This window comes from Ascidiella aspersa, chromosome 4 (genome assembly GCF_963924565.1).
Source record: "Ascidiella aspersa chromosome 4, kaAscAspe10.2, whole genome shotgun sequence".
NCBI lineage: Eukaryota > Metazoa > Chordata > Ascidiacea > Phlebobranchia > Ascidiidae > Ascidiella > Ascidiella aspersa.
In genome coordinates, this window is record NC_139450.1 from 33,994,854 (window position 1) to 34,563,156 (window position 568,303).

At 34.5% G+C, this 568,303-nt stretch overlaps 40 protein-coding genes, 2 long non-coding RNA genes, 2 other non-coding genes and 2 pseudogenes across 54 annotated transcripts; 26 read left to right on the forward strand and 20 right to left on the reverse strand.

Annotated features, from left to right (window-relative positions):
• Window positions 1-28,745: 28,745 nt before the first annotated feature.
• Window positions 28,746-30,224, forward strand: LOC146157621 (calumenin pseudogene; annotated as a pseudogene).
• Window positions 30,225-30,250: 26 nt separating this feature from the next.
• Window positions 30,251-31,634, forward strand: LOC146157622 (calumenin-like). Its single transcript, XM_083388519.1, has one exon. The coding sequence runs from the start codon at window positions 30,261-30,263 to the stop codon at window positions 31,191-31,193; it is 933 nt and encodes a 310-aa protein (XP_083244645.1). The 5' UTR covers window positions 30,251-30,260; the 3' UTR covers window positions 31,194-31,634.
• Window positions 31,635-31,708: 74 nt separating this feature from the next.
• LOC146157623 (DNA polymerase epsilon subunit 3-like) lies at window positions 31,709-32,690 on the forward strand. The gene has a single exon (XM_083388520.1). The coding sequence runs from the start codon at window positions 31,717-31,719 to the stop codon at window positions 32,149-32,151; it is 435 nt and encodes a 144-aa protein (XP_083244646.1). The 5' UTR covers window positions 31,709-31,716; the 3' UTR covers window positions 32,152-32,690.
• Window positions 32,691-32,699: 9 nt separating this feature from the next.
• Window positions 32,700-41,447, forward strand: LOC146157624 (pseudouridylate synthase RPUSD4, mitochondrial-like). Its single transcript, XM_083388518.1, has 7 exons — window positions 32,700-33,137; window positions 34,160-34,331; window positions 35,003-35,207; window positions 35,815-35,940; window positions 36,940-37,064; window positions 38,130-38,324; window positions 41,173-41,447. The coding sequence occupies exons 1-7, from the start codon at window positions 32,700-32,702 to the stop codon at window positions 41,445-41,447; spliced, it is 1,536 nt and encodes a 511-aa protein (XP_083244644.1).
• A 12,047-nt stretch (window positions 41,448-53,494) lies between these two features.
• Window positions 53,495-60,197, reverse strand: LOC146157625 (cell division control protein 42 homolog; annotated as a pseudogene). The gene is made up of 6 exons (XR_014494809.1): window positions 60,186-60,197; window positions 59,292-59,337; window positions 58,690-58,796; window positions 58,206-58,402; window positions 56,465-56,593; window positions 53,495-53,846 (listed from the first exon to the last, which is right to left on the reverse strand). The product of XR_014494809.1 is annotated as a cell division control protein 42 homolog (transcript).
• A 1,105-nt stretch (window positions 60,198-61,302) lies between these two features.
• Window positions 61,303-67,102, reverse strand: LOC146157626 (cell division control protein 42 homolog). The gene is made up of 5 exons (XM_083387451.1): window positions 66,431-67,102; window positions 65,218-65,287; window positions 64,605-64,711; window positions 63,528-63,725; window positions 61,303-62,544 (listed from the first exon to the last, which is right to left on the reverse strand). Exons 1-5 carry the CDS (start codon window positions 66,530-66,532, stop codon window positions 62,455-62,457), a joined length of 567 nt encoding a protein of 188 aa, XP_083243577.1. The 5' UTR covers window positions 66,533-67,102; the 3' UTR covers window positions 61,303-62,454.
• Window positions 67,103-68,099: 997 nt separating this feature from the next.
• LOC146157627 (cdc42 homolog) lies at window positions 68,100-75,607 on the reverse strand. 2 transcript variants are annotated; one of them, XM_083387539.1, is made up of 6 exons: window positions 75,458-75,607; window positions 74,687-74,759; window positions 74,235-74,344; window positions 72,495-72,692; window positions 70,664-70,776; window positions 68,100-69,423 (listed from the first exon to the last, which is right to left on the reverse strand). In XM_083387539.1, exons 1-5 carry the CDS (start codon window positions 75,560-75,562, stop codon window positions 70,687-70,689), a joined length of 576 nt encoding a protein of 191 aa, XP_083243665.1. In that variant the 5' UTR covers window positions 75,563-75,607; the 3' UTR covers window positions 68,100-69,423; window positions 70,664-70,686. The 2 variants fall into 2 exon arrangements, with proteins under 2 accessions (XP_083243665.1, XP_083243664.1); XM_083387538.1 differs by lacking the exon at window positions 70,664-70,776.
• A 4,961-nt stretch (window positions 75,608-80,568) lies between these two features.
• Trnag-ccc (transfer RNA glycine (anticodon CCC)) lies at window positions 80,569-80,639 on the forward strand. Its single transcript has one exon. It is a non-coding gene; the product is annotated as a tRNA-Gly (tRNA).
• A 2,078-nt stretch (window positions 80,640-82,717) lies between these two features.
• On the forward strand, window positions 82,718-88,636 carry LOC146157629 (nucleoside diphosphate kinase 7-like). The gene is made up of 9 exons (XM_083387512.1): window positions 82,718-82,799; window positions 82,916-82,951; window positions 83,414-83,524; window positions 83,799-83,965; window positions 84,304-84,465; window positions 84,920-85,127; window positions 85,656-85,826; window positions 87,351-87,527; window positions 88,398-88,636. Exons 1-9 carry the CDS (start codon window positions 82,797-82,799, stop codon window positions 88,536-88,538), a joined length of 1,176 nt encoding a protein of 391 aa, XP_083243638.1. The 5' UTR covers window positions 82,718-82,796; the 3' UTR covers window positions 88,539-88,636.
• A 5,548-nt stretch (window positions 88,637-94,184) lies between these two features.
• On the forward strand, window positions 94,185-96,256 carry LOC146157630 (uncharacterized). 4 transcript variants are annotated; one of them, XR_014494827.1, is made up of 3 exons: window positions 94,185-94,255; window positions 94,836-94,997; window positions 96,036-96,256. It is a non-coding gene; the product is annotated as an uncharacterized LOC146157630 (long non-coding RNA). The 4 variants fall into 4 exon arrangements; XR_014494829.1 differs by having other exon boundaries at window positions 94,836-94,949; XR_014494828.1 differs by having other exon boundaries at window positions 94,190-94,259.
• Window positions 96,257-105,295: 9,039 nt separating this feature from the next.
• Window positions 105,296-114,682, forward strand: LOC146157631 (cytochrome P450 1B1-like). The gene is made up of 5 exons (XM_083388279.1): window positions 105,296-105,883; window positions 106,649-106,735; window positions 106,893-106,975; window positions 108,458-108,624; window positions 113,792-114,682. The coding sequence occupies exons 1-5, from the start codon at window positions 105,296-105,298 to the stop codon at window positions 114,400-114,402; spliced, it is 1,536 nt and encodes a 511-aa protein (XP_083244405.1). The 3' UTR covers window positions 114,403-114,682.
• Window positions 114,683-114,774: 92 nt separating this feature from the next.
• LOC146157632 (L-seryl-tRNA(Sec) kinase-like) lies at window positions 114,775-115,731 on the reverse strand. The gene has a single exon (XM_083387833.1). The coding sequence runs from the start codon at window positions 115,729-115,731 to the stop codon at window positions 114,793-114,795; it is 939 nt and encodes a 312-aa protein (XP_083243959.1). The 3' UTR covers window positions 114,775-114,792.
• A 17,169-nt stretch (window positions 115,732-132,900) lies between these two features.
• On the reverse strand, window positions 132,901-152,049 carry LOC146157633 (dual serine/threonine and tyrosine protein kinase-like). Its single transcript, XM_083388280.1, has 18 exons — window positions 151,743-152,049; window positions 146,721-146,833; window positions 145,717-145,935; window positions 144,637-144,729; window positions 142,655-143,229; window positions 141,462-141,621; window positions 140,984-141,056; window positions 140,224-140,350; window positions 138,920-139,028; window positions 138,598-138,681; window positions 138,184-138,311; window positions 137,633-137,811; window positions 136,721-136,892; window positions 135,674-135,803; window positions 135,046-135,159; window positions 134,049-134,163; window positions 133,428-133,562; window positions 132,901-133,230 (listed from the first exon to the last, which is right to left on the reverse strand). The coding sequence occupies exons 1-18, from the start codon at window positions 151,915-151,917 to the stop codon at window positions 133,082-133,084; spliced, it is 2,850 nt and encodes a 949-aa protein (XP_083244406.1). The 5' UTR covers window positions 151,918-152,049; the 3' UTR covers window positions 132,901-133,081.
• LOC146157634 (uncharacterized) lies at window positions 147,019-149,310 on the reverse strand. The gene has a single exon (XM_083387176.1). It carries the CDS (start codon window positions 148,757-148,759, stop codon window positions 147,569-147,571), a length of 1,191 nt encoding a protein of 396 aa, XP_083243302.1. The 5' UTR covers window positions 148,760-149,310; the 3' UTR covers window positions 147,019-147,568.
• Window positions 152,050-156,389: 4,340 nt separating the features above from the next.
• LOC146157635 (serine palmitoyltransferase 2-like) lies at window positions 156,390-159,604 on the reverse strand. Its single transcript, XM_083386739.1, has one exon. It carries the CDS (start codon window positions 159,546-159,548, stop codon window positions 158,004-158,006), a length of 1,545 nt encoding a protein of 514 aa, XP_083242865.1. The 5' UTR covers window positions 159,549-159,604; the 3' UTR covers window positions 156,390-158,003.
• A 5,347-nt stretch (window positions 159,605-164,951) lies between these two features.
• On the reverse strand, window positions 164,952-168,802 carry LOC146157636 (serine palmitoyltransferase 2-like). Its single transcript, XM_083386713.1, has one exon. It carries the CDS (start codon window positions 167,926-167,928, stop codon window positions 166,390-166,392), a length of 1,539 nt encoding a protein of 512 aa, XP_083242839.1. The 5' UTR covers window positions 167,929-168,802; the 3' UTR covers window positions 164,952-166,389.
• A 9,681-nt stretch (window positions 168,803-178,483) lies between these two features.
• On the reverse strand, window positions 178,484-247,288 carry LOC146157637 (zinc finger protein castor homolog 1-like). Of its 2 annotated transcripts, XM_083388547.1 has the most exons (43): window positions 247,231-247,288; window positions 242,600-242,639; window positions 209,070-209,269; window positions 208,199-208,252; window positions 207,106-207,168; window positions 206,757-206,819; window positions 205,640-205,786; window positions 202,582-202,681; window positions 201,844-201,979; window positions 201,193-201,254; window positions 200,186-200,267; window positions 199,144-199,276; window positions 196,449-196,513; window positions 196,088-196,185; window positions 195,714-195,782; window positions 195,409-195,499; window positions 195,065-195,229; window positions 194,450-194,622; window positions 193,812-193,937; window positions 193,144-193,295; window positions 192,468-192,803; window positions 191,957-192,073; window positions 191,293-191,446; window positions 190,806-190,881; window positions 190,152-190,302; window positions 189,808-189,902; window positions 189,500-189,549; window positions 189,122-189,244; window positions 188,049-188,585; window positions 187,587-187,697; window positions 187,060-187,147; window positions 186,428-186,599; window positions 185,898-186,038; window positions 185,270-185,403; window positions 184,920-185,004; window positions 184,592-184,714; window positions 183,920-184,000; window positions 183,605-183,713; window positions 182,947-183,079; window positions 181,916-182,124; window positions 181,296-181,421; window positions 180,594-180,728; window positions 178,484-180,217 (listed from the first exon to the last, which is right to left on the reverse strand). In XM_083388547.1, the coding sequence occupies exons 3-43, from the start codon at window positions 209,215-209,217 to the stop codon at window positions 179,866-179,868; spliced, it is 5,565 nt and encodes a 1,854-aa protein (XP_083244673.1). In that variant the 5' UTR covers window positions 209,218-209,269; window positions 242,600-242,639; window positions 247,231-247,288; the 3' UTR covers window positions 178,484-179,865. The 2 variants fall into 2 exon arrangements, with proteins under 2 accessions (XP_083244673.1, XP_083244674.1); XM_083388548.1 differs by lacking the exon at window positions 192,468-192,803.
• Window positions 247,289-247,864: 576 nt separating this feature from the next.
• Window positions 247,865-257,415, forward strand: LOC146157638 (integrin-linked kinase-associated serine/threonine phosphatase 2C-like). 2 transcript variants are annotated; one of them, XM_083386958.1, is made up of 12 exons: window positions 247,865-248,014; window positions 248,397-248,422; window positions 248,495-248,561; window positions 248,821-248,898; window positions 249,399-249,519; window positions 250,100-250,206; window positions 252,091-252,184; window positions 252,768-252,855; window positions 254,283-254,404; window positions 255,311-255,512; window positions 255,880-256,064; window positions 256,097-257,415. In XM_083386958.1, the coding sequence occupies exons 1-11, from the start codon at window positions 247,927-247,929 to the stop codon at window positions 256,027-256,029; spliced, it is 1,143 nt and encodes a 380-aa protein (XP_083243084.1). In that variant the 5' UTR covers window positions 247,865-247,926; the 3' UTR covers window positions 256,030-256,064; window positions 256,097-257,415. The 2 variants fall into 2 exon arrangements, with proteins under 2 accessions (XP_083243084.1, XP_083243083.1); XM_083386957.1 differs by having other exon boundaries at window positions 255,880-257,415.
• A 396-nt stretch (window positions 257,416-257,811) lies between these two features.
• Window positions 257,812-259,799, reverse strand: LOC146157639 (uncharacterized). The gene is made up of 4 exons (XM_083388355.1): window positions 259,187-259,799; window positions 258,642-258,821; window positions 258,461-258,492; window positions 257,812-258,156 (listed from the first exon to the last, which is right to left on the reverse strand). Exons 1-4 carry the CDS (start codon window positions 259,797-259,799, stop codon window positions 257,836-257,838), a joined length of 1,146 nt encoding a protein of 381 aa, XP_083244481.1. The 3' UTR covers window positions 257,812-257,835.
• Window positions 259,800-261,072: 1,273 nt separating this feature from the next.
• Window positions 261,073-289,848, forward strand: LOC146157640 (peripheral plasma membrane protein CASK-like). Its single transcript, XM_083387039.1, has 23 exons — window positions 261,073-261,201; window positions 261,786-261,898; window positions 262,282-262,387; window positions 262,956-263,033; window positions 264,486-264,558; window positions 266,099-266,201; window positions 270,692-270,867; window positions 271,478-271,684; window positions 271,978-272,089; window positions 273,322-273,443; window positions 280,711-280,860; window positions 281,473-281,670; window positions 282,010-282,088; window positions 282,302-282,387; window positions 282,544-282,612; window positions 282,977-283,173; window positions 283,910-284,025; window positions 284,455-284,535; window positions 284,871-284,951; window positions 286,004-286,206; window positions 286,863-286,949; window positions 288,070-288,186; window positions 288,780-289,848. The coding sequence occupies exons 1-23, from the start codon at window positions 261,143-261,145 to the stop codon at window positions 288,837-288,839; spliced, it is 2,673 nt and encodes an 890-aa protein (XP_083243165.1). The 5' UTR covers window positions 261,073-261,142; the 3' UTR covers window positions 288,840-289,848.
• LOC146157641 (uncharacterized) lies at window positions 276,063-277,225 on the forward strand. Its single transcript, XR_014494817.1, has 2 exons — window positions 276,063-276,187; window positions 277,001-277,225. It is a non-coding gene; the product is annotated as an uncharacterized LOC146157641 (long non-coding RNA).
• A 1,161-nt stretch (window positions 289,849-291,009) lies between the features above and the next one.
• On the forward strand, window positions 291,010-295,177 carry LOC146157642 (tartrate-resistant acid phosphatase type 5-like). The gene is made up of 7 exons (XM_083388281.1): window positions 291,010-291,085; window positions 291,359-291,567; window positions 292,506-292,630; window positions 293,087-293,269; window positions 293,712-293,862; window positions 294,227-294,339; window positions 295,039-295,177. The coding sequence occupies exons 1-7, from the start codon at window positions 291,010-291,012 to the stop codon at window positions 295,175-295,177; spliced, it is 996 nt and encodes a 331-aa protein (XP_083244407.1).
• A 443-nt stretch (window positions 295,178-295,620) lies between these two features.
• Window positions 295,621-302,826, reverse strand: LOC146157643 (uncharacterized). The gene is made up of 11 exons (XM_083388282.1): window positions 302,750-302,826; window positions 302,475-302,528; window positions 301,918-302,040; window positions 301,327-301,461; window positions 300,337-300,426; window positions 299,901-299,951; window positions 299,066-299,190; window positions 298,412-298,508; window positions 297,889-298,048; window positions 297,177-297,415; window positions 295,621-296,879 (listed from the first exon to the last, which is right to left on the reverse strand). The coding sequence occupies exons 1-11, from the start codon at window positions 302,811-302,813 to the stop codon at window positions 296,140-296,142; spliced, it is 1,878 nt and encodes a 625-aa protein (XP_083244408.1). The 5' UTR covers window positions 302,814-302,826; the 3' UTR covers window positions 295,621-296,139.
• An 8,690-nt stretch (window positions 302,827-311,516) lies between these two features.
• Window positions 311,517-315,242, reverse strand: LOC146157644 (serine/threonine-protein kinase SBK1-like). Its single transcript, XM_083388283.1, has 4 exons — window positions 315,059-315,242; window positions 313,988-314,280; window positions 312,568-312,789; window positions 311,517-312,008 (listed from the first exon to the last, which is right to left on the reverse strand). The coding sequence occupies exons 1-4, from the start codon at window positions 315,240-315,242 to the stop codon at window positions 311,517-311,519; spliced, it is 1,191 nt and encodes a 396-aa protein (XP_083244409.1).
• Window positions 315,243-322,137: 6,895 nt separating this feature from the next.
• LOC146157645 (atlastin-1-like) lies at window positions 322,138-323,511 on the forward strand. The gene is made up of 3 exons (XM_083388285.1): window positions 322,138-322,350; window positions 322,954-323,061; window positions 323,314-323,511. Exons 1-3 carry the CDS (start codon window positions 322,138-322,140, stop codon window positions 323,509-323,511), a joined length of 519 nt encoding a protein of 172 aa, XP_083244411.1.
• Window positions 323,512-323,752: 241 nt separating this feature from the next.
• Window positions 323,753-326,589, forward strand: LOC146157646 (uncharacterized). The gene is made up of 8 exons (XM_083388286.1): window positions 323,753-324,169; window positions 324,278-324,358; window positions 324,558-324,681; window positions 325,127-325,302; window positions 325,745-325,819; window positions 326,137-326,286; window positions 326,366-326,428; window positions 326,503-326,589. The coding sequence occupies exons 1-8, from the start codon at window positions 324,026-324,028 to the stop codon at window positions 326,587-326,589; spliced, it is 900 nt and encodes a 299-aa protein (XP_083244412.1). The 5' UTR covers window positions 323,753-324,025.
• Window positions 326,590-326,849: 260 nt separating this feature from the next.
• LOC146157647 (uncharacterized) lies at window positions 326,850-352,624 on the forward strand. The gene is made up of 28 exons (XM_083388287.1): window positions 326,850-327,283; window positions 331,642-331,679; window positions 332,543-332,697; window positions 333,234-333,394; window positions 333,923-334,082; window positions 334,728-334,911; window positions 335,114-335,322; window positions 335,687-335,860; window positions 336,191-336,274; window positions 336,551-336,725; window positions 337,176-337,279; window positions 338,696-338,857; window positions 339,388-339,541; window positions 340,570-340,689; window positions 341,105-341,280; window positions 341,652-341,818; window positions 342,524-342,711; window positions 343,402-343,521; window positions 343,923-344,003; window positions 344,691-344,855; window positions 345,742-345,850; window positions 346,534-346,645; window positions 347,434-347,562; window positions 348,434-348,567; window positions 349,009-349,134; window positions 349,752-349,896; window positions 350,317-350,497; window positions 352,096-352,624. The coding sequence occupies exons 1-28, from the start codon at window positions 327,045-327,047 to the stop codon at window positions 352,167-352,169; spliced, it is 4,026 nt and encodes a 1,341-aa protein (XP_083244413.1). The 5' UTR covers window positions 326,850-327,044; the 3' UTR covers window positions 352,170-352,624.
• Window positions 342,137-342,210, reverse strand: Trnap-agg (transfer RNA proline (anticodon AGG)). The gene has a single exon. It is a non-coding gene; the product is annotated as a tRNA-Pro (tRNA).
• Window positions 352,625-354,075: 1,451 nt separating the features above from the next.
• Window positions 354,076-364,501, forward strand: LOC146157649 (uncharacterized). Its single transcript, XM_083386336.1, has 10 exons — window positions 354,076-354,156; window positions 354,959-354,992; window positions 355,427-355,499; window positions 355,675-355,751; window positions 356,974-357,094; window positions 357,855-358,059; window positions 358,822-358,989; window positions 360,232-360,345; window positions 361,006-361,091; window positions 363,225-364,501. The coding sequence occupies exons 2-10, from the start codon at window positions 354,961-354,963 to the stop codon at window positions 363,324-363,326; spliced, it is 978 nt and encodes a 325-aa protein (XP_083242462.1). The 5' UTR covers window positions 354,076-354,156; window positions 354,959-354,960; the 3' UTR covers window positions 363,327-364,501.
• A 536-nt stretch (window positions 364,502-365,037) lies between these two features.
• LOC146157650 (uncharacterized) lies at window positions 365,038-369,137 on the reverse strand. The gene is made up of 7 exons (XM_083386651.1): window positions 368,995-369,137; window positions 368,019-368,114; window positions 367,187-367,386; window positions 366,469-366,631; window positions 366,078-366,299; window positions 365,689-365,775; window positions 365,038-365,535 (listed from the first exon to the last, which is right to left on the reverse strand). Exons 1-7 carry the CDS (start codon window positions 369,043-369,045, stop codon window positions 365,344-365,346), a joined length of 1,011 nt encoding a protein of 336 aa, XP_083242777.1. The 5' UTR covers window positions 369,046-369,137; the 3' UTR covers window positions 365,038-365,343.
• Window positions 369,138-369,639: 502 nt separating this feature from the next.
• LOC146157651 (gap junction Cx32.7 protein-like) lies at window positions 369,640-385,529 on the reverse strand. Of its 2 annotated transcripts, none has more exons than XM_083387599.1 (10): window positions 385,411-385,529; window positions 384,226-384,316; window positions 383,416-383,528; window positions 380,904-381,032; window positions 379,292-379,390; window positions 377,844-377,951; window positions 372,893-373,102; window positions 371,759-371,883; window positions 370,859-370,971; window positions 369,640-370,026 (listed from the first exon to the last, which is right to left on the reverse strand). In XM_083387599.1, the coding sequence occupies exons 1-10, from the start codon at window positions 385,441-385,443 to the stop codon at window positions 369,989-369,991; spliced, it is 1,059 nt and encodes a 352-aa protein (XP_083243725.1). In that variant the 5' UTR covers window positions 385,444-385,529; the 3' UTR covers window positions 369,640-369,988. The 2 variants fall into 2 exon arrangements, with proteins under 2 accessions (XP_083243725.1, XP_083243726.1); XM_083387600.1 differs by having other exon boundaries at window positions 369,640-370,031.
• Window positions 385,530-392,431: 6,902 nt separating this feature from the next.
• LOC146157652 (large ribosomal subunit protein uL22m-like) lies at window positions 392,432-393,348 on the forward strand. The gene has a single exon (XM_083386988.1). It carries the CDS (start codon window positions 392,531-392,533, stop codon window positions 393,251-393,253), a length of 723 nt encoding a protein of 240 aa, XP_083243114.1. The 5' UTR covers window positions 392,432-392,530; the 3' UTR covers window positions 393,254-393,348.
• Window positions 393,349-393,481: 133 nt separating this feature from the next.
• On the reverse strand, window positions 393,482-398,288 carry LOC146157653 (O(6)-methylguanine-induced apoptosis 2-like). Its single transcript, XM_083386987.1, has 7 exons — window positions 398,075-398,288; window positions 396,837-396,958; window positions 396,677-396,778; window positions 395,855-396,046; window positions 394,751-394,862; window positions 394,148-394,316; window positions 393,482-393,935 (listed from the first exon to the last, which is right to left on the reverse strand). Exons 1-7 carry the CDS (start codon window positions 398,148-398,150, stop codon window positions 393,671-393,673), a joined length of 1,038 nt encoding a protein of 345 aa, XP_083243113.1. The 5' UTR covers window positions 398,151-398,288; the 3' UTR covers window positions 393,482-393,670.
• Window positions 398,289-400,388: 2,100 nt separating this feature from the next.
• LOC146157654 (F-actin-capping protein subunit beta-like) lies at window positions 400,389-407,649 on the forward strand. Of its 2 annotated transcripts, XM_083386369.1 has the most exons (8): window positions 400,389-400,444; window positions 401,683-401,891; window positions 402,293-402,406; window positions 402,808-402,949; window positions 403,984-404,100; window positions 404,947-405,089; window positions 406,171-406,279; window positions 406,491-407,649. In XM_083386369.1, exons 1-7 carry the CDS (start codon window positions 400,433-400,435, stop codon window positions 406,274-406,276), a joined length of 843 nt encoding a protein of 280 aa, XP_083242495.1. In that variant the 5' UTR covers window positions 400,389-400,432; the 3' UTR covers window positions 406,277-406,279; window positions 406,491-407,649. The 2 variants fall into 2 exon arrangements, with proteins under 2 accessions (XP_083242495.1, XP_083242496.1); XM_083386370.1 differs by lacking the exon at window positions 406,171-406,279.
• An 18,305-nt stretch (window positions 407,650-425,954) lies between these two features.
• Window positions 425,955-427,799, forward strand: LOC146157655 (uncharacterized). The gene is made up of 3 exons (XM_083388288.1): window positions 425,955-426,044; window positions 426,396-426,542; window positions 427,586-427,799. The coding sequence occupies exons 1-3, from the start codon at window positions 426,037-426,039 to the stop codon at window positions 427,797-427,799; spliced, it is 369 nt and encodes a 122-aa protein (XP_083244414.1). The 5' UTR covers window positions 425,955-426,036.
• Window positions 427,765-430,753, forward strand: LOC146157656 (uncharacterized). The gene is made up of 4 exons (XM_083388517.1): window positions 427,765-427,858; window positions 428,132-428,278; window positions 429,151-429,260; window positions 430,268-430,753. Exons 1-4 carry the CDS (start codon window positions 427,851-427,853, stop codon window positions 430,408-430,410), a joined length of 408 nt encoding a protein of 135 aa, XP_083244643.1. The 5' UTR covers window positions 427,765-427,850; the 3' UTR covers window positions 430,411-430,753.
• Window positions 430,754-433,920: 3,167 nt separating this feature from the next.
• Window positions 433,921-445,466, forward strand: LOC146157657 (sorting nexin-33-like). Its single transcript, XM_083387131.1, has 9 exons — window positions 433,921-434,179; window positions 436,405-436,632; window positions 437,770-437,964; window positions 438,430-438,529; window positions 438,818-439,023; window positions 439,941-440,160; window positions 440,623-440,802; window positions 442,675-442,796; window positions 445,068-445,466. The coding sequence occupies exons 1-9, from the start codon at window positions 433,991-433,993 to the stop codon at window positions 445,341-445,343; spliced, it is 1,716 nt and encodes a 571-aa protein (XP_083243257.1). The 5' UTR covers window positions 433,921-433,990; the 3' UTR covers window positions 445,344-445,466.
• Window positions 445,467-448,742: 3,276 nt separating this feature from the next.
• LOC146157658 (uncharacterized) lies at window positions 448,743-457,190 on the reverse strand. Its single transcript, XM_083387570.1, has 8 exons — window positions 456,807-457,190; window positions 454,016-454,128; window positions 452,940-453,088; window positions 452,345-452,454; window positions 451,220-451,328; window positions 450,371-450,515; window positions 449,448-449,601; window positions 448,743-449,050 (listed from the first exon to the last, which is right to left on the reverse strand). Exons 1-8 carry the CDS (start codon window positions 457,104-457,106, stop codon window positions 448,946-448,948), a joined length of 1,185 nt encoding a protein of 394 aa, XP_083243696.1. The 5' UTR covers window positions 457,107-457,190; the 3' UTR covers window positions 448,743-448,945.
• A 27,976-nt stretch (window positions 457,191-485,166) lies between these two features.
• On the forward strand, window positions 485,167-486,541 carry LOC146157659 (uncharacterized). The gene is made up of 2 exons (XM_083386662.1): window positions 485,167-485,344; window positions 486,213-486,541. Exons 1-2 carry the CDS (start codon window positions 485,243-485,245, stop codon window positions 486,438-486,440), a joined length of 330 nt encoding a protein of 109 aa, XP_083242788.1. The 5' UTR covers window positions 485,167-485,242; the 3' UTR covers window positions 486,441-486,541.
• Window positions 486,542-489,349: 2,808 nt separating this feature from the next.
• On the forward strand, window positions 489,350-495,913 carry LOC146157660 (uncharacterized). Its single transcript, XM_083386661.1, has 7 exons — window positions 489,350-489,443; window positions 490,311-490,546; window positions 490,819-491,799; window positions 492,499-492,676; window positions 493,500-493,631; window positions 494,375-494,605; window positions 495,522-495,913. Exons 1-7 carry the CDS (start codon window positions 489,358-489,360, stop codon window positions 495,763-495,765), a joined length of 2,088 nt encoding a protein of 695 aa, XP_083242787.1. The 5' UTR covers window positions 489,350-489,357; the 3' UTR covers window positions 495,766-495,913.
• A 2,479-nt stretch (window positions 495,914-498,392) lies between these two features.
• On the forward strand, window positions 498,393-511,469 carry LOC146157661 (uncharacterized). The gene is made up of 13 exons (XM_083388289.1): window positions 498,393-498,778; window positions 499,429-499,499; window positions 499,830-499,883; window positions 500,442-500,515; window positions 500,757-500,847; window positions 501,816-501,961; window positions 503,283-503,425; window positions 505,054-505,141; window positions 505,477-505,600; window positions 506,124-506,275; window positions 507,461-507,615; window positions 508,215-508,632; window positions 509,254-511,469. Exons 1-13 carry the CDS (start codon window positions 498,450-498,452, stop codon window positions 510,295-510,297), a joined length of 2,889 nt encoding a protein of 962 aa, XP_083244415.1. The 5' UTR covers window positions 498,393-498,449; the 3' UTR covers window positions 510,298-511,469.
• Window positions 511,470-513,328: 1,859 nt separating this feature from the next.
• LOC146157662 (cytochrome c oxidase subunit 6B1-like) lies at window positions 513,329-513,835 on the reverse strand. The gene has a single exon (XM_083387591.1). It carries the CDS (start codon window positions 513,717-513,719, stop codon window positions 513,462-513,464), a length of 258 nt encoding a protein of 85 aa, XP_083243717.1. The 5' UTR covers window positions 513,720-513,835; the 3' UTR covers window positions 513,329-513,461.
• A 2,015-nt stretch (window positions 513,836-515,850) lies between these two features.
• LOC146157663 (uncharacterized) lies at window positions 515,851-523,644 on the reverse strand. The gene is made up of 10 exons (XM_083388290.1): window positions 523,554-523,644; window positions 522,903-523,001; window positions 521,780-521,938; window positions 521,033-521,148; window positions 520,103-520,301; window positions 519,443-519,622; window positions 518,721-518,837; window positions 518,302-518,363; window positions 517,000-517,213; window positions 515,851-515,930 (listed from the first exon to the last, which is right to left on the reverse strand). The coding sequence occupies exons 1-10, from the start codon at window positions 523,642-523,644 to the stop codon at window positions 515,851-515,853; spliced, it is 1,317 nt and encodes a 438-aa protein (XP_083244416.1).
• A 5,540-nt stretch (window positions 523,645-529,184) lies between these two features.
• Window positions 529,185-540,396, forward strand: LOC146157664 (uncharacterized). Its single transcript, XM_083388291.1, has 14 exons — window positions 529,185-529,269; window positions 529,806-529,880; window positions 530,286-530,387; window positions 531,547-531,633; window positions 532,292-532,405; window positions 532,697-532,921; window positions 533,058-533,216; window positions 533,723-533,838; window positions 536,655-536,772; window positions 537,690-537,848; window positions 538,342-538,455; window positions 538,783-538,844; window positions 539,823-540,030; window positions 540,317-540,396. Exons 1-14 carry the CDS (start codon window positions 529,185-529,187, stop codon window positions 540,394-540,396), a joined length of 1,704 nt encoding a protein of 567 aa, XP_083244417.1.
• Window positions 540,397-545,451: 5,055 nt separating this feature from the next.
• On the forward strand, window positions 545,452-553,682 carry LOC146157665 (dihydrolipoyl dehydrogenase, mitochondrial-like). 2 transcript variants are annotated; one of them, XM_083388625.1, is made up of 11 exons: window positions 545,452-545,562; window positions 546,500-546,652; window positions 547,025-547,163; window positions 547,493-547,635; window positions 549,127-549,225; window positions 549,444-549,634; window positions 550,084-550,182; window positions 550,572-550,742; window positions 551,488-551,738; window positions 552,387-552,553; window positions 553,181-553,682. In XM_083388625.1, exons 1-11 carry the CDS (start codon window positions 545,533-545,535, stop codon window positions 553,247-553,249), a joined length of 1,512 nt encoding a protein of 503 aa, XP_083244751.1. In that variant the 5' UTR covers window positions 545,452-545,532; the 3' UTR covers window positions 553,250-553,682. The 2 variants fall into 2 exon arrangements, with proteins under 2 accessions (XP_083244751.1, XP_083244752.1); XM_083388626.1 differs by having other exon boundaries at window positions 545,533-545,562; window positions 546,515-546,652.
• Window positions 553,683-554,297: 615 nt separating this feature from the next.
• On the reverse strand, window positions 554,298-564,158 carry LOC146157666 (interleukin-1 receptor-associated kinase 4-like). The gene is made up of 13 exons (XM_083386863.1): window positions 563,912-564,158; window positions 563,463-563,648; window positions 563,161-563,209; window positions 562,700-562,770; window positions 562,138-562,295; window positions 560,830-561,030; window positions 559,801-559,919; window positions 559,179-559,356; window positions 558,636-558,722; window positions 558,076-558,165; window positions 557,376-557,594; window positions 556,457-556,726; window positions 554,298-555,926 (listed from the first exon to the last, which is right to left on the reverse strand). The coding sequence occupies exons 1-13, from the start codon at window positions 564,078-564,080 to the stop codon at window positions 555,504-555,506; spliced, it is 2,220 nt and encodes a 739-aa protein (XP_083242989.1). The 5' UTR covers window positions 564,081-564,158; the 3' UTR covers window positions 554,298-555,503.
• Window positions 564,159-568,303: the final 4,145 nt, after the last annotated feature.

Genomic DNA, 568,303 nt, shown 5'->3' on the forward strand with positions numbered 1-568,303 from the left:
TATACATTTTGCGGGCTTGCTAATTGCCGGGAAGTTTATTAAACATCGCCTCGCCTTAAAAGAGCAGTCTTGGTTTAAAATCGCTGCACGCCTGACGTGAATGCAGTTTCGCAACCCCCGCAAAATCGACGTTCTTGGCTGGTGTGAGTTCCACGTGGTTTTACATCTGCGCTTCACAAACCTACACTTTGAACGTTTTAAAGCCGCAGACAAAACCTAGCTTACTGCGAATCGGCGAAAAGTTCGTAATGAAAAGCTACGAGACTTCAATTAGTGGCGTGTGGCCCTATGCCTGCAGGAAATTATAACTCACGTAGCACCGGCCTAGCTGGAGCTGGGTTATGATTTTATCTGTAAATAAGCAATAACGCCTCAAAGCGGTGGTTTTTAATTAGTGTTTCCAACCTATGAAAGGCGCCGTCATGGGCTTTTTCAATACACCGCCATTGTACTTTGTAGGTGGTCATACCTTTAGCTGTTGTGGGGCCATGGTTGTAATTAGAAATGTCCGATAGCATTGAATCGAATTCGATGCCAAATGCAAATGGTGATATCGGTCCTCGACCGACACTAGGTGTCCGTTTTCATGGAATTAAAACGTCATCGTAATATACATTTAGCCCAAGCGCTACATTAGATTTGCCATACGGACGATTTTTGGTTCAGTTTTTGGTTTAGGGCTGCAATCTAAATCACGGCCAAGTGTCAGTGCCGTGATAGGTCATAATGCTAACCTATCTCAACGATTTTAAACGCTCTTTTCTTATCATAGGAGATACACCAGTTCATTTTGTGTGTGTGGTATGTCTTTATTTTGCGATAAAACAATATTTTGGACAAAAATGTCTGACAAATAACATATGAATGTCGGAAATACCTCCCTAATTCTGCCTTCTAAAAACGATTCTTCTATAAAAACGAAGAAACATTTTCTACTGAAATGTTACTTTCAAAGGATTCTCAAACCAACGTGAATGGTTTGGACCAATAGAAAAAATACCAACTAAAAATATACAGCAGTTCAAGCACGCATTACCTACAATAAATGCAGATAACCTTTTGGCACGAATGCTAAGTAAAACGTCAAGTTAACCCAACAGTCCTCTTCGTAGCACAAAGCTACTCATTTCCTTAAGTTTATGTGAGCCGTCAAACTGTCAAAGTTGCCAGTTCCGTGTTTTGTGCCGCAACAAAGATAAGGGCAATGTAAATTATGATGTCACACAGCAGCGGTGTATCGAGCGCTGCCACGGGGTTCTGTCTTTCTGTTTGACATCTCGCTGCAAATAATCAACAAACGATAGGCGAACCGCACAAACTTGAACAACCTGGGTGGCGTGAATGTTCCAGTGGATATCAAGTTGACTTTGTGCAGAAGAATGTGCATAGACTGTTCGCGAAGCTGTATACCTCAAGTCAGTGGATTTATTTAAGTGCACTTTCGTCACTGTTTTTAAATGGCCTGGCTTGACTTTAGTCTTTTGAACAATGACTTGCCTTTCATTTTTGTAGGATAACTTGGGTTATATGTTTACCTTAAGTCAATGGATTGCCCTAAGTGTACTTAAGTGTTTTTAAATGACTTGACTTGACTCAAGTCTTTTTACCAAAATGACCTGACTTGACTGTTATTATGTGGCAATGACATGACCTTCATTTTTGTTGGATAACTCGGGTTAAAAATATTAAATGTGTTCATAAAACTTTTTTATAAAATTGGATTCTTTATATCAATTTTTTGCACGTAAAACAATATGCTTCATGTATATTGCGTTGTTATATTTTTAGTTGAGTTATTGCACATTTGGACGAGCTTACAAATTTTATTATTTTAAACTTTAATTATTATGTCAATGACTTGACTTGAAGTTGGTTTGCTTTCATCAATATTGCATCTTTGTTTTCTGAAAGTATAAGCGCACAGCAAGCTAAAAAAGTTTTAAAACCACTGCCTTTGATTGACGTAGGAAATAATACTATAGTTTCAAGAATTACCCTCAAAGCGCGTTTTTGACTGGCACATTTTGCAGCGAAAATTAGCCGAAGAATCTTGTAACGCACAGTAATCCGCTGTAAGGCTCTATATATGGACACCTGTGCCTCGTGACCTCGACTGCTTTGCAAGGATGTTAGTTTAAGCCCTAATTGCATTAGCTTAATCACAGCACTGTTGCTGCTGCGTTAGCTGGCAAACTCTTGTCGGCTTTAACTTCAAGCAATAAGGTCGAGCAAGTTCGCAAAGGCGTCACTGGCAAGATAATAAGCTTAGGCGGTCGCGCTGTCAGCCAAATCGGAACAGCTCTTGCAAAATTACGGTTACGGTGACGTTGTTTGGAAGTTTTCCAGATCAAGCTGCACAAGATGGATTAACGCGGCTCAACGGCGCAAGGATTAGCGCTGACACCGCGAAGCACTACTCCAGAAAAATAATAACGGTTTATGCGAGTTTGTGGGGTGAAGCATTACGGGTCTTTGAAATGTTTACTAGGTCTTTTTTGTGCAACCTTGGAAATTCAGTAGCAGTTGACAGCGTTGAACAATGTTTGTTTTTACAAGGTTTCAACAAATCATGTCTTTGTTTGTATTCGAATTAGTTTGCGTATTGAAAAGTCTTTAACGGTCCGTTTTCTTTGAAGTACTGCGGTCTGATACCAATTGACGTCATTACTATGGTCAAATAACCCGTAATGCGCGAAAAAACAAGTAATGCGCGAAAACTTGATTTTTAGGTTAAGAAACGAGCTAGTTAACATTCTTGTTAATAAGCTATTTTCTAGGAAAATCTCTCTATAAATTTGGATACTACGTTCATCTGAACGGGCCAGAAAAACATGCCAAAAAGTCGCAGTTTACCCACCATTAGCATAATGCACTGTTCGACATACTTTAACCCGCTGGTGATCTCCATAAACACGTAAGAATAATGTAAGTAGCAGTAATTGCTCCCAGTAACCACAAGTTCACGCTGAAATGGTTACATCCGCCCAAAACCATCTTGCCTTACACTTTATTCCATTTTCCTTGTGTTGCACTGATTCCCATGCTTTGGTTATGTAACATATAGCTTAAGTGCTTGTAGGGAGGCCTTAACCGAAAAGACGATACGAAAATACTTGTAAACACTTGTCTCTGTCGAAGCCTTCGTATTTGCTTACGTAAATTATCGTTTAGGTTTCCCAATACTCAAGGCTTCTGGTTTTCTAAAAATACAATATTAAATGTCGGCGGTTTCTTAAATATTAATCATATTTCTACCCTGGAGAAATGCTTGTTCACTGAGCAGCGCATTTCGAACAACTTTTTTACAAGGAATATGTTTTTGTTGTTGTGCTTGCATTTCCATTTCTTCGTTTCAACGTAAAACTTTTTTTTGTTTGCTTTATTCAAATTGATCACTGCCACCCTCACAATCGGACTCGGCACTTACAGGCTAAACGTGCCAATATTATGAACATTGTTATGAAAGATACACACACATGTGTCCAACAACTGTGGTCTAGCCCTTCTGTACTTGATAGTATGTATTATCACTTGCAAGTTGCAATTGTGTGATGCACCAGTGCCAACCATGCCTGGGTTTAGGGATCCATCTAGATTTAGGAAACGGTACATGCATTTGCGATGGAACTATTTTTTTTTTATTAATCTCGAATTTAAATTTGATTACAGAGAATCAACACCCAAACTAAGAAAATTAACCATTCTTACCCTTATAAATATTTGATTTGGCACTTTTTACTTCACATCGACAATAATAGCAACTTATCTTAAGAGTAATTTTACCATGAACCTACGGAAGCCAAAATAAAACAGTGGGATATTATAAATTTAATTACAAACCAGTACTTGACTGATGGTAGCATAAGCTATTGCGATAAGGTTTGTGAACAAAGAAATATCGATTTTATCGCATATAATGTCTTTAATTTTTTTTAAAATCACTCACCAAGCTCACGTATTGTGTTCCAAAGTTTATTGGTAAATAAACTGAAGCTAAAATTAAGGACAATTTAAAATGTACTTTTCAGAAACAAATTATCTGATGTGAGATTCGAACACGCGACCTTAGCAATGCCAGAATCGTGCCTCTATTAATCTAGAAAAGGTTACATCAAATGTCGCTATGACTAACGCATGTTAAATGGATTGGAACTGTTCGTATAGATCAGAAGCTGCGCCGTGAAAACAGTTACATTTTAGCTGTGGTTTCGTTTTCCCCGTAATTGGTCAACCTTGTATACACGCGTATGTCGGAATTGTTTAGTCATCCTAAATAACCTACAATGTCTTTGTGTTCGTCCATTAGCTGCTGTGTCCGTCCACAAATCACTAACATTTGTTCGAAAGGTTAATTACTTTCAAGACGCGCGACTAACACTGACTGAGTAAAAAACAACGACCTGAGTGATTAGTCACGTGACTTTGTTTGGAACTGTGTAAGGCTGTAAGTGTGGGTGGCGCGAAACGGAAGAAAGGGCGAGTTTACCTTTCCTGTAGCTGATGTTGTGAACACAAACAGTGGAGTTTCACGGAGTAGCTGACGCCGCCTGCAAGCCAGACTTGGCTTGTTTTTTCGTTCCAGTCGGCGTCTAACTGGCAACCTAATATGCCAATTAACAACCCATTGCTTTATGTTGCTTTTAAGCAAAGGTTGTCTCGAAAGTTTCAACCGTAACGTTTGCGCCACAAGTAGGAAACAGCGAAGAAGTTTTGACAAATTGGAGAGTTTTGTTTAGAAGGAGAACAGCTTTTTTGGACAACTACTTAAACTTCCAGTTGTCATTGTATTTCTCCCTTATATCACTTCATACCTTTGTGAGTTTCTCTTAATTTGTTCACATTGGCCGTAAAGTTTAATTTGTAACGCTTCAAAATATAATTATTGTTAACAATCATATACGAGAAGCTATCTTTGAATGCTTATTAGCAAAATTCAGAAGCAGCATTTTAAATGTTTTATACTGTTAGTGTTCATTCAATGACAAATGCTTCGGTTATTCTTCTATTGCCGAATTTTTAATTAATAACAAGCCAAATATTTACAACTGGGTAAAAGTTCTAATTCAAATCTAATCAAGTTTTTCTCTTGAGAAACAGCACTCAAAATAATAACAACCACTGTTCCAGTCAATACTGACATTTTGTTTTTATCCTTTCAACCATAAAGCTGCGGTTTTTGAAAAAAAAGTTTGAAAAAAAAATCGGTTCTGCTCGTTAAACGTTTAAATTGCTTCCCGTGTATTATACCTACCATGCAATTTACGTGCGAAATCCTTCCAGTAAATATTGACCAATGATGCATTGCTTAACTTAACGGCACATGTAATAATGTGCCTTGTTGTTAACAGAAACCTGAAACGTGATGGCAGTCAGGGATAAATGGAAATAAAGCAATGAATACTTGCTGTAAGTCAAATTTCTAATCCAAAATTTCGATTTTAAATAGTGTAAACACATTTCTGGTTATGCCACATGTATAGGTAGTAGGTTTATTTAAATAAAAAGGAATATATTTTTATCCCTAAGTGTCATTTCAGTATAACAGCTTTCTTTCCAGAACGTTATTTCTTCTAAAATTAAAATTATTCCACTATCAAGGAATATATAAAGTAAAGGCGGTAAAATGATTCAGGAGAAGTTTTATATAAATTAGAACAAAACAAATTTGTCGGAAGGTACAGTATACTTAAAATTATTCCTAAAACATTATCTTTTATTGATTCTATAATATATGTATTACCATAACAAGTTTTGTAACCCAAAAGAATAGCCACAAAAACATAAAATTGAACAACATAACGCTAGTCATAAGCATTTACAAATATTTTTGTAAATATAGAAGTTTTAAATACAATATAGTAGCTACCATAGTATATTTGTTTCCTGCAGGCAGTAAGTGACCTCACGTATAGGCTTTGTAATTAGGCGGAGTCGCATACGCAGATTATAATCTCAATAATTATTGAACGCTCTCCACCAATTAAGGTTCCTGGCGCGAGCCAAATCTTGCAAGAGCCTCAGTGATGTGAAAATAACCGGTTTTAAACCTGATGTTTTCTTCAAGCACCTTATCCTTTGCTGAGCACATTAAAGCCAACAAGTGTGCGGGAATTGTAATTGCCTGAAGACTATCTTTGGAATTTTTTTTTGAAGTATGCCAGTACATATATCTGGTTAATATGGGTGTACAAAATTAATTCAGGCCTCCAGCTTTGTCTTTCGGGGGTTTGTGGTCCCTTTACAGAGGCACTTAACATCCGTGGAACTTGACCATCAATAAAACTCTAAGGATGCTTTTAATGTTGCACTGAATATGTGTGATATTGGAAATCACCTTGACCTTTGCAAGATTAATGTCGACCTCTATTCCTGATCAGTAACAGTAGAATACTCTTGTAAAGCTGGTTCAGGTCAGACTCTAAAAGATATGTATTCGACGGATAAGGCATTGTCAGTATATGTTAATAAACAACGCAACAGTAAATATTAGTATTGGTTTTACTGTATACGTTTGTTGTTTTATTCCCACGTTGTTTACCAAATCTAACAAGTCAAAAAATTCTTGTTTTTTGTCTGTTGTAAAAATTTTGTTTTAATGCAAATCCAGTGAAAGTGACTTAAACTCCTTTAATACGAAAGTCCGATAAACAACTGCATTTATTTGCCGAGGCGCTTATAGTACAAATCATTTTTCCACGGCCATAAAGTGATGGTCAACAAAAAAGCACAAAATTGCAATAACGGAAGAAAACTAGTTTCTTCAAATACACGAACTTGAATAATATGACGGTTCTTTGTGCAGTCAACCGAAACAACTTTCACATATTTTTCATGGTCACACAGCGCCACCTTGCGACAGCTGAGCAACAGCAATTTTACACAACGTCAATTGTATGCAGTTTTTATAAGTGGCCGGCAAACTGTTAGGATTAAAGATCGCTGGCCTGATTTGAATTTTCATATTCAATTTTATTTTTCATATTCAAACTTGATAATCCATAAACAAAGGAAATGTGTATAACAATTCATCCGAAACTAAAAGGAGCTTTATGTAGATGTTGTTCAGTTTCGAATTTAAAGAAACTTGAGTTTGAATTGATCCGGCAACATTTTGATCAGGCAACATTTTGATCAGGCAACATTTCAACCATATTTTTTTTTTGGGGGGGGGGCTGTTTGGTGGCCCTTGTGTTACAAGATTAACGAAACAAAAATAAAGTTTTATATCATCACAATCGTTTACAGCGTTTGTATTGCAATCTGAGATGTTGTCCGTTGTTAATAATGACGTCATCTTTTTCGACTGTAGGTGACGTCACGCAAATTTATAAGTTTATTTAAAAAACCTTGCTCACTGACAGTGTGACAGAAGAGCAACGAACACGAAAGTGATTAATATGACACTTTCTCTAAACGTCACACATATCGTTGATGATGTCGCCATTGACTTACGTAAGATCATATTTTGTTAATTCTACTTAAAAAAATTGTAAAAAGATGCAAGAAGTGCTGTTGCGGTTTTTCATTTCTTATAACCGCCCTATAGCGTGCTACGGTTCGCTAATGTCAAATATTTCAGGTGTGACATCATGTATTACGAATGTATGACGTCACGTATGACGTATGTAGAGCAGCAGGCGCTTGGTGAGGGGGTCGAGTGGGCAGCTTGCCAACTTGCCCTCGATATTGTAGAAGTCAGCATCTTCAAGTTCGGTGCCGGTTTGTTTGATAGAAGCCACCGGGAAATTGTCTCTGAAAATTAAAAGGAAAAGAAGATTTTCTAAAACATTGGCTATGTTATGCACGGATTTGTGATGTACCTTGGTAATGAACTCCACGGCCAAAAAGGTCGAGCAAATGGGCAACATCTTGATAAAGACGTTTTGATACGTTCTTATATCATCAACAGTTAATGTATTGTGGGTCGAAAATGTCCACATTAATTGATCATGATACAAGTGCGTAGAGAAACGTCGTCATCAAGTTGATGTCGATCTACTCAACCTTTTTGACTTTACAATGCCTTATCAAGCTACATTGGTTATTGGCATTAAAAAGTGTTAGCCAAAAAAATAGCTTTTTTAATTATTTGAAGGTCCAAATTGTAGACAAGTGTGACAGACAGTTTAGCTGTATAACTCATTACAACGACCACAACGTTGTGTAAAGGGGCAACATGAAGTTGTTTTTAAATTGGTTAATCTTTATTAATGTTTACAACTTAAACGCATTTTGCTATGATTGTTAAAATCCTTACATTTACCGCTTCCTTATATGGCAGTGTTGACAAATGAATCGTAAAATATAACATTGATAACTCAGTTTGCATTCAAAGCCTATGTATTTGCAAATCTTACATTTCCTGTTCCCTGCATATGATTCTATTGGCGAGTGCGCACATAGAAATAAAGCTATCCACATTTGTTGTCAGATTGCTTTTCCAGCTTGTTGCATTTACGTTCTTCGACGATGTATTTTCCACCTCTCCAACCTTTACAACAAATGAAGAAATGTTAGTGAGTTGATTTAAGCAAAATAAGCTGAGCGGTAGCCAAGACAAGGGATAAGGATTGTGTTTATTTCGCTGGAATCTGGACTTAAATAAACTACCCGAGTCCTAATTGTGGATGTGCAGTTCCAAATATTAAAACTGTAAATTTTAAGATGGAATAGCATATGGTGGAATATTTTCTAAACATGTATTGTAAGTAGATGAGTTGTGTGACACCTCTTGAGTGGATTGCTGAATATCCACTCTCCCTCCTTATTTTAGCTTCGTAAATGGATGAAAAACAAGCTGTAGAGTCGGAGTTGGATTCGAAATTAGACGAAATCGCACATTTAGCTGGAGCCGGACTCGGAGACCGGCTCGGCTCAATTTATCCAGCTGAGCCGTACTCCTTGGCGGTAACAACGCAGCTAATTCAGTGAATTTCTTTGTTCTGTTATTACTAGCGGGTTTGTTTAAATCTTGTGTTGCGACTTTTCTTATTTTTTTTTACATAAAACCAAACATTATCGCAGGCTTTCAAAAAACAAAGTAGGCTACACTCGTTTCTAACCTACATTGTAATGTTTTTTTGGAGCATAATGGTTGGAGGTTGTAGTAAGACGCAATAAGAATACCAAAGTCCATACTGAAGTAGGTAGCATTTTGGACGTTTCGAATAAGTCTTTATTCATTTTCAACAGTAATGGTTTTTAAAAGTTGTATAACGTAGAACACTGTTTAACTACTAAATGACGTTTCGAACATTACGTTATATAATACAGCAAAATGACCTCATCATTTAGTACGAAGACGTCCCTCTTTGTTTCGGATGATGCTGGATCCATCCCGAGAAGGAAGAGGACTCTCCTGAGCAGAGAGGGAGCAAGCTCGACGAAGAGCCGCTCCATCGCTTGCTCAAGCTCCTTGTAACTAATCGACCTAAAGAAAAGGTGAAGTTTAATGCGTTGTAATGGAAGTCAGTGACTTGAGTTACTGATGTTAAATGACTGGACTTGACTTTATTACAAATAAGTTAGTTTTACAATTGATCTGACTGAGATTGAAGACATTTAAAATGCCTTGTTTACTGCATTGAGGTTTAATATATCGAAAGTGATTTTAAACAGTAAAAATTGTCGGGTTACAGAGAAAATAAGCGGTAAATATTTAATACGTGTTTAAATTTTAATTTCTCTTTACGATTTCCAACACAGCAATTGCGGTGTATTTTTGTTAAAACTTAAAGATATGTTGCCCCCTTCTTTTCAATATAAATTAGTGAAAAAATGTGTTTTCTTGGGTACACTATGCAATGTGTTTTCTATTTAATAAAGGTTTAATCCTTATAAAAGTTCGCTAAACCTTGAACTTAAAAAATACAATTTATTACACGTGAGTTTTTATCTAAAAACGAACAAAATAAGATTTTAAATCTCTTCAGTCAATCTTAACATACAACAATTACACCCAGTCACCTTTACTTACCCATCCCTGTCCTTGTCGCTGTCCTTAAAAGTGTTGCGGTAGAAAGCCTTCCAGGTTGGACTTATCTTGCAGAACTTAGTTACGTACTGAACCGGGCTGAGGTTGACCAGCTTGCGAACGTCAATTGGAATCGAAAACCTTGTGTCGAATCGACTGTTAGCTTCACCGAAACCCGGGCCTTTCTGTTCCTGTTGAAAACCGTGAAAAATATATTTTGTTAAAACTAGTCTAGCGGTACATTGACGCTAGTTAGAATTTTATCTTATAGGTTTAAGCAGTGGTTGGCTAACTGAAGGCCGCAGCCCAAATGTGGGCCTTTTGGCAATATTTAGTCGCGAGGTATTTTGTTATTATTTCAGTCAACGTGTAGTTGTTGACTTCATGGCCGTGTGATAGCCGCTCATTCATTGTGCTGTATTTTTAAAATCGGTGTAACTAAGAGCTTTTATTTTAGAAATTTAGATCATTTGATGCATTACAGGGCCACCACGCCATATTTTTAGGCAAGTTTTACCATGTATTCATTATATGTCAAACTTCGACCTCCAGACATTATTTCAAGATTTATTCGAAACGTTCGCAATTTTCTTCATACTTCTCTATTTAGTATACCGAAAGCCACTGCAGACTCTTCAGCGAATCTGTCGATCAATTATACAAGTAGGGCAGACTATAAAAAAACAACTAGCCTGCAGTGAGGTTCGAACTCACGACCTCCGGTCAAGCCGGGACCGTCGCTTTACCAACTGAGCTATGCAGGCTCAGAGAGGAGCGAGTCGAGAAACAACCATGCGCCAATGCTTGCTCAATTCTTTCATACTTCTCTATTTGCTTTGATATTTATTCTATGTTTAACTACAACCTTCAGGAATTATGCCTTGGTGGGCTTAGACTGCAGAGCTTGTTTTAGTGAGTTTTATGTAATAATCTTAACACCTTTATGAAAACGCTGTTGTTTCAAACCTTATTCATCTCCTCGCATTGGAAGTTGGTGACTGGCAAGTTTGCGATGGTTGTGTTCGCTGTGTTTGCTCGAAGTGGAAACTGGAGGTTGTCGTGGGAAAAAATCAAATCCGCTCCTGGAGTGAGAAGATCCATCTGGAGGAGCTGTTGTCGCATCCAAGTGTACAAGTCCTGAAAACGACAGTTTTAGGAAAACACACAACCTTACAACCCCTGACACAGGTAGACTCGGGTGGGCTTTTAAAAAAATCACATTTAAACCCAATTTTGAAGCTTTTCCATTATTTGACAACCTTTTCGCAGAGGCCTGATTAAATTATAAACAAGGAATTCAAATGTTAGAATAATTTACAAATAACTGGATAACTGAGGGTACAAGTCCTGAAAAACGACAGTTTTACAAAAAACACAACCTTAAACCCCTGAAGGCACGTTAGTAGTAAGTAGGTTTGGCGGGCTTTAAAAATCAGATTTAAGCCCAATTTTTCAGCCTTCCAATATAGACAACCCATTTTTGCAGAGGGCCTAAATAAATTATAAACGAGGATTTTGAGTCTTCTTGATTTTACCAAGAACTGGATAACTGGTCCAGGTGTACAAGTCCTGGTAAAAAGTCGGCTCTTTTGCACAGAGTCTCCTACTTTTAACAACCTCCCATAGACTTTTTAAGCCACATACGGCACGACTAATACAGAATATGTGCACATTTGCAAAAGTGTTATACTTCAGGACATAGAAATTAAGGTGCCATTTGTATAAGGTCTTAAATTTCACCCTCATTGCAAGCATGATTTGTACGATTATTTCAAGGCAAGGTTGTTTTGTTTTTTTCTCACACCTCAAACTACAAGGTCTTTTTCTTTGTATCAGAGGCGTATCCAGGGGGGCCTGAGGGGCCATGCCCCCCGCCAAAAAAAAAAATTTGTAAATATTTTACTCTTAATAATTTGTTTTGTAGCATTTATGCGCAGTACCACAACAGTCGATCACAGGCATGACACTCCTTCAATTGTCATGGACTGTTACGTCACAAACCATGTAGTTAATATAACGTTTGCTATACAATAATGTAGTTTATCCACTTTTAGACAGTTTTTGCTCTTTGACTGTTTTTTGAGTTGTGCGTCAGTTGCTGCTCGAAACGGTTTGCTAACATTGTTATTTGTGTTCGTTACGGCAGTTAATACAATGACAAAAGCTAAACAAAAAATTCCAACTTTTTGGACCCTCCCAAAATTTTCGGCTGGCTACGACACTGGTACGACGGTAACTCATGTGACATTGTAGCGTTGTTGTCATTGCTTTACCTGCAAGGTAACATAACTCTCACACAATAGTTACTTATTTCACCTGCAAAGTGTTGTACTCCAGGAAGTCGCAGCTCAGCTTCTCGTTTTTAAAATTCACCGAAATGGTGACGTGGTTCCACTGGGGGCGCTCGTAAGCTGCTACCGCGGCAGTTGGTTTTGGGGGAGGTTCGGGCTTCTAAAGTAGAGTTGGATAGTAACAAGTCTTGGAAGTGAAATTATAATGTTGTTGAACATGTCAATCCAATTAGACTTTTACTAGATGTGCGACGCTTCGCTGACCTACAGTATTTGGGTAATCTTAATCAGGGATATACACTGGCAACTTAACCAGCAATTGATATGACAAAATAAGTTTTCACCGAATAATGTTTTACCTTTCGGGGTTTCAGGTCTGGGGCTTCACTGAAAGAAATCTGGTGGCTCTCTCTTCAAAATAAAACAATTATAAAAAATCTCCTTCAAGCGAACTGTTATATTCTTGTAAAAAACATTAACATTTTTTCAAAAAATGATGGTTATATTACGTTTAAAATACTTGCTTACAATATTTAGCATACAAATAAAATAAATCCGAAACGATTTACAGTTATAACATAGTTCTAGACTGCGTTGTTTATATTAAAACACATGGTTAAATCTCTATAATCTAAATGGCCGCGAATGTTCAAGGTTATGAGTTCGAATCTCACCGAAGACCAATACTTTCAAACGCAATTATTTAATCGATGGCGTCCAAAACAACCCATTTTAAACGATAAAAAACACTAAATGTTCTTTTTAAGATCTTGAAGTAACTGGATTGCGCTGTCGCTCTTCGCTTTTCATTTTTGAACAACCCAATTTTAACCGATAATATTTATTGTTCTTCCACGATCTTGAGTACCTTCTTTTCCTCCTTCCAGCATTTTCGTTCCTTGCTCTCAGTTGAGGAGGAGGCGGGGGTAAAGACGCTCTTCTCTTCAGAAGCTCTTCCGGGATCTCAGGCTGTGAGATAACGAATAGATGAAGGTTACAGAGGAAGATTAATATCAGGAACTATACAAAATCTATCTTGTTTATAGTGTTAAAGGTTTTGCATAGAATGAAAGTTACAATACGATGGAGTATAGTTCAATGTGCTAAAAACACAAGGTTAGATTTCTTACTCAAATTCAAAGGCTGTTTTATGTTTTGTAGTTTTGATACAATATTTCTCAAGTTTCAACCTATATACATTTATTGACCGGAGGTCGTAAGTTCAAACCTCACTGCAGGCTATTTGATTTTTAATCCTGCTTTGACGACAGATTTTCCTTTGTAGTACATTTATTCTGTGTTTTTCTGCCGTTGTAAACTAAGTTTGAATCTTGATATTTCACTTTACAGTTAAATACAGAGCCTTATCATAAGCACTGGCCAAAATGGTTAATCATATGACAATCGACTTTGCGGCACCGCAAACTGGCGTCCGGTATCAATTCCGATCTGACATTTTCAAATCTGCATCTTACTGAAACCACTCACCCGGTCTTTGACTGTTTCTTCCTCAAACTCACGCACCGCAAAACTGACCGACTTCTTCATATCGTCATCGTTATCTTTAAAGGTTTCTTTGATCCGGGTTGGCTTTGATTTGCGCGACACTTTGCCCAGTTTACTTTTAGACTGGTTCTTATCCTGGGCAATAAAATCATAAAGTTTTCTTCTGCATTCAAGGACTTAAATGATACGTTAAAGGCTTTGAAAACACATTCTTTTACGTTTATTTGAATGTCAGATAAAGCGAATTTAGGTAATTTTCCTAGGCTTGGTTGTTGTTTTCGTAAATTATATTACTTTCTAATGACAAATACCAATTACTTATCCGTCAACCTAACTTGTTATGTTTAAGACATTAACATATTTTTAGTTCTTTAGGTGATAAATTGGATAAAAATATTGCGAAGTTTTACAACATATGTCACAGAAACCAAAACGAAACTAGGTTTCGTATAATTTAGGCACTGGGTACTAATAACATGCTCTATGTTGAAACGTGTGTGCTTACATCTGTGAACTAACGACATTTTCTATGTTTAAGTTCTACAGAATCCTATTAAGTTAAAATTTGAAACATTTACAATAACGCTACATTTGCAAATATTGAAACATGCGTTATCTCCTTTAAAAACTATAGCTATCGGTTCGTTTAAAGTTTAAACGTAAGCCTTCTACTAAATAGTATTAAAAGTACTCGGGAGGGCCAATTTTAGGTCGCAACCAATGGGTTGAGCAACACTGCTCACTAAAATAACGTGTTGTCTGAAGTCGTGAATTCTAACGACATATTCTATATGATCAAGTTAAAACCGTTGAATCATACAGTTAAAATTTGGAACATATACACTAACTCTATAGATAGTAAACTATTTTAAACCTAACTATTGGATCTCTCTATTGCTAGTTTGGAACACGCAATAACGCTACATTGCAAATATTAAAGCATGCGTTATCCTTGAAAAACTATAGCTATCAGTTCCTTGAAACGCACGCCTTCTACCGAGCTGTATTAATGGGACTCGGGAGAGGTTTAAAGTTGAACCAGCAGTGTTGAGATTTGTCATGTAACCGGTTCTCATTGTTCACTTGCTATTGTACTAAAACGTGCGGTTAGCCTTAGTGTTACGTCCTGCCTAACTGGGGACTGTCAAAGCGTTTGCGGTTAAAGTTATGAAAGATCTTTTGTGCGAATCGTCATTTTCATTCCCAAAAGCGGCCCATTGTGAATCGCGTTAGAACAACAATGTCCGGTAGATTTTGTAAGTTCGTGTTTAAGCTGTAACCACTTGGCGACTGAGGCTTGTCAAAACAACTTAAAATAGAGTGTATCCTGTTTGGATTCTAGTTCTTAAACCAGAGATCTTCGATTTCTTGCGGTGCGTGTTTAAATTAAATTTGCGGAAACCCTTTTTCACAATTGCATTAATTATACACAGTGTTCTAATTGCTTGTCTTGTATTAGGTCGTTTTGGTCAAATGACTTTCACCTGACTTCAGTCTTTTGGACGAATTGCTTGTCAAATAACGTTTGTTAAGGCTTTGTGTTTTCATTTTTTATAGAAAAGGGTTATTTATTTTAAATTTTACCCGGAAAACTGCTTTTTTTTATTTGCTATTTCTTTAGTTGATGTAGTACTTATAGTCTAACGAGTTGGCAACCTAACTACAAAATAACACAAAAGCAACATTAGCAATCTAATTATTTTGCGTGACAAACAAAACCTTAACTTTATAATAAAATGACAAGTCATTTGTCCGAAGTTAAGTCATTAAAGACAGTGACTTAAGTCAAGTCATAGACTAAACTCTTCACAACACTGGGTGACAACAATACAGTAAAGATTTTAACTTTTTTACACAAAACGTGTGCTTGAAATAAATATATAGGCCTACTTATAGTTTCGTCTGTTATTGTTAGTTGACTTTCTTACAAAAATCAAACCATTAGCGCTATTTCTGAGAGTTTTTCATTTGCTTAGAATAATAAACGGTTTTCATTGTTGTGGTATTCTCCACCTAATTGTGTGTGTGAAAAGTAACTCGCTTAAAGCAGTATACTTTACCGTTGAAATGGCAACCATCATAATTTACAATCTCCGTACAAAACGGACTTTTGTTTGATCTTGAATGACATTAGACAAAATGCTATCCTTGTTGACAATCTAATAAAACCACCGATCTAAAAGCGTTTGATTTTGGTTAGTTTGTGGAAAATAGCGACTGTTGGTATGGTATGGTGCCGAAAATCATAACCTAATAAAGTCAACTGTTTGAAGTGGTGGGAAAGTGACAATATCTTTATTTGCAATCCTATTTAACGCTAGACTTTGGTGTATTGTGCTTTTTCATCTTTTAAATCGATGGAAATCAAATATAGATTCAGAGGATAAATTTCTTTGTCAGTTTTGGGGGGAGTGGGGCACCAAGAGTTTATGATTGTAGTCATTGCGACAGTAGCCATAGCAAATACATACCCAGGATTTTTAAATCAGTGGTTGGAAAAATGTGTACAATTACCACCCAAAGGGGCAAATGGGCAATTTTTGACAGGTAATTTCGATGGTAATATGTTCGACCCATAAACTAAAGAACATATTTTAACTCTTTTTAAATGTTTATTTGTTTGTTTAAATGCTATTTTTTGAAGGTAATACAAGTGTTGTTTATTAATTTCAATTACATGTTATATTGTCATGTTCTAATTATTGTAACAACAGGGGTGCCGTTCTTTCAATGGGTTACGAAAGTATAATTAGTTAAAAAACACTGTTTTTTTATATTATTTAACTTTAAATTTCAATCATTTGTTCTTGCTAGGAAACGAAAAGTTTTTTCTAGTAATAACGTAGTTTGATGTTTTACCACAAGGATCTCGGCTGGACATTTCCACCCACACAAAAGCGATGACGTCATTACCCTGTGAAGTGCGTCAGCAATGGGCGTCGTTTATGACAAAGCAAAAGCGTAATAAAGCCTACATTGCCGCTGATGCTGCAAATTCATGGAAATTGCTCAAGACTTGAAATTTTGAAGCCCACACAACAACAGGTAGCTTATAAATAAATACATTAAAAAATAAAATATGTAAAACTTTCACCTCTGCTGTACGGGCGCCACTGGTATTTCTCTACAACCTGCAAATAATTGCGCGGTTCTTTTTACGCAATTCAATGGAAATGCGATATTAGAGTTGTTAAAGCTGTTTTGAGAAACCGACCAAAACCCAATGGTGCTTACTAAATTGTTGCTACAACTCAAGCAAAGCTCACAGGTAGCAAAATAATTAATAGGCATGTTTTGTTCCTATACTTGCCTAATGTGGTGAGGTTTGTGGGTTTATAGGCAAATGGTTTTAGAATAAACTCAATAAAGTTTCGCAACGAAAGCAAACAGCTAAAAGCTTTATAATAATAAAAATGTTTATCAAGGCGTTGATACGTTTTTATACAAGCTTGGTTTTAAAATGCTAATAATGTTTTGCTCTTTAGAAGTGATTTATTTAAGCATGCAAGCTATAGCTTCGTTAGTTTGACATAAAACGCAAGCTGGTAAAGCAAGCTTCATGCATCAAATCTTACATTTATCAAAATATAGCGTTATTAAACACTCAACAACGATTTAACTAACTTGGTTAACAGCGAATTAGTCTAAAACTAAATCTGGAAATCTGGTGGCACTGTTTAAACACAAATTGTATTCTAATGTTGAAGCTACATCGACCTAAAGAAGCATAGTTATGCGAAAGTTTGTCAACATGGCAATAAAGTTTGGCGTTCAAAAGTACCGCTTAATTTCCAGATTTTGTTTTAGACGAATTCGTCTGTTAACCAAGTTTAATATAGTTTTATCATTGTTGTGTTATATTAGTTGACTACACTATATTAGTTAACTACAAGGCAATTAGTTTATTTATATGATGTTACCCACCCTTTTTACCACGCGTTGTGAGTGCTACTTTCTACTCGGCCATGCGAAACAATACCGTGCAGTCCGCCGCCCTTCTAAGCAGCACGGCTCTAGTGCGAAGCCTAGCGGCAGCTGGTTTGCAAGCAAAAGCGACACTTGAGGCGCTGTGGGGACGCGAACCGACCAATGAAGCAAGCGGCGATGACTTTCCAAGCAAGCTGCTGGATGAAGGCTGGCTGCTGCTGCTGCTGCTGATGGCTGCTGAGCTTTTGCGGCGGCGAGATCGGCGATGCGCTGATGGTTTGGCCGGGATTTCTACCGCGAAAGTCGTCGGAATTTCGTCCACGTTCCTCATGTTCTTCATGGCCTCGCATTTCTCGCACAGACGACTGCGGTCTAATGGGCCGTCGTGGCAGAAGTAGAAAATGCTTCGTCCTGAAAACGTAAGAAAGTTAAGTTCGTGAACATTATTTGGTTCGGCTAAATTCACACCAGGACTCATGCCCATTTAGTATAGGCACGGAAAAGCAATTAATTCGCCAAAAACTTATCTATGTTTTTATGTAATAGCTTAGTGTTTAAGCAGACAAACAAGTTTTATTTATAGTTTTGAAACAAAAAAATACATAAGTTCCTAAAGCATGTTAGACTGAATTCACACCTGGCCTGGTGGAATATAAATAGCGTGCAGGTTGAGAAATATGAAGCAATTGATTTACATTCTTAACTTAATATATGAAAACACATTGGTTTATACTTTGAAAGACATAATCGCTTGATATGATATTACGTTCGTCACTCATTTAAAATCTAACAAACTCTATGAATAAAGCCATTAAAATCTTTAACCTGAACTGAAAATGCTTTTTCCCGAAAACGTTAGGAAGTTTATGTTTGGCAACCTTATTTGGTATTGCTAACCAAACAAACTGTGGAAACCAATATTTTAACATCTATACTTGATATTGTTTGAAATACCTAATTTTATTTGTCATTTGAACGACCATGGTACGGAATAAATTAAAAATAAATGAAAAAAAATTACTTTCGTGGAAAATAAGTATTTAGGACGAATAAACTTGGCCTTCAAAATGACATGGGACAAAATGACCTCCGAAATGACAAATGTTTAAAATGTTACCTACCTACGAAATGACTTGGCTCCAAAATGACATGGGGCAAAATGACTTGAGTAGAAAATGACCACAAATAACTCAGATTCATCACTTACCAGTCAAGTGCTTGTCGTCCCTCACAATCGGACCTTGGGGTGAGAATAGAAGTTCAACTTTCAACCCTGACGTCAACGCTTGCTCGCGGGAAAGTTTCGTGTAGTGCTGTGGGCAGGTAAGGTGGGGTTTTAAAGATGGTTGTTTTGTCAATTTTAGTTTGCCATTAAAATGTTGGAACTCATTGTTTCAAGTCAAATTTTGTGATTAATATTAAAGCGGCAGCTTTGCATAAAATCGTATGTGTTTGTGCTCTGCAAATAACATACCATCACTAAGGTATTTTTTGTCTACTTCGAATGCGTAAATACAAAACCTGTTTCTTGTGTGTTATAGCCCACTTTGATAAAATCGTTTTGGCCCAAAGTTTTCGTGCGTCTTATCGGACCCTCGTAAATTAAAGTTTAGGCAAATATAAAGGTGTTTTTTCGCGTTTGTATTAAAAGTAAAACCTCTCCAACCCGAAAATGTTAACGCCACGATCTAACATTGTGACGTCATCTTTGCAAAAAATCATAATTGTTTAGGGGACTGACCTGGTGTCCCCTTCTCCCTTTGGCCCCGGCCAAAAATCCTGGATCCATGCACGCCTAACCATGACAATATTATAACCTCACCTGACAGCATACTTCCTCAATAAGCTCCACAGTGCGGTTTTCAGCCGGGCACAAAATCATCTCCTGCTCTCCAACCTCTCTGTAGGGAAGCTTGGGTTCGGGTTCAGCAGAGCATAACGGCTTGGTTGGGTGCTTAGTCACGCATCGAACCAGCACCCACTGGAAGATTGTAAAATACAATTTTGTGCATAAACGAACCCCTGACCCACTTCGTGACCCACCACAGATTTTTCATGACCCACCTGTCTCTCTAGAATTACCGAAATGTTATAAACCATTTTCAGGAAAGATGCTGAAATTATTTCTGTTGAACTGCTGTAATCCCATGAAAAATGCTGCAGCATTTGTTAACTACTTAGGATTCGTGAGAATGTACATTTGTAAATCATCCAAAAACCTTGAATTACCAACCCAGTCAATAACACTTAAAACAACGCAGCAGCAAAGTTTCGCATAAATTTAGCAAATTAGCATATAATTAAACACATGGCCCACTTGTTCATTTTGCAAGGTCGTGTTTGTGACCCGCGCGACGAAAAGGTTCGCCATCCCTGTTTTAGTGGAAGACACTGAAACATTACACACGTGTGTACAATGTGATCTGGCCCTTCTAGTTCTAGAGTTGTACTTACCAACGATAACGGCACACTTATCATAGCACACCGGGAGCCTTTAGAAGTGTTGGTTGAGCTATGGTGCCGCTAAGGCCAGATTTTGTGAGTTCGAGCTTCACTGCAGCATAGTTGTTTTTGTCTGGCTTGGCCTTGCTTACACAAAATTCTTAATTGGTCAGATGATTTCGGCGAGCCCCTTTAAAGGCTCGCGATATACCATTAGGAAAGTGTCAATATTTGGTTTTGCTAAAACCCTTTTCCTTACGACGCCTTTTCAAAAGCTTGTTGTACCAGAGCGTCGTAATGAGAAGTTCAAAAATAGAAGATGATTTTTTGTATCTTCACGTGGATATCGAGTGAGCTCTTCTTAAAGTCACATCATTAAGGAATTTTAAGTGTTCACTTGCGGGGATTTGTTTGTACAAGCAGTAGTGTAGAATCCGCTAGAGAGTTTAAGGACACGGGTTCTTAACCTTTTATAAGAGTTGCCCTTTTTACGGGCTCACAACACTATATACCCCTCGTTTTATGCATGTTCCTCCTATTACTGCTCTGTGACCTGAAAAACGCTCCTTTAGAATCTTTAATTTTATACGTTTAGGATGTTTAATATTGTATATTTCTTACTTTAATGTCATTTTATTTAAGCCACTCATCTATCGAGAAATTTGCAGGTGAAATTATAAGTTATTAGGCAATTTCATGAAACACCACTTTATTATCATAGGTTTAAACTCCAAATTGCTATAAATATTTTTGCACACAACAAACGAACTTACATTTCTTTTTCCGCTGCTGGATCCATTTGCAGCTTTTGGAAAGGACTTTGATATTTTATCTAAAGTTACAAAAAATAATGGATAAATAAAAGCCTAAACTACCATGATAAAATCAATATATTTCGGCTTCTCTTGGTGTTTTTATATTGAACCTGGAAGGTGTTTATCATTATATGATCCTACCCTTATTTTTTATTTACACCAGACGTAACGTTTTAAATGGATAGTTCTGTCTTAAATACCACCCTAACAACATTTAGGTAAAGTCAATTGTAATGTTACAAAAAGTCAATGTTTAGACAAGGGAGTTCTTACACCTAAACTTAAAGGCGTTTATGTGTAACCCTGCCCTTATTTTACAGATACACAGTGTGTCGGTTAAAAAGTACGAGCTGATAACAATTGACGTCATCACTATTGTCAAATAAGCGAAATGAATGAAACTTTAACTTTTTTTGAAAACTCGTTCAAGTTAAATAGACATATTCGAATAGTGAATTATGCTGAAATTCTCATTTCCATTTGGTATCGGATCGGCACCGATACCACCCTAGTATCGGACAAGTACCGATACCACCACTTGGTATCGGCCATGGTTACCGATCCGATATTATCGGACATTCTACCTTTCACAAAGGTCAGCGATCGAACCCAGATGGAGTGTTTGCCGCAAGCATTTGAAGTTCTTGGAGATGCAACAGGGCTCCCATCCATTTGCTTCTCATCGGTGCAAAAAAGGCAAGGTTGTGCGTGTTTCTGAATCATAACAATAATTAAAATCAAAGAAAATTACAGTTAGAAAAAAAATATCGATCTTTCTCTTTTGAGTAATTTATGCAAAAATAAAATCTAAGGTGCGTTCTTCTGTTTTTTGTTTGTTTAATTCCTAAATCATATACAGAAAGCAACGATAAATTTGTGTGTAAATCATAGCTGAAACTTTTTTTAACATCTACGTTAGTGCGCCGCTGTTTTGGCACCGGATTGTTTGTAATTGTTTGGGATGAAAGCTGGGTAATGTTTGGGGTTGGAATTTTGGTTAGGGTTGAAATTAATTTTGGAGGTATTGATGAAGCTAGGTGTGGGGTTTATAATAGGTTGTTTAGTTTTATTTTGGCCGTTTAGGTGTCCGATTTCAACCTCATTCCGAGTATGAGCTATCGGTTCGTTTTGGTCTAATAAAACAAACTGCGTTTTATTCCGAATTTAATTTCGGCCTAACTGCTGGTGTCCGTTAAATCCACCATTTGTTTGACTCTGCTTTGTGGTATGAATATTTGTAATACCAATATATATTTCATTTGGGGCACACAGTTTGACTATCACTCATCTAGCTTAATAAGGTTAAACCCGCCTCCTGTTTAAGTCTGCCGTGAGCCGAATATCTCGGTGGTTGTCTTGCTGACTTGGGTCTAGGTTTTGGTGTGAACTTTGTGTCCACTCCTAGGAAGAAGGTTCGTTCCTCCATCCATAGTTCCGAGCATCTTGCCAGTTCGTTGGGAAGCAAGTTTGTGGCGCAAGTCTTGATCCTAGCCACCGTTGCATCTACAGGAACCTGAAACACGTGGTGGTTTGTGTAATAGTCCAATGTCATTCTAAAGCTGAATAAACTTTGGAGCATAATGGTTGGAGGTTGTAGTAAGTCGTAATAAGAATATCAAAGCCCATACAGAAGTAGGCAAAAAATGTGGGGTAAAAACGTTTGCTACCTTAACAGTAGGTTTTTTTATCATTGAGGTTTTCAACCAAATCATGGTTTTTAATGCCTAAAAAGGACAAAGCTTCTTTAGAGAATAGCATCGAAATCCCTTTATAGCATGAATTTTAGCGGCATACCTGTAATTCTAAAATTCAGTTCCATTGAGAACTTTCACCCCTTCGTACCCTCATTTTAGCGTACAATGCTTACCTCTCAGTTCTACATTTTAACCCTGCGTTATACTGTAATCCTCATTTCATACCCCTAAAACACGGCGCGTTCTAATGACCTGACCTAACTTACGACTTAAAAAAGGGCACTATTTTTAAATGAATTTAAATTAAGGAGAAAATTAAGAGTCTTTTTTATAAAAATATTGATGTACAAGTCTAAAAGGAGGTAGCTATATGTGAGTTATAGGCTAAGGCTACAAAAAAATGTCCAAACCTTTCGCGTTGATTCTCTTCTGCTTTTAAGCTGTAGTCTGTTTTCCAGCTGGGTTTTGCAGATCTGACAGGATTTGTGGCGCACACCCATTCGCGGATGACCTACGTAAAATGCAATATATATTTGTTTTGATTTCTTTTGATTGGGCTTTATTGGAAGTGTTGAGTAGACCATTTTTGTTCTAATAATTTATTCATTTATAGATAGCAACTGGAACAAAAATTTACTACATGGTCTTGCTTGCACTATAATACTTTTTAAGCTAACTGTTAAAAACTGCCAGAAAACATTTGCTTTGACCTGACGAAGGACAGTGGTTTTATTACAATTTGCTGTCATACAGTGCCACCTAATTTCAAGATTAAGATTAAACATATACATATACGGGACAAACAAAGAATGAATAACTTTGTAAAATATTTAGGTACAGTTTGGTTTTCTGTTTAATAAGTGTCAAGGACCAGACACGGCAAAAATGCTTTTTTGTTTGCCATTTACTCAACAGTACGTGCTTAGGCCGGATATTGGTTGGATGAAGGTTTAAGCTACAAGTTGAATGGGAGTTGTGTAAGCCGTGATTTAGGGGATTTGCATTGTGACGTGGATGTATTCACATCGCATGGCTGGCCAATGGAAAAGATAAATCGTACGTTTGTTGTATTGCAGGGACTGAAGATGCCATTTGGGGAAAATGTATACTCTTGCGAAAAAAGCTTTGACAATACATTATTCCTTAAGTCGATATTTCACCATCTTAAATGTAAGACGTGCTGTATTAATAATAACTTAATTTTGCAACATAAAAAATGACATCTAGAAATTTTTTCTTAGTTTTGCTTTCAAAAACAAACATTTTTTCAAAAAATGTTGTGCCGGCTCCGAACAAAGTTCATCAAGCAAGGCTTCAAAAAAACTTGCTGGCTTATTTTTAGTTCGAGATGGTTGCGCTTCTCATACTAGTACAATTTTGAACTTTTATCTTCGGCATAATGTTCGAGAGCAAGATTCTCTTGTTAAAAAATGCTAAGAAAACATTAGACCCCTATTTTATGTATCAACAGCTATTTAAAGTTCTTTCCTGTCGTTAATTGAAAAGAAGAAAAACAAGATGATACGTTCACAAAATGCAACCAATCTCCCACCTTATGAATATTGATATATTTCAAAGAAGATGATATACTTTAAAAGATACACATTACAGTTTGATTTTACTTGTATTTTCTTCAACTTCATCTTTTGCTTCCGAGCAGGGACTCGAAGGTCTCGCGGGCGGCGATTCTACGTCACAATACCTATTATGACGCCAACAGTAGTCGCGGTAAAGCACTGCGCTCCTACTGGTCGAAACCGTCGCCTCAGCAACTTCATCAACAGTGCCACCTGGTGGATCGTCGTCCGGCGGGAAATCGGTCTGGGTAGTGACGTCATTTCCGGTTCCTCTCAGCGGGGAAAGTGTTTCGCTGTAGGTGTTAAAGTCGCTGACGTATCCCGATGAACGGTCGGTGCAAGTGCGGTTTTGTGTCGATTTGACGCGGATCTGTTAATGAACCGGTGCAGGTGTTATATAACCGCGGTCAGATCGGATAGTCAATGACGTCATCACTATGGTATATCCAGATAAATAGGCGTGGAAAGGTTACAAGGTAATTTTACCAGGTTATGTGGCCAAATTTAGTTTCATCGTTGAGTGGTAATAAATGTTATGGTGGGATGGATATGAAAATTTGTTTTGACCCAATTTAGCATTATTGTAACGATGATAACTTTTAATGGTTAGGCTGCACGTGAGCGTCATGACTTTTAAACGAATATTGATTGCGTAGAAATGACGTCACAAACGAATTTTGTCGTAAAACTAACGTCACAATTACCCGTTTTGCTGGAGCTTGAATGACGTCATTACCGTATCATAAACGAGTTATGATTTCGTATGAATTACGTCACCAATACCTTAAACGTGTTTTCAAAGTCCTCTGAAAATACGTCATCATCAAGCAGACTTGCTTCTTGTTGTTCTTGTTCGAAGAATCCACATTCTGGTTCACAGCAAGTTCCGTGCAGAGAACTGTATTCTTCCTTCGCCTCCATTGCTTAGATTAGTGGTCGGTCACCCTAATAAGCGTAATTACAGCGAAGTTTCAGCGACCCAATCCTCTTCATTGAATTGTTGTCAGTAAACAAAACGTAAGACAAGTACTAATATTATATTGGAATTTAATTATTAATCATATCTACTAAAAATTTTTAGAAATATCACATAACTCAAATCATTTATAACTACAGCTTTCGGCGAACCAACCAAATAAAATGGGGACTAATTTATGGGTCACGTCCCATGGGTTAAGTAACTGGGCTGGAGAACAAACGTTTGGGGTTTGATAAGAAAATATTTTAACAAAAGTCTAATTAAAACACTTCATGGAGATCATAAAGGCAATAATTGGATTGCAGCCATTGCTATTGTTTTTTAATATAATTTTATTTAGCAGATCAACAAATTGAGTTCAGTAGGACAACAATGAAAGTTGCTTAAAGCACCAGTCGGACGATTAAGCGTCAATGCCCAAGAGCGAATTGCAAAATTTTAGCCATGTAGGCCTACTAAATTCGAAATTATAAATAAAGTATTTCAACATCAAAACAAAAAACATCATGAAACTTATTTAACCATGTCCAACATTAACATAAATCAAAATGACAATCAATTAAAACTAAAACTCATGTAAATCTGGCGTCAAGTTATGAGTTTGCTTTTGACGTTGATCGCCCATCTGTGTCAACATAAATTATATTTCTGACTGATAAATTGTAATTCTGTCTTTTGTCTGCCACGTTGAGCTTCAAGCGCTAAACACACGGAATTCTACGTAAAATTGATTGCTACGCATCTTTCTTACCCTGGTGTCTGCAATCTATAACCAGTTTAACATACTGCCATTCTGAAACGCGCAGCCCTTGCTAGAGCGTGATCGATAAATTGAAAGTATTTGCTTTTGCCGGAGATCTGTCAGATTGCGCGAATAGCTTTTATCGGCCAGCCATTGAAACCGAACACGCGCACACTAGAAAGTTATTGCCCACCTATACCCGCAACATTCATCACATCTAGAAGCCCACGCAGTCGAGTTTAAGCTGCCAACAAAAGGCCCTTAATCACAGCAAGCGCGTTTTGGCAAGCTACTGAAGCAGCTTTTGACTTCTGGCACTTGAGCTTAGCCAAGTGCGACTCAAATCGTCGAGTGGCCGCCTCGTTGAGACCGCTTCAATATATGACCTCTACGCACTTCAATTCGTCCTTGAAACTTGCCACGTGACTTTTGCTCGCCCTTACACCATTTAGGCAAGAGGGTTTGCTTTGCTTGGCTTAAAAAGTATTGTTTCACACCATAGCTTGGCAAAGCGAATGCCTAAAGGGACTATCTGCTTAGAGTTGCCTTATAATTTATAGTGTTTTTTTAGATATGCACTAAACTTAAATATTCTGATTATATCGCTAATTACTAGAACTACCGGTACTTAAAACAATTTTATTCAGGCTTTGCTAAAACCTTCATTTGTTGCTTTAAAATGACTCTATAATTAGGCCCTAAGTTTATGAACGCTTTAAATTTATTTAATAACTGGATAAAAAGTTGGCTTGGATTTTTGAATAGGCCTGGAATGTCGACAGGGGAGTGCTTTGCAAAAACGTGATTGCTTCGATAATATGACCTGTTGTGCTAGACGCTTGGACTGAAACCCTCAAAACCACACAGAGGCCGACTTTTACGTTGAAAAGCATTAAAGTTGTTCCAATTACTACAGTGTTTAAAATTACTAAGATCAAGGAAAAGTTATTTTCTTGTAAATACAATATACTTTTTTCTTGTAATTTTTACTAGGCTACGTTTTTGAGAAAATCTATCAAGCCAAAAGCCGCTATGCCAACTAAGGCATGATGCTCTGTGTGAATGATAATATAACTACTGATAAACCTAACTTTTCAAAGTGCAATTTCTGTTAAATGGCTATGAATTCCTTTTATCAACCAATATGCGAATTCTATGTGACTTGTGCGCCACGTTTTCTTAAAAATTGTAAGTTTGACAAAGTTAAGCAAGTACATGCAAATGTTTCGCCCTTCGTGCAAATAGACTGCGATTTATCTGCATATTTGCGCACAAGTTCGCCCGAGAACAACACGCTATTTTAAGATTAATTGTTTTATGTCGTCAAGTTATGACGTAAATTTGTGTGTGTCATCCCTGAAGATTTCCATGTTCCTAAACAAAAAACAATATTCGCCCCTGTGTCTGACGGTAATATCTGTTTACATATCCCTATCCACACTTGATATTTAATAAACCCTTTTTTAAATCTTGAAACTACTACTGCATGTTAACCAGAAAGCCCTCTTTCATTCTTAAAATATATTAGATTAACGGGTAGGTTTATGTTGCCCTACATCATGGTTGAAGATCGTAGTAAGACCTAGTAAGAATTTTAAAAACCATACAGATATAGGTAACATTTTAATCTTTCAAATAATTTTCTTTATTGTCAACTTGGTTAGAAGGCACTGGTTCTATTTATAAAAAGAAATAAAACCATGCAATTACTTCTATTGGAAGTCTGCCAGTAAAAGTACAATCACTGGACATTAGGAATATTTCTTTCTTTTTCTTGGCGGCAAAACAATTTACCACTAGCGGCGATATAGGAGCGTGGGAATTTTCTTGCCTCGCCATGCGTGATGTGTACATACGATTGTCGCACTTCCTGTCTGAGCAGTGATTCTTCGCTTCGCGCGATGGTTTCCTTGCAAAGTTGCTTCGCTTTTTCGCCTCAATTCCCCGAACGCGATTACGTGGCCTTAAAGCCGGGGAAAAAATGATGATGTTACGGCGAACTGGCCACAGATAGCTTATATACAAACCTTGAACTGTTTTGTGGTGAAAGGGTCTTCGTCATGTTTAAGCGTACTTTCGTGTCTTGTACAAATAGTGTTGAGATTGGCAAAACTGTTAAGTGTGTACCGCTCTTGTCAGAGGTATATTCATAAGCTAAATTTAATTTAAGTAGATCAAATAGATATATACTAAACAATCTGCTGATAATTGTAAAAAACTATTTATAAAAAGTATTTGTTTGTAACTCATTGCAACATTTAGTTTGAATTATAAATTGACATATCTGATAAAAGCTTGAGAAGCGCACCGCTACGAACAAAAATCAGTCAGCAAAGATGATGCCATTTATATGGCGAAATGCATATTTGTATTAAAAGTTTTAGACCTTGCTGACTGATTTTTGTTTGGAGCGGTGCACTTCTCAAGCTTTAATTAAAAATTTTAGAACTTTTATTAAGTGTTTTGTTTAGGGCAAGATTCTGTTGTGGATACACATACTAAGTTGACATATCTGATTTATATAAGGGTTCTTTGTAAAGTTTCAAGCATGCTTTATATACTAAAAAAATTAAAGAGTAAACAGATAAACGTGTTGGCCACATGCGTAGTAGATAACATGCAAACTGTGCTAAATAAAGTCTAAACCTTTGTTTTACATTTAATCAAACAACCGATGCTCTTCTAGAATCCTACCACATTTTCGTCCTGGGGTTTATAATTGCTAACATTATTTGGGTAAGAGTGCAAATTCTATAGATTTATGCATAATCTCAAATGACACCTTTTCTTGATATTTTAATTGTATAACTTTTTATTTTAGGGTTATTTTGTTTAATCAGTGCACTTTAGTCTGCACTGTATTATTAATCAATTTGGAATGGATTTGCGATACTTTGTATTGTTCCTAGTTGCCAGCGTGACAATCGGGGCGATTGCTCATCCTCAAAAAGACAGAGTCGTTGATCACCACCTCAGCAACAAAGAACCAGGGTCCCCCGATTACGACCACGAAGCGTTTTTGGGAAAAGAAGATGCCGAAGACTTTAAAAATTTAGACGAAGATGAAAGCAAAAGGCGACTCGGAATTATCGCCGATCAAATCGACAAAGACGGCGACAGTTTAATATCTGAGGACGAGCTTTCGGCCTGGATCACGTTTACGCAGCAGCGTTATATTCGCGAAGATGCCGACAAGCAGTTTGGAACGTACGACAAAGACGGAGACGGAACGATAACCTGGGAAGAGTACAAGAAAACAAGCTACGGCTTCTTGGACGATGAACCAGAGCCACAAGACGAGGAATCGGAACGTCACAGCTATAAGCGAATGATCGAGCGCGACGAAAAGCGATGGAAGGTTGCCGACTCGACCGGGGACGGAGCTTGTTCCATGGAAGAGTTCCGAGCTTTTATGCATCCGGAAGAGTACGCTCACATGAAGGAGATTGTGGTCCAGGAGACTTTGGACGACATCGATAAGAACAAAGACGGAGTTATCGGATTGGAAGAATACATCGGCGATATGCACGACTCTGAAGAAGGTGACCCGCCAGATTGGCTGGAAGAAGAAAAAAAACAGTTCACTGAATTCAGAGATAAAAACAAAGATGGACATCTTGATTTTCAAGAGGTTAGAAAATGGATTTTGCCGGAAGACCACAATTATGCCAAATCAGAAGCCCAACATCTGATACAAGAAGCTGACTCCGATAAAGATGGCATGCTTTCCAAGGACGAAGTGATAGACAATCATAAAATATTTGTCGACAGCCAGGCCACTGATTTCGGTGAAGCATTAAATCGACATGACGAGTTTTAAACTATATTTGCACATTCTTCAATGGTTTAAAAGTTTAGTTAGAACATTTTTTGTCTTCCTTAACCCAGCGGTTTTTAATTACAGTCAAAATGAAGCCTGATTTATGAACAATTATGTAAAAGTGCGGTTTATGTTATGTATTGTAGCAATTCTAAACTTAATTACTATAATGTAGCAATTTGAATTTGTAAGCCCAGCCTGTGTTTGTTTTTCATATTATACACAACATTGAAGTTTCACAAGTGTATTTGTTGTTTCATATTTGTGTATTGTTCTGTAGTTGAAGTTTCAAAGTGCCTTTAGCCTAAAACTACCAACTGTTATTATAGTGAACATGAATTTTATATTGTGCAATAATTCCTAAAGTGTGTATAACATTCAAAAAAACAAAATTACCAATTTACAGTATAATTATTTTTAATGTGGTCTATAATGTTGCAAATGCCATTGTTATTCAGGTATTAGGAAAATAGAGTTAGCTAGGTTAGGTTACAATGTTTAAACTTGGAATTTTATGTCTGGTGTTCGGGTTGGCGCTTGCTGCCGTGACAAAAAAAGATCGCGTTATCGACCAAAAATTAAGCGACCAGACCCCCGGCTCACCAGACTACGACAGTGAAGCTTTTTTGGGTAAAGAGCAAGCTCAAAGCTTTAAGGACCTTTCACCAGAAGAAAGCAAAAGACGTCTTGGCGTTATCTGCGATAAAGTAGACGATGACGGTGACGGTAACATCACAAAAGAGGAGCTCAGCAAGTGGATCGTTTTCACACAAACACGATACATTCGCGAGGACGCCGAGAAGCAGTTCGACTCACACGATGGCGACAAAGATGGAAAAATCTCCTGGGATGAATACAAGAAATCTACTTACGGCTTTTTAGACGATGAGGATGTAAAACATGAGGATCCGGGAGAATTTACTTATGCACAAATGATGGCTCGTGACGAACGACGCTGGAAAAAAGCCGATCAAAATGAAGACGGACACTGCGATGTCTCAGAGTTTAAGACCTTTCTGCATCCCGAGGAATTTGATCACATGAAGGACATTGTTGTCTTGGAAACGCTTGACGACATCGATAAAGATAAAGATGGATTCGTGTCGTTGGATGAATACATCAACGACATGCACAAGGCTGAAGAAGGTGTTGATGAACCAGAGTGGGTCGATATTGAACGCAAGCAGTTTAGTGAGTACAGGGACACAAACAAAGACGGAAAAATGGATGTGAGCGAACTGCGACAGTGGATCATGCCGCAAGATTACAATCACGCAGACGCTGAGGCAAATCATCTTATCTACGAAGCGGACGACAATAAAGACGGAGTACTTACTAAAGATGAAATAATTAACCACCACGATAAGTTTGTCGGATCACAGGCGACCGATTGGGGTGAAGCTCTTACACGCCACGACGAATTTTAATCAATTCTTGTTATGACCTGACCTTGTATAGACTTCTAACATGGTGTCATTTTTTGCACTGAAAAAATTTCAGTCCTGTTTTGTTGATTATAATGTTGCAAAAGTTTATTTTACTTTATTTATAGAAGTAGGAAATCATAGTACAAAATACTGATGTTGCCTTTTTTATAGATTTACTGCCTAAGAAATTGATCAAATTTTTTCCACCCAGTGAACTATCATGATTGTTTTTTTCACTGGTTATGAAGCAGTGTAAATATTATCACTACCAGCATACGTTTAGCCTTTTCCGTAAAACTTGTGTATTCTAGTACAGTTTGCCTTCGTTTGATATTTTCTACTGAAGTGTTTTTTTCTATGTTTCAAAATAAAATTGTGCCTTTTTCAATCAAATATTTGAACAGTATTAATTTGAGCCGATGTGTTGATATCGTATGTTCACCAAACACCTAAATACAATGCTATATACATTTTTGCTTTAGAAATATAAAAACAATCTTAAAATAAAAGTATAAGGAATAAAATGGCTGAAAAACCAGAGGACCTTAACCTACCAACTTCAGTTATAACAAGGATAATTAAAGAAGCCCTGCCCGATGGTGTAATAATGTCTAAAGAATCAAAGGCAGCTATTTCCAAAGCTGCAAGCGTGTTTGTTCTATACTGTACCTCTTGCGCTAATAACAATGCAATGCAGTACAAAAGAAAAACTCTAAAAGACATAGACGTTTTCAGCGCCTTAGATGACATGGAGTTCGGAAATTTTGTTCCTGAATTGGAGCAACTTTTAGAAAACTTTAAAAAGGAGCAAAAAGGCAAGAAAGTTGCGTTGGAAAAGCGCAAAAAAGCCAAAGAAGCGAACGCTAATTCTCCTAACAAAACTGAAGAAGATGTTGAAATGAAAACACCGGTCCCAGAATCTGAAGCAAATGAAACTGATTGTATTGTTATTGAATAATAAAAACATAACCTTGCTATTACACTGCCACTCCAAATAATAAATTTGTAACAGTTTGTTCACCTAAGGCTTGAATAACTTAAATACATAATTTTTAGAGCTTGCGACTTGAATTTCAAAGCCCATGCTGAAGGAGTGAGCATTTTTTGATTTAAAAAGTGAATAAAGGTTATTCATGATGTGCAAAAATACTACCAACTTTAGTATGGGTTTGGTATCTATTCTATATCGAAAATATAGACTAACTTTAAAATTCTGTTTTTTTACTCTGTTGTTAACTTGCATGTTAGTCCAATGTGAACAGAGCTCTATTTTACTGTAATCCAACATACATAAGCAATATGTAATAACTTAATATTAAAATTCAATTCACATTGACCAAGTTTAAACTAGAGTTAAGTAATTTTTTAAACTTCAATTGGTTTCACTATATAGAACATTATTATAAACAATATTGTGGGTATTTTTTTACAAATGTGCATTTTGGTTGATGCAGTTTTAGGGGGCATCATTGTAAATTCTTATTTTGTACTTTTGCAGCGATCAATATGCTGGAAAAATGCATCTTAGTAAGATGCCTAAACTGGCAAAGCACTGCTGCTCGTACTAGGATGCTAAGCCAAAGGATATCACTTTTTAGAAATTTAAAGAATCCTGCTTGTTACGAAGCCAGTTCAGTTCCAAACGTTTATAAAAACTCAAATGCAGCGACTCATGTTGCTGTAAGGAACTTACGATTGCGATCTAGAACAATAGAAAAGCAAGTTTCAAATGAAAGCTGGGACCCAATGGTTTTTGAAAATGATAACGAGCCTGAAAAAGATCGCCACCCGAAAAGGGTTCTACCTCCAAAAAAGGAAAAAACTGAACGATTCTCCGTAGAAAATGCTGATTTCTTACAATCTGGTGATAAAACACAAAAGCGGAAAAGGACGGGAATGGATCTAGCTCAAAAAATGAGAGAACAAAAAAGAAATGCAGACCAAGTAAGTGTAAAGTTGCTAGCACCAGGGCTGCAGAGTTTGTTTGCTGAATTTGGACTCGATTAAGAATGCGTAAAACTACGTGTGCATGCAGAGTACCAAATTTTTAAATTGATAAGGCCACAAACAAAGTTGTGCACTGAGATTGAATATTTTTTAACTATGTATTGTGGGTGGATAATTTATATGAGTTGCTTAAATGGCTAAAATATAGGCTGTAGAGTTGGAACTGGACTCATTTTAAGTGACTCTGTAGCCACTCGTTCGATACGGGTTGATATAGGTGTCTATCTGATACCGAATTATTACAGAAGGTTAAGCATTTATTAGCGATTCAATGCAGTAGTTCTACCAAAGGTGATTTTATCAAAACACAATAGGTTTATAACTTGAGGTAGCTAAACTTCTTAGCGCTAAATTGAACTTTGGCCTAAAAATATTTGGCATTTCAATTTCATCTGTTTTGCTTGTTTGACCAATGTAATTTATTCTTATTTGGTATCAGATCGCGAAACTTATGTCTAAAATATTGGTATCTCTATAAAATGTCAACTATCGGACATCCCTTGATATATAACAGAGTGTTGCTCTTCCAGCAGTATATATAATAGATCGACGTTTCGACGTGCTATACAGAACGTCTTCATCAGGATACTGACGTTACATGTAAAACAGATTCCTTATATTCCTTATAAATAAGGAATCTGTTTTACATGTAACGTCAGTATCCTGATGAAGACGTTCTGTATAGCACGTCGAAACGTCAATCTATTATATATTCTGCTGGAAGAGCAACACTCTGTTTAATATTATGCCTGGCAACAATAGCTTATTTCATCCCTTGATATGAATTACAATACACTTTTTTTAATGTGTGATGCAAATTTCAAGTCATAACTTAGTATAACCTTTCCTAATCCCGCAGTACTTAATTATTCTTATAAAGAAATATACTGTGTTTGTTTACAAACTCGAATTTATCTGGGTGTTCTTTTTGCTAAAATGACTTTTTCTTGTTTATATAGGTTGAAGCAAAAGAGATGGACAGTGGATTAAAAAAAGCCATTCATGCTCTGCGTCGACCAAATTTAAATTATCTAAAAGATGAAGAATTGGCAAAATTGATCAGGAAACATGTAATTTATGTCGACAAAAAGCTAGTGATTTTTAACAAACCTTATGGACTAGTTGCTCATGGTAAGATGTATACTTATTGGCGACTTTATTAGATTATAATCTAAATTTATTGGGTAAAAACATTATCAAATTGCCAACAATTTAACTATGTTGTGAAAAGTTCCTCTGAAATATTATTTGAAATTGTAAAAATATATAAAAAAGTATTAAATTAATTTGTTGAAAATCTAAATAGGTTGTTGAAATCTTTTATTGGGTTTGTGAGAATGTTTAAGCATGTCCTGTTAAGCTCAAGGTTACAGTACTCTGCGAATGTTTTTGGCCAAGTTTCTATTGAGTTTTGTACATGTTTGTTACTGGTATGTAATAATAATAACACTTTGCTAACTTCAGTGGTTCCCAAACTCTGGTGTCCTTAGACAGCGGACCAATTGGAATCCTTTAAGTAGTTTCAAGGAGCCTGCAAATCGATATTTGTTAGTCCTAACCCAACCCTTAAAGGTTGAAAATATTGACAAGCGCTGATTATACTTTGATTTTGATAGATTATGGATAAAGCAAAATACTTTGGTTTGGTAGATTAAAGATGTAAAACAATTTAAAACAATTTTTATCTCTTTTTTTGTTGTAACATAATCTTCATGTCTTTGTATATTTTGTAAAACAATCTTGATGTCTTGTATTTTATTAAACAAATATTTAATGTATTTTTATTTTTTTGTGACCTATAGATGGTGATGGAACACAACAGAGCATTAAGAATGTACTTCCGATGGTTTCTAAGATGGTTTATGGGGTTAAGACCAAGATTCCACTTACTATGTGCCACAGACTTGACCAATATGCAACTGGAGTCCTCGTTTGTGCTGCAGATAGCGACATGGCATCCCATGTCATGAAGATGATGCGATTGCACCTTTGTGTTCGCAAATATTGGTAGGTTATTTATAGGTAGGCTGCATACAGAAGATTCCATTTTCCTTATAAGCACACAATATATATTTCAAGAAAAAAAAGCCTTGAAATGATGGTTGGTTTAAAAGTGGTGTGTAATTGCAACAATATGACTGATTGCATGATTGATCAGCAAAATAATACATAAAAACACGCACAAACATTTTTTGGAAGATACCAATTGGCATTTTTGTGTCTAATGAGTATAAAATTTAATCGTACTTGTTTTTAACTTTTTTGTATTGACTTGGTTTCTGTCTTCGTATTTCAATTACTCTACAATACTAGAGCAATGTAAAACGGATAAATATATAGATTAAAGTCATCCTTAATTGTCAGTTGTGCTGATCTTACTGTCCCTAGACACTACACATGCACTTTTTAGCTATATATATAGTATAAATAGATTTGTCTTGGTCCGAATAATAAAGTAAAAAAATTCAGTTTTGTTGTGTACGCTATATTGGCAATTTTACCAACAATGCATTCATTGATGGTTCATTTCAATCATATGAAAATGTGTTCCATTTTGAAATTTATTTTTAATTGTTTATAATTTTATGACTGTATTGTTACAACATGTTTTCAGGGCAGTAGTGGTCGGTACACCAGACCCTATGGAAGGTGTAATTGACATTCCTATCGGCCACACAGTATCCACTGATCGAACTACTGGCAAAGAATACTCAAGAATGATAACTAGACCAGATTTCAGGTGAGACTGATTGTTTGTAGAATCGTATACACAGTGTTTATATTTTCCAGGAATTCCCACTTTTCCAGTTATTTTTCTCTAATGCAACCAGGTTTGCAATAAATGTTCAAATAGAAACAGAAATACAGAACAAAAAAATTACCATGATCACATACTTGTTTATTATTAAATTAGGAATGCTTACAGTAAGCCAATATTTTTTTTTAATGTTGCTAAACTTTATATATTTAAAGATTTTTTGGCTCTAAAAGTGAAATCAAATACTAATCGGTCACGGATAAGTTTGGACCTAACAAAATAAAACAATATTCCACATGTGACAGAGAAAATTGTAATTACTATGACGAATATGTGCCCCAGGTCTGAGTTTGTACCTCCCTACCCTACTGAAACCCATGTTGTGATCTATTAAATCTTAAATCCTATCTTTATGTTTTATCAACTTTTCAATTTCAAATTGTTTACAAATATTTACAACAAGATAAATATATATGTGCTTTTGAAAATCCTAACTGCGTAACAGATTACTTTGTCAAAAACTATGCAATGTGCTTGGAAATGTCCATGTTCCCAACACATTGGTGGCACTAACACGTGATTTTAAACATATATCTATCTATGGTATACAATTATATGTAAATATTATGGGGATAATAAATTTACTTGTAAGCTATAATATACTGTTGGTGCATATCCTTAGCATTTAATATATTCACCACACTATGCTGCAACACTTTCAAGGAGTGTAGTGTTAACAGATATTGATTTGCATCCAATTTTGTATATTGAATATATATATATATAATAGACCATACAAAAGCATCGTGATCCCAAATTTGACATTGGATGGCATATTATAGCTGAACTTCCTAGTTTGGTTTCAGATTGGCACCGATAGCACTCTAGTATCAGACAAGTAGTGATACTACAACTTGTCATTGTGGGCTCCATATTACATCAGCTAACACCCTTAAATATAAATATATAAATTTTTTGTAGATACGACCTGATGACAGGTGACGAAACACAACGTCGTCGCACCCAGGGTTCGCCAGCCGTCACAAACTACAGGGTTATCGACTTTAATCGGGGGCTTTCATTGATCGAGATGCAACCACTGACGTGTAAGTGAGGACTCTGCGCCATAAGGCTAAATTAAGAACAACAAGACCAGCCAGGACTAATACTGTCTAAAGTGAAATATGTCCTTATCCCGGAGGAATAAGACCTAAAGTGTGAGGGTAAAGCCTATAACCTTTTACCTAACCAGAAACCCCACCCTTACATTTATCACTAACTTCTCCCAATAATTTCAACCCTAACATAATTTGTAACCCCAAACAGGGGAAAATAGCGGTGCGGTAACATTCAAAATGGGGGCCCACAAAAGTTAAAATCAAAACAACTGATGGTGACCCCCAATATACCCACACTAGTCTCTCCCTACTGTTTTAAGCATTATTTTGATTGACTTATTCCTACAAGTCATGATATTATACTGTCATAAGTTGGCTCAGGTAATGTTATTTGCAAAATCAGTTTCAATTCATTAAACTTTTGTACATTTTTGCTGGAAATAAAGTTACCCAGTTTTCTTGTGTGCCACTTTAAAACATTAAATTGCTTAAAAGCTGCGTTTTAATACAGGGTAGCCACAAAGTATTTTAATTGATTCGTGCATTAAAATGTTTTTTATCGAAAGTTGTTGAATAGTCTTTATAACTTATGTGTTATGTAAGTGCGGTTTAAAAAACATTTAATATTGTGTTATGGCCAAGGCATTTATACTGAACATTTTGTTTTCGAAATATATTAAAAAAACGTCAAGCAATCCAGTTTTAGGTCTTTTAAGGCTAATTTTGCATTTTTTCTAAAGTCTTTGACATTTTTTTATAAAACTGTTTGGCAACCCTGTAATGTGTTAATATTCTTGTAACGAAAATAAAGATGTTTAGGCAGTTTTTCGCAAAACTTGTTTTACTTTCTTCCAGTGGCAAAACACCTACTTTTTACAATTAAGTAGTAAAATAATGTTGGTTTTCCTTAGTAATAAAAAACAGCATATTTTGCAACTATAACTATAATACTGCAAACTGATTAATAAGCATAATATGTGTCTCCTGATATACCTTGGTCTGTTTCTCATGCTTATATCATGCACATTTTGTCATTTTTTGTAATATTTTCAGCGGCAAAACACCAACTGAGGGTCCACACGGCCGACGGGCTTGATTGCGGGATCCTGGGTGACCACAAGTACGCCAAGATGGGGTCCCTGGCCCCCCAAACCCTCCCCCCGGGGGTTCTGAAGCGGTTCAACATAACACAAGAAAAGACAAGAAATATGCCGATGCACTTTCACCACCATTCCATATTAATACCAGGTTTGTGTAGCTTTAAAATGTTTTGTAAATAATTATACAAACTTTAAGCCAGTGAATCGCAACCTGGTTCATGTCATACCACTAAGTTTTTTAAGATTTTTTCCCAAATTTTGATGTATGATACTTATTGATACGAAAACCAAAGTCTTTAATGTTTCCTTTTTGACAGATTGTTTTGAAATTTGGCTAACATTTTCAGATTTACACCATTATTATGCACAACTTACTAAAGTTACAGTTTAAGCCTTAAATAGACAACCCTATTTAACTAAAGCTACACTTGGTCCCCTTATTGAAAATAGCCGTAACGGTGACGTCATAAAGCATAGCTGGATCACTGCAACAAATGGCACATAAAAACAATCTTTTAAATGACAGGTGCTTTGGGTACCTCTACTGCTAAACTTAGTTCGTTTACAACCCCATGCGAATTGTGGATTGGCAGCTACTAGCTGATATGTCCACTTCTGTTCTAATTTGTTTTGCAATAAAGTCTTCTGCCTTTAGGTCGCCCCACATCTATTTATTGATTAAACTTTTTGTTGAACTAATTAGCATTAATTTTATAATTGTATAATTATGGGCTCATTTATTCTAGTAATCTGCAACTCATTAAAGATTCTGTTTTGTTTAGACATTTACATATCAATATTCAAAGAAGTACAATTATACACACGAAAAGTGACCGTTAAATTAATATATAGACATGCCATACGTAACCGTAAAACATTTTGCACACCAAGTTTAAGAAGCCTGGCATAAATAAACACCATACTGTATTAACATTATGTTGGTGTTTCTAATTTTGGGCCAAGTGTTATAATGTGCATATGCACTTTTCTAATTATCCGGTTTTTAGGTTAAAATCCCACAAGCATAGAAATAGGTTTAGACCTGTTTTAAACCATGACGTGTTTTATAAAAAATAAACCCAACCCCAGCTGTCTATTAACTATTGTTACCGTAATGTTCCTACTATTCCATATGCCTATTGTTTTTAACAGCACACTTCCCAACGTTGCAAATGCATTGTTAAAATTGAGTGACAACGCTGTTTCTATTTGCTTTCCAAATCCCTGTTTAAACGTATAGTCCAGTGTTTCTCAACCTTTTTTACTTGGGGGCGCAACTAGAGACGTATGAAAACGTGGCGGTGCACCTTACGATTTTTTGATATAAATTTTTGAGGTGTACCGGTATTTCTCCTAAATTGCCTGCATTTTGTAATTACATGGCTTTTTTAGTTGCATATTTTTAAGAAGACTTCCAGCCTTTGAGACTAAAAACTTTATTTTGTCCATTAAACTCTTAATCCAATTAATTTTGGACTTATTTCGAGATGGTTTTTCCTTTCGCTCGCGGCACACCCATCAGCCTCCCATGGCGCACCGGTTGAGAAACGCTGGTATAGTCCCTAGACAGGCAACGTGGCCCGTAGGAGGTGTTTGTATTGTTATCCTATACACGTGTGCTTATCACTGGAATCCAAGTTTATTTAAACGCCACGTATGTGACAGCAACAAGACAATTATAGACCCACGTTGCTCAGTCGACTGCCATTGGCCAACCACATTGCACGTATGCAAGGCTAGAACTGTATGATTTGAAACCAACATTTTCCGTAGGTAGATCGACCGATATTCCCAAAAGCGATAGCCGAGTTTTAACCTGAGATACAGTTTTGGCGCTAATTTCTTAAACATATTGTTCATAACATTAAGTTTGTTCTGATCAGGCGGCAGCCTTACGACTGAAGAAAACCCTTAACAACAATTAATTCAATAATGTGTTTTTTCTGCCTACAGTTATCCGGTCCAAAAATTTGAGAGCACTGATGTAAACATTAAGTTTGATCAAACGTCTTTTGATTCAGCCAGTTTGACACTTGTCCCTATAACTTTACATGTAAATGTATATATAGTTAAACACCACCAAATTAACATTTTAACAGTCTATCGTCAACTAAGATGTTTCAAACTTTGTTTGTTCGAATCCCTTCCCTAAACAAATCAGAAATTAACAATTGTCTCATATTAATTTTCCAAGTAAACAGCTTTTAAACAATCATTTTCTATTGTTTCCGATGCAAAGTTTTCAAACAAACATGTTACTATTCATAAGAAATCTCCTGGTAAATTTACATTTTATTAAGTTATTGCCAACTATAAAGGTTTGTTGGTTCAAATTTCTCCCAAAAAAAACATTTAGTTTACAAGCTAGTTCCATAGTTATTATTGACGAAGTTCACTTTCCATTTAACGGATGTATTTCGAACCCTCTATGTGCAAACCTTTCTGATCGATCTTTTTAATACACGTTTGAATTCCAAACTACTTCCGTCCCATTGGTGTAGATTTTACATTCCAACAAGCTATAGTAAACTATAAGGGTTGTTTGTACGAAAACCTCCCCAAAATGATAGTTTTTAAACGAGCTGTTTCCATAGTTGTAAGACCCTTAACATTTTCGTTTAAGTTAACTTTCCATTTCAACAGACGTTTTCCCAACCAACAAGCGTCATCTTATCGCCCTCGCTAAACTGCCCACGCACATTCACCGTAAAATCTTATATTTATTTTGCATCGTATCCTCGTCGATTCTACCCTAGTATCGAAAAAGTTCCGATAGTAAACACTTGACATCGTGTATCGGCTCCGACGATCAGATATTTATGACATTCCTTATGGATATATACAGGAAACATTTTTATAAACTTATATTCCAACAAGCTATAGCAAACTATAAGGGTTTATTAATACGAATACCATTCAAAAATGACAGTTTTTAAACGAGCTAATTCCATAGAAAACCTTAACATTTGCGTTTAATTGTACTTTCCATTCAACAGACGTTTTCCAAACCAACAAGCGCCATCTCATCGCCCTCGCCAAACTACCCACCCACATTCACCGTACTATCAACATGTTCAACCTGCAGCCCGGCATACCATCCGGATGGAACGTCAGGAGCCTGAGGAGCGAAAAGTCGGCCGTTCCGCTCGACCCGTCAAGTGAACTCTACCGTGACCCGACCGCTCAACCGGAACCGATTGACATGGACACCGAGGAAAAATGCATTAAGGTCTACAAGCCACAGGTTAAAGTCAAGTACCAAAAGTGGTGACGTCATCCCTTGAAGCTGCGTGACGTCACTGCCTGAAACTGAGTGACGTCAGATGACGTCATTCATGTGGCTGGTTGTATAAGCCAAGCGCTGGATAGAAGGCCAACGGGTTTGGAATCGACGTTTTACTGCGTGTATCGTGTTTAAGGGATATCGGTTATTACCTGTTTTATCCTGTTACCCGATATTTTTGCCAAAATGTATCGTCATCCGATCCGATATAAAGTGACGTCATTGCCAAAGCCAAGTGGGCGATATTAATTAGGCTAAAACGAAAAAGGCTATTATTTTTAGCGATTTGTTTAACAGTTGCTTTTGCCTTTGAATCCTGGTTTACTAGGAAATTTACTTCTCAAGGTTGAAAAAGCTGTAACAGACCGCAAACCATCCTAAAATTTTTGAATCAGTTTTGCATCGGAGGTGCTAATACTATATTTTGTATCGGGTATCGGATTTCTTGTAAAGTCGTCTAGTTTTTTTCCCAATTTGAATTTTGCCGATTTTGAAATGTGTTTTTGATTGACTCTGGTTTATTTATCATACAATATAATTGAGGGATCGCGCAAGTTATCGAAAACTTAAAAGGTTGAGAACTTTTATTTGCTCAATGCTCGCCAGTTAAGCTGGAAACATGTATTAAAGCTGCCATTAAAGCTGTTTTACTGTTACTGTTACACTTCAGAATCGACCGACTACTTAGCGCTGTTTTTGTCCGTCTCTTTCCGATTTGTACGATTTAATCTGTCTGGATACCTCACCAATACTGCTGTTGACATCATTTCCCTATCATGCCGTATTTTGAATTTCTGCATTAAACTGCCAAACTGCCCTATTGCTAAAAAATTATGAGGATTTGTCTTTCTCAAGCTGTCAATCTATTTTGAGTAGCAACGATTACCCTTTTTATTCTCTGCATAATAACAGTGATTCGCCTGCTCGTATCGTACCTTTACTTCAACGTGGTACTGTCATTCAGTTCGTTTATTCGTGAACTTTGCAGTAAAATAAATGAGCATTTTGAATAAAGCCATAGCGGTTTATATAACATTAGCAGTGTGTTTAAAGGCGGAAAAGAGTTGAAATGTTTTAGTGTAAGTGAGTCTTCTCAAGGTGTAAAAAAACACACTTACAGTCGAGTCTGCACTTTTTACAAGATCTTTGGTGTGCAGCGTCAATTTTTTTGAAATTAAAGTTTTATGCACGCCTGAGGTTCGAAAATCTAGTGCATCAACATTTTTTCTGAAATGTAGCTGTGCAAGTTACTAAACTAGGCGTCCCAGAGGGTTCATGAACCTCGGTTTAAGAACGTGGACGGAATTTTCCCAAAATTAACAAGTAAAACTCATAGTTACAAACATGATAAAAACAGGATCAGACGTTTTGTTTAAAAGGGAAATATACTTCGCCAAGTGGCATCATCAGTTCCTGCAAGGGTACAAATAATTGTTAATATACGCGTCAGCGGAGCAGTGATCGACTGGCTAAAACCTGCCGCCGATGGTTTTGGATTCTATAAAGATACACCCTATTGTTGTTACCCAAAATTATTTTCGCTTAATTAAATCGTACATATATCTTCTTAGTTATTTGTGATACGAAGTGATTCTTAACCTTGTCAATTTTTCGTTGTACCCCAAATCGCTCACCGGTAAAAACAACCATCTACCACATTTAATTTTGATACATATTAGCCAACTTTGTAAGAAAAAATTAAAAAAAAAAGTTTTTTATCTGATTGTTAAATCGAGGCTTTAATCACATTAGTCGATGTTAAATTTATACCAAGGTCAAACAAATGTATTTAATTGTTCTTGACAGTAACTAACATCAGGTTGAAAAAATGCTGGCCGTGTCTTGATCTGGAGCGGTGTCGGATTTGGGACTCGACGGATTCGATTTGTTTTGCTGAAACCGGACTCTTAAAACTATAATAAACCACGAAAAATAACTGTCTTCTGATAAAGAAAGAAGCAAAGACCCACCTGATAATATCGTTTTAAGTTGGTGGTTATGAATAATAGTGAGTGATCCACAACTAACGATTTTTATAAGTCAGGTTCTGATCTGACACATTTTAATTCAAAACAGAAATTGTTTTTTTTTCAGGGATTATGACCCTGTGTAATCAACTTTGTAAATTTATATAAACTTTTTTGGGAAAACATTGGTACTTTTCATCGCAAAAAGACAATCTCAGAACGAAACTTACAAAACCAATAGGAGCTTTGTTTTTCACCATTAGGATTCGGGTAGAATATTTTATTCGAAAAAAACTTCTATCACCAAATATTTAAAAATATTTTTTGGAATAATCTCAACCAGCAGAAGCTCAGCGCCGCAAAACTATATAACAATAAATTTAACAAATATATCAACGCGGCACGCCGTGGCAACTATTTTGGTAATCCATTTAGTTTTACCTCGAAAAAAATCGTAAATTTTTAATGTCCATCGCAAAGATTAGAGAAAAACGAGAAAAATGAATGTTGTTTTTTCATTTTTCAAGAAGATAAGCTGTAGACAATTTCAAACTTAGAAAAAAATATTTTTTAGAAAACACTTCTTCGAATATCTTAAACTGAAAAATATACGTTGATAAAAACGATCGTTCTATTCCTGTCAGTAAGCGAAAAATCAGATCGGAGCCGATACCCGATGACGAGTGTTAACTAAATAACTAAAATTTAAAACAACAACCAAATCCATACTTAGTTACCCACCACCACCACAAACTGAAGGTTTAAACATTTGCCTCTTACACTTACTTACTTGCTGCTTGTTGTACCACCAGAAACCAAAGGTTTAGCTTCCGCAAGGGCTAGGCTTGCATTATTACTAACCTTCTTGGCCAATGGAAAGAACTGAGGGAACTTACATTCTATCAGTTACCTTCACCATTGCAGGATAAAAATTATAAAAAAAAAAGTTATTTTTTATTCAGGAGCCGAGAGTTTGTAACAGTCCTGGCCTGAAGTTTTCTTTAAATCAATCACAATTTAATAAAACGCATTGAAAAATGTAAAATAGAGAATAATTTTATTAATTATTGCTACACTTTCGACCAACAAACGAAAGTTTTATCACACAGTTTATAACTTTAATTTAACACACATCTGCCTATTACACCCGACTTGTGGCTTTTGGGCGCAGCAAATTGCTCCCGTTAAGAGCTTCACTGGATGGGAATGTGTTTGCTGTCACTTGTTGCTTAACTGCTTCAGGTTTTGATGGTGAGCTACACATAGGATATCTGATACTGTCAGATTAAATAATAATGAATGCTGAATGAATTTATCCGCTGACAAATATTGAAAATTTTTTTTCAAAAATTCGAAAAATTAAAAAAAATCGAAAATACTTTTGGCTTTATTTTAAGTGTTAGGGGGTTGAAACTTTACCATGTTGTTTCTACGCCCAAGGCGCATCTACATACCAAGTTTCATCCAAATCGGAGAAGATCGATTTTTTAAATATGCTAAAAATCGCGCTTTTTCTGGTAATTTTTATAAAAAATGTTAATTTTATTGGGAATTATAAAGATTTATACAATAAAAATGTCACCATTCGATTCATATTGTCCTAACGCATCTTTGGTGAAAATTTCAGCCAAATCGGAGCAGGTCGAAAAAATTTCGAAAAAAATCGCTGGTATATGAGCGTCGAAATTCGCCAATTTTGTCGATTTAGCCTTATGTTATAAGATTGGGAATACTGATGATGTGAAATGCGCTGTAACAAATAGCCAAGCGTAATATCAAACAGACAAATCCCGTAAATATAAAACAGCCAAACCCCGTAAAAATGTGTAATAGTACTGACCTGACATTTACAAGTTAGCTTGTTTTTGAGAGATTATTGTGCTTTGTTTTTTTTGTAAATCCAACTGCATATGAACTGTGTATATTCACCAGAAGTCTTTTAACCACCGATCTTCAGAATCCACAAACGCTACTGTTTTTCATAAAATGACTTCAGAATGTATAAATGATAATTTGCGGTTTCTCCGAGTGCGTTTGGACAAACTGCCAATATTTCGGCTCGCTAAAAAAAAAATGTTTAAAAAAAAAATTTTTCGATACTACAAAAAACATTTTTTTGTAAGATAGTTTTTTTTTAATGTAAGTTCATTTTTTCGAATATACTCGTTTTTTAACTTTGTTTAGTGGATTTTTTTGTTAAGTTGTTATTTAGTAGGCGCGATATTTCTAGAGTATAGACTTCTTCTGCCAAGAGTGGTTGTTTAGAAAAACACGTTTGATTAAAAAAAACAGTTTTCTTTAATTTTACACGTTCCGATGTAACATAACAACCTTCCATAACAATGATTCAATCGACACAACGCCGCAGTCTTATTCCGACAACCATTCCAAGTATAAACCAAACTCGAAGTTACTTAACTTCGTGCAACGTACGAGGACCTCTTACGCAAGGTTTAATTAAAAACTCGTGTGAACCTTCAAGACCACTTGACAGACCTGTCAGGCGCCTTTATTAAAGCATGAACTTCATTTAAGTAATCTTCGATTAACCTTTCGTTTGTTGGTTTGCGACGAAAAGCTTAATTTCTCGGAAAAAATCACTCTTAGAATATTTTAATTAATCATAGCTACACTTTCGACCAACAAACGAAAGTTTTATCACACAGTTTATTACCTTAATTTAACATACTGTCATCAGTGTTTTAACCAGCTAATGACACCCGACTGTTGCTGTTGGGCGCAGCAAACTGCTCCAGTTAAGAGCTTCACTGGATGGAAGTGTATTTGGCAACTCGGTTAAGTGCTCACTGTGACTTGTTGCTTAATTTCAAGTTTCAGCGGTGAATTGAACTATGTGAACTTCACATAGAAAATCTGATATTGACAGATTAAATTATGAATACTGAATGAAATTATTGGTTGTTAAATAATGAGAAAAAATGCGCAGGGATTTCCCTGGCCGGGGAATTCCCGGAGGGGGATTTTTTTTTCAAAAATTAAAAAAATTAAAAAAAATCGGAAAAACTTCAAAGTCGATTTTTAGCTTTATTTTAAGTGTTAGGGGGCTGAAACTTTACCATGTTGTTCCTACACTCAAGGCGCATCTACACACCAAGTTTCATCCAAATCGGTGAAGGTCGATTTAAAAAAAATCGCGTTTTTCGGAGAATTTTTATAAAAAATGTCCATTTTATCGCTAATTATAAATAATTTGACTATATAAGTGTCACCATTGGTTTCACATTGTCCGAAAGCATCTTCTGCGAAAATTTCAGCCAAATCGGAGCAGGTCGAAAAAATTTCGAAAAAAATCGCTGGTATATGAGCGTCGAAATTGGCCAATTTTGCCGATTTAGCCCTATTTTATAAGATAGGGAATACTGATAATGTGAAATGCGCTATAACAAATAGTCAAGCGTTATATCAAACAGACAAATCTCGTACCTAAACCTATTTGTAATAGTACTGACCTGACATTTACAAGTTAGCTTGTTTTAAGAGATTATTGTTTTTTTGTTTTTTTTTAAATCCAACTACAGATGAACTGTGTATATTCACCAGAAGTATTTTAATAACCAATTTCCAGAATCCACAAACGCTACTGTTTTCGAAAAAAAGACTTCTGAATGAATAAATAATAATTAGCGGTTTCTCCAAGTGCGTTTGGACAAACTGCCAGTATTTCGGCTCGCTAAAAATATTTAAAAAAAACGCTTTACGATACTATAAAAAATATTTTTTATAAGAGAGTTTTTTTCAATCTAAGTTTCATTTTTTCGAAGATAGTCGTTTTCAAACTTTGTTTAGTGGATTTTTTTGTTAAGTTGTTATTAGTAGTTGCGATGCTTGTGGAGTATTGCTTTCTGCCAAGAGTGGTTGGTCGTCTACAAAAACGCGTTTGTTTAAAAATGTTTTCTTGGATTTCTACTAGTTCCGATATAACGGAACAATCTTCGAATGAATCATTCAATTTTTAACCAACCAACCTTTACTTTTGCTCAAACTTGAATCGTACGAGCTTGTTCAACGCACGGTCGTGAAACTCAAAAGACCACTTGGTAGATCTAGCGCATTAACTCAAGAGCATAAATTTAATTTAAGTAATCTTCGATTAACATTTCGTTTGTTGGTTTGAGACGAAAAGTTTTATTTCTCGGAAAAATTAATCCTAAAATATTTTAATTAACTATAGCTACACTTTTGACCAACAAACGAAAGTTTTATCACACAGTTTATTACCTTAATTTAACATCTACCTTTTGCATTAGAACCAGCTAATTACACCCGACTTGTGGCTATTGGGCGCAGCAAATTGCTCCCGTTAAGAGGTTCACCGGATGGAAGTGGATTTGGCAACTCGGTAAGTGCTTACTGTCACGTGTTGCTTTATTGCTTATGCTGTGGCGGTGAATTGAACTATGTGAACTACACATAGGAAATCTGATATTCAGATTGAATGATGAATACTGAATGAAATTATTTGTTTTTAAATATTGAGAAAAATCCGTGGGTTTTTCCTGGACGGGGAATTCCCAGGGGAATTTTTTTTTCAAAAATTCGAAAAATTGAAAAAAAATCGAAAAAACTTTGAAGTCGATTTTTGGCTTTATTTTTATTGTAAGGAGGTTGAAACTTTACCGTGTTGTTTCTACGCCCAAGGCGCATCTACACACCAAGTTTTACTCAAATAGGAGAAGGTCGAATTTTAAAAATTACCCAAAATCTCGTTTTTTCGGATAATTTTTATAAAAAATGTCCATTTTCTCGCTAATTACAAAGAATTGAACTGTATAAGTATCACCATTAGATTCATATTGTCCTAACGCATCTTCTGTGAAAATTTCAGCCAAATCGGAGCAGGTCGAAAAAATTTCGAAAAAAATCGCTGGTATATGAGCGTCTAAATTCGCCGATTTAGCCGATTTAGCCCTATGTTATAAGATTGGGAATACTGATCATGTGATATTCGCTATAACAAATAGCCGAGCTTCATATCAAAGCGACAAATTTCGTTCTTATACTTATTTGTAGGCTGCGATAAGCTTTATGTCGTCAACCTCTTTAGAAATCAGCTCGTTTTGTGAAATTGTTTTTTTTTTAAATCCACCTTAAGATAAACTGTATATATAAACCAAAAGTACTTTAACCCCCAAACTTCAAAATCCACAAACGTTACTGTTTTTCAAAAAATGACTTCAGAATGAATAAATAATAATGAGCGGTTTCTCGAATTGCGTTTGGACAAACTGCCAATATTAATATTTTTGTTTTTTTAACTCTTTTCTCTAAGATGTTTTTTGTAGGCCGGTAAGTTTTTTTTTGGTAATTCAAGTTATTCTTTTTTTAACTTAGTCGTTTTTTAACTTAGAGTTTTTTGTTATATTGTTATTAGTTGGCGCGGTGTTTGTAGTGTAGTGGTTTGCTAAGTATGGATATGTACGTCGTGTGTGATTTCTTCTACACATTCTCGATGTGAATGAAGTACAACATCCTCCCTTCTTCTTCCACAATAATCAACCTGCAACCAAACCTTGATCACATTTTACTCATAAACAGTCTTCTTCATACAACCCTTCCAAGTACAAACCAACCTCGAAGTTTCTGAACTTCCTAGATCGGACGAGTAAAGCCACAACCTTCTATTGCGCAAGGTATAGGTCTACGGCTTGGCGATTTTGCGTCAATGTCAAGCAGCACCCAGAAGATCTTGATAGACGTCTCTAAACCTTAAATTTCGTTTTAAGTAATCCTCGATTAAACTTTCGTTTGTTGGTTGGCGACGAAGAGATTAGTTTCTCAGTAAGAGGAACCAAATAGTGGGAATTCAAGCTTTCATAGTTGGAAGCAAACGATTCTGTTGACTAAAAACTTAAAACAGATACTTTTTAACGTTAGTTTTGATGTCTACAAGGTAATGGGTCGTAAAAAATTATTTTGTTCTTTAATTAATGGGTCAGCTAGTAATAATTACGCCTCCGATAAAGCTCATCCGCTACGATATCGCCACTGCACAAACTCAACAACTCAGTTCGTTTACTGTTTACGGAAACCTGTTTTTCGGTGTGACGTAATCTGCGTTTAAACTTTAGTTTGTGGTTGATTCTCGTTAAAATATTTATTTAAATATAATTATTATTGTTACAACGTTTCACGTAAGCGACAACGCACTGTTTTTTTTTTTGTTTTTTTTTATGTTTTTTAAACGCAAAGTTAGGTTCAATGTCGAGGACAAGTGTATATAAATATTCTTTTTTCGATGTAGGCCTATAGGCAAAAAAAAGAATAAAAGCTTTTGGTTATAAAAGAAAAAAAACATACTGCCCATAATTTTTTATATTTTTGAAAATCATAAAAGCGAACGCTGCACATTGCACGATAATAATAATACCAGTGGTCCTTCATTGACTTGGCTATGGCTTCTTTCTAGGTTTGTGGTGCTTTGGCTTACTTCGATGTTCGGCTTGTATTTCAGTTGGACTATTGGCTTCTCTTTTTTTGATGTCGCTACCACCAGAACGCATATTTCTGGTGGCTATTCTCTTGTATTATGTTGTTGTCCTGGTGAAGCCTTTGGGTTCTGTAGGAGCCTGATGGTCTTTCTGTCGTTACATTATCTTCTAATACTAAAAACTTACTATTTTTCCAAAGTTTCCCCCAAAAAATAACCATAATGTGTTTTGAAGACACATTACCTCCACATAAATATTGAAATGTTGTCATGTTCAATCGTATCTTGTAAGACTTATAGCAGCCCGGTGTTTCGTCATCTGTTTGCCCTTTATATTATAAATTATTTAGGCAAAGTTGTCATATAATTGTTTATGATTTTTTTGTATCACCATATCAACTATGTATCTTTAGCTAATGTCCGGAGAGTTTAAGCGTTTGATTATATCAACATATTTCTACACGATAGTAGAAATGTCGGAGAATGTGTTCTAATACCAACTTTTAATATTGGAGTTTACAAGTAAAGGAATAAATGTGCGAAGATATCTTATCCCTAGCTTATTACAAATCTGCCATTTTATTTAAAATTCCCGAATCAAGAGACTTTGGAAGGCATAGGTTGTTATTATTTTTTGCACAAAAGAAACAACCCACGGTAAATGGCCTCTTTATGTAGGCCTATTATAAAATATCTTGCGTAGGTCGGTTGTGGTATCTCACCGCACAGACAACGCTTATATAGTTGCTGTGTAGCCTAAGTATTAGCCTGGTTTGGAGAAATACTGAAAGATGTTTGTTCATCTGTTACTTGCGATTATTAGTGCGAGCTTTATTATGCAGGTTCAAACTATAAAAAGTAAGTTTATATATAAAGCAGTTAAATAACTATTTTATATATAGGCTAAAGCAGTTAAATACATTGATATGGATCATTACACTAAAGTTTATGTGCCACGATGTTCATTTAAATCATTCTAGGTCGTTTTATTTAATTTACGAAAAATATACCGCAATAAAAATAAATTAAATGTGATAAAACCTAAAAACACAGCCTTCATATTGATAGGCTACAGCAGACTTTTTAATACATTCTTACAAATTACAATACGTGTATTAAAATTGTCATTTTTTAAGCGAAGCAAATATGAATAGCTAAGCAAACCCATTTCTCTTCTACAGCTTCGTGTTTTTCGATTTATTCTGAAGACAACAAAGAATTGGAATCTCTTACTTGGGCTGTTGGTGTTCCAAATGTCACAGTTGTAATCGCACCAGACCCGTCTTTCAGCCGTTATGCTATGCGACTATACGTTTAAAGAAATCTGGCAATACTACGTTATCTGTATATTTGCGCTTCTTTGTTTATGATAGAATCTACAAGACAAATCTCGCTCATATTGTGCTGAACAAAACGATGCACAACTTGACTGTGATCTTCCCGAAGCCTAATTTAATAGACGGTCATAATATCAGCTTTGTTAATGCCATAGGGCTTAGATGTGAAACTACATCACCGATACAGCTTAAACGTAAGTTTTAATATATTCATTGTAATATAATTAATAATCGGTGTGGTTAAGACTGATATGGCGTAAAAATGGTAACTTAACGAAATGACGTAAAACAAAAGATTTCTGAAAATACTATATCCAAAACATAGCCTACCGCACTATAGGTTTGGCTGCACATTCCCTAAAATATGCATATATATTTTTACATTTGATTTAACAGACTGCCCAAAGCCTTATGATATAGTTGATACCTTAACTACGCAACAGTTCCGATACAACGACCAGGCATCTGTTCAGTGCAACAACACTTTGTATGTTGATAATGTTTATAAAGATGTTATTGCAAGAAAATTTAACCTCACATGTGGAGCTAGAGCAAAGTGGATTGGACAAAGACCACAATGCTGGAATGGTGAGTTATGTTGAAACCATCTTCCCAAGGCACAGATTTAGGGTGGGCCATCAGGCCATTGCACTATGAATGACATTATTTTGAGCAACTTGTGAATATCATTTACGTGCCTAACGTGACACCTATACTTTTAATTTAAAAGTTTTAGACCAAATTGCTGTAATGGTGAGATTTGTTAAAGCAGTAATAATTAACTGCGGCTAGTTATCCCTTATTTAGGAGCTTTAAGCGAGTAATTTTGACAATAAAAAAAAACGTACCAAAAAGTAGTATCAGCAAAAAAGAATATTAAAAATATACAGTTTTCATATTTACTTGAAAGCAAAATTTTAGGTCTTCTTGTTGTTATTTGATTAATTGATTATAAGTCACAATTTTAAAAACGGATTATTTGAAATTCATAGGGATCTTTCAAGGAAACGGTACTAAAATCTTTGCATTTCTTTCGAAACTTGTTTATGGATTGCTTAAATTTATTCCTAAAAATCTACATTTTTTATCATTACCAACCAACTATTATTGCAGGCTCGTTCCTCGATTTAACAAAAGGCAACATCGTCCAAACATTTAAACAGGGAGTAAAAGTACTTATGTATTGTGACGTCATCAATCCAACAATGGCTAAAATCGCAATTTTAGGGAGTGAAAAAGTATATTATAACGGCACAAAGGTAATATTCGAAGTTTGCCTTGAAATAATAAATGTCATTGTTTAATGAACTGTTACGTCACACAGATGGCGTGGGCTTATGTTTATTTCTCGAACGCGGACAACAATCGGAATGTGACGTGTTATCAAAGCTCTGTTACGTCACAACAGAATTATCAAAGATCGGTGAAACTGAACATACTTTGTGAGTTGCAAAATATAACGCGACTATAGATATGATTTCAAATAAACCAAATTACTTCAACTTGAAATTAGTCAGCTTACTAAAAAACAATTTTTTTTCTGGAAACTTGTTTTTTTTTGAGTTTATATAACCAATTTCAGACAGCTATTGTGTATTTGTATTAAAAATTTTACTGAAGCAAACCCATAAAACAAATAGTAACTTGTATTTAACGTCAGTGTTTTTTTGTCTAACTCGTATTTTCTAAACAGATCCTCCAATTATTGACAAGGTGTACGAGCGATATATTCGACTTTACCACGATGAATATGTGGAGATTGGATTTGAATCAAATCCACCAATTTCAGGCCTTAATGCTGTAACCGTCTCCAAACATGGTAAGAGTAAGAGTTAGGCTATAAACATGTGTATAAAATAAAACAAAAGTTGTTGCATCAAGGAAATAAAGTTGGAAACATCTACAAAACGTATGAGGATCATTTGAACAAAGTTGTAATCCACTTCAGAAACGTAAGTAAATTATTTTGTTAAAATTACGTTTTTTTGTAACAATTGTAATAAATCTTGTTACATTTTTGTGTGTTAAATAGGTGGGCAACTAACAGAGGCTTACCCAGGGGCATCAGGCCGTGATTTTTGTCTTTTCTACGATAGAAATGCAAATTTTTCTGCGCTTCGAACCTACATTAGTCTTAGCCCGTTTTGTCCAAACGCATTTTTAATAGACATATATAGTTTTTATTCATTACCCTCTAAAAAAATCATAGATCAGCCCCTGGTTTCTACGTTATCAATAAAAGTAAGCACACAGTTTTGTGGAAGCTAACAAATAAGTATATGTTAACAACGAAAAATGTAGTTTTTAAATTAGAAAAATAGCGTAAAATATAAAGATTGGTTAAATCAAATAATTCGGTTTACTTTGCTTTGCATATTTTTAGGCTTCACATTCAGACCTGGGCGAGTACAACGTCACAATAAATTCGGGGCCTCCTTTCCACACAAGCCAGCACTTCCTTGTTCGAGTCAGCGCAAGAATTCCACAAGCGCCAAGTACTAATGGCTCAACATCGGCAGTCCCTCTCCCACAAGCCAACACTTCTGTGCCTCTATCATCGCTGCTTCTCGTCATTATCCTGCTCATAATATCGCTTGTTGTTCTGATAATTGGAGCTTTGAAGCATTTCCGGGTTCTGTGGTTCAAAGAAAAAAGTAAGTTTGGGAAAATTTGTTTGAAGTTGAAATAACAGTTGTCGAAGTTATCTCTTGGATCAAATCCACTTATATTTTTATAACCCCTCTTCAAACCAGTGGTAGGAGTTATTTTTAAAAGCGGTCGTATTAGAAATAAAATTGTTGTGGAGTGCGAAGTCAATTAAGATCTGAAATACATATCAAGCAAAGAAAAAAACATTCTGTAAAAAAAACGTGGTGGGCCGCATTTTGACCTAGGTTAAAACATTCATTTGCCAAGTCATTGTTAAATGCAATGAGTGAAAGTAATTGCAACAATGTTGTTACAGAATCCGATGAACCTTCAGTTCGTTTCAACAAAAAAACAAAGATGAAAGATGCTGATATTCCAGGTCAAGTTGAAAATGTTGGGTGAGTTCTGATTGAACGCTTAAATATTCGAATAGCATATAACAAAAAGTCACTACTCGCTTAGTTCTCAAGCTCTTTTTCCATCACACCCACATATTGTAATCGAGACGTCATATTGTGGTGATATGAAAATTTCAGACATGACGTCATAACGTTACGTCATATCAGTACGTCTAAAACAAGTCAACCTATAAAAAACCTTCGGTTATCGTTCGATGTCGTGCACAAATATAAAACTGAAATCTTAGTTTAAATACATTAAAGAGATTATGGGATGACTTGGTAAAACAGGAAATGGCCTGGATAAAAAGAAACATTTATTTACCGGCTCGCCGTACCTGCAATATTTATTTAAACGTCAAACATTAGACGCGTTTCGGCAATCTTTTTTTAAACGTTTTAAACGTTAGGACATTTTATTAAAGCTCGCTACAGATTTTATTGCATAGTAGTTATTTATATTTCCTTCCTTTAACGACAATCCAGTCAATGAAGTTCGACAGAAATTTAAACCCGGCCCGCGATTGGAAATCTTAACAGTTATGCGGCCCTTTAAGAAGAAAGTTTGGCGACACCTGCGTTAAACCAATTACTACGTCCTTATTTGCTTTATATTTTTCACTTTTAGCTGTTTCGATGAATTGTAAAACAGTTGTGGAAGTTAATTCAATTTTCTTCGGTTGAATTTCAGAAATTATGAAGTTCCAATTGTTGGCAACCCTTACAAACCAAACCAACACCAAGCATTCAGACCACAGGGAAGTAACTACCAATACTCGAGCAAAAACCCACAGGAAAGCGCCTACGATTTTATCTGACTCAGCACAACTGACGTATACAGTCGTTATTTAAAATTTGCCTTATGCGTTAATAAGTATATGTTATGAAATGAAATATTTCTGCCAGGCATAATGTATAACCGAGTGTTGTTCATTCGACGTCTCGACGTTCTATACGAGACGTCTTCATCAGGATAACGGCATATCGTGTAAGACAGGTTTCTTACAAAGCGACAAGTATATGTTATGGCAGTGAAAAGGTTTAGTTTGTGGTGTGTCACGAATTTGCGACAAGCTGCAGCAAAGGGTTAAAAATATTTTCCATTCAAGCATTTTACAAGCAAACGCAGTTTCTTTCTATGCTTATTTGTTTTTATATAATCATATCTTCACAAAATATTTGTTTATTTAAAGCTTGTTTGTTTAATATTCCCCTTCTCAATATTAATTTCTTGTTGAAATTATTACATTATTTTTATTCTTGCTTCTAAAAGATATTTTAATTTTATTGTTTCTTTACCGGTACTACTTTGGTTGCCTTAAAAATATTGGTTTGACTAGTATCTCTCTTTTAATTAATTATTATTGAAAACTTGTGCGTGTCTGTAATTCCGTTTTGGTTATCTCAAAACGTACTTTCTCTTTTATTATCGTAAATATCGCATTTTATGAAAACCTTATGAAGGTAATAAAAATATCGTTAGTGTTTTGATGTTGTTTTTGAGTCGGCGATAGAGCTCATTTTTTACCTTCATTTTTCTGTTATTTCACTTTAACTTAAATTATAAAAGTTTAATTCGAAAACAGAGAGTGGGATAGAAGATCTATCCAAGTTATTACAAAAAAATCTAATATAACAAAGTCTTAAATTGTTTTAACCATGACATAATTATAAAAAAAACAATCGGTATACTATGAAATAAGATAAAAATTAAAAATAAGTATTATTGATGGGAAATCACGACAATAAATATTACTGAAGAGTTTTACGCTTTCGAATTATAGACAAATATCTAAAAACGTCTACTCTAAGCTATAGCCATTAGAAATTTCAAATTTTAACAAATAAATTTTTTGCTTCCAAATTAAATCGTGGATTAAACCAGTTTAAGGTGATTTTAACTGTTTTTCGGTTAAAATTTTGGGTAAATTCCCCATAAAATTGGATGTTTTTAAAAAACGAAAAAACACAACCCTGTAGCCTTGCCAAATTTTCAAATTCAAAAAAAAATCTTTAGCTTCCAAATTAAATCGTGGATTAAACCAGTTTAAATTCAGGTAAATTCCCCCATTAAGAAAAAGAAGAAAAAATTGTGTTTTTGGCTTGGGTCATAAGAATGTAACTCTGACTGACCTTGTTTGAGAGAAAACATTGTTTTTGACAAAATAAAAAGAATTTAATTCATCAAAGTTGCAAATTCGCTCACTTTGCAAATATTGCTTCGAATATATCACTTGAAATTGCGTCACAACAAGATATATCTTCTTTGGAGTTTAGCCTCTGGTGGTTGGATTGCTGTTGAAATGGCCTCAGCGAATACTTTATCAACTCCCTCCTATAATTCAAAGACGACTTTAATTAAACAAAACATTATTTTTAATAAACTTATTTTGAAGTTTGTAAATTTACTCGAGTTACAACACATTTTCCAGGTGCCAACAGAATGTTTTAGCATATCACTAGCATCATAAAAAGTATTTATGAAGTTTGCACACATTTATATCACAATAAAACAGCCCAATAAAAAAAAACATTTTTAATTTAAATAAGCCAAATTGTAAGTGTAGATAAAAGTTAATAAAAAACACATAATCCACTCCAAACTGCAAATTAAATGTGAACCGTAATTTACTCAAAACTGGTTTTCAATACTCACAAATACGTTTGAAGTTAGTGAATTGTAAAAAGTTTTTGAACTTATTGGTGCTTAAAAGAATTTTTAGAAGACCACTGGCATCATTTCACCAACTTTTGCACACAATTATAAAATAATAAAACAGTCTGTTTAAAAAACAAAACATTTTTACAATAAATCAGCCAAATAGTGAGATAGTGAGTGTTAATAAAAGTTGCTAAAAAAAATATTCATTTACTATTATAATTAATCTCCATTTTCTCATTAAGATAAGTCAATAAAATAAGCCATCTTTGGTTGTTATTGATTATATACTTGTTAATTTTTTACTGCTTTATTTCAAGACACTGTCACATTTTAAATAGTGTTTTTTTAATCTCCCATGTTTATTTCCCCTTTGTAGTTTATTTACCTATTGGGTTTTCGGGAATACCCCAAAAAGGCCACAGGTTCATTTGTCCAATAATGAATTGAAGAATAATATTTGGTAAATTCAAATAGAGCTGCAAACTTATCAGCTGGAGCTCTTCATTAGATCATGGGGACAAAATAACATTTTAACTTCTCTAAGTATTTTTTCTATTTTGGTTATTGTTCTAAAGAGCCAGTCTACAACAGTTAAGTGTAAACAGTAAGAAGCAGTTAAATGTAGACAGTTAAAGATTGCAAACAGTAAAATTTACCATCATTCTATAACAACAAAACAATTCAGGAACACACAATAAGATCTAAAAAGCAGTAATACCTAAAGCAGAAAAATCTATAAAACCATAGCATTAAAACACCCTGAAACTGTAGGTAAAGGGTATGGGATGATCGGGGGCAATGGGTCTATCATCGGCCGTTACGGTGTCGACGTTTGGGCGCCCTAGTTTGAATGGCGCCGTTAGGGCGCACCTGTTTTGCCCCCGGATTTTCTGGCTGTTTGGGGTTATTGGTGGGTAATGGGTGGGTGTAAAAAATGGGTTAGGGTGGAAATTATTAAAGGAGTTAGTGATGTACTTGGAGGTGGGGTTTGGGGTTAGTTAAAATGTTGTATAGACCTGATGATTCTGGCCGTTTAGCTGTTATTCCGACGGGTTTAGGTCTTAATCCGATTTTTTTGGTATTACGACTATATATTAGGTATTAGTGCTATTTTGTTCTTATTCTGAAGTGTGTTTCATTCTGACATTGGTGTTGTTCTTATTTTGGTATTATGGCTGGAGTCCCAATTCAATATGTTAATAATGACACTATTTTAAAAATATTACTTTTTCAAAGCATTGATAAAATGAAAACACAGTAAAAATGAGTCAAAACACTTATTTACTTGAGTTAGGGCAGAACATTCAATGTATTTCACTGCTTTTAACTTTTTTGCAAGTTTGTCTCCGGCTTCTTGGCTGATTAGTGTTTCCTCATTTTTTAACAATCTTTTTATCGTTTCGGGGTCGTCGCGTAGGTCGCAGTGTGTCCAACAAAGATAAATGGAGTCTTGGGACAATAAATATGAATCTCCCAAACCCACTAAATAAAAAAAAATAGGTGAAACCAAAATAAACTATACATTCAACTGCCTCTTAAACATATTTAAAAAACTAAAGTAGGTTTTTTACTGTTTTATTTGTAAAACATCATTAAACCTTATTTAATATTCCAAAAAGCAAGTAGGATTTTTAGTGTGTTTTTTTTGTAAAACCTTAAACATTATGTAATGTTTAAGAAAAGCATAGCAATTTGTTTCAAACTTGCAAATATCTACCATAATCATAAATTACTTAGTATTTTGTAAATAAAATCATGTTACGAATTACCTCTTTTAAATGTTCAAATGGTAAAGTTGAGACAACAGAAAAGCAGACAAGGAACACATCAGTCTGTGGATATTTTAGAGCTCTTAGTCGATAGTAATATTCTCCACCTATGGAAAATTAACTTGTTTAATAGGTGATAATATTTACTGTGCAACCTTTTCAACGTGACTGTCCTGGTATGACCAAGGTTAAAGAGTTTAAATCCCACCTAGGGACAGTTTTATTTTTTAGGTTTATCGATTTACCAGTTCGAGATAGAACAACTTTGTATTTTTGATCGCCAATCACATCTTTAATTGCATAGTTTTCCGCAATCTACAACATAAAACATTAGCGTTTTTAAAACCTTTGTTTAAAACATAATGAAATAAATTATAATCTCATGTATAAAATATTTATTATAAATAAAAAAATTCTATACAGAAATATATATATATAGACCTAAATATAAATTACTAAGTTTATATTTAGTTGATGCATTATAAAACTAGCAATAAACACTTTTGTACATAGAAATCCTTAAAGTTTTTTTGGATAGTTTTAGCAGCACTGTAATTATTGGTGTTATTTTTATAGCTTCAGCAATAGCCCAGAATACTTACAGGAACCTCTTCTTGTAGCACCTTTTTCTTGTTTTTCATAAAAGCTCTGAGCAGAGTTTGTTTACCAACTCCATCATCGCCAACTGCCACCAGTTTAATGGTTTGCATATCAAGCAAACATTGCATTTACAACAAAATAAAGTTTTGGCGCTCTTTCACTATTGTAGGTAAAAATTAATAAAAAATTTTTTTTCTTCAAATGCCGCATTCCACAACACATATTGCTTGGGTTAGGGTTAGCGTTTTAGAGTGCGGGTTAGCGTTTGGTTGAGGGTGGGTCAAGTGATTCTTAATAATAAACATAATATTGCTTGACCCACCCTCACGGCTCACCCAAACGCTAACCCGCACCCTAACTCAAACAATATGCGTTGTGGTATGCGGTATTATTTTGTTTTTTGCATAACTTTTTACGTACATAAGTAAAAGAGCGCCTCAAAATTTGCAAGTTAACTTCAATTTTTTTTTTTTAATTCAAATCCAATTGTAATCGATTCCAATTCTACCGTTTATATCGGGTAAGTGGAACCGATAAAATTTGTTTGTTTTATTGCGGAAAGTTATGCCCAGTTGTACATACGCGAGTGCACCCGGTCCGTTAGAAATTAGTGCATTTCTAAGCAAAAAGGTCTACGACAATTAGGGCATCCAATCGCAGAAAAGTCCAGACTTTTAGACCTTGAGGTCTTGGCAATGCACTAATTTGGACCTTTGGTAAACTCCCGGCGTAGATAAATTGAAAATATTCGTTGAACATTCACAAAAGATTACAAAAAGTGTGAAATGGCATTAATAACACTTGGCCCACCCTAACCCAAACGCTAACCCGAACCCTAACCTAAATAATGTGCGTTAATGTAATAATTATTTAAATGCTGGTGAAAAAGCCCAAACTTGGGTGGGCATAATGAGATAGTTTCTCGTCTATGGTACCATAGGATTGTTACGTCACAAATTGAGGTATTGGAGCCTAAAGCGTTTATGTAATTATTAATTCAATGCACATTATTTGGGTTAGGGTGCTGGTTAGCGTTTGGGTTTAGTTAGGTCAAGTATTATTAAACTTGATGTTTTGGAGCACAATGTTAAGTCAAATTAGTGCATTGTCCGAGACCTCAAAGTCTAAAAGTCGGACTTTTTGGTCCTTTGGATGCACTTATTTTAGGTTCTTGTTTAGTTTTTCGTTTAGTTATATGCATTCAAATTTAAACACTTTCTTTGATTAGCAGTTGTTTAGAATCTTATTCATTTGTAATTTCCAAAAAGAAAATTCAAAAATTATTAAATTCGTTACTCTAGATTCGAAACCTTTTGTTATAGAATACCTTTGGATTCTACTTTGCAGATCCCTACTCGCTAGATAAAAACTTTTTAGTTGTGAATAGTTTAATTTTTTGCAAGCAGGTAGCTTTTCGCGGCAAAGTATACAAATCTTCGTTATTATCGACTCCATGCCCTGAATAGAATCAAGGGTCGGCATAAAAACGTCAGACGTTATAAATCACAGATGCTCGTTGAGTTTAAAGCAATGGCTGCCAACTCCTTTACCACTGCAACGAAGCTGGCATTTAATAACAAAAGTAATGGCTCCATTTTTGTGTCTATCCGAGATTCGTACCCACTACTCAGAAGAATGCCGTCGTAATGCGCGTTTGATTTGCAATTATCTATCTTTGCGAAGTTATACTTTCTGATCTGGCGTGCATCAAACGAAATCTAGAAATCGTCTTGACGTATGTAATGACATTCGCTTGTCTCACTACAAAACAGAGCCGAATAAAAAAAAATCGGCGCAGTGCAAGAAAAAGCTTTGCAATGACTAACTAAGTTATTTTAAAGTAAAGTTAATTTAATAAAAAGTTAAGTGTTTTTTTTATTCGTTAGACTTCGTTTAATGGCTGTATTGGTTATTAACGTGGAGCAGTAACACAATTGAAAACACATTAAATACAAATCTAGTTTTTGTTAAAAGCAGGGGGGGACACGAGGGTTGAGAACTACTGGACTAGCACTAAACATACAATTTATAGGATGAATTATTTTAAAAATAAATAAAACTAGCTTAAAAGTGAATTGCAAAGCTAAAAAGGTTGAGTAGATCAAATTCTCATATCATATATATTCCTGGTATAGTCGAGGTCACGGGTTTGAACTTTACCAGGTGTGGGATGTTTTTTTGCCAGGTTTTGCTTGCATGAAAATCCTTTATTGATCGACAGATTCGGTGAGTCTGCGATGGTTTTCGGTGTATTAATGATACATAAACCGTTATCGTTGGTCAAAAAGTAACTTCAAAAAGTTCAGATCTCAGTTGTAAAGCATATATGTGTGTGTATATTTCATTGGTCATATATTAAGTGTTAAAACTCAAAATACTATGGCAAGAAAGTGATAAAACATTAACAAATTTACACAAGCAACTTCAGATGCACAGAAAACACAAAACAACATTTTTTAGAGTAAAAGCAAGGATGGCAAAGAATAAGTACAGTTTATTCCACATAAAACAAAGCAGTAATGAACTATAACAGGGTGGTCCAATGTTGACAACATCGCAGGCCATGATATTTCTTGCACATTCTTTGCAGGTCATGTATAGTATTTGCATAAGCAATCATCACATATATAACAAAATTTAAGGATTTTTACTTCACCATAACTAAACACTGGCTAGAATGAAAAAAAAACAGCAAAACAATTCATTTGAAACAAAGTCATATTTTAAGTAAACATCATGACCATAAAAGTTAAATACTTGAAAATCTCACTTCTGGAATAAGTGTATTTTTACAGTATAAGTAAGAATGGAAAGGCAAAAACATGCAGTTAAAAAAAGGTAACACATCAAACTAGGCAGTGATACACTATAATATTAATACCGAGGAAGTCTACTTAAGGTAAAACAAAGTTGTATAAAAAAGGTAAATTTTTAACAACAGAAAATGCAGAATTACACACAACACTAAGAGACATATCATGGCATTTTAGCTAAGTTTGTCAACAATAAAGCACTTGGGATATTCAAAGGTGTTATTTTTATAAGCATTCAGTAAAGACCACAAATCAAACCAACATAGCCACTATGTCAACTTTAATTGGATTATTTCTTTTTTAACATCTGATGCAAAGGGTTTATTTTATTGATCCACTTGTGGTCATTTCTTTAAACTAACGAGCACTTTTCACAGCACTTTGTTTCTGTTGGCTGAATTGCTGCCAACATGGCTTCATCAAACACAATATTAACTCCATCCTGCGATATAACACTATGTATTAGTCAACACAATACCATGTATGACTAACTATTGGGGATTGGTAGACTGCATTCCATAAATTGTGGGCACCAAAGATTTAGGCCAAGTGTTTTTGGTTGAATCGTTTGCCTATTTTCTCCAAAATATACGCATAACGTGAGGCTGACAATATAATAAACCAAATTATGTCAATCGTGTTATAGGCATGTACTACACACCAAGATCTTTGGCGGAGAGAAAATGGAATGCAATTAAGTTTATGGGCACCTAGTTTTAAATTACTTTACCAAAGTTTAAAAAACTTTTCACTATCTTTGGTTATTCATTTTTTACTTTTCGCCGCCAACTCAAACCTGGTCTGCGCATGTGCACTGAGGCGTGACTACCCCCGGCTTGAACCCATGTGTGGATAGCATCCCCTTCAGTTGGTGGTCGTTGCATAGATTTAGGTTGTTGCAAATTTATCTTGTGTGTTTAGAAATTATCGTGAAGCCTCCAAGAATTTAAACTTAAACGTGTAGTAGCAACCATTGTTTACTTATTTGGGCCTAAGAACAAATTTATCGATGTAATTTCTTTGAAAAAGTTTTGTTGAACTTCTGATGCCCTTGGGATGAAAATTGTATTGTCTTACTTATTTGTTTGACGGTAACAGAATTTCAAAATCAATTGCTGAAGTTTTTTTAAACAATTTAATTTCAGAAAATGCAAACGTCAGAAGATAATTATTATACATTTGTAAGCATGTTTTTCTTGCAATAGAGTTTAGATATGAAATGGATTCATTGTATGATGCACAGTTTTAGAACGTCTGGTTTACAGTGTGAAACTTATAATTTCCATTCACTTACAAATCATGTTAAAATTCAACACCTACAAACAAATGTTACAGTTAATTGGTGAACATATTTGTAAAATTTCTATAGTTAAGCAAACAATATCTTGGCAATGTACAGTTACTTTATAGTTTCAAATAATTTACCTGAGTAAGAGAAGAACACTCCACATATTTGACTGCTTTCAATTTTCTTGCTAACTCAGTAGCATCTTCGTGGCTGATTGCTCCTTCCACATTTTTATTTAGATTTTCATTTGTTTTAACACTTTCACGGAGATCAGATTTGGTTCCAACAATTAAGAACGCTGTGTTTGGACAGTGGTGGGTAATTTGCTTAACCCACTAATTTAAAGAAAGATATTACAATCCTTAAATAAAGATTAAAAGTAGTTTTTTTATAACAGTTTTTGTATACAAATAAATTCTGGCTTTTAACATTTTTTGTTATAAAAATGTTTTTTTGTTTTTTTTATAAAAATGTTTAATCATTTGTGTGTTAATTAAAGTAAAACTTCTATGTAAAAAAATAAAAACATACGATATTCCCTTTAATATAGGCCAGGGGTTCCCAACCTGTGGTATGCGTACCACTAGTGGTACGCGAAGGTTTTTCAGGTGGTACGCGAGTAGCTTCCGTTTTTTTCACCACAGGCAAGTTTTACGAACAGGATGCAACAGGCACCGGTGCTGTGATTGGTTTTTCAACTGGCTCCCCTATAAGCTTGTGTAACTCAGTTCGTAGAGCAATGGTCCCAGTATGACCGGGGTCGTGAGTTCAAACCTAACCACCGGCTAGTTTTACAAACAGGATGCAGCAGGCAACGGTGCTATGGTTATTTCTCGACTTGTTTTCCTCTGAACCTGTGTAGCTCAGTTGGTAGAGCAACAGTCTCAAGACCAAGGTCATGAGTTTGAACCTCACCAAGATTAGTTATTCTATAGCTTGGAACTGCTTGCATGAAATCCTAAATGGATTGACGGATCTGGTTAGTCTGTGAAACACTTACTATAATATGTAAGCTATATAAAAATCAAAAAACGATTTAAAAAGGGCATACATGCCAAACAAACCTGGCAAAAAAACTAACTACAGTTGTTATATATGTGTTTGTATATATCATGGTAACATATAGTCATAACTTTTTAAAAACTGTACATCTAACTGATATCTCATAGTTTACTTTATATGCCAACACTTTTTCATATTAAAAAACAAATTACTTCTGTTAAATTTTGAAAAGAAGGTGGAGAAACAACAGAAAAGCAGACAAGAAACACATTGGTCATTGGGTAGTTCAAAGGTTGTAGTCGTCGGTATTGCACCAATGCTGTGAAGGAAGAGTTTACATGAAATGCTGACAAACATAACATGGTACTACACTATGTATTTACTATGTTTGGTAAACAAGATGATTAAATTTAAAACAAGGTAAACCAATGGTTAATAATAAAGAAGTCAATAATAATATTTTTAATATGCCTTAGTTATGCATATAATCTGTAATATTTTTTTGGACTTAGTTGTTTGAAACCAAAGGTGTTCTGAACTGACATTTAGCTGTTTCAAAAAAATAAAAAAATAAAGACAATAGCAAACTGTAAGCAAATAAGTAAGGAATTGACTACTTAGTCATTTATACTTAGCGTTAAATGCCTGTTTGCTTGATGGCTTTACTGGCCAAATATATATCTTTCAGGATGTTTTAATGTGTCTGACTTGAATTGCTAGCTTTGCTGGATTGTTTTGCTATTAATTATCAGGGATTATGGTCGACATTTATCTTGCAAGGGTCAAGGTGATTTCAAATATCACATATTCAGTGCAACAAGGTACCTGTATGGCAAAGAGTCACTTGATACGGTTTGTCTTCAACCACAGCATTCAATTTGTAGCTTTCAAATTCCTGCAAAACACTGTTATGGTGATTTTATTACAACAATATTCGGCCCTGGTCTAGATCCTACCACAACGCAAGGTATTTGGGTAAGGGTCCGGGTTAGAGTTTTAGGTGGGTTTATTATAAAATAAAAAATGTATTAATACTTGACCCACCCAAACGGTAGCCCGCAACCTTATTCAAATTTTTTTGCTAAATTTGTAAGCTTTTACCTTGAAGATCAATCAGAAAATATAAGTATGTTAAAACTTGAATTGACTTTAAAATATATTCCTCTATTCTGGTAAGTCTGCATTTAATGGAAGTGTTAATTTTTAAGATGTGCAATCAAGGTTTAATGCACACTTGAAATTTATGAAGTGGCTATTTGAGCCGATCGCTCTTTTACACTTGCACCAATACATGATTATTTATTGATTTTGGTTAAGGGTAGGGTTTGTGTTCAGGTAGGTCTAGTATTAGATTTCCATTTTAGAGTTTTCCAGTATTTCAATGATTTTTTTATAAAATCGACTTAAATTACTTTGTTAGCCGGATAAATAGCTTCAGAAGGTGTCTATATATGCTATATTGATACAACCTAAGTAATTTTTTTCAACATTTTCAACTGTTTAATTTATGAAGAAACGTTTACATATAAAGTGCTTTGAAAAAAAATTACGTTAATCTGTCACAAATGCAGATTGGTTCTTAGTTCATGATATTTAATGATTCTAAAACCATATATTTTTAAATAATCAGTTAAGAATAATATAGTTTTGATGAAAGTTCACATAGAGATGTATCTAAAGACATTACGAGGGCTCATTAACCTACCTAGAACGTACTGTATCTTTGGTTTGTTTAAACAAATTATTATTAACGTATACTGAAACATGCACACACATATGTGTGTTAACAACTGTGATCTGGCCCTTCTAAAGCTGCTATATGAAGCTGCTTGTACTAACAGATTGAGCAAGCATTGGCGTATGGTTGTTTCTCGACTCGTTTCTCTCTGAGCCTGCATAGCTCAGTTGGTAGAGTGACGGTCCCGGCTTGACCGGAGGTCGTGAGTTCGAACCTCACTGAAGGCTAGTTGTTTTTTTCTGCTTGCATCATTAAGTGACAGATTCGGTGAGTCTGCGATGACTTTGGGTGTATACTCACACACACTTCATCTTTATTTTCCTTGATTTTCACAAACGCCCTGAGCAAAGTTCTTCTACCAACTCCATCGTCGCCTACTGCTAATAGCTTTAAACTCTCCATTGCGTTTCCTAATGTTTCTACTTTGTTCAATTTGTAGTTGTTTACAATTTTTTTAAATTTAAAAAAAAAAAAATAGAGCGGAAAACAATTTATGACTCAGTGTCAAACAGACTTGGACAACTAGATAATTCTAGTTTTCTAATTCATTGAATTAGAGCAAAATGCGGCTAATTCTAATCTAATTTATGAATTGCCTGTGTGCTCTAATTCTAGTTCTAATCTAATTCGGATTTTTCCAAAACTGCTACTTTGTCCAACAGCATTTTTAGTCACTCAGTTGAAACACAGAATTTCAATTAAAACTCTTTAGTTGGAACGAGTTGTATGTAATTTTTACAGTATAAAAAGCATAAAAAGGCTTTACCATTCACATTCTTATAAGAATATTTTGCGATTAAATTAAATTGCTTGTATGTGATTCTAGTTCAAATTCGTTTTTTCAAGAATTCGGTAATTCTTATTCTAATCTAATTTGAGAAAACTCAAAATGATCTAATTCTAATCTAATTTAGAAAAACTGAAATGCTCTAATTTTAATTCTAATCTAATTTTAAAAAGCTAAAATAAATCTAGTTGTCCAAGTCTGGCGTCAAATGACTACTTTTCTAAATATATCATTGTCAATAAATAATTTAATTTTTTTCTTTTGGGGGATAACTTACTTTAAAATACTAATCTACAACATTAATAATTATCTTAATCGTTTTAATAAAACATTAATATGTTTTATTTTCAGGAATATAGATTTAACTGACCAACATTTTGTTTTAGTAAAACAAAGAGATTATAATTTTTTGGGTAAAATAGTCTAATTGGGTATTTTTGATTTACCTTTTAACGTTGTTAATGTGTTTTAATCCCCTGAATAATTCTAATTACAATATAAAGAATAACAGAAAACAAATTGAAATAAAATTTTTTTTCGAAGGGTGGCGCTGTTGTTTCAAACAGCAGATTTGAAAGGTTGGACGGGTCAATTTACGGCTTACGCCTGTCGGCAAATTTCCGTTTGCACTTTGTAAAATTTCCAAGTAATACAATATAACCAGTGGAAACCACAATAATTAACTAGATAGGCATTTTAATTTTCGGTTAAAGAGTCGATACCGAATTAACAGTATTTCAAAGATTTTCGACCAACCCAACGATTTTCTTTAAAAAGAAATTTGCCAGTTTAGTTTCAAATTCAGACTGTCCACCGCTACACAAATTTTAAGCAGTTCCTCATAATTTTCCGCAAGGACAAAACACTATGTTTGACATGCTTACTCAATTCAATATATATTTCTATAGCTTTCTGGAAAACTGGGTTAATTTATACCAAAAGGTACAATCACGCACTGGAGATATTTCTTTTACTTAAAACTTATTTATCATGCAAATTTTGTCCTTCGTTATTTAGTACAAAAATACACTTGGGTTCTAACTAATGTTTCAGTGACTAATTATTTAAATTTATAGACCTAAAACTGATAATAAAATTTCAGGCACGACTGATCTATATTTTCCTGCAAATGTCGTTCGTTTTACCGACAAACCTTTCAAACTTTCACCAAAGAGATAGAACCAGTTTGCACAGCGGCATGTAGATCATTGCCGAGTTTATTAGTAGACAACGATTGTTGTTAGGTTCTGAATAGCAGGTTCGCGTTCGACCATCATACTGTGGGCACGTCCAACGCGCACAAGGGGTAGTGCAGGGCGCGGGCAAAGGAAGTGTGGGGGCGAGCAATTAGGATCAGGGAAAATCAAAGAAGCGAGAAAAGTTCAATTGAACCCGCTTACACAATTCGACTTTAAAGATAAATCGCCCTAGACAGAAAAATCTGCCGCTTAAGCTGTTAATGGGTTTAGAGAAACTAATGAAAACACGATGCGAAATCGTTACGTTGATCTCAAACAAAAGATAAAACATAAAAGTAATAGTTTTAGTACTTTTTTTCTTTTCACATTTTTATTAGGTTCGCAATTGCAGTAGATCCGGTTAATAGCGACGGCGCGACATTTTGGCGAAAAAAAAACAGCAAGACAAATATCTCGCAAAAAAGTTGCGCATCAAGTAAAACGATTATTATTCCCCGTGTTTCGCCCCTAATATACACAAGCCGACGCATATAATATGCAAAACAACAGGCTTGTGCGACCCACATACAGTGTACACTCTCTGGGCTTACATAAACATTTACAGAGAGGATTATTATTGACTGCAACATAGTAACATATTGCCCGTTATGACGTCACAAAGTAGGTCGTTTCAAACAATAACAAGTGTTTTTTTCCACGGGTCGCATTGTTGTGTAGGAATGGTGGAATTGGAATCAATGAAAACTAGAAGTTGTGATACGTACTGCTCAATAAAATAATTACTTTTTGAAGCGGAAAAATTACAATGAAGGTATTAAACCAGATGAACCAAGCAAAACGCAATAGAATGCTAAACCAGTTAAATTAGAACCACATGAAATAATGTCTGCTATTATTTGTTCACCAGCAACCAGTAGTACTTGTGAAGTTTCATAAATAGGTTAGTGCCCGCGAAAGCCGCCAATGCGTAAATGAAAACAAAATTATAATAATATATAAAACAAGGTTATCAACAATAGAAAATAACAACTGTACACAATGCCTAGGCCGATATAAGAACATCATTATCAGCGAATCAGGAAATAACTTGCTTGTTTCATAGTTAAAGGGCTTTGGGAGTAGCAACCTAGTTTTGGAAGATGTAAGCTAAGTGTATAAGCGTGGCACTGACTAGCACTGCACTAGGAGTTTAATAGCCATGTCTTGATGTTGGTGCTTCACAATAAGTTGCACTTTCGGCGCCTTCGGGGCTCCGGTGGTTCAAGGGCTGCTAAGATGGCTTCGTCAAATACATTTTTCAATCCTTTCTGTAAAAGCATAAATGCATGAAGAGTTAGGTGTTTAATATATTTTCACACAATCAATTTATCATGATAAAACTTCTTTTGAAGATAAGGTTGGGCTTTAGTCTTATTGAAATTTTATACAATTTTTACTATAATATAAATAAATAATCAGAATGTTTTCTTAACAACAACAACAACATATAATAGTTGTCTGCTTGTTCATCACTTTTAACAAAGGTTTATTTGAATTCAGGATATATTTTTTTTTATCTTGGCAAAATGTAAAAGACTGTCTTCAATCAGCTTTTCTCTGATCATATTGTTGCTCATTAAATAGGTATTTTATATTTGTATTTACATAATAAAACAAAACACAAGTGAATGCAAACCATCATTAAGATAAATAAAACCAAAGAAAAACACAATTATTGTGAACATAAAGTAGTTATATTAGTGTTGCCTCTTTAAAAAATAATACCAAAATAAGAAGTCTAACAAAAAGAAGCTAAATTGAAATTTTTTATTCTTGCTTATGATGAATACTTAGAGCTGTAAGCATTATTTATTAAGATGTAAAATGCAAAAGAACAAGACAATTCCTCCATGATCTTACAAGTGTGTGTAATAAAAGACCATGGCTTAGATGGCTGATATGTTGTTTGAGTAGGTACTCATAATGAGCACACCCACAAGCTAATATTTATTCAGCCATGCCATCATGAGCAACATACCAGCTATAAAGATTCAAGGTGGGTATTTTAAAGCTGACATACTGGCTTTTTTGGCTGTTGGAAAATAAAATAGTTTAAAAATGTGGGTATATAAAAGATGATTTATATAGCCCAGCACAGAATGACAAATCGGCAAACAAAAAAGTAAAAACAGAAAAATTATTGAGTCAATTGCAAACAAAAGAACGAAAGTACAACAAAATCAGAAGCATTGGAAATGACTGCATCTAGTTTCACAATTAAGTGGAATAATTTTAACCATTAGGAGATAAAACAACACAAGAATAATAACTCATACTGAGACTATATTTGCATGTTTTTCAGAAAACTAGCTTGAATATAGCCTCTTAAAGATAAATAAAAATAAAATCCGAATCAATAGTGTGCACTTAAAATACACATGCAGCATTTTTCTTGATTTTTTCCTAAAATAATCTGCAAACTCTTTCAATTTTTCATGACTTTCTTTCAACAAAAATCTTAAAATTTTTGCACATGCGCAAACAGGTTTCCAGCAAAACGAGCTTTACCATTTAACAAGAGAACGAAGAAATTAAAGCATTGAACAACCGACTTTTTTCTTCTCCTGGGGCGGCTCCAATGCGGCAAGTATAGCCTCGTCAAAAACGTTTTTTAAACCTCGCTGCATGAAACAAAATAAACTAACTGCCATTATCACAGCTCAGTTTTTTTTTAAAGGGGGTTTAAGCCTAAAATTGTAAGACCTTTATTTAAATAATGCACTAAACTTTATCCATTCATCAAACACAATATAAAACTCATTTGAATAGGTGGTATTAATGTATAGTGACAGCAGAGAGTACATGCAGTTGGATTTACCTTTATTTAAAATATGCACAAAATATTGTTCATTCATGAGGATTTACATCATTTTAGCTTCAATAAGTAGTATTGATCATTTCATAGTGGCTGTAAAGAGTTTTAGGTGTATAAAAAATGATCTTTCTTTACAGCTTGCTTATATATTAAGACGACACCTTATTTTTATTATTAATAAATTATTTCCTCTATTTAAGTTTGGAACATTTGATCTTGGTATGGCCTTAATAGAAATAGTTCTTCAGACCAAAAAATATTACATTTGTGGACAGTTGGAAAATAAGCTTGAACCAAACATAAGTACTAAGCTACAAAAAATGCAGTAAAACACCTACACAATGTAGCACAGGTAATAATCGTAAAGAGGGCAGTAACCCCAGTAACGCCAATAAACTGGCAAGGTAAGGAACCTCTTTCTGTTAACACTAAGAGCATTTATACTGCAAAACAGACAAAATGTGACAATTTTTATAATATTTTGGTTAGAATGCTTTTATAATGACAAACATTCTTGACAGTTATAGTGTTGCATAAATAAAATCATAAATATTTGTAAATGTTGTCTTCTCTTTAACATACTGGTTACTTTGCTGTAATCTACTATTTGGCGCTGGTCTAGAATTCTACCACAATGCACATTATTTGATGTAGGGTGCGAGTTAGCATTTGGGTTATGGTGGGTTATGCAATAGTTTTAAATAATTAATAAACATAATAATACTCAACCAACCCTAACCCAAACACTAACGGACACCCTAATGTGCATTGCTTTAATAACTGTGGTAGGATTGTAGACCAGTGCCTACTATTTTAACAACCAACCCCAAACTCTATTTTTAAAGGGTACTTCATGTGTTACATAATTGCCACTTTAATAAAACATCATTTACAAAAATCTATACTTATGCCCAGTAGCACAATATAATTAACAATAAAACTCAAGTTTAAAAATCTGAGTAAAACAAGGATCAGACATTTTTTAAATGAACTTATTTTGTTCATGACATTTATTATGTATTTAATAATTTTATTATTACCTTCATGTATATGTTTTTTACTTTACTTAGAGCAGGGGTTCTTAAACTGTTTTTACCGCGGACCCCTAAAATTTTTTTTGCTTCGCATGGGCCACCGTAGGCAAAAATTCAAACATGACGTCATAAATTGATGTCACAATACTAACAGACTTCATAAATTTTCCGATTTCGGTCCTTGAAAAAGACAATATTTCAATTAGGCCTTTATGGACCCCACAAAATTAGTTCACAGACCCCTAAGGGGTTCATGAACCCCAGTTTAAGAACCCTTGACTTAGAGGAACTGACGATCCCAATATAGGCGAAATATATATTTTTGACAAATGTCTGATCCTTTGTTATTACTCGTTTTTTTAAACTTTGAGTGTTATTGTTTATATACGCGTCAGCGGAATAGTTCTCAACAAGCAGAAACCTGCTGCCAATGGTTTTGGTTTCCATAAAGAACCACTCTTTTATAGAATATCATAAAAGCAAGGTTTACCTGAGTGAGGGCAGAACACTCAACGTATTTCACTGCTTTCAGTTCCTTGGCCAGTTTGTCCCCAGCTTCTTGGCTGATGGGCTTTTGCTTGTTCTTTGAGAGTTTTTCAATCGTGCCGGCGTCATCTCGGAGATCAACTTGCGTTCCAACGAGGAGAAATGGGGTCTTCGGACAATGGTGGGTAATTTCTGGGACCCACTACATAAAAAAATAGAACAATCAGTTTTAAACAGTAGCATTGTCCCACTTAAACAACTAGATAATTCTAGATGTCTTTTCAAGGAAAGCGCCTAATTTTATTTTCTAACCCCACAGGCCACAACATAAAAAAAATTCAATTTCAAACAGTAGCATTGTCCGATCTAAACAACTACATAATTCTAGCGGTCATATTTAAAGAAAGCGCCTAATTTTAATTTCCTGGACTCACTACACAAAAAATTTTCAACAGTAGTATAGTCTGACTTGAACAACTAGATAATTAATGCTAGCAGTCATATTTAAAGAAAGCACCCAATTTTAATCTTTGGGACCCACTAAATAAAACATCAAAAAAATCAGTTTTAAGCAGCAGCATTAAACGACTTAAACAACTAGATAATTCTAGATGTCTTATTTAACGAAAGCACTAAATTTTAATCTTTAATCTAATTACGAATTTAACAAAAATTATTTCAGCTTTTCTCAGTCAGAACAAAGAATTAGAACTATTGCTCTTTTGGTATGAGAATAAATTGTGATTTATTGATCATTTCAATCTTTTTCTTGGTCATATATATTACTTTCTAGGTTAATTTTGTTTATTTTAATTGTAAACTTGGTAAAATCAAAATGCTATCTCTAACTACATTTAAAAAGTTAAAATAAAGCTAGCTTGTTCCAGTCTAAGCATACAATAGTCACTAACTATACAAAGTCAGCTTCGCATGTCATTTACAGTATAACCAAATATATATACCAATCATTTTCCTAATAAAAGGATTAGTTTAGTTTAAAAAGCTAAATGTATTGCATTTTGTAAAAAGCTGCACCTTTTTTTCTTAGTATCACAACAAACAGAAATTTTAAGGTTGAACATTGATTTTTCAGTTTGAGAGATAATTATACATGTGCATAAAAGCAATATATGGAACTAGTGGATAGGTCGACATGAGATTTACTTTGGGAGGTTTCACAGTTGGACTGGTTTAATAGTTTCCTCACTTTGACGTCTATATTTAGGCAGTGGCTGGAATCAAACGATCTAACATGCAAACAGCACGACTAAAGCAACAATCTAATTATAAAGAAGCTGTCTATCCAAGTATGTGGGTGGCAGTTTTGCATGATAATCTGACAAAAATGCATACAATAGTTTTTCGCAATACAATATAATTATCTATCTTTTTTAAATGTATTACAAAAGAGTTGGCATAAGACAAATTTATTTGGTCTAAGCATATTTTCTATCCGTATAATGTAAAAAAATGTCTTAAAACTAACTTAAGCCAAGGTTAAACTAGGCTGTTTTTGTGTCTGGCAGTAAGAGCGAGTGTCACACAGTTCACATACAATGTAGTGCCAGCGTTAACGGCAAATTTACTCGCTCCTAACTGAAAGCGTCAAAGTTAAAATATTTCAACTATCCTCCAACTAAACTCTAAAGCAATTTTCATGCATTAACTGATACGTTTTCTGTTAACACGTCTCTGTGAATCAACCTTTAAAAAAAGATAATGTTTTCAGAATCAAATCACTCACCTTTTCTTTAATGTTTTCAAACGAAGATGGTGAAACAACAGAAAAACAAACAAGAAATACGTCGGTTTGTGGGTAACTCAGGGGTCTTAATCGATCATAATCTTCCTGGCCTGAAATAAAAATTAAAAATCTATGAGACCTTTAAAGCAAAGGTTTTAACATTAAAAAGAAGCGTACAAATTTTGGTTAGCAGTTGTGTGCCATTATTAAAGGTCAATTTGAAATTAGAAGGGCTAAATACAGTTGTAAACATGAATGTGTGTAGGAATGTTTCAGCAATTTAATAAAACATAAATAGATATATGGTGAATGTTTAGGAATGTATGTTAAAGAAAGTTAAAAGAAATGACAATATGATATCCATGTGGGCTACAGACATACCCAACCTTTGTTTCACAATATTTTCTCAGTAAACATTGCCCTATGTAACAAGAGACAAATATTAATGTTACCTGCTGTATCGAAAAGTCCCAATGTATAAGGTTCACCTCCAATCATTACAGTAACTGCATAGTTGTCAAATACCTGAAAGAAAGGGGATTTAAAAAATCTAGCTTGCAAAATGTGACCAATTATAATAATAAACAATAACTTTGGATGACAAATAACAAGCACATGTCCAAAAACATTACACATATAAGCCTTTAAAAAAACATTTTAGAAAGCAGAACTAAAAAGATGTTAATATTTTATCTAAACAGTCCAAACAGTAATACAAAGAAGTTGTTTTTTCATGAATGAGTGCCTACAAATAGAAATGTCTGGCTTATTACAAACAATGCTTCAGTTTCTTATCGATACACACTTTTATTGTGGTTTGTTTATTTGACCTGATTTTGAACTGTTGTGTCGTAAGTGTGCCAAATAATTTTAAATCACAACAAACCACTTTGATGGTGGGCGAATACTTCTTACTCATGATTGTCATGAAGGTCTTATTTTGTTTTTTAATGAATGTGTCACAATCAGTTTTTTTGCCTTATATTGTGCCACGAGAACACTTATTATTTCCCTATGAGCTATGCAGTGAAACAAAAGTACTTTGTATTTAATCAAGTTAAAAGCCCAACTGAAAACATGTTTTTGAATTTAAGTTTACTGTAATAAGGGAAAATAAGTATAAGAGAAACACTGGGTAGGACAATTTCAATATTAAACACAAAAAAATTTACACAAAAGGTTTCAACCATAAAAAATATTGAGAATAAAACACAGTTACTTACGGTGGGTACGTATTCCTGTGGGAATTTGTTGGTTGTGTATGAAATGAGTAAACAAGTTTTACCAACGGCTCCATCTCCCACTACGACACATTTTATGGTTTGCATTTTGCTAAAATATTGAATATAATAAAATTTACAAATAACACCTAAGTGCCTGTAAAAAGAAATGGAGGGTTTAATAACTTAATAAAGTAGTTCACATTTTTGTAGCGAACCAACATATTAAAAGGATTGCAAAAGCAAGACATGTCTGTTATGGCCAAACATCCTTCAAAACATAGCTTATATATTTATTATTTATTAACAAAATATTTTCTTCATAATGTGTACATCCAACATATATTGAGCCCGTACTTTTTAAACACAAAAATATCTTTGTTTGAAAACATGGACATTTTATAGTGATTATAGCAGTCTAACACCTTTATTTGCCATTTACAAGATTTCATGCAGATGCAGATATTTAAAGAATTTAAACAATAGTAGTGGTGTGCATCAAAGTTTTGATCTGTATTGTTCTTGAAGGAAACGAAAACAGAATTAACTTAGGGTAGCGGTATATGTGATATGACTAAGTGAGCTGCATCCAAGACATGGAAACAGTCATACAGGGAACTTATGTAGAGAATAAATGACTTGTTAAATTCACAATGTGGGTTGAAACCAGTCATAACTTATAGTGGAATGATTGGTGTGTGATATACAAATTTAAACAAGGGGCTGCAACTTGAGGTAACCTGACATGCTTAGTCACTTGCATTATTGATAGTTGAGTGATATACATTTTTATGGAATACTACAACCCACAAGTATACTGTCCCTAGAGCTCACATTTTAATTAAATGCATAGGTTTTTGTTATTTACAAGTTTGATTTATAAAAACGTTTAAATGCTTTATTTATACAGCTGCATTAAATCTTATTAAGAATTGCCAAAAAAACACAATGCAATGACAAAACTTTTTTTTAACATTTTTGTCATTTTAGAACCTCTACCGTTTACTAAGCCTTCTATAAGTGGGTGGTATGGTTACTCATTTATCTGCTTGTAATAATTTCAAGGTGAGTCATCACATTGTAAAGAGAAAGAAACTATAATACTGGGGTGAATTTTTTTTTCCTTTTCTAGTAAGTCACGGGTTGTTTACCTTTTTGTAACCTGGTCTGTAAAAAATTTGTTTTGTTGGCCTTGACCAGGTTCGGCATGACTTTTCTATAAATGACTTCATATAAGTAAATTCAGAAGAAGTCACAAAAAGCGTTTCCCCAAAATATTCCACTTAAAATTATGCAATATAATCAGGTCTTCGTGGACCTTCTTAAGCTAGTCTATGTACACCCAAATAGTCGACTATAAGGATTAATTGGGGCCGGTATGGCAGTTTGAGGGGGTTAGCGAATGATAAGTATTTAACCCAAAGGTATATGATATTAAGTAAAGCAAAAAAACATTTCAATAAGCCCGCTTTATATAAGTTACAAGTTACTTTTCATGTTTTCTTTTTTAACGTATTTAAAAAGCAAGGGACAGCATATAATTAAAAGAAATGTAAGTTTGGGTTCTATGAAATTCTTGTAAAAAGTTTGGAAATCATTCATCCTGAAGTTCAGAAAAACAAAGTTCAATAAAAACAGAAATGCAAGTTTAAATTGCCAATAGGCTGGCTTTATTTACATATATATATTGCAGAAAAATAGTCATTCTGATATAAAAAATTGTATTATAACACAAGCCAATTGACGCAGACTTCCTTACCCGCTATTTGTCAATGAGATCAGCATTTTTTAATGTTATGGTTGGTTGCCACATATTCAAACATAAACAAAACTTTTTATTGATTGTTCCCCTTTTGAACAACTATTCCAGTAGTGGCCAACCAAAAAATGAGACGTGCTGCTTTGGATAAAAACATGCACATTTATCCATATAATTATTTGGGCAATTAACTTGTGGGACCCACAGCTTTATGGCTGCACAGAAACCCATAAATGTTTTCGCAAAGTGAAAAAAGGAAAACTTTTGTGTTTATTTTGTTAAAAATGTGTTACTTATAAAACTCGCCTTGACAGTCCGAGAGAATAATCGCTAACTTAACGGTTAACCAAACAAAATCGACACATTCTAAAAAATCATAAAAAAAGTGCAATATGAACGTAAGAGCCACATAAAACTGGGTGAAGAGCCGTGTGTTAGCCACACCTGAACTATTGTTTTTCACCAATCTTAGTCTTTAGTTATGCTTTATTATTCGATAATAAAGCGTGTTTTATTGTCTCTCGTGACATCATAAAGCATCTATTATGCTGTACTATCTGCTATCCGCGAATCGTTCGCATTGTTAGAAAGTTGTGACTGGACTAGTGTACTACAAGAAACATGGCTCAACTTGATTTTAATAGGGCCGCCAAAACAATAATATAATCGCAAAGGGTTCATCAGGCAATTTTTTTGGAAAAGTTTGGGAACCGCTGGTGTAAACTGTTTAACGGAAAACAATATAAGAATAGTCAGTCTTCCAATTCAAAAATTAGTAATTGAAAGTGTCAAAAATCCCAAATTTTAAGTATGTATTTTAACCCAAATTCAAATTCAATCAGATGTGATGATGTCAATCAGATGTGATGACCCAGTCCAGTCCAAAAATGTCTGATAGCTGAAATTTAAATCCAATACTAATAGCCAATATTTAAATCTGAAACTTTGTGCAGGTATATATTTATAAACAGGGTTGCCATCGACATGGACCCGAAAATAAGGGCAAAAAACAAGGACAACCGAAATATTAGATTAGCATTTAAAAAACGTTTTGGAAATGTTTTGTATTTAAGAGCCGTGGCATATCACATTCCATACTTTTTCCCAGAAACAATCTGCTCAGCAATTATCAAGGTTTATGGTTTGTTTTTGGTCTACTCCTGTTAATGTTGCTTGAAGATCGGCCAGGTGAAATGTGTCGACCGAACGGTCGATCACGATCAAAGTGTTGGCCACCCCTGCTTATAGCTTTACTGATTCAATCAAAGTGTTGAGTACACTGCGCACCCATTTCCCCATTACCAACCACTTGGCAAAAAAATGCTGTAACCTTGTACTGCTGTTCACTGCTAAAATGTCGTCAGCTGCTATATTCTGGTACAGCATCCGAAACTGCTTTACCACTGCCCTACCTATCTCATCACTTCGAAGTAAAATCCTTAGACTTGTCTGCCACGGGAGTACCTTGATGTCATAAAATCTCGGCGCAAAAGCATAATTTTAGATTATTATTCAACACCGGTTACCAGAGGAAAACGACCGAAGTTCTGTAGTTGTTGAAAATAAGACAAAATAAGGACACAAGTCGAAAATAAGGACATTTCTTACAAATAAGGACAAATCTTAGAAATAAGGACGGTATGGCAACCCTGTTTATAAAGCTTAAAATTGTGCGACTGTAATAACATTATTTCTAAAATTTGCACAGCTTGTATTATAGTATTATATATACTAAAACTGTACTAAAAACTGTAAGCATGATACAATTTTTTTAGCTGACACATTTTATGGTGCTTTATTTAAAAAATGTGTGCTACGCCGGCAACTGATTTAAATAAACAAATCATATTGTTGATAAATGTTTTGGGATTATGGAAAAAAAAATTTTTTTTGCCCTTGCTTTTATTTTTTAATATTCTCAATTGTGAAGGTAAATTTACCTCAGAAATTTTTTTTAAGGGGGGAAACTCTAAGCTGGATCATAAAACATGGCAAAAAGTGCAATCTGGGTATAGGATCGGCACCGATACCAGTACCACCCAAAAATTAGGCAAGTAGCGCTACTGTCATGTGGCATGGGGTACCAGCTATGACCGGACATCTAATAAACCAGTAGTTTAACTTTTTAATATTCTATCATACAATTTAAGCATACCAATATCTTATCCACCAGTGTTTAATACCTAAAAAACATTCAATAAAAACATGCTATGCTCAAACCCACACCATTACTTGAACAGAATATGTTTTGAATTTATCAAATTTCTGTCAATTAGGAATAGATAAATAATAAATTTAAGTTAAGGTTATGGGGGATTTAGTGGATAAAAATGAGTGGATAAATTTACTAGCAGATTAGGAATTCACACTTCCATAATTTTTACAGACCTGCTTAATATATTTAAACAAATTTTGCTGTTAAAAGCATACAAAATAAAAATCAGAACCTCCTATAACATCTAGGACTAAGAACATAAAAACTAAAAAAAACTAACCAGCCTGACAAAATACACAAGAAAATAAACAGTCTTATGTTCAGTTTTAACTAGAAAAAAATGAACTATTTATTAATATAGGTTAGTATCCACAGTTAACAGCTGATTATAGCTTGGTTGACAGTTGATATCCGTCAGACAAATTATCTGCTTGAATGTGTTTCCGGCTCTTGGCAAACTTGCCTGCCCTATAAGTCGTTGCCAGTCAAGTCAGCTGCGCTTCGCCCAAAACTCAACCAGGAAACCGGTTATGTCAACTCAACACCACTAATTTGCTCACCAAGCTTCAAAATAAGCGAATAACACGAATAAAATTGAGACTAATATTATCGTCGCCTTTTAAACGGTGAAATATATTAAATCCAACGCCTTTATTTTAACTTGATCGATCATTAGCACGTTTACTTTCAGCTAACTAGAATCTGTGCTTCGGGAGACTCACGCAACTAGAAATCGCGGCGAGATAATAAAAGAAACAAGACAATTACGCCGACTATGACGTAACATATGATTTCACATGCACCCGCGCGCTGTTATTGTTCTTTTTCCTCTGTTACGTCACGCATTCGCGAACTGTTCCTCTTTGGGCGAGGCGCTATCGGGGATCGACGATGCTGACTTCAGGGGCGCGCTATATAAATAACCGCGAGCGAAAAGAACTTTATTTCTCATCGAATTTCACTCAATAAATCTAAATTGGACCTTTTTTTAATTTTGACACACTTAACACAATATTTACATTAGGATTAAACATGAATTTATATGAATGAAATGTTATTTATATAGAATTGCGGTTTTATGGATCAACGACTTTACATTATTTTGCTATATAAATAGCTTTTGATACAAGGCTTGCTTAAGCACTGCTAGTGTAGTGGTAACATGCAAGATTCCCATTCTTGCGCCCCGGGTTCGATTCCCGGGCAGTGCAACTTACTTTTGCATGTTTTTTTAAAGTGAATAATACTTGGAAAACATCTTTGTTTTTTAAAATAAGTCAAGTAGGAAGATTTCTATTTTATAAAACGTTTTTATGTCGAAAAAAATGATGACATTTCCGCAAAATAAAACGGAATCAAATAAACCCTAAAAACTTTTTGCCTTTTGTACTGTAAGTGTAGTTCATTGCGAAGGTAAAACAAATAAAACTCTAAAACACTATTTTTACCGTACAATTTTTTACATAAAGGGTCCTAAAAAGTTGTTCTAACTGAATCCAATTGTACCTACTAAACAAAAAATGCAGTTAACTATTGCTGTGTTAACTGGCTACAAGAATAGTCGTGTGTAAAACTACTAGCATTTTTTTTTTCACTTTTACCTGGAATGGCTGCATTAATTTGGCTTTAGATCGGCACATATATCGAACGAGTTCCGATATAACGCTGTGGTATCAAGAAGAGGTGTCCGATACTTGACATTTTCTTCCGATACCCGATATTGTTTACCACTGTTATAAACTATCACACCCGGAACCAAATCACGCCGGCTAACTATGCTGAAACAAGTAAAAGAGATGACATTAAAAACATTAAAAGGCATTTTTTCCAGTTATTACGCCAAAGTGTGCTCTTGTGTTATTAAGTTGAGTTACCCTTGCAATAAGTTGTTAACCTATATGCAACAAAACTTCACGATTTAAGTTGATGGTTTGTATTGCAAATCATGACTGAAATGCCTATACAGTAAAAATTTAGTATAGGATTGACAACGTAACCACTCTAGACGGGTATCGAACAACCACTTAGTTTAGGGTATCAGCTTTAAAGCGATATCATCGGATCTCCCTGTGGTCCGCGAGAGGCTTTAGTTTTACGCCCGAATACTCTAAACCAGTGGTACCTAACTGTGTGCCTCGACAGATTATCAAGTGTGCCGCGAAACTTTTTGTAATTTTCGAAAAAAGGTTATTAGCATTACCGATAGGCATATACACGCAAGCTTTTTAGACTTAAATGCGCACAATTCATTACAAATTAGTAATATTGCGACATTTACATATAGTTTGTCGTGTGTTAAAGGCGATTGTAAAATTACTCTATTTGTTGTTCTTACAAATGTGCCGCGAAATGTTTAAGATTTTTTTTGTTCCACAAGCTAAAAAGTTTACGAATCACTTCTCTAAACTGAACTATTCTTTCCATTTAAATAAGACATGTTAACCGCGCAGTGAATTTGTCCAGCTTTTTGCAAAGTACACTGTATGCAGGAGTGAAGTCAAATAACTTTCCTACCGGAACGATGAAACTTTTCTTACTGAAGCGCATACATTTTCAGAGAAGACGTTACAAACTTACGTCATAACAGGAAGTGTGAAACAAGCGACAATAGAAAATTAGGATAATCGTTCGATGTAGGGCACAAGTATCCAACTAAAATCTTAGTTTAAACATATTCGAAGACATAGCGGGACGGCCTGCTAAAGAAAACATTTTTAATGATACGACGTACTAAAAACAATGTTTTACCAAACCGCCTTTAGCACCGTCCCGGCTTATTTTTACCACTGTTTTCAAAAAAACATTAAAAGTCGATACAATTAAAATTTATCTTGGTGAATAAACGAACCATAGTACAATTTTATTGAGCAAATCTTTCACGTGTTAAAACCAAAGAGATTATAACCGTTTAGAACGGCAAAGCCAATGACTTTTATATCATCCCCCCAAATACAGTTTTATCACTTTAGGTCATAATTTGTGACTAATTTTCTGAAATTGGATTCTCCACAAACCAAAAACATCAACCCATAACTAAAAATAATCTAAATAAACTTTTACCCCCAGCACTTAGAATAATTATTGCAATACCATAGCAACAAACCACTCGTGTGTGACCTCCGTAACGCTTGGTAATTTTCAAACAATTTTCTATTTTTCTAAAGAACAGAAAATATTTTGGATTGCGTGAATTTTGTTTTTACGTTAAATAGCGATGACATTATTATATCTTTGTAAAATTTACCGTCAAATATATGCATCATCATAAACGAGTATCTGTTATATTTTTAGTGTCGTAGGTTTCTGATAAATTACTGTTTTTGTGGTTCTTCCGAAGTCTTTTTAAGTGCACCAGGAAAAAGACCAGCATGGTAAATTGTGACACTTATTACATTGTATTATGTGTATATTATATTCACATGGCTTAACATTGTAATTTATGGTAAATTATGTTAATCAATAAACCTTAAAACTCTTACTTTTTTAGTTTCCTGGATACACTGATGCCTACATTGAACCATCTGTAAGTATTTGTTTTTTATGTTGTTTAAATGCGTGACTAAATAGCAATATATTTCTAGTGATGCTATGCTTTTGTGTCTATAAAATGAACAATATAATTATTCTGTGCAAATCAAAAAATGATTTTGTTTTTGCTTATTTTTCATTTGGAAGAGGCTACCATAGTAGTTTGAAGAGGCTACCATAGTAGTTTGAATCAACATGTAATTACTAATGGGTGCAAGCCTAAAGAGCGATCCGGTCAAATAGTCTATAGGCACTTCCTGAGGCTATTTACTGGGTTAAAAAAGTAATTTTAAGCCAATTTCCAAAACATAATTAAAACTATACAAAACTTGGAAATTTAAATTAATACTACCACCACCCAAACACTAACCCCAACCCAACTGAAATCAATATCACGAATTGGCGCAAACATAAACGAGCCATCCTTGTCTGTTCTGAATCCTGAAGTTATTTTTAGTCGGCTCAAGATGAAAGATATTCATTCATTGCGGAGTGGTACGACCCACAAGCTGCCTTGATAAGAAGATATCAGTTCTTATTCTACCCTAAAGACAGCAGCATTGAAATGGTAAAGGTTACACTCCTAAGTCATTTTTGTTTAACAGCAGAATACTAAATCCAGCTAATTAGATAGAAATAGGGAAAAAAAATATATTTATACAAAATCACAAGTGTACAGTATGTCTTTGAAATTATTAGTATATTGTTTATAAGGCAATTTTTCAACTAGCAATAGGAGTCATGGACCTTTTGTATATTTTGTTACTTAATCAGATTAAAAAATTAGAGCTATACAAATCCCAAATTAGAATTGTTTCACTTTTTTGTTCTCTGTTCAACAGTACGACATCAAAAACAGACGAAAATTTCTCAGCCGGACAAAATTCGAAACAGTTGGAGCAGAAAATCTTTACATTGGAAGCCAGATCAGCATTTATTCAAGACAACTGACAATTGTCGATTTTGGAGATAAATTCACAGAAAGCAAACTTGGAAGCAAAAAAGAAAAGTGGGTGCCATTTTGAATTAATTTCTTGGCTTTTTACATTTTCTGTTTTTATTACACAAAGAAATAAAAACATATATTTAGGTTATTATAGTGCTAGCATTAATACAAACAACAGTTATGACGGTCAAAAATTGGCATGGAAATATAAAATGAACCTTATTACAAATGCTGATGTAAAGTTGATTAAAAAGGCTTTAAAAAACTAAATCAATTACGACATCCCCAAATTGCTATAAAAATATGATGACCTTTATTAAAACACATTGATATGACGTTTTTAAACACATTATATATTTTACTATTGGGTACATTATATATTTTACTATTTTTTTATGCAGAACCTTAGCTCTTATTAAACCCGACGCACTTCCCAAGATTGGAACCATTATTAACGCTCTGAGGGAAAACGATATTCAACTTTGCAAGGCAAAAATGGTCCAATTCACTCGAAAAGATGCGGCTCGTTTTTATGAAGAACATCAGTCAAAACCATTCTTCAAGTAAATATAATTATTTTTTACTAAATTAACACAAACAATTGTTTTTTAGCTTATATAGTGTCATGGAATGTATTAATTTTGTGCACAATGACTACTGATACTACCACTTTTAATAATTAATGCGATATTATCAGACATCCCTAATATCGCCTTAAATTTCATAATATCATTTATCAACATTACCTACAACAAGAATTGGACATTGTCAATACATCAATATTGACACATTAGTTACATTGTTGTTAAAAAGTTTGAACAAAATTTCATGAAATATATTTGGTAAAAGCTGTGAAATAGGAACACTTGGGTTGTAAATCATTATCGCTAACTACACAAATCACCGGAATGTGATTTTACTCAATAATGATCCCAGAGCCAACAGTGATAATGCTAATCATAAAAATACAAGTGTTTTTCCGCACAATGTTTTTTAAAATTTTCTTTCTCTTTGCAGCCCTCTGGTGGATTACATGACGAGTGGTCCTGTGGTTGCCATGGAGATAATGGGGACCAACGTAACCCAGAAGTGGCGGGAAATGTTGGGGCCGACCGACTCGAACGAGGCAAGGTCGAGTGCACCTAACTCAATCAGGGCCATGTTCGGAACCGACCAGACCAAGAACGCTGCTCATGGGTCCGACAGTGCCGATTCTGCTGCTAGGGTAAGCAACAAGGGGGTAGTGGGTGCTTCATAATGGAAATTGCCCCCGAAAATATTGGTGATCTCCATAAGGGTGGTTTAAAATGTGATATTTTTTATATTTTTTGCTGCTAGGGTAAGCAACAAACATATGGTAATTGCCCCCAAAAGGGTGATTTCCATTTTCTAGGGGCAATTTTGACGATAATACATTAAAAGCAAAACATAGTGTCCAGCCCAATAGTTTCAATTTTACTGTTTTTTTTTTTATTTTTGAGTTATCTGTCATTCTAGTGTTATTTATCATTATTTATTGCATGTTGTACATTTTTATCAGTTAGTTGCAATCCTAAGTTCTTTTCAGAGGTAACCACTTGCAAAGACTAAGAACCATTGTGTAATAACAACCTTTTATGTGTAAAAGCCCTCAACTTTATTTAAACAATATATTTTAAGGTCCTTGAATTAGTGAATAACGAAAGTTTGATGGAAATCAACTGTTTTCTTGATTTTAAAAGTAGCAATTCAAAGAAATTCTCTTTTTTTGAAGGAACTGGAGTTCTTCTTTCCCACCAGAGGGCGCTGTGACCTCGTGAACACGGCAAAGTTCGAGAATTGCACTTGTTGCGTCATAAAGCCACACGCTGTCAAGGCGGGTTTGGTCGGCGATATCCTCACAGTGATTCAGGACGCCGGGTTCAATGTCACCGACATAAATATGGTGAGTTGAGGTCCCAGTCGTGGTGAATGTAAGCCGGAACGGTCCGGAATGACGCCCCGATAAAATAAGTTTTGCAAGTACTCGTAAAAAAATGTCTCTTTTTTACCAGACTATCTTTCTTCTTGTTTGTATTTAGGCCAGGGGTGTCCAACTCAAACATGCCGGCGTGCCAATTTTATCTTATAACTTCTTCCCGTGCCAAAGTTTCGTAACCGAACCAATTCTTTTTAATCATAAAAGCGCTTATTTTACCAAAAATAAGAACGTTTATTTAAACTTGAAAAAAACTGTCTAGTAGAAATGCGCATCACTACATCAAAGTGTCTCTCGGTGAGCTGACTTTTGTTTCTTCACACCAAGCTATATTATGTTATGTGAATGCTAGCCTCCACACAGTATAATGTTACTATATCAAAAGTAATTGTTGGTTGTCGTGATTGCCGCGATTGTTTTGTATTGTGAACAAACAATGGCAATTGGCTGTATAACAAACTTAGTATTTTCTGACAATTGGCTGAACTGAATGACAAATTGAGCTTTTTTGGCAATTGGCTAAATAACCATTTTAGTATTTTTTTGGGGAGGCCCTGCGTGCCATTTTTTATTAGGTCGCGTGCCGCTTGTTGGACACCTGATTTAGACTAATATTCCAGTTGCATATTTGTGCACGACATCAAAGGATAACCTCAAGTTTCCTAAAGTTACTTTTAAGACGCCCTGCTATGACGTAACTTTGTGGCGTCATCTCTGAACATTTTTATGCGTTCCAGTATGAAAAAGTTTCTACTTTAACCTCTAGGCCACAGTTCGTATAAAACCTAGTTGTGGCTTGTGAGGAAATAAGCTTAGTATTTTTCAAACTAACCGGAGCACACATGAGGTTGGATGCAGAGTAAATGTTGTGAGATCTGTGTACTCAAGAAACTCGTGGGTTGGGTGGGGTGCCCCCCAAAATTATTAGCAAATAGCACACACATCAAATATACTAAAATTGACTGAATGATTAGCGATAAATTTTATTTGTAGAAGTTAAAACATAGCTAAAAAGACGCAAAACCTAGGAAACTTCGAACTGATAAAGTACTGTTGTGCGAAAGCTTGTCGAAATTACAATCAGGGCTGCAAAGTCGGACTCGGTACTCTAGACTCGAGTAAGACCACATAAAACTACCAGAGTCCGGAGTCCGACGTGCGCATGCGCAGTATCAAATCTGAAACTGAATATACTGAAAACTTTAAATTGTAAAGGCTGAATAGCATATTGTGGAACATTTGCCGACCATTGTGGGTGAATGAAATATATGAAACCCCTTTGAGTGGATTGCTTTGTATCCACATTATATTTGTTTAAGCAAATGGGTAAAATAAAGACTGTAGAGTCGGAGTCGGACTGGGGTTCATTTTTTGGCTGGAGTTGCATGCGGGTTAGTTTTAACCGACTCCTCAGCCCTAATTACAATACAGATTTTTACTATCTTATCCTTTAAGTCCATCGACAGTAAAACATTATCCCACTTTCCACAGCAAAGTGTTGAGAAAGCGAACGCCGAGGAGTTCTACGAGATCTACAAGGGCGTCGTGGCCGAGTACCAGAGCATGGTAAACCAGCTGTGCAACGGTCCCTCGGTGGCGCTAGAGATCACCAGCAAGGATGACGACACACCGGCCAAGTTCAGGGATCTCTGCGGCCCTGCTGACCCTGTAAGTTGACGGCAAAGGGGATTAGTAATGTTTGGATAACTTTGTCGTCCTTGTAGGTTGGGTGCTTTGAATCTTATTTTGAATCTAAACTTATATCCGAGGCAGATAACTTACTGGTGAATACAATAAACCGAGGGTCACAGGTTAAGAAGCGCTACTGTGAACTATTCCACTCAATAAATAAATGTCTTCTCTTAACAGAGATGTTTGATAATATCATATTGGAGCTGACACCCGGATGCCAAGTTGTAACATCGCTACTCGTCCGATACTAGGGTGGTATCGCTGCCGATACGAGGCTAAATTCTAGTTCAGCAATAATTTGCTACCTAACCAAGCAATTCCTACCTTGAAAAACAAATTTATCCCAAAATAGTTAATAACTGAGGATAATGAATCTTCTTAACACTAAAGGCGCGTTTACACTACAGCTGCACTGAGCTGAGCAAAGCGTAATTTGCATTTAAATTCTATTGTGGCGAGCGTTTCACGCTTTGCTAAACTCAAGGCCCGTGAAGCTATAGTAAAACATTACGTTTTGTCGCGATTTTTACGCCCAGCGCAGCTCACTGCAGCTGTAGTGAAAACAATTCAACGCCCAGTGCAGCTCAGCTCCGCTCAGTGCAGCTGTAGTGTAAACGGGCCTTAAAGCACACTTGAGCCAAATAACCTAAAATAGATTTCTTTGAACGTTTTAATTTAGCTGATTTGATGCTTGTATAGTGAATTATAGTACAGACGTAATTGGCTCATTTACTTTTGTACAAAATATCGTTTATTGGTGTTGTAATAAAATATCGAGTATCGACCAACCCTGAAACAAAACCCACAATACTTCCGAATTTTATTCTCCCCACCTTCGTTTTGCAGGAAATAGCGCGACATCTGCGACCCAAGAGCTTGAGAGCGATGTTCGGTAAAGACAAGATCGAGAATGCTGTCCACTGCACAGATCTGCCGGAAGATGGCGTGCTGGAGGTCGAGTACTTCTTCCGCATTCTCAAGAATTAGTTCCCACGCTTCGCTTCCTCGCTGTGATTATTAACGGAGTTTATTTTGAGTCACTTTCTCGTGTTTTGTTTGTGCGTCCAAATACAAGCGATTAGATTTGTAAAGTAGCTGTGTTTTTTAAAATAGGCGTATATTGTGACGTCACAAAACCTATGTTATTACGTCACTAACGATTGAAAAATAACATGACAAAAATATAAATGAATGCGGTGAAAACAGGCGTGAACACCGTTCCCATGCGTACCAACCAACAAACTAAAGTTTAAACGCAGACTACTTGATACCAAAAGAAAAAGAAAGAAAATAATGTCCCCGATTCAGAGTAGACTTCAAACTAACGTAAAATATAAAGTAAAAAAAAATAAAAATAAATAAAGTTAATATGAAGTTCTTAAACTTTTTAGGCATATGACATCATTTGCTTTAAAGTATTTATGCGCATTTTGATGAAAGCATTTGGTGAAATAGAAAACGCAAAAATCATCGAACAAATTTCGAAAGCTTTAGGATTCCCACAATCTGTTTCTTTTTACTAAGAAATTAAGCTCTTTGTCACAACCAACAAACGAAAGTTTTTTCGAGGATTACTTGAATGCAATTTAATTTTGGAAATAAAAGGTGGCGTACAATTCTAACAAAAAGAAAAAAACGCCCTAAAGGTTCACCCTTGTGGCGAGTTGGTTCGCTACTAAGGCTGTAAGTTTGGGAGGCTAACCCGTAAGGAAAGTGATATCAATTTGTAGGAATTGAATGGGAAAAGTTTGATCAATTACATTGCATCGAGTATTCAAGTCGTCCGTAAACGAACAAGACATAGGTTTCTTGGTGGTGCGTCTTACCACCACAACAATTACAAAACTTCCGCCTTACTTTTAACTAAACAAACTATACTTAAAAAATCAAAAAAAAATTAAAAGACAAATTTAGAATCTAATAAAAATTTGAACTTTCATAGTTACGAAAAATGTTTAAACGTTTTCTTTGCGAGCCGAAATATTGGCAGTTTGTCCAAACGCACTTGGAGCAACTGCAAATTATCATTTATTCATTCTGAAGTCATTTTCTCAAAAACAGTAGCGTTTGTGGATTCTGAAGATTGCTGGTTAAAAGACTTCTTTCACATACAGTTCATCTGCAGTTGGATTCAAAAGAAAATAAATTACCAAAGCAGCTTAATGGTAGATAACAGGTCAGTACTTCTGCAAATAGGTACAAGATTTGTCTGTTTGATATTACGCTTGACTATTTGTTACAGCGCATTTCACATCATCAGTATTCCCTATCATATAACATAGGGCTAAATCGGCAAAATTGGCCAATTTCGACGCTCATATACCAGCGATTTTTTTCGAACTTTTTTCGACCTGCTCCGATTTGGCTGAAATTTTCACCAAAGATGCGTTAGGACAATATTAATCTCATGGTAAAACTTATATAGTCAAATTCTTTATTATTAGCGAGAAAATGGACATTTTTTATAAAAATTATCCCAAAAAACGCGATTTTGGGTAATTTTTAAAAATCGACCTTCTCCGATTTGGGTGAAACTTGGTGTGTAGATGCGCCTTGGGCGTAGAAACAACACGGTAAAGTTTCAGCCCCCTACCACTTAAAATAAAGCCAAAAATCGACTTTCAAGTTTTTTTACATTTTTTGGTAATTTTTCGAATTTTTGAAAAAAAATTCCCCGGGGATTTTCCCCGTGGACTTTTTTGCTCAATAGTTATCGGCAGATAATTTCAGTTTGTATTCATTATTTATTCTGACAGTATCAGATTTTCCATGTGCGGTTCACATAGTTAGATTCACCGCTCAAACTTCCAGCAATTAAGCAAAAAGTGCCGGTGAGCACTTAAGCGAGATGCCAAACACACTCCCATCCAGTGAAGCTCTACACGGGAGCAATTTGCTGCGCCCAAAAGCCACAAGTCGGGTGTTATTAGCTGGTTCTAATGCAAAAGGTAAGTGTTAAATTAAAGTTATAAACTGTGTGATAAAACTTTCGTTTGTTGGTCGAAAGTGCAATAATTTTAAAATAAAAAAAAATATATGTGTTTTATTTTTGTTAATAGTGCACGGTATTATCATTGTTAATATGATAAGTTCTGATTAATTTTAAGGTAGCAATCTGACAAATTTAAGTCAAGATATGACAAACCCTCAACTTACAGTTACCTCAAGTTTGTTGCAAACATGAATTAACGAAGTGCATTTTTTCAAAAACATTTTAATAGGGGAACCCTGTCCATTACTTCAAAAACGATTTGAAACCGATTAAATATTGCCGCGAAAACTTTTTACGCAAATATTGGGTGCAGTTTTTTTGTTTTTTTCATTCCGAGTTTTCAGGACCTATGATATTTCTTACTATAATGAAGTAAGTACATGTATATAAGAGGTGAAGGTGAAGTGGATTCTTCTTCCAATTGGCCAAAAAGGAAGCCTAGAATGCCTGAAGTGTCAGTAATGGGCAGTCCTAATATTCCCGAAGGGAGATGGTGCCGCCACTTGCAGGTAAGGCCATTGTTGCGCATGGGCAAAAGTTCAACATTTTTTCCTTTTTGTTTCATTTTAAGTATAAGCATAAATTTATAGCATTGCTCTACTTTACAGGTGTAAATAGAATTAAAGGTAGTTTTAACTATTTAAATTAAATTTTCCGTTTGTTGGTACTACACCATTTCACCCAAAGCATAGCTTTGTCCTTTTTGAAATTTTACAGATTTTCTTGATAAATCTTTTAGGACCATTCTGGTATAGCCTACGTCACAAATGTGTGCAAAACAAAATTATATGATATTAAATTAAAAAATTTAGCGAGGCAGGAACAATATATTTTTAAATCAAATCAAGAGTTTTACTTCAAACTGATTTGTAATGTTGTCCAGACTATTTTTTCCAATATATTTTATGTTTAAACTAAACTTTTTATTTCTGCTTGTGAATAACCTTACCTTATTTGTATGACGATGCTTGATGTTCTTATGACTTTGAGAACTTAAATTTCAATACTTTGTCAAAAAGACTTTTTTTTATTTAAGTTCCTACAAGCTTTTATTGCGATTAAACTTCTCAACAAAGTTGTGCTTTATTTTAACTGGAAGCTGGGGAATGCAACTCGGAACATGGAAGTAAAGAAGTTTAAGAAAATAATATTTTTGCCACAAAGTCTTACTCAATATAAAACTTTAACAAAAACTAAAGTTGTAAAGATTAAACTACAAAATATCGCTAAACGTACAATTCTGTAAAACATTATAAATCAAGGTTACAAAATATATGAGGGTTATAGGGGTGCGGGGGGCATCTTTGCGTCACAGACGTCGATTGTTTCACGACATTTGCCATTCTTATCGTCATTGTTGAACAACATAAGCTCGAAGACAGAACTAATTGTGGAAAAAAGAAATAAATGTTTTCCATTAAATGTTATGCGAGTTTTATAATTACTCAAAATAGTACTTAATCCCGAACACAATGATGTTATAAGACTGTTTGCAAAACAGGTCTAAAACATAAAATCATTTTGTAAAATATAACAGAAATATATACTTTGCCTTATGAATAGGTATCGTCAGTTTCTGTATAAAAAACACAAAGTTTAAATGTTTTTAACAAATCTTAGGTTGTTTTTAAAACGCCTAACTATTTTTAAACCAATCGCTATGCACCTTAACATAAAATACCGGTACTTATCTTAAACTCTTAAAATTAAATGACCAGCATCTGGTTTTACATTACATTATATATTTACTAAATCAGTAGGATTTTCACAAATTCTATAACTAATCCACATGAGCTAATTGATGAAAGCGAAGCGATTTTAGTTTTTTCCCCCAATTAAAGACGCCCATAGGGGTAAACTTATTTTAAACCCCTAGAACTCCATCGATACCACTCTGCACCATGTGTGAAAGTTTGTTCTAATACGTAATAAGAATATCAAAGCCCATACAGAAGTAGGTATCATTTTGAACGTTTCGAATAACTCTTTATTCATTTTCAACAGTTGAAAATGAATAAAGAGTTATTCGAAACGTTCAAAATGATACCTACTTCTGTATGGGCTTTGATATTCTTATTACGTCTTACTACAACCTCCAACCATTATGCTCCAAAGTTTGTTCTAATAGTTATTAGGCAATATTCACCACGACTTGGGTTCCTAAGTAAAATAAGTGTAAAGTGATAAACAGCCCACAACAAAGAATCTTTCTTTTACATTTTATTGTCTGTGGGAGATTCTTTCAAAGTGTTTCAGAAAAAGAGTTGGAATACAATTTTTAATTGACCGCCAGTTAAACGACAATTGGAGTTTTTAATTCTGACGTCACAGACCTCCCTTGTGACGTTCCGCTATGAATCGTCCTAAAACGCGAGCAAAAAAGTAAGCAAGGAGGTGAAAGTGGTGAAAGAGGTCCAGCAGCCCATTTAATGTTGTGAACCACTGGTCTAGGGAATTGTGTCGATATTTGTTCCTTTCTATGTTTTTTTGGTAATATTTTTCCATGACAGTATCATTGTTTTTTTTTCACATGTACATAAACGGCCGACTATAAAGCATTGAAACTAAGTCTTTTGTGTTGAAAAAATACGTTTATGCCCGTTTTTAAAAAAATGGTCACCTTTTTAAAAAGCACACTGCGGTTGAGATATTAAGCCGCGACAAATTATACATTTCTTGAAAACAAAGTGCGATTTAAGAAAAAATAAAAAAAAGAATTAGTAATAGCTATAATCCACTTTTGTAGAATTGTTCCGATGTTTATTTACTTCGTGTTAATTTTTTTATTTTTTTGTTCCAGGTCAGCTTTTACCTAAGGCAGGGGTTCTTAAACTTTTTTTACCGCGGACCCCTAAAATTGTTTTTGCTTCGCGTGGACCACGGTAGGGGCGAGTTTTCAAAAATTGACGTCACAATGCAAATAGACTATAGAAATCTGCCGATTTCGGTTCAAATAATTGTGAAAGTGTAATGCAGTCAACATTCAGTGCAAAACAGTTTTAATTTTAATTAAAGTTATTTTAAAAAATGATTACTTCGTAAACATACACTAATATTTCCATTGGGCCTTTATGGACCCCCTAAAACTAGTTCACGGACCCCCAAGGGGTCCATAGACCCCAGTTTAAGAACCCCTGACCTAAGGTGTTTGTGTGACCTGCAACGACATTCATAAACATGTTTTATTTTCTTGTTAAACTATTGTTGTGTCGTTTGGTGTTTAATTACAATATGCAAAGTATCCGCCGTCTGCTGTTTGTTACGTAACAAGTCGCATTGTGAGTGACAATGATCAGCAGCGATATTTATCGCGAGTGACAATAAGGAGAGGCAAAGTACTGGCTGATCAAATATAAACTTTGTTGTCGAACATAATTTTAGTCCCGCAGCTTAAATATGTTTTTAAGGTCATTTTGTAAACACTTAGTACAAAATAATAGAAGCTCGTTTAAAGTGATGTTTTTCGAACTTATTACTTGAAATGTTACCACTTGTAAGATAATAGTTAAAGTGGATGCGGTGGTTTAGACAAATTGAAATAAAACTTGAATTAGATTGTCTAATCGTAATTGACATGGAAGTTGCATTTTGTTAAATAATGTTTTGCAAACTTTTCTTTATTTTTTTAAATTGTTTACAGTAAGTTTTCCATTTACTTCGAAAATCGCTGTTGAGGAGTTTATAGGTCGTTTAAAGACAAGTTTCCAGCAAAGTAAGTAAGTGCTTAAATCAAACACAAATATCTTGTTGTCGACTTTTCTTACTCTTTACGTCAGACCTGAACGAGCCAGAATAGTACAAGTGCCGCTTTATTAAGCAACCAATGCCACACGACTGGTGTTTGGCATTCTAGCACGCGTTTCAAAAAATAAACCCGAGTCCGACTCCCGACTCCGGTCACATGTGCGATTTTGTCGAGTCCCGAGTCTGACTCTACAGCCTGTATTCCGCCAATTTACGAAACTAAAATAACGTGGATATTCAGCAATCCACTTATAGGGGTGTAGTACACTTCATTCACTTAAAATACATGGTTGAAAAATATTCCACCATAAGCTATTCCACCTTTACAATTTCCATTTGGCGGCCGTTTCAGTTTTAAAATTCGGTACTGCGCATGCGCATGTCGGACTCGGGACTCGGGTAGTTTTACGCGGTCTTACTCGAGTCCCGAGTCCGACTCCTCAGCCCTGTCATAGAGTATGAACAATGACATACTATTAACTTCTTTTTTGTCAAACTTATGCTTGTTTAAAAGACTTGATAATCATAAATAACTTGTGTTTGAACAGAACGTAAACATGGAAGAACAATATGCGGAGAGTAGGTTTGTTGGAGACAGCCAGGAAGAAATTTCACCTCTTCACAACGTGGAAAGCAAACAAGGGAATGAGATCTCGACAAAAGTAAGCAATGAGGGGAATATTAAACCATCTGCAATCAAACTGATAAAAGTGAGTGCAAAATAAGTAAGCCGTATCGGTAAAAAATGGTGTTTACATCAGGCAATCCCGCCATCTCCTTAAATCTATTGGAATTAGGATGCCAGTTGTATATTTGTGCAGGACATGGAAAGATAACCCCAGGTTATTTATCAAGAGTTGAAAGTAACTTTATGACGCCGTCTCTGATAATAAATTTCATGTGTTCCGGAAAGAAAAAAACTGGTTGTTTGTGAATGTATTTTTTGCCCAACCTAAGCACACATGAAGTTGATGCAAGGTTTTAGGCAATTATAATTCGGTAAGATCCGTGCACTCGAGCTGTTCGCTGGTTGGGTTATGTAAACCCTGAAAAATGTGTTCTTTTTTGTTATTGGAGCAATAAAGAGAAAGCTTTAAATCTTTTCTAACTTATTATCAAACCAACCGTCTGAAATAATAATTCAATTTTGGCATATCCGCTATACATGACATTATAACGTGGAAAAGATGGATTTATTTTGCGGTACTGAAACTGTTTTCGAGAATTACCGAATAAAAATCTGTGACAATAAAGGTTTTAACTTTCTCGTAGGCGTATTTGTCTAATTCTGAATCTGGAAATCAGGTGGCACTGTTAAAAGATAAATTGTATTGTAAAGTAGAAACTTAAAAAAAAGTTAAAAAAAAAAGTAGCACTTTGACCTGATGAAGCACAAAAGTCGGTTTGTTTTGCTGGAATCGAACTCGGGACTCGAGCAAGACTACCAGAGTTCCGAGTCCGACGTGCGCATGCCTAATGTGAAATTTCGAAAATAATAAGGTCGCAAACTGTAAAGGTGGAATATCATATGGTGGATATTTTCCACCCATGTATTGTGGTTATTTGACACCCTATGAGTGGATTGCTGTAGTGTACACATTTTGCCGAAGTCGAACTCTGGTTCATTTTGGGCCGGAGTTGGACTCTTAACCGACTCCACAGCCCTAACTACAACACTGACTCTTACTATATAATTCTAATCCTTTATAAAGTCCATGTGAAGTAAAATATTATCCCACCTTTCACAGCAAAGTGTTGAGAAAGCCAACGCCGAGGAGCTCTACAAGATGTACAAAGATGTAGTGGCAGAATACCAGAGCATGATAAACCAGCTGTGATCTGCCGGAAGATGGCGTGCTGGAGGTCGAGTACTTCTTCCGCATTCTCAAGAATTAGTTCCCACGCTTCGCTTCCTCGCTGTGATTATTAACGGAGTTTATTTTAAGTCACTTTCTCGTGTTTTGTTTGTGCGTCCAAATACAAGCGATTAGATTTCCAAAGTAGCTGTTTTTTTTTAAATAGGCGTATATTGTGACGTCACCAAACCTATGTTATTACGTCACAAACGATTAAAAAATAATTTAAATTTCGAAAAAAAATATAAGTCGAAAACAGACGTGAACACCGTGCGTCTCAACGTTTAGCAAAGCAATGAAAGACACACACACACATATGTGTTTAATAACATCTGTGATCTAGCCCCTCGGAAGCTGCTTTATGACCAACGATTACGGCTTCCGTATCAATAGTACACCGAATAGCCATCGCAGACTCGCCGAATGTGTCGATCTATGATGCAAGCAGAGAAAGCCAGAAAAACAACTAGCCTGCAGTGAGGTTCGAACTCAAGACCTCCGGTCAAGCCGGGACCGTCGCTCTACCAACTGAGCTATGCAGGCTCAGAGAGGAGCGAGTCAAAAAACAACCATTTAGCAAAGCAAGTAATTCTATGTCACATGTCTAATACGCCATCAGGTCATCAGCCATCAAAATGACGTCACGTTGCCAGGATTGCACTTTCAGGTTTTGGCCAAATAGTTAAATTAGATAAATACAAATTAGAATTCAACTAACCAACACTACAGCAAAAACGTATATAAAATTTCCGACTTTTTTGCTGAGCGATTAGAAAACAAAGCTAATGTTTGTCAAAGCTTTTTGGATACCATCTCCAAGTTATATGGCAACACTAAATGCGCAAATAAATGTCTACACATCGATACCTACTTAGGCATATCTATTTTGCCTTGTAAATGAGAATAAGTACATTAGGTTGTTGCACGAAGCATAAAGTTATGTAACTTGGTAAAGCAATTAGGGGCCCGACTAGTCGCTAGCTTTGTGAACAGCAAACATCGTTTGTATCAGCCAAAATAAAAGGTCATTGACCTCTGTAAACGTTCCACAAAATGGATATTTGCTGCTTAAATTTCTAACGAAGGCTTAAGTGTAAGAAAAATGCAACTCTAAAAAACTGTAACCTTCAAACGTCCAATCCCGACAAAACTATGCGAACATAAATTTAATTTGATGCAGGAACGCCATGAAAAAATAATTAGTTGTTGTAACAAGATTATAGTGGAATAGTTTGGCATGAGTACAACGAATCATTTCAATGCATTACGAACCAAACGCTGCAAAGTGGATCATTTTTGCATTTTCTTTCGATAAATCAACGCAGACATTTCTCGTCTGTGCAGCCGTCCCACAACAGGGAAAGCACCCGCAATAAGCGAGGCAGCCAACTTCGATTAATCAATTTTCGCTCAAAAATATTTCCAGTTAAAATAATTCGCTAGGGCGACGCGACAATTAATCAATCAATCAAAAACGCCCGAGCTTTCTCAGTTCAAATCCTTGGTTTTGGCATTGCTTCGTGAAAATAAGCGCTTCTAAGAAATATAAAAAAATCAATATTTCGATGAATTGTTGATGGCTCTTAGCGTGCTGGGTAAAAATGATTATTTTTTTAAACTGCGAAAATTGTAAAAAATGACAAAGAATCGTATTTTTTTCTAATATCACTACGAAGTAAATAAAAATTTAATTGTTTTTTTTTTCTTGCATGCAAAACACTATATTTTGTTAATATCACGGTATTTGATACTGGCTACTAGCGATCCCCTTCATTATGAAGTTACTTGTGCTAACAGAGTGAGCAAGTATTGGCGTATGCTTGTTTCTCGACTCGCTCCACTCTGAGCCTGTGTAGCTCAGTTGGTAGAGCGACGGTCCCGGCTTGACCGGAGGTCGTGAGTTCGAACCTCACTGAAGGCTAGTTCTTTTTCTAGTCTGCCCTGCTCCATTGATCATTGATCGACAGATTCGGGGAGTCTGCGATGGCTTTCGGTGTATCATGGTATTTGTATGCTTTTTTATTTCACTTAAATCGCAAAAGTGGGTAAAATTTTACAAAAGCTCTCTCTACTGAATGGAACTATTAATTTACATAAAAGATAAATACTACAAAAGTGCACCATAAAGGCATTCTTATTGATTTTTATTTTTAGCAAAATATACAGATTTGTATTCCATCTGTTTTTCAACTACTTTACATACATACATATTCGAGTGCGCGTTACATATACATCACAATACAATGCACGCGTCACCATACATTGCACTGGCATGTGTACAAGTCTGTAAAGTAGTGAGAGATGTTCTTCTCCTTCCACGGCCGCCAGCTCAGCTCGCAGACGCGCTGTTGCAGAGATTATTAACTTGATCGCGACTTGCGCTCTCTGCTTGATCAACTACTTTGAATGCGGTCTTTTTTATCAACAAACTTTATCAGCGTAGTAACTTTTAATTATACCGACGTGACGCACTTTATTCCCCCTATTCAGCCGACTAGACGCTTCTATGTTTGAATCAGAAATAAATTGGTTCAAATCGTGCACATTTCGTGTAACTTGTTAAATAAGGTAACTATGCAGCATTTCAGCAACCAATTTTTGTAACTCTCGATAATTAGTAGAGCAAAAATTTAGCAGTGAGAAAAAAAGAACAAAAATTGGGTTTAAACTTGCTTCCAAAGGTAAAAATGCGTTTTTTTCAAACATTTGACAGCTTACCTTATGTTACCTATTGTTTTGAGAGGCTGCGATATTGTTTTTATATCTGACTAAAATCAATTAGCACTGTAATATTTTGTGAGTTGGTAAAAATGCACTTAATGTTATAATCAGCAAAAAATATCTAGGCCCTAATTTTTTTGTGAACGTTTTAAATCAATAAAACTCAAGCATCGAACATTTTTCTGCGCATTGCGAGAATTTTGTGAGTAAATAAAAATGCACTAAAAATTCAAGTAACCAGCCATAAAAGAAGAATAACCAAAAATACCGGAATGTTTGAAAAAATGCCAAAAGATTTGCAGCTTTTGCAGCCCATTTACAAAACTCATATCTTGGCTCTAACCTTCTAATGATAAAGGTCTTTCGTTTGCAACAAATTTATTGTAACCCCCATATATTTTAATATATATCAAATACAGCAGTAAGAAAATATTACCAAAATTAGAGTTTAAACTTGTCTACAAAGTAAAAATTTGTCGCAAACATTTAATTTAAAATATTGTTTTATATCTAACTAAAATTAATTTGCATTATGATATTTGTAAGTTAGTAAAAAATGCACAAAAAAAATATTTGGGCCTTGATTTGAAAAAATATCTCAGCACCTTATTTTTATAAAACAGAAGTAGGTAACTTTTGTGAACGTTTTAAACAAATTTAAAAAAAACTCCAGCTTTCAATCAGTGTTTTGTGATTGAATAAAAACGCACAAAATTAAAAATTGTAATAACCAGCCATGAAACAGAACAACCGAAAATACCTAAAGGTTTGAAAAAATGCCAAAACCATTGCAGCAAAGTATTTTTCATTTTGCAGCCAATTTACAACAATCATTTCTTGGCCCTAACCTTTTAATGATAAAGGTCTGTCGTGAGATTATTTGACCTTACTACAGACATGGCTTGGGTTCACAGAGAAACGATACTTGGCTTGAAATGCCATTTTTGTTTTGGCATGATTTTACTACGGCTGGGGTTTGATTGATGTGCTCGTGTGTTAGTTGGTAAAATAACGTCTCGAAACGATTGGGCTCTCTGGGTTCAAAACTTGTGCATCAACTTTAAATATAATCAGCACTATTTTAAGACACACTATACTTGTTGCAGGTTTGCATTGCCTGAAGATTGATACAAAATGCACTTTTGGTAAAAGTGAAAGCTACCACGGCTGTTTTTTTTTTGTATTCACTTTAATAGTTTTAAAGTTTCAGACTAAATGCCTTTTAAGGTAAAGTATGTTTGAACTCGCACATTTCAAGCAGTATTAAAAAACACAGCATTCTTATTTCAAGCTATCGGGGCTGGGTTTAACTTATTGCTATTTAGCAAAAAAGCTTGATTTATTCATTTTAAGATACTAATAAAGTTTAAACCTAAATGCCATTTAAGGTAAAGAATGTTTTATTTTTGAGCGCGCTTGATTTGAAGAAACCAATTCAAGCTGTAAGTGTCTCATGTGTGAAACGGTATGAAACGACGTGGCGCGGTGGTGGTAGTATTCCTTCTTTCATAGCAGGCAAAACCGCCAAAGTATTTAAACTAGATCATGTAGCAATCAAGGGAAAAGTAAGCCGAAACGACGTCATGTTAAGTAAAACAATTTTTGCAAGCACGAAAAAAATGGTTCTTTTTACCAGGCCATCTCACCATTTCTTTGTATGTGTTTAAGTAAGATTTAAGTTGAATATATGTGCACTACATCGATTTTCTTATGACGTCACGTTATTAAGTCGCTTAGTGACGTCATTTTAAAAATTTCGTATGCTCCGGTAAAAAATTATTCTACATTTTCCCAGATTTTATCCGAGACCATTGTTGTTGTTTTTAAAGTAAACATTCAGTATATTTTTGGCTTGCGTAGTAAAAATGTGAAAAAAAGCCAAACGAGTCCGTTTAAATGTCACTTATTGGCCTTTATCCGTTCTTTCGTTTTTTGATTGTCACTTTGCTCCTAAATTGACACGAACCGCCAGAATTCCACGAAAACCCTTCGTTTCACTGGCGGGTGGGCTTCTGAGAAATGTTTCCTATTTCGAGAAGTCGCTGGAAGTTTTTACGATGGAAAGACCAAAATAGCAGAGCGGAAAAATAAATTATACCAAAGCGGAAAGTGGAATCGTAACAAAGGTCGTTTTGTGAACATTTCGCTTAATTGGTCAGTGTTTAACCAATTTTAAGCATTTTTTTTATCATTTTTGCTGAACGACAAATAATTTTACAACCATTCGGTAAATTTGAAAAATGGGAAAATATTTTTTTGGCAACGTTGCGCTGGTTAAGGGTGGGGCTAAAACTCTTTTTGCACGAGGCCTTGTGAAAAACAGTCTTTGAATTACTGTATACAAAATAATTGATCACATTTAAACTAAGGTGAATTTCAAAGCCAATAGAAAAGTGGGAAGCATTTTAAAATTATTCGAAATAAATCTTAAGATAATGGCTGGAGGTTGTTGTTAGACGCACAATGAATATCAGAGCCCATACAGAAGTAAATAGCATTTCGTAAACGTTTTAAATAAATATTAAGATAATGGTTAGAGGCTATAGTTAGAGGTAAAATGACTATCAAAGCCCATACAGAAGTAAACAGCATTTTATAAACGTTTCCAATTAATCTTTATTTATTTTTAGTTTTAAAAATCAATGTTACAAGGTTAAAAATGATCAATTTTTAAAAAAATGATCAAAAGTGTTCTTTTAACAACTAGAGAACGCGAGCAAGTAGGAAAATATTTGGGTCTAACAGAATCTGGTTACAAAAACAAGTGCACGGTACCCCTCACGCATCACACACACACTTACACGCGCACGAACACACACACATACACACGCGCGCGCAGACGCACATAATACGACAGAATACTTGCTTTACACACGTATTACGTGTAAACAAAAGGAGTAATAAATAGGTTAACACATGTCTGACCATAAGCGATGATGATTACAGGTCATTTTAACTTTTCTGAGTCACGAACTGGGGTAATTACAGGGGTCGAAATATCACCATTGTGTAGCGTTTATATAAGACCTGTCAAATCAATTGCTCAAAAGTAAGCGTGTCCGGTATTTGACAAATTATTCCGATAAACGATACCCGATATTTTGGACAAAAAGTATCGGGATCGGATCCGATAGTAATGACGTCATTATTCTGCTTAAACAAGCAATATGTTTAAAATGGAAAAGTTCATATGTGATTGTTTCAAGGTTATTAGGCCAAACTTTCCTCAAGCGATAAAAAAGTTTAGTTCCGGTTGTTAACCTATTATTGATAATATTGTTTTTATGTAAAAACAACTGCTTTAGATCGAAAATCATGCTTGAACGTTTTATAATTTGGCACCAGATCGACACCGATATCACCCTAGTATCGGACGAGTGGCAATACTACAACTTTGGTAAACAGTGCAATGGTTCGCAGTAGCGTTTCTCAACCTGTGGCCCGAGATTCATTGAATTAACCAATAAATTATTTGCCAGCGAATTTCTTTAAAACAGAAACTTCAAAGCGCTACCAACGTTCTATGATAAAAACAGCATTTGGTCATCGTGAATATTTTTACAGCTAAGCCATAATTTTGGCTCCAAAAAAGTCGCCAAAAGTGTCGGACAAATTACTTTATGACTTGATTAATTACCAATCCTGTCGAAAAAGCACCTACAGGCAATAAACGCATTAAGCGGTTATTCTGAGATGGAAGCGACTTGACACAAGTCCATGTAAAAAGCATGTTTATCGACTTCGCCAATATTTGCTTCTCGGGTTGTTAAATTAATGAGGCGTTGCGACAATATTTGCAGACGGTCTAAAAACGCTTGGACGACTGAAAAGGTTGAAACATATAGATAGAAGCTACAGTTACAGTCGCACATGTTTTAACAGAGTTGGTATTAAGAAGAATTTTACGAAAAAACAAAAGTGGCATTACTACATCTTTGGTAAAAGGAAAATGATAAAATACATTTGCACCTTAACTCAGATTTTTGGCATTGTTTTAGCGACAAGACAACCCTGGCATAACTCAATTTTATGCCCACATATGTTTTCACCCCGGTTTTAACGTGTGTCGTTTGGCGTATAGCAAACATAAACATTAGTATATGTTGAAAGTTAAAGGAATACTGGAATCTATGCTTAATCAGTGTCAAGCTTGCATTGCAGCCATAGTTTACGACAAACATGCAGGGTTTACAAATGTAAACAACTTTTTAACAGATAATGTAACCTTTACCGCTAAAGATAACTTAATTGTAAATTTGTTCTTCCGGCGAATGTTTTTTAATAACTGCACCGACGTTTCAATAACCTATACAGAAAATCATCATCATGGCAATGAGCAACTTTAAAATTGATACATGCCTGGCAGAAACCGCATATTCAAAGATAACTTAGTTACGGAATACTAAAGAAAATATGAATCGTAACAAGGTTAAAATGCATTTTACGTGTCATAAAGTATTTCGTTTTACAACAGTCGGATTTTTAAACCTTCCACATCAAGCAAATATAGCCCGCATTTCGAGCACTGGGTATAGCCCGCAATTCGAGCACTGCGCAATTTCAAACGGAAATGCTGCCTTCTTTTGTTTTTCAACAAAGGTAAAGACAAAGCGACGCGAAAAAGGCAAATCGCGTCGCCCCCTAAATCGACAGCGATCGTGGGTGCTTGCGCAGTGTGCTTGTGCGCATGACGCGCGCTACAAGACGAAGAAAGCACCAGTTGTTATCTGAGCGAGGAAGTGATAGGCAGATAGCTGCGGGCGAGGTTTAAATCGACAAGTTGAGGTTAACCGCATGTTAAAAGTCTCGCCGCAATAACAACAGGTCACTAATGGAGGTCGGTGGTTTGCGCACTAACTTGTAGGCCAGTGGTTCCAAACCGGGGTTCCGCTGAACACTGGGACACCATTCATAATGGCAAAAAGGTCTCGCGAGGTATTTGGGATTTTAAACTGTTATGCTCTATCTGTAAAATTTGTTAGTAGAATTGTGGGTGTACGTTTGCAGTGCAATAAATCAGGATTTTTTTTTCTACATTGCGTTTATTCGATGTGCGTTATTTCGTTTAAGTTTGCAACAATCGCTTTTGAAACGCCAGATACAATGAATATTTTGTTTTGTAAAAAAATGTTTTTTAGAAAACCCATTTTGTAGACTTCTTATTTTTTTTTAATAGCTCCGTGCAAGTTCAGAAAGCAGAAAGTTAGCTCAGCAGATTTCATTATGTTTGCCGCATGTTTTATGCTTGTTAAGTGTCTCGCTTACATTACTTGATACTTAGCCTTAAAACATGTATACATTAAACACAGTTACCTATCGATCTATGTGATGATTGTGATGCGTTTGACAGTAATGAAATAACCGGCTTGGCTTTTTAACGACAGAATTAAGATCAGTGGACCGGCGTTGGTAATTACAACAGCCATTTATAAGCGAGAATACTAATTGATGGCGCAAACTAGTTGAAGCCAAATAGATTGTAAACCACTTCAACTGAAATGGCTTTTGTTTTGAGTGTAGTGGCGTTTCATTTGTTGATTGGTAAGATGTCAATTGTTTGATCACAGCGAACGCATTTCACGCAACACGACGATTTATCATCATTGTGTCGTCATTATTAATAGTAACAATAGCTCGAACTGAGCTGTTTACGTTTAAAAATACCGGCTTATAAAATGCGCTACAATGGATTAGAATAGTACATCATTGACCTATTGTCCGTTTATTGTTAGATTTCAAAAGTCTGTTGTTGACTTCTAGAATTTCTTTAGAGATTTATTTCGAGCGGTTGAACAAAGGAAATCACCGCAATTAACTTTTGACAACCGTGGCCCGTAAATATAATTAACCTCAAGCTTAGAAACTTGTACTTTCCGTTAACTATTCATACGATGTATTATTACACGTTGTCGGTATTTCGAAGGAGTTTCTAAGCAACATTTTTTTTAATAGCGGATCATTTTTAAACCAATAGGTTAAACACTTTTGTAACCGCGGTGCACATTATTTAAAAACATTTAAATTGTGGCTCAAAAAAAATACTAAAATAGCAAGAGACTGACCTACCTAAGGTTGTGAAGCACTATTTTAAGTTTATCGATGTTTCTGCTTCATATCCACGGAACAAACCTTAAATCGATTCTAGTTTTTCCTTAAACGAAAGGACATTTGATTTATTGATTGTAGAGTGCAGAACTTGTAAAAACAACATTCCAAACGTTCACAAAATGATACCTACTTCTGTATGGGCTTCTATAACTACAACCTCCAGCCATTGTCTTAAGATTTTTTTATAACGTTTAAAATGCTACCTATTTTTGAATGGGCATACTCATTTTACGTCAAAATCTATCATGTTTATATTAAACATAATTTACTGTTCCTTAAACGTCGCAGGATTCAGGTGGAACAGTTGTTTAAAACCTCCCACAATGATCTTTTACTTTCTGCTCGGCTGCGTTTTAATCCTTCTGGCCAGTCTGTTGGCCTTACGGAACCGGGAAAGTCCCCAAAGTCCCCCTGGGCCGGTCCCGTGGCCAATATTCGGGAACGCGCCGTCCCTGGGCAGCCAGGCGCACCTGGCCTTGCACGCCATGGCCAAGAAATACGGCCCAGTGTTCCAGTTAAAGCTGGGCCAAGTTGACGCAGTGGTGCTGAGCAACCACAAGGTGGCGCGAGAGGCACTTTGCAAGCAGAAGGATTGCTTTAGGGGCCGCCCCCAGTTCGATTCGTACAAGGCTGTTTCTCTTGGGAAGAGCGTCGTCTTCAATGATGAGAGGTTGGAAGGTTGGGAGAGGAACAAATCTCGGATTGTTCGCAACCTCCACTTATTCACCACCTCCGTGAGGAGTAGGGAGCGACTTAATGAGCTTGTGACGCAACAGACGCTCTCTATGACGCGCGAGCTTGAGCGATTGTCTGAGAGGAGCGGAGTGGATATGGAGGATGTGATTAGGATGAGCAGCGCCAATACGATTTGCGCTTTTATGTTCGGAAAGAAGTACGATTACGACAACAAGGTTTGTGTGATTATTTAAGGCAGTGCTTCTTAAACTTTTTAGTTTTGTTCACCCCTAGCATCTATCTCCAGATTTCATTCACCCTTGTTTCATGATATGATAAAACTATCTTGTCTATATATAACAGCACAAGATGACTTAGATTGTTTCGCAAGCTAGCATCCATTCCTGAAGGTTCACCCTTATTCACCCCTTTCGGTTAGTTCACCCCTGCAAAAATTTTATTCACCCTGGGGTGAACCATTCACCTGATTAAGAAAAAACTGATTTAAGGCTTGTCCGTAAAAAAATCAATTTGACTATATGTTTTTTGACCTTAAACGAAGAGATTCAATTCGTTACAATTAATACGAATGCGACAACAAGGTTTGTGTGTGATAACGCAGTCTCAACTTTATCAAGAAAACGGTGTTATTTTAATCTAGGTAAATGCTTTTTGTCTTTCAACCAAGAGATTTCGTTAAAGCAAATACGAATACGACGGGGCAATGCTTTCCTATGAGATGTTTCAATGAGGAATGTTCCTTTTAGAGTACTTTCATTAGAAACATTATAGTATACAGTAGTGTTTCCTTCTAACGGACAACTATTATGTCTAACACCGATTTCAACTCCAGGCAAATAAACCGACTCCGACTCAGTGGCCAAGTCTTTAGTTTTAATTGTTAATTTAAAGGAAAATAGAAATAAAAAAATTATTACCGTTAGGCTTTCTAATACCCTTTTAATGATTTTTAACTAGACAATACTGTTTATTTTTTGCAGGAGTTTAAAGAACTTTTGAGCATGAATCGTGAGTTTGGAGTGGTTTTGGAATACGCCCCAATCATCGATTCAATGCCTTGGATTGCTGTAAGTATAACTGCATTATTCGATACAATGTCTATTAGCACTTAAAAATGTAGTAAGTTAGTCATAACAGTAAAAATGTTTGGAAGGTTTTGTAAAGCTATTATCTGTTAGGTGAGATTTTAATTTAAGTTTATATAAATAGCAATGATTTTTTCAGCGGATTCCGTTCCTAAAGTTCAAGAAAGCGATGGAGGATTATTACAAGATAAATCTAATGCTGGACGAATGGAATAGGAAAAGGTGAGTAATATAAGAAAAAGTAATATTACCGTGTAAAAGAATGTAATAAGAGCGTTGTATTGATAATATGGGGCTAATTTAACGTTGCACAAGTGTGAAAGCGTAACCCCAATGCCATATCTTCCTGTCTTTATAGTGTTCTTAAAGCGTCTCCATTTATAGCGGTTATTTTTAACGGAATCAGTGGTAAATATATTTTAAAAAATCATGGGAGAATATATTTTAATTTGTCACACTTACAGTTTACCTAACTGTTAAGAGTTTGAGACTTATATAAACTTAGTTCTTAATCGAAAATGAACATAATAACACGTAAACGGTCTTAATCACATGAGAAACTAAAAATGCTTAGTTGACTCAAAAATTTACTCAAAAATGGCCTGATATCATATAACAATTGGCCGATAACCACATAAAAATTACCTTTTTGAAAATGGTTAGTAACCACAAAAAAAAAGGGAATGTTAATTAAATAAAAACATCCAAAGAACTTTTAAAAAACGTTGCATAGAATGGTAAGTTAAAACATCAAAAAAGACCATAGTGGCGCGTGGACACACCGAGCAACCAAAAGGTAATTATTTCAATTGCTTCCCACAGAGCTAATAGTTAGCGAACATCCAACAGACAACTTATACTAAAAGCATGTCATTACACACAAGACCGCCTGGATGTAACGGCAATCATCAAGCGTGGCTTGAACATAGTAACCTCGATTAATCAAAAGAATCATTCAAGGCGGGGCTACAAATACGGGCCAAAGACAAAGTAAACTTGAAAATGTTGCCGAATGAAATTCAGAACTGAATTTAAATGAAACGTGAACGACATTTATTAAATCAAATCTCACTACATTTTTTTGAATAGTCATTTCCTTTGTATAACGACAATAAGTTGGACACAAAAATTTATGTCCGGTCGGCGATTGTGAACCCTCACAGTTATCTGGCCCTTTATGAACAAAGTTTGGTGGCCTCTGATTTAGCGGGGCAATATTTCCCTAACACGTAGAAACGTAAAATGTAAACCATCCAAGTCATGAACTGTAGACATAATCAGGCAATAAAATACAACAATTTCCCATTTCACGCTCGTATTTGCGACCTTTTGACGAACTCATGTGAACGCATTTCGTGACGTCATGCATTGAAAATGACGTGATGCTACGTCATCACTTTTGTGTTTTACCATAAACAACCTGACATCAAGTTATTCAAAATAAAATTGTGAATTATCTTCAAAAACGCCTTTTTGCATAAATCGAAATTTACAGCTTACTGCATGCAGATTAGCAAGCAAGAGTTACCAATACTAGCATTTAAAATCGGGTATCGGCTCCGATCCGATATTATCGGACCAATTGACAAGAACACCACCCCAGTATCGTAGAAGTACCGATACTACCAGTTGGCATCGGGTATCGGCAACGATCCGATATTATCGGACATGCTTATTGCTTACTAAACACTTGTTTTACGTCAGGGTTGTGGAGTGCTTATCTGATCTGGATTCGTGCGGACAAATCACCAACATAATCCACTCCATAGCATCCGAGTATTTCAACAACAACGTTAAGTTGGATGGATGTGCGCTGGATGAAGATCAAATTGACGAAGTGGCGGCTCTATCAGCTGATATGTTTGGCGCAGGTAAAATGAGGGGCTTTTAAATAGTCGTATTTCTCTAAGTCTAAATAGAGTAATCAGATAAATTGATTTGAATTCTCTACAAGCTTTCGCACAACCGTGCTTCATCAGGTCAAAGTAGAAATGAAAGCATTTGAGAAAAGGAGGGATAATTTAGTACTTGGGGTAGAATTTATTAATTTTGTAATTATTAGGGAAAGTGCATTTTAAAATCTGTAAGTTTGGCCAAAACACTGCCGCCCTAAGTCTGTTTTGTTCGTCCTTTATTCTCTTTACAAAATTATAAATTTTTGTTTTTCAGGGTAAGGCTTTTTTTATTTTTTTTGATACCAAAACTCTTCATTTGCAATATTATCGTTTGAATTCGTTTTTGAATTATTCTAATTATGCGAATTTAATCGTAGTTTGCTAGGAATTATAGGCTATATGACCAAAACACTTTCGACCAAAAATATGATAAATGAGCCGCTAATAACGCTTGAGGAGAATTAATTTGTCCACAAGCAGCTGTAAGAGTCATTAAAAACACGCAAGGTCAAGTAAATACAAACACAGCTGATGCAAAACAAATAAGAGTTGAACCACGCGTGAAAACACCGATTTAGTTTGAATACGTTAATAGGCGAGGCGAGCTGTAATAATGCGGCTTCATTATTTGTTGCCATAGCTGTAGAACAAGCTATAGTGAATACTGAAAACAAGTTGATCCGGTAATTATTTGTAAATGAATAATTAAGTACCGGAAGAAGCTTTTCTCAGTATATACTATGCCTGGTAGCAAACGCTAGCGAATATTTTAAGTGGGGCACGCTTTTTCATTAGGTCCCTCAACACATTACATTGGATTGATTTGTATTTTTTTCCGGCCCTTTCGACAGTTTAAACATTTAGAAAAATCTAACCCCTATCATTATACGTTGTGAGCTATTTGGACATTTTTTTACTTCTGCCTAAGTAGGAACTCATTTTTACACTGTTTTGCTGAGCTAGTGTAAATAATGATGAAGCCTGATATTTTAAAAGCGGCTATTTGAATTGATGGGACGTTTATAAAGTAGAAAATAAAAACAGCAAGGCTGTAAAAAGACGCAAAATCGTGTTTGGAAATAGAACTTGGTGTATTATGCGTGGTCGCCGGTCGACCTATCGCGGTTGCGGTTTACTTAATCCATTCTCGAGTTTGGTAACAAAAAACTCAGTTCGCAGTTGAATGTTGACAAGCTGAAGCTTGCTTACGATTAATGTGAAAGTAAAAATACACAGAAGACTGGGCTCTCGGCAAAAACACCGACATACCAAGAACCAACACACAGTATCGGACGTTTGCACAGATTATTAGACGAGTTTTGCCTTAATAAATGAGAATTTTCGAGTGTATAAAAGTATATAAGTATTTGCACTTATTGTACGTTTTTGCTTTTGACATTTTTGACTTAAATTTGCATTTCCAATCCTAAAATACTATTTAAACGTCCTTACGTGCCTCAACACATGGTTTTATAATTTCAGATTGTCAGTTCGCATTTTCCTCATATTAGCTAATGCATATTAATCTGCTTCCTATTTTTGTTTCTGTACGATTTTGTGCTTTAAAGTTTTTTGCCATGTATATAATATAGTTTTATAGATATATAAAGAAAAAAATCAGCCGTTTTTCAATCAACCCAAAAATTTGAAAAACAAAACGAACACAAAAACGTCATTTTTGCGATGAAAACTAACCAAACGCTGAAAAAGACGCAAACACTCATTCAAATTGGACTTGACTGGTTTGCAAAGTGGCCATTCGACTTGCAGCCACCTAGATCAACATTCCACACCAAGCAGTAACTTGTTGGCACGAGAATTGCTGCTTGTAACACAAAACCCTTCTGGGTCAATGACTTTAGCCCGACAAGCTTGTTAGAAGTTGCACTGTTAAAGACCTCGTTACCTTATAAAGTGCATGGGGTTTTTTGTGGTAGCCTACGAGGATCACATATCTTGTTAAAAACACAGGTTTGTCTTGAAATGTGGTAAAAATTGAGTGGGTATGACCAAAAAATTTTGCGGTTTAAAAACGTAATCATCTGGAAGTCAATATAAAAAATGCATTTGTGGCTAAAAGTGTTTTTAGCAGAGACAAATAAATATTAAAGTAAAATGCTTAAGAAACCGGAGAAGCTTGTTAGAAGCTGCATTTCTAAAGACCTCGTTACTTACCGTTCGAGCATAAAGTGTTTTTTTGGTGGTGGCCTAAAGATGACATACCATGTTAAAAATTTAGGTTTGTGTGTGAATGTGGCAAGAATTGACCAAAAGGCGGTAACTCCCCAAAATAAATTAATCAGGATTAAAAAGGTTTTCTAATTAATCATTTGGGACTCAATATCAAGAAATTCCCGTAAACATTTGGGGCTAAAAGTGTTTTAAGAAAAGAAAAGGAAAAAGCCGCAGGAAACTCGACAAGCTTGTTAGAAGTTGTATTTCTAAACACCTCATTACTCTTCGGCGTTCAAGCATGAAGTTATTTTTCGTGGTAGCTCAAAAGAATGACATAACTTGTTAAAAATAATGTTTTAAAACGAGGTAAATATAGACCAAGTGTTAAGGGCGCATTTAAATTGATAAGAAAAATCTCATTTTCGGTGTTATACAGTTAATAGTTGCGGAGAAAAATGTTTTCTAATATTCATTTGGAAGTTGATTTCATGGAGTTTATCGACGAACATTTGGCGCCAGAAGTTTTTTAAGAAAGATAAATAAATACAAACGGCCAAAGGGTAAAACATACAGCAAAACGGGATTTCCGAAAAAATTAAATTTTTATTTCGTTTTTAATTTTTTTAACTTATTTTTTTTTTTTAATTTTTAACTTACGTTGCATTGCGGAATGCAAAACACAAAACCACAGCTTTTCCGATATGTTTCTACATTCCTAAACAGCTTTCGCTTCCCCAATTTTTGTTTGGTGTCCAACTTTTTGACATACTTGAGCTCATTCCGTGATTAGCGCGAAAATACCGCGTTTTGCTCGCTGCAAGCTTTTTTGCAGACTTCAAGACGCCAGCAATTTTTACGGCGCGAAACCCGAGAAAAAATGCGGCAGATTATTGAGATTTGGTGATGAATAATTGCGTGAAATTGACAACAAATATTCTTGGGGCCTTAAAATCAAGGCGAGGTTAGCTTAAGATGTTAAGATATCTTGGCGTGGTTTTATTTGGTGATGATATATTTTAAACTATTTTATCAGTTAAGATTTCTGTGTGTGGTTTTATTGTGGCGATATCTTTTAAATTATTGGCATGCTGTTTTGGATGTTATAGATATATGGTATTACGGAAGAGATTTTCTTTAGATTAAAGTCACTGGGCGTATTAGATTTCGTAGATTACTTGCGTAAAAGTCAATTTTGCCTATGTTCTCTCTTATTCGCAAATATTTGTAATTTTTTAGTTTTCACACTAATGTTGAATGAGGTAATACCGAAACGTTTGTGAACAGCGAAATATCGTTCATATATAGTTAGGGTTATGTTTTTGGGCTTCAAATAGGGACGCTTTCAAACAGCCACCAGATACTACAATATGTTACTTTTGCAACCCAATGCATTTAGGAAATTCCGAACTCTGCACCTGGCATTACACGCTAGCCACTGCCCAACCACACTTGATTGACACTTATAGATATTTTTTTTATTTTTTAACATTAAAAACAAAAATCTTATGGATGACGCAGTGGTAAAAGTGAGACGGCGCGGTACCGGTAAAAAAATTAAACTTTTTAACCAAGCCATTCCGTCACCTCCTTGAATGTGTTCAAATTAAGAAGTCAGTTCCATATTTTACACTGTATCGAACGTTGCCATTTTGAAATCTCATAAATGACGCAGTGGTGAAAGTGAGACGGCTTTCCGGCGAAAAAAATTACCGTTAAAAAAATAGTAAAACTTTTTAACCACGCAATCCCGCTATTTCCTATATATAATAAATGTGTTCAAAATAAGAAGTAAGTTCCATATTTTGCGATTTGGTACAACGTACAATTTTATGTTTGTCAGAAAACAGTGCTTTACGTTTTTACCACGTCCGCATTGCCGGTATACCCCAGGTTTCCTAAGGTTACTTGTTTCAGAGGTCCCGTTATAACTATGTGGCGTTATATTTTCTGCGTTCCGGTGATAAAGTTATTCTACTTTCACCTTCGTATCACCTTTGTTGCTGTTAGATTTTGAGCCAGATAAAAATAGAAAAAGCAAGTTTACTAAAGTCATAAATCAAATCATGTCATGCCTTTCAACCGGCTTAAATCATTATTTTCTACCGAAGTACAAAAACCTTTTTGCTAGGCCGTGAGTAAAAAAAAAAAACAGGAAAACAATGTTTGAAAAATATTTTTGTAAAAAAAAAATTTTTTCTGTCTAAAAATATTTTCGCGCCAAAAGGAGAAGAAAATTTCAACACAACACCCCATGCGTCTTTAAATTGCTTGTTTAAAGGAAACTGGTGATTTTACGTCCAATATTACGATCCTGTCAAATCACGCGTTAAGCGCCAATTCTCGGGTCACAGCGCACATAGTTGAGTAATATTACAGTGTTTCAAACACTGTGACGAAATAATGAGGTGTTTGGTGTTACGCCCAACAGACAAAATGTCATCCTGTCGTTTATTTTTCGTTTGGTGAAAACATACCTTGTTTTTTGTCAAAAATGCAACGACGTAATGTTATCAGCTACACAGAAATTTTAATTGCATAAGACACATATCAATTTTACTTAAACTTTTAGGTGTATTATTTGTAATTTTAATACATCGAAAAATTCTTGTTGTTGGTTAGAATATGACAATAATGTTTGTACACTGATACATATTTGCATATTGAGCCAACAATATCATATTCTGCTAATTTACTTCAAATAAAGCAGACAAAAATAAGTTGCCCTACAACTGTTTTAGGGCGAAAAAGCTCAATAGTGACCACTAGCGGTCAAATTTAATGTTAACATTTTGTTTTTATGTGTTTTGGGGGGGAAAAGCTAAGAAACGCAAATAAAATGTATAACTCAAAAATTTGAAAAAAAACACAATTTTTGGGTTATAAACTTAAAACCAATGCTATTTCACAGTGGAAATTTCTGCATGGACTTAAATTTAAATATTATCAACATTACTCTATTTTATCACAGGTCAGCACACAGTGTCTGTAAGCATGTTCTGGATTCTTACGTACCTCCAAGTTTTTCCCGAGATTAAAGAAAAGATGGTTCGTGAAGTTGAAAGGGTGGTTCCACAAGATCGCTTGCCGTGCTTGGACGACCGCAACAACCTGGCGTACCTCGAAGCGTTTATTTTTGAAGTATTTCGACATGCGACACCACTATCTGGAGCAATTCCACATTGTACGCTGGAAGCGACCATGCTTAATGGATATTTCATACCCAAAGGACGAATGGTGATCCTAAACCAGTACTCAGCGAACCATGACCCGGAAGTTTGGACAGATCCGGAGCGTTTTGACCCTGAGCGATTTCTCTCCGAATTCGACAAATCAAAGATTGACTCAAAAAAGGTCGACCAGTGTCTCGTGTTTTCGATCGGACCACGCAAATGTCCTGGTGCCGAGCTTTCACGGATGTGGTTTCTCCTTATGTTGGCCGTCCTGTTGAAAACTTGTGATATAATTCCCGATAAAGACCAGCCGACCAATTTAGAGGCTATTTATGGACTTATACTTAACCCACGCAAACTTAATTTTAAGATAAAAATTAAAGAAAATTGTAAAACCTTTGTTAATTAGTGTTTTGTTTGTGTTTATATCAGTGTTATAATTTTGTATGTTAAATAGTTTTGATTTATTGCATATTTTGTAATTCTTGTGTTTTTATTATTTAAACAGTATGCCTTCTTGCCTTCATTAATGGTTAAATTTTACGCAAATATACTTTATAACTAGGATCAATTGTATAAACCAAAGAATATGAAGCATTTCAACGGCAAAATAAACAATAAGACTCCTTAATAAAATAAAAAAGTGAAACTTACTTGGCATTTCTTTCATAATATTGTATTGAATTATTATCTGCCTTAGCTTCCAAATGTCATTGTTTTGCTTTGTTGTATATTTTTCAAATAAAATCAAAAAAATATACATAATAATTTGATTATTCTGATAAAAATTATTGTTAAGTCATAGATAGGCCTTTATGAGGTTATCTAATTTGACTTTTAATTGTTCAAGGTCAATTGTCCCATCTTCAAGGACATAAATGCCAACATCAACAATTCCACTTTTTAGTTCCTGTAGAATTGTTTTTCTTGCTTCGGTTACAAATTTAGCTTTGCTTTTAATATCAACATTTGATGGGTTATTAGAAGTAATCAATTTTTTGCAGATTTTTCGCAGCACTATGTCCGCTTGATGAGAAACATTTTTGATATTTGTAAGGCGAGATTCTTCACTTAATCCAGAATCATTACTTAAATCTTGGACTGGATTTTCTATTGCTTTTTGCATTAAGGCAATACATTTGTCAATGTCCACATTTTCAGATGAAGTGTTTACAGAAATGAAATGGTTCTCCCAAGATGATTTTGTACAGGAAGGTAGTTCAAATTGTGAGCGAATTCTGTCAATAGATTTTCGGACGACAACTTCATCTTTATTACGTCCAAGGTTTCGTTCAAGGCAAAGGTCAAACGGACTTTCAATGTGGATTACACAAAACCCGATATTAGTATTTCTGGCAACTTTGTAATATTCATACCGCATGCTTTTGTATTGCATGTTGTCATCAATAAGAAACACAACAGGTTTGGAAGACGCCATTTCTTGTCTAGCTTTCAATTCAAGTGAACTCACTGCAACTTGATTTAACATAGTGACAGGATTTTGATTTTGTTTTTCAACATTTTGAGAGACAATGTTGCTGACCAACAAAACAACCTCCAATCTGGCATCTTTAAGTCTTATGTTTTCACTTATTTGAGCATTTGATATCCAAGGGAGCAGTTCGTCGTAACAAACATGAATAAATGAAAATGTTTCCAGTTTTAGAAGTTGCTTGCATAAGTGGCTTTTTCCAGAACCAGGCAAACCACATAAAACACAAATGCAGGCTTTTGCCATTTCTTACCATAACAGCTAAAACTGTTGCAAAAGTAAAACAACTATTGAGATTATATAATTGTTTAACTTGTAGTTAATCTAGCTTAGATGTAAATATATCCGTTCAGCAAACACAGAATAATACCCAACAATGGTCTGAAACAAGCATACAGCTGAACAACTTTACCTTATTGAGTCTAAGCGCAGAGTATTTGCTTTGTTTTCAAAAGATGTCTGTTTGTGCCAGTGTACTAAATAAAACCAAACAGAAACAAGCATTTAAAAAAAAATTCCCCACGTAATATCTCGGGAAGTAAAGATCTGAAAATTAACACATTACTAAAGTTAACCTAACTTAGCCAGTAATCAGGCTTAATTAAAAATATTAATTTATATATTGCTGAATAATAATATTTATTCATAGGTTTGTGATCAGATTTATGCATTAAATTTATTTTCTACACGTTTTTGATATGGATATAATGCTAAGTATACAAAAAAATCACAGTAAGAAAAGGCAGCTTTCTTAATGCCAAATATATGAAAAATTCGGTTGTAAATATACACTTTTTGTTTGTCAAAGTTAGTCACAATAACTCAAGTCAATACCGACCGAGATCATTATTTGTCAAAAATATAGTCTGTTTACTACTGTTTTTTCATACATCCTTTTTACAACCTTAAAAAAAATTAAGATATTTATAGAAAACAAGTACATAAAAATAATTCAATTTTGATTTATTTAAATAAACATTGCAAAAACTAGTTTAGTCTTCATTTATTTCATAAAGTTTACCAAGTAGGGATTTCCCCTATTTACGACTGAATTACTAAACTTTTTTTATAAAGTATTTTTTTGTTGAAGCATCAAACAATTTCAGTAGTTAGATTTAAAACAAATTAATTATTCAGGTCTATTGTTTTTTAATTCATTGGATTATTATGTTTATTTGAGCGTGGCCAAATTTTGGCGCCAATTAGTTTTCGTCCGCACGTGGTCAGCATTGCGTGACTAAAAATCAAAAGCTAAACAAATTGTGTTAAAAACTTATAAAAAGTAAAATTTGTAATATGTTATTTTAGTTAAATTAGTTTTAGTAGTAGGTAATTGTTACAACACACAAAGTTGATACAGTTCTACTTTGTAAATTCAACCACAAAAAAAGTTTTGTAAGGCAAATTTAAACTACTGTCAAAGCAGACAGCAGTTGGCATTTTACACAACTCACCAGTCTGCATTCTGTGGCAGGTGCACATCCGAAAATCTTTTGAAAGGAATTTTTGTGCACACTATAATTAGTAACTTGCACACCGTAATTCCAGAAAAAGGTTGAGTTATACTCAGTTCCTGAAATCAGTATGAAATGAAACCTTTATTTCACACCTGCACCCCATGCGCCACACCCGATCATGAAATGCAGACTGGAATACTCAAACTAAAAATATAGGGAATCTTAAAACTTAAGATAGCTTTGCAGATTCACTATTGGTAACCCAATAACCCACCTACCTTTAAATATTTAATTATATTAAACGCAATTAATAAAACAATTTACACCAGACCCAAAAGATGTTTCAATGTCCAATTAATTCACTGTTTAAAGTAACTAAGTGATGTCATGCAAAAAAAATTATTTATTTTACATTCCAGATTCTCTTATATTTGTAAAAGACGATACATGTTTTAGTTAAGTAATGCCTTTTGTTAAGAAAGACAGTATGTCTTCAAATGGTTTAAAAGGCAAACAAATACGATTGAAGTCAAGTCTAAATGCTCTCAAGTCATTGTATGATAGCACACTGAATTCATTTAAAAGCAAACTGGATTTAATCACAAAAGAGGTGTAGTATGTGTTGTTTGCTCACTCCTAACTAACCTGGCTTCCTAAATGCTTTATTTATTGAATTTTACTAAGATTATATTTAGGTTTTTAAGTGTAGGTTAAACTTTAATTTCTGCATTAAACATAATAGTCGTTAAAGGGATTACTATGTCTTGTTTTATAAGAGGCTAATTTTATTATCTTTTGCAGACATTTGAATTTGGCGAAGAGTTGTTTTTTGCGAATAGTAGTGAATTTACATCAAAGTTTGAAGAAATTCAAAACTGCATTAACCGTTGTACTGATGAACTGATTGAAATTAACTTGGCCTTTTGCAGCAATGAATCTTTTGGTGAGAAAACTGTTAAAAGTTTTGAAAAAGTGTATAAAAAGTTTGTAGAAGTAATATGCCTTTAGATGTTTTCCCTAAATGAAATATATTTCGAATGAGGATTTTAGTGTTACTGAAACAATATTTGGTCGCTCAAACAATTTTTCGCGTGAGGGTTTATTGTCACATTATTGGGGTGTCAAATAGAGATAGTATATCAGTTTACAGATAACATCGGCCGATATTTGGCTTCTACCAATATATCGGTATCGGTAAATGTAGGCCGATACTTTAGCTGATATTTTAGTATGAATATATGATATGATTTTCCTGTACAACAAATAGCTTCACCACTTTTGGATTAAAAAATTAGGGGTTTACCATAACGCTAAGTTAATATGCAATACACAGTTTAATAATAGATAAAGGTAAATAAATTTAATCGTTTCTTGGATTTTATTTTCAATTAATTCAAGTTTTGAACATTTGTAATCGATATCAGGTATCTATTGACAAAATTGTAAAATAAATCGGGCATTGGAATTAGTCCAAAAAAGTGATGTCAATCAGTCTCTAGTGTAAATTAATATTATTATATTTATTCACCCATATATATTACTTTATTACCTGCAATTCCAACTTTGACAACTCGTTGTTTTGTACTGTAAAAATGGGATTCGAAACCAGCTCTTAATTTTCAATTAAGCAAATTCGCCTAACATTGTAACAGCAATTTTTCATTTTTATAGAAAAGAACCCTTATGAAGACAAAAGTAATGTTATTAGAAAAGAATCTTACATTGATTCAACTGCCATGCAAAATGATGATAAGGTTAGCATTCTCCATGTGTGATTTACTAGTTTTTTATTAGTTACTGTTTAGATTTCAGAAATTAATTTTGAAGAAGTTAAGTCACTTTTGAGCGATAGAACCGGCTTTGAGTTCACCTTGGATTCAAACTGTTGCGATTCAGGTTCTTAACAATTTATTATTAAATTTACTACAGTTTTAAAAAAACTGCTTGTTATGAATTTTTCGCAGATGAGAAGAAAAACACAGAGAAAGATTTGATACAAACGTTAACAGTTAGTTCAATTGGATCATTGGAGCAACTTAGCTCTATAGAAGTAAACTTTATTTTTTTTTTTAAAGCCATTTTCCGTTGGAAATGTATTTCGCTCAAATTTGTTGTAAAAATAAGTACCTTATTAACAGATACTTTTGACTTGTTTTGAGACAAGGTAAGTAAGGGCCTTGTTATCCTTAAAGTCTGAACAAAAAAATATGTAGATCATTTAAAATAAAGAGACCCAACCCCTAGTTTTAAAGGTCTTCGCAAATCTTTTCTATTTATTTTCTTAACTTTGATGGTTACTCGATATTCTTTAAACCACCAACATTAACAGCAATAAAGGATGAACTATAACTATCCACAACCTTAAATAATTTATTTCAGAATCTCAATGAAGCCCCACCTAGCCAAACTGATACTAAGAACTTCAAAGGTGTGGATAAATCAATACTGAGTCTATGCACAGGACTTAAGTTTGACGTTGTTGTTAGTGACGTTGCTTCTCCCAGTGAGTTTGCAATTCAACTTGAAGATTGCCAAGATGTGTTGGTTGCCCTTCAGCAAGATATCAAGTCAGTTGCAATTATTGTTTCTTTTTATCTTAAAGACTTAAATACCCTATTGGGTTTTCAGGTTTTGAAGTGTTGTCACAGACCTCTCAAATAGCCATGAGAATAATTTCACAATTTACAATGCTTTTGTACACTAGCACGGATCTGTAATGTAGCTTGATAATAAATTGGCTTTGCAATTTAATTTAAGCTACAATGGTTTTATTCTTTAGTAAGCAATTTGTAGAGTTTTCTGGTTAATTATCTTATACTTTTAAATGATGCTAAACAAATAATTGCACACGAAAGCCAATTTCAAATCCATTATTAGGTCAAACCACTAACTCACAAGTTAATTGTGTCATATTAAAACACAACATATGATTTTAAACACTGTTTTTTTTTAATTGTGGCCTACAAAAAAATTTAGCAAAACATTTGAATGTAATGAGTAAAAGGTTTGGCAGATCTAAAAAACTGTAGTTAGTTAACTTTTTTTTTTTAGTTTGCCATATAGGCCTAAAAACAATTTTTTTTCTGTTCTAGTGCTTACTATTCTCAACAGCGGACAACAAACTTGGATGTTTTAGATTTTTATGTTGGTCTGACTTGCATCGCAATATTTCCATGCGATCAGTGTTGGTACAGAGCAAGAGTTACAGAGGTTGAGTCGGACAAAACATGCAAGGTGAAAAAAATAAGAGTGTTTTTCTAAAAACTCTTCTATTTTGAGAAATTTTATTCTGTTCATCAAATTATATATCATCAATATTTTAATTAGGCCTCCATAGCCGACCCCAAGGGGTCAATGGACCCAAGTTTAATAACCCCTGCTCTAACTCCTAAAATGCTACATATCTTCTTTTTTTTGTGGAAGGTTTTGTATATTGATTTTGGCAACTCTTGCTGCATTGAGCGTTCAAACATCAAAAAAATCATCAAAGAGTTTGAAGAAATTCCACAAATGTCCATTCCGTGTCATTTGTCAGGGGTAAGCTTTATTTTTCTTTAGTTTTTCTATAAATTGATTTTTTTTATCATTAAATTACAGTATATAACTCTAAATTACCAATTTTACTTAATTTAATTCATAAAATATGCCAGTATTGGCATTTCCAGTTTATAAAGTGAAAACAATCCCCTTTTTAATAAAAACAGGTTTGCCTCAAATCTTAGCTATAAAGCTTTGAATTTATTTAATGTCCAGCTTATATGTGTTTAGAAAGTGCTGTTGTACTCTGTTAACTGTGATATACATACTGTTTTGTTTTGAATTTTATCAATCAATCAATCTAATTTTACGTCTTTGAAAACCTACAAATTTAATTTGTAAAGTTTTTGAAAGTCTTTGTGTAGCAACTATCAATCCTGTCAAAATTTGACTTTTAGGTGCAACCTTTTCATGGTGGTAAAGAATGGCCAGCTAAAACAGTTTTATGGTTTAACGATTTTGTTCTCAACAAAAAGTTTTTGGCAAAGTTTCATGAAACACAAGATGTTGAAAGTAAAGTTTCGAACCATGTTAGTCTGTACAAACAAGTTAAAATAGTAAGTTTCAAGTGGTGCTTTACAGTATTTTAATCAAAAGTTTGTTTGATGTAATAAAATTTCACAGTATTATTAGCAGGTCTGTTGAGTCGGACTTGGGACTTGACAGAGTCGGTTTATAGAGCTTGGGGATCCTACTCGGGACCCAAGTAAAACCTTTGTTAGACTGACATGCGCAATGTGCAATAACACACTGCAAACTGTTAATTGTAAAAGTGAAATAACATGGTGTGGTATAGGAGTATATTGCTGCATTATCCACCCTTTTTTAGTTATTTAAATGGGTGGGATACAGGCTGGAGATTCTGAGTTGAACTATTGACTCACAGAGTCTGACTCCGGTAGTTTTACCCAACTCTGCAGCCCGGATGTTCAGGGCTGATCAGACATTATGAATTACAGCACTAAGTTTTTGTAACAGTTTATAACTATTTTTTTTTCAGGAATACTGTTGTATTCTGTGGAATGTTGCAACAAGCTTAATCTACAATGAACTGGCAAAAGAAAAGGAAAAATGTAGATGCTGCTTTATCACACAGGTCCATATTGTAAACTGCATTAAAAACTACACTTGTGTTACATAGGAACTTAATAATGTATGAATATTTTGTTTTATTGATTTTGGGGTCTGTGATTTTTCCAACAGTTGTTTTTTCGTATTATAATATCCAACAATTGTTCATGATAATGTAAAACTGTCAAATAGAAAACTTCATTAAAATACAGATTATGTTATTACGAAAAATCAATGAAAATATTTCAAGTAAAAATAGAAAATGGAAAATCAAATCTGCGCAGTCCCAATGAAAACCTTTTATTCCTTTTTCGACAGGTCTTAATTTTAAGTCCTTTTTTCAAGCCACAAATATATTTTTCAACAGGAGTCTAATGAATCATTTCCAACATTTTCCAACAAAAATCTCACCTCAAAAAATCCTTTGCCTGAAATAACTTCAACTCCACGGAAAAACTCCCTCAGAAAAGAGTCGTTTTCATCAATAAGGTAAATTACAAGTTTTAACACCTTTATAAAAAATTTTGTAAGGATTCCTAAGTTCTAACTGTGTAGTAAGCACTGATTGTGTATTTCTGTAACTGAAGCTTTCATGCACAGTTGCACATGTATGTGTATCGTACCTGTAATCCAAGTGTTAAGAAGCGCCTTGCGTTTCAAGTCAACCAGTAATAATGGCTTACATATCATAATACACAAAGCTAACCTTCAGAGGGGCTAACAGGGGTTCTTAAACTTTTTTTACCGCGGACCCCTAAATTTTTTTGGGGGCCTTGCGTGGACCACGGTAGGGGAAAAAAATAAAAAATGACGTCATAAATTAGCGTCACAATACAAATAAAATTTATAAATCTGCTGATTTCGGTCCCAAAATGTAAAAGTGAAATGGAGTCTAAATAGATACAGTGCAAAACCGTTTTATTATTAATTAAACTGTTTTCTTCGAAAAAATGGTAACTTTTAAAATATACATTAATATTTCAATTAGGCCTTCATGTACCCCCTAAAACTAGTTCACGGACCCCCAAGGGGTCCATGGACCCCAGTTTAAGAACCCCTGGGTCATGCCGGGGCATGCCATTGGACATAGGGGGGCATGTGGCCCATAGGGGGGGGGGCATTGTTGGGGACCGATGGCAATAGAAAACCCACATTAAATTTTGAATTTTAAATGTATTGTAATACAATTAAAAAAATCTTATTTATTAACAATTAAGGAAAAATAAATACCAATGTATACAGAGTAGGCTGTGATGCCATTATCCTTAATTGCTTTTTTTCCTTACAGTCAGGGGTCGGTACATTCGAGCCCCAGAAGACCCCGGTCCATTCCAGCTGGGGCTGAAAGGTCCCTCAAACTGGGGGCACGGGAATACCCCAAAAGTCCACAACAACCCAGGGTAGGAATTAAAATGTAGCAAGCAAAGAGAGGTATTGAGCTTAACATGATTTCCTATAAAAATCGACCTTTCTAACAATGTTTAAAATAAAACATGATAAAAACAATTTAAGATGTTTTAAAAACATCTTACGTTCTAAAAAACGCTAATACTAATTGGGTTTGCAATTATTATTTACACAAGTGGCAACCTATTGAGAAAACTTAAAAAGTTGTGTCGATCAGTTTTTTAGTAGATTATTTTTGTACAATTTTTACGTTTTTGTTCAGAAATGTCCTAAAATTACGCAAATCGTTTTATGAAGTCTTATGTTTTCTCACAGTCGGATCCTCTGCACAGGAACTTGTCCTACGTAGAACACCTCGAAGAACTTAGCGGATCAAGATGCCAGGTATTTGAAGCTTTGGTTCGAAGTTGTAAGAATGAAAGTGACCAAAATTCACTCACAACATCACAACAATAAATAACTAAACACTTTGTATAATTCCAATTCAACGGTGACGAAAGACTTCTGTGTTTTTAAGACGTAGTAAAATATCAAAGCCCATACAAAAGTAGGGAGCATTTTGAACGTTTCGAATAACTTTTTATTCATTTTTATATGTGAAACGATCAAACCTTAATCTGTAAACCGTATATAAAAACTTTCAAAACCTTCAACCATTATGCTCCTACGTGTATCTAACTTCGTTCTTTATTACACATCGAGTTCTTTAGTTTAATTTCTTTTTCTTTGTAATAATTGTGGAAGCTTTCTGTTTCTGTTTATTCGAATAGTGACAAGTATTTTATGTTTGTACCAACGAAATTTGTAAACTAACGTTTTCTTCGAAATCTATTAATTTTAGTTAATATTTACAAAAACCTTTATTTTATTTGTTTCGTATCGTCAAACCTTTTCTTTTGACTAAATAACTATTTGAATAATTTCTTGTTCAATTTTTAAGTTCCTTTTTTCCCGCTAAGTTTCAATATTTCGTGATTTACCTGATTTCGACCTTATTTCGTGCCAAATAAAAACTTCACTTCAGCTGGTGTTTTGTCTTTTTAGGCTTTGGAAAAGAATTTGGATCCAATGTGGACAGATTTTTATTCCAAAAGAAACAAGTAAGGCCAAGTTATTTCGTTAAAAAAGCTTTGAAATTTAATATTTGGTAAACTTAGATTAATAAGACCAGTTCTTTTGTTCAAGACTTTTAGTCCTCGACCATTTTAATGGCTTGCATTAGGTGCACTTAACTCACTGTTAGGGTAGTAAGTCTCCATGTTTTTTTTGTTTTAAAAATTAATGGGCTTCTTCATAATTTCAAGAAGGCACAATAAACCGCGAAGTAAAGAAAAATATATGCTCTAATTCTGTCAAAGTTCCGCAACCATTGTTTTCCTTTTAGTTATGTAACAGACGTGGACAATGCTTGCGTGGCAGTCGAGAACATCAACTGGGACCGCGTGAAGATTTGCAAATATTACACCAAGGGAAAATGTTGGAAAGGAAATAATTGTGATTTCTCACATTCGAGAGACAAAGATGTGCTTTATGAAGATAAGGTAAATTATTTAAAATGATAACCTCCGTTTTTTTAAGGTTATTTGTTGTAGGTAGGGATGTTCAAAGTAGAATACCAAGGTATTCTAGAATAATAGGTTTCGAATCTAGAATAACGAATCCATAATAGCGAATCCTAGTATAATTTTATTAAATTATTTAACCTCGATTTTGTTTGGGGAAGGGATTTTTTGCTAACATGTGAACATTATAATAAAAAAAATCTCCCATATGTTTAACATTCTTAACAACTGTCATTTGAAGCAGTTGTGCAAACTGTAATATGTCCACTGTCCAGGTTGTTGCCAAAACTTATATTTTTGCCAATAGTGAGTACAATGCAACACCGAACACAGAACTCTTTAGCAATTCGGACCTGTTTTTAAAGCATTGTTGAGTTTTTGTGCTTCTTTTTTTGACTAAAATGATCTGTTATGCAGTCAAATAATAATGTATTGCAAAGAATAAGTTACTAGTGACATAACGAATACTTGACAAATACGCTGTGCATTACTGTATAACCTCGCTGAATATTGGCCTAAAGTTGACCTTAAGTAACCCTATAGCGCATTTGGTTACATCCAGCACCTTTTACAACAGGGGTCGGCAACCTACGGCCCGCGGGCCGGATCCGGCCCGCCAGTGTAATTCATCCGGCCCGCCGCCTCTTTGAAAAACTAGATACGAGTCCATTTCACATACTTTTTGACAATTTTAACCAACTTGTGAGAAAATTTTTTGAGCTTTGCGCAAATGATCTTTATACTTCCGGTTTGTTTAGTTTTGATGCTGTCTTTTAAACTATAGGTTCACGTTTTACCGTTGCGACAAGGCGTTTTACCGTTGCGACAATTTTACCGTTAAGACAAGGGCGGCGCGGACAAACGAAAAACGTATTCAAAAATATTGCACATATATTTTTAACATTTTACTCTTATCAGCAATGTAATAAAAACATGTAGGAAATTTAAAAGAAATGCCAGTATACCAAAAAAAAACGCGCTCGCTTCGCTCGCCAGGTGCGACCGAACTTAACAAACACTAAACAAGTTTACCCATTGAAGTTATCGCGTTTCCTCAAAGTAGTTTTATTACATTTTTCATTAGTAGTATGGATGACGACGTGTGAACTCGAATTTTAAACCAAACAAACGCTTTTTTCGCGCTTTGCGTCAACACTTTACTGCCTCCTTAAATATAATTAAACACGTTTTTAAGCGCAAAACAATCCGAGGCTCGCTAGATTCACAGTTGTTCTAACACAGAGGTTTTCAACCTATGGGCCATGGCCCAGTAGTGAGCCATGACGCTGTTTTCAGTGGGCCACAGAGCTTTGCATACAGTGATGTCAAAAAGCATGTCATTATGAACACATAAGAGTCCGACAGATAAATAACAAAAACCTCGACCTAATGTTATATTTGTAACATCATTTCTATTTACAATGGCAATCGCCTTGCTTTCGTGTTATTCTTTGTTAAGTTTATTGTGCTGCGCAACCGGTGTGCCGCGACGTTCCCGTAGTTGTGTTAGGCCTACTTGTGTTTCAGGGTACTTTTCAATCAGTCGTATTGTTAAGTATTTTGACCTTATGCAATATTTCAGGTATAAATTTATGAACTACAATAATAATTAAAACTTTTTTAAAACCTATGTTGCCTTCTATCGTCGTAAATCGAATGCTGACTGAACAACCAGAAGCTATCAGGAGTATAAAAATACAACAATTGTTTCAAATTTTACACCAACGTGGAAAGGGAGATTAACCATGCGCTGGAAAACACTATAATATCATTGTAAATATATTATTGGCATTTAATAATTAGTCTAGGGAGTTGTTTCGAAAAATATCTGAAGTTGCAAAATGTCTGGTTTCATTTTCCAAATGCTATCAAAAGCCCTCTGTTTTCCGTCAGCTGTTGCAAGGAAGTACAATTTTTAGGACTCTAACGTGTTTCAGATTTTCAGAAAGTCTGTAAAACCGCAAAATGGAAAGATAAAGAAATGTAATGCGTAAAATTTCCGGCGCTTTTGGCGCATTTTATTATAAACTACTTATTTTTATATTGGCTGCTCACCATACTTACTGCCCCGCTTTATATATTGAACTACTCGCCTGGGCGGTCCCAATCCACGCCATTAAGTATGGGGCGACGTAACACATTAGAAATAATGTACAAGCTTTATTAATTTATTATGTTGTTGAAACTTTATGTTTTTCATTAAACGTTAAATGGGCCACCGCCATTTTTTTACTAATTTAGTGGGCCATGAGCAAAAAAAGGTTGAAAACCCCTGTTCTAACACTTTAATAACACAATTCTAGTTAAGATTTTGTGCGACCCGCAGAGATCTTTCTGAGGTTGTTTTTGGCCCGCGACTAGAAAAAGGTTGCCGACCCCTGTTTTACAACGTAATGTAACGTTTGCAACTTAACGCATTTAGGGAAATTGGGAGCTCCCCACCTGAACTTACACGTTAGTCGCTCGCCCAATAATGCTTGATTGACACTTAATTATTAGACGAACGTTATCGCGAGAAGCGGTAATTGGTCGCCCGAAAAAACGCTGACGCTACACTAACTGGTTACATTTAAAGCAATCACTATAAATTGGTCGCCACAGCGACAGGCCAACTTACCACACGCGTTTGTACAATTAGGCGCGACGGTCGGCGGTAAAACATTAAATTATATCGGTTCCAATTACCCGAAATAAATGGCAGAATTGGATTCGAATCTCATCTGGATTCGAATCCAAGGATTCGATATTCTACTTTGAACATCCATAGTTGTAGGGTTTTATACGTTCCATTATGACGTCTCCACTAAAAATCAGTTAATACAAATCAACGTCAGCCGATTTTTGTCAAGGAAAATAATAAACAGTTCAAACAATTTAAAAAATGAGACAGAAACCTACTCCAATCATTAATTTTAAGTTTTGTAATGACTTGCCTCGACCTAAATAACTTGGTTTAAAATGAAGTGTTTTTTTTAATTAAATATGTTATTAATCAAAATCTTTGCACATATAACAATATGCTTGCAATATGTTGCGTTTTAGTTATTTTTAGGTGTGATATTGCTCATAATCGGACGAGTTTAACGATTTATTTTTACGCAATAACTTAACTTGAAGTTAAATTGCTCTCAAATGGCTTAAGGACTATTTCATCTTTAAAAAATAATTAATTATTTGACAGATTCTTGCCTACCAAGCGGTTCCTGAGTTGGAATTAACCCCAGGGGCCTGGGTTATCGTCAAAGTTACCCACAAACAATCACTAACGAGCTTATTCTACTGCCAAGTGTTGCGAACATTATCACCCGAAAGATGTTTGCAAAACCGGGAAGAATTATCGGCTAAAGGTAAGTTTAAAGCAGGGCTGCGGAGTCGGTTAAAAAGAACCCAAGTCCGACTCCGGCCAAAAAAATACACCCGAGTCCGACTCCGGCCAAATGTAAGATTTTGTCGAGTCCCGAGTCCAGCTCTGACTCTACAGCCTGTGTTTTACCCATTTACGCAACTAAATTAAGGTGAATTTTCTGCAATCCACTCATATATATTGGTGTCATAATTGATCCACCCGCATTACATGGTTTAAAAATATTTCACCAGTTGTAATTACACTTTTACAACTTACATTTTGCATCCTTAACTGTTTTAGATTTTGGCACTGCGCATGCAAACGTCGTACTCGGGTAGTTTTACGCGATCTTACTCGAGTCCCGAGTCCGACTCCGCAGCCCTGGTTTAAAGAAGTTAAACATTAGTATTTTAGGCAAGGGCTGTATTTTTAAGTGTGTATTTTACCTGGCGCAGATCTAAGATTTTTTGTTTGGGGGCATAAAAAACCTTTCAAAAAATATGTCATAAAGTTACGTCAAAATGTGACGTCACAAATTTACATATGAACATGACGTCAAGATGACAACGTGGCCTCCTGAATGGTAGTGTGAAATAAAACTCCATTTGATTATTTGCGAATAATTTATGCGTTTTTACAGATTGCATAAAACAGTCTGAACCACTTGAACAGCTCACTGAAGAATTGAGACAATACTATTCGTTACACAGAAGACGGTAAGATTAAATAAAACTATTTAGGCCGATCTATGATTTACTGTTTTATCGTTAATTTTCACAATGGTAACAAATATCAAATAATATTTAAGTGAAAAAGTTATATAATGCCACAATTCAATTTTAAGCAAACGGTTATGTGAACATCTTAAAAATGGACAATTTTCGCCTTCCCAAATAAAACTAGATTTTCTTTCTTGTGTAACATTATATGCTCTTCTTACCAAATCAGTGTTATAACACACTCAAGTTGTATATATTTACGGTATTTTAAATACGCCCATTGATCAAGTAAAAAAATGTAAACAACAAATATTCATAATAAAAGATAACTTTAAATGAACGCATTTTCAAAATAATATTTCGGCTTGCTACGCTCGCCTGCGGGCTGTGTTGCCACAAAAAAGTCGCCCCCTTGCCCTGAAATCGCTCCGGCGTCCCTGGATGCACTTTACTTACGTGAAGATCCACACTTTTCACACCCAACGAAAGACACACACAAACACATGTGTTCAATAACATCTGCGATCCAGCCCCTCGGAAGTTGCTTTATGACCAACGATTACGGCTTCCGTATCAATAGTACACCGAAAAGCCATCGCAGACTCGCCGAATCTGTCAATATATGATGCAAGCAGAGAAAGCCAGAAAAACAACTGGCCTGCAGTGAGGTTCGATCTCACGACCTCCGGTCAAGCCGGGACCGTCGCTCTACCAACTGAGCTATGCAGGCTCAGAAGGAGCGAGTCGAGAAACAACCATGCGCCAACACCTGCACATTTCACACCCAGTTCTAACTTGAAATTACCATTTATTCCAATGTGTATAGGCTTGCAGTGGACAGCGACCCATTCTGTGGTGAGATGCACGTCATTCTTGTGGAAAAAACTTATCGGAGAGCAACTGTAGTTGAAATCGCACAACGTGGAAGGCTTAAGGTGCTTTAACTTTTTTCTTCGTGTACCCTTTTTTTTCTGCTTTATTGAAGTTACACACTCTTGGTTAAGTGTTAGGGGCATTACTGTTATATATGCTCAATGCATATACACTAGTAATGCCCACTAGAGTAATTAAAATTAGTGACACATGGACAAAAGTTTGGCCTCATTTAATCGTATGAAAACAAAAAAGTTTAGAAATAACGACTAAGCTAAATGTATAGGATTCTATGACATTTTGCGAAATAACTTTTTATTCCGCTTTATCAATGGTTAGGCAGATTCTAACATTAGAACTGCGCCAGTATACAATAATCTCTGTTACCAGATGCATTTAATCTGGTGCAGTTTTGTGTTCACACATACTTTTTCAGATATTTCTTATGGATTACGGGCAAACTATTTGGATTAACAAGGATCGTTTATTCCCACTACATCAGGCTTTCATGCACTTGCCAAGTCAAGCGATATTATGCGAGAATAACTCACCGCTATGCCCAGGTAAATAATTTCGTCATACTTTAAAAACTTAGTTGCGATTCCAGTGTTATTTATAAATTACCCAATCAAATCATTTGTAAAATAACCTATATTCAGTTCAAGTCATCAGTAACGTAACTCAATTTACAGTCACAGTATTAGCATCAAAAATATTAATCTTTTAAAAAAAGAAAATACGTCCCAAGACAGAAAACGAAAAAAATTGCAAGTTCGCATTTGATGTACTTCAAACTATATAAGCAAAAATAGAAGAAAACATTGAAAACAGGATTAAATCCTTAACAAACATGCAGTTTTAATGTTTAGAAAAGGCAGTAAAAATTAGTTTTTTTTTACCAGAAGTTAGTATTGGTTTCAAATTAGGTTGTAAACAATTTGTGCTAAAAATTAAAAGCGAGTACACTCTCGCTTATTCCAAAGCTTGACTTTATGTCATTGACTTTGTCAAGTTCCCGAGTCCGACTCCACAGCCCCAAATTCCCCCTAACTAACACAGTGTGGATATTTCACAAACCAATCAAAGGTGCGAGATACAACTCATCCACTCACCTTAAATGCTACTGCGCCGCACATAGGACTCTGGTAGTCTCAGTCCACGGCCCTGCTTGACACAGTAGAAAAACAAACATTGCACAAAATGTTAAATATATTACTCAAATATAGCTCACCTGGTTATTATAATTCTTGTCCAACCTTCCGGTGACCTATTCGAGTTATGGTAAATTGGTAATATGACCGAATGCTGAGGCATGGCAACATAACAGTGGTTTTGAACTAAATATTTGTTCATATATAGAATAAAATCCTAAAACCATGGTAGTGTACTGGCAGTGGCATATATAGCTTAACGTTTCTTAGGTAAACAATATAAATTGAATTGCAGTTTAGGCTTGCTGTTGGTTGTACTTATCTTACATTTGAAAATCACACGACCTATGTCATTCTAGTGACGTCACATCTTTACTTGGCTAAAGTGATGACGTACTTGAGTGGAAGCGACGAACCAGTTTCACTCCACTTGAGTCAAGAACTTAAGTGAGAAAAATCCTCAACCATCAGGAGTTAATGTGATTACTACATATCATGTATTTATTTACTTATATCAATCATTAACATTCGTTCATTTTTTTCTCTTCACGTTACAATACGAGTAACATGTGTCCGATATTTTAAACTTTAAATAGATACACTAAACCTAATGACGTAAATACACCAAAGCAAATAAAATTAATAATACAATAGTAATTTTGTTCACTTTTTTATGCCGAAATTTCATAACCACCAGCTATAAACCTACTATTTTCTGATAAATACTTGTCAAGGTAGTTTCGCAAATCATGGATGGAATTGCTCTATTGACCTGGAACCGGATAAACCACAAGTATCGTTCAAGTGACGATACTACCACTCGGTATCGGCTTGTTACCGGCAATAGCTACTTTCAGCTAGTCGCTTATATTGTATGAATTTGCGGCACCGATACCACACCCTGGTATCGGACGATTACCGATACTATCACTTGGTATCGGCTCCGATCCGATATTATTGGACATATTTTTATCAGGAAGTTTCTTATTACTTTTTCTTTCTTTTCTACTCATTTTCTTTCTGTAACGAGAATTTGATCGTAAAATTGATTTTATTTATAAAAGGAAAAACTGTTAATAAACGAGTGCATTTAAATGTAATATTTACGAGATAGTAAGGCAGTGTACAAAAATACAACGAATAACTTGGCAATTTAAGATTGTCACGGGCGGTTTAGGAACACCAATTGATTGAAACTTGGTAAAACGTTTAGAGCTTATTTAAGGATTTTGTTAAACAAAAGTTTTTACTACATATAAAGTATGGCAACATTGCACATTAGCGTAACTTTTAGATATAATGTGTTTAACAATGGCACTGCATATAGTTTTGCACTAAATACAATAATAGATTGTGCAGAAGTTATATGTTATTAAAGTTGCAAGGGTTGTAAAAAAAAACAAGATGCAGCATTTTTTTACCCCTTTACGTAAGTTCATAGCAACAACAAATTGTAAATATTAATATTACTGTTAAGAAATGAAGTTTAATCACATTCCCTACAATAAAGATATATTTTTGTTAAGTCTATGTTATATCATACAGTGTAATATTACAGCACCCAGTTTTTACAGAAAAGTACAAATGCAATACCTGGAATAATTAAGGTTGAAACCTGCATTGGAAGAACATTAAGGACAAATTATTTTCCATTTTCGTCAACTTTTGTTGAAATACAAACTTTATGTGCAATTAAGGACTGAATGTACAAAATGTCAATTGACTGTTCTAGAGCAGTGCTCCACAACCCTTTATCAATTTCGTCAACCCAAATAGCAAGCGTAACGTAGCAGCAAAGCTTTGGCGAGTACATTATGTTCACTGAACTTTGTGGAAAGCAAACAAACCATAAGAGATGAGCATTATTCTGTGCAAATTTAATGGAATCCATGCCTTAGTTTAGCTTCAGCTAACTTCCCGAGTTTCAGAGTAGACTTGCGTAGAACTAATCTCAATATATCCAAGCCATAGTTAAAGAACCCATGATCTAAGCAAATGAAACTACTGCAGTTGTCCACCATCAAACGGCGTCACAATTCACGGTTTGGAACACTGCTCTAGAGTTGTGCGTAAATATTTATGAGGTGGTGAAATGTAGTTTGTTTTAAATTGCAAGCAACAGCTTAACACATTAACTACAAATAACAAACGAGTAGATGAGAATCAAATTTGACTTTGAAACAACTTTGCTACCAAGAGTCCATTTTGAGTCGCGCCAGGTGAGTGGTTAATCAAAAAGTAAGTAAAATTTCAAAAAAAAATAAAAAAAATTGATTACTAATAACTTTAAGCGGTAAAAATCGTAAAGAAACGTAAGATAAAGTCGATCTAAAGTTCAGTAACATAAACATAATCTTACAGCAGACATTACGTCATCACCAGTGTGGGTTATTACGTCATCACTAGTGTGTGGTATTACGTAATAATTTAATCCAAATTTCACTTGCTTTTTTCTTCTGATCAGTGGGTGTTGTTACGTCACAACCAGCTTGTGGTGAATTCGAATCAACTTCTCGTGAAGAATGCCGGGAAGTGGCCGCTTGGTGGCGTCCTGGTGCCAACACTCGGTCATTATGACCCAACAATCGTCGCGGAAGCAAGTCAAGTACTCGGGACGCGTTCCTACAACGTCACAATGCAATAAACAACAACGTAACAATGTACAACAATAACTAAAGCGCACTAGAATCTCCTAATGGTATTATATTCAAAAGAAAGACATTACAACATTGTAGGCAGGTCTACAGCTCAGCTTACAAAACTTCGGCTATAAACCCCCAGGATTATGTAAGGTCAGAACCCAGTATAAATTGAGTTACCTTTCCTTACAGCGGTCCAGAGATGGTCTTTGGAGACACAGTTGCGGTAGTGGATGGGAATATGCACTGAAGCGGCACATAGATGCCAGAACAACACCCCAAAAGCGTAAACGTCCACACTATTGTCATACTGACCTAAAACGTTGCATAAAAAGACAAATATTAAGTCCACGTGCACACTGTTGAACTGGCCGGAAATTTTTTTTAGAATTTTAAGAAATACACATGTTGAAATTTAAACAAAATAAATCTGTTTATTTCAAAACGGCAGACAGGAGCAGTTAGATAAATTGATTGCAAGCATTTCAACAAAACTACAGAAATATTAACCGCAACAAATTGTGTTTCAATTAAAAGTTTTTTTCCATTATAAGAATCGAACATCACTCAATATAAACTTATATATTACAATATTTAAAATTGTTTTTTTTTTGACGACTATTATGACGTCAATAATGGTTATTGTTTTATGTGAATGCCAAAACAATTTAACGTAATTCTAGGTGGGTTTAAATAATAATAATTAATGCAGCAAAAAACGCTTCCATAGTAAACACTTGTATTCCGAGGTATTTTTTTTATATAAGTCTGTCCATATGTGGCTGTGTGGTCTGTGTGTACCTGAGAATAGCTCGGGGGGCATATGTATGGGTGTGCCGACGATGGAACCGCTCATCATGGCACTTGGCTTGCAGAACCCGAGGTCTGATATCTTGGCTCGGTTGTTACCGTCAAGCTGCAAAATAGAATGGACGATGATATTGTATCGCGACTACAGCGACTACAGCGACTACAGCGACTACAGCGACTACAGCGACTACAGCGACTACAGCGACTACAGCGACTACAGCGACTACAGCTCTAGTATCATCGGTGATACTAGGGTCAATACTTGTTCGATACCAATTCGTTGTAGAGGTCAGATTTAGGGAATCGAGTAGACACTTCTGACTGGAAAGAGTTTTTTGTAAACAATACTGTTAACAGATGGTTAATTTTATTTTATTTGAATGAAAATTGTTCTTTAATATCGCGCTTACCATAACTTCGTGTTTATATCTACCTTTTTTACTGAACTTGATATGCATAACAAAACAAACCCAACCCTAAAAAAGTTTTTATCAAAGGCAAAGTCAATAAAGGCTCAGTATTCTGTCGACTTTAAGTTTTTAAGCCACTATTATTTTTAAGAATTCTTAAAGATTGCAATTGCCTCGACCGTACGAAACCTGAATAATGCCAAAAGCTAAAAGCTTCACATAATTAAAAATATGGCGTAGGCTGTGCTGTTGCTATAACCTGGCCAACTAATCAACCCTTAAAACATAAAGCTTCAATCTTTACGACTGCATTAACAAAGATTACGTTGCAAGCAAGGCCAATAAAAAACACATCCAGTAAAACTCATAACACACACAACCACGACGTAATAATAATCAAAAACACCTCCTCTGGTAATTGTAATCGTTAAACAACGTTTCGGCAACATTTACACCCTAAAAAGGGCGATTTGTCCAAACATCGGTTAACAATTACAAATACCAAAAGAGCTGTTTTTGATTATTATTACTATGCCTGGTAGTAACAATTATATAGAGCCACTAAGTACTTAACCTACCAGTATATTCTTGAGCTTAATGTCTCTGTGTACAAGTCCTTGGCTGTGTAGATACCTTATCCCTTCGATAACATCGATGCCTATGCTCATCCGAACCAGCTCGCTCAAACCGCGCTGAAACAACAGTGATGTCATCAATAATGACGTATACCACAGTGACGTTTTAAAGATGGCGTAATTTACATTGACGTAAAATAAAAAAGCAAAACAAATTAGTTTATAAGGCTCGGAATAATAAGCAAGAATGGTCGGAATGAAAATAAATTATTAAAACTTTCAACATTTTTTATAGAAAAGGTTCTTGAGAAAAAAAAGAGGCATTAAGAGCCAGTTGGACAAATAAACGACAAGTGGGAATTCAAATGCAATTTTTTTATAATTTTATGTAAGGTCGTTTTTTACAGTGGAAGCAATGTAAAAAGTAAGTATAAATATTTTTATTAAAACTGACTAATAAATTGAAAATTGAGGTGCGTTCAATATCTACTCTTCCATACGTGTTTAGTGTTCACATTGCCTTAACCACTTATACGTGCGTTTAGTGTTATTTGGTGTGATGATTTCTGAACGTAAGTGCAAAAATACAAGTTTTTGCAGAGTAAGTTGTGTACAACGTATTGCTTATTACCTTGATGGCGCAATGGAGGTCTCTGTTCATTCTTTCCATGACAAGAAGCACAGCTTGATCAGAACCACCTCCATAACTGTGGTCGATCACAGAACCGTACAACTCCACTATACGAGGGTGGGGTGGAAGGCTGTGGGTACATAATGGTTTAGTTTGGTACGTGGGGGTACAACATTATTATTACACATATGGGTGATATTATACGTAAGGTTTAGTTCATTGATTTTACTGCTATTAGTGAGCACGGTTTTAGTACGGTACGTTAGGCTTATTATATTCAAATTTAGGCATTTTTATGAGGCGACAACTCCATAATACAAAGATGAGGGGGAAGGCTGTCGGAGTGTCGGTAAATGAATATGGGCATCATTGTTCTACGTTGGGTATTATTGCTAATAGCGGGTAGATGGGACTTAGTAGGGGACAACAGAATAAGTGGGTAAATTTAAGGATTAGTGGTATATAAGTGGGATATATATATATGGGTCTTAAAATTCAAGCTCCAGGCACGACGAGCGGATTACCAAATTTTGAAACTAATAAGGCCGCAAACTGTAAATCGTAATCGTAAAGGTAGAATAGCATATTAGGATATTTTCAGCAACGTATTGTGGGTGGTTGAATTATATGACACCCCTATGAGTGGATTTCTGAATATCTGCCTTATGTTCGTTACGTAAATACGCCAATTACAAGCTGCAAAATCGGACCCGACCTGGGTTTAATTTTTTTGGCCGGACTCGGGGTATTTTTAACAAAATTCGCAGCAATTGGAAATCTCACAAAGCACAACGTTTGAAAAACCATTAGCAGAGCAAAACGTCATTAAAGAAGTAAAAAAAAACTTACAATTAAATCACAATATAAACTGCAATCCGCTATTCCTATACCTAAATACCGTAACCGATACTAGTGGTAGCTCAAAACCCATTACTCGGAAATTTAAGAAATCTTAAGAAACTTTTCTTTAGAAACAAAACACGCGTCAAGCACGTGATCAGCACGCAGCGAACACGTGTGTAACACGCGGCGTTCACGTGATCGAACCTGATGCTGTAGTAAAACTCCAAAGCGAGGTCGTTCCAGTGTTTCTCATCGTGGGGAACCACCGATTTCACCGCGCAGCGCTTGGGGCCTTTTGGGGATTTCCCCCAGGGTGAACAGGCGAACACGACCCCGTACATCCCCCGACCCAACTCCTTACCCATCTTCGGCATACCTGGGTGAAAAAAGACAAGTGTGAACACAGGGATGCCGTTTCTAAAGATTAAGGGTGTCGAGTAGAAATGTCCGATAATATTGGATCGTAGTAGATACACAATGCCAAGTGGTAGTATCGCTACTCGTCCGATACGATACTGGGATGACATTGGTGCCGATACGATTAATAATAATTTATATGAGATTTAAGTTATGATATGCGTGTGTGAAATAAAAAAAAACAATATGTAAATTTATGAGTGTTTTCCTACAGGGATGTCACATCTCACGGGGCGGTAAGTAGTGGTGGAATGTATGTCAGAACAGTCCGGAACGGGGTTGCGTAAAAAAAACTTTTACGTAAAAAATGTTGTTTTTTACTGGGCCATACTTCCATCTCCTTAAATGTGTTTAAACTAATATTTCAGTAGCATATTTGACGTGCATGCCATTAAACAATAGCAAAGGTTTAGTAACTCATATACTTGTTTTCGACTTTCTGTTGTGGCGTAACTTTGTGACGTTTTCTCTAAATGTTTCATGCGTTTCAAGAAGATCCACTCGATTATAAAGACAATATTACACAAAATGCCTGCTAATGACTTGCTATTGAAAGAAAAATCCGGTAAAAAAAAGTTTTGAAACAACAACAAAAAAATAAATAAAATAAAACTGTAAAAATATATCCAAAAAATACTCTCCTGATACAAACATATCTATAAACCAATAACACCAACTTCCTTGATAAGTATCACCCACCATATTGCAGTTCATCGATCAGCGATCTGCTTCTCAGTGCAAGTTGTGCGATTTGTGGCGCGAGGATCTTCGAAGCGTGGTGTTTCTTTGCCTCCTCTTTGTCCAAACGACCCTGGACTCGTTGCTGGAGATGCTGGAGTGAGGAAACAAAATGCTCGTGGGCCTCAGATAACTGGGTCCTGGGGAAACAATCAAGTAATATTAACATGTGACAGTTGTGACACACATGCGATGCATCTGAGCAGACCTGCACTGCACAGTGCACACCTTAAAATTGTACAAGGGACACAACAAGCAAAAAAATTATGCCCTGTTTTACAAATTATAGAATTAAACATATTAAGTAGCTTGCTATAAAAATTTTTGAATGTAAAAATATGTCCATTATATCTTTACTATGATTCCTAATTTCTCAGGGGTGAATTTCGTTTACTAAGATGTTTGCCCTTCAAAATTAATCAATAAAAACCTAACATTTTTCTCCAAATTTTAGATGATGCCAGAATTGGTGGAATGAATACATAGAATCTGAAAAAAGCAGTATTTTTTACCTGAACTGGGAGCACATATGCTTTGCAAGTCTTGACTCGCACAAGTTGTCCAACACATCCTCAGCCACTTTACATTTCCAAGCAGAGTCCAAAGTTTTTGTGTCTCTCCACGACAACGAGTAAAACATCTGGGAGAAAATGTGAAACGGTTAAAACAACAAGTGAAAAGAAGGAAATATTTTCCAACAGTTCTGTTGAAGGAATAAGTGAACTAAAGTTTGTTAATAACTAATCATAAACCTACTTATGTTCTTTTACATGTTAAACCATTTTTATGTTGACAACACTTGCAGAGTAAAGTATAGTTTATTAGGCACTAGTCATAAACCTACTTCTGCATTTGTCATATGTGAAACATATTAACCAAAGGTTCATTTTTGTTTATTATGATACTTTAAAGTGGTTTAGTCATACTTGTCTTATTTTGTCGAGCACAATACTAAGAAGTGATGAACTAGAATGAACGTTTATCTCAACATTGTAGGCAGCATTTAAAATCTGTAACAAAAAATAGTAATTATGTTTTTTTTTAATTAAAGAAATAGTTTGTTCAAACAAGTTTACAGCGGAAAAATAGAACCAATTTCAAGTATTTAGATGAACTTGGGTGATAATTAAAATTTTGGATTGCAGCCAGATTCTAATTGAGTAAATATTTTTTAAACAAAAATTTAAACTTTGTTTTTTCAAAAAAAATTTTACAACAAACTGAAAACAAGAAGGTTTTTTAGTTTACCATCTTTAAGTGTTGGCTTGCCTCTTCTGACACAAAGCTGTCAATTCCATCCTCGTCAAAAGTTTCCAGGTGCATCAGACATCTGGACAACGTTCCTGTCACACTGTTGCTAAGAATTTAAATACAGCTGGTTAAAGACAGTCTAAATGATAAATCCTTGAAACTATTTTATTGGTGTTAATAAATAATAAGAAATCTTTAGCTGAAACGTTTATGTAGTTTCATGTTTCAAATAATTTAATTAATATTGTCCCAGTTAAACAAATATATATTTTGCATTATTTAACATAATCAATAAGTACTTTTGTCAGGAAAAAATAAAATACTGGTTTAACTTCCAGTTTCCTAAACTACCTTTGTGTTAAATATTAAACAAAATGGTTAAGTATTAAAATATTAACTGCAATTTGGTTGTGGAAACATAAAATTGTATTTGTCTGAACAAATCTAAATGATTTGCCATGTAAAGCAACAATAGCCTCATTAAGTCGTACAATCAGAAATAAAAAGCACCATCACCATTAAAAGTCAATTTAACAACAATGTATCTGTAGTCTGTACAATCTCATTGTTTAATAGGGTATTGCTTTTTCAGCAGTTTAGCAATACATAATACATTAAAAGTAAAATATAAAAGTTTTAAAGCTTATAAAGCAAGAATAAGGAAATTTGGTAAAAGTTTTCATTAAATATTTAGTCGAATAAATATTAGAAGACCTTTTTTCAACGTTTTAAAACAAAAATTATAAAATGTTCAAAATATGCAACCTACTGGTTGTGTATGGGGTTTAATATTCTTACTAGAGATCGAACGATATCACTTCTTTGGACCGACACCCGATTTTTTAAATTTTGTCAACCGATACCCGATACCGATTTTTTTATATACCTGGGAAATGTTGAAAACTCGATTTAATTAAAAATAAAATCCAAATAACGTTTTAGTTTTTATACCTTTATTAATTATTAAACAATTATTTTGCATTTTAAATTGGCGTGTCGCTAAAACTCAAAATTTTTTGATCAAAAAATGGGTAAATTCCTTGTTGTACAGGAAAATTATATCATATTTTCATACTAAAATATCAGCCTACATTTACCGATACCGATATATCGGTAGAAGCCAAATATCGGCCGATATTATCGGTACACCAATATATATCGGTAATTCTTACTACGTCTCTAATTCTTACTATGTTTTACTGCAACCTCAAGCCATTATGTTCACAAAAATAGTTAGTCATTTTTAACATTCACCAAAGATTACCAACTTTTTATAGGCTTTTTGAGTCTATTAAGCTTACCGAAGTACGTTGATGTTGTTGTTCAGTTTTTCAGCCGCAGCCAACTTAACATGCTGAAGAACGAAGTTTTGGATGTTTTTTGCCGCAGACAAAATAGTTGTGGGTCTTTTCACACCATTGATGTCAACTAGAAATTAACATAAACTTAAATATATTTAATAATTGTTATCTTAAGGTGATTTAGTTTCGTAAATCAAAGAAATACATGTGTTGTTTCGTTGTACGATGTTGGCTTTTAGAGAGATTTTAAGAAAATGCGCAGCTGAACTAATCTAGCTTTGGCGAGACTTCAACTCATCACCCTAGCAAAACAGTGATGGTCGCCTTACTGACTCACACAGTCTACAGTTTGTTGTAAATAGGAACAGGATGCATTGGTTGATTGGCTTCCTAATGAAAATACAACTAAGCATGTCTACCTACTGCAGAGTACAATATAAAGAAACAAAATCACCTTAAGATAACAATTAATAAATATTAACTAGCTAAATCATTTTGGGCTTTTCATGTGAAGTTGCAAATACAATAGGTAAATAGCTAAAATATAAACGTGTACATGATGTTCCTCAAAATATTTTAGATTTTACATATGGTGTCATAAAAAATAATTTCAACCCTACCTTATATATTGGAATAAAAGCACAAAAAATAAACATTTCTATTATTAAATAACAAATTTATCTCTAAATTTTCTAATATAAATTGTAGCAATTCTTTTCTTAGCATTTCAAATTGATAAAGTTTTAAAAGCACTTGATACCTTCAGCGTCGTAAGATTCTGTGAGTTGCATAATTCGCTCTGCGCATTCTACTTTTACAGATGATATGATATCCTAAACATAATGTGTGAAAATTATTGGTTGTAATAATTCATGAGATATACACCCATCAATAACCTTCAATTGCTTATAAAATAAAACTTATTCAAGGTCATTAAGTTTAACCAATTAAGTTGAACAAAACATGATGGTATTACTGAAACATATTTTTTTACTTGAATAATACAAGTTCCAAAAAACACAATGTGTAGCATTTTATTTCAAGGTTCAAGTTTAAAAAAAAAATAGGTACAACAAATGTTTTTTGTTGTGGACAATAAGTAAAGATTCATTTTGAAACGTCTACGCAGGCTTTACTAGTACTAAACTTTTTTAAAAGACACTTTTATGTAAAAATATGAAAATTTAATAATTTTCGTTTTGTAATTTGGAAGAGAAATAATAAAAAATGAAACAAACCATTATATCAAGTTGGTTGTGGGTTGCAATATCAAGTAACCTTTTGTAAAGCAATCGTTCTTGGCATTGCGCGTATTCGATACGCTTTGGTGTGATTAGTACGTCGCGTGACAGTGAATACACCTTTGAGATTGTGCTTTCTAACATATCGTGATGAAGACTGAAAAATGTAAAGATTCAGGTTTGACCGTGGAAATTTTAGGAAACTAATTGTAGAAATTGCGATTTGTAGCTAGTGAAAGCAGCTTAAGCCAAAAAAATTTAAGCAAAATCTTTCTAAACCAGTAACTGAACTAGAAGTTCTTAATATGTTTTTGTTGTATATACAGGATTGTCACACACAGTGTTTTTTTAAGGTGTTTTGGGGAACCAAAACGATCCCCCAAATTTCTCTAGCGGTTTCCCAAATTTTAGACTTTGGTATTTAAATGACACACTTGCGGTCTCTTAAAACTACTTAACGGTCACCCAAACCAAACCTTAAAAAAAACCCTGGTCACACAATTCAAGAAAAAAATTAGACATTCAAAAACGTTACCAAAACAAATTTGTAAGTTTATAAAGACCTAAAGTTGGATTTCTCAGTGATTTTTAATATAGGTAAAAAATAAAACAGTAAAAATAGGATGCTATTTTCCTCATCGCTGTCTAAACACATGACTTAAACATGTACGACTTTTGGAAAACATTGTTTTTATTCGCTATAAATCAGGGGTGACTAACACTTGGCCCGCAAAAGAATTTTGTGTGGCCTACGAAGCATTTGGGTGAGAATCGTTACAGGCAGGCGAAATAAAAGACGGAAATCGTAGTATGAAGTTGAGAGTTGCCACATCGACAGTTCGTCCTAATATCAAGCGCTAGTGCAAAAAAAAAAATCATTAAATGTTTATTTGTTATTTTTTATTATTTCGTATTTCAATATTGCATTAAATAATGTCAGCTGTATGGTTCGCATTGGTTTTGATTAGTATCGTTTGATGAACGTTTGATGAATTGCTTATGATTTTAACAGGTTTTATAGTATGAGCAAAAAGTTGTGCGGCCCGCTAACTTAGCGGTAACTGACAAAAGTGGCCCGCGACAGCAAATAGGTACGTCACCCCTGCTATAAATGTTATGAAGCTTAAAAAAACAAAAAATTTTCACTGCTAAAAATTTCAGCAAAATCTGTTGATATTTTTTTTACTGACCTGTTTTGAACAGTGGAAGCATTGGCAAGAAAGTACTTGAGCGCGGACCTGATAAGTGCAGTGAACATAGGGGCCACCTGGCACACGTTGCATGTATGGCTCAAATCAAGGTGGTCACAATATAAAGCTAAGTGCTCACAACCAGTATTATCACTAGCAGTGTCTGTCCACTTTTTTGCACATATTACGTCGTATTGCATTTCTTGTAGTAGCTTCTCAATATTCCACAGTGAATTTGTTGTGTGTGTTGTGTCACCATTGTCTAAACAACTACTTAAGTTGTTTGTCGAATTTGCAGCGTTTCTTTTGGTTTTAACGCACAGCAATGTTTTGCCATTATAGGAATTGTTAAGATGGCCTTGCTTGCGTTTTAAACATTTGTTAGAAACGTCGCTATCAAACCACAGTAGAACTGGCACAGTGGGCGATATTCGCTTTAGTGTTTGCAGCAATTGTGCATTGTTGTTTGAATTATCTCCGTCCATAGCGCAGATAAACAAAGGGATTGTGCCGTCGTTTATTGTATTTGACGATTCAGATAAACCAGTGCTCCCAGAAGAATTGTGTAATGTTACCTGTGATTGTAAACAATATTTTTTAGCTACAATTTAAAAAAATGTGATTTTCGTCACGAGAAGTATATTAAAATTTAATGGTGAAAATAACGGCCCAAATAGACGTAAAAGCGACATGCTTTATAGTTCAAACGTTTCGGCAAAATTCTCATGCCATCATCAGTGACATGATAGCCACAGCAGTTACACCCGTTTATATACACTTTAGTTGCTTAAAAGAATGATAAAAAGGTGCGCAGGAGATAAAAAGGTTTAACCATTAAACTTATGAACAGATCTGTATTGTGTTCCAAAATATATTAACATTAATCTTGTAAACGGCTGTATTTGTCTAATTCTAAATAGGTCAAATAGTGACACTATAAAATTACCGTATATTAAAATTAGAGATCATCCAATATCACTTTGTCGGGACAGATATCGTTAATAACTATATATATATATGTAGACTGAAATATCAACAAATTTTATCAGTAAACCAATATATTAGTCCAGGGGTCCGCAAATACGTTTTGGCGCGACCCAAAATTGCTACTACCGAGATCTCGCGACCCAAATACTTCTTGTTGTTTTTAATGCAATAGCTTTGCTAAAAAAACACAGTAATTTATTGCGTTTCTATTTAAGACAGATCTATATGTTAAGCGTTTTTAAAGAGAAAGGGTTCTGTAACACAACTGAAAAGAAGCCTTGAGTTTTACTACTTTTGATGTCTCATTCAGATGACAAATATGATTTAGCAACCCATATGGGTAGCAGGCTTGCAGCCCTGCCATAACCCCTTCAACACACGTCCGCTATTGCGCTTTCTTAGTGCAATAATTACTGACAAGGTGTGTAAAGATTTTTTTGCGCGAATCACTAAAAACGCCCGACATCTCATCGCAATCGATTTAGGAAACTCAACATTATAAGGCTTGCATCAAAGGATTTTGGGACACGATGTAACGAAAAGAACTTACAACGTTTTGGTTACAGAAACGGGATAAAAAACTAAAGAGAGTTTTTTTTAAAAACATATACCATGAAGTAAACCCAGATTGCGGTAAGCAGGTCAGTTTGGTGTGGTAATGGCCAAAATAGTGTTGGATTGCAAGCGCTCTTTGCCATCACCTGGATCGAACGAACACTCACAACTTTTTACGGGGCTTAGTGTATATATTTTGCGTGACAATTTTAGTCGCGCTCAAAGTAAGACAGCTATCTTGTATACAATTCAGTGTATTAATGGAAACAGAAAACTTAAAATATAGGCCTCTATTAACAAGCACAAAATATAGGCCTCCATTAATAAGGCTTTCGCGACCCAAACTGAATGGTCCCGCGACCCAAATTGGGGTCACGACCCCGTATTTGCCGACCCCTGTATTGTTCTATCTTTTCAAAATTAAAAAATGCACATCATACCTGCAAGCCATAGCTAAGAATAGACTTGCCCATTAGGACTTCAATTCCATAAACATTGGAGTTAACATCAGCCAGTAGGTCACCAACTGTACCCTGTAACAGACGCATAACTTTAAAGGAGAACAGATGTACAAGAGAAGTTAATTAATAAGTATTAAGGTAATACGCTTAAAACAATTTTTCAAAGGACCCATTTTATGTATTTTTTAATTTTAAATAACTCATAATGCTTTAATGAAATCAATAACAAAGTTTTACTCTTTTTTGTTTATCATGCATTTAGTAGGGATGTTCAAAGTAGAATACCAAGGTATTCTAGAATAATAGGTTTCGAATCTAGAATAACGAATCCAGAATATCGAATCCTAGTATAATTTTATTAAATTATTTAACCTCGAATTTGTTTGGGGAAGGGATTTTTTGCTAACATGTGTACATTATAATAAAAAAAATCTTCCATATGTTTAACATTCTTAACAACTGTCATTTGAAGCAGTTGTGTAAACTGTAATATGTCCACTGTCCAGGTTGTTGCCAAAACTTATATTTTTGCCAATAGTGAGTACAATGCAACACCGAACACAGAACAATTCGGCCCTGTTTTTAAAGCATTGTTGGGTTTTTGTGCTTCTTTTTTTGACTAAAATGATCTGTTATGCAGTCAAATAATGTACTGCAAAGAATAAGTTACTATTGACATAACGAATACTGGACAATTACTGTATAACCTCAGTTTTGTGCATGTATAAACCAGTGTTTCCAAAAATAATTTAACTCTAAATATCCTAAGTAGACAGAAAAGCCATTGCAGACGCACCGATCAATGATCGACAGATTTGGTGAGTTTGCGATGGCTTTTCGATTCACTTAAGATACGTAAGCCGTAATCGTTGGTCAAAAAGCAGCTTTGAGGGGCTAGATCACAGTTGTTAAGCATATATTTGTGTGCATCTTTCATTAAATATTAATCCTGAGTAATACTTATATGGTCAACTAATTTAGGTTAGCCCCTTTGAATGTTCCGTGTTTTAATAAAAAAGACATAGTTGTATTTTTAGTGGAAATATAATAAAATCTTACATCGCCAATAGCTTCAGATATTGTTGAGGTGCCGGTCAAATATTCTCGAATATCGTCAGAACAAGAAAAAACTTTATCGACAGGAATCAAGTAATTGTCAGGCAGAGTGACGGCAAGTTGGTGGTTTGCGCCGTGCTTTACCACCACTTGATGTCTCTTTTGCAGCCATTTTTCACAGTGGGTTGGGAGAATATTCTCACATAACATCCAGTTTAGGCACTGTAAAAAATTGTGTTCTATTATATACTAAACCAACATATTTCCTAAAACTGCAGCAAAACACTTTGAAAAAAAAAAAAAATATTTTTTTTTAAACCTCAAAACTTAAAACACAACTAGGCACTGTTAAAAGTTAAAGAAATTAAAAAGAGGAAAAAATGTGACTTATTAAATACTAAGCATCGAAACAAAAAAAATTAAAAAAATTATAAAAACAAAAAATAAAATGGATATTTTCTTAAGCGTCAAAACTTAAAAATGTACAGAATCTGGTTTTGCTATGTTTTTAGCATTACTTTAAATATAAAGGCTATAATTCAGTTTATTAATAAGTAAAATATCTTTTTAGGTAAAGCTAGGCTTAGTTCCTAACCTGGGTAGGATTATTTACCATTTCCATGCATCAAAACATTTCGACTTAACCCACACAACAAAGCAAATATTGACACACCAAAGGTTACAAATGTTAGCGTAAACCTTCGTTCAGTTTAATGATATGCCGTTGTGCAAACTTATTGTATGGAAATAATGTGGTACCATTATGTAGTTAATGTAGGAGGGTTGGGTGAATACATATGGTAAAGCCAATATCACAAAGTCTACATTTTGTACAGCTAATAAAAAATAGAACTCTGTTCTGAAAAAACATGATATATATATTAATCTATGTACCTAAAAAGTTAATATATGTAGCTAAAGGTCCTTGAGCACATTCTGACTTAACATGTATTTCATACTGACCATTGACCACTGACCATCTCTTTTTATAACAAAATGTTACTTACTCTGCATTTTGTTGCATAACTTTCCCCCAAAATATGAACTGAATTCTTATTTTTGTCAAGAATGTTTTGCAGTTGATCAGCATCTAGGCTTCCTGCAAAGTTTTCAGGCAACTCTGCAAATAAACAAAGTTTGTTTGTTGAAATTTGACAACGAGCCATGATATAGAGTTAGCAAAAGTCGCAAGTTACTGTAAAGTTTGTACAAGCAAAAGTAAACAATTACAACAAAAAATGGAACAGAAATTACATTATGTACAATTATTTACACTTGTTTGATTACAAAGCAATTATTGTGTACCACATATAGCCATAACCACACAACACTAGAAGTTGGCTAGCCAAAATAATGGAACAAAAATACTTCGTGGCACTCAAAAGTGAAAACAACACTTTAAAATATTTCTTCCAGAATTTCAAAGCTTGTACAACATTAAACATTTTAATTTACAAAACAATTACTGGCGCAGTGTTTTTTTATGTAAAAAATTCTTCCAACAGTTTTTCAAAATATCGCTGCAATGGCCAATATGTTTTTCATATATCTAGATAAAAAGGTGTTGCCTTAAAAAAGTTATAATTAGAATTTTCAAAGCAGTAACAATATCTAAATCTTTAAAAAAAATGGTCAAGGCAATAATATGTGTTAATTCAATTATTTGACTATTTAAATATACTAAATAACACCAACAAAAATTATTAGATACATGACTTTTTGAAGTGTTCTTTACAATGTTTTTATTTTTAACAAATATCTAAATGGCAACTTGAGTTTTGGCAGTCAAAATTTGAAAGCAAGTTTTTTCACAGCACAGATTTTGGCCGCGAATAGTTCCCAAAAGTTACAGTTTTCACTGGTGGGGTGGATAGGCGTTGTACTGTGCTTGTGTATAAGGTTGTTGGTACTGCTGGGGTGGTACTTGTCCATAACTAGCCTGTCCTGCCGTGGTTTGTTGTGGAGCAGGTTGTGGGTAGTTTGGGTAACTTGCAGGTGCAGCTTGGCTGCTGTAGCTGTTCGCTTGTGGCATCGAAGCAGGCTGGTGCATCGCGTACTGTGCGTGTTGTTGTCCTTCTAACGACTGTGTGGCCACTTGGGGGGGCTGAGAGAGCATTTGTTGACCGTGAAGTTGTCCTGGCTGGTGGGGATGCGAAGAAACTGGATGGGATTGTGGCGGAATTGGATGAGATTGTTGAGTAATTGGATGCGATTGTGGCGGAATTGGATGCGATTGTTGAGAAATTGGATGCGATTGCTGAGAAATTGGATGAGTTTGGGGAGAAATTGGATGAGTTTGGGGAGGAATTGGATGAGATTGGGGAGGAATTGGATGAGATGGTTGAGAAATTGGATGAGACTGTTGAGAAATTGGATGCGATTGTTGAGAAATTGGATGCGATTGTTGAGAAATTGGATGAGATTGTGGTTGTCCTTGATGTGTCTGTTGAACTTGTGGGTGCATTTGAGCTTGTGAGTGTTGTGGGTGAATTGGCTGCACATGAGGCTGCATTGGCTGAGATACATGCGAAGGCTGCATGTTTGGTGCCGTCTGCGTAACATGGGGCTGTTGAGCTTGCATCCCATGCATCTGCTGCGCCTCTGTTCCTGCTACGCTCACATTCTGCCCTGCAACTGCCAAAGTTTGTGGGTACGATTGCGAACTTGCAGTGTACGAGGTCGCGGTCTGTGAACTTTGACCCGGGTACATTGTAGCCGGGGGTCGTGAGGTCGGCGCCGATAAAGCTATTGTTGTTGCTTCCGAGGTTTGCTGAGCGGGGGCAGTTTGTCCACCAGGTGGGGCTGTAGCGGAGAGCATAGACTGTCCACCCCCGGCTTGATTTGAGTCTGCGACTGTAGCGAGCCAGACAAGGTTGCGATGGAGAACTTGCTGATATTGGGAGCATTCCTGAACTTTTCCCTTGGATTGGTATTCAGATATGCACTGGATAAGGTGGCTGTTCTCGTCAAGCAACTTTTGGATGGTTTCTTGATTTACTGTCATCTTGGGATTGCGGACATTTTGTGGAACAAAAGCAACCGACATTTTCAAATTTGTTATATATTTTTTTACTTTTTAAGTTTTGCTGTGCACAATAAGTAACTTTGCTAAAAATGCAAATCTGTAGTTATTTATATATATATACATCCTTAGTTAGTACATGTATATCACTAACTAAAAAGCCCAAAAATAAAAAAAATAATTTACTGATATAATTTGTAAGCATAAAATTGTTTGTTTTTTTTAATTTAACATATTGTCTTCTGACCTTTAAACTCTAGGCTGCACTTATTAACAACACAAAATAATCATGTTTTAAATCAAAATGACCAATGGTTAAGCAAACAGTTCTAGGTAAACAACATAACACTAGGCTATGGAATAAATTGCAAAGCCCAAACAGAATTAAGTGGCATATTTTTTTATATTTTTACCGTTCACAAAATGAACCTACTTCTGTATGGGCTCTGATATTCATTCTACATGAAGTAAAATCATTTTTCCCTTACCATTAATTTTATTTACGTGTAATATATACCACGGGCGGGCAAACTGCGCTTATCCACAATGCTTTTGTGCAGTATGGCAGAATGCTGGCGACTATGTCGGCCGAAGAATCAGCCAGAAAACCGAAGAAATTGGTGCAAAAAAAAATTAAAGTAAAAAAAAAAAAAATTGAAAAAAAAATTATTTTTTTAAAAAATTTTGTTTTGAAAGTTTTTTTCCAACATCCAATTTACAAAATACCTTGTGGTTGTTTCAACACATATTTAATCACATCTATTTTTGAACAGCGGAAATATGTAATAACAACATTACATACTAGAATTGGCAGAAATTAATTTTGTTTGTGTCATTTTGAAAAAAGTTTATGGTAGTGTGAAGCACGTTGTTTAGTGAGAAAAAGCCAGCGTAAGGCATATAGACTGTTTATTATTTAAAAAGTACACGCTTTTGATCATACAATTGTTACGTGTTGGCAGTTTTACTTTGATTTGGCAAGTACTTCTATATTGGGTTGATTTCCTGCATATTGAGTTGAATTCCCCATTCCTGTTAAATGTACTGGTATAACATTCGCATCGGCATATTAAGGATGTACCAGGCTATGCTTCTCCCCCTAAGGCCTAAAGTATATTTTTGGTTGTTTAATTACGCATAAAATTTTTGCGCTTCGCGCCAACTTTAGCCTGGTTTTGCTAGGTTTCTGTGTCTTTTTTTTTGTAGCAAATCTATCCCAAAGGTAATATGCATACTATGGGGCATGTTGCACTGTGACTGTGACCATTTCTATTAAATTTTTATTATAAATGTCATTATTTCGAGCAATATAAATTGGAAATTTAGCCAAAGAATATTTTTTCGTCTTTTCAATCTCGTTTTGAGCAGCACATTTTTACACAAGTTTGTCTGAAAACAGCAATCTATGTAACACTTTTAAAGCAAGAAAAGCAAACATGTACGTACATCCCCAGGCCCCAGGTTGTACCTTCACATGTCCCTTATGGATTTGTTAATGACTTGATGTCACAAAAATTTTTGCGCCTACGGGACGTGACCACAAGTCGAAGAATTTTCGCCAAAAATGCTTGTCACCAGAAGGCTGGCAAGATTCTGCCAGCCTGCTTTTGTGCCTCATTTTCCTGAGTATTATACAAATTTGAAGAGAACTTTGGAGCATAATGACCGGAATGTTGTAGTTAAACGTAGACTGAATATCATAGCCCATACAGAAGTAGGTGGCATTTCGATTGTTTCGAATAAATTTTAAGACAATGGCTGGAGATTGTAGTTGGTCGTAAACAATATTAAGGCCCATACAGAAGTAGGTAGCATTACCTTAATAAATATATCTTTATTCATTTCAAACTGAACTTCAGTATTACTTTGGGGGTCATGTCAGCTAACTATAATTGTTTTTTATGTATGTTAATCCACTTCATTGGGGTATCTTTGTTCAACTTCTTAAATTAGAATGCAACTCGCAAAACGAAAAGTTTACCCACCCCTGACATAGGTTACACTTATAGATAACACAGTTAGTATAAAAAACTATGAATTACATTAATATATATTATTTCTATTCATGTAAGGCACTAACAATTTCTAAAAAAAAGCAGAGAAAGATCCTTTTTAAAAGTTAAAATAGGTAAAAAATTTAACAAATGAGAATTGACTCTGAGCATCCTAAATAAATTATATACCACATAAACGTACAGGTCGCATAAAACTGTTTGAAGAGCAGTGGTTTGGCCTCCACTAAACTAAGGGTAAAGCTCGGATAGGGCAGGGTCGCTACGCCCTGTGGAGCACAGCTTGGAGTTTAATAACAATTGCCAGTTAGGTCGTAGTTTAAATGTTACATAAAATCAGATCTTAAAATGTCAAATAACATGACATTTTAAGTTACAAAACCAGACACTGGCAATGGTGTTGTTTTAACTAAGGCCGTTCTATGGCTGGTTTATAAGACTGAGGACTTGGGTCTCAATTTTCCATTTTGAAAGGGTAAACTTACAACTGATTCACAAAATCAGAACAAAGCCCATTTATGTAGATGAAAGTGACTAAATATTTCAGATATTTAATGAACAAATCTAGACTGTGCTCCATCCTACCCACAAGTTTGTATGCTAAGCGCTTGAAACTAAATTACTTTAATTTAAACATTACCAATATATTTTAATGTTATTGTCAACTAAAAACTGATTTTACACCAACAACAATTTTATTTCCTGAAATATTGGCTTCATAAAAACAAAATTTTACATACAATACACTATAAAAAACAACAAGTTTATAGACTCTTGACAGTTTTAGCATGATATAGAACAAAAGTGTTTTTAACAAAGTGTTTTTACCAGACCTTACTTACGCTGGACATGAAATAAATTAAAATAATTTTGAAAAAACATATGGTTAAAGACTTTTAAAGAATCATAAACTTTGTGACAACCCTGTAAAAATATAGCCTAAATTTACAAGTGCACATTGCCCATGGTTTATTATTGAAGCAAAATGTTCTTACCTAATGATTGGTTGCTTTCCACCAGTGACAATGTATCCTTGTAAATACTTTGTAGCTTGGCTTGGTTTGCTTGAAATTGTTCGAGCGATGCAATCAACGGACACATCTTTTCACAAGCGTCAGAAGCACACTCCGACATGGCGCATTGCGCTTTGATTCTAAACAAATAATACATAAATGTTGATAGGAGTAAAAACTTTATCCATGCTTCTGATTGGAAACCTTGGACATTGCACAGAATAACACTTAACAAAGTAATTGGTCGCCCGTAAAAAACATTAACACTGCACTACAAGGCTACATTTAAAGCAAACACTATAAATGTGTCACCGCAGCGACAGGCCTTTATTTTTATAAGTTTAATTAGACACAACCACCAGCGATAAAACATTAAATTATATTGGTTCAAATTATCCAAAATAAACAGCAGAATTAGATATGAATCCGATTTGGGATTTGTCATTTTACTTTGAACATCTTAGTAAAAACTTCACCCGCGTTTTAGTTTGGAAACCTTGGTATTGTAGGGAAGAGATGTTTATGCAGCTTAAACCTTGTGTGGCTCCAATAAAGGTATTTCTAAAATTGTGTGGCTGTAGTGTAATGAATTGGACAAAACCATGCGGCAGTTTACGAATTACTATTGAAAAAAAAAACAAGCATGTTAAAGTTTTGTGTGTTTGACAGGTTGGAAAGTTAGGATCAAGTTGCACAAATCAAATTTATCAAGATGCACAATCAACCTGTGGCCGTGCAGTTCTTGAGAAATCAATGTAAAATAAGATTAGCCGCTAAAAATCATTAAAATGCGTAAAACTTTTGCTGCGGTTACAGTTTTGGGTATGGTACTTCATTTTCAGCCGTGCAAATTTAAAAAATGATTTTGTGACAGTCGTAAATTTTAGCAGAAAGTTTATACGCGCAACACAGGCCAAAGTCCTCCAATTGGTCTGTTTGGAAAATTTGTTGCATATTTTAAAATATTTTGACACAGATTTAAAAAAATTAGACATTGAGTGTTGAATTATAACAAAAACACAAGTCAGGAGGATTCAATTGAATACTGTCTGAAGTAAAGTTTGCATTTCATGGCACTTTTCATTTTTTCATTGTGAAGTGCCAAACTTTCAGGTGTTAAATAAATGTTTTATCCAGAGGTTCAAAGCCAAGAAAAAAAAATGTCTGGAGTATACCTGCCATACAATGCATACTGAAATAATAAATCCATGCCATGTAAAAGCAAATTAATAATAAGGTTTAAGCAAGAGACTTTTTTAGCACTTGCATATCATTTTCTGTACAATATCGGGCTTTAGAAAAGCTGCAGCCTTGTTTTTCGCATTGTCCGGCTATAGGTTTATCTCGTTTTTTACGCCTTGTGGTTTTAACCGTTGTCCATTGTTGTTTTTTCTTTCACTGTTTGCCTGACATGTATATTTTTTTGACTATAGTTACAATAACATTGCCCAAAAGAAGCCTGCCGAATAGGTAGACGAACATTGGTACTTTAATCAAATTTTGCAGGAAGAACAATTTTACAAGTTAATAAGAAGTTGTTTGAATAAAAAACATTTCGGAAAAAAGGTTCAATATTTTTGGCAAACATGAAAAAGCTCAGGAGACAAAGGTCGAGTTGAATATTGTAAAATCTTTGCGGGTTATCATAAGCATTTTAGGGAAATTAGTCCAGAAAGCCGGCATGTTTGCAATTTACATTTTCTGAAACTGAATTTGATGACGATAACAAGTTTAGGAAACTCCATAAAAATCAGAAGTACACCTTTTTGTAATACAGAATGATATACTAATATGGATTGCTCCAGAACCTTACTCAAGCAGTGTTTTGAGAATTGTATTAAAAAAAGGACTGAGAAATACTTTTATGTCTAAATGTTAGGTTCTCCTTCAATAAACATTTAATCTATTAAAGGGTTAATTACATCTGGAACACAGGTTTTGAAACTAACAGAAATATTACAAACTAAAAACTTATATTTTTTGGGTAACACTAATTTACGGAATGATGAATGGTCGGAACGCTCACAGTATTATTATTAAATATAATAACACTTGACCCAGCTTCACCCAAACGCTAACACCCACCCTAAACCAAATATTGTGCGTTGGTTTAATAATTCTTTTAACAGGGTAACACTTAAATTAGTGAGCGTTCCGACCATTCATCATTCCATAAATTAGTAATACCCATATTTTTTGGCGCTGGTCTAGAATCCTACCACAACGAAACACCATTTTGGTTAGGGTGCTGGTTAGCGTTTGGGTTAAGGTGGGTCAAGTATTATTATTAAACAAAGAATATAATAATACTTGACCCAACCACACCCAAACGCTAACCCGCACCCCAACTCAAATTTTGTGCGTTGATTTTAGAACTGTGGTAGGATTCTAGACCAGCGCCTTATTTTTAAATAATGAATATAATGATACTTGACCCCCCCTCACCCAAACACTAACTCGGACCCTAGTCCAAATAATGTATGTTTATTTAATAAATGTTTCAACTCAGTGGTATTGTTCTAGATCAGCGCCAATTTTTGCATGTTAAACACACGTGTACTCTGACAAATTGAACTTTTAAATATTACAACAGCTTAATAATAGTGAAAACGTAATTTGTTAAAAAATTAACTAACCTTTGAGTCTCCAAAGCTTCTGGCGATGAATAGAACAATTTAAACTTAAATGATTCGCTAATGCACTTTTACTTTTATTTCTCGAAATGTTTACTTCTAGTTTGGCATGTGTGCAGTCAAGCATGCAAAATTTTGAACACGTGACCAACTCGTTCGCGGAATAATCAAGTAGCACTTTATGACAATTTTAAGACCGAAACATTTAAAACTTTTCAAAGAAATACTTTGATGTTTCAACACAACAACTAAGACAACAACTAAGTACGTTGTTAAATGCAATTTTTCCTAAAGTTCTTGTGAATTATTTATATACTTGGTCGTTTTATTAGACCAACTATTATACAACACCCGGCTGTGCTGCTACAGTGCAAATTTAACCCTTCAATATAAAATACACGTTTATAGTTTTTGCCTATACCCGAATTATTAGGTAGATGCCAGCAGGGGTGGAAAAGAGACTCGCATATTTCTCGCAATAACAGCATGTATCGTTTAATTTAACGTAAACTAAACTTTATAGAGTTTGTGAGGTCACATATAGTAAGCATGGCGTCTTTGAGCATATTGCATTTTATAAAACGGACAAAAACGTAAAATCGAAAGAAGTTCGCGCGCGGAATTTTTTTTGTACTACCGGTACACATAGTAAAACTGGGCAAACACATAGTTTAGGGCAGAGATGTCCAACCTTTTAGCAAAATGGGCCGCATTGCCACTTTAAAAATTTCGATAGTCGACAAACCTATTAAATTAAATGGGTGACGTCATAAGTTACGTAATATCTGGACGTCATAAAACATCTTAACTTATAAATACCCGCTCTTTGAGAGTGAACTTGTGCGTAAAATGCAAGTAAACATCAGTCTTATCGCGCGAAGCGCTAAAAATATAGTTTACATACCGTATCATTTCATGGTAACACACCTTTGGGCTGATATGTTTCATTAAAAAGGTCCGCAAATACACAAATTCAGAAAAACAGCAATCTTGCTTAGCAATAATGGTGCACAAAAGTGTTCGACGGATGTTGAAATGCGACGTTTTTAACAATTGTTTTGTTTGAAGCGGAAACCATGTCGCCGACGTGCTATAATTAGTCGGTTTATTTATGTCTACTTGTTAACTAGGTCAAATTACCTGTTCCTTCTATGCTTAAGGCCCTAGCTAGCATAAGCTTGGCTCAAACTACACGGCCTTTACAAATCAAGAAAAGTAGAAGTAAACAATATAGTTTGGCGTTACCAATTTTGAATTTAAGATTTTGCTTTACAAACAATTGCAAAACAGCACTTTAATACGTCCTTGTAATGCTAAACCTTTCACTTGTGGAAAACTCCGTGTTTGGTGCTTGCAATGGCACATTAAACCTAACATAGCGGTTTACGACGTAACAACACTACTTGGTTTTTACTTATTTTTTTTTGGTTTTTACGATTTTATTTACTAAATTGCATAATAAAATATTGGCACAAATACATTTGGTCGCTCTCTTTATCGAAGCGGTTCCGATGAGCGACCAAATGTATTTGAATCAAGTAAAACTGCTTGGTAATCTCTCTCAAAATATTGGCAATGTTGCAAACATGTCATGTGCTAATTAATTTGAGTCTCAGTCAAGTCATTCGCGAAACACTGAAGTCCAAGTAAAGTGAAAAATTAATAATATGTTAGGTTAAGTCCGAGTCATTAGGTGCCAAACTCAAGTCATTAACATAACAAGTCAAATTGAGGTACGTCTTTAACACTCAAAAGAAATAAAAAACATAATAAATTTGCTAACGCGTTTGACTTTTAAGCAGTATTTCGTATAGCAAACATGGAAAACGTAAAAATTGGCAAATTATATTTACGAATTTGACGTCAACAACACAATGTTTACTGAAATGTATTTAACACTTACATTTAAGTCAAGTAAATTGCGTAAATGACTTGTTAAGTTTCTTAAGTAATTCTGCCTAAAGACTTATCAATTTTAATAATGTGAAAACAGTGATTTAAGCGCACTTTAGTTAAGTCAGCAAACTGACAACCTACTATTTTGTGAAATAAGCTCTGAACCTTGAGAAATAACATGCCAATTTCAGCTGTTATAAGTAAAAAAACACAACAAAGTTTTTGTTTTAAGCATGTTGTTATCATGATGAATTAAATCACACACAACCTTATTAGAAATTGCTGGTAGCTAACACGTATAAAAGTTATGTGACTGGTGCAGCAAAGTGCAAAAAGCAAATGTTATAATTATGAAGAAATTATTCAATGAAGATATTTACAGTAAAAACAGCCACACAAAAATTATATTTATTCTCCAGGTTGCAAAAGAAATAAGGGTAGAACGATACTGTGGAAATTTATATAGTCAACATAAACAATACAGCATTTCCGTAATAAGAATGAGTGCACATTAAATAGGAAACAAGTAATAGTTCAGTGGGTAGTAGAGAAAACTTTTTGTATTTTGTCACATTGCTTCTGATTGGTATAAATAAATGTCATTTAAAATACCGTTTATGCAAATCAAAGAAAAACCACAAAATTCATGTAACTCTACCAAACAAAGGAAAATCACATATGCTCAAAAAAGATAATTAGCAATTTCATGGATTTAAAAAGCAAAGTAGGATGATCCGCAAAAAGTAAGAATTTAAAGAAATGAAATAAAATTGCTCTGATTAATTAGTATTTTTTTAACTTGGAAAACACAAACAAAAATAAGTAAAAAAATAAATTCCATTTTTGTACTGGCTTGTCATTTTTTACTGTGTATTTTAACTTAATGTGTTCTTGTACGCACGTCGCACGGTAATAGCTTTTAAAAAACACTTCAATAACCTGGTTTGAGTCAATAATAACCTAAGAACATAAATTAAAGCTTCACAATGCAACAACAAGTAGTTGTTTGGAGGATCGAAAAGAATATAAAATAAAATATACCAAACTTTCAAGTAAAAATGGCTCTAGAGTGCAATGTTAAAAAATAAACAGTTTTTGAAAAATGTCAACCAGAAAGTTTGACTAACGAGGGTATGTAAATTGTGTTTAATAGATTTTGCATACAATGATCTCAAGTTGATAAAGGCAGATATATCAACCACACAAAAAAACATATAAACTCTTTGTATATATTGTTAAATAGATTTCTATGGTTTGCATATCTGTATATAAATACCGTCTAGTATGTAACAATTCGTCACACTTCTATACTGCATTCATAAATAAAACACTTTAGTGCATTATGTTTTGAATACAAAAAAATCCAAATAATTCTCACAATGAATCAGCATCAACAAAAATAAGCTTATGTTTTGCAAAAAAAAGCATTGATTTCCTAGCTACTTTTAGGCAAGAATAATGTTTGCCAATATATAATGTAAAATATTTAGTCTAAAATATGTGGTCAAGCAATAGGCAAATAATGTAAACTTTTATAAACTGAAACTGAATGTTTATAAGTGATAGTAGAAGGTGAATGTTAGTTTATGACTAATATTTGCTATTGAAAAGGTTTAGTACCATTGTTATCGATTAGTAAATGTGTATGCCCCCTAAAAAATTGTAGACTAGTAAGCAATACATACAATACATTAGTACCTAACACATATAGAAGTTACTTAATATCAACATGTTCCTTTGAATACATGATTTGCAAAATCTCGCCGATATCTTTGATGGCATTCAAGGCATTCTGTAGCTGCTGCGTAGAAAGGGCGGCAGAAATACAAAAACGAACTCTTGCCTCTACGATAGGAGTTGCCGGGAATCCAACGACTACAACGGCAAAACCCCGCTCTAACATTTCACGGCTAAATGCTCCGACTTTTGACGGTAAGTAAATCATCACCGGGACAACAGGAGAGTCGTCATTTCCATAAACGATAAATCCCATCTTCTTCAAACCTTGACGGAACATTCTGGAATTTGCAGCGAGCTGTTGAATTCTTTTCTTTCCTTCATCTGTATTCGCAATAATATTGAGGCTTGTGATAATTTGTCTACAAACAGGTGGGGACATTGAAGTTGCATAACAAGCAGAGTGAGAACGTAATCGAATGTGTTCGACCAGGGCTTTTGTGCCAGCAATGTAACCTCCAGCTGCTCCAAAACTTTTTGTGAATGTGCCCATCATGATATCAATTTCCTTTGCATGGATTCCAAAGTACTCTGTAACTCCCCTGCCAGTTTCACCAATGGCTCCAATGCTGTGGGCTTCATCAAGATAAATGTAAGCATTGTACTTCTTTTTTAATGCTAGCACCCCGGGAAGATTAATTATTGAGCCTTCCATGCTGTAAACTCCTTCCACAATGATGAGGATTTTTTTCCAGGGTCTATGGGTCCGTGCTTGCCCTGACACAATCGCTGTCCTAAGTTTCTGTTCCAAATCCTTCATGTCGTTGTGTTTGAAAACTCGTATCGAAGCACCTGATAATCTGCATCCTAAGACTAACGAAGCGTGGTTTAATTCGTCGCTTAGTATAAGACATCCCTTGCTTACAAGACATGGGATGTTCATTGAATTTGTGGCAAACCCCATTCCAAAAGTCATGCAGCCTTCAACATTAAGATATCTTGCCATGGTTTCTTCTAATGTCACGTGAATATCCAAGTTCCCAATTTCCTGTCTTGAACTGCAAATTCCGACCCCGTATTTTTCAACTGCTTGGACAGAGGCATCTGCACAGGCGCCTGACTTTTCGGCAAAACCAAGATAATTGTAAGATCCCAGATTGACGACATCTTTGTGTAGTTTTCCAGTATGCTCAGATTGCCAGCCAGACTTTGTAAATTTCCGCTCAGCTATATCAATTGTGGCTCCAGGTACACTACAAATTGGTCGGTTAAAAACGTCGTGCAATCGATTGTAGATGTTACGTGTGTAAAAGTTTTCAAAACTTGTGTAAAGAGGAACAAATTCGTTCATATCTTGGGGGTCAGTGGACGCAAAGTTCTTTTCAAATCCATGTTTGCGCAGAAAATCTCGCAGAAATCCAAATATTGTCACAACTGCATAGCTAAGGTATGTAACGACTGCATAATACAGTGGAGTCGGTTCAAAAGTCTCTTGAAACTTTTCACGTTTAGGTTTTTTGTTGAAACCATTTTCTTCACTTAGGTGTTTGGAAAATCCATTTTTAGATGCAGTTTTTGCCATTTAAGGGATGTTGTTATCCTTTCACTTTGTTAAAATTTGCATACTATCAAGTTAAAAAATCTAAATGAAAAATACAAAGGAAAAAATGGTGTAAAATAAGAACTTTAGAACTTAATTAATGTACTTTTAAATGTCAGCTGACACATACGGATGTTAATCTTAAACAATCAGATTAATGTTTTTTGTTACACATTTTTTATATCTAGCTATTCTTATTGTTTGAACTGATATTATTTAGTATGGCCTAATAAACCACAGTTCAATTAAAAAATCTGAATAAAAAACACAAATGAACAGCATGAGAAAAAGATTTACTGTATAGTGTAGTTTTTTTATGTAAGCTAATACTTCTGAATGCTTAAGCTTGAATCCACAGTTTATTTTATTTCAGTTCAATTGGACAAAAAAGAAAAAAGACATTAAAAAAAATGTATCAGATTCGGTAACAATGAATTAGTTATAAACTCGTTTTTGTTATCTAGAATTACTATTGTTTGAACTGATTTTATTCAATCTATGGCCTAAGAAACTACAGTTTGGCGATAAGCGAATAATTATTAAAATACATTTGTCTTTTAACAGCTACCACCTTATTTTTAAATTCTATTATTAATTAACTCAGTTTTACCAACTAGAAACAATAACACTTCACGTTGTAACAATGCTGTTTTGCAAGCAAATATATTACTCTGCACAACACACGAAGCATTCCAACTGTCTTTCTAAACACACCTTTTCAATAAACCTCTCACATACACAATACGAGAAATGTGTCTCCGCAGACCTGTTTTGAATAATATATAAGCTGTGGTATATTTTTCTCGCGTAGACTGATAACGCAAACATAGAGCCGGAAACTAATTGAATCGAGCGCACCACTGGCGTGAGGTGCTTTCAACACGGTTTCAATGAACTTTTTACAACTGCCTTAAGCAAACAATTACGCGCAGACCAGTCAAAAACAACTCACCTAAGCTGAAATCACTAGAGCAGTGAGAAAGAACGTCTGTGCAAAAAATATTCAAACTTTTACAAATTCTCTGCAAACTTTTGCGGCAAGGACGCGAAAGGGTCACAATAAGGTGTTTTAAAAAGCAACGAATGGAAAAACAGCTATATTTACACTGAAGCTTTGTAACAACGGAATTGCGGCGTGGATATCCCATGACAAAGTGGTCATACGATATGTGGCGTGATCCCAGCTAGACCATTCACTGCCGACTCTTATATAAGTCGAAGATAAATATAATCAGTTCCTACAAAAGGGTGGTTGCTACAAAGGTCTTTACAAGAAGCTTTTTATGATTTTCACTCCATAAAACTAATTAAAAGCTATAAAAGTTGGTCTGTTGATAACATGTTTTAATGCGTATTAAAAGTGACACTTCTTCAACCTTAAACCTAAAACAAAATAAACAAACTGTGTTGTGCTGTTAATATTACTTTTATATAGGGTTAAGTTTAGAGTTCACGTTATGACGTAACTTTGTGACGTCACGTTATGACGTAACTTTGTTATGTAACTACTGGAAAAAATCCCAAACCCGCCCAATAGATATTACGTTCATTATAATGGCTCCTAAGTTAGTAAGTTGTGGGCAGGTGTATTTTTGTGCTATTTTGCTGCTTCACGTTAATGATTTAACATTAAGTTTGTTGTTGCGTAAATCGCGAACCTTAAAAAAGTAAGATTCGTGATAGACATTTAACTTTTTTTGCAACCGTCCGTACAACACGCTTATATAACTAGCCGTTTGTACAATATAATTATATTGTTACATAGGTCAGGCACACTGTCAAACCAATATGATCCTCTTGGCTATTTTATTTCTCCACCCACTTTTGCGGTCGCCTTCGTCAAGGCAAACGACACTGAATTCAAATATCGTTTCAGCTATTGTGTTTCAATTTGCTTTCGTTAACGCTTTTCAAAAATCTGACATTCGCCACAATGGCACTAAATGCTTTAAAAAAGACGTTAAGTCAATGTCGATTTCATTGTGAATCCACAGCCTTCTTTACCGTACGTTTGTGTAAATAGGTACCAGGCGCCGGATATTTAGCCAATATCCAAAGCATAGTTGCACTATTGAACTCCAAAACCTCTGTTTACACTCCATTTGTCAACAGACTTCCAGATACGGAAAGCATTTGGATAACAGGGTTATAGACAGGGCTGCCGTCGTGCCGTGATGTCCTTATTCACAAGATTTATCTTTTTATTAGGGTCTACACTCGAGAAAATGTTAGCTTGAGAATTTTTTTGTTCAAATTTCAAGAGATGTGACTTATGCATATTTTAATAAAGATACCATGAAAATTCAAACTTATTTATATTATACTCAGTTTTATAGGGTTGTTCGCAATAAAAATCATATTTTTCCAGTCGTCCTTTTTAAGACCAGTAGTTTTCAACATTTTAGAGCTTACGACAAATACATTCAACTAGCACGTATTTTTAAATATGGAATTTCAATGTCTATCGTAAATTTGACAATACCTTCGGTTTAATGCTCTAACGCCACCATGTGGATTAATTTAGATATAATAACCACCACACAAACTTAATATTGTATATCAAATCTTTTTCAAGTGTTGAATGACTACAAACGCTCGTAAATCAGCTATTTTTGATTATTGTTGTTCTATTACTTTGACTTAACAGCAAGCATATCGTCAGAGGTCGCGACCAGTTGTTAAATAAAACTGTCCGGAACAGCGTTCGATTTAATACATTTTGCTGTTACGCCGTACCGGTAACAAATATTATTTCTACCAGGCCATGTCGCCATGTTCTTGAATGTATTTACACTATGATTTTAGTTGCTTTTTTGTACACAACATCGAACCATAGCCTTAGGATTTCGAAAGTTACATGTTTTAAACGTTCCGTTGTGACGTATTCTGTGACAACTTTTGCGAAAACGTTATGTGTTCCGGTAATAAACACTTTCTACCTCACCTCAAATCATAGACGTAGCCAGGGGGGGCCTGAGGGGCCATGGCCCCCCAAAAATATATGAATATTGTAACCTTAATAATTTGCTTTTTGTCATGTATGAGCAGAACCACAACAATCTATCACAGGAATGCCTCACCTTCAATTGTCATGCATTGTTACGTCACAAATGATGACAGTTTTTGCTCTTTGAATGTTTTTTGAGTATTGCGTTTAACACTCAGTCAGTTGCTGCTCGAAACGGTTTGCTAACCTTGTTATTTTGCGTTACAGCGGTTAATACAAGGACAAAAGCTAAACAAAAAAGTTCAAACTTTTTGGCCCCTCCCAAAAATTTTCGGCTAGCTACGCCACTGCCTCAAATGCATTTTTCTTTAGTTTTAAATGCGGTATGCCGAGCTTTTATAGTGTCTGGTTAAACATAGATGAAAAATTAACTTAAGGTCATTTTTCATAGTTTAAAAATTGGTAAAATGCTGCCTTCGACAACACAACGCTTGGCACAAATGTGTATAGTTTGTTATTCGGTCACGAGTTAACGTTTTCTCGACATAAGGTTTTTTCGGTAAATTTCTTCCATGAAATCTAATGCGCTTTAGCCTTTAGGTAACAGTTTGGTTAACCTACAGAAGTAATATGAGGGTGTTTTTTTGAAGACCAGCTTTACTACTTTACTAACTTTTCCTCTTTGCCATAATATTTACCCCAAATTGTTCAACATAAAAAATCGATGGTTTGCATACACCAATTGACGTTTTTTTATAAGGCGGGTTAAACATAGTATTTGATTTGTTGCACAGCAAAAACCACACGCCAAAATATAGCGCTTTGTAGAAGTGGACTTGCTATTTTTAGCCTTTATTGCTTCCCAGAACAATAATAAACACGTAGCAAAACACATCGTGACACTGGATGAAAATGACTACAAAAATGTTAAACGTTCCTGAGGAAATGTCGCGCAGCTAAATTCCAGGAAACTGTGGCCTGGTTAGCGCCAGAACTAAAATCGTGATTTAATATTCCGCTAAAAAGTGCTCTAGTGGGACTATCAACTTTTGCAGGTCTGTTTCGGAAAACTTTATCGCCAAGTATGTACGACTGTATACGTTCTACCCAGTCTTCATAAGGTCTACGAACTAAACTAAATATAACTGTCTTAAATCCTACTTTGATTAACAACAGGTTTACGAGTGAATTGTAGATTTGTCTTTATGTTTGAAATATAATAGGGTGAACCTTGTGGAGTTTACAATTATACCAGGGTTACCTGGGGTCACAAACAGGCATGGGTTATTGGAGGTCACAGCAAGGATAAATCAGTGTTTCTTAAAGAACGTCGCCATGAATTAACGGAAAAGCAATAAAACTTATATTACAGTGGTGTGCCGCAAAAATTCCCTCGAGACTGACAAAGCGCTTTGCTAAACTATCACGATAAGAAAACTAAAGCGCTTACTAAGTAAATACTCTTCCCGTTTAGTTATTTCGCCTGTAGTCGATTTTACAATTGACCTAGTCAAGTTACAAACATCATATTCACACTTCTAGTTTTCAATATCAAAGCCAAAAAGGCAGACGAAATTGTTATCAAATTAGAAAACGAATGCGAACATTACCTGATAATAAAATATTGTTGATTTGCTCGACCTTGTTGGCTTTAACATTCATTGTCAAGCTTATGACCCGTGCATTGTAGCTAGCCTAGATGTGATTTTTAGGTTTTTACAACATTTTAACTGGGGGTGTAATATGCGCTTGGTAGGTGCTAAACAACAGTTGGATAGTCGAGGTATAAATTTGCAGTATGGTGGACGGTATATATGTTTAGTAAAGTGTCGGCTTTACACTTACGCAAATGGCATAATCAGCTATAACTGACCTCCTTAAAATGTTCAACAAATCTGCAACAATGCTTATATTTTACCAAGAAAAAATAAACAAATTGTCAGCATTGAGTCGGATGTGAGCTATGACACAAATTGTATCATCACTTGTTTTAAATGTTTGGTTTTGTGACAGCTAAAATATTTAGCCAAGCCCAAATATTTCATTTGAGTTACCATGGTTGCTAGGTGACAGAAGTAGGCTATATTTTAAGGATTCTGGGGATTTTAAGACTGTTTCAGTTCCTTAAAACACCTTAGAAAAGTTTTTCACCATTTAAATCATATTAAAAATGTTGAAGATAATTAAAGATTTGTTTAAAGTGTTTAAAAATTGCTACCTACTTCTATATGGGCTTTAAAATTCATACATGTCTCATTGCAGTCTTAAATCAACCATTATGCTCAAAAATAGTAAATACAAATTTGTACTTAAAGAAGCTATATCCCTTTAGTTAGAAAAAATATTGCTTAAATATTTCTACACTTATTAGTTTGAGTAATTCATAACTCGTTATTCTAATTCCGCTAGTAGCGACTTGTCGTTGTTTTAAAAAATGCCACTATTCCAAGTCAAAGTTTATTACAATGCAACTACTCAAACCAAACTACAAGAAAATGCACAGAGGTTTTCATAAGTATCACACGATTCAGTAAAAAAACATCCGCGAAAATGCTCCACTTGTCTGAAGAACAGAAACTCAAATGTGGTAAAAATAAAAAGTACCACAAAATCATGATCTGGTGTTCACCAAGCAGTCATAGCAACTTCACACAATATACAGCAAAAGAATGGTGTAAGTACACTTTGGTTAACACAGGTTTTCCGCATGCGAATAATTTTCAGGTTTACATATTGTTGAAAAAGACACAGTACAGAAAACAGGCACATTCAGATAAAATAAAACTGCAAACTTGTGTTTAAGGGATGGATAACAAAAAATGCCAGCTGGATATGGCCTTAACACAGAAAAATGATCTTTAAATGGACGGAAATGAATTTAGTTTGAAAAAGTTTTGTTTAACATGCTATTAAACAACACACTAACCATTACGCAAAAAGCCACTATTGGACTGTACAACTATATATATTTTTAATTTTTTGTTTTGTAGGATTAAATTTTTAACAGTTATATGACGGCTCAATCTTGCAACAAAATAGCTTCTTTTATATGATGAGTAAAAAACATGGGACAATATTGCAAATCTTGAGAATAATAAAAATGCATGATATTTCATTTAAAAAAACAAAGCAATAACGAAAAGAAAAACATACAAAAAGTTTATTACTTTTTACTTAACTAGGTTTTTTAGCATTTGTGCCAGACTCCAGTAATGTTAATTCGGTACAATATTATCAATGACCTGCAATTGAGCAAAAACAAAGTGCTTGACGGTAAATATTTACAGATGGAACATAATCTATGTAAAACCACACGAATAAACACAAAATGATACACTAGCAACAATTTAAATCTACGTAAAAAACACTAAAGACAGACATAATCAATTATTAACACTCAGAAATTCTATAGTAGTAAATAGGTACTGGATAGATAGGAATTTTAGGTCTGGTATTGTAACAATTTATAGCTAGCACTCAAAGCCATTATATTTTGTGTAGTATTTTGTTATAATTCAAAATAACAAAAAAAATATACAGAAAGAATTTACTATTGAAATATCAGAACTGGTACAGATTTTAAAACATATTTATAGAAATAGTTTTGCAAAATAATTTTAATGTAACTGCTGACAGTAACAAATTAAACACACATTTCTATGAAGTATATTACTGACAAAACTAGGTAAATAAAAACTACCACACTGTTATTTCGATTAAAGCACACATACAAATAGATCCAACAAAATTAGCTCACCTCATGGAGTACATAAAAATTAACTAAATAATTTCAATAATCATAGCGTGTAGGTAGAAAAGGTTATTCTGGTACCAGTGTTTTGCAAACAATCGTTAGACTGAAATTGGCCCCGATGATCATTTCATAGCTTTTTGTGGTTTGTGTCGAGAATACTTGAGTTTGAGGACATCAGCGATGTCGTTGATGGCTTCCAGCGCGTCTTCTAACTGTTTCTTTGTGAGAGCGGCAGAAATGCAGAAGCGAACTCGAGACTCGATCAAAGGCGTCGCTGGAAAACCGACTACGACGACGGCAAAACCTCGCTTAAGCATTTCGTCGCTAAAAGCACGGAGCTTTGAGGGTAAGTAGATCATCACCGGGACAACAGGAGAGTCGTCATTTCCATAAACAATGGTTCCCATCTTCTTCAAACCTTGACGGAACATTCTGGAATTTGCAGCGAGCTGTTGAATTCTTTTCTTTCCTTCATCTGTATTCGCAATAATGTTGAGGCTTGTGATAATTTGTCTACAAACAGGTGGGGACATTGAAGTTGCATAACAAGCAGAGTGAGAACTTAATCGAATGTGTTCGACCAGGGCTTTTGTTCCAGCAATGTAACCTCCAGCTGCTCCAAAACTTTTCGTGAATGTTCCCATCATGATATCAATTTCCTTTGCATGGATTCCAAAGTACTCAGTGACACCACGGCCTGATTTTCCAATTGCTCCGATGCTGTGGGCCTCGTCAAGATATATGTAGGCTTTGTACTTTTTCTTCAAAGCCAAAACTCCAGGGAGGTTTACAATTGAGCCTTCCATACTGTAAACTCCTTCAACAATGATGAGGATTTTTTTCCAGGGACGATGGGTCCTTGGTTGTCCATAAACGATCGCCGATTTCAACTTGCTCTCCAAATCCTTCATGTCGTTGTGTTTGAAAACTCGTATCGAAGCACCTGATAATCTGCATCCTAAGACTAACGAAGCGTGGTTTAATTCGTCGCTTAGTATAAGACATCCCTTGCTTACAAGACATGGGATGTTCATTGAATTTGTGGCAAACCCCATTCCAAAAGTCATGCAGCCTTCAACATCAAGATATCTTGCCATGGTTTCTTCTAATGTCACATGAATATCCCAGTTCCCAATTTCCTGTCTTGAACTGCAAATTCCGACCCCGTATTTTTCAACGGCACCAATAGAAGCTTCAGCACACGGACCTGACTTTTCGGCAAATCCGAGATAGTTGTAAGATCCAAGATTGACGACATTTTTGTGTAGTTTTCCAGTGTGCTCGTAGTGCCAACCAGACATTGTAAACTTACGCTCTGCAATATCGATAGTAGCTCCAGGGACACTGCAAATTGGCCGGTTGAAAACATCCTGAATTCTGTTGTAAATGTTCCTTGTATAGAAGCTTTCGAAACTTGCATAGAGTGGAACAAAATCTCTCATGTCGTCTGGATCTGTTGACGCCAAGTTCTTTTCGATGTGATGTTGACGGAGTAAGTCACGCAAGAATCCAAACGCGGTTACAATTGCGTAACTTATATATGTGATGATTGCATAGAACAAAGGAGTCGGTTCAAATGTTTCTTGAAATTTTGGAGGCTCATTACTGACTCCGTTAGCACAAGGTGGGGAAACTCCATTCCCATTCTGATGTTTAACCATATTTTTTTTGTTAATCACAGCTGGAAATATAAAAATTGTTGGTCAATAAACTAAGTTTGTCGTTATACATAACTAAATATTTACATTGATCACACTGGTTATGTAAATACGCTATTCAATAATTTGATTTATTGTTGCATCTTTATCTAGTTCAGACCTACATCTCTATGGGAAAATCCGAAGCTTTGTCTCAATCCCAACAATTCAAACAACTTATATTAAAAAGTAAGTACTCTTGGAAACCTACTCTTGAAGTTAATGATTAACTGTTAGTAAAATTTAGAGATGGGGTGAAAAGAAATAACGGTAAGTCCTAGAATAATCGATAGCCCAATAACAGTTTATTAAACGATAAAGGTTAATATAATTACACCATTGGGATCATCAATGTTTAATATTTAAAATCACACTAAAGCTTAAAAACAAGGGTTCCCAACCTCTTTGTTGTGGTAATTCCTTTCAATTTTTTCAAAAACTCACGCAACTCCCCAATCAGTTTACAGTTGTTTAACATTTCTAAACAGATTGTTTTTCTCTAAATTGCTTAGACGCGAAAAATGTTTTGCTTTGAGTTTTATTAAGCATCGCAAAACAAGATTTCAGTGGCCGAAATGCCACAGTTCCTATTAATATCAAACAAGGCCTTTAGACTGGTGCTATGATTAGTCCATTGATTGAAAATAAAAGTAATGGTAACTCATGAACTAAGCATAGTTCAATTATGCAAATGGCAACAACTGTTAGACTGGTGGTTGTTCTTGCTTCTTCTGATGCTTAATGTTTAGTTTATAGGTTTTTCTTGTCAATTTTTAGCAAATAGTAAACCACGATTTCCCAGAAATTACCTCTTGTGACCCTCAGGCCGGGAACCACTACCTTTAAATTACTGCTTTACTCAAGAAAAGCTACATTTAAATCAAGAAAAAAATGTATAAAATACCAGGAAAAGTGTAAAATAATCATTGGGTGAAAAACAGGAAAATATAAAACATTAAAAATAAAACCATAAAAACAATATAAGGCTTAAAAGATCTCCCCTGATTTTTATTTTAATTCATCTCCAGATACCACCTCATTGTGTGACCTTATTATAAAAATTAGTTTTGTCTCTAGTAGGTTGCTTTATTTATTTAAATAATATAGTTGTTTATCTTGTTAAAGCTGTTTGATTCCTTATATCCATTTAACATTATGCTTAATCTTTAATATGAAAAGTGAGTATGTTAATGGCAAGATGTTTTAAACCTGTTTATAGTTGTATACATACGACAACTTTAATATTATAATAACTCATAAATCTCAAAGTACATTAATTTTTAATATTTAATTGTTGTCAAACTAACTACAGGCTACAGCCCAAAGACATAAGGGTTTCAATGTCTAACTTTATATTAGATTCCTTAAAAAACATTTAAAATAAAACGTAATTTGTAAAAGTTTGGAAAGCAAATTTAATACTTAAACGTAAGAAAGCCAACACAAAAAATTCTAAATGACAAAATCAGATAAATAGAATAGTCTAATATTTGTTCAATCACTTGGCACATGACTATTAATTAAAATTCATAAAAAAATTACATTTTGTTAAACAAAGTCTTATTTAAAACTTTTATGTGCAAATCTAATTTCTGGCAATATAATCTAATTTTCAAGTTCAATGGATTTGATTGATAAGTTGGTGTGTGACTAATGTTCATTCAAAAAACACACAGTAAGACCCATAAAGAAACAATATTTAAAACAGAATCATCTGTAATACCGAAGCATTGAAAGAAGCAGAAATATCTAAGAAGGAATAAGGCCTAACCTTTTCAGATTAAGAGCTAAATGACAAATAAACCATATAGTTACAGGGTATGGGACTGAAAAGGTGTAGGCAATACAATGACTGTGTAATCGTCACAACTTTCGGAGATATTGCCCAAAACAAATCTCGGCGCGCCAAGTTCGCCCATACGATTGGGCGCCGTTTATGATTAAGTTACTCCGTAATAATAAGTAATTATAAGTTTAATTACCAAAATTATTTCCAACTATGTAAAATTTATTCGCTCGCACGTCTAAATACTCCACTGACAAACTCGATTTCTAAATTCTAATTATCTAACGGAACACAAATATGAGTTTAAGATGTCTTGCGTAAGTCGCTAAGTGTGGTGACCTAGGGATTGCTAGGTTTTTATGAACTGAATTTAAACTAAACATTACCTGCAACACAACATGTCACAAATAAACACAGCGTAATACATAACATAGAATAAGGTACATGGCACAAATTTACCACATTTTTCCCCTCTAAATAATGAAAGTACACTGTACACCCAACAAAAAAACATTGTTTCATTTAAACAATTTTAAGGGTTCATTTTTAATGAGTCCAATCCCCAAACCGTGAAGGGGGTTTATGAATTCTGGATGAACGCCTCACTTGCAAACCAGTAGGCGAAGCAGGTGGAAACGCAAAAGGAGAAGGTGAAGTAGGAGGTAACTCATCTGTACCATGCGCCAAATCTTCTACCGATGATCTGTCCAATGCAGATTCTGGTGTAGTAACTGTAGATGGCCTAGTAGTATGGGGAGGCGAATTGGTAGAAATTGGGACTCCATTTTCAAGAGACTCGCCAAAGGATTCTGCATCTGGCAGTGGAGGGACTTCATGGTCTTCAGGGCAAGGAGCTAAATCCTGCACAGACACTGTCGATTCACGCCCCCCTGGAAGCCGAATATGTGCAAAACTTTGATTGGCTTCCAGCAAGTCTACCTCATCAACTAAGGGATCTCCTTTATTTCGCACAAATCGTCTCATCAAAACTTTTCCAGGCTGGAGCAGCCATGATGGTAATGATCTTCCCAGCATAGTTCTTCGTCCGAAGTTTAAGAAACGCTCATGAGGGGTTTGGTTTGTTGAGGTGCAAAGCAGAGATCTTACGGAATGAAGGGCCTCCACTAAGATTTCTTCCCATCTATCTTCTCCCAGACCCCTGTCCTTTAAAAGGAGTTTAACTGTTCGCCATATGGTTTGGTTCACTCTTTCACATTGGCTGTTACCAGTAGGATGATAGGGAGTAGTCCGACTTGGTACCACTCCTCTATCGGTCAAAAACTTTTTAAATTCACCAGAAGCAAAGGCTGTGCCCCGGTCACTGTGGACGAAAGAGGGTAGACCAAAAAGAGCAAAAAGTGAAGTTAGCGAAGCTATGACGGTTTTCGTAGTCATGTCAGAACAGGGAATTGCAAAAGGAAAACGGGAAAACTCATCCACCACAAAGAGAATGTAATGTCTTCTACCCCTGACAGGTCCTTTAAAATCAATGCTAATTCTTTCCCATGGAGCAGAAGCTTTGATTAAAGACTCATTAGACTTGCGGTGAAAACGAGGTTTTACTTCGGCACAAACTTTACATTCTGCACATGTTTGCCGAACCTCATTAATAGAGTAAGGTAAGTTGCGCGCTTTTATAAAATGAAGTAGGCGTGTTACCCCAGGGTGCCCCAATTGCCTATGGATTTGGACTAGTCCAGCATTTCCCATGAAACATAGAGAAGAAATTCTTGAAAGGGCATCCGGAGCAGTGTTTAGTTTACCAGGACGGTGGTGAACGCGATATGAAAAGGCCCCCAGTTCAGCTCGCCACAGCTGGAACTTAGCATTTTTAATTTTACCTGGGCGGACAGGATCAAACATATAAGAAAGAGCACGCTGGTCAGTCAATAATGTAAAGGTGTTACCATGCAAGAAATGACTCCATTTTCTCGTAGCCTCCATAATAGCTGTAGCCTCCTTCTCCACGATAGGGTAGTTGAGTTCGCTTTTTGTAAAGGTCCGGGAGTAAAAAGCGACAGGGCGACCACATTGGTTCAGGGTAGCGGCCAGTGCAAATTGGGAGGCATCACACTCCACAGTAAAGGGTTGATAAGGATCAATATTTTTCAGACAGGCGGAAGCCAAACTTTTTCTAAGCTCTGCAAAAGCCATAGCTTGTGGTTTAGCCAATGGGAGAGCCTTTTCCTGAATGGCTTTGACAAGGGGTCGAACCTTATCTGAAAACTGATGAACCCAACGGGCATAGTATGCAAATAGACCCACAGCGCGTCGGAGTTCAGCAAGTGTTTGAGGCATGGGCATGTCCAAAAGTGGCTTCAACCGCTCAGGATCAGGCTGGATTTTACCAGGCTTTACCAGGTATCCCAACAGTTGAATTTCCTTCTTTGCAATATGTGACTTTTCTTCGTTGAAGGTGAGGCCTTCCTTCCCGGCAGCATGTAATAGGGCTTTAAGATTTCTGTCATGTTCCTCCTGTGAGTTTCCCACCACAGTTACATTGTCCAGGTAGGCAAACGTTTTTCTTAACCTATATTTTGAAATGATAACATCTATCAGTCTTTGAAAAACAGATACTCCATTGGTCAGTCCAAAAGGCAGTCTTTTATACTGATATAGTCGACCATCGGCCTCAAAAGCGGTAAAAGGTCTATCTTCTTCATGCAGGGGAATCTGATGATAGGCAGAGCGCAAATCAAGCGTGCTAAAGAGTTTACCTTTAGCAACAGCATTTACTTGATCATCTATCCTGGGCAGCGGATATGCATCTAGAAATGTAAAGCGATTCACAGTTTGAGAGTAATCAATGACCAATCGACGGCGGTGATTACCACTCTTTGCAACCAAAACTTGTGCACGCCAAGGACTTCTTGAAGGTTCAATAATATCCTCTTCTAGAAGTTTTGAAACTTCCTTACGGATAAAATATTGGTCATCAGCTGAATACCGACGTGATTTTACAGCAATAGGTCTGAATCCCCTTTCTAGATCTGTAAAGAGTCTAAATGGTTTCACATTGGCTGCAGCCACACTACAAGTGCTATTATTTGGGTAAGTAGGGCAAATGTTAAGAAGAGGACGAGGACCCTTAAAGTGAAAGAATGTCCCTTTATGAAGGCCGAGAAATGATTGTCCCAGAATAACTTCAGCACATAACTCATCAACCACCTCAAATGTCAGAGAATAGCGGGATTTATTTAGCCACAATGTTGTACAAGTAGTGCCAATTACCTCAGCTGAAGCCTTTCGTGAAGCCATACCTACTTTGGATCTTTGCCCAGAAACAGGTAAGTGATGTTCTTGACATACTCGACTATCCAAGTAACATCCAGTTGCTCCAGAATCCACCAAAGCGTTTAGCATCCTGGCACCAAGGGAGACTTTAATAAGTGCAGGATATAAACCTGAAGGTGGATCAGGGTGCCCATTCATCATATATATGAAAGAATTTGTGATAGATGCAAAAGTAGACTCTCCACTTTCTGTTTGTGGCAGAACTGAAGCCGATGTCTTGAAGGAACTACTAAATCCCTTCTTTCTTATTCTCGACAAACACTTTTTAGCATAGTGACCTTTGCGACCACAGGAGTTACAAGTGGCTTCTCTAGCTGGACAAGAGGAGCGGCCTCCAGGATGCATAGAACCTCCACAGTAGAAACAATCTTTCTTAGCTATTGCAAAAACAGTGGACTCAGGAGTCTCTGAGGCTGCAATGGTCACATTTGTAGTTTCCTTAATAAAGGTCACGGCCTCATTCCTTGCTCGTTCTAACACCAAGGCTTGATCGAAGGCTTCTTTACAGGTAACCTTATTTTTCTCAAGAAGTCTTTGTCGGATGTCGGGGGCTACCATGCCACTAATAAAGGAGTCGCGAACCATTTCTTGTCGATAAGTATCTGCATCGACATCCTGAAAATCACAGGATTTAGAAAGCTCATGCAAAGCATACATGAAATCAGTTAGGTTCTCATCCGGTTTCTGTTTTCTCACCATCAATAAATGACGAGCTACTGTGATGTTATTTTCTTTCAGAAAAACTTTGTTAAGAGTCTCTTTAGCAGATTGAAAGGTTTCACAGGATTCTACATAGGAGTAGAGTTTATGTGATATGCCATTGACAAGGAGGTCTAATTTTTCTTCTGATGATAAAGTAATAACACCACCTGTTTCTTGGCTGGTTCCACTCCGATGGCTATTTTGTGTTTTCTCAATGGCTCGAATAAAACCATCAAATGAACGCCACCAATGTTTATACATTTTAATGGCCTCTGGGTCATTGGGATCAAGTTCCAGACGGTCTGGCCTCATCAGTCTCTCCATGGCGATTGGTAAAGCACAAGGTCAATGTTAACAAAGCAGTTCATAAAATTGTGGTGACCTAGGGATTGCTAGGTTTTTATGAACTGAATTTAAACTAAACATTACCTGCAACACAACATGTCACAAATAAACACAGCGTAATACATAACATAGAATAAGGTACATGGCACAAATTTACCACACTAAGTAAATATTGAATTTAATTTAAACTCCACAATTGAAATACGTTACGAGATTCCTTTAATGAGTTAACGTAAAAACCCAAACATTTCAAACACACAACTTGCTTGGCAACGAAGCAAACAAAAGACAACTTCGACGAAACGAAATCAATTTCTTTGAGTTTTAGATAAACAAAACAAACTTACGTAACTACAACCTACGTCAGTTCTGAGAGGAGTCTATTTCAAAACAAACTCTGCCGCAATTTAGCAAGGAAACAAATTATAACCAATAATTATTGCGTTCTAGGATTTTTTTTACGTCTTTCATAAAACATTTAGCTAAATACGACGAAGAATGGGAGTTAAGAGAATGTCTACTTTTATTTGTGACGTAATTTGCTAACCGCAAAAGTGGGAGTGACCATTATTAATCGGTCATGCGTTACCCTAGCGGAAAGTTAATAACTTGAGGGGAGATTGTTATAGGAAATAACGGGATTTTAAGGAGTTAAGGCCTTAAAACACAACCTAATGATTTATCGGGGCAGCGAAACAAGACAAATATTAAACTGTTGGTCGTAATCTGTTTTACAAAAGGTAACTCAGCTAATACTGTTCTAAACTTAAAATATAGCCAACGTTTTGGCCTAGGAAGGTTCAATACTGTAAAATTAGCCATTGTTCAAACAGGCAGTAGGATACAATTCCTGAAAGAGTCACATGATCCCGCTATATTAAGTAAATTTGCTTAACTAACTGCAACGTCTACCAAGTCTATTCGATCGCGGAAGCCTTACTGAAATATAGGCTACATTCTGATTTTACTAAATAAGTAGGGTTTAGACGTAGTATGTATATTAAAGTTAACATAGGTAACATTTTTGAACGTTGCTAATAACTTTGATTTCATTAGTACATTTTGAAAATGATCAAAACGTTCAAAATGCGATATTCCTTGTACGCCTAACTAAAACCTCCAACCATTATGCTTTGAAGTACCGTAAGGTTTGAATAAGCAACAGAGATGCGGTTGAACAACATACAAAAAACACTCTTATATGAAACAAAAAGTCTTGAGCTGAATGTACGCTTAGTGTAAGACATAATCTTTCGTAATATTCTGACATTTTAAATCCGCTTATAGAATACGATTAGCCATGATTGCTGAAGGATATTCCACTTAGGTCAAAGCACAAAACAAAACGGAGTTGTCTGTTGAAATATTTGATTGTTGATATTTGTTACTTAGTAGCTCATGTAAACAGGCAAGTTAATTCGCAACGCGTAACGTGAAATGCACATAATTATCGCTAGAACTTTGTATGTTTTTCCGATATCCGATATTTTGAGCAAACTATTCTTCGCTGGTATTCAGCTGTTTTCTGAAATATTCACATTTCACGGTAGAAAACTTACTCGTTTAGAAAGATACGCTGTATTATATATTTTTCAAAGCAGAGTCGCTGTTTCTGAAAGTCATTACAGCACTAAACAGTCTTTTTTGGGGGCGGATTCTGCTCAATCACTAATTAGGCTCTGGTAAACTCCTAAACTAAACTTTCAATCTGTTTTTAACCTTACCTAAATATTTAAACATATAACCTGTTGTTATTCACCATAGTATCCGTGTGTTCAAAGTTTTTTTTCTTTCTTTTTCTACTTTGACCTGATAAAGCACGGTTGTGTGGAAGCTTGTCGAGAATGCAATACAATTTGTGTGCAGCCTGTTCTTATGTGTTATGTAAACTTACTGACTGTACAGCACCACACTATAGCACCGAAAGCAGGTTTTATTGACAGCACAAACTCACAAAGTTCAGTCATTGCCCGGGGGTCACATCGGAATAAAGCAACAAAAAGTAAACACTTGGTACAATGGATAACACGCCACTAATAATATAGGCCTCGTGAATGACAAGAAGCAGACATGTTTACAGAATAAAGTTTCCATCTTTTAAAAATGGGAGATGGAACTTTAGTTTTTTCCAAATTAGATTAGAAATTATACTAAACTTAAAATTTTCACTTCAAATACAATTAAAATTGGATCACTTTAAAACGATTTTAAACAACAAGAATTTATATTTTTTTCTAAATTATGATTAGAAGTTATACCAAAACCAGAACTATTTTTTTTTTACCTTAAATAGTAAAGTGAGTTAGTTAGTAATATCTTATATATATTTTAGAACGTTTGTGAGTGGTCAGTCGTCAGCATGTTCGCCAGGTAGGTCGCTGGTATTTTCATACAATTCAAGATCATTTTGTAGCCTACTATATATGGAAGTGCGTTTTAGGATTTTAAAAACTTAAAAACTTCGTTAGACAAATTTAAATTTTGAAAAAAGCCCAAATTAAATAAAACAAAGAGTTAGGGTAGGCCTACACTTATTAATATAGATTGAAAACGTTGAAAGTAAATAAAAAGTTATTCGAAACGTTCAAGATGATACCTACTTCTGTCTGGGCTTTGATATTTTTATTACGTATAAATTGAAAACATTATTTAGAATTATAACAATATTATTTGTCGTTTTGCTTTAAATCGTCAAATTAGTTAACGAGAACAATCTTAGTCGAAAGTTGCTGTCCAGGCAAGTGTAGACATGTCATTTTAGGCCTTTAATGTTTTGAGAAGCGATAAAACTAGTTTAATATTTAACAGAAGGCAACACTTGAAGTAAACCACAATCCACAACGTCATGGAAGTACTGGTTGAATAATTATTCTAAGAATGACACTTGAGTTTGGTTTTCGTTAATCTGTAGCTCGCGCTATTTATAACATGGACCGATAAAGATTTGCGCAACTTTATTTATTTTTGGTCACCCACCTAGATATAGGACATAGGTATTTGTCAAGTCGAGAACATAGCTTAGCTTTATCTCAGAATGTAGACTATTAAAAAAAATAAAAGTTTCACTGACACGAGGTGTCCGATAATATCGGATCGGAGTCGATACCCGGTTAAAAGTTGTAGTATCGGTACTCGTCCGATAATATAGGGTGGTATCGGTACTCGTCCGATACTATAGGGTGGTATCGGTACTCGTCCGATACTATAGGTTGGTCCAATACCAAATTAACAGAGGATGTTCTGGAACTAGACTTGTTATTTAAAACTAAGACTTGACTTGGACTTCGGTTGTTGTCACAACTGATTTGACTTAGATAATTGAAAATAACTTGTTTACAACACTGATTGCCTACATCATAACAAACTAAACACAAACAATTTGTAAGTTGCAATAAAAAGCACAACAATATAGACTCTCGCAACTTACTTGACCCAACACCCGTGATATTTTAAGTAAATAAGATGCACCGGTTTGAAACGACTCTAAAGAGTGCTTAGTCTCCAGTATTTCACGACAGATCAGCTTAACGAGTGTTTCATGAAAATACCATAACATTTCATGAAATACCGTAAAAGCAGAATCAGTTCGGCGTTTCTAGGTTAAAATGTCAGAGGTTTTATAATTACCCTTAGGATTTTGGTTAGCCATGTCGTTAATTGGGATTCTTATTGAACACCTGCTGTATGCTTCTGCCAAGCATAAGCATAGATCTACGAATCTTCTTTTATTTTGGGGTTAAGAACACTGTTCTAATCGTTGCCTGGCGTGCAACTGTTTACTCTTTGCTAAACGAGAAACAAACAAATATGCAAATACAAATGTTAGGATAGAAGTTAAAGATCTGCTGGGTTAAGAACATTTACTTCAGTAATGTTGTAATTATAAAAGCACGACGCATTTTTATTTTATGACGCAAATAACCATTCACCTCAATTTTAATTATTGTTACATGCTTATGGAGTAAAATCCGGACATACTTGAGAATTTGGAAACATTTTATCTAGAAATGTAAACATTTCGCTAAATTAAATATGATTGTAATATGGTTTGTGTAATACATCAAAAGGTTGGAAACCACAGTTTTAATGTGTACAAAGGCAAAATTCGTTTAACGTAAGCTATAAAATTATATATGTAAGAAAATCATTGTCGGACAGCTTCAGAATACTTTACGACAAATAGGCGTCGTTGTATACAGGGCTGCGGAGTCGGGTAAAATAACCAGAGTCCAACTCCCGAGTCCGACTCCGGCTAATAAAATAAACTCATGCGCACGTCGGACTCGGGTAGTTTCGCGTGGTCTTATTTGAGTCCCGAATCCGACTCTCCCGAATCCACCGAGTCCGCAGCCCTGGTTGTATTACCGCCCTCTCATCCGATCCACAGCGATACCCAATCACACATGCTTTTATTGCCGGAGATAATATTTACACGAAATGCATAGAAGCAACTTTGTGAGCTGCCTAGCACTAAACACACAACGATAGAGCCAATTCCATTAACAACGGGCACCAACCGACGTGAAAATAACAACATTCCTAATATGGAGAATATAGAATATATTACTTTATATTACGAAACAATCGCACACAGTTTGGTTTGTTACGTCACAGCACAAGAAACAATAAGAGAGACTTGAGTACGTCACAATAGCACGGCGATTTGAAGCACGCGATTTGTAAAAACATGAAAAAAAACAAATTTATTTGAAGATGGAACCGCGCGTCGTTTGTTACGTCATACGACGCACGTACCTGAATGACGTAATAATGAATATCGACAATGATAAGAAAAGCGCGAAAATATTTGGTTAAAAATGATAAAAGCGTGAAAATAGAAATAATTAAATATATTAGTGATGATCCGATTAAGGTTCGCTTGAAACGGAAGAATTCCGGATCGCGTTATTTCATTATGACGTTATAATCGGCATTGTTCACAGTCGGACGCATGAGGGCGCACCTGAGCGTTGTATCGTGTTCTGATTGGCTGTTGAGCTCGACCAATCACGGCCCTGTATTGTGGCGGGAAGCACAATTCAAACACAGTTAGCATGCACGAGTACGTAGAAATAAATAAAAACAATAAAAACTAGGCAGACCGCCTCTATTACGTCACACAGCCTATAGTGTTTGACACAAACAACTTGTTTGATGACGTAATTATGGCTTTGTTACAACACTGTGACGTCATAAGAAGTGATTATTGCGAAGCGAGAATGTGGATGCTGTTACAGAACAATTGATTATATAGTAATGTTGATCACGTGATACTGTGGCTGATTACAGAAAGGGTACTCGAGGTCAACCCGAAAGGGGTTACGTCGGGTCAAAGTGTTGCGATGTACAAAACAGTTACTCAGGGTCATATTAATAGAGGTTACTCCAGGGCAAGAATGCTGTGATGTACAGAAAGGTTAACAGGAGTTACCCAAGGTCAAGGATGCTGTGGCTTACAGATAGGTTACAAAAGGTCACCCGGATATGGGGTTACTTCGGGTCAAGGATGCTGCGGCAAAAATAGATAAAAACGATTAGAAACAACAAGCGTTGCATAAAAAAAGGCCTATGCCGCTTTGGGAAAATAAAAGGATATTAGAAAACAAAAAAACGTCACTTTAAGTTTAAACAAACGCAAAATTATCACTTTTCGAGGGAAGTCGGCGTTTTAGGGGGGCAAGACACCCCTGAAAGATATAATATCTACTACAATCCGATTTCAGTGGAAAATCCGATGCTTAGGGGGGCAAAAACACCCCCAAACAATGTTTCGTTCAAGACAATCCGATTCCGGCGGGAAATCCAGTCGTTAGGGGGGCAGGAACCCCCCCGGCGCGGTTCTGGGGGACAGAGAGGTTGAGCGTCTCAGAAAGATCGATCGCGTTCGAGCTCGCGCTGACTTGCATAAGTGAGGTGGGATTGAATTGTGACGTCATAACAGACGCCGCGGCGCTGAAAGTGGGGGTGGCGGGCTGCTCGGGGCTCGACGAGCTGTGATTGGTCGAATGCTGGCGAAAGGCTGCCGCACTGAACTGTGGGTAGCTGGCGGCGGCAAAAAGTGCCGACTCATCGTGACTACTGAGGTTTTGGGCTTGAGGTTGGTGAGTGATGTAATCGATTTCTTGGCTGAAACAAATAAAATTTGGTAAATATTGAGAAAATATTTCAAATAAACAGGAAAAATATATAGTGGAAAATCAACAGCATTTTGTTACAAAAATTTTAAGAAACACACCTATTTATTATTTGAAATTTTAAACAATGTTGTGTTATTACATTTTGCAATTTAAATTGTAATGGCAAACCAGTAGATAAACATGTATTTCAATTTAATGCGATGAAGTAATCAACGTTTAAATCAAAGATTCTTGGGACACAAAGTTATTTGCAGAGGCGATATTCTACGACAGCTAATGAGAAAATAAGAGACGATGGAGTTAGAAAAAACGCCTTTATCGACTAATGCAAAGTACGTTGTTGTTGCTTCAAAACATGAACTGACCCGTTAACGTGGCAGACTTTTGCGAGCAGTTCACTTCGCTTGTGCTTGTTCGAGTGTTGTTCGATTCCAGTAAGTCCAACAACTGAATAGCTGCAACCTGGTTGTAAGCAGTGGAAGTGCGACGTGTTACGCTGCCTGTCAATCAAATATAGGGGGTTACGATGCCTGTCAATCAAAAAATAAGGGGTTACGGTTCAGGGTTGGCACACAATTTTTATAAAAAATGAAAGACATTTAAACACCTAAAACTGAACCGTTAGGCGTTTTTGTTAAATAATTAAACAAACATTAAAATGGAATAGCCAACACAACAACAAATAAATGACCAAAATAAGGGGTTACGGTTCAGGGTTGGCACACAATTTTTATAAAAAATGAAAGACATTTAAACACCTAAAACTGAACCGTTAGGCGTTTTTGTTAAATAATTAAACAAACATTAAAATGGAATAGCCAACACAACAACAAATAAATGACAACTGGTTTTATAAGCACATTTATTTTTAACATATAATTCAAGCTGCACATAAAATAAATTCAATCACTAAAGATTTTGCGAAAGATACAGGGTTTTACCAAGACTTTTCAATGCGTAGATTAACTCAAAGATACTCGTAGACGAAAGATCCAAGCATGTGGCAACCCTTCCTGTATGCTGCGATTTGCTACAGTACTTTTATTTACAGAGATTTGCTACCGTACCTGTATTTGCAGTTGTCTCTCTTGCAGTCTTCCTTCCCTCTAAACCTCTCGAATCCAGATTGTTCCAATGTGTCAGCTTTAAGATGTTGTCTTCTGTGAGTTCCAACCTTAGCGCTGTCAGTGCATCTGGAAAGAAATATTCCGATTAAACCAGTGTTTCTCAAAGTAGGGTAACATTTTGGTATATTTAGTAGTTGCCAGACCAAACACATATTCTTATGAAAAGTGCAAAATTTTTCACAAGAGTTTCAATAAAAAAAATAGCACTGGATGTTTTTAAACTTCATTCAAGTTTCACATAGATTTCTCAAGTCTACTTGTTTTATGACGTCACCTCTATAAAAAATAATGTAGACACTGTACACACAAACCAAATTTATTGTTTAGAGGTTCGTTTTTAAAAAGTTCAAAAATCGTGCAGTTAAGCTATGCAAGGTGATTTTTAGAGTAAGTAGAAGTACATTGGCCAATATATGAATAGAATTATAGAAGCGCCATCAAACTTTTAACTTTTAGTTTAAACAACTTATGACAAAGTTAATTTCCCAACTTATTGACTTAGTTATGCCAATAGAAAAAAAGTAGAGCTATTCCAGTTAATTTTTCATTTTTTTACTCACTTGAAGGTGCATCTTAGGCAGTGGAAGTGTGTGCTTGCCTTGGTGTGCTGACAACCTTCCACTCCACAATCCTGTGCTGCTTTGAACCTCTTGAAGTCATCCCTCACCAAACCCGCAACCCTCTCGTGGTGTTGCTGGTGCTTGTACATGTGCGTGCGGCCAGTGAAGCGGTAATTACAACCGTCACGTGTGCAGTGGTAGTGAGACACCTGGTGGTGGAACGACATAGAAATCTTACACGTCGAAGGGAATAGTTTTAAATATAAAAAAATTTGGCTATTTTTGGCCAAAATTTTGCCAATTTTGATCAAATCAACAAAGTTAAATTGGTAAAATATAATTTTAATCGCGAAGAAATAAACTTGTAATGTAAGTAAGTAGCTCATTAGCTCAGTGGTCAGCTCAAACGAGATAAAAATTAAAATATTTCTAACACAATTTAAGGTAGTTAAAACAGTAATACTTTCTTTGTTAATAAAAATGTAAAACAAAAATCTAGTTTTTTTCATAACAAAACAAAACATTTAAATTATAAAAAAAAAAATAATAAATTGGAATTAAAACGTGTTAATTCAATTCCAAGATGATGGTGAAAAGGTAAAAATTGTAAGAAGGTGAAAAAAACCTAAACAGCGATGAATCCAGAGAAATATTTAAGGCTGAAAAATCTGACAATCGATTTTATATTTTAACACTACAAGATTATGCATAATTATTTGTATTGAGTTGGGAAAATGACATTGACCAATTACACACTGGTGTGATCTCGGAATTTTTGCTTTTAAGATTGTGTTTAGGTTAGAACACGGTTTAAGAAGGCAAATTAACAAACCATTTAGTGGAGAATTTACGGGAAAACACTTTAGTTGAAAAACCTTTAATAGTCAGTGGTGTAGGGAGTTTATCGCGGGCGAGCACTGGTGCAATTCTTTTCTAAAGTGCGCAATCCAAAAATATAATAAAAATATTTGATATTTTACCACTAAACAGTTGTAATCAGTTATGTTAATTTGGGGGCTTAGGGAGTTTACCTTGAACAGCATTGTACACTGGGGGTCGCCACAGTTCTCCGATGATTCGAATCTCTTAAATCCATCCATGACGTCATTATTGATGCGAAACTTTGCGAACATTGAGTCGTCGATTGGTTTGGTCAGGGTCGGTCTGAAATAATGGGAGGAATGGTTCAATAGGGAATTTTATGTGGTTTCAATCTATCTGTATTGCACTTAGGCAGCAAACGGCCAAAGCAATTACAATACTATAATTATGCGATGAGTATTATATGTACACAACAATAAAAATAATGAGGAGGCTGGTTTAATAGGGGACTTTACAAAGTGGTTTCAATCTATCTGTATTGCATTTAAGCATTGTACAATTTCAAATGCTGCGCCACTTTAACAACTGGTGATGCACGAAGCCTAATCAGGACACTTAGGAACAATTTAGCAGTTTATGAAAAACTAATATTGAAAAGCTACTTCAAGTGGGAAGCAGAACATACAGTTTTATGCAAATATTTAATGCTAAAACATTCTAAATAAAAACAATTTCAACTTTGTTTAACAAACAATATAAATATGGAAAATACTTTTAACCTAAGCTAGTTGTTTTAAATAGAAAAAAAAAGAAAAATTAATACGTGCCATTGTTGCAACACAATAGCATGTGTGACGTAACACCCACCTATTGTTGGGGGTGTCCTGGTTGGGGAAAGGGGGGTACCAAACCATTTCATCATCACCTATTTTATCGGGGGAATTCCCACTTGTAGAATAAACATCGTTGGAATATTCTAAAAAAATGAGAATAAAATTAATTTGCGCACAACTGTTGTATTTAAATAAAAAAAGGATAACAAAAACATTACCAGAGTAATTGATAAATTATGCTAAACAATTATATTTTCAGCAAAAAAATAAAAATTACATTTTGAGCAATAATAAGTCGATTATTTGTTAATTTAATTTTTTAGATTATCGTCAAAATGTTGAAACTTACTCGAATTCGATTCGTTGCTGTTCGACTCAAGGTCATGGAAGGTCGAACGAAGGTCGAGGACACCTTCTTCGGATGAGACATCTGCAAAAAAATATATAGAATGAAAATATATCACCTATGGCTAGCACAACCTTAATTCGTTGTATCTCAGTCTCAAAAAGGGAGTTGTTATCAAGATGTAGATAGAAGCATTTGGCCATAGGCCATTGATGTGTACAACGTAATCTGTTCTTTTAAGTCATAATTTTAAATAGATTTATCATTGTACACCGGGTGCATTTGGAACAAATTAACTTTAATCAGCGGGCACAGTTGACCAATTGTATAAGTGGCACAGTTGACCAATTGTATTTTCTTAAGCGCCTACAAACTTTCACAAGTGGCAATTGCTTGCAGTTTTTGAATAAGACAAATACGGCTATAAAGTAATTCAGTTAGTCTACAAGGAAATTACGGTTTAAGTCAGTTAAGGAAATAGTTTGTAGTTAGATGTGAACCAACAAAATCAACTTATATCAAAAATGCGTAAATTAAGTAAAAAAAAATACCAAATAACGAAATAGCAACAAATCAAAGGCTTGAAAGTTCCAAAGGTCTATAGTTTAAGTTCCATTAAAGCAAGTCAAGCGACATGCTGATTACGTTACCACTAATGACGTCATTCATGCTTACCATTGACGTCACTGTATCCAGTCTGGGGAGGCGGTGGCTGCTGGTTGCTTGGCAACGCCGGTGATGTGCGTGGTGACGTAACAATGGCGTCGTGACGTTGTGAATCGAAGGCAGACTTTCCGGCTGCGAAGAACGAAAAGGTTTTAGCATTTTGCATTAAGGTTTAAGCGGGAATAAAACGTTGAGTATTTTATTTTATTTTATTAAGTTGTGTTAAGGTTTTAGACAAAAACGGATAAAAAACACTTTTTTTTTTAATTCAGTCAATTTACTTATTTTCGATACTTGTATCTCATATGTGAGTTTTCTTTATACAAAAGTCTCTTACCTTTAGCGATTCGCTCAAGCATAGCGAGTTGCTGCTGGCTCAACTCATGCATGAACGGGGACTTCACCTCGAAAGACGGAGGATTCTGAAAATAAAACAAAAGTTTTTCGATTGAGCAATGCTTTATTTAAATTATTGATTGTTGGTCTTGGTTAAACTTGTTAAAAGCATAAATTAAAGCAAGGCTTGTGTATCTTTTTGAGTATCGTTTGTTATAAGCAGGAATTGACATTTTAATTTTGTAATAAAGCCTTTTCCTGTCTTCAAACAAAAATTATTTCAGGCTTAAAACAGACAATGTTCATTTAGGAAACATTTTTTGCAGTTAAAACGCTTGCGCAGGATCTCACATGAGGTTGACTCGGCTCCATAGCGACACCTGGCCGTTGCTCCATCTCGTCTGCCTCGTCCACTATGAGCGGCAGAGAGTCGTCCCCTGAATCGACGTTTGTGTGATCGATGTCACCATTCTCAGAAGGCATTTCTGCGCAAATACGACTAGAGTTAGTAAAACTATTAAAAAGCAAACAAATTTTTTGAATATGTTAAAATATGAAAATCTAGATTCTAGAACCTGGTCGCAGTTACTTTCTAAACATTGCACTGTGAAATTACAAAACTTTCTAAATGAGGCAACAAAAACCTTGTTTTATATAAAGACCTATTACATAAAAAAAAATTTAATTTAAAACATTTTTTAAACCGTCATGGCGTTTTGTAAGTTTTACAAAGGGCCAACTGGATTTGCTAAATTTAAGCTTTTAATTTCAAATGTGTTATCGTTTGTTATTTGTCAGAGTTAATTAAAAAAGGTTTTACGAATTTACGGCATAAAGTTAAACCAATAAAAAACAACCGTTCAGTAAAATTAAAAAAACATTCAATAAACCAATGGGAATATATAAATAAACCAATATATAGAGTAGCGTTGAAAAAAAAGCAACTTTAAATTGATATTTAAACCACAACAAATCTCACCCATTCCATTATAGCTGCGCCCTAGCATTCTGCGCAGGTGTTTTCTGACGTGGGTTGACATCTGGTGTTTGTATTGGAATGCAAACGCACAACCTTGCCTTATACAGTGGTAGTGGCTGAAAAGGCCGTTGTACTTGCAATCTAAAGTAACACAAAACGGTAAACGATGGAAACAAACTTTTTTACACAAAAACTACAAAAAATTAAATGTCGCTGCAGAGGTTTTACAAATGACCTATACAACCTTAAGGATTCGAAAAAAACTAAAGAAATCGTTAAAACTTTGCCTTTTTTTCGCAATTCTATTATCAACTTAAACAATAAGGAAAAAAAACTTCAAAATGAACTTTTAAATTTTTAACATTTAGTTTGGTATTTATAGATAACTTCCTAAGAAATATAAAATGATTTTTTTATGCAAAAAATCATTTTAAAAAGGACATATTTTTCAAAAAAAATTTCTTTGGGAGACATTAAAAAAATCTATCTCCTTAAATGGTTTAGGATCGAAGAATTAAATAATTTCTCACCGTGTTTCCCGCACTGTTCCTTCTTGGTATAATACTTGAATCCACTTGCCTCCCGCTTAGCGATCTTCTCATGTTTCTTCATGTGCCAAGGAAGCTTGGAAGTTCCGATGGTTACGAACTGACATCCAGGCTTCAAGCAGTGGTAGTGGCCCCGCAATCGAAACTCACAACTCTGCAACAAAATGCAAGGTAAAATAAGGAAGCTACAGCGGGACACGGAACAAGGGCAGTATGAAAGAATCAGTAAAAAAAATTTATACTGAAGAAACTAGAGTTTGATTTAAGATGGGTAAAACAGAAATATTACTTCTTTGGAAAACGGAGATTATTAAAGCAGGACCATTTACTATTTTGCCACACTGACCTAATTGATCTTGCTTAATGAAGGGGTCTACTTTATTTCTGAGATTTCGACGCAGAAATAACAATTACAGATATGACGTAGTTGATGTGGAATAATGCACAGAAACAGTTAAAAATGTTACACGATTTGGGTAAAATTAAGCCAGAATAAGCATTTCAGGACTATAAAGAGTTTTTAATAGGTTAGTGTTGGACTGCATTACTTAAACTTAAATGCATTATCAAACGAGGGAATATATAATTTAAATGTATAAACTACTGTGTCGTACCGGATTGGGACACAGCTTCTTTACTGTGTAGCTCCGGAAACATTCTTTGGCTGCTCTCGCGTATGCTTCGAGGCTGTCGTGGGCTTGTCTGTAAAAACAGTAAAATATGAATTAATTTATAGTAAAACTACTCTATTATAATAAAAGTAGTGAGCTTGTCTAAAAAGTGAAAATGTTAAACAAAAACATTTTATAGTACAACTACACAACTTATGTAAGAAACTTCAAAACAACACTGTCTAGATCCGCATCACTATTAAGGCAGTTTTACACTATTTTTATATTTTACTTCTCCAAACTTTAAACTTCGATCAATGTTTTCAAAGTAAGGCCACCTAGTTACAATTGACACTTTGAAAATCTATTTTATTAAGTTGTTTTCAACGTGTGATGAATTCGACCATTTAAATAAAAAGTCAACATTTTATTTGTATCTATCCATAACGCAACACTACCTATACTATTTTTAAAGTTTAGAAAAGTTAAGATATTATAAGATGTGAAAACACACATTATAGTCGACTTACCTGTGCGATTGCGCCTTTGCTAGCGACTTGCAGACGTATCTACATCTGTTGAGTGTGCAGTGCCAGTGGTTCTGCATTATGTACTTGCAGTCACGACGTATGCACGCCATTCTACACACAATACAAATGTTGTTGATTTGAAATCTTGTTTAGTAAGTCTATTTCAATCTAGCGAAAAAAAGTGCAATTTTTTTGACTGATTTCAAAAAAGTATTTATGATGACACAATGTAATTTGCAGATAAAGAAACCTAAAATAAGGATTTTATTGCTTTAATTATTTATTAGGATTCTACTCAAAACGAAATTAAGATTTTTTTTTAAGATTTGCTTAAAAAAATTTAACACTAGATTTTTTATTAAGCTACCAATAAACATAAAAATATTTTCTGTATTTATTTTTAAGGGAATTTTTTATCGAGGTTACGATTAAAGTTGAATAAGCGGGAAAATTGAAACTCACCCAGGTCTGATGTGAATGAACGGTTCCGTATTGTTGATTCCTTGCCCACTCATCTTAGACTTCGCGAGGTTGAACTGGTTCGCTAGTGCGGACATCCCCGCACTCGATACCAGGCCCCCCGGCGCCGAGGGGAGCATCATGAAGCCCCCCTGGTTTTGGGGCGGCGCCAGGGGGTTCCCAGGGGGGTACATGAGCTTTTTTTCGGCCACCATCCGCGACAAATAGCTGTACATCGGATTATAGCTCGCCATGCTCACGTTGGGGAATTCCCCCGCCCTCGGTTCGTCGCTGACGTCATCACTCTGCTCCATAGCGCCCCTGGTGAGCACTATGTGGTCGTTGGTGCCCCTGGAACCCTCCTGTGGGGGTCCCTGGGGGTCCTGACGCGGGGTTAGAGCGATGTAGCCCGGTGGCGGTGAGTTGGGGCTTCCCCTGGGACTCGGTGGGTCCTGGGGGGGCAGCGGCTCGTTTTTTGGGGGTGAAAATTGTTTGGCGATCTGCTGCTCGATTCCGGATTGCTCCAATTTCTCGTGAAACCTGGAAAAATAATTGTTTTTTTTTTTAATTCTGTAAAAAAAGTTTTTTTTTCTTAATTTGAGTTTGTTTATTAAAAAATTAATTCTGGCCGAGAATATAAAATTCATCTGAGTCGTTTAATTTAAGAAGAAATGCAGCTGCTACAAAGATGTGTTGACGTCATAATGGTATTCTCGCAGTGACGTCATAATGGCAACGCTGGTCATGTTCGGATTGTAATTTAAATAAAAAAAATCCAACATTATTGCAAGTAAATTGACAAAAAACGCATGCTGTAAAATATGGCGACGTCCCAATTAAAAGTACATTTACAGTGACCTCATAATAGTAACGCTATAACATGTTGAAATTCGTAATAAGAATATTAAAGCCCAAACAGAAGTAGAAAGCATTTTGAACGTTTTGAATAAATCTTTATTAACTTTCAACATGAAGTTATTCCAAACGTTTAAAATGATACCTACTTCTGTATGAGAGAATTATAGTGACGTCATAACAGAAAAGTTCGACTAGTGTGACGTGACAATGCTACTCACGCGGTGTGTGTGAGGACGAGGTTCTTCTCGGTGAATATCGCGCAACAATCCTCGACTGCACAGTGGAAGTGGTGACATGAAGAGAATATGCAACGAGCCTGGCTGCACTCGCCCGGTCCGAGACTAAAAATTGCATTGTTATAACCTTTGTGACGTTATAACTGAGGTTGTTGTATATAGGTTTGAACAAAAACAAATCGATTTTATGAATGTTAAACCTTAAATTGGACAGAAACTCGTATTTTATATGAAATTTAGGGGATATGTTAAAACACAATAGCGGATCCATTTAGAGACAATAAGAAACCAGTAAAATGATCAACTACTAAATAAGTTGGTTTATAAGTAACTCCAAATAATCAAAAAATCAAAACTTACCCTCTGAAAAACTTGAGTACAGCTTTTGAAGGTAGATCACTGTCTGTAACCTAAAGAAAAATATTTAAAGTTGAAAAAACGTAAGGTAATAGTTCAAAGCCTAGTGTTAAACAATTAAATGACACTGAAAATGGAAAAAAATCTAAATTAATCCTTCCCAAGTTAAATAAAGCCCGCATAAATCTACACAAGATGCCTTCGTAAAGGCTTATCAAATCCATCAGCCTTGTCTATGGTGCAATACGTTATATATGCACGTTTCAGTTGGCGTGTAAATCTATTAAATATTAAGTATTCCATATTCTCACCTGAACAGTGTTGTTCTCGCTTCGTTCACAAAAACTCTCACAAGTCGAATCACTTTTCGAAGAAAGATTCAAAGCTTGTTCCTCGGTAGAATTATCTGAAAGACAAAAATAATACTAAGTTATTGACATATGTAAACTTTTCTACACAGTTAACTTTTAAACCATTTAACATTACTTAACTTCATAAAAAAATAGAAAGTTTACTTAAACTTAATTAGAAAAACCTTAGTTTTGAAATAAACGCAGAAAACATAAAATTATCCGCAAGTTCTACCGAAGTTTTTAAAAACAAACAAAACTTTGCCGCCATTATTACGTAACTAGGTGATTGTTACGTCATTTACCTTGTTCATTGTGACGATGAAGCGCGGGAGCTTGATCGTATTCCATTGGCTGGTGCGGTGAAGTGGAACGCTTTCCGTTCCATTGATCTTGTTCCGGCTGAGTGGCGACCTTGAAATGTCCTTGATCTTCGACCTTCAAAGATGGCGAGGCCTGTCGTAATAAAATGGTGGTGTGACGTCATAATGGAAAACAATCGTGGCAGTAAAATATAGAATATAAACTTTTGTTCGTTTATTCAAGAACGTGAAAGACAATTTTAAAAGTGTTACTTTAGGAAATCTTTTCAGAAAGGTAGTAAAATATTCTAAATAAATAGCAGGGGTTCTTAAACTGGGCTCCCGGAACCCCTTGGGGTAAGGGGGTCAGTTTTAGGGTCCATGAAGGCCAAATTGAAATCCTGAAAAATAGTTTAATTTAGAAAAAAACGCCATGGCACTTTTTCCTTAAATGACATTTGTTGGGCTGAAAGTGGCACGTCTACGTTTTATGACGTCATCTCTAAAAATGTTATGCTAACCCTGGTCGACGTACACCCAAAAATTTTAGGGGGTCCGCCTTAATTATGTTCAAGAAACCCTGCGACAAAGCAATGTTATTTAAAGTGATCCTACTTAAAAAATATACTTCTTATCGAAAAGGATGTTCATTCTCACCTCAATGCTGGTGTTATATGCTGGTGGGGGAAGTCCCAAAGATGCGATGCTTCGGGCTGGGTTGTAATGTTCGTCACTAGAGGAGGTAGAGAGTGGTTAAGTCACGTTTAATGAACAGGGCTCATTTTTTAAACCTAGAATGTTTGCGAAGTTAAACTATGCATCATTGTTTTGTTAAAAAAATTATTGTTTCGACTTTTTGGTAACATAGGTTACACATTTCACTTTTATTTGGCAAACGTAGTAATTGGTCTTCTTTATAAATTTTAGTAAATTATTAATATTGAAAAAAATTATTACACTTAGTGCTGCAACACAATTTTATGAAAACATCCAGAGACATTTAAGACATTTTTAAGAAAATTTGTAAAAACCTAAAGTTTAATGGTAAAAAAAATGCAATTGGTAAACTAATTCTTCCAAACAAACAGCATTGTACGTCACAAACGAACTCTCGTCAACTTTAAGGTCACAGAAGGTCATTTACCGAGGTGTCGAGCAACTTTCCGGGTTCAACATTCCTCCGCTGGATGGCAGTGCCGGGGAGGCAGATAGTGATGACGTCATGTATGGTGAGGGGTAAAAGTTGGGGGGTTCGCTCTTCGCCGCGAAGGTGGGGCCCATATTATGGGGGAGGGCGGCTGAAAAAAAGTTTAAAATATTTAAAAAAAATATGTGTAAAAAATTAAGATAAAAATTAGGTAAATTATAGAATTAGTGTTTGTCTAGGAATGTCCGACACTTGAAATATTATTCCGATATATTGATTTCCGACATGATATTTAAAAAAAGTGCTTGGATGTGATACCAAATGACGTCATTATTAGAATTAAAAGGTCAAGTTTGTTAGAGCTGTTAATAAAACTGTTTTTAAACTGGAAACGCTGCATTGGACTGCAAACCATGACCGAAATACATATGACCAAGTAGTATCAGATCGGCACCGATACCCATAGTATCGGAAGTAACGATACTATCACTTATCGAACACTTTTACAACTTATCATTTCAAACCCTGCGGTCGATTTAAGACGTAAGTGTAACGTCATAATTGATTGTTGAATATGTTTAGTTGAAGATGTTTAAGTTTATACTTAACATACAGATAGAAATGTACCATTAGGCAAAAGTTAACATCCAACACTACCAACCTGTTGCTACAGTGCTTGGGATTGACGCCAGAACTTTCCTGGCTGCTTCTTGTAATACAGAGGTTCCAAACTTAACAGGGACTGGTAAACGTTGCTCCAACATCGATGGCACTGGACCTGGGGTTGTAAAAGAGGGTTGGGGGTTAGAAAGAGGGTTCGGGTTACATTGGGGTGTGTTCCTGCTTTACTTTGTCAACATTCTGGCAAAATTGTAATTAATAGCATTTCAACTTCTTAGAAAAAAACTAAAATCCCTTATTTTTTGCGCCAAGTTAATTTTTAAGTCGAATCGCTTATGCCACACATATATGATAAAGGATATGAACCGATCGCTCATATCGGGTGTTATAAAACGATACAATTGGCATCGACATGACAAATAAACTAATGTTAGGTCTACTTATTTACCTTAGGAAACTTAACAAAAAGTTAAGCAAATAAACCTAAAAATAAGAGATAGAAAGAAAATAAGCAAGAAATAGAAAATAAGCAAGAAATAGAAAATCCTCACGATTAAGAATCCTTGATGCGACGTAAGGATAAATAAATGACGGCATCAACATCTGGGGTAAGTGGGGCACCATGGGTCGGGGGGTATTCCCCTGGTTAGGTACAAGGGATTGGGGGGTATTTCCACGGTGGGGGGTCAGGTTCGGGGGGTTACGGTTGGGGTCAAGGAAGGGTAGGTGGGGATATGACGTCATTCTTGGGGGTGCCGGTGGTGGAGGGGGCATGACGTCACGAGAGGAGTGACCGATGACGTCACGAGAAGAAGGAGAAACGTTGACGTCACTAGGAGGTATGACGTCACGAGAAGAGGAAGGCATGTCGGAGGAGGTTTGAGAAGCTGAGATCAGAAGAAAGAAGGAAATTGAAGAAGTTATAGAAAAGTGGAGAAAATGAATAAGAAAACATTCGGGGAATTATAAAGTTTGGAAATATTTCAGGAAATTGCCAAGGAAAAAAAAAAGCGAAAAAAACAAGAGACAATTTCAGAAAATAAAAGTATGAAAAATCACAAAAGAGATTCACAGTAAATTGAAGAAACTTTAGAAAGGTGATGGATAAACATTTGAGAAATCATAAAGTTTGAAGAATAATAACGTAAGTTGTCAAAAGGAGAAAAAGTAAAAAATCAGAAAATAAAAAAAGGCAATAAAGCATTAATAAATGCAAATATCCCTCACTTGTGCTGAGCGATCCAGATCCCATCAAATCGTGTCGGTCGTGCTTGCGCTTGTGCGACACCATCTGGCTGGTAGACGTGAACGCGAAACCGCAATTATGACGTAGACAATGGAAGTGGTTGGCGGTGCGATCCAACGAGCATTTGTCGAAACTGAGAAAAAACGAATGAATATGTTGTTGTATTTTAAACAGTATTTTAAACAGTATTTTAAACAGTATTTTAAACAGTATTTTAAACAGTATTTTAAACAGTATTTTAAACAGTATTTTAAACAGTATTTTAAACAGTATTTTAAACAGTATTTTAAACAGTATTTTAAACAGTATTTTAAACAGTATTTTAAACCACAAATTTTACTTAATTTTTCTTGTAAAATTTCTGGTATCCAAATATATAGAGATTTTTTCAGTAAAAAAAGCGAAGTAAATTATCAAAAAACACTATATATTTCAACCCAGGTTCAAACGGACGTACATGTTTCTGTCTAAGTATTTTATCTATAAAATTTACTTTAGATTTACTGTAACATTTCTGGTATTCAAATATATACAAATGCCTACTTATATATTTTGGAAAAAATCAGGAAGATTTTTAATTGAACAAAAACTATAAGGTAAAGTACAAAATAGCAAACAGCTCTATATTTAAACGGAGGTTGAAACCAACCTGCATGTTTCAGTCTTGTAGAACTTCTTGAATCCCTGCCTAGTGTAGGCATCATCCCTCATGTGGTAAGCCTTGTGCTTCTCGATGTCGCACTTGTTCTTGAACGTGAACTGGCAACCAGGACGACTAAACACAAGAAAAGTGAAATCAGGGTTATTTTACTTCAAAGTAACAAAAGTTTTACTTAACTACAAGACTTTTTTCTGTTTTTTATGTATTTTTCTTGCTAAACCCTCTCAAAACCAGACAACACTGAAGTTAAAAAATAATTTTTTTTCCAGTCTTTAGGTCTAAAAAAACGCTGGTAAAAATGAAAAGGTTGAAATCAAGGTGATTAGTGAAGCAAAACAACTCCCTATATACCAACAATTGTTCGTAGTAAGAAAAGAAAACCACATATAGAAGTATGCAGATACGTTCAAAATGCTACCTACACATATATGGGCTTTATTATTCTTATCATGTATATATAAAACTTCCAGCCATTATTCTTCAAAATGGCTCTAACTTACCGGCTAATTAAAAGAATATAATTTATTGGGCAGTTCAACCTTATTCCCTAACAGTGGTTAAACTTACGTGCTAATTTAAAAGGTTATAATTCAGTGACGATATGCGTGTACATTGTTCCAACTTACGTGCAGTGGAAGTGCGTTGTACGTTGGTTGACGAAAGTACAGTATCCCATCCCACAGCTCTCAGTAGCTCGGTACCTCTCGAAGCCGTTGCTCACAAACTGTTGGTTCTTCTTGTGGAAGTTTTCGTGCGTCATTACGTCCGACGTGCTGGTGTACACTTTGTTGCAGTTTGTCTGGATGGAAAGGGGGAAACGTTCTTTATTATAATTTTTGCTGCTATCTGCCTCAGTCGTAAATATATACTTGGAATCAATGCCTTCTCACCACGTTGAAAACAAATAAAGATTTACTTAAAGCGTTCATAAGATGCTACCTACTTCTGCATTGGCTTTGAGTCTTAATAAAACAATTTAAGACAAAACTACGGAGATTATTTTTGCTCGAAATACTTAACTTATTTCACCAAGAAAACATAAAAATAACTTATCTGCTAATTAAAGCATTAACACTAAAACTTTAAGACTGAAGATTAAAAAGAATCGTTTTTCCTTAAAATTCTATTGTTTTTTTTTTAATATATTTTATACCCGAAATAATGGCATTTTCGGACTAAAGATTACTAAATTCCATCACTCTGTCCCGGTTAATCAAGACATTAAATAAATCCCAACTCACATATAAACAGTGGTAGTGAGTGCTTTTCCCGTTGAGGTGGCACGGACCGAACTGTCGTGAGCAATCATCTGTGGGAGCGAACCTCATGAACCCGTGAGCAAGTGAGTTATCACGCTTTTTGTGCATGTTGTAGTGGCGTATCACGTCAGATTTGTTCGTGAAACGCTGCAATGTGAAACAGTTATATTGTGTTGAGGTAGTTCAACAAATTAAAAAAAAAATTAATGTATAAAGGCCATCCATGACAGCATCAATATATCTAGAAAAAACTGTCAATTAACAAGTTTGAAAGAAAGCAAGCCATCCTACTTTGCATGATTTACCAACAGTGTTTATAAACCCACCTGGAAGCTACAGTCGCTATCTGTGCAATGGAAGTGATCTCTGTTGATGTGAGGACAACTTGATTGCATACAAGGGTGCTTCGAACTATACCTGAAAATAAGAAATAACAATAGGGGTTAGTAATAATCAAGTCGTTTAGGGCGCTATGTTCGAGTGGCGTGGAATTATAAAAGTTAAAACATAAAAGATTGCGAAGTAAATATTTCATTTTTATGTATTTTCGGTTATGAACCCGTAAAAAGCTTTTACCTTTAGTCACTCACAGCGTTTTATTTCATTGGTGCGACTAGCCGAGGAAACTTACTTCGAAATGTATTTGTCGAAAACTTCTTCGTCAAAGTTGGTTGGGTCCAATGTCCCTTTCTTGATTGAACTAAAAATTAACACACAAACATAAACACTCAAGGAAATGTATTTTTTTAATATACTTAAAAGAAACATAAGTTTTATCTTCAAAATACACAGGCTGAAATTCCTTAAAAAATGCTTTTTGGCCATGTTTTTTTTGTATTATATTTGAAATGACTTCTATTTATCAAATGAATCTATTCTATAGTAAAATTCAACTTAAAATCGATTTAAATAAAGGTAAAATCCTAACCTTTATTTGGCATTTTTAGAAAATTAAAAACTATTCAGCTAAATAAGTACTGATTTTCTCCTATAACTTTAACTTACCCGACACCACTAGATACAGTTCCAGCAGTTATTGTGTCGATCGAATCTGCGTTGTCAGAATACTGGACACTAGAGTTCAGCAGAGAGGGGGAGCCGACCTGTGAAAATATGCGGCGTTAAAATGTGCGACGAACTGTTATGCGTTGCTGCACGAAATCAACGCAAAATTTTACGCCGCAAATAATTCGTAGGCCAGTTCTAAAAATGTTTAAAGTTTTCAAACAGTTTTTTGAAAAAAGTTAAAATTTCCCGTTCATTTAAGCTAATGTATTGTTTTTTAATTCGTGTTGCAATAAACTGCGTTATGAAAGCTACACATGGCTTAATTATAGAATTGAGTAAAATGAACTTTATAAATCACCTGCGAAAATGCCGACGAACGGTTTAGAATCTTCTGAAGCAAATCAGCTTTGTTGGCAGATTGATCTGAAAAATAAACAGAAAAAATTAGCGAAAACATTACAAAACAGCCTGAATTACGCCTCCAAAAGCAACACATTTAACATGTATCAATTAAGTAAAGCGTACATAAGTGGTCTGAAGCATAATTGAGAAATTGGGGCAAAATATTTGTAAAATAATTGAATAGTCTTTTAACATCATGTGACCATGTCTATTCACAAAGCCAATCATAAAGTAACTTGTACGTAAAGTCAGCAGCGGTCAAAGTAAGCCAGTAAAATATATTGCGAAGGTTTGCCGTGCAAGTGTACAGCTGCACACGTAACAAGCGGTATTTTGTTTACAAGGCCGTGTCCTTTCTTCACCACGCCATACCATTATCTCCTTAAATTTGTTTAAAGTAAGATTTCACTTGCGCATTTCTGCACGATATCGAACGATGACCTCAGCTGTCCCAACGTTATGACGTAACTTTGTGACGTCATCTTTCAAAATTGTCACGTGTTCCGGTAAAAATATTCTACTTGCTCCCCAGCTTCAAAGTTATATTGGACTCCCATATATGGCATGATAAAAAGTTCCGGCAAATATCAGTTCATGAATCATTTATAAGGCCAAGTTTCGCATCTAATATTTATTCCTTGTTTCTAGTGAAAACAAACACTTTCTATGTTGATTTCTTATCTAAAGCAGTGCCGTCAATTTCAAAGAGAATTTTCCAAGTTTCCAACAATAACCGTTTGTTTTAACATTCCAGAATAGAAATGTGAACAATAGGTACTTTATCTTGTCATCAATAAGCGATTAAACATTGAATGTTGGGTGTTGCACCGAAACAAGCTAATCACCACTTGTGATATTTACCAATTTATCACCAACTTATTCAACGATAGAAGCGAAAAAGGAAGACGTTTAAGCTGGTAATTTCCAGGCTTTCCAGCAATTAATTGATTAATATATGAACAAAGCGGCGTGAAATATTCCACTTCCTACTTCCAAGCATCAAGAAACTTCATTAAACTTAGGAAGAATAAAAAGCCCATACAGAAGTACTTCTTTTTCGTTAAAGTTTTCTTTTTATATTTTCGACATAATGAAAACTGAGAAGGCAGTACAGAATCGTCGCATTTTCACCATGTTAAAAATTAATAAAGAGATATTCGAAACGTTCGCAAAATACTTACTTCTGTATGGGCTTTGATATTTAATACAAGTTTTACTACAACCTCCAACCATTATGCTCAAGTTCATTAAACTCAGTTTCAATTAACTATTATTTGCAATGTGTTTAAAGTTATTTGAATCTCTAACATATAATTGCAGCCATTTTATATCTGACGATCACATGATGATTTGAGTTGAAACTATTAAAAACGACCCAGCAATGGACGCTAGATATAACAAATTGAAACCTAATACAAATATTAAGCTAAATTATATCGTGTGATTTTTAATTTGTTGTATTTTCTGGCAATTTTTTACTGACTTTATATATTGTTGTTTTACTGAATACAGAAAAATAGGAGTAAAATAATAGTTAACCACTGTAAGATATTTATTAAAAATTATGTTTGTTCGACAATCTCATTAAGCCAGATGAAGTTAAAAATAGTTAAAGTTTGATCACGTATTTATCTAGGCAACTTTAGTTTGTCTACCAATCAAGTGTTTCTACTACTTGCATACCTTATGGTGGTTTATACATTTTCAGGAAAGCCAATGAGATAATCTAAACCGCAAAAATATGATATTTTTGTAGGAAATTAGAACAACCACCAAATTATAATATTACCTAGTGTATATGCAGATTAATTTCAGAAGGGTGCTTGTTTTAAATACTCCTAAATTTGCGTTTACATAGCGGCTACATACAAACGCCTTCTTAGTTCCAAAAACCTCAGTTTTATTATAAGCCTCAATATCCTTATAATATAAAGCAGGCGAGCCAGTATATGCACATCGAACATACTTCCTCGTTTTTTAGGCTCGTTAATTTGCTTTCAATGCAGCTTTTAACCAAGGAGTCGCGTATATCGCTTCCTGTAAGAGAAACTGAACGAACCGAATTGACGCCGGCGCAAAATTTCCTTACACCCCCCGCCTGCTTATTAACCAAGCGCTGATTTATCGTTTTTGAAGCTTTTCTGGGCATTAGAAGCAGGAAACGTCAAAGTGAAACGCTCAATCGAGTGAAAGCGACTCGAGTTTGGGAAATCGCTGATACGAGATTTTCCATGAAGACAACTTCCTATCGTTTATAGAAAGACTCGACAAACTGCTTGGTATTATTATAGAGGAAAGCGAAGTTAGTTTGACCAGTTTTGATTTTACAGCGTGTTCATTAACGTGCAGCCAATAATATTGTCCCGTTTTTGAAAGGCAAAAATATGTTTTGAAAACAAATGCACGTCAAAATAATTTTTAAAAAAGGCCAAATTCTATTGTATTTTTCAATTATCAGAAAAAAAAGTTAAACCTAGGTAAAATACGTTTCAAACCAGCGCTGGTAAAAATTTATTATTTTTTTAATTACTTTCATAAAAACATCAACAAATTTATTTAATTTCAAATTTGCTAATGTGTAATATCGCTTCAAGATCCAATAAGCTTGTCTTCCATGGGCGCAATTCGAACCCACAAACCTCGGAACTCACCGTTGTTAGAGACGAGTGAAGCCACGAATGCTGCTGCTACGGCTGGTGGGAGACTGGCTGATGAGAATGGCTTGATCGGGGTCGATGGCAGCGCTAACTGACCCCTCGAAATAGCAGGGGTTGGGGGGCTTTCCTGGGGGTAACAAAGTGTGACGTCATAAAATGGTATTTTGAGGGGCTAAATAGTGTAATGAAAAAAAAAAAAAAAAGTTATAATGGATCATTTTGGAATAACAATGTTAGGTTTAAGAAACATGTACTATACCTGAACTTTATAATTTTATAAAAAAGCAAAAAAACAACAACAACAGATTTAGGTTAAAATGAACAATAGTGGAAATAAAAGGTTGACTATAAAAGGTTTCCGAGCTAAAAGTTAATGGTTTACTGGCATCAGTAAAAGTTTCTAACGAAAATTTGTGTTTACCTGTGCTTTATAAAACGTTGCTAAAGTTCAATAAAGCTCAATTACTAAAAGTAATAACGTTACTGATGTTACTGATGTTACTGATGTTCCAGTTCCAGTGATAACTAAGTGTACAAAGCCGTAAATAACATCGGTTTTAAGATAAACTGTTGAAATTTTCACGCGTCCCACGAGATGTTTGTACTTCACCCACACACCAGGACGCGAGACGTTACTATTACGTCATACAAGGCTTTCCCGCTATTTCGAAACAAGGTAAATATTTGTGCCCAGAGGGTAAAAAAAATACATGCAGGAATTATAAAGGAACTTTAAGTGACTGTAAAATCGATAATTTATATATTTAAAAAAGATTGCTTATTCTACATCTTCAGAAACAAGTGTTAAATATCTAAATATATTTCTTTTTTTATCAAAACGGGAATACTATTGTGACTAGCGCACCGTTGGAAAAAATATATATTGGGGAAAAGATTATCTCTGAACCTTTGTAAGGTTCACCAAGTAAAGAAAGGTTTAAAAATCTACCTAAAAACAACCGTGGCATCAAGAAGGAGTACATAGGGCCCACAATCAAACCAACTAAAGCAAACTGTTAGTTGTAAAGAAGCATACCGTTGTGTGGAGTCGCTCCTGGAATTCCTCAGGTCCGTTGTTCCGCCATTGAGCGGCTGGATTCCATGTTGTAGCAGTTACACTGACAAGATAAAAGCGAAAGGTAAGGTGGGTGTAAATATAAGAGTGTTTTTATCGGTTTTAACACCACATAAACAGTTTCAAAAACTGCAGGTTAAAACTAGAAATTTTTATCAAGTTTTCGATTTTCTTAAAGCAATAAAGCCATAATTTTAATAGATTTTATTCAATTTTCGTATTTATTCGTTGCATTACTAACAACGAATAGTAAGCGTGTAAGCTAAAAGATTATATCACTTTGTGTAGCCTCGCACAGTTTCATGCGCTTGTTTTTAAACGTTATCTTGTTTGCAACACTTTTGACTTTTGACCCGAACGGACTGACCCTTGACCCGAGAGCTGAAAGTTCAAACGGACAAAGCAGCTTTAAGCTTGCAACTTGAATCAAAGTCCAGCTTTGCAATGTTTGCGGTAGGATTTGAATACAAGTATTTGTCGCATGTTAATCCACACATAACGAACATAATGACAACTTTTACTCGAGGAAGTAAAATTATGGCGGAGGAAAAAACTCCCACTGACAACAAACTATTCGCAACAAACCACAAAATAAGCCAGGACAGTGTTTGTTGTGAAACGTTAGCTCAAAAATCGATGAACAATCACTTCAGGCGTAAATTAAAAAAATACTTTTGAGGCAAACTGGTTAAGGTTGTATTAAAAAAAAGATTAAAAAAGCTTAGTCTAATAAAAAAGGTTAGTCCCAACTAAAGGCAATAAAATGCAGCGTTGTTATTGTAGTTTAACACTTTGTGCCAAACCGATCGCTATGATTTTAGATTCATATTAGTAAATTACCGACAAAAAATAGCGGATAAAAATAAAAAGGCTCGGCAGCTGTTAGCAATAACACGCCACTGACATTTCATCCAATTTATTCCAATGAAGTCGGGTTAACTGCGTTTATTTACTTGTGCGTATTTTACCTGGTGCTGCGAGATGCTTGTTCGTTGCTTTCACGAAATATATCTTCATTGTCCGAAGATTCCTGAGAATTTTGAAACAAATTCGTTAAAATAAGAACGAGATAAGGTCTTGCGTTTTCATAAGATGATGTATATTCTAAAAAAACATGCGCGCACTAAATGGAAATGACATCAGTTGTAGATCAAATATTTGCTTTGCTGTCAAATTGCGAAATGTATACAGCGCAGAATAATACATCCCACACAGAAATGGTTATTCATGCATAGGTTTGGCTTTTATTTCACATCTAACTACAGACTTAACTGTCCTCCAAAATAAACTTTATGACTACAGCTGCCGTTATAGTTTAAAAAAAGGCTCGCAAGTCTACTTGAAGTGTACTTTAGGTTTGCGTTTGATACTGCACCTTTCTAAGTTTGCTATTTATCTATGATGTTCGATAAAATATTTTCTCAAATCTTGGCTTTTAAACTAGAAAACCCTACGTTGGATTGTAAAGCTTGGCTGTTCAGCACAAATTAATTCGGCATTGGATCGGCTACGATCCGATATTATTGGACATTCCTTCTTACTACTGTACCTTACGTAGATGTCCTACTGTATCTTTTGTAGAGCTGCTACAGTGCCTTAAGTAGAGCTTGCTAGCGTACCTTTATTTTTTGTTGATTAGCTGCAGCCATCTTCATTTGGCGGAGTTGAACGAGATCTTGTTGTGTAATCCCAACTTGGTCCATCGCTTCCATGAGAGGAACTTGCTGTCCAAGAAGCTGAAGCAAGCGCTCGTACCTTCGATATAACCAGCAATTAAATACAACAATCAACATAAGCAACTCTATACTGTAAACCAGACTTGGCAAGTCGATAACTCTATAAGGTACACTATGCACAGATCTGTGAGGTAACTTGATAATAAATTCAAAATTAGATTTTTCTACTTTGACCTGATAAATCACGTTGTGCGAAAGCTTGTCAACATTTTATTACATTTTGTTGTTTAAAAGTGCCACCCCTGATTTCCAGATTTAGAGATTAGACAAATACAGCTACCGACAAACTTTACGAGCCAGTTTGTCGCGTGAGAGTTGAGGCGCAAAAGTGACAGAGTCGGGTCAATTTTGGCAAGTAATTGTCAACATTCAAACGACCCTGTTTAACTTTGAAAGCGAACTTCGCTAGCTAGAGCTACTGCTGTGTCGCCGATAAAAATGGCGACCTATTTAAGCCTTGGTGTGATGAAACTATGTATGGTTGCTTAAAACTGTTTTTTTTTTAAATCATTGTGACAAACACTGATAGATGAATTGGTCTTTCATCTGTAAAACTTTGTGCGGTTGTATTAAAATGACTTTTTACGACATTTCATTTAATTGCGTTAGTTTTTTACTCACTTTTTCATCTTTTCTTGAAAACTCTCGATATTAGCTTCATCGTTGGGGAATTCCCCTTCTTCCGGCTGCTGCATTTCATCCTGAAGCCCAGAACCATCAACTGCAAAATCAAGGTCGCAATTTGAAGGATAAATTTAGCATTATTTCATCGATAACCAAAATTCAAAATCTTAAGGTGGATAAAAGACTGAAATTCCACGAAACACTACTTAATCTAAATATAGGATCAAACAAAATAAAATATTCGCAGTTTTACTAAACTTACAAAAGTCGAAATCGAAATATTTGGTTTTGACGTCACGATACGCATGGGTGAGTTTGAATCACGCGGAAATGTAATTTGGAAACACGCTTTATTATCGCGAATCAATTTTCAAGGTTTGTGGAAATAAAAAAGCGTTTTTTTCATGAAATAAAGGAGCTTTGAAACACGGCAGTGGAGTGAATAGTTGTGGGGGAAATAAATAATAATGAACCATGGAAACAATTCAAGTTACAATTAAGTGTAAAGTCAGAAGCTTTTCATTTCCTAATTATGGAGGTTGGCCTGGGAACAAGTTATTCTGTACAACTCAAAAGTCGCCATTATATAAGATTTTAGTTTTAGCAGTTCAAAATACACAAGTCCAGTGGCGAAAAATACAAATCCGTATCTAATGCCTCAATAACAATTAAAAAAACAAATGCTACAATTTCTAACAGACGAAAATTTCATAACTTGGAAAAGTGCAATGAAATCTTTACCAATACATTAAGCCAATAGAGCACAGTAACTAACATTGAGAATCCCAGGCCAAATAGTTACATTGCGAGCAGAAAACTAAAACCGGGCAGAAGTGCTGACCGAAAAAGTTTTGTTTGGCTCGTTTAAAGTATGTCATATTTAAAAAAACTTTGTCCATAATGAAACCGCGTCTAATTTATTTGCCAAAATGTAGAAATACCGAAACCACTGATTCCAGCAAACTCATAATGTCATACCTTCTTTACCATAGCACAGCAACTAACATGAATGGGCTCGAATCGAAAAAAAAAAACGTTACAAACTAAAGTCAAAAGTGTCGGTGGAAAATGTTTCCTGCTCAAAATAAAGCGCGCATTGGAAAGTTGCGTTCCATCAATGATTTGATTTCCTTTTCGGTGGGCGCCATTGAGGAGCGCGCCACAGGAAACGAGACGAATATTGCTACAAAAACAGCGGATATGACGTCATAGGCAGCGGATTCGTCCTAAAAGTTGCGCGAGGAAATCCAAACTGCTTTCAATGGAATAAATGTGGAGGAAATTGCGTTTCTAAACCGCTCTGTGCTCTGCTGTGGTGTGTTTTGGTGTGTTCGGGTTAAACTTTAGCGAATGAATGAGCTTATTTGGAGTTGTTGACTTTTTCAGCAACTTTTGAATTTACTTTCATTTTATTCCAGTGTTTCTCAACCTTTTTTCGTGGCGACCCAAATACAAAGTTTTAAGTTTAAAACCACAGATTTCACGTGCCAATTATTGTAAACTTTTTGCAGACCTAAAGCCAAAATAAGTACGAATTTGATTATTGTGAATTACGTCTTTGTTCTGCTTCTGCAATTTACCAGAATTTTAGAGAAACTTGCTCTAACCCAATCTTAAGGTATTAAACATGACAACTGCGTTCGGCGACTCAATCAAATACAAACCGTACAATGTTGCATCAAGACCTTGAGGAAAGCAAAGGTTCTTAGAAAAATAAACAAATAAATAGCAAGTTAAGATTGATTACTTTTTATAATTGGCTTCGTTAAGCAAACTTTAGTAAGGTTTTGCGCCTAAATATGTGAATTCAATTGTGTAAATGACTTGGGTCTGTTTTTTTGAAAAGAGTGACTCAAGTGCACTTAAGTAATGTCATTGTGAGTCATTACAACACTGCCTTTCACCTTTCAGAGGAAGGTAAACTTCCACATTATGTTTGTATTTCCACCTTAATGCTGAGCAACCAGAAAGCGGAGCAGCCCACATTACGGAAGCAAGCCGAGGAAACTTATCGCGGAACAATAATATGGATCGAAGGTGAACGAAGGGACAACACCACTATGTCTAATGACCAAGTGTAGGACAACACAACCATGTATAATGACCAAGTGTAGGTCTTATCGGTGAAGTTGGAATTATTCTTAAATTAGGGGGGAAAACTGCGATTAATTAGGGCCATATTTGGGCTAAAACTAACAATTTAATGAGCAACCAGGTTCAAATTAAGTTCAAATTATTTTTTTTGTATCATTATGAACGTTGCTAAAAACCTTAAAATACTGGCTGGAAGATTTAGTTGGATGTAGAGTAGATACTAAAGTTAATATTAAAGTATTTCGGTTCGCGGTGCACATTTAACTTAAACTTGTTTGTAACAAAATGGTTTCAATTTAGCAAAATCTAGCCGAGTGCTTAGATGTCAAAACGCACTTCTAAAGTTTAGAGAAATGCCAGACCCGAAATGTCAATGATTTACATTCGCACTAGAATTTAAATCTTAAACCTCGTGGTTAATAAACACGCAATTCTGTGGAATCATAAAAACGTGACCAAATATAACCATTTATACACCTTTCAATATACAAGTGAATGTATATCTGTAGACGCCTAATTATAAGAAACAATGCGTTAAATATAGAAGTTCTTTCTGCGCGGCAAAATGCGACCAAAGTTCATTGCGAGTTTGAGAATGTGATATTTGTCACGTAGCCACATTGAACTAAGAGAAGCACAAAGATTCGCTCAAGTTCGCAAGTTTTACTTAATATATTAACATGGGGGTGCAAGACCAGATATACCAGGCTTCCATGCGTAAATGTAATCTTATTGGGGGGGACAAAATTTTTAGGCGCTCTACCTGATTAAACCAGGTTGAAAAGATATTTTGGTCGAAAGGTTGGAAAAAATATTTTGGCCGAAAGGTTAATTACTTTTAGGAACCAGAATTTGATTTATTGTTTTGTTGTTTATACAATATTTTTGCATAAATCGTTATTTTGTATTCGCAAAACGACCCGACAGAATTTTTTTTATTTTTCTATCTTTTCAAGTTCACCTTCGTCAGTTCGTCTTCTTTTGACGCTCAAGTCCAATCCGGGTTTTCCCCCGATTTGCATATTGGACGGACTCGGTGAAGCGTGACCAGCGTTCGATGACGTCATTTCTTCATCGCGCACTCTCTTGCGCTCGTAGTGGTCAGGGTCTGGAGTGAAGAAATGTTAAATTTGTTTTCCCTGATTGGTTATGAGAGAGTAGTTACTGTACATTTCTGTATACGATCTTGAAATTACTTTAATTAAAGCATTGCTGAGGTGAGTTGGGAAAATGCAAGTTTTAATTTTTAGTGGAGATTTAATTTTTACTGGCCGCAAGTAGTTAGTTGAAGCTTGCAAACAAATCAAAAATGTATAAAACGAATTTATATTGAACTTATCGCTGAAATAATTACAGATTTTTTGTTAAATTGTTTTATTGTTTTTATTTAATATAATGGCAATCTTTAATTTTAACTCAATAGTTATTTTGGCTGTGGTGTATTTTCAGAACTGAGGCTGCTTTGAATAAAATGAATGGAAAAAAATCTATGCAGAGTCTAGAAACAATCTAAATTTTGATGGATGGTTTCCTCAAATTCATCTCATATTTCCAGCGCAGTGTGCATAAAACTGCCAAGAACTTTGAATACCAACAGTTCAGCGATCTATAATTATAATTAAACCACAAAATGCAGGAGTTTGAAACGCCATTTTTTAGGTTTACGAATTGTACATGTTTCATAAAAATATTTGAAATAAATTCTTTTTATTAAAAAAGTTTGGCTCACCTTTTTCGAAGGCAGTGAATTTGTGTGTATATATAAACAAATGTGTTCAATAACTTCTTAATGTAACATTTTTTTAAATGTGTAAAAAATGACATTTATCCGTCGATTGTAAGTGTAATTTAACAAATAAGCATGAAAACTAACACAAATTTATCTGTTTTAACAGCGGAAAGATTGCTGCACAAACACAGCGGAAAGATTGCTACACAATCACAGCGGAAAGATTGCTACACAAACACAACCCTCTATAAGATAAAATGTTTAGTCCTGTTGCAAGAACACTCTATAAAATGTAAGTTAATTCACAGAATCTACATTTAGTAGCAATAAGTTGTTAATTTTAACAAACCTTGCTCATTTCCTGTGTTATCCTCATCATCACTGAAGCCTTGGGGTTGCAAGATGTAAACACCTGGGGTAAAAAAACATTTTTATCTAGAATCAAACTAAGTATTTTATTGTATTTATTTAACAAACAATCAGGTGGCAGTCTTAGGGCTGAAAAAAACCTTTGGCCGTGACACTATTTACAACGAGTAACAAACGGTTTTCAGGAACAACATATAATAATAGTAATATATGTGTGTAACAATTTTAACTAGCTTCGCTTAAATTCTGTACATTTTAGAAAAGATTTTAAGTGTTTAAGAGTAAAGCATATATTAGTAAAGTCAACACTAAAAAAAACATTTTTTTACCTTCTGGTGGTGGGTTGTCTTTCCTGCGTTCAATTCCGTTGAAAAAATGCTGAGCTGAATAGTCTGTAACAATAATATACCACATTTATAGTTAAGAAAACAACACTTTGTATTTACACTTCATCATAGTATGTAACACATCTGTTTACCAAAATAGTTATCAAATTATAAACAGCGACGTCAAATATATACCGGTAATTGCGAAGTGTCATATTGTTGAAGTTTTGAGTAGGCAGTGTGCTTAGATAATAATAAATTACTATTTTAATAAACACAGCACAGATTAAAGATTTAAAAAGAATATCAAAGCCCATACAGAATGTGTATAGCATTCCTGGAAGACTTAAAAAAACAAAAAACAAAAACAAAAAAAATTGCAGTCAAAATAGGTTTAATGTAAATTTAGAGTGTCTAATTAAATCTGCTTGATATAAACATACAATTTGTCCTGTTTTTAAAGGATGTTATACAAATGCTTATGGCAAAGTTTCAAGCAATACCATTGATGTTTTTACAGCGGTTTCTTTATCAAGTTTACAAAGTACCACAGAAAATGTTTGCTGATTAGAATTTTATTTACATGCTTGTATGCGATACACAAGATCTATCCATTTATGCTGGCACAGCCATAACATGTTAGAGCTATCATGAGACTAAATATGTGCATAGGCTTAAGCTTTTGGAACTGTACAACTGAATAAACATTATTTTCAGCTGATGATTAAGACAGAAGCCATTTGTTTATTAAATCGGGGATAAACAGGCATTGGATAATCCGGTTTGCAGTAGTGCAGTGATTCATTGAACTGTTATTGTTGCCAAACTGACTGTTTTTGTGTAATTATAAACAAAGAGTGCAATAAAGATTATCTTTGTGTTTATCAATGTAATCACATTTTAAATGTATGTAGGTGTTATTAGTACAACTGTATGTTTTAAGTTTACTTTTTAAATTCATAACATAGTTGCTTAACAAACATGTTCCACATTCACCCAATGACAATATTTTAATCTGGTATTTTTCTGGTTTTATCTGTGTTTTAAATCGGATAAATGTATGAAAGCCAAAAAACATTTTTATATTTATTCTTACCAGAATTTGAATTCTGTTGCATAATCAACCCATCTTCATTTGAACAGTGCTCATCTAAAGATTAAACAATCAATTAATCATACAGTACTAAACATCCATTTTACATTTTTTTTAAATAAAAATTTTTAATCAATTTTTGTTTCCAGTAAAAGGGTTTAAAAATAATTAAATTGGGTAATGTTAAATGTTTTTTTTTATTTTACCCAATAAACGCATATGTGTCAATACCTTGAGCATAGACACAACTTAGGAATGAGCAACAAATTGTAAAACATGTGAACATAAGATGTCTGGTCTGTTTCCTTTGTAATGGTTCTGAGTCAATGTATAAGATAATAATGATCAGCTAGCAACTAAATTATCATAATAAAGTGGTATTATGATAATGCACACAAATCTGACGCAAATTATTTCTAGCAGTTATTATTAGCAGCTGAGTAGCTAATTATAATAAGAAAAGCATTTTAATATATTGACAAATTTTTTCTTGTGAAAGTCATTCCATCTTTCAATTTATACACAAAGATTTCAATTAGGCATTCATGGACCCCTAAAACTAGTGCATAAACCCTCAAGGGGACCATGAACCTTAACTTAAGAACCCCTTCTCTTCTGTTTTGTATTAGCATACAAGTGGGTTAACGTTGTTGAATATGTATTTCCATTGCCTCATATGTAACTTTAATTGTGTATTTTAGTTTTTTTAAGCAAACATTCAAACTCTTAGGTTAGTAGTCTTCTCAAATGTTTAGTTTTGCATCGGTGAGTTTTCTGTTTCTATGAGCCAAGGGGTCAACGAACCCCAGTTTAAACCCACCAGTTTTAAAGGGGTCAACAACCCCCCCCCCAGTTTTTCAGTTATAGTGGTTACCTAGTTGTGGTGGTGTCAGCGCATCTTGATCTTGCGGCTGGTAGCTTTGTTCGATTTCTTGCGCTTGGAAGTTCGGGATTTGGTTTTGGAGGTTTGAGCAGATGAGGTCGAGGCGTCGGACCGGTCGACTTTTTCTTCGCGACGACATTTTCCCAAGTTTACAACATGGCAGAAAAGTGCCTTATTCCCTTGAAAAATATCTGTGAAAAAACATGAATATTTATAAACAACAGCCTGAAATTATCCAAGAATCCGGGCGAAGAAGTGACAACGTTTAATAATAATTGTAAAAATTTGTAAAAAAGTTAACCTTGATAGAAGAAACTTAGTCAAGTTTGGAACAATAATGTCCTGATAATCAATGTAAATTATATTAAATAAATGGTTTTCTTAACAAATTGCTTCTAAAACAGTTTAACAATTTGTTGCAACACAAATAAAGAAAATCACAAATAGACTAAACCACAGTTTTTAGAACTGATAAATTATAACACCCATCAAAATAAAACTAGAGAAATAAATATACATTTCCAATAAAAAGTTTCTCAATAGGCTAACATAAAGCTTTTTCAGGAACTATGATCTAAATAAATATGCTTCTAAAACAGATCCTTCAAGTGTGTCAAATCATTAGCAGAATGGCATGAATAGAATCACTGTATTCAAAAAAATGCGACTATATTAACAAGTAGGAGACCCCATACAAAAAAATCCAAACTGTCAAGTGTGAAGTATACATGCCGCTCATTCGCCATAACCAACTGTATAAGCACGCAGGTAAAACCTTGGTTTTATAGCGGACCGTTGACCTTAATATTTGCAGCGCAGTAATCAAGTTTTACGATAGACGCATGAAAATAGCAGATAGGCTCGATTTAAACTTTCCACGCGGCACGAAAATGTGGCACGGAAAGCTGATTACACACTTTCGCCCGACTCCTTTAAACGCAAGTTTTGTGTTTTATTCCAGCGCGCCATGATAGTTTACTTATCTGTAACTTAAAAGCATTTGAATACATTTTAAGCGCGGCTCGAAAAAGTCGCCAAACTTTGTTTCACCTTTCGATCAAATTTATGTAGGAGTGGTTATATCACGGTTTATGGCATAATTTCAAATAGCGAGAATCGGGTTTACGGCGAATGCACTTAAATGTACAGCAATCCGCCATTTTAATTCCGCAAATAAAATTAAAATGCGGTTTTGCAATTTAAAGCTGGCAAGGTTGCAGCATGTAAATGGCAGTTCCTTAAGCCGTTGCTTTTGATGCAAAATGCTGGAGATTTATACAGGAAGTTGCATCAGGTGGAATTAAACAGGAGTTTGTTCATTGCAATGCAAAGGTGCTTCAAACCTGACTGGGCGATTTTTGCAGCTGCTGCTATTCAAGTACACTTTTAACTGGCAAAACATACACGACAAGTGGCCACGATGTAACTATTAACTTGTTGTTTTTCGCGTTAAAATATGTGCCACGGTAAAGCGTAGCATGTAAATGCGTTTTTTAGAAACGAACACGTTTTTCTTGTAACTGGTGAAAAGGGCAGCAACATTTATAAAAGTTTGATAAAAAGAAGCTTTTTAGTTTTTAAAATCACACGAAAGTATGAATAATTTAAGAAAACATCAGGAGCATCGATATCAAAGGATTCGAAAACTGACGTTTACCAGGCTGTTTTTTTATTGTGTTGTTTCGATTCACCCAATAATGAAATTCAGCAATATTGCGCAATCTTTCGCGTGTGTTTACGTGTTAAGTTTTATTGCTATGTTTTAACGCTAATGTTAGGCGATCAATCAAAAAGGCCGGTTGAATGCTCATACGGAAACATACAGCAGCATATGAACGTTCTCAATAGATTTATATTCATAATATTTCTAATACCAAAATAATGCCGACTTTTGAATAGCTCTCATCATTAACATTACAATAACCTAAAATCTTAAACAACTATACTTAACAAGAACGTCAAAGCCAAATAAAATCGACATAAATTTAAAAAGACGTTTCTATTTATCGGTTAATATGATTGAATTATATCCAAACCTCACTTATAAAAGGTGGACTTTAACGTTTATTTTCAGGCTGCATTACAGATCTAAATAGTTTACCTAACATGTCCAAACTTTTGAAGCATTATTTAAGAAACAGTGCCTACGACTTTTGTAGCGCTAAAACACACACAACAGCTGAACTAAAATAATCCAATTCTACAACCGACACTCGTAAATGGCAAATGCTGAAACGAGGAATTCCTGTTTCAAAACCTATTTCTCCCTCAACCACATCTCAAAATAATTCGCGAGTGGCGCAAAATTTCGCCGAAACTTTTTCATTCGTCAGTTGTTGAAGTTTTGCGGCGGCTCGCGAAAAATAACACTTTGTTCGTTGGAAAAGTTTCGCTCCTCAAAGCGACTTGCTCCAAATCACACAAGAATTGAGGCCAAGCAAACTTAATGCTGCTGCGAAACTACATCGGGAAAACTTCAGACAAGCGAAAAAACGCAAAATTCGTGATAAAATCAGTACATTTTTGAGATTTTATTCTTAATAAATAACCTCAAGTTTTGAATGCACATTATACCTTTATTCCTAAATCTATATACTGAAAGTCACCTTAGTTAATTATTTCTTTAAAAAAAAAACTTTAAAACAGTGGTTTTAAAATCTTTACACCTCGGCTAATGTTTAACAAAAAAACATTAAAGCGGTTGATTATTTTTGAGTTATATCGTTAATTAGCTCTTTTAGCGATATAACGAACTTTTGACCAAAGAAGCTAATGCATGAAGAATGTAAATCGCTTCAAACTTGCCAACACGGAAATGTGGCACATGATCTTTATACGACAAAACAATATTCTAACAAGTTCCGGCATTAGATTACAAGAAAGCGCCCTTATAATATAAACACGGGGCAAAATTATTGAAATGATCAGATACTTAACAAATTTGAATCAATAAGTTGCCAAAAAGAAGTGTCCCTAAAGTGTTAAAACTCAATTAAATGTTTCGGCATATTTTGTAGCCACCGCAACAGGTTTTTGAGGTAAAAAGTTACTTGGTTAACAGAAATAAATAGAATAAAAGAAATAGTGCGCAGAAAACTGCCTTTAAATCTCTCGTATTTGCTGATTTGTTTGTTCTATAATATATCGGGTTGGTCAAATAAGGGTCGTTACTCGTTGGGCAACTTTTAAACCACAATTTCTCAGCAAAGCATTAACATAGAAATAAAAACAGCAAATACGACCGCAACAGGTTTTTAGGGGATCGTTAAACTTTTACGAGCTGGTTTATTGCTCATATAAATAACACGCGGTGAAATAGAAGGGGCAGGTGGTAGCCTTGTAAAAACAATAATGTTGTCTTATTATCTACAAACTATTTTCAACAAAGTAAATAAACCCTATAATAAAGGTTTGGAGTAGGAAATAAAAAAACGTTCAATTCAGTTTCTTTCGAATAACATAATCTGCCTGAATCCTAATTGTAAAAACGATTTCTGGTTGCACATCAATGATAAGGAATTAACTAAGTAGAGAACTTATTAAACTGAGAATCAGTTTGATTTGGTGTTTTACTAAAAAACAACTCGCTCCTACAAGCATATTAATCAGTGTGTTAATTCGAATTAGTCTTTCTAAAAAGTTGTCGCTTGCCTGACTTCATATTGATGCCATCTTTATCTGACTAAACGCTATTTTAAACTATCATTCGATTTCACTATTACCAACCTTTCAACAACTCTAGGTAGTTAATAAAAAGCATGACAGCAGCGCTTAGAGCTTCCAGCTCGCAGTAAAACTCTAATCCCGGCAAGTGACCATCTAATCACTGCTAAAAGCGTCTGTAGACTCTATGACTGTACGATTAAAAGCAGACAAGACAACGGTGTGCATTAATGGGCAATTATAAGGATGTCTTGTAATCGCGCAACTGTAGAGCACTCCAGACAGCTAAATCAACAACATTATCTGTCCTGTACATATTACCAGTCGCTGGTAATTGTAAAAAATCTCCGCTAATGTTGCTTTTCCGTTTCGGATTTTTGCTAGTACACTTTGCTGATTGTGAGGTAATAGAGTAGGCTCGGGTTTCCTATTTTGAAAATAAACAACTTTTTTGCTGTTATAGCTGTTTTGAGTAGTTTATTAAAAACTGGATTTATTACTTACTTATTTGATGCAACTAATACACGTTTTGCGGATGCTTATAACAATCTTTTACTTTCAGTCGACTAATCTGTAAGTCAAACACTTTATCTTGACTGTCATTAGCTTGACTGGTATATTGGAAGAAATACTGAACTACTTTCTGTACTATAATTTGTCTAAAAAAAAAGCGTTTCGTTTATGTAAATTCACGAATACCTGCTGCTTGAGACATAGCGGTAGAAGTAATAGCTTCGTATTGACACTAAGTAACTTTCTCGCGCACAAAAAAGTCGAAACAATTAACTCCTAAAACTTGGCTCCAACAAAACAACAAAAAAGGTGCCAAGAATCCCACAGCGAGGTTTTCAACAATATCACAGCAGCAGGCGCCAACAACATAATCACCAAAGTATCCAGCAGAATCAAGCAGCAGCCGAGGCAAGGTGTGATTTGGTGTTAGGAAGTGACGAAAAAATTATTTATCATCGCGCGTTTTTTCCTTCTAAGTCGCGCCGCATCTGCTTCCTTTTGCATCAGACCAACTTATTGGAGCTCTTTTGTTTGAGCTTATTGCACCGACCAACGCATTCGCAATATCTTGTGTTGTTTCACGCTACACAAGCAAACCTATGTTGTTGCTTTTTGGCCCAAGTAATAACAATTGGCGTGATGATGTAAATTTGTTGTGTTGTTGGAAAAATATGAAAATTTGAACGCTGATCTAAAGATTTTAGAAAAACCAATAATATTTGAAAATTTTAATAAATATTCACAAAGCACAGCAATAGTGTTGTTTTTTGGCCCAAAGTAATAACAATAGGCGTGATTGGATAATGTATTTTTTGTAGTGTTGTTGGAACCATATGAACGCTGGTAAAAATATTTCAGGATTCCCTAATGACCTTTAAAGGTTATAATTATAATTAATATTCATAAATATTTGAACTTACTAACTCTAATTTTTTGGAGAAAACTTCTAGACATTTGTTTTAACCGTTACTAACCCGTTTAAGACAATTTTAATCAAAAACTGTTTTCTGTTGTGAAATCACGAGATAAAAAAACGCGTTAAGCTGATTTTGTCCTTGTAATTTAGCAATATTAAATCACGTCTCTAGGATTGTTCAAAATCACGTAACGTTAATTTAAACATCTCAAAAAACCTAAAAATAACACACTGAATATGTCTTAAAATGTCAACTCAATGACCCAAATCATCCAAAAAGTGATAACTTCGACGCCAATGGTTTGCGACGATGTTGAAATATTAAGTCTTATTCGCATGTTGCGCCACTTTAATTTAAATTAAAGAAGTAGGTTATATTTGAGAATAGGATAATTTTGAGAAAGAGCTTATGTTCCTAAAAAACACCTATTAGGCCATAGAACGGCAACCCTATGAACTGATTCTTTCAAAGTGAATATCACCATAACCTCGACGCCCATAGTTTGCTGATGTGGAAATATTAAGTTTATTTGCATGTTGCGCCACTTTGCCTACTAACACCTGAGGTTTGCCAACCAGCAACCCACATTTAAAACTTTTCGCGTTAATTGTGTCGCAATTTGTGTCACGTGCTAATATCGCGCGCGTGCTTTATCGACGAAACAATGACCGCCTGCGGGGTCAAGAGTTCAACCGACAAAGTAAGATGCTGAGCTTTTTAAGAATCGGCAAGTTTTTCGCGTAGTTCTGGGAAAATTAAGGACAATAAAGCAAAACGTGTGAAAATATATGAGTAAGGTTGAAATAAAATTACCAGAAAAATAATATTTTACCACGATTTATCTTTAGTTTTATTCCGGAGTTTCGTTAAATAGCACTACAAAGAAGTCTTTAAAGACAAAAATAGAAATTTCAACATAAAACTCAAAAAAAAATGCGCTTAAGGTGTATAAAAAAGGTAATGGAAACAACTCCCTGAATGTTAACTCAAAAGCGTGTTCGAATAGGTTTAACAACTCCTGGCCTAGATAAATCTTTCAACAACTTTTACCGTTTCCAGGTTTAAGAACTAAAATTCCTGAATGCTACTAAGAAGTAGAACTATAGTTATTTAGTTCTTAAACTTCCAACTACTTAACTAAACTGGCACAAGTTTGATAAATACAAGTATTTAATCGCGCAGCAGTATGGAGATATAACCAGCATAAGCCTTAAATCCCCTTATTTCTCGTCAAATCTCTTTACATCGGCCTAATATTAAATAATCCCGTTTATGAGGAAGTTCCTTTAAGCAGGGAGTCCTATCAATCACGCTCCACATTTCAGCGAGAAAAAAACAGCGCAGAAAGCGTAAATCACTCAGTAACTGGCCCCATCCGCCTTCTAGCAGCACCAGCTCCAGTCATAGTAGACCTGAATCAACTTTTTGGCACTCTGGGAAGCATTTTCACCCAAAACGCAGCGTGAAAAAGCGCGCCGTGGAAATCGGCGACGTCGCTCGTGGGAATGCGTGCGAACGCCGCACGATATCACGACGCGTTTTCCGACTTCCGCAGATTGATTTTGAGCCGCGCTTGCGCCTGTAATAATCATCTAATGTGTGGAAGAAGTCGGCTGCTGTAAATATGAAGGTCAAGCTTACTAAACGCACAGGATTCTAACCTGTCAGAAAATTGAAAGGCAAATTACGGCCTTTACTTGTCATAATTATGGCCAATTACCTTTCGGTTAATAACTAAATGAGTTTTTTTAAAGGTCAAACACAAACCGGATAAATACGCGATAGTTAATCGATTTAAAGGAAATTAATTAAAAATACTTTGACCGACGGGACTAAATCCAAGCGTTTTCAAAAAAAACAAACTAAATGTTAAGAAATATCCTTAAACGAAAATTACGACAATGGCTTTAAATAAAAGCAGAATTATTGGAATTAAGAGACTGGAGGTGCTTTTTTGGCGAAATATAATATTGTTAAGATCGTATAAAACGACTGAATTTGACAACGACAGAAAAGTCCAAAGAATAACTAAAAAAAATGCTAACTACTACAGTTTATTTCTACAGGTCAAGTAATTGATTCCAACAAAAAGAGCATTATCTATTCATTTGTTAAACGAGGTCAAATAACTTAAGGATTTGACTCTAAACAGCATCTGCCGTATAACACTCAAACGATTGCTGACATATTTCCAACATTGCTTACTGGGGCGTGAAACAATCGTTTGTGCGTCACAAAGACACTTGTGTCATTTCGAACGATGTTACTTGTTTCATGTAAAAGTTGCCTCTTTCAGGCAAATTTAAAAAAATATATGCGCCTCTACTGTATTGAAACCATGTTAACCTTTTTAAAACTCCGCTAATATTAATTGATTGAAATTAAATGAACAAACAAGATTACGAATCTGATTTTTCAGAAAGAACAAAGTTTTTAAAAAATCTTTAAAGCTCTTTATTATTATGTTATTATCAAGGTCTGGTGTTCATTAGTATTAGGTATAAAGCGCCAATAATTGCCAGAGCATATTATTTCTGTTGACTTTAAAGTTTATTAACCGAACCTTTTCACGCACAATAATACCAGGCAGGAAATCATTTAAAATAACAGGCGCTGTAAAAATACCAGTAAATGGCTGATTGGCGATTAAAGCTTGACTCATTGGCGCGTTTGGCCAGATTTGTAAAGTGGGTCGCCCATATTTTAAACAGGATAAAGGGGATTTGGGAAACACGAGGTTTTCTGTGTAAAACACGTTTCCAATATGCCACAGACTAAGCAGCGACATAAATATTAAGCTGCTACATAAAAGCTTTAAGCTGACGGACATAAATACTGCTCTAAAAGCGAGAAATCACAGTTTAAAAGTATTACAAACTGTCATTTCGTCCGTATATTAACTATTTTGTTGCTTCAACAATAAATATTTTTATGTCGCTTTTCCCAATAATAAAATGTTATGGGTCAATATAGGTTATTATGTGCAGAGTTTTATCACTTAAAAGTACAAAAAATCATCTATAAAAGGTTAATTTTAAATACTTGAAATATAAAATAGTCTAAGCAATCCCACTGTATATTCTAGTTAACTTGAGGGGTGACGCAACATCAGCTTTCGTAAGGCAAAATATTATTCATTTTTCGTACTAATAAAATCATAGGACGCCTATATATTATAGGGTCAAAGACCAAATAAAGTGGTGCAATAAGCAAACAGTTTGTGGCTTGATCGTCAGTAATTTGCCGCTGTGGGAAAAAATAAGAATCAGCAAATAAATCGAGACTTTGCACTTTTAAAGCAAATTACCCGAAGTGATTTATAACTGACGTAAAGTTGCAAAGTAAGCGATCTCCATAAAACTGGAATAAATTCAAACAACATACAGCGGTGTCATTCTATGGTTCAAAATGCTACATACTTTATGGGCTTTGATATTTATTCTACGTCTATCTGGAGTTTCAACCAAGTCAAGCAAAAAGTCAACGAAGCTATGAGCTAACTCATTCTTAATAACAACTGCTTATGTAGGTAACATTCGAATAGTTCAAAATACTACCTACTTCTATATGGGCTATGATGTCCCTACTATGGCGAACTAAAAACCTCTAACTGCTTAAAACTATTTGTGTTTTTTATATTGAAAGTCTTAACCCTGACTTTATATACTTTTCACCTAATAATTGTCTGCACTCGCTCGCAAACGTGTCTCAAACCTCGAGTTACATTCAAAGCTCCAGCGAGTCACTAAACCTTAACGGAGCTGACCGTTGGTTAAAGTCAGCAGTAGCAACATGATTAGTAGTAGGAGTGGCTGCGCGTATATTTCAACGACTGTGCAAAAAAGAGAAACCGGGGCGAAACAAAAACGCCGCTTTTTTTCAGCTTTCCACCCGAAGGGCGTCGCAATCTTTCCAAAAAGTAGCGCTAGGCACTCGCTCGTCGGCTTTGAGGGCCAATTGAGGGAAGAAACGAAGTGCTTGGATCGAACTCGTGTGCCTGGCGCAAAAATATGCCGCTTTTCAGCGAGAAAAAGGCGCAAAATCCCATTTCCTGGCGGGCAGCTGCCCCAAGTAGCACAATGCCGGCCTATGGGAGTAGAAGCTCGCTCAAGAAATCTCGAGAAATGCTTGGAGCGTTTCAGGAAGCCGGGAGTTTCAGGGCCCGGGGTTTTGATTAAGATTGACACTTTGGTCACAATTTTAAGCGCTTTGCAAGTTAATAAAAAGCAGTTATTAATGTTGATAAGTGTTACAAAGTTCTACAATGTTTAATATATATCCGAACTAGGAAAATTTAAATCTTACAATACAAATGTACGAAATCTTTGGTTTTGTTTTTCGCCATCGATTTCGTTTTAAGGGCAAGAAAGTGTCAGGTTAAAAAAAAATTCAAGTTTGTTATTTTTTCTTGGTACTGCCTCACACTTATTTTACGAAAAACCAACAATAAATTATAAACCTTTTAAATATTTTTTAAAGGTAGGACTTTCGGAAACCGAAACACTGCAAAATTTTGTCCCGAATTCAAACTAGGTTTCCCAATTAGGTTTATTTGATTTGCAGCTCTTAAAATGTAATTAGGAGTAATTGGCGAATAAATGAGGTCATTAGCACAAAGACCTTATTGTATGAAAAAAAACTAACATAATTATCACCGCTACAACTGCGTAAAATTGGAAACCTTAATAAAACTCTATTTTAAAAACATTTTAGGCCTTTTTAATAGACTTAAATACAACCTAAAATAATATAACCTTATATAACCTAATGTAACTAAAAGAAGTTGGCGATTAAATGAGGTCATTTGCCACAAATACCTTATTGTATAAAAACCTAATTTACTATATTACTGACAGAGCTGCTTTAAGAATATAAATAACTAATGATTATCGAAGCTTAATGAAACAAATATATTCTAAAAACATTTTAGGTCTTTCCTATTAACCCAAACATATACTTAAATTAATAAATAAATAAAAATGCATCTTAAACTCCATTATATATTAATTTCTTGTCACTGCCTTAAATATCTATCTATAATTAAGTGTTTTAAACTTCCTAAATAAAGCGATATCTTTGCCACAATCATGCGATGCGGAATGACAACTGGTCGATCTCTTCGGTTCAAACTCGACAGAAGTTGAAATCAACAACGAGAGAAAAAGGTTTGTAGCGAACATTTCAACGATGGAAAACAACCGCAATTGCGCTGAACGCTGAGGGACCACCAGAGCCTATTTAAAAGGCCCACTTGAAGAAGGCCGCTCCTTTTCTGGTACCTTTTTTGGGGGTTGAAATGGTAAGCGACTGTTCTTTGAGACAATAAAATGGTAATCAAGGTTGAAACTTTAAAGAAAGAGCGAGGTTTATTTCGAGGGGCGGAAAATACGGCTCAAAAAGGCCTGGACAAAAAATAATTTAATAATCTACGCTGGGTTAACTTTACAGCCCCTTGCCTAGCTCATTTTTTTATTCTAGTTTTTACATTTTTTAAATGTTATAGGTAAAAATTCGGCGACGACAGTTTTTATGGTAATTGGACAGGAAAATTCGCCAAGTTGTGATACATGCCCCACCCTAAAAAAATAAAAGTATATGGCCCTCAAAAAAAGGGAATACGACCTAAAAATGAAAAGTGCGTTATTTAAAAATAATCTGGCTGAGTTTTTTTTATTGAGATTATATGTTTTGAGGGTGTCGATTGTTTTTTTAAGGAAGTGATATTCAAATATACTAAGGGGTTATAAAAACACCCCAAAAGGGTTGGAAACAGTTCCTGGCGCATTTCCACCAAAGGGCCGCGAAAACGGAGCCAACGGGGTCTTAAGTGTTGAGCGTTTTTCGACGGGAATGACAGAAGCTAGCAGCTGCTACTATCTCTTGCCTGGCAAGCTAAAATTAGCGCTCAGCCTCTCGCGATAAAACTCAGGGCGCTTGGCAAATAGTGCCTTGAAACGTTGGTCGCTAAGGACAGCTGAATATGCTGCGCCGAGATATGCACACTGCACAGCCACCCAATTAGCGCCGACTGCCGCGATTTTCAAACACTCGACTTGCAATTTTAACTCGCTAGCTTTGCTGTTTTCACACCGTTTGGCGCGCTCTTGTATTCTAGTGTTGGTTTTAATGCGCCAAGCGGTGTGAGAATGGTCGTGTAATCTTAGCGAGGACTTTTAACTGATAAGTGTCGCGCGATTTTGACAAGCAACAATTTCAACTTTTGCTAAAAGTCTGTTGGAGCGGATAAGGCACTACAAGATGACGACTAGCAGGCCGGGAGTCGCTTTTTATCGACGTTGATGTCGGTTTCTCACACTCGACAAATCGCTGCATAATTTGCTTTAGATAAAAACTTGGCTCGGAGCTAATTGCGTGAGAATTTCTGCCAAGCGTGTCTAAAACAACTCGATTTTTAACGTTATTCTATAGCAATTGAATTGACCAACAAATAGTATGGAAAGCTTGTTGAAGAAAATCTAAACTTTTATAGCGTAAGATTAATCTTAATCAAGTATTTTGGAAAACTTAAAAATGCAAAAAATTACAAAGTAATATGCACCTTTTTCTATGGGCCAGTCAGTAATTAGGACAAATAATGTCCAAATAGTATTTAACACTATTTTAGGCTATTCACGTTATTATACAATGTACTATTAAAATAAAAATACATAATTTTTTGTCTAACGTGGCTTTATGCCTGTTGAAAACACGTTTTTAAACTACGCCTCTGTACATTTTATCCCCTTTGCTATTCGGTCCTAATTCATTCAACTTGTAAATAAGCTCTTTCTAACAAAAAAATGATTAGTTTGCAATAAAAATAGGACTTTTTGAAAAGGTATATTATTCGCTTAAAAGCTAACATAAAATTTTACTAAAATTAAAAGTTTAATTGTTTTTAAGTTATTTGAACTAAATAACCACTCTTATGTCATTTATTTAAAGGCTGACGTGGTTTATTAAAATAAAACCTTGTATTTTTATGATAATTTTCTAATTTTTTTGCTACTTGACCCAATAACCAATCCTAATTATTTCGCGAGCCGAGGGTTTAAAAAACACAGGGTATTAAATATCAGCGGTGCTCGTAATTTTCCATTGTTGGGTAGCGCGATAACCGTTTCGCGAAGAGACGCGAAAAATCGTGTTTCGTTTTATCTGCGGTTTGGAAAAACCATCGGAATATCGAGCGCTGATGTATCAGATTCCAAGATTCTAATAACTCAGTGCATTGATGGGAATTGGTGGCCGCAAGATGCAGAATAAATCGAGATTGGATAAAAAACCTCCCGAAGTGAACCAGATAAGATCATTTCACCGCGATTTATTATCTCTCTTGCTTTGGGTGGACAGAGAGAATTTACGGCGGGGTCAATGATATGCCGTGAGAAAATAAAAGGGAGAAGAATTCGAACAAATGCCTTCTGCAAAGCAAGCTGGTTTAAATCGAATGAAATATCGCTATTGAGTTATTTATGGATGGTCGGTCGAACTGCGTAGATCCGAAACGTTTATTTTGGATATTTTATCGATATAGCGGTCAGCATGGTTATGACATATTATTTTCGTTTATGATTTTGTAATATGCATTTTTTGTATCCATAATTTTACTACACAAACCAAAAAAACACTATAAAAATTAAGACAACATGTAAAAATTTTAGCACAATTGAACAACTTAAAAAATCCTTAAAAAAGCTCTAAAAATTGCTGGTTATGTTACCCCCCCCCCAAAAAAAAAAACGTTAAGAAGACTTTCTATTTAGTAAATCATCAATTAGAGAGTGAAGTTATTCGAAAAAACGCTTTTGCAAAGCAACCTCGTTTAAATCGAATGAGATATCGCTGTTATTGAGTTGGTTATGGATGGTCGAAAAGGAAACCAAAGCGTTTGTATGGATATATTTTATCGACGTAGCGTTCAGCATATGGTTAAAGCAGATTAGAATATTGTAGTCAAAAAAAATTAAAAAATAATGTTTAGTACGATAGTCAAAAAGGCGCAATAATTAGCACAACACGGTAATTTTGACAACTTGACCTCCAAAATTGACTACTTTTGCTAACCACAAGCAAAATGGCAACAAGACGTCTAATTAGATAAATTTAGACAATTTATGACAAAGTTATTGAACCAAGCTACTTTTTTACGACAGCAGAAAAAAAATGTTAATTAAGCAACCGCAAACGAAAAAGGACAATTTAAGATTCACAATTGTAGCAAAAACATGAAAAATCGCGACACTACTTCTAATCCTTTCCGTGGGATGAATAATTCACTTGTATACGCGCGCGCAATTCGTATCCGCCCCCTCAGCACAGATTGTAACTCTATAAAGCAGCGGTGACCAACTGTGTGCCTCGAGAGATATTTTGAGAAATTTTTCTATATTTGCGAAATTTTTCTTATTTAGTATAACAACTTTATTACAATCTCCATAAAAAATACTTAACGTACACTACAATTTAGAAAACTTGTGTATAGTTTTTGGAGCGTAATGGTTATAAGTAGTAGGATTATAACAGCAGGTCACATTGGGAATATTTTGAATATGTCTTTATTAATTTTCAAAATGGTGATATTTTGTTATTTGACCCTTGTCGTGTATTAAGATTTGTCAAGTTATGATTTTACTGTTTTGTATGATGCATTCCGCCAATGTATATATATATCTTATTTTTAGTATCCCGCAAGCGAAACAAATGGGATCCACTTCCTAAAACCCATCTACAAAGAACAATAACAGCAAAAAAGACGACAAAATCGTATTAGGAGAAAAAAACACGTTTTTGCTCGGTGAAATATCGATGTAGAGCTAGCGGGCGGGTGGTGCTCGCCAGGAGCGGATAATATCACAAGCGGGGATTAGCCTTTAATCTACAATAGTCGTTTCCTTCTCGCAACAATTCAAATCTAAATCACCGAGACCAGCCGAGCTTTGGTGGCTCTTGCTGTTCGGCGCAAACCTTGCATTTTAAATCTTAAAAATTTTGTCTGTTTTAATGGTGAAAATAGCGGCCCAAATAGACGTAACAAGTCTGTTTTTTTCTTAAAATTTGAAATCGGACTTTTTATTTTAAAAATTTAATTAAAAAACTCCAAAAATGTATGCTAACATACTTATAATGAATGTCGTTTTTATTGACCGGTACGACTCCAGAAAAGCTTGATCAAATAATACACAATGTGGATATTAATGTTTTAGTTAATATAACTATATGATAATATTTAAAAATATATACCTTAAATACGAGACGGCAGTTTAAGAAACCATCATTTTCTGCTCTCGCCAGAATAACTTAAAGTACGATGAAACCTAGCATGTAAATTCACGCACAAAACAAGCGCCTTGAAAATCCAACGAATCAATTTGTGCTTAACTAAGATTGACGCAAAGTTTACATTTTTTATGTGTAAGAATGTATTTCTAATTGCTTCCTTGACCGAACTCAAACTCAAAACTGTACGTTAACGTAACTATTTAATAAAGCAAAAAACAGTTGAATTGAAAGGCTTCACAGCAAATGAAAGAAATCGTTTAACATAACAAATAGGGAAATCAATTTAATGAGCTACTTAGGTTACATAAAACCCATTGCGCTATATTTTGAAACGAACAGCAACTTATATTTGACTGTTGATTCGATGTTTTTATCAAACAGGACTGACTCCTATTGCAAATCAACGCGGTAAATCAAAATCTTTAAAAATGAAACCTTGTTAATCAAACTCAAAGTTAAAAAGGCCAAGTAAATTATCTTGATGAAAATATTTGGAAATACATTCAAACCTCATCAATAAAAGGTGGATATATTTCAGTCATATTAACTGAAGATCATACAAGTTCGTATCGATATTTCTTTACTACGATGATGCCGATTTATTCAAACTTTTTGGCTTTGCCATTCTTTTTTAAGCTGCATTATAGATCCTTGCATAGTGTAGCTAAACTAAAAACCACACACTAAAAATCTAACCACAAAACGAACGCCTCAAAAGCAAGCGAGTCTTTTCTCAACTAACGTCGTCGCACAAGCGAACAGTTGATTGGGCAACTGTTGGTTAGTAACAGCTGGCAGCAGCTAGCAAGCAGGGCGACCACTTCGAGCGCACAAAACCGAGCAGTTGGCCTTTTTTTCGCTTTTATTGTAAGACGATCGGACGCGGACGCCCAAACCTACAGCACAGCGAAAAATGTAAACGGCCAATTCAGCGACGGGATCATATTTCGACGATTTTCTACATTCTGTGATTGGGCCAACGCAACGAAACGCCGTTTGCTGGGAAGAACGGGCCTTTGGGAAAAATCGCTCCAATTTCGGCGTAAAATTGCGATCAATAAGAGTAGTTGCCGCACAGTTTTGTGAAATAAATCTAAAGACTTTTCCAATAGTAGGAACATCAAAGCCCATACAGAAGTAGGTGGAATTTTGAACGTTTCGAATAACTCAAAAAGAATGATACCTACTTTTGTATGGGCTTTGATATTCATTCTGCGTCCAACTATAACCTCCAACCAATACCTTAAAATTTTTTCGAAACTTTTAAAATGTTGCCTACTTCTATATGGGTTTTTATATTTTTAGTACGTCCTACTACAACCTCCAACAATTACGCTTCAAACTTTTATAGGTTTTAAGGTGAAAATGAAATAAAAATAAATTACACGAAAATTGAACAATATAAATGCCATGGTCAATATAATAACAACTATTTTTTTTTACCGTGGTAGTTTTTGAACTCAAAACCTAAGTTAAACTTCTAATACATTAAAAGACTTTTGAAAAAAACAAATGTTTTCATCACTTTTTAACGTACATATCAATTAAAGACTTTTAAAGATTCAAAGACTTTGTATTTTGGCAACCCTTCGAACTGCCGTTTACTGGGATTCGCATTTGCTGGGCCTTTGGGAAAATTCGTTCCAATTTCGGCACAAAACTGCGATCAATATAAGCAGAGTGGAAAGTGGTGAGCTTCTAGTGCCTCGAAATGCTCTTAACATTTTTCCTTCTCAGGTCCCTTATGTATATCACAAAAACGCCGATGAAAATATGCCGTAATCTTGGGGATACTGGAATTTGAGGCTTGCACAATTTGGATGTCAATTGCTATACCGCGCATTACAGTAAATTGAACACAAAATATGCTAAAAGCATTCACAAAAATTCAATCTACTTCTGTATGGGCTTCCATATTCTTTCTAGGTCGAACTACAACTCCATCCTTTATCTTATAATTTATTCGAAACGTTCAAAATACCTACCTCTGTATGGGCTTTGATTTTTTATTCTTCGTCCGACTACAATAACCAGTTTGTAAGCTAGTGGCTGTCAAGCTTTACTGCTGTACAGAATTTAGTGGGCTTAATTACTCTTTGATGTTTTTACCACTTAAAATATAGCGGCGTTTTGCTGCCTTTAGCAGTATTTGCACCAAGGCCTTCCCCTTATTTTCCACGTATTATTCAGGGATTTAGGGGCAAGAATATCTTATTGCACGCGACGTCTAGCTTGAATGGCAGTTTGAGCGAAAATCCGACGTTTTCATAAACTCAAAGCTGTTAGTTATGCGCCAAATCTAAACCGCTGTTAACAAATCGTTACGTTGCAATGCTAATTTTGTTTGAGTTAATGAATAAACTTTTTTGAAAGTGTTGGTTTTCAAATGAGTGTTTAGCAACGCAATATTTACACAACGTGTGTTTAAATACTTGACTTGGCAAGTATAAATGTCAAAATCCGAATAGATTTTAAAATAACTAAAGAGTTTTGCGAAACCTTCAAAATGCTACTTACTCCTGAATGGGCTCTGATGTTTATTTTATGTCCAACTACAATCTCCAACCATTATCTTAAGATTTATTCGAAACATTCAAAATGCTCCCTATTTCTGTATGAACTTTTACATTCCTACTACGTCGAACTGCAACCTCCGACCTTTAGGTTTTACCAAGCTTGACAGTTACAATATAGTTAGTTACTACGGTTATGCTCCTCACTAAAAATAACGGTTTTAGGATTGAACAAAACCTAACATTGGTCTCCAAGACTCCATCGCATCACACTGAAGCCCTGGAACAATTTGCACCGCTTTGAGGAAGTCAAACACAGCGATATTGCTGAAAATAGTTCAGTTGGCTTGGCAGCTGTGTAAATTCTCGCTAATTCGCCTCACAAAACCACTGAAAGAAAATCACGCTGAGGTTGGCAATTATTAGCCGGCGAAAAAAGTAGCGAAATTACTTCCCGCTTGGGCTGGGTTGAAAGGGGATCTGGTTCGTTTTGTGGGTGAATTTAGAGGGGGGGGGGTCGGTGCCAGGCAACCCACTTCACAAAGCACAGGAAATCGTGCGAAAATATCAACGTCATATACGGAAGTTGTGGCTTCGCGTAATTTATTAAGGAATCACAATTTTTCTTTCAAATAAAATAATCCGAATGATGAAAAAAAAAAACGATTCAGGATGCACATAATTCCTAAATTTCACACTAACTACGAAGCTTGGAAGTCAAAGTTTGTACAGATATATAAAATCTTGCCATATATTTTTACTGACAGTACATACAGTTAACTATGAAAACATTGTCAAAAATTCAAACCTATATCGACAAAAGGACAATAATCGGTTTAGAAGTATTCTATAGTGACTAAAAATATAGTTAGATTTTTTTCCAGCCTTTTTTAAACTTCGAGATTGCTTATTTTTTATAGGTAAATTGTATAGTTTATCTTTTTGTTAGATTATTTTTATCAAACTGTCCCGCCTAATGATACAATTAGTTTACAGCTCACTGAACAGTTTCTACCATTAATCTACTTTTACCAAACCAATGCTAAAATAATTTAATCATAAACGTTAACACATTGTAGTAAGACTTGATCATATGCGTTAACACGTTGTAACCTACTACAAGTGTCTGACACTCAACACCAGCTATACCTCTCAGAAAAAATTATCTCTGATTTTGCGCGTCGAAAAAAAATTGCCAAATTACAATAAATTTATTTGTTGCCGTACGTATACAAAGCCAGCTTATATTAAGGGCAGAGAAAATTACCGCTCATACCGGAATTTAATTTTCCTGCCTTTATCAAACCTGTGGCTGCTATCGTGCAATATTATCGCTTTATGGCGCCGAAAAATAAATTACCTAAATAATAGATGAATTTCGTTGAAGGGCCGCGAAGGTTTTTCAACATTTTCGGTAAAATTCTGACATTTACTGCCTTTCGTAAGACACGCACTTGTTAAATTTGGACGCCGTATCGACCCACAATACGGGGCTATATTTGGGTTGGTTTACTGCGCTGGGAACTTAATATTCGACCTAATGGTAAAAGTTATGTTTTGTATTTCTTTGTTTTTTATTAGCTTGGCAAAATAAAACCATCGTAATGTTTAGGGGTTGTAGTTAGACATAGGATAAATACATAAGCCCATACAGAAGTAGGTAGCATTTTTAACGTCTTAAATAAATCTGTATTGCTAAAGGGATATTCAAACACCCACAATGCTATGTACTTCTGTATGGACTTTAATATTTATTCAATGTCTAACTACAACCTCTAGCCAATATGTTTCAAAGAAGTTTCTATATCATTGATTAAAACCAATTCATTTCGCAGTTACGCTTCAATAAGAGCAATTTCAGCAGTTCAAACTTCAAAGTCAACAATACAGTAATTGTTTAAAATTGTTTCCACTTTTAAATACGAACTACAGACAAATTGGTCAATATTCATGGTCAGTTATCACCAAAAGTTACTAATAATCATGTTTCTTTATCGCGTTCCAGATGCTACAACTTAAATCTTTATTTTATTCAGTCCTAAACATAATAAACATGCCAAATTACATATATAAACTGTTGCTACCAGGCATGGTAATATAAACCAAAAACAGCTTTTCTTTTTTTGCTTTCCATTTATTGTACGAGCGTTCAGTGTCAATCACCCTGACGAAGGCGGCTTGTATAGGTTGCCGAAACGTTGGTAAAGAATTCAAATTGCCAGAGAAGCTGTTTTTGATTTATGTCAAATTAAGTTAAATTAAAACACTAACAATGGTAATTAGCTTAATTTAAAATTAAAAAGGCAATTATCTATTCTTAGTATGGTATTAATAGTTTTAACTAAAACAGACAACTTATAATAAAAAGAGAATCAACAAACATAGCAGAGCAATATAATGTCTTTTATTTTTGCAAATAGCCGTATTTGTCCAACTCTAAATAGGGTAATCAGGTGGCACTACATAAAGACAAATTGTGTTGGAATATTAACAAACTTTCGCACAACCGGTCATTGTAGAAGAAGCATAATCTTTAAGTTTCAGATTCGTAATTAACAGCAAAACCTTTGACCTTGACTATTAACAAACTCTCTCTGGCATTAAACATGCTTCTAAAAGGTTCTTTACCTCGTATAACTAACAACTAACTAACGATTCGGCTTCACAATCAAGTTCAAGCCGCGACCAAGGTCTTTGTGTATCGCGAAGCGGCTTCCGTTCTTTCCTTGTGTTTCTCATTAAAATTTCAACGATTTTTTTTCGTTCTATTCTTCGAGCAACCGACTTTAGCAGAACACAGCTCCGACGTGAAAGCGCATAGCGGAAAAAAAGCTATAAGAATCGACGCGACGCGAAAAAAACAAGGGCCTCATTAAAATTTCAATCCACAAAACGTTTACGGCGCACTCATGCGACCCCGCCGTCCTCTCATCCGCTCTTTTTGCTCCTTTTTAAGATAAACTATTTCTGAGATTGATTAAGGCGCTCTCTCCAAAGCAAAATTGCCTTCTTTGGAACGGAAAGCTTAACATACTACTACTTAAAACGGACTTGCAGTTGGAAGTATGGCGAAATGCGGATTTAACTAAGCCCGGATTTATTAAATTGTTTCTTGTGCGATTTTTACAAAGGATTTTGTGTACGTAAGTTCATGTGTATTAGGAGCCATATTTAAACTGTACAGAAACAGTTGCGGTAAGATTTCATTGCTTTATTCTAGAACAGACACTACGATAATATTCAATTAAGATTGCTCTTGAGCAAATTCCAAGACTGGTTCGCACTGCATTCCTTCATTTAAAACCGTTTTGCTAAACCCGTTTAATAACAGATGGAGCTTTATCTTAATCTGGATTTTTCCCTCTTGCTCAAACCATGTCCAGCTTTGGTATCACAAATATACAAGACATGATTTACATTTACATAAATTGAATTTCGAAAATAGAAAACAAGGTTTACATGAGAAAACTCCGCACAAATACGGCGGTGTGCGGCGTGTGCAGTTTTTGGTTCAAAATGGCCAACATTTCAATCAATTAACGAACCACATAAAAATTCTACCAATAGCGCTAATTCGATATTAAACCTCAAAGCCAAGAGTAAATCGTCATCATCTTGATAAGAAGTGCATTTTATTATCAAGCTACATTAAATATTTGTGCATACTGTTACTAAGTATATCGCTAACTTAATATGAAAAACTCATCATATTTGGTCATAGGTAATAAACAATGTACACCACAAGCATCGTTACCCATAAACTCGAACACAAAACAACTTCCCACAACATTCCAAAGAAAATTATCATTTTATGCTTTCTTCACTTATTACAAAACTAAACCGACCGAAAAATTACAAACTAACCTCATATCTGGATGAGCGACCACATCTCGACGCATTAAGCGCGCGACACACTTACAATAAAATGACTCGACTGGCATTATGACGTAACACTCGACAACTGGCGAATTTCGGCAAAATTAGGTCGCTCTGGTTTCGAGGGGGAGGGGGGGGGGGGAATTCGGGCAAGGAGAGAATTATACGTCACTAGGGAGGCGGCCTCTGTAAAAACGAAAGATCGTTAAACACTAAGGACATAAAATGAGCGTTCGAGTGGAAATTTTACCAATTTGGAAAAATAAAAGCGAGAAGGCAAAACAATGCTTAGGTGAAAAAATTTCCAAAATGCGCTCGTAAAGTATTTGTGACTTATCTTTAGCAGTCCGACTTGGTAAGGAACATTTGGACTACTTTTAAACTAATAACATTCTACGCCTTTCTATAAACAAATTACACGGAAATTTATTATACATGCACCCGGAAACAATTTCTATTGAGTTTAGAAACAAAAAAAATACGTTTTTTGAGTGGAAAACCTAAAGCTTTTTTAAATATTAAAGATGATTTATCAAAATTGTTTTTTTGTAATTAATTTTTAAAGAAGTCGAACCCGAAAAATAGTTTTTCCTTAATATTGGTTCAATGAATAAACCAATGGGATCAGTTAAAAATGTTTCGACCGCGAATTTTTATTGTGTCGTCACTTAATGTGCTGAAATCTCGCGAGAAATCACAAACAAATGACGTAAGAAATAGTTTAGTTCAAAATATAAGGCAAACAACAAATTGCCACATCTTTTGAAAAGTCCACCTCAAGGGAATAAAACTATTCCAGATCCGCGCGATTTCAGAACAAAACGTCATTTGTTTGTGATTTCTCGCGAGATTTCAGCACATTAAGTGACGACACAATAAAAATATCGCGGTCGATTCATACCCAGTATGACGTCATAGACAAAACGGGTTCGCCCGGAGCTCGAGCGCTTTTCGAGCGAGAAGAAAAATCGTCGGCGAGCGCGCGGATTTAATTTTGATTAAAGGGGAAAAATGTTGGTTATCGATTCGAGGAAAATCGAACTGTTGGCCATTGCTTGTTCGCTTGCAATCTGCGCAACGCAAGGGTTCAAGGCTGCGAGTTTTTAGGGCAAAAAATCAATGCAGTTTTATTACTTTCGGCCAAGTCGGGGCGGGCGGTAAAGATTGGAGGGTCGCGCTTTTTTTTGTTCGATTATTGACCGCCTGCATGCGTCACGCTTCGATGCACACGCGCGGCAAGTTTAGGAACAATTTGACGCAAATAGGGTTTTGTGTCGGTGATTTAAAGTGGCTTTGTTTAATGTAAAACTACCCTGCTTATAGGATATCTAAACGGGCGCATGTATGGTTCACATTATATAAAATAAGAAAAGTTTTTTTAAGATGGGAATCAATAAATTTATGTAAAACTTACTTACAGTTAATTTATACATTATAAATATAACTTTATTTGTCTTAGGTTATGTTTTGAATACCACCGGTAAAAAAAATATTAATTTCCTTGGAAAATACGTCTACCTATTGATATTTTTTGCAAACTTAAGCAAACTTTATTCTTGTAAGTCTAGTCACATACTTCATATATTTTTGGCTCAAGTTTACTCAGTTTTAATAAAATGTTACAACCAAAAATAAGGTCATTAAAATCGTTGCAGCGGATATCGTAATTTGTCGTCCTAAACGAGCCGAAAAAGTTGCAAATCATTCCACTCGAATCGTCCTAAATGCTTGGTTACAATGGTTGTTAGTGATCTTACAGTTGGTTGATCTTTTAACGGCCATGTCACCGTCATTAGCTAATTAAACCAAGCAGCTGCTATCAGGCAAACTGCCGCACAGACAAACAAAGCAAGCGCAAATAAACGTCTGCTAAGTATTCTTACCGCGGCAGCTTTGTACCAAAACCTAAACAAGCAAAATGGGCGTCCTTCTGGTTGCTAGGATCAATTGTAAAATTGTTCATTTGGTAAAATTTAAGTACCAACGTTTTAACCACGTAATCGGGCAATCTTTTTCGGGCATTATTATTGCAACTATAGATGAAAAAACATATATATGAGATCAATATATTTTCGTATGATAAAAACAATCTCAGGTCCTTTGAATTCAGTGAAAATGCCGTTGCTGCCAAACATTGTTTTAATTGTAAAATTGTTCTTCCGGCAAAATTCAGTTAAAGTACCAAGAAATATTGTTAAAGGTTGACCGAATAGGTGATCGAAAGGTTTGTACTTTAATAAAAGCGTTTATCTTAAATGTTAGTAGGATTGCAGTAGGATAGGACACATCTAGCAAACCACGTACTTTAACAGCAATAGCAAAATTGTCTCCTGTTTAGATTTATTTTGTACTCCCTAAAGTTTAATATGAAGTCTAGCTTCATATGCTTCGCACGGGTTAAGCACATAACTCTTTTAAGAAAATGTTAAAAGTTGGCAAAAAAAAACGTTTTTCGGCATTACCACAATAATTGGGTTTATAAATTCTGGCTCATAAAGATTTTTAACTGGGCATTCATAAAACCTCGTTTTTATTCAATTTCAGTTCGTCGATAAAACGCTATTCTAAGCAAACACAGCGACTAATGGAAGACTACGCCCTTAATATTTATTAGATTTCACCTCAATCTTAAAACTGCTAAGTAAAAACAAACTAAAGGACCTTTGCTGAAGTTCCAAAAATGGCAAAAAAATAGTAACTTTTTTTTAAACAAATTATTTTTGTTGTTTCTTGTTTTATAAAGCAGCATTCAAATTTATCTGATTCAAAGCTAGAATCTTTATTTTACATATTTTATTATAAGATAGCATACAAAATCCTTTTCCTAGCTGTGCCACCTGTTATCAAAAAACGCCTGTTGTGCAAAAACTTAAGCAATAGCACATTTGAAATATTACAACAAAAATGTTTCTTCTAAGACAGCAACATTCCAAGAAATACTTCAAACTCACAAGCACAGCAACAAAACGCGGGTTTAAACGAGGACGTGAACTAAAAGTTGTCAACTTTGTTACAATATAACCAAGTGTTTGCGGGCAGCTGTTGTGCACAGCGCCACAATAAAACCACCAATCGTCCTCCTAAACCCGAATGCTCCCTTCTTGCTTATGCGTCCAAAAAGCGCTGTCAGGCGAGTTACTTGTAATTGGCAGCTATAAAAAGGCACACAGTTATGCGCCGCAAAGTGCAAAACATCTTTAAAAGCAAGCTTCCCTGTTACAGACCGACCTCTAACGCGCTTTTAACTTTTTAGGCGACCATTGCTTGAAAATAAACTTGCCCTTGGGTCAAAGAAGCGGTTGTTATTATTCGGTTAATGACCAATTGTTGGCAAAACGGTGCAAAAATAGGCTCGTAATGCGAAATTCGTTGAATTGTTTGGCTTCAGTAAAAAAAAAAAAAAAAAACACTAAATCCATTATATTCTATTAAAATCGACATTTATTGTTCACAAACGATACGTATCGTTTAGTCCAAATTTTATAGAAAAAAATCACAAAACGAAGTTTTCGCTACAATTTATGTGTGGTAAATTTACGAGTCACAGAAAATGAAAGAACGGCCTAAATAGTGAATTACAAATTAAACCGGGAATTATAAAGTGGTCTTTATCTGGGTTTTAACCGCCCAGCTGTGAGAAGTAGGACATTGGTTGGAATCTGGCTTAAACTTTTGGCTACGTGATGACCGTGACGTGAAAACGCAAGTTTTGATCGCTTTAAGTTTAACGAAGACCACAAAGCACACATTACCCGCAAACGCCCAAACCACACCACATTGTAGCACACCAGTGACACCACTAAGCCAAACTACTTGTATTTTAACTGTATTTACCTCACACCAACACTAAACATATAAAAAGTTTCAAAATTCTTGTAGAATAGCTTACATTTTTGACCACTAAGGCCTAGGAGCCCAAAACCACTAAGGCCTAGGAGCCCATGCCACTTGTGTTTTAACTTTATCAACCTCACACCAACACCACACATGAAAAGTTTCAAAATCTTTTTAGAATAACTTATTTCAACCGTTCTTCCGCTAAATTATTATCTCGCATAATAATTGATGTAGTAGGTTATTAAACAACTAAGAAACAGCAGTAAAAAAGTTTTTTTTTTCACAGCAGTAAAAAGGTTTTTTTTCAGCGTTTCGATAATCTATCGTTTATTTATTTATACTTAACTTGTAACCTGCTTTAATATGGACATCAAACCGAAATATATTTCCAAGGGTATATATTTTACATTGATTACTTAGTACTTACAACACACCACCCCACAGGACAGGTACAAAACAGACTTATAAATATTTAAATAAGCTTGTTTAATACTAAAACAGCACTAAATCAGAAACTTCCAAAAGTTTTACTTTAATAATAACAAAAAAAAAACATTATACTAATCAAAACATCCAAAAATTTGCCGAAACCTTGCCATTGTGAGGCAACTACTCTCAAACCAGCAAGTAACAGTTACACAGCAAACGTTACTTTTGCCCGTTTTCGTCGATAAAGCCCGACCAGCGAGCTCAACACACCTTTGGGCACAAACACACGGACACGGCAAGTTAAACAAATCCATAAAAAGCAACCTGACTCCAAAATTGGAGCAAATTAGATTAAACTAGCTTTCAGGCGAAAAAACGGCAAAATGACGTCATCAAAGTAGATTAATTTGGGCGGAGGCCTTTAAAGTATCTGTGACGACATAATAGCGCTTTATCAGAGCGTGTGAAACTTTTAATTCTAAGTTAAGACGATTTGGAAACTTTGAACGAATTTGTCGGTTGGTATCCGCATTGGAAATTACTAAGCTAGTAAATTAATGGCTAACGCCTTCTTAAAACAGGAAAATGGCCAAACGTTATTCTTTGTTGGTCTATTTATATGTTGTTTGTTCATTTACAAAGTAAAGTTGGATTTAAGAAATCAATCATGTGACGTGATCGTAACATTGCATGTTTTTATGACGAAAAAGGGTTCAAATAACAAAAGTTTGCAGATTTTGGAAAACAAATTGACAGAAACGAATAAGAATGAAGTTAGATGGAAGAAATGCATTTATTGTTCGTAACTTGTTTCCTAAAGCTTTATTTTTTTGCGCGTTTTAACCGGCTATTAAAACTAAAAAAGTTCCTAAAATTGCATAAAATTTCTGGAAAAAATAGCTTGTAATATTGCCTTCCCTTACATAATGTAAACCTGAGTGTTTTTCACCTTACTAAATAAATAAAAAAGGGTAATAAAAATTGGCAAAATACTTACAAATGGCAACAAAATTGCAAGTAAGCATCGTCAAGAAATTAGCTAAAAATAGGTGTCCACAGAAAGGTTTTTTAGCAATTTCGACTCGACCTAAGTTTTAAGCTTCTAGTTTGCGTGCCAAGCCCGGGGTTTTTTGTGGAAGTGTGTCAACAGCTTATTGGAGTTTCTATTTGTGTATTTGTCGATTGGGAGTCAACGACCCTTCAACGAAAGGTGCGTTCTATTATTTGCTCCACGATCAACTTATCACCGATTTGCCTTCAAGTGCTTACCACGTAGCTAGGGATGTCCCATAATATCGGATCGGAGCCAATACCCTAGGAGTATCGGCGTCCATCCGGTACAAAATTAATATAGGAATTTTAGCCATACGTCTATACGTCTTAATCAAGATGATGTCGGTTTGCTTTTTGGCTTTGCAATTCATTAGCAAGCTTCATTAAAGATCCGTACTTACTGCATAGTGTACCAAAGTTTAGCCATAGTTTGCCGTCCAACGCATAGCGATGACTTTGTTGAGAAAAAAATTAAATATCCACTGAAACTAACTGAACTTTCTTTTTATCCACTGAAACTAACTGAACTTCTTAAAGTTAAACCAATTGTTAGTCAATTTATCTAAAAAAATACATTTCAATGCTTCGATTTGTTCAGTTTGCTTGTCCTTAGTAATGACGTAAAAAGTAATGTATCGTATCGCGATACTTTTGTTCGGAGTATCGGATATAGGAGGGTTCTGGGGAACTTATTTAGGCGCACACTCTTTAGCTTTTGGAAACATAATTTACGAAAAAAGCAGCACAGGGCCAAACAAAGGTTAAAGTTTAATATATTTAAAGAAACAGAGATTTTAACCACAACTAAGTTTAACTTCTGAATCATCACCTAAAAAATCGGGTTTTGGTAATAAATATATTTTCTTGCTGCCATAAAATTTCAATTAAGATCAAACGATTTTGCAATCTTCCTATTTAAGCTAAGCACAAAAAAGCGAACAACAAATTACTACGCGAAAAAACAAGATCAACTCAATCTAAAACTGACTGCAATAAATGTCCTTGAAACGAACAACTGACCTTTACCAGTTTTGGCGACGAAGCGACTGTTTAAACTAGAAAGGTGAAAAAGTAGGTTTGAATAAATGCAAACATGGGAGTGTGTGAGTGGGTTGGGCAAAAGGACAAGGTTCAAACTCGTCGTAAAAAACTCAAAAACCCAATAAGTTGCTTCTTTCGTTTCGGAGCCTGGCTAATAATTTACGCGGCACTTCACACGTAAAAGTTTACCGCTGTCTGGGGGTTGGGCGGATAAGTTACAAAACGTCATCATTACTACAAAAGCATAGGATTTATTGATAATTTTCTTTACGTAGTCACAACTGGCCCAAAATTTAAGCTTTTTGCTCAATTTTGCTCATTTTTTTGAATTTTTGTGTGCTTCGTTTAATGACGATAAAATATTAATCAAACACAAACATAATTCGAACGTGTAAATGTATTTTAAAACGTATCAAGAAAACACTTTATTCTAAATAACTGCCGTTTACCTTTTTAGGTATACACATTTTAAAAAATCACAAAATTAAACTATCGTTTTTTGTTTTGTTTAATTATGCAAACAATAATTGTGTGCATTATCTTAACCATATACACTGCCCCCAAAAAACGGTTACTTATTCAAGCTTTCGTAAGTTGAAGTATGTTTCAACTTATTTGTCCTTCTCAACATTTTTTCGTCGGTCGGTTAAAAAGATCGCGTGCCGTGGAGCCTTTGTAATGATTGACTAAAATATGCCGAAATTAGCCGGAAATATTTGGTGGGGCGGGTTAAGGCTCGCCACTGCGGTAAAATATGCGCGTAAATTTAACTGATCCGCCAAGTTTACTGCTCTTTCCATTCGACGAAGTTTTGCGACGAAAGAAAAGTTTTACCACGCTGCGTCTTTTGTGGGAAGCGAAGTGAAAGCTTTTGTGAAGAGGCAGTAAGAATACCAAAGCCCATACAGAAGTAGTAGCATTTTGAACCTTTCGAATATCTCATTCATTTTTGGATGTTGAAAATGAATAAAGATTTATGTTGAAACGTTCAAAATGCTACCTACTTCTGTATGGGCTTTTTTTCATTCTTATCACAACCTCCAACCATTATGCTCCAAACTTTTGTGAAAAGGTTTGGGAAAATCTCGGGTTCGCCCGGCCACTACAAATTGGATTTGATTTTTGTGGAACGGCTTAACTTTCAGCTTACGAATGTTTTACAACTTTCAGTGCCAACTTTCTTTCAGCTGAAATAAAATATAAATTCAGATATTTCATCTGCATTTTTTACAGAATAGCTTTTAAATCATTTTGAATGCCAATGTGACTGAATGTACGCATTTGTTGAAAAAATACAGTATTTTGCAAGACAGCAATACTTGAATGAATCCCGATTATGACATTTTAAGGTTTGGTTAAAATTCTGCATCGACAAACCAATGTGTCTGTTCTTGTTTCAAACTGCGAAAATGACTAAAAAAACTAATATGGGGATAGGTGGAGGCTTAAAAATATTTATTACATAAACAAATGGCGGTTACAGATATAATTTGTTGAACGTATAAATGAGTTTTTAAAGTTATTTCAGTTCAAAGTATTTAAAGTGAACTCAGATGTAGGATAATTAGGTTTTGCAGAACGCCCAAACATGCAAAAAAACTCAGTTGTATTTTCTCAACTTTTTCATTTATGTTTCGTTGTTACTTCAAGTTGATTTATATTAAAATAAAAAAGGGAGATTATCGTAAATCGTCCAACTTACAATCTTCAAGCGTGTTCATAATTTCCTTTGGTGGAGCGTAATTTTTAATAAACCTAAACTTAATCTCCCGATACGAGTATTTCCCACGAAAATAGGATGCCGGTGATTTGTGGATTATCTGCAACATCCTCATGTAAGTAAATACCAGCACAAAACCAGGGTTTCCACACAACAACTAACCCCAAAACCCGCTGCGAGAAACAATGTAAATACCGCACTTCCCGGTTTGAGACAAAAGTTTAATTACAAGGCGCTGGTTTAGGAAATACGAGGTTATTCGCTTCTTTCCGTCCGAAAATCTCACGGGAAATTGTCATTCTAGCGAAACGAAAGTAAAGGAGCTTGAAAATGACCGTTAACGCCAAAAAGGTCGAATAGATCGACATCATCTTGATAAAGACGTTTTGATGCGAACTTGTACCATTACTTAATGTGGCTGAATATATCTATACCTCACTTATAAAAGGTTGAACGTAATATATTTTAATCACATTAGCTGATAATGATACAAGTTCGTATCGAAACGTCTTAATCAAGATGGTGGCGATCTACTCGACCTTTGTAGCTTTTACATTCATTATCAAGCTGCATTACAGATCTGTACACAGTAAACAGAAGCAAAGCAATCGTTTAAATAGGACTTATACACTTTAAACTTTAGCTTGTGTACTTTTATACTTCTGCTTCATATTAATGAAAAAAAAGAAAAAATTTCTGAAAATATACATATATATATTAATATATTTATAAATATTTCTGTTCATTTGATCAAAGGAATATTTTTTATCGTTTGAATTAAACTATTAATTCTTTTAATTTAAAGTTACTTGTTTTAAATAAAAAAATATTTTACAATTTTCCCAGTAAGCTTTGTAATTAAATTAAAGTTCAACAATAAGTAAATACAAAGTTGAATTACAGCGCTAGGCCCCAGCCTTAATGAGTCAAACATTTTCCGTCCAAAGGTTATTGTAAAAACATCGCACTTCAAACCTATTTGAGAGGCCGCGGAAAATGGTGGCGAGATAACATTAAAACATCTGTCGAAAATTAAACAAAAAACGTCAAAAACACACAAACTTATAACACGCTGCCAACATAGACTTTATATTTTCGTCATAAAAGATAAATATGGTGATAAAGTGTCGTAATTTAAATTTTTTTTTACATAGTTCAGTTACACTGGTTTCCTGTTGGTTTCAACTTTTAATGTTTTAAGTTAAAAAGGCCTTTTCACAAAAAAGACATCTATTTAAATTGTAAAACAAAGGTCTTCGAAAAAACTAAAAGCATAATAGCGAAACCATTAAAGAGGGGTGATTTTGTAAAATCAGCGCTAAACTATTACCGTAAAAACAAAGCCAACAACACCTGGTATTAGGGCGTTAATCACCTGGTAAATATCCGCCCTATTCCGACACATTTGCGGTTTAATTTTGTTGTCATAAGCTCTACAAGCTGTCCGTTCTAACAAGCAGCTAACCAAACATCAGCAATATCGTCAGCTTTCGGGTTTGTGGGGTTTTCAGTCGCACGCGTTTCTGTGAAAACAACTGAAAAAGCTCGCGTATCAAGTGGTGCTCAAACCACGCTAAAAACACTGAAAACATGGTTTTAGAGAACACTGTAATCACCCCAGCTACATAACACGCAAACTGAGAGAGAATTGTGTCCACGCGGTAATTTTACAGTTGTTTTAACGCATATTAAGTATTGCCAAAGTTTTAACGCATGTTAAGTGTGTTTTGCCTGGCCTGCATTTTGCTAGCTAAAATACTGGCGTTTTAAAGTTACGTTTCTGTAACTGCTTTACATGTTGTCATATAAGGTAGGGTCTAAAAATGGGTCTAAAAAGATAAACAGGTTCTACATTTAAGACATTAAACCGGTAATTCGTAATACACTAGGTAAGTGTTGTACAATAATACCATAAACTGGGTTTACAATATTACTTTCTGTTTTGGGCGGGCCACGCAATAAAAAAAAGTCAAATTATGTCTGAAGTTACATTTTCTATCCACGTCCTTATTTGAAACACACGTAAAACAAAGCCAGGAGATTACACTGTAAGGACTTCGACAAAATGGGGCACTTTCAGTTTTTCAAACAGGAACTTTTTGAACTTCTCAAATTAGACTATTTTTGGCTCGACGTAAAGTAGCTCTTATCCTAATGGCTTAAAATGAGTCACTTTTCACGTTTTGCGAAAATGACCTTTTTCAAACTTCAAAACCGATCTTTTTGCAATTTTTAAAATTCCAGTCGTTTTGTCTGTAATTTTGTTCTCTATGGGAAAATAAACTGCATAAAACCAAATATTCCTTTTTGTGACAATACCTGTGTGACTTTTGAAATGGGGTAAATTACAAAATAAAACAGGACTTAGAGGAAAAGGAAATATTCCTGTGAACTATAATAAGTGATTTACGATTGAAGTAATAATAAATGCATTTTCCGTAGTTAGCCTTAACAATCATCAATACACTGTGTCGCAACGTTTGTATGTGTTATGGGCAAAAATTTGTTGTTCAAAACAAATCAATGACAAAAACGTCCAATCTAACCACCTTTTCAGACCGCTTCCGTTCCAATAAATGCGCGCGACGCCATTCAACGACAATAGCTTATTGTGATGTCACAACAAACGCGATCTAAAACGACCAAAAGTAGCTAATTAGTGGATGGAGTTGAACAAAATGTAGCAATTAACAAATAGACGCAACAACTTTAAACTGATCGGTCACTTAATGTCCATTAAGGTATAAATTGCCTCGCTAATGTAAGACGCGAACTCTAAAAAGCAAATGATTTGTCTAATAGTGTTTCTCAACTTTTTAGCAGGAACCCAAATACTAAGAAAAAATTTAACAACGAAGCTTTGGCGACCTGATTCCATCCACTGAACATTTATACGTGGACACAAGACAATAGCATGAAGTGCGAATCTAATATATATTGGATATGTCTTCGTAATATTTCCGCAATTTTCTGATATAGTGGAGTAATTTTGTTCAGAACATATCATAAACCGCAAACTGCAGTCGGCAACCCAAATAATTTAAACATCAACACTATTTTGGGTCGCGACCATGGGTTGAAAAGCGCTGGTCTAAGCAACAAAACACAATTACGGCATTAACTCTGTAGATGTATGGAAAACATAACTGGCCTTTTAAAATAATGTAAAAAGACGTAAAAAAGTAGCATTTCGTACCAATACAACCTTTAAGGGCAGGGTTTCTTAACCAGGGGTGCTAAACTGTTCCTAGGGGTGCGGGAATGCTTAATCAGGCATGGGAAATGTATTGCTGTAATTTATTTCTTTGCTCAGCTACATGTAAAACTAACTCACATTTTGGTATTGTGCTATCAGTTACTTGTACAAAAATAAAATTACAATGGTTTGTTATTCAAGTAATTCAGGATTGGTTGGTGATTTGAAAGGGTTGCAGCAAAAAAAGGTTAGGAACCACTTCTTTAGACAGTAAAAAACTTTTACAATGCTGACTGCGAACTCGCCGCAAAATAGCAGAGGAAAGTCGTAAAAATCAACCCTAAACTGTTTGACGTAAAACGACACTGTTAACGCAGTAAAGTGGCTCAGAATTGCGGGTTTTTGGACGTTACGTTAACGATTTACGAGCAGAACCTGCCTTGGGCAAGGACAAGGCACCGGTCAATTTACTCCCGAACAATTTTGCGCGAAATTCCGCCATAAAAATCAACAGTTGTTAATTACAGTCGTAATGTGGCAGACCTTATGTGCCCATCGTAATTTTAAACCACCGCCAAAATGTTTTGCGAGTTAAGGGCTTTGAATGTAAAGTGGCACAAGTAAAATGGAAATGAACGGTAGTTATAAGATAATAAGGTCAACTATAAACTGGCATATTTAAATTGCTTCAAACACTAAGGTTATAAAACAGGATTACTAATATTTTTGGCTTGCGGCAACCTACATAAAATATAAATAGCTTGCGACAAGCTGCATAAAACTAGAATTTTGACTAAGTATTTTACTGTAACTTTACGATTAACGAAATTTGAAAGATTTGAAACATTAACTGTGCATAATGTAAAAGAATACCGTCCTTAAATTTTTGCACTCTGATCGTACACTAAAAAAGTGTATCAAGAATCTTACCTAATAGAGCATAACTTGAAATCCAAAAACAAACATATAATACCTATCGGTGACACTGAGGGTCAGAAAAAGCACTCAAGGGTGCAGCTGTAATTTGGTTCGAAACCTCTATTTTACAACATCACACTCAACAGAGCGTTTCATAAAAATCTTTCACAAAAAAGTTCGTTTCATTTATAGAGTGATAAGTAAATAACTAATAAAATCAATAATAATTAAAACTTTAAAAAACGTCCTGTCATATGCTAGAATACAGTAATAAACGCACCGATTGGTTTAAATTTCATATACCGCTTTAATACTTAATACTTATCCACGACTTACTGACAATATAAATTTGTCAAGGGTGCTGTAAATAACTGCTCCCGTCACTCTTAATATATTTCATTAAATGCACGGCCAATACTTTATAATTATTAGAAAGAAATACACAGACCAGAAAAATATGTGTCAAAAAACACTAATAGTGCCAATTCAAGAGCAACAGCAACAAAAAAATTATATTCTTTGCGCACTTCTTAGCTAGGAAATAGATTACAGAAGAGACTCACCAAAAATTTGAAGTGGTGCGTCGCCAGCTGTCCGTTGCTTCTGCGAAAAAACAATATTTACGTTGAATATTGGCCCGAAAATTCCGCCACTTTGCCGAGGTTGAAAAAACATTAAATAACTCGCCAAACTGATTTCAAACACGCGTAAATATTGACCTAACAATTGGCTGTATGGCGTAAAAAAACACGCCAGGGCTGCGGTTTGGGTCGAAAAGTTAAGTAATATTGGCGGTGAGGCTTTTTTGGCGAGGTTTTCAAAAGGGGCGGGTTGGAAACGTAAGAAAAATATGCACAAAGGTTTCCAACGGGCGAAGTTGGGCAAAGATTCCAGCAACAATGAAGCGTCTGGGAAACGAGGAAGTGTTTCGAAACTTTGAAACTCAAGCGAATCAAGGCAAAGAAAACACGAAATTTGAGAGAGGTGGCAAAAAATAGAAGCGCTCAAAAAGCGGCTAGAGTGTCAATTCGTGCCCATTGTTATCCCGGGTTATTGGAGCCAGATAAAAACAGGTCTGAAAAGAAAAAAAACGGGCGTGTTTTGTGGCTCGAGCGGATGCCGAGTCACTCAATAATCACTTCGCGTCTTTCATTAACCGACCTTTTTAGCCTAAAATGCCTTTGTTCGTTGATTTCGTCGGGAAAGTTGGTTGCTATGGTCAAAAATGTAAAGTGAAAAACTTCTCGTTTAATTAAAAAGCAATTGCATTTATGATGGGAACCGGTTTAATTAAATCCCTAGCAAAACCAAAAAAAAAAAATTTTTTACATATTCTACCATACTTCTTGAAGTGTTTGAATTTTGACTTTAAACTTTTTGATGAGCGTCCACTTTTATGAGTAAGACTTTTATAAGTAAAAACGAATGAAAATGTGATTGCATTTGAAAAAATTAGTTTCTAAACAGGTAATTTCAGTAGGTTCAGATGTTATCGAAGCTAACACAAGGGCCGAAAAATTACGGCAAAGTTTTAACAAGTTTAAAAAAGGTGCCGGCCAATGTTTAAAACGGCCTAAAAATGTGTCCACTCTTGTTTTATTGTTCGTTGTAGGGGATATCGGGTGGCCAAGAAAAACAAGAAATTTCTCGACGCTTTTTGTGCGAAAAAATCCGCCAAAGGAAGCGACGACAATAGGGCGCGTCGAGTCTATCTGTGACGAAACAAAGAAAGTGGAATGTGACGTCAATTTTCGGGCTGGGCCAAATTGTGGACGACCTAAGTTTCTACTTTCCAGTTCGCTAGGGTTCGGCAAATATGAGGCTTCGGCGAAAAATTAATTCTATTGATTTACCAGCAAAAGTATGACGAAGTTATGTTTTATTCAGGGGTTGATCAAGGATTTTTTGCGGGGGGGGGTTGAAAGCATTTTTAGGTATGACGTCATAAACATGTCGTATTATTTTACATTGAAAAGACGGAGAACACTCGCTTAAAGCGTAAAAAGTGCTTTTGCATAGTTTAGGTTGCCCACAATTTTATATTTTGACCCTCTAAAAGAAAAAAAAATAATTTTGAGTAACTTAAACGATTCGCATACATAAGCATTTTTTTACGCTGCGCTGGTGTCTTCTGTCTTTTAAACACTCAAAACACATAACGTTTTGTCGTAACTTTATGACGTAACTTGTGACGTCACGTTTTGACGTAACTTGTGACGTCACGTTTTAACGTAACTTTATGACGTAACGTTGTGACGCCAACAGGCCGTGTATGGACTAAAACAATTTAACAAAATCGGCCAATCCTTAATGGAAACATAATTCAGATTCGCAAAAAAACGCTAACATTTTTCTTTTTAAAAATTACCAAAAAAAAAAACAGTTTAGAGGGGCGTGGACTCACCCCGCCCCTCCCTAGATCCGCCCCTGGTTTTAACGGGACTGAGAAATCGCTCACGGCGCAAAAACATGTCGCATTCCCCGCACAGTTGGCCCTTATCGTGTAAAAACGCAAAAAAATGTTGCGCGACATGCTTTTTGGGCCGATGCGAGTTCTTACAAGAATTCAGAGCCGATAATTTTCTCCCTTAGTAGCTAGGAAACCGATCGGCATGTAAAAAGCTGGAGCGCAAACACGAGCTATCACAAAAATTTAATCTCCTATTTGGCGGCGCAAGTTTATTTGATGGGAGCCGCATAAATTGTACTTTGCTGGGGTCAACGTCTTCACGTTTAATACGAACTGGGAACTTTTTGGTGAACTTTGAGTACAAAAAGGCCGCCTGATTTATGGGTTTTCGACCAACTTTGACTTTGTAGCAGGCCGTATTTAAACAGCAGGCTTTTTGTGCGATGTAATAAATTCGTTTTCATTTGGTTTTGGTAAACTTTGCTGACAGAGTTATTGAGAATCAAACCTTATGTTCTTTGTGGGTAAATAATAGCTTAACCATAGTGGAACTTCTATCTCCATACAAAAACAAACAAAAACACAATTATCAAGACATCAAACTGTTATTTGTGGATAGAAACAACTCAAACAAACTTATTTAAAAACAAGTGACACTTGATATCTAGCAGTTCATTTAGAAAAGGGAGTTTAAAGTATTCAATTTGATAAGACTGTGTGCTGATGCATCATTTAGCGGTTTGGACTATTACCTACAGGTCATTCATGTTGTTTTCATTGAAACAGTTATGAAATCATCACATATGGATGGGAGTGATATACATAATGAGATAATTGAGATGCTTGAATCACGTAAAACACACCTAGGTCTTATTTCAACAATGATATTCTTTTACATCATGTCATCATACACAAGTCATTTACATCTAACAACAGAAGGACACAAAATTACCAAAAATTAAAAAACACAAGCTATTTACAAGTAACTTGTACAATCAGATTCAACCTTTTTATTAAAAGAATGAATACACATCCTATTTATAAAAAATATGTGTTGAATGTTAATATACTTATCAAAAATATACTGTTTTGGGTTCATTGGGAGTTTAATTAAATGGTTAATTTATATCATTAAGACAAATTTTGTGGTTTATGTTTCACATCAATAAAAATGAATGCATGACATAGTACAACTTTTAAGTGTAATGGAAAAAGTAATTGATTTTCTGACTGTAAATCTAATATGTGAACATTAAACCACACAGTCAATTTATTGCAACACCATTAGCTATTACTAAGTGGATATATTTAATACCATTTCCTGCAGTTATTGTGTAAATAACAGACTATTTACAGAGAGACCACAAAAAAAACCTCGCAGCAGTTTGTATAAACACCATTTATCAAGAACTTAATAAAGAATAATAAAACTTAATTATAACTGCATTTGCTTGTTGTTTAAAAATCTATGAGGTTTAAGCATAATGCATTAAAACACAGGCTAATTAAAAAGAGTATGATATTAATAAGATTGTTAGTTGGGCACCAACTAATAAATTAGTAAAACTGCTGATTATGTTGTTCATGTGGACTCGGTTTATCAGGTATTGCTTTAAAGTGGTATTATGTTTATTAAAAACATAAGTTTTTTTATATTGCATAATGTTTTACAAATAAATAACAATAATAAGTCGGTGCATTTTTGTAATTCGGTATTATTGCATACAACATTTTATTTACAACACATGATGAATATAATTTGTAAATGTTAATATAACATACAGCACCTTTATCGTGATACAAGTTTACAGACTAAACAAATATGCTCATAACAACCAAACATCAAATATATAATAATATGTACAGGTTGCCCTGTACATAGTAGTGTTTTAATTTTTTAAACCATTGTTGTTTTAAGTAGCTTTGTTTTTAACAGAAACTGTACCATACAAAATATAAGATGAACATAAAATAAGTTGTACTAAATCTTTATTGTTAAGTTTGGCGGTTAACATACTGAGATTTATAAACTATTTTAAAAACTATTATATTACTAACAACTGGAAGACACAGTGGTATATTGGGATTATTTTAGGATGCCTATAAGAAAAGATTAAAACAAATACTCAAATCCAAAAAATTAAGTAAATGCTTGTTATCATATTGATGATTTATAAGACAACTGTATTTTACTATATCAATTAAGTATTTCCATTTCATGGCAGCTTTTCGGATACCTAGGGCTCACATATTTGTTATATTTTCATATACAATCTGGAAATTGGTCCAAAGTTAATATGAAAACGTATACTTTTCCTAATTAACACATAAATCCCAATATTGAGCAGTTTGACGAATCCAAAAATGATGATTATGTGCTAATTTACTCAGTATTCTAACTAAGAGAGATTTATTTATTCTTAATAAGAGGTTTTCTACATTAGGGACTTTAAAGTTAACTTATCTTAAAAAGTGTTCACAAAACCTATTCCACATCAAACAGCTGGTTTGATCAATATTAATTACAATTTAAATACAAGTACAATAAAAGTTTAAACAACAACAAAAAGTACAACGTTTGGCTATATATATAATAAAGGTTAAATCTCATAGTTGGATATTTTCTTTAATTTGCGAACCTATTAGTAGCATTAACTTAACCAATAAAATAAAAAAGTAAGTATTGCATCAAATGCATTGATGTTGAAACAGCCAAAACACAGGTAAATGTAAAATATAAATTTGCAAAGAATGAAAGGACATTTAATTAGCAAACATTCTCACCCGGTCAACCCGTGTTTGTTTCTTTTATTGTTGACTTTGCATCATATTTCGAACAGCTGACGTTTCTTGTAAAAATTTCTTGTTCAAAGTCGATTTCTGCCGCCACCTACCAACGTGCTCTTTACCGACATCAAGCGACAACTCAAATTAACACAACTTACCGCTACGAGTCGTCATGATTGAGGTGTTTTTTTAGCTAAAAACACAAATTGGTTGCAATATAGCAAAGTTTAGAAGCATAAATTGTTGTTAAACGGTAAATTTTTGTGTTTATGGAATACTCTTTCCAGGGAACTTTATCTAAATGTTCATAGCCCTAATAGAGATAGTCCATTTTTTAAGTTAACATGCACAAATACATTACCCAATCCAATTGTAGCATTATTACTTGAACCAAACAAAAACACGGTTCTTTTTAATTTACAAAACAAATTTAATTGAACGTATAAAACTAAACTGACCCTAAAAGATTTTTCGACGAAATTTACTCCAAAAAATAGTTTTTTATAGAAATCGTACTCGTTGTCTCGTAATGTTCCGGTTGAGTGCTTCGGCCAGCTGTAGTTATTATTTGTTGTGAATTTTTTTTCGTCGCGTGTTTAAAAATTCTACGCAACATTCCGTGAAAAAATGTGGTAGGATTCTTAACCAGCGCCAAAAAGTTTTTTCTCGTTACAGTTTCGTTTTGCGTAGGTCATGTCTCTGTTTAACGACCTTCCACCGCCAAATACTTCACATCAATCAACGCCGGAAATAAAAGTACATTCTTCCAACACTGCCAAAGGTAATTAAATTGTGTTAATTACGTTGAATGTAATTATTTAAGCAATTAGTTCAGGATTATACTGTTTTAATTTTTAGACAACGCTTTTAAAAGTGTAAATGTATTTTTAGACAAACAAATGTAGCTAATTTCCACATGTAACTTAAGGCTATAATTTTCTAGTCCATTATTATATTTTATGTTGGTCTAAAGTTATGTCACGTAAATTCTTATATTAACTTTTATGTTTGCTATAAATCATTGTTTAAATTTATTTTAACCAAAGGTAAAACATAATTAAATTATCCAAATTAAATAAAACAAAGTGTTAATTTAATAAAACACTGAATGAATAGAAATAAAATACTAAAGATATTTTCTGTAAAAGTATTTTTTATTAAAGGTCAGCATCCAGTTGGTCACCATTCCGTAAGTAAATTATCTTCTACATTTTTACCTACCAAGCTTGTGCTTTAATTTTATTTTTTTATTAATGTTTAGGCTTCAATGCCACATTCATCCCAGAAGAAATATTCAACGCTAACCCAACCACACAATGAAAAACCAGGTTCTGCGTTTTTTTGTAAACTTTATAATGATTTCCAACAGTTTAAGGGTGCTTTAGTAGGCTATGGATAAATTTTGGTTACATGTATTTTAATCTTAGTTGTTATAAAATTTGTCAAACTTTTTGTTTTTTAAAGGTATTTTTTATGTAGTTCTTCATATATAATCTGTTTAAGTATTAAATTTTACCACAATGCTGCTATGGTCAATTAAAAATTTCCAAAGCAACATTGGTAAAAATGTTTTCTTAATATTTTCAGCAACTTCAAGAAAACGATCTTCCACTGAAAACACCAAGAATGAAATCCAGGATGCAAAACAGCCAAAGCTTTGTAATGGTATAAACTAATTACTTATTTCATATTAGACAAACTTTTTGGTTTTTGATTTCAAAATAAACTTGATTAATTAAAGTCTCAGCGATTTATCATTTTTATAAATGCAAGAAAATCAAATATATAATTGAAATCTTTATGTTTGTTGCACTGGCCTGCCTGTTTAATTTTTGCCACCTGCCCCTAATTATGTTATTAGTACTTCATTAATGTTTGTCAGCTGTAAAACTAAGCCAAATTTTGATAAAATTAAAAAATAAAAGACTATTTAAAACAGCCTATTATATATTTTACAATTTTTTTAGGTAATGTGTGATATGTTGTATAATAAATCAATCAATTATGGTAAATACCTGAGTTTAAATCCGGCCTGCGATTGCCAGGCTTTAAGAGTTATTTGTCCCTTTATGAAAAAGTGTAGTGACTCCTGGTTTGTATTATAAGACTTATATACACATATTATATACACTACCGAATGAACATATGTGAATTTTGTTGTTTAGTGTTCCTTGCAACGTTACGAAGTTACGCAGCAGAACGTAAAGGGGAGCGTGACGACATGCAAGATGCACACGTTCTCATCAACAACTGTACTGACATGTTTAAGCAACTAACACCGAAAAAGTACCGACTTTTTAGTTCAACAAAAACTATTTTAAAATTTTGCAAACAGTAGCATTTTTTAATTGTTTTTATAGTCCGAAGCATTTTTTAATTTTATAAATTAAGTTGCATTGTAAGCTCATACAGACGAAGGCAGCATTTTGAATATTTCAAATATCTCTTCACTATCTCCATGTTGAAATTGAATAAAGAGATATTTAAAACATTCAAAATGCTACTTGTTTCTTTGTAGGCTTTTTATAGCTAAATACAACCTCCCAAGTTATTTATTGTTATACCTGTTTTAGCTAGTTGCTTTCATCAAAAAAAGCCTTTGTAATTTATTGTTATTGCTTCTCAAATTTATTTATAACATTCTGAATATTTTTTATTGACCTGAACTATGTTTGTATATCAGCTAAATTTATATTTGTTGTTTAGTGTTTTCAAATACCCATGCAAAAGTCACAGCCCAATATATATTTTTACATAAGTGTTTGATTATTACGAACTATGATGATATATCAGCTAAAATACTGGTTTATTTTTAGTGTTTTTACATCATCATGCAATAGTCACCACCCAGTTTATGTTTTCACAGGAGTCGAGTAGCTTACTTTGCGGTGTTTGACGGACACGGAGGCAGTCGCGCTTCAATGCATTGTGCTCGGAAGTTGCATCACCACCTCGCCAAGCTGCTTCCTAAAGGTTGGTGGAGCAAAAGTAACTACTATAGGAGCTATTTTGATTCAAATCTTTATTCATTTCCATACACTGTTTTGAATAAATTAAAGATCTATTTAGAACTTTAACTAGCGCTTCCAAAAGGTTGGGGAACAAAAATATTAATCAGATTTTGTTCAAATGTTAAGTTTTGGGTGTTTAGGGTGCCCTGAGCACCCCTGGCAGAAACTTTTTTCTGGAGTTGGGTAAAGTTAACTTATTGTTTGAAACATTAAGTTTTATCGTAGAAATAATGCACTAAAATTTCAGCTAAAAACCATAAGGTTTTGACAGAACCAAAAAGTTAGAACCACTGGTTTAAACCATTTAGCTACTTTTATAAATTCCTTAACACCTTATTGCAATCTTAAACCATAAGCCCACAAGTCTATTTGGAATTGGATTCAAGAAAATAGCACTTGTATGTGAATTTAAGACGCACATATTGCAATTTGGATTTATAAGAAATGCGTTGGTGTTCTTCGCTGAAATAAAAAAACAGTGGTACTGTACCAATCAGCACTACATTTTTTACAAAACCATCCCTAAAATCCTAATATATTTCAATAATGTATATAGTTTCAGCTAATAGGTATATTTATGTAAAAAAATCAGTATCATTTTGTGGTACAATAATGTATATAATTTGAGTTATATAAAAAAATCGAGATTTAGTGACACACAGTACTTTTTCTATAAACAAAAAACCTTAAACGACTGCCTGGCGGCAAAAAATTTTAAAGCATGCCTTTCAGAATTTTGCATCCTCAAAGCAATTTCCTGCCTAAGTATTTTTTGCCTGCACGTTTCCTAGTAAAGCAGTGGCAAGACATCACAACTATTGTGTCATATAATCACATCATAACCTGACACCCCACCCACCATGGAATTGAGAGGTGCCCAAGTTTAAAAACTTGCCATATGCCCAGCAAAAATGTGCTTGTAAAGAATAATAGAGAACTCTATGACTAAAACTCCTATTTATAATAAACAATTACATTAAAAAAGCCATATGTGCCGCAAAATGTAACCGCTTTAGCATGAGCTGTGAAAAATGGTTTGTTTATTATTATTATAATGTTTGTCAAAAGGTAACTTGTAAAGAATGTGGCTAATAACTCCTGTTTAAAGTAAACAACAACATTAACTAAGGTAAAATACTCCGAAATATGTGCGGCTAATGTACTGTTTTGTATATATACTAACTAAGATATCTATCCAAACAATTGCAGCCCACCTAATTAATCTTGTTTGTCTAATTTGTAGAAGCTATTAGATTAAGAAAGGAGAGCTATGTCGCTATTAGTTCTTATTTAATGATAACAACAACATTAAGGTTAAAAAACTCAGCAAAAATGTATACTTTTCTAGCATAAGCTGTTGAAAAGAGGTTTTAATAATATTTGATTTATCTAAACAATTATATCACCCATCTAAATAAGAATGGAGAGATATATTAGATGTGGCTAATAACTCCGATATAATGTAAACAACAACATTAAGGTTAAAAAACTCAGCATATATATACAATAAAAAAGTAGTCCATTTACACATAGGATGTTATAAGTGTGGTTTATCTTATAAATGTATTTAAATAAATAGAGCTTCTGTTCTTACTAATAACTTCCATTTAGTGTAAACAACAACATTAAGTTTGAAATACCCAGCATCTGTGCAGCCAAAAATCCATCAATTTAGGATAAACTGTTGGAATGTGTGTTTTATCTTTCAATAGTTGATTTATCTTTGAAACATTTATAGCACTCATTTAAATGGAGAGCCATGTTGCTGTGAAATCATATTTAATGTAAACATTAACACAGCTATGTACTGCATTGTTTTAAACTTACTGATTTTAAATATTTGCAGGTGATTCGAACAATTTTGACAAAGAAATGAAACGGCAAATTTTGGAATCGTTTAAGCGAGTCGACGAGGAATTCCTAAAGGAAGCTTCACAAAAGTAAGAACAAGGTTTTTGAAAGCTAAAAACAGACTTTAAACATTTCTTCTTATCTCAACTTGTCAGTCCTAATTAAAAAAGTTTTGACAAAATTACCAAAACACAGTTTTTAAACTAAACACCTGGGTTTTTCGAAGTTCAAATATAATATAAAAGTCAAAAAGTTTTATAAAATAACAATTTTTATTTACTTTTACATAAAGCGTAAAATGTAGAAGTTATTTCTATATTCAAAGTAAATTTAGAACAAAAGTCAATTTTTATCAAGCTTTCATATTTAAACACAATAGTTCTTTCTTGGGAGAATAGCGGTTTTAGTTAAACTCATAGTGAGAATAGCGAAGACAACATAAAAGTAGGTAACATTTTAAACGTTTCGCATAACTCTATAAACGAAAACAAATAGAAAGATATTTGAAACGAACATAAAATGTTACCTACTTCTATATGAGCTTCGATATTCCTAATAGTTTTTCTGCACTTAACATATCTTCATTTTTGTGCCTCTTCAAAAGCGTGGAATATTTACTGACCTGTGAGCGTTTTAAACAACTCTGAATTCATCAATTTACTTTGTTTTCAGCAAACCGGTTTGGAAGGATGGAACCACAGCTTGTTGTGTTCTTGTGCTTGACGATACGCTCTACATCGCAAACCTGGGTGATAGTAAGGTTGAAATGTTTTACTTGAAATATAAACTAGAAAGTTCAGCCACTCTCTTAACTCTTTGACTTTCGTCATTACAACACTGGAATTAATCGTGTGTTTCGTTCGAATTTTCTCTGTGAGAAATATAAGAGCCTGAGACATGTTGTTTGAGAAAACAAAAAAAAAGAATAAGTACATAAGAACTGACACTGGACATCCTAATCTAGAACCTTTGGTTTTTCCTTAAACTAATATAATATATATTGTACTGTTATTGGTTATTTTATAGATGTATTGTTCTTCGGTTAACATCACCTTAAAGATTATATAATTTTTTACTTAGAATCAGTGCCTTCTCACCCTGACGAAAATGAATAGAGATTTATTTGTCTATTTTTTTCTTATTAAATGAACCACAGTCAGGTGGCAGTCATACGACTAAGAAATGCTTTTTGTAATGTCACGATATACAACGAGTAACAGTAACAAAACGGTTTCCAGGAACAACACGTTGACACAGGCATACCAAATCCCATCACACAGAAGTAGGTAGCATTTTGAACATTTCGAATATATCCTGAAATAATGGCTGGAGGTTGTAGTTATATGTATTAGGAACATCAATGCCCATGCAGGAATAGATAGCATTTTGTGAACGTTTTAAATATCTCTTAGAGATACTCTTACTACGTCTTACTATAACCCAGTGTTTCTTAATTATTTTTACTTGGGGGCGCACCTAGAGACGTATGAAAACGTGGGATGCACCTTACGAGCGAAGCGAGCGCGAAATTTTTGAGCTGTACCGGTATTTCTCTTAAATTGCCTGCAATTTTTATAGGTGCATATCTTTAAATGGACTCCAGCCTTTAAGACTAAAAACGTTATTTTGTCCATTTAAGACTTATTCCGATTAATTTTGGACTTGTTATGACATGTTTAGGTCTTATCTAGACTATTTTAAATATTATTCTGTCGTGGTCATTGATGCGAATTTGGCGTTATTATGTCGCTGGTCTTAATAGGTCTACTATGGTAGCCTATTATAGATTAATTATCTGATTTAGATATTGTTGCTTTGTGGGTCTTATTGCATTTTTTTACTTGAAAGGTTTGTGGAATCAATGAGCTAAGCTTAATAGGAAAGTAAAAAATATATGTTTTATATAATAGGACCTACATTATTTTTTCCTTTTGCTCGCGGCGCACCTGACAGCCTTCCATGGCCGCGGCGCACCGGTTGAAAAACGCTGCTTTAACCCATTATTGCTCAAACACGTTGAGAATTGGGTACACTATGCACGGATCTGTAATGTAGCTTGATAATAAATGTCAAAGTATCGAAACTTCTTAATCAAGATGCTGTCGATCTACTCGACCTTTTTGGCTTTGAAATTTATTATTACGTTAATAATTAATTAATAAGTGAATTATTTTGTTTTTGTTTCAGGCGATCCTGTGCAGATACCAGGCCGAGTCGAAAAAGCACATTTCGATTCCGTTAAGCAAAGACCACAGCCCGAGCAACTACGAGGAAAGACAGAGGATACAAAAAGCTGGCGGAAGCGTAAGGTGGGTTACTACGGCGAAAAACCACGTCGATAGCTTGCTGGAAGCCAACAGGAAGCTGGTAGATTCAGCATTGTGTCTACCGCTTTAAAATGCGCTGCTTACCTTAACACTGCTTGCTACTGCTGGGTGGGATTGGGCTACCGTTTACTCAGACCTGCGTGGACAAACTGCGGCCCGTCGGCAAAAATTCTTCATATAAAGAGTAAAAATAAGCCAATGAAGGTTGCACACACATATATGCTCAACAACTGAGATCTAACCTTTCTGAAGCTGCTTTTGGCCAACAATTACGGCTTACAATAAACACCGAAAAAAATTTCGCTAAAAATCAACCTTTACGTTTTATTTACTAATTTGACGTCGCTACCTTGCTAGGAACCCACAGGAAGCTAATAGATTGAGCAATTGAGCATTGTGCAGCAAACCAGTTAGGAATGCCTAATATCCCGCTTTTTGTGGGCCACACGAACCCTACATTTCAGGCGTTCTCCTAAAAGAACACCTAAGGTTTTCATGTGATAATCCTATTAGCTCTACCATAAACCATCACCATTGTTTTTTGAGCCAAAACTATTACTTTAAAAGGGCAAGTGGGCAAACAAAAACGAAACTTTCTCTCCGTTAAGTCGGCGCGATATGTAAGAGCTAGCTTTAACTCGGCCAATTTAACAATTATTTGTAGAAATGCATATATCGTCCTAGAATCAAGTTTTGTAATAATTTTTTTTTTAAGATATTCCGTTCGAGCAAAGTAAACCAAAATACGTTTTTTTAGTTTTTTCAACTTTTCCTTGACCACCCTTTGTTTGACTTTAATCACCAACTAATTCTACAACGTGGTATCGGCCGCGATCCGATATTATCGGACACTGCAACCACATGTTTACTTTACCTTATTTCCATCAGGGAGGGCAGAATCCTTGGTATCCTCGAAGTATCGCGGTCGATTGGTGACGGACAATACAAGCGTTGTGGCGTCATAAACGTTCCTGACGTGAAGCGTTGTCAGCTTGGAACGAACGACCGCTTTATTCTGCTTGCTTGTGATGGATTGTGGAAAGTCTACAACCCTGACCAAGCAATACAGTTCGTGCTTAATGTACTGCAGGTAAGCTACTAATCACTTGAATTGGATTTATTATGTTTTTTTTTGCCCACGATTACAAAAAAGGCACCTTTAAAAGTAATTGTGTTAATGTACGTATTTGTCTAATTTTAAATAGGGTAACCAGGTGGCACCATATGAAGATAAAGTGCAATGAAATCTTGAATTTTAGGTTCCACGAAGTATATAACAAAGATGTATATATTTTTGAATCATCCATACAGAAGTAAATAGCATTTTGTAAACGTTTCAAATGATCTCAAGATAATGGCCATAGGTTGTAGTTAGATGTAGAATGAATATCAAAGCCCATATAGGGCTCGCTTTTATACATTTCCCGGACCACGATATTGATCAATATTCCTTCCAGGACAACACAGTCCAGCCAGCAGAGGGCAGTAGCAAGAGTTTGGAGCAGCATCGCTTCGAAGTTGCTTGCAACCGACTTGCAAGTGAGGCTGTGAGGAAAGGAAGTGCTGATAATGTGACTGTAGTGCTCGTATCAATACAGAAGCTATGACACAAACTGGCCACTGAAAAGCTATGACATAACACCTACTGGCCTTTTAGATGCTATGACATAACACCTGTTTCTGCTTTCACAAAAAGGCTGATTCTGAGCGAGGTTTTCTTCATATAACACAAAGTTTTGTAAAACAGGGTCTGTGTATTCGTGGCCCTAAAGCAGCGTTTCTCAATCCATTGTTCGTGACCCAAATTTGGATGGCCGCATGGTTTGGCTGAACGCCGACTCCAGTAGTTTTATATAGTTAAATATGTTGAAATTGAATTAAAAAAAATTCTGTAAAACTTAAAAAAAAATGCAGAAGCAATACAAAAACGTGACTCATATTAAATAAATCGAACTAATGAATGATAATTTCTTCATTTCCAAAAGCTAAAAAGTTTAGTGAAGAGAACTGGGTTCGGCAAAGCTTTGCAGTTATACTCAAGCTTGATTTTTGGGTCGCCGTGAAAAAAAAGTTGAGAAACACTGACATAAAACATACTTACCACCTATAAACACTATTTTATTAAAATGTCCCCTTGAAATGAAGTTGTTTCTCCGGGTTGTCGAAATACAAAGAGTTTCAGGTCTAAAGACACCACAAGGTAATGCATATCACGATTTTATTTTCATTGTGTAAAGTTCACGTTTTTGTTCCAACTGCGGCAAATATAATTGTATGTTACTTACCTTAATATTTATGCAAAATCATTTTTTTGGTCGTTTTTATGTTTAAAACTCATTACATTATTGCAAGGTATTTTACAAAAATTTACTTAAGTTCTCCAAATGTTTAATGACTAGCCTTAACAAACGACTCTTTAATTTTAGCAAAATTTTTGGTCGAATTATATTTACAACCCACTAGCATAAACTGTAAATGTTGACTTGAACAAAACGCAAACCCGATCAATTTATTTTGTTCTAGGTGACCACCCTATTTTAGTAAATGCATGAAATACAGGCTGTAGAGTCGACTCGGATTCATTTTTCGGGCAGAGTTGCACTCAACGTGTTTTTAACCGACCCCGCAGCACTGCTCACAGACTCCCTGCACATTTTACTAGTTGGGAACCACTGGTTTAGATCAAATTTTTTTGCACTAACACGCACCCGAAACCATCCTGATAACAGAGTTTTACCTGAAACTTATACAGGATTTTCTTAATATTTTTAACTATTTGAATGCACACTGGTAATCTGTTTGTTCATTGTAGCAACTTTTTGAAAGTAGACTCCCAAAAACTTTCACTGCTGTACTTTCAGTCCATTTATTTTGCGCAATTCCTGAACACTGGGTTCTTAATTTTAGCTGTCTATTTTACTGCTGTCAGCAATTATTTGTCATTGATTGTAATGTACTTCTCAGCGGTTGTCGTATTTAATACATGATGCTATTGTAAACTTCTTAGCAGTGATTTGGTTTTGTGAACCGTAGAGGAATAACTGTCCCTTTGGCCAGTATTGGACCACTAAAGACATTTTTAGTGAGTCTCTTACCTATAATTGCTTTCAGTGTTGTATTGAAGCAAGTCAATAGGTTGAAATTAAATATAAAAATGAATTGACTTGGGTAAATGTTTTTAAATAAAATAAATATTTTGTCCAAATGACTTTAGTCAATTTGTAATTTAATCATATGTCTTAACCACCTAAAAGTTTGGTAAGATTGTCATACTTTACTTACAAAAAAAAAATTACTAGTGCATTATTGTTAAACGGAATAACTAGAAATTACAATTTGGTTTTATCAGAAAATGTTCAACACACTTCATTAAATGGGTTGTATTAATAATTTCATATCAACAAAACAACCAATCAATCATCAAATTTCACCGACTGTGATTTATTTACGTCAATGTGAAATTTCTTTCCCTTGGCTGGATCTTCTACAAATCCAAGTCCTTTTGATTTATTATTCTCTGTCCGTTTCTTTAAATTAAACGCGAGGGTGTTATTGTATTGTTCTTCCAAGGCATCATCCATTTTCTTGCTTTGCGAAAAGCTCATCGCCAACTTTGAAAACTTGTTCGAACCCAGGTTTGCGTTTTGTTTCTTCATTCCACCAAGAAGACGGAAAAACTTATTTTCTCGCTCAGAGCTTTCCAAACTTCCACTCGTCCATTGGCCCAAAGACTTCTGCTCAAATACCACTAAGCTTTATATTTGCTGTACAATTTTTTTACAAATATAGAAGTATTTTTAATCCAACTTAAATGCTTTTTTATTTAAACAAATTAGGTTAATATTCACCGAAAACATGCACTTACAAAAAATATAAGTTTCTTATCAGCCAAAGTTATTGTTGCAAAGTAAAAATATGGAAATAAAAAAAACAACCCCAACTACATATTTTTAATTAGCTACAATAACTTTGGCAAAAATAAAACTCTTGTTAATTATAAATTTAATTTTAAGCGTTGCTGAACAATTTGATGGTCACCTGTTTTGTGTCTTGTTCAGTTGATTGTACCTCTGTTTAAAAAACATAATTTGTAAATAAAAGTAGTTTAAACTTTAGTTATAAGATTTTCAATTTCTGAAAAACACTCTCTGTATTATAAATATTATTATATTACCAACCAACAAAAACACTACATTGTCAGAAGATTAAAAAAAATTACCAGTAATCTTTGTTTCTTCTTTTGTCTTGCTTGATAATACTGGTTCTTTAGCTTCCAAATGATTTGCCTCATCTGTTTGTGCAATTGAAACATCTTGTTTCCATTTTTTCTTTTTTGACTTTTTTTTCACTGGAGATTGTTCAACTTTGGGTTCTACATTTAGGTTTGTCACTTTTGCATCTGTTTGTTAAAACATCTAGATCAGGAGTTGTTAAGACTATTTCACTGCAGACTCTTTAACAATTATTTTTTTAGAGATGACACTATAAATTTACATCACAAAACAATCTAATAAATTAGAAATTGAAATTAAATCTAACTACATTTTAACTGCTTTCTGTTAAAAACTACATTTATTTCAATTATACACCAACATTTGTATTAGGCCTTCAAGTCCACAGACCCACCAAGGGGTCAATAGACCCAAGTTTAAGTACCCCTTAGCCTTAACTACATGTCAGAGAGCTTTTAATGAATAGCTCCTACAATAACAAACATACAAATCTATGTTTTCAGTAATAATTTCTGTTACACAACATTTATACCATTTAAAGCGCTGTTGTTTTTTGACTTTTTCTTCTTCTTTGGTTTTGTGTCCAACTCTAAAGTTTTCTGCTCATGAACTCTTTCCTTAATTTTCTTTGCTTTCTTTGTTGGTGGATCTTCTAAAATTTCCTCAGATACAACATGGTCACCAAGTTCTAATTTCCGTTTTTTTTTCTTCTTTTTAGATTTATTTTCTGTTAATGGTAATTCTTCATTGGCTTGATTTAATTTTTTCTGCTTCTTACTTTTCTTTTTAATAAAAGTTTTATTTTCTTCTTCTATGTCGTTATTATTGGATTCTTCTGTTATTTTGGTTTGTTCTACATCATCAACATTTAGATTATCATTATTTTTCTTTCGTTTCTTTTTTGTTTTAACTGGTTCAGAACCAATCTCTTGTTTATTTTCTTTCAGCTCCTCTTTTTGTTTTTTACCTTTTTTCTTTTTTAGTTTAGTGACACCTTTTAATTCAATATTATCTTTCACATTGTTATCTTCAATAGGATTGGTTTCAGATGCGTGAAGTTTGATTTCTTCAACAACTTTATCAGACTTTGGCTTCTTTTTCTTTTTTTTAATTTTTTTATCGGGCACAGTTTCGAAGTTGGTCATGCTGTTTAAAAATAAGTATTTGCTTATGCATATATAAATAAAATGTGCTATAGAGATGGATAAGATGTTGGTAAACATAAATACAAACAAAACAAGATTTGTTCGGAAAATCTAATTTTCGGACCATAAAAACCAAAATTTGTTATACTGACCTCACAATTGTGATAGTGTTTATCGTAGTTAAAAAAGGAATGTAAGCAGTATCAGAAAACGTTCCATTTAAAATTGTAATCTTAGAAGTATGTTTTGCAAAATTGAACGCAAAAGGTCCTGTCCACCAAAGCTTAAAATTGACATCAACATAAAATGCGTGTAGCAATGTAATGTTTCTTGTATGCTTTAAAAAAACTCAATAATAAAATAAATGGTACGTATTCAAGTCCAAGACGCAACACAAAAACAAATTATGTTGCTACAAGTGCATTTCTTCAACATTCATGTTTAAATAACATCACATGTGTTTTTCTTAGCCGACCATATGTCATACAACTTTATCGGTCGTGAGTATTTTTTGGACAACACTTCTTGTCAATGGGCGAATAAGATTCTTGGACCAATAAAAGTCTTGTATTGTTCAAAATTCAATTATTTTGCATTCAATATATGTTCTCTATATTTCTCGTATTAATAAATATTTGTTTACTTAACTTTTCGTAAACCTTGAAATTTTGACGACGACACAAAGTGCACTCAAGCGTGAAAATAGGTCTTATTACGTCAGTAAATTAACGAAAAGATAAAATTTGCTCAAAATACAAAACTTTTTTATATTTTAACTGAAAATAATGGTGTTTTTTATTTACGATTAAGGTTATTCATTAGGTTCAAAATAGAAGGTTTAAAATGAGCTAAAATTCCAATTTACTTCTTGCTAAAGAGTAGTCATTTGTGACAAGATGCTTAGGCACCCGATGTAACTTAATGTGTTTTTTATGTTAATAAAAAGGTTTCCTGTCGAAAGATATCACAAGATTAAAAGGTTTATTGATGTCGCAATTTACCGTGTTTAGGGGTTTAGATACGACACTCTGATCAAACTAGAAATGATATTGACAACTAAAATGCGTATCTTGTTAGTTTGCAAAATGATAGTAACTTGTATTTTAAAACAATATTTTTTCATTTAAGTTTTAAGATGTTGCACGGGAAAATATCAGACTTACTGAAATGTCAGATTGTCAGGCAAGATTTTGACAATATAATCTAGATAAAAATGTAGTTGACATAATGTTTGGTTAATATTGTCTATTATTTACTTATAAAACATGCTTGCAGATTTGTTTTTTCACATGATGCAATTCTGAAATTTAATTTTAATTAATCGTGGTTGAAACTTGTCCAAAATGAATGAAGAGGAACCATCATTTGAAGATGTCTACCAACAATTTGAAACAATTGGAAAGTAAGTTTTGCTGTAAAATTAAAATTTATACCCAACTTTCAGGAAGTGTTATAACAATGAACTGCTTATATAGGCATTTAGAAAAAATATCGGCGCTGGTCTAGAATGCTACCACTTTTTTACAAAACAGAATGAGTTGTCAATATCAAAATGGCAAGGAAGAAATAAATACAATGATAATACCTGACTCACCCGAACTCAAACGCTAACTCGCACCCAAAACCAAGTAATGTTAGCAATATAAACGTTCATAAATATTATGTTCAATTCTCTTGCAGGGTTGCCACAAAGTCGTTAAATTGATTATTTTGTTCAGCATTAGCTATAAATTTAGAAAGTGCAAATTGCAAAACAAATTTACTTTATTTCTCTTTCTAAACCATGTCATTTGTGACCGTTTTCAGAATAATAATAATAAAAATGAGCTAATCTAACAAATGCTCTAAATTGTATTTAAAAAGTCCTATTTTTGTCATAAAATTGTGTTGCAAGTTCATGCTTCAATTTTATCTAGTTATTTGCATTTTTAGCATTTGTTTATATATTTAACACGATTGTAACAGTTATGTTTTTTGTATTTTCAGAGGTCCATTCAGCATTGTGCAAAGATGCGTACACCGAGAAACCAAACAACAATTCGCCGTTAAAATAGTCGATGTTGCAAAGTTTACATCAAGCCCTGGATTAAGTGCTCATGGTAGTTACATCATTTTGTCATTTTGATTATAACAGAAAATTTACAGAAATTGTGATTTAGCTTTATTGTGTAAACTCTTCGTTGCTTAGTTTTGGTTTTTGCATACCGGATTATAAGTACAACAGGCAACTTTTGTGTATTTATTATATATTATGATCATTAAAATATCTTTTTTATGGTGTTTGACATTTGTTTTTGCTAAAGTTAAATAACAAACAACCTAATCTGCAATATGCAAGTGCAAAAAAATTAGGTGATTAAAAGTATATTCTAAATAAAAAGTTTTAAATATGCTTGTCAAAAATTCTAAGGCAGTTGTTATTTTTTTGTTTGATCCACCAAAGCGAATGACATGTTATAACACTTAATATGCTTTTGTGTAGATCTGAAACGCGAAGCAAGTATTTGTCACAAGCTTAAGCATCCTCATGTTGTAGAGCTGTTGGAAGTTTACAGTTCTAATGGTCTACTTTACATGGTGTTTGAGTAGTAAGTGCACTTCATAACACATATGTGATACATATCATCCGTCTAGTTCTCAATATCCAACTTGAAAATCAATTTAAAGGAATTAGTAATTAAAAAAAATTAATATATATTCTATATAATATTTTTTGAGAAAAAATAGTTTTTTTTTTTATTTATTTTATCACATCTTAATTTTTTGTGAAATATTAGTTTGTTTACTTATAGTCATAGTCACATAGATAATGTGGTCTGTAAACTATACAAAACATAAATATAAATATACCTTTTATTGCCATACAAAGTTAGTTCAATGTTATTCACTTAATAACATGATAACATACTTTTAAATCTGCATCTACTAAAGTAAAACAATATTAAAAATATATAAGTGTGATTTATAAAGTGAAAATAGCTGTTTAAATAACCTTAGACTTAGTTGCCTAAAATTGACAGTGATTTTTCCCTTTAAGTTGAAAAATGGTTTAAATGCCAATCAAAACCTAATGCTTACTTTATTTCAACTGCATGGCTTTATAATTACAAATTAGAGTGGCTCTAAGCAGCTCACATATACACATTACTCTTACAGCATGGACGGGGCTGATTTGTGCTTTGAGATCGTCAAGAGAGCCAACATGGGATTTGTGTACAGTGAAGCCGTCACCAGGTTTGTCAAGTAGATTAGGATTATGTTAAATTATAAATAACTCGCAAAGCCTGTGTACTTGGGGTGGGACAATTTCTTCAACGAAGTCTAACAATATTTTAGACCTGTCAAAAGCCGTTGTTTTAATCTCATATCATGTTCCTCTTTGTATTTGAATCTGATTCTTGATATACTTTGTGTATTGTAATTTCAGCACGAACAAAAAATAAACATTATGCACTTACTAAACTGCTCAACATGTAGCAAAGTATAAATACTTATCTACCATTCACTTGACTTGTACATTAAAAATTGAATTATTAAGTTGCTGTCTGATAAATGGGACCAATTTCTCTACTTTTGAATGAGTTCCAACTTGTAAGTTCCACTTTGGATGCCCCTAAATTAATTCATGATAAGCTTTTCATTTTTACTCCAAACATTTTACATTTTCAGTTTTTATATTTTGATATTATTATGATTAGCCTTTTCATATATAATATATATGTTATAAAAAGATGCCTTGAAAAAAAATATGACTTTTGAACAAAAAAACCTAAAAACTCTCATGTTATTTTCCTTTTATTCATTCAAATGTTTTATGATTTACTGCAGAGAAATTTTTTTGTGTTATATGTAATGTTAGTATTAAAATGTGGGGACGCATATAAAATGAAGATATACATTTGGTGTATTTAGTCTCTCCAACAATATATCCCCTGATAATTAAAATAATTGCTTTAAAAGCTATAGGCTGTAAACACTTACAAGCATTCTGAGGGCGTTTACTGTGGTTATAAATTTCCTGTTGTCACTGACACTATAGGCCTTGTAATGTAATTAAATCACATTCACTATTCACCGTTCTAAACATGAACCCTAATTGACTGCCTTGTGGGAAAATTGAATGTAAATGCCGCATAGATCATGCTATTTATGTCTCTTGAGGTTGCTGTAATGTGGCTTAATGCCCCTTTGACATGCAAGCTAAAAATTGGTCTTCTATGTGGGAAAAAACTCTTGGCGATTTTATGTTGGCTTTGTGACTTTTTCTAGTTTTGAAACCAGTTTTTGGGTGATTTTTTTAACTCTTTAAATTTTTGTAAAAATGGTATTTTTAATTGGGCGCTTTTTGTTATGGATGACTGCATTTGTTTATCTATGTAGATTACATGTGTGTCACTCGGCCTATCCAAATCTATCTAAGTTTAATTAATGACTAACACTCACAAAGATAAACTATAACACTTTAAAGCAGTAAACAGAACATTTCTTTCAAGGATTTCCAAACATACAATGGCATAACTAGAGAAGCATGTGATGAGATTTGAACTTACTACCTCAGTCATTCCGTGGCTGTCACTCAAATTATTTACTACTCCATCTGTTAATGGAATGGTTTTGAGATGAAAATTAATCTTCTGTAAGTGTTTTCTAATACTCAACACTTTCTTTATTGTTGTCTTTTTTCAGCCATTACATGCGCCAGATTCTTGATGCGTTGAGATACTGCCATGAGCAAAATGTTGTTCACAGAGATATTAAGGTTTGTACATTTAACAAACAATATTTCAAGCAAACATTATTGAAAAGCTGATGAGTCATTGAAAATTGCTTCAGTTTTTAGCAAATTAATATTTCACTCACGTTGCTGGATCAAGTAACTTTTTAGGAAATGGTGTTGATTTATTTTTGCTTATTGAACTCAAATTTGCTATTCATTGTATAATTACACTTATGGGTCAGTTTAATTAAATTTATGAATCACAAATTACAATACTGAATTTGTTTGTCTGGCTTGAAAAAAGACTGGTTTAGTTTTTAAACAAGCTTTTCAACTAATTTTCATCACCATTTAAACTTAAACTATAACTTCAAGTCTTTATTTCCAGGTGATTTTCACTCTACCGGTAATTTTACATTCCATGAGCAATTTTCAAATGTGCTCCAGACGTTTTAATAATTAATATTAAGAAAGCAGTGGCGAAAAGTTGGGTTTTATCAGTATTTCTAATGCCATGTATTATACTTTGAAGCTTGGTTGACCACACAATTTGTAATAAATAAGATCGGATTCTTTTTTTATGTAGGATTTTACAGCAGTTTATTTATTTTTTGGTCTTATATTACCATGTCTATTTTTTATAGATTAGTTTGAAATTTTAAACCATTACATTTAACACATTTGTTTTGAAGGTATGTTTTTGGATTTTATTTTAAGAAAATTGCCACATTTTGCTTAAATTAGTAACCAACAGTAGTGTAAACTGAATAAAATAAATGTTTTTTTCTTGGTAATTGTGGATCCATTACATTTAATACATTTTTTTGATGTTTTTTGTGGGGAATTTTAATAAACGGTCACATTTTGCAAAATTATCAACCAGCAGCAGGTTATAACCAGTAAAATAAAAGTTTTTCTTGATAAGCACATTTGATGTGACTCATGAGGAAATTGATGTTTTTGCTTAGCAAGTGCTTATTTTGTCATTCTTTTGTATCTAGTTGTTTGCTAAAGCATCTCCCTTGCCTTACTGACTGAACAAATGTACAAGGTCCATCTTTTATCATGGTCCACTACTCTTGCTATTGTTGCATCATTATAGGACCTCTGTTACTTACAAAACCTTCATGTTTTTTTACTATCCTAAGTTTTTGTTTTTTTGATCTAAATAACTAATAAAAACTTCCAAAAAACGATTTGTTGAATAAATGGGGATGCAAAACATGTATAAAAGAATATAATGTTTTATGTTCAGCAAACAATGGATTCAGGGTATGTTTTATTTTGTAACAAATCTTAATAAAAGAAGGGCATTGGGTATCCTTTTTTGCTTGAGTTGCCAAAAACATTTTCCTTGTATTCAAATTTTAAAATACCTTTCATAATTGATTTTTAAACACAAAACTAAAAAAAAACTATGTGGAATGACACAATATCATGTCTTGTAAAACCAGGTATTAAAGCAATACTGTTGTTATGCCATGAATTGAAATTGTTATTTTACAGCTCAATTCACTTGCTCAAAGATAAAGATGGTTGTTATGTAAGAAAACATTCGTATAATTGTGTTTTATTTTTCTAGCCTCACTGTGTACTACTCGCTTCCAAGGAAAACTCGGCAGCCGTGAAACTTGGAGGTTTTGGTTTGGCAATTCAGATCGAAGACAACGGATTCATAACTGGAAGTAAGAAAATTACAAACTCTTACCTTACTGCATTTACTACTTGTTTAGCAAAAAATCTACTGTTTGACCAGTGCACAAAATTGCAAATCTGATTGTTTTCTTTTTTAATTTCAAAAATGTCTAAAAATGATTTCCTAATTTTATTGTGGCAGTTTTAGGCAGGCCGTTTGTTACGAAAACATTTTAAATTCCTCTTTATTTAGTATTCATGAATACTTTCTGTATGGGCTTTCATATTCTTACTACAACCCCAAACCATTATGCTCCAAACAGCAAAGTCATGCATAAATTGTACCATTTGACCAGCGCATACACTTGTAAATGTGATTGTTTTCTTGAAATATTCAGAAATGTATAAATGATTCTAATTTTATTGTTAAGCCTATTTTAGGAAGATGATTTGTTAAATTTTATAACCACCAACAATCAACATATTGCAAAGCATTGCATATGTAAACAAAATCTCAAACACAAAAATCACATTTTTTTAGACCTGATTTAAGAAATAGCATTGCGATGTAAATTACCACCATAATGCAGCTGAAAGACAATATTGTAATATTTCTTGTCTTGTAAAGGTTCAGTGAAGTTGACTTAGGAATATGTTTTACATTCCAGCCATAGTTTCCCACCAGATATAAACCCCTGTGGTTGTAATACATGCTCTGAACATAACTCTTAAATACCTTTAATCTGCTCACTGGGGTTCACATTTTAAGCTAAATGCTTGCCTGCTATTGCTAACAAACAAATTGTTGTGGTTGTTAATAAAGCCTTTTGAACACAATACACAGGTTTCTTTAGTAATTTCAATAAAAATATAAAAGCCATAATATTTGATAAAAGGGTAATTCCATGTCAAAGCAACCAGAAAAAAGGAAAATTTTAACCATTACACCTTGGATTTCTTTTATATTTGCCACACTTGTGGAGTTTTTCAGCCAGATCATTAAAAACTTTATTTTGTCAAAATTGGTTGAGGGGTAAAAAAGTTATGTTATTTTAAAATTTGGGGTAATTTGTGCTCGGTCAACCATGAAATTCATGATTTTCAGCTATGTCAACTTCAACATCTTGTATCTTTGTGATGGATTGAAGTTTGTGTTTGAAATAAAGTTTATTTAAAAGATAATAATTTAAGGTCCTATTGCTTAGATTTTTATGACATTTGAGGCTGAAGGTCAGAGGTCATGCAGAGGTTGAATATTTGTCTTTTTTGAAATCAGTGAAGCGGAACCCAATTTAAACGCGGAATATCTCAAAAGCGTTGACTTAAATTTTTGTGTTAAGGTGTCTATGGAGAGCTTATTCCAAGTACTTTCATTTAAACCAGGTTTCATTGCTCCTTTCAAGGGATACCACTGTCATATGAGCTGTGTAACATGACCGTCTAAAAAATAGCATTTTGGTTCGAATTACAAATTTATTTCAATACAAAGTCTGAATTACATTATTTTTTCAACTACTTAACTGTGACATTTGTTTTCAAATAAATTTATTTTCACAATATATATTTTATTCTTAAAATGGTTATGGAAGTATACTCCAAATACTTTTTTAAAACATGGGTGGATAAAGTGCATTATATCATGTTTTTTTTATTACAAATTTTTTTTTTATTACAAATGGAAATTTCTGTAGTTTTGTGAATTGTTTATCTAAAATTGTCGAAAAAGTACTCATCCAGTTATTAAAAATCCAGCTAATGAAGAGTTTAGTGCTCGCAGTTACACACTAATGAGGATTCTGACTGCCATAGATTAACTATGGTAAAAGAATGTGGGTATATTCTATTTGCTGAACTACCTATAAAAGATAAATCGTTGCTATTAATAAGAGCCTTATTATAAGAAAAATTTGAAGGATAAAATTTGCTTGTATCACCATGCTTTATTCTTAAACACAAGATACAACTCCTTTAATGTAGACAGTATTAACCTCTTCTGTTCATATACTTTAGTTGCAACACTAACTTTGTCGCTAATTCCTGGCATTATACGTGTGTTGTCATTGCCACAGATTCAGCACAGCTTCTTTCTATGTTTCCTGCTGGCAATGGTTTTCTCTTTTGGTGTACATTTTTTTTGGACTTTCGTAAATTTTAAAAAATTCTTTGCTGTACGCATCATATTTTCTGGCACTCCAAAAAATTCTGAAACTTTTTTTTCTAGACCAAGAGTCTGGAGAAAAGGTTAGAAGTTGAACTTTTGCTGAGTAGGATTCTTCTGTAACCAGTTTGGTTTGAATTTTATTCATTAGTTTGTCAAAATCTTTGGCTTTTTGCATATTTACAATAATTTTGCCTTCTCTTCTCTATTAGTAGTTTCCAAGTGTGGAAGAGCAGTTGAAAACCTCTTCTTCAAATCTTGATAAATAGAGCCCAATTTCCTTTTTCTATATACAATCTTGCTGGATGATGGTAGGCTATGAAGTTTTAATGGGATTGACTAATCACATGTAGGCTTGTGTTAAGCTGACTTGTGGAAAGATATAAATCGCTGTTGTCACTAGTGTTAGAGGCAGCTACACTAACATTCGTATCAATTGACGATTCCGATGAAATGCTTTCATTTTCACTACAAATTAATTTTAGTTTTGTTTTGCAATTACTAGAATTTTTTGTCCAGGGATAAGCTTAAAATTATTTTGCTTAGTTTTTTGTGAAAAATCAAGTTGTATTTTTTGTAATTTAGCCATAATATTTGTTTTATGTGATTTAAATGGATTGCAGCAGACTTTTTGAGGCAGATCATATTTATTTAGGAAAAAGCATGGTGATACAAGCAAATTTTCTTTTTGCAATAAGTTTGCTCTTATTAATAACAACAATTTAGATAGTTTAGCAAATAGAATAGGCCAATATTCTTTTACCATAGTTAGTTTATGGCAGTCAGAATCCACATTAGTGTGTAAACCAACACTACAAGCACTAAACTCTTCATTAACTGGGTTTTCAATAACTTGATGAGTACTTTTTCGATAATTTTAGATAAACAATTCACAAAACTACAGAATTTATCAACTTGTAATGAATCTGAAATAAAAAAATATGATACAATGGACTTTATCTACCCATGTTTTAAAAAAGTATTTGGAGGAGTATATTCTTCATAAACATTTTAAAAACAAAAAATATGTTGAGAAATTAATTTATTTAAAAAACAAATGTCACAGTTTAGTAGTTGAAAAAATAATGTAATTCAGACTTTGTATTGAAATAAATTTGTAATTCGAACCAAAATGCTATTTTTTAGACGGTCATGTTACACAGCTCATATGACAGTGGTATCCCTTGAAAGGAGCAATGAAACCTGGTTTAAATGAAAGTACTTGGAATAAGCTCTCCATAGACACCTTACACAAAAAAATTTAAGTCAACGCTTTTGAGATATTTCGCTTCTAAATTGGGTTCCGCTTTACTGATTTTTAAAATACACATTAGTTTGACCTGCACTTGACCTCTGACCTTAGAGCTGAAACAACAAAACAATGTAACAAATCTAACATTAGGTTATTATCTTTTAAATAAACTTAATTTTAAAGTAAAACTCCAATCCAATAAAAAGTTAGGCTAGATTGAACTTTGCATGAGTAAAAATCAATGAGTTTCACGGTTCAGCGAGCACAAAATGCCCAATATTTCAAAACAGCATAACTTTTTAACCCCTCAAAAAATTTTGGTAAAATAAAGTTTATTGTAATCAGGATGGAAAACTCTACACATGTACAAAATTTGAGCAATTTTGAAAACATATGGGTTAAATAGGTTGGTTGCTTTGACATGGAATTACCCAAAAGCGACATTTCGCAATTTACAGACGTATTAGCAATAACTCATGCCATCATCAGTGTAAAAATCAAGTGAAGATAAAAGCAATAAAACGTTAAAAGAAAGGAAAAAAGGACATTGTCCATGGCATGAGTAATAAAGCCTTTCTTAATAGTTTTTGATAAACCTGGAATACAACTTGAAAGTTTTTTATAATTATATTGCCGGTAATTAAATTTACAACCCTTGTATTCTTAGTTTTATTTTTATTAACTGTTGTTAATTGTTTATGGCTAATTATTGTGACAGCCATAACAACTATACCCTGTCTTGCTTTTTATCTTTTAGAATGCCTTTATACATATTTTTTTTTAAATCGTGAAGTATTGTGCAGAAGTTAGGGGACAAAAACATATTTAAACAAACCATTTTTTATGACATTCCATTATTTTAAGATTTACCATAAAGTAGCTCTACTATTTTTAGTGCTTAAACATCAGACCAAATAGGTTGTTTGCTCAAATTCTAAACTTCTTTATAGCCACTTATTATGAAATAATGGTAACTTGATCTTTAATGCTGTTTAAACTAAATGAACAAAAATATATAAAAAAACACACAATTTGCAAAAAAGTGCAAAATTTATCGAAATATGTTACAAAACACACTGAAACCTTGCTAACAGAGTGTGCGTTATTATTAATCACACCGTATTTTCCAGGTAATGTAGGTACTGCACACTTCATGGCCCCTGAAGTAATGAAGGGAGAAGCATACGGGAAGCCGGTCGATATTTGGGGGTGCGGAGTCATGATGTTTATCCTCGTCAGCGGCAGTTTACCTTTCTATGGAACCCGACAACGACTGTTTGAGTCTATCACACAGGGAAAGTACAAGGTGAGGAATAAATTTATTGTTTTTAAGTTCCATGCGGAAAAATGGATTTAATAGCTTGCCCAAACACAGAACACTAACATTGTTTAATTATGTTTCTTACAATCTGACATAATATCTTTTAAAAAAGTTTATTTGATAACACCAAATAAACTTTTCCTTTTTCTGATGAATATTTCCCTTCTAAAAAAAACTATTTAAACCTTAAAAACTTAGCTTTTGTATTATGTGCCTTGTACAGTTGGAATAGTTTCATTAAAGACAATATTAATATGTCTAATATATGAGAATAAGTTTGTATGTTATACTTTTCATAACTTATCTTGACAAATTTTTGCACAACCATGCTTTTTAAGGTCAAAGTAGAAATAAATAACTTAAAAACAAAAAAGTTATAAAAAGAATCAAGTCTAACATGCCCACAGACTCTACTGGTTCTGCTTCAGGAGTTTTAATTTTTTTCAGTTTTACTTTGACATGATAAAGCACGGCCGTGCAAGAGCTTCAAAGATTTAGCACAAATTGTCATTAAACAGTGCAACCTAATTTCCAATTTTACAATCAGACAAATATGGTAATAACAAAGCTTTTTAATATGTTGTTCTACCTAAAGATGAATCCCAAACAGTGGGACTACATCAGTGCTTCGTGCAAAGATCTTATCCAACGAATGCTTACTCTTGATCCAAACGAGCGAATCACAGTCTTCGAGTGCCTGAACCATCCGTGGATTAAAGAACGTGACCGTTACGCACCAAAAGTACACCTCTCAGAATCCGTTGAACAACTGCGAAAGTTTAACGCAAGGAGAAAGCTGAAGGTTTAAACATTTATTTTTAATTCACATCTTTGTCTTTTAAGTTTAATCTTTCAAAACACTTTTGTGTGTTGTAAAAGTAATGTTAATAACTTCATACCAGCTTACAATCAATTATTTAGTTTGATAAGTTTGGCTTTTGAGTAGCAGCAATAAAATGTTGTTATAGTTTTTTCACATACTTTATACAATCTAACTGAGGTTGTTGCTTTTTTGCAATTTCACTGTTAATTAACCGCATGCAAACCTATAGCATTTTTAACATTTTTGTGAACATTTTAATCTTTTCTTGTCAGGGTGCAGTTCTTGCTGCGGTGTCGAGCGTAAAGTTTACGTCGTTCTACAGCGATCCACCACTAGATGGGGACGATGCGCTGCTATTTGAGGAGCAAGACCCAACGTCATCAGGTAAATAAATAAATAAAAACATAAGTCCATAAAATGAATAAAGAAATGTTGGGTAAAACACTGTTATTTCATCAATTTTTTTCACTACATTGTAAAAAATGTTTGTCAGAAAAACTAAAAGATAGCTTGAAAAATACATTGCTTCAAACTAAAATCAGTCAGCAAGGTGTAACTTATGATATAAAATATGTATTTCGCAAAAATAAGTGAATCATCAGGTTTTTCCCAATTTGAATAAACTGATTCTGTTGTGGAAAAAATACTAAGATTAAAAAACTAGAAAATGTGTAAACTCATAAAACACTTCAACAAATGAATTCCACTCATGGACCGATTTAAAAACTATACAATTCCACATTTTACACATGATTTCACTGTACGTGGTAGTTTACATATTTTAATAACTGAAATGTTTTATTTGTAAAAAGGCCAATAGCAAACTAAATGTTTGTCAAAAATACCAAACCCTCCCTTGCAAATAAGTGATAACAATGATTATGAATAAATGCATATCATTGTGTTTTTTTAACATATTTATAACTCCATAAGATCTTCCTAATTTATTTTCCTAAACATATGAATGACTTTGAGTATGCTATAAAAAAGGCTAAAGTTCCTATTGTTTGAGATGGCTTCATGGCCAATGGGGTATGTGCAAATCTAAATATTGGGCAACTTACCTTTAAAGAACATATTGAATGCAGTATGTTTAAACAGCTCAATGCTCAACCATAACAAAAGATTATTTATTTCAATAAGAGTGTTGGAGCTATTGTGTTCAATTGATAAATTGTTCTTCCGGCAAAATTTCTTTAAAGTACCAACGTTTCGACCACCTATTCAAGCAATCTTCTTCAGGGCAATATTATTGCAACTATATGTGAAATATATACCAGACAAACAAGGGAAAAAAACACGATATTCCACATTATCGCAAGGCGATAAAAACAAGATAAACATCCGACAATCGGACAATGTGAAATAAAAACGACGCTGTTAGTTTCTAAAGCCGGTTACTGCACAGAAAAGCACTAGCAGTAACAATTAAGTAGATGATTCAAATTATTGCCGCAGCCCAAATCTAGACAAGGTCTCTATCAACTCGAATTCATGATTTTCAGATGTATGGGGAATTTCGAAGGCAGTTGGTTTTATGTCGAAAAAAAGACGCTATTGCATAGAACTATTCGGTTTGGCAAAATACAGTACATTCACAATTGTTTGTCTTTTAGGAGCGGTGGGTCATGTGCTCGACAGTCTGGAAGAAATCCACGCTTTGTCTGATGGTGCTGAAAATGACCTTGAATTTCTGCAGAGTCTCCTTGATGATAAGACATTACACAGCATGCTCGATGTAAGTGTTTTCACATATGTTTGGAATTATAACATTTTAAATATCACACTTTCTATGTAATGGTTGGCTTGAAGGCTATTTGAATAAAATCATCTTGATTTGAAAGCTGATTTTTGATTAAATCATAAAAATGAAAAAAAAAAAAAAAAAAAAAATATTTTAGTTAGGTGCAAAACACTATAGGGCTGTTAAGGGTTTCACATATTTCAGGAATTGTTTATCTATGTTAGCTAGTTTTATGGAATTTTGTATTTATATTCTCTTATACTGAAACAATTGAGTAAGATACAAAATGTTGAAGTTATCAAGTACATTTTGTTAATGTATTTTAAATAGTACAATATGTATATATTTACAATGTGTATAATATATATTATATGGTAAAATAGTATGACCCGAATGAAAGATTATTTTTGCTCCATGTTCTATTTCAATCATTAAACCTATTTACAAGTTTTATACAGACTTAAAATCAGCTTTACTCTATCATGTGGTATACCAATACCAGCTACTGTAGGCCTGGCATATGTATGTGGCGTGTATTCTATGCAATCTAAGAGAGAGACTTAGCGGTCTGGAATCAAACAAGTATTACAAAAGCAAGCTTGTTCTTCTTATGAATGATTAACCTGTCCCTTATACCACTTCACTTACAGCTAATTTTATCGCTTACATTTCAATACAGCTGTCTTTAAATAAAGCAGAGTATTATTGCCAATGTGGTCGCGTTTGGTTTTCTGCGATATGGTTTATTTTAAGTTGTTATGCTATTGTTATATTGTCAATAAGCTACATTACAGATCTGTGCACAGTGCACCTAACTTTATAATAATTTACAAGAAGTCTCAAAAAGTAAATTATTTATAAACTAGCCATTTCACTTGTAAATAACTTGTTATAGATTGTTAAGATTAGTAAATAAAAGGCTCTAGATAGTTTTATTGGTAGAATGTTTACTTTTAATCAAGCAGGGACAGAATGTACATTTAATTACAGAAATTAAATGCTCTACTTTAAATTCACATACATAGCTATCATAATAAAACAAATTAATTATGCTCTTAGTAAATAAGGAGTGGCTTTTAAAGTATTGATAACTTTGTTTAATAAATTATATTTGTTTTGTTTCATAATACTTACGAAGTGTGTTTTGTAAAGTAGACAGTTGCTTGTTAATAGACCATTCAGACATAAAGCAATGCAGTTCGCTACATTTAATATTGCAATTCTGCTGACTAGAAACAAATGTGCAACTGTTGAAAGTCCAACCGTGAAGTAGATTGTTTATTTCTTTACAAATGTGCAGGGCAGTGTTTGCAAATATTGTGGTCAGTTGTATGATGACAAACCGTTATGTGCTTTAAATCTGCTGACCCCATGTGTTCTATGCATCATTTGCAGTGCTAGTGTGACGATTAATTCACTCGTATTATACAGCCCTAGGTTTTAGAAAATGTAAACTCAGATTTATTGTCCGGTGCATATTCTTTCGCACAATTGTGGTGCAATTAGTGAAGAAACTATCATATAAAAAGAAGGTTGTAGTCATTTTATTCAGGTAGTGCAGGCAAAATACAGTAACTCAGTGATATGGAACTTTTAGATTATTGAATGTGAGTTTAGAGTAATTTGCCAGATTTTACAACTAAAAGTAAAGATTCTTTATTTTCAATTTATGATTTTTATCTCTGTTTGTTTTACAGTTTTTAAAAATATAAGCTTTAAAGAACCAAGATTTGCTGAAACACCTTGCAACAAACAGGTAAGCTTCCAATATATTGGTGAAATTAACTCTTAAATTAGACGTCGTTTAAATAATGTGTTTTATTTAGATGGAAGTTTCTTCTTTACCAAGATCTTTAAAAAACATTCGCGTTGGCTCATTCGGATTCGAAGACTCGTTTATAAAAAGATGGGAAAGTGCTAAACAACTTAAGGAAATGTATGCGGAGCCACCCAAAAGGTAACCATATGCATTTAACTTGGTGTGTTTGTCTTTAGCTAACTATTAACTTTGCAAATGAAACTCAAGTTCGATTTAATTTTTAAACCGGTCAATCAGAAAAAATAAACATTTGTTTTTCCTGGTAATCAAAAACCCAACTAGAAAAAATTTTTAGGCATTCAAGAAAACATATTGTTCTTTAAAAGACACAACCCTAAACCATTAGAAAAAACTTTGTAAAAAAAGAATGTTTGTATATTAGCTATGTAAATAAAACTAAAGTTTAATTCTTTAAAAACTGGTAATAGTATTCAAAAACTGAAAACAAGCTTTGCACCATGTTTTATAAAAAGAGTATAAAGCCTTCCAATCACAACTATTTGTAGTTCCTGACATTATGTCAAACTATCAAGAAAATGATATCGTAAATGTTAAATGCATTTCTTTCTGAAACAATAGAGTAATTTCTAATGGAAGACATTGTTTGAAAGAGTATTTTTGTTCAACGTTCTATTTCAATCTACATCAAATCTCAAACCAATTAAAAAAACCTTGTAGTTATCACTGTCAAACATAAAGAAATTATAATTAAACTAACCACTAAAAATTTAAAGGCCTTATTTAACAAACTACCAACCACCCACTTATTGCGACTAGGTACCAGCCTTCCCCCGTACTACGAAGACACAACCTTCTTCGTCACAGCGGTAGTTGGGGCAGTTCCAAGTCACTAGATGGGGATGAGGAGTCACGGGCAGCCGAGGCTCGAGTTCCGTTGCTCAAAACATCACCATGGAAGGTAATTTTCTTTTTTGCATTTTTGAAGTTTTTTTGGCCATTAATTACAATCTTAACGTTTTCACCAAGTTTGATCAATGAATTAAAGTTGCCGGATGCCTTTATCAAGTCAAACTAAAATGATGTCATTAACGCTCAGAAAAATGCTGAAAATTATAAAATAGATAGTTGCAGTAGTAACGGTTTTCAGGGTATTACGCAAAAGTTTGCTTTTGTGTTAGCTATTAATTTTTTTTATATTGTATCGGCACCAATACCACCCAAATATATCAGATAAAAACTGATAGTATTAGTTGGCAATAGGTATCAGCTTTAAACCAATATACATCCTGACCCACTGATCATTTAGAAAGGAATTCATTTATCACTAACAAACCTGATTTTAATGTTTATCTTTGTTTAAAACATCTGTAAATTAATTTTATGCTGATTCCATCTGCATGTTTAAAAAAACGGTAATAGCTAGTTTTAATGTTGGCACATAATGTTAACTTTTTACTTTTAACAAATTAAGGCCTGTTTATTTGTGAAGCAAATTTTATAGTTTATTTTTTTATAAACTTTTGAACCAATGTAAAGCTGTTTGAGTAAAATTGTTCAAAAAATCTTTTTATTTTTTTTTTGTGGGATCCAGCTTTAATGTTGGCACATTAGGCTTTTTTTAATAATTTTTACTTCATTTTTGTTTTACTTCAACGATTTAAGCTTTGCATTTGTGAGACAACCATTCTTTTCTTTTAATATTTTTTTAAACTTTTGGACCAATTTTGAACTGTTTTTGTGAAATTGATCAAACAACTTTTTTATTTTTTAGTCTTGTTCATCATCCTCATCCGACACATCCAATAATTTGCAAAATGAGAAACCAAAACCATCAGCACCAAAAGTTGCCAAAAAGCCTTCAAGCAAGAAGATCAAGAAAGAACACTTGCTGAAAACACCACTTGGTGTCAGCACAGAGAGCTTTCCTCCGCCTCCGAGCCCGAAGTCGCTACAGCGAGTTATGGGCAACTCATGATGAATAAAAAAATATAAAAAAATTTTGTGATTTTGTGTGTTTTTTGCAATTATCTTGGGTTTATTTATTGCATTGACGCAATGGTGGCTACTCTGTATATTTTTTACAATGCAATTATTTTAGGCTTAACATAAACAACATAGAAAATGTAATAAGAATAGGGCTTTGATATTCTTACTACGTCTTACTACAACCTCCAACCATTATGCGCCAAAACATGGAAAATAATTTAAAGAAAAAACATAATTTTTATGAAGGGCAGTTCATTTTTAAAGCAAGATGTTATATGTGTTGTGTCACATATGGGGAATGACGCATTTTATAAAGAAATCAATGCTAATCATGTTTGTAAAGCAATCTAAACAAATAGTTGAAATATGCCTAGAGACGCTATAATACCTGAGCTTAAGTACATATGCTAATAACATTCGTTATTTGTTTATTGATTTTGTTAATGCATCCATTTCTTTTATTGGGAGCTGTATATAAATTCCTAACATATATTTTGAAGATAATTTCTAACTTAATGTGCATCAACTGTTGTCTATTTTTACATGTTTTATAAAAATATGAATTTTGCAACAGTCCTTTTCAAATATCAGTTTCAAGCTTTTTTTTCTTATATTAACCTGCTGTTTCTGTTTTCATGATAATATTAAATAAACTTTCTTCGGTCAAATCTGAGTTCTAGCTTTAAAATTGTTTGACCAGGTATTTTACGAAACTTACTTAAACTAATAAGTATAACTTGGTTAATCAATACATGCTTCACTTTTATAATTACAGCAATAAACTCGTTGAACGTTTATATTTCAAAAATTTCTTTTGAATAAAGAAATCTGCTTCAATGAAAATAGTAAAAAATAAACTTTATTTTGCTGATCAAGTGATTATAGTCAAACTAAGGACAAAACTTAGTAAGCATAAACTAGTTCGTTAATATACTTATATTTTACTCTTGTTAGATCATCGTCATTATCTTAATTGAAATGAATTGTACAAAATCACAAAAGATCAATTCCAATTAAGTTAAGGATCATGCTGATTTTCGGTTTCTAAGTTTTGCAGTTAGTTTAATCTTAATGTTAAGTTGTTCATTTTTAAGTGAACTGTTAAATCATAACTATCTACTTACTGACTCTGTCTATACTATAGCTGTCTTGAGTGCATATTAATAAGTAGGAAATCACAAAAGATCCATTCGGAATAATATGCTGATAATGGTAGTTTCGTTTATAAGTTTTGCAGTTAGTTTGATCCTAATCTCAAATTGCTGATTTTTAAGCAAACTGTTAAAGCATAACTAGATATTACTGAAAATATATTATAGCTGTCTTGTGTGTGTATATACCAGAACTGAGCTAAATCCATTTAAACCTGATGCAGTTAGTACAATCTTTGTATCTTACACATTGCTTTCTCGAAACTTTCCTGTGACGCAAACTCCTGTGGAATCAACAACCATGATCCATAATTAATCTCCAGGGTGGAGAGAAGCCATGTCAGTTTCACGGGCGAATCAATATTTTTCATGAGAGTAATCAGCAAAGTAATTGAGTCGGCCCCAAGAGAGTGATTGTCTTAGGTTTGTGGCAAACAAAATTATTCCTCGGACATAGTTTCTGTTCAGTTGCTGAGAATTAAAGCAGTGGAGTTGTTACCAGTTGTGTTTGTTTGGTTAGAAAACATTGTCTTTTGTTTTGTATTTGTTGATATGTGAGTTATATTATTATTTTTAAGTAGAAGCTGTTTGCCAAATGATTAAGGATGTGGTTTAAATTTGTGTGCGAAAAATTAGGTTAAGTTTGGGACAACTTAAGCAGCATGTTTCAAATATTGTTGACTATTAGAGAAATATATACACACTAAAAACTTGAGTACATTTAACTCTTGTTTATAAAAGTATATAGTGTAGACATTTTTGTATGTACTTTATATTGGTGAAAATAACCACAGATTAGAAACATTAGCGAAATAAATTAGCAAAATGTTTTTTTTTTACCGAGGCATTATTATTTTAATTCCAAAAAGTTTCTAGAAAGTTTAGCAGAGAATATGAGGCAGGTTTATTTATTTTTATTTAGAGGACTGTGAGTAATATATTTACCAGAGACAGTATGTTTATTCATTTGAAGTTACAAGAATCTAGGATTTAGCATTAAATATGCCATTTCTTTTGGTATTACTGGTTGCACTTACTAGTAAAATTAGGAATGTTTAGGGTGAAATACAGTGAAATTAAATGTATCAATCATTGTATATCAAATCAGATTTATATTAATAGATTCTTTTAATGAAATATAGCAAGTGGTGAAATGACTGGCAAGATTAGTTTGAGATCTTTACGTTTTGCCGCCAAATCAACTTTTAAAAGTTTGAGAAAGATTAGAAAGAAACGGAAAACCAAGGTTACAAAGAAACTTGCGTCTGTTATACAAAAGCAGTTTGTGTTTGGTGGGAAAAATCAACTGGCTGAAAGTTACATAAAACTTAAGGTGCTTTTTTAAGTTTAGGAACTCTAAATATTGTGTATTTATTGTTTTTGAATATTTTTTTTTTGAAATTCTAAACACATGCACCACGTGATATTTCATAACAAATTATTGTAACTTCATTATGCCAAAATTACCCTGTTTTGTTGTTCAAAGACATATACCTTAAAATTAAATAAAACATTTTATAGATAATTTAAAAAACAGTAAACCTAACCTTTTTAAGTTGATTGCCTATATTCTCAAACTTACGTCTGTGAGGAAGTTCCAGGGGTTTTGCTAAACATCTTTTAAATCAGGCTTCTAATAAATTTTATTAGGAGCATATTCTCCATTTATTTTACTTAGAATGGGGTGAAATAACTACATTGTTAATCATCTGGCGAACCGTATGTTTTATAAGGCGGAAACAAGGCCATTTCCTATTATTATTTGGCTGTTGTGGCCAGGGCTGCGGAGTCGGTTAAAAACAACCCGAGTCCGACTCCGGCCAAAAAAATACACCTGAGTCCGACTCCGGCCAAATGTAAGATTTTGTCGAGTCCCGAGTCCAGCTCTGACTCTACAGCCTGTATTTTACCCATTTACGCAACTAAAATAAGGTGGATTTTCTGCAATCGACTCATATTGGTGTCATAATTGATCCACTCGCATTACATGGTTTAAAAATATTTCGCATTTGCTATTACACTTTTACAACTTACATTTTGCCGCCTTAACAGTTTTAAAATTTAATACTGCGCGTCGGACTCGGGACCCATTAGTTTTACGCGGTCTTACTCGAGTCCCGAGGCCGACTCCGCAACCCTGGTTCCGACTAATTAAATAAGAAAATATTCGACTTGTACATGATTTACTTAAATTATTAAACAGTGATTTAATATTTGTTTTATTTAAAAAAAATAGTTCCTTAATTATTTAAAAGAGGCAAAGTGGTCATCTAGGTAACTGGCTGTATAGGCATTTACCTGGAACATATTTTTAGCACAAAAACAATAATATATTTGTGTGCAGTTGTACGATCGAATCAGCACCCAACCCACCTCAACATCGCCACCTTGTGACGGAGTGGACAGGGCCCGAGAGGTGCTTTCCCTAATCAACAACTTCGGAAGTTCCTCGACATTGGAACTTACGGCACTTCTCACACAACCACACTTTAAAGTGAGTCGATCGTCGCTTGGATTTGTAAATTGTGTCTTATAATAATTCCTATGGCTGTAGAAGTCAAACTTTTCACTTCTTAAATAAAAAGTGTAAAAGAAGCAAATGTCCAATATTGGTTCTGTAATATTAATAAAGTGGATAAACAGATATACATCCAAAATTCCAGCAGAGCTTTGGGCGCTGATCTAGAATCCTACAACGCACATTATTTCGGTTAGGGTTTGGCTTTGGGTGGGTCAAGTGTTATTAAACTTATTATTCCAGTTTGCAATTTTAACTTCGACAACATGATTCCGTTACTGTAGTACCCCCTTCTCTATTTTTTCTCCAGGTGTTTTTGGGTTTTTTGTAAAACGGACAATGGTACACTAACATTGCAAAATGGTATGACAGTGGATAAATATCACATTGAAGTTGAACAAAAAATTAGTGAAATTTAAGCAAAAAAGAACTGATTTCCATAAAACTCGCATTGAGAAGTAGCTTAAGGCATATTTTTATCAACAAATGTTTTTCAAATCCACAATAAATAATAAAGTTTCTAATATGTCCCACTTCATTTATTTACCTTATTTTTCTTTTAATTTATTTTCACACCTATTCGTGCAGGGTCTCCTCCAAGCTCATGACGTAGTTGCGCACGAAGTGTACAGCGATGACGTCACAACCCCCCTGACCCCGTCCACTAGTGGGCAGCAGCATAACGGTTGCGAGGAGGCAGTGAAGCAGAACGGTGAACCGGGAGAGGTGACGGAGGTCACGAGAGTTCGACTTGTTCAGTTCATGAAGAATAATTCCGAACCTCTGGTGAGTGGAAGCAAAGTTAAAAAAATCATGGTATTTTATGGCTTATGGTATTTCTAAAATTAATTGATCAGGAAACCAAAAATTTAATAATTTTGAACCACATAGTTTGTAAACTTAATATGTTGTAAATTACAAAATCTCTGATTTATATTATTTTACGATATGATTAATCTCTTTGAACAAAACCTAAAAGGTCAAAAAATGCCTCATGTGAAGCCTAAACTTACTTGTAAGAATGCATACAGATTGTTAATTAGTATCTAAAAATAACTATACAAAGAACACCAAAATGTTGTATCAAAATCTTCACGTGTTTTTTGACTTACAATTGTGTTGCAGGGAATAACATTGAAGATGATTGGAGAGGGACATTGTGCTGTTGCGAGGATAATGCATGGAGGCATGATCCACCGGCAGGGTGCGTGCAAATATTTGTAACAGTAGATAAAGATAAAGTGGATCGGTGTTGTATAAAAAGATCCAAATCAACTGCTGTGGAACCATTTGTATTGCGCAGTATACTTCATCTATGTTTTGAACATACATGAATGCTATTTTGACCTCCAACGGCTCACACTTGTGTTTTCCCTCCCGTATATTTTGACCTCCAACCCCCATATTTGACCTCTAGGCACTTTGCACGTGGGAGATGAGATTCGTGAGATAAACGGAGTTAATGTTGCGAATCAGACAATTGACAGTTTGCAGAAGATGCTGGTAAGTTTACACAAAATAACCACGAATATCACCTGCGTTTAATTGATGTATTATTTTTCTTAAGAATTCTGTTTTTCTGTTTTCCTTCGTTTTTTAATTTTTGTGTGTATTTTAATTCCTATATTTTGTTTACATCTGTTTATTTTATTGTTTTAGCGCGAAGTCCGTGGAAACCTGACGTTCAAGATAGTACCAAGCTACAGAAGCCCTCCCCCCACTTGTGAGGTATTATCTTGAATCTTTCAACAAACATCAACTTTGTTTAGATGAAACACATTTTCTTGTAATGCATACAAAATACTTGGGCTTGTAAAACTACACCAAAAGCCTTCGGGATAGCTCACCTCGGCCTGATTAGAATTAAAGTGCAAGCAAGACCAGGTTAGACAACAAATGGCCTGTGGTGAGATTCGAACTCACGACCTCAGTCATACCGGGAATGTCGCTCTGCTAACTGAGCTACAAGTTGTTAGAGCGACGGTTCCACTATGGCCGGGTTTATGAAATTACACCATTTTGTTAAGTGCGAAATAATAACCGCCTTTTTTAAATTATCAGGTTTTAAATTGACGTCATTTTTGATCGACAGATCTACGTGAAAGCTCAGTTTGATTACGACCCAAGATCAGACGATCTTATTCCTTGCAAGGAAGCTGGAATAAGATTTACAACAGGAGAGATCCTTCAAGTTATCAGCAAAGACGATCATAACTGGTGGCAAGCCAGGGTTGTGGATGGGGACAACAACCCTGTGGGACTTGTACCTTCACCTGAACTACAAGAATGGTGCGATATTGTGTGTTAGGGCCGAGATTCGAACTGGTACCCCTTGGAACTTGTAATCCTGTGGGACTTGTACCTTCGCCTGAACTACAAGAATGGTGCGATATTGTGTGTTAGGGCCGGGATTCGAACTTAAAACCCTTGGAACTTGTAATCCTGTGGGACTTGTACCTTTGCCTGAACTACAAGAATGGTGCGATATTGTGTGTTAGGGCCGGGATTCGAACTTAAAACCCTTGGAACTTGTAATCCTGTGGGACTTGTACCTTCGCCTGAACTACAAGAATGGTGCGATATTGTGTGTTAGGGCCGGGATTCGAACTTAAAACCCTTGGAACTTGTAATCCTGTGGGACTTGTACCTTTGCCTGAACTACAAGAATGGTGCGATATTGTGTGTTAGGGCCGGGATTCGAACTTAAAACCCTTGGAACTTGTAATCCTGTGGGACTTGTACCTTCGCCTGAACTACAAGAATGGTGCGATATTGTGTGTTAAGGGCCGGGGTTCGAACTTACAACCCTTGGAACTTGTATTTTAACGACACTTCTGAAGTATCGAACTTACTTACGAATTTAAAAATATAAATATCGTAGGCCCACTTGAATTACTTTACCAAATATCTCTTCTTTCATTTGTGCCAACCTGTACCATTTCACTGTTTAATTATAAGAAAAGCATAAAGGTTCAATGTAGACCTAAAATGGCGTCCAATTGACCTTACAACATGTTGCACACAGGAGAGTAGCCTGTCTTGCGATGGAACGCACAAAAGAACAACAAAATACCGGCAACTCGTGGTTTGGGAAGAAAAAGAAGCCACAGAAAGACAAGTACCTCGCTAAGCATAACGCAGGTTAATATTGACAAGCTATAATACTTACCTAGTGTATACTTCAAATACTATAAATGTTTATTTGGTTAGTCTTATTGCTACTTATTTTTTTGTGCGTTTTTCGCTCAACTTTTTATTATTACTCTTTCAAAAATTGGAGCTCATGATTGTTGAAGGTTTTAGTTAGACGTATAGTATCAAAACCCATACAGATGTATAGGTAAAATTTTGAACGTTTCAAATAAATATTTATTTTTCTTATCGCCATGTAGAAAATTAATGAAGAGTTATTCGAAATGTTCAAAATATTGCCTACTTCTGTATGGGCTTTATCTCACTTTAAAAATGTTTCACTAAATTATGTGGTTATTTTCGTAGACATTTCTATCATTTGCACTTTTAACATATCAGCCTATTCCTATTAAATAATTTACCTGCTCTTCCATTCAGTGTTCGACCAACTCGATCTTGTAACATACGAAGAAGTTGTGAAAGTTCCAGCTTTCAGGAGAAAAACACTGGTTTTACTCGGTGAGTGGAAATAATATTACTTACACTGCTGCTTTTTGTGAAGTAATATCTATGAATATTGGTTTGACAGACTCTAAACTAACTTAAAATACGTAACGCTTTTATCACGATGTCCCTTACGGACTAACGGAAGAAACATATTACCTTATATCTATTGTTTTTTTAAACAGTGCAAAAAGTGGGAGGATGTTCATACCTCCGTGTACTGTCACAACAATACTTTAAAACGTTACAGCAAAAGTACAATATCCACACGAGCTGTTTTAACTGATATTATGCTTTTTTTTATAAATGGTTAATGATTGTTTGGTTGTAACCATGTGTTGTTACGTCAGGCGCGCACGGAGTTGGTCGTCGACACATCAAGAATACTTTGATCGCTCAACAACCTGGCAAGTTCGCCTACCCCGTTCCACGTGAGTAAATTCAAATACTTGTTAAAAATATTCAAACAGTTGTTCTTCCAAAATTTCGCACAACCTAGCGTACTGCTTAGGATTTGAGTTTCTAAGTAAAATAATATTCGATTTTATTTTAAACTATCGTTCAATGGCCCCTTTGGGGAGATTTTTAGCTTAATTAGAGCAAAACCAACAACAGAAAAAATATATATAACTCGCCAAATTACTGTTCTGACAGCAAAAAGTTTCACCGATGAAATAGGTTGACAGAAAGGGTGCATTTTTAAAGAATCGACACCATTGGCAGTTTTTCCTGGTATTTACTGTAAGTTTAAAAAAAGTTAATAAAAAACACGTTTAAACATAAAAAAGTTTAAACATAAATAAGTTAAACGTTAAGTTCACATGTGAAGCGTTAACATTGATTCGCTTGGACCAAGCTCATTTCACAATGTCTTTTAGATCATGGTGTTAGACACTTGAGTTGCCCGATACTTAACATTTTCTTCCGGTACCCGATATTTCGCACTAGAGTGTCGCGATTCGATCCGACACCAAACGGAGTCATTACATGCGCAAACAAGCTAATAGATGAAATAGAAACATTCAGAGCTATGATGTTTCATTTTTTAAGCAAAAATTTGCTTAAGCATTACGAAGTTAGTAACTTCCAGTTGTTAACTTTTTATAAATTCACCTTTCAAGGTAAAAATCGCTGCTTCGCAACTATTGGATGAAATTTCTAAATTAATTTGGTATCGGATCGGCACCGATAGTCTCCAATTATATCGGACGAGCACCGACAGTGTTTTTTTAAGGTGTTTTGGGTTTTTCTCCAGCGGTTTCCTAAATTTTTGACTTGCAACTTTTTGGTATTTAAATGAAACACTTGCGGTCTCTTAAAACTACTTAGCGGTCACCCAAACCAAACCTTTAAAAAAAACCCTGAGCACCGATACCAACACTTGGTATCGACCACGGTCCGATAATATCGAACATCCCTATTAACACTACACCTCCCTCAATAGTTTTCGCTTCTTTTAACTAACGCCTTTATGACGTAACAGACACGACGCGACCGCAGCGTCCAGAGGAGCAAGCTGGTGTGAATTATTTCTTCACATCTTACGAGACGATGATGCACGAGATTAAAAACAACTTGTACCTGGAGTATGGGACGCATGAGAACGCTTGCTATGGAACCAAGCTGGAAACTATAAAGAAGATCCATCAAGAAGGACTCATGGCAATATTGGACGTTGAACCTCAGGTACGGGTTGCTTTTTTGAATACGCTTTATAAGTAGCGATATTTGGGGTGGGTTTGGCTGCCAAGTACTAATCGCTTTATTGGACGTTGAACCTAAGGTATGTCAATGTTTAGTTAGTGTTAATAAAGTGACAAGACTGTGGATGAGTTTTGTGGCTAATGGCAATTGACAATACATAAATCGAAACTCTGGTATGGACTTGTTAGTGTTACTAAATTTGTCAAAAATCCTAAAATAGATAATGTTATTCTGTTACCCTAGAACACATATAATACTAGACGTAGAACCACAGGTTTTTTGCTAAATTGCCACTTGTTTGGTTGAAAAAAAAAATGGTAAAACAATGGATCACCAAAATTGTCATTTTTCTGGCAATATAGTTGAAATTTTTCTAAAATGGTTTCAGTTTGCCTCCATGTTTGTTCAGGTTAGTAAAGGTGTTGCCGTGGAAAGGATTTCCATCATTTAAATATGATATTGTTGTTGATTTGCACGATGGTAATTTAGTTAGTCAAAAGCTGTTACACTAAACTTTTGTTTCCCCCTTTATTTTATACCGGTTATCTTAGATATGTAGCAAACTGAATGCTTTTCATCCCACTGTACAATGTAGTACTAACATAATTGTGGTTCTAATAACATTTATTTCCACCCAGGCACTTAAGACCCTCCGAACAACCGAGTTCTCGCCGTTCGTTGTATTCATAGGAGCACCAGATGTTCCAGCAACTTCACTGGAGGAGGTTTGTACAACTTATATATCACTGCTATCCTTAATAATATTTGCTTAATAGGAGTGTGTCTGCTATTTTATGGCTGAAGTGTTGTTTGATGGTGTAACCATGAATAATGTTATTAGTTGCCCCTCTCGAGGTTATAACGATATTGCATGTTCTACCCCTTCCTGTTTAAAAATGTGGTTATACCCTTGTTTTTGGAAACTAATTTCTCCTTAAATATTTATTAACTTCATTTCTCGGTGTATTTAAAAATCATTATACCCATTCCTAGCTATTTTTAGTTTGAGATCCCGACTTCGTAAATGTTGGTCCAAAAACTCTTCCCCGCAAATTAATTGAAACCTCTTTATGCGGCGTGTAAAAAATTGTTGCACCGTCACTTAAACTTTTCTATTTTACGAGCGAATTTGTGTTGAGAAACATATCGGTTTATAACAGATTTTCAAGATCACTTGTCATCTTATTATTTGAAAGAAGTACTGTTCTTTGTCGTAAGTTTAGCACAGTGATCCAAAACCTTCTATGGCTTGCGGCACCCCAAAAATTAATGGATTGCAGCACCCTTACTAGAATTTTCGTGTTGTGCTTTGCTGTAATGAAACAATAAACTACACTGAAACAGTACAAATCAACTCTCAAATGTTGTAAAATGAATTTTGATTTATTGTACTCTATTCATTTACAAAGAGTTGTTTTAAATGGCTAACTAATAAAACCAAAAATTAAATTCCAAATCTCGCCGCACCCTTTGAGCTTTAGAGTCGGGACTCGACTAAGACCACATAAGACTACTCCAGTCCAGAGTCCGACGTGTGCATGCGCAGTACCAACTTTTAAAACTGATATGGCTGCCAACTGCAAATGATGAAGGTTGAATATTTTCCGACTACGTATTAAGTGAATGAATAATATGACACCCCTTGGGGCGGATTGCTTGATTGCCGCCCCTATTTTAGTAACGTAAATAGGTATAAACAGGCTCTAGAGTCGGAGTCGGACTTGGAAATCGGGAGTCGAGCTCTAGCTGACCCCAGTGTTCCGCAAGACCCTGGTTGGGAACCACTGTTTTGACAATTGAAATGCATGAAAAGCAACCAACAAATAATCCTGACTTGTTGTTTAGGACGAGAGCCTTGAAAGACTCCAGCGTGAGTCCGACCTTCTTCGAGATGCATACCAACAATACTTCGACCTGCTTATTATAAACAACAACATCGACCAGACGATCGCTACGCTCGAGGTAACTTCTACTGATGCGGTAGCAATTGTACGAATGAAGCCTTTGGGTGTATTATTAATATTGTAGCCTGATTTTTAGGTGAGACTGGCTAACACCATAGCACAGTTTGCTGATGAATCCTGTTTGTAAAATAAATCTTGTATTTGAACCACGGCCTTACTACTGTATACCTCGTTGTATGTAGGCTATGTATGTATATTGTATATGTAATTTATGTATATTGTAGGATTGTTTATGGACTCGTTCCCTTCTGAGCCCCTATAGCTCAGTTGGTAGAACGACGGTCCCGGCTTGACCGGAGGTCGTGAGTTCGAACCTCACTGCAGGCTAGTTTTACGAGCATGATGCAGCATGCAACTGTACTAATGATTGTTTCTCGACTTGCTCCCCTCTTGAGCCTGTGTAGCTCAGTTGGTAAAGCTACGATCCCAATATGGCCGAGGTCTTAAGTTCGAACCTCACCGCAGAGTTGCTTTTCTAGCGACAAATGCCTTGCTTACAAACTACGACACAATTCTTGTCGGTCAATTGATTTCTGTATAAATGCTAACCTGCAGTCCCGTTAAATATTTAATCTTATATTATTTCTGCAGAGGTCCATTGAGGAAATCGCATCAATGCAACAATGGGTTCCAGTATCGTGGGTATATTGACACCGGTTCAAACAGTGACGTCAGTCTTCCACTTTATGATTTCTATGTCCCAGTAACGACGTAGCCGACAAACTTACCTACAGAGATGCAGACATTTACCTTAAGAGGATTGAAGTAAAACTCTAACGAACATAGCACAGCAATGTATATTTACACTAAAAAGCGACAATATATACTTAGCAGCAACAACTTTAAATATTTTATTTCGCTCAACTTTTGTTAAAAACGATATTTTCTGCCTATTATCGCCATTTTCCTTTTAATATCGCCAATAACTTTTTCGCGTCATTATTATGACGTAGTGGCTTCTCGCTTTGACGTCATCGGTGCTCGGTGTGACGTTTCATCCTCAATCTTGTGTATGACGTCACAATCCCTTCATTATGCTTGTAATTGTTATGCAATAATCGTCTTATGCTTTCTAAGTTATGGCTTATCGCGGTAAATTCAGTTTTCGCTTTGTTCAATGATGTATGACCGAATTGTGACGTAATAATGCGCAGCGCAAGAATAATGATTATTTTTTTACATAAGCGACAAAATAATTTTGTAATTGTCTAGTAAATGGACATAAATGCTTTATCTCTGCTAAATGCTTTATCTAATGTTTAGTATTAAACGTTCTATGACGTCATATTAAAAGTGTGACGTCACCGCATATTTTTCGTATGTTATTACGTCACAAAGTGCATTGTCAAGTGAATTGGAAGGTCACTTAAAATGTCTGATACATTCGTAGTTATTCGGTACAACAGCATCTTATTATAATCAGCAATTATGACGTAACACGGATTCTCTATTGATTAATTGTTACGTAATATAGACGGTGACTATTTTCGTGTTTTTGTAATTCTCGCGATTTACCGACCTCTCATCCGCCCTTGCCAAATCACGTGATCGGCTTGTTCTCGCATCGTTTCATGTACAGATCTTTTATTAAGTTGTTGGGAGCTCCCCAATACGCGTGAAAATACGATGATACCTTGTGAAAAAATATAATTTTATTACATTTGTCAATTATTCATTTGGTGATCGATTGAATTTTGGGGCAAATTTCCTAATAATCTTTGATCGACTGTTGCGTTGAACAGCTGCTGTTTTTTAAAACGTTATTTCCCACCACGAAAATTCGAATTTTATAAAACTTATACACAATAATTGAAATAAACCTTATAGGCGCAATTTAGGACAAAAATGGTTTCACAAACCAAAATCCAATATTTTTTGCAACTTTCAATTAGTCTTAGCGAAAAAACTCCCAAATTGTTTGCCTTTTTGGCAGAAATAGAACAACGCAGCAGGTTTACCATCTGGAAAGGCGTTTGTCAATAAGTCCAGATGTCTTTGTCGCACGCTTGTTACGTCACAAGTAACATCGCGCGATGCCATATTGCAGGTTTATTTTACGCATAAGCTACAGAGGAAGTATTTCGATTTAATTTCAAGCCGCTGTTTTTCAGTCATTAGCAAAAAGTAAACGAAACAAATATTTGACACAACTGTACAGTGGGTTGTCACTGTGTTTTTGATTTAATTGCAAGAGCTCTATTCTGCGTTTACAATTGTAATATGCAACGTTAGTAGGGCTGGTTCATGTTTTTTAGAGGCCTTAAAGCACTTAAGACTTTGGTGCCTTTTTCGTGTTCACAGTATAATTGAGGGTCAAGTTAGGATTTTTGTTTTGGAAATAGTTCTCATTCCTACTAACATTTATAGAGAGGTTGATGATACTTGACGAAGAAAAATATGCAAAATTAATTTCCACCAGGCCACTATTGAAGTCTGATTCATCTGACCAACTCCAATTATTTCATTAAACACTAAGGCACCATTGAAAATTCGGCTGTGAAAATTTCTGTGGTGTCCCTTTCCCTTGGTGCCCTAAGCGCATGCTTATTTCCTTTGGTTAATCCAGCTCTGAACGTTGGTGATATTTTTCCTTGTAAAAGTTGTAATAATTGTAATAAACATACAACATTATACGTGTTTAGTTGGGTTGTTTATACAATAACAAGGCGAATTTGAATTCTTAACGATGAACCTAATTATCGGACGAGTATCGATACTAAGACCTGGTCCGATATTATCGTATACCTGCTTTAAATCGTGTTTTACCATTTGTAACTTCACAGGTGTTGTTTCTACAACTACTAGCACCTAATTCACCAAAATGCGGCAACTGCTGGTTTTGGCTGCTTGCCTAATTGTGACGTCATACTCACTTCAGCCGGTCACCAACATTAAAAGTAAGCTCATTTTGTACTCCAATAATTAAGAACTGTGAACAAACAGCGAGTTAACGAACATAATACAGTTTACTTATATGTTTCTGAGATGTTGTATGTGTTTTAAACAACTTTTAAACGACTCAAGTAAGTAATTTAAAATCAGTCATTGATTCATTGCAACACTGCCTATAATTATTCAGATCTTTGCACAAACATTAAGTTGATGAACATCATTTAGTTTACAAGTGTATTCCTGAGCTGTTTTATTTTATTCTAAACAACTTTTTGCAGAGACTCTTCTCAATGATGACGTAATTCACTTCCTGCTCGCGGGCGACTTTGGTGGCTGGCCTCCACCGTTTTTCACCACTCCAACCCAACACAAGGTGGCGGCAAAGATGGGCGAGGTGGCAGATCGTGAGAAAACCGACTTTGTTCTTGCTCTGGGAGACAACTTCTACTTTCTGGGAGTTAGGGACGAACACGACCAAAGATTCAAGGTCGGAGTTCTTAATTTTTTCAAGGTTCAAGTTTTTATTTGGGTACACTATGCACGGATCTGTGATGTAGCTTGATAATGAATTGCAAAGTCCAACATTAATTGATGATGATACAAGCTCTTATCAAAACGTCCCAATCAAGATGATGTCGATCTACTCGACCTTTTTGGCCTTGACATTCATTTTTAAGCTACATTACAGATTCATGCAATTCATTTTCAAGTTTTTAGTTTTGGTGAAAGATTTGTTTTATTTGCCATTTTTAACCTTTTTCGCGGCGACACAATTGCAACGTAAGTATGTAAACACCATGTGACATTGCCTTCTGAATCTTTTTCGTGGCGTCTAAAACCGTGAGCAAGAATAACAGCAAATCTTTGGCAAACCAATTCTCTTGACTAAGCTCTTTGTAATGGAACAAAATAAAAGACGAATAGCTTGAATAAGTTCGAATTTAATTAATATGAACCCTTTCTTAGTATTCAACTTCTGCAATCGTCTTAAATTTTAGAAAAATCGTGCTTTAAATCAGCCTCAGTAAATCTAAACTTCTACGTAATGAATTTTTTTTTTTGAGTTGACCCAGAAAGTTACGAAATAAGAAACATTTTCAGCCTCAGGTTATCGTTCGATCTCGTGTACTCAAATATAGAACTGAAATATTAGTCTAAATAAATCGAAGGAGGTTGCGACAAACCAATTAGCAACAGAATAAATAAGAGGAGACAATCACTTGCTGACTTGTTTTTCCCACACTTGCTGTGCTTTCAACAACATGACCAAATTCGTGCTATTCGTTCCGTATATATTATTGTTTTATAGAAAGTGTACCTCGAATATATATATTTTTGTACTGTGCAGCAAGCTAAAATCTTTTCAGAACTACTGTAGTCTATACAAGCGAATTTCCATTTATTTATTACCCCTTGTGTTTGCAGCTTACTTTCGAGGATGTGTACAACGCAAGTTCGCTGCAGATTCCCTGGCATCCAACCATGGGAAACCACGACTGGCACGGAAGCGCTAAAGCACAACTAGACTACTCAAGATACTCATCAAGATGGTGGGTGCTTTATACAAACATCTATGTATATTAACCCAACTAGTGCACTGATTGAAAAAAATGGTAATTTTTTTTTCAATATTCAACTTTATTGAATTTTTTTTTCAGCATTAAACTTTTTTCCAATATTGATTTTTAGCAACCAGGGCTTATTTTATTCAATCATTTTGTTAAAATTTTTCCATATTTGTAACAAATTAACGCAAAAAAGCCGTAAGACCGACTGCGGTAGCTCACAAAGTTAAACTTTCTGAGAAAGATTTCTCCAAATTTCGGGAAAATTGCGAAAGCAATATGAAGAAATGGCTCATATTCGTTTTTTAAAATGCTACTGTCTCATAAGTGTTTTGTTTGCTAAAGGCTTAAAAAAAGTTCAGTGAAATGTCACTAAACCTTCGAAATACTGATTTACATTAAAAAAACGACAAGCCATAAATTTTACGTTTTTGTTTTTAGGACGTACCCGTGGTACTGGTATTCCATCGACTACAATCTCCAATCTACCGACACCAGTCTTCGTGTTGTGATGATGGACACAACTATTCAGTGCGGCATCAACGCTGAGGGAACCCCCATCAACGATACACAAGCTGAGGAGCAATGGAAGTGGGTCGAAGGTCAACTGGATGAGAGCAAGGAGTAAGCACGCAAACATTGAGTTGAATATAATTTTTAAAACGGACATAAAATAAAAAATGTGTTTATCGACTCAAAATAGGGATGCCGATAATATCGGATCGCAGCCACTACCTGATACCAAGTGGTTGTATCGGAACCCGTCCGATGCTCGGGCGTTATTAACTTTTTTAATTTAAAAATTGTTTTGTATAAATCTGAAAAAATGCATTTAAAAGTTTTAATTCCTTTATTTTGCTGGTTAGAAACTGCGATGAAGTTTATGTCATAAGAATCGGATCGCGATAATTTTGCCTCAAGATATCGGACGTAGAAATGAGTTTCGGAAGTCCCTAACCAGCAGACAAACAATTACATATTAATATGCTTGTGTAATTCCTAAGAAAATTTAAATTTCTCCTCAGAAGTAGAGTATGTAGCTCTACTAAACCTATGTTGTCCCCAGCATGGATTACGTGGTTGTGGTTGGTCACTTTCCCCTGTTTGCTGCTGGTAACACTGGCCCTGTGATCGAATGCCTCAACAAACGACTCAAACCAATGCTGGACAAATACAAAGTATCTGCTTATATTGCTGGCCACGAACACAGCTTGCAAGTGAGGACATAACTGTTGTTGTATTCTTAATATTAGTAAAAAGAATTATTAATAAAAGCATAATTTGACTTCCAGGTTAACATTGTTGTTTGAAGTTACATTTATGATTTTCATCATAAAAAACGATTTTAGTGTTTTTATTGATTACAATATTTTTTTATATTAAAAGAACAAGAAAAATATGAGGAAACATAAAAAGGTAACATATTTCTGATCGACATGACTACTAAACCTATTTTCCAACCATAGGGCTTAAATTCAATTTTCTGAAAATATGCAAGGCTCGGCCCTTTGCGATCTAAAGTTAAATGAAAAGGACTTTTTACGAGATGTAAAGTAATAATATTTAACATTTTACTTCTAGCATCTGAGGGATATAAACCATCAAAACACCGAGTACTTTATCGTGGGTTGCAGCAACTTTGTGACCCCAACCTTCAGGAACAAGAACTCCGACAAGTTCACATTGATGTACAGGTCAGTAGATATGAACTTGATATTAACACCTTGGTTTGTACGTTTCTTGCCGTTCGAGAGGTATTTCGGTAAATTGAACCAGTTCCTGAAACAAAAACATTCATAAAATAATTTTAATAGTTTAAGGTTTAATTTTTATGACATGGACTTAACTTGAAATTGTTGAAATTGACTTGCTCTAATTATGACTTTCCTGGGACTTTTACTGGGAGATATTTTTACAAATTACTCGATTGGGACTTGATGTACAATTTGAATCGTGCAACTTACTGAAAATCCTAGAAAAATACAATATCGTCCTTGGGTAATTTCAGAACTTTGTTCTCTCTTTTTTCCAAAATATGTTAAATAACATTTCATAACTGGTCACTGTTCAATCGATTATTTTAACGATAAGCAAAGAAAAAATAATAATGTAGCAGTTTTACCCAATGTAAGTTTTATGTTGGCTATCATGTTAAAAATATTAAATTTGTTGGAATTGTTAAAACGTAAACCTATTTTGTCCCTATAGAACTATGTTTTTTTTAATTGTTAGTCTGATAATGTTTAAACAATTTCATGCCACTACCTTATTCTAGCGTGCATGAACACTCGGTCATAGCTTGCTATCATTTTCCCAGCCTCAGCAAATCGACCAGCGAATCAGCGAAACCGAGCTTCAATTTACAAAAAAATATTTTTTTATTTTTGTTTTAGTTGGGGTGAGATGGATGACCTCGGCGGTTGCTTCGGTCGCGTAGAGGTCACCAAGGAAGGTCTTAAGGTCATCATGGTTCAAGGTCGCGACGGCGCCGAGGTCTATAGTTACGTCATAAAGCCAAGAAGCGAAATGTAGAACGCTTGGAAGAAAGTGTTCGTTCGGGGTGATAAGGTTTTGGTGTTTGAGAATGTTTCCGCTAAAAGTAATCTGAACTCGGAAATATAAAATACTTATATTTTTTAATTATGAGAACCGCAATAATTCTATCTTGCTCACTAAAGAATAAAAAATTAATAAAGAGACAACTTGAATTAAGATATTGTCACTTTTGTTAAAAAGTCAATTCGAAATGACTTAAGTCGCCGTTAAGTCATCATTAGAGCAACTTGACTTCAGGTTAAGTCATTAATGTGGAAATAAAATTTGGCAAACTCATCCAATTATGAGTTACAATTTAAAATGATAAAAAAGTAACAATAATTTAAGCCATGTTTTTGGCCTAATGATTCAAGTCAAGTCATTTTATTGAAACTACATGTAACTGGCTAAACCAAAACTCAACCATAACTGTTTGTTGTCATAATTTTATTTGTAAGGCAAAATAAAGAGCAATTGCACCGCTTGTACCGAAGTGACGTAACAATAAAATGACGTAATATCGCGATTGAGCAAAAAGACGGTTTGTACAAAACTAAAGGCTTTAATGTTCCAAGCAAGGCGATAAGCTATGATGTAATAAAATAAACACAACATTGGTTTGCTGATCATTGGTTAGTCAGTTCAAATGTACATTTATAAACAAAATAAAAAAACATAATATATTATATAAAATTTGCAAATAGATAAGGTCAAGGTCAGTTATGGTAATACCGTTTATATCTTAAATATATTTAATTTAAAACTGCCAAGTTATTTATTTATTGTAAAACATTTTAAAAACACCTCGGGTAATCAATAAAATGCTAAAAGCAAGGTGGCAGTGCAGTAAAGCTAGTTAAACATTTTTGTCGCAACCTTTTTCATACTTAATAGTTACAGAACAAGTGCTCTGTTGCGGATGGCGTTTATATTGCTGTGTGACGTCACAATCGAACCATTCAATCTTTATTAATCACTTTCTTGAGAAGTTGTTGCAACTCGCGCTCCTCTAGCGACATCTTGCGGACGCGGGGAGGATCGGTGTTGTGCGCCACCTGGTGGACGCCGTTGAGTAGCTGGAAAAGTTGCTTCTCCTCATCCGACATTTTCTCCCCCTTCTCTTGTTGCGTCACGTTCAATGACGTCAGTTCTTGAGCTAGAAGCTCGTGATCTGATGACGAACTTCCGTTGTTCTTGCTCAAATCTTTGATGACGTCATTCACCATAGACAACAAATCGCCGGATGTTGACGTAACTACTGACGACGTCACATTTAGAGAAGTTACGTTGCCTGATGACGCAATGGCGTCGGTTGCAGTCATAACGAGTGGTGACGTGATGTTATTTGATGACGTAGCGACGATTGTTGTCGTCATTATATTTGATGTTGCAGTGGATTGTGTGGTTGCTTCACTTACTACTGACGTCATATTGGTTGTTGACGTCATAGCCTGCTCTTTAGCCATTAACTGCTTGATTGTGTTGAACAGCTCGATTATTTGCGGAGTTACTTTGGTGCCTGGTTTTTCTAATTCTTCCTTTACTTTCTGGATAATGTTGGAATACTTCACAGCGACTGGTGCGAGGTTGGGAGGGCGAAGTGTGTCGGGGAACACGTTGAGCGCACCAATCGTTGTGCGGCAGAACGTGTTCCAAGCTCTTTGTTGTGAACAAGACAAGATTGAAAGCTCGAAGTTGTCTAAAAAGCATTACAAAAAATGGGTTAACACTAATTAATGGGATGCAATATTGAACTAAACAGGAGAAAAGAAACTACAAATTTGTTTCTTATTAGAACTTCGAAATTGTTTAGAAAGTGTCGGTAAAATAAAAAATATAATGAAGAAAATATTTTTAGATATAAACTCTATATCAAATTTTCTATAACCTCAGGAGATAATAGCGTCGTTTAAGTGTAATATTATAAATTATATCAGAAATTGAAAACTAATGAGTTCTTTACAAACAAAATTGAAATCGAAAAAAAGTCTTCAACCTTTTGTTTTCTTTTTAACTTCGACCACGTGACTTGGGAGTAATGACGTCATATCATCAAGTGAAAGTGACGTCATGGGAATTTCCCCGATTGCCAGCAAGTCCAAGTCGAACTTCTCTTTGGGATTTGCTTGCGTCACTAGTCCCTGCATCTCTTGTGACGTAACAATGCCGTCTTTGTTGACGTCAGCAATGGCGAATATAAATCCAGGAGCGACATTTGAGTCCTTGTCCAAAATTCTAGGAATTAAACAATAAGTTTATTTTTGTATTAAAAGGAAATCTTCGGTTGTGTAATATCTTAACCATCGATTGTGTTAAAAATGTAAATAATTAAAATCCTGGAAATCAAACATTTAGAAAACAACTTTAGTTAGTTGACATTATTTTTTAAAGGCTTAACTTGGCCTTGAGTTAGTTCACAAATGAATAGACTGTAACTTTAAAACATTGTGAGCAATTGCATTGCTAATATTTCGAACACAAAAAATGCAAAGGTTTTCTTTTGTTAAGATATAATAAGAATAAAGCCCATACAAAAGTAGGTATCATATTTTGTTGTTTGACAATGTAAACACATGTCAATAAACACAAATCCCTTATACGTATTTGTTTTGAACAAAAACTCGAATAATGCTTTTCACTCGTTTACTTTTCAGTTTTTACGTTCTTAAACATAAAAACTAATAAACACATCTTCCAATGTCCCTTACTCTGCCAACGTGCCCTTGTACAAGGTCGAACAGTTCGCGTTCTTCTCCAACCAATTAGTGACGTCATTACGAGTGCTCCGAAGCACGTAGCACATGACGTCATCACCGAACAGCTGGTTCATTGTCGTGACGTCATTCCACAGTCCGCCGTTCGAAGACCCTGAAAGGGTTAATGGAAATGAAAAGAAAAATAATAATAAAAAATAAAAAGCAACATTTTTTTCGGTTTGTTTTCGTCAACGTTGCGCATGAAATAATATAAAACATTTAAAACCTCAACATTTCGTGAGCCTACATTAAACTTCTCCGGCATTGTTTTACATGCGGTAAACACTTGATGAAATTACAAATCGTGGATTGTTACCCAAAGATTTTTTTGTTTTGTTAAAATTGCCATTACCGCTTTTTTTGCACGTGAAAAAACGCCAATCTGCGTGCTTTTAAAGTATTACAAACGTTAAATTACATTAAACAGCAATAAACATAGAATATTTAAAAAAAAATGATAAAACAGGGTATTTACCGAACATGAGATCGTGAACTTTTGAGAAGAATTCCGATTTCGAGAGTCTGCTGTTGTTTCGCAAGGTGGCGCTAATGGGTACTGTGACGTTGTCGTTCTAAAGAATCAAATATAATAACATTTAGCTGAGTCCAAGTAACCCTGTAAGAGATCAAAATAATCCAAATATAAAGACGATAGTTTAGATGGCATACTTCATACCTGTTATCAAACTGGGGGATCATAAAGTGGTTTCAAGGGGCCGCGTGACACATTTTAAATTTATTTGATATTGAGTTAGACATTAACGAAATATAAAAACTTATAAAAAGAGGAAAAACTGTCCAAAGGTTTAGCACTAACACAAAGTAGTTTGTAACTTTGTGTTAAAGATTTTTGTAAGAACAGAACTGGACAAACTATGCCAAGCAATTTTATCCGACCGCTGCTTATTTTCCCAAAAAACCGTTCTAATCAAAATAAGTTTTTACATTTTTCTCTTTTTTTAGGACATTTTATTGAATAAATTACATTTATAAGTCGGCCTTATTTTTCCTACAGTCACCAGTTAGTCAAAAAAAAATTACAGCTTGTATTTTAAAGTAATCACCTTAATGTTTAGTGTTATTCAGATCACGTTTTGACCCGATATTTTTGTTATAATGCTGTGCTTACCGATTTCTTGTAATACGAATAGGAAGCTTGTATCTCGGATTGATCAATAAGCTGGTCTCCATTAGCGTCGATGGTTTTAAAAGTTGCTTGCCAAGTGGTCACGACCATTCGCTTCGAACCCGTCACTAAAAGTTGGTGGAATGTTGGTTAATTATGACTAAGGCGAATATTTTTGACTTTTGTCAAAATTTACACGTTAGGTCAAAATTTGTCAAATTTTTTTATCAAAAATCGAATAAAAATGCACATAAACCGTTTCATTCGACCAATGTACGTTATAAAAAACGTGTGAATAACGACGCCTAGGTTATTTAAATCAATTTATTTCTAACAGGTCAAAATTTTGTCAAAATAATATATTTTTAGGTCAAAATTTGTCAAAATTTTAATTTTTCAGGTCAAAATTTCCTAATTTATAGGTCAAAAAATAATCGCCCTAGTTATAATAAAACAACCGAATCTAAAGCTAGAAGTAAAACGCAATCTGAACTAAACGATACACCTCTCATAGCAACTATTTATAATGTTATTTTAAGCAGGAATATCAAAATCCATACACATGTTGATAACATTTTAAACGTTTCGAATAAATTGATTTTTAACATGCCAGCTAAAACCTAGTGGCAAAACATTCGGAGCAAAGCACAGTTAATTACTGAATCATGCACATGGTGTAGATAGTACCGTTTTATGTTATCTTAACATTTTGTCATAATTACAAACTTTAGTTTTAGGGAAGAGTAAGTTTTTGTCGTAAAATTCTTTTAACTTGGCATAAGGTTATGTTTTATTCAGTTTTGTTCCAGTTAAAAGAATTTAAACGTAAAGTTCTTACCCAGAAGTGAAAGTTGATCTGATTTCAAAGCTGATACACACTTTGAAATGTCTGCAAATACAAAGTATTTATGAGTCAAGATTAAAATTCGGGTAGCCTACATTATGCCGTATACATGAATGTCGGATATGTATGTGCTAACAAATCCAAATGGGTCAAATTTGATAGGAATTAAGTTTCTCATTTTAAAGTGATAATTGAATGCAATATAGTTAATTCTAAGTGATTTTGATACAATTACGTATCTAAACATCTTTAAAGAGATAATGTCGATTGACTCGAACTTTTAGACTTGCAATTTATATATCAATTTAAAATAGTCTAAAATATTAAAGTGTGTTAAAATAGAAATATAACCGCTATAACAAAATGTTTTGTAATATGTTTAAGTTACGACAATATGCTGGGTTTTGTTCAAAGTATTAAAGTCTCTTACCTTCGTAAGTTTGAATGAGCGTCTTTATCTTGCTGTTGATGTATTTGCAAATATCCGATTCTGCTTGGCGCTTATCCGTAGAAGGCTCGGCTGAATACACACAACAGTAGATGTTAGAAAGGTGAAGAAAAAAAATCCTAATAATGTCCGATAATATCAGATCGGAACCGATACCCGATATCAACTAATAGTATCGGTACTCGTCCGATAACAGGGTGATATCGATGCCTTGACGTTTTATTTGAATCTATTTCGTTCGTTTAAGCATAGTTATGACGTCATTGGTATCGGATCGCGATAATTTTTGTCCAGGAAATATCGGTTCTCGGAATCGGAACGAAACTTCAATTATCGGATATTCTTTCTCAGTGTTATCCTTGGCGGAAAAAATCTAGTAAATTGTGGTTAATTTGGGAAAAAACAAATTATGCGACACAGCCAAAATAAAAACGTGCAATTCCCGTAAATTATGAATTAAACATATTTTTGTCACAGAATTGTTTACGCAATTCTTCTAAATGGGGATTGTGGTATACATATGTGTGTATGTGTGTATCTGTGTACAATGTTTAATTCATAAGTATAGCTAGCTTCCTTTGTTTACTAAATTGCGTTCTAAAAGGTTTTCTCACAAAACGTATAAACATAAGCCAGTAGGCAAAAAAAATGTTTTTATGAACGCTGGTTCCATTGGTAAACTTTTTCCAACAAGCGGCAAACTGTTGTGAAAAAACTGAAAGACTGACAAAAAATAATACAATACTTTTTTTCTGACAGGACTAATTTAGAACTTTATGTACTAATTTAGTTGTTGTTGGTGGACGTAATTTTAAGAACTCGGCAAATCGATTTATAAAGTAGCTGTTTTTTCACAATAAAATTGCAACAGGTTGTTTTTAGTAACAGTTGTATGTGACAAGTGTTTATACAATGTCTAAAACATGCAAAGTGGAATTTACAACACGTGTTTACAAATATTCATCCGCCTACCTCGTGTTTGTCCGATCGTGGAGTCGACCAATGTCACGAACTCGCCCAAGGTCAACTCAGAGTCGCCATCTTGTGAGCCGAAGTCTACCCAGGCTTGCATTTGGGACAAAACCTCACTCATCTGGGATCCAGTAACTGCGGGGAAATTAGTTATGCAAGGATACATAAAACAAATACAAAATTATAATAATTTTTTTTCGCCCTGTAAAATGATAGTTATAGCTAAGAAAAGATGAACGTATAAAATAAACTATAAGTTTGGTTGTATTTGTGCAAACTAGGCGAAATGGTAAACCTGGTAAAATTTAAGATCTAATAGATATAAAACTTTATGCAGGAGGCATACTGAAGTTACTGGGGCCAAGATTATTTGAATAGTGGAACGGAGGTTTGTTACTAATAGGTTATAACAGTGAAACCATTTTAGGATCTTAAAGTTAATTGACTTGACTGGAACTTAAGTCATTTTAAAATGACTTTACAGATATTTGGATAAAGGTTTTTTAAATAAGTTAAGCAAACGCATTCACGTCATGTTACTAACATATTTTAATAATGGAGAATTTTAAATCTGCGTTAAGTGTGAATTACCGATATTCTCTGTTTCCAGCTTTATTAGGATTTCAGAAGCGCTTACAAGTTGGTTGTTGTTCAAATCAAGGTCATTGTAGAAAAGTCGCAGAATTGAAGTTACAGTGGATACACCTTCAGACGCTAAATTATTAAAAAATACATTATTAAATTATTCGAAATAACATTGCATAATTATTTTCAAGATTAATTTTAAATACATTTTACAATAAACTTTGAAGTCATACTGGTAGGAGATTTTAGTTTTTTAAAAACCCATAAAGAAGTAGAAAGCATTTTATACGTTTTAAATAACCCACTATTTATTTTTAACATAAACAAATATTTCTTCGAAACTTTTAAAATGTTAGCTACTAAAAAACATTTATTTGATACTATTACCCCATGTAATTAAATCACAATATTGTATTATACGCTCATTGGATAAATGTTTGTTTACTTTTTTGAAAGTCAAATAAAAGTTAGTTGAAGTAAAAGTTCTTAAAGATTGCTATAGTAAGGCATTTGATTGATGTTAAGCGTAAATTATGTATTTACTTGACTTCAGTGAAACTTACCAACAAGTTTTCCAACATTGGCGTCGTATTCTTGCCGGCAAGTTGTAAAGTCATCTGCAAAAGTAAAAATATCTAAGGTAATATTTTAAACCTAAATTTATCTTGCTTATATCTTATCAACAATTTAAATTTAAAATTATTATTCGTTTGTTAAAAGTCACATTGTAAGCCCAACGTTTGTTATATTGTACAATTAGAGTTTTTAATACGCTTTTGCATTTATTAGGCTTCTTCAAATTAAAATTTATGTTATATATTTAAATGTAAATATTTACCTTTAGGTATAACAGATCCCAAAGATGACGTCACAAACAAGCATAACAATAACCTTATTTTCATTTTAATTAATAAATCGCCTGTGTATAAAAAAAACATTGTTTTAACAATACCGACTATAAGCGGGGTTACAATAACACTATTATAAATAATTAATAATGCGACAAACATTACGCTTTCTGACTGCACTGTAAAACAATTAAAAGTGTAGGATTTCAGTTAAACCTTAGATTCTTTGTGAATTAAGTAGTGTTAAAAGTAATAGGAACAGCGTTTTTTTTTTTTTTTTTTTTTTTATTTAAAAATTTCGCAAAACTAAGATTTTAGTAGCATATTTGTGCACCATGTCAAACGATGACATCAGGTTTCACAAGGTTTCTTGTTTAGACGCCCCGTTATGACGTAACTTTGTGACGTCACTTTTGACAATTATTAGCGTTCCGGTAATTTTGAATTAAAGTGTTTTCTTTTAAAAATTAATTACTTTAAGTATACACTGGTTCTTTATAATTAGGCCTTCATGGACCCCCTAATATCAGTTCACGGACCCCCAAGGGGTCCGTGAACCCCAGTTTAAGAACCCCTGCACTAGGGTAAATATACGTGGTTGTACCAGATTATTGCATGGTGCTACCCTCGTATTATTAAATACCAGGTCGAAAATATGCGTCATTTCATGCCGCGAAATGTTGTAGTTAACGTCCAAAATTAAGTACTGACGTATTTAGGTTTTTTAAACATAACTGGTTGGTAAAATAAGCTAGTAGTTGTTATCTTCGAGAACAGTGTAACTTTTAAAATTGTCTGATTTCTCTTGATATATTTACAAAAAAGCATGTAGAAAGCCTTTCTTTATCAGTGTTTCCAAGATATGTGTCGCCGGTCAAGTTGCTTGCGTCGCCGACTGCAGTGGTTAACGACAAACGTGTTTAGATTTATTTAAATCAGTTCTTGGCAAGATTTCTCTAAAACTTGAGAAAAATAGGGAAGCAATACAAATATATGGCTCATATAAACTAAATTCGCTCAGATAAGAATGGTGTCTTGGGTTTTGTTTACTTACAAAAAGTTTAGTAAATATAATTGGGTCGCCAAAACTTTGACGTTATACTTGCGCTCAGGTTCGCCGCGAAAAAAAGTATATCATAAAAAAAAATATCATTTATTTAGGTTATTAATTATACGCGCAGTTACCGTGCTTTTTTCTGCATTTTGGTCGTAGCATGAAAGTTTGTTCATTTTAAGGGTAGTTAGTCGGAAACATTATACCGTGTTACTGTAGAACTAATGTTTTACGGTAAAAAAATGTATCGTTGTTGTCATTAAGGTATCCCACTGCTAATCTTTATAACCCTAGTTTTAAAATCACTAATCTAAATATTACTAGGTGTGGCTTTTGCCCCAAAAGTTGCTGTATTTAATTTAAACGGCCTTGTATGGTGAAAATGTGAAATGAACGCAGACACGAAACGTTTCCGGTGATTTTTCACGAACGCAATAAACTGACACTGACAGTACATTATTAAAAGCTTTCTACCAGCAATAAGCTTACAATATCGACGGTAAAGTAATATCTATGAGCTATTTATTACAACAAATAGCGCAATTTGTCAACCTAAAAATAATTTAATTAAACTAAAAAAGCTAAAGTTCATAAAACTACTCAACTTTAAACAACGCTTGAATAATAGCAGACTATTTCTGAATTTTACAACTGCTAAAATAATGATAAATTGAAAGGCTTAAATGTAATATTTATTGAAACAAACAGCGAAAAATTTGAGTGGTCACCCATATACTAATCTAAACTATTAAGCTATTTATTCATACAATACGTAAACTTCTGAACAACTTTTGATTAAAAGCGAAGTAAATCTAAATTCTACAACGGATAAATTAATGGTAAGTTAAACTGTTCATAAAACTATTCAACTAATAAACAACTCCTGATTAAAAGCAGATTAAGTCTAAATTTTACAACTAAATTAAAAGGCCTGAAGTTATGAAATATGACGCTGCGTTTAATATTACCTACAATAAAATCCAACCCAGCTGTATCATTCAGTGAAAGTATCTTCTTACACTCAGCACCAACTCAATCATATTTGCGCACGCGCTGCCATTGTTACGTCATAGTGCACCGCCCCGGGGCTGGATTTGTGTCGGGTGCAGTTGCTCGTGAGTTTATGGCGCTGCTTTAAAATCAATGGGCGAGAAGGGATTTCATGCAATCTGCAAACTCAGCAACGTAACTCTAACGTAGTAAGTATTGGAGCCCGTACAGAATAGGTAGCATTTTGAACGTTTCGAGTATCTTTAAAGATTTATTCGAAATATTTACAAAATGTTACCTACGTCTGTATGGGCTTTGATATTCATTTTACGTCCAACTACAAGCTCCCACCATTATAACTCAGCGTTTTTTAATGGAAGCTTATTTGTTTTATACGCTGTATCACATTTAATCTACCAAAAGTTTTTTTTATGGCTATTCTCTTTTTTAAGAAAAAAAAATGATTAAAGATTTATTTAAAACGTTTAAAAATACGTTAACAATAGTTATATATAGCTTTAATATTTATTATATGCTTAAGAATCTAATTTTATAAACGTCATTTAAGAACATATTAATGTTTACCTTTTTTAAAACATAGTTTAGTATAAAGTATTGTTACACAAACCGTGATAACAGCGAAAACAAATTTTTTTTTAGATTTTTTATACATAAACGTCCTGTGAATCTGAATGACACGGGATGAAGTTAAAAAATAAGTAAAACGCCTATTTTAACCATTTTAACCAGGTCGAGGTTAAATAGCCCTTTAATGAACAAACAACAATCTTTATGTGTGGGCTTGGATTTTTTACTCTTGAGTTCCAAGTCTAAATCATCTAATAAAAAAGTAGGGCTTTATAAGTTTGATTGCCGTAATATATTAAGGGTATTAGCTATGGGTATATAAGATTTTCAATGCAATTTACATAATACTTAATCATCATTAGCATTGTATTTTGAACTTCCCCGAAATATCAACGCATACGTTTGCAGTCGGCACGTGCTTAGTGGTCACGTGGTCGTGGGCTGCGTTAAAACTACAAAGTTTAAGCAAGTGCAAGCAGGCCGTTGGCAAGAATGCATTCTCTTCAAAATACGGTGAATTTATCAGGAAATTTCGAGAAAGTTTAGGTCAAATCTGCGCAGAAAGTAAAAACCTATAAATGGAGCAAATTTACCGAGTAAATGACTTGCTAGAATAAACAGAAAATCTTTCAGGAATCATGTTGTTACAAAAAAACTTAAAGGTTGCGATTTGAGAAAAACTAAAAGGAGGAACTGTAGATTATTTGACCGGATTTTTCGAAGTAGCAGACAAACCAAGAAAATTACCGCAGGTTAAACATTATTGCGCCTGCTCTAAGTTATACTCTTCCCCACATCAACCGAAAATAATTTTTTATCGAGAATCGCTCTGTCTTACTTCTAAAGGAATATCTTTTATTAAATCTACCGTCGTTTCGATAACGTAACTAGGAAATCTTCATCAGGGCAATGGTATTGCAACCGGACGAAAAATATATAGCAGTCAAACAATAATGAACATTTAATAAAAAATATTGCCGGAAGAACAATTTTACAATTGATACAATACCTGGCAGCAACAGTATATTCAAACAATTATGAGTTAAAAGCGCTTTTCGTTTTCTAAACATAGCACTGCATATCCCACATTACTTATACTACTATTACACCGGTGGACCGATATGCATTTAGCACTTAAACCCTAATCTTGCTGACATCCTAGGTTGTAATTACAAGCTTTTAAGTAGTTTATACGACTATTCTTCTCTTGTGAATCGCACACTTAAGTAAGGAAGTGGTCCAATATTGACTTTTCGGTCTTTCTCTGCATTTATTGACTTCAAAGTTTATCCGGTTCATCAATTAATAATAGCCTGGCTATTGCGACTAGAAACTTTACGCTGGTTTTAAACCACAAGTCTCCTGCAGAAACCTATCATTAAGTTGCTGAAATTCAGAAAGCACTTAAAAACTGTAATGTTGCTAGCGTACCTAATACAATTGTCGCTTAGTTATAAGTGAGGCTTTGAGCTTTGAACTTAACGCGATAAACCTAAAAAATTCCTGACGCGATAAACCAGGCCTGCGTGATTAATTCTGCCGGCTGGCGTGTAACGTATATTCCTTTAATGAGGACTAATAACTGTAAAATTTAGTATTTCTGGAACAATAATACTTTTATTAAAACGTTTGTTGTAAAAATTAACTGAACGACACTTTGGAAAAGCTCATAACAGGTTTTGTTACCTTTTCAAACTATTTGTGCGCAATTTGTAAACGATTTTGAGTAATTTTAACTGAGGCTATAATTTGATCTAACGTGTGGTTTTGAAACAAATTTGACTTGCTTTTTACAAGTTAAAAAATAATCGCCCTAGTTATGAGTTAAAAATTCAAAGGTGTGATTTTTACAATATTAAAAAACACTAATTTCGAATCAGATTTGTTATTACTATTTTGTTGTGATGATGCTTAAATTGCGATTTTAAACTGGCACTATTGCTACGTTATCGCGGTTTCTAAATAATTTAACTCCCAGAAACATACATTAGAAAAGTTAAATTAAACTGCAACTTAATGTGTTTTATTGTTTCGGTTGGATCTTGCGATGTAGGCTTCGTTTTTCAAACTGCACACTTTAAACGGTCGTTGTGAGAAAATTAATCAAACATTCGTTCAGCCCACAAAATCACATGAAGCTCATGGTCACCTCTGTTGTATATTACTCGTTGCCGCAAGCGCTTAAATATTTACAACATTGAGAAATTTGCGTCAAACATAGTAAATTACTTGTCAACTTCACAACGTTTTGTGCCCTTTATTTTAAGTAAACTTTTTTGACCAAATTTAATTTAAAAAGTGGTAATTTATTTGAAATTTACAATATACACTTTTTAGCCTTGTAAGTTTAGAAGAAAACGTATTATTGTAGCTTGTCATTTTAGGAATTTAAAAAACTTACATTATTAATTTCCTAAAGAACCCGGTGTACCCCCTTTTGTTTTTGTAAAAATTACTATAAATGCGCTATGCACATCTTCGTAACTTTAATGTTTTCTTATGTTTACCATTTTTGCATTTTATGCGAATTGCTGAAATGTCAACTGTTGAAACTACAAAGAAAGGGTTTACTTGCAAACGCTTTTTGTAAACTTATAGCAGGTTACTTAACTGGCACTGCGTATCCGTTTACAGAGACCCCAACAAATGTTATTTGTTGTCAATTCTCAAGAAAGGCAAACTTGCATTTTAAAATCCGCAAAGAACCTGGTATTCTGTGACACTCTAAGCTTTTTTCATATAAGTTACTACTAAAATGCGCATTTAATACAGCTATCCAATGTTTTTTTGTAATCGTATAGAAAGGATATTTAACTGACGAAAGCTTCCTGTTTTTCACGTAGATAAATATAGACCTTAACAAATGTATTTAATGTTAAATTGATTGCAATGTTTTGAAGAAATTTTCTAGGAAATGATAAAGAAGTAAGGCTACATAACTGGCGGGCAAATTTATGTGTAAACCTTAGCGGAGTTTAATTTAAATTTAAAAAAGCGTTTATATGAAAACATTTCAGGGGGTCTTGATTATTTTTCTGGAAAAGGTGTTCACTAACAAATAAAAAATGTAGAAAGTTTTATACCCACAAGATAACAAGTCAATTACCTCATGTACACAAGACGCGGTTCTGTTTTATTGTTAAATATTTAACTGCTTTGACAATTTTTTTACTTTTCTAGTTTGATATTTGCTTAAACTACTCGACTAATATCCCTGCATACTAAGCTCCCCTGCTATTTAAAATATGTCGTACAAATTGTGAATGTGAAAATACGAAAGGTAACCCACCAGTCCATAAAGTATTACCAGCACACAACCACCAACTATACTCCCCCATATGTGTTCTAATACTGCTTGACAAGACAGCATTTGGTTTATTTTAAAATTTAACCGCCGTGAAAGTTAAACTTTTTTGCTGGATCTTTGCTTAACAACCTTTACTATCCCTGCCAGCAAACTCCTATATACTGTCTAATCAGTATAAAACTGTAGAAAGCATCTCATTTCCCTTCAAATATTGCAGCCCTTCACAGAGTGCACAAACGCAGAGTGCATACAGAGTGCATATATAAATTTAACACTTTTAGTAAACCCCTATACGCACTCTAATGCTTGATGCTTTTTGCATGTAAACACTCTAGCGTGGCTTTCAGCTAATTCGATTAATCTCAAACGTCAGCAATAGATGAGCGCGGAAGTTGGTCGTGCCACTGAATCGTGCAACTCAGCTCAATGTATTCCACATAACACTCTAAAGTTGAGGCACAATCCTACATTGATAGAAGGAAGTGTTAGATCAGTGCTTTTTAACGTTTTTATCCCTTTCTTATCTCTCACCATTGGTTTTTAACTTTTTTTTATTATTTAACGATTTTTTGAACAACATACTGGAAAATAAATCTCAAATCAAGTAGGTTAAGTAAATCGACATGATCTTGTTAAACGCGAGCAAGTTCTTCACTAACCTAAAAATATGAAGCACTACTAGAACGTCAGATAACCGTCTTACGTTAGAATCCTTAAAATGACAACTTCAAATAAAGTTTAAAACGATTGCTAATAACGTTAGAATAGAAAACACTGTGTTTAACTTTAACATAGTTAGTAGTTAATAACAACTATCATGTATATTTAGACTTTTTGCGTCTTAACTAAACAACCATCAAGATGAAAAACTAGGCAATAAAAACATGAAACGCCAACGCCTGTCTTGCGCGTTTTATATTTTGTAACAACAACTTAAATTTAAGCAACAGGATGATATACCGCAGTAAACAACAAGGTACAAGGCCAATACTTGCCATAAATACCCAGTTATATGCGTAGTTTTGTATAAAAATTCTTTGAAAACTGTAATGGTCATGCGGACTTAGACTTTAAACTGAACTTTTCTCGATCTGAAATTGAGTTAAATAATTTACGTCCTACCTTTATAAGCTCCTATTTTTCACTTTCTATTTAATTAATTTTCTATTTAATCCCGTTTACCACAAGTATCTTATCGTATTCCTTACAATTTATAAAACCGTTTTTTTATGTCCGGATTACGTTCGCTGTGTTGCTGTATCAAGCTTAGTGCAAAGTAATTTGTTACAGTCGTTAGTTCAACTTCATACATTTTTAAAATTCCTTGCCAGACAAATTGACAGCGAGGTTCTTAATATGTTTTATTAATGGTACACTAAAGGCCATCTCTCAATGAAATCTGTATTTTCCAAGTCACTCATGTTTTTACGCCATAATTTGTAGACTCGCCTTAAATCGACATTGGGTTTATTGTATAAGTAAAAAAAAATGTTAAATTGGCAAAAGGAATATCAAAGCCTCTTTATTCATAGTTATTCGAAACGTTTAAAATGCTTCCTACTTTTGTATGGGCTTTGATATTCTTATTACGTCTTACTACAACCTCCAACCATTATGCTCCAATGTTAAATTGGTAATACGTAAAAACTGTTAAAATGATCCACACTGGGATCCGCAGGGACATTACAATGGGTTTGTTCTTTTAAAATCATTTTCTTATGAATTACATTATCTAGGGCAGAGCTTCCCAAACTGGGGGTCACGACTCTGCTCTGGGTCACGCAATGAGTTTAAGAGCTGGCGAGTAAGTCGTATAAATTTTTATACAAAGTCTTGCATTTACAATTTTTTTTTTCGTGATATGCTAATGGCAAACTTAATGCAAAACAATTTTAACGCTGAAAATGCACATTACTTAAATTTAGGCCAAATCAACGAATGCGTTCCAATGCAAACAGCAAGAAATGTTATGTTTTAAACTATTTAAACCTAGTCCTAACAATCTTTTAATAAATTAAAAGGGGTCGCAGACTGACACGTTTGGCAAGCCCCGATCTAGAGGACATTCTTTCCGTTGCTTTCTACAGTAATTGTTATACAGTACTTTTTAATGCTAGTTGGTAATGCTTGACTTCCTTAGTTCTTTTGAGGAGGCAGAAGGTTCGCAAGGTAAAAAGTTTATGAATCTTACCGTAAATAGCGTTCATAAACACTCGTGGTCCTAAGAAATAACATAATCTAGATGTTTTTATTTGGTTCTGTTATTTTTTCCGCCGCAATCCGTGGTAAACAGAAACAAAGTCTGAATATAAGTAAGCTTTTATCTGAATTCTAACAGTATAAAACTTTGAACAGCATATTTCCCACTACGTCTGGTAGAAAAGCATTTATTCACGGCCTCGAAAGAATAGGTTGGGAAATAAAACTTGTTTTTACAAATTAAAACTTTGCGTATTTACAAATTTAACGTTGATTTTTACGGTTATTTTGGAGCATTATCGCATAAAATTATGGTTGGACGTAAAATTAATATCAAAGCTCATAAAAATAGCAATTTGTGAACGTTTCAAATAAACCTTGAAGTTAAACGTAAAATGAATATAAAGCCCATACAGAAGTAAAGGTAGCATTTTGTGAACGTTTTAAGTAAATGAATAAAGATGTAAGTGTAACGTTCAAAATTTGCTATGCTTATTTTCGATTTTTACGTTTAAAAATGTTGAGAAAATGCGATAAAATGACACGTAACTTTATAATAGGTCATAATACTCCTTTCCTTAGAAATGTCCAGTTTAGCCTTCACTTTTGACATTAATGTTCACGCGATCTCGCACATACATTGGTCCAACGCGCAAAAGCACTTGCCACACCTCGACTTGCTCCCCTTCGCCACGCACTCTAGCGGATCGCAGAAGAGCCGCGGCCGTCCGCTAGCTGTCTCGTGGGCGCGCTTTCGGCACCAGGGCTTTACCACGAGGCTCCGGAAAGCAGAGAGGGGCCAGCGACCCTCCTGGTCCGGATTAAGCGCGCCCACCATCAGCTCACGTGACCAGTCGGTGAGAAAGTTCTCGAACAATCGAGGAGCGATCGAAAAGTCGCCTTTTCTCCAGAGAAGAAATTCTTTGAAGCTCCACTGGTCAAGGGTGGCCTGCTTCCACGGGGTTTCCCCCGAAACGAGAAAAATGAGCAGCATTCCCACCGACCAAACGTCACAACGATTGGTGACGCGGAACCGGGGTGTTTGGGGCGCGTTGAGGGGAGACTTGGGACGACCGGCGTCCAGCTTGCGACAGATTAGCTGCGCGGGCCTCTGAAAGAAATGAAATATATGCTGGTATACGTTATAAACGAATTACTGAGGAATAGGCAACAAACATGTTGTTAAAGTAGATAACTGAAACTCGAACTTTAAAAACCCGTGTGAAATACAGGACCAGAGTTTTTTTTCTTATGTTTACTCAGTTTAAACATTTGAGTATCACTTGTGTACTGTAAAATAGTAAATGTCTTTAAAAAAAGTATTTTGATGTCTTATGATAGCATTAGTGTCCAAACCAAACAAAAGTAAATCTGGTCTGGTGCTTTGAGAATGGTTTTAATACAAAATGGTTAGCTTTGGTGGTTTATGATTAGTTTATTTGTAGTTATTTCTCAGAATCGGATAAGTTAATCAACTTTAAAATTACAACGTTTTATTTGTGACTTGACTTGGACATGGACTGCGACTTTTTATTTATTGAAAAGACTTTGACTTGAGTTCTTTTACAAATGACTTTACCCGGACGTAAGTCATTTTACTTTTAAAATCACTTGTCTCTAGACTTTTCCAATAACTCGAACAATACATTTTACCCAGAATTAACCCTCACCCCGCTGTGGTCGTTTGCGAATGGGTCCAGTAGTTCTGGGGCTGAGAAGGGTGAATGGAATAGGGGGTCGGATTTGGGGGCTTTTGACCCCAGTTCCCTGGCGTCCCCGAAGTCGCATAACTTGAGGTGGAAGCTCCTGCTGTCGTGGATCAAGATGTTCTCGGGCTTTATATCAAGGTGAGAGAAGCCTTTTTCGTGCACGTACTGCGCCGCATGGGATATCTTCCAACAAGGGAAAACACGTGAAACATATGAACAAAAAAATTAGCTAATAGTTATGCAATAAATATTCTTTAAACTAATAAGAAAAGTTTATAATTTTTTTAAATTTTTTACTGTAATTCGACATATTTTTGTTGGGAAGTACAATTTAGCTGGAAAATAAGCAACATACGAACAAAAGAGTTAACTATAATAGGGCAATAATTATTCTTTAAAAAAATATAAAATATATAGTCGAACAATAGCTGTACTGGTAATTTCAGCTTAGAATTTCCTCTAAACCCAAATCCAAATTATCCAATGTTTGAGACACGAAATGTACAGAAACTTCTAACATTAAATTGCACGTTTTGTTTGTTAATCACAAAGGTTCGTAATTGATGCATTGCTTCAATGCTTTCCCCTCATTAGCACTTTAAATTGTCTCTCACCTCATTATCACCACTTTACATTCACCCTTCCTATTCGCGCTTTCCTTAATTACAAGGCTTCATTGCCTTTAGTAGAGTGCGCAAATTCAGTCAAGTGTTGTGCAATCGAAATTAGCAATCATTTTAACATCTGTAGTGTTTCATTCTGTGTTAATTGAAACCCCATTGCAATTGCTTTCACTTATTGTTTTTGCCGATTGGCTTTTAAGAAAAAACTTTACTCCTAGGTGAAGGTAAGAATAGATCTGTTACATTAATTGTGCTAGTTCCCAGAACTTTTAAAGATTACATTTAACCTTATATTAGTGTCATTCAGGGACTCAGTCATAAGACCGAATTTAGAACAACATCAACGTCCGAATGATTCTCAGTTCGAAATAAGGCCAAAGTAGGACTAAAACTAGGACGTATCTACGGACACAACAAAATATTGCTCAATAGCGGAACATTTTATTATTCTCAGAACAGGTTGCGTAATACCAACTTTGGTTCTCGCGTTACTAAAGGTTTCAATTAAATATAATATTTATGTTGTCATAGTAACTATTTTTTTCGTTTGTTGGAGAACGAAATTACTTAATTTTACCAAAATGACCAGTATTTAGCAAATTGACCAGTATTTACCAAATTTAACTAGAGTAAAATGACCAAAAGTTTAACTAAAATTACCAGCAAATTAGGTAACATCAAACTTTTACTCGAAAAACAAACACTTTAGTAAAAAAACAAAACAAAAAAACAATGCAAACACTTGTTTATCAACTCACCTGCATAATACACGACTTGACGAGATCTTCACCGACCCCAACCCCACCCCTCAACATCACCCCAAGGTCACCCCCTCCACTGAACTCCAACCCCAGCCTGAACTCTGATCTCGTCTCGTGAACCAGTGACGTCACTAGCTTGGTCACGCACGGGTGGAGCGACGTGGCGGCTTGTGATTGGATCTCGCGTGCGAAGCTTCGTTCAGATTGGTAGCGTTTGCTGATCCGCTTCAGGGCCACGTACTTCCTCTCGGGGGCGCTAGAGGAACGCGAAGGATTTGTGGTCGGGAGGTCTGGAACAATGGGGCATTGTATGGTAAACAAAGGGAACTGTTAGAACTATTAGGACAGGGTTCCAAACTGTTTTTAACGCGCATCTAGAATTCGTTTTTTAAGCTTTTTTTAATAATGTATTTTAAAAAATCATTTTATTTAAAAAAATATGCACCAAGCTTTCCATGAGGCTTTCATAGACCTTCAAAACTAATTCACATACAGTTTTAAGAACCTTTGAATAAGTGGCCTTGGAAAAAGGTTAGCGTCCAATCCCAGAGCCACTTTCAAGCTTGGTCATTGTTGGAATAAAATGAAATCAATACAAATGTGTTTTATTAACTTCTTAAACACAGATTCTTGCCAAACAAGGCCTTGGATGTAAACAATTCTACGTTTTTGGTCAATTTTTTTAGTTTTTAACAAATTTTTTAATTTCATCAACGCAAAAATGATTTACTTTAACGTAATTTACAAACTTGCGATGATTTTTTGGGATTATTAATTATTTTTTTATTCGTTTAGATTTAACCAACTTCAAATAAGATAAAAGCAATCGCTTTTTAGTTTTTAACATTTTTATATTTAATCAATTCCAAACAACACCAAAAAACATTCACCAAAGCAATCTTCTAACTAATATCTCCTTACCACATGTCGATGCTTTTAATTGTTTTTACTTTAGTTTCACAAATTATTGTGCTTTATTTAAAGATTTTAACTTTTTTATTTTTTATTTTTGGTTTATTTATAGATTACAACTTTAGTTTATTAAATTAACCCAAAACGTCATCTCACCAACAGACGCGGCCTTCAGTCGATTTTTCCCACAACTTTCGTCTTTTCTCGCCAGCAGTGAAACTTTCCCGAACCTTCCGCTCCCAAGTTGCCTCAACTTCTCGTAACTAACCGCCCGCTCATCCGACGAACCGACCGATAAACTTCCCGATCGCGTCGCGCGCGATTGCGCAAGCTTGTGCATTGTTACGTCACAGGCCAGAGTTGGCGTAATTTTATTTAAGCAAGCATTTTAACCTGGAAAGGAAACGGATATAAATACTTATACATTTTTTAGTAATTTCAAACAAACGCCAGATATTCGCTGTTAGTAGCGTTTAGGCAATATATCGAATCATCATAACACCTTACACAAGCTCATAGGTCGTTATTGACGTAAGCTTATACGCTGCACTTTGACGCAAACTTATACGTCGGATTTCATAAAAAAACTTCATTAAACAATTAAAAAAGCCTATTGTTTACGTCAATCGCGTGTGAAACTGAAATTACATGGCGCACTTTACGTAAGCGTCTGCGTCACAGTTCACGCAATTAAACATACGTTCTACTTTATCTTCTAACAAGGAAAACAATACTCATTGTTTTATTAGAATATTTAAACAATCGCCCCATACCTTGGTATAAAATACTTATACCTTTGTATTTAGGGTTAACTGTACTTTTTACATTAAAAGTAAGGTCCAACTCATCAACACAGCACCAATGACTTATGGACTCTTACTTATGTACTCACTCTAGTAACCAAGTACCTTTAACATACCTTTTGTATATAAGATCAACTTTTAACATTAAAAGTAAGTTCCAACACTTGTATTCAGCACCAATGCTTACTTATGTCCTCACTCTAGTAACTTCAACATTTAGCTGGACCCTTCTCCTGCGTAAAAGGTGCTAATTGGCAATCTCATGAAAGTTTAATGCAATTTATCGCCAAGTGACTAAACTCACGTAATCAAGGCCATCGTAATTCAATAGCACTTTAATCAGTCAGATGTTGCCTTTCAGTGAAAACTATTTAATTGGGCCATGAGTCGACTTAAATGGCGCCCTACCCCAAAAAATATCTAATTTCTTAAAACATTAATGGCACATAAACAACTAGTAGGCCTACTTAGCATCAACCTATCCAAACAAGGGTTCTTTAACGTTTTCAATAAAACCTACTCAATGTTCTACAAATCCTTAAATTCAGTACGAAAAAAAAAATCTTTTAAACAGCGTTTCTCAACTTTTTACAGCGGTTATAAACTAAGCGTAAGTTTAACACTGAAGCTTTAGCAAACCATTTATATTCATTGAACTTTTAGCATAAAGTGAACAAACCACAAAGAAAGCAATATAATCCCGACCTTGCTGGATATGATCCATGTTTTCGTATTTCTTCCACAATTTTCCCAAATTTAAAAAAAATGTTGCTCAAAACCGAACTCAATAAATCTAGCGATGTGAATTACTGCAGTCTGCGACCCAATCAAATCAACACAAAGTGATTCCCTTAATATTTAATCTCAAATATGGTCACTGTGTGCCAATTTAAAAGAGGTTATCCTAAACTTAAATACAAGACTCACCGACACCTAGTTGTTTAATGTTAAATACAAATATATTTGTCTACTTTTAAATCATAACAGATTTATAATTCGGTCATTACCTGGTTATTAAAAGTATAAAGTTCCAATACCTAATTTTTTTTCCATGTTTAATTCTTCTTTCCAACTGAACTGCCAAGCTAGTAAAGTGCTATTCAGATGTTTCTAGCTTACAAAATCTTTAAAACTTTTTTGTCGCAAAATCCCAGCAATTATCCACTTAATCGAACGAAACTATTTACTTCAGAGGGACTTTCCCTGCAATGACGTCAGCAGAGTTTCCAAAATAAAAATCGATTTGAAGGTTTTATTAACCGCAGCACTACGTGTGTCGTGACAACAAGCCAAAACCTCAAGGAGTTTTGTTTAATGATCATTTAAAAAGGGGTATAGTGTAACGGTAAGGTACCACGTGGATTTGTAGCGTTTAAAGTTCCAAAATATTATTAAACTTTGTAGCATAATTGCTGGAGGTTTTAGTTAAATGTATTATGAATACCAAAGTCTATACAGAAGTAGGTGGCATTTTGTGAACGTTTCGAAAATCTTTTTATTCATTTAGCTATGTTGAAAATGAATAAAGAGTTATTCAAAACGTTCAAAATGCCACCTATTCTGTATGGGCTTTGATATTCTTAGTACATCATTAAACTTATATCAACCAACGGCCTTCTCCAGGCTGAATGACACCGAACGCTCGTAACTAAGCTACAGTGCGTGACAATTTAATTACTATAGAAGCTATTTTGATTAACAATATACCTCGACAAGTCAAATCTACCAACTAAAGTTGTTGTTACCCACAAATTAAAAAACGACTACTATACTAAAGGCGTTTAAAAAAATTGACTATTGTACTCATTTTTTTTCAAGCTGTCAGGCGTGTCGTTTAAATTACTTCAATCCCACTTAAATAAAAGGAACCTTTTTGTTGTGTTTGGTCGTAACTTCTCTACTCACTGCGCTAAATATTCCCATTCCACTAATAACTAAAATATTCGATCTATCCAACTATAAAACTATCATGTAAAACTGACTGAAGTCGATAGCTTTTACAGTTACTTGCATTAATAGGAATTTTTAAATAAAGCAAGTAAATGATTAAAGAACTTTAAATTGTTGTTTCCAACCATCTCTCTTGGGTAACAAATTCCCTTTCAAATGAGTCATTTAAGTTAAAAACCTTTTCAATCTCGAGTCAATTTATTCGCTTACTGATCAATATTAGTTTTCTAAGCGTGAAAAGTTACGAATGATAGTATCCTTTTTTAAATTAAAATGATTTAACTTTAGTTTTAAATGTTAGACTGCTAAACGCGCCGTTAAACATTGGAAAATAGTAATTTCTTTAAAATAATAATATTGATTAAGATAAGATCATCTGGTAATAATCTCCAGCGTGTTGACAACCTTAACAAGCCGTTTTGTCCAGAGACACCGAACGCTCGTACGTAAAAAAATTTCTCCTGCTATTTTAAGTTTTCAAAGTATCTTAAAAACGATAAGCCAATTTTTTTTAAACATTCTCAACCAAACGTTGTCAGTAAATTCACCGAAATTTTGCCAATAACCATATTTTAAAGTTGATAGGTGCGCAAGTAATGTTTCTAATAAATATTTTAATCTCGTATTTTAGGCTAATAACACTTTGATGTACCATTTTTCGCTACAGAATGTAAAATAACCTATATTGTTTCAATACAGTGTTTCTCAACCTTTTTTCGCGGCGACCCAAACACAGATAACAGTGGAGCTTTCGCGGCCCTATTCTATTACTGAACTTTTTGCAAGCTTAATGTGAATAAAGAAGAAGTAAGACAGTAGCATTTATAAAGTCAATTATAATAAGTAAGCTATGAGTCCTGTTGTCGTGTTGCTTCCGCAATTTTCGTAAATTTAGTACCGGTACAAATCTTGCTGAAACCAGTCTCAATAAATCTAACCATAAAACAATTCTTCAGTCGGCGAGCTAAGCAAACCAAATGGCACACCATTTTGGTCGCCACCCATGGGTTGAGAAACACTGTTCTAATATTCAACCTTCTCATGATACAGGTAACTATTTTATGTAAATTCGCCCAGTTATAACCACAAATCACCTTCATACATCATTTATAAACACAAAGTACAGAAAACTGACGAGCAATATGAGCCTAGAATCCAATTTGCTTACCGCAGATTAAATACCAGCCTCATTTGCTGTTCATTGGCCGACCCAGGATTAATTGCGTTGAAATGCATTAAGCGCAATAAGCTCGACTGCGCTAAGTACGCTCAAGCATCGACCAACCCAGTTAAACCCCCTTTTTAAACCTTTGCCATCGATTCGCTCACCTTTGTACAGCGCTTGTATATGTTGTGTATACAAGCTACTACACAAAACACCATGTAATGTTTAAAGCTGGGTTTCTTAAATGGGGTACCTAGTGGTATCGAAGGGGTTAACTTTTTTTACAAAATATTACTTAAGTTGCTAAGCCAGTGGTTCTTATCCTTTTTCCTTTCTGCAACCCTTTCAAATCAATTCTTCTAAAATTGCCTAAATAACAAAACCATTTTATTTTATTTTTATACAAGTAACTGATAACACAGTAACACAGTAACACAATACCAAAGTGTGAGTTAGGTTTACTTTTAATTGAGCGAAGGAATAAATTTGTAATATATTTTACTTGTCTGATTCAGAATCCCAACACACCCTTGGAACAATTCTCCACACCCCTGGCCAAGAAACCCTGTTTTAGAAGAAGACTTTTCGCGTTAAGCACGCGATTAATATTCACACATTCTAGATGTTGTATAAGAGCTTTTGTCAGGATAATTTGAAACAATGTCACGCGGGCCAAGCTGTACGGGGTCATGCCAAAAGCGCCAAGGGCAAAAACATACTTCTCGTTTATCGTGTTAAACTTCCAAGTTGGAGACTTTAAGTGTTGGAAATACAAGTAAATTAATTTGTCTAAAATACTTAATTCAATTCAAGACATTTAAAAAAAAGCAACATAAGTCAAGTCATTGACTTTAGTCATTACAAAACTGGTAAGTACGGTATAAAGGCGATAAAACATAAACTTTGTAGGTTCGCCCAAAGCGGGAAAAACATTATATAACTAAATTAACTTTAATTTTAATTTCACGGGGCACTAGCTTATGGTTATATAAAACATGTGCACAAAATACCTTATACTAAAAATATATATAATTGAAATAGGGCTACTATACTTGCAAAGCTGCTTCAAATGTATAAAAACAGTTTACATTTTAACGCAGCAAAACCAAACAGTTTCACGTAAAACATTGCCCTCCTCCAGTATCGGACGAGTACCGATACATTTCGTAGAATTTTAAAAAAATGAAAAAAAGTACACTTTCAGTCGGCTGTTTTCTGTGTTTTTCATGTACAGTGTTATAACCTAGTTATTTTGAAACAACTTAAATTTCAGTCAAGTGTTAGGTATTTTTGAATAAACAACAAGTCAAGTTCCAGTTAAGATTAGTGCAAGTCAACTCCAAATCAAGGCTTGTCATAAAAATTAAACTTTAAAGTATTAAAATTGGTAAACTTGCCCAGTTATGTGCAATATATCAACTAAAAATAACATTAACGCAACATGTAGCGAACAAATTAGTTTATCTGAAGACAATTAGGAAAAAATTACACAATTTTATAAAAACAATAGAATTAAAACACTTTATTTCAACCCAAGTCAATTGTCCAAAATAGTTAAGTTACGCTAACTTTTTAAAAAAGTGACTGAAGTGCATCATTGGATTTATGACCACATCTGTTAAGTTTATCAGTTTGTTCTTTTGCAGTTTTTGCTGCATTGGTAAAGAACAAAATTGCAAAGATTTAAATAGATTTTACTGAGCAAGTAGTTTGTGACCATGCGTTTCGGTGGTAACAGTTATTCAATTAGGGAAACCTAATCATGACGGAACCTAATTGGCTGTTGTTCGTCGATGTTTTTACTTACGTCAAAGGCTTTTGTCATTATCAGACCAGAATAGCATACAATGTTATTCGTAGTAGAAGGTTTCTCAGTTGGTGAATACTGGAGCGCGGTTGCTAGGTGCATACTTGAGAAACAAACATTAACGCACCCTTGGTACTGGAACCGTCCCTGGATTCCAAAGTATTCTTTTCCTCCGCTCCCTTTAAAAAGCAACAATAGCAAGTTGCGTAATTCTGACAATAAGAATTAGCTTTCCCAGTGAAAGGCTCAGGTATCGGCTCCGATTCGATATTATCGGACATCCCTAGTGACTACCCGGACTTATTAAGGGAACTGATTTTATAAATACACAGGGAATAACAAACACGTATTAAAAGTATACAGGAATAATTACTGTTTCACGAACAATTTATATACTGATCAAGTATTTGATTTAGTAGGTATATGGGAGTTTAAAGTAGTTTTAAGTGACATATTATTTAGTAAATTTTGTAGAATTAGTACAATTTTTATCAAAAGTACCATTTGATTTAACATGGCTACTGTTTTTTTGTGTGTTTTTTTGTGCTTTTCATAAACAGTGTTGTAAACAAAAGTTCCAAGTTATTTGCAAAAAACAACTTCCGTCTAATTCCAGTCTTATTGAATAAATTCCAAGCCAGGTCCAAGTCAACTCATAATTCGAGCAAGTCAATTAAACTTTAAACTTATTAAATCGTTAAACTCGCCGATTATGAGCAACATATCAACTTAAACTAACAAAAACGTAACATCTAGAAAGCGATTTTATAGAAACAGTGCAGCAATGTGAGAACACGGCAAAGGCTTGTGTCATTATTAACCGGAATAACATGCAATGTTATCCGTAGCATAAAGTTTTTCTTTGGCGAATACTAAACCGCGGTTGCTAGGTGCGATTTCCTCAAACAGTTGGCAAACAAACATAATTATAAACGTAATATAATTCAGATAAATACATACATACATCCAAACACAAAACAATACAAACTATACAAAAAAATAAAAGAAGACAAAGAATACTTAAAAGGATTTTACATGCCTAAAGAAAACTAACCGCAAATAATTTTAGAAACAACCACTTCCGTGCTGTTATAATTTTTTTAAGGTTTTTATCGCCGACTGGATAAACTAATAATCTGGCAATCTGGCTGTTCGGTGTGCCGCATGAACCACTTTTTCTGCTACATTCTCTCTAAAAAAACATAACACACTTACCACCAGCGGCACCAGAGAGCGACATGGCCAATATTTGAAGTTTGTTTTTCAAGTTGCTAGGTGAAATCTCCCATTTGAGAAACAAACATAAAACATGAACGCCCCCTTGATACTGGAACCGCCCCTGGATTTCCAAGGTATGCCTCGTTCTTTCTCCGCAACAATAGCAAGTTGCGCAATTCTGGCAATAAGAAAAAGCTTTCCCAGGGAAACTAGCTTGAAAAAGGCAATAAGAATATATAAATGAGGTCACCAAACCGTTCGTTTTGCATTCGTTGAAGAATTGTTGGTCGCAATGGCTCCGACATTAGAAGTGGCTGAAATAGTAAAAACACGCAATGGAAGAAACGTATTACTGACAAATACTTTGAACCGTATTTTCAACCAACCTGGTGTTAAAGACAAAAAAGTTGCCATTATTTCAACTACTGGTGCATCCGGAAGCGGAAAGTCATTTCTGCTAAATGTATTGCTACACAAGTTAAAAAGTGGAACTCAAAACAGTCAGGTATTTTTGACATGTATGAAACTTAAACTATTGGCATTTTAGTTCACTTTTTAAATTTACAGAGGCATAAATATTCATATCAGGGGTCGGCAACCTTTTTCTGGTCGCGGGCCAAAACCAAACTCAGAAAGGTCTGTGCGGGCACCCAAAATGGTAACTCATATTTTTTTTGGTATACGGACATTTCTAAATTTCTGACAAGTTTTTATTACATTGCCTAAAATAAAAAAATGTTAAAAATTATATTTCAATTTTTTTGAATACGTTTTCCGTTTGTCTGCGACGCACTTGGAAGCCTTCCACAGCGCAACGGTAAAGAAGTGCTGATCTAGTTCAAAAGACAGCATCAAAACGTAAACAAACCGGACGTAAAATGATCATTCGCGCAAAGCGCGAACATTTTTCCCACTTCCGGTAGTTAAAATAGTTGAAAAGTATGTGAAATGGACTCGTGTCTAATTTGTCAAAGAGACGGCGGGCCGGATGAATTACATCGGCGGGCCGGATCCAGCCCGCGGTCCGTAGGTTGCCGACCCCTGCTTTAAAGTCTTCTATCGTCAGTTATTTTCTCTGCCAATTTTATTTTTCTACCGCTGTTTTTAGGATGAATCTACCAACTTCGATGAATATTTTAAAACGGCAAGCAATATCAACTCTACGACGTTTGGAATTAGGATGACCACCAAACCCATGTTCTTGCCACAAGATAAGGTGATAAAGCATCGAAATGTGATTTCAATGAAAATAAAGAAGTTTACATACTAACTTTTTGAACTTTTTAGAGGTTATTACGACTATTAGGTATTAGACCTATTTGAGTTTTATTCCGGAATGTGTTTTATTTTGATGTTGACATTAGGGGATAGCGTTCTAAGCAAAATACTATGGATATGTTTTGACAAATTTTAGCTTCCGCGTTGCATTTCTACTTTTATAATTGTTTCTTTGCAACGTTTCCACCAGACAATCGCTATTTTCCTGATGGACACTCAAGGATTCGACACATTTGAGTTCGACATAGACCAAGATTCAGTCATCTATGCGATCAGCAACATGTTGTCATCAGTTCAGATCATCAACTGCTGCACTAAGATCGACGCCCGGCTTATTTGCCAGCTTGATGTAAGGAAAGGGTTGTACAACAACCCTTCGACTGCTTAGGATTCAAATCCTAATCTTTTTCTATTTTTAATCTATTTTTCTTGAAACCTCTTATTTTTAATGTTTTTTTTTCATTTAAATGCTATACACACAATCTTTAATACAAATATGATAACAATTATTTATTTTTTATTTAATCTTTAATAGTTGTTTTGACCTTAAATTATGAACCCTGACCTATTTTTATCAATTAGATTCTCGATAACCTAATGCCTAGGCATTCCAAGTTAAACAATCTTGGGCTTAATAAGGCGATGTTTTTTGGCCTTTACAGTTTTATTAGCAATGGCTTGAAACTCAAACCAACACCACGATATGTGTAAGCGTACATTACGCAATCTTTAATGTCAAAACTTTGAAGTCTATCCACAGAAGCCAAAGGTTTGCCCCTAACTGTAATGAGAGCCGTCTTACATCGATGGTTTAATTACATTGGATTTTGTTACCTTGCTGTACACGTCATACAATAGAACCCTTGATGTTGCCATAACCTCCTAGGCTCTTTCCTTTAGAAATGTTGTTCTCCAGCCAGCTTACATTGCTCTTAGTGGCAATAGGTTCTTGTATTCACCAGATGTTTTTAAGAATTAACAGTAGTACACTTTTTTTGCAGGACTTCATTCGTGTTGCGAAACAATTCCACGTTCCACAACCTCAAGTAGGAATATATACTTTTAAAGCTCATAAACTACCTTATAAATAAATAAGTGTTTAACCCCGAACGGTTGATATTGTAAACAATAAATCTTCGTTTTATTTCCTTTAGTGCCAAATAATATTGGTTCGAGATTGGGGAAGGCCGACTCGCATTCCATATGGTTTGGATGCTGAACACAAGTATCTCAAGGTAAATCAACTTGGTAAACGATGTCGTTATTGTGCTTAATAGAGAGTGTGTGGTAATTTAACCTCGAGAGCTAGACTCATGGAGCCTGTGCAAAGATAAGACTTTCGAATAGCATTTTTTTCAACTCTTAAATAAAAAATTAAAATATTAAGATTCTTTATGCAATATCGAAACTAACAAATTAATGTATGTTTTACAGGAACTTGGGATTGCTGATAATGATGTAATATCGGAATTAACGGGCTCCAACGATCAACTTGAATGCTTCCTAATGCCGCATCCAGGAGAGAAAGTAGCGACAACAAAAACTTGCAACTTAAAAGGTATACCAAAGCATTATGCGCCTGTAGTAGTGTTTTTACTTATTTTAATCAGGCCTGCGAAGTCGGTTAAAAATAAACCCGAGTCCGACTTCCGACTCCCGAGTCAAACTCCGGTCAAATGTGCGATTTGTCGAGTCCTGAGTCCGGCCCTGACTCTACAGCCTGTATTCCGCCAATTTACGCAACTAAAATAACGTGGATATTCAGCAATCCACTTATAGGGGTGGCGTATGATTCATTCACTCACAATACATGGTTGGAAAATGTTCCAACAATTCTATTCCAGCTTTACAATTTCCAGTTTGCGGCCTTATCGTTTCGAAATTTGGTACTGCTCATGTGCACGTTGGGCCCGGGGCTCGGGTAGTTTTACTTAGACTTACTCGAGTCCCGATCCTGACTCCGACTCTACTGCCCTGCTCTTAGCTTAAATTATTTGTTCCAGATATCAGCAAAACGCCCCAAACTTACTTTGACCAACTTTCCCATCACCTTTTTTCTCCCGAAAATGTCAAAGTGAAGAAGATAAACGGGGTGGAAGTGACTTGTGGGGAACTTATGGAAGTGATTGAGAAGGTTTTCCCAGATCCAAGCAACATAAGTGTGGAAGAAATGAATGAGGTAACACATCTGATGTGTGTGTGTGGGGGGCAAAGTCCTGACCCAGAAAACTGTATTTTTTGGTTTTGAAGCATATTGATTGGAGATTATAGTAAGAATATCGTAGCCCATACAGAAGTAGATAGCATTCAAAATGATACCTACTTCTGTATGGGTTTTGTAAATACAAAACCTTTTGCGCGATATTTTTTAGTTTTTACTACTTTTTGGCAATTTGGCAAAACATTTTTTTTTCTGCAATGCATTTCTGCAAAATTTATCTAGTTCCACACAAACCTATAGTTTTTGCAGCAGTAGTGGAACAATATTTATTTTAACTTCGTTTTTTTACCTGAACCCTCGCCTGATCTGCATGTTTAGTTGACTGACCACTACCTTATGCTAAGTGAAATGTATGCCTCATATTATAAACCTGCACAACTCGTATTTATTTTAAATACAGGGACATCAGCGAAGTTTTGTCGCCACCAACATCGGAAAAAGTTTTCAAATATACAAGAAAGAAATGCAAAATTCGGTAATTTGTTCGCGATTTGCGATAATTAAAATAACGAATAATAAAGCAAAAAGAATCTATCTTTACTGTGATAAGCTTGCTTCTACTAAAGTAGCTTAGTGTTTACTTCATGTAAAATGTTTAGTACATCTGTTTTGTTAGTTATTGTTTTATTATTATTTGTAGATTTTTAATGCATACTTATCTTTAAAACATGTGCAATTTTTTTTTCATTTTGTTTTTTTACAAGTTTTGGTGATGCGATAAACTTTGATAAACATTCAGTTTGATATAGACTTTATGCTTTTGGTAATATTTGTTTTCTTAAATTTTAACAGCAAGAAGACCATACATCGGATGAGAGATTCCAGTCAGCCCACGAAAACGCGAAAGGACTTGCTTTAAAGACATTTGAGGCTGGGTTATTTGATCGGGAAAAAACAGAGTTTCGTTCCCAGTTTAATGAAAGGATAAACAAAGAATACGAGGTAAACAAAGTGAAAAAATAGAGAGCATTTAAAGGCTTAACTAATTTGCAACCTTTATTTGTTGTTTTTTATTATGCAGACTTTCAAAGGCCGGCGAATCAAAACTTCTTTGATCGACGAGTGGAAAAAATCTGTTGACAAGGTAAAAATGCTTTTAACATATTATTTCCTCTGTGATGTTTAGGCCGAAAACTAAACGAAATCCTGTGTTTGCAGTTTGCTGCGATGTCTCAAGACGACTTAGATGCCGCGACTAACAAGATTCGGGAGGCTTTCGCCAAAAATATGGAGCAGGTGAAATGACAGTGTAGTAATGATTTAGGTAAAACAGTTACTCTAGTTACTGCTTTTTTTTTCTCGGAGCATAAATTACTTGACTTGGGTTTTATTTAAATATATTTTTGTTTGATTCAGGATCGGACTAGTTCACCTTTTTCAATATATTTGACTTTTTTAGGTTTAAATTGGTATAACTTGCACTTTAGTCATTGTAAAACAACTTGGTTACAGTAAAATGGATGTGTTCTTGATGTGAATCCAATTTGTTGTTTTATTACCAGATAAGCAACGAATCGGTGAAACAAACAATCGAACGTGAGTTTGAGAACGTCTTGGAAAAAGAAGTGGACAAAGAAAAGAATAGGAGGCTTCAAAACAAAAAAGGGGCATTCGAAGTGGCTAAATTTGTTGGCTGGAAAGTTTTGAACTATTTCTTTGAACCAAACCCTGTGGGGTCTGCAGCGGGAGCCGTTGTCGAGATGGTGTGTAGCGAGGAGCAGTCAACCGAGTCTTCGGACTCTGAGCCAGATTCTGCCCTACCCAGTAACAGCCCTACTTACACGCACACGCCCTATATAGACCACTTACTTACACGTCCTTCAGCACCCAATCAAATTCCTTACCCCAGACTTTCAGCCATAGATATTGCAATGGCCGAACTTAGGAACCCAATGTACCAATTTGTTGATCAGTTAAACAGTCTTAATAACATTAGGAGGTAAAAAGACGCAAAGTGTTTGTTTTATTCTTTTCTGCGAAAACCTAAACACTGTTGCAATATTTCCACTGTTGTGTAAAGTTGTGTCGTTATTCAACGTAAAAAACGCCTTATTTCTGTTGTTTTTCCACTTTTATTTTACTACTACGAGCAGTATACTTGTAATATTTTTTCACTTGCGTAAAACTGCTTTATCTGCTTTACAAAAATATTTATTCGTTGTGATTTACGTACGGCTTTTAAAGCCTTTAACTTAATTTAATAAGGTAAAAATGGCTAAGCAGAAAAAAAGCGACGATATCTATTTCAAATAGCACTAGTCAAAATGAATCTTCTGAAAGCAGACCAATGGAAAGGTCAAATTTTACTCTTTCTTTCGGCTTTTAGTCAGTTGGGCATACAACAAACTTATAAAAACTTTTTAAATGAAAATTAAAAGGAATACCGGTAAACTAAAAAATCTTTCACTAGCTTCACATGCCAGGTGCCTCGCCTCGTTGCTTAGGGAGGCATCCGGTATAGTTAGTTACTCTTGGTAAGTTCTAGCTCAAAATCTTGGTGAAATATCTTTTATTGCTTTGTCCTGAGCTTGTATGATTTAATGTATTTTCCATTGTGCTTAATGTTTGCATTTGATGTTTTTGCATCGCAGTCTTTAATAACAGCATTTGGTGTCGGTTTGAATGCGATGTATTATATTTTAATTTTGTAAGCACCAGTAATTGTTTTTATTATTGTCAAAAATTGACCAGTTATAAAACATAGTTGATTATAACCTATTTAGTTGTCAATGTAGTCTAAGTTAAAAAGTCGTCATTATGTCTATAACTGTAGTGCAAAGAATCATGTACTATAAAAGTGTTTTACTCTCACCACCTTAATAAAAAGACACGCAAACAAACTGTTTTGTGCGGATATCAATCAGTTAACATTATTTTGCTTAAGCGATGGTTTAAATTAAACAAAGCTTCCCCCAGCCCCAACTAACCAGTTTTACATTTTTAAAAGAGCAAGTACTTTTTATGCACTAAATATCAGCTCTAAAAAGGCAAAACATAGATCATTCTGAATAATCTATAAATGGCCGTTTTTGTGTAATTTTAAATAGATGAATCAGGTGGCTCTATATAAAGATACATTGTATGGGATTCTCGACAAGCTTTCGCACAGCTGTGCTTCATCGGGTCAAAGTATCATGAAGTAGCCTGATAAGGGACGGTTGTATGAAAGCTACAGTTCCACCTGATTCATCCATTCTTGATCAGGGTGCGCCTGGCAAAAAGCGTCTAGCCTTCAACACTCACACTTTACAGCACGTTTTGCCTTCGAGCTGCGTTTTTTATTTCAGTACCTGGTTTTGTTTTGAAGAAAGAACCGTTTGATCTTAATTCCTTTCCGAATTGAAGTGTGAATTGCGAAGTAACCTAGGCCTTCGCTTAAGGAAGCGTTTTACATTCTGATCGGATTTTGCTAAAAAAGTTGCATGTCTTTGTATAACAGTTTCATTGTTGTCCCATAGTTGCCATAGAACAGGTAGAAGGTCAATTGCATTGCTAACTTGGTCTATACAAGTGTTTTATAATATAAACTTGAAGAACAAGTGAAAAGCTATGGAGGATACTTGGGGAGTGCTAAGTCAGGTATCAAGTATGTCACATTTTACAGCAGTATTAAGCTGTATGAGCTCTGTTTTAAAGGTACAGAAATTGTTTCTGAAGTTTTGGAACATAATGGCTGGAGGTTGTATTAAGGTACGCGCCGGTAGTGAGAATATTAAAGCCCATACAGAAGTAGCTAGCTTTTAGTGAACGTTTCAAATAAATCTTAAATAATGGATGGAGGTTGTGATTAGATGTAGAATGAATATCAAAGCCCATACAAGAGTAGCCTTTGCCCTATAGTATTGAAAATGATTAAAGAGATATTCGAAACGTTCAAAATAATTTCTACTTTTGTATGGGCTTTAGTATTCTTACTGCGTCTAACAATAACCCCCAGCCATTATCATAAGAATTATCCTAAACGTTCAATATGCTACATACTTCTGCAGGGCTTTGATATTCTTATTTCTTATTACGTGTAACTTCAACCTTCAAACATAATGCTTAACTTAGCAGATTCGTGGTAATATTACTTCGCGATAATATATATTGTTCGTGATAAGACGCCAAAGTACAAACGTGACAAATGTGGTGCTGACGCAATTAAACCAATCAATGGCTATTTCCTATTTCCTATGTTATATCTGTATAAGCAGAACTCTGCTTATTACTGATTTGTCTAGTTTTGCAAACTAAGCCTGCAGGGTTGGTATAACTATGAACAAATATTTATACCATTAGCAGGCTAGAACCAATTAAATTAAAAACACAGTGCCGATGGGTCGCCACTCAAAGTTGTGCCGCAGTTTACGGTTAACTTACTGATTGCAGTGGATCATATGGTTTGATTTTTTGATATAAATTCCATTGAAAGGTTATATACCGTTCGTTGGTTATCGCATTTTTATCTTATTTTTCATGTGTGTTTTTACCTATGTGGTGTTGTTGCATTTCCTGTAGAGGCATCCTGCATACGTACGTAAAATGTCTGATAAAATAAATGGTTTAGAATCCTACCACGGTTAACTTACTGATTGCAGTTGATCATATGGTTTGATTTTTTGATATATCTCTTTATGTTCCGTTCCGTTTTTGCAAAAAGCATGCGTTATAGGAGTAAAATTTTGCTAGCAGAGTTAGCCTATAGCTAGCATAGCCTAATACATTCTTGGTCGCTTATTGGCGTTTGGAACATAGCAAAAAACATCTGCGAGCTGGTTTCACCGTTTTTTTTACAACTAAATTAACTACCAAAATTTTGATGTTTATTGTACTGCAGTTATCACAGTACAACTTTTTTGTTTTCACGCGTTTAGAAAAGTTTGTTGAACTTGCGACGCACCCATCGATAGGAATTCCACTTATTTCCACTAAAATCTTAAAATTTATACACAAAAGCACATTTGTATGTTTGTTATACTATTATAATTATTTCAATTGCTTATGTTTATCATTAACAGTAAGTTCCAATGCATTTGTCATGGTATGATAAATAATATTTGTACTTTATTACCGCATTTAAGTTTAGACATTGTCATTGTGCGACACCAGTGCTGGGGTTAACCATTCAGCAAAATAAACAAGTCTTTAGGGCACTAATCGAAGGGGGCACCATAGAAATGTTAAAACCGAATTTTCACTGGTAGGTTATCAGTGTTTGAAGAAATAATTCGATTGGTCAGACGACCCACACCTCAATAGTCGGCTAAAGCACTATGGTAAATAAAAACATTCATTGTTAGTTTAACCTTTTACATTAACCCTTTTTACATTATATTGCCTTTATAGTTATAAACCTTAAGGTTAAACCATAATCTTATTGGGTTAAACGCACTAGCCTAAACCAGGATGTTGAAATGTTAAACTTTTCCGGTTTGGCTCACTAATTTAACGAAAGTTGTTCAAACCGGTTAGTACAGTTTAAATTCGGTTTTAGTAGTACGTTAAATTTAAAACAGATAGTCGATCAACAACTGTATAATTTTAAAGTATTGTAGTCCGCTTCCTAAAATATAACATAGGTTAAACCAGCGTTTCTTAACCCATTGGTCACGGATCAAAATTGGATAGTTGGGTCGCCGACTGCCGTAGTTCACATAGTTGGATATATTTGGAATTTGGTTCAAGATTGGATAGAATAGCAGAAGCTATTAGAAAAAATGTCTCATATTAGTTAAATTCGAAATTATTTATGCTAATGTATTTTGTTTTGTTTGATTACGAAAAGTTCAGTGAAAAGAATTTGGTCTCCCTCGCAAAATATTCGCTGTTATAGGCCACTTGCGCTTGGTAAGCTATTCAGGTCGCCTCAAAAAAAGTTGAGAAACACTGGAAACAAAACGCCTTGTTCGTAATTTCGGTAATTCCCCATTTTGATACCATCTTAAATGAAACTTGGATTTCAGATTTGCAACAAATTCCATTGAAACCGTTATATACCGTTCGTTGGTTATCGCATTTTTATCTTATTTTTTGTGTGTGGTTTTACTTATGTGGTGTTGTTGCATTTCCTGTAGAGGCATCCTGCATACGTACGTAAAATGTCTGATAAAATAAATGGTTTAGAATCCTACCACAGCGTTCAAAGAATTAATAAATCAACGCACATTATTTTGGTTAAGTAGCGTTTGGGTTGGGTCAAGTATTATTATATTTATTGTTTATTTAATGCTTAACTCACTTGGCAAGTTGTTTGTATTTAATATGTTTGTGTTTAGGTTAATTTAATTCCTCTAATATGGAAATTACCACGGAAAGCTCCATTAACTTGACGGTGAACGGGAAATTGTATACAAGTATGAGACTTTATAATTTCCTGTTTGAGTTTCAAGTGTGCCTATTTAAGCGGAAATGATTCACAGAATACAGTTGGCTGTGTATGATTTGTCAGCATTTAATCTTTTATTTATATTTTTATTTTACCTTTATAAGTTGCTTACAAAAAACTTGGTTGTTTTCCATTCCACAATCATAGAACATCTAAATCGTGCAAAATATTTGCTTCAGAATATAGTCAGTCTGCACTCTGTGTTAGGTGTGGCCGATTTTTTGTGTGCACACTTAAATTATTAAAATTGCAAACTAAAATTTCAATGAAGGTTAAATTGTGAAAAATATGCAAAAACCTTGATAGAGCACGCATAAAAATTTGGTGTTGCACACCCGAGATATTTTAGTAAACTGTTATGAAATGCAGACTATTGATACATAATAGTTGTTGATGTTTAGATTGTAATTAAATCAGGATATGTATTATAAATTTAAGTCGCTAAAATATATATTTTTATGATATAATTCGTTATATATAAGGCATTTATATGTAATGTAATATTCCTGGGGTATAAGTGTAAAATTTACTTTTGTGAAAAGTCTAAAATCTGTATAACCCTAAAACTAAACTTCCCTGATGTACCTTGGCTGTAATTCATGGCAGCCTCGTAACATCTCTTGAACTGTAAGCATTCAACGTAACTTAAGTCGGACTCCGATAAAAAAAACTCTACAGCTTTACATGCAAGATGTAATTTACACAGCACTACACCCGAGTAACCCTGATTTTTTTGGCCAAAGCTGCAAGATTTTGTCTAAATTTACCATACTTTTAAGAGTGCTTTAACTGTATGCATTTCATAATAAACCAAGTCTTGTATTTTCCTAGTTGAAGATGCCAGTCCCACGACAAGCCTGAACTCATGGCTGAGGCTGCAACCGGGTCTTACTGGTACGAAGGTGATGTGCCATGAAGGAGGTTGTGGCTGTTGCGTCGTTGCTTTGCAGAAAACACCAACATCCAAGATGGATGCTGTTAATTCGGTGCGAAATGCTTTAAGTATTGTAAAACATAGACTGCGTTATTTTCTACCAAGATGTTTTTCGCATTTAATTTATAAATAGTTAAGTTCAAAATTACTTACTTTAATGGCATTATGTTATGAGATAGTCATAAGCCAATTTTTTTAGTTTGACTAATTTAGTTAACTGTATGAAATTTGTATTTATTAAATGAAATTATCCACAAATTAACAAAGGCTGTGTTATACACCAACATATCAACAATTAAAGCCTAATGTTAACAGATAAAGAAAACAAATTTGATCAATTTTTTGGGGGCTTGATCTTACTAACTTTATTTTATAAAATATTGTATATGTTTACTTATTTAACTTAAAAATGTGTTGTGTTTTAGTAATATTTGTTGATATAACCAGCATTGTATAAACAATTAAATGTTTATGTAATACTTTGTGAAAACCAGTAATGAAAAGACATACTGGTTTTAATATAGTGAAATTTAACACACCACTTTTTCATTGTAAATGCCATTTCTTGAAATATAAGCATTTCTGCAGTGTTTAGTTCTTCTGGGCTCGTTGGATGGCTGCAGCATCACAACAACAGAAGGAATTGGTTCAAGTAGAAAAGGTTTTCACCAGATTCAATCAAGGATTGCAGAGTTTGGAGGTTCACAATGTGGTTATTGCACACCAGGGATGGTCATGAATATGTACAGGTGAAACTTGGTGTTAACTATTAGCATGAGTTTTTCATGAACTCAATTATCCATCATTTGGCTATACTAAAAAAAAAACTGTAGCAAAATAAACAAAAAATTACCAATTAACTAGAGTGGTAGTTAGTTATAAAATAAATATCAAAACCAACTATTAAAAACTGAACCTTATTGCAAAGCCTTAACTGCTTATGTATTTGGCCCAATATTTAATCATGAAAATATTAATTTCCTTAAATACGAACTAATTACTTCATTTTTTAAACATTCGAATTGTCAATTGCCTTTATAGCTGACGGATTAAACATATAATTTTGTTTATTGTGTTTAGCATTATTAAGAGTTAAAATACAAAACTATAGTGGATAGTTCAAAAGGTAGATAACCAAAATGTAATTTGCATTTTTTACCTAATTAATTTAATTTACTATGGGAATATATATATAAAATTCAAATATTGGTGCAGATCCGAAAAGGGATACATGCCGCTATATAATTCTTTATTTGGATGTTTTTCTTGCTGTTTAGTCTACTGTCTGAAGACCCGTCTCCCACCCAACAAAAGATTGAGGACAGTTTCGACGGCAACTTGTGTCGTTGCACCGGATACCGACCGATTCTTGACGCCATGAAGTCGTTTGCGTCTGATGCCGATCCTAAACTTGTCAAACAGTGCTCAGATATTGAGGTTGAATGACTTAAACAAACTTAAAAAACGAAATTAATATTTTTTCATGGTTGAGAATTATTTGTAATTTGCAATAATTATTTCCATGCAATACTTGACCTAAATCCTTTTTACTTTCTTAAAACAACTTTATTAAATTAAAACTCAACTTTATTAAATTGCAGTGCAAAATAAAAATATACATCACACCTTAACCATTTCAGCCAAATCGTTTACATAACTTTAGAAAACTACCTCACATAAGTGCATGCTTATTTGTCATACAATGCAGTTTACTCATTATAAATCATTATCAATAAAGTCAATTTAAAAATTATTTAAAGTACACTGTTCAAAACCCCATAAATAATAATTAATCACTCACCGATGATCTGTGAGTCCTAATTTGAGTTGATAATGGCTGGTTTCAGAGCAAATATAAGGGCAGTGTGGAACTTAAAAGTTAAAATTTTTATCTAAAATAATATTAAACCGAAGGAATAGTGATTTTATTTGTGTATTTTTTATGAATCACTAATTTTTCTTAGGCTCGCGGTGAATAAAGGGCATTCGATTATGATTGAATAACTTTCTACACTGATCAATTTACTTCTCATGAAAGTATAAACTAACGGATTCTAACCTATAAATGTTTATAATTCAAAGGACCTTGACAGTGACTTCTGCTACTTGCAATGCTCGTTGAACAAGGAGAAGAATCGTAAAGTACGACCTCTTCGTTTGTCGGACGGGGTCACATCGTGGGTGCGACCAGTGACCTTCAACGACCTTAAAGCCATCATTAAAGCACAACCAGCAGCATTAATGGTGTGCGGACATACCGCCAATGGTAGGTTGAATGGTTCATTTCAGCTTATACTAAAATGAATACATTTGAAAAAAGTTTTTTTAACGGCGATAATCACATTTTTACCTTTACCAAAATAAAACTTTAAAAAAAGTGTAAAAATTTAAAACAAATAAAACTGAACCATATATGTATTATTTTGGGTTTGTTGTCATTTCAATTTTATTTTTACCAATATTTTTAGGAGTATATCATGGAAAAAGCAGCTCATCGATGGTGGATATTACAGCAGTGCCAGAATTGACTGGAGTTAAGCAAGCGGGGAGTGCATATGTGTTCGGCGCTTGCATAAACCTCAGCACTATTATCACAACCTTAAGTGCAACTTCGTCCAAAGTCTTCAAGTCTGTGGCAGAACATCTGGAAAAAGTGGCAAATTTGCCAGTGAGAAATGTAAGAAAGAGGTGAATTGACATAATTACTAAGTAGCGATGCCACATAATATCGGATCCAAGACGATACCTGATGCCAAGTTTGTAAAATCGGGTCTTGTCCAATATTATGGTGATATCCGTGCCAAAAGAACAAGCTAATATAACAGTTTCATATACAATTTGGAATCAAATGCAGCGCTGAATTATTATTAAAACAAATATATTTGAAACTGTTTTGTAAGTATTTGTTTTGGCTCACCTAAACTTTTAAAGAAATTGTATGTTTTTCTCACTTTTAACAAAAAACAATCAAATATTATTTAAGTTTGTTTTTTGGAGGGCCGCAAAATATAATTTTTCCTTAAATATCATTTTCCTTGCAGCTAGCTTCATGGGCTGGAAACTTGATGCTTAAACATCAACATAATGAGTTTCCTTCTGATGTGTTCGTTTTGTTGGAGGGGGCAAGGGCAACAATAGAGCTCTATGATGTCACTAATGACCAAGTAACAAACTGCTCCCCTGAAGAATTTCTTGCAATCAATATGGATCAGAAAGTTTGTTTTTTTATACATAACAACTATAATAAAAAAATTAAGACCAAACAAGTGTTACAAAATAGTAACCTGTATTTTATTTTATATTAAACTCACTTTATATATTTTTGTTACTTTTATAAGATTCTAAGTATAATATTCAAAAAAATTTTTTTTTTATAAAAATTAAAGTTTTATAAGATGTAGAGCTACACAGAAACAAAACAAAATTACCTTGTGCGTTAAGTTCGCTTAAAACATTGCTTAATAGCTATGATTCATCTTCGTAAAATAATGTTTAAAAAAATCCAGATACCATACATCCAAAAACTCACATGCATTTAATTGCAGATTATCATGAATGTGACGATATCTCCTGAAGCATCTTCAGATGCACAGAAGTTTGCATCCTACAAAATTGCATCAAGGCCTCAGGTAAGAATCGTATTTAAACTCAAAAAGCCATCTGTGTAAGAAAAAAATATATATATTTATTTAGATTTATATTTATTTCAGATTTTTTTAAAAAACGAAATTTTAGATTTTGTTGGGTATTTTGTTGAAGCAATGACATAATTTGGAATTAGACTGGGTTGCCATACTTTTTACCTAATACGGTATTTATCAGAATAAAATAAAAAGTGTCGGAAATCCCTAGAATATTATCCACTATTGCATAATTCTCATTAAATGAGCTTATGTACTTCACAGAACGCGCATGCTTACATCAACGCTGCCTTCACTGCTGATGTTACAAAGGACCAAAAATCTTTCAGTAAATCCCCAACCTTGGTATTTGGTGGTGTTAGTTCTACTTTTGTGCACGCAACCAACACTGAGAAGTTTCTCGATGGCAAAGTCATCAACTCAGCTTCAACATTAGCAGGTTAAGAAAAAATAACTCTTTGTCTTATGGTTTAATTACAAATTGTAATAACTGGATTCCTAAATAATTTCGAAGCTTTGGAACTTTAAAGAAATAATTTTTGCTATTAAACTAGTTTTCTTGAACTTTTTTTAGTGTTTGTAAGTAAATAATTATTTAAGTTATACTTTTTTCAGATTTATTTTAGTTCTGAAATGCAATGTAGCAATTTTCACAAAGTGGGTTTTCGAAAAAAATGTTAAAGAGAAAATATGCTAATAATTTTAAGTTTGTAGTTAAGTTTACAAAATATGTTTACAAATGACAAGCTGGTATTAGTTTGAGAGCAGCAGCTAGATTTAATTAGCTTAATATATAAAATTTCACTTTGTGTTGTTATCTTTGGTAAAAGTTTTTTTTTATAAAATAGAATATAAAAACACATTTTAAAACTGTAATAAACTGCCGCAGAGGCCTTGTCAATTCTTTCCGATGAAGTAAAACCAGTTCAATTGGACGGAGCTGACGCTACTGTAAAGTACAAACATGATCTTGTGATGGCGCTATTCTACAAGGTAAAAACAACAGGCTTTGTGAGCTGTGTACTCGTTTAAATTAAGTGATTTATTTCCACATTGTTACGCTGTTTTGAGGGACACAGAAATGGACACTTATATTTTTCATCTACAATCTCTTAAAATGTATAATTCGTTTTAGCAACTATGTTGTTTGCTAACTTTAGTAAAATATTTGCGTTCTCTTTATTTTATTAGCTCTAACTAAAATCAAAGGTTAGGATTTCGATTTATTAGGATTTGTTTTGAAAAGAATTTCTCCAAAATTTGAGAAATAAAGTGCTGAAGCAAACGAAGACACGGCATATAAATTAAATTTGCGATGATTTTTTCTATATTCTTGTGTTTTGTTCTCAATAAGAGTTTAACCGATCGCAGTTACATACTTTAATGTTGTATCAGCGTTTTAATTAAATTCATCAGCAAGAACTAAAATCTAACCTTGAAACAAATTGGCCAAACTTTACATTAGGTCTTTTTTATCCTTGTTGTGGACTTGTTGTTTTTGGGTAGATAAAAAAGCTGTTTTACTTTAGGGCTTAAAAAAATAAAAATAAGAAAAAAACAACAGTTCCAACTCTGTTAAAGCTATGTCGCACAGTATATAATTAATTGCTAAAAGACCCAAACTATGATAATAAAAAACTTTTGAGTTAAACATCTGAGCTGAGGTGTTTGTGTTCCATTGACGTATTTTTAAGTAGTTGTTGAGTATTTGGTAAACATTGCATACCACCATTTACGTCTGCCACTAAATGCTGTTTACACAATGGTTGTGCAAAGTCTAACGGGTCACGAGCGTTTGGTCACATTGTCAACATTGCAATTTGTTTTTGCAATTTTCTGCTTTCATTACTGGAGCCACCGCGGCAATAAAAGTCGGTTTAAGCTGCGTTTTATGGTGGTTTAAATTTACTGGTGGCTGTCACAACATGCCGCAGTTATATATTCCAACATTGTACTTTTTGCACATATAGTTTATAAATGCAGCTATCAAACAAAAAATACATTAATGTTCCATTTGTTTTTGAAGAATTTCCGTAAAATTGTAACAAGATTCTGTGTTTCTCAACCAACGGGCCGCGGCCCGAAATTATGTGGCCGTTTAAATTTGTTGTGTCGCCGACTGCAGTAGTTCACATGATTATAATAATATATATTGGGTATGATCAATATTGCTTCAATGGGAGAAAATACATGGCTCATAATAATTAAATTGCACTTGCGCTTACAATTATGTTATAAGTTTTGTCCACTTACACAAAATTCATTGAGAAAAATTTAGTCGCCAAAGCTTCGTTGTTATAATTAACGCTTAGTATTAGCATCGCGAAAAAACAGGTTAAGAACGAAAACAAGGTTTGCACACACTGGTCTACTTCTTGAATTTACTGAATTATTTCTCCTTGTTTCCAGTTTTACTTGTCTCTTTGTGACTCCGGCATGTTGGCTCCTGATATCGTGAGCGGAATTTCACCACTGGTTCGTGATGTTTCCACGGCAACCCAGTCTTTCACCAACGACCCAAGCACTTTTCCCGTGGGCGAAAAGATCATGAAACTGTCGGCGAAATTACAGGTGAGAAAAAGAAGTTTTAAAACAAGCCCATACATGTATTATTATTGAAAAAAGTTAAAATTTAACCGGGGGCTTTTTTATTTATTCTTTTCGGATCAAATGTATTTTAAAATGAATGTTTTGTAAGTTATTTTTTTTACAGAAAAAAACTTACCACAACACCAGTTTTTTATGTTTTATTTATTTTTATTGAACAAATTACGTATCATTGTTATACAAGCAAAATTCTGTAAGTTCAATTTTTTCAGGAAGGCGAAATCAAACTTACAGCTGTATTTAATTAAACTTTTATCAACCAGAACGATGCTATAATATAAATTTTAACCAAATTCAATTTTGTTGTAAATGCAAATGAATCCCAAGTAGGTGTCATTTTGTACGTTTTGAATATATCTTTATTCATTTAATAAAAGGCTTTGGAAAGGTTCAAAATGCCGCCTACTTCTGTATGGGCTTTGGTATTCATTCTACGTATAACTAAAATATTTGATCATTATGTTCCAAATATTTCCTTATTTTATATTCCACAGGCGTCTGGTGAAGCAGTATTTGTGACCGACCACCCGGTCACCAACAACGAGCTCCACTGCGCTTTCGTGGTTTCTGACACCGCTAATGCTGATATCGACGAGATCTACGATTCAATGGCCTCACTGATGCCTGGATTTGTGCAGATTATAAAAGGTGATTGCATAAAGAAAACCGTTAAACAAAATGATAAAAATTAACATGGAAATTGTTGGTTATACGAGTTGGTTCCAAACATGGGGTTCCCAATAGGAATGTCCGGTACTTGACACTTTCTGATATATACCCGATGTTTTGGACAGAATGTATCGCGATTCGATCCGGTGCCACATTATTAATATGCTAAAACAAAAAAGTTTAAAACCGTTCAAGGATATTTTTTATCAGGTTATTAGGGCAACATTTTCTGTAGTTTTTTAATCACCAACCGTTAACCTACTATTTTTTGATCAATATACCTTTAAGGTAGAAAAGCTGCATTGAATCACAAATCATGTCAAAACTCCTTTATTGGTATCGGACGAGTACCGATATTACAACTTTGTATCGGGTATCGTCTACGATCCGATATTATCGGACATCCCTAGTTTCGATCCTTCTGGGGATATATGTTTTGCGGCTGGTTCCCTCCGTTGAAATAAGTCAATTTTACGACTGTTTTTTATGATTGGGTTTGTGCAGATTATAAAAGTTTTACAACTTGATGGAAATTAAACGGGCAATTGTTGGTTAAAGGAGGTGATCCCAACATGGGTTTCGACCCTTCTAGGGCTCCCGCAACGTGTTTTAGGGGTGGATAGCTAATTGCCTACACCAACTCGTTATACAAAGAGTCAGGGTTGTGGAGCCAGGTAAAAACAATCCGTGTACAACTCTGCACGATAAAGTCGAGTTCAAGCCAAATATGCGATTTCGTCTAGTCCCGAGTCTGGCTGCGGCTGTACAGCTTGTTTACGTAACAAGAGTAAGGTGGATTTTCAGCAATCCACTCATAGGGGTATCATACAATCAACCATACACAATACATGGTTGGAAAACATACCACAATATGCTACTCCACCTTTACAATTTACAGTTTGCGGCCATATCAGTTTATAACTTGCTACTGCACATGCGCACGTCGGACTAGGGACTCTTGTTACGCTTTTTTCTTTACTCAAGTCCCTCTTTAAATTTCAATGTAGGGTCGAACCTCCCGCCTGAGTTAAAGAACACTCACTTATTTCCATTCGACACAACTCGTCCTATTATTGCTGTGGACCATGTGGACTTTGTTGGACAACCAGTGGCTATCGTGGTGGCAGGTGAGTTAATCAACACTTTTATTTGGAACTGTTTAATAAATTATATACAGTAAGTTCAACTGCAGTTCTACTAATTAAACGGTGGTTTTAGTTTAAATCCTAATTATTTTATTTTGTGGTATATCCAATAAACCTAAATAAATGCTTAAGTCAGATTTTAATAGCCATGCACCCTTTCAGTATACACAGTATGTATAAGCTCATGATATTTTTATCATGTTTATTTGAAATCAGAATTGATTTTTGACGACTTTAAATGCTTGACTTCAATTTTAAACAAAGAAAAGAAAATTTAGTTTTATAAAAAATAGTTTTTTTTTATACTTCTATACTCATCGATTTCGATATTATCGCATGTAGTTGCATAATTTAGGTATTTCAGGTAAATTTATAGTGATTTTTCCTACTTCTGCAGAAACCTCTTCCCAGGCTTACGCCATTTCCAGATCAGTCACAGTAACCTACAAGAACGAAGGTGACGTAATAGTCACAATTGATGACGCAATAAAGGCCCAGTCTTTCTATGACAACCCAAGTTCAGATACCATCTTTGGAAACCCTGACCATGCGATGACATTGGCTAAAAATAAGGTGATTTGTGATTTCTCTTAATGTACAGAAAAAAAAATTTTGAAAAGCTTTTTTAAACTTTTAATTTCTTCACTAATTTATTTATTTTAAGAATGTTTCTAAATTAAAACAATTTACAAACGCAACATTACTAGTTTTCTATTTTAGCTATGTTTCTAAATTACAATAATTTAGAAAATGGAAATTTACGAATTTTCTAGTTTAGGTGCAAAATCCTTCAATCGAAACCTCTTTGGTTAATTTTAAAATCACAAAAACCAAGCTTATTCATTGTACTTCTTTTCCTACATATATTTTTCTCCTATAACTAAAATAAACCTAGTTTTGAGTAATACTCGATTAATAACTAACTGTAAAGTGTTTCAATGCAGGTATCTGGCGAGATAGCCCTCGGAAACCAGTACCACTTCTACATGGAGACCCAGGTGTGTAGAGCCGAACCTACAGAAGAAGGAGGCTTTAAACTGGAGGTTGGAACACAAACACAGAAGTGGCTTCAAGATGCGGTGGCATATGCCTTCAATCTAACTGCAAACAAGTAACAAGACTTAAATAACTAGATTAATTGGAGCTTTTTAATGTTATGTTAGAAATAAAATTAGGCTGTTTTAAGTTTTTGTATAATTAAAATTAGAATTACTGGATTCTTTAATAATAGAACACATATCATAGTTTGAACTAAAATAATGAAAGACACAAACATATGTGCTTATCAACTGTGATCTAGCCCTTCTAAAGCTGCTTTTTGACCAACGATTACGGCTTACGTATAATTAGTACACTGAAAAGCCATCGCAGACTCTTCACCGAATCTGTCCATCAATGATGCAAGCAGGGCAGGCTAGAAAAAACAACTAGCCTGTAGTGAGGTTCGAACTCACGACCTCGGCCATCCTGGGACCGTCGCTCTACCAACTGAGCTACACAGGCTCAGAGAGGAACGATTTGAGAAACAACCCTAGCACTGTTGCTTCATTCTGTTGGTACAAGCAACTTCACATTGAAGTGGATCTACAACATACCATATCATTCAATCAAAGATAAGAAAGTTGTTTTTAGCCTGCCATGCTTGCATCATTAATCGACAGATTCGGTTACTTTGCGATGGTTTTCGGTATACTAATGCTATGTAAGCCGTAATCGTGGGTCAAAAAGCAGCTTCAGAAGGGCTAGATCACAGTAGTTGTACACATTTGTGTTTGTATATTTTATTCAATAAATGTGATATTTTAACTCCTTGTAGAATCGAGGTTAGCACGAAGCGTGTGGGTGGGGCTTACGGTGGCAAGTCGACCAACTCACTTATAACCACTTGTGCTGCTGCGTTGGCCGCTTATTGTACACAAAGACCAGTCACTCTTCACCCTGGGATGCAAACCTGCAGCACAACGTATGGAACCAGGAACGCGTACACAATAAAGTACACAGTAGGTGGGTAACTGTTGGCTTTGGAATTTAAAACAAGACATTCACAATTAAAACTTTTTGAAAGTTTTTTTTAAAGAATTACGATTTTATTTAAAACAAGAAACAAAAATTACATTTTTTTTTCTTTTTTTTAAAGAATGACGACTTTTAGTAAAAACTTACTCGTACAGTGTGACGTATCGGTGGTGACGTCATTATGTTGTGACGCGGAGTCGGTTTTACACGAGTCTGACTCCTGCCTCGAAAATTAAGTTGGGTCCAGAGTCCGATTACAGAAAATTTGACGGACTCGGTCGAGTCATGGGTCCAAAACCCTGTATTCCATCAATTAGCGTAAATAAAATAAGGTGAAAATTCAGCAACCACCACATGGTTGTCATACAAATCAGTCACCGAACTACAACCCGCCAGTTTAATTCAACAGCCCTGTAGTTTACCCATTTGCTAAATAAAACAAGGTGGATAATGGATAAACAGCAATCCACTCAAAGGGTGCATTACAACTGGGCATCTACTCTACTGCCCGTCAGTATAATTCTTCCTGCCCGCCACATATTTCCATTATGATAAAAAATACAGTTATTAATACTTTATTAACAGGAATATTGTCAGTTGCAAACTCAGATAATTTTTAACGACTTTTTTTAGCAATAATATTATTTTAAATATTTCCTTAATATTTGGTATGTACAGGTTTTGATGACACTGGTGTGGTTGGCGCTATGGACGTTACACTTTACACAAACAGTGGTTGTTCAGCATTTGACGCGGAACTTGATGACCCGACAGTCATCCCTACATTCGCTGATAATGGTAAGTTGGATTACATTGTGTAACATCTAACCCAGGGGTTCTGAAACTGGTGCCCACTAAAGCTATAGAATGTGGTTAATTTTTCATTCCAGGATATAAAAGCCTTTTATCAAATAACGACTAAATAAAGTTTGTATATTAATAGAATACATTTTTGTTTATTTTCATTTATTGCGTTTTTTTAATTAAACTTCATTTTACAATGTGCGACAATTAATTTTATTTTTGTTTATTTTTTGGTCTTTATGTAGTTAAGTGAAAGAAAAGTAAAAACGGAGACAAATAAATTAAACAATTAAAAAAGTGCTTCACATTAGCCAAATTGATTGTTGAATTTACTAAAAATTTTTTCTTTTACTTGTTTTTAAAATTTTCTTAAATTTTTTTATATTTTTTTTCAGCTTACTTTTGTCCGAACCGTAAATACAAGAGTTACGTTTGCAAAACCAACACACCATCGTCCACTTGGTGTCGCTCTCCATGTAAGTTGTTAATACAAAAAAAATTATTTCTAATTTGTTCTTAAAAAAAAAAAATTAATTTGTTTTAATAATTTAAAGCAGTGGTTCTCAAACTGCGCGCGTCGAAAGAGTAATTTAAGAAATAAGTTTTGTACTCCAAACATGTAAACAGGCGAGATTTGAATACACAATATTCATTTGAAAACTGATATAATGAGGACAGTTTCTATTTGTTTAATAGTTTTTCCCTGGCTTAAGGGTGTTGTTCAAGTTACAATACTGTTGTTTTGTAGAAAGTTTGTCGCGAATGTTTTTTAATTGATTTTACTGTTCAGCAAGCTAAGAAAGTTGTCAAAAAAATGTGTACCGTCGTTTTTATGCATGGTAAATTCTTTTGTTAAGTCTGATTTTTTATTTGGTGGGGTGAATAATAGTTTTATTAATTACCCTAATCTGTTATATTAACACTTCAAAGATCGTACTTTTCACGGAACGTGCCTTGCTTGCACGAAAATCCTTGATTAATTACTAGACGACCTTTTTTAATTTACACAACGAAATGAATTCGAATGAGAAGAAATAAAAAGAGCTTAAAAAGCACTTTTGATTTATATTGTATAAAGTTATTTATTTTTTACAATGTTACAAAGTGACTAGGACTTCGACGCATTTTTATTTCAACCATTTAACTTTGTTTCCGCCCACCAGCGAGTTTACAGTTGACGGGGTTCGCCGACCAAATCATCGAGCACGTGGCGAGCTTCCTTAACAAGGACTCAATCGTTGTGAAGGCGGCAAACTTCTACAAGATCGGTCAGATGGATCTGAGTGGAGAGAAACTGGAATATTGTAATATCGGCAAACTTACTGAAGGTGGGTCTATGATATTCTCTTAAATCACGGGTTCTTTTTACCGCGGAACCCTAATTTTTTTATTTGCTTCGCCTGGACCAAGGTAGGCAAGAAATTTAAAAAACGACGGAGTAAATTGATGTTCCAAATACACTTCATAAATCAGCTGCTTACGTTCTAAAAATGTGTAAGTGAAATGGAATCTAAATAGGATTCAGTGCAAACCGTTTTATTTTTAATAAAACTATTTCTTAAAAAAACTGATTACTTCTTTAAAAAATACACTTATAGTTCAATTAGACCTTCATGGAACCTCTAAAACTAGTTCACGGACCCCAGTTTATGATCCCAACATGTATTCGGTAGATATTGCGGTCAGGGAGCGGCGGACTTTGATGACCTAGCGGTCTGTCGCAGCTCCTTTCCCAAAAAATAAACATATCTATCTATCTATGATAACTTCATCAATCTTGCACATATGTCCGCATATTGTGGGCTAATTTTGCAAAACGTTTGTGTTTAGCTTTTGTAAGTCCTAGTGCAAGTAACTTGAACTCAAACAATGTTTTCCAGCGAAAACACACAAAAAAAACGAAACAAATAGCAAGTTGACATTAATTTAATTTACCACTGGACTTACATTACCCATTTTTACTAAAATATGTTAAACTAAATTTAAGCTATTTCCCAAATGACTAAATCTAAGTCAAGCTATCATCAAGCAATTTTGCCCCAAAGACATGTCAAGTCAAACTTTCGAAAGCAGTGACTTAAGTGCATTTAAGTCTAGTCGGAATGTCTCGTAATTGATTTAAGCCATTACAACACTGAAAAAATGTGTTTTAAATTTTGTTAAAAACAACTTGTATTTCAAACTTTCGTGTAAAATTATTTCCACTTTGTTTAGATCTTCTCGCGAGCACGAAGTATGACGACAGACAACAAGAAATCGCAACTTTCAACCAAAACAACCGATGGAAGAAGAAAGGCTTGGCAGTTTCACCGATGAAGTTCAAGTAGGTTTCCAGCTATGATCACTATAATTAATCAGATCCTAAACTTGTGAATAAAATCAAACGCATTAAATGTTCACATTATATTCATTATTTTGGTTTAATTTTTGTTTTTTACCATATTTCCCGGAGCCCTAAACTTTAGATTTAAAGTCTTCATAAAATGTATTTTAAACAAAAGTATGTTTCCCATTTACAACTGATTTTTTTTAATTCGCCATCAAAGGTTTTAAACTTGGTCTAAGACTATAAAACAACCTGATGACGTGTGTATTCATGGGCTGGTTATTTTAAAATAGCTACGTCCGATAATACCGGACTGGTACTTGTCTGATACCAAGACAATATGGGAATGTCGCAAATATTTGTGACCGAACGTATACAAGCCTAGGACATATTTGCAAGTTCAGATATGGGAAATTTGATTGTTTTTAACAAAACGCTATATAGTATTTTTCACAATAAACAATCGCTATCGACAAACAATATCGGCCTAAATTTAACGATACCGATATATTTTAGTAGAAGCGAAATATTGGCCGATATTGTAATTAAACCGATATATCGGTCTATCTCAATTCCCAATTAAATCTCAAAAATTAAGCGAAAAAACAAATTTTTCTTTAATTATATTGGCGTCAAATGTTCTTGATTTTCAAACATTTATAAAAGTTTTATTATTTAAGGATCGATTACCGTGCTGGCAAGTACACCACCCTGGTGTCGATTTGCTCAGGAGATGGAACTGTGGTTGTTTCGCATGGTGGCATTGAAAGTGGGCAGGGCATTAACACTAAGGTAAGCTTATAATAAGTTGCTTTCTAAACGGCACTAAAAAAGTTGTGTAACTTTGACAACATGATCTTTAATTTACCTATCAAAGTTTTTTTATGAATGTTTTGGGCATATAGCTAAAACCTATATTTTTTGTTTTATCTTGTTGTTTAAAAAGCAATACATTTATTTTTTCTAAAATACGTATAATATTAAGTGTGAACCTTTTAAAAAAAAAATAACATTGTTTTGACAAACTAAGACTATAGGATTAGGTTATGATGCTTTACAAGTGTAATTTAATAATAAAATATTATAAAACCAAAAAAAGCGTAAGAAATTGTTTTTTGCTTAAAATAGTTTTATTGCAAATTCCCTGAAAGATGGATTAAATTGTTGATTTCATAGCTTAGTTGCTTAAACTAGAAACAAAGGTGTACACCGAAAGTCATCGCAGAATCTGTTGATCGATGCAAGCTAGGACAAGCTAGAAAAACAACTAGCGTGTGGTGAGGTTCGAACTCACGACCTCCGGTCAAGCCGGGACCGTCGCTCTACCAACTGAGCTACACAGGCTCAAAGCGAGTCAAGAAACAACCATACGCCAATACTTGCTTATTCTGTTAGTATAGGCAACTTCACATGAAAGGGGATCTACAGTTTTCAGAAACAGGGTGGTGACAGTTATTCTTGTCATGTGTGAGGTGCACGACTGTACGTCACTTTTAGGTTAACAAAATAAGAAATGTGTTTGTGTCTGACTATTTGGCCACAACCCCTGGTTTTGTTGCTTAACCTGATATTTCACTCAGGTCGCTCAAGTTGCTGCTTTTGAGCTTGGAATCCCGCTGAGCTCGGTCATGGTCCAGCGCACAAACAACGTGACGTCATCCAACAGCCAAGTGACGGGGGGAAGCATCACCAGTGAAGTCTGCTGCGGGGTGAGACTTGCTTGTATAGGGGACTTGTACGATACTAATACTTGCTTGTAGGGTTGTACCTTACTATTGGTTGCATTATGGATGTCTTATACCACGGGTCACTTAACTACGGCCCACGGGCATAAATTAATATGATCTTACACAAATTGTCTAAAATCTACGTCAAGACAGTATCATCAATATTGTCGAAAAACCCACCATTAGATATTCCGGAGCAAAGTGAAACTGCAGAGCAACTTGATCCTATCTAGTAAATAAATGACGTTCACATTTTCCGAACCAAGTTATATACATTCACGCATTTTCTTTTAGGATTTGAGTAACAAAAAATTCATTTAAAAAAAATCGACCCAGTCCACAGCATAAATTAATACGGCCCATGGCATGTTACCTTAATGACGATAAAATACAGTAGAAATGTTGCCGAATTCAATCGAAAACTAAATTTTAATGAAAATTTAAAACTGAATGACAATTTATTAAGGCTTACGACAGTTTTAATTTATATAGTTAATTTCAATTTGCATCGTTTAACAATAATAAAGTTAATAAAATTCGACAAAAATCCGGCCTGCGATAAAAAAGCCAGCCCATCATCGTAAGTCCTTCAGTTATTCGGCCTTTGCTCGTTGCATAATTCATAAACTTTATAAACTTTCAGACTGTACTGGAATGGCTGCTACTAACTAAACATTATGATCTCATTTTGGTGCTCATTTGGACTTGTAAATTCTGCATACTTTACAAAGTCGTATGTTATATTTCCATACGGTAATAGAATAGTATAAGTTGCTACTGACTGAACAATATGCGCCTATTTTGTGCACAGACTTGTAACTTCTGTATACTTTACAAAGTTTATTATTTCCAGACGGTAATGGAATGTTGCAAGACGCTTCGATCCCGAATTGATCCGATCCGCAACAAAATGCCATCCGGGACATCTTGGAAAGACGTGATTGCGCAATGCTACAACGATAATGTCGACCTTGCCTACTCCACAATGTGAGTAGCTTATGTGTTGTTATGTGTTGTGTTGTAAGGGGTTGTTACTCCTAATGTCGCATCACCATAAGAAGTATGTTTAATGTTGTTTATAGTATCGGATATGAGAATGCTAATCATCGTGTTAGCAGTAAAATTTTATTGGATTTTGTTAACAGTCGCCAATATTATAATAAAATCAAATATGCTTTAAATCGAATGCAATTTCTGTTGATAGATGTGCACAAAATCGTTTAAATTACAAATATAAAAGATTCGGATAAATAAAACTTGTATTTTTATATAAAAACTAAAAAAATTTTATACTTGATTTATCTTAACCGTTGCTAAGAAATAATGCATTTTCCTAAATCGAATCCAAACTTGCTGATGTTTCGTTAACTCATTTTTAGACAAATACAATTTGTTTAAAAAATGTCAAAGCCGATTTTCTTTGTTTAGGTGGATCCCCCCAAGCACAGGAAAGTACAACTCTTACGGCGTGACGTCATCTGAAGTTGAACTTGATGTTCTGACCGGGCAATACAACATCACTAGAGTGGATACTCTGTTCGACTGCGGCATTAGGTTGGTGGCCTAAGTATAATAAAATAAAAAATGTGCCTAACCATATTCTAGCAGTGATTCCCAATTGTTTTAAATTCTGAAATCCAGCGAATTTTTTAATACCTTAAAGTTTATTTCTTAGCATGGGAATACATAAAAAAATAGGCAAATACCACTGAAAGTGAAGTGGTGTATAAAAAAAAACAATGAAAAAAAACAACTTAAAACCAATAGAGGTTTAGAGTTAGAATTTATTTACTTAAAAAAAAGTGGTATTAATCGAAGGCTTTATTTGAAAGTTTTTAAATAACCAAAAAAAAAAACGATTAGGAAACATAGCTTGAGTACAAATCTTAATCCCTGTATCTTAATTTTGTTTCAAACATTACTAAACTTTTAGCGCCTGTTTGTAATATGTTATACTTTATTTCCTAGCAAGGCTAAACAAGATTTAAAATCAAATCTTATCTTTGAAGCTAAATGATTGGAGTTAGTAATAAAAATATTAAAGCCCATACAGAAGAAGGTGGAATTTTAAACGTTTTGAAGAAATCTTTATTCATTTTTAACATCAAACACTTCAACTACCTACTTCTGTATGGGCTTTAATATTCTTACCAAATCTTATCTTGTTTCAGCTTGAACCCAGAGATCGACATTGGCCAGGTTGAGGGAGCTTTCGTGATGGGACTTGGATTCTGGCTCACTGAGAACTTTGTGGTTGATGAAACTGGAAAAGTTTTGACTCCGGGCACCTGGGAATATAAACCGCCTTCCACTAAGGTACAAGTCAATAAAAATTGCATGTTAAAATGTAACTTTTAGATGCATAATGGCTGGAGGTTGGGCGAAGACGTATTTTATTCCCATACTAATTCTGATATTTTTGGCAAAAAAGTATGCAAGGTTCTATACCAATGGCGTCATTACTATGCTCAAAAAACAAAAATTAAAGAAATTAAAACGTTCATAAAATAGTTTGACCAAGTTATATAAATGCTAAAAAGTTGTTACCGTGTTGTTTTTTATTAAATTTATATTTAAAAAAAATCGCTGTCTTTAAAAGAAAAAAAGGTCTTAAATTAATTTCATATTGGATCAGCACCGAATACCTCCCAAGTATCGCCACTATATGGTATCGAGTATTGGTTTCGATCCGGTATTATCGAACAACTTCCAAGCACAACGTGTGTATGTGTTCAGGACATCCCGATGGTGTGGAACATAGAGTTGCTTCCAGACGCACCAAATCCGCTAGGTGTCCTCAGGAGCAAGGCGTCAGGGGAACCCCCTATGTGCATGGCAATATCTGTGCTGAACGCACTCAAGCGTGCACTGCAATCAACCAAGCATGACAGAGAAAATACCGATTTCTTTCAAATGCGTAAGTTTTTTGGAATTTTTTTTATATATATATTTTTTTTTTTTGGTTTCATTTTATATTTTTTTTTAATTTGATGACGATCTGGTGATAGTCTTGCCACTTAACAAATTTTCTTAATTAAAATGCAACTTTAATTGTTTTGATTTAAAGCAGTGTCTCTCAACCTTTTTGCGGCCACCAAAATAATCACCGTAATTATAACAAACTACTTTGTGGACCCAAGTCTCTCGGATAAATTTGTTTTAAGCAAAAAAAAACATAAAACATCATTGCCGTAAGTGCGATTCTAAATATCATGAGTCGTGTCTTCGTATTTCTCACAGTTTTCCCAATTTTTTGCATAATGTACCAATCTAAACAAATCTAACCTTACAAAAGTACTTCAGACGGTAACCCAGCCATACTACACGGCCACACCTTTTTGGTTCGCCACCCATGAGATGAGAAACACATTTTGTTAAACATTAACCTGTTATTTGTGCATAGAATGTGAGGTAATTATGTGATAAGATTTATTTTTGAGTAAGATTTTCCCAAAACTTGAGAAAAATAAGTTAAATAAGTTGCGATGGCCATCTACAACAACGTGGATCAAAATAAACCAACCAAGAAATAAATAAATACCTAGAAAACATATCTGTATAGCAATTATGAAAAATATCGATCTTAAAAAAATAATATCCCGAAAAAGGAAAGCATCCTAAAAACTAAATAGGAGAAATTTGTGCAAATGCTTTTGCATAAAATATAATTGGGGACATGACCTAAGAAACTTAAAAGTATTGCCTTTAAAGAGTAGTTCTTAAATTTTTTCAGCCTGCTACAAACTTAAACAATATAAGCAAAACCTCGAGATGCTTTTTACAAAATCAAACAACCAAGGCAATGGGTAAACGCCATAATATTGTCAGTTCTACAATGGCTGGTGTGCATTTAAAACTCGCAAGCTGGTCCGCATGCTTGTTGTTTATTGGGATTTCGGTACACTTCTTACGTGGTTTGCCGCCGTACACTTTTTTCATTGTTACAATCACTGGTTAAAGCAGGGGTTCTTAAACTTGTTTTACCACAGACCCCTAAAATTTGTGTGGAGCTCGCGTGGACCACGCTATGCCAAAAAAATTTAAAAATGATGTCATAAATTTGCGTCACAATACAAATAGACTTAAATCTGCTGATTTCGGTCCAAAAATGTGAAGTGAAATGAAGTCTTATTACAGTCAGTGTAAAACCGTTCTATTTTTAATTAAATTGTTCTCTTTGATAAATTGATTTACTTCTAAAATCTATACTAATATTTCAATTAGGCGTTGATGGACCCCCTAAAACTAGTTCACGGACCCCCCAAGGGGTCCATGGACCCCAGTTTAAGAACCCCTGGGTTAAAGACTAAAAAGTATTTTAAAGATTATTTTTTTTTTAATTTAGTTATAACTATCGGAAACTAAGTTTTATCGTTAATCGCACAAAACTTAAAAAAATGTTCGGCAAATTTTGAACTTAATCTGTTTGATTTTAAACTTATTTAAAACTTTTCCGCGTAAAGAGAAAAATACAATGTTACAAGCACTTAGATGAAACGATTTGTTTATTTCCAGCAACACCTGCCACCGTTGAAAAGATATTTCTCACAGCAAACTTGGATCCCTTGAAAGATTTTGTTCTCAAGTAGTTTTTTATGCTCCATTTATAACAAATTGCGTTTATTTGTTAATATGCAACATTTAAGCAATTGTCCTAAATACTTTTAACGTTAAAGTTTTAATCTTTTCAAATCCAATTTGTGTTCCACTGTGTTTCGTTGTTGATATTTCGCTACGAGAAGTTATCATTTTACTTTAATTTTAGGTTATTTAGGTCGAACTAAACTTACTGTAAATAGTAATTTAATAACAAAAATAAAGTCAAAGTTTTGTAATTGTAAATAATACCTTCTGCAAAAAAGTTCTAACCTCGTTTTGTGTTTATTACTAATGTAATGATTTTGTGTTTTTAAATTTTTCTTATGTTAAATCAACTTTTAAGTTTTAAATTATATGTATTTTCTGTTAATTCTGTAAAGTTCTATTGGTTGCTACTTGTGATTTAAACATCGTAAACTTCATTTGCCTAATTTGCCGAACTACAGTATTCTATTGCCTTATGATCGTTTCAAATTTGTTTTAAATTATTATCTATTTATGCAAATCGCTAATAAAATGAACCCTAAGATTTCATATTTCTGTGCTTTAATTTACACAAAAGGTTAATATGAAATGTAGGTGTTTATAGTTGATTTAAAACAGATAAAATTTGTGAAGCGGCGCATAAAATGTCGCCATATGTGTGCTAGTAATTCAATCTAGTCATCCATTGTGTTGAAGTGATTCCATGGTCGTAAAACGAACATAAAAGAGCTTAAGGGCATAACACGAAACGTGATACTCGATGAAATAAGGTCGTTTCAGATCAGTTTGACTAGGTATTTATTAGTCATTGAGTAAGGGTATTTATTATTTAATATGGAAGTTGAGCTAGCTTGGTGAAAGTGTAGGCTATTTGTTGCAGACTATTTGTACGTAGTTTAGTAGAATAATCAATTCTAAAATGTTTATTTCAAGGGTATACAAAAACTTAAACTTATTTCTTACGAAAACTGAAGTTTCGTATAAAGCTCTGAAATAAATATACGTATAAAAGAAGTTATGACATTTCAAAATTATATTTTCATTTTTTTTCAGCTTTGACGAAAATATTTAAAATATTTACGTCACAAAGGCGTTCCGCTTGAGCGACGACTGGTTTTAGGTAACCAAGTGGAAGTTAAAAAACGAAACGCCTTTTCATTTCTTTCTTTCAACTTCGCTTTTAAATATGTCGCAACTTTCAAGTTAAAAAAAATTTACGGACATAATTAATTGTAGCTTTTGGACTTTGCTTGCAGTGCCAGAAAGCTTTATCTAGGATACTTTAGCTAATGCTACACAGTTGAAGGTTCAGAAAGTTTTTGCTTGTTTTTTTTTTTTTTTTTTATTTTCAAATTTAAAGTCATATTGAGTAACATAAGATGACGTTATTGGGTTAAATGTTCTGTGGAAAACTAATGCTGCACAAAAATCCTGTTACATGTTTATTAAAGTAGCACATCTTAAATATTTGTACAAGTAATAAAATTTATAAATAAATCAACATAAAAAGGATTATCCATTATGACTTTATTGATAAAATTTTAAATATATGAAAACAAGAGTCATTTAATATTGTCAAAGTCCTAATTTTAGTCCTGCATATTTTTATTTTGTATCTAAATTTTAGAGTTAATGACTTCACAAAGAATAACTTATAGATTGGTAATTAATTGTTGTATTATTAGGGTTATTTTATCAGTCATATTTACTTTTCATAGATTAAAAGTTGATTTAGCTAAAAATACCTTGTTTTTAATATGTTTGTAGCACAATTTTTTACATGAGTTTTTCTTAAAAACGTTTACTGAGAGAATGACATGACTCAACATTTTTGTGTTGTTTATAATTTGTTTTTTAAATGACGTTTAGTGTCAAGTGTTTTTATTGTTCCATAACTGAGTTCTTGTTTTTAGTTGATTAGGATTTAGAAATTAGTTGTGTAGGACCAAAAAAACAAATGATATTTGAATAAAAACAAATTGGGGACCACAGGTAATTTATTTATATCTATATATATATTTAAGGTACTCACAGCTCGGCGCCGCTCTTTCACTTATGTATGTGAAAAGTTATGCAAAAAAAAAATAAGAATAATACCGCATACCACAACGCATATTGTTTGGGTTAGGTTGCCGGTTAGCGTTTGGGTGAGGGTGGGTTAAGTAATATTATGTTTATTATTAATAATAACTTGACCCACCCTCAACCAAACGCTAACTCGCACCCTAACCCAAACAATGTGTGTTGTGGTATGCGGCATTTGAAGAAAAAATTTTTTTTATTAATTTTTAAGTACAATAGTGAAAGAGCGCCCACAGCTCTAGGGAAATTAATATTTCATATATATTTTTTATTTATTAGAATCTGATCAATGGTAACATAAAAAAGAAAGGAAATTTAAACAATAAAATAATAAGATTGTTAACAAATCTTGTCAAATATATAAATAAGCCAGTTTTTTTTATTGTGATTGTCTACTTTAGCAATAAAGTACAGTGAACATCTAGCTAACATTTTGCACACAAAAACAGTTAACGTGATATTTACCTTGTTAACTCCATAGCTATGAAACCCACTAAACAGGATGTTCTTAAATTATAATTTGTTCTTGCAAATTAACACTTGTCTGAAATTACACTCCAAAATGTAATAGTTTAACCTACCTTCTGTTTAGATACATATATATACTTAGTTCTAGTGTGGCCCGTTTTGTAACCCTTGGAATCATAACATTTATGGCCAACATTGAGTTGTACTTAATTTCTGTTAAAACGATTCCTGCTTTATTTTGCAGGTATGGGTGGAGCAGTCGTATCAAGATTAGCAATGTAAGTACAACAATTAATTTATAAGTTAGATATGTCACAGTTATACTTAAACTTACTCCTATCTTTTCCTTATTTTAACCCATGCTATTAGATTTTACTTAGTACTAATTGGCAAAAGCGCAATGTGATTCTCTCAAGTATGTGACCATTCCTTACCTAAATTCAACGTAAAAATATTATAGTTTGTTTATATTCCAAAAAAATTAATAAAAAATGACAGAACATATTGCAAAATATTAACGGCTGTATAGACCATATATTTAGTGCTACCATACTATGTTTAATCTTGTCTTTTTTTTAAATATAGTCAATTTTTTAACTGTAGGCATTCATATATATTTAAATTACAAAACAATTAATTTGCTTTCTTTTGTTAAGATAAATATAGCTCGTTAAACTTTAAAAATATTTTTGATCGATTTGTTTTGTTGCAGTGTCAGTGGAGGCCTATTATATCCTGCATATTGCTCGTACAAGGCTGTCAAGGGAGCCAATGTTAGACAATATGTAAGTAAAACTACCAAAATATACTCTTATAAATGATTGTATGTATCTTCTTTTAACATGTAACTATATTCTCTTTATGATTTAAATGTTTTATTATAAGTTGTACTGCAAGTTAATAACAGTGTTTCTGTTAATCTTTTTAACCTAGGTTTAAGATATACTATTTGCTTTCCAGGTGCGTTGGATTATGTATTGGGTTGTGTTTGCCATTTTCAGCACCATAGAAACATTTACCGACATATTTCTAACATGGTGAGTGCTTGATAGATACTCGGTTAAATTTTAATTATGGGTGCCAGAGACTAATCATGCCTTTAAAAAGTAAGGCATTTTGTGTTAAGTATAATTTGCAAATCTTAATGTAGGACATTGAGATACGCTTTTCTTCTGATTAAACTTTAGTATATTGTTTGCAAATATTTGTAAATGTTTTTTAAACAGACCTAATAAGTTACAAAACAATAGAGTTTTTTAAATTGTACTTATTAATCTTAAATATGTTAATATAGCACTTTCAACAGTCAGTTTTAGGCAATATAGTAGTTTAATTAAACAGATTTAATAAATTACAAAAAATTAAACTTTTAAAGTCTACATATTGATCTTTAAATAGTTAAAGTAGCATTCCCGACAAGCCATTTTAGGCTACATGGTAGTTTTTGTGGCTGAGGACACCAGTGTTTAACATTACAAGCATCTCAAGTCAGAATTAATTACATGTCCCATGAGAGATGGACTTCCTATAAAGGCTTAAGGTTTAAAACCACCAAAGGATTATTAAAATCTGCCATTAAGTGGTGTCAGAATGCTATGCTGCACAACAGCTCTGTATTGACTCATTATTTAAATTACATGACCATCATTCATCAGCGGTAGACCTCTGTGTTTCAACATTTAGTTGACCATAAACTAAACATAAACATGTCTTCCAAATATTTAGCTATTTCCAATATTGCAATTAATGGTAGAACTACTATAATTGTTGTTATGATTTATATATATTCAACTATTTATTTAGAACATAAGAGGTATTCATTTAATTTTAATACAATGGGTTATTCAAATCAATAAAAATGTTGTTTTATAAGAAGTGTGCATTTCTAGAGACAATTTAACGATGCAGTATTTAAATATAATGTTTATTTTATAGACAAAAAATTGCCTGAAATATAAAAAAAAGGTTAAAATAAAACAGAATGTCAGAGTAATTGGAAAACAAATGGCAAGCAAAATTATTCAATATTAGTCGCATAAATTGTAAAGTGTAGACAATTACCCATACAGAACAGTGTTTAAAAATATGCAGTTATTTTATAGACAGAAATTGGTGAAACAGCCTTAAACACATACTGCAGTAGAGTAAGTTGCAGACAAAAGCCAAGACAAAGTATTTAATACTATCAGCATTAATTGTATAAAGTAGTTGTTTCTTAAACCGATATAGAAATTTATAATATATATTCCACATGTCTAGGTTGCCCTTCTACTACGAAGCGAAGTTGTTATTTGTCCTGTGGCTTTCAATGCCTTACACCAAAGGATCTACCTACCTTTATCGCAAGTTCATCCACCCAAGTCTAACAAAGAATGAACAGGTGTGTTTAGCATTGTTTGGTTGCCTTGTATGCAACAAATATATTTCTTAGTAATTCTACATTTTGCAATTGTAAAGTTTTTCTGTATATGCAAACTCCTTAGAGATTTAATTCAAAAATATGCTCGGTGTTCAAATTGATAGATTCATCCTGTTGGTGACATTTTGTTTAAAGTTTGAGCAACTTTTAGAATCTTAGTAAAACGCCTATAATGGTACATGTTAAACATATAAGTTTTATTCAACATCCAAAAGTATATATATTTTGCATGTCAAATATAGATTCACTTTGTTTGTCATGTCAATATAGATATGGTACTGTATTGAAAGTATTATTTTAAAAGTTATAAATAAATTATTGACATTGCAATTTGCTATCTTTCAAATGTAGCTAAAATTAAGTAATATGCTGTAAATGTTCTAAATAAATATTAAGATATAGTTGGAGGTTGCTGTTACACATAGAATGAATATCAAAGCCCATACAAAAAGAGTATTTTTTGTGTTGCGAATAAATCTATATCCATTTGTCAACATTTTTAACATCGCCTTAAAAAAGAGATATTTTAGTCTTTTAAAATGTTACCTACTTCTATGTGGTTTGATATTCATTCTACATCTCAGTAAAACTTCCAACTTTTAAGCTCCCCTTGTTATCTTGAAAATTCGGTTAATTTGTGGTTTTGTTTTTTAAGTTTATTTACAAACTAAAGTTAACACTCAAATTTTAGCAAACATTCAACTCCACGTTTTTTTCATAGGAGATCGACCTGTTTCTTGAAAGTGCAAAGGACAAGGGTTACCAGACGATGGTCACTGTTGGAACTCGTGGATTTAATTTGGCGGCCAACGCTGTAGTGACAGCTGCTGTGAAGAGCCAGGCTGTTGTCACCGATAAGCTGCGAAGTTACAGCACCATGGACCTCACTCAGCTGGACAACAACAACCAAATACACACCCAGACAAGTAGGTTTTATTTGGATGTGTACAATATGTAGAGATATGGTCCATTACGCTAGCTAAAACATTTACATAAAATAAACTTTGTCATATTTTTTTAAACAATAAGGGTGTTTTGGAATCTGTAAAAAATGTAAAATTACATACCATTGCTTCAGCAATAGCATTTACATAAAACAAACTTTGTCATACTTATTTTCCAACAAGGAAGGTATTTTTTTCTTCATTATTTTGAAAACATGTAAAGATATGGACCATTACATTCCTAGTAAGAACATTAACATACTAATAAAACCTATATTGTGACATGCAGTCGTATTTTATTGTGCCTAGAGCAGTGGTTCTCAAGGTCAACCATGTGGAAATATATGGTCTTTTGAAACAACGACGGACCCCTCTTAAAGTTTAAAACACTGTACAATGATTACTCTTAACATTCAGTTTAGCCACTCAAACCAACATTAGTTTGTGTACAGAACCTGCCAAAAGAATAATTATTATTAAGAGAGTTTGATACGAAAATTATTCACTTGACTGAAATAAATTTCTACAAAATGTATAAATAACTTCCTATAAAAATATAAGCCTATGTTGTGCAGACCACTTCAAACCTTTTCACCCCAGTTTTAGAACAAATGGCCCAGACAGTTCTACTATGCCAAGCATTGCCTGCCAACAGTTTCCTAATATGACATTTTGTCTATCAAACAAGATTTATGTTTAAAATACCACAAGTTGATTGATAGCAAACTTTCCTTATGCATTCAGTGGGTAACCCAGCGGTGGTGAGGGAAATGAACCAACGCAACGCTGCAACGACCCCCATATTGTCAATGGACCCAGGGACTTTACCCGATGGGGCTGAACCAAGATTGACAGCACAATTTAAATCCTACTCTATGATGAACCTCAGCGACTCAACATTGGAATCACCTGGTGAGTGGTTTTAGTGATTTTTTTACAGATATTGTTGATTTATTTTACAAAAACATTTTCGATGAAGTTCTACAATTTAAACAGTTTTATCACATTTGAAATTACTTTTGACTAATAGCACTTGCTACTTATAGAACTTCGATAATGAAATTTCTATGTGTTTAACAATTCTTATATAAGCTTATCTGAGATAAAAAGAAAGTTGTTGTACATTTTTCACATAAAATCTCGGCGAATTTGCACGCTTTTTCAACAAAAGTGCAATTTGAGTAAATTTTGATTCCAATCATCTATGGTAACCAAAACATTGTTATTTTGTAGGATTTTTAAATATATTACCTTTAGTATAGTACCCAATGTTTACATCACTATTGTCTAAAATTATTGTCCTAAAGACCCCTGTCCATCGACTTAAGCATTTTTAGGTTTAAAACAAATTTGGGCGATTTGCACAATGTTATTTGCTTGAAAGCAGAATGTTGCCTGTGCATGTTGTAAACAATTTAATGAAACACTGGTCACTGCTTTTGTTATTGCAATTCTTTATTTAAACACCTTATGTATGTTTTATTAAAATTGCAAACTTGGATGAAGGTTTGATAAAAAAGAGTGGTACGTAAATCGTGTTCGTTGTTTGTTAGAAAGAGTAACTGTTTTTTTTTTTTTTTGTGTTGTTTCTAAATTTTATGCAAAGTTGTACCGCCGTGATATTATTTTTGTTAAATAGTTGTATAACGCTTAGTATGACTCACTTGTAATATTTTGTCATACTTTAAAGTGGGCGGTTTATACCGTTTCTGTTTTTATTTCTGATCTCCTATATTAACGATAAGCACAACATGAAGTTGGTGCTTATAAATATCTTCATAATCTTTTTGTAAGCCATGAGAGGCTTTGATAAACAGAATAGTTGTAAAAAAAAACATACAAATGTATTAGTTAGGTTCATTTTTTGATTTTATTAATACAAGATGAATAAATAACTTAGCTGGGTATATATTATGTTAAAAACTTGCGCAAAAATAGTTTCTAATTGATTTTTTTATATTTGCAAGTTGCTCTTGTTTATAGACTTATCAGTCCAATAACACAACATATAGTAGTTTAATACAGTGATACCTACTTCTTTGTTGCCTTTATGGTTTCGTATGGCTTGTATTTTGTATGCGAGCTGTCCACTACTATTCAAGATTAATCTCTAAAATTTTTATGAACTCGTAACATAAAGTTGTTCATTTTTAGCTTCAGTGTTGGAAGATATTGCGGATTACGACGAGGATATTGAGTTTACTTCGGCGCCTCCAACGCACACCACTGACGACATGCAAATAACAAGGAGGACTAACTATGCAGAAGGTTTGACATCTCATACTTTACCCAACATTTAACTAAATGAATAAATATTTTGGGTAAAATGCTCAAATATAGGCCAAGTCTAGGCTAGTTCAGCATGATATAAATATAAAATTTATTTGATATCTTGGTATCTTTTATTTTGATTCACATCAAAAAAAGATGAGTGCATTGAAAAAAGGATTGAAACAAGATTGAGTAAATTGGCATCATCTTAATTGATATGTTTCGATACGAACTTGTATCATCATCAGTTAAATATAATGTTGATTTACTCAACTGCTTTAGCTTTGCCATTTATTTTAAGCTACATACAGACTGTGCAACCTTAAATCTTTGATAAAATACTTAAATTTTGCCTAGTTCAGAATTATATAACTATGAAAAACCATTGTATCATAAAATACAGAAAGATTAATTCAACTTAAAATATATACCCCGTCAATATTTCTTACAATTTTGCTGTGTATATTCTAAAAAGCATCTATTGCACCTTAAGCTTGAATGCTTTGTTATTTTTGTAATCACTACAAATTATTTTTACATTTGCTTTCATCAATTATTCCTCTTGATTACAAAAAACTTCTTTTTATCGGAATGAACTGCATTTAATTGATTTAATCTCGAACGGATTTCACATTTCTTGCTTGCTTCTGTGTTTAGAGGCTGTACCCCAGCCTGGCTTTAGTCGCGATCGCTATTTAACGATGCCAAGAAAGAAAAAGAGCTCAAAAAGTAAAACTAAACAGGTAAAACCATTTCACTTTTATGCACCTTTATATGTAAGTGCTTAATTAAAGCTTTAGTCAAAGACCAGACCATACTTGTGTTAAAAAGCTTTCAGTAAAAACACAAAAGTGAAATAAGTGAAAAGTCAAATGCCAAGACACCCAAGTTTTTAGGTATGTAAGTTCTACATTATTTACAGCAGTGGTTCTCAACCTTTTTGTACCCGTGGCCCCTTTTTGATGCCGTCAAATAGTTGCAGACCCCTAACATTTTCTGGTGTAATACAGTATGTGCATTTAGTTCTTTTTAATAAATCAGTATATCTGCGTAGGGCACTGTATGCTAAGTAAAGTATCAGAAAACACCAAATTGCTTTATTATGACACGTTTATCTCAATGTGATTTCTGCTGCTGCATCTACGAAGCAAGTCTTGAAATGCGTGGTCGCGTTTTTGACAATGCTAGACGCATGTCATCTTTGCGAATGATAGCATAAATTTAAACCAAAATCCTGTACCTGTCAACTGTTGTAATGCTTCCTTTCATTTTACAATCTATTTGTGTTATATCACAATGGAAGTGTTACGTCATACTCAATACGATTTACAACAAGGTACAATGTGATTTTATCACTTATCAAGAATGTGATTAAGCATATATCCCAGCTTTAATTAATTTAATAAAGATATATTTTGAAGTTTTTGCGGACCCCCGGTTGAGAACCACTGATCTACAGAGCACTATAAACTATTTAAAAAAAGAAAAAAAATCAATCTTTTAAACTTTAAATAAGTAATGTAAAATTTATCTATATTTTACATAAAATCCTATTTTTTGGTCAACTTTTTGTTTACTATGTGTTGAATCATTCTACTAGTCAGAAAATATTTTTTTAATTTACAATATTTGGTTTTGTTTAGTTTCCTTAGAGTATTTTATTTTGATAACAGCATGGACATTCTGATGAAGAATGAATAACACTGTAGAAAGGGTATTTAAATGTGTAGAAAGTTGTGTTTGGTGTCAAATGTGGCTAGAAATCGTAGTTTGGTTCAGGGTTAGCAATTTGTTTTAGTGTTAATGTTCGATCTTTTAAAAAAATTCAATTTATTAAAATGTAATTGTGGTGTAACAGTAACCCGGGTAAAAAATACATGGGCTAGTGAGTGTGACACAAAAAAAGTATTTTTTTTATGTTTTTAACTTTCCTAATAATTAACCTTGTTTCAAAATTCATGTAGCTACTTACTTTAAATTCTTCAAAATTATTTTATATTTATTTAATTCCCCTTGGGAGTGAGTCAAATCATTTCATTTTTTTTCTTGCTTTCAAATCAATGGTACTTTTTTCTTGTAAAGCCATTCTAAAAAATTTTGACTTTTAATGTACCCAGCATTGGGAATTTCATTAATTTATATTTACTTCTGTAATAAAAATTTAAATCAATCACTGTAGTTTTTTAAAAACACAATTACATCTGTCCGGTAAAAAAATCTGGTAATTATTAGAAGCATTTTATCCACGCAATTGAGTTTGAAAAGCAGATTAATTGTGGAACGACTTTAAAAAATTACAACTTTGCAACCCGTAGTTTAAGAATCTTTGTTTAAATCAATATATCTACTGTTCAACTGCCACTACTATTCAAGTACTTAAGCTCAATATATTGATTCTTCTAACACATCAAGAGCTCTTTAATCCTTTCATGAATCCTTTGCACTCGATTTCTATTCAATATTTTCTGGCTTAAGCATATGATTAATTACTTTTAAATAAATACTGACTGTTGTCTTGTGACTTGTGTTATTCAAATCTTTTTTAAGACAGAATAAAAATATTAAAGCCCATACAGAAGTAGGTATCATTTTGAACGTTTCGAATAACTCTTTATACATTTTCAACATAGAGAGAAGTCACAGATGGTAAGTGTTATTCGAAACGTTCAAAATGCTTTCTACTTCTGTATGGGCTTTGATATTCTTATTACGTCTTACTACAACCTCCAACCATTATGCTCCAAAATATTTTTTAGTTATACAACTTGAAAAGCCCAAGACAATGTTAAAGGCTTTGTTACTGTTGATATAATTTGTGTTTGTTTGTTTGAAAACACAGCAGCACTACTTGAATATTTTCCCGTTCTTCTGATCAGATACCTCCATTACCGACGACCACTGACACAAATAAAGAGGTTCGCAGATCAAAAAGAAAATCAAAAACAAACAAAGGAAACTACGATGAGAAATCAGACTGAAAGAAATAATTACAAATGCTTTTTCTTTCTATCAACTAATGTGTTGGAACAAATGTTGCAAGTTTTATATTTCTATTTTTCTGTTCTCATTTGAAGAAACTTAAACTGATGGAGTTTTAAGCTAATGTCAAATTATTGTTAAAGCCAGTTTAGGTCAAGCGACAGCAATTGTGATGATTAAAAGTACAACATGGAAATAGAATTTTGATGTGTAGAACCCTTGTTATTTTTACTAATCGTGATAAAAATAAAAAAGACAAAAAATATTTTTGGTGCTATAGTACAAAGCGCAACACCTAAAATAATGATATGAATGCCTATTTATTTGTTAATGTTGACACTGAAATATTCCATTTGAATATAAGTAATTTACCAGGTAACCTTTATTTTATTTTAATGATTGATTGCCTCAATGGACCCCCTCTTGAATGGTTGTAAATTGATAATGTTTGTGTTTGATACAGCATACTACGATAGTAAATCAGCAATTCATAAATATGTAGCTTCGAAAAAATAAGCTTAAATTATGAGACAGTTGTGTAAGTTGTGTTGGACTTCCTCATGTTGTTTAAAAGAAGCAAAATGCACTTGAACAGTCATTATTTTGGTGACAAAAATCCTTGTTAAAATGTAATTTGTATGGTAAACAAGTTTTTTGAATTGTTAAAAAACATTGCTGTTTTGTGCAGATATTGTTTTTATAATTTTTGTTTATGTCTAATTTGAATGCAGATCTAAATTTTTAAATGTTGACTTATTTTGAAAATATATTTTCTGTATTGTGTGTAAATTGCCCTTTTTTCGTCTACTGTAGAATGTATTTTTTCCGCCAGCCAAACTGTAGATTGCAATGTTGCAATGTGTAATACTAGATGAATATCTTTCTTTGTGCATATTGAATTCATTTGTTTTTAATGCTTTTTGATGAAACAGAAACACAGCCAATGACACAATATTTCCAAAGCAAGCAACTTTGTTGACAAAGCAGCTAATTCATCAGCCACAGCGCAAACACACCCAGAAACAAATTGGCATAACGCCACAAGTGAACTAAAATTATTAGATCGTTTGCCTGATGACTTAACTCAATGATAGCCAGACTGGGCTTGGTTTTATTATATTTTGCATCACAAATAATGTGTTTTAAGTGTACAAGTTAACCAAAAACAAGAATGACTTTATTTTATTAAAGCTTATTTCACAAACCTATCACTTTAATTATACCAACCTCATTTCCCCCCAATCATTCCATGAATATATATTTGTTTCATTGCATGTCAAAAAAACTTAGAAAACATTATAGCCTATATTGAAAATCCATACACGACTTCACATGTTAATTATAAAGTTGGACAGTATTTTAAAAGTTGCCTGTTGCATTTCATTAAAACTATATTTTGCATAACAATATATCTCGTATTTTGAAACATTTTGTGAAAATGTCATATCTATAAAACTGATCATGGCATTAACACAGATTTCACCTATTTTTTCATAGATCAAAGTTGTCATGTTATGCTGTTGAGCTTTGTAAGTGACTGTCTTTTGTAAAGGCAGCCCACTGTGTGATATTTCCTTGTTTTTGCACATACTGCTTTGTGGTGTCACAATTACTGATTGTTTGATAATAAATGAGAAAATCAGCTACCTATGTTTGAATATCAACAACTATTAGATGAAAGTGGAATAATTCTATTTTATTCACGAGCGTAACAAATGCAAGTACAATTATAATGTAAAAAGATAAATTGGAAAAAAATTGTTTAGATTTTTGGGTTGCATTGGGTAAATTGTATACAATATTATTAGCAATCTCTTATTCATCTTTACGTTTTACCTAATTTGTAAAATTGAAACTAGGCATTGAAAAATTTTGAAGGAACTTTACCTAATTTACGTAAAGTGCAAGTGAGAAAAGTAAAGGCATAAATGTTCTAAAGCATCAAAAATAACCCCTGACTAGATTCAAAGTGCAGATAATCAGTTTGTGCTGCACTTTTAACAGAAACTTATTGATTTATCTAGCGGCGGTCCTTGTGTAAGTTGCATCAATCTGAATCAAATCTGGTAAAAGTGTCATCATTCGTCGCCTGTACTGGGTTGGTATTTCAGTTTGGAGTGGATTGCGCTCCAAATAAACCGTTTCAAGCTTTAAACACTTTTTAAGTTCATTAATATCTTCCCAATCATGAATGGCATTGTCATTCGCCTGAAAAATGAAACAATACATCAAAAAAGGCTATTTCGTTATAATGTAAAGTTTGTTAAGAGTTAAAAATAGTTACTTTCACTGCTTGCACGTTAACCTTATTACAAAATATGGACAAGTGCTATGCAGGCAAGTTAAGGCAACTAAACTCACCCAAAATTCGTCAAGTTCTTGCAAATGTCCAACATTTTCAATCTTTGTTATTTTGTTTCCAGCAACATCCAGGGTTCCCAGTTTTAGCTGAAAATACAAGTATACTTGTGAGCATAATACTGGTTGTAGTTAGGTGTAATAGGAACATCATACCCACACAAAATTAGGTAGCATTTTGTAAACTTTTTGATTAAATTTTAAGATAACGGCTGGAGGTTGTAGTTAAACGTAGAATGAATATCAAACCCCACACAGAAGTAGGTGGCATTTTGAAACTGAATACAGAATTTTTGGAAATGTTTAAAGTGTTACCTACTTCTAAATGGGCTTTGAGTTTTTTGTCATTTAGGAAATTGGCATATTACATAAAGTATGAAAATGATGCTTACATTTTTTTCAAGTCCCTCAATTTTAGTGATGCCATTATGGCTTAGATAGAGTTGTTCGAGGTTAACAAGAGCTTCCAGGCCTTCTATCTTTGTCAGTCTGTTGCTCATCAGTGCGAGGATTTTAAGGTTTGTTAGAGTGGAAAGATTGCCTAACGATGTTATCTTGTTCTTGCCCAAATACAACTCGGTCAAATTAGTGAGGCTTTCGAGGTTTTCAATCGTCTGAAAAAGAACAAAAACATATTTTATGACATAAAATAAAAAATAGAACTCACTATATCATTGTTTTTTAAAATGTATAAATACTGTATGATGATGCATTTTAATTAATAATTCATTTACTTTATATTGACTACTCAACATTTTTGTTACCACAAGCTTCAAAATTTACCCTTATTCTGTTGTCACCAAATTCAAGCATGGTTATTTGCGTAAGATGTCCAACATTCTGAATCCTTGTTATTTTATTTGATACAAAGTAAAGCTTCTTAAGTTTAACTAAAGTATCAAGACCTTCAATTGTTCGAATCACGTTAAACGATAGATCAAGACTCCTGCAAAAATCACAATATGTTTTAGAATCTGTTTTCAAAGAGCTAAAGCAACATTCGAAGCATTTAAAATGCTACTTCTGTATGGTCTTTTGATATTTTTACTACAACCTCTAACCATTATGCTCTAAAGTTGCTTAGTTTAACCACAGTAAACAATATATTAACGATCAAAAGAAAAAGAAATATATAAGACAGTTTAATAATTGGAAGCCAGCCGTATTATTTTCAAGAACATTTGGGTGGTAACTGTGTGTCAATATTGCAATACATTGCTGAAGTGTTAAATAATTGATCACGAAGGATCCTTAAAAGTGGGTTAAGTTTGATAGTATCTTGAAGTTGACTCTGCAGCCAAACTTATTGATTGTACCACTGGAAACTAAAATGCTAAAAAAACTTTGTCAAAAAAATGGTTGGAGCTTTTAGTGAATGTTAAAATGAATAAAAATATATTTGAAATGTTTAAAATGTTAGCTAGTTATATATGGGCTTTGATATTTACAATATACCTAAAAAAAACAATATTGTTAATATAATACAACTTGTCCGACTTACTCCAAAAGCACAAGAGCTTCTAAATTCTCAATTTTCTTTAGTTTATTGTCGTAAAGGTCAAGGTTTGTAATGGCGGGTGCTAAACCATCGAGACATTCAATCTTTTTGATGTAGTTGTTGCGCAAACAAAGTTCTTCCGTTTTGGTTAACCTCTCAAATCCAACAAGACTTCCAATCCGACTGTGTTCCAAATCAATGCACTGGTAAAAATAGTAAAGAAATAAGTTTACATTGTCCAAAACATTGTTCAAAAAACTAACACTTTTTATAAGTGAGGTTTGAATATACTTCTGTCACATTAGCTGATGATGATACAAGTGTGCATTAAAACGACATTTTTAAGATGATATTGATTTTACTCTACTGATTTGGCTTGAAAACTTATTGTCAAACTAAATTGTTCAAAAAGTTTAGTAAATTGTTACACTTGCAGCCAAATAAATAACAATCTAGATCAGTAGTCACCAATAAATATTTTCATAAAGGATAACTGTAATAACTGGTGACGATGGCCAACATTTTGTATAAAAAACTTTCATGACTTAACTAATTTAAACAAAACAATTGTCAAAAAATAAAGAGGTAAAATTTATAAAATTGTTCCTTTGTTTAAAATTTTATTTGACCAACATTTGCATTATTAATCGAGCAATAACTGCATTTTAACTTTAACATGACAGTTTAGCATGGGCTTCAAGAATAGTCATACTTCCGTGCCCCTGATCTTAATAATAAGGGTGTTAAAAATGTCTGAAAGTGAAACCACAGGCATTTTTATTTGATAAGTTTTTCTTGTATGTAATTTTGTGCAACAAATTACCAATTAAATAACCTCAGCCTCTGGATCCAGCATCGTACTTGGGTCGAACTTTTCATCAACATCATCTTGTTTCTCATTTTTTTCATCATCAGAAACTTCAACAACTTCCTAAAAATAAAATTTATACGATTGCCAAAACAACATCAAATATATATATGTCAAAACTAAAAGGTGTAGAAAGATTTATTGTGCTATATTCGTAAAAATAAACTTAGGTTACTTAACTGAGTTTAAGACAGAAGAAAATTGGAAAAAATAACAAAAATTGGTTAATAACACATTTTAAACATCAGAAAGACCTTAAAAATAGTAAAATGAGTTTTTTTTAATCTCATGGCTGTCCTAATTTCTTATCTTATTATAAAGATCAAAAACACTATCATCTACTGAAATCTCAAACTTTCGCATCAAGAGGTTTTGGATTCAATATATAGCCATGAATTTAAAGTTGGAAATATGTTCGGAACTAGTTTAAAATCCTACCACGTCATTCAAACAATTATTATATTGTTACAACGCACAATATTTTGGTTAGGGTGTTGGTTATAGCGTTTGAGTGAGGGTGGTACAAGTATTATTATAGTTATTCGCCCATTTTTCAATTTTGACGACAAGTTTCGTCGTACCTGTATTTCATTACGGCAAAAAAGGTGGCAGCATTGTAGATCAGCGCCATAATATGTGCTACAGTACGGGGCGCTCTTTCACTATTGTACATAAAAATTAATAAAATTTTTTTTTTCTTTAAATGCCGCATACCACAACGCATATTGTTTGGGTTAGGGTGCGGGTTAGCGTTTGGTTGAGGGTGGGTGAAGTTATTATTAATAATAAATATAATATTACTTGACCCACCCTCACCCAAACCCGCACCCTAACCCAAACAATATCCGTTGTGGTATGCGGTATTACTATTATTTTTTTTTTTTGCATAACTTTTCACGTACAATAGTGAAAGAGCGCTCAGTACGGCGTTATTTTAAATTACCTTTGGTTGTTCTTCACTGCATTCAACCTCGTTGTTTGTTGCTTCAGACATTTTTAAATTACGTACTTTAATGAGACGCGAATCTGTTCAAGAAATGGCCAATATCTTAACTTTACAATTAAACTTCTGCAAATGTTTTTTTATTTAAGATCAAAAACAAATTCAGGATACTACTTCACGCTTGACTAATCAAGCATGTTTGTTGTCAAGCTCGTCATAAAATACTTAAACGCCGAAAATTGTTGTTTTTACTTTTTAAAAACATAAGGAAAACAAACTTTCAAAACTATCTTGCAATGTAAATGCTTAAGCCTTAACATGAACTTTAAATGTAAACCACTTTTACAAGTAATACTTTTTGGCTTCTCAAGAAAAACATGAAACTTGAAACGTGAAACGTCCAAAAAAGTATTTTTTAGGGCTCAATTTCAAAAATGGCGATTTTAAATATTTTTACAAAGCAAAAATAATCAAATGCTTCTAAAATTGTTTAAAACGCGCTAAATTTCGGCTTTACCTCACAATATTTGTAAAATACATCGCCATTTAGCCTAAATTTTATTTAAATGAGCCTCGTTCATTAAACTCATAATATATGACGCAATTTGTTTTTTGATGATTTATTTACAATGCGTAGTTCAAACAGATCAACCCAAGTAATAAAAACCTTTCAAGATATGAACGTATTATTTCCACACTAATATTTGTTAATTTTTCTTGTAGGCAAACTTTAAGTTTAAGGGGACGTTATTTATATGGCATCGATTCTGCATATTTGCAACAAAAGGTTGAACAATGGCTTAAAACAGAAAGAAAGGAGTAAAAGATAATATTTACAGAAATATATTGCTAAAAGAAGTAAATTGCATATTGACAGGTAATTTTTTGTTACTTTTTTTACATAAATAAACTGGAACTTAGTTATGGGAAGTATTCTACACTCGTCTTTGCATTTTCACAGCGCTTAATGAAATTTCTCTTGTGTTGTTCAGCTTTAGTTCTTGGTCTCTGTGTACGCAATGTCCATGTGGCCTAAACTTGACGAAAAATAGAAACCATAAAACACAGTTTAGCGCTGAATTGTGAGCAAATTATTATGACATATAACTGTTACAGTTCTTACTAAAGTAGTAAATCGAATTAAAAGGTATTAGGCCTAAATGAATTTACTGACAATGAAGGCTAATAGAAAAAAAAAAAACTTTTTCGTAGAACGTTTAATATGCATCTATTTCACAAACTGAAAGACCATGTTTAAAATATTATTACAATAGCCTGGGTAACTATCGTTAGAATTATTAATATGGTATTAATTTATGTTTTTAAAAAAAATTGACGTTTGTCTGAACTCTGAAGCTGTGTTGTATTTGACTTAAGTCAATGACTTAAACTTAAGTACAATCAAGTCACTCTTAAATGACTCAACCTGACTTAAGTTATTCGGGCAACTGACTTGGGTTAAAAAGAAGTGTTTTGAATCTGCCTCGACACACAGTTTCACAATCACCGGTTTAAAGCGATGAAAACTGATTTCTTTAGTAGAAACAGTTAATTCCAATTGCTTTATTGGTTTTAAAGCGGATATTTTTTTAGAAAAGTTGTCAGATATAAATTTTTTTTAATTAATTTATTTATTTATTTTTGATATCAATTAATACTTTTTATTATATCGAATTAACACGTTTGATTATATCAACACCAAATTAATATGGAAATAAAGATTCGCCGTTGAAATGTAAAATAAAATGAGCAAGTAAAAATTTGGTTATAACCAATAGAAAAATTAGGATATTCTATTTTATTTTAACAGACCCAAAAATTCATCGTTGGTGTGCACTTTTCCGCCACCTAGCGGCTTGCTTACCTGATGTTTGTGGGACGGAGGGGTGTGGCGGGGGCGGGGCTTCTATCTTCCAGTCGTTAGGGTCATCTGGGGGGTTTCGGTAAACGTAAACCGTATTGGGGGGTCCTACACGACTGATGAAACAAAGAACAAAATAAAGATTAATTTTTTTCTTCCATAGTGAAGATATTGTAAAGAGCAGTGTTGTAATGGTTTAACGGATTGACTTAAGTGCACGTAAGTCACTGTTTTTAAATGAATTGACTTGACTTAACTTGACTTAAGTCTATTGGACAAATCACTTGATTTGGATTAAATTCATTTAGTCGAGTAACTTTAGTTAAAACTAAATGTCTTTCTTTGACATACTTTTTATCAGTTACAAATCAATTTCCTTTTCTAAATGCAACATCAACAAGCTAAACCACTTTAAAATGATAAATTAAAACGGATTTCGACCACAAACAATTGCAACCATTTAATATTACTTATAACAGTATTCGAGTAATTTCGCAACATTTGTGATAAACACATGATTACTATGGAGAAGCCATTAGCGAAATTTGTCAGCCTGATCAATGTGTACATCGAAAGCGATCGATCAATGATGCAAGCAGGGCAGGCTAGAAATACAACTGCCCGCAGTGAGGTTCGAACTCACGACCTCCGGTCACTGCTATCCTAATTAAGCTGACTGATTTCGTTAAGCCTCGACAAAAGCATCATGTATATTACATAACATGTCCAGTCACCGTTGGTCAGTACGACTTCAAAAGGGCCTGATTACAGAATACATATTTTCTCTTTGTCGAAACAAACGCTCCCGACCGTCCGTTGGCCTTAAACGGCCAGCAACAAACTCGAAGCCGAGTCAAGTCTTTCAAAGAGAATAACAACTAGTCGGTTGCTATGGCAACTCACCTCCTTCTGTTCCGCTTGGCCAGTCTGAAGATGAACTTGATCGGGAGATAGATGAGCTCCACGGCGCAGAGGAGAAGCGACACGAAGCTCATGCAGTTCATGTAACGCAGGAAGATCGTCTTCTCCTGCACAAACAAGCGGTTGAAGTAGGCTTTGTTCGTGTTTAACTTGTATGCAAGTTTTCTTTGTCATTCACCCTGCTGGAGTAGGCGACTAGTATCGTTCGTGAATTTAAAGGTTATTTTCGGGTGAACTTGAATCCAAAAATACGTATTCTAAACAATGATTGCGTAACATAGAAAAATATATAAATATTCGTATATTTTTTTTATGTTGTACACAATCATTGTCTAGGGTTGCATAGAGCTGATTTACAAACCCCATGCTCAACTTAATGTTTACTAAAACCAACTGGCTTTCACTTATAAAAATGTGCATTGAATTACAAACTTGTTTCAACTTAATTTACCCTGAAGAGGAACAAATGATTACTAGAGGATCTTTTTGATTATTATTACTGCTGGTAGCAAAATCATATATATCGAATATTAAGAAAGTAGTGCATTGCATTTAACGGCTAAAGTAGCTTTTGTTCATGCATTGTATACGAGCGCCATGTCACAAAGCAACGAGGAGCTATTTTTAAGTTTTGCAAAGCTGGCAATTAAGTTCAGCTTACAATGAAGGAAGGTCCCTTTTCACAAATTTGTTCTTTATCAGCTGAAATAAAAGTTAGCGTTGGGTTGGGGAAAATGAATGTATGGTGATTTGCGTATATTTATATTTTACATTGCTACAATTTGTAAAATTTGCTTGTTTTCAAACCTAAAAAAAGCAATTAGAAAGGAGTGACTATTGTAATTGCCAAAGATATTGCACATTTGCTTTTCTCACCAGTTTTTAATTAGTCATGAAAAAATTCTTTAAACTCAAGCTTTATGATTTTAAGTTTTTGTACTTACATAACATGGTCTTGACATAAAGCAAGGTTTATCAGCTGTTTCGTATCCAAGCAGAGCGATTATTGTTATTAGGCCATAATTGCTTCAGAATTTAGAAGTTAAATACCGCCAGCTGTTAACCTATATTATTGTTTGATAAGTTTAACTTAAATGTACCAAATGATTTACTTACATAAGGCCTGGATGTGAAGCAAGCTATATTGGCCGTTTGGTATCCGATCAAAGCGTGTTGTTGGCATCCAGTCCTGAAGTTGACTCCATCGTCTCTGCATATGAAGGTGGAGGGAACCTGGTTAAGGAGGATGTGGTTCTTGAACGAATATTCGCAGTTCATGGGGGTTCCAACGCCGACCAGGGCATCTGGGAACTCACAACGCGGGTCCTGGCAAAAATTTGGAGAATATATGGTTAATTTAAATTTGTGTTAAAAAGAAAATAGATTTTTTTTATGTTTTATTTATTTTCGAGTTATATTCGAGTTACTGAAGATACCGATAAGGTGAAATACATAATGTAGCGGATCCTGGCAAAAATTTGGATGATAAATTGTTAATTTGAATTTGTGAAAAAAAAAATTGAAAAAAATTTTGAGTTACGGTATTTTTGATTTATTCGAGTTATTTTCGACACCGTTTATTTTGGGTTCTGGGAGTATTTTGGTTGAAATAGGTAATGATAAATTAAGTTAAGAGTTATTTTTGATTCAATCAACTTAAGGAACTGAAGATACCGTTTCAGGCGAAATATATATTCCTTTTGACAAATGTTATTCTGTGAGTTTTGACAAACAATTAATTCAATTTTTTTTTTTTTTTTTTAGAAAAGTATTAGTTCACCGAAAGCTATCGTACTGTGATACGTTAGCTGTAATCGTTGTTCAAAAAGCAGCTTCAGTCGCAGTTGTTAAACACATATATGTGTGTTTATCTTTCATAAAAAAACATTTTTTTAAATTTGATTCTTTTAAATTATGGACTTGAAAATGTCGTTTAATGCAAAATAAATATTGTTTTCAACCAAGTCTGATTCTGTATTTTATCTCGAGTTTGTAAACTTTTAAGTTTTACTTGAACAAAAAGTTTATCGAGCTGCACCGATGACAAAAGGAAGATTGGTAAGAGATTAAAGACGTATTGAAGTAAGCAAATAAAGTTAGATTCCAAATTGTTGAAAGGTAAACATATTTATATATATATTTATTTAGTATGATTCGTTGAAGGACAACCGGAGTAGTGGCGTATTAGTTGCAGTAGCAACGCGTAAATCGAGAAAAGTTCAACTTTATAGTAAATTACGCGCAGCGAACGTACCAACAAATGGACCAATAATCTTGAGGTGTTTAAATGGATATAGAACTGTATTATTTGCGTTCTGGAGACGCTCAAAAAAAAGCATGGAGCCCTCCATAGTTTACATGTGACAGTAGTTGTACCGGTTTGTGTTGTCCAAAACTCACTACTTAGTGTTGCTGTGGAGGGTCGTTAGTTAGCACTCGCCAAGTTGCTGGCGAATAGAAAACGAAAAGAGAAGCCAATAGAATATAGTTAACTGACTAAAAAAAAATAGAATACAGTCGAACTGACTATTAAAGAAACCAAAGCACCACAAATAGAAAGAGACCATAACCAAATGAATAAAGGACAATAATTGTAAACTTGCAGCGTTCGCATTTATTTTCTCGTATTAAAAAAAATGTATTTGCATTTAACCTAATTTTGCGTTGTAGCTTAGTTGAAAAGTTGTATCATTTGTAATTTCTTTTAACGCAAAAAATAGTAATTATAATCATAATAAATAAATATTTTAAGGAGAACCAACCAACAAACTAAAGTTTAAACTCAGATTACTTGATAACGAAAAATGTAAGAATTATTAAAATTTCCTGGATCAACGCATCCCAACCAATTGTCATACGTAAAATATAAAAAAGTTTACGTGTAATTTTTCATTATTAAACAAAAAAATGTTGAACTATCCATTACACATTGACAACTGATATAACATTGCTTTAAAATGTGAATGTGACTTCTTAAGAACTTAAAAAACATCGCATATATTTGCCAAAACTGAAAACTTTGAACTCTCACTGTCTAGTTCCTGTTACTGAGAAACAAGCTTTTCGTCGCCAACCAACAAACGAAAGTTAATTCGAGGATTACTTAAAACGAGATCTAAGTCTTACTTTAAGGCGTCTTCGTGAACTGCTGATCCCTAACCTAGGCCTCGCAAACAGCGTAAAGCCGCCTTAAATCTTAGAGTACCCTCCGATGGTGGAAGTTAACCAACTTCCTGATTTCGTATGGGTGAATGGCGCTTCGTAGGGTTACGTAGCAACACGGTTATATTTTAAATTTTAGATGGTTTAAGTGGAGGGATCAGAAACAACGGTTGTCGTTTCATATATATTGCCAACATCAATAATCTCCACCGTTTTTTTTTCTCTTCCTACAACTACGTACTATAAACTCTGCGCCTACTAATATAACACCTCAACAAAAAACTCTACCACAAAAATTAATAAGAAAAACTAAAAAAAAAACTAAAATTCAAAATAAATAAAATGAAACTTGGAAAAAAAAACACATTTTTTGGTTAAGAAAAACTTTTTTTAATTAATAAGCGCTGAAATACTGGCAGTTTGTCCAAACACAATTGGAGCAACCGCATAACATCATATATTCATTCTGAAGTCATTTTCTCGAAAACAGTAGCGTTTGTGGATTCTGAAGATTGGTGTTTAAAATACTTCTGGTGAATACACACAAAGTTCATCTTAAGTTGGATTTCCAAAAAAAAAAAAAAATTCCCGAAAGAAGCTGACTTGTAGATAACAATTTTAGATTAAATAAAGCTTATCACATCTTACAAATAGTCATAAAAATGAGTTTTTTTCGGTTTGATATAACGCTTGACTATTTGTAATGGCGCATTTCACATCATCAGTATTCCCTATCTTATAACATAGGGCTAAATCGCCAAAATTGGCCAATTTCGACGCTCATATACCAGCGATTTTTTTTTGAATTTTTTTCGACCTGCTCCGATTTGGCTGAAATTTTCACCAAAGATGCGTTAGGACAATATGAATCTAATGGTGACACTCTTATAGTAAAATTCTTTAAAATTAGCGAGAAAATGGACATTTTTAATAAAATATGTCCGAAAAAGCGCGATTTTTAGCATATTTAAAAAATCGACCTTCTCCGATTTGGGTGAAACTTGGTGTGTAGATGCGCCTTGGGCGTAGAAACAACATGGTAAAGTTTCAGCCCCCTAACACTAAAATAAAGCCAAAAATCGACTTTAAAGTTTTTTTGATTTTTTTTTAAATTTTTTAAAATATTGAAAAAATCCCCCGGGGATTCCCCGGCCAGGGAAATCCCCCGAGGATTTTCTCATTATTCATCAGCGGATAATTTCATTATGTATTCATTAATTATTCTGACAGTATCAGATTTTCCAAGTGCGGTTCACATAGTTAGATTCACCGCTCAAACTTGCAGCAATTAAGCAAAAAGTGACAGTGAGCACTTAACCGAGTTGCCAAATACACTCCCATCCAGTGAAGCTCTTAACGGGAGCAATTTGCTGCGCCCAAAAGCCACAAGTCGGGTGTAATTAGCTGGTTCTAATGCAAAAGATAAATGTTAAATTAAAGTTATGAACTGTGTGATAAAACTTTCGTTTGTTGGTCGAAAGTGCAATAATTTAAAAAAAAAATATTTTGTTTTACTTTTTTTAATGGTGCACGGTATTATTGCAAATTTTGATTGATTTAAAAAGTTAACAAACTGGCAAACTCGGGCCAAGATCAACATACAGTTAAAGAAAGTCAAACTTAAGGTGAAGTTTTTGTTTTTTTCACTAATGGTGGACACGTAGGTACGATAGCAACTGCGCAATGCAGAGAGTAAACATTTCCATCTTTCGTTTGTGGTTGTATTGAAGGTTAAGTAGAAGTAAGTATAAGAGGTAAATATTTCGACCTTTTGTTTGTGGTGGTGGTGGGTAAGTTTAAATAAGTATAGGTTAGTATTTTTTATTCTATTTTTTAGGTAAGTGCCTACTTGGTTGTTTAGTTACCTAAAAAAAAATTTTTTCTAGTTATACTGCCCAGTCCTTTTGGCAACCTGTCTCCACTATTTGTTTTTTTCCTACGAAAAATGATGTTACTAGGCGGTCACCCATCCATGTAACATATCCCAAGATTGCTTAACTTTCGAGGATTCTGCTAATTAAATAAGATTCCACATGGACCCATTATAATCATTCCTCGGACCAGCGATCTCTGTTTGAGGAGCTGGTGCCGCCACTTTGAGGTAGGGTAGGAATTGAAACTGCGCATCGGCAGAAGGTTAACATTTTCACCTTTTGATTTATTTAGGTATAGTGTTCCGCTGCCTAGTTCTGTGTCAAAGACTAGACATAACACAAGGTGGTTTACTTAATTTCGCTATTGCTCGTGCTTATTCCAAACAATACATAATACTCGGTGTGGTTATATACATATACAGTCACGTGATACACTGTTCACATGAAGATCGAGTAATTCTGTAAAGTTTGTAAACACTACAGCAAGTAAGTGTTACCCGAGAAAAAACGACGGGATAGCCCTACATTGATCAGTGGAGGCCATCGTCGGGTAAGTAAGACGTTACACAGTGACGTAACGACCTAAGCACGCAAATCACTATTTTTAAATAAATTGACTTGATTTTACCTAAAATTTTGGACCAATGACCTGACTTGGACTTTGAGTTATTGAGTCAAATTACTTTGGTTGAACTAAGTGTTGTAATTTAACATTTCATTAAAAATTGTGCTATTTATATCAATTTTACACGTAAAACAATTAGATTGCTATATGTTGTTTTTTTGTTATTTTTGACATTAGTTAGTGTTTATTTTTATTCAAGTTATCGCTCATAATCGGACGAGTTTACCAAGCTTAGTGCTTAAAGGTTTTATTTTTGTATCAATGATTTAACTTATAGATGACTTTATATCTAATAATGGCCTGATTGATGGGACCTTGTTATACTACAAAGAAAACTTTATTTAACAAATGTTTTTACTTGAACCAAAGTTATTTCAAAATGACTTGTTTACATCACTGCCGTTACCTCTATATAGAAGAGTGTGTATCCAATGTAGATGAAAACAGCCTCCAACGCAAACTTGAGGATTGTGCAAAAGTAATAAGCGATGTGGATCTTGTTGGTGAGAGGAACCTGCAAAAACACAAGTTGTTTGCTGCTAGTTGCTGGCTGCTAAACCAGGAGGGTTGGTAGGATAACATTCAAACCAAAACATTGGAAAACTTCAGGTTGACGTCATAAACTTACGTCAGGAATGAAACAATTAATCATAGGAAGTCGATTTCGATCTCGTGTTGAAATTTTAGTCGAATGCATTCAAGGATCTAACGAGTATTTGCCTGGCAAGAAAATTATATTTTCGGGGGTAAATTGTCAAATAAACCATGTAAAATCAAGGTAAATATTTAATTTTGCCGCAACGCAGCACCATTTCAGACTTTAACGAATGTTTAAAACAAAACACACCTGATAGCTTATTTAGCCAATCTCCAAAAACAAGTTTTTTTTCAAAGAAAATGACAAAAAAACAACTTTAAATGAATGCTGATGTTTAACCGTTTGACTATTATAACGGTTATAACAAAACAAAAAAAAATTAAGAAAAGATGAATTAAGATAACTCGTACTCCAAAAAATTAAAAACTTTTGCAAAGCACACTTCCCAAATAAGTTGGGTTGTACTTCAACAAAAGTTTGCAGAAGCAAACAACAAAACAAATGATTTATTGCTGTAAAACGTAAAATATCGCGAAGAGTTTTCTTACAGATCACTACCTCTTTTATCTGTTTGTCGGACGTTTCGGTAACTATCCAGGAAGATAGTCCAGAGAAATAAATATGTAGAGATAGGTAACCAAAACGACTGACAAACAAATTAATACCAGGAAACTGATTTTCAGGGTATATGTTATGCCTGGTGGCAACAGTATATTCTTCCCTACCTCTTTAAGTTGGAAAAATATCGCGAAGCGGTTTTTCGGACATCCCTACCTATTGCGACGTTTCGGTAACTATCCAGAGAAATAAATATGCAGAGATAGGTAACCGGGATGCCGGATAAACAAATTGATACCATCTATATGAGCTGAAACACTTTAGGAAGTAAGCAATCTCCCGCAGACAATAAAATGTAAAAGAAAGATTCTTGTTTTCGTATCTGATGATCTAAGACTGTTTATAAAAACAGATAAAACATAAAAGCATTTCTTAAAATTTACAAAAAACATATATTTCGCCCTTCAGTTTCTGTACAAAAAGCAAATGTAAAATGTTGTAAAAAAAATTGTAAAGAAATGTAAAAATTTTACATGCTTTTTGTACAGAAAATGAAGATTCCTTTTAGGCGAAATATATGTTTCTGTAAATTTTAAGAAATGAATTTATGTTTTATCTGTTTTTATAAACAGTCTTAGATCATCATCCTATATATGCCTAGCAGCATTATCCTAGCATCAACAGTATATTCATCCAACCTCCTTAAGTTCTCCTCCGCTGTAAATCTGCTTGTTCTTCACTTTGCCAACCGCTCTTCGCTTTCTTGTAATCCTCTTCATATCTTGGTTTTGTGCTTCCTAAATAACAACATGCAATACAGCGGTAAATAACTTGGCAAATTGCAAGAATCGAAATTAAACTTTCCTTAAATGTGACTTCAAATAAGTAAATTTGACATTTATGTTATTTTTTTCCTTTTATGCATAACTAAAACCATTTTCGTCACTGTAAAATACAAACAATTTTTGCAACAACAATTTGGCCCACTCATGGACAAAAATGAATTTGTACTAAAACAAAAAATAACAACAGAAAGGTAAAATACAATTACAAAAACAATCAAATATAATTACTGTTCACATAAATATGAGAGAAAAACGGCAAAATATATTAAAGGTCATTCAACAAAGTTTAACTAGGTTTAATCGGTCAACAAAGTTGAAACTTTCAGTAAATATTTAACGTACCGGTACTTGATATTTAACGTTGTACAGTTGAATGCAAATTAAATGACCAAGTTATTTGAAGCATGAATACAATAAGGTAAATTTGAGGATGTTTTCTAATGGATTTGAATCCCAAAACTATTCTGTAATTGGAGCATAGTGGTTGGAGGTTGTAGTAAGACGTAATAAGAATTCTGTATGGGTTTTAATATTCTTATTACGTGTTCTGTAATTATTTGATAACTTTTCCCCACATATATTATTATATATTTTTCCTGTGTTGTACACAATCATCAGGGATTGGGGCTGCATATAGCTGATTTACAAACTCCATACTCAACTTGGTGTTTGTTAAAGCCACTTTCCACTTAGTTAAAAGCCACTTTTCGACAAAATGAGCACAAAATTACAAATTTGTTTTAACCGATCATTAAGCTACACGAGAACAAAAGCAAACAGGTGCTGTTACTTTTATCGTAGTTTCGCTTTAAACTTGGAATATGCAGGCTACGCTAAGATTAGCACTTTTTAGGTAAGAAACTCTCATGCACGAATAAAACCTTTTGCGACTAAAACACTAAAAACCTCGAGATAAAATCGCAAATTAGTTAAGGACTGGAATTATAATATTGGATTAGATTAGATTAAAAATAGGCAGCGTATTCAATTGCATGTTCAGGACAGGCGGCCAGAATTTTTTAGTTGCCCAAATCTGTTAACGGTGACAGACAGATACCCAAACATTCCTAACCACAGTGAGCTTCGACGTTAGCCTTACTAAACTGTGGAACACGCTATTAATTCACCAATTAGATTATTAAAATTATAATTACCAGCATTTAACTTTTTTCAAATATTTATATAAACTGGTAACAGACAGTTAACCAACTATTTCTCGCCCGCAGAACCCCTCTAACATAAAATAACCCCCTATAATGTTTTTTTACTTAAGTTAAGTAACATTAAATCATTTTAAGTCATTAAACGAAGTTTTGGTTAAGTGGGAAAAAATAATTTTAAATGTAATTTGTGCGAGGTTCGAATCAAAACTCTTCGGTATTCAATTTATACTCTTTGTTTCTTTCTCTCAGTTCATCCCCCTAACCCCCTAAAATACCACCCTATTACCCCCCACTTGTCTTACCACGACGTGGTCATCTGCTGGGTCATGCTTGTTGGCGATCGCCTCCATCTGCTTCAACTTCTCGATTTGTCCAGCCACGTACAAAGTGAAGAAGTGGAAAATAACCGCCGGAAACGTGACAGCAAGCAGCTGAAAATAATTATTAGTTGGTGAAACTACATAAAAATAATCTTTTAAAGCGGCCAATATTAAACACGTATAAACAACTAAAGGTTAAAATAACAAATATTATTAAATAAAAACATTAAAAGTATGTTTAAAGAATTACATTTGTAGAAGCAGACTTAACGACATTAAAAATATCGTTGAAAAAATTTATTAAAATTTGTGAAAATTGGAATAGCAATCGGATTATTCTCCAAAGAGTTTGTTATTTGAATTATTTCTAGGACAACTCGCCGGAGAATGAATTCAGTTTTTGTCGAGCTAAAGTAGGTAATATGTGGTTGCGGCATGAAAAAGAAATATCGCCTTTAGTTTGGTCGTTTCAGACATGATTAAGGAGTTTTCAACTTTCATGCTTCAATTCAGTTATAAACTCATAATATGTAAATACAACTTAAGCACTCACGGCGCGGCAGATTTACTTTTAGTGTACTTAAAAAAGTGCTCAAAAAATTGAGAAATACATTTTGTTCAACTTAAAACAAGAAAACATAAACCATAATAACCTTGAAAAACATCACATATTCAAAAGCTAATAACTTCAAATACTCACTTTACACAAAGTTTGTTTTTTCGGCTAGCAACAAGAAAGGTTCACCGTTAATATATTTGACGGTAAAACGGTTTAATTAGCGGGTGAAATGAACTGCAAAGAATGTTGTGACTGTGTATATATTTGAATATTTTAACCCAACGCAGTATCTGCAAAGTTAAACCTGTGATTTTGAGCTTTAACAGCGATAAGATTAGTCTTTTGTGGCATTTTTTTTACCTTTACTCTAAATTTGCGCAAGTTTAAGAGGATTGTATAACACCAATCGCCGAGTAAAGCAATAGGCGACATTTTTGAGCTTTGCTGTTGCACGATCCAAAATGGCGCCTGATAATAATACTTTTGTTGTGTTTAATTTGTTGAAAAAAAAAAAATAAATAAATAAATTTAAAAGAAACATATTTCGCATAAGTCAGTATAATTGCCAGAATCCCACAAAGGTTTATGGCCACAAACTATAAAGAACACGCAGAAAAGCGAATGAGTTCGTGACAAAGAGAAAAACGAAATCGTAAGTTTTGACAAGCGCGTGCAATTTGATCGAACTAGTTGCTGTTAATTGTGCGAGGCTACAACCAGTATATTGTTGTCACGTTGTGGAGCAGACAAGCTTGGCTCATATTTAACACGCCTCGCTCTTTATAGAATCGTGACTTGCATAAATCTGACAAACTTCTGCCCTTCTTGTAAAACAATTCTGATTTCAGGCAAATTTGATCCCGGAAAAGAAAGTTCGATCACGATTTTTGCAGCTAATGTTCATTTTAAGACTTGGGTTTTTTATATTTTTGTAAGAGCAATTCCAGAAGTAATGTTAGCTACATTTTTGACTTACAGCAAACTTTTAATTATTATTAGGGCGAATATTTGTTTACCAAAAAATAGGAAATTTTGACCAGAAAAATTAAAATTTTGACAAATTTTGACCTGTTGGAAATACATTGATTTAAATAACCTAGGCGTCGTTAATCACGCGTTTTTTATACTGTATAATGCTCTAATGAAGATATAATACGGTTAAAATGACTTTGAACTTAAATCAAAACTAATTTTTTTTTGATAAAATGAAAGATAAATTTCAAAATAACCGAACGACCAATTTCAAAAAGCTGACTTTAGTTTTTTTAATTTTGTAAGCGATTTATGTGCAATTTTATTCGATTTTAACTTACAAAAATATTGACAAATTTTGACCTAACGTGAAAATTTTGACAAAATTTTAAGTCAAAAAATATTCGCCCTAGTTATTATAAAGATAACTTTTCATGCAAAACCAAACAGATCACAATAAAGGTTCTATGTGTTGAAATAAGCAGCGGTCAAATATATTTTCTAACATTTTATAATACGACAAATATTTGGTTTAGGTAATAAAAAACTAACTAAAAACTTTTTAATGTTATTCAAAGTGCGTAGCCATGGTTAGATAAAGATTAAACTGATGGTTCATTCGAATTAAGATGCCGATGATACTTATGGGAAATGTATTAATAGTATAACATCTAAACAAACTGATTTTCAGTTTACTGAGTTCTGTACTTAGATTAATCTTTATCATTGATGTGCAACCAGAATCGTTTGTTTTCACCATTCGGATTCAGGCAGATTCTGTTATTCGAAAGAAAACTATACTTAGATCATAAGATGAAACACTTTAGGAAGTAAGCAGACGATAAAATGTAAAAAAAGATCCTTGTTTTCGTATCTTCTGTAATTTTTAAGAAATGATTCTATGTTTTTATAAACAGTCTTAGATCATCAAAAAAAAAAATATTTGTTTTCGTTGAAACTTACCTGGAACCCCCAGAACCTGAGATGCGACATCTTTGCGAACTGGTTGTAGCAGATGTTGACGCACCAGCTCAACTGGGTGACGCACTTGAAGGCAGACTGCTCATCGCCGTACACTGACAATACAAAGAAAACTTGAAGCTGCTTTTCTGGCATCTATGTTATTGGCTTTTTACTCTCGCTGAATAATACCTGGTTTCAAAGAAACCATTTGACTCAAATTACTGTTTTTTAAGACGTAGTAAAAATATATATTCCATATTATGGGGGGGGTAAATATTTTATAATATTGTCACACAGCAGAATAATTCCTAATCCTAGGTTCAGATTTGTAAACAAGTCATTTAAAAAACAACTAAAGTCCAAGTCAAGTCCAAGTCCAGGTCATTGGTTGCCCAATTAAAGTCACTGTAAAGTCATTATGAAAGCAACGCAATTTCAAGTCAAGTCATTGACATAAAATTAAACTGTAAAACCATTCAAATATTCGTCCAACTATGAACAACCATTCAACTAAAAATTAATACAAACGCAATATACAGCAATCAAATCGTTTAAAGTGCAAAACTTGAGATAAACTGTGACTTAAGTGCACTTAGGTCAAGTCATTGACTTAAGTCATTACAACACTGCCTATAGGTTCGATTTTCACCAACCAATGATAAAAGAGAGCTCCGGAGTTGGAGCCATTTAACATTTACGCCTGCTCCAAAGGCCTGGTTATTTTGCCAGATTTTCTCGCCGATTAAAAGTAATTTAGTAATAATTTTACGTATATTTTCCGCGGTCTTATCCGATATTGTGCGTGCTCACCTGCGCCGCCTAGTGTTACAACCACAATGAGCCGAAAGACGAAGACCACAATATACCACAACTGACCGAAGAAGGTGCTGTAGCGGGTCACCTGGAAACAATAAGACGGTTAAAAAGTAAGGCAACAGTGCTATCGTTGTTTCTCGACCTGCTTCCCTCTGAGCCTGTGCAGCTCATTTGGTAGAGCAACAGTCCCAACACCAAGGTCATGAGTTTGAACCTCACCACAGGCTAGTTTTATGAACAGGATGCGGCAAGCAACAGTGCTATGGTTGTTTCTCGACTTGCTCCCCTCTGAGCCTGTGTAGCTCAGTTGGTAGAGCAACGGTCCCTGTATGGCCGGAGGTCGTGAGTTTGAAACTCACCACAGGTTAACAAAAAAGTTTTGTGTTTACCCTAGGGGTCAATTAACTACAGCCCGTCGCTTTAATTTAATCGGACAGTGATTTTTTGTTTTATTTGTATTATTTCATTTTAAACAAAGAACGTTTCACGATTTTACGTATCATCTTGTTTTTAGTGATTTCACAATGGAGTGCAGTAATAGTTTATTTACGGAAAAGTTTATCACTATTAAAGCGTAAAAATAAAAATATTGTTTATTTTTACACCTGGTGGCACCAGATTACCGCCTGTCACTTTAATTTCATCAGCCAGCAAAATATTCATTTTGAACAAAGAATGCTTCACGATTTTGTGTGCCATCTTTTTTAGTGATCCCAAAATAAAGTCATTAATTGTTTATTTACGAATAAGTTTATCACGATTAAGGCGAAAAAATAAGGATGCTGTTTTCCTTTTGTTGGTAATTTATACCAGAGTTCGCCCAACTCCGGCCAACCAGCTTAATTTATCCGGCACACGAAATGTTCTATCAGTGATCTCAAAACCATTAAACGTTTATTAACGGAAAAGTTTATCGTGTGCAAATATCAGTTAACTTTGTTGAAATTTCCAACAATACGCCGATTCTATGTTTTGGAAATATTTTTCAATGTTTATTTCGATTTTTAAATTAAGTTAAATGAGTTCAAAATTGTATATCGAGCCTCGATTTAGATAAATCTTTATTTATTTTTTCGGTTTATATTTCTCTTGTTCACGTAAAAGTAAAACCATTTAAACATTGTTGTTTAAACTCGTTTTAAAAAAATATCATAAAAACAACCAAATATCCTCAAATACCTGTTCGGTGATTTTTTCCAATAAATTCCACATGATAGTTTTCAATAAATAACAAAAAGTTTGAAATAGTTTTTAACCAAATTCTGATGTAGTTGGCATTCCCATGCAGAAAATAATTCTAAAAAAATTCAATTTTGATTAAAAAAAAAATTAAATATATGCTCACTGACAATAGATGCCATTTCTCCATGACTCATCAATTTAAAATATTTTATTCTAAAGTTTTCTTAACGATTTAAAAAGTGTAATATAGTTAAGCAAAATAACATCAAATGCTGATTTTCGAAAATAGATTTGCGATAGTCGTTAAGGTATCTGAGTCATAAAAAGGAAATATTGCATCATCCCTTGCAAATATGTCGCAATATTTTTAACTACTTTCTTAACAACGGATAAAGCATCGTATGTAAGCGTAGGTTCGCTTAATTGATGCTTTTAAACTCATGCTTACTTCGATTGAATAGCACCCGGCATATAAGGTCTAGCAACAGATGAAACGCATCAGCTGATTAAATAAGGTGTATTTGCCACTTAGGCTTACCTGCTTTAACTGTTAGTTAATTTTGTGCCAACGAACCAAAGTGTCTTGGGACCTCTGCACTGGTTTATGGCATTAAAATTAATTATGAACCAACTTGGTAACTAGCGAAGCTGTTTTTTACGTACCAAAGGAATGTATAGTTTACATCTTTTATTATCGGACAAGTAAATTTATAATTGATACAATGCCTGGCAGCAACAATATAATTATCCATGTTTAATAGTTCTTTAATCGCTGTGGATCATAACCTTAACCTTTTCTACACGCACGCAAAGTTTAAGGTCACGATAAAAAGTAAAAAGCATATTCGCCTTCTTATGAAAAGAAAACTTTACAATTGTAGTTTTTTATAGGTCACAGTTCAAGATCCACTGGTTTAAGGAACAGGTAGCCCTACAAAGAACCTTTTTGGAATTAACAAAATTTCCTTGTTTTAACTTTGTGTTGCTTTGCTGTATATATATTTTTCGCGAAGTTACAAGTTCATTTCCCTGATGAAGATTACCTGGATAGTTCATCGAAACGGTGGCACAGAAATGTAAAATATACTGACTAGAAAAATCGTTTCTAAATTATATTTCTGCAATTTTTTATCGCTTCGCTTAAAAGGTTAATCATTTTTTTTTCTGTCTTAAAGCTTACAGGTTAATCAAACTTTTCTCATCTTTCTGAACTAAGCCAGCAAAAAATTTAACTAAATTAACTAAAAAGATCATATTTTACACTGTTAAATAAATTCCTGTTTAGTTGTTTATTTCTAAACTCCCATTATATCAAGTATTCCTTTTTTGTTTTAACTAAATTTCACTGTTTGCGGATTCTAAACCACCATTTTTGACAAATCACAGCGTTTATGACAAGCAATGGCCTCTTCTTTGACTCGCGCGCTTTCGTCTATGACACGACAATCCCTCTTTGCGCAAGTCACCCCGTCACGAATGCCCTCTATGACGTCACAGGAAGGAGACCATCACGTGGCGATAGATGCACGAATGTGCATTTTAACGCGCGACGCTCCAGAATACATCGCGGCTGTCAGACGCCTTTCCTGGTTGTTACGTCATAAGGCGTGGCGGTATGACAATGAGTAATATATTTTGAGAATCGCAAGTTAGTAATTTGACAGTTTTACGAAAAATTTGCACCAAAATATGAAAATACAAACAAAAACGTCGATCAAAAATACGCAACGTTTTCTAAATTGATTGATAGCTGATGTTTTTATTCTAAATATTAGTGAACTTTAGTATCTTTAGGATAAGTAGTTAATGGCCAATGATCTCCTTTTTTATAGTTTAAGAACTTGAAATGCTAACTTTGCTAGATTGGGGCCGAAACTTTCACAGCTGCTTTGATGGCGTCAATAGTACCAGTCAATTTAGTAGAAGCTAATTCATTTGTTAAAGCGTGTTAACCATCTAAAAAAGCTCTTTTCCGATTGGTTTTTCTTTTTTTAGGTAGAAATATTATTTCTCCAAACGGTGAACTATATTTTCGTTATTTTTTCTTCAAACCGAAAATATTTTGCTTGCTAGAGAGAGAAAAATGAATTAGTATAAAGGTTGGCTTGAATTTTGTCTACTGTCGACGCACTTTGAATCAATGTCTTTACAAATAAATATACTTGCCCTTAACAAAATATACTTGCTACGTCACTGTTTATTACGAAACGATTGCGCCATAAAAAGCGTTTTCAAGCAAAATCACTGAATTAGCTGACAACCTTGTTTTGATTTAAGTTGCGTTTATGCAACCGGGGGAATCCCCGTATCGTGACCTAGTTATACTGTTGGTGTTCATAAGTTAATTAATTTAAATCAGCTTTTATAAACGGTCATACCAGCAGCTGGTCTGACGCAATACAAAGTAATACTTTACTGACCCTTTCCGCGTGATATTACCCAGCGCAAAATTATGTTCAGGAAACCAAAATACACAAAATTAGGCAAAAGTTGCACGCCTCTCGCTTCAGCTCGTATAATGCACTTTACAACGTATTGTAAAAAAGTAAGATTCAATATCATGAAAGCCCTTTTTAACTAAATATGTCCAATTTGTAAATTAGATCATTTTGAAATGACTCAAGTCCCAGTCAAGTCATTTGTTAAATAACTTAAGTTAAAGTCATGTCATTTTGAATAAATAACAAGTTAAGTCTCAGTCAAGTCCAAATTAGGACAAGTCAATAACAGGTGAAGTCCCTGTTATAAAAAGTAGTTCTTTGTCATAAAACGATTATGAGAAATATATAAACTAAAAATAACAAATCCACAAAATATGGCAATTAAATGGTGTGCAACAATTTCGGAAAAACAACCCATTCAAAAAAATGCTTAATTAAAACACTTCATTTCAGTCACTTTTATTTCAGTCATTTGCCCAAAAGACTTAAGTCAAGTCGCCTTGACTTGAAACAGTTAACAAACACTGAACTAGATTAACTTTAAATGTTATCGCGTTCCTTCAAAGTAGTTTTATTACACTTTTTATTCGCTTTGCGTCAACACTTTGCTGCCTCTGTAAATGAAATTAAACACGTTTTAAGTGCAAAAAAGACCCGAGGTCCGCCTGATTCACAGTTGTTCTAACATTTTGTGCGGCCCGCAGAGTTCTTTCTGAGTTTGGTTTTGGCCCGCGACTAGAAAAAGGTTGCCGCCCCAGATGTGCAATATGTTAACTAAGTGTCTGTATCGTTTTTTCGCAAGAGTTAGTAGGCCTACATCCTAATAAACATGCATTACCTTAAAAAAGTGATTTTTTTATGCTCAATATCAAATATATAAATCTCTCGCAGACCACCTGTGAGAATAACTGCTGCAAACATTTCATCATAGCTTAACGACTACTGAACTGCAAAATATTAGCTAAGCATCGTAGTGGCATCTATCATAACGTGAACATTTTATTAAAGCGTGCGTTTTTTTCCATTGCCAATCTCCTTCTATTCACGTGAAAGGGTCAAGGTTCAAATTGTTGAATCAGGGTTGGATCCAGGGGGAGGGAGGGGGGGGGGGGGCGGGCACGTGGCCATTCCCCCCCCCCCCCCCAAAAAAATGTATTTTTAGTCTATTTTAATTACGTAGGCCTATTTGCAAAAATATATCGCTAATCTTGATTGCGTCTGTAGTATGTGTTGACCTATTTCGATAAATTAGCAAGGCGTTGTGCTTCTTACAACACCATCGAAAATGACGGTTTTGGCAAGTTAAACGATATAAAGGCTTTTTTGCATTGCGCAAATCGATAACATCTTTATAAAAAGCTTTTTTATTAAAAGTAGTAGCCCATCTATCCTCCTATCCAACTTAAACTTTAACGAACGAAGGAACTGTAAAGTGTTCTAAAGATTACTTTTTTATGACGTCACTTTTAGATTAATTTTATGGCGTCACATTTCGACGTAAGTTTGTGACGTATTTTATAAAAATTGTTATGCTCCCCCCCAAATAAAATCCTAGATCCAATAAACTGCGCCTGAGCGCGATGAATTGGTGTCGACAAGAATCGCAGGAAATTACACGAGCCTTGACCTGCCAGTTTTTAACATTGCCTTCGCCTACAAAAAAATTAATTGCGCCAAATAAAAAAACTTTAAATTCCAATATACTTGTACCCACGCCACACATCACTTCACCAAAATTTAATAGGTTTTCAAATATTTTTTTCAATAAATAGATATACAGAGTACACGATTTTGACGGTTATAAGCTTTATGAAGTTAAGTTATCTTTAATTCTGAGTTTACAATTTTCTGAGAAAATTTTCTTTCAAATTTATCTCGATCACAATTCAAAAAATGCAAAAATAATTTAGATCGTATCGGCACCAACACCATCCTAGTATCGAACGAGTGTTGTTATTTTAAGCATCGGCTCCGCTACGGCAATGTAAGGAATCCCTATTAGTGACGGAGTGTACGCCCAGCCAAATTTCGTAGCTGTAGGTGAGCATGAACAATAATTTATTCAATTTCAGTGAGAAATCTTAATCTATTATCACACATAATTGCAATTCTAGTATCCTACTACACAACGCACCCGGTCCGTTAGAAATTAGTGCATTTCTAAGCAAAAAGGTCTACGACAATAAGTGCATCCAAAGGATCAAAAAGTCCGACTTTTAGACCTTGAGGTCTTGGCAATGCACTAATTTGGACCTTTAGGTAAACTCCCGGCGTAGATAAATTGAAAATATTCGCTGAAAATTCACAAAAGATTACAAAAAGTTTGAGGTGGCATTAATAACACTTGACCCACCCTAACCCAAACGCTAACCCGAACCCAAATAATGTGCGTTAATGTAATAATTATTTGAATGCTGGAGAAAAAGCCCAAACTCGGGTGGGCATAAGATAGTTTCTCGTCTATGGTACCATAGGATTGTTACGTTACAAATTGAGGTATTGGAGCCTAAAGCGTTTATGTAATTATTAATTCAATGCACATTATTTGGGTGTAGGTAGGTGAAGTATTATTAAACTTAATCTTTTGAAGCACATTGTTAAGTCATAGTCCAAGACCTCAAAGTCTAAAAGTAGGACTTTTTGATCCTTTGGATGTACTAATTGTTGTAGACCTTTTTGCTTAGAAATGCACTAATTTCTAACGGATCGGGTGCACAACGAGTAATATTATTACACGACCCTAAAGCAAATCACGATGTAATTTTAACTAATAATAGCTTTCATAAAACAAAAGCTACTTACGTCCATCGTGTTAAACCAGTGAGTTTCAACGTGCGGGTTCTATGAAACTTTGATCAAAATATTAAAATTCTTGCAAAACACCTAACAATCTTATACCGAAAACTGTTTACAAATCACTATTTTACGCAAATGTAAAAAGTAGCAATATTCCCATCAGAGAAAAACTATATGTTCGCATTAAACTACATATTTAAACTATATATATATTTTAACTCTTTAAAAGTTTTGTGCTCTTTTAAACTTTATTATTTGCATATAAACTTTGTTTGTCTGTTAATGTGTGAAAAACGACGAATGTAGAAATTTTTTGGCTAACAAATTATTTTATTATTTTACCAAAACATGTTTAAAAGTTTTAAGCTTATGTTTTTAGGGCTTTATCTTCGGTGTGTTGTGTTGTGCGAAACTATTCTGTTAGTATAAACAGTCCAGGTTTAACAAACCACTTTTTCACAGCTTAATTTGTTAGAATTTTATTTTTCGTTTTCCCTTGGTTAAAAAGTTTTCGTCATGGACCAGTGATCATCTCGAACAACTTAAAAATCTCGTGTTTTTAACGAAATAAAACATTAATATTTGTTTAAATATTTTAAGTCATTGTGGAAATTTCTAAAAACTTTTGTTATGTGATTGCTCCAAATGTTTTGCTGATTTTGCCAAGTAAAACAATAACGGGTGCTGGTCTAGAATCCTACCACAGTTATGAAATTAACCCACATTATTTGGGTTAGGGTGAGAGTTAGTGTTTGGGTGTGGCTGGGTCAAGTATTATTGGCGCTGGTCTAGAATCCTACCACAACGAAACACCATTTGGGTTAGGGTGCAGGTTAGCGTTTGGGTTAAGGTGGGTCAAGTATTATTATTAAATTAGGTATATAATATTACTTGACCCACCCACACCCAAACGCTAACCCGCATCCTAACTCAAATTTTGTGCGTTGATTTTATAACTGTGGTAGGATTCTAGACCAGCGCCGTATTATTATATTCTTTATTTAATAATAAAACTTGACTCACCCTAACCCAAACGCTAACCCCGCACCCTAAAATAATGTGCGTTGTGGTAGGATTCTAAACCAGCGCCCATTTTTTAAAGTAACAAAACAAATTGTCAAAAATTAAAATTGCCAGTAGGAATTAAATATTGGAGAATAATTATGATAAAAGTTAACCCACCCTAACCTAAACGCTATCCCGCAGAGTAATGTGCATTGATTTAATAATTATTTGAATGTTGTGGTAGGATTCTAGACCAGTTCCGAAAGTTGTAAATGTACTCCTCTTTTTACACTTTTGGTTTAAAGTTTGACAAATAGGTATGCAATATAATATGTAAGGGTGTACACAAAAAGCTGCCAAATGCAGACCAGCTCAGTGCCAGCTTGAATTTGACCTCCCAGAGAAATAACCTTAGTCATGGCACAATCGCTCATTTCTGGGAATATAGCAGTGAAATTCAGTCATCTGCGAAAAGCAAGCGATGCCAACCAATCTAGAATCATATCTGCTGCCAGATTGAAAAAGATTTTTATGTCACATTTGGCGGCTGTATTAACACATTTGAAGAAATATGACTTGCAATGCAGGAAATGAACTTCTACATTTAACTGTAATTAAAATTTTTTGGGTTTGAACGACTTTTCGCGACTGAATGCATTTCACACGATTTTTCCTAAATCTGCAGCCACTCATTAAATGTTATCTTCAGTTTCTAATCCAACTGGTGTCTAAATGAGTATTGTTATTATTATATTGATTTCATCCTTGCAATTTAAATTAAAAAAGTGGTAGGTTGCTAGATCAGAATCTTCATCCTTAAAAAAACTAGTATAACACATGGTAATTCTTAGTTATTTTACTTTTAGCTTTGTTTTATGCATTCTAGTGTTTTCAACATGGCCGCCACTAGTTTTGGTCGTATGCTGCGAAGTGCTGTTTCCACAAAAGCAGTACAACAGTGTAGAAAAATAGACAATGGTAGTTTGATTACAGCAGGTGCCCGGTCTATCAGTACAACCGTATCTCTACAAGGGACTAATATGGATTACATAAGATACAAACGGGACGCTAAATCCTGGGAAGATTATTGGCTCCAAGAGAATACGTCCTGGTTTGACAACAACAACATGATGTACGAGCCCCTAGATCCAAGCGAGGGGGTTAGACCCGCTGAAATCTACTTTGGCCGTCGTAACATCCGGTACTCGGCGAAGAAAATGTACCACGTGGCTCACCTGGTTCGCAACATGAACATCGACGAAGCTATCAGCAAATTGGAGTATATCAACAATAAAGCTGCAATTACAATAAGAGATATCCTACTTGAAGCCCAGGAATATGCAGTAAAGGAACAGAACGTTGAGTTTAAGTCCAACATGCATATCGTTGAGTCATTCGCAGAAGCTGGGCCTAATATTATTTTTCCTTTTTGGATAAAAGGGGGCGGCGCAGCGAGAGGTAAATGTCGTTTCTGCAATTATTACTTGAAGTTGCGCGAAGGCCCAGCTCCACCAAGGGTTAAAAGAGTGACCGCTGAAGATATGGCCATGTGGTATTTGGATAGGTTAAGAAAGAGGACTATTAGAGACGGATTGTAATTTAAAAACTGTAAAACAAAGAATAAATGTCTTTTTAAAAAAATGCTTGTTTTATTCTTGCTTTAATAAAAATTGTGTTTAAACATAAAAGCAAGGTTTACAGTCATTTTTAGGTTTTTAAGGATAGAGTGTAATATTACTTAGTAATTAGATGAAAAAAATATTAATAGCACATTTTTTTTATAAACATACCTTTTATCTTTCACATCTCAATCCGGGCACATATGTTCTTAGAAAAAAAAAAAAAAAAAACCTTAATGTTTAATTAACTGTTCTTTACTTTTCATGGAAAAGTGATTTAACACGAAAAATAAATTTCCAATCGCTGAAAAACTTTTTCATATTTACAAAAACATTTTGCAGTGCAACTTTTAGTGTGCAATAGGCTGGCTTAATATCCACACCAACCAGAAGTGCTCACAGTGGAATCCACTTGTTTTGGGCATTGTAAATAAAACTTTGCTTTCCGACACGTTCTGGACGGTACGAAGCGGGCCCAGGATGCTCCTTGGTGCGGTGATTAAACGTCCACCTTGACGTGTTAGACACAAACACCCCGGATGACATGTAATGTTTTGCCGGCCCATCGTAGTCCACAAGCTCGTATGAACCCGGGCCTGGGTTCTCTATGGGTGGGGGCAGCGCCATGGCGGGTGCACTGATGCAAAGATAGTGCCGCCTCCTGCAAAAAATAATGCCAAATATATATTTTTTTATGCGACCTATCACAAGGATAATCAGTTCAAATTTATTTGACATGAGCCACGTCTTTCTCAAATTTTGGAGAATTTTGCTCAGAATCAATCTTATTAAATGTAATCATATACAACTATGCAGTTTGCGGTATAATCAAATAAACAGCAACACAACTTTTGGTTAAAAACACTGTCTTACGGGAAGGTAAGTTTGTTGGTGGGTGATCCGGGGTGATAGGGTTTGTATGTTCCGGGTCCTGGTACATCCAACGGCTTCGATATTACTTCACGCTTCGTTGTTGAACTAAATATTGAAGTTGGACCTTTCGCTGTCGGTCTGGTCCCTTCATCGTGGATGTTATAGTGGCCTGGGATATGCACAAATCATTTGTTTAAATCAGTGTTGTAACTGTAAGCCTCACCTCTTTGAAGTGACCTCAGTCCTGGTAAATAATTTGCTAAAAATAGCCATTGACATGAAAAATAAATTAGATGTTAATAAACGCGAATAAGAAAATTTCACCAAAACTGTAATCAATAAATCAAGTGAATCATTCAAAAATAGTGAAAACACTTACAACACTTGTCTAAACTACCTAAAAGTATTAAAAGGTAATATAAATTACCCAGTTAACTTATATTTTTAAGTCAAGGACCAAAACTCTTATATATTTACTAGTGTGTAATGTTCCAGTTGAACAAAATGCAATACAAAGTTTTCAGATATAAAGCCCATTCAGGAATAAAAATATTTACTAAGTAAATTTACAAGACAGTAAAAATTAGTTTTAAAATGTCTCACTTGGTGAGGGAACCCTGGTGCTTCCAACCGGGATAACTTGACGCGTTGTCTTCGATTTAAAAGCAGCTTCAGCCCCGACGCCAAACTTTTTGCCCATGCTTGTGTTTTGAACCTACAACAAATAAACAAGTTTCAATTAAATAATTTGAAATGTGCTTTTTCGTAATACATTTAAACTAAAAAAACAAGCAGCTAATTGTGAATATAACATCATTTGAAATGTTCTTTTTTGTAATACAGTTAAACTAAAAAACAAAACAGCTATTTGCGAATATTACAAGAGATATTTTGCCACTACAGTGGTCCTTTTCTGAGGCTTCCTTAGATTTCTCGCCCCAAAGTTTTAGCTACACAACATTAGTTGTTTGTATATTAGGCTGGACAATGGACATGTGTTACTAAACAGCAGCAACAGTATTAAAAAAGAATAGGACACTATGTTAAAAGTTAAGAACCCCTGCTACAAGACTTAAATGAAAAAAAGTAGACTTTAACTGACAAATTACGAAATTAATTCTAATTAATCTCTCCGGATACTATAAACACTTATTAGGCTTTTGCCTGATGAAGCATGGTTGTGTGAAAACTTGTCTAAATTTTAATACAATTCGTCATTATAAGTGCTACCTGATTTTAAGATTAAGAATTAGAAAAAAACTGCCACCAAAAAAGGTTATTAACTACAAAAACACTTTATACAAAGAAACATCAGTTTAAAAGATCGTTCACCCGCATGGTATTAGAATTCTCACTGTAATTAAAATAAAAAAACCCTTGCTTACATTGGCAAAACAAAAAAGTTTTCACCAAAATAATTGGAAATGTTGTAGTAAGAATATCAAAGCCCATGCAGAAGTAGACCTATGCCACCTATTTCTGTACGGGCTTTGATATTCTCACTACAGCCTCCAACTGTATACCCCTTAAAGTAAAAAAGAGCTCTTTCCTAATGCATAAAACTTAAAACAGCGTTTTATAAATGTTAAGATAGGCCCTTATGTATACTGTAAACGACAAAAAAAATTTGTAAAAATGCTCTTTCATAATGCACAAAAATGAAAAAACAACAGCTTATTATAAATATTAATACAAAGCCTTGCTTACATTGTAAACGTTTGGTGCCGGAGCTCTCACCGGCCCAACCATTGTGTCTTTGGTTGTGAGGGCGATTGGGGTGTGGAAGGAGCTGGAGTTGGCTCGGTTGAATTCCTTCCTTGTGGAGAGAAGAGAAGGGAGGTTGTAGGATCCTGCACCCGGAGTTGAACCGTTGTAGTGCGACTTGTTGGCTCGCTGTGTCTGTAATTGAGGGAAAACAGATTTATATGAAAGAAGGTACAACGGAAGCCATTGCAGACTAACCCAATATGTCGATCAATGATGCAAAAGGCCAGGCCAGAAAAGCCTGTAGTTAGATTCGAATCACGACCTCGTTCAAACCGAACTACTGAGCTACACAGGCTCAGAGAAGAGCAAGTCAAGAAACTACCATACGCTAAAGCTACATGTGTTGGGGAGTTTACAAATGTTTTGGTCATGCGCTGAGGTAAATTTATCAAAAAGTAATTGATAAGCAAATGGAGGTAACTAATCTTTTAAATTGAAAGATAATTTTGAACTAATAGCCTGGAAAAAATAGTTCTGAACATTTCCATTATATTATTTTGCTTGATCATATAATTATGTCATTTAGCATTAGTATCGGAATAAAATGTCATCAAACAAACTGGTGCTGTTATTGCCAGGAGCAGCTAAAAGTTTTATAAAACAAAAAATGGATTTTCTGTTCAGTATGGTAATAGTAAAGAAGTAATCACAAATTCTCACTTCAAATTCATTAATAGAAACAAATAACTTGTAACTAACAAATAAAAATGATAAATCTTTTGAAATCAACAACAAGCAAAGGCAAATTAATATAGTTATTACTTTTGAGGCAAAGCTCCCAGTTCCTTTCTTTGAGAACGACGTTGATATCTTTTCGATTTCACCATGAGGACATTTGTAATTTCCAGGTCCTGGAATATCATTCTGTAATGTAACAAAATACTGATTTTTCTGCAAACTTAATTAAAACTAATTGACATACAATGTAGTAATCATCGCTGAAGCGTTTTGCTTGCGCACAAAATCCTCTTTTGTCTGCGTTATTTGTGACAATCGTTTGGTATTTGCTTGGAATTGACGCTGAGGCTGCAGTTATTCCATGACCTGGAATACATTGAAATATTGTAATTTCAACCATAAACAAAGAAATTCTTATTAGGTTAATGACATTTTCCTAGTCTGCATTCTGTGGTAAGTGTGTCCCTGATTTTTGTGTACACAACTGAATTAAAAAAAGTTTGCACACCTAAAATTAAAAAAAGTTGATTTAGTTGATTTTAACAAAAAAACGATTGCATTCCAGTCCTACTGCTAAAAATCTTTGGAGTGAAATCCTTTCCCCAACCCCGTCAGTGACAGCATTTGGCGTAAAATATTCCTGGTCTGATGAATTTAAAATAAAAAATATACATTTTTGCCGTATACAAAGTCTTATTTGGGTGAAGGATTCCATCAAAAAACTATTTGTCACAGATCTTTGGCAGATATAAATTATGAAATGCAAATACCAGTGACCGGCAGTTGGTACGCCGCTAGACCATGCCAGGTGCGTCCTGGTGGAAACATATTTTTACTTTCTGGACTAAAAAAACAAATCATTTAGGCAGGAATTTTGATTGCATTTAATAATTCCGGTGAACTCACTTTCCTTATTTAAAACGTTTTTAAAACCTATTTTACTTTTAATCATAAATAGTCGTAATTTGGAAATAATCTAGAAATAAACTTAACACTTGGGTCATATGTGTGTCTAAACATTACAACAATGATTTAGAACCTTTGTACAGAAGTGGAACCTTAGGTATATTATCTGGAAATGGAACCTTAGATATATTTATCCAGTCTGGAAAGTATGGCAGATCTCAACAAGATCTTGCGGGTGCACGGCCCAAAAAATTCGGGTAATCGGGTGCAACAAAGGTCAAAATAGTGCACTGTGCACCTCAGGTGCACTTTAAAATTATCCGATGCACTCTGCATATATTGCACTGTTCATGACGCACAGTTTTGGGGTGCAGTTAAGATTTTATTGGGGTACACTTTTAAAAAGTTGAAAAAAAACCCCGGGTGCACTTGCCATACTTTCAACAATGGCACTCAATATTTCGGCGAAAATTGGCCTAAAATGCAAACTGGGCATTACCCATATGTAAATAAGGTGTAACAGCTAATTGAACGACCTCAAAATAAATTTATTACCAATTTAGTAACATGAGTTACCTTTGTAGAGTTTTCCGGTAACTCTAGAATGAATTCTTTGCACTGAATCAATTGGTTGAATGCTGTCCACAACCATTGTTTGGATTAAGCTTGTATATGAAGTAGATGTGCTTTATGCATTGAAAACTTGCAATTTTATCAACCTAAGCCATTCATTTTTGTTCAACAAAATTTAGATGTTGTTTGTTACGCTGTCGAGTCTGTAAAACAATTTTAAAATGCCAAATTATTATGTTAAAGTTAAATTTAACCAAACAGAATATTTTATCTTTAAAACAATCACCATAGCAATACGGGAAAGTCCCTTTAATATTTTTTGTTTCATTATAGAATACTAATAAGTTGTTGTTTTCTTTACATTTTTTTACTTGTACTTAAAAAAGTTATAGATTTAGCAATTGACATAATTATTTTTCTGTTTTATACTTTATCAAAAATAAAAGTCACTTTAGATCCAAAATAGTCTATTACATAGTTGTTCAATTTTTTCTAAATTGGAACTATATTATGATGTTTGTTACTTTTTACAAAAAATTGTAAATCCTAATTATTTGCTCCAAATTTCTGAAAAACAAAAAATGACCCAAAATTAAATAAAAGCATATCAAATTTTGTGGACAGGAAATAAATTGATTTCTATGTTCATCTAAAATAAATCATATAATTTTGTTGTTCTTCTTCCGTTTTAATATCTTAAAACCTGGAACGGGGTGTAAAAACTAAGAATGCTATATTAATAAGCTTTGCACAACTTTTTTTTTAAATTTTATCGTTTGGTTTTCATTTGTCTGGTTTAAACTTTATAGTAAATGTCAAGGTTTAAAATAGCTTACAAACTTATATGATATATGACGTATGTAAATAAAGTTGGGAGTGGAAAAGTTGTTGACGAATCTGTTAAATATTCCAGAATTTCTTATTCATTAATTATTTTATCCTAAATAAGTAAAACAATTTGGAAGAAATAAAGTGTAATAACGAATGTTTAGGCATTAAACTGTTATGGTTAGTACGAGCCGAAACTCTAGTCATTTCCAGTTCCGGTACGGGATAGATGGATTATTGTCCACATTGTTTAAGCGAACTCCAGTATTCTATTGTTGAACAGTTATAAGTATATGCCTATTTATTTGTGAATACGTTTCGGTATATTGGTGTGATCCTTATCTTTTGTTGGCGCTGGTCTAGAATCCAACCCCAGTGGACATTATTTAGGTTAGGGTGCGGGTTAGCGTTTGGGTTGGGCCTGGGGTACTTAAGCCAGATTATTAAATATATTAATACTTGACCAACCCTCACACAAACACTAACCGACACCCTAACCCAAATAAAGTGTGTTGCTTACACTGTGGTAGGATTCTGACCAGCGCCCTTATGTTTCTTATTTTTAAAAACGCAGCGCTGGTCTAGAATCCTACCAGTACCACAATGCACATTATTTGGGAAATTGGGTTCTAAGGGTGCGGGTTAGCGTTTGGGTCACCTGCACCTTTTGTTGTGGTAGGATTCCAGATCAGCTCTAATTATTTACTTTTGCCATAATTTGTTCGGTCGAAAAATGATTCGGTTTGAGATAAAAAATCCACTAATATCATAAATTGCTTACACGCACAACAAACATAAGTCAACTTTGGAGCAATGTGTTTGAAGGTTGTAGTAAGACGTAGTAAAAAAACATCTCAAAGTACATACAGAAGAAGGTAGCAAGTACCTACTTCTATATTGACTTTGATGTTTCTACTAAATCTAAAAATCAGTCAGTTAACCAGTGGTTCTTAATCAGGTGAATGGTTCACCCCAGGGGTGAATAAGGGTAAACCGTTGGATGATAGCTTGCGAGCAGGGCGCATATTCCGAGTGTTCATTTTGTGCTGTTATATATAGATGAGATAGTTTTATTATATCACGAGACAAGGGTGAATGAAATCTGGAGATAGATGTTAGGGGTGAACAAAACTAAAAAAGTTACACTGAGTTAAACAATGTCAATTAGCACATATAAGTTGTTACTAATACTGTTTAAACATGTAATTTTAATGATCTGGACTTTAAATGGTGTTATAAATATATCCTTCCATCCAATAACTTAATATACATTAGATTATATTACAGCTACGACCAAACACTAAGATTCAACATATTGGTGTTTTTTAGGGTTCTAGTCTTTCAAATATGAAAGTCCAATATTTTAGTTTTAGGGAGAATATTGATTGTTGTGAAGTAAATATGTGTGAGGTAATGCTCGTTTTAAATTATCTTGATTCTTTTTTTAAAGCGTTTTTTTCATTTATATCTTGATTTTTGTTGCAGGTTAAAGTAGCATTTTTATTACAAATCTGTGAAAACTGTAAAACCACAATGAGTCAATTGGTAAGTCAGCTGCATTAAGCCTTGATTTTAACAGACTTTATGTTAACTATTAAAATGTTCAAGTCCAGTCATTTAGTAAAACGCCTATTTTGCATTTAATATCATAATACCTTTAGCACAAAGTCTACATTTTTTAAATATATAGATTTGACACTCTTTTAATTTATTTGTAGAATAAAAAATCTTTAATAAACTCTATATTTTCCAAAAATCAATTTATTTTATATGCAAGTTATATGTTAAAAGTGTTTTTTGAGTGTTTTTAAGTTTTGAACCATTTTTACATTGTATTGACCATGGCATTAATTCTGTTTTGTTTTCAAATTAAATGTAATTCATATCAACGGATTCATAAGGTTCCTGAAAAATCAATAAATTTATTTCATAAAAAATGATTGGTAATTGTGAAACATGTTTAAGTGTTTAGATGCAGTATTCCAATTGCTTGCATGTGATGTATCTTGGTTAAACACAAGTCATAATGTTTACACAAGCCAGTAGTTTCCTGCCAGCAAAATGTGTAGGATGATGATTTCATATCTGCCAGGAATAGCTTAACAGTTTAGACTCTTGGTTGAAAGTGTAACAAAAAAAGTTACACACTAAAGATAGATTTGAGAAATAAGTTTGGTTTAATCTGTTTTTTGAACATGTAAAATTTAACTTTAAATTCCTGGAACACTTGTTTGATTGTTTGACTATGGTTAAAATCTTAATAATGGATAGTTAAGGCACTGAAAAAAAAACCTAAATATTTATATCAAAATAAAGTGGTTAATTTTTTGAATATTAAAAAGATGAGTTTCTTAGATTTATTAATTTAAAGGCTTGAAGCAATTCTATTTTTAAGAAACCTGCCGTCAATAAATGTTAAACTAAAAAAGCAGGGCCAAACAGTTTTTTTTATAGTTTAACTCTTTTCTTTTAAAAAAATTGTTTTCATTTTTAAGTTAATCACTAAAATGTAAATTACTTAATAGCCTAAATATCTCAAATTAACAGTCGTTGCTGTTGTTATAATAAGATGTGTGAAGTCTACACAGTTAAATTAAACGCCCCACAGAAACCTTTTTGAGTTTGGTTTTGACTGGCGACTATAAAAATGTTGCCCACCCCCTTTTTTTTTGATTTTTTTAAATGTAACATCCAGCAGAGCCATTAGCAGAAATATCTAGTCCCAAGTCCTGTTTACATAATGCCAAGAAAACTCTATTTTACATGTAAAATATATGTTTCAGGACAAGCAACTTGATTCGGCGCTCGACTTAATGCGCCGTCTTCCCCCTCAGCAAGTCGAGAAAAACCTTTCTGACTTAATCGACCTCGTCCCAAACTTGTGTGAGGAACTGCTGGCTTCGGTCGATCAACCGTTGCGTATTTTGCGGGACAAACAGAACGGAAAGGATTACTTGCTCTGCGATTACAACAGGGACGGAGATTCCTATCGGTGGGTAATAGTAAAAACAGATTTATTTTTGCGATGAAAAGAATTATTTTTGTGATTTTCAATAAAATTTTGCATTTCAAAAAGGCCATTCTCTTGTTGAAAAAATGTCTTATAAATTGGTAATTAAATGAGATCTGAATCGAAATATCAGGAAACATAATTGCTTCGCCAATAATAATAGTGATAACTTTTAATCAAGTAGCTGAAGGCCACATTCTTGTAATAAAATACAACTATTAGTCCTAAAAACAATGCTTGGGAGCATTTATTAGTGTAACAACATAATTCCTAATGACATAATTATCCTGTTTTTTCCTTGTTTTTGTTTATTTTTCTCTAATAATTGTTCTGTTGATTTTGTTTTCCAAAATGTTTAATGTTGTTGTTTTATTTTCTTCAAGGTCACCCTGGAGCAATGTGTACGACCCCCCGCTGGCCGATGGAGCACGACCTTCCGATAAGCTCAGAGAACTCGAAGTAGATGCTAACCAAGCTTTCAGTTTGTACAGAGAAATGTGAGAATTTATTTTTTGTTCTTTGAATGTTGTAAAAAATTTCAATTTGTGTTTTGGTAAAATATGTGTTGAGTTAACACGAATTGTCACAGCATTGAACTCTTAAAATTTACTTTTTAGTCCAAAAATGTAAATTGAGAAAAAAAGCCAAACTCAATAAAATGTTTTTTTTAGTTTTAAAAGTTTAAAAAACTTACTGCTTGCAACAGCAGGTTATGTGTACTATATATGTTATTAAACAAACTAATTCCTAATACTTATCAGGGTTTTTAATTTCTGGCAGTAATTTTATTTAAATAAATTTTATTGCCTCATTTATTTGGCCGGAAAACTGAAACCACACACCAGATGCAGTTTGAGAACTTTAGTTAACATAATTTTCACTTGATTTCATTACCTAGGTACTACGAAGGAGGTGTTTCCTCTGTGTATTTGTGGGATCTCGATCACGGGTTCGCTGGAGCTATCCTCATCAAAAAGGCTGGCGATTCCTCCGCTAAGATCAAGGGTTACTGGGATTCGATTCACGTCATTGAAGTCCAGGTGATGGTTATTTCTGTTAATTGCTGTTTCATATATTGTCATTTGTCAGAATACTAGAATTGTCCAATGTCCATGTTTATACTGTAATAAATCTATTCACTTCATTGTAAACAATAAAATCGGCCGGTTATGTCATTTCTGTGATTAAAATGTTACTCTATAACAACAGAGGTTGCCACAATACAGATGGTTGATGGTTATTTCTGTTGCTGTTTCACGAATCGCCAGATAACTAGGCTTGTTTATATTTCTACTTTAATTTATTCCATTTATAGTAAACATTAAAATTGGCTGGTTTTCGTGTTTTTTTTATGAAAATGTTACTGTAAAACAGAAGTCACCAAACTATCCGTATATTTTAGATTAAATACAGTTTAAAAATTTGATGCAAATTCAAAACAAATTTTGGTTAAATTTTGCAGTTACCCATTTCTTTGGGAAACACTTTGTTGACCCCTGCCATAAACAAAGTTATTACTTCAACTATTGGCTGTTGCAATTTATATCAACAAAACAAATTTCAAATTATTTTAACTATTTTTTTTGGTGTCTTGGTGTTCTGAAATTTAATGTTAAAAATTGTATTATTACATATTAGAAATACCTTAAGTTTTTTTGATAATTTTTTTTTACTTTTGAATATCATGTATAATCCCAGCTAAATGGGACGCAATAATTTTCATAATGTTAAGTGGAGCTGTGAAGTCTGTTAAAAATAAGGGAAGTCTGACTCCACCAAATGTGTGATTTTGTGTCTTGAGTCCGGTTCGACTGTACAGCCTGTATTTCACTGGTTTCTTGCACTAAAATGAGGTTGATATTCAGCAACCCACTCATGGGCGTGCCATAAAATTTATTCATCACTGATATGCAGGTAAAAAATATTCCAGTAATTTGTAGCGTGGCCTTATCAGTTCAGAAAACTGATACTGAGCATACATACGTCAGACTCTGGTAATTTTAAGTAGTTAGTCGGATCCCATGTCAGACTCCGCAGCTCTGATGTTAATAACCAACAAGTTCTTACTGTACAGGAAAAATCTGGTGGTCGCAACGCACATTACAAGCTCACATCAACAGTTATGTTGTGGCTACAGATGAACAAAGCTGCCTCTGGGACAATGAACCTCGGTGGGAGCCTAACCAGACAGGTTTGTATCATTTCTAAAGTTTCTTAAGATCAGTTTTATTCTTTTGTTTTAATTTTTGTAGTTTATAAGATCTTTTTGTTTCTATTGTTTTTATTTTTTCTATTTGTTTAAGAATCATCTCTAAAGTTTTAGAGAATCTTTTTTTCTATTGTTTTGTTTTATAAGAATCATTTCTGCAGTTTCATAAGAGCATTTTGCTGGATTAAACAATTGTAGACACTTTAATATATACTGGATTGGTAGAAAGAAACTGTTTGCTAATTTTTAATTTGGTTAACTAGTGGTTGCCTCAAAATCTTTAAAAGTACTTTATTGTCGTTGAATTTATTTGCACATTATTTATTTACACATTAGTCTTTTAATGGTGAATTTTCCCGCTTATAACTGAAAGCGTTGAGCTGAAAATATTTTAACTTTTTATGGGTGAAAGCAATTTCCACCACACAATGAATATCGACACAAAAATCCCAAAACAAACTTTTTTTTTTTAGGCAGTTAGTCCCCCAAACGCTCAATATTCTCCCCTATTACCCTTAGCCACTTATTCGTCCCTTTTTAATGAACAGGACCGAACATATTGATCCTGGTGGTTGTGTATATTTCAGATAAAATACTTTTATGTTGATTTAAATAAATCGATTTTGTTTGTAAAAAAGTATGTTTTATTTAAGAATTTATTTTAAACAATGCTTTTAGTTTAGTCATGTTGCAAGCGTTAACAGTGAATTTCCTCGCTCCTAACTGAAAGCGTCGAGCTAAAAATAGCAACTTTTCATGGGTGAAACCACACAATGAATATTGACACATTTAAAAAACAAACATACATTGACAAACATGTTTTTTTAGGTTGAGAAAGATGCTGCTTTGAGTGAGGGGAATTCCCACATCTGCAACATGGGTCGTCTTGTTGAAGAAATGGAAAACAAGATGCGAAACACACTCAACGAAATCTACTTCGGCAAGACAAGGGACATTGTCAACGACCTACGGTATGTACATATCGCTCTTTAACAAGACATTTTGTTAATTACAAAAAAATTTTTTTTTAAATGTTTTCAATAAACTGGAACAGTTTAATAATATGCAATGCCTGACAGCAACAGTATATTTATGTTGGTAATTAAAACTAAACCATATTTCAAACACTTAATCAAGACATTTTGTTAATACAATTATCATTAGGCCCCAAACTTTCAAAATTTTAGAGCGTTATTTTCTAGACATTGCAAAATTGCGTAAAAATTATATAAAAATTTAGAGCTCATATTAACAGCTGTTTGAAAGGGGCAAAACAATTCAATAATTTGAAAAAAAACTGCATAAAACACAAAAAATAATTTGGGAAGCAACAGTATGTTCATTATGTTAATTGAAACTGAACCTCAGTTAAAAAAGACATTTTGTCAATTCAGTTATAAAATCGAACAGTTTTTATAATTGATTAAATGTCTGACAGCAACAGTATATTCGTTTTGGTAATTAAGAGTGAACTATATTATAAACACTTAACAAGATTGAGAAGCAAACTGCTTCATAAACAAATTCAACGACTTAAAACATAAAATTATTATTTTGCCGGCTAAATGTTATCCGCCAGTGTTTATATGGCGATCTAGACATTTTAGTGCAGAGTAAGAGGTTTAGCAAAAAGCTTGTATTTATTTTAGCTTTGCATTTCATTGGACTTTTCTAAAACCGTCGAGTACATTATTACGACGGTAATTTAATACCATTTTTATCTCAATTTGCCAAAACAATTGGGAAAGTATTTTAGTTTTGTCAAGAGCCACAACAAAAATCTTGTCTTTCTCTTTTTTCTTACTTCTTTTTTTCTTACAAACTATCATTTTTTTGTCATTTTTTGTTTTTGTTATATAATTTTAATATAACAGAATAAACTTAAACAAAGTTAATTGCATTGAAAGTTATTGTTTTTTAACTGTTGAGTTTCTATATTTGACGTAAGACTTTTTTTTACCTATTTTCCACTTTTACTTATTTCTTATTTGTTTCCACTTAATCCTGTGCGTTGCTGTCTCTTCTTTCTTCTCTTCACTTCTCTCTCTCCAGCCATATTTGTCCGGAAGCTGCAGAATTACAAAAAGAAATCCACCAGAAAATATCAACTGTCACTAAGCAACAAAATGTGAACGAGAGCGGTATTTTCGAGGGATAGCTTGTAGGTTTCACTTTGAATCTTTCTGTTTCAACATAGTCTTTAAAACCATTTATGGTAACATTTTGAACGTTTGGGATTTCTCTTTATTTGATTTTCAACATAGTCCTAAAAAAGATTTATTCGAAACGTTTAAAATGCAACCTACTTCTGTATGGACTTAAATGTTAAGTATTCTATGAAGTGACAAGTTCCAACTTTTCTTCAATGGCAGGTCGTCGGTTCCGCTGAGCGAGGTTGCTAAGCAACGGAGCGTTGCCAACGAGCTACGAGCGAAGCTTGGCAACCAGGAAAAATAAATCGTCACTTCGCCCTTACTCCCACTCGTTGTTGAATTTATTCGCCTTCGCCGCTAGAAATACCACGACTGCATGGAAATGCACGCTAAATTGAAAACGACGGCAAAAAATACATAATGTGTTGGTTTGTTATTTAAAATTTAGAGTGTATTTTAGTTGAGAGTAATATAAACATCAGACGCTTAATATTAACGATTTCACTTTTTTCTCGCTGTTTTCACTGATTATATCAAATGTCAGATTTCACTACTGTGTATTACTTCTTTGTCAGCGATTAACTTTTCGAAATATCTTCTTGTTGTTCACAACGCACTGTAGAGTTTCGTCTATTTACATCTAAAATTATCGCTTATTCTTGTAAACGACAACCTTTAATTATTTGCAAATTTTAGGCAAATTTGTCTTGTTTCAGACACAAGATAATCTTAAGAAAAATGCTAAAATTTTTACCAAATTTTTTAAGTTTTGAATAACATTAAAGTTTTTAACTAAAATGGCGCCCAAACAATTTAACCAATTGGTTGAACACATGCGATTCATGTTTTTGGTGCCGCTTAATCTTTTCATGCCGCGTGTTGTGATGTCATAAGCGTAATTATCCTCATAATGGACAATATGATGTCATAATGTTTTGATTAGCCCAGGTTTGTTAGTTCCCAAGCATTATAAAGTTTGTTGTAAATGTTATATTCTAATATAAGGTTATGCAGTAAATAAACAATTAAATTTACGTGGGTTTAAATCTTTTAAGCAAACGCAGCGAAATATTTGACTTTTGTTTATTTGCTTTGTTTAGTTTGCATAATGCTTCTAATTCACACTTCAGTTTCAAAATCTCTCTTCGTAAGTTAAAGCATTAACCGGTGAATCTTGTAGAGTACAAATTGACAGTTATTGTTGTACTTACGAACCAGCTTCTAATGCACTTCCCAGTTAAACTTAAGTTGGTTTGTTGATTGTATTGAAGCGAAGATTGTCGTGTGTTTATTGATCAGTGTATTCAACCAACATATCGTAATTGCCAGCTCACCAGCTGCTACTTCCAAACACAATAAAATTGTTCGTTAACCAGAACCAGTGGTGAAGTAAAATCATTTTCAGACCGCAACTTTGAAAAAAAAAAAATGGAACATATTTTTAACATTTTTTTTAATTTCGACAATGTGATAAAAACTTGCAAGAAATTTACAAAAAGTAGCGGTATTCCAAAAAAAAATCGCGTTCGCTTCGCTCGCAGGGTGCGCTTCACTTACAACGGTTAATGAACACTGAACTAGATACATTTTTTTTTTTGGTTATCGCGTTCCCTCAAAGCAGTTTTATTATACGTTTCATAATAGCATGGAAGACGAAGTGTGAGGTAGAATATTAAACAAACAAACGCGTTTGTTTGCGCTTTGCTCAACACTTTACTGACTCTGTAAATGTAAACAAACACGCTTTAAAGTGCAAAAAATATCCAAGGCCCGCCTAATTCACAGTTGTTCTAACATTTAAATAACACAGTTCTTAGTTATCATTTTGTGCGGCCCGCAGAGACTTTTCTGCGTTTGGTTTTGGTCCGCGACTAGAAAAAGGTTGCCGACCCCTGGCCTAAACAAATAACGAAAGAGAAAAACTTCGAGCGTTTAAGGTCGAACAAACGAAGAACGAAAAACGGCGTTTTGCGCTTGATTTTGGCTTCGCATTAGATTAAGACGCGTGACCCAATTACTTAAAAAGCACGCCGCTTTGAACAGTTTGTTAAACCATGGCAAAAACGAACAAAAAACGATAATATCACATACAAAAGGGGGTAAGAACTCCCGCCCACCTGGATACGCCACTGGGGGCAATGGATAACGTATAATCTTTTTAATTTTAACCTTTATAAGTAATACATATTAGACTTATAAATAATACTAATAATCGCATTTTGAAATTCCCCCTTGCCATCCCGTGCGGGCGCCTATGATCAGGGGATAGGGGTAATACGTTGGGTAAAAATGTTCAGAACTTTGTGTGCGTGAGCAGCGTGACACATCTAAGGTTTCAACTAACCCGTCCGCGCCCTTCAACTAACCCGTCCGCGAAAAGAGAACACGTTGCAAGTGTGTGTGATTGGGACCTGGTCCAGCTTTAAAATTGAAATGTTTGAATAACCAAACAACAAGCTTCATTTAAATTGTACCTTGTTCCTGTAGGTTTGCTGAAGCCTCGCCGAAAAAATGCTTGTGGCATTTAACATGTAAAGACAAAACAATATTACGGATATTATTTTTGTTATGGTGGTGAATAGTTGAAAAACATTATTTAAATGACATTACTCGTTCTGAACGTACTGCGTGGCACACATGATCGGGAAAGTAAGGTTTTGAGAAATAACGCTTACGCAAACGGCTAGCTTCATAGTAAGAAAACCGCCCGTCTGTTAGCTGCGCCATTTCGCCATGTCGGCGTGGCAGAGGCGGGACGGCACCGGTGAAACAAACGTACGCTCTATTCTCTCAATCGGGACGAGAGCAGATCATTCGCTATTCGTTAAAGCTGTGAAGAGGAATGATGTTAAGGTATTTTGTTAAAATTAGTAGAAATAACAATTTACTTTGTGTAAAAGATTGGTCAATATTTTTTATTTGAATGAATTAATTTTGTCTTAACTAATAGTTCAAAGCTGATGATTAGTGTTTAGTGCAGTGATTCTTAAACTGTGTGACTTACCAGACTTCAATGCACACTATACATAACATATGTCACGTTATTATGGCATTTACCTATGGCATTGCCAATATTTCAGGCGATTGTTGAGGCCATCTTTGTTTTGTAACAGAAAAAGTTTGAGAACCATTGCTTCTGTGACTTCCTTATATTTTCTGCCGAAAGTTCTAGTTAGAAATTATAGCTTGCATCTTATAATTCCAGCCACCCGATCGGAGACGTAGCAAACGACAATGACAAATGACCAATTTCGATATTGTATCAATTAAGCAGATGAAACGTCATTTTAAAGAGTCTTGAGGATACACGGCGTTTTTTTAGATTAACAAATTTTCTCAAAAGCGGCTCTAACGCGACAGTTTGAATTTACACGCACAGGCAGGCGTATGTTGACGTCACAGCCGGCCAGTCTGCTTCATCTGAGTGGCCGATTAGCCGGGATATATTGTTGAAAAAGTGCGCACATTTTTGAAGGCATTTTAAAATGTGCGCACATTTTTTGCACATTTTGGCGTGCACATTTTTGCGCACAATGTGCAAAAAATCAAAAAATGATCGCATCCCCGTCTTCCTGTTAACGCATTGGCTGCTTGTACAGTTATACTAAAGCAACATTCGGTTAAAATCGGTCGTAAGGCGAAATATAAGGAGTGAAAAATGTATCATACAAACCGTGCTATTTGAGCGGCAAATTGTGTCCTCAAATGAAATTAAAAAGCCTCGCTAGAGATAGTATCAGCTGCGCGCAGACCATCGGAATTAAAAAAAAAAACCTTCTCTTTGTTAACGCAAAATCGGAATGCGACGTATCGACCTGTAACTTAAAGCGGGACTTAAAATAAAAGTTTCGTAGTTTTGAAAAAAAAATTGAACTACCGGTACTGTTAATGTTTCATTTTGTTTGATTATAATTCGTCGTTTATGTAAGGGTAAAAACCTAAATACTGTTTCGCTATTTTGGTTGTATTTTGGTTTATTATGCGGACATAGATTATCTCCGATGTAGATAACATATATTTTGGGTAAAAATTATGACGGTCCGAGTATTGTAGAATGCAATTCCAAACCAAATGTTACACTTTCTTTTCTTGAAGTGTCTTGTTCCTTTAATGAGCCGAACTTGGAAAAATGTTACCTAATGTTGCTTTACACAAGATGCCTTTGGAAAGGCCTATAACATTTAGTTATAATCGGTCGTAAGGCAAAACTTAATATTGAACTGTAAAAAAATTATTATTTGAGAAGACTTTGCTACTTTAACTGCAAATTGTGATTTCAAATCCCGTGAATTTAAAAACGCGCGCGAGTCAATGTTTGTGCTGTGACGTGGAAACGTAACAAAGCATCACCGGTAATCGGATCTCGTACTGTTGATTAGAGAAAGGTTCGGAGGGAAAACCCCTGCTTTCTGCTGCCAATGCGCGACTCTTGCTCAGACCGTTTTTTTGTCATCGAAAGGTCCGGGCGAGTTATTAATAATTCTTTAAAGCTGTAGAGAGGAATCATGTCAAGGTAAATTGGTAAAATTAGTAGAAAAAACAATTTGCTACGGAAAGTTGACGTTTTAGATGTATTGACCCCTAACTTGAATGCAGCTCATGGCCTTAATGTCGCGATATTCGTATTTTTATTAAGTAACCGGCAGATTAATAAGTTATGTTCACTCAAAACACAAAGTTAATGCTATTTTACGTTAAAGAGAGAACTAAGAGTTACTAATAGGTGACTTAAGTAAATTTTATCTATTACTTTTTTAGGAGCCACCAATATGTGACTTTGTGAAGTTATAATTTTTGCTGAACTTTTACCTTTAGAAATTAAAACTTGCATTTTATCTTTCCAGCCACCCGATCGGAGACGTAACAAACGATAATGATGACGTCATACCTGATGCACCCCCAGCTCACGACTCGGAGGGGTACAATTTGCTCCAAGCGTTAAACTTTGGGTTTGAGGCTGAATTGGTGATGCGAGTCGCACAAAGGTGAAATGTTTGGGCTGAATAATTTCTAAAAGTCAAATTAAGCGTATAGTTTAAGTATTAGGTGGCGTCATTGTTGTGGTTGTTGGAAGTGCCCTACACCCAGATGTATAGAAATTGGATGGTCAAACATTTTACCAAGTTCCTTTTTTTGTTATACCAAGAGATTCGTAACATTGACCGGGGCTTGACAGGCACGCAGGCACAACTGCGCACGGCACATAGAGGTATGACGTAGCGTAGGCTGACTTGTTCACTTTATAGCTGAGACGTATTTGCGCTTTCTTTATGCATTCCCGGTAGTTTAGATTGTGTGGAACATGCATTTAAGTTGATTAAAATAAAATTTACGTTGCGCAATATTTGGTTTAAATGTTAGTATAGCTGGGAAATTTGCGCTTTTCCGCTGGTATCCCAAGTCTATAGTGAATAGTAACCCACATTAATCGTTCATACTGTAGTATTTCATTGTGAAAAGTCGTCCATATATAACAGCTTAGGTATGACTACTTTAAATATTAACACAACGTCGTTCTGTCACCTGTCTTTGTTATAAAACCACAAGTGACCACCACGCTCGACTGCGCAGATCGCATAGAGGTATGACGTGGCTAGGCTGACTTGTTCACTTTATAGGTGAGTCGTATTTGTGATTTCTTGATGCATTTACGGTAGATTAGATTGCGTAGAACATGCATATATGTTATTTGAAATGAAAGTACATTGCGCAACATTTGTGGCTGTTGGAAGCTCCTTACACCCAGCAGATGTTTTTACGCCCAAGGTTTACTCATTCGCTGCTTGTTAAGTTATACTAAAGTGACATTTAGTTATAATCGGTCGTAAGGCGAAATATAAGAAAGAACAGTGAAAAAATGTGGTTTTGGGTCCGAAAGGTTCCCCAGCACTTGTACGAACCGGACCGCGATTGGAGCCTCCATTCCCCGCCGATGCCCGCGCCGATCCCGATGTGCATGAGCCGGCTCCTGCTTTGGCTTAAGTAAACGGGGTGGAACACGTGACGCTGCGCTCGCAAATGAAGTAGCGTCGCAGGCGGCCACGCTTGACTGGTAGAGCGCATATAGCTATGACGTAGCATAGGCTGACTTGTTTAACATTATAGGTGAGACGTATTTGTAATTTCTTGATGAATTTCTGGTAGTTTAGATTGCGTAGAACATGCATTTAAGGTATTTCAAAATAAAACTTACATTGAGCAACATTTCGTTTAAATCAGGGGTTACCGCAGACCCCTAAAATGTTCTTTCATCTCGCGTGGACCACTGTAGGATAAAAAATATAAAAAATGACGTCATACATTGACGTCACAATACAAGTAGACTTCATAAATTTGCTGATTTTGGTCCAAAATTGTGAAAGTGAAATGGAGTCTAAATACATCAGTGCAAAACTGTTTTATTTTTAATTAAACTGTTTTCTTTAAAAAATTGATTACTTATTGAATATACACTAATATTTCAATTAGGCCTTTATGGACCCCCCAAAACTAGTTCACGGACCCCAAAGGGGTCCATGGACCCCAGTTTAAGAACCCCTGGTTTAAATTATAGTTACTGAATCGTATAGCTAGGAAATCAGCGCTTTTCTGCTTGTATCTTAAATCTATGTCGAATAATCACCCATATTTATTGTCTATCTGCACTGTGGTATTGTGGAAGCGGCATTAACTTTCAGTTGATTGCGCACGCTTTATTTTTTATACGTTTGTTTTTACGAATCAAATCATTTTTGAGATATAAAATAGAACAGTGAAAAAATGTGCCTTTTAAGAAAACCTTGCTTTTTTAGCGGCAAATTGTGTTCCTCAAACCCCGCGAAAATTAAAACCCTCGCACCAATGTTTGGCCTGTGAGTCTGTGACGTAGCGTCAATACTGCAGCCGTGCAGCGGTTGTTGGCAGTTTACTTAGCAGCGTCATCGCGCGAAGGCTGCGGTAAGGTTAAGCCAATATTGCTATATAGTTATTAGCGTAAAGTCACTTCGTTCGTGTGATAAAATCCGGTTAAAAATCATTTAGAGGCCGTTTTGGCTCCTACCGAAGCACCTTATATTGTGCTTCATTCCTTGCAATGTAAAACAGCTTTGTTATTGCCGTAGAATCCGTGGAATATGCTTATATGTTATTTGGTACAAAATATACATTACATTAAGTCGTAGTTTACTGATGTTTTCTGCTCGCATTTGAAGCTGATACCCAGGAAACACATAACGTTTAGATCTAAAAGTTGTTGGAAAGGTTTTGACCAACGTTGAGTACGTTACGTTGTACAGCGGTCTCAATATAACGTGAAGGAAACGTCAACCAACCAACGTCAAAAATATCGTTTTACCAAAGTTATTAACAACGTTTATGCAACAGTGTTGGAGAACTTTTGCTTCTACAACCTTAAAATAACGTTGCTGATGTCCCCAATGGAACATTTAAACGACGTCTAGCATTCTGGTTTTGTATTTCGTTAAACAAACGTTGTAAAAATACTTATATGACACGTTAACTGTAAAATCCTAAAGCAACACTGCCACAACGTTTGTAAAGTAAAATTAACGCGTTTGCTTCTTGTAAAGTTATACTAAAATAACATTCAGTTATAATCGGTCGTCAGGCTGAAACATAAGAAAAAAAATGTGCTGAGCGGCAAATTGTGTCCTCAAACCCGGCGGCATTAAAAAACCTTGCTCGAGTTGCTCAACGATAAGTTGGTTTAATCATTGAAAGACCCCATAGGATGATTGGATGCCGCCCCCCGTTCTGTTAATACACGCTCATCGTACAACACACATCTATGACGTAATGTCAAACATGATATTCAATATTTACTTTGTGTGAAATGTTAAGTAAGACCAGAAAGTTGACGTTTTAAATGTTTTGACCCTTTTGAACTTGAATGCAGCTTACGGCCTTAATATGGTGAAGTTACATTCACTCAGAACACAATGTTAATGTAATTTTACCTTTCCAGTCACCCGATTGGAGACGTAACAAACGATAATGATGACGTCATACCGTAGTTCAAGTATTAGGTGACATCATTGTTGTGGCTGTTGGAAGCGCCTTACACCCAGCGTTTTTATGCCAGGGTGCATTTAAGTTACAGCGCCAGGGTTAACGCGTTTGCTGCTGGTAAATGTATTCTTAAATTACATTCAGTTATAATTGGTCGTTAAGCTGAAATATAAGAAAGAACAGTGAAAAATGTGCTCCTGGGTCCGAAAGGTTCCATGCTGGTTCCGACCCGTACCCCAGCACTTGTACGGACCGGAGCCCGGTTGGTTGCGATGCGGGGATTCGAGCCTCCATTTCTTGCCGATGTTTCGCGCCGATTCCGATGTGCTTGAGCCAGCTACGACTTGCGCGGTCGCCAGTCAGCCACTTCGGTGCCCTCCAGTGGCAAGTTTGCGCACCTAACGTGCGTCGCAGGCGGCCACGCTTGACTGCGTAGAGCGAATAGAGCTATGACGTGCGTCGTAGGCGGACACGCGCGAGTTGTCAATGGTTGAGGGCTCTGTACACAACTACGTTTTGCTGCGTAGCGTCACAGGCTGCTTCGGTGGCTAGTATAGGCGACATAAAGCGGGACTAATGGTTGGAAGTCACCTTGTTATATATGGGGGGTTGTTTAACATTATAGCTGAGACATATTTGTGATTTCTTGATGCATTCCTGGTAGTTTAGATTGCGTAGAACATGCATATATGTTATTTGAAATGAAACTTTCATTGATTTTTTTCTGGCATTCCATTAAGTTTAATCGATTAAAGTTTCGTGTTTTTGAAAAAAAAATTGAACCACTGTTAATGTTTCATTTTGTTTGATATAATTTGTCGTTTATGCAAGTGTAAAAACTCAAACACTGTTTCGCTATTTTGGTCGTGTTTTGTTTTATTTTGCGGACAAACGCGATCCGATCTAAACAGAATTATGTCTTTATTGGGAAACTAACCAAGCTGATGAAGCTGATAAGCGGCATAAATGGCAAACTAAGGCCACGGGGTTGTTCCTTACGTACCTCGACATATTTGGGAAATTACACTAAAATACAGTTATAATATTGTAGGCAAATTTTACACTTTCTTTGCTTGAAATTAGGGTTAGTTCGGATATCAATAATTTTTACTATCCGGATAACGGATTGGAATTTATCTAAGCGGTTAACCGGATAATAACTGCTAAGTGAGACAATCGATTTCACGAGGTTTGCATGAAAAATGGATTGTAAAATCATTACACAGTTTTATTGTAGATCTTCGTACACGTGCAGTACGAGTAAATACAAGAAAAATCACGCAAATTTAATGTTCACTGCTTCTGCAACGCTCTCCTTATAAAGCACAATGAATCAATTGTGGAATCCTGTAGACCAGTGGTTCTCAACCTCTTTTAGCTTACGGACCGGTGAAATTTCAAAACAAATTTTGCGGACCGGTGGACCTTTAAAAATCAAAATCAACCCAAAATGTAATTACGACAAAAGTATGCAACTTAAAAGCAAAGACTGGAAACTTCAATTAAATTAGCAATTTTCTGCTGTCTTTCCTATATCATACGTGGTATACGAAAGTTTTTCACATACAACTATCTTAAAGTAGAAGACTTCAACGACGTGTAGCCTACTTATAAACAGTTGGCCCAGTTGGGCACAACACTGCGCATTGTAACTTACGGTAAATCCAAAGTAGACAATTAACTTTATGTTACGTAACAATGCTGCAAATTACGGAACTGGCGAAGTTCTTAATTTGGTGAACAAGCTTTTAACATTTTGCAATTGAGATATAAAATTGTAATATATTTGGCGGACCGGCGGTTGAGAACCACTGCTGTAGACGGGACCGGAGTTTTGTAACAAAGAGTCCACATGCACTGAATGCTCTTTCTGCTTTGATTCTTACCATTCCTAAATTAACGGGGTCTCAATCCTAGTGCAGCTATAAGTTCATGTATCTTCTGCTTATTGTGCTTGTATATTCATCAAGAGTGACAGAACAGAATTTTCCAGTCTCTTTTTTATTTCAATCATTTCCTTTGTATCGCTTTTAATTGTGTTTGGAAAAATGTCATGATAATACTTCTGACATTTTGCACCGTTTGTGGTGGAAGCTTGTATCCTCTTGCTAAAAATGCTCGTCCCAGTTGCTTATTATGGTGTTGAAAGAAATTCTGTCCACAGCTGCTAGCTCTGCAACAACCCTCTCCAGCGACTCTTTGGTTAGCTTAAAATAGATTTCAATTGTGCTATTACCTGCGGAACATTTGGTTGTGTTTTCCAAAGAAACTTGCTGTTTTGCTTTCTTTGTGTCAAGAACAATCTTATGTTTTAAACCAAGGTGGTTTCTCATTGCTCCTGCAGTAGTCAAATCTTTTTAACTGACACTTCACAGACTTTACCTGGCCATGAGAATGCAGTCTTGTATTAAAAGAATCGTTCATTACGCTTTCTTTGTGACGTGATAGTAAATTTCACTCGTGCATTTTACGAGTACCGTAGTTCAAAGTATAAGACAATAGAAGTGTGAACAAAGGTTTAATTGCGCTCAGCGGGAGTCAGCCTCTATATGTAACAAAGAATGTTCAGACTTACTAAAAAGTGTAAAACGCATTAGCAACGATACTCTTTTAGCCGGTTAACCGGCAGAATTATATCCGGATATCAGATAGAAAAAAAAACTGCGGTTAATCGGTTAACCGGTTAACTGTTATCCGGATAATCAAACCCTACTTGAAATGTCCTGTTCCCCTTACGCTTGTTTTCTTGAAATGCCGTACTCATTATAAAGCGAACTTGGGAATTATTACCTAATGTTGCTTTACACAAGATGCCTTTGAAAAGGCCTACCGAAATAAGTCGTCCTAATCAGCTTTAATTTAGCTTTAATTCTTTAAAATTGTACCTTGTTCCTGTAGGTTTGCTGAAGCCTCATATTATAGCCGATGATTTGAAAAAAATGCTTGTGACATTTAGCCTTTCCACATGGCCGCTTCAAAGGTGGCTTTAAAGGTGGCCTGGCCACCTTTGCCTCCGAAAAAGCCACCTTTCCGCCCAAAAGGTGGCTTTTATCTGGCCCTACTCCTAACATGTAACCAAACAATAATATTGCGAGGAGCGTTTTCGCTGGAGTGTTGACTAGTTGAAAAATATTATTTAAATGACATTATTCGTTCTAACTTCGTACTACGCGGCGCACATGATCGGTAAAGTAGGTTTTGAAAAGGTTTTGAAATGTTGCGCTTTACGGCCTCCATAGAAACTACAATAGGGTGTATCTTTATAGAATCCAAAACCATCGGCGGCAGGTTTTAGCCAGTCGATCACGCACTTCACTTGAAGCGCGCTAGCGTAAATAGGAAAAAATGTTATCAAGGGGAACCCCCCTTTTCTGTTAGTCTCGTCGCCCGGACCGTGGCTACTTTGTGTCGATTTTTCTCGGGTGGTTGTTAATCCATAGAGGTGCGCAGCAAGTCATTATAACTATTCTTGAAAGCTGTACAGAGGAATGATGTCGAGGTAATTTGTTAAAATTAGTAGAAAACAATGTACTTTGTCTGAAATGTTCAGAATGAACAGGAAGAGCTTACTCAACTACCAGGAGTATAAAAATACAACAAACGTTTTCAAACTTTACACCAAAGTTGAAAGGAAGATGATCGTACGCTCGAAACCCATAAAATATCACTATAAATTAATTATCATCGGCATTATTTGTATGATTAGTCTTGGCAGATGTTGGAAAAATAAATTACGCAGAAAAGTGCAGCACCACGGTAAGGTTTCATTTTTCGAATGCTATTAATTCATTATAACAATTTCACAACAGTAGTCTTTCATTATGTTCACGCCGCGCTGCGCTTAACTTTTAAGCTTCGAAACTGAAAAGAGGAAAGGTGCGACGGCCTAAAGTCCACAACGTCACAGTAAACCGCAAAGCTGGCTGCACAACCCGCCTGTAGCCTCACAAAGCCGCGGAAAACCGCCACTAGTTTAAATAGTAGTAGTAGTAGTAGTAGTAGGAAAAAAAAAAGTAGTAGTAGTAGTAGTAGGAAAAAAAAAAGTAGTAGTAGTAGTAGTAGGAAAAAAAAAAGTAGTAGTAGTAGTAGTAGGAAAAAAAAAAGTAGTAGTAGTAGTAGTAGGAAAAAATGCTATCAAGGGGAACCACCCTTTTCTACCTTCTACTGAGCTCGTTTTCGATTCTCGCTCGGGCCGTTGTTGATCCATAGAGGTGCGCAGCAAGTCATTAACTATTTTTTAAAGCTGTAGAGAGGAATGATGTCAAGGTAATGTCCTAAACTTTCGTGGAAATACCAATTTACTTTGTGTAAAATGTTCAGAATGAACGGGAAGTTAAGGTTTTAAATGCATTGGCCCTTTTGAACTTGAATGCAGCTTACGGCCTTAATAAAGCGTTTTTCGTATTTTTATTTGGTAACCGACAGATTAATAAGTTATAATCAGTCAGAACACAATGTTAATGTCATTTTACGTTAAATAGAGAATTAAGAGCTACTAACAAGTGATTCGTAAAGTTAAAATTTCTGCTGAACTTTTACCATTAGACATTATAAATTGCATTTTATAGTTTCAGCCACCCGATCGGAGACGTAACAAACGATTATGATGACGTCATACCTGATGCACCCCCAGCCCACAACTTGGAGGGGTACATTTTGGTCCAAGCTCTAAACTTTGGGTTTGAAGCTGAATTAGTGATGCGCGTCGCACAAAGGTAAAATATTTGGGTTGAATAATTGCTGGAAGTTAAACTAAGCGTAGTTCAACTATGAGGCGACATCGGTAATTTGTTGTGGCTGTGTGAAGCTCCCTACAACCCGAAGATGTTTTTACGCCCAGTTAATTCAAGTTACAGCGACAGGGTTAACGCGTTTGCGTTTTGTACAGTTTATACTAAGATAACATTCAGTTTTAATCAGTCGTAAGGCGAAATATAAGAACAAACAGTGAAAAATGTGCATTTTAACAAAGCCTTGCTATTTGAATGGAAAATTGTGTTCCTCAAACCCCGCGAAATTTAAAACCCTTGCGCCAATGTTTGTACGTGGCGTTAAACTATTACAGTTTATAAGCAGCTTCATCCCACTAAGGCTGCGTTAAGCCGACATTTGCTTTGTAGGCCTACTTTAAAAGTCACTTCGTTCGAGCGGTAAAAGCCAGTTTAAAAACATTTAGAGGCTGTTTTGACCTCTACCAAAGCACCTTATATTATGCTTTATTCCTTGTAATGTAAAACAGCTTCGTTATAACCGTAGATTCCGTAGAATATGCTTATTTTTTATTAAAATGTTAAACTTCCACTGATTTCTTCAGGAAGAAGCGTCGCGATGGACATGGATATTTGTTGCTCGAACAATTTGTTGCGGATTTGCAAGTTGAAGAAGCTTCCGTACAACAAATTGAAAATCCATCTGACGGAGGTAAAACATCTCGCCAGCTGTGTTTGAGCCAGCATCGAATCGTTTAGTTTAAGAGAGACGTGAACTACTTTTTAACATTATTTCGTTTTTTATTTAAAAACCGGTTTACTTGGTGCTATAGGCATATTGTTTGGTGTTTTAAATGTTTTAGCTTTTTAAACATTGTATGAAAGAAATTGTTACCAGAGTTACACGTGATATGACGCAACAAAATCACGTCAAAAATGTGACGTAATAAAGTTAAATTTTAAACACAACACAGTTGGTTAAAGGTTTAGGTTGGGAGAGTTGTTACTTTCAATATAAAAGCCACAATAATGTGAAAGTTTCGCATTTACGTACTTGAAATAAACAAAAACATACTGGATGGGTTACGGTCACGTGACTCCGGGATATCAATTACGACGTATCTGTATATTTCTGAAAGTGGTGTCTGCTTACCACAAGGCGACTCTACGTCACCACTACAACGGTCGGTGGTATCAGGTATCGCCGAAAGTATCGCACATACCTACTAACCACATGAAGATTTAAAAAAATACACATGAGAAGTGGGAAAATTTGAAGCCTATATCGACATTATTTTGTGCCTCACTTAGTTGATAGCTAAAGTAATGTGCTTACTATCTTGTGTGGGCCATATCTTAATCGTGACTGCATCTTATTGCAAAGGTCAAATTCAATCAACCACTGAACAAGATGGTCTCCAATCAACTGAACCGGGCATTACTTGCGAGGAACTCTTATGGAACAACTTGATCACTTCCACTTTAGCTGTTGTTTTTGCAATTCTTCTTCTTATGTTTATGCACAAGGATTGACAGTGAGGAAGAGTGCTTTATGCTTACGGTCAAATCATCACATCACAATATTACTTAAGCACCAGGCATCTCTCTAGTCCCTGCTGTTCTTTTTTCTTCGCATTAGTCTATCTTTTTCTATCGATATTGCGTCAAGCAATTATCGATGGTATTGTACCAAATTTTCAGTTCATTTTTAGTTGATTTATAGCGTTTTATTTTTTCATGCGTTGATATTTACTAATATTTTTTTTACCATTTTAATTTGTAAATCATATCCTGACGTAACTTTTTGTTTTTTTCTGGTGTATATTCCATTAAGTTCAATCAATTAAAGTTTCGTGTTTTTGTAAATAAATTTAAACCACTGTAAACGTTTAATATTATTTGATAATAATTCGTCGTTTATGCAAGAGTAATAATAAAAACATTTTCGCTTGTGCTTGTATTTTACAGTTATATTATTGTTAGGCATAGTTGATATAATATTTAGCAAGTGGGCAGTTGTCAAATGGATAAACACAATATTTTGGTGTGGTTTTACCACTTAAGAAAAAACAATAGTTTTTTAACCAAAAATGCGATTAATATAATTCGTAACAAGAGAATTTTGTCAAATATTCTGACAACTATGTTAGTAACTGGCCACAAACAATAAAAAAAGACTAGTTGAGTGTTTATTAGTTTTTGGGGGAATCGTTCTAGGTATAAATAGGATAGGATAAGATTTATTTGTAACATCAAAAAAAAACGAGAATCGGCGAGATCACAATGTTTTGAAATATTCGATATTCCCAGGAGTCAGCGAAATACCGTTAGCTTCATCGAGTCAGCTGTCTCCGGGTTTAATTTAAGACTGAAATGTGATGCCGCCTTTTACAACTTGATTACATACGTTTTCCGTTAAATGACAATTACAAGTCATTAGGTGTAGTAGGAGGAACAGCCTTGCAAGAGTGGCTTTGCCGACAAAGGGAGAGCGCTGTAGAATTCAGTTGGTTGCATTAGCAGAACGATCAGGTTTAATGTACGCGCAATGCTGTTTGTATTCGTGCAATGTATTCCATCGCTCCAGGGTTCTAGCACTAAACCTGCCTCCGCCCTGGAAACAGAAAAAAAGAGAAGTAAAATAAATAAAAATAAAAAAAGAGAAATAAGAAAAAATGAAAGTGTTGAGTTGAAACGATTGTTTTCACACACCACGTGCCGCGGCGTTCCCTTAGGTATGTTACTTGCAAATTAAGGGTACTTTTTCACAATTAATCAGTCGAGTTAACGCCAAAATAGTTCAAGTATTAGGTGACATCGGTAATTTGTTGTGGCTGTTGGAACCTCCTTACACCCAGCATATGTTTTTAAGTCCAGTTAATTCACATAAACCTTAACCCAGCCAACTATAGCGTCAAGTAAGTAACCTCTGGCTAGTGGTAACACATAAACCTCAACCCATTTAAGCATAGCGAAAAGTCTTAACTAGTTGTACACGTTTTTGGTCAGGATTTCCGATATTTGTGTTAAAGTATGGGGCCGAATTTGAATCGTTATACTCTGATACCATTTTAGGAAAATACTGGTTTAAGTATCAATTATTACAACATAGGTTCGACTAAAACAAATGTTTGAAGTCAAATGAAAAAGTCAGGTAACACGTGGTTTTAGTTTCTTCGGCGACAGCTTTTGGCCCCTACCAAAGCACATTATATTGTGCTTCCTTCCTTGTAATGTAAAACAGCTTCGTTATAACCGAAAATTTCGTAGAATATGCTTATATGTTATTTTGTACAAAAGATACATTGCGTAACGTTAAGTCGTAGTTTACTGATGTTTTCTGCTCGTATTTGAAGCGGATATTGGTCTACATAACCTCAAGAATGGCGTTATATTGTGCAAAGCCGCTAATATTACATACGTTCGGTGTGGTGGCCCATTTGGAGTCTATAAACTTGGCCTTTTTTGCAACGATGGTGACGTAATTACACGTCGGAAATTCACAGATGTGGTCATTTCGGGTGTTTAAATACCCAAGCTCAGTTCGTCGGCGTGTGTAGCAGAATAAGCAAATTGTAACTCCTAACAGTATGTCAGTAGGCCTCCAAATTGCACATTTTGTTTAAAATGTTAAACTGATTTCTTTAGGAAGAAGTGTCGCGATGGACATGGATATTTGTTGCTCGAACAATTTGTTGCGGATTTGCAAGTTGAAGCAGCTTCCGCACAACAAAATGAAAATCCATCTGACGGAGGTAATACAGCTAACCAACTGTTTTTGGTTGAGTTTATTGAGATTTTCATTTGCTACAGTTTAAAAAAACTACAACATTAGAAAACTAAATAATTTGTTTAGCAAAGCCGTGCTACATATTTGCTTAAGAAATAGGTGCGGTATATTACCTTGGTATTTAGGTTCAAATGGTAATGTATGTCTTTAAATAAGGGTCTTAGCTTTGTCATAGGCTACTGCAAGGCAAGGTATTTGCAATTTCACATTGTATGTTCCAAGCCAGAACATAAGAAGTTTCCCGAGTCGAACTGTCTTTTCTCAAAATCGCCCTTACCTTTTTATTTATGTGCACATTTGAGCCACAGGACGAGCCGACGCCCCCAACACACCCGCATTTGATGTCGGTTTACGTCAACGTCAGTGGCGCAACCTTTTTCTTATAGTGCCTGCGTTTAACAACATTACGCCTGAATGTATACTCGATGATTTGCACGTCGTATTTTAATAAAATGAAAATGAACTCAAAGGCGTCTCGCGTCTCATCTTATCATCGACGGCCACCGACAGCCCGACCTTGCTCGTGATCATGCTTTCAGCTTGTGACTGTGTCGCTCGCATTGTCATTTATTAACGAGAGTTTCTCATTTTCGTGACGTAACGTTTATGTGCAACTTATTTTTTTTACGTTAATATAGAGCGATTTCACTGTGACGCCGATGATTAGAAAAAAATGCTTGTGACATTTAACAGGTAACCAAACAATAATATTGCGGGTAGCGTTTCACTGAAGTGTTGACTAGTTGAAAAATATTATTTAAATGAAATTATTTATTCTAACTTCGTACAATGTAGCGCCCATGTTTGGTAAAGTAGGTTTTAAATAGGTTTAATGAAGCCGCGTTTACGCAAACGGTTTCATAGATAACCTATATATTTTTGGTAAAAAGTATCGCGAACCAAGCTGATGAAGCTGATAAGCGGCATAAATCGCAAACCAAGGCCACGGGGTTGTTTCCTACGTACCACGACAAGACACTAAAATAAGACACTAAAACACAGCTATAATATTGTAGCCAAATTTTACACTTTCTTTGCTTGAAATGTCCTGTTCCCCTTACGCTTGTTTTCTTGAAATGCCGTACTCATTATAAAGCGAACTTGGGAATTATTACCTAATGTTGCTTTACACAAGATGCCTTTGAAAAGGCCTACCGAAATAAGTCGTCCTAATCAGCTTTAATGTAGCTTTATTTCTTTAAAATTGTACCTTGTTCCTGTTGGTTTGCTGAAGCCCCATTATAGCCAATGATTAAAAAAAATGCTTGTGACATTTAGCCTTTCCACATGGCCGCTGCAAAGGTGGCTTTAAAGGTGGCCTGGCCACCTTTGCCTCCGAAAAAGCAACCTTTCCGCCCAAAAGGTGGCTTTTCTCTGGCCCTACTCCTAACGTACATTTTGCTCCAAGCTCTCAACTTCGGGTTTGAAGTTGAATTGGTGATGCGAGTCGCACAAAGGTATGTGATGTTTGGGGCGATTCACTGATGAAAGTCAAATTAACCGTAGTTCAAGTATTAGGTGACATCGGTAATTTGTTGTGGCTGTTGGAACCTCCTTACACCCAGCATATGTTTTTAAGTCCAGTTAATTCAAGTTACAGCGACAGGGTTAACGCGTTTGCGTTTTGTACAGTTTATACTAAAATAACATTCAGTTTTAATCAGTCGTAAGGCGAAATAAGAGCACTAACAGTGAAAAAATGTGCATTTTAACAAAGCCTTGCTATTTGAATGGAAAATTGTGTTCCTCAAACCCCGTGAAATTTAAAACCCTCGCACCAATGTTTGTACGTGGCGTTAAACTATTACAGTTATGAGCAGCTTCATCCCACTAAGGCTGCGTTAAGCCTATATTTGCTTTGTAGGCCTACATCGAAAGTAACTTCGTTCGAGTGGTAAAAGCCAGTTTAAAAACATTTAGAGACCGTTTTGGCCTCTACCAAAGCACCTTACATTGTGCTTTATTCCTTGTAATGTAAAACAGCTTTGTTATTAACGTAGATTCCGTAGAATATGCTTATATGTTGTTAAAATGTTCAATTTCCATTTATACTTGGAAACCACTAAGTTTAAATAGCAAATAGTACATTTATGTCTTGGTTGTTTTATTAATACCTAAATAATGACAAGATTAAATTATAATTGGTTGGATTACCTCGTTTAGAACTCCACCTAAGCTGTGTTTACAATCCTTACGTAACTGAATGTTAACGATATACCGGTATCTAATTTGTACGGAAATATAAAGCAAATTAGCTGGTAGTTCTACTACAAATACACTGCATGACATAATCGGTAAAACCGGCATTCGGGTAGATTATTTGTAAAACCACAGATATTTTTGGTTGCTAACTACAGGTCTCTGTCGATTTTCTTGCGTCATGTGACATCACTTGAGAGAGAGAAATGAAAAAAAGTAAGCAAGCGGAAACGAGAGAGAACGAACTGGTGAGGAGAGCAAAAAAAAGAAAAAGGCAAGCGGAACGTCACATTTCGTGGGTTATATAAAGTAGTGGCACAAGTTTTTTTCATTCAGAAACCTTATTGGCCGCGTACGGATAGCTAGCACTTGGGACTAACTAAGTTAGAATAGGGTTTAATCAAGTCCGGTATTTTATGTCACCGCAAACGAATGTTAACCAAACCGGCATCGCAACAGATGGCAGAGTTGTAGATAGTGGACGGGATCCGCCTGGACAGAGAAGCATTTATATAACGCCAGGTAAACGATGTTGTATTTATTTAGCAATTTCACCGGTACTTACTTTTAGTTTTACCTGTAGTCTGGATTTTTGGTTCTGTTTGGGGTTACTGGAGGATAATGGGTGGAGATAGAAAAAGGGTTAGGGTTTAAATTATTAGGGGAGTTTGTAATGTACTTAGGGGTGGGGTTTGGGGTTTTTAGTTAAAGTGCCATTTAGGCCCGTTTGTGACCATTCAGTTCTTATTTCGAATAGGTTACGTTAAAAGTTTTGGCGCCTTTGGAGCGTTTTGTCATTAAGTTTTGTCATCCCCTTTTTTCTGTAGGTTTTAAAAAGGTTTTAAGAAGTTGCGCAAACGCAAACGGCCTTCATTGTAACAAAACCGTGTTTTTTGTTCGCCGTGCGTATGATGTGGAGCCAGGGGAACCTCCGTTAAAAATAGGTTGTAACGTGGTCGGTTGTCGAATGATTTTCGTTCAGGCTAAGGACGGTTTTACTTTACACAACGGCTGCCGAGCAAGCTATTCACTATATTCACTAAAGCTGTATAGAGGAACGATGTCAAGGTAATTTGTCAAAATTAGTAGAAATAACAGTTTACTTTGTGTGAAATGTTGAGTAAGACCAGAAAGTTGACGTTTTAAATGTTTTGACCCTTTTGAACTTGAATTCAGCTTACGGCCTTAATATGGTGATATTGGTATTTTTACTAGGTAACCGACAGATTAATAAGTTATATTCAGCCAGAACACAATGTCAATATTATTTTATCTTTACTAGAGAACTAAGAGTTACTAATAAGTGACTTAATTATTTTTTACCTATTACTTTTTAGGAGCCACTAATATGTGACTACTTTGTGAAGTTAAAATTTCTGCTGAACTTTTACCCTTAGACATATAAATTGCATTTTATAGTTTCAGCCACCCGATCGGAGACGTAACAAACGATAATGATGACGTCATACCTGATGCACCCACAGCTCATGACTTGGAGGGGTACATTTTGCTCCAAGCTCTCAACTTTGGGTTTGAAGTTGAACTGGTGATGCAAGTCGCACAAAGGTACATGATGTTTGGGACGATTAAATGAAGAAAGTCAAATTAAGCGTAGTTCAAGTATTAGGTGGTGTGAGTAAGTTGTTGTGGCCGTTTAAAATGCCCTACAGCTAGCAGATGTTCTTACGCCTAGGGTTAACGCGTTTGCTTCTAGTAAAGTTATGCTAATGTAACATTCGGTTATATTCGGTTGTAAGGCGAAATATAAGAAAATGTATTTAAAATAGGTTCTTCTGGCATATATTTCTTAAACCAACGTTTCGGCTTACTAGTCTCGCACATTTTTATCTCCTTTTTTCTTATTGTGATTTTATTTTGTGTCTTGTTGGCTTTGTGTGTCAGTCCCTGACGAAGGCTTGCCGTGTAGAAAGCCGAAACGTTGGTAGAAAGTAATATATATTGCCAGAAGAACCTATTTTAAATATACTATGCCTGGTAGCAACAGCATATTTAAAATAAAATCTGCCAATCGATTTTGTCCTCAAACCGCGAGGAAATAGAAAGCTCGCTGAGGATTTGCGCGCAGACTGACAAATTTAAAAACCTCGCGCGAGTTCTCATTGTTTACGCTCAATCCGCATATGACGTAACATCGCAGGCGGTCACCGTGAAGCGGGACTAAAGGTTGAAATTCACTTTATTATATTTGGAGTGTAGTTTAGAATTAAAGCTTTCTTGATGAATTCCTGGTGATTTAGATTGCTGAACATGCATATATGTGATTTAAAACAAAAGTACATTGCGCAACATTTCGTTTAAATGTTTGTTACTGAATCGCATGGCAGGAAATTCGCGCTTTTCTGCTGGTATCCCAAATATATAGTGAACAAATTTCTACATTTATCGTCCACATTTGAAAGTGCATTTTTTAAAGGGGTTCGGTATATAACAGCCTCTGTATAATGGAACCTTACACATTAAAACAACGCATTCTGTCACTTGTCTTGGTTTGCTTAGTCTGTTGCGACAACAAAATTATTCACAGTGTGATTTTTGACATTTTTGTTGGAATAATTATTTTCTATTTCACTTTTCTAATTGCATTACAGATCAGTGAGATCACTATTATTTCCTACGTCAGTTATTTTAATGTACCATGCTACATTCAAAATGGAGGTAACAATACAAAGCAGAATAATAACCTTAAAAAGGCTGAATGTCGCGAAGCGGTGTCGGGTGGCTACAAAGTACAGCGCGCAAAGGGGAACCACCCATTTATATCTTGACCCGATTTTCGCCGCTCAGACATTTTTCAATTCATAGAAAAGTGCGAAGCAAGTTATTCACTGTTCGTTAAAGCTGCAGAGAGGAAATATGTCAAGGTATTTTGAACTTTAGTAGAGATAACTATTTGGTAAACGGAAAGTGGACGTTTTAAATATACTGTAGTTAACCTTATGAACTTGAATGCAGCTTACGGCGTTAATGTCGCGATATTCAAGGTAACCGACAGATCAATAGTTATATTCAGATAGAACACAATGTTAATGTAATTTTACTTTTATTAGAGAATTAAGAGCTACTAATAAGCGACTTCGTCAAGTTAGAATTTCTACTGAACTTTTACCCTTAGACATATAAATTGCATTTTATAGTTTCAGCCACCCCATCGGAGACGTAACAAACGATTATGATGACGTCATACCTGATGCACCCCCAGCCCACGATTTGGAGGGGTACATTTTGCTCCAAGCTCTCAACTTCGCGTTTGAAGATGAATTGGTGATGCGGGTCGCACAAAGGTATGTAATGTTTGGGACGATTAACTGATGAAAGTCCAATTAAGCGTAGTTCAAGTATTAGGTGGCATCGGTAAGTTGTTGTGGCTTTTGGAAAGGTCGTACACCCAACATATGTTTTTAAGTCCAAGGTTTACTCATTGGCTGCTTGTTAAGTTTTATACTAAAGTAACATTTAGTTATAATCGGTCGTAAGGCGAAATATAAGAAAGAACAGTAAACAAATGTGCCTTTTAAGAAAACCTTGCTATTTGGGCGTAAAATTGTGTTCCTCAAACCACGCGCCAAATATTTGTGCTGTGACGTGGCTTCGGGAGTCATAAATTTGCACAGTAAAACATAACAAACTATTTTGTTACAGGTGACAGTGCAGCCAACATTTGTTTTGTAAAGCGTTCTTTTGAGTAATTAAATCCGGTTAAAAAACATTCAGAGACCGTTTTGGCCCCTACCAAAGCACATTATATTGTACTTCATTCCTTGTAATGTAAAACAGCTTCGTTATTACCGTAAATTTCGTAGAATATGCTTATATGTTATTTTGTACAAAAGATACATTGCGTAACGTTAAGTCGTAGTTTACTGATGTTTTCTGCTCGTATTTGAAGCGGATATTGGTCTACATAACCTCAAGAATTGTATTATATTGTGGAAAGCCGCTAATATTATATGTTTGGTATGGTAGCCCATTTGGAGTCTATAAACTTGGCCTTTTTTGCAACGATGGTGACATAATTACACGTCAGAAATTCAAGCTCAGTTCGTCGGCGTGTGTAGCAGAATAGGCAAACACAAGTCTGTTGTTACTCCTAACAGTATGTCAGTAGGCCTCCAAATTGCACATTTTGTTTAAAATGTTAAACTGATTTCTTCAGGAAGAAGCGTCGCGATGGACATGGATATTTGTTGCTCGAACAATTTGTTGCGGATTTGCAAGTTGAAGAAGCAGCTTCCGCACAACAAAATGAAAATGTACCTGACGAAGGTAAGTCATCTTACCAACTGTTTTTGGTTGAGTTTATTGAGATTTTCATTTGCTACAGTTTTAAAGAGCTACACATTAGAAAACTAAATAATTTGTTTAGCAAAGCCGTGCTAGATATTTGCTCAAGAAATAGCTGCGATATTACCTTGGTATTTAGGTTCAAATGGTAATGTATGTCTTTAAATAAGGATTCTAGCTTTGTTATAGGCTACTGCAAGGCAAGGTATTTTCAGTTTTCACATTGTATGTTTTAAGCCAGAACGTAAGAAAGTTTTCCCGGAGTCCAACTGTCTGTCTGTTCTCAAAATGGCGCTTGCCTTTTTATTTATGTGCACATTTGAGCTATACGGCGAGCCGACGCCCCCAACACACACCCACATCTGATGTCGGTTTACGTCAACGTCAGTGGTGTAGCCTTTATCTTATAGTGTCGGCGTTACCAACATTACGCCTGAATGTAGACTCGCTGATTTGCACGTCATATTAATAATATTAAAGCGGTAGACTGGTATTGGTTGGTAAACTGCGAATCGTCTAAAAGTTTTTAAAAACTACTGATTTATTGTCTAAATTGTATGTTTAGCTTTGTGGAACTGACTCTTTCATTAAATAAGTTTTTTCTTTTTATTAAATAAGTGCGTTATTGCAAATATATTTTTTTCGCAAATCTAAATGCGTTTTTAATATGTTTTTTGATAAAATGAAAATGATTTTAACTTAAAGTAGTCTTGCGTGTCATCGCACCATCGAAAATATAAGTTTTGCCTAAATAAACGATATAAAGGTGTATCTGTGTGGTGTTATTACTGTCGTTGTTTTATGACGTCACGTTTTAACGTAATTTTGTTGCGTCACGTCATGACGTACCTTGGCAACGTTATCTCTAAAAAGTTATAATGGCCATAATATAGTGGCCTTCCAAACAAAAATCCTCTATCTGCGCCTGACAATAACTTCACAATATTATAGCGGACATTTTTTTAATGTCACCTCATTTTATTTCAAAGGCCAAGTTGGATCAGAATCTTCACAAACTGCTGAACAAGATGACCTTCAATCAAATGTAACTGGGGAAGAACTATCACAGGACAACCTAATTTGTTCTATTTTCATTATAGTTTTTGCATTTATTATGTTTGTGCTTCTGTGATAATTTACTATTGTTCCATAATGGTTTGACCAGAATGCACTGTCCACGCTATCCACGCCTATGCAAATATTGTTCTCTTGTCAAAACGTTCAGATGTACAATTTAACTCTGATGCTTTGACCTTATCCTTTCTCGATTTAACGATTGACGACGGAGCTATCGCATCAACTTTTCAGTTCATTTTCAGTTAATTGCTAGCGTTCATCTTTTCTTACTTACTTATCCGAAAGCTATCGCAGACTATCCGTTATGCAAATAAGGTAGCCTAGAGAAACAGCTATAGCTTGTGGTGAGGTTCGAACAATCCATACCGGGAATTTGCCAAAACATTTTAAATGTCATATCCTTACTTTACTTTTGCTTTTTTTTGGTATATATTCCATTAAGTTCAATCAATTAACGTTTCGTGTTTTTGTAAAACTTTAAACCACTGTAAATTTTTAATTTTATATGATAATTCGTCGTTTATGCAAATTAAAAAACTCAAATACTGCTTCGCTATTTTGGTTGCATTATGTTTTTGTTTTATGGACGTAGTTGAAGTAATATTTACCAAGGACCAGGGGCGCCCGCAGAAAATTTTCCAGGGGGGGGGCAATCAGGGGCGTAACCAGAAAATAAAAAAGGGGGTCCTGAATTTTCAACTTAGGGAATTCCCCTATTTTTCGTCTGACGTTTATGAATAATGACATCATAAAACAGTGACAGCATGATGTCATAGAATGGTGATTGCAAAACGTGACAAGAAAACTAATCAGAAACAGCCAAATACGTCCAGTAAAAGCGAGCACGTGCGACAAATCCTGTCAGGCGCCAGCTGCGAAATCACGGTGTGCAATTGTTAACTTCAGACAAAAAAACAAAAGACCGTGAAATATGTGTGTTTAATTGTGGCAGAATCACACATAATTCGACTATCAGCAGCGCAGTTTTCAAGTTCCATGAACGGAACGAGCGCTAAATTACAAGCACGCCTTTTACCACCTGCAATACTATTTTTGTTGTTTTTTCCGGGTGTTATTATGCCACGATTAGCGCAACATCTGCGCCAAGCTGTGTGCAAAGTCAGCTAAATTACAAGCTGTGGTTGAGTGGAAATAAGTTGTGTCCATTGCACACTTAGCACGTGGTCTTATTAGAGTAAAAGAGCATAATTTTGCGTTAAACATTTTTAGACTAAAAGAGCATAATTTTGCGTTAAACATCATTACTTAAAAATGGAGACTTTGAAACGCGCACGACAATCACCATTATACCTCCTTTTAAGAATCTGCTTCAGTTAAACAAATGTCGATGTTACATCCAAATCGGATATTAGCGCAGAGACCGAACAGCGAGGAGCATACTGCGTATAACTCGACGTTTTTTAGCGACAAAAAAGGGAGAAGGTTTGACTTGGCGTTGTCAATTGTCGAATACACACTTGCTAATCAGTCAACCTAAACAAATAACGAAAGAGAAAAACTTCCAGCTTTTACGGTCGACCAAACAAAAGACGAAAAACGGCGTTTTGGGCTCGATTTTGGTTTCGCATCAGATTAAGACGCGTGACCCAATTACTTAAAAAGCACGTCGCTTCGAACAGTTTGTTAAACCATGACAAAAACAAACCAATAATGATAATAGCACTTACAAAAAGGGGTGGTAAGAACTCCCGCCCCCACTGGATACGCAATGGATAGTGTATATTTTTTTAACCTTCATAAGTAATACATAATTGGCGAATTTTGTTCATTGTTCTGACAGCTATTTTAGTAGCGGGCCACAAACAATAAAAAGTGGCTATGGAAGTAATTATTTAATTGTGGGTAATGTTTCTAAAATTAAATTACAAATGATGTAAAGCTGCAATGAGTCTTTAATTATTTCTTGCATCTGCGGACATGCTCCGCAGTTAAGAAAAAAAAAAAAATAGAGGGCTTAAAAGCAAAAATATCTAGGCCCTATTGTTTCAATGCCCATTAGCATTTCGATGCAAACTATTAGTCGTTCTTTTGTTTACAATTTACAAGTTGTAACTTGTTACTTTGCAAATATAGGGTTGTGAATTCAATCAGTTTGTTTTCTAGGGTGTTTCTCCACAAAAGTTATATACTTTAAGATTCCCTACAGAAACATTAGTCCGGTGGTACTACATTGTATTATTGATGACACTTAGTGGGTGTAAATTAATAAATATTGTACCCGCACGCTGGCGTTAAAGATCCATCCTAATTTGACATTTTGCCAACTTATAATACTTAAATATGAATTAAACAATATTTAGATTAAAACATAAATGCCTAATATACTTTTGCCTATACCAGATTGTTTGTAAAAGTGTATTTTTTGGAGTTTTAAAGTCCTATTTTTTCAACTGTGCAGTTATGACCACTGGAGCGTAACATTACGTACAATCACGTGTTGTGACGTAACCTAAATAACAAGACAACTTTTTCAGATTTTTATTAAATTTCGTTGCTGGGTTAAGCACTAACGTGGTCAAGGTAGTCATTTTGCCGGGTGGTAATCAGTTAAATTTCTTTATTTTAGGGATTGTTAACATAGATACGGAACAAATAATGTATTAATTTTCTAAGTTTACATCTTGAAATCGTTTTTCTAGCATCAAATTTTGGGCGCTCTTTCACTATTGTAAGTAAAAATTAATAAAAAAATGTTTTTCTTCATATGCCGCATACCACAACGCATATTGTTTGGGTTAGGGTTCGGGTTAGCGTTTGGTTGAGGGTGGGTCAAGTTATTATTAATAATAAACGCCGTTTTTTTTTATGTGTTTTAAATGATTATGTATTAACACTGATTTCACATAAATTCAAATAGCTATATACTTAATAGAAATTCCTAAAACAAGTATTTTAAATCAGTATATTATATTTTGTAAAAACATAGGAAGAGTATTAAAGCCCATACAGAAGTAAATATCATTTTAAACGTTTCAAAAAACTCTATTTATTTTCAATATAGTCTATGCTAGGTCTACAACCTCTGGACATTATGCTCCAAAGTACATTATGTGTTAGTGTTTGTTGCTTATGTGCCTCAGGTTCGGAAACTGTCTGATTTTGAAACACCAGGCGACTTATATGGTTAGGTTTTAGATATGAAGCTATTTTGTTTATTTATCACCTAAAGTATTTAATCTTTTATTGTAGACAATTCCAAACTCAAATATGTCTAATGTTTAAGAATTTTTTGATTTACAACGTCATAGCAACTAGCGTTCATTTATAAACCTGTTGTATTTCTAGAAACATAAAGTTAAGCTCATAGAAAAGTAGAATTTTCATAAAGATTTATTTGAAACTTAGCAAATATGGGCTTTAATATTGATTCTACGTCTAAGTTTTAAAATACAACCTATTTAAGTACAATTAAATGATAAATATTATACACTATACAAGGATCTGTAATGCAGCTTAATACTGATGATGATACAAGAACGTATTAAAACGTCGTAATCAAGATGATGCTGATTTACTTAATCTTTTTGGGCTTTGATCAAGCTAAATCACAAATATTATTTATTTTCCCAAACTTTTTGTTTCTCCAGCTATTTTATTTTGTTGTGTGTGTTGAAATGACTGAGCAGGCGACAGTGCTTTACAAATTCGATGGATTACCAGAGAATGGCGAAATATCGTTGTACGAAGGCGAAACTATCAAGGTTTTGAACAAAAACATCGGAGAAGGATGGTGGGAGGGTGAGGCCAACGGAGGGCGCATCGGATTATTTCCCGAAGCTTACGTTCAGTTGATTGCAAACAATGTGAGTTGGGTTTTTGTTTTGATTTTTGCTTCAGGTTTGCTACAAAGCTTTTAAATCTCTTAAAATGTCTTAATTGTGCTTGAATCGATTTGCATATAGAACAAAAAGTCTTTGAAAAACAATTTATTTTTTCATTAAGCCTTAATAGTCTTGTATGTTTTTAAGTGTTTAAAGAGTTCCGAAGTTTTATACATGTTACAATTATGCAGTCATTACATTTATTTTCGATACATATACTAAAAAGTTGAGCGGTCCAACTGGAGGCCTGGTTTTAAAATGTCTTTTAATTTTTTTATCAAATGTGTGGCAGCCCCAACCTCTCATATTTGAAACTAATTGGTAGTTTTAAAATGCTCTTTAAAGGCTGCAGAATTTTGAGGGTTGTTAGCTTAAATATATCACAGTTATACATATGGATACCTTATACTTGATATTTTATTTGGACATCGATATCTGATATTTTGGACAAAAACTATCGCAAATCGATAGCAAATGACAGCGTTAGTAATATGCATAGTAAGCAACATAGAAGAAATTAAAACTTTCAAAAAGTATCTTTTTATTTTATTTGGCCCAAAATTGCCTTAGCGTAATTTAATTAACCTGTTATGTTTCAAAAAATCTATCTTGTGAAGTAGAATTGATGCGTTGGATCAAAAATATGGACTTTAATTTGCATATGAATTTGGTATCGGATCTTTGGTATCGAATTTGGTATCGGAGCGGGATCTTTAACAGTCATACCGACCCATTTTGGCATCGGGTATCGGCCCTAATCAGATATTCCACCCCCTTCTTAAGTTCTGAATAAAAAGGTGTTCAATATATTCAAAATATAGTTAGTTGAGTGCCAAAGATATAATTGGATGTTTACAGTTTTATTTTAAATGCCAACATGAAGTTTTGAAATGCTCATGTATATTATGTTATATAAAGATAAAGATCATACAGAAGAATATGGATTAAATATTGGTTTATTATTTTGTAGACTTTAAGGATCTGGTTGATTGTGTTTTTTCATTCGCCACTAAATTTTAATTTGCATTTTTGTTTAAAATACAAATTGGTTTTAACCAATATTATGTTTTTTCATATTTATTGATTTTAAAACACACATGTATATTTATATATGTTTTTCAGTTTAATGTTTTTTAAGTTCCTTAAGTTTTATCCTTTAAAACTTGGCCACTATATGGAGAAACTAAAAAAGGGCAAAAATAATCCAAATTTTTATAGTGGTCAACACAACCATGCATTTTCACAAAATTCACATAAAAAAACAATGTTTGTAGTATTTACCGAACACATGTTTTTTCTGAATCCTCCTGAGGGGAAACCGGTTCAAATTTGTGCCGACTCTGTTGCATATTTAATGACGAAATAATTTGATTGCTTCCTGCAAATCGCCTTTCGTGCATTTGGTAACTTGTTACCGATTTGTCACAAATCTGATTCATTCATGAACTTGTTCCAATTTGGAACTGGACAAATGCAATGTTAAGTTTTACAACTGACATAAATTAAAATTCCTAAAACCTTGCAGTTTGTATGAAATTATGTTTACTTTTAATTTTCAAACAGTGTTATACCCATGTCTGTATAGGATACAACTATTAATTTCATGATTTGTTGAACTTCCATTATGATCACCAATTTAAAAAAATGAGAATTAATGTAACTGAATCAATGTAAAGTCTGTTACTAAACACTGTTTCGTTACATAAAAATAATTATAGAATACTTTTCCTTATGTGTTAAGTTTGTTAAAAATTTTGTTATCTAGTCTTTGGTGTTTTTTCAGATAATGTTGAATATTCATTTTGGTAAATATTGGGTGAAACCAAACATGTTGTATAGGCTGAACACATCCTTAAAAGTTTTGAAATGCGCACATTTGGTTTATATATATATGTAAATATATATATATAAAATAAAATATGATTTTAAATAAAAAATAAAGATAATAAATATATATATTTTTTATAGCTTTATTTCGAGATTTTAAAAGAGCAAAAATTACAATGTGGCAAATTTTCTGTAAACTTAACATGCCGTGATAGCAAACACACTTTTAATACTTTTAAATCTCCACATTAATTTATAATTTTACACCAAAATCAACAACTTTTTCTGTTTACCAATGTTTCAGCAATAACTCGTATCATTTTAATGTAAGGTTGAATATATTTTTTATAATTTAATAAAAATCATAATTTTATTTTTAGAATTTAACGACACCACGATACAGTGACGTTCCTGGGGAGAATTATGAGCAGGAGTTAAACTACAGTCAGCAAGATGCCAGCCCGGCAAACAGCTACAACCAGGCCGATGCCAGTCCTATCCACTTGGGTGAGCAATTTAATAATTACAACGCGACGGAAAACAATGACGATGACGCTTGGTCTGAAGATTGGGATGATTCTTCAACCGTAGCCACTACAGTAGTGCCGGTAAGTTGTCTGCTTTGTTTGCAACAAATTCTATCACAGTCTTATTTAACTTACATATGCCTTTGATTAAAGTTTGTTCTTATTTGTTAGATATTAACATTACTTTGTCACAAATGGCTTAGATAAGTGCATAAATTATATTAATTTGTCATTCTTTTTGATTGGGAACATAACAGCAGTGCTGATAAATAGTTAGCTTTGGGAATTTTGTCCAAAAGAAATTTTTTTTATGCCTTCTGAAATTTAAAGTTGATAACAAATGTGATAATTTAAATTCAAGTTTTAACTAACATAATTATATGTGTAATTAAATTTAAATTTAATAATTATAAGTTTTTCTCATTTGTTTGTGATTTTTGTTGCTTTCCCCAATGTCAGAGACAAATGTTAAAATGGTTATGTCAAAATAAATTCGCTTTATATCATATTTAATATAATGCAGCTATGGATTCACACTATTATTGATTACACAGTCGTTTTAACAATGTTAAAGTGAAACTAAAGGTTATATTGAAAAGTCAACAACGTAGGATGGAATGACTGCAGCAATTTGTAAATGATGATGTCATGTGTAACTGTTCAAGAGAAAGCCATTAAAAATTCCAAACCAATGATAGACATGACTATAAAAATCCGGTGCAAGCTTTTAAAATTTTGGAAACAAATTTGGTGCAACTTTATTATTGTTTTGTATATGTTAAAACCAAAGCAACTTTTATTTGATGCTAATTTGATCTTAACATAATAAACTGTAAGGAATTAACAACGTGATAACCATTACAGCTTCTCATATTTTGCAACTGGATACAAACAGCACATAAAAACAAAATTTAAATATATACATGAGCTGTTTTGGGCTTACAATTCTTTTAATAAAATTTCCTATATTTATAATTAACTAATTTCTATACTTAAGGCATAATGACTGAAGGTTGTAGTTAGACGAACAATGAATATGAAACTCCATACAGAAGTAGGTAACATTTTCTGAACATTCGACTCAGATGTTGAAAGTCAATAAAGAGATATCCGAAACGTTCAAAATGCTACCTACTTCATGTATTTCCTATCTGTCCATAGTGGCCCAGGTAGCACTTACCTTAATGTATATTTTACGAGATCCTTATGTTTGATCAGATGCACCCAGGGGCTGCCAGGCAATATGGCAGCGAAGCACAAGACGTAACTTCCATAAACTCCGTTGAAAGTCGCTCTTCGAAAGTTCCTGGTTCTGTCAGTAAAAACTTCAACAGGTTCTCGTCGTTTGTAAAGCACGGCGGGGAAAGTTATATGCTCGGCAAAGCTGATGCAAGAGTTCGGCAAATCGACCAGGTCGGCTAAAATCCGTAAAACATTTTTCCACTATTTGGTGTTAGGTCATGTTTTTTTTAATCTACTTTAAATTTTTTAATGTATATACATCACATTTATTAGGCTAAATATTTCTTCTTACAATTCTTTTTGCAGCAATGTTTACTAGTTTACCCTGATAAAGCGGCTTAAACGATTTATAAAGCTGTATTCAATTACAATCGCCAAAACAATGTTTAGAGTTGCGATTGTTTTCTTATATATAAATATAAATATATTTTATTCGAGTCACAGACTTGTCATTTAATTTATTATTATTTTACAAATGACAGTTTAATTTTTGACTGATTCAAACAGGTTTATTAAACCATCTACGTTTTTATATAATAAAAGGTAAAAGAAAGATTTTAACATGGAATATGTGGATAGTTTTTAGTTTGTTTATTTTTCATTTCAACTTTACATTTACTTAATTTTTGTGAACAGGTTAACATTGAAATGGGCTTGGATGGGCCGGAGTGGCGAGCAAATGAGCACAAATTTACGTGTTCCATTGGACACCCAAAACAACAGAGTAAAATGAAAGGTGGGAATTAATTTGTTTCCACTCAGTAACTTCAACATGTTTTTTATTTAAAAACATAAAACTTTGAGCACTTGTCTTAAAATTTATGTGACTTCTGAAATGTCAGTTGCCTAATAAATACTTTTGTGTTATTTCCTTAACTTTCTATAAATTTTCTGTTGAGTTTTATTATATTATTTTTAAATTAGATTTTTTTACACATGTTTTTTTTTTTATTAATTTATATTTTCATTCATTTTTTTATCACTACAAGTATATTTGCAAATTAATTAAAAACAAATTTTCCAGGCTTGAAAAAGTTTGTCTGCTACAACCTGACACCTAGTGACACAGCGGTTACGGTCCAGCGGAGATACAAGCACTTTGATTGGTTGTACGAGCGATTGGTCGAGCGTTACCCGATGATGGCCGTTCCCAGACTCCCGGATAAACAAGCGTCGGGAAGATTCGAAGAAGATTTTATTGAGGGAAGAATGGCAAGACTCAAGTTGTGGGTGAGGAAAAAATCCTTGTTATATTAAACCAGTGGTTTTCAATTTAAAATGTAAAATTTTACCAAGCTTACTAGGGTTTCTAACGTTGAACTAAGTTTTTGTCTATTTTAAACCTCTTTCAATTTTTGGATTTTGTTTCTTTACCATAGTAGCAATCTAATGGGACAGCTATTAATTTTGTCTGTGTATTTTTTGGTATTTAAATACTTGTTTGTTTTGGATATATATTTAAAAATATAGAGCGATCCAATTTTGTGTCATCAAAAAACTGTAAATTTTCTTCAAGAAGTTTTAAAATGTCTTTGAGTATTTTGATTAAAATGGAATGGCGACCCTTGTGAGCTGACAATGTATTTTAGTAACAAATTGCTTTATGTCCGGGTGAAAGTCCTATGTCTGTATGATTCAATGTTAAACCAATAATTTTTGACTGGTGTTCCATAAGAGATTATCAGCTGTTCTGCGAGAAATCTATAATTTTAAATATTGTTTCATTTAATATTGGTTAAAAATTACTGGTCATTTATTAAAGCAATTTCCAGGTTAAATGTTTCAATGTGATTTAATTTATTTTTTGTTGTAGTAAGACTGAATAGTTTTATTAGTAAGATTGTAATTGCACTGTTTTTTTGCTGCTTAAGTACAGAATACAGCCCAAGTGCCAATTTTGTGCTTATCCAAACAGACCCAGATATTGCATAGTTTGAAAAAAAATGAAAGAGGATAATTGTTGTTGTGATGTTTCAAATTGTATCATTATACACTTTCGCTTTGTGTTACAAAAATAAAAATTTTAATACACAAATGTTCTCAAAAAAGGTTAAAAAACACTGAACGATATAGCCAAACAGAAAGCTGTTTTCCAAACTCAACTTTTGAATATTTTTTGAGATATATAATTTTTTTATAATTCTCAGGTCACATACATCTGCCGCCACCCGGTGCTTTCAAAGTCACAGTTGTTCCGCAACTTTTTGACGCTTACGGAGCAGAAAGCTTGGAAGATGAGCAAGCGACAAGCGGAGAAGGACGACCTCGCGTCGGCAAACTTCTTCCTCACCGTGTCCCTGCCCCCCACTGTTACCACGGTAACCGACGCCGACGGACCCCTCGACCAGTTCAAGAAGTTTACAAAAGGTCAGTGATTTTAGATGTAATGGGACTAATTTATTATAAGAACATCAAAGTTCATACAACATTTTGTGAACGTTTTGAATAAATCTTAAGATAATGGCTGTAGGTTTGAGTTAGACATAGAATGAATATCTCTTTATTCATTAACATCTGGATAAAAATGCTACCTGCTTCCACAAATTACTACTTGCTGTGAAAGGGCTTTGATATTCATTCTTTGTCTTACTACAACCTCCAGCCATTATACTCTGAAAAAAAAAGTTAATTTACACTGCATTGAAAGTTTGTTACAATAAATGTATTAAATCCTTGTAACATTCTTATCAAACTTGCAAAAAATATTGATATTGATTCAATAACAACATGCCTAATCATTAAATCAAATATAACACAAAATTTATTTTTTGATATTATAAAAAATTAAACTGTATAATAACACAATGATAACTGTTTTTTTATTTGCAGCAATGGATGATGGTGTGTCAGCGTTTTCTGCGAATGCACAATCCCTCTCGAACAAACAGAGCGGGCTTTTCAAGCGAGAATATCAAGCTTTCGGCAAATCGATTGCAATGATCGCAGCTGGTTTCAACATGCATCAAACCACAGACAACAAAACACTAACAAACGCCCTCAAAGCAACAGGTTTGTCTTCAATGTTTTGCAAATATTGATAAGGTTGCTATTAGGATTTAAATTAACATTAAAAAATATATTTATATTGACTTTTATTAATGTAAGAATAATTTTTATGTATTGTTATCTTCCTAGTTAAAAATAAAAATATAAAAAAACGCAATTATTCCATAGATATCAAATTTTAACCATTCGTGTTTGTTGCAAACTTAGATGTAGAATAACTTCAATAGTTACTTTTCCATGAACGTCTTGCTATAATATTTGTTATTACAAATTTATCCACAAATAGGCCCATCCTATAAATGTGTTCTCAGCCAGCCATTGTGTTAACAATCGTAATTGTCTCACCATTCTTTATTGTGTTTGTCTTATCACAAACAACTCTGTTTACCTTGAATGCTTGCATAGTGATGTTGTGATTCAAAATAATTACAGCTGTCAGTCACAATTCGGTCACATTTTGATTGACAGGCATAATTTGTTTAACATTTTAAAAATAGCTTGCACTGCGTTTTATATTTATATGAAAAGAAATTATTTTGTTTAACACCAGCTTTTAGAATGACTGTTTGGAAAGTTTTACTTTTGCAAGGTGATAGGTTTTGAATTGCACCAGCGAAACCACATTACAAGCAGTATCATCACTTTATGCATTGTTGCAACATAATAAACTTAATTGCCTCAGGCAAGGTTGTAATTTGACCATTCGGTTGCTAATGTGCTTTTTATAGATTAGAAGCACATCAGCAGTTGCTTGCTGCGATTTGTTCATTATAACTGTGTTTGTCATGGAACAACAATAAATTAGAAACATATTTTCATCTAAAAGTATAGTTTTCAAAATTACTTATAAACTTAGTAATATCAAAACTGTACCAAATTAGGAAAAAATGTTAAAGTATCAGCTTAGCATGTTAAGTTTGGGCAAACTCCTTTAAATGTTAAACCATGATATCGTCAACCAACCGTATCTGCAAATGAATGGTCCCATGCTTCAGTTATCAACAATTAAAATGTTCACACTGCCACACTGCTTAAAATTTATATGTTGTATTTCTAATTTGGAAATCTGTATATGCCACATACAGTGGTAGAATAAATGTGAAAAAGCTATTGTAATTGTGTAATAATTTGCTAATAGCTGTACAGTGTACACTCATATTTAAAAGTAGCAGCAAAAAATGTGTTCTGTTGCACATTCTATACAACTATGTAGTTTGGTTGGGGTCAAGACCGAAAATAATAACATTTAGCTAGTTTGAAAAAAAAATCAAATAAAATTCTGACGGGCAAAACTTGTTAGTATAAACAAGGATATATATTTTTTTAAAGAGAGTAATTTGATGCTTTGTCATAAAAATTTCCACTTTTTGATACAAAGTAACGGTCTCATACCCTAGTTACCCAGTAATTTCGCAAATAATTGTTTAAAAATTAATGTCATACTTTGTCAGCATTCCCTACATAAAAGATTTTCGTGTATGTCATTATTTTTCAACATATTGATTAACACAAAGTTGTGTGGCTGTTTGATTTGGTTGGTTGCCGAATGCAGTAGTTTACATGGTGGATTTATTGAGTTTGGTTTTGAGCTATATTTTTAATTTTTTGAGAAAGTTGCGGCAACAATACAAAGACATGAATCATGTTAATTAAATTAGAATATACGTCTCATATTTATTAAATTTGCACTTCTTTGTGGTATTTAATAATGTTTTGTTTAGTTTAAGCTATTCAAATGTTCAGCATAATTGGGTCTCCAAAGCTTTGTCAGACTTATGCTTATATTGGATCTCCACTAAAAAAGTGTTGAAAAACCTGGTGTTACTTACAGCAACAAGTGCTTTTATTCGTATGGTAATGTATGTTTTTGTACAGGTCAGTCTTACCACAAGGTTGGCGACATGTTCGCTTCACAACCCAAAGAAGATCTTCACCCGATAATCGACTCAATGTGGTTATACAAGGGGATGTTGGACACTTTCCCTGATGTTTGGCATGTAAGTTGTTCAAAATAGTAGAATGCCATCGCAAACTCACGGAATCTGTCGATTAGTTGTGCCAGCAAGGCAGGCCAGAAAAACAACTACCCTGCAATGAGGTTCGAACTCATGACCTCGGACATAGCGAGACCTACACAGGCTCAGAATTCATGAAATGACACCAAAACTTGTTACATTATTTTTGAACACATATATGTGTATGTTTTTTTCATTGTGTAAAAGAGTTTTAGTTAATATTTATTTGTAGTAACCCACTGGGTAACATTTTGTAGTCCTAAAATTCTGGTCCCCCCAAAGAAATGTTCTGGTATTTTAACACATAATGTGTAAACATCACCGTCAAATAAGTTTAACTATTCACGGATCTGTAATGTACCCTGAAAATATATATAATTGGCATAGTCAAACCATAAAAAAAATGGCAATTGCTCTATTGGATGAATTTTGCAGATATCTTTTCATTTATCAAATAACCTTGGAGTTTTAGCACTACTGTTAAAGGTAACTTTGTAGTGCATTTATATTATCTAACAGTTTTGTAGAAAAAAAAACAAATAAAAATAATATATTTTTTACAATGTTAAAAATGCACTTAACCTAATAATAGTAGCAATCATAACCATTTTAAATGATCATAAGCTGGTTAATCATTTACATCTGACGCTAAAGTTTTTAGTTTTATTTGTTCGACAAACCCCTATTTGTAGAAGCTGTTTGTTTAGAAATGTCACTTTCTTTTACAACATTTCCTTGTTACAGAAATAACTTGCAAATTGTAAGCTAACAATGCATTCAATATTGTGCGTCATTTTGGGTAAGATTTTGTATTCCAACACATGTGCAATCAAATAATGGCCACACATTCACTAAAATGTTGTTAGCAAACCAATACCCAGGTTTTCATTCTATTTTAATAAAACATACAAAAAACGGGATTTTTGATAAAAACAACCAAGGTATCGTTTTATCGTTTTAGCAGTAATTTATATGCAAATCATCATAAAGTATAATAAAGGTATATTCGATAAAATTGTGATTAAGTAGAAAAGAGACGTGAGTAGAATAAATTGTTTTCACTTATTTTTATTAAAATGTTATTTTTAGTTTTATCACTAAATAACTATAACTGGTGTAGTTTTTATTCAGGCTACCTCTATGTGGCTAAAATACTATCAATTAAGCCTTTGTTACGTCACGAAGAGCATTATCAGTCAATATCCGATCTATTGTTTGGTTAAATGAGCGTCATTTTAAATGTGCGACAAAGTGATTACTCAGCAAATGCTAAAGATATTCGCTGCAAAGGTGAAACGATTTGCTTTCACGAATATCCTAATTATATTAAAAGCCTATGACTATGGCTTGATTAAGTGGAACTGCATGGCTTTTAAAATCTGTTTTTAAACTTTTAAATAAAGTTCTTTTGTTAAATATTGTTTGATTTTGTTTAAATAATGACGTTTTAATACCATGAAACGTAGAGATGTAAAATTGATGCTTGCTTCAGTCACCAAATACCAAATATATTAATTTATTGACCTCTTTTCACTGTCGTTTTGTTCCAAAAGCTTTTCTTTCTTATGGAGCAGATTTACCTTTGTAACTGAAGTTCAGGTGAAATTAAGTCCATTATCAATGTGTTAATTTGTCATTACAGACCAATGGGGAAATTTCTTGTATCGTAGTTTGTAAATAAATGCTTACCCACGTTAAACAAATGTCAATTTTGCAACCAAGTGTTGAGACCAGTTACTAAAGCAATTTTAACTGTGCAACCTTTAAACACTGTGTAGTTAACCCGTCGTTTTAAAAGGACAATAAAACTACCCGTCGGTATTCGTGTCACTAAACTAACTAAAGCCTCTAACGGGCACATATAGCCGCTATATGTGGCTGCATTTAGCCTACAGGCCACACAGGTTGCACACCTCTTCATAAAAGACCTGCAGGCCTAATTACGTACTAAAAGTGAAGATGCTCTGCTTAATGAAGTGGCTCACAAAGTGAAGTTAAGGCAGCATTTTAAACGCTTCAAATAACCCTTTAATCTTTTTATGTATATATTCGAAACGTTAAAAATGTTACCCAATTTACAGAAGCTTTAAACGTAATTGTTGGAGGTTTCTGTTGTACATACTGAAAATATCAAAGCTTTACGTACATTACTTGCTTTGTATCTTTTGCTTATCTTAAAGAAACAGCAATTAACCAGTGAAAACTATGAGAACCTGCATAAGTTTTTTAACCTAGTTGCTCTCTTGTTTCCAGATCCAGACCGGTGCGTTGCGGAAAGTGAGAGAATGCAAGAAGCTGAAGGAAGAAGGCAAGATGAACGACGTGGAATTAGGAGCCGTGACAGAGCGCGCCGATCGCGTTGTTTGTTGTATGCGAGCGGAGATCGCGCATTTTCACAAGGAACGAACCAGGGACTTCGCATTAGCGCATCGAAACCTCCTCCAGAAGCAAGCTGAGTTCTTCGAAAACGTGGCCAAGGAGCTAAGGACTGCCCTAGCGTCGTTTGACGAGATCAATCTCGACTCGTGATTGGTCAATTCATCATAACCTCACCTCTGATTGGCTGAAAGACAAGGGATCCGTGGACCCTGATTGGCTGATCCAATCCATTGTCAGCGCTTATTGGTTGGTTTAAACTCACAAGGAGCGCTTATTGGTTGGTTTAAACTTACAAGAGGCGCTCATTGGTGAATGTTTGTCTTAAAAAGCCATAAGTGATGATTGGACATGAGTCTACAATATGCAATAGGGATGCCCATTCTTATCTTATCCGATACCTGATGTTAAAACTTACGGCTGTCCGATGAGAAATGACGTCATTACTTTGGTCAAATGGGAAAAATTTTAAAATGGAGAAATATATTAAAAAAAAATGGTTATTTGTCACTGTTTAAAATAATTACCCCAAAGTTTGCCTTAAAGTTAAAACCATTTTCTTATAAATGTTCCTTTATGTAAAAAACACTGGACAGCAAACCATGGATGAAACGTTCAAATTTATCTGGTATCGGTTCAGCACTGATAGCACCCTCATATAATTTAACACTCAGTATCGGTTATTGGATCCTATACGATGATATCAGATATTCATGTTTTACAAATATGTTATAATTTGCCTTCATTGGCGGCTTACAAAGTCACCACAGAACCTATTACTGTATCCACCAGACAACGCAAGATTCCAAATGTCAACATGACAAAGGAAACGTCACAATAGGAAATTACTTTTCAATCACGATTGTTGAATTCATTGTGACGTAACACCGCAGCGACTGTTTTTCACTAACTTGTCTGCTTTGGGCCGTGTCAGGCGATAATATGTAAATTGTGGAAAATTACAAACCTTATCATTAAGTCGCCGTTTCAAAATATAAAGCCCATGAAAGTTTCCTTCAATGCAATGTTTTTCTTAATGGACGCCGTCCTACTATACTTCGTTTAATTTCTTATTTCGAAATTCGATCCGTTACCAAATGACGTCATTACTATGCCACAACAAACAAAATAGATCAAATTAAAAACTTTTCGAGTTATATTTTAAGGTTATTCGGTTAGAATATTATTTAACGTCAAGAAGTATACTTTTCTCCAGTCGTTATTTACCTTTCCAAGCGTTTCGCAAATCATGACTGCATTTTCGTTATTATGTGGCACCGATACCACCCCAGCAATGGACGACGACCGATACTAAATACCGGCTCCGATCCGATACTATCGGTCATCTTATCCCTGTTTATTCAATTGACTTCCCGGCGAACACTTTTAGATTTTATCAGCAGTTACTTTTTAGCTTCCATTAACACAATACAAACAATTACAAGTTTAAATCAAAACGTTTTTTTACACGGTTATCGTTTAAACAGAAACATAATTCAATGTTTTTATTACAAAGGTTAATTTTTATTAAATCTTCCAACTCTGCAGTAGTTTGCACAACCCTAAAAGCGACATTGCTATTATTACGTCACACTGCTGATAACAGTCGCTCGTTCATAATCAAGTGACAGCGTAATTTTTCACTTTGTTACTTACAAATGTTACTTTAGCCATTTGTCGTTTGCCTACATTTTTTCGTGTTTTTCACATAAACTCAATAATAACTCATTGTGCCTTTTTTGTTTTCATCCAAAATTTGTAAATTCAAATTACTTTATTATAGTTTTTAAGCTTTTTAACCTTCCTTTTTCTGTGTCTATTTTTATATTTTTGTTTATTTCCTTTTTCGTGAATCCAGCTTGTTGAAAAATCGAAGTTGTTTTGCTTGCAAAATCGCACAATCATTTTAATTCGTCGTTTCTGTCAACATGTTTACGTTTATAACGTTATAGTTCATTTTTTCCAGTCGTCATTTTGCATGAAATGCCTTATTTTTTTGCAAGTTTATAAACCATGTTGTCAATTAAAATGGTTGCATTATTTTTTAGTCTTTAAACGCGGTTTCTCGACAAGAGATAACGAATTTGCGTTTTGATTTTTTTTGTTACTTGAAATAATTCATATATTGATAAAATTTATTTAAGATAATTGTAGCGTTGCCTTATTTATAGACGTATTCCTAAGGTGGTAGTAGTAAGGTTGTTCAAAATTTCGTCCATGCTTTTTGCAAATTATATAGTATTTCCTTTTTCAAGGGCGAACAAAGTTATTGAAAGTTTTATCGTTTTGTGCATTCGTGAATAATTTCTAAACTTTTACGAATGTTTCCTTTAAAAGTTGTTTTCGTTTGAATATTTTGATGTCTGTCTTGTTGTTGTCTATTGTTGTACATATTGTGACGTCATTATCCATGTGCATTTACCCATTGTGTAAAAATGGCAGCAATTGTGTCGAATTTTATTGTTTCGTGATGTAACAAAACACGCGTCTTTTTCTACGTTCAGTTGAACTTGTGATTTATAAACAGGCGATTAAGAAATGGTGGAAACTAGTTTGTAATGCCTCTAGTAGATGTCTTGACTTAAGGCAATGTTTTCAATGTCTTCACATATAAGTCCTACAAATGACTTAGTAGTAAAACTTGAACCACATGCTCGACAAACAGATGAAACTAGTTAGTAGATTTGTGCATTGTACAAGTTGAACAATACTTAACCTATACAAAGGATGAGACGTGTTTTTTAGAAAACAGTTGTTTTTTGCCAAAAACGTTTGGGGATTAGTTGACTGAATCGAACAACGCCAATAAGAACGGGCGATTGTGCATTCTGTAAAAAAAGCCTTTAGTGAGATTCGAACTCACGACCTTTGTCATACCTGGTTCGTCGCTCTACCAACATACAACCTTATGTTAGATTTTTATATTCTTGCCTTGCTTGCACCAATCCTTTCCATACCCACTGATTTCGGTAATAGTTTTTCAAAGTTCCCAGGTACATTATTATGAGTAGCTTAAGGCTTAACTGTTGGTCAGTACAACTTCACTGTGGTTGACCATAGTGATTACCCATGTGCGTTCCTTGACTTTGCTGAAATTAACGTCAGTGATTTTTGCTCTGGGCATTTCACCTAGGGACCTAAATCTAGGAGGGCGACCCAAGTCACAATCTTTGGGTAAAGCAGTTGTTCAATGCTCATTGAGCTAAAGCAGTGGTTCCCAACCTGAGGGCCGCGACCCCTATGGAGGTAGATGGAGGTTGTCAGGGGAGTCGCCGTGTACTATTCATCGAACGAAAAAATTAACAAGATTGAAAAGGGTCGCGACAACAAAAAGGTTGAGGACCACTGAACTAGAGTGTCATGACAGATTAAACCACCTTTCCAATTGCTTAACTTAGTTGTTTTTGCTTTAATCACTGCGGGTCAACACTTTTTAGCGATTGCTCTTTATTATTGAAATATTTATCGCCTTTATAAATATATACTGTGTTTTCTGCAATAGTACAATGTTAAGCTGAAGCTAGTTAAATTGTAGGCCTGAAAATACAAAGATAAAAGCGTGTTTTATTTGCGCAAAGCGTTGTAAGTGCAACAAACGTGACAAACGAAATACAATTTTAGCAAGTAATATCTAAAACAGAGCTTTAAATTCATATCTTTTAATATAAAAAGGCGTTTTTAGCATGTGCATTAATTTTGCGCGTGCAACTGCGAAATATAAGTGCAGAAAAGGCAGAAACAATCTATTAATTTTATTAAACTTCCCATTCAGGGTGAATACGGAAGTCCTTAGGTAGAGGGTCGTTGGGCTTGGTGTACATTGACCTTGTGTTGTCCACTCTGCCACGATACTGGTAAACCTGGGAAAAAAGTTTTAAAGGGACATTCCTGTTAGCAATGACAGTTGATAATTAACTATTAAAACAAATGAAACAAAATTGAAACAAATTTGTAAAATTATAGTAAATTAACTAGTTTAACGTATTTGTTTACTAGTTAAACGCAAACTGCGGCCAATAAGAAGTTAATGGAAAATAAAGTAGACTACAGTTAAAATGTGAAATGTTAAATCTTGATATATTGTAAGAGGAAAATTTACAAAGGCTCTCTAGAGTTTTTTCCCCATAGTACTTTTTATTTTGTTTGTTTAACAATAATTTAATTAAAAGTTCGGCAAAAATATTTATCAAAAAGGTTTTTTTTAAATAGTTTGGTACCCCCTGATTTAATTAATCGGAAATATATCCTCGTGCTTACAGGCATGTGGTGCCAGGTTTGATACTCTCGGTGCTTTAGTCTCGTGTCAGGGCTGAGCAGCCTCAGGTGCTTTTTTCTGGCGGCTTTCAAAAGATTCTTGATGCTGTCGTCTATCGTTTCTTGACGCACAAAGCCCGATTGTCTCCCTTCTCCCCTGAAAATAAACATTTGTAAATAACGTATAATCCTAAAAATTAAAGAAATTCTATGCAAAATACACGGTATTATCACTCATTTAGATACTTTATAGGCTAAAAAGTTAGAAAATTAGTGTTTTAGGGATTCGTTTTTAAAAACGTCATATTTTACTAAAATCACCTGACGACAGGAAATATGGCAGCCTTGTAGTTTTCAATTTGATTATTAGCCGACCAAATATCCGACAAATTCGTTTGACACAGATAATTAATTGCACATAACAATCATAGCAAACCTATATGTACCAAAAGGTAAAACTACTATCTTAAGCATTTTGTTCTGTAGTTTGTTACGTTTTTGAAAACATTCAATATGACTGCTTGCTTTAAAGATAGCACTAGTTTTAAAAGCACTAAAATTAAGAGGGCAAAAGTATAAAAGCTTGAGAAAAGGGACATGTTACCAATTTAGTTAGACACCAAAAACAGGTGTATTCTTTGTTTTTGTCATATAAAATGATTTATTGTAATAAATAGAAGGTGTTTTCCCTATTTGGTGCAAAAAAAATAGTAAATTTAATTTGATATTGTCATCAAGCTAATATGTAAGATTGGAAGATGTGCTGCTTACTGTTAAAAATACCTTAATTTTATAATTAAGTAGATCACAATTGTTGAACACATATGTGTGTATCTTTCATTGAATTAGATAATTGTAAATTTTAATTCCAGACAGGCTATTAAGATGTTAGGACTAGTTGAGAAATAACAGAGTATTATGCTTACTTGTTTTCTTGTAAAGTTTTGAGAATGGCGATAAGTCTTGAATCAGATTCTCCGTGGATATTGGCAGCTGGTCGGAATCCAGTCGACCCTTGAACAAACTTGTTTCCGCAAATCGAGGAAAAAAATTTGATGGCTGTTCGTCGATCTAGAAACATTTGGTGAGTGTTAACATTGCAATTAAACTGATTCAATTAACAAATCCCTTTCTCCTAAATTAAATAAAACATTTAGGCCATTTATTTGGCTAATTAGAAATGAACGTCTAATTACACCATGGGCTTAATGTCAATTCTCACCCTTGGTACAATACTCTTATTATTTATTATTATATTTGTATTAATAACTAAGAATTCTAAAATATTTTGCTTATACCTCAATATCCTTTCCAACAGTGTTGCCACATTTAAGTCATCACTAGCCTTAATTGGTTGCCTTAAAGGTTTCAATTAATATTTTTTTAATTGTGAATTTTTGGATAATTTGATTTATAAAGTATGCAAATGTTGTTATTTTTGGTTACTAATATTATTAACAAATTAATCACTGACCATGGACATATATTGACATAATAAATAATAATTTGAACTATGACCAGTTTTTCTTGTTTACAAATGACTTGTCTAATGTGCTTGAAAAGTTATAAAGATTTACTTTATTAGTCTTTATGGTTTAATTCTTAAACATAATTTTAGGTAGGTTTTTGTTTTCCAATTGAGTACAATCTTATTTTTGCTTGGGGTATAATAAATCCTAATTAAAACTTGTTTATCACTAAATACCTATTACTGCTTGGGATGTATAAAGCGTGGTTATACATAAAAATGCCTTTCAACCTGTTTAGCCCCACACCTGTCTCTGTGGCTGTCTTCAACCAATCCAGAACTGCTTTCTTAGCATTCGGTTCCAACGTGTTTTCCAGGATTTTATCAACTTCAGTTCGGTGAGTTTGCCTCAAAACCTGTTGAATTTAAACAAATGTAGCTAAGTTTTAAGTGGGTTTAAGCTTTTTGGTTCAGCTATCTTTATTGTAGGATTTGTTATAAGACTTTGACAAGTCATTTGATATTAGGTTATTTAACAATTAAAACGGGGACCTGGAGACGCCTTTGAACCCCTATTAGACAGTGAAGTGCAGGCATAGTATTGAACACCAGGATAAATTGCCCGGAGTGACATTTCCTAAGTAGTTGTATGGCATACAACTACAATATTTGAGTTGCAGTTTTAAAAAAGGCAAAATCCCAGGCACATTTGATGACAGGTTGTACAACCACCTGTAGATGCACATACTGTACTAATTATTTATATTTTGCTTCAATTAACAAATCTGGCCATGTCCTGTGCTATAGACAAGCCGTTGCTTTGTGCGACACCCTTTTAATGTGACAACTTGTTGTTAAACCTAACCTTCAGTTGCAATATACCAGTGTTTTTCAACCTTTGATAATTTTTGTGGCACCAAATACTAAGGTCGAGTATACCAGTGAACCTTTGGCGACACAATTCTCTTCTTTGTAAGTGAGCAAATTGTAAGACACGGCATAAACTAATTAATATAATCCCTGTCTTCATACTGCTTCCTGTTCGCAAGTTGTGGAGATATCCTCCCCAGAACCAACCTTAATAAAACTAGCCATGCAAAACTACTACAGTCGGCGACCCCACCAAATTCAGCGGCGACGCAATATCGGAGCGCGGCCGAAAAAAACGTTGAAACAACACAATATACCTTGCTGTTATTTTTTTTATAAAAGGTTGTATCTTTGTGGGATGCAAAACTATTGTCAGCAGGTTTCTGCTTGTCAATCGCTGTTCCGCTGACGCGTATATTAACAATAAAACTCCAAAGTTTAAAAAATAGAGTAAAACCAGGATCAGACATTTTAGGTACTATACACCGGCATGGTCAGTTTCCTTTTAAGGAATACATATTTTTATTTAGACGAGTTTTATTGCTATGTTCATGTTTATTACCTGGTTGGCGATCCTCTCTTTTCCCGGGTTCTTTTTGAGCCACCTCTGAGCTGCCGAATATGTTCGTGGTTCAAGTGGTTTAGCGTTGGCGCTGAACGAGAGTCTCGGTACTAAATAACACAAGTTGTTTTGACATGTTGTCGTTTTTTATTTTAAAATGAAACATCGACGCGTCTAGTTTTTTAGTATTTCCTTTAAGACCGGTATGGAAGAAATTATTATAATTTAAAAAATATATATAAATTTCAAAAGATACTTCATGTGCAACTTAAATATTCACTTCACTCACTAATCGTGATATATTTCAAACATCTTGTATCGTGATACTTGTTTTACCCACGTATTGTGATATCCTTACAACTCACGAATCGTGATAATTCCCACAACTAACGAATCGAATCGTGATATTACCACAACTCACGAATCGTAATATTCTCACAACTCACGCATCGTGATATTCTCACAACTCACGCATCGTAAAAATTCTCACAACTCCCGAATCATGATAATTCTCACAACTCACGTACCGTGATATTTTTCACTCACGAATCGTGATATTCTCACAACTCACGAATCGTGATAGTTGTTTACTTACGTATGGTGATATTCTCCGCCCTCATCTTCCTAATCATCTCCTCCTTCTTGAGAACCTCCTGCATGTGTTCCTGTTGTTCTGTTTGTATCGGTTGGAACTTGCCTTGTGGAGGCGCGTGGTGTGTGGTCTGCGTCAAACCGTGCTGGTGCCTACAAACACAAGGGCGTAGTTAGAAGGTGGAAAATATAGAGTAAAACTTTTATAGCGGAGTGGCTACAAAACACACAAGTAGTCTGGCTTTTAATTAGAGATCGACCGATATCACTTTTTTGAACCGATACCCGATTTTTTTACTTTTTTTATCAAAAATGGGTAGGTTGTTTGTTGTATAGGTAGATATATATTATATTTTCGTTCTAAAATATCGGCCTACACTTACCGATACCGATATTTTGGTAGAAGCCAAATATCGTCCGATATTATCTGTAAACCGATATATTGGTCAATCTCTACTTTTAATGATACATAAGAGTTGTATTTGACTAGATTCGAGCCTTTGGAGCCTGACTTGTAGAGAATGACTGTTTTTGGAGGCTGTTCAAAAGTAACTTCGTGCAGTTAGAAACCACTTAACTTGCTATGTAAATCTATTTTTTTTTTTTTAAGTGTGTTTTTTTGTATTACTTGGCTACGAATGAATGGCGACCAACCAAGTCTATCCGACGTTATCAAATAAAGTTTTTTGTAAATTAGCTTTAAAACGTTTTAAAAGTGGCCTCGAAAAATTCCCGGAACGTGTCAAAGGAGGCATGGCCATATGTTAGGCAGCCTTATGAATTCGGGCTTTTAAAGTTAAGGCGGCGTTTAAAAAATATTTCCTGAATCGTGACCAGTGACCACCCTTTTATAAAATCAAAAATGCAAACAAACTGAAAAGGTCAAATAAAGCTTTTTGTAAATTAGCTGAAAAAGGTTTTAAAAACGGCCACGAAAAACACCCCTAAATGTGTTTAAAGAAGGCCTGGTCCTATTTTAAACGGCCACATAAAGCCGGCTATTATACATATCCAGCTATTATAGCCTGAAATAGCCAGAAACAAGTTTTAATGCCTAAACATGATAACATAGCAACCGACCCTGTGGACGCTCTCCTCTTATCGCTCCTCAAATCCTCCAGGAGTCTCGCCTCACGAGTCGTCGGCCGTCCGTCCTCCGAGTAACGACTCGGTACTCGCCAACTCATGAACGCCTGCGGGTAAAAACGAGTTGGAAAGCGGTTACAGTACATTGTGGGCTTTAAATTATAATTTATACTCGTCAGTCAGACTAGTGTCTATCAATCAGCGCGAGGGATCGAACTTACACTCGCCAAAAATGCCTGCACGCCGTCTGCGAATTTCAAGCCTACCAAATTGCTTTTTAAATAGTTACATTCCTTTTTTATTTCGGTTTGTTTAAATGCTTATAGCCTCGTACTCATAAACGCCTGCGGGTAAATCGAATTGGGAAGCCATTACAGTTTAGAACCAATAAATGTCAACGACAAAGAGGCGAGTAAATCGACATCATCTTACTGAACGTTTCTACATGTACTTGAACATTAACTGAAGATGATACCAGTTCGTATCAAAACGTCTTTATCAAGACGATGTCGATCTACTCGAACCTTTTTGGCTTTGGCATTACTCGGTACTCGCCAAACTCATGAACGCCTGCGGGTAAAAATGAGTTGAAAAGCAATTGCAGTATATTGTGAGCAGAGTTAAAATTTACACTCGCCAAAAAACGCCGTCCGCCAATTTCCTTTTTTTGGCTGTTTTGGCACTGGATTGTTTGCCCCTGTTTGGGGTTAGGGGTAGGTAATAGGTGGGATTAGAAAAAGAGTTTGGGTTAAAATTGTTAGGGAAGTTAGTTATGTAGTTAGGGCATGGGCTTGAGGTTAGTAAAAAGGTTGTATTGGCCTTATTATGGTTATTTAGGTGTTATTATGGTGGGTTTATGACTTATCCGATTTAGACGGTATTACGACTATTAAGTGGTAGTCCTATTTTGGTCGTATTCCGAACTGGGTTTATTCCGACGTCCATGAAAATAGTCATACTCGTCCAGTCCAATTTTATTGGTGCCGCAATTAGTAGGAATAAAGGAGAATAAAATGCTTCACGAGGCGATAATGTAAATGCGGTCAATTGGGTTTCACTTTACTCAACTTAATAGTTTTTTTCACATCTATTGACTCAAATTTCCAGCTTGTAATAACTACCTATCAACTGGTTATTCGCATATTAACATACTCTCATTATTTGCACTATTTGCAACTACATTTAGGCAAAATGTCAACTACTATTTAGTTCGCACGTGCTGTTTTTGAGCTGCTTTTTGAATAGGATCCATTTTTTACAATCGATGCTATTGTGACGATCCATTTTTAGACAAAGTATTTCAGATCGGGCTATACCTACTGTGACGTACAATCGATGCTATTGTGACGTACAATGCTATGTATTGCGACGTACCTTGGCGTGTGGTGCTAACTCCATCTTTCAGATGTCCAACAACAAATTGACAGATTTATTTATGTTATTCTCTACATGGGGTAAATTTCTGATTAATTATAGAAACTTTACTTTTATTAGGGCAGTTTTGAATCAACGGAAACTGTGTTAGTCATACATTCGAGTTTTATTTAGTTTTTGGTTGTAGGTGCGAGTAAAGCATACAACTCGAAAGCCAATAAAAATAGGTTTATTTTTCCTGATTTCCAAGCTCCTTTAATCTATTAGTACTAGCTTACAACTAAAGTTGATACCAGACCGTAAATGTATTGCACATATGTCACCTATAGAAACCTAGTAAAGCTAAAAATCTAAGTGCGATTTTTTCGTATTTCTTTTCTAACCAAGCAACAACGTGCAGAAGCACTGTTTGTGCTTATAAACTAGTTATACACAAAAAACAATGGCGATCGGACTGTGAGTGGATCTTGGTATATCCCATAACTATATACCATAGCTAAATTGACTGATAACGATACAATCACCTAAATAAATCTGGTCTAGAGTCCTCCCATATTTTATATTGCTAACATTATTTGGGTAGCGCCTATTATTCATTCATAATAGAGTAATATCACCCATTCGTTTTAAGTTTGCCCACCTCGATAATTTAATTAAATCAACATTACTCCCCTAATGGTCCCCATTAGCAGTAATACTACACAGCTACAAGCGTTCACCTTACAAAGCGACACATTAGCTGCTCATATGTGCGCTGGGTCTGTAAGCCTGGAATCCAGCTACCGACTTGTACAAAGAACGTCGCGCTAAATGTTCCTCAAGGACGCACAACAATGGATTGGAACGAGGCCTTTATGTCGTTACCGGGAGTGAATCGTGTCAATTGTTACGTGATACCTTTCGCTTGTGACGTCATATTGGAGATGGCTTAACCGCGATTTAACGAATATTATTATTGCTATTACTCAGGTTTATCGCAATTTAGCAAACCTAAGTGTTTATTAAGCGGCACATTTTACATTAAAACATTTTACATTAGTAAGTGTTGAAAGTGCCAAGATGGTTTAATTACGATTTAAGGAGTATTAATATTATTATTATTTTGTAGTATATGTGGGGGGGGGGGGAGTTTTAGTTAGACTTAGTAGGAATATAAATTTTTGTTTTGCACACTGAATCTTTGGACGGAAATAAAATACCGAAATTTGAAGAAGTCCAAAAAGCTTTTATCGAATCTCAAAACTTTTTTTACGGTTCTTCCGAAATCAAATATGTTTTAAAGAAGACTGTTTTTATCATATTTATCTGCTATGAATATCTTTATGTCGTAAAAATACTTCTGCTTCAAGAAATATTTTTTTGTCCCTATAAAAAACAAAAAATTATATATTTGTGTTGCGTAAAATCTTACCTTGCTTGGTTGTGGGTTGTTCCTCCCTTCTAAGGGATGCTCCAATGGGAGATGGACACGTGGACTTGTCATGCTCTCACTCCTTTCCTCCTGGTTGCTCCCACTCTTTCTCACTTGCTCCTGGTTGCTCCTTCTCTTCCCGAGGTAGCTGATCGACTGGCTCCAATCCCTTCCGTAATGGCTGTCGCACGGGAATATGTTATTCCTGGTGTCTGTGTGTACGGCCTTCACTAGCTTGGAGGCCATTTGTCCGGGGGGTATATCGGAGGGAATGTACACATTGTAAGCCTCCAGCGCCATTGTGGGGTTTGGAAGCGCTAATACTAGGAAGCTAGACCTATGGTGTGGATAAGTTGAGCACTTTGTTATATTGAAAACCAGTTGTTTTGCTGAAAGGCACATTTTGAAAGTTATTGTAAAAGTGCTCTATATTACCCCTATTGAATATACTTGCCCATTGCTTAAATTACAACCATTGGGCATCACTTTAGGGAAATTAAGTACCAAGTATGATCATTTGAAAATTGCCTTTAAAGACTCATTTAAAAAAATATATATTACTTCTTGTATGCCAGCGCCATTGTGAGGTTTAGAAACGCTAAAACTAGAAACCTACACCGAGTGTTACGAGTTCAATCAGTTTGTAATATTTGGGATCAAGTGCTTGAATATGCACTTTTTAAGATTGTTAAACAAAATTAAGCAGGGCACAAAACGGGACACGTCAATCAAACATTTGCTGGTTTAGCTGCTTTAGATAGCAATACTTAAAATGACTCAAGTCCCAGTCAAGTCTTTTGACAAAAAAAATATAAACCACATGGCAAATAATTCATAATAATCCCAATGAAATATGTTTGCCGATAAACACAACCATAGGGCATATTTTCAAGGAAATTAAATAGCACGAATATTGTTTTCAAAGCTTGCTTTTGTAAATACATTTTTTAATATTACAGTCTTTTCCTAAGAACTTTCAGTTGACAAAATGCTTCCTCCCTTACTTTTGCTTGCTAACAATTTAATCATCTAACTTTGCCATTTTCTTCTGAAATTGGCGTGTTTTTTAACTTTTTTTTTAATTTTATTTTAAAATATGATCCTCGGCTAGTCTTAAGGATGAAAGGTCCAACTGAGTTACGGTTACGAGATTTACCAGACTCCCTAACCTTTTAAAGCGTTCACCCCTGCAGCGCATATTTACCAGACCAAGTCTGTCCCAAGCACTCGCGTGCCGGTTGATGTTTACCAAACTTCTTGACGAGTGCTTTAGCTCGCTAAACTTCCATTCAAAAAGCATCGGCTGTTAATTAAACCCAAGTTTATTGGTTGGGCTCACAAGAGATCTACCACATCTGAACTACGAAGTCGCTGAGAGCACTTACATATTTGACCCCCACCAAATTCAACGTTTAAATTCGTTTTTGCCAAGCTTATTGCCAAGCAACAGACTATGCTTAATGGTTCGAGGTTGTTGTTAGACGAAGTAAGAATATCAAAGCCCATAAAGAACTAGGTAGCATTTTAACGAGAGTTATTCGAAACGTTCGAAATGCTAGCTACTTCTGTATGGGCTTCGATATTCTTTCTATGTCTTACTACAACCCCAAGCCACCCCGAAATAACGGTAAAAATCAACGTTAGACCTCCAGCCATTAGCTTAATATTTATTTGAATCATTCAAAATGCAACCTACTTCTGTATGGGCTTTGGATTTTGATATTTATTCTACGTCTAACAACAACTTCCAACCATTATGCTGCATAGTCTGTTGCTTGAGGTATTTTAAAGGTCGCTTAATGTTCTTGTTTGTATACAAAAACGCTATAAACACTTCATATTTGTTTGCGGCCACACGTATATTTTATTTACGTCCCTACTTGCTTAACGCCGCACCCAGTAGTAGCTTAATGTGGGCGCTTTAAAAAGCTCTATTGATTTTACCCTGCCGTTAAAAATACTCTATTTACTGTACAAACAACTACACCTATACTTTGGACTTTGATATTGACTCAACTATTTTACTACAAGCTTCAACCGTTTTGCTACAAAGCTGTGTTCAGGTAAACCTCACTCGAACTTGATTTGTTCTCGATGGTTTTCTTTAAGGTTTTAAATGGATTTAAAAATCCACGACCCAAGCCAAGTTTCAACTTATTGATTTAATGTATATTAATTTTACGTCTAGCTGCCACCTACAGTAAATTATCTTAAGGTTTATTCAAAGAGTTTACAATGCTTCCCACTTCTGTATGGGCTCTGATATTTTTTCTACGTCTGGTTACAACCTCCAACCATTATCTTAATATTTATCCGAAACGTTCACGAAATGCAACCTACTTCTGTATGGGCTTGATAACCCTCGCCTATAGCTCTACTCACGTTTGACCCGAATGCCAGCCACATATCGGTCTCTTGCAAGGATCTATTGTTTGTTCCACCAACAACGCTACCTATCAGTTACGCCCCTTTCATATTATATCGCTTCGTTATTACGTCACAACGATTCAACAAACTTATTGTTGTCCTAACAATGGCCCACTGTATGAACTTAATAAAATTGTGATTGTAATTGCATCGTGCAAGTCTGTTTAACTTTTAATGAAAAATTACCTAAATTAAACCAAAACCACAAAGTATGCTTATTTTGTTAAACAAAATTAAGCGGGACAATCAAAACGTCAAATCAAACATTTGCTGGTTTAGCTATAGCAATACTTAAAATGACTTAAGTCCCAGTCAAATATTTTGCAAAAAAAAAATATAAACCATTAGAATCAAAATATTCCATAACACTTTATTTCAACCTAAGGTATTTTACGCAATGACTTAAGTCCAAGTCAAGTTATTTGTTAAAAATACTTACGTAAGTCATGTAAAAACATTGGCTTAAGTGCTCTTAAGTTAAGTCTTTGACTTAAGTCATTACAATACTGTTAGTTAACTTAAAAACGTGATGCTATAGATTCGCGCAAACCGCAAAATGCCTTTGTATTGTTTAGGTGGCCTAAACTTTCATTTTATATAGTGCGGTGAGTAGAATTTCAACTAGAATTACATTTGAATATTTACCATCAATTTCAGTGAATGGAGGAGTATTCTAACAAGGCAAATATATGTGTGCTAATTTTGATGCGTTTTAGCATAGCATATGCTTTTCAGACTGTGAAAATTACGTTCCAACCGAAAAGTTTGAGTTCAAATTCTTTGTTTTTGCGCTTTACAATTTTATAGCGGCCACCGAAATCAAACTTAATACAAAGTCTGACTTTGTAGATTATATAAATTATTTGTATGATTGGATGTATTTTCGTACTGAATTAATCGTAAATTTACACAAGCAAAGCATATAGACGGCCAAAAACCTAAGCCCAGAACCTAGGCTCCATGGATACGTTCACTAGTTTTATGGGGTCCATGATGGAATAGAAATCGCAGTGTATTTATAAAAAGGGAATACATTTTTCAAAACGAAATGGTTTACTCGAATAATCCTTTGGCGCGTTTTGTCTGCACTTAAACTTTAGTTTTATATTATTTTGACCAAAAACAGCCGGTTTCTAATGTCAACTTGTTTCGTTACGTCAAGTCATAATAAAGCCAGTTTTAAAGATTCCATGACTACTGTGGTCCACGCGAACGAAAAAATGTTTTTAGCCGTCCGCGTTGAAAAAAGTTTAAAAACACTGCTTTAGCCTGTTGTGATACTATGCTGCTTTTACCTAGCCTATATGAAGGTAATGAATGTATTATTGATAAGTTTGCCGTTATTGTTGGCCTTTTCGACTTCAAAGGCCTCGTTTAATTAGTAATAAACACGTGTGTAAAGGTTTTTGCATTCGGGAACTAATATAAATGAGTATATTATAAACATATGCTTTTATTATTAAGCGCCAAATGTCCTACATATACCTTGGTGAGAATACCGCGTTTTGACATTAACTATAACCTTTTTATTAAACATTAAACAGAATTAAGTAGTTGAAAAACCTACGGTTAATAAAGTTAGTTTGAAAATTGGCGTTGTACTAATTTAAAGTGACAATTCTAGCTTTTAACATCAAATTTCAGTAACTATTTTATGAATGAGCAATTGATTAACTTACGTTTGTATTGTGTAAACACATAGGTTAGTATTTGTCTATTCACTGTTCCTCAACCCATCGGTGGCCGTTTAATAGGTTGGGTCGCCGACTTAGGTAGTGTTACATAGTTAGATATATTGGAGTCGATTTGAAGATTTCTTCAAAACTTGAGAATATTGCAGTAGCAATACGGAGACATGACTCATAATAATTAAATTCGCACTGAGTAAGGCTCATTTTTTTATGCTTACAAAGAGTGCGATAATGAGAATTGGGTCGCAGTTGAAAGCTTTCTGTTCTACGCATGATTTAGTTTTGGGATGCGAAAAAAGGTTAAGAAACACTGTAATGTTAAGTGTTAATAAAACTCCTAAACAGCAACTTACCTTAAAATCCACTTGTTTGACTTCGTTAAGCTCTCAGGTGCTTCGTAGAACAAAATCACAAGCACAGCTCCAGCGTTCCACGATTTAATGTTTATTCTGTCACAATCGGCAGCTCCGCGCCACGAACAATCGCTTTCGAACGCCAAACAATGAATTTGGAACTCGCGCGTGTTCTCGAAACATGTCGCGCCCTCCCCTCTATGACGAAACAATGCAAACTGTGCCTTGGGGAGCCATTAAATGTGGAAAGCTTGTAGCAGAGCTGGGTTTAAGCGTTTGACCTTTGTGATGTAGGACATTGATATTTTGACAAAAAGGTTAAATTGTTTCTCGTTAGGAATGTCCGGTACTGACATTTTATTCCGATACTCGATACTTTGGGCAAAAAGTATCGCGATCCGACTTCAAATGTAATTTTTCATTAATACGCTCAAACACGCAAAATACATAAAACTAAAACGAGCCTTATTTTTAGGTTTTTGGCCGAAATACTCACCTCCCGATGTTAACCTGATGTTTTTGACAAATTTAAATTTACATTTCAAATTTAAATCGCTGCACTGGATCGCAAATAGTAGCTGAAATTCCTAGTTTAATCTGGTATCGGATTAACAACGATATCACCCTAGTATCGGACGAGTAGCGATACTTTCACTTCGCGACATAATCGTGTGGCTCCAAGTTACAACCAGGGGTAGACCTACAATTTTTGTTTAAATGTTTTTTATATATGACGTCAAGATTGTTATAACGTGACGTCATAGTTAAGTTATCTTAAGAAGCGTACTGTTCTTTAACAAAATGAATTCGTTTTTTACAATTGATTAGGTAGACTTTGACATTATCAAGCTACATTACAGATCCGTGCATAGTGTACCTAGGCAGTTAGAGTTAGCAAAAATACAGATGTGGGGCGGGCCATGACCTACTGCAAATAGAATCCGGTTAACAACAATTTATTCCTTTTATGCGCAGGTAATGTAGTAAGAATATCGAAGCCATACTGAAATAGGGTTCATTTTTAACGTTTCTAATAAATCTTAATTCATTTATAACATAATTAGTTATTGTGTTGTTTTATTTGATTTATTGTTATTGAATAGTTAACCACTGGTGAAATGCTAGTAAAGCTGTAACTATTACTATTCCATGCGGGGTGCCATGATCTCAAAAAATGTTGGGAACCACTGTTTAAACGTTGTTCCCCACAATTTGCTGACAATGTGCGTAAGCCATCGGTGGTATTAAAAGCCTTAAAACCGCGGAAGTAGTAATGGTTGGAGCCAGGACAACGAGGGAAGTAATTGCTTTATATTTAGAACAAGTGTTTCCGAGTCTTCATTCCATAAGGGACCTTATTGTGGCTTTTAACGCCTTCGCTCGTTTCGTTGATTTGATCGAAGTTAAAAGTTACTTACGCCTGGTTTGCTCTTGACTCCTCTTCGTGGCCAGAACCAACAGGTATATACGGACGCTAGGTGTCGCTAAAGTGTATGCAAGGCAACTCACCAAGATAACGGTGGTTTAAATAAGCGGGGCACAAACTTATCCTGACGTGTAGATTTACCCTAATTAAACACATAAACCAGTTGCAATAAAAATCTTCAAAAGGCAAACGCGCGTAAAGCACAGCCAAATTAAACCAATTGTTTCGTTAACGGTGTCCGGTTAAAAATGAATTTATAAATATTGCTGACGAAAATTAGTAAAACAACTAAAGTTTTGCGCAAACTAAAAAACACAAGAGCACAAAAAAATATTACGTCCCTCATAACAATAAAAATATTACTACATTTATACTAATTACCATACTACGCCGTTTTTTGTCAATTTAGATCCCACCAATGAAATAGTTGTTTTGGAGGGGCAAAATTGGTGTTTTAAGACAGTTTTACGCCTTCAAAGCAGCAAATTTGTTTAATTTTGGCACTTTTGCAAACCAGCCATCTTCAAGATTTTTAGGAACAACTTTAGTTTTTGAAAAAAATACGACCTAAATCTAAGAATAAGCAAAATAGCTCTTCGTGTAATTATTCAGGGATCTGGAAGGCTGCAGTCGTTTGTTTCGGTCCCTGAAAACCCACGAAGATGCGTAAAATATTTTGCTGTGGCACTTAAAAGACGGATTACAACTTAAAAATTGATATTCTTTGACCAAAAGTTTTGTGGATATTATAAAAAACCAGAAAACATTCCAAATATTTTTAAATTGTATCAAGCAAAAGTTAATAATTATCTTATGCAGGGTTGCCATTCGATTTATCTGCACTTGTGGTACCCCTTGAAAATAATGAACTAAAATCACAAGACGCATGCTTTTAGATTAGGAAGACTACTTTGATCTATCCGCAATAAAAAGTATAAACTATGACTAAAACGCGTGCATGGAGTAGAAACTAAACTTCGCTACAGTTAGTGTCAGTTTTGCACGAAACAGGCAATATGACAAACCTTTACTGAAGTCATTTTTTGCAAATGTTAAGACTTGGATTTAAGTTATCTTAAAATGACCTGTTTAGAACACTGCTATACAGTCCGTTTTGCAAACGTGACCTTGCACACAAACACTTCCCACACTACAGCATAAGCATTAGCAGCATGTTGTTTAGGTTGTGCTTGTTTCGGCGTCGGTTCCTGCCAACGAGAATGCTTTATTACTCACGGTACGAGATGCTAACTGCTTCTACCTGGTACCGTAGGTAACAAGGCACCATCGAGAGCAATGTTGCCGCTAACTTGAAACATCAAGGACTGTCAAGCTAAGACAATACGTAGAGCAAGAATTCGATCAACTAGAAATGAATGTGAGTAGATTCGCGGGGGCGGAAATTTGTTTGCCTTTACTCAGTTAAAAATGGCAAAAAATACAATTTGGGAGGGGCAATGGCCACGTGACCCTCCTTTGATCCGCCCCTGAAGTAGAAAAAATGATCTCATTTTAATTTAAAAAAAAATTCGCCTCTGTGCAATCATCATTTCCAAGACATAAAAATCCGTGTTGGAAACATATATTTTGAAAAGCTCTCTGTTAAGGGAAAATTACCAACCCTGTAAAACCAAAACTTTATTATTATTAAATAATTGCTGATTTTTTTACCTTACAACCATACCTATACAGCACCTTAAAAATACTCCACAAAAAGCACAAAAAATACAAGCAAATCTCAAGTTAGAAAACTTTTTTAATTTTTTTTTTTCTAGTTTCTTAATGAAATGCGAACTAAAATTTGCAACCAATGCATATCTCTTCAAGGTAAATAGTTAAAACGAAAAACCCAAAATAGTATCATACTTTTTTAGTGTCTAAGCGCCATGCAACCCTAATAATGAAACTCACATGTAATAACCCTAAACTAACCACAATGTAATCTGCCGACATCCGACCACCTCAAAGTGCAACTATTTTTTCCTTTAAAGTGTTTAGTTATAAAGCGTGTCAGTAATAACTCTGAACGAACCATCAAGTAATCTACCCTTACACATTTAAACGGCAATGCATTACTCAAACTTTTATGATAAATAAAAATGGCAACTCTGCCCAGTGCAAAATCGCCTTAATCGAAGCGCAATTGCATTTAAGTTAACCATAAAGCATTTTTCCACATCTAACCCCGACCTCCTGGCAATGCAAAAGATCTCACTAACCCAGAAACACATGAACAAGCAAAACCACGCCTTCTCTATACGGGATCAAACAAATTTACAAAACCGATCCATTGCGAGTGTGAAAGACAAAAATTTTAATAGAGTAGCTCTTAGGGATAAATCGTTAAAACGACAATTCTAAAAAAGTTCTTCTTATTTTACAACGCCGTGTAAAAATATCGAGACGTACCTGTAATAACTCTAAACAAACCACCATCGACCATGAAGCAGTGTTCCTCACCCTTCTATCGCGGCGACCGGAATACTAAGCTGAATTATAGCAGCCAAGCTTTGGCGACACAATTTTCTTTACTGGACGTTTTGTAAGCCATTAAAGCATAAGATAAACAAGATAAATAAATTCGAATTTAATTATTATGAGCAATGTCTTTGGTTTAAAGAAATCTTCCCTGGCGCGATTTTAACAAATCCTAACCATGTTAAACTACTTCAGTCGGCGGCGCAACCAAAATAAACGGCCACACAATTTTGAGGCAGGACCCAAAAGTTGAGTTACACTTTTCTAAAGTGTTCCATTCACATCCAACCCAAGCCACCGTACAAAGCAAAATACTTTCACCGACCGAGAAACAAGCAAAGCCACTTCTTGCTTCTATATTAGGTTCGAACCCAAACCCAAGACTCTTTATGTCGCCAACACCGGAAAGCCAGCAGCCTTATTCCAACCTGGCTTCCTACGGGCTCTGCATCTTGCGCAATACCCACCACTTGTTGCGCAATACAGGAAGCGATCGCGGACGCTGTGGGCCTGCCACGACGCCGCGCGATGTCTCTATGACGTCACTATACCCATTTGAGCAGTGGAATTGGAAAGTTTGATTTCGCGATGCGAGGAAATCATTCGGCTCCGGTTTAGGAATAAACTGCTTGAATCAAATTAGTCGCGCTTTCCTCAAATGCTTGAGCCTGAACTATTTTAAACACCTGTTTTATGATTTTGCAAGGAAAGTTGTGCTGTTAAACCGTCTTAGTTTTCTTTGGCAAATAATATACCAATATAGATTTACCTACATATAAACATATTTAATGATGTTGAAAATGAATAAAAAGATCTTCGAAACTTTCCAAATGCCGCACTTCTGTATGGGCTTTGATATTCTTACTACGTCAAACACATTTTACAAACTTACAAATCGTACAGATTCCTACTTATTAAGCCAATTTTTGTCATGTTTACGTTTTTAACCAAATATATGTATCAACCCAGTTTTCACTAACATCTAACATTATTTGACTTTTACCTGTGAACATGTGCGTGTTTCAAATGATTACTTCTGGCCAAACCGCAATTGAAAGTTGTCACTTATTTCCGCCAACCTCCATAGAACCCTACGTTTCCATTCAATTCGTGTCACTTAAGGAAACTGACTTCCTACACAAGCTTGAATGCAAATCCCGGCTGTAATGGGGTAAGATTTAACATTAGGCTAAACGACAACGTTCTTTAGACTTTCCTGTCTTAATCAAAGTCAGTGATTTATAAGTTCTTAGGAGAAATATATTACGCTACAAAATAATCTCTTATTGAAAAGTTAAGAGAATTGACGATCTGGCGAAAAAAATTTACAAGCTTGATTCATGTCGAAATTTTGCGACCAAACGCTCACTGGCAAAACATATGTAAATGAAGATCTAGTTTAATCATTAAAGGAGATAGCAAAATGACCTGGTGAAAAATGGACATTTTCTACCTATCCTGTACCAAAAAAATTTCTGTAGCGTTCCGGCTTACTATTGCGACTGTAATATGGCATTTGACGTGTAATTGTGCAAAATTTAATACCAATAAAAAAATATAATTCTGTTGTACAAGAGACCTCCAGGATTTCCTAAATCAATATAGTACCACCCTGCTTTAGTTTTGTATGTTGGAAATACCTTGCGTTGCGCCCAAACTCCCCAGTTGCACTAAATGCATTCTTTCCTTCCGAACCAGTTACAACAGCCCCAAGAAGCCACTTCACTGGAGGAAGCTCTAGGTTTGATATTACAGGCGTTTCCTCCATAAGCCTGGCATCCCGATAAATCTTAATTCCCTTACAAGTGGGTCACATAAAAATTATTCGCAGAACATTGGATTAGTTGAACAAATAAAAATATATTTGTCTTTGTTTTAATTTTTATTGTGCAAATCCAGAATACTATTATCAATATTTGGAAAATAACACATAAGCCCTTGAAAAATAATTTAATAGTTCTGTTTTAATTGCAACGTGACGTTTGAATAAGCCAGGCACCCCACTAGTGTTTTAATTCCTTTGCAAGGGGGTCACATAAAAATTATTTCTAGAAATAGGAATAGTGGCATAAATAAAATATATTGCTCTTTACTTTGTTATTCAGACGAAAAAACCTACTACTTGTCGTATAACTTTTTGCTGATTCTTTAAAGAATAACGCATTAGCCCCTTGAAAAAAAATAGCAGCTTTATTTAAATTGCAACGCAATATTTGCATAATACTTTTAGATTACCGTTAACTAAACAAACATGTATTTGGGTAATATTTCAGATTTGAAGTTATCTCGAATAAATAGTATAATTTTTTTCGCGATTTTCTGTTAAGTGATATCTTGTCATTATATCTTCTAAAAACAACCGTTATTTCTTTGCTCAATTAATTAGGTGCACTACAAATTAAATATAACGTGGAAAGAGTTGTTTTAAAATTCAGAAAAGTCAAAATACTTAAATTAGCTTTAAATACAAATTGTTTTACAAAATATTTTACATCTATCTTCGTGTTTTTTTCAAATTAAAAGTTAACTTTAAAAAAAACTTGCCCACGGATATTTAAAAAGCCTTTCTCATTTTTGGCATAAAAAAGGGTGCTTAGATGAAAAACTTCCGCCAACAGTTTTTTTTTCAAATATTGGTATAATATATATTACTGCTGGATAATATTGATTATATAATACTGCTGGATGAGCAACACTCGGTTGTATATTGCTATAATAGTTTGGTGCGGAATGTTACATCTGTAATGTCAAAACAAATAGAAACAGATCTTTAACTGAGTTTCACAAAGTTCGACCAAACTGCGCACAAACAGGCAACAACAAGAAGTTCACTTTTTTAGTTGAATTTTGGTCGAGATAAGTTTTTACTCATTCATTGGTCGCAGACTTAGAAGTTTAAAACGCCAAACCCGTCGAATTAAATAAATAAAGATATAAACTGTTAACCAGTTTTATTCAGATTCGCTTAAGTTTTTACGATACGATAGTTCCAAACAAACTAAGCAAAAAGTACAGTTTTTTCTGTCAAGCTTAGGACTTTAAAGTTTATGAAACACGGATAAGTTTAGACAGTGAAGCCCCGAACTTGCGTTTACTCATTTAACATTTTCCCGCCATAACACACAGGATATGACGTCATTAATGACTTAACTGAAACCACGTGACACACGTCACACCAGGCGGGTCCTGACTTGCAAGATTTTTTTCTTTGCGTTTATAGTTTTTTGTCAGTTTTGCGAAACTGTTGAGGATGCTTTAACACGTGGCTTTGTTCGTTCTGTACACGCTAAATTACTTGGGAAATTAAAATGGATTATTTTATAAGATATTCACTCTCCTGGTGCAAACTTACTTATATACCTTTCTGCTTGGGGTAAAATTAAAAAATGGTATTACACTACTAATGACAACAAAACCTTTTTGCAGTAAAAATAGTAAAAGGTTTAAAAAAGCTTGACATCGCGGTAAGCTACTTTAACCTTTTCGTATTTGACGGTAGAGTATGTTTTGTCAAACACCAAATAAATAATATAAATGACCTAACTACGATAAGCTGCTTGAAATAATAATATTTTTGACTATTTGCGAATCCTCTCTTGCATGGTACGCCTTTTGTCCCCCCGCTGAAATATATTCTCCAATTATAAACTAGTATAATATAATGGTGCTTTGGAATTTAAAAGAAACACAACTAGGTTGTCATGCGTAAATGCAATAACACGTTTTAAAAATAGTTTAAAAAATCTCAAACCAATATTTATTCCTTGGAACACAATATACGGGCTTGTGTGGCAATTGACCAAAACGGTTAAAATAGGTCAATTTTTTGCAATATTTCTGATTAAAATATTAATTTCTCTCTTTTCAAAATGTATTCACTAACTATTAACTGTTAAGCAACTTAGATTTCGCGTTAATTAGCATACAAGAAAACGTCAAGCCTGTTTCTAAAGTAGTTTTACAGCTGTTTCTGTCGCAACTTATACAACAAGCGACCACGTTTCAGTAGATTGAGTAATCCCACGCTAGCTACAACATTACAACGAAACAGTCCATACTCAGCCCAGCTAGCTCAACTGGGGCTGGGCGTGGACAAAGTGGTTCCAGTACTTTGCGACAGTTGAGCAAATAAAACTCCGCCCGCCGCCATTTCAACAATGACACTTTTACTCGCTAATTCCGCATCTAATCAAGTTATACGCGAACAGTTTGGAGTTTGGCTGAAAGCAAAAGCCCGAATGGCATATCTTCTTAACTTATGTTCGAACTATGAAAGCAATTGGTTGCGTCCTATTGGTCACTTACCGTAAAATACCAATAAAGGTTATATCATTTTAATAACTACCTAATAATACATGAAAAAGCAAATATAGGCCAAGCGAATTCACATCACATTTAGAAAAATATTCGCCACCGACTTTCATTATCATTAGCTGAGAGTAACCAACAGTTAAATTGTTACCCAACAATGCTTACTTTACCAATTCCTTAAAAATCGTACAAACTCAGTAAAAGTTCATAATTTTTTTGTTTTTAACGTAATTTTAGGTAGCTTTTACTTCAAAAACATAGCCGTTATGTTTTAAAGTAGTACTTTTACCTAATTTGCCTTTCGAATAACGAAACCAAAATATTCGAGGAACACGGGTTCTGTGTTATAAGCGCGATATTGTGCTAACACCCATGTTTGCTTTTATCAAAGCTATAAACAATATACAAACTCAAAAGAAGTTTAATTTGTTTCTTATTAAATGCATCTCTCTCAAGGACATGATAGACGTTTTAATACGAAATTACACAAGTATTAGGGACTTTATCGAATTCCTATAAACTTCCACAATAGGAATTACATCACGGATCTGTTCGCAATTCATTTTGAACGAAATAACATGAAAGCCAGCGAAGTCGTGTTAAATTTGATCACTTCAAGTTGCGTTTTTATCATCCAAACAAACTTTTAAACACTACCCTCAACTTTATTTAGTTAAAAACCTGAAAGACGCAATGCGCATTGTTTTTATCCATTTAGGTCTTTATTTTGGTAACTTATTATCAGATCGCCAGATTGAAACACCAGACAACTTTCTTAGTAGTTTCCCTCTAATTCAAACTTGCTTTGATTAACCTCTGCACTATATTACAAACCCCGAAAGCTAAGCACGCGCTTCTAGCAGCTTTTCCTTATGCTGGCTCGGCGAGGCTGCGAAGACAATCACCACTTTCTAGTTATTACTTCCTTGCAAGATATAGTTGCAGCAGGAAGCCGGCATATCGCCTGTAGAGTGACTCAAACCTCAAGCCATACTTACGTGGGATGCATCTCGTCCTATATCTCCTTATGGTCATCGCCTGTCGCGTGGATTGCTGTTTCGCACATCTTTTTACCAATATGTTGTGCCACTTTTTATGTGCAAACGGAAGATATTAATTAGGGATAGAGCTACGTTTGGTCCGAGCATATTGTTGTGTCATAGAAAACAGAATAAAAAAACACACATTGACTGTACGTTAAGTAGAAAATACTTTTTGATCTATTGTACTCTAATCGAAAAAAACATTTTTAATAATAAGCTGAACAGTAGAGCCACTTTAAAGTTCTAGATTTCTGAAATATATATATCAATACCTTGGGGCACCCTTTTGCCTTGGAAACAGGACCACGGTTGGGAACCACTGCTTGGCATAATATCATTCAGAACAGGTACTCTGATAATTTAGTCAAATGCTCGTCATATGAATAGGCTTATATGTGAGTGCCTTTGGTTTAGCATAAACAACTTGGGAAATATAAATGTTTTAACAAGTTGATTCTTGGTCCTCTAGTAACCTAATAAATGGACGAGAAGTAACGAAAAGCGTTCTACTTTACTGAAGGTCTAAAAAGTCACGTCTAAAAGGTTTCTAAGGTTCTTAAACCACTGGATCTTAAGGTTGTGTCTACTTCGGTAAAACCAATAACAGGCCATTAAAAGTGAGGTTGTAATACCGTTGACGATATAATTTTACACGTTTTATAGGGGATTTTATATTTTTTAAGAGTGTTATATAAGGTTTTCCAGCAATGCTGTCAGCTTATAGAGCCACCATGCGGAAGACTTCAAACCGCTTCACATAGCACTGCTGTTTTTGCAAGACGTCATAGATATTTTTACAACTTGTTTTTGTATGTTTACTAGGCTGGCATGTAATTGTCTTCATTGTTTTTTTATAGCCATGTATATTGTTCATGGGTTAGAAATTATATATATTTCTGAAAAAAATCGTTGAAATAGCGAATTTGCACTTTTAGCTGAAAACTGTCGAGGATACGTTAATAAAAAACATAAAAAATACGCTTTGAAAATAAGCCGCGGAATGGATTAAATTGCCGGGTGGCCGACCCCGACCCCGACCCCGACCCCGGGCCCGGCCCACATTTTTAGCAGGTCTGCTATATACCGTTCGTATAGGGTAACATTTTTTAACTTTGTAAAAAAAAAATCGTTGTAATAGCGAATTGTTGTATTTTAGGTGGTAACACCAAATACTCGTCGTACAATTACTTAAGTAGAAATAACATCAAAATTGTGTTAATTGTAATTCTACAAAAAAAACGTATTGAGCTTATGCGACGGAAGTATTATTATGCGACAATGCAACGAAAATCATCTAAAGGATTGCTTCCTTCTTATGACTAAGCAGAACAGGCTTTCTGGGTTGTCCAAGTGTAGAGCAAATAAGTGACAGGTTGAAAGCTGGCGAGACGAAGTTAAGCGAGCCTATGCTTGATTAAATTAGGTTTTGCGCCGTGATTTAATTTACCCTTAAGCTTGACGAGATCACTGACAACTCTGTTGAAATTAACCCAGTCGTGGTATTCAGTAGAGTTTGGAATGTTGTTCTATACTTGGGCTTTATTTCTGCATAACTGACTTGAATGAGTAATAAAAAGATCAATTTATCTACATTATCACCTTAATTTTATTCATATTTAAAAAACTGTTTAACAAGATTTAAACAAACACTATTTTTGTGATCATTTAGAATACTAATCTTGCATTGAAATATTTTGAAAAACTTAGAAATAGTAAATATGTTAAACAGGTCGGGTGCTCTGATAACGAGGTGACAGTTACCATTTCAAGAACGTGCAAAGCAAGTGTGTTTTTACAATGCAAAACCCGAGGTTTTAAATCAGGAATGATGTGGGCTGTTGTTGTTAAGAACCAAGAGGTGGTCATTTGTCAGGTCGACAATGTTCTATGTTTATTCTTTTCTGTACAAAAATATGTTTTTGTTATAAATATGTATGTTTTGTTTCTGTCATTAGACACATTAAATCTGCTATTAGGTCCGACTCAGATATATTTAATTCACATTTGACAATGTTTTTAACTTATTTCTTACGTTTTTTATATCTCCGTCACTGCTTACAAATTCTTCCCGTAGTTTGTGTTTTGTCCTACAGTGAAATATGGTAACAATTTCAATAGAATTTGTTTTTGTATAGTGCCACCTGATACCCTATGATTAACAATATCATTGGAAAGTGAAATTGAAAATTTTCTTAAAACTGGTTTCCCAGAGTTTAAATTAAATTCCTGAACATTTTCACCCAACACCTACAATTGTATCTCCAACACAACCTCGCGAAATCAAGGCTAAGTAATAACGGTGGATACAGCACACACAATGTACGCTGTCAATTACTTTCCTTGTGTGAAGTTCATTGATGTTATTAGTTGCTCTGTACGTGCTCACTGGAGCGTGGCACGCGCGGTTATGCCTGCAGTATTGACGTAAAGATTGAATCAGTGAGGCCGGGAGCATTCTATGAACCACAAGCAACTTGATTTGGGACCGAACCTCGCTTTATTAAGAGCAAGCTGTATAGTTGGTGGATTGCATGTGTTTGTACGAGTTGTTAGTGTTAGTGAGTGCTGACATTCTTGATTAAGTAAAAAGCGGATTTTCGTGTCTATTTATTACAACTTTTGAGAAGCTATGTTTAAAAGCAAACGTGGAACTCCAATAAGTGCTAAAATTTTGTCAAATTATAGAATCTTTAAAAACTCTCTATGTTTGCATAGCTTAGTTTTCTTATGTTGCTTCTGCAACGAAGAAATCGTTATAGTTCTTATACTTTTCTGTAGTTGGAAATTACGGATGTTTTATGTTTGGGAGTTGCATTTGGTCAAATGACTTTGATCTTACAATGATTGAGTGTTCAAAAAATGTTTTATTAGCCAGAGTGTAAAAGCCGTAGCGTTACTTAACTTTTTGTCCCTATACTTCGTTAATATTACGTTTATACTGTAATACGTGTTTTTTGTGGTTGATTTAAACCACCAGGCTTCACATCATTTGCCCTGAACTCCCGTAAGAAGAAAACACAAATTACTAAAAGTCTGAACAAACCACAAGCCAAAATTTATTGGTTTTAACGTGAAACATCTTTCTTTGGCAAGAATCTCGTCAATCTTTCAAAGCTTTTATGTCACGCGCTTCTCTACCGCCCCCAGTGGCCGACCACATCGTCACGCTTGGTTGATCAAAGGTGTCACGTGTTTGGTGTCAGGTTGTTGTTTCAAGCAACGTGTGTTGTCCTTGTAAGGTGCTTACGTTACAACCAAATGTCTGGCTCTTTAAACGTCGCGTTCATGGTGGTTTTGGCTGTTTTTGCGAAGATTCCACTGTAGCGCAAATCTACGGTGCTTTGTTTTTTAACCAGATACATGTATTGTACGATACAGTTTTTATTTAATCGACTAGTATGTTTTATGTTTTGGAAAACGTTGCTTTGACGAATGTGTTTTTCTGCTTATTATTTTTGCTTTGTTACGAAGTTTAAACTTTGCAAAAAGTTAACGTTTTTTAAGAGAACGACTTCTTGTTTTAAAAGACTGGTGATAATTGAGCCACCAAAACAGTAACAAATTGCTTTAGTGCCTTCATTAAAATTTAATACAAATATATTAAGGTGCTCATGCTTTAGCCTAAGTGTTTTCTTCTGTAATCAAGTTAGTCAAATTTGCAATAACGCATCTGTTAATGAATACCTTGGTAGCTTTTACCTAACTTACCAACTCACAAATATAATGTTCCACGAAGAACCGCTTTTTTTCCAATCGTTATTCCGTAAAGCTTTTATTTTGTCATAAAACGCAAAATATTTATGACCGTCGTCCTTGCACGTATTTGATCAAAACTAAACATTTCGAAAAAGTTCCTCCTAAATAATTTTTACATTTTTGTGTTTTAATTTTACAATTGGTTTGATAGATTTCAAAACTTAAACTTGAGTTGTTCGGCGAATTTGTTATAATTTGAGTTAATAACTGTGACTGATTTATGCAGGAATTTGTTGCAGTAGTTAAACGATGATTGACAGGTGCAGTTTGCAGCGGTGAGTTGTTAGGGGTTAAATCTTGGTCGGATCCAATCCCATAAGCGCCCCCTCATCTTGTATCACTTCAAATACTTGTCAGAATTGTGGCGAAGTGCCAAAGACGAGATTAAGATCGCTGAGGTTCCAGACTTCCTGCCCTAAGCAACACAGGCTGGCTGGCGAACTTTCAATCAACGCACAAAGTATTAAAGTTGCTTGAACCCGGCCCACTTTTGCCTAATCTACTTCAAAAACAGCTTAATATTTGCAGGTTATACTCTGGCCGGGTATTTCTTTTATCAGCGATTTTTCGCAGTTAAATAAGTTTCTTTCGTTAGCTTTTGTGGCCTGTGGAACGTTAATGTGCTTTCGGGTTCCATAATTTACCTTCACTTTGATGGAGTTGTTGTGGAGTCTAAGATTTACACCTTTAAGCCCATAGTGAAAGTTAGCTGAAACGGTCCAGAATGACGCACCGCTAAAATATATGTGTTTGTTTTCACCAGCAGTTTCTGCGACAATTTTTGGACTAGATTTGACAATTTTAGTTACGTGTATGACGTCATAAAACGATAATCCCAGGTTTTTTAATATTGCATGCTTTATTGACATATCTTTGTGACGTCATCTATAATTTCATTCGTTAGGTTAAGAATTATTTTTTTTGCTTCGGCAAGACAAACATTCTAATTTAACCCCAGGTTTAAGGTTAATATAACGTTTGCATTACTCCGGTTTACATTTATTTCTATCAAAAGTGTCAGAATTTATTGTGGTCCAAATGTTGCTTCTTCTAGTGTAAACTGATCGAATGTTACAAAACCGTCGAATAAATCGGACAATGTTGTGGTTGTTTTCCAACGAACGGATTTAGTTTAATGCGTTGTACAAACATGATTCAAGGTGTGCATATCGTTTAATGCCGGATAATCTGCGCTTATCCGTGGATAAGTTGTAGTTCACGCAGTTCAAAGTGTGGCTCTTCACACCTGAAAGCTTTAACCGCGAGATATCTTGGGTGTATCATTACATTAAACTTCTTTGAAACAAGAAGCTTTAAAAATATAACTGGAAATTTTCACCTTCACCTAAAGAACGCCCTAAGAATTGCCTAAAGAAAGTGTTAATGTTATGTAAACGCATACACACTGTTGTTACCAGGCATAATATTAATCGAACAGCAGATCCAAACGTTGGAGAATAAATATTAAGATAGATAAAGATGTTTATTGTTCGGGAAAAGGTTCCCAGGAAGCAGCGAAAAACCCTGTGAAAACTTATTCGAGTTTTTTTTAAATGTTTTACGACGATTTTGTGCAGTCATTAAAACATGAATGGATGACAAAACTATTTTTCTTTTGTGCGAATGAATCCTGATTTTAAACAGTCTTCCAAATTAAACCTACTTTTAAATGAATTTTTGTACGTCTAATGTGCAAATGGAGCTATTGTGTCGAAAATTCAACTGCAAAATTACTGCTTATAATGATTCTAGCATACAATTTGTTCGCATTTCAAATGCAGTTGAATTTTCGGCACAATTGAAAGCACATCGTTGAAAGTGTAAATCAGCTTTTCGTGTTTTGATAACTAACGTGAAATGTAATACGACTCCGTGCTGAAACTGATAACATCTTAAGTGTCTCCTCTGGCAAGTTATTTTAGTCGCTCGCTTCTGAGACTAAAAAAACTTTTAATAAAACGCGTGACAAGATTGATATACAAGATAGTTTTTGCAGCAGTTGTTAGAGAGTCTAACTCTTATTATAGACTCCACAATGTAGTTTAAGTGAAATATAATTTTACCACTTCAAAATACTATAGGAAACCAAAAAAATACTTTAAATTCAGTAAAAATGGAAAAATTGATTTTATTTTTTGCCTTATTATGCGACACTGGCATTGAAAAAAGACCGTTTTTATGGTAAGTTTTATGATAACTCCCTTTTTCTGAAAATTTACATTCTTAAGTTATTCCCATTTCATGGGCAAATGCGCGGTGTCAAGTAACCTAAAAAGAGTCCAACAGTACACTTTATTGACCTTGGAGCAACAATTTGACCTTGGCGCCGTCACCGTGACCTTGGCTCGGTAAACTTGACCTTGGCTGTGTATATTTTGGTTTCCTTCTTCCTAGCTAATATTTTGGGACGTCTCTTCACACAATCCACGTGGGAGTAATTTACGTCAATTGACAACACACAATCGCTCGTGAGGATTGATTGTGGCGTAACAATGCACTTTGTACATGTTGTGGTTTAAAATGATTGCAAGAAATGTTGATGGAAATATGGTTTTTGTAGCAGACAACACCTTAATGCTATAGTTGAAAGTTGACTTTATTGTAAACTGGAAAAGGAACAATAAACAACAGCATAGGAGATTTTGCAACTAACAATGTTTTAAAAGTAAAACATTTTTTCTACTCGTTTTTTACCAGGTTAAGTGTTTCAAAAATACGGCGAAGTCTTTTGACAAACGCAAAGGTCTGAATAAAAGTAGAATGAAAAATATATACAGATAGATGGCATGAGAATCTCAACGCCTAAAACGAAAAGTTAGCCATCAAGGTGGTTACTGACTAACTTTTGTTCGAGCGGTTGACTTCTTTAGCCTGTTAAAATTTTAGAACTTTTCTCGTCGGCGTATTCTGCTGGGGCAAAATTCTGTTGTCAAAAAACATAATAAGCTTACATATAGTTGATGTGCAGACAGTCTGCGTGGCAAATTAAGCTTTGAAGGCTGAGGTGAGATAGCAAAAATATCAACGTCCACATAGAAAACTTCCCAAAACGATTACAATGGTTGTGTTGTGATTTATTAGTTTCGCAGCAGAGCTAGATCACAGCATATCAATCGGGATTCTATATTTACGATCGTAGTAATGCGTAACTACCGTAAAATGTTTTAGTTAACCCTAGCAAAGAAACACACACAGGCCATGTATGTATCGACTTATATATTCATCTGCAATTTAAAATCACTTAAATCAAAAAGGGAAACTTAATTACCAGGAATGTTGCATGTTTAGACAGGTTTATTTTTTGCGTGTTATTTCGTCACGTGTGGTCCGTCAAGATTCCAAGTTGGGATAACTTCAACAGAATCTGACAGTTTTGAAGATAAGCGATTTAGCATAACTCCACATTCAAGAGATTACATTTTTTGCGGTTTCGTTTTCTTAGAAGTTATTTAGGAGGGGCTTTATAACACACGATTATCCAACCCTGACGTTCCATAAGTTAAAACGCTACTCCGTTAACACTTTGAAGAATAATTAAAAATGTTGTAATAAGCTACATTTTCTAACGTCTTATATTAACTTATATAAATATGCGTTTAACTTTATTTGATCATTTAATATAAATCTGTTGCTGATTTGTAGTAAAAGCCAAAGGTCATCGAGCACAAAAAGTTTTTTACCTTTCTTTCTTTTAATACGTTGCCCAGCACAGCTTGTAACAAACCCTGTGGCTTTAAGAAGGTATTGTTGTACTGCTAATAACCACATTGGCATTTCAGCTAGATCAGTGCTTCCATTGGCGGGTCGCGAAGCATTTCTAAACAGTTTTCTATTAGATCGCGAAATTATTGCATTATGATTACGTAACATTTACGCAACAATATCACAAATACTATTAGACGTGTTGTGTCGCATTAACTATTTCAGTACGTACGTCAATAGTAAACATGCAGTTTTTATGTAACTTTATTCGTTTATATATCTCAGTCATATCTCATTGTGGGTCGTAGAATAAAACTTGCTGAAAAGGGTACTGATGGCTTTATAAAAATACTACCGATTTCGTGGAACTCATTTTATTAAATTTTGAAAGCGGTGGTCTTGCATTATTGTGCTATGTAGTTGTAACACTTAGCTTTTTCGCGGCGTTTTAATGCAAGATTTCCCGCGACACCAATTATTGTCTTGTAAAGGTTGTTGTTTGTACCAGTGATGGGCAAACTTTTTTGTCGCGGCCCAAAGTACTCTTTTCAGAGCAATTGAAGGCCCACTACGAACAACCAGTATGTGATATATTACATGGCGCCTTGATGGCCAAAACAATGCCATAATATAAAACATACTATAAAACGAAGAATATACGCGCGAAGCACGAAAATTTTTGCGTTTACATATGGTTAAAGTTGGCAAAAAATCACATTTGGAACGTGGGTATAAATTACGCTTGACAATATAAAAATTCAAGGCCACATGTATTTTTAAGACGAAGTACAATGAATGTACGGTACGGTTATCACGCGGCCCACAACTACGTGATAACACCAAACTATTCAAAAGTGACTCGCGGCCCACAGTTCGCCGACCACTGGTCTCTCCTTAGTCACTTAGTGCTTCCCAACCTTTTTCGTTGCGACCCAAATAATAAGCGTAAGTAGCCCATAATAGCAAAGCTTTGGCGACAAAATTATTTTCTCTTAACTTTCTGTAAAATATATGTTAAAACTGATCAACCAAATTGCAATGTTTTCCATTATAATTATTCACAAGTTATTAGGTTTGATTTTCTCTATTTTTGCTTAAAATTTAGTTTTTTTAACTAAGTGTTACACAACCATCGCAGCCTAGCAAATCAGATTATGCAGCGATTGGGTCATTCCTTTACTTGTTGGTAAATTTTATCACGTTTAAACAACAAAATTAACTTTCGAAACGCTATAATCGGTCATTTTGTAATTGTGGCCCTCCAAAAATGACGCAATAAATAAGATGCTAACAAGCCTGGTTCAATGAACCCACAGAGGTAGGCCTACTATGCTTGAAAAAACAACATGAAGGAATCGTCTTTTTACGCAAAGTTCACCCGAGGTTCGCTCCTAGCTCAAAAGTAAAGCACTAGGCTGTCCAAATATGACGTCATAATGACTCGATTGTCCTGTAACTGTGAGCAAACAACGAAGTCGCGTCGAGAGCGCGCGATGCACGATTAAGTGGAACTCAGATGGGATTGTTGTGATTTGCTAAGATCGAGTGCTTATTCAATTTCATCATTTCTTTCATCGATTGCTTTCAAGTTTTAAGTCGCGAATCTTTTCATTGAACTCGCTAAGGAAATGTGAGAGCTATGTGTTAGAATTCTTGGTTTTAAAGTTTTAGGCAATTATATGGGCCGAAAATTTATTTTCGGGGCATATCTTGTTTTTGCCGTTATTCTTTTTTGGTTTGCTTGTTTTTGTTTAAAATTGTTTATGGTTTACTTCAATAGTAGACTGTGTGCTTGGGAAAGTAAAAAAAGAAAAAAAGAAAGGCTCGACTCGAAATACCAGAGTTTAAAGTTACCAGGATTTAAGGCGAAAAGAAACATAAGAAAATTAACAGTAATTTGGCATAAAAGCAAATAGGTCTATACTGTGGTCGGCAAACTGTGGGCCGCAGAGCAATTTTTACTGGGCCGCGAGTTACTATTGAATAACTTAGTGTTATCTTGTAGTTGTGGACCGAGTGATTGCACTTTGTTTTAAAAGTGCGTGTGGCTAATAATTTTTATATTGTCTCGGCGTGGTTCAGACCCACGTACCAAATGTGGTCCTGAGAGCCTGTCGAACCATATTTTTTGCGAACCAAAATTTTTCGCGCTTCGTGCGTTTAGTCGTGGTTTCATTAAATGTTTTACATTATTGCATAGCAATTTTTTTGGTCATCATGGTGCCGTGCAATGTTTCACCTGAAAAAACAATACCTAGAATCCGCCACTGTTTTCGTAGTGGTTCTACGTAGTGGGCCTTCAACAGCTCTGAACAGAGTACTTTGGGCCGCGACAAAAAACGTTTGCCGACCACCTGTCTATATAATTGTCGTATTGAAGTTAGGCATTTTTGTCGAAAAATAGCGATTTTAATTTGATGAAACACTGTGGTATGAATGCATTTTCCCCGTAAATTTGCAGCCCTGCTAACATCTATTGCGGTCCCAATAAAGTTTAGCCGCAAAGTTTCAGCCACAATGCTAGCATCTGGCAAGGGAGTGTTGTGTTTCATGGGTCATGAGGTTAAGTGTTCCACTGTAACATAAGAAGTAAAGTTACCAAGAGCAGACGAAAACACCGAAGCGGGGCGAATTGTCGTTCAGCCGTGAGCTACAAGTTGTCTACAAAGACAGCATTTTCGAGTTTTAAAATAGGACAAATACTATTGTAAGCCAGTGGTGAAGGTAGAATATTTTATTTTGTGAAAAAAGTTCTGAGTCAAAAAAATGAAGTAATTATTGCTAAATAAAGCTGGTGGTGGTGGCATAAAAATATATTTGTAGTGTGACGCATTATGTTGTCAGCTCAGATTGACGCCAATTACGTGTTTGTCTCGTCTAATATAGACGTGGTTTTGTGGTAGGAAGTTATATACTTGTCAACACATCAGCTGAATGCATGTGCTTTCCACTGGGGAACTTCTCATGTGCAAATGATCCCTTGTCGCTCTCAATACGATCTTACTCTACGATCACTTAATACTGTTGATGCTTCAAATCTAGGTGCCAGTTATTTCAGGGTTGGTAAAAGTGGTAACTTCATAATTTGCAGCTAATTAGCATTTAACTTAATTGTGCAAGTTAAGAAGTTTACAATTCGAATGTTTAGTTGTAGCTTTGCGGAAAGCAGTTCCTATCGTTTAAAAGAAAGAATAAATAAATTACTGACAAATATCACGGTCCATGGACCATGTTGGAAACGAATAAAGATTTATTGGAAACGTTTAAGATTCTACCCCTGTGTGGGTTTTGATTCATGCTGACGAACAAATGCAGTAAATCTTACCGCAGATGTTTGGCCAGAAGTTTCTTAAAAGTGCTAGTGTGAGCAAGATGTTTATTTTATATCATTCCATGCAAACATGAAACCGAACGAGTTCTCAAATTTAAGGTCCTTTGCACTAGCAGGGGTTTTTAAACTTTTATTTTACGGTGGACCCCTAAAAAAATTACTTTGCGTGAAAAAAGGTCCGTTTTCAGATTGTGCTGTTTCCGGTCCGAAAAATGTGAAATTGTCATGAGTCTAAACTCATTCAGTGCAAAAACGTTTTAATTTTACTTCTTTTCACTTTAAAACAATTATCAACTTTTCAATAATACACTACGATTTTAATACGACCTTCATGGGCCCTAAAACTATCGATGGGCCCATTTAAGAACCCCTCCACTTGCGGGACCCTGTAACCTTATTACGAACCCGGGGGGACCCTTGATTTGTGTCACTGTGTTTCATTCTCACACGTAACCTTGTTTATTGACATTCCCTGAGCAACTTGTGTCTCACAAATTCCCCGCCGAGCGTTAAATATTGACAAACTCCCCTCTTCAAATATTTACACCTTATTCTCACGCGCATTCACGAACTGGGTAAGCGTGTCAATGTCACGTGACCTAAGTGTCAAGTCGTCAACTTCACTTGGTCAAAACCGCTAAACGTTCAAAACACTTCGAACTTGTCAGTTGATGTGCAGGAGCAGTGCTCGAAATAAGGTTGTTGATGGGATTGTAAATAAAATCGAATATTTTGAGCTTTTTGAGCGTTGCGAATATACTTTGTTGCACAAAGTTGTGAAAAATTTACATGTTGAAGTTTGTTTAGCTTAATCATTAGGTTGTTGGTAGAATTGTAAATAAATTCTGATTTTCAGATTTTTTTTTTAAAAAGAGGCCAATATCCTTTATTGCACAACGTTGTAAAAAATCAACATTTTGTTGTTTTTTTAGGCTTAATATTGTGATAGTTAAATCATCTAATTCGATTGGTACAATCTCAGCTGAGCATTACATCAATTCGAGATATGTTATTACTGTCGAATGGTTCGCAGACTGGAATGTATGGGAATCCCTGGCGTAAATTATTTTTACTATTTCGATACGCACACTCTGTGTCAATTACTTTACTCAGCTTTATGTTCCAAATAAAACAAGACTAATTTCTATCTCAATGTTTAAAATAGGAAGATATCTCCTCGCCCTTACACGTAAATAACGACAATGACTTTAAATGGGAAAAAATTATTTTAGACTTTCCGGTCTTAGTCAAAGTAAATCATTAATAAGTTCAGTCTATTTAAGCGACTGTTGATGCCTTATTTTGTAGCAAAATATATTTCTCTTATAAATAACTGACTTTGATTAAAAGAAGAAAGTCTAAAAAATATTTATTTCCACCTCTGCGTTGTTCTCTCGTTTGTCTTCGTGGTTTGCGCCGATCGCTCCTTCCTGGGAGGAGATGAGAAGAAGTGAGAGGAGTGGGAGCAAGACGGAGTGACGTCAGGGTGGGGAGTGTTGACAAGTTCAAGTTGGAACTGTCGCTAAACAGCGAATGAGACAAAGTGCGTTTGTGAGATCGCGCCAAGTCGCTTTCTTTTGTGAATGGATCGGCTTGAAATAGAATTCGCCACAAGATAAGTTGTTGGAATTATATGGGATAGGTTTCAATTTGAATTGAATTTCTTCAGACTGTAATTTAATAAACTAATATACGCAATGCTTCAATTTGATTCGACTTGTTTCAGTTTGTGAATTAGTTGACTATAAAGTTAAGATAATTAACTTAGAAGTTGGAAAACTTAGAAGATGGCTTAGAGTTGATCATTTTTTGCACTTATATAGACGCATCGCAAGTTAAAGCTGTTTTTTAACTTAAGAGATACAGATTTTAGCTTACTGAGCTTCACGACTGTTTGTTATTAATAAGGTCTGCATTAGCTGCGGAAATTAAAGTGCAAATACAATGTAACTACTCGGCAACTTTGCATAAGTTTTACTATGTTTGGAGTGTCTTAATCTTGGAAGATGATATTAATACCGCAAGCTCTCTATGCGCCTTATCTTTGTATAATCAGGCTTGTATACTCAGTACGTTTCGTGCTAGGCAAAGTGGCACCACACATAAGACTGGCTGGTTGTTCTGCTTTCAACTCCTCAATGTTATAATTACAAGTAATAACACGAAGACGTCCATATACATTTGTTTCTGCAATGCAGTTGTTTATGATACAAGATAAACTATCTTCTAGTAACCGAATAAACTTCTTGTCGTGTTTGTTTTGTTGCATAAACTACATTCCGTATAACAACTAAGTAAACGTTTTCTTTGTCGAAGTTGAAATTCCACTGACGCCCTCCAGCGTTGTAGGAATGTGCGATTGGGCGCGTATATTGAGTCGGTTCGAATATCTTCGGGTTAGAGGTGTGTCTAAGTGAAAAGAGGTGTGTCTAAGTGAAAAGAGGTGTGTCTAAGTGAAAAGAGGTGTGTCTAAGTGAAAGTCGCAACAAATTGTGGCTGGGATTGCGTGTTAGTTTGTTGCTGCTAATATGTAAAATTAAAGGTTTTGGTTTCAAACTCACGTTCAGTTGTGAGTAGTGTAGAGATTGTTACGAGGCTTGGATAAATTGTTTGGCCTATGAACTATTTTTTTCCAGTAATGCCAAAAAAACTTGCTGTGAATTTTAATAGCAGATGTAATGTGATTGTTTGTTGTTGCTATTCTGTATAAATTTAAAAATTCACGGTAAGTAATTAATTTTTATGTAAAGTTGTAAGCTGTGCTTTTACGTCCTAACAACAAATTAGTCGCTTATAAAGGATTTTTTGAAAGCTAGAAAAACTAACGTGTGGTGAGGTTCGACCTCACGACCTCCAGTATTTTGAGGCAGACGCTTTAAAAATTGCTAAGACACCTGCGGATTTCTGTAAACCTTAGTGAAGGCATCCCATATGTACTCATATTAAGTATCCGAAACGCGTCTAAGTACCTTGTACCCATAGTAAATGAATGGCCGAACCATATTTAACTTTTAAGTTCCAAATCACATCTTCAAAGCGTTTACTTGTTTGATCTTTCTACTACAAGCTTGTGCCTAAAATATCAGCATCGATATAAAATATAGCAGTAGTGCTTCGCGATGTCCTTTGTTTGTTGGCAAAACGTCACAATTGTGTGTTTTCCACTTAGGCTACGATTAAATATTGGTTGAGTAGTTGCTACATCTCGTGTGTTGTTAAATACCCGGGTTTGCTTAGGCACATTATGAACGGATCTGTATTGTTGCTTTATAATGAATTGCAAAGCCAAAAAGGTCGAGTAGATCGTCAGCATCTTAATTAATACGTTCCGGTACGAACGTTCCCAGTTAATGTCAGCAAAATATTCTTTTTGGCTTTGGAGTCCATTATTATCATTCCCGGTTTAACATTTATAAATATGTAACGTTGAGTTATGCGTCAGTCATTTACAACTTGGTCGCAAGAAACCGCGCATAAGCCTCTGCTTTGTGTGAAACTTACAATACAAAGATGCGTCTTTCCAAGAATTGTAATATTTGAGTTAGTCATGGTTGGAATTGTCTCTTTGAAAAGCTGCCAATACAATTCTATGTTAGTTTGCTGTAAGAAAATTAGCTTCAGTACATTGGCAGAAGTTTAAAATCTGATTATTGTGTTTACTGATTTTTTCTGTTAGATTTGTTTCGTAGATTATTCAATTTTGTGATTAAATCATGCAAAAACTTCATTGTTCATGAGGAATTTATGAGAAGCGGATAGAAATTAGTAAAATGTTATTAACGTTGCATTTATGTGTGTAATATTCTGTATGAAGTAAACTGTTCGAATATTTCAAGGTTATTTTTAATTTAGAAAAACCTGCTGTGATTGTAATTTGGGTCACGGTCGATTAAACTTAACTTTTCCCCTGTGACCTCGATGTTGACGTCACAATTGATTACCTTGGTCGCCTTTGTGACGCTGTGGTCACGCACCAGCGCGGATGGAGCGACACGCTTGGGTGGAGACGAGCCATCTGAAGTGAGTTTTTTGACGAAAACGTAATTAACAGAACACATATTCGGATGATTTTATTTAAAAAACAGAAATTAAGAAACGCAGAAATATATAACATTTTACTATTTTTTTATATATTTTTAAATTTACGTTTCAAGGTAAAATCGTTACGTTGGGTCTCAAAAAGTGTACCGATACTACCACTTGTATCGGCACTGATCCGATATTATTAGACATCGCAATAGTGTAAGACGAGGGCCGATACTGTCACTTCAAAAGGGGTATCGGCTCCGATCCGATATTATAGAGACAGATCCAAAAGATAAAAACATGCACACAAACTCACAGACACCCATATAGACATAAAAGGTGCAAACACACAGATAGACACACCTCTACAAAGCACATAGCGTAATGTTTCCTAAGTCATCTGCCGCTTAAGCTTGAACGTTGAATAACATTAAACTAACCTTTACAATGTGCTTTGCAAATAAACGTTAAGTGCCTTGCCTTGTACTTGACATATACAAACTACTTAAGGAAGGCGAACGTGTTTTGCTTTTAAACAATTATTAACCTTTTGAATGCCACATACACTCGATATAAATGCTTCTAAGTTAAAGCAATTTATTTAAAAAACAGAGTAAAACAGAAAGTATTTCCCTTTAAAACTTTATGTGCGAAAGAAAAGCAGCCGTATGGTATTTTTTTTAGAAAACTCATTTTTTTGTTCCCTAGGTTGTTGGGAGACAACAAATATTAGATTTAATTTGTTGTATTTTTAATTTTAACACTGAAGTTAGCAGAATTTTGCCAAAACTTTTTAAGAAAGTGAAAAAAAAATGCGGTTGCAACACGTCTTGTAGACTTACCGAAACCCCGTATTTTTCAGGACTTTGGGGATGTTCTGACGTCATACAAACAGATCCAGTCGATTTCCGAGGGGTCAGACTGCAGGTGCCGCTGCATAGTACGACCCCAAGTGGTTGGCCCCTGTCCCGGGCGTCCAGGCCTCGACCGTGTGGAGTTTAGCATCGACACAATATCAGGGGGAAGTGATTGTAGATGCAGGTGTATGACGCCAACTCCACAACATCATTGTCAGGTCGGTAAACGATAATTATGTTCCGATACCTGATGATCGATATTTTGTGATTCAAAAATATATAGATGTACAGTATTTTTCATTCTGATACTCGATATTTCGATATTTTGATATTTCGAGATAAAGAAATGTCCGATAAGTTCTGTTCCGGTACTCTCTATTTTTTTGTGGTTCAAAATATATTTATGCCATATTATCTAAAACCCGGTACACTGAATTTTTGAGAAAAATTCGATATTTTGGTAACTTGAGTTTAGCCGATCATTTCTGTTCTGATACCGTATACTTAATATTTTGTAAATTAAATCGTATAGATCGGTGCTCTTCAACCTTTTTTGGTTTTGTGAACCCTTAAAGTTGTTGTGACGAACTCATGCACATTGTTTACTTAAAAGGTAAACTGAGGTAAAAAGCGATATGAAAAAGATAATTATGCATATCAATATCATCGTGTCAATTAAACCAAGCGGAGCTGCCGAAGTTTTAAACACTGTCGGTGAAAGTTCTACTTGTCCGACACAAATTTTGCCAAGTTTACCATATTGAGCTATTTATGCTTAAGTCACTACAGGCTCAGTTTGACATAATCTAAATAATTAAAAGCTCAAAACATTAACCTGTGTCCGAAATATTTAGTTTCAACACTTGAAACTGAACGTTCACCGACGAGGGGGCAAAATATTCAATTTGTGAATCGATGGACAATGACCCTTTGTCCTGGGGCACCGAAGCGTGTCGCTAAACCACCGCAATGTGAACCCCACATTTTGTGGTTTCGCCCCAGCCCAGACCCCAAATCACCCACGAGCCAAGGGGTTAAGGGTAGGGGTAGGGGATTGGGCGGATTAAACTCAGGATAAACTTTAAACCCTCCAAGCTGCTGTGGCTTGCTTGAAATCTTTGCGATCCTTAAATTGCGAGTGTGCGTGTATGTTTGTGTGTGTGTGTGTGTTGGTATCCTGTGTGTGTAGACCAGGGGTTCTTCAACTTGTTTACCACGGTATATAAAAACAATTTTGGTTCGTTTTGTCCAGGGTCTACACGAATTGTTTAGAGCTGACGTCACAAATTGACATTATAAAGCAAGTAGACTTGAAAACTTGCTGTTTTTGATCCAAAAATGTGGACCTTAATTGGAAAATATACAGCATACAATGTGGTTCTATAGTTTGATTATAAATTGTTAAGCCAAAGAGGTCGCGTAAATCCACATCATCTTAATTAACGAACTTGAATCGCCTTCAGTTAATGTTTCACATTCCTAATAGTTGCTGTCGATCTACTCGGCCATTTTGGCTTTGCAATGTATTATCAAGCTACATTACAGATCTGTGCATAGTCTACCCAGGTAATGTGGCTTTTCTTTAAACGGGTTGTTAAGTGGCTTTCTGAAATGCTCACAGTCCCATGGGAGGAATAATGGCTGTGAGATTGTGATTAAGTGTCTGTTTGTTTTGTAAACTCTCAAGCCTGTTCTCTGTAAAGGTTTGATAAACGCCTTCTTTTCACTTTATTTTTGGTAAAACACCTGCACAGTTTGCCAAACAAACGCTCTTTTCACGACATTTACTGACGGATTTGTCAATATTGAACCAGCATTTAATCATGCGTTCTAATGAAAAGCGTTTTTTAAATCGTTAAAAAAGATTTTTCCACCAGCCTCCTAAAAATCGCTTTTGTATTCAGCGAAGAATTAGCAAGTATGCTTTATGGATAAAAAAGTGGCGATTTCTATTTTTTTGGCAGCCAGTAAAGACGAATCGTACAAAGAATTCTGTTTTAGGGCAAAGAGGACAATGAAGTAAATAATTAATAGATCCGAGCTGATTTGTTTTGCAGCTATGGTTATTCTTATATAGCTTCATGAATTTCAGTCTCTTAAATTACGTTTTTGAACCAGAGACCTGTTGAACTCTGCAGATTAAATCTTGCGATGTATTTTATTTCAAACTTTAATGTCAGTTTTTAAAGGTTGTAGAGCGGCCGTAAATTTCTTAAACTTTGACAATGTTCACTCAAAATATAGTCCACTTCTATAACTGATCAACTATGTTTTTTTTTTTTAGAAGAAATAGTTTTAGTCCTTCAAATTTTACCAAAGGTCTCTAAGTATACTAAATATACTTATGTAGCTTACTAAAAATGATTGTTTTTACATTCTTCTATGAAAAAGTGGCAGTCACTTAAAATTTATTGCCGGTTACTAAAGCCTTTAATAATCTTGTTCAGAGTAAAGATGGTAATCGAGGAAAGAATGATTTCGATCAAGAACCAACCGCTCCAATTAACAACCAAAGGTCACCTTTAAACGTGGTTGACCTTCAAAACCTACTCGACCGTGCAATTACCGGCGTTGACGTCAGAAAAATTCACTCAGGCGTGACCAAGATGGTTCTTGCCATGATTGACCTTGAACAAGCGCTGAAGGTCAACATTGCCGAGCATGGCACCACCATGCGGCAGAATATGAACAAGGTTTGTGACGTAATGATCGCAATTACTCCTTGTTTACCAACAAACAAAGTTGTTTTTATTTAAATCGGCATTGTAATAAGATTAAATCTATTTAACTCGTTTATGTTCGTTTATTTTACAAATTTTATTTTTTGTAGAATAATGGTTAAAGGGTACATTTTGTAAAAAAACATTTTAACTCATTTTCAGCATAATATTATTATAATTTAATATACTTCTAGTGTATGAAACAAATAGATCACAGTGGTTCTGGAGGTGAAATGTGTTTCTCTTAATGCACTAAAATGTTCATCATTTGTGTTTGTCTAATGACATTTATTCAAAACAAAGGCTTGGAGAAGCATAGCTTATCAAGTTTTAAGTAGTTACTAGGCATTTGTCCCTAAATGCTTTAAATGTTTTGTCGCACACAAGATGATAGCCAGACATTACAATGTTGTTCCAGGTTGTAAGTAAAATGGAGAACACATCAAACTACAGCGACTCACTGGACATCATTAACCATCAGATGCACGAACATTCACAAGTTAACACAACAACAAGGTAAATACAATAAAGGTTTATAGTGAGTAACAAAGCGGCACAGCATGCTGGTTACAAATGTAACTTTTTACTATTAATTTTTTAACCAAAGTCCTTTAAATCAAGTATTTTGTTAAAGATAATTGGGTAATGTAAATTTTCTATCTAAACGAAACACTCCAAATTAGTCTCCGTACGAAGGTGGTTTGTGGGTTTAAGAGCAGTTGAAAGTGCTCTGGAAAGATTAAAGTTTCTTACTTAGAACAAGTTAGTAAGAAATATTATTTTATATGATGTCGGACGCTAAAGGTACAACTTTTTTATGACGATTTTTTTTTAATTTTCAGCTTTTAATTTTGAGATTCAGTTAAGATAAAGCGTGTTTTTAAGACACGATAGCAACTTTATCAGTCCCGACACTTTTTTGTTTTATCCCTTGTGTGTTGCTTTTATATCATGTCGTGTGAGTTATTTTTAAAACATGACTTGGTGTTATCTCTTGGGAGTTGCTTGAAATTTAATTCGCGTTTATTTCCGAAAGTTCCTGGCAAGTTATTTTTAAAAAGATGAACAAATGTTGCAATTCACCAAGAAGTTGGTCGTTTTACCTTAGATAAACTTTATGAATAATAGAAGAATAGAATATTAAAAAATAAAATATTGCAAATACAACCCAGGATTAGAATTTAAAATCACCTCAAATCGTAATTAAATCGACTACTGGTTAAGTTCTTAAAACTTCTAACACCGGGAATTAGATTTCCTTTGTTTATTGGAAACTTAGACCTTTTGAAATATATTTTTATTCAGTTTCAACATAGTCCGAAACTTCATGTCTAACAAACTCCAATCGAAGAACTTCCTTAAATTCACTAAACTCCTGTTTAGCCCACAAGAAACTCAAACCACAGTTCCAACGGTCGCTAGTTCGAGTCCCACCACCGCCAACTTCAAATTGAAGGAAACTATTTTGACGAACCAATCAAGTACAACCAGCGTTTTCAAAGAAGTCAAAAATACAAGCACATCCCAGAATTCGACCTTGGAATCCAACGGTGTACAACAGTCGGATCGAAACTTCCGTATTTCATCAAATAAGGAAGAATCTTTGCGCAACGAATCAGGTAAGTTTTTTTGATGTGTCACATATTTTTTAGTGTTTGGTGACGGCTAAGAAATGTGAAAAAACCTCAGTTTTGACTTTTAGGAACTTTTAGCTATTTTATCTACTTTGACTGATTAATAATAGTCGTTTTACTTTTTAAGCAATAAATTTATCCATTCGGCTTTTTAAACGTTTTCTATCTCCTTGTATGTTTGTCATTAATTTCCACTCTCGCGTTTACTGGCGTATTAATCTTTTCAAATCGAATTAAAGTGTTTTTTTACACCTCAGATTTGAACGCTGGACACAAAATGGCGTCCAAACCCACTTATCTAAACGTGACATCACCTTCTGTTACGTCATCTCCGCTACAAGAAACCAACAATGTGACGTCATCCGTTCCCACCGCTGCCACAAGCCCCGTGACATCTCATGACGTCATAAACACTTCTCATGACGTCACTCGCATCAAAAGCAGCGCAGCGCCACCTAGGGTTGGAAAGTTCGTTCCTTACAAAGACGATTTCGACATCGGCCACCAGGGCGGGGCTAAAGAGCTGGCGTTTCATTATGACGACAACAATGAGGTGGTTGTTCACCCACCGCTAGTGGGCGCTAGTGACGAGTTCGATATCGCGAAACAATCCTCGACAGCAGAAGAGCAATCCTCGACCACACAGTCGTATGTAAATGTCAGTTCTACAACAGAGAGGAAAGCAACAACTTCTGGCAGAACAACTCTAACAACACGTACGCCTATTGAATCAAACATTAAACCAACTGAATCAACTTTAACAACACATTCGGTTACTCGAGTTCAAAGCTCGGTCTACAATACAACTGTCGGGCGTTCTACGTTACCTATAACAACACAACAATCAGGTGAAACAACCACCGATGTTACGTCACAACCGACAAAAATAATTGCGACGTCACAGATCGAAAGGTCAACGACCTCGAGTGACCTCAGAACAACTGAACCTTTTGTAGGTGAAAGTTTAACTTCAGCGAGTGGGAATTTTACCACAGTAGGTCAAAGTTCAACAACCAGGGGTCAAAGTTCAACAACCAAGGTTGAAAGTTCAACAACCAGAGGTCAAAGTTTACGCTTGAATGAAGGACAGAGCGGGGCGGGGAATTCCCACACTGACTACTACTCACCGGTTGATGACGTAGGTGATGACGCGGATGATGACGACTTCTATGACGATTACCTGGATGAGAGCACGACTACATCCACAACGACTGAAGCGACAACAACATTGGAATCAGGTGAAACAAGTATCTCGAAGTCATGATGAAAAAAACACGATTTTAAGTTTATCTGGGTATTGATGATACAGTATATATTCGTGACCCCGCAAACTTCTCCATGGCGCACAAGAGTTAAACGAATGATGATTACCAAAAACTCAAAATAAATAATATTTGTGCTTTTGGTAACCGATTAACTTAAAAAACTTTCGTTTCTTGCCTAAAGAAAAAATAGAAAAATACTATTTTAAGTTTATAATAAATAAAAAAATATATTTTCCGTGCCCCCTTCAAGTTTCTGGCTGACCCCAAAGGGTTAAACGGATGGTGATAACCAAAAACCCAAAATAGTGCTTTTGGCAACCAATTGGTTACATTTAAAAATCTTCGTTTTTTGCCTAAAGAAAAATTATAAAACATTTAATAAAAAAATAATAAAAAAAACGAAAAATGACGTAATTTGGTTTCAGATTAGATGACGATATTTTTTGTCCAAAAAGTGTCGGTCACCCATATTTATGACTTAATACCGCATGGCGCATTTTTTTCTGCTTCCATTTAAACTCCTTTATTTTCAAGGCCCATGGTGGTTTCAGGTAATACGTGTGAGGATAGATTATTATTGTTACCCACAGCTTCCCATAAACTTGGAGGTTGCGAAATTCTGCCATTTTAACCCTTTGCTGTTATTTTAAATGCCTAACCCCTTATTTGCAGCCCCATGTGGGACCTTGTTCAACCTGTCCAAGCCCCAAGTGATCCACGACTTCGGTCGAAGAGAGGGGAGCTGGATGAGGGATCCTCTCGCTAGGGGGCGCCGGAGAGGCAAGATATACGTCACTAATTTCTACTACGGAAACACACTCATAGAGTTCGACAACATGCGGGCTTTCAAGTGAGTTTCATGTAGAGTAGGCGCGAGTGAACAGTGAACATAATTATATGTAAGTGACAATAAACTAACTTGTAAAAATTTCTTTTTTGGGGGGATTTCATTCTATGGCGAAATTGTGTGAGCGGTGAATTTAACTTATATTTCACGTGCGCCTCAGTTTTTAAGGCACATTTCGGTAATTTTTTCAAGTGAGTTTAATCTAGATTAGGCGCGAGTAAATGTGAACAAGGATATATGTAAGTGAAGCGAGTAAATATTGATTAATTGTTAAGTGTATGGTTTATGAGCAAGAAGAAACTCATGCGGTCTTTCAAGTGAGTGGAAAGTTGACAGCCTTCGTCCAAAATTTCCAAAGAACGAATTTTCCGCTTTTCGTTTTTGCGCCGCATTTTAGACAGTTTTTCCTACCCACCACCTATGAACAATTTTTAAACATTTTTTCAAAATACTAACCCACATTTTTATTTTTATAAAACGTAGCACTTCGTGAGCAAACTGTTTTATAGGCAGCAGAAAACGAATTAAAAAAAACTTAAATATATTCCAAGTCGTTTGCCTTGAAGTGTTAAATTCATGTCGAGTAATTTTGTTAAAAAGACTTAAGTTCAGTTATTTAAAAACAGTGACTCAAGTGTACCTCAGTGAAATGTGTTGGTTCCAAATAAAGACAGCAGTGCGTTAAAAAATGTTTATTTTAAAATGTACTTTTATCATTTCAGTTTATGATTTCCTAAAAAAATGGTCATTGACGAAATTATTTTTATAACCACTTTATACGAGGAAGGATAGTCACTCATTTACGTTTCCACTTCACTTGTTGCAGACATTTCCGCATGAGCCATTCCCACATGCTTCCATACAGTTGGATTGGAACTGGTCACATCGTGTACAACGGATCGTTCTACTACAACAGAGCATTCTCCAAAAACATCATCAAGTATAACCTTAAAAAAAGGTAAATTCCACGTTTAACGTTGCATTTGCATGAGTTCACATCGTCAATTTGTAGATTAGTTTAGTTTCAAAACCTAAACTCAGTGGCAACTTTTTTTAAATTCCACCTTTCATATTTATTAAGGTTAAATTTTTAATTGTCACTTTGTTTTCGCTCAAATTTTCTTATATTTAGCAAATGTTGCTATAATTTTTTTATGAAAAAATTATGAATAAAGCAAGTAGCGTCTCCTCCTTATATCATCAAGTTTTGTAATTGTCCCCTATAATTTAGATGATCACGGATGATATTTGTCATTATTTCATCAAATTATCGTACGATTAATATGATCCAGTTTCGAATTTTAATAAATATTTTTTACAATCGAATTTCTCCTATCATTTTTTCAAAAGACCAATAGTGAGTTCCCAACACTCCACTTTATTTTTATATGGCCAAGCTTCATTTGATTGATCATTATATTTTACCATATATTCTCGAATTTTCACATGATCAAGTTTCGCAATTAAAATAATTATTCTATACATTCATCACGCCGCATCATTAGTTTCATATAATCAATGTAGTTCTAAATGCAATATTCCACCATATTTTTCCAGTTGTGAATTTTAATAAATATTTCGTACAATTCCATCAATACCTTATATGACCAAAATCAGTTGCGCCAATATTTTATCTTTTTGTTCATATGATTGAATCAATCTTAAATTCAATATTTCACCATGATTTTTTCATATGATCAGGTTCGTGAGTGCTTGGGGTCACCTTCGCAACGCTGTGTATGACCCGACGACCCCTTTCACGTGGAGAGGTCACACCATGGTTCATATGGCAGCTGATGAGTCAGGGTTGTGGGTCATATATGCAGCTCATAGTGATACAGGGGCTTACCCTAATGCGCAGGTGTACGTTGTTAACAAGATTAACCCGGTTGACCTCCAGACAATACAAAGCTGGAAGACTCCGATCAGAAGGTGAGTGTTGGTTAGGACAATAGTTAACAACGAGCTCGACATGATAAAGTGAGGTTATGAAGCATTGGTGGTAATGTTGATAAAAATACACGCCAAGGACCTTTAGAAATTGTAAAGGGCGATATCAACTATTAAAGTACACATGGAACAGACTTGGACAACTAGATAATTCTAGTTTTCTAATTCAATGAATTGGAGCAAAATGCGGCTAATTCTAATTCTAATCTAATTTGTGAATGGCTTGTGTGCTCTAATTCTAGTTAAAATCTAATTCGGATTTTTACAAAAATCCTACTTTGTCCAACGACATTTTTAGTCTCTTAGTGAAAACAAAGAATTTGAATTCAAACTCTTTGGTTTAAACGTAACTTTCACAAACTAACAATCACATGCTATGCTAAAATGCTTAAAAATTAGCACACACATAATTGACATGCACATTCCTATAAACATACTTCTCGATTTAAATGTAATTGATTGTGAATAATAAAATGTGATTCTAGTTCAAATTCTAGTTGAAATTTGATTTTTTAGGAATTCGGTAATTCTAACTCTAATCTAATTTGAGAAAACTCAAAATGATCTAATTCGAATTCTAATCTAATTTGGAAAAACTGAAATGCTTTAATTTTAATTCTATCTAATTTTAAAAAGCTAAAATAAATCTAGTTGTCCAAGTCTGACATGGAATAGTTTCATTCAGCAAAGCTTTACAGAAGTAGTTCTCAAACTTTTTAGAAAAAAACAAGATTTCAAGCCTAATTAAACGTGCATTTCGAAGACCCCTGTATTTTGCATAAACTTTCAGTAACAAAAGTATTTTTTATTTTTTTTATTTTGAAGGCTAAAAAGCTGCTAACACTGTCATAGGAGTTTGTTTTTACAATTCTTAACTCTTTATATTTAATCTTCGCAGAAGAGGGGCTTCCCATCTCTTCCTTGTGTGCGGCATTGTTTACGTCACGGACCGTTTCGAGTCGCGTCGAGCGCGAATCACTCATGCGTACGACACCCACACAGGAGTTGGACGTTATTTGTTCGTTCCATTCCTGCAGAGTTACGCCTACAACGTACAGATGTTGTACAATCCCAGGGAAAAGAGGGTGTACTCCTGGGATAAGGGACACCAGGTCATCTACGACGTTAACTTCTCATACTGAGCAATTTATTTATCATTGTGGAAAGTTGCGGCGAGCCGAGAGATTAGCGGGGTTTAGAGCCGGTCGCTGAACTTTTTTGATAAATGGCCGGATAACTTCAAAGCCTGGCCATCACGGGCGGATACAAAATTTTGTGTCGAGCTTTATTAACTTGTGAACAACTATTTGCAACAATACCTGAGGTGGGCCTCAACAAAATGTATAACAGTTTAAAACTTTATAAAAATCCTTTAGAATTGCATATGACCGGCAGTTTATCTCCATTTATAAAATATGCCGCGGGCCGGTAGATTTACCGTTTCGGCCGATTCTGTCCCGCGGGTCGAAGTTTTGTGGCCCCTGGTTTTGAAGCTTTCACACTTTCTTTCTTTCTCGGTTTCTGTGAATTACACACGAACGTGTATTTTTGTTTTTCAAATTTTAAAGGTGGACAGATTTTACTTACTGGTAGTTCTGTGGTCTAAGCCTACTTATTTTTGGAATATTGTGTTCTTTGCAAAAAAACCTAATTGGACTTCAACCCTAAATATGAAAAAAAGTTAAGGTTAACATACAATGTACTTGCTGATTGCTATTTCACACTTTATGAGTATCGCGTCACGACCACGAGCCATATTGCGGGAATGGCGAATATTGAAATGCTTGTTTGACAATATACGTGCTCACTGCTCATCTTTACGGCCTGCGATTTATTTGTTATTTTTCAAACGTATCAGTTGTCCTAATGACGTAAGCCTGTTGTTGACATTTTGCCAAACTGCCTTTTTGTCATCTTTATAATTTGATTTTCTATTCGCTTTATTTTTGTAATTTGAGATTTCTTTGTTTTTTAATGACAATCTGCGGCACATTGATTTCTATTTTTACCGCTGTGAAAATATATTGTCTTCCTATTTTTGTTTTACAAAAGTGCTTCGTAAGGTACCTAGATTAAATGTCAATATTATGTTGCTACTGCTGTCTTGTTGACATTTCTACAACTTTCTTTAATGTTGTCGTTTTGCAAATTTGATTCACTAAAAGTACAGGCGCTAATTTGTATCAAAACCGTTTTACCAAGTAACTTGCAATTTCAAGCTATACCTTTCTTTATTTAATATGGTTAGTAGCCTTTTTTATGTGGAAATTATTTATAATAGCTTTCGATTGTACGTTGAAAATATATCTTTATTTCAGGTTGTGTTTTTGTCACTTATAAGTTTGTTTTGCCAGTTGAATAAATAAAAAGTGTCTTTATTTCCTCTATTTTGTTGAACACAGAAAGTTTAGTCGGCGAATAACGAGAAAAACCAGGTGAATTTGGAATTTGCAAGAAAATTAAGTTTGATCAATTCATTGATGGATTATATCATTGCTTTAACAAATAAACCTAAACCAAAACTTTATAGCAGCAACAACAAAGCCCAAACAGAAGTAGGTAGCATTTTGAACGTGTAAAGTATTTGAAACATTTGAAATGCTTTTTTCTTCTGTATGGGCTTTGATGTTCATTCTACGTCTAACTGCAACCTTAAACCATTATGCTCAATAGTTAAATTTGCTTTTCCGCTAGACGTCAGTTACGAGCTACGATAAAGTTTACAAAACAAATAAAGTGTAAATAATATGGAGATTGTGTTTTTCTACGACGCTTAAGTATTTGTAACGAGGGGCTCTTTTTGGACTTTGATCATTGAAGGTTGTTAAACCGTTAAACTTATGAAACGCTTGCTATTCAAACTTGTAGGAAGTTAACTTTTACACGTTCAATAAAGTATTTAAGATAGCCGAGTTTAAGTAAATGAAATATGTAAAATAACTAAAATATGAATTTCAGTAAAGCAATAACGCGCTAAAGTTAGAAACTCATTTTGCTGTAATTATAACAACTGACGTCCTACTTGGGAATATCAGTTTTAAACACTAAGCTAAACATGTTTAGTAAACTGAAATTAGAAAACAGTTGATTTATTGATTACCTTTTATTTTATAAATTCGCTCTAAAAGATATTACCTTGTTGTACATAAAATTTAAGTCTTTTTATTTCATCTTTAAAGTGTACTGTCTAGCCTCAGTCAGACGTTATGACTCAACTGCTAAACCTTTAGGTCGATTGTTGAGCAGATATTTCAGGAAGTGAATATTGCTTGGTTTTGCAATCCATGCCTCAAAGGAAATATTGCAACCGTTGAGTTCAATAAAGTGCTACAAATAGCTCCCAGGGTATTTTGAAAGGAATTTTATAGTTATTTTTTCCAGAACCACCAGACAAGTTTTTTCAATATGGTTTTCACCACAAATTTTGCTGCTGCTCTAGAATCCTACCACAATTTTTCCCAGGGTTTATAACTTTATATTGCTAATATCATTAATGTTAAGGTGTGAGTTAGCGCTTGGGTGGGTCAAGTAATATTATTACATTTATTCTTCACTATTTTATTTCTTCTTGGCAAATTAAGTTTTGACAACTCGTTTTGTTACCGCAAAAAGTATGGTAGGATTCCAGTCCAACGCCAAAATAGCTTCTAGGGTATTTTGGAGTGAATTTTATAATTTTTTCCGAAGAACTATCAGACAAGTTTTTTAATACGTTTTTTCTGCGTTTCATTTGCTTTCTTGTTGTATAAATATCAGAATAATTACTGCGGCTGGTTAAATTTTGTTTGCTGTACTAGACTTTTTTCATGTTTGTAATTCTCGAGGAATGAACCTTTCGAACTTAGCAGAAACAGATTTAAGAAATGTTTCCCAAAAAAATGAAGCGGAACATTCGAAGGCAAAGCCACAAATATCTTTGTCGTCAATTTCCTCGTTTGAATCTGCACCAGAGATGATCAATGGAATGCCAATTATGACACAACAATACGAAGACAATCATTTCCAGCGAGTTGCGACACCAGAAGAAACTCCCTTGATTCCATTTGAAGATTCTGAAAATGCCAAACGAGATGTCGAAGTTACTGCCCCTGATATACAAACTGAACATGAAACTGGTTCCGCACATCAAAATACCTCTGGACTTCCTGACGATCTGTAAGTTTGTTAGATTTTAAAAAGTTAATGCTTTCTACTTAAAACGCTGATGAAATGATGGTAGATGCTAAACAGTTCTACTTGTTTGACTTCTATATTAAAATAGTTTATCGTTCTAAAAAAACATTTTTTTGAAAAACATCTCGCACCTGTAGGTTTGATATAACTAAAAGCACTAATGTTCCCCTTCAACGTGAAGATGCTTCTAAGCAATGGCGTTTGGTTGTTTCTCGACTTTCTCCCCTTTGAGCCTATGTAGCTTAGTTGGTAGAGCGACGGTTCGGTATGACCGGGGCGTGAGTTCAAACCTCACCACAGGCTTTCCCAAACAAGATGCAGCAGGCAATGGTGCTATGGTTGCTTCTTGACTTGCTCCCCTCTGAGCTTGTGTAGCTCAGTTGGTAGGTCCCTGGGTCCCGGTATGGCCGAGATTGTGAGTTTAAACCTTTCTGCTGACTAGTTATTTTTCAAGCATCATTGATTGACATTTTTGATTAGTCTTCTAATAGCTATTGCTGTTCTAATGATACATTAAGTCATAATGGTTGGTTAAAAAGCAACTCAGAAGGGCTAACTGGTGTCTTTTTTGCTGAATGAAATACATATTTATATATTTGTATGTGTTCAAACTGTACACAATTTTATTTCAGTGACCACCTTCCCACATTATTCGCCATTCCAACTCGGGAAGGAAGAGAATTTGAAAAGGACGACGCCGATGGTGAGAAAAGAGGTTTTGTGGAACTAATGATGTTGTCACAACCACATTAAGTCGCTTAGTGGGTCTTGAACACTCAACTAAGTTGACAAATATACATTGAATTGATTAATGTAATAATAAAACTATTGAAGGAAGCAATTATCACGTTGAATTACTGTGGAGATGGAAAATAATGTTTTGTTTTCCACTTTGAGAGCAAACATTTGCAACATATATCTTTGCCTGGCTCCTCTTAAGATAAACAAGAAATTTTTATCAATGATGTTCTTTTCATTGTCGTTAGTGTATACAAACTAGTAATTTTATAATTTTGTTTTAATGTGTTTTAAGATGTTTCTGGTCAGGATGAAGTCGATGCGATTCCCGATCGATCTGATAGAACGGGTAAGTTTTAAGAGTTTTGGGTTGTGTAACAATTTTAAATAAAAACAAAAAAATATAAACATACTCGCAAAATATACTGCTTATGTCTTCTTACTTGTTTCAAGATCGCCTTTGACAAAAATGACCAACCTATAGTAGATAATTCTTTATCGTTTATTTGAAATAACTTTATGAGTTTACAGTAAATCAATTTTTATGAAAAAAATTGTAACCTGTAAGATATTGGAAGCAAAAATTTTCTTGACAGAAAACTCATTTTTTATCCAAGGATTAACATGTTTTACCTACTGTTTATTTATATAAATGATAATTGTTTTCATTAAATTTTGTAAAGAAGGTAGTAAAATATTTATGCTGGCCTATTAAAACGTTCTTATAATATATAATATCAGCACTGGGCTAAAGCCACAAATTGTATTTCTACCTATTAGCAGATTGCAGTATGTCGGGCTGTTTATAAACCAGAATACATTTATGACTTTAAAACAATAATAAATTTTGTGACGCTGATACCAAAAATGTTAATTTCCAATATAATCTTTACCTTTTACTCAACAGGGAAACCAACGCCATGTGAATCAATGTCGCTTGTTTCAAGTTCGGAAGCCGTAAAAACTCCTCAATTTAACGAGGTTTGGCTTTAATTGACTGATATTGCTTCTAATGATTTGTAATATAACTGCTGTAAAGTATATGGTACATACTTTAATACTCAATAACAGGATTTGCATGGGTTAAAGGTATTTAACCTAGTTTGGGTAATTTAAGTAATCCTATTACCAATAATCTTTTCTAAGTAGCGTATAATGCACTTAACTGATTTGCTGTAAATGTTAACCCACGTTGCAACTTTGTGTATCATTATTTCTCTAGGATCATTTATGTTGTCGGACAATTTGTGCACTTTTTGAGTGGAAACATCTCTTCACAAAGTTTTCAGCCATTGACCTATTTTTTGCTTTATGTAAGTTTTTAGATTGGCGAGAAATTTTTTTAAACAATATATGTCCACTAGGTATGCAACAGTTGGAAAACATAAATGATAAACTTTTCTGGTATTAAACCAACTGCATTAACCAACTGCATTAAACCTTTTTACAGCCACAATTGAATGCTGTAAGTGAAATTTTACAAAGTATTGAAACAATAGACATGTTATATAGATTTAAAGCTACTTTTTGTAAAATATCAAATTTTAATTTGTTTCAACTTTCCATACATTGTTTACTAGTGTTTATGTTAAAAGGAAGCTGAGATATAGAGAAAAAGCACCTTGGTTAAATATTAATGCCAAATGATGTAATGTTATTTGTAATCTAATATACCATCATGTGCAAATTGCACATCTGCCATCCATGCATAAATTATAGATAGAACAAACTCTGTTTTGTATATTTTACTTGTAGTTTTTTTAGAGAACCATGAACTGCTATGCAAAAAATTAGTTAAATAAATTTCCTTAATGAAAATGTTAATTCATACTTTGAATATATTTACTGTTGGTACCAGGCATAATATTAATCTAAAGGAATCCTCCTGTAAATATATTTATTCTTGTTTCAATGTTTCGGCCACCTATACAAATTACCTTTTTTGAAGTCAATTAATGCTGGATAACAATCTAATTACCAAAGGGGCTCTTTTGATTAAATTAAAACTGGCCGTAATGACCAATTCACAAAATAAAGTCCTAAGAAAAAGGAAGAATATATTGTTGCTACCAGGCATTGTATCAATTTTGTAAAATTGTTTATCCAAAAAATATTTTTTTTAATAATTGTGCAAACATTTCGACGACCTATTCAGGTAATCTTGATCAAGGCAATGAACTTGTAACTTAAAAAATAGATATTACTCAAACTAAGTGTTGTGTTAAAGAGTGTAGGTTCAATAGTTATGTTTTAAATGAAATTTATTTATCATTTTTTGTAGTATCAACGGTGCTGTATATCTTCGATGTGATCACAGACATCTTAAACGCTTACTCCTATTATCTAAACCGCGACGTTTACAAGGAGAACATTTTCTACTTTGGTTTTACAATGCTTCTGATTGTAGCGCCGTCGTTAATAACACAAGTAAGTCACGACAATTAGTGGTTGTCGAGTTTGCGGCCCGCCTGAGCATCAAACGCATCAATTATTCATGTTCCTGTAACTTGAAAGCATTGCATTGCATGCCTACACTGTATTGTTTCTCTTTCCATTTCCAATACTATTGTGTCTCTACTGTCAAGTCCGGGCTTGTTTTGACAGCTTTCAGTTTTCTGTGTATACAACACATTTAGTTTCACCAAACTCAACATTATTTAAATAAATCAAAATGTAAATGTTGTGTAAAAAAAGAATTTGTTTATCAAATTAATATAAAACATGAAGAGCATTGTATATAGACATAGTTTATTTGATTTTTAAGTTTTTTTTGACCTGCTGTAATTTTTTGTGTATCACCACATTTAATGTCATTAAAATCATCAAAATTTAAATGATGTGTTAAAAAAATCATTTGGTTTACAGTTTTGTATATATATGAAGTATCCTTGACTTTTACGGCTTTTAACAACTTTCAGTTTTCTATGCATATATTTAATTTAAACAAAATTTATCTAATTTTAATGCATCATACATAAATCTTATCTAAAACGATAATTTTTCTATATATATATATATATCAAATGTAGCATAACATTTTTATTTTAATTTATCGTTTGCAGGGAGGCCAGTTAGTGCCTATTAATTAACATTAATAAATATGTTTAAACTAACAACTTGGCTTTTGAGTTGTTCTGATACTAATTGCTGTTGGCGATTGTGATCCATTAAAGTCATTCGTTAAAATGCCCTGGAAAGTAACTTTTAAGCTCCCAGCCAAGGCTTTTTCACACCACTTAGTTGAGAATTAATTCATTTTAATACGGGATCAATTATTTTGGTATTTTTAGAAACTCAAGTAAGATGAAACTCTCTTTAAAAGTGTGAAACAGAAAATTTGACTGAAATTCAATCTTTTTAAGCCTAATGAATTTTAAATTAATAATTGTTTTTCACGTGGTTTATAGTGGCCTTTTCTTAAATATATTGATAAAAAAACATTTTTGATAATTGTTTTTAAAATGTTCGCTGTGTATCTTAAATATTTATAAACATACTGATGAAATCATCTTGCATTAAGATTTTTTGATTTCTATAGAACTGTCTTCCAATATAAAAATGTCAGCCAATTAAAGAAAATGATTTTATTTTAAATTTGTTGATGAACTTGATGTTGTAAGATAAAAAATGTTGAACATTTCCAACCAAATTGTGGTAACAAATTAAAAAACTTTTTAAAATCATCTTTAGTCCAATGTGACTTTTCTTGAACCCAATTTTTTATCTTTAAAAATATGTTTTTTATTAGTTTTTTTCGCTTTGGTGGGAAGCCGAAGATGAAACGGAGATACGTCGAGCTCGTGAAGAACAAGGTCGTGAGCGCAACAAGGGTTGCTTGTACTACTTTGCCATCAGCGTATCGCATGTGCTCCAAGTTGCAACCCTGTTCAGGTAACAACCATGTTGTTCTGTCCAGGTAATTAACACTAGCATGAATATCAGTGGCCTTTTTTTACGGAGGGGAGCCCCTTTTTCACTAAAAGTTAGGGCAGAACTTTAACTAAAAACTTAAAAAAACACTTTAAACACAGTACAATGTTTATTCCATATTTTTAAATTAGGTATACAACTAATGATAAGATATGTTATGTGAGCCCTTGTTTAAGGAACACTTCTATAGATAATTAGGGAAACAATTTTGTACTATACTGGCTCAATTTAGTTTTTGTTTTCTTATGTTTTTTTAAAAAAACTGTGCTATGTCTCTGTCAATAAAAAGGCAAGAATATTATTGTTTAGTATTAGGTTTGTTATTGAGTAATGGGGTACACTAAATAATAAATCTAAGCTATTACTGTTAGAAAAACCAAAATGCCATATAAAATATTTTGTCAATGTAACAGTAAAGAGTTAGAGTTTTGAATTTGGCAACCATTTGTAATAATATATTTGATGATATTATTAGTGGCTATTACCCAGTATGATCAACAACCAAACACTTGTTTGATGGCTAATTTTACTTAAAACATGTATATATTGCTTGGTTATTTCACATTTATTGTCGAAAAATATTCATACTTTGGTCATTTCACGAAGCATATTGAACTTCAACCATGCCCACAAACATAACATTTGTTCAGTCAAGCGAAAAATTGCATAGTATGTTTTCAGCGATTTGAACAAGCACAATACATACAATCATCTGATCATTTGGTACTTCGCCAAAGAAGCACTTGAAACTTCAATAGCACTTAATGGCCATGAGGAAATAAATTCTAAAGCTATTTTTAAAGTACAGGGCGTTTTGAATGAATGTTAATTCATTTTCAACATCTGATAGCTTTAGTATTCATTATACATCTAGCTATATCCTCCAGCCATTATCTTAAGATTTATTTAAAACGTTCACAAAATGCTTCCTACTTCAGTATGGGTTTTAATATTTTTTCAATATCTAGCAAAAAAAAAATTGCTCCAAAAATTTTTCGTTGTGTGCTTTCGACAACTTACAGAATAACCAAGATTCTTGCAAATGTCTAGGCCTTGTATTGTGTCAGTAATTATTATTGATTAGTAAAGGGAAATTGATTGCATGTCTCTTGCTTTGCCCATTACATGCAAATCAATATGAGTGGGAATTAAGAGGTTATTATTGGGTTTTAAGGATGTAGCATGCAACAATTATACAAAATACAGATACAAGTGATGCTGGTTTTGGAATACTTTTTTAAATAACTTTTAAATCAAAAAAACAAAGAAAATATCCCAGGAAAAACTATCTTAGTAATAGGGCATACAATCATAAACCTCAAAAAAAAGCTTAAACAAGTTTGTTTGTTTAAAATCTCCAACAAACTATATAATTATTATTCTAAAAATTTAGGAGGTTCAATAAAAAGGAACGAAACATAAATCATTCAGTGAAATATTTATTTCTGGTAATTCTAAGAAATTAATTTTCTTTTTTTCTTAAAATTAACACTAGTATATTTTTCGGTGTATAAAAACAGGTATTACTTTCTGTATGACCGGTTAGTTGAACCACTATATAAGTAACATTGTTAAAACGTTTATTCCAGATACATGCGCGCCTCATATTTTGGAATTAAATCGCGTAGAGAAGAGAAACGTGGGGATCAAGTTAAAGAAGAACTTTATTTTAAAAAGGTAAGTTGACAATATCTATGAGGTGCTTTGTATTTGTAGATGTCAAATATTAAAATTGAAATATGCAGTGTTCAGATTAAAAATATTTTGTTTTTTAAAACCAATATTAATGTAGATCAGCTGTACAACTTTGTAAGATTTTAAGTTGGTAAAATCACTCTTTTGGAGTTTTTTAAACTTAAATAAGGAAATATGTACCCACTGTAATTGCAACTTTGTTAAAAATTTTACAAATTGTTACCAAATTAAGGAAAAAGAATTAAGGAGTTGTTACTACATATGGTAATTTTCTGTGCATAACACAATTCTAACATATTGTTGTTTTGCATTTCCAGTGGAAGTATGAATATTGCGACGTGAGTTTTTTACGTTTGTTTGATTCGTTTCTTGAGGCTGCCCCACAACTTGTGCTACAGTTCTACATTATGCTAACAACTATGCAAGCTCCATTCATTACTGGTTGGTTAATATTTTTAAATACTTTATGAAAATAGAGTCTAGTTGGCTGAGGAACATATTCTGATAAAAACCTAATTGTATTACGCTTTTTTTTATTTTAAGCTTAATTAAGATTTTAAGCCTAGTTAAAAGATGCAAAAAAAAAGATTTTTTTTTATTTCTTTACAACAGTTCTGGGTGAAATCAATTATACAAAAGTCAGCTAATTAATATAGAAAACCAACATTTTACCATATTTTAAATTTGTTAATTAACCTGATGTTGTAAGATAAAAAATGTTGAATTTCCAACAAAACTGCGGTAACAACTTTTGGTTTATTAAGAACTTCAGCAGTATTAAAAAAAGCAGAAAATAAATAAATAAACAACTTTTAAAATCATCTTTAGCACAAAAGTAGATGTTTTTCCATGCAAACTTTAAAGTTGCTTTATAATAAATTGCAAAGCCAAAAAGGTCGAGTAGATCGACATCATCTTGATTTAATGTTACATTATGCTGGAACCCGAATTGTTATTTTTTCAGTAATATCCTGCCTAGCATCGTGGGGTGGTTTATCGACAGCATTTCTAAGTTTTCAACGTTCCATGAGAGCTTCACAGAAAAACAAAAAGCAGCTTTCAATACCAGCCAGCATATGCCTTGTGTTGTACAGGTCCTTCACTATATTATCAAGGGTAGGTTGTTTCAAACAAGTTTCTATATTTTGTGGTCACATGTGTTTTTTATGGTGTTTCTTGAAGAACCAACCTGGTCTTAAATTACTTTAGAAGTCTTCTAAAGTTTGCATTCACCTCTTTAATGTGTAAGCTATTTTAAATGGCTTAAAAAAATAGTAGTCAGTCTTTTTAACTTAAAAAACTTGGTCACTGATGTGCAAAGTTATTAAACATACAACTGCATCGGGTTTAATAAATTACCTAAATGCTAATCTTGTGTAATGTGGCTTTGAGTTGTTTTAAAGTCCCAATTATTTCAATGCATTTAACACAAACAGATGCACATTTGGTTTACTAGACATTATCTTAGATTTTGTACAATGTACATTGTACATGCATATTGATTTTGATTTAACACATTAGTGTTTCTAGTTAAGTAACAAAAATCTAAATAAAACTTAATCATTTAAATACAAAGAGTTTAATATTATGATAAAAATGTCGCAATATATTTAGCTTTAGTGTTGTGGTGTTAACATGTGCTTTACATGTATTGCCATGTAAAATTATTTACGGACATGTTTTGCTATTGACATTGTCAAACTGTTATATGGCATTCTTATTACAAGCATTGGGGTGTTAATATGAGTATCATTTTGGTAAAAAAAATGTATAAAACCACAAACTGTTCTTCATTATATAGATTATATTTTATTGCTTTTTAAAAATTCTAATTATTGCATATGCTAAAGAATTATATTAAATTTTGTTATAAAATTATTAGTTTTAAATTATTTTCAATTTAATGACGTTTAAGGTTTAGTTTTTATTTAGTTCTGGTTTTTGTGTTATCACCTAATCACTGTTTTTCGACCTTTTTTCGCAACGACCCAAAATTCAGCATAAATATAATAGCGAAGCTTCAAAATCTTTCCACTGAACTTTTGAAAGCCTAAAGTGAACTAAACAGAAGAGTGGCGTTCCTGTATTGTCATGCCTTCTATCAATTCCACATTTTCTTGAAATTTAGGAGAAATCTTGCTCTGTATTGATCTCTATAAATCTAATCACACAAAACTACTAAATTCAGGAGCTGAACCAAATCAAATAGCATCACAATTTATCTTTTATGTTAAGAAACACTGGCTTAGGTCGGTTTTACTGCTTTCCAGACATTTTATTCAGAGTAATATTTCGATGTAGGTGTCAGCATTGGCCCTTCTCCTTAACGTCCATATTTGGGCGTGGATTGGTCTTTTTCTCCTCCACTGGTTTGCGATGACTTTGTGGATCGCTTGGCAAGGAACCAACTTCTGTTCGTCAAAACCCAAGGAATATATTTACGATGCCGTTATCGGGTGAGTCAGTGTTTTGTGACTTTTATTGCTTTAGACAAATATTTATTTTAAAAAATCAAGTCTGTTTTTGATGTTTGTTTAGGAGTAATTAAACATAATTATGTGAGAAATATTTAAAATATATTTACGATGCTATTATTGGGTGAGATTAGTCACTTGAAGCGTACTGTGGCTTTTATTGCTTTATAAATATTGTAAAAATAAAGTCATTTTTGGTGTTTGTTTAGTAGCAATTGAGGTAACCATTATGTGTGAAAGGTTTAAAATAAATTGTATTTAGGAATATTTCAGAAACTAGTTGATTTTCCTTATAAGTAAATAAATTTTTTAAATTGTTTTTTTTGTGATAAAACATGTCAAAAAGTCATCTTAATTGTTTCCGTTTTACTAATTGGAAAATGGTAAGTTTGCTATGAAGTTGTTTTACCTAAATAGAACTCAAATATACATTTTGCAGAGTAATGGCACCATTAGTAGTTTTTACAAATAAATAGTAGAGTGTATTAAAATATAAAAATTTACAACTTTAACGCCGGCCTGTTCTGTTGGGTTTCAAGATTCTGTTAATGACAACAACTCAGATTTATCCATTTTTTTAGTTTCTGCCACAACTTTGCCTACATCAACGTGAACGGAACCACCGAGAACGGAACCACCGAGAACGGAACCACCGAGAACAAAACTCGCATGATCTTGTACTATTTCGTAATGTTGTTCGAGAATTGCGCAATCGCCCTGATCTGGCTCAAGTTTCGGCACGGAGGCAGCAACATCATCGAAACTTTGACGGGACAGAGCGTTAACCTTCTTAATTCAACCACACCATCTCCCTACCTCTCTGGTGTGCCTGGGGATATTGCACTTGTGATTGTGATTCTTATCCCAGCTGTGTTTTTGCTTGGCATGTTCTTTATGTTGGTTTATTACGCCTTCTTACATCCCACTATCGGATGGTATGGAAGGGGTGAGTCAGCTAATAATAACGAGGATGCTGAGTCAACAAAAGAAATGGTAGAGGTTTGTAAAAATATTTTTTTAAGTCTGACTCTAAAATAGTTTATTTGGCTTTTTAAATATTAAAACACAGTTATGGTTTAAAGTAAAATTAAAAATCTATTGAACTTCTACTAACGTACTGAAGTAATGATTATTTATTATTCAACTAAACGCAATGTAGTATTAACATTTTAAATATTAAGTCATATTAATTCTGTGTAGGAAAAATCAGTTAAAAAAGTTTAATTTCAAATATCTGCATATCAAACATTGCAGAATTAAATTTATTATTACTTGTAAATTCAAACATTGCCTTTGTGTTAATGGTAAAACAATTGTTGTACTATTACTGCAGCTGTACTTAAACACGTTATGTCGCTATATTTTTTGACATATTAAACTAATTTCAACAGCAACCCGTTAAAAGTTTTTTTAGTACTTAAATAATTGCAGGCATATATAAACCTGCATATAGTTATTACATTTCAGCAGTTAATTTAATTTCTGATTACATTGTATTGTGTGATTTATGGAGTTTATGAACAGTTTCCTACCTTCAAATTACAAAAAATGGAATTGCAATACTAATAACATGTTACAAATTGCATAGTTATTGATGTCAAACTTGAAATATTTTCGCAGACCCAGCACATTGCAAGCTATCAAGGAATTGAAAGAAGTGTCCACGGCAGCGAAAACCTCACGGTAGAGTCTTGGCACAGCGAGCATTTCGAAGTGGATACAACAACGAAACAACCTTCGCCTGTCAAGCAAAGTGCTGGGATGCTTTTATCTAAACCTGCCAAGAGATCACAGAATGCTTCAATTGAGCTGGAGCAAACATCGGCTTACTGCTCATGTTATTCGTTGCATCACGAAACCAAGATTGTGAGTCAACCGATCCCAGTTTCAAGGGAAAATGAACATTTCGCTGAAAGCAGCGGCGATGCGAAATTAACTACAAACCCGCAATTCGAAGATTACAGAGACATTAGAATAAATGAAAGAGAAATTAATAAAATCCATGTTGAAATGTTGAAAAAACAAAAAAGGAATATCGAACAAGAAATCCTAAAGTTGAACCTGAACCCAACATCACCTGTGAAACCTCTCAAATCACCAACAGAGGAACTTTTCGATCGCAAAAGTCGCGCAAAGTTGTTATCATCAAGCGAAGCAATACCTAGCAAATCCCAGCTTTATGGAAGAACCTTACCAACATCGTCAAAAACTTCACCTTTTGCAAAACAGGAAATGGCGGCTAAAAGGCTACTTCCTACATCACCCCTTGCAACTGGGTATTACCCCCAAAGTAATGTTTATCAGGGGGTGAATATGCCCCCAACGACTCATCGTAAAAGGTTAAACAGCGATGATTCTGCATTTCATGCGATGTCTGAAACAAACCTTGATGCGATTCCGCTTAAAAGTGGAACATTTCCGCGATGTGCTAAAAGAAGTGATTCAGCAACACCGGGACATTTAATCCACGCTCAAACTCTCAGACCAATTAAAGAGAATAAGCTTTCTCTCCATACTTGTGCTGCTCGAGACTACAGCGCCTCACTGTGCAATCTTGCTACTTCACTTAATCCTACCGGTGTAAGGAAAACTAAAGTACCTCGCGCGCTCAGTTTTACTGTGTCGAAAAATGAACAAGTTATTTCCATTGAAAGTGCTCTGTAGACAAACTCTTCAATTAACATGAAAGTATTTTTACTGCCTATTTAATAAAGTATCGAGATATTGTTCTTATTGTGTATAAAAAATGTGTTTTCTATAATAAAAAAATAAATTTTAAGTCAAAAAACACATATTTTATTTTTGAATTTCTATTATCCTCGTTTTTCATTTTAAATACACTTTATGTAATATTTTAATAGGACACTAAAAATGTTGTGTGTTTTAACTTTTTATGGTGCACATTTTAACCATATTTCTGACAATTCTTCTTATGTAAGGTTTTTTTTTACCAAATACTCACAAGTTTTTAAATCGTGTATTGAACTTAAGTTCCGTGGTGCAATTCTTTCACTGTTGATTACTTAATTTTTTTGCTATGCTATTATTTTGGTGGCATTAGGAGCGTATGTTTGCCAAAACAAGCCATTTTGTAAGCCTGCAACTGACAACCAAGGTTAAACATTGCTGTGTATGTATTTCAACTGTGAAATCTTCTCCAATTTTTATGGGGTATTTATAAAGTAGGAAAAATATAATTAGTCCAAATAAAACAGTTGTTGCTTAAAATTCTCATTTAGAGCAGTATTTTTTAGTGCAACGACTTGAATTTTTTGTTTAATTACTATCTGTACAAATGTCAGGATTGATGCATTCAAAGCTAGAGTCGTATTCCAGGCGTGTCCATAAATAAATCGCTTTCAGATTTCTTGCTACATTGTCAGAACAACCAATATATCATTCCTATTACTTGAGTCCACAAACTCTTATGTTGATAAGAATAGTTTCTGGACTCACTGTTTTAGAGTGTAATTGGTGTCAGTGTCATATAAAATGATTGTACACTTTATGATTACGAGCAATCCCATTATATTTTATTACCCTGGATATTCCTTTAGTGTATTAAAAACTTTTGTCAAAACTAAGGAAAGTTATATTATTAGTAATTCTGTGATATAGGTCCTTGAATATTGTGTTTTTTTGGATCTTATGTTTAAAGAATACAATATTGCCATCCGTGCCATTACTGTTATTTGTTGTCATATTATGTTGTAATTCTTCAGTTATTTGCAGTACTGTTCTCATTTCTTTTGTTGTTGTAATCCTTTGTGTTGTCACCATTTTGATTTTTCACCCCATATGTTGAACATTTAATTCAATGTGAAATATATTTCCATTTCAAGTAAGCTGTTTTGTAACATAAATTACTAATGTTAAAAGAGAAGTTTTGGAACAAGCTCACCAACTTGGGAGGAGATTAAAGTTAACTTGTAATTTTTCTAAAACATTTATAATGACAACGTTTTTAAATTGTTTTTGGAGACCAATCTACCCAACCATAGTTATTTTCACTAACTTCAAAAAAACATTTTTTTTGTAGCTGCATTTCTCTAGTTTTAAAGCCACAAACCAGGTAGCACTGTTTAATGACAAATTGTTTTGTAATGTTGAAAGCTTTGGCATACCAGTTCTTTATCATATCAGATAGAAGTTCTTAGCTTCCAAATTACACCACAATTTGTCATTAAATAGTGCTGCCTGCTTTCCAGATATAGGTGAATTAGTTGCAGTCTTGAAATTTATTAGTGGCTTTCCAAGCAAAACCTCAAAAAACATGTTAATATCTGTGAATGTGCAATCTTTTTCTACCTAAATTCATTTTAGTAAGTCTGAATCATTTTTCTTTGTGTTTATTTCAAACAGTATTTCTGCTTTGTTTTGCAGCATAATGGTTGAGGTTGTAGTTAGGCGTAGTAGGAATATCAAAGCCCATACAGAAGGAAATAGCATTTTGTGAACATTTTAAATATCTATAAAATAAATTGGTAGTGCTCAAAATGTTACCTACTTCTGTTTGGCACTTAACTTGTACTGACTGAGAGAAATTGTTTGACATGCCTTACCACAGAGAAAAGATCATTCCATAGAGCCAAGTAGAGGTATAATTTTAATAATATGATAGTTTGACAATTTTTAAATGGTTGCACCTAAGTTTTAAGTTAATTTTTTAAATATTTTTGTACATATGGTTCAATTATAGGCCTACCATATGCCATCTTCACGGAAGATTTGTCCTTGGTTTTCTCTTGAACATGTTTATAAATTACCTCAAAGAGGTTATAAGTTCTTAAAAGCTAAACTTACATTGCATTGTATTTTTTAGCGATGAAAATATGGTAGGTGTATATAACTATATATACAACCAACCTTGACCAATGCTTTAAGAAAGTGTTACTGGATTCATTTTAGACGTTTTTCATTTTTTAAATCATTAGTCACAAAACTTCTTTATGGGTGTAAAAAATAAATTGCCAATTAATCCTTTGTTATTGCAAGAAACTAATACACTACCACAATGCTACTTTGCTATTTTTTTATATCATTCCATAGCTTTAACTGTTTTGAAAAAGTTTAAAAACACTGCACATTGTTTAGATATGGCGTTAGTTGTTTTGGTGGTGCTAGTAAAAATATTTTATATGCAAAGAATAAAGCATTTAAGAACCTTTGCTATATGTATAGTTCAGACTGGAAGTTTATATTTTGCAGGGCGTATATATGACCTAGCATTTCCATATTTTTTATCCCAAATCCCAAGTTGTTAGCTGCATTCAGTCGTGAACAGTGGGTGCTTACACTTATGGTAGTAATTTATTTAGAGCTGTGCAAATTCTTGCAGTAATTTCATTTTAGTCAGGCAATGCTCAAATGTTTTCCTCGCACAACAAGTTTTTACCCTTTGGTACAGTAAGCCCATCAACGTTTTTGGCGCCGTCTACAATCCTACCACATTTTTGTCTAGGGTTTATATTGCTAACATTATTTGGGTTAGGGTGCGATTTAGCTTTTGGGTAAAATTTTTACCTTATTTATTTCTTCTTGCAATTTCAATTGTGACAACTCGTTTTGTTACTGTAAAAAAGTGGTAGGATTCTTATAGACCAGCGCCACATTTCTGTGTTATTGTCTGGTTTGTGTAATGTATTTTCATTTATCAAGGGCTAAGATCTCAAATTTCTGCACACATGAAACATGCCATTGTATTTAAATACTATATTTCATTCAAGAGATTTTGACCACTTTACAATAAACTTTATTTTTTGTTTCGTAACAGCAAAATCAAAACGTTCCAAGTATTTTAAGTGAAATGCAGATGATAAAAACAAAGTTTAAATTTTAGCTGGAAATCTGCCTTCCTCTCTCCATCCATCGAAGCGTTCCTTCCATTCGTTGGGGCAGAGAGACTCGTAGCAGAGCTTGAACCACTGACAGGGGTAAACATCTTTCCCCTTTTCGCTCATAACCTTCTCACATCGATGAAAATCCAAGTAATCTTGGAAGCAATGACGCGACTGGTTGGTTTGAGGGAATCGCGGATCGAACGGAGTTGTTCGGAAATACTTGATCCTTTCTTCGATGGTCGCCATTTTTAAACCTCTCCAAGTTCAAAACTGAAAGGTAAGCTTTCCAACTTCTTGGAGAAAAATAAGTTTTTTGTGACTTCCCAAAATAAATAAAAACCAAGGTGAAAACGATTTGTGTCGCGTCGGTAGTGTCGCGTGTCGCGTAAATTGCGCTAGTTGTCGCTTAATATTATTGTTAATTGTTAAAACAAATAAATTAATTAGTCAATATTTTAATGGATTTTTAGTATTATTTTTACAAAATGACAATTTCGGTCTTGTTACGTTTAACGATTAATGTAGCCTACTTAACATGTTGGAAAGTGAATTAAAAAAATCTAGCCGAGGAAACCTAAGTGTACAACAAGAAAGGATGGTGTTTTTTGCCTATTTTAACCACGGTACTCTAATGCATCTTTTTTCTCGGATCGCGCGAAACACGTTTTGCTTTGCAATATTTGTTTTAAGATTGTTTCGGCATAGCAGGCCATTGACAAATTTTATGGCGTCATGTCATTACCATGCCCTCTAAACGAATTACAGGATCCACCCACTTATCCCTATTCTTTCTGTAGAGTCACGATTATTAAAGTTCAGAAACGTTGATAGCGTTATGACATTTATTTAGAAAGTCAAACACTTTTGCGTTAGTTCGCAACATTTATGACAAATATAGCTGAGCAAAGGCAGGCCTATGTGTGTAAATAGGCGGGAAAGTGATACTCATTTTAAGTGTTGTAATGACTTAAGTCTCACTGTTCTCAAATGAATTGACTTGACTTAAAAGTCTTTTAAAGAAATGACTTGACTTGGTCCTACGTTGTTGAGTCAAACGATATGGTTTAAAATTGAGCTACTTATCGCAAGTTTTGCACATAAAACGATTATCGATTGCTTTATGTTGTTTTTTTTGTTATTTTTGAGTTGAATTATTGCTTATAATCGGACGAGTTTACCGATTTTAATGGTTTATCGTTTTATTATTATATTAAGTGGTTTGACTTGTAGATGACTCGCTTGCTGTAATAAAGACTTAACTGGCACTTGACTTGCTATTTAAAAAAAAAAGACTTGACGTTATTTCACGAATGACTTGACTGGGACTTAGGTCATTCCAAAATAACTTGTTTACAACACTGCTCATTTCTGCCCAAAATGTATAAAGGCTGGATCTTTGCTGTCTAGTGTCTAAGCCCAGTAAAAAATGTGGCTCTTGGTCACTGTTTATGTGTTTATAGTATTTTGGCTAGACCAGTGTTTCTCAACCTTTTTTTCGCGGGGACCCAAACTTTAAGTAGGAAACACACAAAATACAACTACCGTAAGTATAATCGTTTTAAATTTAGAGATAGCTTGCCATCAACTGCGGTTGGCGATTGAACTAAATCAAACTTGGACCCAATTTTGGGTCGCGACCCATAGTTGGAGAAATACTAGGCTGGACAATACTTTCACTCAATTTTTGAAAACATTTAGCAAAGTTTATTTAGGAACACTAAACACGGATCTGTTGATTATCTTCAGTAGAAAGAGAGTGGCCCAAATAATAGATAAAAGATTCATTCTTTTATTAGCAAACGTTTCGGCAATTTATTTTGCCATCATCAGTGCAGTAAGTGAGGCTAAGATAAAAACGAGTCACTATATAGACGCTCGGGCGTTTTAGAACGTTATATAAACAGAAAAAGGAAGTCGCGAAGTAACGGTGATAAGAACTGCAACGAAAAATTACATCCGTAAGGCGAAAGTGGGGCAAAGATAAGACAATGAGGTCAATGGGAAGCAACAGATACACGTAAGAGGGAATTAGTAATAAATTAAAAATAAAATATGAACACGACGATGGAATTGCGCGAATATACCATTTAAGTATTAAACAAATACAGGGGGACTGAGACCGTGTCAACATTGAGAGCGGGCTTGTGCTGCTGTATAAGCAGCGACTCCAACAGAAGGAAGCGGTATCTTAGTCTAACTTACTGCACTGATGATGGCAAAAGAAATTGCCGAAACGTTTGCTAATAAAATAATGAATCTTTTATCTATTATTTGGGGCACTCTCTTTCTACTGAAAAGTTTATTTACATTAGCGCAAAATTAAACATTACAGATCGATTGCTTAAAACAGCAGGACAATGTTGGACCAATTAGCCAGTTAGACGACCTTTGTTCCACATGGAGGTCTAGTGTTGTAAGCATGGTTGCAGATCCCAAGATCAGGATCGAACACAGTTCCTGGAATAATGAGAAAAATTTGAATCAAAACAAGTCAGTGTGACGTAACAACTTACGTTCTCGCACGATTGCACAAGCACACTTTCGTTTAATTAAAGAAACTTTTAACGCTTCTGAATAGTTTTTAAATGCAAAATTGACAAGTCAACATCTTTGTTAAAACAAGGGTAAATTTTACCAACAGAAAGCGCAAACTTATAGGGGTATGAAAAGCGATAACGTCAAAGTTACGTCATATTTTAACGCAACCATCTTACTTGTAAACATGACGTCAAAAGTTCGTAGCAACGTGACGTCATAAAAAGTAATCTTAGTTACCGGAACACTACGTTTCGTGTATTTTGCTAAAGTTTTAGGTTTAAGATGGAATTCGTTTTTTGTGGTTGGAAGCGAGTTTCCAGGGAGCATTAGGTCATCAAAGTCCACTGCTTACTTACATTTCGCAAATATCATGACTTCGCGCTAAGCGTAAAAAAGTTTTTAAATTGTTTAGTTTGTTTTAGTCTTTTTGTAGTTGCGATAAGACGCACATCGCCTTTAGCAATAATATTAAATGGGCTAAGAATACCAGAAACATACTCCAGATTCACGCTGAGACAAAAAATATTTTACGTATTAATACGGCCTTAATTTAACAGGGTTAACACAGTTTTAAAAACGAACATAGTAACATCGTTAATCTATGTTAGGTTGTTAACCTTTTTGGGCTTTACCGAATGTTGTAAATTAGAAAAGACATCTTGGAAGGGGGTGCACGTTACCCCTGGATCCACCCTTAACTCAGGGGTTCTTAAAGTGGGGTCCATGAACCCCTTGTGGTTTGCGAATTCATAAATCTGTTTTTTTACAAATAGACTTCATAAATCTTTTGATTGCGAAATCAACAGATTTATGAAGTCTATGTTTATTGTGACGTCAATTTATGACATCTTTTTTGAAATTTAACTCCCTGCCGTGGTCCACGCAAGACAAAAAAAAATTCAAGGATCCGCGGTAAAAAAGTTGAAGAACCACTGCTATAACTGCTAAGCACCTGTCTACTTTAAAGAACCCCACAATCATTTATTACCTGGCGCACAGGGTCTGTTCCATCTCCTTCCACTGGCGCACTCGTAATAACGTGTACAACTTTCTGGGTCCGGGTAGAATCCGTGGGCAAGGTCAGGGGGGCATTCTGGAGCCTCAACCACCGAGTCTATGGGGTCCATCGGGCAAGGTCCGGTCTCGCTCATGCAATAACATTTACCGACGCTGCTGTCCCAACACGAACCCTTCAGGGCGCACTGAAAGGAATAAAACAATGTGACGTAATCGTAGTGGTTCTCAACCGGGGTGCCATTTCTAATGCCCAAGTGTGACGAGAGATATTTGAGAATCTTTAAGAATCTGATTTTCGCTCAACTCTTACAACTTTTTATGTAAGATTAGAGTGGAATAAATCCAATTAAAAGTTCCTACAGTGTACAGAGTTGATGTGTGTCGTTCCAGTTTTGTTTATTGTGACATTCTAGTGAATTGTCTACAGAAAAATCGTATAGGGGTGCCGCAATCTATTTATTATTTCTAAGCGCAAGCAGTAAAAGGTTGAGAACCACTGGTTTAAGCCACAGGGCCAAATATGTGTCTATTAACCGAAATAAAAAAATAAAAACAGGCGGGCTAGATTACACGCAGATTCGTCATAAGTTAACTAAAGTACTGGAAAACGCAAAACATTTACCCACGCTAAACTGTTCAGGTTGCACTGAAACAAAACGAGCAAGTTTATGGGTAAAGTATGTCGCTTGTGTTTGGCCGATTCTGTCGGTTTGATACAATGAAAATCTGTCTTGGAGTCCCAGAATCGAGGCTAGAAAATGAAATCAATTCCCGAAAACGATTTAAGCCCGTTGACGGATTACCAAGTCCGGCTCCGACTTCACAATACAGTATTTCCCCCATTAACGTAAGTTAAACAGGGTGGATGTGCAGCAAACCCACCCATTGGGGGTGTCATATAACTTATCCACCCGCAACACATGGTTGGAAAATATTCCAACACATGCTGTTCTACTTTTACAATATATAGTTTGTGGCCTTAAATGTTTCGAATTAACGAATCGGCAGCCCTGGTTTGTTCATTCAGGTTAAGTTGTGACTATATTGGAATATCTATCTAGTTACTGCAGTGATTTTAGTTAACTGTAGGGCACAACAATGAGAGTTTTAAACGACATGGTCTTGAGTGATGTATTGCTTGTAGGTCTGATTAGCAGAATGTCACCCATGTTGTGTCGCAAGCAGCGCCCTTGATTTAATTTCTTTTGGTGGTAAAACAATTCACCAAGCATAAAAAGTTACATTAACATCTTCAAGTTTGATTTCTACTTACATCGTGCTCGTTAGCGTAACCTAGTGGTGGCGGTCCTGAGATGTTCGTAGTTGGGCAATAACCTGCCAAACAAAAAAAAATACAATAACCTGCCAAAACATCATTTCAGTTTGGATAAAAAAGGCGTAGGTCAATTTTTCGTAGCATATGTACCACGGAACATTTACAAATAAAATACCTAATTAACAATTTGCCAACATTTAAATTACTTTTCTTGGGTACACTGGGGATCTGTAAAGTAGCTTGAAAATATATACCAAAGCAAAATAGGTCCAATCCTTACACTTTACCTGATAATACAAGTGCGTTTTGAAAAGTGTTTATCAAGATAATGTCGATTTACTCGACCTTTTTGGCTTTGTAGTTATTTTCAAGCCACTATTTTTTGCGTTTACTGACATTTGTGAATCTATAATCACCTATGGTCACTTTATCTTCAAGGAATTCCAGGAAATCGTCCGAGGAAGACTTGTCAGTTAAGAAGATCGTTCCCCCGGTCTTATGAGCCAAGTCGTAATACAACCTTTCAGCTGGACCTGGGTGAGACATAAGGTTTATAACTGCTAGTACTAAGTACAATTATTATCGATTCTGGATGAAAAACAGCTGCAAATATAGTCTCAGGTATTTTGGACCTGGGTGAGACATAAGGTTAATGCCAGTGTAGGCACAACCTGTTAACAACTCTGGATGAAAAACAGCTGTAATAAATTAAATATCAGTAATATTTAGTCCACAACTACAAGGTAATCCGTTTCATTCTGAGAAATATTTCGCACAAAAAACAAACAGTCGGCTGAGATTTTTTAATTAATAATCGTAAATTACCCAATTATGGTGGAATGTATTTAATTAAAGCACCTAAAAATATAATCAATTAATTTGCGAAAATTACTAAAGTCAAGTCAAGTCATTTTAGAACTGTGTATTAAGTGGTCTTAAGTAAGTCATTATAACAATGTTACTCACTAAACCACCTAATCCACCCAAGCGTAACCACATGTGTCTCCACTTCTTTCAGATGGACTCAGTGAAGAATTAAGGTTGATACTTGGGTTACTAATCTACGGACATTCTATTCATCCAGCCTCTTTCACTCTCTTCATCTAAACCCACCCAAGCGTGACCCACATAAACCCACCCAAGCGTGACCCACCAGTTTCTCTTCTTCGCCTTCTTCTTTCACTTCTCTTCCTCCTGGAGAGCAAGCTGGTAAAGGTGTCATCCACCACCATAGAGGAGCAATACTCAGGGAGAAGAGAGAGGCAAGGATCCTCACAAGGTCCGCAACATCCGGTCAGGATCGGGACAAAAGTGCAACCTGTGGGAGGGACAAGGTTAAATTTCCAGGTTGGTCTATTTTCTTTAGGTTAGCCTATACTAGCAGTTCTCAACTCTTCCGTGCCGCCTACCATCAATTTTAGGGTTCCCCAAAATGAGGTCCATGGGGGTAAGTTGACTTAGGATCCATGGATGTATGATTGGAATTGTATTAAAATTTGAAATGTTGTTTTAAATCTTAAAGAGTTGATTGGAACAAATGCTTTGGTGCCAGTTAATCCAAGTCAAGTCGTTTTTAATTAAATAACAAGTCAAGTCCCAGTCAAGTCGAAATTAGAGCAAGTCAATTCCGAGTATAAAAATTAAACGTTAAACTATTAGAACTGGTGGAACCAATATGTAAGTAAAGTAATTTGTAGGTCTAGTCAAGTCATTTTGACCTAACTCAAGTCAGGTTATTTTCATTTAAGTCAAGTAAATTTCGCTTAAATGCATATTTATTTCATTCTTGAGTCACTACAACTCTGGCCAACTGCAGTCGTCTGAATATGTGGCCGCCACTGGTCTTCCTTTAACTCGTAAGGTTTGTTAATCCAATCACCTTTAGCGAGAAGTGCTTGTCTTGCCAAGGTGATTGATGACGCGTCTTTGGCTGTTGCGTCACTGAAGAAGAACGCCTTGCACGAAGCAGCGCCTTCGGGGATCGCTTCAGCAAAGTTCTGATGGCGTAATAATAACACAATTGTTAAGTTTCGCGATTTCTCTGCCAAGTTTTCTGGGATTAGGTTAAAGTTCAGTAATGAGCTCGATTCTCAATTAAACTTTTCCACAATTTCTGACTTAAATTTGTTCTGTATTCAAAGAAAACTTTTTAGTACCCACTTGTCTTTGTAGACCGCAATAAACCCAGTTAATGACTACTAAAACAAACTCATCAAATGCATTTAATTAAGGATAAAACGAGCAGGAAAATATTTGCGCAACTAGTTTATAGCAACATTGGTCTGGTCATAATTATCCATTAAAATCCAAGATCGAATTTATTTCGGTCGTGAAGTAAAAAAAAAATCCTGTCCAAACAATTTTACCGATAATAAAGTTAAACTACGTCGTTGACCGAAAACTTTACAAAAAACACAACCCTGTGTAGGATAACCTAATTCCTAAGTTTAAAGCAGGAAAAAATGTTTGAAAGTTTGGATCATAATGGTTTGAGGTTGAAGTTTGACGCAGTAAGAATATCAAAGCCCATACAGAAGTAGATAGCATTTAAACGTTTAAAATAACTCTTTAGAAAATGAACAAAGAGTTATTCGAAACGTTTAAATTCTATACCTACTCAGCTTTAATATTCTTACAATGTTTAAAAGTACTTTTTTTAACTACTTTTTTATTATGAAGTTAAAAAGTTCTACTTGAATACAGTGATTTAAACTTTATTAAAACTTACCGTTATTCCAGTGAAAGCCAGTTCAGGGCAATCTCCTCCACCATTCGCAACTAAACCGTCGATTGCTTCTATCAGGTCGTTAAGGTTTGTTGTAGGACCAAACGTTGTGCCTTCATCTGTGAGAATATCACGCGTGTGATTACTCACGAAACTATCACATGATACGCTCACGAAATCATTTTACGCCAACACGAGATATATCCGATTAAAAATCGTTGTCTATTTGTTTTATTTCATAATTATTAGGAGGTTTGTTATAATTATCATATGATTTACTCACGAAATAATCATATGACTCGCTCACGAAAATTCAGTTTGATATTTTACTTTAACGTTGGTTATACTCGACTTTTAACTCTTGTTATGTTTGTTTAATCATGAACGATGAGTGGTGATTAATCGCGTGATACACTCACAAAATGACCATGCGACAGTCTCATGAAAAAAAATACGTTTTAATCTGTTTATATTCGACTTTAAACTGTGGTATGATTGTATTTCGGCACACTTATGAAAGAGGTTTGAGAATTTATCTCTTAACTGAGCGATTACTTTGGAACAAAATTCACGTTTTTTTAGTAATTTTAATAAAACTTTCAAAGTCAAAACATTCGATAAATCGACATTTCGCAATTTACAGACGTTTCAGCAATAGCTCATGCCATCTTTCAGTGTAAAACTCAAGTGAGCGATTACTGTTATTTAATCTTGTGACATACACACGAATTGATCATATGGGCGACTCACCTGGATCATTAAACGACGTGAGCACCCACCCTCCCGTGAGTGGTACTTCACAAGTGTCATATGATTGATTCACGCAGTTTTTCATCCATTCTTTCACGGCCACCATCTCGTTATGCATGGACCCAGTATCATCAACCACGAAACCAATGTAATTTCCAACTGGAAATCAAAAAATTGTACTATTTGGTTTTAATTTACGAATTGTGGTACGGGGAAAAACGAAAAAATAATTTTGTTAATATTTTTAAATTGGTTAAAGATTCAGTTAATTATTTCAAAGCGTTTTTTTCAAATTTAACTAAAAAAAACATTTTTTTCGACTAGAATGGCCTTTGTCGACATTTTGCACACGAGTTTAGAACTCTGCGTTTTTAAAAATGAATCTTGTTTATGACGTCGCGTTATGACGTAACCTTGTGACGTCATCCTTGGAAATTTTGTGGTATCCTCCCAAACAACATAATAAAAGTTTGGGAACTACTGCGGTTATTGTTTCTTTTTTATTTTAAAATTTATTTTGAACGTCTACAATCTTTATATTGTAAATTAACGAACTTTTATTTCTACTTTTAACATTGTCAAAACATTTGATGATGTTTACCACAAATGTTCGCCGTTTACCACAATTAAAATTAAGTAGGAACACTAAACACGGATCTGTTGATTATCTCAGTAGAAAGAGAGTGGCCCAAATAATAGATAAAAAAATTCTTATCTCCGTTACTTTGCGACTTCCTTTTCTGTTTATATAACGTTCTAAAACGCCCGAGCGTCTATATAGTGACTTGTTTTTATCTTAGTCTCACTTACTGCACTGATGATGGCAAAAGAAATTGCCGAAACGTTTGCTAATAAAAGAATGAATCTTTTATCTATTATTTGGGCCACTCTCTTTCAACTAAAATTAAGTTTTATTATAACCGTAAAAAAACTTGCTCCTAGCATTTTAACAATTCGCATCATTTCTTTATACTTTTGAAAGGCAATTTCCAGTGGAATTTGTACTGTTACTCAAATAAATAGTTTTAATTATAGGCTATAATGTCGAGCTAATCCCACACTTTACCATAATGTTCCTACCCCTTAAGTAAAAGTGTTTATTCTACTTTGCATAGATTCTCACCTTCTACATTACATCCAGGAACATTTTCCTGAAGATTGCAACCTCCAATAGTTGGGTCAAAAGCTTTTCCGTCTGGACAGGGATACTCGTATTCCATACCTGCAGGTTTAAAGGTAAGATTTTAATTTAATATTTTATTTATTTATTATTAGTTTGCAAGTTTAAATTATTTGGGTGAATTTTTACAACTGTTTTAAACTGACAACTGTTTGTTTTACTGATAGTACTAATATGTTTTTTACAACGTATAGCTTAGGTTAAGTCTTGACCTTTATTTAGCTTTTGTCAGTTTATTGATCAACACTTTGTTTTTCATTTGATTTTTGTGATGCTATCCTATACGCGATACTGCAATTTATTTACTACATGGTTAGTAAAGGAGTTATTCAACTAAACTGATAATGTACGCAGTAGCCGGAAAGATTGTTAATGCGGATATCATACAGTACCGGTATATGCCTCTAATAAATTGTTTATACATTTTAAAGTTTCCAACCAAATGACACTTGAATAAGTTATTGCACCCCGAGTTTGTACAAAAATACGCTCTAATTTTATGCTAAACTTAAACATATTCAAGGTGTTTCACTTCACTAACTGTAAATCCCTTTAACCTGCAAAACAATCCAACAAACCGAAAATGTTTCTCACCAGAAGAGCACCTGTAGTAATGTTTACAGTCGCCGTCTTTCCCGTAGAAGCCACCCGAAGAATCCAAACACGCGTCTGCGTTACAAAACATTACGTTTCGTTACGTCACGTTTCGTTACGTCATATAATATTACGCCACCTTACGTTAAGAGAGCGAATGCCAGAACGCACTCACAAACATTTTTACACACACTCATAAAGAAACTAGCAGGCACACTTTTGCTTATATGTAATAAAAAATTCACAAGGCGTTTAAAGGTTAAGAAAAGAACTTATATGAATAGTTTAAAATAAAAATTTTTTAAAGTGTTAAAAAGTTATATGAATAGATAGATTCCATCTTTTCAAAAACCTAAAAAAATAAACATTAGAGACAGCGTAACTCAAATATGATTAAACTTTTAGTTTTATACTTAAGAGTTAATTAGATTTCTCAACGAAGTTTATCAAAGCTTTTTTTCGCTCACCAGCCAGAAGTGCCGAGCCTAATATCGCCGCGAGAAAAATCTTGATCATCGCTTCTTTGTACTTCGCTGCTGTTTCTTGTAGAACTTTGAGTTTTTGCGGTCTATGCTGAAGGTATGCTCAGGCGCCCCTTATATACTTTATCATGTTTGTGGTATCCATTCAACAGCGGAATATTTGGTCGTAAAGTCACTAAAAATAATCGTTATCAACTTGTTTTCGCCACACAAGATAAAAACTTTAAAGACGAAAAAAAGCAGATGTTGTTTTCCAGAAATGGAGAAATTTAAATTTGAGATAAAATGCTGACTAAGGTTTAAGGAATCGCGACAAATTTTATGGACCTAATTGCCCCAATTGCGAATTTATTTACGACAAAACGATTGTATTTATAGCAAAATAAATATTTGTCAGACTAGCCGAGCCTACCCAAAGGTCCAGACTTGTCAATAAACTGATTTTATGGTTTGAGTTTGATAAGCAAACACGTGATCTGGAGTCGATACGTCATTGGCCACAAGTAAATCACGTGACAGGCGATTTGTTTTCCAAAGTTTTCCCAGCAAGTTATGAAATGTATTAAAGCATCGTCATACTAAGGCAATATTAGTTTTGTGTGTTTCGGAAAAATGAAACACACTTTCCTTTCTGGAGAAAACATCAACATTTTTTCCGCGATAACACATTTTAAAAGCATTTAAACCCTTTACTTTTTCCATTTGTAAAGTCACGAATAAGATCATTAACTTTAAAGTCACGAATAAGATCATTAACTTTAATTTGGCTGTAGTTTATTTAAATAACATTTTACAAACATAAACATCACCCTCTTTCTGTTTTACATTATATGTCAGTATCCTTATGAAGACGTTCTGTATAGCACGTCGAAACGTCGAAACGTCGAAACGTCGAAACGTCGAAACGTCGATTTATTATATAATATTGCTGGAAGAGCAACACTCGGTTAAATCACCCTCTTTATCAATGGTTATAATTTGTGAATATTTTACTGATATAGTTTGTTGGTTGTTATATTATGAAATAATCAGCAGAGCCACTATTATTTTTATTTGCATTTTAAATGATTCGTATTCTAACTTCTCCTGGGTATGACGTAAATGTCTGTTAAAAGCAGCATTATTTTGCAGTATTTTCAGACATTGCTGATTCTTATATTTCTACGACAACATATTTTTAAACCTCTTCAATAAATGTGCAAGTGGAGGTCACGTGCTTGCTTTCGGCCAATAAGGTACCGACTCCAGGTCACGTGCTGGCTTATGAAAACTCAAAACCACAAAATCTGTTTATTGACAAGTCTGGACCAATGGGAAGGTCTAAGAACCCTCGCAGATATTTAGTTTCACTATAAATAGGATCGTTTTGTCGTAAAACTTCACAATTGGGGCAACTCGAAAAAAACGCTGCCTGTTTTTAATTTAGGAATGCTTTACTTCTTAATTGTCCCCCGTCAAATCCCTATGATTTACGACATGAAGGTTCTTCGCTGATCGCAAAACAAACTTTAATTTAAACCGCAATATCTTTGAGCTAAGTTTAAATCCGCCCCTAAATCACAAATTAGAAACAACATCCATTAATCATTTTGCTGCCGTCAGCAAAATTCTTGGAACGCTATATTAGTTTAGGCTATTTTTAGGTTGAGAGAAACTAAACGTTGGTCATTTATTATTTCCGAAACATAAATGTAAAACTATAAATTAAATAGTTGGTTTTTGTGATAGAATGATCCACGATGAACTAGGATAAGTTAATACTTTAAGGTACTTTATTAATGCTCTAAAATAGGCGTTAAAAATAGCAAATAAATATGTCTTAAACATAAAATTCAGATATATGTAACATTTTGCCAACGTTTCAAATAATTATTTCTTTAAAGCATAAGCAGTTTGCGGTGAGATTCGAATCTACGACCTTGCAAAAGCGCAACTATCGCTCTACCGACTGAATCACTTATTGAGGTTCCGTTGGCCATTGCGGCTTCGGAAGATGGTGATGGAATTGCTTTAGCTAATGGGATGGACAGGGGATTGAATACTGATTGGTATACGCTGCCGTTTTTAAATCGTTCATTACACTCTCCTTTAAATTGCTATGAGGCCTATTTCTTTCGACTTAATTGCCCATTAATCCACACCTGAAACTGCATTTATGTTTATTTAAGGGTGTTTTATGATTGACTTGAAACAGGTGACGTCAAAAATCATAATCGGTTGGATAACTGTTGGGATTTACGATTCCGGGCCGGATAAAAAAATTGGCAAACTTTGTGTTAGCCTAATTGTTGTTATATGAAGGAAATATGAACAACTATAAATAAACGTAAAAAACTGTAGTGGACCTTAATAAATTGTCGTACAGTTTAAAAAGGTCTTTAAAATTTAGTTTTGCATAACAGTTAACAACGTTAACTGTGCCTTATCTTGATTAAGAACATGATTAATTGACCAGCGGGTCTGTTCCATGGGCCATAGTTTGATGACCCTTTGAACATTGCTTTTGCAATGCATCGTTTGTTTGCAAGAATGTGTATTTAGCAAAAAACAGGCGACATTCTCTCTCTTAAGATAAAAAAAAACATACAAGGATACCTAACTGACGCCTGACCTTTGTGTGTTCAGTCGGACCTTTACCGACTCCTGCCGCTATTGAGGTGCTTGTCTGTTTGTATTCTGTGCGCCTGTGTGTACAGGAGAAGTGGTCGAATGGTAAACTCTTGAACATTTCCTCTTAACGTCAATCAACCGATAAGAAACTGCGTCACGTGACTCACGTGTTTGCAACGTCATCAAAAGTGTTACCAGACAAATATTATTCGCTGGACTAGAGTCTATATAATGTTAAACTTATAAAATAATGTCAATCCTAACAATCTTGGTTGATGGTCGTATTTGTCTTATTTAAAAACTGAAAACAAGTGACACCACTGACAAATTGTATTTAACTGTTTCCGAGATTTAGCACAACACTTAATTCTTACTTTGACCTGATGAAGCACGGTTATGCGAAAGCTTGTCAACATTAAAATACAACTTGTCAACATTTCCACTTGTTTTCATTCCCAAGTGAATAGCATTACAAATACAGTTCGGATGAAGTTCTTGAATGATTGTTTTTTAACTGTTTGTGTTAAACCTTTAAAATAATTAGTTTGGAATACAAAACGCAAACGGAATATCAAATCGCATACAAACTATATAGATGAAAATACTGAAATATTTGTTATAAATCTTTAGCCCAATGCGAGTATAAAACAGTAACTTTTTCTTGGTGAATCCCTTTTTTTCGAAATAAAAAAAAAAGGATTTTTTTTGTGACTCCTGTTCTGTCACTTGGCCTTTTTTCTTTACTTAATGGTTCCATTATTAATTCCCCTTCGTAATTGCGGCCGTCGTTAAAACATTAAACCAACAATATTTTAAACTGCAGTTACGACTCGAATAATGAGAAATGACCTCTCACGTTCTTTCGCAATTGTCAGTTATTGTTTAAACATGGCCAATACTTGGTAACACTGGGATGTTGGAGAGTTTTTGAGTTACTTTCTTGTTGGGCTTCACCTGAGAAAACATACCTTGCTGTGCGATATAGTTAAACATTGCAAAAGTATGAGAAAAAACCTTAACGAATTCCGATTCTTTATCATTTATTTCGGATTTTCTGTAAATTGCGTTACGGTCACTTGACCTTGACCTTTGTCTAGTGAAGGTGTCACCAATTTTTTTAAACGGGCCAGAAAACTGAAACGATTATTAGTGATCGCGATACGGATATAAAAAATTGTTGAACTTTAATAACTTGATTATATCGTTAAACGAAGAAAAATAAATGATTATTTCACAATCTGTAGTAAGCATTATTAAATTGTAGTTCAGTTAAAATTTTGTCGAATTTAGTTTTTAAATACCTCCAAAAATCAAGTTTAACATCGAAAAAAATACACCGGGCGTACAAAAAAAACTGCGTACGGTTCTGCTCTGCGGGCCAAGTTTTGTGGGGGTGATTCTTAGTTATAATTGTACGATTTTATAAAAAATGTGACGCTGTTTTTTTTGTATTAGTTAGTATTCCGCAGTTTGAAAACCATTTGCTGAGCGGTTCAAATTGCAAATTCCCCATTATAGTTATTACTGTGGTAAGTGACTATAATACAAAAGATCTGAAATTAGAACCACTTAGGATGGTAATCACTCGCTAATTTATTGTGGTTCGCAACTTTATTATGATTCGCCTTCCGTGAAACGAAAGAACATCTGTAAATGCACGTACTTTAATACTTGATACTTTCGTTTAAGCGAACGAAAAAGTCCCTAGCCAGTCGTTAAAAGGATGTTGCTCCCCTTAATGTGTAACCATCTTAAACTTTTATCGTTTTTATGCAGAGATTTAAACTTCTGGTACAAAGTTCAACAATTCGATTTATCGAAGAAGTGGTAATAAGATTAAGTTTTCCGACTGTAGGCTACTGTAGACTGGGTTTACTGGCAATCGTTTCCTAATGGAGAGGTTACCATGATAGTTTATTAAAAAATAATTAATTTTATAAATCATAAAACAAAACTATGAGACTTAGATTTCAAAACCACCTAATTCAAGCCAATTTCTTGGTAATTGTTGTGGTCGATGGATTTGTTACGGATAAGTTTTTCACATCAAAATGTTGCAATATTTATAGGCTACCCATTTACAACAAATTGTATTGATAAAGTGTAATAGTGTTCAACAAATGTTGTCTAGTATTCCTAAATAAACAGTTTTATAATTCAAAATGTCAGCGAAATATAGACGTTTAAACATATTGACTACAAATATGAGCTGTTGCTATCAGGCGTGATAGTAATTGATATTTGTTCTTCAACGTTCAGACGACCTACCCAAGCCCTTTTTCAGGGTGATTGACATCAAACCCTTGAAATACAATGGAATAATATTAATATTGACCAAACTGTGATTGGAAAACTTAAGGAAAGTGTAAAATACCGACGCATTAAACTTCAAGATCACCTACTTCTAACTTTCAAATTGTCAATTTGAGTTCCACTTGTTGTGGTAATTGTGAAGTGTCTGGATGTTGATGCAAAGATTTCAAACCACTCCCAAACGTCACGTACTTCCTTGTGTAATATCAAGGGCAAATATTGTTCTATGGAAGAAATATTCGAGGCGGGAGGCCATCTTTGCGAAACACTTAAACATCTCCTCGGTTTTTACAGCGATATTGGAACCACGGGTCAATATTTGCTCGCAAGTTGCGCAAGGACCCACACGGATAAATATTGCAAGACTTGGGAAAAGTATTTTCGTCTTTTCCGGACTTTCCGGCGTGGGTTTTAGCGAAGTCACAAGTCACGTTCCGCTTGTTATATAAGGGGCCCCTGGCTGCTGCAAAGTATATCTTGCAAAACTGACTGAAGTGAACTTGAAATATGATTACGAAGATCCTATTAGCGGCTTTGATGTGCCACTGCATTCTAGCTCGTGAGTTTATTATAATAAAGTAAAAAGATATAAAAATACTTTTGTACTAAACTTGTTAGTTTATTTTTTTTTTTGTTTAACAGTTTTTTGCAGTAAAAAAGCAATCAGGTAACTCAACAGGCTATGTTCGTCGTATAGGTTATATAGTTTGGTGAATTACCTAGATTCCCTATTTTGCAAAATTTTGGGGGAATAATGGAAAATAAATTACTTGTGTTCAACCTTTTTAAAAAACGTCATAACGGTGCTAATAATTGCCTAATCGAGAAATTATTTTTCTTGTTGCAGAAGAATGCATTGATTCGTCTGGAGCTATTTATGGGAAAGAGGGCGAATGCGAGCATTACTACCAATGTTCCAATGGTGAGTTTATATTGCGTCACTTCTTTTTAATAAGTGCCTTTATTTTTATGACGCATTCATTTTAATTATACTATATTATTGTAAAATCAGATGATTTTGCTTGCATTTACTTACTTGGGGTTATTATTACATAGTTTTCCGGACGATTTACGAGATATTTACACTGTTCTATACTTCATTAAATATTTTGCTACTTTAGTTAAGTTAAAATGATTGTAAATATCTTCGAAACTTCCAATTTAAAGCATTATATGTAATTTAAACGTCCTGTTTTAATTCGTTACGTTACTATCCCTGACCTTTTAATGTTTACCAGCTGGTCTAATTTAGCTTCTGTGATTCTTGCTAAAGCTGCAAATAAATCTTACATTCTATCTCCTCGAAAATAACGATTTTCCTCTTCAGGCGTGGAAAATCAATTAACTTGTCAACCAGGAACGGCTTTTGACCCAAGCGTAGGAGTTTGCAACCACGATGTGCTGGTGCCAGGATGTGAGCCGTATGACAGTGAGGACTAAATACAAGTAGTATTACCTATTAACCTGTATGGCATACCTGGGCTTGCTACGGCCCTCGAAGCAATTTAATCCGGCCAGCGGCATAATTTTATAAAATTTTCTTCAATAAAAATATGCCCCCTCGTTTTTTTGGTAATTTTGGAATATATTATGTTTCTAGATATCTTTAAAGATAAATCGCACTTTCTGTTATGTGTAGTTCAAATCCCTTTTTTGATCCGGCCCGCCAAGACATTTTTGATTTTCGGCCCCTTGTCAAAAATAATTGCCCACCCCCAATCTAGAGGAACCTTTATTACACCTCGGATTGTATTGTTTTGCTTCTTACAATTTGGTTGCGAAGTTTTGTAAGTTTCACTACATTTACATTTAAGTTATTTTTCCGCTCAGAGATAAGGTTCTTTCGGCGTGTTAAATATTTTAAACCCAGTTACCCCAAGGTTTTATTTCTGTAACAACTTTAGACTCTATTGTAAATGGTCATACTTGATGCATATACATCACAAACATTGAAAATTAACCTTCTGAATTCACCACTGGAATATTAGTAAACTATGCCAAGTCATAAGTAGAATCCACTTAAACCGCCGAGCTGTAAGTTAATAACTGTGCAACAGCAATTGTCTATTTTGCAAGTTGGACAAGCAAGCGTCACGCAGTCAGTAAGGCTTCCTATAAATTTATCTTGCAAGATAAAGTCTGAAATAACACCCCATTCAACTTCAATACGTTTACAAGTGAGCATTTACCCAAAAATAAACCCAAAATTATAGTTTTATGTTTTATTTTAGTAGGTGCAACGATTTTCATACATGTTTGGAACAAACAAATCATGTTTAACGTAAATAATCCAAACATAAATTATTATGTTTTTAATTTCGATATTTTAGGCACCGGCTTGACCGGAGGTCGTGAGTTCGAACCTCACTGCAGGCTAGTTGTTTTTCTGGCTTGCTCTGCTTGCATCATAGATCAACAGATTCGGCGAGTCTGTGATGGCTTTCGGTGTACTGATGATACGGAAGCCGTAGTCGTTGGTCAAAAAGCAACTTCCGAGGGGGCTATATCACAGTTGTCATTAAACACATATGTGTGTGTGTCTTTCATTTTTAGGCATAGTTTCAAAATTAATCTGCTTATTTTTACAGAGGAGATGGCAGAACACTGCAAGAGTGACAACGCACACAACGTTGCTGTCCCTGGGACTTGCAACCAGTATTACCAATGCATGCAAGGTAAGGTGGAAGTAACTTATACTTGGCTGATTTATTCAGGGGTCGACGACATATTGCCTTTGGGCCTGATCTTGCCTGCAAGTGTAAATTGTCTGCCCGACACCTCTTTTACAAACTTGAATCATTTCCAATGCCCTTAGCTATCTTCTGCTGTCTCGTAAAAAGTGCTTAAATGAAAAAAAACTTTCGCGCTTCGTACGGATGTTGTTTGCACACTGGTGTGTTCGCATGTTTTGTTGGAATCTTGCAGCCTAGTGGCGCTCTAAAACTTCATAAATAATGCAAGTTTTGCAAACTTAGTATATCTGGACGATTTTAGTGCCATTCACATAAAGTCATTGTGTCTTTTAAATAGGAAAATCACATTAGGATGGTGTTCATGTTGACACCGTAAAGAACTAAATGTTAAACCATACAAACACTTTTTTCTTTATGCTTAGAAGCATTTTATAAACCAATTATAAGCAAGAGCTATGGAAATAATAAAGAATCTACTGCGTGGTCGACTAGAGTCGGATTCCAATTTTATAATACTCGGACGAAATAAAAAAATGTATCGAATCCTCCGGGATATAAAATCAATGACTGGACTTGTGGTGAAAGATAAATTTTCAATTTATTTGTAAACGTTTCAATGTTTCGCCGTGTTTTTGTGCAGGTGTTCCTTACATATATACGTGTGCTAATGACCTTGTGTTCAACCCCGACACACACTCGTGCTCAAATAAGGAAGATGCTCCCGAATGTGTCACTGATGTTACTTCTACAGTTGGTGAGTGTTTAATAGCAGTGATTGGTGGTTAAGTTTGGCTTAATCCGTTGTTTTTATTTACTTTTACACTTTATTATTTTATTAAACTGTTATAAAAGTAATCAATACCAGCTCCTCTGGTAATTGTAATTGTTTTGGCAACCTATTTAAATTCGGTACCATTCCGTTCGGTGTCATTCACCCTAGAGAAGGTGATTTAAATAAAAAAAAAACAATTACCAGAGGAGCTGTTTTTGGTTATTATTACTATGTCTGGAAGCAGCAATTAAAATGTTATTTCGTTTACAACAGGGACACCAGACGGCGTTGTAACAACCACAAAATCACCAGACGACGTTGTAACAACCACAAAATCACCAGACGGCGTTGTAACAACCACAGAAACACCAGACGACGTTGTAACAACCACAAAATCACCAGACGGCGTTGTAACAACCACAGAAACACCAGACGACGTTGTAACAACCACAAAATCACCAGATCCGATAACGACAACTTCTCCGGAACCACCTAAAGGTTGGTTTGAATTAAAATAAACTAACCTTTAAACTACTTTGTTAAAATTGCGTAATTTTTATCCTGAAAATAATTTATTTGCTGGTTAAAGTGTGGCAAAATTTTAAATCGGCCAATTGCGCTTAAATCTTTCCAGGCAAGTCGTACGTTGGTTTCGTGGTCGATGACACTGGTTCGATGTCCAAAGAAATCGTGGCCGTGAAAGAATGGATGACAAACTGCGTAAACGAGAAGTACGAGGATTGTAAGAACCAACCGACTGGTGGATGGGTGCTCAACTCTTTCAACGATCCTGGTGAGCAAACTAACCTTTTTTGCGATTTCTTAATTTGTCAACCAAACTAAACATCAGCTAGCTATGTGATGCCAAATTACACAAATACTTTAATTATTGCGGCCCAATTCTCTTCTTTGAACGATTTGCAAGCTTAAAGTAAACAAAACATAAATCTGAGTTTAATTTGCGTGAGCCATACCTTCGTATTGCTTCCACAATTTTACTTACTTCCAGAAAAATAACCATAAAAAGTATATATAACCATAAAAAGTACAGCAGTCGTCGACCGAATAAAATAGTGGATGACACACTTTTGTTTTTTTGGGTTTTCAGCGCACAAAAAAAAATTAAAAAAATTTGCCTTATTTTCAATCCTAACAAAATTTAACCAACGCCCTTTGAAACATGACAAAAACATTTTAGAACTAAAGGTGTAAAGAATTTTTTTTACAATAAAGTTGAATTACAATGATGACGTCACTTTTTAATAGTTTGATGACGTAATTACCCATTGTTTCGTATAGATGTTGGGTCTCCAGTTGGTCCGACCACCGACCTTGGGGTGATCATCGCCGCAATCGACAAACTATACGCTCACGGTGGAGAGGATTGCCCTGAACTGGCATTCGCTGGTCTGATGGTGAGCTCTTAACTTGGTCATAACTAGGGCCATTTTTATTTTAACCTAAAAAAATTTTTCTTAACTTTATTTTGACCTAACGAAATTGCTTGTTTGTAGAGGCCACAGTTCTTCCTTAAAGATGCCAGTTACCCAAACATAATATTTTGTCGATTTCAGACTTAAACGTAATATTTCGTCGCAAAACTTTCTCTTTTATTATGTAGATAAAAAGTGCGTCGGGTTTTCTGGCGTTAGATTTAGCTTGCTTAGGCATTTTTGTATTACAGAATGTCAGTAGGCTATTCCTAAAAACCAAACTGTTGATCTTTGAAAACACCACGTTTATGAAGATGAAGTGTTTTATAAGAATTATTCAAATACGTAACAACCAATAAAAAAATGGACAATTTGCAATAAAAGTTACTTCTGATCCAAGGGGGCATTGCGACACTTTTTCTGCTTTTGTGGGTTGATATGGTTTAATTGTGTCGCAGTTCCTGATTTACAATGCTTCCACGACGATTTTTACATAAACTCCTCTCAAGAAACACAAAAACTTTGTCAAAAGCCATAATTTAACAAATTTTTACTTTATTAAAAACTTTTACCTTTATTGTAAATTTTAACTTTATTTTGACCTATAAACTTCTTATAAACAGTCCCCTAGGTTCTGAAAACAACTTTATTCTTTGATTCGTGGACATACGAGGTCCTTAAAAAATTTTAACTTTATTGACTTTCGCGGGCCCTAGTCATAACCTTTGTTGCTTTATTTTAAATCTTTCGTATCAAAAATAATTATTGAAAGCGGAACTCGGCAAAGCAAACTACTGCGTGGCAATTTCTGGTCAAAAACGAACGATATTTATCATTAAACCAGTTTCTAAAAAAATGTAATCTCCTAAAACGTTTGTTTTAAAACCCCAAACTGTTTCAAAAGAGTGACCTTGTCCGAATACAACTACGTTAAGTCAAAGTATATATCTCTGCTACTTTGGTAACACAATAAAGCAGGAGTAGTATAAGTTTGCTTTTTTGGGGACAGTGTGGCGATGTTTTAAAAATTATGCTAACTCGGCTTCAATACTTTAAGGTTTAAATTAAAACAGGATATTTTTGGATAAAGATACTTTTTTGTGGCCCGATTTTCTGCTGACAACACATTTCAAACTCTTGTTGGGCAGTAATTTTCCACAAGCGCAGATTCCTGGCACACTTGGTTTTAAAATGTTATTTTACAAGGCCACATATAACAGCGAACCTCTCTCCTAAAAGTACCAATAAAATATCATGGCTGTTTTTGGACTAGGGGAGGTAGGGTGCCATTGTATTGAACTGAATTTATGATCGGGGGACATTTACACAAGATGTACATAGACGAACAAATATTTCAAGTTCTGGCTTGTCCAAATATCAAATTCCCCTTACTGTGTGTTTGAGCGAGTTTAAACATGGCTTTGTTTAATTTATAAACCACAAACAGCCTACCAAGTTTTATGATAACCGTGGCTGTTTTAAGCAAGGCTGCACAGTCGGGCTAACGAATCGACGAAATCGCACATTTGGCCGGAGTTTGTCTCTGTTTATTTTTAACCCTGGTTTTAAGTGACAGTTTTACCAGCACTGTTTTACGATTCTACTGTGGGTGTCTTAAGTGACAGCAAAAAAACAAGCTTTTCTCCTTACTACATGAGTGAAAAATAAGGTTCCGTGCTTGTATATTGAGCAAATATATTTATCTTAGGAATGTTTTTCGTCTATCTCAAGTATTCCAACTCCTAGCCTTAAATGTTTGCCAACTCTTATCTCGTGGTTAATCATCACAACAAGTATGCCTCGGTGAGCGAACAATAGGTCTATTGTGACGTGTACCTGGTCAAAGCATGTCTATGTTTTTAACATGTTGTACAAAATAAAATACAACTAAAAGCAAATATCTATGCAAAATATAGTAGTACATTTATTTTTAAAACCAAAAACGTGCAAAAATTATGGCCAATCTAACAAACTCCTAATTAAACAATATTTTATGAAATGCAAGCAGGCATGGCTCAATTTAAATTCAAAGGTTTAAATTATTTAAACACTTCTTCTTAAGAAAATGAAATTAAACAGGGGGGTAAAATACCGTGTATAGGCTCAGAAACGCATTTTGGTTCTTATATTCATTCCCTAATTCTGTACCTAGTCTATTTTTACTTATGCTCACTAAAACTGACAAAATATATCACCAAATAAACACCTTTTTAGCGCTAGGTACAGAAGGAGGTTTAAATATTGCCAAAAAAACAATGCCCGCTTTATTAAACCCGCCGGAATTTTTGCCAACTTAGTAGTTTTAAACCATTTATGTCAGCGGTTCTCAACCAGTGGGCCATGGCTCACTGGTGGGCCATGGAAGCTTTTTAGGTGGGCCACAAACAAATTAAAACAAGCTAGATTTATTGAAGAATTTAGTTTCATTTGTGTCATTATACTTAATTTTACAGGAATAATGGTTTGGAATGTAAATGAAAAAGTAAGTTTATTGTTCAGAAGCAAGTACATCCATAATGCCCGATTGAATAAATAATAATCTGTTTTGTTATATGCTCAACTGTTTTTTGTTCTAAACCTTGTTTATAGTTTGTTTTTTCTTAAAAAATTATTGGGCCACAAAAATTATGTGCAACGAAAATGGGCTGATTTATGTGGTGACTTTGCATGTGCTAAACACTTTGTACTTTCCTGCTAATGTTTTTTAAAAATGCCTGTCAAGGGAGTTTTTGAAGTCACATTCCAAACCACATATTAAGTTTAACTAACGAATACTTTTATTATTCATCTTTTTCCAGAATTTTGCTTCCGTCATTCCTGATGACGCAAGCAACTGCAAAGTATTCTTCTTCAGTGACGCGACAGGAAAAGATACGTCAAAGGCTGAAGCAACTAAGCAACTGTTGTCCGATAAAAGTGAGTTGCTTCTTGTACGTCACTTTTTCGCGATAAGATGTAAGTCATGCGTGTGATACAATAGAACAGTGTGAGTTACTCTTTCCGTTTTGAACAACATGGCCTTTTAACGAAATTTAGCGCACTGACCATATGAAAAAACGTAACATTGTAAACCGCTTGGAAGTAGACCATAACCGTTAAACTTAAGAAAAGTGCAGCCGCGTTTTAAAAAAATGATGGATATTAGCCAGGCGCAATTATCATACTTAGTGTTGAAACAAATTTTGGTTTAGTTTGGTGCTAAATTTTTGCTTAAATAAAACTTCCTAAAAGAGATCATCTTGGTGCTTATATATAACCACAGTTCTCTGGAAATGTGTATATTTTACACATATTCGCTCATGTTACTTAGTTCCAGCATTATTATATATATAATTTATTCCTATCTGAAAAAAATGGGGTGGCAATGTAAATTCTGATTTAATTTTATTTGAATTGGGGTCGCTTATTAATTAAAAAGGTTGGAGACCACTGCATTAGGTCCAATACTTTCATTCGAATACCAATAGTTATTAGGTTTAGCGGACATGAGACACTTAACTAACGAAGAATTAAATTTCAGCCAATTTCATATTTTATTCAGGTAAGGCAATTAAACTTTCATTTAGGTTATTTGTGTAAACAACTAAACTTATCTTACGCTATTTAAAACGGCGACCTTCTACATTTAAGTTAAGTCAAGATGCGAAAAAATAAGAGGAATAATTTTTTTTTGGTTTATATTTGTTGACCTTGTTATTGATCTTGTTCAGAATATGTTGACCCTTTATTCATGCGCTCAATATGTTGCTTATCCTGAATATGTGATGTCATAATAACTATAGAGGATGTTGCCCCTGCCTTTGTTATTAATAACTGATCGTGTTAATCCCCAGGATGCCGTTTCGTGCCGATGTTGACTGGATGTTGCGGGGAGTGTGAGCCTCCCTGCACTTCGCTTGACCCCGAGTACTGTGAGAACCACGTGGTCGATGACACAACTTACTCACTCAAGAGGAAAAGGAGGAGTGAGAGGAAGAGGAGGGCATCGTCAGGTGAGGACTCGACCTTTGATGGATACGACCTTAGGTGGATACGACCTTTGATGGATACGACCTTAGGTGGATACTACCTCAGGTGGACACGACCTTTTATAGAGACACGACCTTTAAAGCGAGCAAGACACGACCTTAAATGTACACAACCTTAAATAGACTAGACACGACCTGGAAACGACCTTAAAAGGACATGACCTTAAATCAAGCAGGACACGCCTTAGATAAAATGTGACATAAAAAAATGAAATTAAACTGTGTGAATATAAAACTATTAACTAGATATAATTACGTTTTCTTCACTTAGGACCATCTAAAAGGTTGTACTCAGACCTAAATGTTACTGTTTGTTTTCTACCCATCTTTTTTCAATCAGGTCCAGTCGAGATGTAGTACTTGGATGTATTATTTCTATTTTTCATCTCGATTTGATAATGGGATGTAATTAGACTAGTATTGACAGTTACTAACCTTATATCTCACCCAGGTCCAGCTGAAAGGTTGTATTACGAATTGGCCGAAGAAACCGGGGGAACAATCTTCTTGACCGATAAACCTTCGTCTTCAGATGATTTCCTCGATTTTCTGGAAGAAGAAGCGACTTTAGGTAAAAGTCATGATTCCAATAGTTTAACCAAGGACGGATTCGCGTTAATTTTAATTGTTTTAAAATCCCATAAATTCTATTGATTCTACGTATACTGCAATGGCTTTCGGATTCTACGTATTACGACATATATTTTTATGTGTTTTAAAATTTCTATGGAAAAAAAGTAAAAAATCAAATTATGAAAATTGTTGCTACATGTTTTATAAAATCTGCCACAAAAAAAACAAAAATTGTACTTTAAAACTCAAAATTGTACTTTATGAAGGCAATTTTTCGGGAAATACGTAGTGGACCTTTTAACTTACAAGTTTTAATTTTGTTTAGGATTTTGCCCTAGTGAGAGAATTGCTGGCCCTCCACCACTGGGATACAAAAATCAGGAAGAAGTAAGTAAAGTCGTTTTTTTTGTTATGACGTTTGAAAATGATGCTTGATAAATTATGATACACACGCTTCTGTTTAAATATGCATAAACACGCTTGTTACAATTACTTAGATACGATTAAAAGTTTTTGGCCAGTAATGTTTAACCGTTGTAACATCGTATAGCATGAGAAAAACTTCCTTATTACTTTATTAGAGGCGTCAATTTATGTTGTTGTAGTTTTGTTGGAGTGGGCCGCGTATTTAATTTATTTTATTCTGCGGCAAGCTAAAAACTCGAGACTAAGCCCAGAGTTCAAACACTTTTTTAAGTCAACGGTTACTCAAAAAACGATGTCTTCTGCCGCGACTTGGTTGAGCAAAATAAATGTATCGGTATACAAAATGTTTCTGAGATGCCAATTTTAACTAGATTTCGGTGAAATTTTTTACCGAAACGACAATTTTATAAAGTTCACTGTGCATTTTGTTAAACATTTTAAATGTTTCTTTCTTTATATAATTAATTTGTCAAATTCCCATACAAAATTTTATACCTAGCCAGTTTGGTGGGCAAAGTTTCACGTTTAAATCTGGCTTGCTGACTTCCCACAAAGCAGCTCAAACATGGGACAGCTTTGGTAAATTAAGGTATTTGCTACAGCTCGGCAATCAGCTTCGCGGCATTAGGTTTCAGTTGAACTTCATAACCTACGTTTTTTAATAAGTAAAGTTAAGAAACAAAACTAGAGTTAGCTCCACCTAGCAACATATCAATAGTTAGAAAAAGCTCTTCTGGTGTAAATGAAGTATAAACCGACGTTTCGGCAGCAAAAATGATTTTGACCAGCACTTTTTATAAAACATTTTTTTCAAATAAAGAACGCTTCACGATTTTGCGTGTCATCCTTTTGGCACGCACTTTAAAAAGTTTGATGACCAACGTTTTAAGCTTCCACGGACAAGGGCGCAAGTTTTAGAATGCTCTTTATTTGTTCCAGTGCAACTTCACCCGTTCGTGTTGGGACAGCAGTGTGAACAAGTGTTATTGCATGAACGAGACCGGGTATTGCCCTGACCACGTGGTGAACCTCGACATGCCTCACTGCGCAGATGACGAGGAGCATGCTTATTACCCAAACACTAAAAACTGCACCAACTTTTACCAATGCTCCCATGGAGAAATGTGGGAAAAGTCGTGCGCTCCAGGTAAGATACAACAAAAATTATTCGTTGATTAATTGGCAATAGCAACAGATAACACTTTGTTAACTTTCAAAATTAATATTTGTTTCTTTACTACGTCTTCATTTTTTTATATTTTATTACAATAATATTTTATTTGTGATCATAGTTTAGGTATATTTGCTTTACAATTGTAGATACCATTATTGTTTAGTGTATACTATAAACAAAAAAATTCAATTCATGCTAAGGTTTATTTGTGACGTCATACAGTATTTAAATTTTGTTTTGATTCAAATTTTGTTTTCAGGAACCGTTTTCGACCCCAGTATCAGCAATTGCAATCACCCGTACAACACAAAACCTCCCTGTGGTACCTTGGGGCTATAAAGGTGGAATATGACGTCATTCCAACTAAACAATGATGTCATTTTTACTGCGTTTTGTACTTGTGCTGGTGAATTGTGTTGGGCGTAGTTTCATTGAATCGTAGGAGTTGTTAGTGATTGTGTTTTATATTGTTAATTTCTCTGTTGTCGTGTATCGTAGCATGTTATAGTTAAAATAAATGTGCTTTTAGGAAAATGTTGTTAAAATTCTTTGACCGATATAATAATTTATATGAGATCATAGCGATACTCAATATATCGTTTATCGTCCGATACGATTGTACTGTTTTAGTGCTCAGGTTAACTGATTAGCGTTTTAGTATATTATTGCAATTAAAGGCAGCATTTTTATGCTTTGCAAGAAATTACTTACAAAATGCTCATTTGTTGTGGCATTCTAGCCCCCATGTATGTACACAAAGTTTTAATTCCAACTGGAATGATATGTTTATTAAAAACATGTGTTTCTTAACTGTAACCCCACTTTCCTGGAGGTTAAGAAGCAGTTTTAGGGGCCACAAACATAACCTGTATTATTTCAATTATTATCCAGTTTCGTTATGGCTTCACAGAAAACTCTAGTGGCGTATTATTTGCAGCAACAGTGTTTGAAAATACGTAAGAAAAAGCTCTAAATTTGATCTTAAATTATGCGCAGCGAACGCGCCAACAAATGAAAGTATAATCATGAGGTGTTAAAAGTATTTCGAACTATATTTGTATTATAAACTAGCGTTCTTATGGGCTGCACTAACTGCCGTGGCATTCAACCCAAATTTCTGCGAGTTTTATTTGCAAGAATTAAAATGATTTATGCGTGATTTTCAGTTTGTAAGCTGAAAGACGTAGATCATAACAAGCTGCCCAATAAAGTCAATATTCTCGCACATCGATTTCTACTGTTTTGTCGGTGCAAAAAAATTAAACATGCAAAAAGCATCGAACAGTTTTGTGAAACTATGGAAACGGAAAACTTGAACACTTACTAATTGTGGTTTTCTGAGAAATAAGCTCTTCGAGGCAAACCAACAAACGAAAGTTTAATCGAGGATTACTTAAACGGGATCTAAGTCGTAAAGATGGCGCCTTCCAGGTCTGAAGAGTGGTCTTTAAGGTTTACGCAAGTTTGTTTACCTTTGGCTACAGAAGCTCGTTCGATCTGGTAAGTTAAGCAACTTCGAGGTTGGTTTCTAGTAATGGGCGATTTGAAGAAGACTGCTCGTGTAAAGTGTGATCAAGCTCTGGCGGTTGTTTGCAGGTTGATTATTGTGGAAGAGGTTGTTAGAGGATATACTCCACTGATAGAATCAAATGAAACAGTTGTTTCATAAACCAACAGTCTTTTTCTTGGTGGACGCAGACCACTATGCTACAAACATCGCGCCTTAACTACCAACAACTCAACAACAAAAAAGTTAAAATAAGGACTATTTTCGAAAAATCGTAAAAAAAAACCTACAAATCATAACTTAGAAATTACTTTTTATAGTTACGAAAAATGTTTTGCGAGCCGAAATATTGGCAGTTTATCCAAACGCAATTGGAGAAACCGCAAATTATTATTTATTCATTCTGAAGTCATTTTCTCAAAAACAGTAGTGTTTGTGGATTCTGAAGATTAGTGTTTAAAATACTTCTGGTGAATATACAAGGTTCATCTTAAGTTGGATTTCAAAAAAAAAAAAAATTCCCGAAAGAAGCTGACTTGTAGATAACAATGGTAGATTAAATAAAGCTTATCACATCTTACAAATAGTCATAAAAATGAGTTTTTTTCGGTCTGATATGAAGATTGTACTGTTTGTTACAGTGTATTTTACATCATCAGTATTCCCTATCATATAACATAGGGCTAAATCGGCAAAATTGGCCAATTTCGACGCTCATATACCAGCGATTTTTTTCGAATTTTTTTCGACCTGCTCCGATTTGGCTGAAATTTTCACCGAAGACGCGTTAGGACCATATGAATCCAATGGTGACACTCTTATAGCCAAATTCTTTATAATTAGCGAGAAAAATGTAGATGCGCCTTGGGCGTAGAAACAACATGGTAAAGTTTCAGCCCCCCAACACCTAAAATAAAGCCAAAAATGAACTTTGAAGTTTTTTGATTTTTTTGCAATTTTTCGAATTTTCAAAAAAAATTCCCCGGGGATTTCCCGGGATTTTTCCTCAATATTTATCAGCGAATAATTTTATATTCATGATTATTTAATCTGACGATATCAGATTTCAGTGTAGTTCACCGTCAAAATTTGTTGCAATTAAGCAACAAGTGACAGTGAGCACTTAACCGAGATGCCAAATACACTTCCATCCAGTGAAGCTCTTAACGGGAGCAATTTGCTGCGTCCAAAAGCCACAACTCGGGTGTATTTAGCTGGTTCTAATGCAAAAGGTAAATGTTAAATTAAAGTTATGAACTGTGTGATAAAACTTTCGTTTGTTGGTAGAAAGTGCATATGTAATTATTACATTTCATGTTTCATTTTTTTAATGCGTTTGGCAAACTGTGCTGGATTTAAAAGTTAAAAATCTGACAAATTCAGACCAAGACAATTACATACAAATTTCAACATACAGTTAACTATAGTTTATTGCAAAACTAAACGCGTTTCCTTAACTAACTAAAGAAGATTAAATATTGAGTAAGTTTTTTCCCTACTAATGCTGAACTCAACTCACAGAATGTAATTAAACAATAGTGGTTAGTAATTCAAGTCTCAATTCTTCCCGTTGGTAAACAAGGAGCGGTAATTTCCGACCAACGCAGCAGTGGTATGAGCCCAGTTCCACTAGGGAGCAGTGGCAGTCCGCCACCAAAAGTAACTGGGAAAGTTTTCAGCTAATAACCCTAGAAAATTATATCTCTAAAACTGAGCAATCCAGAAGGCAAACAATTTCACTTTTGGTTTATGGTGGTAGGAGTAGTAACTAAGTATTAGATATCTAAACCTTTTGTTTGTGGTGGTGGTGAGTAAGTATAGGAAAGTACTATTTTTTTCTTTGAAAGTATTTAGTTGTTAAGGTATTCTAAATTTTAATTATGCTGCTGCTCCTCATATGCAGACACCATAGAACAGGGTTTCCCAAACTGTGGTCCGCGGACCATTGGTGGTCGGCGACGACTTGACAGGTGGTCCGTGGCGATATGACAAGAAATTAAAAAGTTACACATATATGTTGTACAGCAGGGGTCGACAACCTAGGATCCGGCCTGTGAATGTAATTTATCCGACCCGCAGCCTCTTTGACAAACTAGACACGAGTCCATTTCTCACACTTTTGGACTATTTTAACTAAGTAAGTGTGAACATTTTCGCGCTTTGCGTTAACGATCTTTATACGTCAGGTTTGTTTACGTTATGAGGCTGTCATTTGAGCTAGATTAGCTTCTTGCGCTGTGGAAGACTGACTGACTGCCAGGTGCCAAAGTGCGTCGCGTACAAACGGAAAACGTATTAAAACATTTAGACATACATTTTTAAATTTTATTTTTGAAATGCAATACAAACTTGCAAGATATGCCGGAAAAACTTTAGCTTCAGGTTACCTAAGCACCTAGCTGAAGATGTAAGGGTGAAAGCAAAAATTAAGCACTGAGATCCGGAATCGTTAAAACTTCGTTCTTATGTTTTAGCTTCAGATTACCGAAAAAAGGCAGTATTCTACTGAACCAGATAAGACTCCAGACACAGTGTAAATAAAACATAAACAAAATATAAACCAACTATTTACATACCTTAACTACATCACTACCGTACGTATAAACCACCTACACAAACACAAGGGTAAAATGTTTACCTTCAGCCTTGCGCAGTTTTAACTCAGGCTAGTTAAACATAAACGTTCATATAATTTTTTCAAGATTATTAGGTCAAAACGTTCTTAGCGTTGAGGAGTTTAGTCACCTCCAATTGTTGACCTATTTTTCGATAATATTACATTTACTGTAGAAGTTGGCAAATAATCGCTGAAATTCAAATGTTAATTTGCTATCGGACAACTACCGATACAAACACTCGGCATCGGGTATCGGCTCTGATCCGATATTATCGGACACATTCACAAGGCCATTGTTTTTTTATCAATTGAATCACTTTTACGTCATATTTTTAATAAGCACTTTATTATAATCAACCCATCGCTATTCACTAATACCGCCGACGATTTTAATAACGGTGTTTATAACGAAAATACCCGGAAATAAATAACACAGTGATGCTCTAATTGTTTTTTACTACAAGGTATTTCTATTTGTGTTAGACTTGCTGAATATGATAAATGCTTAGTCACGGCTGAATATGATAAATTCTTAGTCGGTTGTGCTGAGTCAGAAGTTCAAATTCGTTTTTTTGGAGAATTTGGTAATTTTAATCTAATTTAAGAAAACTCAAAATGCTCTAATTTTAATTCTGATCTCATTTTAAAACATAAGACTAGTTGTCCGAGAAACCGGGGAAAAAATTTCTTGACTATAAACCTTTATCTTCCGATGATTTCCTTGACTTTCTCAACCATTAAAGCAGTGTTTCTCAGCCTTTTATGGCTAGCGGCTCCCTTCAGAAATGATAAATAGATTGCGGCACCGCTACAAGATTTTTCTGTAGATAATTCACTAAAATTTCACAATAAACGGAACTAGAACAACCATCATCGACTCTACACACCGTAGGAAGTTAAAATTGGATTTATACGACACCCTTGAGAATTAGAAAACAACCCAGGGGTGGCACGGCACCTCGGTTAAAAACCACTGCATTAAAGCAATAATTGACAAGAAGCGTTATTCCGCGCTGTGAGCTGAATTCACTGAAAGCAGAGCTTTGCTAAATTTGTCGTTAAATTGTCCAGGCATATTTAATTTAGTTTCGATTTAATAACATCCACTTTTAAAATATGCATTTGTATCTTGCGCCAATTTTTGTTGTTTGACCTCAAAATTTTACTTTATATAATATATTTAATAAAGGTTGTTTATAATTTGATTTTTTAACTTGTTAATGCGAAAAAGAGAATTTTTGTGACTCAGCATATTCTACCGGCCCGGATTGTTTGAAATGAAGGACATGAATACAAAAAGTAAATCTTGGTGGAAATTTAGTTTCGTTTAATTTGTTTTTTTCACGTAAAAATGTTAAAAATTGCCTCCAGATTTATCCAAGTAAGTACATTAATTAAATTATTACTTTGGTTTTAATTAGGTTAACAAATAACATACAACACAAGAAACTTAAAAAAGCAAGAAACTTGAAAATATGTTTGTACTTTTATAGCCCACTAGTAACAAACATAGTTTCAGTAAAGTATATATCTCCTGCGTACTTCTTAATTTTTAATACCCCACTTTTTGTTTACAAATTATACCTTTGCCTAACGTTTTTTCCAGTTCTTGATCTGTGCACCAAATATTTTTTTCCAATCCCAATCATTCCATCATAAGACATGACATGCTGTCAGTCTTTTATTTTATCTAAGACCGAAAAAAGATCAACTATACCCACCTTAAATCACCAAAACTAAAATATTTGATGAAATACAGTATGGTTTGCAATAATGACTGCAATCTTCCTTATTTATTTTGACATATTTTGTTCATTTTGCTTGTACTTTTGGGCAAGTTAACTCACTAAAAATTGTATTACTACATAATAACACAGTGAGAGCTGATATAGCAGTTAAATTTGCATTTGCCAATCTCTGACATTCAGCAGTCGGCCGTGCGACGCTCATTAAAAATGTTGGCACCCCTTCTGCGAATTTCTGTTCTACCAAGTTGTTTTTTTACCAGTGACCTGCTTTTTTATAACCTGCTTTTTTATGTTGATGAATTAACATAACTTTGTTGTATTTCAAATGTTAAGAATTTTGTATCAATAATAAGTAATGGCGTTTAAATAAGATAATGTTGCAGATCAACAAATTAAGTCTAGTAGGTTTGATAACAACAAGCTAATTTTTGCTTTTCGCCTAACAATTCGGGCGCTTGGCTTTCAGGTTTCAATCAGAACTTGTCAGGAGCAAATTGCACTTGCATTAGGGATTTTACCCAGGAAGTTGTGTAAAGAGTTTATGTTAAACTGCTTATGTTAATATTTCAGAGCAATGCAGTTCAGCTGCGAGCTTGCAGTAGAACGCTTCAGCCCTCGTCGTCGTACAGCGCTGGTGCAACTCACGATGCTGATTTAGTGGTGATTGGGTCAGGACCCGGAGGTTACGTTGCAGCAATTAAAGCAGCACAACTTGGATTTAAAGTAATTTACGTATTTCAGTGAAACTATTTATTCAAGTAGAAAATATCACTAACAAATATTTTGTTTGTTATATATAAAGTCAAACTTAGGATGTTTTATTGCATCGACAAATTTCTGTTAACATCGCATTTTGTGACCGATAAAGTGGAATTTGTTAACATTCATGAAACTTAAAAAAGGCTAAAAACAGCTTTTCCTATAAGAGCTGTTAATATTGACATTATGTTATGTCGTAAACAAAAAATCCACACTACATAAACAGTTAATTTCTAAAGTTAATTTATTTTAGATTTGCCCATAGCTTTTAATTTTGATTCAAAAACCACCAGAGGATGCAATCAGTGTAATGTGTATTATCTTGTTTTTCTTCAGACAGTTTGTGTTGAAAAAGATGCAACATTGGGAGGAACTTGTTTGAATGTCGGCTGCATTCCTTCCAAAGCTCTGCTCAACAACTCGCATTATTATCACCTCGCTTCTGGAAAGGATTTCGCAAGCAGAGGGATTGATGGTTGGTGAAATATTTATAATAAATTTATTTTTATTTAAAGATGTCTATGTGAATGACATACATTCTAGTCTCTTTTGGTATTTAAACCAAGTTTTTAATAATTTTGTATAAACACAAACCCGACATTAGAATGTTTTTTTAGCTTGTATTCTACTTTTAACCTTAAATTTTAGTGCATTTTATTTTGTTTGAATGGCAACAGTTTCACTTTGATTGCTTCAACTTAAGATTTTAATTGTTACTTCACCCTGTGTTTACAAAATAACATGTGATGTCAACTAATTAAATTTCAATTAAATGTTTAAAGAATGACAACATTTTATTTGCAGTTGAAGTGAAGTTGAACTTGGACAAAATGATGGAACAGAAGCGAAACGCAGTGACGGGATTAACTTCTGGAATCGCTGGGTTGTTTAAAGCCAACAAAGTAACGAGGGTGGACGGACATGGAACTATAACAAGCCCTACACAGGTTTGTAAATAAAGTGCATTTAATACTCTATCAACAGGGTTGGGCTTAAGCACTCGCCCGCTCGCCAATGCGAGTACAAATCGCTCCTGGCGAGTGCTGATTGACACCCACTTGCCCGACCGGCGAGTGGCTTCGGCGAGAAATTTAATTAGTTGGTGTAGAACAACTTGTGTTAAGCACCACTACTAAGCGAAATATCACTTAGCAGCAGTTATTTCCTTAACACTTAGGTGCAAACACATTCAACACTATACACAAATAAAAGGTTAATCTAGGTCCTGTTCGAAGCTCGTAATAAAGACTCTTTGTCCCGTTTTAAAAATTTGTTTACCGGCAAACAATCAAAGACGTAATTGCTGCAGTGGCAACTGGTAAATATTTATAAGGTTTATTGTTCAACTTAAACGTTGTTAATTTTTAAATGTTTAACCCAATCGTTGACGCCTGTCGAAAAGTTTATTGGACTTGTGATGTACCCAGCGGTAAGTATTTAACTTTACTGCATTTATTGAATTGTTCGTATAAGAAAATTATCATTTGCTGCAGTTTTTGGTAACAAAAAGTTTTAATGATATTTGTAAGCAGTGTTTTTTATGATGTTTAGAGGCACCGAAAGGACTAACTGAACACTTCTTTTTTTTTAAAAATACCGTCTACTTGTGAAACTATAGCTGAGAATTAGCAATTAGTCTCCGTAAGTATATTTTTGCGATCTTTTAAAGTTTACAGCGGTCAACCAAGCCAAAATTTAAAATATAACTGTCTGTAAATTCTTTATATCGCAATTACTGTATGTTTAGATACGAATCGAAACCATTGCAGATGCCCTTGGAAAATAAATATGACCAACTATAAGACATACAATTTAGGAACAACCCTGATCAATAAGACCTAAATTAGAATAACATTGTCGTCAGAACAAAACACAGTTCGGGATGAATTTTAAACTTTATAATTCCACATCTTTGAAATATCAGTCAGAATGTTAAATGAAACAACCAATTTTATTTTTAAGTGGTTTAAGAAGAAATGTGTTTTGCAATATATTTGCTATGTAATTACCAGTCTAATTTTTTAAATTGTTTTTAAAGTTGGTCAGATTGCAGTCTTTCACCGTAAAATTTATGTCTATGACATCGAAATCCCAAAACATTTATTAATATTGACATTTTTTTATGTTTACAAACATTTCAGCTGTTAACTCATTCTTTTCATTTCACACTAATCATGGCATGAGCCATTGTCAAACAGTTTACAACAGAAAAAAATTGTCAAACTTACAGCTAAGTTTCATTAAAAAGTGTTTAGTTGTGCCTATTATAAGTGTATTCTAAGTAAATGCTAGTAAAGAATAATTAAATTAATGATGTTTTATCTTAATGCTAACTTTAAATTTAGATACGAACAGAATTTAGTCATTTCCTTGTTTTCCAATTTAAATTCAGTATTGCTGTTTTCCAAAAAGAACCGAGTGTGTGTTTTATTTTGTAGGTTATTGCCACCAAGCAAGATGGCAGCACTGATACGATAAACACCAAGAACATTTTAATCGCAACCGGTTCAGAAGTCATTCCTTTTCCTGGACTAGAGGTTTGTTTTTATCTTTGAAGCACATCACAAATAAATAAGTGTTTTCTACAGAGATAACCACCAGAAATACCCGTTTTTACACCAATAATGCTGCTGTTAGGATATTTTTAACTATCTTGCCCTCTTTGCCATGAACTTTTTAATATATTTAACATTCAAGCACGACTTCAGACCTGTGTATGTTTTCCAAAGATTCCTTATCTTTAATCCGTATCTAGATTGATGAGGAAACCATTATATCGTCGACCGGCGCACTTTCCCTCAAACAAGTTCCAAAACGACTGATCCTTATCGGCGCCGGGGTGATCGGGGTCGAGCTCGGTTCCGTTTGGTCCAGACTCGGGTCCCAGGTAACCGCTGTAGAGTTCCTCGGCCATATCGGCGGACTAGGAATCGACATGGAAGTGGCGTAAGTTAATAAATGATTAGTGCTAAAAAATACTACATTGATTTAATACTGAAGAATTCCTAAGGCTACAAAAATTGAACTAAAAAAAATGTACTAAAAAAAATAAAAATTACTACGATTTTTTGGTTGTAATAACTACGCTTGGCTTTTATTTGACTAACATTTTCTGTTAAATTTTTCTGAGCATTGGTTTTCAAAAAAGATGCATCATACTCCATGTTGGCTTGGACCAGTTTAACATTTCTCCAAAAAAACATTTACATTAAGATTTAAAAAAAGTTAAATTGGCCTTTTATTTTAAATATTAAAAATTTCCTTTGCCTAGACAGATTGAAACACACTGCATACCGGTTTCTAGGTGATCTTTAAAATGCTTCCCTACAAGTGTGTCCATTTGTTGAAAAATGTGTTTATTACTAACTATACAAACTTTTTATTATTATTTGCAGTAAGAACTTCCAACGAACTTTAACGAAGCAGGGAATGAAGTTTAAGCTGAACACAAAAGTAATGTCAGCTTCAAGAACCGCTTCTGGCATACAAGTCAAGTAAGTTAATGTGTAGGCTTTATTTGGTTTGTTGTTCAAATGAATAGTTATTTGTGTTATGAATATGATGTCAGTGTTTACTTTAAATAAAACCTTTTTTTAGACTTTAAAGCCTATAAGACATAAATTTTATTTGAACGTCATTTTTAGATAAATTAAAGAATATCAAAAATTTTTAACAGAAATATTAAAATTTTTATGCTGCAACAGTTCATCTTAATATGCTGTGTGTTTGTACTGCAAATTGTATTTTTAAATATATAGCACAATTGTTACCTACTTGGATTAATAAATTTCCTTAAAAATTTATTACCCCAAAAATTGTTAAACACCTTTTAATAAACCTTAAGTATTCAAAGCTTTAAATATAGTTTCTAAAACCTTTCTAGTGTTGAGTCGGCCAAAGGAGGCAAGGCTGAAACGATGGACTGCGACGTGTTACTTGTGTGCATTGGGAGGAGACCTTACACGAACAACCTCGGGCTGGAGAATGTTGGGATCGAGCTCGAACAACGAGGAACCATCGCTGTTAACGACAGATTCCAAACATCGGTGCCTAAGTAAGTGATATTACACCTGAGTTGTTTTGTGTGAAATCTGTTTTTCTACTTCACCCCTGAAGTGAAGGAACTTGTTACAAACAGATGCAAAACCCATAATATTCAACTTATCAGATTGATTTTGTCATTAGAATTCTGAAAGCAGTAAGTTAGCCTCCTGTAAGAACAGTGATAACTCACATAAATCTTGTGAGCCAAGTGTGTGCAATGTGTGTGTAGGTATTACGGTCATGTAGGTTCTTCCTTTGGGGCATTTGTTTTTGATCCAGGACAGTGCTTTCCAACCTTTAAAATTTTCATCCGCACTTTTTTATTTCGTAAAATTTCCATCCGCACGAAACAAGCATAGCAGTAAGTTTGCAACCTATAGTTTTATTTATGAAATAACAATGGAAGGGTTTGTGCATTAAAACCGTGACCTTAACCAATATAAAATAGATAGCTTAAGCTGCAATGAACCATTGAGAGACTATATTACTGTACCTGTAACGCACAAGTGGGCGCACCAGCTTATTTGATTACTGTATTATACATAAAAATAATAACATGCAACATTTTCATCCGCACAACGTTAGTCATCCGCGTTACAATTTTTTTCATCCGCACAAGTGTGTACCATCCCACGGGTTTGAAAAGCACTGCTCCAGGATATTTCCGCTTCACTTTACCAAACCCATTTTCCCCCGTAGCATCTTTATATTTTCACTCAACATTTTCCAAATATTTTCAACAAACCCTTCCACAGCATCTACGCTATCGGCGACTGCATCAAGGGACCTATGTTGGCTCACAAGGCAGAAGATGAAGGGATAATATGCGTTGAAGGTATGACAGGAGCTCCTGTGCACATCGACTACAACTGCGTACCTTCAGTCATCTACACACACCCTGAGGTCGGCTGGGTTGGAAAGACCGAGGAACAACTTAAGGAAGAAAATGTTCCTTACAAGATCGGCAAGTTTCCATTCTCAGCAAACAGCAGAGCGAAAACCAACGGTGAGAAATTTGGCGTTTTGCGAATATTTGTTTTGTTTTTCTATTTAAAGGTAAAAAAGTGAAAAATTGAATATTTGCGTTTTCCCAACTATTCTCCGATGATCAAAAACTATAACTAAGAGTTGTAGAGCGAAAAACAACTGTGAGAAATTTTAGTTTTGCAAATATTTGATTGTTTTTCCTATCTAAAGTTTATAAATTAATAATTTTTGAAACTATTTTTCGATGACAAAAAACCATAACTAAGAGTTGTGTTTTTGAAGTATCCCATCGCTTGTTTTTAAAGAATACAATCTAACTTTGACACTTTCGGTTAGAAGCGAGGAAATTTGCCGTTAAGCTGGCAACGCGTTATGTGTGAACTGGCGACGTTAGCGCTTGACGCCAGACATAATACGCCCCCAGTGTAAAGCAGCCTTAGAATTGACAAGTCGCGATTTAGCTCATTCCTCTGCAAACTTCAGAACCGGGTTCGAATCCCGGCCAAGGCAGCACACTCAAACAGAAGTGATTTGATTTGTTGTGCGAACTTTAAAAACAAAACATACCAGCAATCGGTAGAGCAGGGTTCGATCCCAAGTTAAGGAAAGCCACTAAATTCTTAACCTAGGTTCATTTGCAAATATGTTACCGCTTGTTGCTTTGCAGCGGACACTGATGGTTTCGTGAAGATTTTGAGCCACAAGGACACAGACCGGATCCTGGGTGCCCACATAGTGGGAGGAGGTGCTGGTGAGATGATAAACGAGGCTGTGCTCGCCATGGAGTATGGAGCGTCCGCTGAAGACGTGGCGAGAGTAAGCCACGCGCATCCAGTAAGTTAATACGTTACTTTGCTATAAGTAACTATACGTAACCACACGTTGCCAAAGTTGATGTGCTTTGATAAGTTATTAGTTATATGATACGATACGACTTGATGAAAAACGTTACGATCTGACACGATACTTTCCACTACGGTGTAATCCAATACATCACGATGTATTGGAGATACAGTACGAAACATTCTGCTTTGTAACGGTGCGTTACGATGCCGTGTACGACCCTGGTGCCACCCATTGTGTGTCAGATGCGTTACACTGTCTGGTTAATAGAAGGGTGTACCTTTATAAAAAACCCAACCAAAGACAGCAGGTTTCTGCTGGTTGGCCGCTGCTCCGCTGATGCGTATATTAGCAATAAAACTCGAGATTGATTCGAAATTAAGGACCGGACAAAAAGGCGAAATATATATTCCTTTAAAAAATGTCTGATCCTGATTTTACTCTGGTTTTTAAACTTTGAGTTTTACTGCCTGGTTAACATACAATACGCGTCGCGGGTCGATTATGATAAGTTACGATTTGTTACATGTCGAAATGACAAAAAAACAAAAAAAAAAAACAAACTGTAAATTCGTTCTGGCAAAACAGTTCAGCGATAAAGTGGAAATTATTGTTCAGACTTTATCCGAGGCCTTCAGGGAAGCGAACCTAATGGCCTACTGTGGAAAACCAATCAACAACGTTTAAAAGCAGCAAAAGATGATGAAAAGTGCAATAAGCTTCATCAGCTTCTGTCGCAACTAAGTTCCACACGTTGGTAAACGCAAGTACAATATTTGGCCGACATTTTTGGCCCACCGTTTTAGAAAAATTTTGTGCATATGCGATACAGGCATTTAACTATTTAAATCTTGGTTTAAAGTTAGTGTTTATAACTTTATTTATTAAATTTGTGTCCCTCATGTTTAGATGCTTGCCCGGATAAAGCAGTAGATTTGTGTTTATACAAACTTAGAATTAAAGTTCAGACAGATTATTCTATTTGTGTATTTTGCCTAATTTACCGCATACAACTTTCTACACACCAACACCACAGTATATATGCTTCACTAAAACTTGTTTTTGCATTTAGTCGTTTATTTTTTCTTTCGGAAAATATATTGAAACATGTTGAATTTTACTTATTTATTTTATTTAAGCTTAGTAAAAGAACAAGAGGCAGTAGCAATAAAGTAAATTAGGAGATTATTTAACTTCAATTTAATCCGGTTGTGAATGTTCTGCATTAATTTTCTGTAGCAACATACTTTTAACAATGCTGGTCATAATATAGGCTGTGCTGCTGTGCAGTGCACATACTGGGATATGTTTTATGACCTAAAAAGTGTGGCTATTTATTGTACCAACCTTAACTATTCGTTCCACTTAAAGTTTATAAAAAGTCTGCCATTCGTTTTTATGGACAATTTTAAAGATGTATATTTTACAAAACAAATTCCAGGCGAAACTAACAAGCAAATAGTAACATCATAATGTTCACAATACACTATAAAGTACCGGTTTTACAAAACAATGGTGCAACAACATACTGTCGATTAAATCGTATTCCATTAACAATGTCACTAATGCAAAACAGATCTGGCAAAAGTTCAAAATCTTTAAACCAAGAGGTAACAATAACATTACTGATAGGATGTACGATTTTTCGGAGCCGATACCCGATGCAAGGTGGTAGTATCGGTACTCGTCCGATACTAGCGTGGTATCGGCGCCGATCCAATACTATTTAATTAACAAAGAGCTTTCACATTTTATGGATGAGGGCTGTAATTTTTGTCCGAAATAATGAAAACGGAATAAAAAACGTTTAGTTAAGTGTGTCAATCGGTAAGCTGTGAACAACAACATTGTGGCAGGCACTATTCAAAATATATATAAAAAATTAAAACGATAGGAACAAAATAGAACAAAGATTTACATTCAGACACAAAAGCACAATAAAAAAAACTGCATTTTAATAGAATTTAATTACAACATATCAATATTGTATGGCACAGGCATTTTTTGGCCTGACTAAAGAATAAAAGACAATTAAAAATATTTCCTAGCTTTGTAATATTGACAGAATGACTTAGACATGATTTTAAAGTTGTCAACATTACTTTGTATTAAAACAGAGGCGTGCAATATACGGCCCGCGCTACTTTTTTTTTACGTGGCCCGCACAGACTCCGTCTAAGTAGCGCATTAATTTTTAATACTTTTCACTGTTTAAAAAGTTATTTTTGTAACGGAATCGTTAGCATTTTTCAATTTGTATTACGTCTAGTGTGCATTGTAGTAAAACTGCCTTGTTCTGCTGGTAATGATTCAGTGACATGATCTTACTTTATGGGTGCAGTGTTTTGAATATATATTAATATTTCACGGTTTTTTAATAAAAACTATAAATGTTGTTCGATCGTCTGGCCCGCAGCACCATCATAACTACACATTATAGCCCGTTGCGATAAACAGTTGCACGCCCCTGTATTAAAACAACATACAATGTTGTTATTCTTTAGTTTTTGAGCAAATTTTCGTTGAGTGCAAGAAATCAGGTGCCACTGACGACAAATTATATCATCATGAAACTAATGCCTTACCAAACATAATAATCATACAATTATCGCTCAACAGAAGTTCCGCTTGATTTCCAGATAACCAGCCAAGAGTAAACCTACTCAGCTTTCCTTATTTGAAATAAAATCGAGGTCTTTTGGTGCAATGTTAAGATTTTTAAGCCCTTTCTTTAGACTTTCCTGTTTATTTATAAGTTTTTAAGGGAAATCTATTTCACCACAAAATAAGGCATCATCAGTCTCTATATATTTCTTTTAAGAACTTATAAAGGGCTGACTTTGATTAAGACAGGAAAGTCAAGGGCGACAGATTTATTCTCTTTACACGTCCAGTTCACCCCCTTTTCATTAACCCCTTCCCCTTGTTTCACTGATGGTGTTTAGTTATAACTTGAGCTTGACTCAGTTGGCACTCTCCCACTATCGGCGAATATCTGAGTGTAGCTGTCACCCTGGCTGATGCGAGAAACCATGCTCTCCTTAACCGGGTTCACACTCACGGGCGACTGGAGCACCCTGGATCTAGGGGGGCACCCTGACCCCCCTGCCACAGTGGTCGGGAACTTGAAGGCCGATATCTGGCCGGGGTAATGTCCCACTGAAGGGCTTGTGTCGTCCGGGGTCTTTGAGCAAGTGGAATAAGCCGATGCTGACAGAGGAAGGTCTTTTGGGACCTGTCGTTCCGAAGCAGGTCGTTGTCCCAACTCGAACGAGTCAAAAGTCCCCGGCGCGCACTCGTCATCATTGTTGTGCCACTGTGACGACATAATGGCGTGTTGTTGCTGCTGCTGTTGTTGTCCAACCTGTTGGAAAACACACAGATGCACAAACTAGAGAAAAAGGGTTTATGAATTGTACACGGCTAGATTTTACCGTCCCTCACTGGAGTGCAAATAAAATGTAACCTGGGTTTGGCCAAATTTAAAAGGCTTCCATTAAAAGAGTTATTTATTATTTTGGGAAATTGCTTAGTAGAAATACTTGGATCTGTCAGTGTTATTATAATTACATTTTTTACAACACCGAATGACTGTTTTTTAAGGTCTCTGTTACAAACTAGACTAAAGCAAATTTTTTTTGTGTGTGTTTGTTAATTTAAAGACATTGGAAAAAATAGCGAGTCATAACCCAAAATGTAACTTTAATTGGCGCTAGAACGTCGCATTGAAACAACAAGCACTTTTGATATTCTGCTCAGGTCAAGTCCATATGCTTGTTACAGTGTTTCTCAATTATTTTTCACGGCGACCCAAATACTAAGCATTATAGCAAAAGCTTTGCCGAACCAATTATCTTCAATGAACTTTTTGTAAACCATCAAAACAAAAGTTACCTTCGATATCCTGCTCAGGTTGAGTCCGTATGGGTTGATTGGGCTCGCTCTTGCCCCGAGGACACCATTAGTGTAAGATCCAGGGCTGTAGATGTCACTTGTATCGTGGCAGTGGTGGTGGTCAGCTTGTTCAACGTGGTACTGGCCACTGACCGATGTTCCGGTGGACGAAGGGGCGTCCCCCTGGCTCTCAAGGTCGTCCTCTGTAGTGTGAATAGCGAGGTTCTGGAACCTCGCGCTTGGGAGGAGATGGGGTTCGACTCGACTCTCCTGTAGAGGAAATAAGGTTATTTGGGCGTTTTGTACAATAAAGGGTTATTTTGTTGCCTGTTTAGCGGTGGAACTGGAAGGCAAGGATGCTGAGTCGGGACTCGACGGAGTCGTTCTTTTTTTTGCTGCAGTCAGACTCGCGACACGATTAAGACTACCCGAGTTCGGCGTGCGCTTGCGCAATGCGCAGTACCATTTTTTAAACTGTAATGGCTACCACACGTAGATTGTAGAGAGAATGTTTTATCGCATGGGTGGATGGGGCAAGTTATATGACACTCCTATGAGTGAATTCCACCTGTAGTTACGTAATATCTGAAACACAGTTTTACGCTAGATGCTTGAAAGGTGAAAAGTACGGGATGTGAAATCGTTATATTGGAAGTGGAGTTGCCCGATATTACCGGACCGGCGATATTTTATGTCAAGTGGTGGCATTGCTACTAGGGTGCCATATTATAAACCGATATACCAGGTTGAGTGGGACATAAAATGCCGGACTGCCAATAAACTCCCTGTGGAATAAGCAGAGACACCGCTATTTTTGGCAACACATGAATATGATTTACCAAGCAGTAATGCAAGGATAGAGCGAAACGCACTTATCATGGGACATTTAAGCGAACACAAATATTAAACTGTCACCAACCTGTGGAATGAGTAGTGAGTTGTCCACCGACTCCACTGGTCCGTTTCGTCGTTTCACGTGATCAACACGTCTGCCGCTCACGTGCGCCACCTCCTGGTCGATCTCCTCCAACCGAGCCAGAGTCGACGCCATTTTTGGTCTCTTGGTTCGTTTCTCATGACAACACTGGAGTGCTAGGCGCACGAAGGTCAGCGCAAGGTCGCGGGGAAGTTTGCTGATCTGGAAAAATATTTCAACTGGTGGTTGTTAAAGGTTAGATAAATCACAGAGGTTCAAAAAGATAATAAACAACTTTATTAAGAAAATACTAATATCAAAATCAACATGACAAACAATTCCTCTAAGTTTGTTAAATGTTTTGATATCTGGCAATTTTGTGGTTGGGTATTATCATATGGTATTTCTCATTTTCTGACAACAATTTAATTTGCGTTTTGAGGTTTTGCTTTGCTTAAATGGCTTTTCTTAATTTGAAGTTAATTTTTCACGAAAAGTGCGGCCAGTTTAATTATTCCTGCCCGCGAAATGTTTCCCAAATGATCCTAAAACACATTTATTAAAACTTTATTATCCGACATCCTAGATATACACATTTATATGCCTAAATGGCTCAAGTTTTTCGACATTGAAAAAGGCAGTACATTTGTTTTATTGACTCCAAGTCGTCGCACTACACACAAGTTTGTATATTTGTACGAACCTGTGGGTCTTGCAAGTTGTACAATTTCTCTGAAGCTTGCTCTTCACCGATTTGTTCAGCTTCAGAAGCCACGTTGTCCATGTAATCTCTCTAGTGAAGTAAAACAACAAATGATTTAAGGTTGGTAAGCTTGGATATTGCAATAAGTGTTATAGTTTATCAACTAGGGACGAAAAGGGTATTTGATTTTAAAACAAATCCTATACTGTAAAACAGTTTTTTATCTATTCAGATTATTTCGTTGCGTTTAACAACATTTACCTAAATAATTGTGAAATGCAATAAAAATATATTTTTTACAGCAACATATCAATCATTTTACCAAGAACAGTGTAATAAAAAAGTAAGACAGTAAATTTTGAATTCACAAACTGCCAACAGTGCCACTTGTTTTCAGTTTTTAAATAAAACAAATACCGTTACCAACCAAGTTTCAATTCACATTTACCCAAAAGCGCCACAAACAATTGTTGTTGAACCAAACCAAACATTTTATCAGAACAACACAACCAATCATTAACAGGAATCTATATTAAGTATTATCTTACAGTTCTACTCACCAGCAAAGCGTTTTCCTTGCTTCTATCATAAGCCCTTCTCCCAGTATAAAGCTCCAACAAAACAACTCCAAACGCATAAGTGTCAACCTGGATGGTTAAAGTTTTAAAACCACATTGGATAGATACAAAATCTATTATAATAACCATACAGTTTAAAGGGGGGAGTCATTTTTTTAAATTTTGTCGTTAAAGAACAATTATTTTGTTGTGGCATTTAATATCTCATTTGTTGTTCATAATTTGCTTTAGCTGCAATTATTTTATCACTTACACCTAGTGTGAATTAACTGACAAAAATTTAGTTCAAATTTCAATTTTAATACCTTAAAAAAAGTTGAAAACAGTGACTCTAGATTTAAACTTTTGCCCCGAAATTGAAATCCCGATGTTCCTAATCCGAATAGCCCATTGTCGGAAAAACAAACTATGTTACTTAATCAAATAATACCTCTTATTTTTTCCATTTTTTATTGATATACATGGGCTTATAATTAACTTTCTCGACAAACTTCACATCAACATGTTTAATATCAGCCCACCAACCTGTACAGAGAGCTTCTTTGTGTGAATATACTCGTTAGCGAGATATCCCAAAGTTCCCGGCGTGTGTTCGTTTCCGAGGCGAATGTAGCTGCCCGTTGAAGCGTTACGAGGCATTTCACGAGCCAAGCCGAAATCACCCAACTTCGCAGTGTAGCTCTCATCCAGTAAAATATTAGCTCTGTAGAAAAATGTCTTCAAAATGTTTTCTGTTTCTAAGCAAAGTAAATATTTGTTAAAATAAAACTGATAAAATGGTTGTCATAGTGTACAGTACAATAATTTAGGCAAAAAACACTCTGATAAATTCACAATTTTTTTAGTTCTGTTTCTCTCGATAATTTAAACAAAAAATTCTAAAAACCAAATTATACCAAATTCAACTATTTAAAAAATGCCTAAATAATATTTCCAAGTACATTTTGAATAAAACCAACTAATAAAATGGCAACGTTTAATAATAAATTTTATGCTTTCTATTGCTATTTATAATTTAAAGAAAAACAAATAAATATTTTCTTCGACAAAGTTTGACTGATTGATAGTGAGCATGAAATTTTCAATGAGACCTCAACCAATAAACACCCTAACAAAACAACTGTCCAAATATTTTGTTGTAACTAACGTTTTAATGTCCCCATGGATGAGAGGTTGCGAATTCATGTGATGCAGGAATTGCAATCCTCGTGCTGCCCCACAAGAAACCTTCGCTCGTATGTCCCACGTCATCGGGTCCGTGTCATTCTGGGGAACTCAAGCAGGTTAATACATGCGTTAAGTAATAATAAAGGAACCATAAAGTTTAATATCGATCATATTTATTGGTTTTGTTTGAGCTTTGACATCAGTGCCACAGATTGAATGCTACATTTAAAACTAAATATATAAAATTGAAATAGGGCTTCAAGAAGTAGAAGTAAATAAATGATAATAAAGCTAGATTTTGCTGGAGTATACAAAAGCTGTACCATAATGTTGAACAATGTTGCGTTCAGCTGTTTAAAAACCTTTTTTGTTCATGGAGACATTAGTGTTATAGATTAATACATTTTAAACTGAATCTTTTATTAGGAAATAGGGCTTCATTTAATCTAAAAAATGTCATTTACCACTTGAGGCATATTTCAAAACAAGTATAAGGCCTTTTTAGTCTGCTGGTACTTTTATTTTTATATTACAAGTTATGTTTATCAAACTTAGAAAACTAATACTGAATCTTATACAGAGCACAAAATGTAATTAACTCTATTTGAAATATCTGAGTAGTTCTAATATTAACTTTTGGCCTTGGAACACCAACCAATATTTTCTATGTCATCAAATATAATTAGTTAAGTTAAACTAGCAACAACAAAAATCACAACCAGGAATACAATCAATCCTGACCAAATCAAGACATAAGTCAAATAAACTTAAATTAGACAGTTTTGATGTATTTAAAATCCACCAAAGCCTAATAACCTTTAGTGATCAAACCACATTAAGATACAATTAAAATCAACTTTGAAGGTTTCAACGCCAAACAGATAGAAAACCATCAAAGTATAATAACTTACACCTGACGTAGCTTAAGCTAAATTGTGTTTAATCCACAGAAAATCGATTCATTAATTACAGGCAACATTAGCCACATTAAGGCTTAAACACCACTCACCAAACACTGAAGTCTGTCCTGTAACGACCCGTTCTTCATATAATCATATATGAGGCATGGATCTGGTCCGTCTAACGACCAGCCGTACAGCGCGATAACGTTTGGGTGTCGGTATTCTGCCAAGTAATTAAGCTCGTTGCGAAGATCGTCATGCTGACGACACGTTTCCAGAACTGACGTTGTTAAAGGGTTGTCCTTATCCTGTTGATAATTCAAAAATTCTACGATTTCTGATCTTAAATTTAACTGTTTTTCAGGTTGGATTTAAAACAAAACAAATTTTATTTTGTACAAAGAATGGTTGTTATTTAGGAGTTAGCAAATTATTGTGTCCTGCTGAAAAAGTTTCAATAAAAGGCAAAAGTTTAGAAAATTTATTTTAGTTATCACATTAACTTTTAATATTAAAATAAGTTTTTCTTAGGTTGGATTCCTATTGGGTTTGAAAAGATTTATTCCTCAGTTGTTAATAAACGTTTTTAGATAAATTAAAAAAAATAATAAAATAAAATAGGGTGGGAATTATTTTGTTAATTTATGGTCATTTTTGTTTTGTCAGTTTGACTATATTTTGTAGTAAAATTATATTATGATAAAAAAGTTACAATATAATGATGTTTTGAAGTGCAAAAACAAAACATTATCTAATTATTTGCTGAACTTATTTAGTTAAATCTTAGTTTTTTTTAATTTAAGTTTTTTCACAGCTACAAAATTGTGTAACACACTATGAGCATTGGGCGCAAGGTGAAAATATATTGGTGAAATATACTGGGGAACTTTTTTATAATTTCTTGACAATTAAAGGAAGGAAAAGCTTGAAAGCCAACAGTCTCCATAAGGTTGTATAGAAGCTGTGCTACGTTTCGAGTGAAAACAGGAAATATCAAATTTGTGGTTGAAGGCAAAGGTGCTTGGGTTTATTTATGTACAATTTTACACATTTTTACAGAGAGCAATTGAGAACAAATCTTCTAAGATCTATTAAAACATTTGCTGTTGGAGAATGTACTGTTTTTTGTGTAATAGTGTTCAATGTTAATTTTTTCACTCAGCCTTTACCATGGCATTAAAGGATTAATTATAATAATAAAAAAATCAAATCAGTATTTTTTTTTTGAATGGTTTTTTGTCAAAAGTTTAACAAAAAAACCTAAAGCTATTAAACAAGGCATCATTATTGATTTATAACAAAGTTCAAAATAATTTAAAATCTGGGTTAAAGTGTTACTTACTTCTTTAAAATCGCATTAACCGATATATAAAGCTTTAACATTAAAGTTCTCCAAAATAAACGTTTTAACTTACGATCTTCAAAACTTTGCAGGCAAAAAGGGTGTTGTTTAGAATAACTTTGTAAACTTTGCCGAAAGCACCAGCTCCCAATTCCATTTTGCTGCTGAAATTATTGGTTCCTTCGCTTATTTTGTCAAAGTCGAAATGGATTGTGTTTATTCCCATCCAACCTTTATACAACAAATTAAAACTTGGAAATCACTTGCCACTAATGAACAACAAATTGCATTGAAATCTTGACAAGCTTCCGCACAACCGTGCTTCATCAGGTCAATGTAAACAATTCAATGTAAACAAAAAATAAACAATAATAAAAGTAAGGTGTACATAATACCTTGTGAGATGTACATTGAAAAATCAAATTATTTAACGATTTATGATACCATTTTAGGGAAAATATCTCTTTTTACAACTTATAAAATACCTGACTTTATTTATGACAGAAAAATCATAAGAATATTTGCTTTCTTGCATTTTATGATCAACATTTTATTGCAAAAAATATACACGTCTTTTATTACAATTTATATTGCCTTTTTATATTTAACTTATTTATTTGTTCAAAAGTCAATACCTTTGCTGTTTTCTCCTTTTCTTTTGTTTGTCCCGTTTTGATAATCTTTTCGGAGACTCATGTCTTGTGGTCTGGTAAATAACAATACTTTATCACTTTGTTGTGCACATAATAGCATGTAAATAAACAAGATTTGACCAAATTATTAAGTGTTTTAAATCAAAAAGGTACAAACTAATTTTTTTACCATCTATTTATAAAATATTTTGCGATTTAAACCTAATTGTTGGGGGTTGTATAAACATGAAATAATACAAAACAGTATTGTTGTGTAAAATTTTAAAATAGATCTTGCGTTGCTGAAACATTATATAAGTTATTGATTTTTTAATTTTAAACTTAATATTTTGGAATTTAAATGTGTGTAATTAAAAGGCTATTCGTTTATTTTTACAAATAAAGTTGCAATATTTAACAGTTTACCAAAACTCAATAGTTGAAAATATTCAATATAAACCAACCTCACTGACAATGAAGGCATTGGGCAAGGAGGTAAATCCCCTTCTGTGTCTGAAAGAACAATGCATTTGCAACTATTGTAACAAAATTATACAAACAAAATGCAAAGATAATATAGAAGTTGAAAACAATGTGTAAAAAAACTTCTTTAAACTTTTTACACAATTTATTCATCTTAAGATTGCAAACCACACAAAAATCTAAAAAGATAAATAAAAATATTTTTTTTTACAAATGACAAACTTTTCAATGTTCTAACCACATAACAATTAAACTGTTGCAAAAGTTGAAAATTTTATCTCACCAAAATCTCCTAAAAAGTCTTCTGCGAGGTGAACCAGTCCAATATCAATAAGAATCTGGTAAAGATGTCGGATTCTAACCATTCTGTACGAACAATCTCGCAACAGATTATCCGTGGGACTTCCGTGCATCTCAAACGAAAGTTTAAACTTCTTGCTGTGTGTTTCATCAAATCCAAGCCGACTAACTAAAAAAACAAAAAAATTGTTTTTGAAATAACTTCAAGTTTATATTCTATTTAAAAAAAACACATTAAAAACTAAAGTTTCATTACAATAATAAAATCCTGACACTATACTAATTGAATCAGTAAAGATAAAATACATTATTATAATAAGCTATAGTTTAGGATGCAGTGTTAATTCAAAAAAAAAAGGAAGAACTGTAAATTAAAAGTTATGTTTTTAATCCATAATTTTTAACCAACAACTTAACTTTGAAGGTCATTACCTAACTTTTCCCAGTAACCCTCATTCTGATGTATTGTGTAGTCGATTTGCGTGCATAACTTTGCCCGTCTATCACTTGGAATTTCATCGATAAGTTTACGATCTGAGTTTGGAAACATTAAGCTACTGTCCATTTTTGTGGATCCCATCTTTAAACTTGAAGGATTCATATTCACTTTTATTAGATTGACACTAAGGTTTCATCTTATCTGGTAATATTTCTAATCATGGATAGATACAAATGTAAACAAATTGTCTGCAATCAACAACAAAAGTTTATAAAGACTATAATTGGTCACAAACCTATGCACTGATCACAATGAACATAATTAGGGTTTAGGATGTTTGGGTTGGTCAAGCATTATTATGAAATAATAAACATAATAATACTTGACCCAACCTAACCCAAATGTTGTGCGTTGCTTTAATGATTGTTTTAACACCAGCACCTAAACCTGTTTTGTTTTGGTATCCTATCAAATCTTAGCTTTGACTGTCTTGCAATATTTGTTAATTTAACTAATATCTGTCTACCAAACCAGAATATTGATGACAAGTTATTGAATTTAAATCACTAAGTTTATTTTTACGTCATATTTATTACAAAAGTAAATACTTATAAAGGGTCAATGTTAAGCCTAAAACTTGATAGGAGTCATAAAGAGTCACTTTCCTTATTTTGTCCGGTAAATCTACATCCGGAAATATAAATAAAGCATGTTGGGACATCTGCAAACATGTTCTCTGTGTTCATTTACATATACAATCGTAGCTAGCCTGAGGCTATGACCAATTAACACTAACTTCTTCATTAAGCCGGACCAAAGAGTTTTGGCCAGACATTGGAAGTAGTTGCCAGTTTAAAAAAGGTTCCTTTTTCAATTGAATCGGAGCGTTTTAATTTAGGCCACAAAAGAATCTCACGCACGATACGAAAGGTCACCAATTCTAACGCAGTCACGACTTTTAATCTGCCAGTAACTTTTTATAGCCACCGTAACAACGTAATGTGTCAAGTTAAAGAAATAACTGTTTCGGAAATCCCCTTTATCTCTTTTTCGCGATCAAAATACCCAGACTCGGAATTCCCCAAGAATTCACCTGTTTGTTTTTCAGTAAAATAATTCCAAAAAATACCAAGGCATAAAAAATAAAGGTAGATTTTCTATGCTTAATTTGCAAACTTTAATACTACGATTGTGATGTGTTCGTAGTACTAATTAAATAATTAACTTATTTTATTGGTAAATGACACTTGAAATATAATATTTACTTTATAAAAACTTTACATTAATTTCCTGAGATGATAGTATCACGTGATTTGTGTTTAATCATGTGCATCGGAGCGTGTAAGAAGTTTGTTTACAATCGAACATTTTTTGGCAAAATCATACCAAAATAAAAATATAGATTTTTCGTTTACCAGAAATATATTGCTAATCAGGAAAAAGCAGAAAATATAACTTTCTATGTGCTATTGGATGAGGTCGTTAAATGTTTTTTAATCAAACAATGTGAAATTAAATTTTTGCCACATTTTAATCAAAATATTTGCATTGATTGCACCTTTAAACTACATTTTTTATATAAGTTTTTTTTTAATCTTGCATTAATTAACACTTATCTTTAAATGAAATATTTTATTCATAAAAAAGCGAAAAACGATCGACTTACATTTGCATCCAGTATCAACACATACATTTGATCAATCTTCAAGTGTAAGGCGCTAATAGCAGCATTCAAGGGCACAGACAATTGGTATTCACTAAAAGATGCGGCAAGCTTTGTTATATTTGCAGCAAAATGGACCTTAAGTGATTGTTTGAAATTTTCCTGATTTTCCATCTACCCCCAATAATGATTTTTCCTCAACACTTTTTATTTGACAAATAAACACATTTTTTTAATGTGGTTCCGATCCTTAGACGATTGTTAAAATGCGAGGCTGCCATTCTTGCATGACTCGATTCTGACATTCTTTTAACGTGTCAAAATAATTTTACTTATATTTGGTTGCAACCAGAGCGGTGGGGTTTCAAACAACCTGAGTCCGACCCCAGCCGGTTTGCCAATTCTGTCGAGTCCCAAATATTATGCACCGACTCGCAGTCTTTATTCAACCCATTTACGTAACTGTGCAGATTATTTTTACTGGTATATATTGAAACTAGTCTGGTCTCACAGTTCGGCCAGAAAAACATATCCTCCTGTTTATTGCAGCATACAAATTGCAGAGATGTGATTCCAGTGACAAACAATACAGACTTGGGGAGAGCGACAAATATACGTAAAATATATTGAGTATAGACCAGGGGTTCTTAAACTGGGGTCTATGGACCCCTTGGGGGTCCGTGAATTAGTTTTAGGGGGTCCATATGAAGGCCTAATTTAAATATTAGTGTATATTTCAAAAGTAATCAATTTTTCAAAGAAGGAAGTTTAATTAAAAACAAAACGGTTTTGCACTGACTGTGTTTAGACTCCATTTCACTTTAACTTTTTTAGACCGAAATCAACAGATGAAAGTATATTGTGACGTAAATTTATGACGTAATTTTTTATTTTTTTGCCTATCGTGGTTCACACGAAGCCAAAAAAAATGTTAGAGGTCCGCGGTAAAAAAGTTTAAGAACCCCTGGTATATACAAACCAACTATCTAGGCTTCGCTCTAAGGAAGCTTATGTGCGGTTGCGATTTCATAGCAACTTCTATTTATTGACACTCACTAAGTTTATAGAATATCTATTCACAGAAGTGTCATACAAATGATTCACTCTCAATGGTTGGAATTTATTCCAACATATATAATTCTATTCCATATATGTTGCACCTTTACAATTTACAGTTTGCGGTCATATCGGTCTGAGTATAATATTACTTTTGTCGAATATGATCGCGAGACCTATTTTCAAAATATCGTGTGTCGGTATTGGAATAAACATCCCTAGTCAACACCAAGTATTTTTCTAACAAGCCTAAGCTGCAAAACTGTAGCAATCCGGGCTCGGGTAGATATGTGCTGTTTTACTAGAGTCTTGTGTAAAACCCGATTCCGACAAAGACTTGGCAGCCCTAGTATGATATACCAGTCGTAAATAGCCTCCTTTTTATTAAGGGACAAAAGGCTGTTTATGCTACTTTAGATTGCTAAAGTGGCTTATTATTTGCAATATCCAGTGCTTATAAAGTAGGTTTTGCAAAGTTTAAAATATTCCTACATATTATTTAGAAACACTTAATAATGTGGTAATCTGAATGTTTAGCAAGTTTAGAATGTTTATAAACTTACAAAAAAAGGAAGTTTTGTGGTTTTAAGTGTTGCAAGATTGACACGTGACTTAAACCCCGGCTTCACGACCGGGAAAACAATTTGTTTTGGTGACATTTTTACAAATACGTAATGCGGCGTGACTTACTTTGTCGCCTGATAAGATTTGGCTTCAACTGCGCCGTACATTGACATTTGAAATGCCATTCGGAAATTACTAATTAGTTTTGGGGTCGCGTGGTCTACTAGGCTCTTATAAAGCGCTGCCAACTATTTTCCGCGCAGAGCTGAACAGTGTACGCTGTTAATACCGTTTAGCAGTTGTACAGGCAGAAGGCAAAATGCGTGCGATTGCAATGAAAGTGAAAATATTTTTTTAAGCATGAAAACTGGGCGCTGATCTAAAATCCTACCATATTTTCTCCAGGGGTTTATATTGCTTACATTATTTGGGTTGGGATGCGAGTTTCACTTTGGGTGAATTGCCATGTTTATAATTATATTTATTCTCCACATTTATTTTCCTTGCAATTTCAATTTTGACAACTAGTTTTGTGACTACAAAAAAGTGTGGAATGAATCTAGACCAGGGCCTAAACCACCAACATTTAATATATATAACCTTAGTTTGCCCTTTGGTAAATGCTCAGTCAAATAGTAGGATGAAAACTTTGGATATTTTCATGGAAGGGGTTTATGCAACTTAAAAAGGGGTAACACTAATTTACGGAATGATGAATGGTCGGAACGCTCAAAGTATTATTATTAAATATAATAACACTTAACCCACCTTCACCCAAACGCTAACCCCCACCCTAACTCAAATATTGTGCGTTGGTTTAATAATTGTTTTAACGGGGTAACACTTAAATTAGTGAGCGTTCCGACCATTCCGACCATTCATCATTCCGTAAATTAGTATTACCCCTTAAAAAGCACAGCTGATAAAGTTACTTATTTAATTTGTCTGGCTTGAAATAAACTGCTGTGAGCAAGGTGTGAGGTTTTGCGCTTTTAAATAAAGTTTGCTCTTTTGAACTAATTGCGAACCAAGTTTTAAGTTGTTCGTTTCTTACTTTTCATCCGGCAAAATATCGCCTGGTGAAAAAAAAAAGTATATGAAC

What these genes read in the sequence shown, in the direction of transcription:
- LOC146157622 (XM_083388519.1), top strand. Translation starts at nt 30,261, where the DNA reads ATGTTTAAACTTGGAATTTTATGTCTGGTGTTCGGGTTGGCGCTTGCT.
- LOC146157623 (XM_083388520.1), top strand. Translation starts at nt 31,717, where the DNA reads ATGGCTGAAAAACCAGAGGACCTTAACCTACCAACTTCAGTTATAACA.
- LOC146157624 (XM_083388518.1), top strand. Translation starts at nt 32,700, where the DNA reads ATGCTGGAAAAATGCATCTTAGTAAGATGCCTAAACTGGCAAAGCACT. An exon ending in AAAAAAGAAATGCAGACCAA is followed by an intron (nt 33,138 to 34,159) that starts GTAAGTGTAAAG and finishes TTGTTTATATAG; the next exon opens with GTTGAAGCAAAAGAGATGGA. An exon ending in CTTTGTGTTCGCAAATATTG is followed by an intron (nt 35,208 to 35,814) that starts GTAGGTTATTTA and finishes ACATGTTTTCAG; the next exon opens with GGCAGTAGTGGTCGGTACAC.
- LOC146157626 (XM_083387451.1), bottom strand. Translation starts at nt 66,532, where the DNA reads ATGGAGAGTTTAAAGCTATTAGCAGTAGGCGACGATGGAGTTGGTAGA. An exon ending in AGTGACTCTTTGCCATACAG is followed by an intron (nt 64,712 to 65,217) that starts GTACCTTGTTGC and finishes CTTCCTTCACAG; the next exon opens with CATTGGTGCAATACCGACGA. An exon ending in CTTTTCAAAATTTAACAGAA is followed by an intron (nt 63,726 to 64,604) that starts GTAATTTGTTTT and finishes TCTTTAAATTAG; the next exon opens with TGGGTTAAGCAAATTACCCA.
- LOC146157627 (XM_083387538.1), bottom strand. Translation starts at nt 75,562, where the DNA reads ATGCAAACCATAAAATGTGTCGTAGTGGGAGATGGAGCCGTTGGTAAA. An exon ending in GGGACTTTTCGATACAGCAG is followed by an intron (nt 74,345 to 74,686) that starts GTAACATTAATA and finishes TTTTTATTTCAG; the next exon opens with GCCAGGAAGATTATGATCGA. An exon ending in AGTGTTCTGCCCTCACTCAG is followed by an intron (nt 69,424 to 72,494) that starts GTAAACCTTGCT and finishes ATGCTTTTACAG; the next exon opens with AAAGGATTGAAAAATGTATT.
- LOC146157629 (XM_083387512.1), top strand. An exon ending in ATGCCTACATTGAACCATCT is followed by an intron (nt 82,952 to 83,413) that starts GTAAGTATTTGT and finishes AGTTATTTTTAG; the next exon opens with TCGGCTCAAGATGAAAGATA. An exon ending in ATGTCACCGACATAAATATG is followed by an intron (nt 85,827 to 87,350) that starts GTGAGTTGAGGT and finishes CACTTTCCACAG; the next exon opens with CAAAGTGTTGAGAAAGCGAA.
- LOC146157631 (XM_083388279.1), top strand. Translation starts at nt 105,296, where the DNA reads ATGATCTTTTACTTTCTGCTCGGCTGCGTTTTAATCCTTCTGGCCAGT. An exon ending in AGTACGATTACGACAACAAG is followed by an intron (nt 105,884 to 106,648) that starts GTTTGTGTGATT and finishes TATTTTTTGCAG; the next exon opens with GAGTTTAAAGAACTTTTGAG. An exon ending in AGCTGATATGTTTGGCGCAG is followed by an intron (nt 108,625 to 113,791) that starts GTAAAATGAGGG and finishes ATTTTATCACAG; the next exon opens with GTCAGCACACAGTGTCTGTA.
- LOC146157632 (XM_083387833.1), bottom strand. Translation starts at nt 115,731, where the DNA reads ATGGCAAAAGCCTGCATTTGTGTTTTATGTGGTTTGCCTGGTTCTGGA.
- LOC146157634 (XM_083387176.1), bottom strand. Translation starts at nt 148,759, where the DNA reads ATGTCGGTTGCTTTTGTTCCACAAAATGTCCGCAATCCCAAGATGACA.
- LOC146157633 (XM_083388280.1), bottom strand. Translation starts at nt 151,917, where the DNA reads ATGTATTATTTGTTTAGAATCAAAGCGCAATGCGCCATGTCGGAGTGT. An exon ending in GTTATGCAACAAAATGCAGA is followed by an intron (nt 145,936 to 146,720) that starts GTAAGTAACATT and finishes AATTTTTTACAG; the next exon opens with TGCCTAAACTGGATGTTATG. An exon ending in TTAAGCTCAAGAATATACTG is followed by an intron (nt 134,164 to 135,045) that starts GTAGGTTAAGTA and finishes TCTATTTTGCAG; the next exon opens with CTTGACGGTAACAACCGAGC.
- LOC146157635 (XM_083386739.1), bottom strand. Translation starts at nt 159,548, where the DNA reads ATGGCAAAAACTGCATCTAAAAATGGATTTTCCAAACACCTAAGTGAA.
- LOC146157636 (XM_083386713.1), bottom strand. Translation starts at nt 167,928, where the DNA reads ATGGTTAAACATCAGAATGGGAATGGAGTTTCCCCACCTTGTGCTAAC.
- LOC146157637 (XM_083388547.1), bottom strand. Translation starts at nt 209,217, where the DNA reads ATGTCGTCGCGAAGAAAAAGTCGACCGGTCCGACGCCTCGACCTCATC. An exon ending in ACTGTATCTAGTGGTGTCGG is followed by an intron (nt 195,783 to 196,087) that starts GTAAGTTAAAGT and finishes GTTAATTTTTAG; the next exon opens with TTCAATCAAGAAAGGGACAT. An exon ending in TACAAGACTGAAACATGCAG is followed by an intron (nt 193,296 to 193,811) that starts GTTGGTTTCAAC and finishes GTTTTTTCTCAG; the next exon opens with TTTCGACAAATGCTCGTTGG.
- LOC146157638 (XM_083386957.1), top strand. Translation starts at nt 247,927, where the DNA reads ATGTCTCTGTTTAACGACCTTCCACCGCCAAATACTTCACATCAATCA. An exon ending in AAGCAACTAACACCGAAAAA is followed by an intron (nt 249,520 to 250,099) that starts GTACCGACTTTT and finishes ATGTTTTCACAG; the next exon opens with GAGTCGAGTAGCTTACTTTG. An exon ending in TCGTGCTTAATGTACTGCAG is followed by an intron (nt 255,513 to 255,879) that starts GTAAGCTACTAA and finishes TATTCCTTCCAG; the next exon opens with GACAACACAGTCCAGCCAGC.
- LOC146157639 (XM_083388355.1), bottom strand. Translation starts at nt 259,799, where the DNA reads ATGACCAACTTCGAAACTGTGCCCGATAAAAAAATTAAAAAAAAGAAA. An exon ending in AGAAGAAACAAAGATTACTG is followed by an intron (nt 258,493 to 258,641) that starts GTAATTTTTTTT and finishes TTTTTTAAACAG; the next exon opens with AGGTACAATCAACTGAACAA. An exon ending in CTGAACAAGACACAAAACAG is followed by an intron (nt 258,157 to 258,460) that starts GTGACCATCAAA and finishes GTATTTGAGCAG; the next exon opens with AAGTCTTTGGGCCAATGGAC.
- LOC146157640 (XM_083387039.1), top strand. Translation starts at nt 261,143, where the DNA reads ATGAATGAAGAGGAACCATCATTTGAAGATGTCTACCAACAATTTGAA. An exon ending in GCAAGACCCAACGTCATCAG is followed by an intron (nt 272,090 to 273,321) that starts GTAAATAAATAA and finishes TTTGTCTTTTAG; the next exon opens with GAGCGGTGGGTCATGTGCTC. An exon ending in AGGCATGATCCACCGGCAGG is followed by an intron (nt 282,089 to 282,301) that starts GTGCGTGCAAAT and finishes TTTGACCTCTAG; the next exon opens with GCACTTTGCACGTGGGAGAT.
- LOC146157642 (XM_083388281.1), top strand. Translation starts at nt 291,010, where the DNA reads ATGCGGCAACTGCTGGTTTTGGCTGCTTGCCTAATTGTGACGTCATAC. An exon ending in GCCGGTCACCAACATTAAAA is followed by an intron (nt 291,086 to 291,358) that starts GTAAGCTCATTT and finishes AACTTTTTGCAG; the next exon opens with AGACTCTTCTCAATGATGAC. An exon ending in AAGTTCACATTGATGTACAG is followed by an intron (nt 294,340 to 295,038) that starts GTCAGTAGATAT and finishes TTTTTGTTTTAG; the next exon opens with TTGGGGTGAGATGGATGACC.
- LOC146157643 (XM_083388282.1), bottom strand. Translation starts at nt 302,813, where the DNA reads ATGAAAATAAGGTTATTGTTATGCTTGTTTGTGACGTCATCTTTGGGA. An exon ending in ATTCGTATTACAAGAAATCG is followed by an intron (nt 298,509 to 299,065) that starts GTAAGCACAGCA and finishes TTGATTCTTTAG; the next exon opens with AACGACAACGTCACAGTACC. An exon ending in AGTTCACGATCTCATGTTCG is followed by an intron (nt 298,049 to 298,411) that starts GTAAATACCCTG and finishes TAACCCTTTCAG; the next exon opens with GGTCTTCGAACGGCGGACTG.
- LOC146157644 (XM_083388283.1), bottom strand. Translation starts at nt 315,242, where the DNA reads ATGCACAAGCTTGCGCAATCGCGCGCGACGCGATCGGGAAGTTTATCG. An exon ending in TCAAGTCGTGTATTATGCAG is followed by an intron (nt 312,790 to 313,987) that starts GTGAGTTGATAA and finishes CCTTGTTGGAAG; the next exon opens with ATATCCCATGCGGCGCAGTA. An exon ending in TCGCAAACGACCACAGCGGG is followed by an intron (nt 312,009 to 312,567) that starts GTGAGGGTTAAT and finishes CATTTCTTTCAG; the next exon opens with AGGCCCGCGCAGCTAATCTG.
- LOC146157645 (XM_083388285.1), top strand. Translation starts at nt 322,138, where the DNA reads ATGGCTCCGACATTAGAAGTGGCTGAAATAGTAAAAACACGCAATGGA. An exon ending in GTGGAACTCAAAACAGTCAG is followed by an intron (nt 322,351 to 322,953) that starts GTATTTTTGACA and finishes CGCTGTTTTTAG; the next exon opens with GATGAATCTACCAACTTCGA. An exon ending in TGTTCTTGCCACAAGATAAG is followed by an intron (nt 323,062 to 323,313) that starts GTGATAAAGCAT and finishes CGTTTCCACCAG; the next exon opens with ACAATCGCTATTTTCCTGAT.
- LOC146157646 (XM_083388286.1), top strand. Translation starts at nt 324,026, where the DNA reads ATGTTGTTCTCCAGCCAGCTTACATTGCTCTTAGTGGCAATAGGTTCT. An exon ending in TCCACGTTCCACAACCTCAA is followed by an intron (nt 324,170 to 324,277) that starts GTAGGAATATAT and finishes TATTTCCTTTAG; the next exon opens with TGCCAAATAATATTGGTTCG. An exon ending in AGAAAGAAATGCAAAATTCG is followed by an intron (nt 325,820 to 326,136) that starts GTAATTTGTTCG and finishes AAATTTTAACAG; the next exon opens with CAAGAAGACCATACATCGGA.
- LOC146157647 (XM_083388287.1), top strand. Translation starts at nt 327,045, where the DNA reads ATGGTGTGTAGCGAGGAGCAGTCAACCGAGTCTTCGGACTCTGAGCCA. An exon ending in CAATCAATATGGATCAGAAA is followed by an intron (nt 335,861 to 336,190) that starts GTTTGTTTTTTT and finishes ATTTAATTGCAG; the next exon opens with ATTATCATGAATGTGACGAT. An exon ending in TATCGGCAAACTTACTGAAG is followed by an intron (nt 344,856 to 345,741) that starts GTGGGTCTATGA and finishes CACTTTGTTTAG; the next exon opens with ATCTTCTCGCGAGCACGAAG.
- LOC146157649 (XM_083386336.1), top strand. Translation starts at nt 354,961, where the DNA reads ATGGGTGGAGCAGTCGTATCAAGATTAGCAAT. An exon ending in GTCGTATCAAGATTAGCAAT is followed by an intron (nt 354,993 to 355,426) that starts GTAAGTACAACA and finishes GTTTTGTTGCAG; the next exon opens with TGTCAGTGGAGGCCTATTAT. An exon ending in CCAAATACACACCCAGACAA is followed by an intron (nt 358,060 to 358,821) that starts GTAGGTTTTATT and finishes TTATGCATTCAG; the next exon opens with TGGGTAACCCAGCGGTGGTG.
- LOC146157650 (XM_083386651.1), bottom strand. Translation starts at nt 369,045, where the DNA reads ATGTCTGAAGCAACAAACAACGAGGTTGAATGCAGTGAAGAACAACCA. An exon ending in GCAGTGAAGAACAACCAAAG is followed by an intron (nt 368,115 to 368,994) that starts GTAATTTAAAAT and finishes TTTTATTTTTAG; the next exon opens with GAAGTTGTTGAAGTTTCTGA. An exon ending in TTGGTGACAACAGAATAAGG is followed by an intron (nt 366,300 to 366,468) that starts GTAAATTTTGAA and finishes GTTCTTTTTCAG; the next exon opens with ACGATTGAAAACCTCGAAAG.
- LOC146157651 (XM_083387599.1), bottom strand. Translation starts at nt 385,443, where the DNA reads ATGTGGAATTTATTGGAAAAAATCACCGAACAG. An exon ending in TGTAACACTAGGCGGCGCAG is followed by an intron (nt 383,529 to 384,225) that starts GTGAGCACGCAC and finishes TTGTATTGTCAG; the next exon opens with TGTACGGCGATGAGCAGTCT. An exon ending in TCAGGTTCTGGGGGTTCCAG is followed by an intron (nt 381,033 to 383,415) that starts GTAAGTTTCAAC and finishes AATTATTTTCAG; the next exon opens with CTGCTTGCTGTCACGTTTCC.
- LOC146157652 (XM_083386988.1), top strand. Translation starts at nt 392,531, where the DNA reads ATGCATTCTAGTGTTTTCAACATGGCCGCCACTAGTTTTGGTCGTATG.
- LOC146157653 (XM_083386987.1), bottom strand. Translation starts at nt 398,150, where the DNA reads ATGGTTGTGGACAGCATTCAACCAATTGATTCAGTGCAAAGAATTCAT. An exon ending in TACCGGAAAACTCTACAAAG is followed by an intron (nt 396,959 to 398,074) that starts GTAACTCATGTT and finishes AATGTATTCCAG; the next exon opens with GTCATGGAATAACTGCAGCC. An exon ending in CTGGGAGCTTTGCCTCAAAA is followed by an intron (nt 396,047 to 396,676) that starts GTAATAACTATA and finishes CCTCAATTACAG; the next exon opens with ACACAGCGAGCCAACAAGTC.
- LOC146157654 (XM_083386369.1), top strand. An exon ending in AGGGACGGAGATTCCTATCG is followed by an intron (nt 401,892 to 402,292) that starts GTGGGTAATAGT and finishes ATTTTCTTCAAG; the next exon opens with GTCACCCTGGAGCAATGTGT. An exon ending in GACATTGTCAACGACCTACG is followed by an intron (nt 405,090 to 406,170) that starts GTATGTACATAT and finishes CTCTCTCTCCAG; the next exon opens with CCATATTTGTCCGGAAGCTG.
- LOC146157655 (XM_083388288.1), top strand. An exon ending in GTGATGCAAGTCGCACAAAG is followed by an intron (nt 426,543 to 427,585) that starts GTACATGATGTT and finishes ATTGCATTACAG; the next exon opens with ATCAGTGAGATCACTATTAT.
- LOC146157656 (XM_083388517.1), top strand. An exon ending in GTGATGCGGGTCGCACAAAG is followed by an intron (nt 428,279 to 429,150) that starts GTATGTAATGTT and finishes TGATTTCTTCAG; the next exon opens with GAAGAAGCGTCGCGATGGAC. An exon ending in TGAAAATGTACCTGACGAAG is followed by an intron (nt 429,261 to 430,267) that starts GTAAGTCATCTT and finishes TTTATTTCAAAG; the next exon opens with GCCAAGTTGGATCAGAATCT.
- LOC146157657 (XM_083387131.1), top strand. Translation starts at nt 433,991, where the DNA reads ATGACTGAGCAGGCGACAGTGCTTTACAAATTCGATGGATTACCAGAG. An exon ending in TTCAGTTGATTGCAAACAAT is followed by an intron (nt 434,180 to 436,404) that starts GTGAGTTGGGTT and finishes TTTTATTTTTAG; the next exon opens with AATTTAACGACACCACGATA. An exon ending in GTTCAAGAAGTTTACAAAAG is followed by an intron (nt 440,161 to 440,622) that starts GTCAGTGATTTT and finishes TTTTATTTGCAG; the next exon opens with CAATGGATGATGGTGTGTCA.
- LOC146157658 (XM_083387570.1), bottom strand. Translation starts at nt 457,106, where the DNA reads ATGGCGCTGGAGGCTTACAATGTGTACATTCCCTCCGATATACCCCCC. An exon ending in AAGAGAGGATCGCCAACCAG is followed by an intron (nt 451,329 to 452,344) that starts GTAATAAACATG and finishes TAAATTCAACAG; the next exon opens with GTTTTGAGGCAAACTCACCG. An exon ending in GAAGACAGCCACAGAGACAG is followed by an intron (nt 450,516 to 451,219) that starts GTGTGGGGCTAA and finishes AAATGTTTCTAG; the next exon opens with ATCGACGAACAGCCATCAAA.
- LOC146157659 (XM_083386662.1), top strand. Translation starts at nt 485,243, where the DNA reads ATGTTGACGTCACAATTGATTACCTTGGTCGCCTTTGTGACGCTGTGG. An exon ending in GTGGAGACGAGCCATCTGAA is followed by an intron (nt 485,345 to 486,212) that starts GTGAGTTTTTTG and finishes CGTATTTTTCAG; the next exon opens with GACTTTGGGGATGTTCTGAC.
- LOC146157660 (XM_083386661.1), top strand. Translation starts at nt 489,358, where the DNA reads ATGGAGAACACATCAAACTACAGCGACTCACTGGACATCATTAACCAT. An exon ending in CAAGTTAACACAACAACAAG is followed by an intron (nt 489,444 to 490,310) that starts GTAAATACAATA and finishes ACTCCTGTTTAG; the next exon opens with CCCACAAGAAACTCAAACCA. An exon ending in AAGTATAACCTTAAAAAAAG is followed by an intron (nt 493,632 to 494,374) that starts GTAAATTCCACG and finishes TCATATGATCAG; the next exon opens with GTTCGTGAGTGCTTGGGGTC.
- LOC146157661 (XM_083388289.1), top strand. Translation starts at nt 498,450, where the DNA reads ATGAACCTTTCGAACTTAGCAGAAACAGATTTAAGAAATGTTTCCCAA. An exon ending in CGCCGTCGTTAATAACACAA is followed by an intron (nt 501,962 to 503,282) that starts GTAAGTCACGAC and finishes GTTTTTTATTAG; the next exon opens with TTTTTTTCGCTTTGGTGGGA. An exon ending in CCTTCACTATATTATCAAGG is followed by an intron (nt 506,276 to 507,460) that starts GTAGGTTGTTTC and finishes ATTTCGATGTAG; the next exon opens with GTGTCAGCATTGGCCCTTCT.
- LOC146157662 (XM_083387591.1), bottom strand. Translation starts at nt 513,719, where the DNA reads ATGGCGACCATCGAAGAAAGGATCAAGTATTTCCGAACAACTCCGTTC.
- LOC146157663 (XM_083388290.1), bottom strand. Translation starts at nt 523,644, where the DNA reads ATGTTTTGTAACGCAGACGCGTGTTTGGATTCTTCGGGTGGCTTCTAC. An exon ending in CACGTCGTTTAATGATCCAG is followed by an intron (nt 521,149 to 521,779) that starts GTGAGTCGCCCA and finishes ATATTCTCACAG; the next exon opens with ATGAAGGCACAACGTTTGGT. An exon ending in TGAAGATAAAGTGACCATAG is followed by an intron (nt 518,364 to 518,720) that starts GTGATTATAGAT and finishes TTTGTTTGGCAG; the next exon opens with GTTATTGCCCAACTACGAAC.
- LOC146157664 (XM_083388291.1), top strand. Translation starts at nt 529,185, where the DNA reads ATGGAAGAAATATTCGAGGCGGGAGGCCATCTTTGCGAAACACTTAAA. An exon ending in GTATTACCAATGCATGCAAG is followed by an intron (nt 531,634 to 532,291) that starts GTAAGGTGGAAG and finishes GTTTTTGTGCAG; the next exon opens with GTGTTCCTTACATATATACG. An exon ending in TGGCATTCGCTGGTCTGATG is followed by an intron (nt 533,839 to 536,654) that starts GTGAGCTCTTAA and finishes ATCTTTTTCCAG; the next exon opens with AATTTTGCTTCCGTCATTCC.
- LOC146157665 (XM_083388625.1), top strand. Translation starts at nt 545,533, where the DNA reads ATGTTAAAAATTGCCTCCAGATTTATCCAA. An exon ending in CAGCACAACTTGGATTTAAA is followed by an intron (nt 546,653 to 547,024) that starts GTAATTTACGTA and finishes GTTTTTCTTCAG; the next exon opens with ACAGTTTGTGTTGAAAAAGA. An exon ending in TTCCTTTTCCTGGACTAGAG is followed by an intron (nt 549,226 to 549,443) that starts GTTTGTTTTTAT and finishes ATCCGTATCTAG; the next exon opens with ATTGATGAGGAAACCATTAT.
- LOC146157666 (XM_083386863.1), bottom strand. Translation starts at nt 564,080, where the DNA reads ATGAATCCTTCAAGTTTAAAGATGGGATCCACAAAAATGGACAGTAGC. An exon ending in GCAAGGAAAACGCTTTGCTG is followed by an intron (nt 558,166 to 558,635) that starts GTGAGTAGAACT and finishes TTACTTCACTAG; the next exon opens with AGAGATTACATGGACAACGT. An exon ending in ACTCACTACTCATTCCACAG is followed by an intron (nt 556,727 to 557,375) that starts GTTGGTGACAGT and finishes TTTCCTCTACAG; the next exon opens with GAGAGTCGAGTCGAACCCCA.